The sequence below is a fragment of the Tursiops truncatus genome, chromosome 7 (genome assembly GCF_011762595.2).
Source record: "Tursiops truncatus isolate mTurTru1 chromosome 7, mTurTru1.mat.Y, whole genome shotgun sequence".
Classification (NCBI taxonomy): domain Eukaryota; kingdom Metazoa; phylum Chordata; class Mammalia; order Artiodactyla; family Delphinidae; genus Tursiops; species Tursiops truncatus.
Window position 1 is genome coordinate 34619366 of NC_047040.1, and position 503888 is coordinate 35123253.

Genomic DNA, 503888 nt, shown 5'->3' on the forward strand with positions numbered 1-503888 from the left:
AAACAATATATGTAAATCCCCTGCTATAGGTTCTATTAGAATCTACTGGAGTTTGCTTGGGACCTTTTCTGGGTGAGGTTTAAAAGGGACTTCATGGGTGCAGATTATACTTGGCTTGGGTGGAGTTTGAGACTGATTTCATCTTGGAAGTTGCTGCCCATGAAGAAGTAATACTGGATCAGGACACCTTGGAGTAAAGTGCTGAGATTCTTTGCAGAGGTTCAGAGGGGCTGCACACCCACTTCCTCTGTTCTTTGGTCCTCAGTCTAAGCCAGCTCAGGAAAGTCAAGCTTTCGGCCTTCAGGCAGAGTCATGTGGGTGATACTAGTGAGAGTGCACCGTTGACCAGAACAGAAAAGGCAGAGAAACCCTTTCTCTTTGCGTTTGGTGTCCTGACATTTCCAAGCAAAGGAATCCAGGAGCCGTCTGGCTCAAAGATGGAGGCAAATTTTCACTCTGTCAGACCTTAAAACAGCTCTGTGCTGCACATGTTAACATTACCTTGAGTGAAAAGTAAAAAGTTGATTCAATTGGCTGCTTTGCCCTCTGGTCGTCAAACAACTCATTTGATGCCACTCCCACCAGAAGTGTCTGACTCAAGCAGTTTCTTCCATATTCTGTTGACTCATCCTAAAGCCCATCATTAGGTAGGGTTGCCAGATAAAATATAGGACACCCAGTTAAATCTGAATTTCAGGTAAAAAACGAATTATATTTTAGTCTATGTCCCATGCATTCAAATTCACCGGGACATACTGTATTTTTATATGCTAAAGCTGGTACCCCTACATAAATCAAATACAAACAATAATATATCAGAAGTTTATTTTTTGGTCCTTTAAGAAAAGAGCTTTCTGGGGCTTCCCTGGTGGCGCAGTGGTTGAGATTCTGCCTGCTAATGCAGGGGACACGGGTTCGAGCCCTGGTCTGGGAGGATCCCACATGCCGTGGAGCAACTAGGCCCGTGAGCCACAACTACTGAGCCTGCGCGTCTGGAGCCTGTGCTCCGCAACAAGAGAGGCCGCGATAGTGAGAGGCCCGTGCACCGCGATGAAGAGTGGCCCCCGCTTGCCACAACTAGAGAAAGCCCTCGCACAGAAACGAAGACCCAACACAGCAAAAATAAATTAATTAATTAAAAAAAAAGAAAAAGAAAAGAGCTTTCTCAGTGCCCCCAAGATACATAGCCCTACAGCATATCCAGAAGTTACCCTGAGACTAAATTCTCATGGCCAGCACAGGCAGTTGACCATGGAATTTCCACTGGCTTCTGGTCATCCATCAGTGAGTGATTGTGTCCCACGTGCCAGGCAGAGAATGTGACGTCAGGGTCAAACTTGATTCTTTGCCTCAACGATCTCACTCCTCCTTCATCTCTTGCTACACCCTCCCATCCCCACACACAACTCTTTACATCCATCAGAATAAATTGCTTTCAGTTCCTCAAAAGCAATATATTCTCTCGCCTCTGTATCCACCCCAGCTCGCACATAACACCGACAAGGATACCCTCACCCCCAAGACTTCCCTTTGCCTAGCAACTCCTATATAACCCTCCTCTCCTCCTTCTGTCCCCAAGCCTGCTGTGAGTGCCGTGCCCGTGTCCCGACAACATGGCACTCATCACGCCCGCTGTCTACTTCTTCACTGGCTGTTTCCCTCACTAGACCGAGGGCAGAGACTGTCTTCTAGCTTACTGTCATTTGAACACCTGGTGCTTGGTAAAATTCGTCAACTGAAGAGTTGTTTCAAGTACTGCAAGAAGTGTTAGGGCTTCAGTGATGGTATATGCGAGGGGAAAATAAGGACAAATGTTTAGGGAGCCTCTGACACATCCCATTTCTCCAGTTTTGTCCTAGAGCCAGGATCTCACCGGGATTAAGCACCTCTCTATGACACACCCTCCTTGACCCAAGCAGCTGTGGGCCATCCACTCTTTGTGGTGCATTATCTTGTTTTCCAGATTGGATCGCTTAACAGCAGGCTAGGAGGTGTCATGTGGAAGGAGAGGTGATGCAGGATTGCACCCCAACAGGTCTGGGCAGGGAGGCTGGTCTGGGTGGGTAGCTCAGTGGGAGGCTGTGAACTTGGGCAAGGAAAGAGTGGAATGGTTGAAGGGAGGTGGAGATGCCTCCAGACAAAGTTTCCTCTTTGTGTGACTGTGTCTTGTTCTGGAAATGACACCTAAGCCAGGCTCCAAGCCAGCAGTAAATTGGAGTTTTGTGGCAGCTGAAGTTTTTGTAATATTGGACACCTGCCTTAAGGAAAAAAAGATAAAGTTATGAATAAACTTAGGTAGAGGGCTCTGGGAGGGAGCATGAGAGTCCTGTGGAAAGTGAAGAAGGTCAGTGCTGGTGTGTGCATGTGGGGTGCTGATTCTGGTAGGAAATCTGTGCTTATTCATAAATATTCATGAGAATCACCCACTTGAGGAGCAACTTAAAAATAAAGCCCTTAATTCCATCTCAGAACTGCTGACTCTGTAATCAGAGGTTGAGATCTGGAAGTCTTAGGTGAGTCTTAATTCCTCAGCACAACTTATTTATGATACTAGGCACCAGAAAGGGATGAACAGAGAGGGACACTGGGGGAAGGGGTGGGAAAATGGGAGGCTGGGGCTGCTTCTGGCTGTGCTTACCTGAGAGTCCATGAATTTTCAGCTTGTTCCTGATATAGGATTTCTTCATTTTAGGATGTCTAGAGAAAGCATGGTAAAGTGTGTAGTAGATTTAGAAGTGTAATGAAAGGGAAGTGATACGGTGTGCTGACTAACACTGAGATTTTGAAGCTGGGTAAATGGGAGATGGCGGAATCAGTGAGGGAGGATTTGGCCTGTTTGGTCTTTGTTTTGTTTTGTTTCAACTATAAGCCAATTCCTGGAATAGTGAGTGCAGTGGGGACACTAGGGGAAGATACTGGCTACAGTAGTAAAATAATGGGGTAGGAAACCAGATTGAAATGTTAAATAGTGAAAGATGGAGGCTGGAGAGAAAATGAGGTATCAGATACACACAATTTATTAGATAAGTCTGGCAAGGAAAGAACAGGGAGAAAGGAAGTCATGTTTTTAGATGTGCACATTGGGAGGCAAAAAGACAGAAGCAGAAGGAAGTGAAGATTCTGGAGGCAGGATTGTATTGTATACCACTGACTCCTCAGTGCTTAACACAGTGCCTGGCTCTTAGTAGGTGCTCAATAAGTATACTTATAACTTATTATTTTGTTATTTATTTATTCATTGGCCACGCCTTGTGGCTTGTGGGATCTCAGTTCCCCGACCATGGATGGAACCCAGGCCACGGCAGTGAAAGCCCAGAATCCTAACCACTAGGCCACCAGGGAACTCCCTTAACTTATTATTTTGAAACAATTATACTCTCACAAGAAGTTGCAAAAATAGTACATGGTCCTATGGGCCTATCCCCCAGCTTCCCCCAGTGATGACATCCCACAAAACTACAGTACAACAGCAAAACCAGGAAATTGACATCGCCATCATGCTGATAGCCAGACTCCAGAGCTTCTTCAGATGTCATCACTTACGCATGCACTCATGTCATGTGGGTATACTCAGTTCTGTGCAATTGTATCTCATACATCTGGGTAACCACTGCCACAATCACTCCCTTGTGCTACCCTTTTATAGTTGCACCCAAACCCAGGAATTTCTTTTTGACTATTTATTGAAGGTGCAGGAGGAGTGAGAAGTGAGAAAGGGTCCAGATCAGAGGTTAACAGCTGGGAGTGCATTAGTTGTACATCGGGATTTTGAAATATATTTATAAAATCTTGTTTTCTCTGATACGGATTATAAAAAGGTGACAAGCCAATGAAATGCCCTTGTGGGAAGCTATTGTCAGTAACATGCACCCTTGAGCAAGTGGCTGGACATTTTTAATCTTGTTTTTGGTGGGGACCCGCCACGCGGCATGCAGGATCTTAATTCCCCTACCAGGGATTGAACCCGTGTCCCCTGCAGTGGAAGCTCGGAGTCTTAACTGCTGGACCGCTGGGGAATTCCCTGGCTGGACATTTTTACATTCACACTCCTGAATATAAAACCATCATCAAGGTGACCATGGGGCTCAAAAGTCATAAAGTTATTTCCAAAGTTCGCACCCTCGTGGTTCACTGGGTGATTATGTTGGTTTTGCTCAGGTGAAAAAATACAACAAATAAAGCACGAATCTATCACTTTTAGATGCATTCTCTGAACTCCAACTAGACTGTACAAATTGAACACAAATACAGAGTGACTGTCTTCAGAAGTCTTAGTATGGTCTTTTTTCACCACCCAGTCCAGATCGATTGCAGTAAAATGTGAGGATACAGACTTTCCTCAAGTGGAATAGATTTACTTCAGGGTCACCATTCTTCTCTATGACCTATACTGTTGAAATAAGAGAAGGGGTTTTAGGAAGATAATACCAACATGTTATGGCAATTCTATCCGTTGTTTTGGGGGGCATTTTTTTTTTTTTTTTTTTTTTTTTTTTTTTTTTGCTGTACGTGGGCCTCTCACCGTTGTGGCCTCTCCCGCCGCGGAGCAGAGGCTCCGGACGTGCAGGCTCAGAGGCCATGGCTCACGGGCCCAGTCGCTCCACGGCATGCGGGATCTTCCCGGACCGGGGCACGAACCTGTGTCCCCTGCATTGGCAGGCGGACTCTCAACCACTGCGCCACCAGGGAAGCCCGGGGGGTATGTTTTTGATAGGTGGTGGCTTCACAAGGACCAAAAACAACAAAGGAAACCATTTCTAACACTTGGAACTAGAATTTTGGAGAAATAATGGAGCATTATTTCAGAACTTTCTAATATATGTGACAATTGTAAATTCTGTATTATTTTTCCTTAGAGTTACCTGGAAAGGACCAAGATGGGGAAACAGGTAGATTCCAAAATTGACTCAAGATAACTCACAGCCACATAAAGTCATAAAAATGTTTAGCCTGAGAAGATTCCCTAAGGGAGTCATAAGGGAGTATGTTATAGGGAAGCCACTTCTGTCTCTGCCACCTCCCCTCCCCCAGTGAAAAGGAGGTGCCAATGTGAAGGAAGAGCAGAAGAGAACATAAATCTCGGCTCTGTCTGTCCTGTGGCGCTCCAGGCTGCTCCTCCCAACAGATCAAACCTGGCACATGAGATGAAAGCTATCTGCCGTCCCTGGCTCAGGCAGCTCCTCTGCTGGGTACAGTCAGGCAAGATTAGAGAGGAGAATTGGAGAGAAACTCATTAGGAAGGGCAGCAACACTGAACCCAGAGAAAAGAGGACACAGGCTCAGTAGTTGTGGCTCGCGGGCTCTAGAGCGCAGGCTCAGTAGTTGTGGCGCACGGGCTTCGTTGCTCTGCGGCATGTGGGATCTACCCGGACCAGGGCTGGAACCCGTGTCCCCTGCATTGGCAGGTGGATTCTTAACCACTGCACCACCAGGGAAGCCCCTTAATCTTTTTTTTATATTCACTTGTTTCTTCAAATTTAAGGGTTAAGACCTCGAACTACTTAAAACCAGAAACATGTACATAAGCTTGCTATGGGCTGGAGGCCGTTCTCAGGACTCCCTTAATCCTACAGCAGCTTGGTAAAATGGTATTGTCATCTTCACTTTCAAGATGCAGAAACTGAGGCACAGAGACATTAAGCAACTTGTCCAATGTCAGATAGGCAATGGTGACAGAGTTGCTCCAAAACCTGTGTTTTTGACCTCCTTGCTGTGCTCCAGATGGAAACATGGTAGGAAATGAGGCTGGAGGAGTCGCCAGTGACCAGAGTCTGGCCAGAGCATGTAGGGAGGCCTGGTAGGCATGGTAAAGGTTTTGCTGAGCTGTCTAAATATGATGGGAAGCCATTGGAGGGCTTTTAGGAGGGGGTGACAGGGTCTAAGTTTTAAAAAGATGGCTCGGCTGTTTGCAGAGAATGAAGGGTAGGGGCAAGGGTGGGAGAAGAGAGATAATTAGCAGTTATGACATTGGCCTAGTCAAGGGATGATGAGGCTTGGACTAGGGTGACAGTTGGGGGAGTAGTAAGAAGGGGCCAGATTTGCTGACAGATTGGATGTGAGGGGTGTGTGTGTGCGTGTGCGTGTGTGTGTGTGTGTGTGTGTGTGTGTGTGTGTGTGTGGTGGAATCAAAAATGTCTCCACAGGGCTTCCCTGGTGGCGCAGTGGTTGAGAGTCTGCCTGCCGATGCAGGGGACACGGGCTCGTGCCCCGGTCCGGGAAGATCCCACGTGCCGCGGAGCGGCTGGGCCCGTGAGCCATGGCCGCTGAGCCTGCGCATCCGGAGCCTGTGCTCCGCAGCGGGAGAGGCCACAGCAGTGAGAGGCCCGCGTACCGCCAAAAAAAAAAAAAAAAAAAGTCTCCACAGCTTTTGGGCTGAGCAGGGGACTGGAGCTGTCTTTTACATCTCAAGTTCTATTTGGATACGTAAAGTTTGGGAACCCTAAAAAACATGCACGTGGTGCAGATGGAGACGGTGAGTGGGTTGTTGGATATTCAAAGCTGCCTCCCTTTGCTTCCTGTCTTGAGGAGAGGGAGGGCTCCGGGTATGGGACAGAATTTCACTACAGAGCCTCCAATCTTCCTTCGAGCCCCAAGTTCTGACCTCACCAGCTGGGCAGTACAGCCCCACCCTCCCCTGCCTTGCTGCCTCCGCAGTTCCCATCCTCATGCCTCTGCGTGCTCCTTACCCAAACAGGGGTTTGAAGGATGAATACAAGAACAAAGAAAGGACATTTCAGCAGAAGGAACCACCGTGTAAAGTCAAGGAAGTTTGAAATTGCGTATTATGTTTCAGAGATTTACAAGTAGTTTTATCCTTGCATATGAATTGCATGAGAATGAGTAAGAGGAATATGAGTATCAAATAAGATGATTCATTTATTCAAAAATATTTGCGTGCCTGACAAGATCCCTGTTCTCCTGGATCTTAGGGGTGTGTGTGTGTGAGTTCTGTGGGAACCGTAAAGTACTACATATTGGTTTGGCCAAAAAGTTTGTTCGGGTTTTCCTATAACATCTTACAGAAAAACCCAAACGAACTTTTTGGCCAACACAACAAAATGCCATGTATTTAGAATGTGATGGGATAAAAACAACTAGAGAAATAAGTTAACTTCAGGAAATGGTAAGCCATGTGATAAAGAGGGGAAGGTGATACAAACTGACTTAAAAGACTAGTTTAGTTTTGGGTATTCAGCACTGCGGTGGATCTGAGCTGAGTCCTAAAGGCCAGCCTGCTGAGAGAAGGCACAGGAAAAGAGCCCCAAGTGGCCCCAAGGAAGAAACGAGCTTGTCATGTTGAAAAGCAGAAAGAAAGCCAGTGTGGGTGTGTGTGGAGAGAAGGAGGAAGACGGCATGAGAGAAGGTCAGAGATGGCAGGGCCAGGGAGAGGGGTTCGCAGGTTTCTAGGTGGGAAGGGATGCCACGGAGAGTTTTGAGCTGGGATGTAACATGATTTATATTAGATCATCCCACTGTATAGAGAATGAGTTATTGCTGATAAGAGGGTAGCCTGGAGACCAGATCTGAAGCTATTGACAGGGTTGATGGGGAATTAGACTAGGGTGTAAGGTGGTGGCATCAGAGATGGAGAGAAGGGGACAGACTTGGTATGAATTTTGGAGGTAGAGCCAACTGGATCAGTTGATAGATGACATACAGGTGGGGGTAAAGGAAAGAGAGGACTCAAGGATCAGTCCTAGATTTCTGGCTTGAGCAGGTGGGTGAACTGTGGAGTCATTTGCTGAGATAGGAGGACTGGGTTCGTAACGTTGCGGGTGGGAGCAAGGGAGCCAAGAGTCTTCTCCTGGGTCTGTTCAGTTTGAGTTGCTTATTTGACTTTCAAGTGCACGTGTCAATTGGATATAGGAATCTGGAGGTCAGAGGAGTCATCCAGGCTGTAGATGCCAATTTAAGGGTCATCAGCTCCCAGATGATATATAAGCACAAACTCCATGGGAACTGTAAAGTCATATTTCTATTGTGGCAGGAAATATTAGCTGATGTGCTTCCCACTTGCCACTACTTTTACCACTCTTCAGGTATTGGTGAGGGCCTGCCACACTCGCAGCCTTCAGAGTGCGGTTCTTACATCAGGAATGCAAAAAGAAATGCAGAAATGCCAGGCACAAAGACAGGGATGCCAAAGGTGAGTGTCTTCTCCTAATGCCACTGTCCCAAATCTACTACAGGATCTTTGTACTGCTGGGTTTCCATTGAATAGGACTCAGTTTCTGCTGCCAGGTGGAATAGAGCTTGAGATAGAATTTAAACATATATATTTACATATATATATATATATAATCACTATATATACATATAGTAAATGAATGTATAAAATATATTACAGTTGTGTAATAGCTAACCTTTATTCAGTACTCAAGTATATGCTGAGTGAAAGGCTCCCCTGTATTAGCTCATTTAATATTTGTGATAATCTTTTTATTTTTTAACATCTTTATTGGAGTATAATTACTTTACAATGTTGTGTTAGTTTCTGCTGTATAATGAAGTGAATCAGCTATATGTATACATATAACCCCATATCCCCTCCTTCTTGCATCTCCCTCCCACCCTCCCTATCCCACCCCTCTAGTCACAAAGCACTGAGCTGATCTCCCTGTGCTATGCAGCTGCTTCCCACTAGCTATCTATTTTACATATGGTAGTGTCTATATGTCAAAGTTACTCTCTCACTTCGTCCCAGCTTACCCTTCCCCCTCCCCCATCATCAACTCCACTCTCTTCGTCTGCATCTTTATTCCTGTCCTGCCCCTATGTTCATCAGAACCTAGGTTCTTTTTATTTTTTCTAGATTCCATATATATGTGTTAGCATACGGTATTTGTTTTTCTCTTTCTGACTTACTTCACTCTGTATCTGTGCATTAATTTTTTTTAACATCTTTATTGTAGTATAATTGCTTTACAATGGTGTATTAGTTTCTGCTTTATAACAAACTGAATCAGTTATACATATACATATATTCCCATATCTCTTCCCTCTTGCGTCTCCTTCCCTCCCACACTCATGTGCATTAATTTTGTATCCTGAAACCTTACCAAATTCATTGATTAGTTCTAGTAGTTCTCTGGTGGCATCTTTAGGATTTTTTATGTATAGTATCATATCATCTGCAAACAGTGACAGTTTTACCTTTTCTTTTCTAATTTGGATTCCTTTTATTTCTTTTTCTTGTCTGATTGCTGTGGCTAAAACTTCCAAAACTATGTTGAATAATGGTGGTGAGAGGGGGCAACCTTGTCTTGTTCCTGATCTTAGTGGAAATGGTTTCAGTTTTTCACCATTGAGAACGATGTTGGCTGTGGGTTTGTCATATATGGCCTATATTATGTTGAGGTAGGTTCCCTTTATGCTCATCTTCTGGAGAGTTTTTATCATAAATAGGTGTTGAAATTTGTCAAAAGCTGTTTCTGAGTCTACTGAGATTATCATATGGTTTTTATTCCTTAATTTGTTAATGTGGTGTATCACATTCATTGATTTGCATATATTGAAGAAACCTTGCATCCCTGGGATAAACCCCACTTGATCATGGTGTATGATCCTTTTAATGTGCTGTTGAATTCTGTTTGCTAGTATTTTGTTGAGGATATTTGCATCTATGTTCATCAGTGATTTGGCCTGTAGTTTTCTTTTTTGTGACATCTTTGTCCGGTTTTGGTATCCGGGTGATGATGGCCTTGTAGGATGAGTTTGGGAGTGTTCCTCCCTCTGCTATATTTTGGAAGAGTTTGAGGAGGATAGGTGTTAGCTCTTCTCTAAATGTTTGATAGAATTCGCCTGTGAAGCCATCTGGTCCTGGGCTTTTGTTTGTTGGAAGATTTTTAATCCCAGTTTCAATTTCAGTGCTTGTGATTGGTCTGTTCATATTTTCTATTTCTTCGTGGTTCAGTCTCGGAAGGTTGTGTTTTTCTAAGAATTTGTCCATTTCTTCCAGGTTGTCCATTTTATTGGCATAGAGTTGCTTGTAGTAATCTCTCATGATCCTTTGTATTTCTACAGTATCAGTTGTTACTTCTCCTTTTTCATTTCTAATTCTGTTGATTTGAGTCTTCTCCCTTTTTTTCTTGACGAGTCTGGCTAATGGTTTATCAATTTTGTTTATCTTCTCAAAGAACCACCTTTTAGTTTTATTGATTTTTGCTGTTGTTTTCTTCATTTCTTTTTCATTTATTTCTGATCTGATTTTTATGATTTCTTTCCTTCTGCTAACTTTGGGGTGTTTTTTTTTTTTCTTCTTTCTCTAATTGCTTTAGATGTAACATTAGGCTGTTTATTTGAGATTTTTCTTGTTTCTTGAGGTAAGATTGTATTGCTATAAACTTCCCTGTTAGAACTGCTTTTGCTGCACCTCATAGGTTTTGGGTCATCGTGTTTTCATTGTCATTTGTTTCTAGGTATTTTTTGATTTTCTCTTTGATTTCTTCAGTGATTGCTTGGTTATTTAGTAGTGTATTGTTTAGCCTCCATGTGTTTGTATTTTTTATAGTTTTTTTCCTGTAATTGATATCTAGTCTCATAGTTGTGGTTGGAAAAGATACTTGATACATTTTCAATTTTTTAAAATTTACTAAGGCTTGATTTGAGACCCAAGATATGATCTATCCTGGAGAATGTTCCATGAGCACTTGAGAAGAAAGTGTATTCTGCTGCTTTTGGATGGAATGGCCTATAAATATCAATTAAGTCTATTTGGTCCAATGTGTCATTTAAAGCTTGTGTTTCCTTACTTATTTTCATTTTGGATGATCTGTCCATTGGTGAAAGTGGGGTGTTAAAGTCCCCTACTATTATTGTGTTACTGTCAATTTCCCCTTTTATGGCTGTTAGCATTTGCCTTATATATTGAGATGCTCCTGTGTTGGGTGCATAAATATTTACAATTGTTATATCTTCTTCTTGGATTGATCACTTGATCATTATGCAGTGTCCTTCTTTGTCTCTTGTAATAGTCTTTATTTTAAAGTCTATTTTGTCTGGTTTGAAAATAAAAAGACAAAAATTATAAACCATTCAAACAATAAGTAGAGAGAGAGTGTGACTATAGAAACATCAAACAACATTTCAAGAAAGAAGTATACAATTCAGAGCAAAAAAAGAAAGAAGTATTACCAAAAATAATGATAAATGCGACAATTTATCAGAAATACTTAAAAATCCTAAAAGTGATTTATTTAATAACAGGACTTCAAAATACAGTGTTAAAGTCCATACCCCAACAACAACAACAACAACAAAAATGTCTATTTTGTCTGATATGAGTATTGATACTCCAGCTTTCTTTTGGTTTCCATTTGCATGGAATATCTTTTTCCATCCCCTCACTTTCAGTCTGTACGTGTCCCTAGGTCTGAAGTGGGCCTCTTGTAGACAGCATATATACAGATCTTCGGGTTTTTTTTTTTTTTTTTTTTTTTTCAGTACGTGGGCCTCTCACTGCTGTGGCCTCTCCCGTTGCGGAGCACAGGCTCCGGACGCGCAGGCTCAGCGGCCATGGCTCACGGGCCCTGCCGCTCCGCGGCATGTGGGATCTTCCCGGATCGGGGCACGAACCGGTGTCCCCCGCATCGGCAGGCGGACTCTCAACCACTGCGCCACCAGGGAAGCCCCAGATCTTGTTATTGTATCCATTCAGCCAGTCTATGTCTTTTGGTTGGAGCATTTAATACATTTACATTTAAGGTAATTATCGATATGTATATTCCTATTACCATTTTCTTAATTGTTTTGGGTTTGTTTTTGTAGGTCTTTTCCTTCTGTTGTGTTTCCTGCCTAGAGAAGTTCCTTTAGCATTTGTTGTAAAGCTGGTTTGGTGGTGCTGAATTCTCTTAGCTTTTACTTGTCTGTAAAGGTTTTAATTTCTCCGTCGAATCTGAATGAGATCCTTGTTGGGTAGAGTAATCTTGGTTGTAGGTTTTTCCCTTTCATCACTTTAAATATGTCCTACCACTCCCTCTGGCTGGCAGAGTTTCTGCTGAAAGATCAGCTGTTAACCTTATGGGGATTCCCTTGTATGTTATTTGTTGCTTTTCCCTTGCTACTTTTAATTTTTTTTCTTTGTATTTAATTTTTGATAGTTTGATTAATATGTGTCCTCGCATGTTTCTCCTTGGATTTATCCTGTATGGGACTCTTTGTGCTTCCTGGACTTGACTGACTATTTCCTTTTCCATGTTAGGGAAGTTTTCAGCTATAATCTCTTCAAATATTTTCTCAGACCCTTTCTTTTTCTCTTCTACTTCTGGGACCCCTCTAATTCCAATGTTGGTGTGTTTAATGTTGTTCCAGAGGTCTCTGAGACTGTCCTCAATTCTTTTCATTATTTTTTCTTTATTCTGCTCTGTGGTAGTTATTTCCACTATTTTATCTTCCAGGTCACTTATCCATTCTTCTGCCTCAGTTATTCTGTTATTGGTTCCTTCTAGAGAATTTTAAGTTGCATGGTGTTCATCTTTGTTTGCTCTTTAGCTCTTCTAGGTCTTTTTAAAAAGTTTCTTGTATTTTCTCCATCCTATTTCCAAGATTTTGCATCATCTTTACTATCATTACTCTGAATTCTTTTTCAGGTAGACTGCCTATTTCTTCTTCATTTGTTTGGTCTGGTGGGTTTGTACTTTGATCCTTCGTCTGCTGCTTATTTCTCTGTCTTATTATTTTGCATAACTTACTGTGTTTGGGGTCTCCTTTTCACAGGCTGCAGTTCGTAGCTTCTGTTGTTTTTGGTGTCTGCCCTCAGTGGGTAAGGTTGGTTCAGTGGCTTGTGTAGGCTTCCTGGTGGAGGGAACAGGTGCCTGTGTTCTGGTGGATGAGGCTGGACCTTGTCTTCCTGGTGGGCAGGGCTGTTTCCAGTGGTGTGTTTTGGGGTGTCTGTGAACTTAGTATGATTTTAGGCAGCCTCTCTGCTAATGGGTGGGGCTGTGTTCCTGTCTTGCTAGTTGTTTGGCATGGGGCATCCAGCACTGGAGCTTGCTGGCTGTTGGGTGGAGCTGGGTTTTAGCGTTGAGATGGAGATCTCTGGAAGAGATCATTGATTGATATTACATGGGGCCAGGAGGTCTCTGGTGGTCCAGTGTCCTGAACTTGGCTCTCCCACCTCCGAGGGTCAGGCCTGACACCTGGCTAGAGCACCAAGACCCTGTCAGCCACATGGCTCAGAAGAAAAGGGAGAAAAAAAGAAAAAATAATAATAAATAAAGATTTTAATTACTAAAATGAAAAATTAAAAAAATTTAAAAAGTAATAATAATAACAAAAAGAGAGCAACCAAACCAATACACAAATCCACCAATGATAACAAGTGCTAAAAACTATACTAAGATAAACATAAAAATCAGAAACAAATCAGTCTCAGACAGAAACCCCAAGTCTACAGTTGCTCCCAAAGTCCACTGCCTCAATTTTGGGATGATTGGTTGTCTATTCAGGTGTTCCACAGATGCAGGGTACATCAAGTTGATTGTGGAGATTTAATCTGCTGCTCCTAAGGCTGCTGGGAGAAATTTCCCTTCCTCTTCTTTGTTTGCACAGTCCCTGGGGTTCAGCTTTGGTTTTGGCCCTACCTCTGCATGTAGGTCACCCTCAGGCATCTGTTCCCCACCCAGACAGGAGGGTGGTAAAGAAGTGGCTGATTACAGGGCTCTTGCTCACTCATGCCTGGGGGAGGGGGGGGTACAGTAGTTATAATTGGAATGTGGGGCAGCCTGAAGCAGCAGAGGCCATCATGATGTTGCAACAGCCTGAGGCATGCCATGTGTGCTCCTGGGGAAGTTGTCCCTGGATCACAGGACCCTGGCAGTGGCAGGCTGCACAGGCTCCTGGCGCGGGGTGTGTGTGTGTGTGTGTGTGTGTGTGTGTGTGTGTGTGTGTGTGGGTGTGTGTGTGTTGACCTGTGCGTGCACACAGGATTCTTGGTGGCTGCAGCTGCAGTGTTAGCATTTTATAGCCGTCTCTGGTGTTCGTCTCTGGTGTCCGAGCTGATAGCTGCGGCTCATGCTGGTCTCTGGAGCTCATTTAGGTGGTGTTCTGCCTTCTGTGTGCAGACGGGGAAGGAATCCCCTCTCCTCACACACCCCAAAACAATGGTCTCTTGCCTCTTAGGCAGGTCCAGACTTTTTCCCAGACTCCCTCCCAGCTAGCTGTGGCGCACTAGCCCCCTTCAGGCTGTGTTCACGCAGCCAACCCCAGTCCTCTCCCTGGGATCTGACCTCCGAAGTCCAAGCCTCAGCTCCCAGCCCCTACTCGCCCTGGTGGGCGAGCAGACAAGCCTCTCGGGCTGGTGAGTGCCGGTCGGCAGCGATCCTCTGTGCGGGAATCTCTCCACTTTGCCCTCCGCACCCTTGTTGCTGCGCTCTCCTTTGTGGCTCTGAAGCTTCCCCCCTCCGACACCCGCAGTCTCCTCCCGCTAAGGGCCTTCCTAGTGTGTGGAAACCTTTCCTCCTCCACAGCTCCCTCCCACTGGTGCAGGTCCCATCCCTATTCTTTTGTCTCTGTTTTTTCTTTTTTCTTTTGCTCTACCCAGGTACATGGGGATTTTCTTGCCCTTTGGGAAGTCTGAGATCTTCTGCCAGGTGCAGTAGGTGTTCTGTAGGAGTTGTTCCACATGTAGATTTAGTTCTGATATATTTGTGGGGAGGAAGGTGATCTCCACATCTTACTCCTCCACCATACTGAAGGCCCCCCATTTTGATAATCTTTGAGGTAGGAATCAAATCTCCATTTTACAAATGAGGTTCTGAGGCACCCAGAGATAGTTACATGTTTTGTACAAGTGAGTCTGTGCCCTATGAGATTCCTATTTGTAATTTTTCATCCTTGTTTCCTCAGCCACCTGTGAGACAGAGAATAATTCTCAGTTTCCTTGGAATGCTGGAATAGTCTACCCTAACAGAGTAATAAAGTTCTCACTGCCTGTGAAATAGAAACTATTGCAGCTTTTAAATGTCATGGTAATTCATCCCCTAGCTTTTATCCATCACGTTTTTAAAAATTGTATGGCCTGACTCTGGGTGCCTTCTAGCCCCTCGCTGGGTTGGCTTAGTTTCACCACTGATGGAACCTGCTTGGTTGAAAGACCCAGAACCACCCTCCTGAGATGTGTTGGCAATTCCAGGTCCAGGTTATTTTGACATCTTTTTCAAGCAGATGGAGCTGCAGTGTCTCCCTGGTGAGTAGAAATGTGTATATATAGAACACCAACTGTTCCTTAAGATTTAATAGCACAGAGTTCCTTCCAGGGCTTGTTTGAGCTTGTAATAATACAGAGATATGGTTTCTCCTACCATGTGAAAATGGGCAGTTATCCCTTGGAGTTAGATATTTCTTGAGGTCTTGCCTTATCAGTAGGCATGGATCTTGTTTGCTCAAAGATGTAAAACTATGGACTTCTCATCCTCCCTGGAAATGCAGGTCATGTTGGGAGCTGGGCTGCATCACAGGCCTGGAGATTTCATGGAACCACCCTCTGGAGTCTAAAAGCATACAGCTGTTGAAACACACACATGCCACTTGTCCATGTGTAGCAAATCAAACACCCAGACAGAAATAAGGCCCCTTAGGACAGAATTGTTTAAAGGGTACTGCTTCCCTCAAACATTTCCATAGCTTTTGCCTATAATTCACAATCTGTACTTGATGTTGTTGTTTTTGAATTCTGGTTCATCTATGCAATGGAGCCCTCGGTTCTGCCCACCAAGTGCCTGGCCAAGAATCCCATAGCATTCTTCTGCCATGCAGTTGCTCTCTACCCCAGGAGCTAAGACAAACGGGCACATGGAGGGCTGGATAACACTGCCCTTCTCTTCTTCCGGTCAAAAACGGAGGTGTGGCCTCTCTGCCACTCCCCGCTCCCTACCCGGCACCTCCTGTGCCCGCTGGCTCACCTGCATCTCCAGCTGGGCCCTGCTATAGGGCATTTCTATTTCTATTAGACATTGTCTGTTGTCATTGTAACAAAACGGGCTGTTTTTTAAGGCTTCTGGCTTCCGCGGTGTGACAGGGCAAAGACTGATGCAGTAGGTGAGTCCTTCCCACCCCTTCCTCCTTCCTCCTCTCTACCCCTCACAGGGAGGGGCATTTCCCCCTCCCCATGGGTCTCTGTGCTTCCCTTCCTGGAGAACAAGCAGGTTAATGGTGGGGAGGAAACAAAAGGAAGAAAGAGTTGGGGAAGACAGACAAGCCAGACTAGGGTTAGATAGGTGGGTTTGCAGTAAGGGCAGTTAGTTGCAGGGCTTGACTGAATTAGGAGGAAACAGGCTTTCTGGAGGTGTGATGAGTTACAGATTTCAATGAACATTCTTCAGGAGACACAAAGACTGGAAAACACACTAACATTATTTTTGGCTACCAGACTGTATTTCTTAATGCCGCTTGGTACATGGATCCATGGGAACTGGAATCTGCTGGTACACAAACTTGGTCAGCCAGGACCAGAACATTTATTTGGATCCTAGTGTACTTTGCTGGAGGGACAACCAGTCATGTTCCATGGGCGGACCCTGTGAGAGTAGCACTGTCCATTACAGGCACTTTCAGCTCAAATCCCCTCTCCTCCATCTCAGGACCTACCTGCCTGCGACTCTAGGATTCTGCCCTCTGCTGGGCTGACGTACCCCAGTTTAGAGGGCCACGAAATGTTTTCTTTTCTTTTAAAATCAGAAGAAAAAATGAATATAAACCACCCTGGATGATACTTTTGTACCAATTCAGCCATAAAATATAATTTCTAATATTTGTTTATGGAGGAAGGAGCCCCCAAAGGCAAAAGTCCCCCAAACAGGCCCCATCTTGCACCACCTGCCCCAGTCACAGGGCCCACTACGATCAGGGCAGGTTGAATTCAGAAGTGAAATATGTGCAGCATGGCTTGCCCACAGCCCTAAGCCAGTTCTTCAACTTTGCTTTTAATAAAATTGGTATAGTAATTTGGTCTTCATCTGTTTAATTCCTCTATCTGTCGCTCAGTTGTCCTGAAATCAGGCAGCCTCTTCAAACCCCAGCACAGCAGCTCATCATTTCAGTCTCACATTCCCAGCTTAGTTCACTAGGTCAAACCCATTATTTTCACAAACTTGTATATGGCTAATGTTATTCTTGACACCTTTTTGATTCAACTAAATTTACCCAAATAAGAGCTTCACTGTGGTCACATGGACTCCTATGGTTTGGGTGTCACTCTAGCATGCGGAGCACCCAGATAGGTATGAGCCTTTTGGGATCCGACTCAGTAAAGGAGTCTCTGTATTTGGTTGTGGGCACCATAACTTTGACTCTAACAGCCAGGTTGAGAGCCTCCCAAAATAGACTTCTGTTTTCCGTTCTAGTCCCTCAGACTTGCTTCCACACTGCAACTGGAAGGATCCGTTGAAAACACAAATCTGAATATGTCAATGTCAACTGCGTGTGCCTAAACCCCTCAGTGACCTGCACTGTATTTGGAAGAAAGCAAAGATGCTAACATGGTCCTGCCTGGCAGGCTCTCCAACCCACTGACATGCTCCCTGCACAGGCCTTCTCCCAGTCGCTGGCTCACACCCCTCATTTCCCACCGCAGAGCCTTCAAGCATGCTCTGCTTGAAGCACCAACTGCAGCACCAACTTGCAGCACCATCTGCTGCAGTTCTTGCCTAGGCAACATCCCCTTATCCTCAGGGCGTGGCATTGCTGTTGCTCTCTCAGAAAGCTGCCGGACTCCCAAGTCTCAAAGTCCCTTATATTATCTTCACTGACCATTTCATATTTCTTCTGAGCACTTAACAAAGCTTGCAATGACATTTGTGTGATTACTCGGTTAATGTCAAGTCTCTCCTAGGATCATAAACTCCATGCGGGCAGGGTCTGTCTTGTTCACCATGTGTTTCCAATGTCTAGCACAAAGCCTGGTTCACCTATGACTTTATAAAGACAAAATGGATGCTCTTTTAAAAAGAATGACTAGGGGCTTCCCTGGTGGCGCAGTGGTTGAGAGTCCGCCTGCCGATGCAGGGGACGCAGGTTCGTGCCCCGGTCCGGGAAGATCCCACATGCCGCGGAGCGGCTGGGCCCGTGAGCCATAGCCGCTGAGCCTGCGCGTCCGGAGCCTGTGCTCCGCAACGGGAGAGGCCACAACAGTGAGAGGCCCACGTACCGAAAAAAAAAAAAAAAAAAAAAAAAGAATGACTAAATTCATACTGTAATGAGCTTTATCCTGAAGATTTTAGAGTGGGTCTATCCTGTTCTTTCGTACTAAAGAACTGATAACAAGCCTATCCACTGTGGCTCAGACGATGGTCTGTGTTCTTTCTGGACCCTCTTCTGGGTGATCTATGCTGTTCTTGTCCTGCTAGGAGTCCCACTACTTATTTCAGGGCTTTCAGTGCTCATCACAGACAGTTGCTAACTTTTACATAGGCACTTGCTCAAAGAAAAGTCTTTAAGTACAAAATCCCTTTCAGTGATTTCTACTGAAGTCTTGGCCTCTCTCCAATTTGCTTCACAACTTTCTAGACGGCTATTTAATTTTTTAATGAAAAGGACTGCACAATGCTGTGGCTTTGTTTAACTTGAGCGTCCTGTGTCTGTGTTCTCTTTGGTAGCTTCATTCTCTCTGCAGGACCGGCAATGCCGCCATGTCTCTGCACTGGTGAAGGCACCTGCATTCTGGAATGACAATAAGAGTTCATTTTTATTGAGTGCTCACTATGTGCCAGGCGCTGTTCTAAGTATTAGCTTATTTATTCCTCAGATCAATCTAATGAGGCAAGGACTGTTATAGTACCCGTTTACAGGTCCAAAACACCAAGGCATGAGAGTTTAAGAAACTTGCCCAAGGTCATACTCTAGAAGTAGGAAAGCCAGGACTCAAACCCAGGCAGCCTCGCTCCAGCATCCTGGCTGGTCACCACTAAGCACTTCTCTTTACAGAACGGTTTCTTTCGGCCCTTGCCTGGTACAGTTTTCAGTTTCTTTTTCCTACCAAGATGCTTTTCAAGAACCACTGAATCTACTGCAGAAAACAGCCAGGCTGGCTTAAACATGTTTGGCCTAAATTCTCTTTGCTCCAGAGCACAAGGATAAACGCCACCACTCTCGTCTCGTGGTCATGGGTCCTCAGGACGCACGGCGGCGCTCTTTCTTTACAAGGATGCCCTGGAGGGAGAACTGAGGATGGCTGCTGCTGGCCAGGTCATTGTCCCCTGGTCCTCGCGAGCGGGTCCTGGCGGGGCTGGCTGGCTTGTCTGGGTCCTGGTCCTCCCCGCGCCGCGGCGTCAATGGCCCAACGGCCGCGATGCCCAGGGGCCTCGCGGGGCGGACCTTCGCGCGGCTGGTGCTCCGCGCGTGCGCGTCCGGACCTCCGCCCAGCCCCGCCCCGGCCCGGTGACCCCCGACCCGGTGGAGTCTCCCCGCCCGAGAAGCTCGGCCGCGCCCCGGACGTGGTGGGCGCACGACCACGCTCTCCATTGAGTCTTATCTGAGAAAGCAAAGCGTCCGTGTCCCGCGGGAAGTGTCGGTTGAGCAGGTAGCATTCATTCCTCGCTGGTCGCCAGGCGCTTCGCATCTCGGCGGGACCCTCGCCAGGCCTTTGCGGTCTCGGATTTATGGCAAGACGGGTGTTTGGGCACCGGGAGAGGCTGGTCAGAGTGGCCAGTGGCTCCAGACCGGGTCTGGGTGAGCTGCACATCGCTGAACGCTTCCCAGGCCGCAAACAGTTTGAGCCTGTGCGCGTTTTCCCCCGAAGTCGCCCAACGTTCCGCGGCTTATTTCCTGTGACCGCCTCTCCCGCCTGGCTGGCCTCATCCATGCCACTGCCAAGTGACATTTGCCCATCAGCCCGCAGACCGGAGTCCATGGCTCCTCACCCGAGTTTTGAGACCCTCAGCCCCCCTGGAGTTAGGGGCACATTAATCGAGGCTTGCTGGGGTTCATCCACTGCAGGGGTGTGATCTTGTGCTTTTCAGGCTAGCGGAGGAGAGGGTTTTTGTTTTAAGTAGGTGTGTAATGGGGGACTTTTCAGGGCCTTTCAGATCTTGCTGTCTAGTGGTCGCCCCCTTCCCCGTGGCAGGCGTTGGCTCTGCCTGAAGGTGTGTTCCTGCTCTGGCTGTGTGCCCAGACTCCAGCGCTCACCACTTCTTTCCAGGTGTTCAGTACTTCCTGGCTCTAATGACTAATTTGCACTGACTCATGAATCTGTCTGCGGCCCAGACCTCTTGCCAATCCTGAATTAACTGCCTGTTGGATAAACCCCTTGGCTGACTACCAGGCTATAAATCTAAAATCAAATTCTCCACCTTGCCTCTGAAAGCAGCTCCTCCTCCTGTGTTGTCTACTTCTGTTAAAGGCACTTCCTCCACTCACCTGAGTATAACCTCGGACTTACCTTGGACTCCTTCTCCCCTGCCCACCCTATCCTATCACCCCATCCTATCAGGTGGCAGAGGCCGATAATATCTATCGCTAGTATTTATTTAGCTGTTAATATGTGTCAGACTATGTTAAAGACTTCTACAGCCCAGCTCATTTAATGCAGGGTCTCTACTAGGTAGGTACCATTTTTTTCTCTAGTTGACAGGTACAGAAGCTGAGGCACCGACAGGTCAAAAACTTGCCTAAGGTTAAAAAACAAAATAGACATTTCTCCAAAGAAGATATACAGATTGCCAGCAAACACATGAGAGAATGCTCAACATCACTAATCATTAGAGAAATGCAAATCAAAACTACAGTGAGATATCATCTCACACCAGTCAGAATGGCCATCATCAAAAAATCTACAAACAATAAATGCTGGAGAGGGTGTGGAGAAAAGGGAACCCTCTTGCACTGTTGGTGGGAATGTAAATTGATACAGCCACTATGGAGAACAGTATGGAGGTTCCTTAAAAAACTACAAATAGAACTACCATACGACCCAGCAATCCCACTATTGGCCATCTACCCTGAGAAAACCATAATTCAAAAAGAGTCATGTACCACCATGTTGTTCATTGCAGCTCTATTTACAATAGCCAGGACATGGAAGCAACCTAAATGCCCATCAACAGATGAATGGATAAATAAGATGTGGCAGATATATACAATGGAATATTACTCAGCCATGAAAAGAAATGAAATTGAGTTATTTGTAGTGAGGTGGATGGACCTAGAGACTGTCATACAGAGTGAAGTAAGTCAGAAAGAGAAAAATAAATACTGTATGCTAACACATATATATGGAATCCAAAAAATAAAAATAAAAATGGTTCTGAAGAACCTCGGGGCAGGACAGGAATAAAGACGCAGATGTACAGAATGGACTTGAGGACATGGGGACGGGGAAGGGGAAGCTGGGACAAAGTGAGAGAGTGGCATGGACACTTATACACTACCAAATGTAAAATAGATAGCTAGTGGGAAGCATCCGCGTAGCACAGGGAGATAAGCTCGGTGCTTTGTGACCACCTAGAGGGGTGGGATAGGGAGGGTGGGAGGGAGAAGCAAGAGGGAGGAAACATGGGGATATATGTATATGTATAGCTGATTCACTTTGTTATAAAGCAGAAACTAACACACCAATGTAAAGCAATTATACTCCAATAAAGATGTTAAAAAAAAAAAAAACCACACAGCTAGTTTAAGTGGCAGAGCTGGGATTTGAACCTAGTCATCTGATTTTTTTTGGCTGCATTGGGTCTTTGCTGCTGCACGCAGGCCTCTCCTTGCAGTGGCTTCTCTTGTTGCGGAGCACAGTCTCTATGCACACGGGCTTCAGTAGTTGTGGCACGCAGGCTCAGTAGTTGTGGCTCACGGACTCTAGAGCGCAGGCTCAGGAGTCGTGGCCCACAGGCTTAGTTGCTCCACGGCATATGGGATCTTCCTGGACCAGGGCTCGAACTCGTGTCCCCTGCATTGGCAGGCAGATTCTTAACCACTGCGTCATCAGGGAAGTCCCAGTCACCTGATTTTATAAATTTATTTATTTATTTATGGTTGTGTTGGGTCTTTGTTTCTGTGTGAGGGCTTTCTCTAGTTGTGGTGAGCGGGGGCCACTCTTCATCGCAGTGCGCGGGCCTCTCACTGTCGCGGCCTCTCTTGTTGCGGAGCACAGGCTCCAGACGCGCAGGCTCAGTAGTTGCAGTCACCTGATTTTAAAGCCACTATATCGCAAACCTTTTCCAATAAGTTAGCGTTTTATGAATATCGCAGCTCAGCGATGGAGGCAGAAGAAATAAGACATGCCACCCACTCTAAGGCTTGCAGTCCAGCTGGGGATGAAGAGAGAACTGGAGGAGCAGACAGCTCTCAGTGTGCAGTCCCCAGCACGGGGAGGTTGGTATGGCCAGTGCTGTTTCCATGGCTGCTTCCCACTAGACTGAGTGCCTCGGGGCAGACATATCGTTACTGTGGTTCTCCCCGGGTGCCACACAATGCCTCACACAGAATGTGCTTGTGGAACTGACCCAAACTGCTAAATGGTGTTCAGACGACAGATGCGATAGCAGGGAAACTGGGGGCCAGTCAGTCTGGCTGGGGTCATTGGGAGGAGAGGAGACTTGAGGGATAGAATAAGGTTAGAGGTTGTTATAGACTGAATGTTTATGTCCAACCCCCTCCCCTGCCGATTTCTGTGTTGAGATCCTAACCCTCAAGCTGATGGTATTTGGAGGTGGGGCCTTTGGGAGGTGATTAGGTCATGAGGGTGAAGCCCACATGGATGAATTAGTGCTCATATAAAAGAGACCCCTGAGAGCTTCTTTACCCTTCTACCATGTGAGGTTACAGCAAGAAGACAACCGTCTATGAATTAGGAAGCAGGATCTCACCAGATACCAAATCTGCTGGCATCTTGATCTTGGACTTCCCAGCCTCCAGAACTGTGAGAATAAATGTTTGCTGTTTAAGTCTATGGTAATTTGTTATCACAGCCTGAATTGACTGAGACAGAGGTCCTTTCCCTTTGATGTTTTTCCTTCCCCTTCCCTCCCTTTCCCTCTCCTTCCCTCCCGATCCCCTTCCTGTCCTTTGTTCTCCCCTCCTCTCTTTCTTTCTTGGTATGCACTTTTAATTCTAGATCTTGTAAAAGTTTATTTCTTAAGCAAAGAATTTATCCTCCTTCCCCAGCCCCCTACATCCACTAAATCTCTTCTAACTACCAGTGCCTGTAAGTCTTGTCTTTTTTTCCTCAGGTTAAGGTGCAGTAGGGATTGTCCAGAGCAGTGCTGTCCAATACAAATGTAATGTGACCCACAGATGGAAGCCACATGTATATAATTAAAAAATTTCTAATAACCACATTAAGAAAAGTAAAACAGGTGAAATTCATTTTAATAATATGTTTTCCTTAACCCAATATAGCCAAAATATTATCATTTCAACATCTAATCATATAAAATTATTAATGAAGTATTTTACATTCTTCTTTTTTGTAACATGTTTTCAAAATCCAGTGTGTATTTTGCACTTCTAGCACATCTGTCTGGACTAGCCTCATGTCAAAGCTCAATAGCCACTTGTGGTTTATGTCTATGGTATTGGGCAATGCAGGTCATGCTGCTCTAAGGAAATGACCATGTGCAGCACACCTGGGGTAAGCAGAGGAGGCTGATTGTGGCTGAAGACTGCTGCACAGCTCGAAGGATCAAAGCCTGCCTGTAACCCGTTCAGGGCCCAGATAGGAAGCACCGTTTCTCAGTCCTTTAAAATGCATATGCCCTTCTGATAAATATAAAAATCTTATAGCTTCATATTTGAAAATGTAAAATGAGTAAGTTTTATTTTTGAAATGAAAGCATTCTATTTGTTGAACGTGTGAATTTACTTTTAAATTAACATATATCACCAGCCCCCATGCTCATTAGGCATCACTGAAGGAGCTGCAGAGAATTCACAGGAAGGAAGGACCTCACATCAGGTCTGCAAACCAATTCACACAGGCCATCCGAAGCAGCTCTGGCATGGCTGGACTGTTGCTTGTTAAAGTTGGGGCCAGGCCCCTCACCCTGTGAGATGCAACCACAGCATCTGTTATGGTGAAGAACATAGAAAACCCCAGAAATATTCCTGACTCGTCTAGGCCCTAGGGGTGGAGGAGAAAAAATTAAAAGGGAGGGTAATAAATAACATACCCTGGAACACCCAGCCCATGAAGGGTAGGCACAGTGACCTAGCTGATTTAGATAAGCACCTTAAGGTCCCCCTTTCTTCCATCTCTGGAGCCTGTAGCTGGCAGTCTGCTGGGGAAGCACAGAGCGGGATCTCTCTTGTTCGCTACTGTATCCTCCAGCCTGGCCCAGTGACTGGCCCACACAGGGGTGCAGTGAATGTTTGTAGAATAAATACACCACTGATTAAACATGTGTCAGTCCTGGCTGGCAGCCTCTGGCCTCTTCTAAATTGTTGCTTCCTGGGATTATTCTTTTTAAGATGAGGGTATTTTCAGCTGTCACTGTGAGCAGTTCCAGGGCAGCCCCGAATTCTGTTGCAGAGCTTGGCTTCTATTTGTGCAGGGAACTGTTTGGGCCCCGACGGAGCCTGTTCTGGAGGAGAGTAGGCCCAGGCAGTAACTCAGAAGCTGGCCGAGCTTGCAAGGTGTGAGTGGCTGGCTGAGGGCTGAGTGCGCATGTCCGAGGGGACTGTGTGGGTGAGGGTGGCCAAGCTGGCCAAAGTTTTAGGTATTACCTACAGCACAAACTCTCAAAGGATGAGGAGTGTTTAGAAACATCTTGCTTTTTGGATGACACGCCTAGTCAGGCCCATGTCAGAGACTTATTCTCTGTATGTATTCTGAATTAAGAAAATAATAGGTTTTTAAAAGCTTTTTCCAAAGTATAAACTTGGAGTACTATAATAATGAATCAGTGCTTTTACAGAGTAAGTATGCCCCTTCTCGGAGAGTCCAGTGTGTCCTCTTGGGGGGCAGTGCCTACCGTTGAGGGTCTCTGGGTTAGGTGTCCCCTGGCGTCTGTTCTAATTCTGATGGGGTATGTTTCTGGGTCCTTTCCAATTTCCAGTTGCCACTGACACCCCACCCTGTCCTCCCTTCCTCCTGCTAGGGGGTGTTCCTCTTTGGTATCTTTCTCTTATCCTTTAGTCTTCTGTCTACCCCCACTAAGGCCCTCCTGCTGCCTCAATCCCACCCCACTTCCCACACACAAGCCTGAACCCTGCTCCCTCACCACCAAGCTCCTTGTGTTGTTGTTTTTTTTTTTAATTTTTAAAAAAAATTTTATTTTTTGGCCATGCCTCGAGACATGTAGGATCTTAGTTCCCTGACCAGGGATCGAACCCATGCCCCCTGCAGTGGAAGCACAGAGTCTTAACCACCGGACCACCAGGGAAGTACTGCTCCTTGTGTTTTTACGTGTCTTTTTCTCAAGTTGAAATGTAAGCATCCCAGAACATGGGCCCTGTCCAAATGTGTCAGGGATACTCATTCATCCTGTCCTCTCTTGCGGGCCTTGTCTCTCATCCTGCTGGCTGCACAGGTTGACTCCTGCACAGGGGCTTTCAGGCAGTGGAAGCCCAGTTTGCTCCCCAGGCCCTGACCTGTGAGGGGCACATTGGAGGAAGGGAGCCTTTTCTAAGGTACCTGAAGATGCTCTATGGGCTAGAGTAACCTGCAGCGGTGACCAGAACCTACGTGACCCTGCTGTGATAGAGCTTAGATTCAGGTGGGGAGATCCAGTGGGGAAATAAGTAGACTCAGAAGTAAGCTTAGAACTGGGGCAGGGCAACAGATGAAAAATAAAAGGTGCTTAGAGACAGAACCGCTGTGGGCACCTAGATAAGGTGACAGGCAGAGCTGGCTTCCTGAAGAAGTGATACTTACAGTGACACCTAGGAGGCAAGAAGGTGCCAGTCGGGTGAGGGAGGGGAAATCCCAGGCAGAGGGGCAGTGTGATGGTTAAATTTATGTGTCAGTTTGGCTGGGCTATGGTGCCCAACTGTTTGGTCAAACGCTAGATGTTGCTGTGGAGGTATTTTGTAGATACGATTAACATCTACAGTCAGTCGACTTGTAAAGTAAAGGAGATTGCTTTGACACTGGGTGAGCCTCAAAATCAGCTGAAGGCCTTAAGAGCAAAAAACTGAGGTTTCCTGAAAAAGGAATTCTTCTGTCTCAAAACTGTAACATAGAAATCCTGCTTAAGTTTTTCTAGCCTGCTGGCCTGCCCTACAGACTTTAGACTTTTCACAGCCCTCACAATTGCATGAGCCAGTCCCTTAAAATAAATCTTTTTGTGCATATATATGTATGTATGTATATATGTATACTTTTGTAGGTATATATGTGTATCTATACATGTATGTGTGTATGCACGTTTACGTACATATGTATGTGGATGCATGCATGTAAGAATATATATATGCGCCATCATCACCCTGATCGATGCCGGCGGCATGTGCGAAGGCTTTGAGGAAGGGAAAAGCTGGGTCTGTTCAAGGAGCTGAAGAAGGCCACGTGGTCCTAGTGCAGTCATTGCGGCACAAGGATCCTTGGGAAGGGTTGGCAGGGCAGACCATGCAAGGCTTTGGCAATCACATTCAGAATTGCATAGTTTATTATCAGAACAAGGGAAGCCCTCGAAGGGTTTTTACTGTGAATTACATAACTTTTTCTCTACTCATGTATTCTTTAGCTAATCTGTTGCCTGACAGATCAGTTATACCTTAACTCACATTAATATGCCTAAGATATCCCTCAAGCAGTGAGTGACTAATGCTGGGAATTAGCAGGCAGGTGGGAGAGTTATTTTGGCCCAAGAAAACTTCAAGGGCCTTCATATGACATCAACATGTGGCTCACTGCTCCACCTATACTGGTTCATTCGGGTCCTGCAGCAGTGACCATGGAGCAGCTCTGTCCTCACCAGCAGTCTGGTCTTCCCTGCAGCTGGAGGTACACAGGTCTCCCCTACCTCCCTCTGGGTAAGCCAGAGTGCTCCAGGGAGGTAGGAGGGATCCTATGGTTGTGATTCTTACGCCTGCCTCCTCTGTGATGCCACCAGTGCCTTTCCACATATATTCCACTCTTGAATCCTGTCCACCACCCTGGGGAACGAGGTCCCTGCACTCTGAGTGCCCTGCCCAGGGTCAGGTGGCTAGATGTGGTGGAGTCGGGGCTCAGTTGGAGTTCCTCAGGGTCCAGGCTCAGGGCTGTTGCCCCTCATGCCTCAGTTGTCTTTATTCGAAAATAGGCAGATGCCAGCCCCCTGGGCAGAGTGTCCAGGGCTGGGAGGGTTCATAGGGTGAAGAGACATGGGATGAAACAGGACCCTGGAGGGTGGCATTCATCATAGCCTGGAGTCTGCTGCTTAACCCACCAGATACCTAACTGTATCAGAGCTCTAGAGTCGCTTGGCCCCTAGGAGACTGCTCAGACTCCCCAGAGATTGCTTAGAATGTAGACTCATTACATTAGTTTACAAGAGAAACCATACTGTACAGACAGTGTTGGCCCAGTGCACTCTTCCTGCAGGCAAATGTACAGGGGAAGCCAAACTGTGATCAGAACACTTTTTGGTGGGCTTAACATTGGGCAGAAATATTTGAATGATATTTCACTCTAGCCATAGAGAAACTTGATGAACAATACACCATCTCAGTCAAAACAGGGACCATATGGATCACGTTTGTGGCCGAACTCTCATATAACAGGCGCTTGATGTAAATATTTATTGAATGAATAAATATGATTAAACACCTGTCTAGGATGAATTGCTTACTAGTGTTAACAGTAACATAAGTAACACTAGCAGCTCACACTTATTGTCAGTTGACCATGTGCAGGCACCTGCCCAGCACTTTGCATGGGTTGCATCCCTTAACCCTCACGACGATTCTATGGGTCAGGCACTGCCATTGTCCCCGTTGTAGATGAGGAAACTGGGACTCGGAACAGTTAGGTAACTAACTGCCCAAGGCCCCACAGCTAATAAGTGAGGGAGCTGGGGTTGGACTCAATTCAGTCACACTTCTGACGTGTACTACTGTGATTTAACCTCCCTCTCCCCTCAACAAGGCTGCGGCTACAGTTTTTCCTCTTTGAGACCAATTTGCTATAGTTGATGATGACTCGCCTCTTCTGTAGACACACTCTTCTTTGATATGGGAATACTGTTTCGTCTGCAGGGTGGTCATGTTTGTTGATACGCCTGATTTTTCCCTCATCTCCAGGTTACATGGTGATTTCTCCAGTCTCATTTTCTGCCACTGTGCATTGAATGATATTACAGATACCCACTGTCTATTGTACAGAGCTTTCTTATTTCCTTAGAGGGCTTTCCCCTTTCTCCTGGTTGGCATATAGCAACTATATAATTTAGTTGTTTATACCTCTGAGTGCTGGACTAGGGGAGAAGCCCAACACCTAAGACAGGTAATGAAGCCCAGTCCATCTGCACCTATGAACGAAAAGTCCCAAGGGGTCAAGAACTCTCAGGGAGAAGATACAAATGCTCCCCAGGGCAAAAAGGCAAGGGCTTCACGACAGGTTGATAATCCCAGGTCTCCAGTGAGGTTCCCTACTCTCTGACATATGGCCCAGGTAGGTATGCTATTGGGTGAGGAAGACAGGGAAACTGGGAGACAACGGTGTATGTAGTGTTGGGTTATATGTCGTTGTTGAACAAGCACACTAAAAACAGCAACAACAACAGCAAAAAACACAAAGAGAATTGTGATGAATCATTATGGCCTTTTCCATGTGTGGTTCTGAAACTGCACAAGGTGACACTCTCCCAATCTACCAGATACATGTATCCCAGGATTTCAGAAGTTCACCACCATTGGAAAGGAGATTCTTCTACCACTTATACCCTTATTTTTAGGGCCTGGAATAGGTTCCTAGTTGTCCTTCTTGTGAGCCCTCTGGAGGAGGTAAAATCTGAGAATCATGGGTCACCTTCCCAGTCCTGAAGTGTCTGTGTCAGTCCAAACTTGCCCCATGTATGGATTTCCAAAGGATTTTATCTAGTGTAGAACTCCTGACACTCATTTCACATAGAACAATGCATTTTCTGAAACAGATCATTTTGATGCTATGAAAATATATTCTGGCAAAATATATCATGACCTTTTAATTTTTTTAAAAAAATTATTTATTTTATTTGTTTATTTTTGGCTGCGTTGAGTCTTCGTTGCTGCGCGTGGGCTTTCTCTAGTTGCAGCGAGTGGGAGCTACTCTCTGTTGTGGTGCATGGGTTTCTCATTGCAGTGGCTTCTCTTGTTGCGGAGCACTGGCTCTAGGTGCACGGGCTTCAGTAGTTGTGGCATGCGGACTCAGTAGTTGTGGCTCACGGGCTTAGTTGCTCCGCGGCATGTGGGATCTTCCCGGACCAGGGCTTGAACCCATGTCCTCTGCATTGGCAGGCGGATTCCCAACCACTGCACTACCAGGGAAGCCCTTAATTTTTATTTTAATGAAGTTTGTTTAAAAGAAGAAAAAATTTAAGTGACAACACAAGCCCTGAATTTTTGAGTAGTCCATCTTTTTAGGAAGCTACTAAAATGAAAAGATTACTTATTCTGAAACTTGCTCTGTAATGGATTTAAGTTCATGATACTTGTTAGGGCTTAGTAGAAGGATATGTTGTTTATGAGATAAACTGTACTGGGATTACCCTTGACCTGGATATAGTATGTGGACACTTCAGAGCAGTTTTTCTCAAACTTTTTTTGACCATAATTTACTGTAATATATAAATTTTACATTGTTACCAGTACACTCAATGTGTGCTACATGCACACATACAGAGATTTAAGAAATAAATCCCGTCCCTCATGTATAAAACATTTTGATATTGCCTATATTAGTGTATTAGATTCTGCTTAATTTAAAAATTGTGGTTGTAACCTAGTACATTAACTTTATGATCTTCTATCAGGCAGTGAACTGCAGGTTGAAACACTATTCAGGAGCCTACCTGAGAAATTTTACCCAAGGGACAGGAGAAGGGCCAAGGAAAGAACAATCTCTGTCTTTCTTTAGGAAGTACAGTGTAGTAAACTTTACACTTTCTGTGGGGAAATACAGGCGCTGATGGAGGGGGCCTGGGAGCCAGCCATAGATTTGACGCTATTAAAGAGAAACAGCAATTTAACCCACCAAATGTTTGTTAGGTGTATCTTATGTGTAGCCATTGTTCTGGGACTGAGGATACAGGTGAGAGAAATAGGCCTTGGCCTCAAGATGCTATAGATACTGACTAGTGAATAAGGCTGTCTAGGAAATGCCCATAGAATGAAACCAAAGAGGTCCAGGATGGAGTCCTGAGGAACATCAACATTGGTGGGAATGTGCAAAAACAGACAAACAAAAAGCAAACAGGGAAGGAAGAGCCTGAGAAGGAGCGGGAACATCACGAGGGTGCAGCATCATAGGAACCAAGGGAGGAGCGTATTTTAAGAAGGAAGGAGTGGGCGAAGCTAACCATGACGAATCTGCTAAGAGGTCAAGAAGGGCTAAAGTAGCACGGAGGTCTTTGGGGACTTTGGGAACAGCAGTTTCAGTAGCGTGGTGAGAGAGGAGGCCAGATTATACGGTTGAGAAGTGGGTAAACTATAAGCTGTATAAACCAGGTTTGGTGAAATGCTATCAGAGGTGATGGCCTTTGAAGTGACAAGCTCGGAGAAACATCACCTTGGCTTTATTAACATTTTCCATTCCAACACCCCAACTCTATGTGTGGGCTGATGTATTGCCACATCACAAATAACGATCAGTTCTGTAGATTGAAAGGGTATTAAGCCCAACCTCTTTGAGCTACTATATCCAGGACCATAACTGAGATCAAGATAAGGATGTTCATCTTGCCATGTCAGTCTTTAAAACTTAGAAAAAGATGAAAAATCAAATGGAAGACTAGATTCTCCAGGGACTGGAAGCCCCTAAGCTCCACACATATTAAAATGGGAGCCCAGGTTTTAATCCCGTTATGTGACATTTAGGTGATTGCATAAAACCCTCAGCTTTCTTTAATAGGGAAAAGGAACACCAGAAAGTTCCTGAGAAATGGGAACAGAGTCGGCTTTAGACAGGAGTAGTAGAGCAGGGGTCCTGGAAAGTCAGATGAGTGACAATTCAGAGTAGCCACCTAAGAAAGGGTTGATTACATTATTACAGAATGGGTTAAGTTCCTGCACAATGACATCTTTGAGCTTGGCTTGAGATAGGGGATGTGTCACTGTACATTGGAGGGGCTGGGGTCGTGTAGGAGGTCCCTTTGGGCATCATATGAGGGTTGGGATAGAATTGGAGGGAGAAGGGAGAAGGATACAGGACCAGCTTTCGGCTTCAGCATCCTGAGCTTGCCTAGCAGGGATGCCCTGGCTTTGTTCTCTTCAGGTGTAGATTTCACTTTTTGGAATGTTGGGGTAACCCTCTCACTGGTAAGAGTGGCCTCAGGAAGGAAGGCCCTTGGTAACAAAGTGTTGTGAGTAGGACTTAACTTGCTTCTTGCTTGAGGGGTAGTGAGCTTCTGGTGGTGATGTAGATATTTCCTCCCTCTCTAACAGTGTGAGCAAGTTTTACAGGATACAACCTCCCTCTTGTTTTAGAGGATAGAAGATGTTCCTTCTCTTTGCTGCTGGTCCAGAGGCTGAATAGGGTGAAAGGAATTCATCGAACATCATCTGCTCGTTCACCTGTTCTCTCAGAGAAGGTGAGCAGCTCCCACTGTTGGTTTGCTGTGTGGACATTCCAAAATCCTGAGACTTGTTTGAGATATAATCCAGACGGGCTGACTGTAAAATAAATCCTTGGAGTCTTATTTTGAGACTTTTACCAGTGCAGGTGAGCTACTGCATCACGTGGTCCAAGAGTGCGATGGGATTGTTCAGGCTCTGAGGTTCTCATGGGGAGCATTATGTAATTAACTGGGGGCAGAGATAAGCCAGCCCAAGAAAGCTGCAGTAAACACAGCTAAAGGTTCAGAAAGAGGGAATGCATGCTCTACCGGCTAACAGAAATCCCCATTCCCCCTTGCCTCCACTTCCCTCCAAAAGGAAGGAGTGTTGCCACCAAAATAGGCCAAGGGCTAAGGCTATTTTATTGGTTACTCCTTTCATTGTGGGGACATTTCAATGAGAAGGGCTTTCCTAGTGACAAGCTCAAATTGAGATGTTCTCTCACCACTGTCTTGTGTGCTTTTCTGTCCATAGGATGGAGGAGTGAGAAGGTTGGGGCTGCTTTCAAAGGGAGGCTGTAGAGGTGAGATGCAGGAGATGCTGGGCAGGGTCTCCTCTCCTGAGAGGAAACAGGTGCACTCTCTCTCCCTCTCTGGTTCCTCTTTGCCCCCATGACTTTTCCTCCTACTAGGCTAAGGAAAGAGAGCTTGGGACATTGCCAAGGGATGCTGTCCAAATTCTGGAAGGCCTGGGGTGGGGATTAAACTCTAGATTTTATGGAGAAACTCTTCTTACCTCCAGTTTATGCAAAGGAATTTTCATAAATTGGGCATACTGTCCCTTGCGTTTGCCAATGTAGCTCCCAACTTTCTACATCAGGGCTTTGGGCTGAAGATCCAAAGGAAAAATCAGCTTATTTGTACGTCAGTGTCTGGGACTTTTGAGGGCAGGAGTCAGAGAGTTTAGGGGCGTTTAGGATTCCCTGTCATTGCTATTTATAATTATTTGTCAACTACCTCACCGTGAGGCGATTAAAAGCTTCTTTTAGAAGCATAAACAGAAAGGCTCTACAAATGTGTGTGTGTGTGTGTGTGTGTGTGTGTGTGTGTGTGCATAAGTTAAAACTTTTCTAGAGAAGAATTTTGTCCTTAAGTAAGAGACTACAGAAAAACCAACAATGCTCACTTAAAACCAATGTCCATACTGTTTATTAATTCAAGGACTCAGTAGTTTGTTCAACCGGGAAAACTTTGGGAAGTTTTCAATGTGTGTATACGTGTGTGTGTGTGTATCATTGTTGGAACTGACTTTTAAATATGTATGAGAAGTTTTTTTGTTTTTGCTTTTTTCTTTCTGGAGATGTACTGATTAATTGAGAACTGAGGAGTTCATTTGTTTCTAGACAGTTCAAAACCCTGTTTCAGGGAAGAGAGTGAAGTGTCTGTCTTCTAAAGCTGGGCAGTGTGTAGGTCAAGGGTCAGGGAGAATAATGTAGGTCCCCAGTTGTTCCCATACTGTCCCTTGCTCTTCACAGTGGTATGCTCTGCTTACATAATCTTTTCTAGTTGCAAAACAGTTAATTTCTCTTAAACTTAGAGTGGGCTGTTGAAATACCTGAGTTTTCGTAATTTTTAGGGGCTCATAAGGGACATTTGACAGCATCTGAGGAGAAAGGATTTCTGCTACGAGATTATAAGTGGGAACATTGAGGAGTCTTTGGCATCTGGGGAGCTAGTCCTTCTTCCTACATCAGTGTGAATCTGGAGACGAATCTGCCTTGGTTAGTGTTTTCCCAGATTAGGCACCATTAGCCTTTGCTATCCCAGTAATTCCTCACCTGTTAGATTGAACCACACGAAATTATCATTTTTATGTCAAAAATAGTCAAACACCAACAAATTAATATGGTTTAATCCAATACTAAACAAGGGCATCTACTGATAAAGTACTACACTCTTGTTTTGAAATGCTTTGCCCTATTCTTCTAGTAGATATACAGATTTATTTAATTTTTATATTTTGTAAAACCAATTTGGAAATTTTGGTACATATTTGTCTGAGACACTCGAGGAAGGATCCATTTGATAGTCTTGGGTCAAAGAGGTTGGGTAAAGCCAGGATCCACCTGGAAACCTTTTGGGTCTTATGGAAGGGCTGTTAGCCCTAAGAAGTGAGCAAAGTAGATGCAAACTGCATTGGCAGGCCCTCTCCCTCTGCCTTGGGGGACCCTGGCTCCTCCTATCATCCACTGCTACATGAGGGACAAGGGGGATGAAACTGTGAGGGCCTGTGAAAGGAATCAGGTTTATCTTTTTATTTTATTTAAGCATTGGCTCAAATGCATCCCTCTGGGCTAAGCTTGAGAAGTGCCAAGTCCTCTGGTGTTGGCAGATGATACCAGGACTACAAAACCTCCCAATACTCTGCAAAGGGCACCAATATGGCTTCTGTGTTTTATCAAAAAACCCTAAGGACTCTGGACACTGAAATGAATGTCTTGGTGCTAGAGACACCTTCTGAGAACTAGTTATAGCCGATAGGAGCTGTAGTCATGCCTTTACACTCTGGCATCATCTCAATGTAGTTTTCCCTTCTGTGTTTTCTCTCTTGTGTTTTTCATTTCTGTATCTCTCAGGGTTTTATTCTCAGTGAATTTCTCAATATGATTTTTTTCCCCTGAGAGATAGATAGATTGGTTCACTCATTCATAAAAAATTTTTTTACAGGACAAATTAAAGGAAGGTTTAGATGCTTACCTCGGAGGAATAGATTGCTATTGGATTTCATGTTGGTGCCAGCAGAGACACAGGGAGCTCCTCTGGGATATCAGCACTCTTTTTTTTTTTTTAAATCAGGTATTTTGTGCAGCTTTGGACCATGGGTGTCTACGATTCCTTTGGAAGAAACTTTCAGCTCCCCAGAGTATAAAGTCCAAGATCTTGAATAAACACTCCTTCAAATCTAAGGCACAGAAAGAAATGAATCTCACTTTTTTATACTGTGCTAAGAATTTCCAAGTATCATCTAAAGACGTAGTTCCTTTAGTGACTGACTCCTCTGGAGTCCAGGAGTCTCCAGCTCTCAATATTCTACTTGCAGATGCAAGAAATGACTTTCTGATGTTCTTTTGCAGATTTTAGGGAAGTGCCTGTATTTGCTTATAAAAACAAATAATGCTAATCTTCAATGGTCCAATGAATCATTTGCATAATGGTGATTTTAGAAACAGATCCCCAATTCTCCTGTGGTCCAACCTTTAGAACAAGATTCATTCATATCAAAGTCATTTGACCAATAGGAGGAACTCTCAGATCCTTTTTTAGTTACTAGGATGTCTTTCAAAGTCTGAGGATGGTGGCCAAGGTCTTGGATCTGTTCTCTCTCAGGGGAGAATGTCCCAGCCAATTTCTTTAGCAGTGGGTTCATATCCCAGCATCAGTCCCCCTCTTTCCCTCATTCCAAGGACTAAATTCTGACACAATTTGACTACATTTTTAATCTAGTAGTTATTTAAATAGAAGTGAGCCCTACAAAAATTTGGTTCAAGAAGAATTAATGATTGGAACTGTGAATTTTATGCTGAAATAAACTTTCAAACATTTTCTTTGTTCATATTTGTGATATGCTAAAACATTTGGGTTATATTAAAATGTTAAAGAGCACAATTGTTCAGCTCTTCACTGTGGAGTTAAGGCCCCCAAGCTTTCACCCTTGGTCCATCTGTTCTCTCTCCCTCTCCCTGCCATGATCTTGGATTCTGGTGTGGTTTCAACTACCACTTCTCTGTGGATCACTTCCAAATCTACATGTTCATCGCAGGCCCTGAACTTTGGACTTGGATCTCCAACCTTCCCCTTGACACTTCCACCTAGGTCTCTCATAGATACCTGGGAGTCAACAGAACTAAGCTGAGCTCATACTTTTGTCTTTTAAGTGTTCATCTCCTTCTTAACTTGAAATTTCAGTCCCTGAGACCACCATGATTGGATCTCCATTATGGAAATTTGTGATCTATTCTTTCTTTCTTTTTCTTCCCATCTACTGCCTACCCCATCAACACCAGCCAATTCACCTCACATTTCTGAACATCTCTCTCCTCTTCCTCACTCTTCTACTGACCTAATTTATGCTTCTTCCATCTCTTGCCTGTCTGTGATGAGTTCCTGACTGATCTCCTTAGTGGTTACCTAGACAGTCAATCATCAGTCAGTGGTTCCTACTGTCAGTGGGTATCACACACTCCTGGAAAATTTGTTGAAAACACAGATTCCTGGACCCTACTTGATTCAGTAGGTCTGTAGTATTGCCTACAACTATGCAATCTATAAATGTTTGTTGAGTGAATAATTAAATTCAAGGATTCTCCTTCTACACTTGTATGAGAAAATAAATGAAGATAAGGAAATAATTTTAGTTAATAGAACAGTTTAGTGATGCCCAGGAAACAGAAGAAAGAGCGTTGCTTCTCTCAACCTGTATTCAAAGCAAGTAAAATATGTGATTAGTGTGTGGAACATTCATGTATCAACTCACTGGTGCCATAGAATAGGGTGTGTATGTATCTGTCCTATGTCAATTTTCATTTATTTCAAAATAATTTTTTATTTTCCTTTCGATTTCTTCTTTGGCCCAATGGTTGTTTAGAAGTGTGTTGCTTAGTTTTCACATATTTGTAGATCTTCTCACTTTCCTCTTGTTGATGTCTGGTTTCATACCACTATGGTCAGACAAGATAGTTGATACAATTTCAATCTTCTTAAATTTGCCGAGATTTATATTGTAGCTATCATATGATCTGTCCTGGAGAATATACCATGTGCACTTGAGAAAAATGTATATTAGGCTGTTGGATGAATGCTCTGTATATTTCTATTAAGTTCTCTTGGTCTAAAGTGTGGTCCAATTCCAACATTTTTGTTGATTTTCTGTCTGGATGATCAGCAATAGTGCTGAGAGTGGAATATTGAAATCCCCTCCAATTATTTTATGTTGTCTAGTTCTGCCCTAAGACATGTTATTAATTGCTTAATATATTGGGTTGGCCAAAAAGTTCATTTGGTATTTTCCGTAAGATGGATCCAGTAGCGCTTAGTTGTCTTTAACTTCATTCGAAACAATTTTGTTAAGTTGTATTGTGACAGCTGTCATATCAGCACGCATTTTTAAAAAAACTTATAAAAACTGGTGAATTTTTGTGTAGCCATTTTAGTATCGAAGATGGAAGAAAAAAGCAACATTTTTCAGCATATTATGTTTTATTATTTTGAGAAAGGTAAAAATGCAACCGAAATGCAAAAAAAGATTTGTGCAGTGTATGGAGAAGGTGCTGTGACTGATCAAACATGTCAAAAGTGGCTTGCAAAGTTTTGTGCTGGAGGATTTCTTGCTGGACAATGCTCCACAGACAGGTAGACCAGTTGAAGTTGATAGCAATCAAACTGAGACATTAATTAAGAATAATCAATGTTATACCTCGTGGGAGATAGCCAACATACTCAAAATATCCAAATCAAGCATTGAAAATCATTTGCACCAGCTTGGTTGTGTTCATCGCTTTGATGTTTGGGTCCCACATAAGTTAAGCAAAAAAAACCTTCTTGACTGTATTTCTGCATGGAATTCTCTACTTAAAAGTAAGAAAAATGTTCCATTTTTAAAACAAATTGTGACGGGTGATGAAAAGTAGATACTGTACAGTAAGGTGGAATGGAAGAGATTTGGGGCAAGCCAAATGAACCACCACCAACATCACCAAGGGCCGGTTTTCATCCAAAGAAGGTGAGGTTGTGTATATGGTGGGATTGGAAGGGAGTCTTCCATTATGAGCTCCTTCTGGAAAACCAAAAGATTAATTCCAACAAGTACTGCTCCCAATTAGACCAACTGAAAGCAGCACTCGACGAAAAGCATCTGGAATTAATCAACAGAAAACACAAAATCTTCAATCAGGATAATGCAAGACTGCATGTTTCTTTGATGACCAGGCAAAAACTGTTACGGCTTGGCTGGGAAGTTCCGATTCATCCGCTGTATTCACCAGACATTGCACCTTTGGATTTCCATTTATTTCGACCTTTACAAAATTCTCTTAATGGAAAAACATTTCAATTCCCTGGAAGACTATAAAAGGCATCTGGAACAGTTCTTTGCTCACAAAGATAAAAAGTTTTGGGAAGATGGAATTATGAAGTTGCCTGAAAAATGGCAGAAGGTAGTGGAACAAAACAGTGAATACATTGTTCAATAAAGTTCTTGGTGAAAATGAAAAATGTGTCTTTTATTTTTACTTACAAACCGAAGTCACTTTTTGGCCAACCCAATATTTCGGTACTTGGGTGTTGGGAGTGTATGTACTTAAACTTGTTGTATCTTCTTAATGTATTGACCCCCTTTTCATTATATAATGACCTCCTTTGTCTCTTGTTACCCTTTTTGGTTTGAAGTCTATTTTGTCTGATATAAGTTGGCTATGCCTGCCTTCTTTTTGTTTCCATTTGCTTGAAATACCATCTTCCATCCTTTCACTTTGAGGATGAAATAAATCTCCTGCAGGCAGCATAGAGTTAGGTCTTGTTTTGGGTTTTTTTTTTGGTTTTTTTATTCATCCAGCCACTCTGTGCCTTTTGGTTAGTGAGTTCAATCCATTTACATTTAGGGTGATTATTGACATGTAAGGATTTTCTACTGCCATTTTATCTTTTGCCTTCTGATTATTTTGTCTCTCCATTGTTTCTTTTTCCTTCTGTTTCTGTTTACATTTTAAGTTGGTGGTTTTCCATGAGGATTTGCTCAGTCTCCCTGTTTTTAATATTTCATGTCTCTATTCTAGATTTTTGCTTTGTGGTTATCATGAGGTTTACATGAAACATCTCATAAATAAAATAGTCCTTTTTCTTCTGATAACATTTTACTTTCAGTCTCCTAGAAAGGCTTCATCTTTTTACTTTCCCCCTTTTATATTTTTGATGTAACAAATTATCTCTTTTTATGCTGTGATTTTATTACCAAGATGTAGTAGCTGTAGTTATTTTTATTGATCTTTTCCTTTAACCTTTGTGCTATAGGTAAGAATATAATATATTATTCTAAAAAAAAGTTATAGTATTCTGACTATTTATCACCTTAATCAGAGTTCTGTGTACTTTCCTTTTTTTGTTTCAACTTGAATAGCTCCTTTTCAACATTTCTTATAAGGCAGGTCTAGTGGTGGTGAACTCCTGTAGCTTTTGTTTGTCTGGGACAGACTTTATTTCTCTTTCATATCTGAAGGATAACTTTGCCAGAGAGCGTTCGTGGCTGACAATTTTTATCTTTCACTATTTTGAATATTTCATTCCACTCTCTCTGGCCTATAGAATTTCTGCTGAGAAATCTGCTGATAGCTTAATGGGGATACATTTGTAAGTTACTGCTTTTTTTCCCTTGGCTGCCTTTAAAATTCTTTACCGTTGACTTTTGCCAATTTTAATATAATGTCTCTTGGGGAAGGTCTTTTTGTGTTTCAGAAATAAGATGTTCTGGGCTTCCCTGGTGGCGCAGTGGTTGAGAGTCCGCCTGCCGATGCAGGGGATACGGGTTCGTACCCTGGTCTGGGAAGATTCCACATGCCGCCGAGCGGCTGGGTCCGTGAGCCATGGCCGCTGGGCCTGCATGTCCAGAGCCTGTGCTCCGCAACGGGAGAGGCCACAACGGTGAGAGGCCCGCGTACTGCAAAAAAAAAAAAAAAAAAAATAAGATGTTCTATAGTTATGTACATTTGTATATTCAGTTCCTTCCTCAGTTTGGGAAGCTCTCAGCTATTATTTCTTTAAATATGTTTTTTCCTCCCTTGTCTCTTTCTTCTCCTTCTGGGATGCCCATTATTCTTATGCTGGCTTTTCTAATGTAGTCAGATAGTTCTCATAAGATTTCTTCACTCTTTAAAAATCTTAGTTCTCTCTCCTCTCCCACTTGAATCATTTCTATATTTCTATCTTTGAGCTCACTAATTCTTTCTTCCATATGATCTGCTCTATTTCCAATGTATTGTAATGTATTCTTCACCTCATTTATTGAGTTCCAGAAATTCTGTTTGGTTCTTTTTCAGATTTTCAACCTCTTTGGCAAAGTAGTCCTTCTGTTCATTAATCTTATTCCTGAGGTCATTGTATCGTCTTCCTGAATTTTCTTGTAGCTCATTGAATTTATTCATAACTGCTATTTTAATTTCTTTATCAGTTAGATCCCAATATTCCATGTCTTTGCTAGAAAATTGTCATTTTATTTTTGTGATGCCATATTACCATGACTTTTCACGGTGTTTGGTGAAAAATGCTTCTGTCGCTTCATAGAAGTAGCAAGTTTCTCATTTAGGCAAGGCTTTATTTTGATTCTAACCGTTCTACAGACTGGTAGTTAAGAGCATTCCTTTTGTTTTCCAGAAGGTGGTGCTATAGCACAAGTTTTTGGTTTCTCTTACCAGCGCTAATTAATTGCTGAGATTGGGCAGTGTATTTAAAAAAAAAAAGAAAAAGGTGTTGGCAGAGCCAGTGAGCCAGTTAGCACTTGGGGCTTTGAGTGTACCGCTGCCTGATAGGGAGGTCCTCCAGTAGAGGAGTCCCAGAGGTCCTTGGGCAGTGCTCTTGCCTCCTGAGGCAGACAGCGGGAGACATTTTCCTTCAGTTCTCTTTGCCTGCTTCCCTTTCCTTTTCCTCTCCCCAGTCACTCTGGCCTCTCCTGAGAGACAGCAACAGAGCAACTGATCCCTACAGCTCAGCACATGGCTGGGCAGGCCCCGCTCCCTTCCCCCCACTGCCTTCACCCTCCACCTCCTCTTGTAGAAAAGTCGTGCTGGCTTGAAGCCTTCTCTGCCGCCACCAGCTCTGTCTCCAATTCCCTCTCTTTGCCAGTTCCTCTAGGGTCCAATCCACCTTCTTTCAGATGCACAGAAGGATGGACCTCACGGGTGTCCTGTTTATGCCTTTCAGGGTGCTTTTTTTTTTTTTTTTTTTTTTGCTTATGGATGTCCGATTAGTTGTAAATCAACGGGGAGAGAAAAAAGGAACGACTCATGACACCGTGCTGCTGATGTCACTCATTATAAAATTTTTGATATGTAATCTAATAGAATTTTTAAGGTTTATAAGTACCTATACTAGTCCATCTCCCTATAAAATTAAAGTTGCAAATTTTCACCAGTCTTAATATTATAGTCATTAAAAATAATAGTTATGAAGGTGAGGTAATAATGTGGCAAATAGGTATGATAAAAACATATCAAATGGGAAAAAAAAGGCAGGATATGAAATTATGTACATATAAGACCTGAAACCATAAAACTCCCAGACGAAAACATAGGGGAAAAGCTTCCTAACATTGGTCTTAGCAATGATTTTTTTGGAATTGATACCAAAAGCACAGGTAACAAAAGCAAAAGTAAACAAGTGGGACTACATCAAACTAAAAAGTTTCTGCATAACAAAAGAAACAATCAACAAAATGAAAAGGCAACCTACAGAATGGGAGAAAATATTTGCAAATCATATATATGATAAGGGGTTAATACCCAAAATATATAAAGAACTCATACAATTCAATAGCAAAAATCCAAATAACTCAATTGAAAAATGGGCAAAGGACCTAAATAGACATTTTTCCAGAAAAGACATATAAATGGCCAACAGCTATATGAAAAGATGCTCAATATCACTGATCACTGGGGAAATGCAAATCAAAAGCACAATGAGATATCACTTCACACCTGTTAGAGTGGCTACTATCAAAAAGTCAAAAGACAACAAGTATAGGTGAGATGTGGAGAAAAGGGAACACTTGTGCACTGTTGGTGGGAATGTATTGGTGCCGCCACTGCGGAAAACCAGAAAATTAAAAATGGAGCTACCGTATGGCCCAACAGTTCCACTCCTGGGTATTTATCCAAAGGAATTGAAATCACTATCTTGAAGAAATATCTGCACTCCCATGTTCATTGCAGCATTATTTACAGTAGCCAAGATATGGAAACAACATAAGTATCCATTGACTGATGAGTGGATAAAGAAAATGTGGTCTATATATACACTGAAACACTGCTCAGCCTTAAAAAAGAAGGAAATCGGGACATTTGCAACAACGTAGGTGAACCTGGAGGATATTATGCTAAGTGAGATAAGTCAGAACCAGAAAGACAAATGTTGCATGATCTCACTTATATGTGGAATCTAAAAAAGCCAAACTCATAACAACTTATACTCTGAAGAGAGTAGAATGGTGGTTACCAGGGATTAGGGTGTGGGGAATCGGGGAGATGTTGTTAAGGGTATAAACTTGCAATTAATATATAAGTTCTGGAGATCTAATGCACAGTATAATGATTATATCAACAATTCTGAATTGTAAACTTCAAAGCTGCCAAGAGAGTAGATCTTAGTGGTTCTCACCACAAAAAAAAGAAATACAATAATGTAATAGAGGTGTTAGCTAATGCTAATCATATTGCAATATATAAATGTATCAAACCAAAACATTGTATACCTTAAACTTACACAATCAACTATACCTCAGTTTAAAAAAAAATTGTTAACATGTCTTACACAAAGTAACCACTCAGTAAATGGTGCTTATTCACTAATCCTGGGGCTAAAGACAACCTGTGACACATTTTCATTTAAAAGTTATGTCTAGTTTCAAGTTTTCTTTGTTTTTTTAAGTCTCAAGTTTTCTAGGTTCAAGGACCATATTTTTCATCATCAGGATATTTTACTAATCTTTTCATATGAACTTATGCTTGATTCATAGTCACCAACTTTTTCATATCCTCCCATTTAGAAAAATAAGTATATTTCTTTGAGGAATGGAATTTAAACATATTTACCTTAAAGTCATTTCAGTTTGCTCTACTCATCCCTTGGTAACAAATTCTTCCATCCGTTGTATTTCATGGCATTAGTTTATAGTTATAAGTTTATAACATATATTATAACATATATAAATGTTAGTATTGTATATATGAACAGTGCAAATTATAATATTTTCTGAGTATGACAACTCCTTTTTACCATTCTTCTTGTAGACAGGTTGCTTTTGACATATACATTGAAAAAGTTGTGCAGTATTTTTCAGAATACCTGTCAGGACATGCCCATGTTCACACATTATTCAGAAGAGGAGTTTGAGAAGCCTTGTGAGCTTGGGGAAAAGAAAAGAACAGCCAAATACTGGCAGTGGGCAGGGAACCTCGGCCAGGTTTGGCATTTCCTGGTTTGGCTGCCAGTGAGGTGATGTGTGAGCCTGGCTTTGTATGACTGCATTGAAGAGCCGGATCATCAACCTCCCTTCTGATTCTGTGCATGTTGGGGAAACTTCTGGTTCTGATTTGGCTTCCTGTGTAGACCCACCTCCAGGGAGGAGACTGTGATGGTCATAGAGAATCTGAGTAGTCTGTTCCTTTTACAGTTGTTATGATTCTTGTTCCGCAACTATAAAAGAGCAAAAAAAGCAGGGAGGATTTTCTGGTGATGTTTTGGCTTCACATCTAAGTTTACTTTCAGAGAGAAAGCAAAACAGGTCAGAGGCCAACAGTGAGTGAATTTAAGAAATACACAGAATGTTATGAGGTCATTAGAGGACTATAAAAAGCAAAGGTCAGCAAGCAATCTCCTACTCATGGTATCTTGGGACTCCTTGTAGAGGTCTTAAGTTTAGAGAAATATAGCAAGTTAGTGCCTTAAAAAGAGTAACAAAAATGATCACACTGTAGGAAAAGTGATCTTAGAAACAAAGAACAAAAATTCATGACCAGCTTTGGCCAGTGGGAAAACCCCTTCAACACGTTCTGTGTTCTTTTGACCTGTTCTCATCATTCTTCAAGCACTCCCTTGCTTTCTGGCACAATTAGATTTTCAGAGGGCTGACTTCATGCTCTTTCCAGATTTGTCCATGTTTCTATGACTCCAGTATAAAAGTAGGCAGGTCATCTCACTTGGCCTTGACAGATCCAGGAACAAGGCTCCTGCCCCGCCCTGAGCCTGCACCCCACTCTGGGTGGATCCCAACCTACTTGCAGATGTGGGTTGTGACTTTATGGCCATCACCAGGAAATACCACCCTCCCAATAAGCCCGAAAGATGTGCCCATATATGCTTATCTGGTAAGAGCAGGGTTAGTTTTTGTTGCTTCCAGTGGGATCTCCTTGTTGCCTGCTTGGACAAACTCCCTTGTCTGATGTGGTACATTGTTCAACTTTATTTGTATGGCGCTGTTTTGGTCATCTATGTATGGTTTGACTCACAGCTACTATAATCAAGCCTCCAGTTGACAAGAGACCCTCAGGAGGCAGAATGTAAGGCAATATTTCTGTAGGGCAAGATATACTAGGAAGCAACAAATGTTGCATCCTATTAATTATTGAGACTGAAAGGCATAAGCGCTAAATCCATGCCAGACAGCACTAAAAAGCTTTGCAAAATTCCCTCTATCCTAAGCTGTTGACATTATGCGCGGGACCATCAACAGCTAGCTTGTAAACCTGTGGTTGTTTTAGGTGTAACGAGACATTACATATAGGAAATTATGGGACTTATCTCAAAAATTTCCACCATCCCAGGATGATAATACATTCCTCTCCCTAATGAAAGAAGCATTCCTTTCAATGAAAGTAAAATAAAGTAAATAATAATAAACAATATTAAAAATGTGAACAATGAAGCATGACTTTTCAAAGCTTCTTTTCTCTTCTAATAGAAAATAATTTTAGGACAGTATTAAATACCCCTTACCTAAAATATCCAAGTGGTAGAAAGACTAATGCTTTTGAGTAAAGGCTTCATTAACCTGCAAGAGAAATGTTTTCAAAGGAAAAATATAAAACTGGACAAAAGGAGCAAAGCATGGGAAAATGCCCATTTTCTTGCAGCCATACTTCTTATTATTGGGAATAGTAATTTGCTGAGTGAACAGCAAGCATGGTGAGGAGACAAAGTCACTGTTTTGGTGACTCTGTTTGAAGAACAATTGTAAAAGTGATGAAGGTAAAAGTCTGTGGTGGAAGTTTAAATGCAGGGACCCCAAGCAAGATCTTCCTGTCCCCATTCCTGGGCCTAGGGTGGAGCTACAGCTATGGGCTATGGTTAGAATATGCATAGTATATTTTTCAGTTCAAAGGAACAAAGTGAAAAAGAGGTAACTTTGGTAGATCACTTATGTTGCTGCCAGTGTGTCCCATCCATCACTGCTCCCTGAGGGTTTCCCGTGAAACATCAAAGTGACTTTCAAACAGCACTAATTAAGCACTCATGTGGCTTTGCAGAACCTCTGCTCCCTCAATTTTAAAATCTGGGTCATGTTGTCATATGAACATTTTATTCCTGGCAGAAGAGCAAGGACTGCCACCCAGGGGATACCTATCCAGTTTTCCCATGAAAGTTTAAAATGTGCATGTGGCAAGTAGCACATATTTGTAAATTAGTCAAAGATGTTTTTCAAAACATGATCAAACTTAACAGCCTCTCACGCAAGAACTTCCTATAAATGTATTGCTTTTTCTCTGTAAATTCTCAGAAGTGAACAGGATGGTGTAAGGTCTACTTTCTTTTGCTAATAACCAGACACACACTAAGTTGCGTTTAAACAAGAACAGCATTTAACAGCTCGGAACTGCTTCCCCGGATGTGAAAACATATCCATATGAACCAGATACTTCTGTTCTGTAAAATGCTGATCTGTATCTGTCGCCTAAGCTCTTGCTACTTAAAGTGCAGTCCACCAGCATAGGCATTACCTGGGAGCTTGAGAGAAATGCAGCCCAAGACCTGTTGAATCAGAATCTGCATTTTAACAAGATGCCCAGGTGATCCGTCTGCTCCTGAAGATGGGACAGCCCTGGGCAGGGGAGGAGAAGGAAGCCCTGAGGGATGCAGTAGAACATGAGACAAGCGCTCCTACCACACAGCCCACCGGAGCTCTGCAGGCTTCAGCCATACCTGGAGCTCACCTGCCCCTTCCGGGTGTCATTAGGATTCTGGCTACTAATGGGCTCACGGTGTTGCGTGAGGGTCTGGCAGGACTGCTGCAGGTGGAAAAAGCAGAGTGACAGAGAATTAAATGGTCAGGACTTCTAAATGCAGCAGAGGTTCTCATGTGGCACCGACCATTGTATTCTCTGTCCTTCCTCAAACAGCTTGCATGTGGTTTGACTCCACATCTAGGTGACGGCCAGGCCCTGGTGTTCCTTGTAGAAACGGTGGGGCTTAGAGGGTCACCCAGGAGGTAAAGGAGGAGGCTGGAGGGAAGCCAGACAATGTGAGCCCCATTCGCCCAGTTCTACCAAAACAGCTCTGTTGTTATTTGCTTGATCTGTTAAGGTTCCATTTAAGATTTGCTGAATACTTAGCAAGGCTACAGATACCACTGCCCAGAGCAGCGAGCACCAGAACTATTTCCCAGATCAGGTAAGAGCAAGGCCGCGTGGTGTGAAGAGACGTGGGTTTTGGAGTCAGACATCCCTGGGCTTGAATAGCTCTGCTTCTCCTCAGCAGATGTACACTCTCCATGCCTCAGGGATCTCATCTGTGAGCTGGAGATACTAACAGTAGGTGACCACACACCTGGTCTGCCCAGGACAGTCCCTTGGTTACACTTCTTATCTTTACGTAATATTGACGACTTCCTTTGCTCTCCAGAGTATCTTGGTTTGGATGATATGGTCACCCTAATACCTACTTTGAAGGGTTGTTTTAGGTACTAAATAAGATTAGGTAACTACAGTGCTTGATGTCATCTAAGTGACACTTATTAAAGAAGACATTCTTGTAACCCTAATGGTTACAGAGTTACCAGTATTGAGTAGGTTACTCTTGGCCTTGGTACTCAAGTTCGGCAGACCAAACCAGGGAGATCTCTGCCCACACCCTTTCAGAGTGGAACGTTGCACTTGTCCTTTTTTAGCTACCGTGACCTTTGGCTCTCCGAACCCCTGAGAGGGCTGTCTGGGGTGGCCATTGTTCTCAAGTAAGGAGGCATTTTGTGTAGGGGCTTGTTATAACTGTGCTCTGCTTGAACATAGAGAGTGAAATGGCAAGGGTACAGGAGTGGTACCAATTTACATTTCAAGCCTTTCAAAGAGATAACCTCCTGGCTCAAGATCTACTTTTCTCCACCTGAGAGTTCCTCTTGAGCCCCCTTCTTCTGTAGTTTCCCATGGCCAGGCTGGGAATGAATGGATCATATTACATTCTATACTTCAAATAATGCTTCAGGAAGAAAGGCACTGTGTCCTGCCTTTGTGAAGTTAGGGTCTTGGGGTGGTGTTCTTAAAATGTATTAAGGAAAAATAGAACTTACGCTGCTAAACGATAATCCTGTGCCCACTATTTCAGGTGGTACAGAGAAACACTATGACATGGTGTTTTACCCTCTTCTGTCCGGTGCTCATGAGGAAGGAAGGCATCATGAGAAATTTTCTGGACTAGAGCAGAGGGTCCTCTGGAAAAAGGGTTTGAGATTAAGAGGAGGTTTGGTGTCAGTAAACTCATCACCCACACAGCTTTTCCATTGACATCTGCACTAGTGGAGACCAAGGTTGGGCACAGTCATGGTATTTATCTCGCCAAGATGTATACAAGACATCAGTATCTTTAATTCATGGCTGGCTACCTGCACAGGAAAGCAAGTGGACAGAATGTGCTCTGGGACACTAATTTAAACCTACAGAAAAGTCTTTTATCTCTTTTGAAAAGTGATGAGGAGATTCATCATCTATGGTTTAGGTGGATACGTAACAACCAAATATCTGTAAGAGTTTGAAAACTTTTAAATAGGAAGTGCTTCACTATCCCCCAAACCTTTCAAGTGTCAGAGGTCAAAACAAATCCCACAATGCCACATGGCATGGGCTTAAAAAAGTCTTTATTGAGGAAAGGGGGTTCTTGCAAAGAGACAGCACAGATTCCCCATCTTTTCGTGACCCATGGAGAGGCCCACTGTACATGCAGCATGGGTCCATATTCTAGAGGAAGGGCCCTGATTCTACTATGGGTCCCCCTTTGATGGGATGAGCATGAGAAAGTGGGCTCATTGATGAGGCAATGAACAGGTTGTCTGGTACCAGGAAGTCTGAATTTGGGGTGCTAATTATGTACAAGAGTTGTCTGGGAATGCTGGTAGCCCAGCATTGGCTTAGGAGCCCTTGAGCAATTACAGATTCTCTACAGGAGGGAAGGAGCCAGTGGTCCTTGGGGAGCTGAGTTTTGGTGAAACCCCTCTCAGTAGAGAGGGGAGGCAAAGCCCCCTTCCCAAATCCCAGCTGCCTCATTGACAGGTAATCCAGAATGAGTGCCTAGGGACACCTGTGGGCAATTGTGGTCATTGCATTAGAAAGCCCACAGGTGATATAATAGTGTCTGGGAATATTGTATAACGTCTAACCTTGGCTGATGGCGAAACTGAAACAACCTCACACGTATCATTTTGGTGTTAATACCTTGTCCCGATCCAACTACATCATGAACTACCATTACAGCCCCATCTGTGTAGACATGAATCAAACAGCAGCCTGGAAATAAAATTAGAAATCTGTTCTTCCTGCCATCTGTACACGAATCTTTGACAGTGAGGCAGTCACAAATGAAGTACCAAAAGTCCCTAAAATAAAGACAGTTTCATTCAAGTACGTACAGGATCAATGGGTTCATCCAAAGGTGTGTGCGACCTGTGAATAGCAAAGGTGCCGCTCCATGAAAACTGTGAAGTAAAGAAAAGCCTACACGTACACTTTATTGTTAGAATTTAGTCCTGAGCTTTCTCTTGGTCCTCTTGCCATTTTCAGCTGCACTAATAGTTACAGTTCGAATGCCTGCTGGGCACTGTTCTCCTATCTCCCTCTTTCCTATTGTGAGGTTGAATTCAATGGGGAATGCTCTCACCCTGCTTCTTCTGCCCTGCGAAGCAATAACAAATTGACCCAAATTGTTAACACCCAGCGGAATTTAGAGCTCCTTGTCCTTTGTTGGCTTACTGGCTCCTTTTGCCCGCAGTTGTCATTTAGGGATCGCCACTTTGTCCTAGTGAGTGTGTGTTCCTGTTCCTCTGAGCCTATTACTGTCAGCTGCTTCTGGGGAGTAAAAAGCATGCAGAGAAAAGTAAGGAATAGAATACAGCAAAGTACAAAGAAAAAAAATCATCCATTATCTCATTGCTCACACCCTGTTATCATAAAAAAAAATTGAATAGCGCTAATATAAGTCCTCAGTCCCTTATCTGCAGTTATGAATTGCAAAAAGCCCTGAAAACCAACGTGGTGGAGAAACCTGACTTGATCTTATCCAATGATGAGATTCATAGTCTTTTAAAAAATCTCAGTGTGAATAATCATACACTTCACTGAGGAAATACACGCTTGGATAGGGTATGTTGCCCCAGACTCTGCTGAAGATTTTACATAGTATCTGGTAGACAGATCATATGATCTTTTAAATCAGGAAAATTAGGATCCCAAAATACGTCTGGCCTAAAGGGCTTCGTAGAAGGGATTATGAACATGTGCATGTACCCAGTTAGAAAAATCAAACAACACAGGAAGGTACAAGACGAAGAGTGAAGTCTCCCCTGCCCACTTATCAGCCCTGCCTCTTTTCCTAAAGGTAACCACTGTCATCATTTCCTTGAAATTCCTTCTAGAATTTATTTTTATGAATACGCCATAATTTTGTGAGATGATTTTTACAAAAGGTATAATGTTATAAACATCATTCTTGGATATTTTCCCATAGCAGCATATAAAGCTCTACCTCATTTATTTTAATATCTGCCTAGCAGTCCATCATATAGATGCAGCGTAATTTATTTAAGAAGTCCCAAATAAGGAACACTTTTTTTGGGGGGGGGGTGCCCTCTTGTATAAATATCTCCTGAATCAGTGAGTCCGACCCCAGGTAAAGAAAAGAATGGAAAGAACAGCTCTGCTGGATGGTGCCGCATTCCCAACCTTTTGTGGAGCTGGGACAAACCATTGTTTTCTGGATCTCAGGACAGCACCTCCTCCTCCAAGGTGTTATAGCATATATTTGTTATTTAAATTAGAATACATGTATTGTGAGAATTAAAAAATATGTGTATCACAAAATCATGGGGGGTGGGTCATGGAGATTCCATCTATAAAAGGAGTGGGCTGTGGGTTTCTATTTGAGGGCTCATTAGGAGGCAAAGGTAGAAGGTGGGGCCTCCCTCAAGGAGATGAGCAGGTAGAGAAAAGACGAGTTCTGAAGCTCCTAGAATAGCCAGAAACATCAGGGGAACACAGGAAAAAGCCCAATAGGCCAGTGATGCCTTCATACCTATTGCCAAGGGATTAGACAGTGAGTCAAAGGGGCCGTGGGAGGGACTCAGTGCGGTTCTGGAACACGAGACAAAGCTGCAGAGGCAGTTGGGCTTGGATGAGGGTCAAGAATGAGGCCCAGGCCCCGGGCAGGAGAGGAGCTGCTGAGAAGTGCCCATGTAAGTGTTTCCCTTGGTATAAGCAGAGGAGGGATGTGCCTGGGACAGGCTCAAACCTCTGCCCTCCCTCCTTCCAGATGCCAAGGGCGTGACACCTACAAGCCTTGGGGTGAGGGTGGTGGGAGGGAAGAGAGGAAACGATGAGTGAGCTCTGTGGAAGTCGTTTGGGGGAAACCTGGGACATCCATCAAAAGGACACGCAGTCACTAGAGTACAGCTGAAGATGGGGTGGCCGAGCGTCAGTGTCGGGGAGCTCTGATGTGCGACCGTCGATGCCAGAAGGCGATCAGGGGAGGGAGGAAGTCCAACGTCCAGGGAGCCCCAGCTTAGAGACTGCAGGGAGGGAGCAGGGTGAGACGGGAGCCCTGGGGATTCTATCCTGGCTGACCAGTCGCCGTGTTTTGTTTGGCTTTAGGCGGCGTCCACAGGTACAGCCCTTCCTCCCTTGGCTGCTTCCCGTCTCCTGACAGCGGCCCACGCTCACACCTCAGCTCTTTCCTTCTTCAGACTAAACGTTCTGAGTTTCTTCCATTATTTTAATGTTGTAGCTCTCAATCACTGTTCTGGTTGACTCACTTGATACTCTCTGGTGGGCTCTATTGAAGAACCCTGAACTACTTATCTATCTGTTGAATGAATGATCCCTCCAAGGGAAGCAGCCGTATATGACCCTCTACCTGCCTGACCCCTGACTCCTTCATGGTGTGCTGTCACACACTGCATTTCAGCACATATTATTGAGCATCTTGTATGTGTATTTTATGTGCTAGATACTAGGAGAATAGAAATGCAGAGGCAGGAAACTTCCCCCCACAAGAAGCCAGTGGTCTGGCAGGCAGACCAGCTTGTGACAAGCCACTTGAGTCAGAATGAGATGTTCAAGGTGCTGGGAAAGAGAGCACCTGGCATGTGGGAAGTGCTCACCAATTATGGTGCTGAATGAACTGTGCAGGGAATCTAGGCTCACACAGGGAGATTTCCTAGAGAAGGTGATGTCTGAGCAGGGATTTACTTCTAATGCACAGTGGAGTGGGAAATCACCCATGCTTGTAAATTAGTCTTGATAAAGCTCAGAGTAAGAACCAAAGGGCCTCTCCCGCAGGCTGAAATCTCCTGCGGTATAGTGCTTGGGCTTTGTGATGGCTGTTTTAGATTCTTAGTGGTGTTTTCTGCTTCTTTAGAGGCTCAAGGCTATATTCCACAGTGTTGATGGTGCCAGAAGAATATCCTTCAGTGAACAGGAGCATTTGTGTAGCCAGGTTATAAATGCATGGGGGTGAATCAGGCTTGGCCCAGTGTCACCCCAAATCCTAATCTGTCTGTATTCCCAAGGTCCCCCCAAACAAGGAGACCTGCAAATGCTATGGCTTCTCTTCATACGTTCATCCTGCTTTTAGCCTTTCCCTCATTCCCTGCATTAATGTTCCCTTTTCTTTTATGTGCAGTGACTCAACTGTCACAGAGTGCAGTAGTGGGGCTTGATAAGAAGGTGCAGAAATCACATTGTCAGCGGAGCCTGTGGGTGAACACAGGGTTCTGTAGATATTTGAAACTGCCAGCTAGTCAGTCACTGAATTTTTATTGCATGTAATGACTTTCCACACCTTGTATTTCCCAAGTAGTAGGTGGCATCCTCCATTTATTATTATGTCATGCCTACCTTTAGAATAAAATGGATTGGAATAAAATGGAGAGGAAAAAAATAGAATCTCAACTTTAAATGATTTGAGACTGTGAGTTCATGTTTATGGAGTATTCCAGAAACCATTGTCATCTTCTCGACTATGTGAGTTAGGAGACAAAGAGTAGAATAACACCCAGGAAAGAGTAGGAAGCTATAAATTTCTTGCTTCTTCTTAATAAATGAGGCAGCTGGGAAGCTATGTTTAAGAAGTTCCTTTTCTGTTGATCTTTCTTAGGAGTCACCATGGACCACTTTTTGTGGTTTTTGTATATAACTCTCAGTTTTTAAGATTGGTTATCAAAAGCAATTCATTGGATTTCCTCTGAGTAGTTGGAGATTTTTTTCAGTGCTTTCTTTTTTTTAAAAATTGAAGTATAGTTGATTTACAGTGTTTCAGGTATACAGCAAGGTGATTCAGTTATACGTGTATATTCTTTTTTGGATTCTTTTCCATTATGGTTTATCACAGGATATTGAATACTGTGCTATACAGTAGGACCTTGTTGTTTCTCTATTTTAAGGATAGTAGCATGTATCTTTTAACCCCAAATCCCTAATTATTCCCTCCCCCCACATTTCCCCTTTGGTAACCATAAGTTTGTTTTCTATGTCTGAGTCTATTTCTGTTTTGTAAATTTACAAGTTCCTTTGTATAATATCTTTAGATTCCACATATAAGTGATATCGAATGATATTTGTCTTTCTCTGTCTGACTTACTTCACTTAGTATGATACCCTCCAAGTCCATCCATGTTGCTGGGAATGGCATTATTTCATTCTTTTTTGTGGCTGAATAGTATTTCATTGTCTATATATATATATATATATATATACACCACATCCTCTTTATCCGTTCCTCTGTTGATGGACATTTGGGTTCCATGTCTTGGCTATTGTAAACAGTGCTGTTATGAACATTAGGGTGCATGTATCTTTTCGATTAGAGTTTTCATCTTTTCCGGATATATGTCCAGGATTGGGATTGCTGGATCATATGGTAGCTCTATTTTTAGTTTTTTAAGGAACCTCCATACTGTTTTCCATAGTGGCTGTACCAATTTACATTCCCACCAACAGTGTAGGAGGGTTCCCTTTTCTCCATACCCTCTAGTTTGAGATATTTTTTGATTCCTTTATTATTAACTTTGACAAGATTCTTTACATAATTAATGGCGTTAATGATTCACTGTTCTGCAAAGTTTTGTTTCAAGCCTTAATTTCTCGTATTCTCCATCCAAATACCAATCCATGTTCAAACCTTGCCATTTATTTCTTCTCTCATAACATTTCTAGGATTCTATTCTCCTCTTTCAACAGCCATCCTTTTGTCTGAGCCTTCATTCTCTCACATCCAAACTACTGCAGCTGTTCAAATTCCAGAGTCTTCTCTAACCATTTCTATTTTAAATCCACCCCATAAAAGTGGCAGAAGTCACCTCCCAAGAAAACATCACTTTGCTTGCGACACCCATAACAGAAACCTAGTGGTTTTTCTTCAGTATACTGAACCCCGCCCTTTTCTTTTTTCACTGAGTCACTTAATACCACCTCCTTTATGAAGCTCTTAAGATCACAGTCTGCCTAATTTTGGTTAGACTACTAAAAATTGAACATATGCCTATAATGCCTTTTAAAAATGATCCTGAGTCAGGCGGGCAAGGCAGCACATGTGCCACGAAGATAACCTTGGGTCTGAGGCTGGTGATGGTCCCACTGAGGCAGGTGAGGAGGGGTGATGGTAACTCTGCAGCTGCAGGTGGGAGCAAGTTAAAGAAAGGTGTCTCTCTTTCTCTGTATGGCTGTGTGTCTGCTTAGTACAGGATCCGTGTTTGACTCAGACATCAATCAGGAAATAATTTCTGCTGCCTCACTGGGCAGAATACAGCCCACCAGCACAGAATGCTGGGCCCCACTAGGAACAGACATGTAGAAAGTAGAGCAGGTGAGCCCCTGGACGAGAGGCCAGGGGAAGAGCAGGAGGCATTCTTTGCAGTGAGTGGTGGTGGGAGCAGCCTGTGTGGAAACATGATGATAAGAAGACTAGGTGTCTAGGAACTGAGAATAATTCGTGTAGTGCAAGAAGGGTCCTGAATCAGACATCCACAGAGCTGTGTGGGGTAAGAAAGATACTAGAAACATAAACATATTGTAAAATTGAAGCAGAGAAAGACCAAGGACAGTCTTTAGCTCTGTCTGAAGACTCACCAATTCTTGGATGAGGGATGAACTGAAAATATCAAAGCACCACTGCATGTAATTTCTATCATCTTATTCTCTATATTTACATCTAAGTTACATAAAATTTTCCATGATTTCTAAAGATGCAGGGCTGCATAATTAATTCTTGATATACTTCTGGGGAAGAAAAGAGCCCCTCCATGGACTGTTATCAATAGATATTTGGATTGGGTGGCATCTCGAGAATCTTGTGCTCAGAGTTTGCAAGACTGATAAGTAGCTCCTCATAAAGCAATGCATGAAGGAAAACAAACAAAAAAGCCTGACTGGCAAAATCCCACCCCCAGGGATTTTGATCTAACTGGTCTGAAGGGGAGATAAGTATCAGCATTCAAAAATCTCTCCAGGTGATAGTAATTGCACCAGGGATTAAGACCACTGCTCAAAAGAATGGTCTTTGCTGGGTCATTTCTGCCTGGGGGTGGCGGGAGTCCCAGGAGCCCCCAGACACCATGGCTGGGGTAAGAGGAATAGAGGCGAAGATAAACAACATGAGTCCCAGCTTGTGGCCCGTATCCCAAGGGATAATCATGGCAGGTAGGTTGGCAGGAGATGGTATGTCACACTCTTAGGTGTACAAGGACACTGGGGAAGAACAAATTACTATTTATAATATATTTCTGAAAACTCTTCTGAATCCCCTGAAGAAGTCTTTGTAAAGTCTGAGGTTAAGCCCAAATAGCTTACTAGTGAAATATCAACAACTGAAGGATTATATACAGCCATTAATAGTTATGAGGATGTTTTACATGATGAAAAATTACATAAATGGCAATGGGGAAAATTCTCTAAAATTGAATATATAAGCAGAAACAAATGAATTTAGCTGTATGTAAAACTGATGCTATTACCACAAAACATTAATCCAAGTAGATGTTGAACTCGATTTTCAGGGTATACACTCTCACTAGGATCGATTGTTAGAATAAAAAGAAGGCTTCAACTTTACTTAGTAAGTTTGTGGTTTGTAGTGCTGAGCGTAGTGATTCTGAAACTATTCTGTGTGGGTGTTTACAGGACTGAGCAAATGAATAAATACATGTATATTTTTGGGAACCAGAGTTCTCAGTGTGGGGGAAGGGGGATACAAATATGGAATGGGGGAAAGTGAGGAAGAACCCTGTAGTTTTGGATTGAAATTAGAAGTATTAAAAGAAATATGAACTCATTTCTTTTAAAAATATGTATTTCCTAGCTGAAAATAGGAAAGAGCAAAGACACCCCAGTAGCAATGAACACACCTAACACCAGATCTGGTTTCTCAATACCATTTCCCACTAAAAGTAACCAGGGCTCCTTGGAGAAAGGTCAATTCAAGATTTAGGGCAATCTTGTTGAATTAGAAAGTAAGAATGTGCTCAAAAGCTGATGGATTTATGTCAAAAGGCTACAGGAGGCAGCTTGAAGGGGCTCCTACTGGCAAATGTGGAACAATCTGAGTGTCAAAAATCATATGGTTGGAAAGGATTTTGACACATTAATTTTTTTAAAGTCCATATTGATACAAAAAATTTAAATTTCTTTACAGAAGAATGTCAAGTAATAAATGTAAAATGTATAATAAAGTTAGAAGAAATCACCAGGCAAGAATCATCAGTGATATTAAAACCAATGGGTGGGGCTTCTCTGGTGGCGCAGTGGTTAAGAATCCGCCTGGTAATGCAGGGGACGTGGGTTTGAGCCCTGGTCTGGGAAGATCCCACATGCCACGGAGCAGCTAAGCCTGTGTGCCACAACTACTGAGCCCACGCACCACAACTACTGAAGCCTGTGCTCCTAGAGCCCATGCTCCACAACAAGAGAAGCCACCGCAATGAGAAGCCTGTGCACCGCAACGAAGATTAGGCCCCGCTTGCTGCAACTATAGAAAGCAATGAAGACCCAATGTAGCCAAAAATAAATAAATAAAATAAATTTTAAAATAAATAAATAAATAAAACCAATGGGTGAAAGATTTGGGAGGAACAGAATATTCATTCAGTCTCAAACTATCACTCCACGGATAGCATATTCACTACAAAGGGGAAAAGATACCTTTGCATAGGATAAACCTGGCAGTACCACTTTAACCAAATGATCAAACTTAATATCACTGATAATGGGGCACATTAAGGTCTTGTGCCTCCAGATGTGTGGTGCTCAAAAGACATTCCTGATGTTCCTGCCAAAAATGTTTACCCTGAATCCAATCAGGAGGGGAAAACCATCAAATCCAAACAAAGGGATATTCTGCTGAACGGTCCTCCTGGCTCTTCAAAAATATCGATGCCATGAAAAAAATATCTGAGACAGTTTTAGAATAAAAGAGATAAAAGAGACATGCAGTGTATGATCCTGGATTCAATCCTGGACCAGAAAAAAACAAACCAAAAATTCCCAGGACATTATTGAGTCAATTGGAGAAATTTGAATATGACTCATATATGAGAGAAATAGTATTATGTAACGTTAAATTTCCCAAGAATGATTGTGTTGTGATTATGAAGGAAGATACTGTAGGAATACGTGTGTGTGTGTATTTAACATTTTATTTCCTTCTGATGTTTTGCTATTTAAATTTTTTATTTTGAAGAATTTCAAGCATTCAGAAGAATGAACACTGATAGAGGAGGGTGGGGTAGGGGAGAGAGAGAGAGAGAAGGGCACAAATATGGCAAAATACTAATAATTGGTGAATCTAGGGGAAGAGCATATAGATTTTCATTTTTCAAAATGACTGAAAATTTTCAAAAAAATTTAAATAGTAAAACATAAGAGAAACATGTTAAATAGTTTTCAGAGAACATTTAAGAGGTAGTTGGGAGGATTTTCTGGAGGAAGTGAGGGTGAGAGATTGAGAATGCCACTTAGTTTTCTGCCTTCTGTGCATAAGTAAATGATAAGGTCATTATTTCAGGTCAAAAACAGAATAAGAAATTGGTTTAAGGAGGAGGATGGTTAGTTGAGTTTTGATCTTGTTGATTTTGAGGTGTTCATGGCCCAACCAAATGAAATATCTTAGAGAAGTCAGATCTTCATGGGAAAGGTCAGGGCTAAAGTGGATAATTACCAGCATGGAGAGGGTAGAGAAACGATGAGAGACAGTGAGAGCACCAATGAGACCTTAAAGAAAGTGAAGAGCGATGAGCTACGGGATCCAGGGGAACTCTAACATTTAAAGCAGTTCTTAATCTAGGCATCAAGGAGTCTGGGAGACCCCACAGCATTTGCCAATATCCACTTCTCTTCCTTCCTAAGTGTGTAGCTAGCTACTTTTCTCAGTTGCTCCTGCCTCTAGGTGAAATCATGTGACGGAGCTCCAGCCAATGGAATGGGGGCAGGTATCTTCCCCTGCTTTTAGGTGATATCATGTGACCAAGCTCTGGCCAATGGAATGGGGGCAGGATCATATGCATCTTTCACTCTCCCTGACTTCCCATCTGTGCAGTTGGAAGCTGAAGATTCCAAGGTGGCTGAGCCACATAATGTTGGAGGGCGGATCCCTGAATCATGCTTGGAGAAGAGCCACCTAGGAGAACATTCACATTGATTTGCCCAATCAAGAAATCAACCTCGGTTTTGCTAATCCATTAAGCTTTGGGGTTGTTTATTGAAGCTGGTAGGCTTACTTACACAGGAAATAGTTTATCTGGGAGAAAGGTCCTTTTTCTTTGGGAGAAAGGTCTATACCTTTATACTCTAAGGGGTCTGGATTTCCAGAAGAATAATAGGACTAGGCAGAGATGGAGGAGCCAGAGAGAAATTAAAGAAGGAACAAAGAGGCACAAAGAGAAACTCGAGAGATTAATGTCAGAGAAGCCAGGAGAGTAGAGTTGCAAGGACCAAACGGTCTGCAGTGTAGAAGGCAGCAGAGATGACCAGAAAGAGCTGAAGAGTGTCTCACATTGGAGGACTAGTAGGCCACTGGTGGCCTTGGCAGAAGCAGTAAGTTGAGGCATAAACAGGAAGGAAGGAAGTACACAGGGTACGAAATTGCTATAAAAACTTGTCTCTGAAGGGAAGGATAAAGAAACAATAGCTAGAGGAGGAAGCAGAATCAAGAGAGGGTTACTTTTAAGGATGGGATGGACTTGAGTTTCTCAGAATGAGGCAGTAAAGAGATGGAAGTTAAAGGTATGGAACACAGAAGGGATAATTGTGGAGAGTGAGTGGAACAAGGGAGCTGGTGTCAACACTGACCCCGGAAAGGAAGGAGGAGCCCTCACCATCCGAGGCTGCATGCATGGTGGAGGTGGGGAGGGGAAATGGGGATTGGGGCAGTTCATACTTGATGGGCCTCAATTATTGTTATTCCTTTTTTATGAAGTAGGAGGCAGCTATTATCTGGGAAGAAGGGGAGGAGGACTTTTGGAGGAGAATAGAGGAGACTGGTACAAATCGGGGCTGGGCTTTGCCTCTTTCTTGATGTTTAATATTTGCCTAAGCATTAGCTTTTATACCTGGGTTCCACAGCTATAAATCAAGAAAATGACAACACCTCATTTAGAAATGCATCATGACCCCAAAATCGTGACTAGAAATGTACCAGCCTGTGTTAATGCTGCATCCTGGCTTGACAGGTATATGTCCACTTCTTTATCCTCTGCCTTTGGTGCCACATAATAATGTTCCTGTCCTAAGTGTGTTTCCCCTGCTAAACACAGCAAGCAGATGAGGGTCTTATATTTATTTTTATTAAAAACTTTTAAAAAAATTTAAAAAAAAATTTTTTTGGCGTTGCCTTGCGGCATGTGAGGTCTTAGTTCCCCAACAGGGATCGAACCCGGGCCCTCGCAGTGAGAGCGCAGAGTCCTAACCACTGGACTGCCAGGAAATTCCCACAGGGTCTTATTTTTAGAGCTACTTAATTTAAACATATTCAAAACACAATACAGCACGTTTTACTAAGTGTTACTATTATTTTCTTCTAGGTCATGGGAGTAACATTTGGTTTCCTATCTTGATTACAAAGAATCATTTTAATTTGGCAAAGTTTTCACAGGCAGCTATTATTATACACAGGAGAATTAAGCGATTATGTGCAATTTAAAATCTCTCACATGTTTGGCTCCATTTCCCTATCTGCTTTCATTGGCGTATTCTCAAGAACTAGAAACTAATTATTACTGACTTGAGCAAAAAGTCAGTGATCAGATAAGAATAAATAATGAGATGTTCTCACCCAAGGGTGAATCTACTTCTGCAATGAAACTGCCCAGGGGGCAGGGGTGGCTTTACCCAGCACATAGAGACTAGCACTTCAGCAGTCACACCCAGCCAGTCATTTGTCTTGCATCTATCTACTAGAAAGATTAAATCCAAACCACAACCAGCACCCACTGAAAGAGGCCTCTTTAGGTGTGGAGAAAAGGGAATCCTCTTACACTGTTGGTGGGAATGTAAACTGATACAGCCACTGTGGAGAACAGTATGGAGGTTCCTCAGAAAACTAAAAATAGAATTACCATATGACCCAGCAATCCCACTCCTGGGCCTATATCCAGACAAAACTGTAATTCAAAAACATACGTGCACCCCTATGTTCATAGCAGCACTATTCACAATAGCCCAGACATGGAAGCAACCTAAATGTCCATCGACAGATGAATGGATAAAGAAGATGTGGTACATATAGACAATGGAATACTACTCAGCCATAAAAAAACAAAATAATGCCATTTGCAGCAACATGGATGCAACTAGAGATTATCATGCTAAGTGAAGTAGGTCAGAGAAAGACAAATACCATATGATATCATGTATATGTGAAATCTAAAATATGACACAAACGAACCTATCTATGAAATAGAATCAGGCACATAGAAAATAGACTGGTGGTTGCCAAGGGGGAGGGTGGTGGGAGAAGGTTGGACTGGGAGTTTGGGTTTAGCAGATGCAAACTGGTATATACAGAATGGGTAAACAACAAGGTCCTACTGTATAGCACAGGGAACTGTAGTCAATATCCTGTGATAAATCATAATGGAAAAGAATATGGAAAAGAATGTACATATATATATATGAGTCACTTTCTGTACAGAAGTAATTAGCACAACATTGTAGTTCAACTATACTTCAATAAAAAGTTAAAAAAATATATTAAAAGATTTAAAAAGGAGAAAGAGTCCTCTTTAAAACCCACAGGGACCTCAGCTGTGAAGAATAAATGGTTGTATGTGAGGGGGAGAGGGGAGGGAAGGAGTGGAGGATAAAATTTTCTTTTTTTCTAAATTTCACTGAAGTGGGAGGTAAAAACTTCAGAAATCTATAATTAATCGTAGGTAGTAGAATATAAAGTTTGTTTGCCTTCAAGAAGCTGGAGATGGTGCAGAAAAGTACCAGGGCAATTGGAAAGAAGCATTTAATGATCAACCCATCAACATAAATTTTAAACTGACCTGGTACCAAAAAATATTTATATATGGGCAGCTTTTGAATTCATACCCCTGAAGATCTAGGATGGGTATCCTGGAAGTATTAGGTTCATCCAATTTTAGTTCTCTCTGTGATAGAAGTCTGGGAATTTAATAGTAACTCCAATGAAAAGTGTTGCTGAAGATTCTGTTTTCAGGCCTCTGTTTCTATCTCTTCTCCTTCCAGCTTCTGCCATGAGTTTGGTGGCTATAGTTTTCGTTAATAAATCGTAGGACCAATTCCTTCTCTCTCCACCCCTTTACTTCAGATTCTGGTCTTAGAGTATTTGTCTTTTTATTCGGAAATCTCTGAAGAACTAGGTGTGATATATGTTTTAAAAATTGATTTCCAGATATTATTCTCTCCTTTGGTGATGTCATTCACTCACACGGCTTCTCCCAAACCTACATCTCCAGCCTCAGCATTTCTCAAAGCACCAGAATTTCCTTCTAACTGGCTGTGGACAGTACCCTCAAATGGCCTGCTGGCCCCTTGAACCCTCGTCTTCTGCCAATCTCTAATTTCAAGGTTTTCTTTGATTCTTTTTACTCTTCACACCTAGTTAGCAACTCGTACCTGTGTTCTCCTCTCTACTCCAAGGTGCCAGCCGTCATCTCTCACTTGGCATACTATAATGACCTTTGACCTTGTTTCCAGTGGACACTTACATCCAAACTGCACTGCCAGGTTCACTGAAGGGAAATTTTGATCCTATCACCTTCCTATTCAAACCCTCAAATGACTTCCATAGTCTATGGAACCAGTACTATTTTTTGGCCAAGGATTCAATGTCCTTCATAAAACCTCCCACTCTTCTCTGAGTCTGATGTTCTGGTTGGTCCATCTCTTTACTAACTTCCATGAGAAGAATTAAGATGAGTCAGTTGCACCCAAGTTCTATAGAAGCAGCATCATCGATTAAAATCGCATCAGTATTTTAAAACTTTCATGATGAAAAGGGACTTAAGAATTGACCTTCAATTACTTGATCAAAGGTTGAAATGCCTCCTCCACATTTCTTTGTTCTCATTTTTTGTCAGGCCTGATGAATGACCTGTGTTGTATTGCATCCCGTGGGTGGTAACAAACAAAAGGTATTACCGATATAGTGTAATTCAAGATTCCTGATTTTGGTCGCCTCCACATTCTCACACTGAAAACCAAACGCAGTGTTAACCGTCACTCCAGGAATTTCCTAGGACAGCACAGATTTCAGACACAATGTCCTAGTGCCTCAAACCATCTTGACCTGGTACAGCTCAGAAAATATGACCATCATATAATGGAATCCCGTCATGTGCGTACTTAACTTACCTATAACTTCAGCCTTCACTGAAACTGGGACTCCTCTAACACCTTTAATCCTCACAACCACAGACATTCTGGAGGCTTAATTTAGATTAGTCTAATCCCTGCAGGCGAGCAGATGGTCTTTAGAATTCTCCCTCCACCCCTAGCCAGGAATTTGATGGGAATGTTAGAGGAGAATGATTTCAATACTCAGATACCTGCATAGAAACTTAACCCTTGTTCTGTATTTTAAGTCACGTTGTTCTCAGACTTTAGTTTGCATAAACATTACCGAATAGGATCATATGTATAAAACCTTGTGTTCTGGACTTTATGGACAATTCAAGGGATTTTTCAAGGTTACTTTTAAAATTTATTTTTCAAAATTAAACAATACAGAATCAAACAGAATCAAAATGTATTTGATGGACAGTCTTGCCCCCATCATAAGTAACATGTCAGAAGGGAATGAAAATGTATAGCAGCAAGGTCCCTGTCAGCCAGGGACAACATGCCCTGGGATGATGCGTGGGGTTTCTTGTAGGGTAGAGCATGGGGTTTGAACGCCAGCTCAGCTCTGCCACCACTTGCTCTATGACCTCAGGCAATTCACTAGAACTCTCTATGCCTCAGTGTCTTCATCTTAAAATGCCAACCTAAGAGGGTTCTTCGCTGTCTCAAATTCATTCTGAAATAAGGCTTAGTACAAATAAATAATCTAAGGTTCTAAGGTTGTGAGGAGGGTTACATGTGGTCCTGTGTATAAAGGCCTTTGGAAAATAGCACCAGGGAGTAGCAGTTGCCACTATGAAAGCACCGTGAGAATCTGAGACACTCTGGTCATACCACCTGGTCCTATGCAGATGGCCTTTCTACTTCACGGCCATTATCATGGGTCATCCCGAGTTTTTATCAGGTGGACCGCACCAGGCAATGCCAGGGCCTTGGAGGCATCGGTGGGACTGGGGAGGAAACAGAACCACAAAGGAGCCAAGTGTTACATGGGATGTCGTGGCCCTCTTATGTGTGAACAGCATCTCAAGAACCCCAGTGTAATTCACAGGAGCACCACCAGGCAAGTCTATAATGGCAGTGTGTTAAAACCGTGCTAACGCTATGGAAGTGGAAAATATTGGTTTCATTGGATGCTGAGGATGACAAAAAAGGGCGTCCGCAGGGTGAGCATTTTGTTATTCTCACCTTCCACTGAAGGCATATCCTTGAGGTTTCCTAAACCAATGCTCAGCTGGTGGCACTTCTGGGAACTCAGGCTCCTTTGAAGATGGACATTCAGTAAAACAGTAGAGAGAAGTGTAGCTCTTTGGGATCTCATGAGCTGAGGAAGTAGTTGTCATCCTTTACATTCTCGGGTAGCAATGGCCAGCTCTTCATATACCAGCTCCTTATCTTGGCAGGGATGCACTCTTTACCTGCTCCCAAACCCAGTTTTCTTTCTTCTTTAAAAATTTTCTTTGACCAAGCTAAGTGCTGGGATTGCTTTGTTGTGAAATACTTTGATGTACTGAGTTGGGTAGATTGTTAATAGACAATTATGCCTTTATAATACCTGCTAGATATTTCTGGCTTTCTAACTCTGCCCTTGTTTACTTACATGATTTTAGCATGTGGTGCTGGTTGCACACCCAGGAAGCGTTCTCCTGCTAAGACAGGCGTGTCATCACAAAATACAGCCTCTCCTGCGGCATCTTTAATACCTAACGGGTGCGTGATGGAGCATCTTCCTGGGTCTTGGAGGGGCTGCTGAGGATCGACACTCCATGTTTACAAAAACAAAGCCAATCACGAAGCCAATCAGCCAAGCAGGAGTGTTGATGAGATGGAGACATCCACGAAGAAGTGGGTAGATCTTTCCCTAGTCTATGTGAGAAAGAACTTTCCAGACTAGTCTGTTCAACTTAAACTGGAATTTTCTTCTTCCTCGTTGTCTTACCAGTGTGAAGCTAAGAGGGTAGGTGTGATGAAGATGAGTTGGGGTGGGAACTGGACCACGAGAGAAGATGGACTTGGGACAGCTAATATGTGGGAAAGTCTGCTTTTCTGAGAAAGCATACATGTTTCATAAAACAGATCTTAGTGAAAGTCCACTTGAGGTAAACATCTCTAATACTGGCAAGTGGAAGGCCATGTGCTCTGGTCAGCATCATCTGACAGCTTTGGAAGCCAGCCTATGTGACATCTCCCTCCAGGCAGGCAGTGCTGATCAAACGAGGGTCACGTGGGAAACTGGGAGACAGGAGTTCTAGTCCCGGTTCTGCTGTCTTAATTTTGGGAAGGAGTTTTTGTTCATTTGCTTGTTTGCTTTAAGCCCTTTGGGCTTCAGTTTCTAAACCAGCAAAAGTGCAAGATTAGATCCATGCTTCTCAGCTAAAAAACATTTGAACTTATAAACCGAGAGCGGAGAATTTTCTGTTGACGTGGGACTCTGAATTTGGAGGTGGACTGAGGATAAAATTCCATTCAGGCAAATGGGGCAACATGTAGAAGAAGATCTTTAAGGAGTGTCAGTTCTTACCTTCTGTAATTCCATGTAACCAGAGGAATTCCATGTAACACAGGGAATACTCCTATCCCCTGCAGACGTCTTCCAGAGATCCTGGGGATGAACACCGGGCAGATCTCCAAATAACAGGCTCTTTTGTGCTATCTGGTAGACCTATGTGGGCCAACAACCAACCCAGCCACAGCAGATCAGTCAGTGCCAGTGCGAGAACCAGCTTTCTGATCTGGGAAACATGTTTGACCACTGCTCTGCCCTCTCTCTCCTGTTCATCCTGGGTCTATAGCAGTGGGTTGGTCTGGGGTCCTGAGGACCATGTGAATGTGACTGTCTGTCTCGTACATGCATACAACAATAAGTCTTTCTGCTTCCAGCCACAGGGGTCAGCCACAAAATCCTTTCCCTCTGCAGTTCTCTCACGCTTCCTGCTGCCTTTTGTTGTATTTTTGTCCTTCAGATCTGTCTGTAAATCTCATTTTTGTGAGATTTTATTAGCATAAAAACATAACAGAGCTATAGGGAGGGTGGGAGGGAGACGCAAGAGGGAGGGGATAGGGGGATATATGTATATATATAGCTGATTCACTTTGTTATACAGCAGCAACTAACACAACATTGTAAAGCAATTACACTCCAAAAAAATGTTAAAAAAAGTCAATATAATTTTTTTAAAAACGTATAACTTCACGGATAATTAAAGAAATGCTAAGCAAAATAATAAGATACCCTTTTTTCTAAACTGTCAAATATTAGAAATATATATGTTAGAAATATATATACTGTATATATACAATATATATAAAATATATATATACCCAGTGTTGGTAAGGGTGTGATGAAATAAATGTAATCATACTCAGTTGCTGAAAGTATAAGTGGAAATAATCTTCCTAAAGGCTACAAGTATTAAGGACCTAAAAAGTGGACAGAAACTTCACTTCTAGGAACTAATTGGAATTGGACATAAGTGGAAATGAAATGCAAAGATTTATGTACTAGAACATTCACTATAATGTTATTGTTCTCAACAATGAGGGATTGGTTACATAAATTATAGCACATCCATCTGAATAAAAAAACATAGCCATTAAAACTGTTTTTGAAAAATAGTAACATGGAAAAATGTTCATGATACACTATAAAGTGAAAAAAGAAACATGTCTGATTATATATAAAACATAATCATCACTTGGTAAAAATATGTGTTTTATTTATTCACATATTTATATACACCCTAAAAACTCTTAAGACTAGAGGAAATCTATTAAAATCATAATGATGTGTTAAGAAAAACTATCCAAGGCTTGGAAAAAAGAATGACTGTATGTCCTTTCCATGTCATATCAAAACAGTCTAGCAGAGCCGCTCAGTGATTATCTGATTCTCTAGGGGAACACTCCTTTGTTTAAGTTACTATAGTTGTCACGTCTTATCTGAAGGGACTGTATTCCAAGACCCCCAGCGGCTGCCTGAAACTGCAAATAGTACTGAACTCTATACATATTGTTCTTTTCCTCTACATACATACCTATGATAAAGTTCATAAATAAGGCACAGTAAGAGAATATCCAGATTGCCAACATCACTACTCTCGCTCTTTGGGACCATTATGAAGTAAAATAAGGGTTACTTGAACACAGGCACTAGGATACTGTGGGTAACCGAGATGGCTACTAGGTGAATAACGGGAAGGAAACGCTGAACTAAGGGGTGATTCATGTCCCTGCCGGGATGGAGTGGGACGCCGAGAGATTTCATCATGCTCCTCAGGATGGCGCACAATTTAAAACTTATGAATTGTTTATTTCTGGAATTTTCCATTTAATATTTTTGGAGTGCGATTGACCAGGGGTAACTGAAACCACAGAAAAGTGAAACTGCAGATAAGCAGGATGACTGTCTTTACTATGGATTTAGAGCCTGGACTCTGTGAAGTTACATGACAACAAGTGGATTTTTCCCCCAGTAGCTAATCAAGTTATATCTGCTCTTAAAGATTACGGTTTTATTCTCTGCAAGATAGGAACCATCTTTGTATCTAAACTAGCAGTCTTCCTTCCTTGTTCTCTCAGTGCGTGTACACTCAGTCTCTCAAATTCACTTTCATTCAGTTTTATCATCTAGCTGGTTCCCTCAGTGCTGAGTTAAATAAATCTTTCATGTGTGCTTAGTTTAGATTTGTATGAGAATCAAGTTTTTAATATTTTTGAAATACTTTGACTGTGGCTGTATATTGGAGGTAGGTTTATAAGAGATTTCAGTGTTCTTCCTTACATCCTTCCATATTTGTCAAACATCCATGAAAGGACATGTTTCACTTTTATAAAAAAAGCACAAAATGTATGTGTATACGCATATGCGTACATTCTAAGTTGATTTTTCAGTCCATACTTGACCTGGTCCTATACCCAGAGAAGGGCTTACCTCCCCGATGATTTCCAAACGTGGCTTTGCAACTGACAGGGCAGACTCTGACTCCAGGGGACAAGAAAAGGCGTTATTATGCTCCCAGAAAACTAATCTGTGTTGCTGGATAAGTACAGGTAGGTTGATAAAATCCATTTCCACTGTCAGCTGAGCTGGACGGGGAACAAACTTCTTTAGTGGGAGCTGAGGACAAGTGCCTGAGTAAGGACACGCCCCCTCCCGCCCCCTTCAATGCAAACGAGTCAGAGTCCTGAATGAGGGACAGGAAGCACAGGAAGGTCTGAAATGTGAGACCCAGGGGAAGGCAGAGAGGACCACAGGAGGAAAGGGGGCCAAGCATGAGAAAGAGCGGGAGGCAGCAGACTGGAGGGGGAGGCTGCGGAGACCCCAGTGCCCCCTTGTAGGCTGGGAAGGGAGCTGGTTCAGGCTAGTCTTTTGCACCCACACTCTGAATTTATCTTTCATCTTCCCCTCCTGACTTCACCTCGTTTCCAACCCCATAGCCATGCAGCTGACATGACTGTGGTCGCTGGTATTTGCTTAGAAATGCACATGAGAATTCTGGCAGTTTCTTACTTTTGTTGCTCTCCTTTGCCTAATTTATTGACTATTGGAAACAATTCTTAGTGAAAAATCCAGATTCGAGTGCTTTAAATGCTGTCCTCCTGCAGAGACAGCTGCCTCACTCAATAATAACCTAGGAACAGAGGTGCTGTCATCCACTGGGCTCTGTGGTACATATTCTGGCCTGGAGACACCACCTAGACAGCGACCACCTGATTTCTCATTGTCACTAAGGCCAGGACTGATAACACATCTGTTTTCTTGGTTCTGTCACGTCAGAAACCATATCAGAGAAAAAGCCACATCCCTAAAACTAGAACATAAATTACACCGAGGCAGGCGAGAAGGTCTTTGCTGCCCCCTGTTGGTGGGATCCTACTAACCCCTAACATTTTATTTCAAACATTTAAGCAATATGCTACTTGGTTTCCGTACTTTTACTCTTTGAGAGTTCTGGTCCTGGTTTTGCCACCTATTCGCTGTGAGACCTTGTTGAAATAATTAAATTTCTTTGGACCTCAACCCTCCTCACCTGTACCACAAGCTTATTAGTCTCTTTCAATGATAGGATTTGTGGTGCTAAGGATCCTAGGTTTTTAGAACTTTTAAAGAAGATGGATAAGAAACTAGTGCAATGACCTAAAGCCCTCTAATGACGTAGATCAACATCTAATCGGTTATTATTGTTTGCACCTAGGCATGTGTAAAATATTTGCTGCAAACTCTATTTTTATTATGTTGAATCCAATTCAAGATAAAAATAACTGAAACAGATGAAAGTGGACATCATAAACTTCATAATCTTATACCTTTCTAAAGACAGAAATGAAAACAGAAACTAGGACTTGATCTGGTTTAAGGCTTGCATGTGTTTCTCCAGAAGGAAAATGATCATTTAAAGGAATTTACTGCATTCCTTCTTGTGGGGGAGTGGGGGAAGAAGCATTAATTTTAGGCACCATATACTACTGAAACAACCTTATACTTTATTAATCCAGTAGTATTCTTATTATAAAAAGGCATTCTAAAGTTAAAATGAAATTGAAAATAGCCACACATAGTATCGTGACTCTCCCATGATATGGTTATATCCAGATGTATCTAGGGACCCTGCCCTGGAGAAAAAGCTTTCCACCTGTGCTAACAGAGCAAGACTCCTCCAGCTTACGGGAAGCACTCTGCCGAGGCTACAAGGGGGCAATTTATTGGGCAGAAGGGTCTGAGTCAGTGAGTAAATGTGACAGTGGCAGACAGATGGTATACTGTGGGAGAGAGCATGTGGGAGAGTTTGAAGAGCTGAAATATCTTGAGAGGGTCAGTGGTAAACACAGGTATGTTACTCACAAGAACAGTGACATCAACAAATAAAATCCAAATGACAGCGATAACATCAATCAATGAAAGACAGCCATAGAGGCATGTGATTATTTTCAATCCAAATCCTGAACTGCAGACGTGCAACTAAATATTACTCCCCTGGAAGCAGTCTCCTTGGGAGAGACCACACGCTTATCTCAAGAGTGCTGTCCTCCTCAAGACATTTGGGGAGCCCTCTGGGAGGGATGTTCTTTCAAAGCCTGTGGCCTCTGTGGCAATAAATGTTTATCCTTTGAAGGGGGTTTGCTTCATGGTAGGAGGTAAAAGACATTCAAAAGCCAGCGTGATGGATAAGGCAGAGGGTCAGATTGGCTAAAACATTTTTTGGTCCAAAGTCAAGTAAAGGGCTTTCCTGGTGGTGCAGTGGTGAAGAGTCTGCCTGACAATGCAGGGGACACAGGTTTGAGCCCTGCTCCAGGAAGATCCCACATGCCGTGGAGCAACTAAGCCCGTGCACCACAACTACTGAAGCCCGCGTGCCTACAGCCTGTGCTCCACAACGAGAGAAGCCACCGCAATGAGAAGCCTGCGCACTGCGGCGAGGAGTGGGCCCCGCTCACTGCAGCTGGAGAGGGCCCGTGCGCAGCGGCGAAGACCCAACGCAGCCAAAGGTAAATAAATAAATTTTAAAAAACGAAAAAAAGTTATTTAAAAAAAAAAAGTAAAAAGAGACCTATTTTTCTCGTGTAGTTTGTAAACCAAAATGTGTTCTGTTTTGTCTTCAGTTTCACCACAGAGGGGCACTTCCCAGGCCGGTCCTGTGGGAACTTCCGTTTCCAATTAATTTACCTGACAAGGTCAGTATAAATCTAGGTATTTTATAGTCAATAGGCTCTTGACACCGTGAAAGATGTCTTGTGATCCTCATGAATCCTCTTCTGGGGATTCCACTATAGTTAAAATTGTTCCCGGTGAAGCACTATTGAACCCTTCCCATGGCTGCAGTACAGATGCAGGCAGCCCAGAGCTGACAAGGAACGAGGGCGTCAGGTGTGAGTGAGGGCAGAGTAACGATGGCCCGTGGGCAACACACAGTCACAACCTTCCTTCTGGGGAAGCTGCCCCCCAGGGAAGGCCATGGATGAGGATTCCATCTTTGAAGAATTCACTTTGAACACTGGACTGCAGATAGACTGAGATTACCATCAGTGGTTAAAGGCCCTCACAGAGAGAGACAGCCGTTCTAACTCAAGCAGCTAGAATGTGAACAGAACAGGATCCCGAGGAAGCCAACAGAAACACAAAGCCCCAGCATTCAAAGAGGGGCGTTTAGACTGGGCTGCGGGCACAACCCAACAATTCTTTCATACAGGGACACTGAGTGCTAACAAGGATAACTCTGTGGTATGTTATTTATATGTAGATTATAGTTTATAGTTAATAATTTATAGCTATATATGACATATTATAGTTGCTATAATATAGAATTACCCTAAAAGTTTGAATAAATTGTGTCATTCTCATTCACATTGATTACCAGTTCAGTTGCTCTCAACGAATCCATTAGTTGTCTTTTTAAATCTCCTTTGGGGGCTGTTAACATAGACTTTCTGGATGGGATAGACCCTCAACAGACAATGGCAGACAGGGCCTGGGTGGGGGGACCAGGAAGGCAGCACCCACCTCCCTTAGAACCTGGTCATTCAAGTGGCTTATGCCACGAAGATCTGAAATTAAGTAGTCCGTCTGATTTGGCCTTGTGGAAGCACAGATGGATGTAGCAGGAAACGGCAGCAATACTGAGTGACACAACCTTTCCTCACTAAGGTACCCACACCCGGAGGTGGGCCAAGAGAACACAGAGCCATGATCTGCTGTGAAGCCCAGGTTCTCAAGTGACTCACCGCTGTGTTTTCGCCTCTGGGAGCTGTGTGGCGGCCTCTCCCAGGCTGTCCTGCCCAAAAGCGAGATATCATCATTCAGATTCTGTAAGCCTGGAAAAGAAGGCGAGCAGGGAAAGAAGGCTCCAGTGGACATATGGTGACAACTTTTTCGTTCGTAAATGTCCCATTTTTCTGATTATTAAAGTAACATATACTCATTGTGGACCATCTTGTAAATACAGAAAGTAAGAAAAAGAGAGTCAAAATAGCTTAGAACCCCTGAAAAAATATGGACGGAAACCATTAGAACCCTTTCTTGCTCCACAAAGTCGGCGCTCCCTCCCGGGTGATGGGTCCATCTCCAGCCTCTCCCCTCGTGGTCCAGCAGCAGCACGTTTTCCATCTCCAGCCCCTGGCATGCGCTGCGCTCATCCTCTTTACCTGGTTATCCCCACTTACCCTTTGATCTCAGCTAGGAGAAGCCTTCTCTAACTCCCCTATAAAATCGGTCCTCCTGTTATCTCTTCCCCTAACACCATGCACCTCTCCTTTGGAGCACTTGTCCAGTTGAAATTTTAGTTTGTGTGATTATTTGTTTGACATCTATCTTCATGCTTAAACTGTAGGTTTTGTGAGGGTGGCGTCCATGCCTTTTTTTTTTTAAAGACCATTGTATCCCAGTGCCTAGCACAATGCTTGCTTGCTTCCTTGTCTAACTTGACCAAACCCTCCCCATCTTTAAGGTTAAGCCTGAATTCCACACCCTTTCCCTGTGCCTTCAGTAATTCTCTCTTTCTCTCATTTCCTACTAATTTGTATCCAGTTCTACATGACTGGCACGGAATTGTTCTCTAAATGGGTCACATTCCTAGGTGACGCTTTCAGCAAGTGCTAACCTGACTTCCTGCTTCCCTCTCTTCCTCCACCCATTAACAAATATTCCTGTGCACCTACTGTGTGCCTGGCACTGTTCTAGGGCCGAGAGCAGACAAGTTCTTCTCTAACAGGAAGCCAGCATTTTAGCAGGGGAAGACAGCCATCACCAGATCAATGAATAAATAAGGACGGTAATTTCAGATATGATTGAGTGCTGTGAAGAACCAAAGCCAGGTAGTAGGGTAGGTGTGAGAACAGGGGCTTGTAAACACTTCCTGGTGATTCCAGCAATGGTGGTTATAAAGCGTCACCATGCAGGAGTGAGGTTTAGGGGGAAAAATCTCAACTAACGAATCTCTTACCTTGTAAATTACTCTCCTCCACCTTTCCATTCCATCCCATATTATAGTCGTGATTTTTAAAAAGGAAAATATTTTTTTCACTTCATAATTGCTTGTTTATAAGAATTTTCTGGCATCACAGGCACTGCACAAATTCTGTTTCATACAATAATTCACTCAGCAGAGGGAGCTCATGCTTTAATTTTGGGAAGTTGGACAGAAAGCAAGATTCTTTAAAAAGAACCTGAAATAAATGCTGCAACTCTCATTTTAAATAAGGTTTTCTTTGAGTACTTCTTGGAGCTAAGACCATTTGACTAATACATAAATAGATGTGACTGATGAATTCATTTTGGGGAAGAATTTTCTTTAATAAGGTTCTGTTTTACATATCAAATAGGCTAATTTAGAACAGGTATCCCAGCTCAGGAGTCTAAGGATTCATCTAGAAAGAAGACAGCTGTCCACTTGTCCACCTTTCTGTTAAATTGCACTCTGAACTCAGAACATGAACTTATTTGACTCATTCTAACATGACTGTGATTTGACACTGAATGTGTGCATGTTGAGGTCCCTGCCTTTGAAATTATAAACCAGATATTTATTTAGACTTCAAAGAATGTTTACTACAACATGAGCCAAGGTCAAAGGCAGAGTGAAGATTGAGAGAATGAGTTAATCTCTTAAAGAGCCAGAACCATGAAGTTGACTCAGCAGTTCTGAAACCACAGGTGAAATCAGCAGCAGTAACAGCTGGGGTTTTGTGTGTGTAAACTACAATTTTCAGTTTCCCAGAGGACTACAATAATGACAGAAAAGGTGTATTAGGTAGACTTTCTCTTACTGTACATATCTGATTAGTAATTCTGCATTCTAATTCTCATTTCTACAAGATAGAAAGCAACATTTAAAAACACACTGTCTTCTTATTAGCAAAGTCAAACATTTATTAATAGAAAATTGAGGAAAAAAACGTTAAGAAGAGCATAAAAAACACAAGATATTTATTTTAGATTAGCACTTGCAACTTTATATCTAGCTTTAAAATTAATGTATGCAGTGTGGGGTTTTTTTGCTCTGTTTTTAAAATTGACGTATAGTTGATTTACAATGTTGTATTAATTTCTGCTGTATAGCAAAGGGATTCAGTTGTACATATATATATATATATATACATTCTTTTTTATATATTCTTTTCCATTATGGTTTATCATAGGATACTGAATATAGTTCTCTGTGCTATACAGTAGGACCTAGTTGTTTATCCATTCCATATATAATAGCTTACGTCTGCTAACCCCAACTCCCCACTCCATCCCTCCCCCAACCCCCTCCCCCTCGGCAACCACAAGTCTGTTCTCTATGTTGGTGAGTCTATTTCTGTTTCATATGTATGCAGTGTTTAAAATGGTTATTTATTTTTGTCTTTTCCTCACTTAAAAATCCCCAAATTCTCCTTCATTAAAATTTAAAAATCGCCTTAACTGGGCTAATCCAAAAACAGTACAATTTTGAAAGCATCCCTTAGATTGTAGAGGAAGATTCCACTGATGAAAAAGAAAATATTGGGAATTCCTTGGCGGTCCAGTGGTTAGGACTCCATGCTTTCACGGCCTAGGGCCTGGGTTCAATCTAAGATGCTGCAAGCCGAGTGGTACAGCCAAATAGTATCACACTTATCGCTCTTTTTCTACGTCTATCTTTCCCACAATACGATGAGTTCCTAGGGAAGAAATCATGTCTTTTTCATTATTTAGCAGCATATAGCCCAGTGCCTGGCACATGGTAAGTGCTTAATAACTATACAATTAGTAGACAAATGAGTGTTTTGGGATTGCATTGGGTCTTTGTTGCTGCGTGTGGGCTTTAGTTGCGGCGAGCGGGGGCTACTCTTCATTGTGGTGCGCGGGCTTCTCATTGCGGTGGCTTCTCTCGTTGCGGAGCATGGGCTCGAGGCGCAGGGTTCAGTAGTTGTGGCTCGCGGGCTCTAGAGCGCAGGCTCAGTAGTTGTGGTGCACGGGCTTAGTTGCTCCGCGGCATGTGGGATGTTCCCAGACCAGGGTTCGAACCCGTGTCCCCTGCGTTGGCAGGCGGCTTCTTAACCACTGCACCACCAGGGAAGTCCCCCAAATGAGTGTTTTAAAATGATTTTATTTTACCTGTACTTTTCACAGAGTAATATTGGTCTATGGGATTGAGTACAAAAAAATAAAAAGAAAGAATTGAGTTCTAAATAGTTAAAAAAAAAAGCCTCTCCTTGTTGGATACCTTTGGGACAGGCTGCTTGGAGAAGGGAAAGCTGAAGGAGTGAGTGCCTGGTGACTATTTTGACCTGTGAAAACACCACGGGCTGTTTAACAGGGAATGTGGTCGCTGTTGCCGTCTGCTGCTGGAGGGGAGAAACTCACTAAGCCTGCTTGAACAATGGAGGTAGCTAGGGCAGCTAGAGGAGTTTCTGGGTGAATCAGCAAATATTTGTTGAGCCACAGCTCTGTGTAGAAAACTGAGTCTGAAGAGAAAATGTACAAGAATGGGCATCAACAGAAAATCTACAGACAACAAATGCTGAAGAGGGTGTGGAGAAAAGGGAACCCTCTTGCACTGTTGGTGGGAATGTAAATTGATACAGCCACTATGGAGAACAGTATGGAGGTTCCTTAAAAAACTAAAACTAGAACTACCATACGACCCAGCAATCCCACTACTGGGCATATACCCTGAGAAAACCATAATTCAAAAAGAGTCATGTACCACAATGTTCATTGCAGCTCTATTTACAATAGCCAGGACATGGAAGCAACCTAAGTGTCCATCGACAGATGAACCGATAAAGAAGATGTGACACATATATACAATGGAATATTACTCAGCCATAAAAAGAAATGAAATTGGGTCATTTGTAGAGACATGGATGGATCTAGAGACTGTCATACAGAGTGAAGTAAGTCAGAAGGAGAAAAACAAATATTGTATATTAACGCATATATGTGGAACCTAGAAAAATGGTACAGGTGAACCGGTTTGCAGGGCAGAAATAGAGACACAGATGTAGAGAACACACATATGGACACCAAGGGGGGAAAGCGGTGGGGGTGGGGGTGGGATGAATTGGGAGATTGGGATAGACATGTATTCCCTGATATGTATGAAATAGATAACTAATAAGAACCTGCTATATAAAAAAATAAATAAAATTAAAAATTTTAAAAAGTCAGTTTAAAAAAAAAAGACAATGTACAATCTTTACCAGGATTTTCTGAATTTTCGAAAGATCAGATGTGGTTGAGCATCACACTGGAAAGTATGATTTCTTCCAGCCTCATGATCCTGTGATTTGGTTAGTGGCAAGTAGCCTTAGCTTTCTTTAGCAGAACCATCTGTAACGTAAGGGTCTCGTTATAATAAATGAGAACACACCTTTTGTCTTAGTCACTATAAATAATTCCAGCATCCTTGCAAGAGAGATAAGAATTGGATGGAACATTTCCTTAAACTTTGTGTCAGGCCCTTACAGGTAGGAGAATTATCATTAGTGGGAAAGAAGCCAGCTAGATTTCATGTTGCAAATAACACTGTGACCTAGAAGCAATTATCATAGGCCTAATAAGCAAAGTGAAATAAAACTGTGACAGATGAGGCTTGTTTTCGACCACATTCTAGATTTGGACTGAGGTGGAATTGCTCTTTAGAAGCCAGAGATTTTAATTATATAACAAGCTGGCTATTAGTTGGGCAAAAGAGTGAGTTTGAATCGCCAGGTATGTATTTTGATTTGTGAGCAGATGCTGTGACACATCTTCTTTCATTAATTTTGATTTTCAATCAAAGTAGGAACTGTGGTGTCATTGCTGTCACCATCACAAGTGTTCCCCACAAGGGGAGCTTTAGGGTCCTTCATTTTCAGTCCCAGAGGTCGTTTATGGTTCCTAGGGTGATCCAGGGGGTCCTCTCCCCATAGAAAGCCAGACATTTCTTTTTGGGCTCTTTTGCCAATCTCAGCAACAGATAAATTCAGACTTAATGCTGGTGTCAATGACAAACACACGGCCTTCATTAGAGCTTACAAACTGAACAAGATTTAATGGAACCCACCATGGATAACAAAACAAAGACAGATACTCATAGAACAGTAGCCTAATCACTTCACAATTAAATTCACTGCTTTGCATATTTATTTTTCCATCTCTTCTAGTTTAAAAAAAAAAACTAAGTGGATTTTAATTAAATCTTATCTTATAAACAAACAAGAATCTTATGTGCCAGGGATGAGATTTCTAATGTCAACTTCTCAACCGAAGAAATAATTGCTGGCTAAGTTACAAATGATAACAGAACATCAACAGAGAATTAACTGTATGTGTGCTGGGAATGTGTGCTATTTATCATCGGGCAGGCTTGCAAAGTGCCAGAACACTGAGTCCATCAGGAAATGGGAGACCCAGGTTCTAAGCCCTGACTGACCACTAGGGAGCCAGGCGAATGTAGGAAAATCTCAGTGAGTCTCTAGGCTTGATTTTATCTGCAAATTAGGGATTTGACTAGAAGCTACTTTGGTTCTCAGAGGCCATACTTCTGTGAGGTGAGGCTGGCTGTGTGTTGAAACATGGTAAAAGAACAGAATGTCAGACTTTTTAAAGCCAATAAGGACCTTCCTTTCACCGACCATCATTGTTTCCCAAGCAAGATTGAGGGGTTTTACAGCTACAGCGGAAAGTTGGACTTTTCTCAGTTAGCAGAAGTAAAGAGCAGAATTTTGTTAAAGTTTTCCTCCCATTTCGTTTCTGTAAAGGCAACGGCACTGCAAGTGAGAGCTGACAATAAGATGGAAAGAACAAGTAAATATTTATGAGGGTAATTTGCAAAGAGTAGATCATGCTTAATTGGGTGACCGTTTCTTTTCCTTTTTCTTTTTTTTAATGGACTTCTATGCTTCCTGTTTTGACCTGGTACAGGGACCATATAATAAGTCATATTTTCTAAGTCTGAAATAGTTCCTATTCCACTCAGCCTAACTAAATTTGCCACTATTTTATGATGTTCAGCAAAGAAAATGGTGTTCAAGGAAAAGCCCTGGACTTCTGCTTGCTCCTGCACATGAGTGAATCTGAGAACCACTGGTCTAGTTTTATAGACGGGAATAACAATGAGGCTCAAAGAGGGGATGTGACCTAGTCAAGGAGACACCGATGGTTAATGTGAGCAGAACCATGAGCCCGAGGGCACCAGGCTCCCTGCCTGGAGTTCTCTAAAGTTGAAATGGTTCCATACATCTGGAAAAACCATGGTTTAAACAACTTCCGCTAGTTAAAAAAATTAAGGAAACCATTTCTCAAGGGAATTGAATTAATTTATTTGAAATTAAATTTGATGATACCTTTATAAAAATATTTTATGCAAAACTGTTTTGCTCTTTGTGGGAGCCATCAAAAGGGCAGATCTTTGGGTGGAGTTCTGTGTTTCCATAAATCATTTCACACTGAATAATTTCAACACTGAACAAAAATCATGGTGGAAGTTGCTTAACTGACTAAAGTGATGGAAATTGAACAGTAAAGGCAGATTGGCTAAAAGAGAATTTCTTTTCATAAGAATTCTGTAAATCTTGTCTTAAGTTATGTGTTTTGTCGGAAAGAATGACAGAGAGATGGAAGTTTCTGGGAACTGATTAAAAGCTCCAGTTAATGAAACAATCTGTACGCTTGTCTCACCAGGTTGGGCCAGTGGTTCTCAGAGGATAGTCCATGGATTCCTTTCAGGGGTTCCAAGGTCAAAACTATTTTATAGTAATATTTACCCTCTTCCTTCTCATTCTCTCACGAGTTACACTGGAGCTTTCCAAAGGTTGCATCATGTGTGGTACAGCAACAGGCTGAATGTAGAAGCAGATACGCAAATCCAGCTGTCTTTTAAGCCAGTATTAAAGAGCTTTGCAAAAATTGTAAAACAATGCCACTCTTCTCACTGATTTCTCTTTGGAAAGATAGAGTTATTCTTCATGAACCATATGTTATTCATGCTAATGTGCAATGTGTTCACCCATGTTATTTTCTTTTTTTTTGACAATTTTTTTTTTTTTTTTTTTGGGTACGCGGGCCTCTCACTGTTGTGGGGTCTCCCAGTGCAGTGCACAGGCTCCGGACGCGCAGGCTCAGCGGCCATGGCTCACGGGCCCAGCCGCTCCGCGGTATGTGGGATCTTCCCGGACCGGGGCACGAACCCGCGTCCCCTGCATCGGCAGGCGGACTCTCAACCACTGCGCCACCAGGGAAGCCCTTATTTTCTTTTTTTAAAAATTTTTATTGAAGTACAGTTGCTTTACAATTTGTGTTAGTTTCTACTGTACAGCAAAGTGAATAAGCTATACGTATACATATATCCCCTCTTTTTTTGGATTTCCTTCCCATTTAGGTCACCACAGAGCATTGAGTAGAGTTCCCTGTGCTCTACAGTAGGTTCTCATTAGTTATCTATCTTATACATAGTATCAATAGTGTATCTGTGTTGGACTTCCCTGGTGGCGCAGTGGTTAAGAATCCACATGCCAATGCAGGGGACATGGGTTTGAGCCCTGGTCCGGGAAGATCCCACGTGCCTGTGCGCCACAACTACTGAGCTGGCACTCTACAGCCCAAGAGCCACAACTACTGAGCCTGCATGCCTAGAGCCCATGCTCCTCACCAACAGAAGCCACCGCAATAAGAAGCCCGCGCACCACAACGAAGAGTAGCCCTTGCTCGCTGCAACTAGAGAAAGCCCGCGCGCAGCAACAAAGACCCAACACAGCCAAAAATAAATAAATAAATAATTTATTAAAAAAATAATAATAAAAGGCTTCCCTGGTGACGGGGTGGTTGAGAGTCTGCCTGCCGATGCAGGGGACACAGGTTCGTGCCCCGGTCTGGGAAGATCCCACATGCCGTGGAGCAGCTAGGCCCGTAAGCCACGGCCGCTGAGCCTGCGCGTCCGGAGCCTGTGCTCCACAAGGGGAGAGGCCACAGCAGTGAGAGGCCCGTGTACCGCAAAAAACAAACAAAAAACAACAAGACAAAAAATTCCCAGTTTTAATTTCACATACTTCAAATGTTAATAGATATAACCCACATAAACAAAGGCTCTTTAGGGCCCTCAGTCATTTTTTAAGGGCTTAAGCAGTCTTGAGACCAAAAAACTGAGATGCCCTGCAGGGCAATGGTGACACAGCAGTGAATGCCACATTCTCCTCACAGGTGGCTTGTGCTCACAACCTAGTGAGTACATAGGTGATGTCAGTCTGGCAGAAGATACCCTACAGGATAAGGACAGAGCTCTAGGGAGCACAGGGGGATTCCTCCCCAGACTTGAGAAGACTGTTAGTGAAAGTTTTCTGAAAGAAATAGAGAAGGCATTCCTCAGTCTATGCTTTCGACCCACCCCTTCCATCTCTGAAGTTTTCAGCTTCTCCCTTTTACTTGTATTCTTCCCATCAATCTTCAAGCTTCTTCCACTAATAAATAATACAAAACTCAAACTCTTCAATCCCAATTCTCCACCAAACCCTATTGATTTTGCCTCTTAACCCTCTCTCCCGTCTGCCCTCTCTCTCCACCTCCACCACCAGCACCCTAATCCTAGACACCATTGTCCCTCTCCTGGGCTGTGTGATACCCACCTGTCACCCTGCATTCACTTGTGACCCCTTCCAATATTTACCCCATACAACAGCCAGAGTAATCTTTCCAAACGGTAAATATCCTTTATTGAAATCCTTTCATGACTCTCCATTACCTGCGCAAAATATTTATATTCTTTAGATCTGCACTAAAGGCCCATCAGGATCTGCCCTTCTCTGCCCTTTCCAGTCCCACACTTTGGGGTAGGGGTGGGGGTTACAGTGAACCCTCCAACAGGCGATGCCCTCATCATTTGGGATTGTTGGTTTTTCCTGAAAGCTCTGAGTTCCACAAAGCCACTAGCCAATACACGTGATTTTTACTTTACCTAGAATTCCCTCTCCGTGTCCCATTCATTTCCCCTTCCTACTTCTTGATAACTTCTATTGATAATTCAAGTTTCAGCTCAAGCTTGGCGCTTTGGCAAAGTCTCTCTGGATGTCCACCCTCTCCCACCTCTTGCTCTCTGCTCCACTCCCAGCCCCGGTTCCTAGGTCTCCATACAGCCCTCTTGGCCTTCTATCATTAATTGTTATGGGCACATCTGTCTGACTCTTCCATCCGACTGAGCTCCTGAGAGACAGGCAGTGTATCATTTCTGTATCCCAAGGGCCTAGCAAAGTGCCGATGTATGGGATGCTCCCCATAGAAGTTTGTGCAACAATTACAAATGAGTCCAAGAGATGCCTGGAGGAACAGGTTTTTAAAAAGAAAAGAAAATGCTTTAAACCTGTGCCAGGCTGTCAGGTAAGTGATACAGGGAGCTGGTAACTGCCCTCACCTGCTTACAGTTTGTACCCTGGGTTTTCTCTGGATTTTAATAAAGATGCCTGTGTGCCAAAACAGACTCTGACTGTCCTGCTTTGGACACAGAAGGAGATGAGTTCTACTAGATGAAAGGTCATGGACAAGGTGGGTCCACCCAGGGGCAGGGCAGGGAGGGGAATGCCTTCCACAGTTTCCTGAAGGTGACGGTAGTACAAAGGTACCCATGGGATAATTTGATATTAAGTCTATGAACATTTTGAGTAAGTAAAATTTCCTATGATAGATAGTAAATCCTTGTTCACTTTGGCTTTATTTTTAGTGGGGCAAAAACCAAAGAAACAAGTTATAAGGAAGAGAGTGTTTTTCTTTGAAGATGTTTTACATTTTCCTTTTGACATTCACGTTAAGATATCTGAGTTAAAGATGCTGGAAAGTGTCACCTGGGAATGAGCTGATGGACTGTTTATTCCCTTAGAGTTGACATAAAAAGAGAAATAAATCAGGAGAAAAGAACATACCATTAGTTCAGGTGGAACTATAAGTTCCTGGGTTGAGTCCAAGGGCTGCAGGTCTTCTTTTTTACACAATTTGGTACAAACTTTAAGAAGAAAAATTAGTGTTTTAATCTTTTGATTAAAAAAAAAAAGTCAAAGTTTGATAAGCACCACGGTCATTAACAGCCAAGTACTGAGCCTCTCCTGTTTGAAAGGCCCTGGACTGGGCTCGGGATACATGGCAGTGAGGGACAGACCAGTCCCTCAGTTTTACTCTAACAAGAGGAGCATCTGTCAAGCAATTGTCCTGTGCCAAGCACAGGGCCTGGCTGGAGCAAGATGAACTACAATTAGGGCCAACAGAAGCCACGCATCAGAAGTGGGGTCCAGAGGCAGGCTCCCCGGAGGTCAGGGAACAGTGGTTGCAGAGGCTTCCTGGAAGAGGGGCGAGGAGGGAATGGAGCCAGCCCAGACCCAGATTGGGAGGCTGTCCACAAGGTGTTAGGAAGAAACCAAGTCGGTGGCTTTGACCACAGGGAAGTGATTAGAAGGAGGCGGTGTGAGGGGTCAGAGCAGACAGACTGTGGAGCGTCTTCAAAGGCGGGCTTCAGTTTTGAGACAGCATTTGGGGCCAGTGGGAGCCACTCAGCATCTCTGAACTGATAGTTCTGGAAGGTTTCTTGAGCTACAGTATGCAGTGGTTCCTGATTCCGGACCTGCAGACTGGTTGCGTTTGTCACCTGGGGAGTTTTGTAAAAATTCTGAGCTATTCCCAGGCTACTCCGCACGAGGTTCCAATCCAGTAAAACTGAGGGAAATCCTAGGCCATCACATTTTTTAAAAGCTTCGAAAGGAATTCTGGGAAATGTGAGGACCCTGCTGTGAGTTGCGTTGTGTGGGAGGTGTGGGAAGGAAGGTAACCAGGTGCAGAAGTTGTGTAATGATCTCAGTGTAAATGAAGATGGTCTGGATTAGGGCAGCGTGTGTGCGGAGGAAAAGCGACAGATGAGCTTGAGGGCTAGTGCATGTTAAAATCATCAGGCCTTGGTTCTGGGTGAGAAAAAGCACACAATGATGGTACCATTTACCATAAGCATGGAAGGCAGGAGAGGGGCTGGTTCAGCAGAGTAAGAGTGGAGGTTATAGTGAGCTCAGGATTAGGTATGGGAGGGAAGGGTCCAGAGAGAGCAGCGGTAGGAGAGGATTCAGGAAGCATTTATGGAGACGTTACCTGGAGTCTCAGGAAGGAAGAGATGTTAGAAAAATGTATGACAATAACTCAGCTAGAAAGGGGACAAGGAATGGATGCCAGGGTGGGGAAAAAAAGAAAAAGGAAAGGGGACAAGGAGGGTGAGTGCATAAGGATAGAGGGGATGAGAACTGGCTGCATCTATGGGAAAGGCTGTCTCATAAATGAGGCACGGATTTGCCCAACATTATCCCATATGTGGACATTACAGGAAAGCGGGTCTCAGACAAAATTAGAAATGGCTTTCTAAACCAGAGTTGGCCTGGGGAACCACTGAATCCAGTTCTGTCTGTTGGCTATTACAGTTCCAGGGAAGTCTACCCGTTCTAACAGGGACTAAACATGGTTAGTTGACACTTTGCAGGGAGGTGATGTAAAGAAAATTATAGCTGAAGAGTGAGGAATGGTGAGATTAAGCACTTTATTCGATTTCCTGTAACATTATTTTTTGTGTATATGAACTACCATCCTGGAGTCCACTCTTCTTTATATTTCTGTTGATGTCAGGAGTATCAAATGTGGCTTAAGGAGTCCATTCCCAACACCGTCCTTAGTCTCAGATTGTCGGGACTCCGCTCTGGGTCCCAACTCTGGCCCCTTCTTGCCACACCCATCCCCAAGGGGCAAGGGTCCTTGGGACCAAAGGGACATTGCACTCACAGCCGGTACCCCACCTTCCAGCCACAAGCCACGGACACACACAACCTCCGAATTCCCTGCTGCCAAGGCCCCAAACCCACTTCCAGGGCCCATGTTGGCCCCTGCTCTGGTCCCTCCTCCCAGAGAGGGCAGGGGTACAACCAGGGGCTCACCCCCAGGCCTGTGTGGTGGCCAAGGACAGCTCTTTGGGGCATGGAAGGAGCTTGGAGACGTGAGCTGAGCGCCCAGTCTGTGATGACACCAATGCAGGACTTTAATCCATTCTTTAATCTTTCCTTTAGACATATTTCCTTGCACATCCCCCTTTGGCATCATCATAACGCTTTCTCACTTTTCCACATTCTTCTTAACAATTTAGGAATCCAAACATCTCTGGATATTTAACTTCTACAGTTTATACATTTGTAGGAAAAAGGTTATGTTTTTAAAATGAATAATTCTATATAGTCTTTCTTAGCGACTTATCCTAGGTTTTTTAGGGAGAGGGATGTGGAGGCAGTAGGCATGAGAGGGTCTGAAACAGAAGCTCTATGGATGGTACGTATACTTAGTGGCTATTGATTCCACACAGCATGAAAGATGGAAACAGCTTCTCCTCTCTTCCCCATAGACCATTAGTACTAATCAAGGATGGAATCGCATTCAGAGAGAACACACGCAGTTATTTCAGAAAAACGTTTCACTTTGGCTATGACTCCACAAAACGTGCTGCTGAAATGACAGTGTGAGAAATAGATTCTTTTCTGTTTCTCCCTATCACAAAGCTAGATGTAAGGAAGATGGCATAATCTGTTTTCACTTAGAACATGCTAGTTTATAAACTTCACCTTCAAAAAAGCCATTAAGCCGCTCCCTGACTGTATTTCTGAGAAGAATATCTAGTTACCCTCATTGAGAAGGGCAAAATGGCAAACCTCTGAGTCTCTGATGCACAGTATTGTGCTTTCCTTGAAAACCAATTCCACGTAATGGGTGTGATGCTTTGCTGTTTCCTCCAGAAGTCCTGGCTCGGCAGCTCTCAGATGTTTTATACTCACAGGACTGAAACTTTTCCCACTCTCCACGATGGGTCTGTAGCCAGTACAGCGGCATAATTGCCTGGGTAGAAAGAAATATACAATGATTCGACCCAAAGTTCACTCCTCTGCCCTTGGAATGTCTCCCTCATTCATAACTAAGACTCCTCTCCCCTCCAAAAAATTACTGGGTCTACAAAATCCCAGTAATTTTTCTAGATTGAACTAGCGTCAGTAATTTTTCTAGATTGAACTAGCGTCATCAGAAGACATTTAGGACACGTTTCTGGACTGCACTCTGTGGAAGGGGGCAGAGTAGGAAACCAGTGAAGAGAAAGGGCAAAGGACTGAGGAAACGTCTTCAAGGGTACAAGTCACGTGCCAGAGATGTGCCCATCTCGTGAGCAGAGGCTCTGCCTGTTTTTGTTCCAGACCCTCTTTCTTCTGTTGTCGTTCTTATTTCTTTTGTTCTTGTTTTTAAAATTATAATATTTATTTTTTATTTACATACAGTAAAATTCACTCTTTTTAGTGTCCAGTTCTGCAAGTTTAGACAAACTCAAACAATTGTATATCCACTACCACGAACAAGCTATGAAACAGTTCTGTCTCCCTCACAAACTCCCCATGCCGTTTTGGAATCAACCCTCCAGCAACTCCCTGTCCCCAGAAACCACTGATCTGTTTTCTGATTCCAGACCCTCGTTTTAAGGATGTTGGTATAGTGAACAGCTTTGGAAGATAAAGCAGTGTCTCCCATGGAGGAATTAGCAGACATTCTTACTGTCCAGTATACTAAAGATAACGTCACCTTCTGGCAGGCTTACCATCCATTATCAAAGATTTGAGTTCCCTAATCTCAGGGTTCCTCTCCTGCAATGCAACCCTTTGCACATCCAGGTGTCCACTGGCCCTACTCATATTGCCTTCGGAATTGAGGCTCAGGAAGCGGGCATAAATTCTAATAATCTAGCTCTGCTGTTGCTGTGAAGAATAAAGTCCTTTGTCTCTGATCCAGGAGTCTTGTGTCTTCTGCTAGCATCCATCAAACTGTGTCAGGCTAACTTGTTAGTTTGTAAGTAGGGTAAAATCTCAGACCCTGGGCTTCCCTGGTGGCGCAGTGGTTGGGAGTCTGCCTGCCGATGCAGGGGGCGCGGGTTTGTGCCCCGGTCCGGGAGGATCCCACGTGCCGCGGAGCGGCTGGGCCCGTGAGCTATGGCCGCTGAGCCTGCGCGTCCGGAGCCTGTGCTCCGCAACGGGAGGGGCCACAACAGTGAGAGGCCCGCATACACCAAAAAAAAGAAAAAAAATCTCAGACCCTTTACAGTTCTTGGAGGTCACTAGGTGGTATTAAGATATCTTGTAACATTGGAAGGACTGACCCAGACACAGAGGGAGTATCTCTTACAAAGGCTGGGAAAGCGTGTTTGCGGGAATGGCTCCTAGATCTGATCAGGATGTCACTGTATTGTAATTAGCTCTGTGTCTCTTTAGGCCAGTGATTCTCACCTTTATGGGAAGTGGTCATAGACTCTTTGAGAATCTGATGATAGTTCTGTTCTGTGAATGTTTCCTCAAAATCACATGTGGATACACACACATTTTGCACATTCACAGACCCCTTTAAAGACTTTAATTGGCCCTGGATCAGAACCTCTGGTCTGGATTGATTCTCACTAGGTGTAAAGACCATATAGGCATACTGCTCATAACACAGTAGGCACTGATGCTTGTAGAAAGGAACATGAATACATTTGAGCAATAATTAAGTAAATTAGAATACTAAAAACTTATATAGATGATACCCCACAATATGAAACCAAAGAAGACACTGGTTATAGTGGGGGGAAAAGTGATAATAATAAAAGAGGTCCTGGTAATTCTCCAGAGAAAATAACAAGGAAAATGACCTCAGGAAAATAAACATATTCAGATGAGTGGTTAAGAACGTGGATGCTGCAACCAGATTACCTGAGTTCCAATCTTGACCCTTCCACTTGCTAGTGACGTGATCTCAGGCAGTAACTTACCCACTCTGTACCTCAGTTTCATCATCTGCACAGCCAGCATATAGTACCTACCATAGAATAGCGCCCGGTACATAGAAAGTTCTCAATAAAAGTTAGCTGTTACGGTGGCATCTAGATATTAAAGCAGAGACTATGGGTGATAAAGAAAGAAGACTTGCAATTTTGGTGCAATGATGCTACTGTTGTCTAATGGACACCACCAAAGCCTAGAGGGATGAGATCCACGTGGTACCTGGCAATGTTAAAAACAAGAAAACTAACAAAGGACGGGACCATATGATCATAAAATATAAACTTGAGTGGAAATCCAGGAACTTCACAGGAAGAAAGGGAGTAGAGACCATTTGGGTGAGAATGCAAATAGAAACAAACAGAAATGTACCTACGACTCTCTCGTACCTCACACTACGGGCCACAGTGCTTGCTAAAAGTAACTGTCCAGATTCCCAGCTTTTATTTTCCTAACTTAGTGGGTTTTTTGTTTGTTTGTTTTGGTTTTTTTTTTGCGGTACGCAAGCCTCTCACTGTTGTGGCCTCTCCCGTTGCAGAGCACAGGCTCTGGACGCGCAGGCTCAGCGGCCATGGCTCACGGGCCCAGCCGCTCTGCGGCATGTGGGGTCTTCCTGGACTGGGGCACGAACCTGTGTCCCCTGCATCGGCAGGTGGACTCTCAACCACTGCGCCACCAGGGAAGCCCCCTAACTTAGTGTTTTTATACCTGACCCTCTGATCCTTGGCTTTCCGTGGCTTTTTTGTTTTAAATATCTTTATTGGAGTATAATTGCTTTACCTTTGATATCTGCCTCTAGCCACTTAGTTTTGGGGCTGAGACTTCTACTTCTGGCTTATTGCATCCAGCTTCCTTGATCTGAGCATATAGTTTCAGCATCCGCTGTGGCCCCAACAGGGGTTGTCTTCGTGCCTCCAAACCCATCCTACCGCTTGAACCAGAAGCTTGCTCCCAGCGGGGTTTGAACAACACAAGCCTCTTGGCCCAACGAAAGGTACGGATGGGGCCTCCCTAAAGCAAATCACAAAACTTAAACAGAGGGAGAATATAGCTGGGAAGGGATCCTTCAATTACCCAGGTTTGAGAAGCTCTACCTCTTTTAAAGAAGAAGCCCTAAAAAATGCCTGCGTGGCTCAAAAAGTGAGAGGAATAAATGAGGGGAATGGCTGTCGAGCCAACCACAAAGGCTGTGATAGGAGAGTGACAGAATGTTTAGGTAGAACATCTTTGGGTTCATAACAAGAGAAAGACAAGGGTGGGTGTTGTTATTCAGGGCTTATTCAGGGTTATTCAGGGCTATAGGCTTCTCAGAAGTCCGTTTCAGAAAGTACAGAGCAGTGATGGCTCTTCTCCCATTTACCAGCAACTGTAAAAAGGAAATATAGCATAAAATGCCCAGGAAGCTCTCAGAAATGAAATTTGGAGGATGTAACTGTAAATGAAGAAGAAATAAGCACTGTGGGTGCGGGGGGCACTGTAACCAGATTGTTCTCTGCTAGGCAAAGACAAAGAAAGGACGTGAACAAATTATGGAAGTAATGGGGCAAACTGACGCCAAAGGCAGAAGTGTGAATCAGAGCAGTGCCAAGTTGGCTAAGTGCCAGACAGAGAGAACTTTTGTGGGAAATGCTATTGAACATAAGATGTATCAATCAAAGAACAAATATACTGCTCAATGAAGCTAGAGTAATATTGACAAGTGTCAGAGAGAAGGCACAACTATTTTATTCCTAGTTTTGCTTCCGTATTTCTCACCAGAGGAATACTTGGTAAACCAAAAGCATCAGATAAGCACATTTAAAAAGATGTGATGCCCACCACGCGTGGAGATTTTAAGACAGCACTTAGCTTCTTTAGATCTGTTCAAGTGGTCAGATCGATCAAGGTGAACTTTGTCCCATGACCTTGAATTTATAGATGAGATTGTGAAACCATGGTCAGTAGTGTTTTGGGACATCACAGGAAACCAGAGCAGAGCTGGAGCCCGGGAGACAGGCAACCATTGATCCTGGTCCTCGAAAAATGCACGCTGATGAGGTTGACTTTGTTCTCGGGCAACTTTCTGCATCTATTCTGGAATGGGTTATTGATGAGGGGGCCTCGAGAAGTGGTCCCTAAGAGGAGAGTGAATACTGAAGAAAACTAGCCTCTTTCCCTTTTGAGAGAAGATTTCTTTCTTTTTTTTTTTTTTTAATATATTTATTTATTTATTTTTGGCTGCATTGGGTGTTCGTTGCTGTGCACGGGCTTTCTCTAGTTGCAGCGAGCAGGGGCTACTCTTCGTTGCGGTGCGCGAGCTTCTCATTGCTGTGGCTTCTCTTGTTGCGGAGCATGGGCTCTAGGTGCCGGGCTTCAGTAGTTGTGGCTCGTGGGCTCAGTAGTTGTGGCACGTGGGCTCAGTAGTTGTGGCTCACGGGCTCTAGAGCTCAGGCTCAGTAGTTGTGGCGCACGGGCTTAGTTGCTCCGCAGCATGTGGGATCTTCCCGGACCAGGGCTCGAACCTGTGTTCCCTGCACTGTCAGGAGTATTCTTAACCACTGCACCACCAGGGAAGTCCCTTGAGAGAAGATTTCTACACTGAGAAGCTGGTCAGTGCTGTAGACACAGTGCGCGGGGGTTTTATGAGGCATTTGATGCTGGCTGTGCTCCCTCTGTGGAGGCGATGAAGAAATGTAAATGCATGATACCCCAGAAGGGTTTGTACTTGAGTGAACAAGTCCAGTGTCAACAGTGTTGATTAATTTTCTCATAGTTCTCGCTTGGCTTATTCTATTCAGTATTTTAATCAATGACATACATACAGACAGAAGGTAATGTTTATCTGATTTGCAAATAATAGTATCAAAGTTAGAAAACAACGTGACAGGCATATATGCAATTTAATAAGAATTTGAAAGTTTCCAAAATGGCAAAAGGGGAAACACTGCTTTAAAAGTCTTAAGGCTTTTTTCAATTGAGTACAAGTTGATGAGTCATAGGGAGTTTCTTCTGATCCCTAAGTCTATAACTTCATAAGCATTAATAATACTTAAATCACAACTGTAGCAGCTACAGCCACAACAAAACGTAAAGCAAACAAAAGTTCATTGCTTCTTTTGGCTGACTCTAGGTACATAATTAAAAGATTTTTAAAGGCCTAATATTTCCAAACACCATTCCAATAACATTGCAACTGCATCAGAATCACCCGTGCAAAGACTGTTTCCATAAACACGTGCTTCCCAAACATACATTATGTTCAAGTGAGCAGACACAATTGATATGATGCCAAGAATGTAACAGTCATGTGGAAAATTCACTTTACTTCTTGGCTGGCTGCCTCAGTTTCCCCTCCTGCTATATAGGGATGGATAATATTTGCCAACACAGCTTGAGAGAAGTGGGTCACAGAGATCAACGAGTCAATCTTTGCCAAGTCCTTTGGCCTGATTCCTTGGAGGGAAATTCTTGAGTGTCCTGCTCATCTTGTCAAGGATGGTACTCGTTCTACAGTGTAGAGGTTTGGGACTCACCATCCAAGCTTCCCATTGACTGCTTCCCATTGACTGCTGTGGTGGGGCTCTGGGTGGTTCCTTAGGAGAGTGAAGGTGCTCGTCACCATGCCTGGGGTGCAGAACTCGCAATGGGTACCATGGCCTTTAGCAATCCTTTTCTAAAAGCAGAGAACACAGAGCACCCAGCCTGAAAGCTGAGGGGTAGGAAGCTCTCAGAAATGAGGCAGAGGCTCCGACTGGTGCAACTGAAGGTCGGCACAGGCCCGGCAGGTATAGGCTGGAAGTGCTGTGATTATTCACATGGAAGATGCCAAGGGATGCTTTCTGGGGAGAGAGTCCATTGATGTCGCTGGGGAGGAAGTCCTCGAAGTTAACCCGGGACATGACTTCAAGGGCACAGTTTGGATTCAGCCAAGACCACAGACATTGAGATTATCTGCTTTTATTTTGTTCTCCCTCTCATTCTGCTACCAATTGGGGAAAAAAATTGAATTCGAGGGATTTGTTGTAAAGTCTTCTGTCCATAGAGAGAGCTCCAGCTTTTCTTCTTATTTCCACTGAAGGGTTACCTGGTGTTTCATTCATTGTTGGACATTTGTACTCATGCAGCTGAGTACCTGAGTTTAAAAATCCCACACAAACTCAGCCTTGAGACTAATGTGCCCAGCTGCGTGCCTCTGATGGTGCGAGGGGCTTTGTGGGAGTAGAAGGACAAAAGGCCGGTGAGGTTCCTTCCCCCTGGCCTCTGGCTCAGCGGTCTGCCAGCGACCTTCCTGGTACACCAGTGCCTTATGGTGTGGGAGGGTCATTTATACGAGACATAGTCCTTGACCCCAAAGGGTTTATTACTTATTCAACATATATAGTCTTGACTAAAGACTATCACATAGCATGCCAAATTCAAATATCTTAGTCACAAAAGTGTTTTTTTTTAAGTATTTTTTTCTGGCTAGAATTAGCAGCTTGGCCATTTACACAGAACAAACACAGAATAGGCAACCTTGTCTTTTTCATTTCGTTATAGGAAACAAGATAAATATGCATTTCCTTGTCTTTGTGCATAGGTCCCAAAACCTTCCTGCAGGAAGGATTCCTCCCTGAGGCAATTAGATGGTCTGAAGTGACTCAGAGAGTCACTCCCTCTGCACCCCTTGCCCGTACATTTTTACGGAAGCGTAATAAGCTTCAAATAATAATAAAGAAAGCCACAGAATGAAAAAAGAAATTAAGAAAAGGTTACCATTTTTTCCTATGAAAGGGACAGAGACCTTTACCTACCATATATATATTTTTTACATCTTTATCGGAGTATAATTGCTTTACAATGGTATGTTAGTTTCTGCTCTATAACAAAGTGAATCAGCTATACGTATACATATATCCCCATATCCCCTCCCTCTTGCGTCTCCCTCCCACCCTCCCTATCCCACCCCTCTAGGTGGTCACAAAGCACTGAACTGATCTCCCTGTGCTATGCAGCGGCTTCCTACTAGCTGTCTGTTTTACTTTTTCGCCTGCTATCTTTGTTCTCTAAAACCATAAGCCATGGCCCGAACAGCTAAAGGAGCCACCTAGATCCATATCTATCCTGAACTCATTAACATATGCTCTTACCTGAACTAGATCAATCCTGGTTTTGGTGCTTCCTATGACTTCTAAGGTGGTGGCAGCAGCCCCATCAAGAGAGCAGATGGGCACCAGGCAGGCAGTGATGGAGGAGTGACTTCAGAGTTCACACAGGGAAGCTGAGAAGAATTGGCACAGTGACAGCAGCAGTTTCCAAAAAAGAAAAAGGAAAATGTATTTAGATGATTATAATAGTAATTACTTTGATATGAATACAATTAGTTGAGTATGCATCAAAGCTGGGCCATTACATAAATGATTTGGAACTTGAGTATGGAGACCTAAAAATAAATATTCTATTACTTGGAATTAAAAAAGCCATTTCCCCCTCCAAACTATCTTGTTGAAAAATATTTTTGGAGTCGAAATGGTCTGTTTATTCCTATGCCCTTTTCAGTTTGCCAGCTGTTATATGTCTGGTCAAATAAATTCGTTACCCTTCAAACAATCTCCAGGTTACCTGTGATCTTATAAAGACCCAGAGGATATGAGGAAGTTAAGAGACCACCTTGAAGGCAAGTCATTCAATAACTTCAGCAGAGTGTAAACTCCACGAGGGCAGGTAACTTTGGTTCCCAGTGCCTAGGACAGGGGAAGCTTGATAGATACTGGTTGAATAAATGATGAGGATAATTGAGCATTTCCCCTAAACGTTCAGGCTTTTGAATGCACATGAAATTCATTGTACCTCTCGAGAGGAGGAGAGAACTTGAGTTTGACCCTGAATATGGTCATCTGTCTACAGGAGGGTTATTAGGAAGGGTGAGAGCAGGCTTTTAGATCTCTCCTGGGGTCTCTTTTTTTCATTCACACAAAGACAGGAAAGGAGAAAGTATCTAAAAGGCACACAAACCATCGAAAATGGAAAATTTCTAATATAATTGGAGCCTCCCCAGTACCACTTCTTTTAAACAAGGAAACATAGGATAATTGGAAGAGAATGTAATACAACTTTGGGTGCTTGGCCTAAAAAAAGAAAGAGAAATCTATAGCCATACCGCACAAAATGCCTGAACTTTCAATTCATTCATAAATCGATGATGGAATGAGCAGAGGGGATGTAGTGAATTAGAGCTGGTTTTCTGCATGGTTGTGGGACACACCCCAATGCTGTCATGACACCTTTATACAGTCACAAGAATGTGAAGATGTTAAAGTGGAAGGAAGGTAAACAAACAAGGTACTGCTGCCTGTTGAGTTTCTAAGGGCACTTTTCACACTTTTTTTTGTTATTGAAACAAGCAAAAAAAAATCAATGTCTCTCAGGGTCCTTCTCTTGATGGTGGCTTTCACTTCTTGCCTGATTGCAGGTATAGATGTGTTTTCTGGTCTCCAAACCTGCCCCAAGACAAGTCTACAGGGGGCACCTATCTTTACACTGTGATTGAAGATTAGGAATCAGTCAGAACAGCCTCCAGGAGGCCGGACTGTCAGCCACAGTCTGGGGCTCAACTCTGGTGAATTCAGGCAGACCCCAGCTCTCAGAGCTCTCACTGGTCAACCCTCAGTTCCATAGAGGGTCTGTGCAGACAGTGATCACGTGCTCACAGCTGACCTGGCGGCTGGCCCTGGAGACCAAGGCAGGACCCTCAGCTACATGTGATACTGACCAAGCGGCTGAGGGCCCCCATGAACTTAAGTTTCTCAGAATGAATCAGGTGTCAGGGAGTGGGGCTCAAAAACTTCCACATTTTAAACAATATCTCCAGGTAATCATTATCCTTGATTAAGTTCAGGAACCATTGTTTTATACCATTCCATTTGCAAGACAAGCCACTTACTTTAATCCTACCTACAATCGAAATGTTTGTAATGCCTATTTAGGTCTTCCACCCATTTTTAAATTGGATTGTTTGTGTTTTTGATATTGAGCTCCATGAGCTGTTTGTATATTTTGGAGATTAATCCTTTGTCTGTTGTTTCATTTGCAAATATTTTCTCCCATTCTGAGGGTTGTCTTTTTGTCTTGTTTATGGTTTCGTTTGCTGTGCAAAAGCTTTTAAGTTCAATTAAGTCCCATTTGTTTATTTTTGTTTTTATTTCTGTTACTCTAGAAGGTGGGTCAAAAAAGATCTTGCTGTGGTTTATGTCAAAGAATGTTCTTCCTATGTTTTCCTCTAAGTTTTATAGTGTCTGGTCTTACATTTAAGTCTTTAATCCATCTGGAGTTTATTTTTGTGTACGGTGTTAGGTAATGTTCTAATTTCATTATAAAGATATATTTTAAAAAAAAAGAAGCTTACATTTCATCTCCTAGTCAAGGCCTATCCCTGTGAATACAGATCAGCCTTATTAAGCTACTGATTAGAAGAGGGAGGAGGTGGTAGAGTCAGCTAAGCTAGGGCTGGTGTAAGTTGGCACAGTTGCCTTATTTAATATTATTTAATTGCTAAATAAACTGATTCAGTGAATCAGCCCCACAGTAAAATGATGTAACAAGCAATAAATCTGGTTTAAAAAAATGTTTGCAATGAAGCATGATAGGAAGAAACAGTTCTAAACTTTGCAAGAGAGATTGCAAAGTTTCCAGAGTTTCTTATTAGCTTTGATTTCCCAAACAAACAAAACGATACAGTGTTTTCTCAGGTGGAATAATAAATTTACTTCAGGATCTGAATTTCTCTCAATGACCCCTGCGGAGGAAATGATGCTATAGATTGAGGCAGTTTACCTGTAGCCCGTTATTTCTGAATAATAAGAATCATTCGAACTATGCTTGTTGATCTTGTTTGCCTGAGTTGATCAAACATCACTCTTTGCAATTATAAAATTACGTAACACTGTATTGTATTTGGCTTTATTTTGGCCAAATGTTTGCCTTTGTGTCAGAGGATAACCAACAAGGATTTGCATTCTAACACAACACAGGTTTCAGGAAAATAATAAAAGATTATGAAATACTGAATATTATAAACTTTTTAAATTCTTGAGTTCACAGAGTTGAGTAAAATGGTTTTAACTCTCAATACTACCTAAAAAACATACTCCTGTTTTTCACTCATATTTGCAAAGTTAGAAAACAAGACCTTGGCAGTAGTAATCAAATAGCATTATTTCAGCACCCACGGGAAAACATTTGCACAACTCAGTGCCACTTCCCGTTGGTGAAGGGATTCTAGAAGGCTTGCTACCACCTGAGGAGAGGAAACTTGGTCCAGGGGAAGCAGCACAAACTCTGGGAGCAGAAAGATGAGAAGCAATGTCCCTCTGATGCCTATTAGCTGAGTGATCTGGGGCACATTACATAGCTGCCCTGAGCCTCCATTTCTGTACCTGTGGAGTGGGCGCACATGGGACCATTATGCTCAGTTTCAACCTCAACTGCCTCTTCCTCTCTGCCAGTGGGACTGAGAACAACGATGCTGGGTTGTCCTTCAGGCCCAGCGTTAAAGACAGTGAAAAGCAAAGTGCACATTCCATTCGTGGATTGTGTCTTAGTTAAATCTCAAGAACTCAAAACAAAAGTGGGACCAGAAAATTATTTTGCCCTTTGTCCTAATTTAAGGACAAAGTTCTGATTTAAGCCCACTTAAAGAAGTAACAGATTAAAAGGTAAACTAACTGTAAAATTTATCCCTAGCTTTCTCTTCTAGTCTTGCTGATCAAAAGTTTTATAATTATTTGCAAATGGTCTGAAGATTTTACACTTCTAATTTGTGTGTGTCGGGGGAGGGTGGCTTGGGGCAGAGGGGAGGAAGGAAGTGGGGAGGAAGAGAGAGATGGGGAAGATGGTCATAAAGAGAAATCCATGCCTAACACTTAGATGAATACAACCTAATTTGGCATGCAATGACCAAATGTAGTCTGAAGACATCAATATAATCAAGTGCTTTTCATCTAGTAGTCCTAATGCATTTTACAAGTAGATTCCACCCCCTCCTCCCAGAGACCTACAGATTGATAGAGTGCCATGGTCACTGAGTCAATCACCAGTTCACACGCTGGTCACCTAAACCTAATACCTTCTTGCTACCATGGTTTCTTTCTCTACATAAATTTAGAAACTACAGCGTGATAAACTTACCTTCCTTCCATTCACAAAGAAAACAAGTTCATCTGACTCCTTAGAATGAGACATTACGCCAGAATAATTGGCCGAATGTTGTGGAGTTGCCCCTAAAGCACCTGCTGTTGTGTCCACCTGAGCCAGGGGCCGGGATGCTCCCATGGGAGCGTGACCAGCAGGACAGAGGGCAGCCCCGAGGGGTGATTCTGGTCTGCTCTCTGTCTGCGTTCCTGCCATCAAATCTTGTTTGCCTGCGCTCTCAGTCGTTTATTTCCCTACCTCCCTCTGTTACCCTCACTTTCCTCCTCCCTTAGGCCAATTTGAAAGGTCAATCTCAATCTAGTTCTTACACAATGTACACTTTTCCCTGCCCTGGGGGCGACCCACCGGAATAAAATTCCTTCTTACAGCCAGCAACAAGAACCTTCTTTAATCTGAAATGGAACTAAATCATGTAGATATAATGCGTTCAGGTGTGTTTTTAGGTGTTAATTTTTTTTTTTTTTTTTTTTTTTGTGGTACGCGGGCCTCTCACTGTTGCGGCCTCTCCCGTTGCGGAGCGCAGGCTCCGGACGCACAGGCTCAGCGGCCATGGCTCACGGGCCCAGCCGCTCTGCGGCACGTGGGATCTTCCCGGACCGGGGCACGAACCCACGTCTCCTGCATCGGCAGGCGGACTCTCAACCACTGCGTCACCAGGGTTTTAAATTATGAAGCTAATGCTTATTTTTTAAAAATCAAAACCACAAAATTGTACAAAGTAAAAGCGAAAATTCTCCTTCCCAATTTTCACTTTTCAGAGTTAACTCTTACCAGATTCCTCTGTATCCATACAGAATTTTCCCATGCGTATATGAAATATACGTACGTACATGAATCTAGAAAGTGAAATCAAACTATTCATATTACTTCGAAATTTGCTTTTCTCAAGTTACTTAGGTGCTTTGTGCCTCAACTGCCTCACCTGTGAAATGGACAAAATAGTAGTATCTCTCTGGGGATTGCTGTGAGGATTCAATCAGCTAATAGGTGTGCTTAGAACAGCACCTGGCACCTAGTAAGTTCTCAGTAAATGTTAACTATTTTTATTATTGTCATAATTTATTAAACTGTCCTAAGTTTACATTGTTTTCCATTTTTCACTATTACAAGGAGGCTTTATCTTTGCACATTTGAGCAAGTATATCTGCTGCACAAATTCTGAGAACTGGAATTCCTGGGTTGGAGGGTGTGCATGCTACTAGGTCCAACTAAACTGGCTTCCAAAATGTGCAGTAATACAATGAATCGTGTATGAGAGAGTGTCTGTTTCCCCATATCCTTTGCCAGCACCGAGTACCATCCACACTTGGCATTTTTCAAATATCTGGGGGGAATTTCAGTTCATAATTGGCATTTCTTCTGTTATTGTGAGATATTCCATCTTGCTATAGATTTAGTGAATATTTTTATTTATTCTTCTGTTCTCTAGTTTCTATTAGGTTTTTTACTTTCTTACTAATTTGAAGAATTTTCTTATATACAAGGGATATTAACCATAATCTGCTGTAAATGTCCAGGTATTTTATGCCGGTTTGTTAACTGTCCACTGGAGACATCACATATAGCCCTTTAATTGCGAGTATCCTGCATCTGGGAGGATGGCGTTCCATCCCCACAACTGGCATGCCAGTTGTACCCTCTCTAGGTCATTCCATTGCCCAGGCGCTTCTGAGTGGTACAGATGTGATATGACCATTGGATCCCATATCTCACACTTACCCCACCCTGCTGCAAAGCAGGTGACAGTATTTGCTGTAAATTGTTCTGAGGTGATGTTACGTGGGATCTTACGAGAGCAGATTTAATGCTAAGTAAGCCCTTAGGTAGTGGTGATGGCTGAGGTCCTGGAGGCAGGCACAGCAAACCTTCACCTAAGATATGCGTCTCTTCCTGTTAAAATAAATCACAGCTCCTTCCAGGGTAGAAGTGTTCGATGCTGTCAGCTTGCCACCAAGTGGCGAATTGGTCTCCTGGAAGGATGCTGCCAAACTGGGGACTAGCTTTAGTCTGTATTGGGGGCCGTTGGACATTCAGCAGCAGCTACATGGATGCCCAGGGCCCACCCCTGCCCCCCGGCCCTTCCCACATCCATTGTGTCAGCAGTGGAGTGACCAGGGACAGAGGTGGCTAATGTCAAATGCCATTTTGTCTACTTTGCCTCTTTCATGGTGGGTGTTTTCTGCTAGAACTGGAATTCCTGGGTCGAAGGGTATGTACACTGCTGGGTCCAACTAAATCACCTTCCAAAATGTGTGCGGTAGCACAACCAATGACGTATGAGATTGTCGCTACTACACATGAGTCCACGGGCCACTTGGGCCACTCAGCTTTCCACACAAAATGGATGACCAGGTGCGCCATCCAAAGCTCTGCCCATCAGGAGACTCTGCCCTCACCACCTCTGAGTGGGGCTCTAGTGAAGACACCACCCATACCTGGCTTGTACACACATACTGAGCCCACCCATTGGTGAACCAAGCTGACTTTTCCTTTTCCATCGGTTTGTCCTAAAGGACCTCTCACTCCACCGTGTAGCCACAGGGATGATTTGCGGGAGACATGCTGATGCAACAGTAGTGGGTAACGGGGTCTGGGTTACCTGCAGCTTGCTTGTTCTTTCAATTCCTTGTGTTTGATTTTGGATGTGCCACTTCCGGCTTACCTTATTGCCTCTGGGCTTGCTTAATTGCATTTTAACAAGATCCTCAAGTTATTTGCGTGCATTTTAAAATGAGAGAAGCACTACGTAGTATCAGACAGACAAAAGGATAGGTCAAAGTGATAGTGTCTTCCAGGCAGAGGACACAGGCAAAGGTTCCAAAGTGAGAAATAGAACGGGAAGTGCTCACGGTAAAAGAGAGGGGGTTGTGAGATAATGCTGGAGAGGTAGGCAGGAGCCAGAGCACTGAGGGTACACACGCCACCTTAGGGACTTGGAACAGTATTCTGGTGGGATGAATAGGAAGCCATGGCAGGATTTGAGGCAAGATCGTAACATGATCATATTGTGTGTGTGTGTGTGTGTCCATACTTCTACACATAACTTTGGCTTTAATCTGGAGAATGGTTTGGAAGGGAAGCAAAATGAACACAGGGCAAAGATGAGGAGACTACCGCAATAGTCAAGTTAGAAATAATGATGGCTCGGGACAACATGGGAACAAAGAGAGTGAGAGGCAGATGTAAGACGTTTCTCTGAGGTGGGATTAACAGGACTTGCGCACCTGGATGACGGAGCATCTCGGATCACTCCCTCCTTCCCCCCAACCCCAGGCTTCGGCTCAGCGTCTTGTGGATGGCTGCACTGACAAGAAGATCTGTTTGGGACCCATTAAGATGGAGGTGCCTTTGAGACATCCAAGTGGCAGTGACAGGCAAGTTGGGTTTTCAGAGCTGGACTTTGAGTGAGAGAAGCCCAGGCTGCAGGCAGAGAAGCCACAGGAGTGAAGGCACCCGCCAGGGAGAGGGAGTGAGATGAGGACCCACGGCTCCCTGGGAAATCCCAGCATTTATAGACGTGGGCTGGAGGAGGGGTTGGCAAAGGGACAAAAAGAGAGGGGGAGAAAGCAGAAGAAACAGAAAACCTGGGGAAGCCAAGCTGTGAGGATCCCAAGAATGTGCCCTCCTTTGATCTGTGTCACCACAGCACAGGGTGAGACTTTAAAATGGGTCAGTTCGTGTTACTTCTCTGCTCTGCCTTTCACTCAGATTAAAAGCCCACGTCCTCACAGTGGTCTCAAGGCTCGGCTTGTCTGCCCCTCCCCGGGCCTGTTCTGGGCTCACAAGCGCCATTTCTGTCCACAGAGAGGCAGGCACACCCCCCCGGCGCGGACTTTGCCCCCAGATGCTCTGACGTGCTCTTCCTCCAGGTACCTTCTTGGCTCAGACCCTCACCATCCTCATCCCCAGACCTACCAGCTGCAACCAGCTCCAGGCCTCCCTCACTCTCCGTCGCCTTAACCTGCTCTACTTGCATCGTTCCCTCAGCACTCGGCTCCTTCGATCACACTCTGTAATTCAATTATATTTGTTATTTTCTGTCTGTCTCCCCTGACTAGATTATAATCTTCACAAGGGCAGGGATCTTCGTTGACTTGGTTTACTGTTATGTCCTAAGTGACTAGAACAGCGCCTGGCACATAGTAGGTGCTCTATAATCATTTGTGATATGAATGAGAAAGCCTGCTCTTTAAAGGGTTTTAACGTAACCATGTGTAACCGTAATAAGAATGACCTTAGTCTTTAGTCCTAGGTCACTGAAGAAGTTTTGCCGTCTTACCTGGCTCTGGGACAAGAGTCAAGAGTTGCAAGTGTGACAGGGAGAAGATATTATACTCTAGTCTCTAGTCCTTTATACATCAGTGCCGATGTTTGGAGTTTTTCAGTGATTCTGTCTTGCTGCTTGGTCCACTTTGAGGTTTCCCGTCACTAAAGGCCACTGGGATATATTTCTTATGAATCTCACAACTTCTCACTCTTTTCCTTGTTTTCTGTTTCTCACATGCCATAAAATTCACTCTTTTAAAGTGTGTGTAATTCAGTGGTTTTTAGTATATACACAGGCTGTTCACCCATCATCACTATCCAATTCCAGAACGTTGCCATCAGCCTGAAAAGAAACCCTGTACCCATTGGCCATCACCGTCCCATTCCCTTTTCCCCTCAGGGCCTGGCAACCATTAATCTACTTTCTGTCTCTATGAATTTGCCTATTCTGGACATCTCATAGATGGAATCATATTATTAATATGTGGCCTTTTGTGCCTGGCTACTTTCACTCAGATAATGTTGTCAAGGTTCATCCATGCTGTAGCACGTATCAGTATTTCACTCATTGTATGGCTCAGTAATATTCCCTTATATGGACATACCACATATATCAGTTTATAGAGTTGGGCTGTTTCCGGTTTGGGCTATTCTAAATAATGCTATGAACCTTTGTGTACAAGTTTCTGTGTGAACATACGTTTTCAATTCTCTTGGGTATATATGTAAGAGTGGTCATATGGTAATTACGTGTTTAACTTTCTGAGGAACTGCCAAGCTGTTTTCCAGAGGACCTGCACCATTTTCATTCTCCCCAGCAATGGATAAAGGTTCCAATGGCTCCACATTCTTGCCAGCACTTACTATTGTCCATCATTTTGATTACAGCTGCCCTAGTGGGTGTGAAATGATACCTCATTGTGGTTTTGATTTGCATTTTCTTCATGACTAATGAGTTTGACCATCTTTTCATGTGCTTATTGGCCACCTGGATGTCTTTGGAGAAATGTCTATTTAATTCCTTTGCCCATTTACAAATTGGGTTATTTATCTTTTTATTGTTGAGTTGTAAGAGTTTTAAAATATATTCTGCACAGTAGATCTTTATCAGACGTACGATTTGCAAATATTTTCAATATTTTCTCCTGTTCTGTGGTTTGTCTTTTCAATTTCTCATAGTGTCTTTTGAAGCACAAAACTTTTTAGTTTTGATTAAGTTCAATTTATCTGGTTTTTTCTTTGGTCCTACAGACTCTTTAGACATAGTGCCTAGATCCATTCTGACAAGAAAAAGAGGGTGATAGCAGATGGGGACAAATGAGAAAATGATAACTTTACAGTTCATACTAATAAAGTTACTTAGAAAACCACCTTTCACTAGACAGTATAATTTCTGTTGGTGAATACAAGCCAACTATGAATTACATATAAACCATCATCTTCCATTCCATTCAGCTGGATGGATTTAAGGGACAGAATAATAAAGAATACCATTCTAGAGGAAACCAGTTAGCATTTATGCCATTTAAAATATGATTTCTAAATTGCTTAAGCATATCTATCAAATTCCAAATGGAACATTTAAAATTAGCATCCTATAAAAGCAATACTCTGTGAAATGATTTCTGAACTGTGAAAATTTGTCTTTCAGACCCATCATCCTAGAGCATTGAGACTGGATAGATTGCTTTGTTGGAAGAGCCACCCCATCTTCGCCAGAGGTTTGTATTTGGTTCATATGGGTACACTCCAAGGAACATAGGATCCAGGTTCATCTCTTGGAATCTGGAATAAAAGGACAAGTTTGGATGTTTGCAACTTGGAAAATGTTTGTGATGTGTGACAAATAGCAGACTATAAAATAGGATAAAAACCACCCAGAGGGTGACCAGGACAACGAGAGGTCTGGCCATGACAGTATGAGAAATGTGGAGGAATCCAGGAGGAGACCGAGGGTCAGGCGAGGCAGGACAGCTATGAGAGTCATCTCATGCTTGAAGAGGGACAAAGGAAAGGTGGAATCAGCCTCTGTGCTTCTCCAGAGGGAAGCGGCGATTTGTGGGGTTTAGGAAGAGCTATAAGGGGTACCGTGAAGAGCCCTCATGAGAGGAGGTATAGGACGGGGCTCTCCCCTCAGTATAAGGAATAACTTGTTTACAGTCAGAGGAGTCGCTGGCAATGGCATGACCTCCTCCCACAATGAAAAAGCCCACTGGGAACGCCCAAGGAGAGCTGAGATGTTTGCTCAGCCGGAGGGGGGCGGGGCGGGAGGGGGTTGGCTTGCAGGAGGGATTCCTGCTGCTGGGGGTTGGGAAAGGGCCCGTCCTACTTTGTGGTTCAAATGAGGAATGGCACATACTCCCAGTGGTTTGGAAGGAAGTTTAGTCTGTCCTCTAAACTTCCTTCCGAGGAAGTTAGACTGTGGAGGTGGCCCAGATTCTCGGCCTGGGATTCTTGGGTTCAGGGCACGGTTCCTGAACTTTATCCCCGACTAATGTGTCCTGGGAAGGGAACAAAACTAATAAGGAGGAATATACAATTGATGAGTGAAGAAATGAAGGATGAACCTTCCTTTTTTAGTGGTGTAGAACTGAGCCCCACCGCAGGCAGGCTGCTCTCCTGCTCAGATGTCTTCAGGATTCCTGTCACCTCTTCTTCCGTGGAAAACCACCACGGTGGGTTAATGAAACTTAACCACAAGGACAGGGGAAAAAACAATTCAGACTTGCATGAGCAGAACATACCATTTTTGTGAACTTGTCTTCACAGGCCATTCTAATCTTCTCTGGGGTCAGCGGACTATTGAGCTTCAACGGTCCAAACAGCCCTCTCTCCTGTCGTGCTGCACTTACCGCGTCCCGGATGGCGAAAAACACCGAACACCCCAGGAATATCCCAGACTCTCCCAGACCCTGGAAGGGAAACAAGTCAACTAGATTATGACTCTCTCTTTCTCTCTCTGTGTATATATACATATGTATGTGTATTATGTATATGTGCATCTATAGGTACATATGTGCATGTACAGGTACATAAAGTATTAAGTATTACATGTACAACTTTTTCCTTTAAAAAGCTAATTCACTATTTTAACCCAGTATTCCCATTCTTAGGATTCCAGCCTAAGGAAATGATCCCAAATGGAGAGAGCAGATATAGGCATTAAGATGATTATTGGCATGAAGATGAAAAATCAGATAACCTGATGGTAATAGTAGTTTGTGTTGGTCTCCACGATTTGGAGTATTTTTTAAAAACTGTATAATGTTGTTAAATTACTTTAAAATTAAAATGTGTTGGGAATTCCCTGGTGGTCCAGTGTTTAGTACTCCGTGTTCCACTGCGGGGGGCACGGGTTCAATCCCTGGTTGGGGAACTGAGATCCTGTAAGCCGCATGGCGGCCAAACAAAAAAAAATGTTTAATAGGGCTTTTTTCCCCTACAATCCTGGCAAAACCCCCAAACAACCAAGAGATGAATGTAGCCCCTCCCTCCTGGCACAGATACCACGTAAACATGCATTTATTCATAGAGCACAGCTTACCTTAGACGAATACAGGGTATTTGAGTTTTGAGACGGAGGCAACAAAGAAACCTGCAACTCCGTGGGGACGTCACAGATGGCAGGGATCTTATATTGGTTTGGGCCCCGAGTGTACAGGACCCCCTGAGGAGAATAATTCAGTTCCTCTATTGTATAAAGTCCCACGCCTTGAATAAATGCACCTTCAATCTGAGGCAAAAAATAAATAAAAATAAAAATTTCCATATATGAGAAGAGACAGTCAACAGTAACATTTCACCTTCTTGCTGTTAGTCTGAATCTTAAAAATGCAGTTGAAGGGGGTTTTCAGCATGTCTTGGAGTATGTCTCCAAATGTTTACTTACAAGTTCACCTCGAAGCATGTCTGAACATCTTAGTGAACGCTAAGTTCACTCAAAGGACTTGAGTTCGAATCTCAGCCTGGCATTAAAATTGCAGCTCTGGAAGAACGCTCAGGGAGCCCGTAGCCCAAATGCCCTGACTTTTTCTGCCTACAAGGCAGATGAAACGCTCTCTGACTGGTTGGCGACAGACCCCAGCACCCCAGGAAAGACTCTCGGGGCTCCGGAACCTTAGCAGCTCCTCACTTACGAGCCTGCTGGCCTCACATCTCTGGACTCAGTTTCCTCGCTTGTAACATGAAGGGTTCGAACCGTGTGCTTGCTTAGCTTCCTTTACAGCTTTAAAATGCTCCAGTTCTGGGCTTCCCTGGTGGCGCAGTGGTTGAGAGTCCGCCTGCCGATGCAGGGAACACGGGTTCGTGCCCCGGTCCGGGAAGATCCCACATGCCGCGGAGCGGCTGAGCCAGTGAGCCATGGCCGCTGAGCCTGCGCGTCTGGAGCCTGTGCTCCGCAACGGGAGAGGCCACGACAGTGAGAGGCCCGCGTACCACAAAAAAAAAAAAAAAAAAAAAAAATGCTCCGGTTCTTAGATGTCAGCACGTGGACAAAATTACCTTTCCACATAGACTTCTTTTTTTTTTTTTTTGGTACGCAGGCCTCTCACTGTTATGGCCTCTCCGATCTTCCCGGACTGGGGCACGAACCCGTGTCCCCTGCATCGGCAGGCAGACTCTCAACCACTGCGCCACCAGGGAAGCCCCACACAGACTTCTGATTTCTGAGTCTCTTCTTCCTTTCTTTCCTTCCTGTGGCCATTTTTTCTCCACCCATCTCCATCCTCACTTCTATCTATTAGCAGCGATGTTCTTCTCTACCACGATGTTAGAGGAAGCTTCCTAACACTCCAGACTGCTCCCCGGGCCAAGTCCCCTCCCCCTGCTAAGTGAGGTGCCTGTCTTTGGAGGCTTCCACCAGCCCGGCCCTCTTCTGCTCCCTACCTCCAGCCTCACATCCTGCTCCTGGGACATGGGTAAGCGCTGCCACCAGCCTCTCCTCACTGCCAGCCATGAACACAAGGTGTGCAGAATCTTAGCTCTTTCTTTAGGTTGATTTCCTCCACTCTCCTCCCACCCGGAACACCTCTTCCCGATCATTCTTTGACTACCTGGTCCACACCACTTCCTCCCGGAAGCCTGCTTTGACTTCTCCAACCCATACATTCTTCCCATTCTCCAGTCAATGTCCTAATTGGAGAGTCCCTCAGACTATACGCTCCATTGCAAGTAGGGAGCTGAATGGCCCACTGGGGTTGAGGCAGGTAAAGAAAGTGAGTGAAGCTTCCAGAGAGCATGTGACTCTCTAAAGAAGCAGCCAATCAACTTTTCCTCGTGGAAATGTAGTGCCGGTGTTGGCAAATTTTCTGTGTTTCCAAGAGGTGCTAGCCATTTGAAAATTCATGTAAAATAGCTTGTGATTTTTCAATCTTGTTAATTAGTTCAAATTTAAATTTTAAAATGTCTGTGGGCAAAATAGGCTACCCATCAACAGCTGCTGTAACTATTTGACGTTTGTTATCTCAACCCAACATTAAACTCCCTGAAGCCAGAGCCCATCATCTCCCCAGGATTCAGCACTAAGCACTGCATTCTACTTCCAGCCCACAGGTATGGGGCTCACTTTTCACCTCTAGGCTTAGTCCTGCTCATTCAGGCTCCCCAGTCACAGACTGTATGTTTCTTCAAAATCTACCTGAAACACCTTTGTCCCCTTCCCTTTTTTAAACACTAAGAGATTTGAGTTCCGTGGCTTTCCTGAACGGAAGGATTCTGAATAAAGGGATAGAATAAGAAGACGATGAACAAGCCAACGGGATGTGTTCCTGGCAGATCCCCCAGAAGTTTTGACTTTTACAAATAGGGAGTCAGGAAAGTCAGTTCCACATACCTGGCCTACGTCAAGGGCCGGATTTATACTGCAGCCAACATCCATGACAATGTCTGTTCTGATGTTCTAGTAATTAAAAAAAAAGTAAAAACGTTTAGTTTAATGAATACAACTTGGGGAGACAAAGTCGAGAAGCAGTTCCTGTCAGGATGGCATTGGAAAAGAACCTATCTTTGGGCCACATTATATTTCAGGAGAAAGAAGCAACAAAGTTTACTATGTATAACTTTCAAAGTTATATAAATACTCAACCAGCTTAATCAGTGATATTTTTTTTCTTGGAAAAAATAGAGAAAAATATTTACTTGACTTTGATTCCAGCTGAGTGATGTAACATATTCAGTTTAATCCACTACAACAAATAGAACATATGCCACAGAAAACAGGAAGTGTCTATGGCCCTCCCGATCCTTGTTGCAAAACTCTGTGGCTACCACACAACCCCACATTCAGAGTCCAGCTGGCTGGGTGATAGTTACTGAATCAAGAGCTCAGGGCACATCAGCAAAAAATCTGTTATATGCTATTGTACATTTTTCACTTTTAGAGCAGAGCAGAGATGAAATCTAACATTACCACCTTGGTGACCAAAAGTTCTCTGATAACCTACAAATGAGGAGAAGGACAGCAGGCCCAGCCAGGCTGGTGGTGACACCTTTGCTCCCCAGCAGGTCTGTACCTTCTTTTCTGTGACGTATGGTCTTTGTCATGACAGATTCTACTTATAATTATGAATGCAACAAAGGAAACCCAAGAATTTCCTTATTTGATCTGGGACTTTCATCTAGCATTTTTCTTAAGTAAATTAGATAGTGATCTAGAATGTTTTACTATGATAAAACTTCAGGTACCCACCCCTCTTGTTTAAAGACACAGTGAAATGTAAATTTCTCTTCCACACCAGTCAGCAAGGCTGGTGGCCTCTTCTAGGAGACCAGTGGCCTCAACTGGAGGCGAGCGGGGGTGCTCTCAATTCTGCAGTGTTAGTGAAGGTTTTGCTTTCAAGGCTGTGGACTTACTGCTGTCTGCACTGTCATCTGATAGGGCTGTTCTAGGCGGTGGCAGCAGACTCCACGCTGGCCCCCACCTCCCCGTATTCACGTCCTCATGCAGCCCGCTCCCGCACTCTACCAGGGGTGGCTTGTGTGGTCAGTAGGATATGGCAGGAGTAATAGTTCATCACTCCGAGACTAGGCTGACTCTGGCTTCTGTCTTGGGTTTTATCTTAATCACCCATACTCTCTCTCTCTCCTTTTCCTTTGGACCAATCCCTCACGGGGAACCAGCTTTCACGTCCTGAGGACACCGAAACATCCTATGGAGAGGTCCACGTGGTGAGGAATGGAGACCTCTGGCCAACAGCCAATGAGAAACTGAAGCTTCCTGCCAACAACCACGCAATGCAGCTTGGAATCGGATTCTCCAGCTGCCACTGAGCCTTGAGATGACTGCAACCCTTGGCGGTAGTCAACAGCTTGGCGGTAACCACATGAGGAAACCCAAGCCAGAATCACCCCAATAAGCCACTCCCAGGTTCCTGACCCTCAGAAATGGTATCAGTGAATAAATGTCTGTTAAAGCAATTCCATCAATATGAAGAGAATTTCTGAAAAACAGGCCACAGGGAGGTCCGTTAGTGGGATGTCACATTATGGCCTTTTGCCTTGGGGTGATACCTAACCTGAGCCTCAGATCTAGCTTATATGAAGACATCTGATAAGGCTTCTCGTGCATCTCTTAGGATTGTTCAGTTAGGCTTCCCTGGTGGCGCAGTGGTTAAGAATCCGCCTGCCAATGCAGAGGACACGGGTTTGAGCCCTGGTCCAGGAAGATCTCCCATGCTGCCAAGCAACTAAGCCCGTGCACCATAACTACTGAGCCTGAGCTCTAGAGCCCGCGAGCCACAACTACTGAGGCCGCATGCCACAACTACTGAAGCCCTTGCACCTAGAGCCCGTGCTCCGCAACGAGAAGTCTCTGCCATGAGAAGGCTGCGCACTGCAATGAAAGAGTAGCCCCCGCTCGCTGCAACTAGAGAAAGCCCGTGCACAGCAACAAAGACCCAATGCAGCCAAAAATAAATAAATAAATTTATATAAAAAAAAGATTGTTCAATAAATTATAAGAGCACACCTTAACATTTAACACCAAGGCTAATTATTACCCAGTTCTTAGATCTTAACAACACCAAGGCATATGCAAGACACAAGGAAACCCAAATGATTAAGTTTTCACCAACATTTTCTTCGAGGGAGGGGGGATGTAGAAATCAGTTAGCATGAGAGGACTTTCTACTGAACTCCCTAACACAGGACAGCTACTGTAGCATGAAAAGCATGCTTAGAGAGATCACTGGCCCCAGTCCAAGTTTCCCCAAAAGTAATCTGGTTTGAATCAGAATCCTGACAAGCTAGATACTTGAATGGGCAGATTGAATAAAGGTGTAGGTGCAGTAAGGGTGTATATACTTTCAAAGATTAGGCTGACTACAGCGTAAAAACATACAGGCTGGAGACATATTAAATGCAAGCTTATATTTGATCATGATCCAAGATGCAGGCACGAAGGATGTTTGGAAATATCAAGAACCAGAGCTTGCCTCTGGGTAGCTTTTGGGCAGATTATCACATGACAGTTGTGAGGGTATCACAGTCCCATTTAATCCATCGATGATCATTTATTGTTATTGATAGTGGCAAGGGACTTCATTTACCCTCAAAGGCCCAGCTACAAGAGGAGAAACTCTGAGTCCTTGAAGCAGGAGCGTGTGTGTGTGTGTGTGTGTGTGTGTGTGTGTGTGTGTGTGTGTGAGAATCTGTGTGAGCATCTCCTCATAGCTTTTTTTTTTTTTTTTTTTTTTTTGCGGTATGCGGGCCTCTCACTGTTGTGGTCTCTCCCGTTGTGGAGCACAGGCTCCGGACGTGCAGGCTCAGCAGCCATGGCTCACGGGCCCAGCTGCTCCGCGGCATGTGGGATCTTCCCGGACCGGGGCACGAACCCGTGTCCCCTGCATCGGCAGGCGGACTCTCAACCACTGCGCCACCAGGGAAGCCCCATAGCATTTCTTAAAAGCATAAGGATGCTCTTAAACTATCTAAAAAGCAGGACCTAGCTGGACAAAAGATATCAAAAGCTGGCCACCAGCTCCCCTGGGCTGGCCCTTGGTGCTTGTTAGCAGATTGTGGATGCTTATGAAATCCTTCAAGAACGCCATATGGGGCTTCCCTGGTGGCGCAGGGGTTGAGAATCTGCCTGCTAATGCAGGGGACATGGGTTCAAGCCCTGGTCTGGGAGGATCCCACGTGCCACGGAGCAACTGAGCCCGTGCGCCACAACTACTGAGCCTGCGCGTCTGGAGCCTGTGCTCCGCAATAAGAGAGACCGCGACAGTGAGAGGCCCGTGCACCGCGATGAAGAGTGGCCCCCGCTTGCCACAACTAGAGAAAGCCCTCTCACAGAAACGAAGACCCAACACAGCAAAAATAAATAAATTAATTTATAAACTCCTATCCCCAACATCTTCTTAAAAAGAAAGAAAAGGATGCCATATGATGGCATTTCATGGAAGAGGAAGCCCCCTGTAGGCTGTGTTTCTACATCGAAGCCCCCTGTAGGCTGTTTCTTCCTTGAAGCCCCCTGTAGGCTGTGTTTCTTCCTTGAAGTGATTTTTTTTCCTGATTCCATTTGGAAGAGCAGGGGAAATAAAGAAGAGAGGCTGCCAGTTGTTTTCCACATAAAACACCGAGGCAATTGCTGAGCTTCTATCTTCCTTGGTAAAACAGACAAATTATCCTTAGGCCGATTACATGGTGCCTCTCTGGTGCTCAGACAGATGGAACATGTGGAAAATAGATGTATCTAGAGTTCAACTTGAAGACCTTCCCAACTGGTACTGACCTTATGAGCACCTGTCAGACAGTCTATCTCAACCTCGGAACAGGCAGCTCCATAAACAAAGTATTCGAAAGGACGGCCTTCGCCTGTCTCCCAGTTCATGTTCGACTCATAACCCCTGGAGGAAATAGAATTCTTGAGGAGCGTTGTTAAGTGATCAAGTCCCCTAATTGCAGACCACAATGATTAAACAGACCCGTTAAGAGCTATGCTCAATTTGTATGCACAGCAAACCAGAGGAGTGCACAGGTACAATGATGTGTAGCACATAATACATGCAATAAGTCTGCTGAATAAATAAATATTTACTTCTTTCTTATTAAACTTGCTTTGCCTGATAAAAACATGAAACCACTCCCTACCACTGACTCCTTATGCTTGGAAGTTAACTGCTGACTGTCTGGATATTCATCCTATTGCTTTGGCTAATATTGGGTCATGTAATCCTATCGTCATCAGATTTGGGGGATTCCACCTGGATTTTACACCAAACACTGCATCAGAGGTGCACGCTTGCCAGTTCACCCGTCTGCTGGCTCTAGGATTCAGCCTTCTGTGCGAGGGATCAGGCCCCTTGGCTCTCATTCTGTGCCCTACTCTGGTCGCTCCATCAGGCACCATGGCCTGCTCTGTTCCTAACTGTTCTTTAAGAACACCAAACAAATGCCATGATAGAGGAGAAGCATAGGCCAGCAGCTTGCCGGTACTTTCTACCCTTCTCTCCTCTGCTCCGCCCAGTCTGGAGGGGCTTATTCCTGAGAGCCAATTCCTGATAGCCTGGGACTCCCATGACAAGTGACAAAGAGACAAAATCAGGTATGACTCTCTATATCACTCTATTCTCTGGTGGCTTCCACTCTCCATTAAAATAACTCGATAAATTGACAGATTCTTTTCCAAAGTGTCTGAGTTCTAGTTGTGCCGCATCTTGACAACACACAGTTATCGTCAAATTCTTATATTTTGCCAATCTAGAAGGCGTGAGATGGTATTTATCTTATTATGGGTTTAATTTGCATCCCTTTTCCTTCATTTCCTAACTTAAGGGACACACTGAGTTTTCAACAAAAGGTCAACCACTGTTGTGGGTTCCAAGCACTAACCCCCAGGTTAGTACTTCCCAGTATGATTTGAATCATCGATTCAGCTGTATTTTATTTCTGTGTCTATTTTTTCCCAGGCTTTCTGGAAATTTGGATTAAGTAGCACCTAAATGTTCTTTATAACAGTGGGTTAACACAAGGTACAAAATCATTTTTTGCCAAAATGGCAAACAGAAATGAAACTTCCCCTCAAGATACCGCTGCCATTTTCCATAGCATGCGATTGAAAGGACTATTTACCTGAAGTATCCAGTAGCTGAAAGACTAATGCTTTCATCAAAAGCAGCCTGTGCCTGGAAAAGAAGAATACAACGTGATGCAATAAAGTTGTTTAAAGTAAGAATCACTCGAGACTTCAATATTAATTTTACTCTGTGTTAAATAAAGTGATCAGTAGTAATAACTAGGAAGGACCAAGTTTAATTTATTCCTTTCAGCATTTTCCATCTCTATAGGCATTTATGGTTCACTGCTTGTAGGAATAGCATTTGTTCAATGCATATCATCATAATAAACGACTCCCATGGTATGTGACACTTATAGATTGGACTATTGGGGGCAACACATGTTCTGCTTATAAAGAATTTCACTCAGTCACCTGGTAAGACTTAGCCTATTAACACAGAACATTTCAGGAAAAAATGGGTGGTCAGACATTTAATTTTAATATCATGTATCCATAACAGACTTAGGAGAGGGGTACAATCTTACTAAACTGTACCATTTACACCAAAAGGGTTCTCCTGACTCTGCAGTGTACACAGTTGACTAAGATACAAAATGATGCCCCCAAGTCTGAGAAAGAAAAATGTGAGAAGTGCAACCATTACAGAGGAAAGTGGGCTGAATGGCAGCATTTTTTGATGGTGGAGGACCAACTCTCTTGCACTGCATTTCTCTCCATCTTTCTCCAACCAGACTCTCCCAGGAAGCACTGGGCAAAGGGCAGAAATAAATATGCCCAGAAAGGATTGACAGCTCCTATAAATATGAATTATAGAATGAATCCTAACTCTATGGAATAGCAGGAACCATTTCTAAGTAAGACTCTCCAATGTTATTTCCTCCACACCAGTGCTTTAATATGACTTGACATCCTAGAACTGTCAGCCTTCAGTGGGTATCCATTCCACACCACCTGGTACTTTAGAACCTGTTACTCTGAAAAGTTTCCTAGTTGACTTTAGAATGTGTGTCTTCTCATCCAATTAGATTTTAGGTAGATGAAAGGAAAAGGTTGAATATTTCCATTCCATTTAGTGCCTACGACTTGCTGAATATATACCCAAATGGCTTGGTTTCCTCTGTCTAAAGAGTGCTTATATGATTTTTACTTTTATAAAAAGATTCTAGTGTTATCTTCCAATTTTAGGAACAGGGGAACCCCCCAAAAAGAACAAATAGGTGGACTGCTATTATCTAGAAAATACCTAGTTTCCTTAGGAAGAAACATTAATTAATTCTTGATTAAAACAAGAGTTCTGGACACAAGAACCATCTTTTCTCTAATAGAGAATCGTCCCAGATGTAGGAGTTCCTCCATCATGCTGTGATAACATCTCCACATGCCGAGAGCCAAGGGCTTCTATTGATCATGATGTAACCGCAGTACCTTTTAATGTGCCCTTTCTACTGGTATTTGATTCACACGTCTCACTCTCCTCTCTTTTTTTTCCTAACATACAACACAAAGTAACAGTGGTTCTCACCCAGTCCTTCCAAGTGCCTCCAGGATTCTTGCTGATGATGGGTTCAAGGCGTTTTAGAAGAGTTTGACAAGCGTCCTAGGGATTATTTTTTAGTTAAAATTATGACCAGAATGTCACGAGAACAACAATTTCAAAAACACACTATTATGTGCTGTTATATAGGCTTATTTAAGAGGAGAAGGAAGACACCAACCCCGTAAGAGGTGGGGTGAAAGGTCTCATGGAGTTGGGGGTGAAGCATGAGCTGGTCTTAAAGACAGACCGCCTGGGATGGGGGCCGTGTAAGCCCTGCTAAGCGGTCAGGACTTAACAGAAAAGCTGTTGATAAACCACCGGTCACTGTTTTCAAGCACAGCACGGTCAGATTTATTTTGTGGGAAAGCTTTCCCTGGCTGCAGGAAGCCAGAGTGAAAGGCAATGAAACTGGGGTGGACAGACAGAGGCTCGCAATGGCCCTGACAAGAGGCGCGAGTTTGAACCAAAGCAGCCATGGTACTGCAACCTGGAACTGGAAAGAGACATTTCTGAGTAGAACTGATAGGGCTTGGGGACCAGTGAGCTGTCAGGAGTGAGGGAGAAAGGAGGTGGCATCTCCCGCTCGGGAGAGTGGCCAGTCCTGACACTGACTGAGCCCCCGACTGGGGGAAGGCGCAGTTTTCCCCAAGAGGGTGTGGGAAGGAGACAAGAGCTGGGTTGATTTGCCAGATCTTCTGAGCTCCAGCCTTGACGGGGTTCATGATTTGGGTGCCACTGCAACAATTTTTACCTTTACTGCCAACCCATTGAGATCGGCCACCACGGAGCCTCCAGAGATGTTTGCATTAGGGACGGTTTCCGTGCTTGTTCCCCGAAGGTGGATGTTGGACAATGGCATCCTTAATTCACGACTGGCCACCTGGATTTTGGAAGAGATCTTCTTTCACTTTTCTTTGGTTAGTCATAGACCCGTGCACTTAGCACATGATAGCATGTGTGTGGAACACCCCCATGCCCGACTGGAACAAGCGGCAGGACCACGAATTCTTCCAGCCACAAGAAGTTCCTCTTGTCTAAGACCCTGTAGCTAGTCTGGCCCCCCAGCCCTGAGCACACTTTCTTGTTCTTTGACTTTCTTTTGTGCAATAGCACCAGGAAGAGGAGGTGAAGCCCCAAGCCAAGGCAGGAAGAAATGCTTCATGTTTTCATCATCATGAAATCGGCACCTTCAAGGCCCCTCCTACCTCTGCACTCTGCAAAATTCTAGCAAATCTGACTTCATCAGAGAGGAGATGCCTTATGCACATTTCTGGAGATGCTCCAGGAAGAGAGCATTTCTGAGAAAGGACAATGGCTTTGTTAAAGCAGCTGCACCAACCAGAGATCCCAGAAGTACATGGTGCCAGTGCCACTGGCCAACATAAGGACTTAGCTGGCTGCTAGGTTCTTCCTTTGTGTTTAATGATGGGGCAAAATCATACTACTCATCTCAGCTGGTTCCACATTCTCTTTCCTGCTAGCAGTATGGCTTAGTTGAGTTTGTCCACAATTACGACAGGGGCATAAGGCATACAGAGCCCTCCCCATCACTGGCTTTCAGAAGACTGCCTATACCAAGTGCATAGGCTTAGAACAGAAAGGTTTCTGGTGGCCCAATAAGGAAAACACAGAAGTCTCACCCCAGAAAGGGGGACAGGTATGACCACACAATTCTCAAGCGAGTGATAACATGAAATAAAACATATATTCAGCACCTCTATGATCAGAAAAGTGCAAATTAAAGCAATAATGAGATACTTTCCTCTATTAAATTATCTAAGTTTTTTTTTAAACAATCCATAATGTACAATGTTGGGTAGTGGTGTAACGTGATGGATACTTTCTGGAAGACAATTTGGTAATGTGGCGAGTGACTTAAGATATATTCTGTGACCCAGTAATTCCATTCCTGGAATTTATTTTAAAAAAAAATCATTGGTTTGATCACAGGCTTATGGACAAAAATGTTCACTGAAGTGTTCAGCAATTGGGGATGGCTAAATAAATTATACAGACATATACATGCAGCATTAAAAATCATGATTGTAAAGAATTCTTAATGACAGGAGGAAATGGTCACTCTATATAAGGATAGGTGAAAATCCAGGATATAAAATTATATAAAAAGAATGCTAGTGATTTTTTGAAGAAGAAAAAACGTTAAAATAGAGAGACCCCAAAACAGTGATTATTGCTAAGTGGTAGAATTGTGCAGGGTTTTCTAAAATAATGTTTGCCTTTCAAATGTTTTATAATCTGTAATATTACAATAACTAGCAAAATAGAAACAGTAGCTAAAAATTATTCTAAAATAATTGAGCGAAAAGAAAACTGGTAGTTCGGTTAGAAATATCAAATATGTTTTATACTATCAGTTGTTCAGAGTCCTTACTATAAAAAGGGCAAGAGGGAGATGCAAGAGGGAAGAGATATGGGAACATATGTATATGTATAACTGATTCACTTTGTTATAAAGCAGAAACTAACACACCACTGTAAAGCAATTATACTCCAATAAAGATGTTAAATAAATAAATAAAAAATAAAAGGTTAGGGAACCCTAAAAAAAAAAAAGAGGCATTAAAAAAAGGGCAAGAAACAATGCAATACATGAGAATTTCTAAATCTTTTTATTGCCCAGCAAAGGTTCAAAAAAGACAACACACTTGTTAATATATCCAAAGGAAAGCAGCAAATGACCAAACAACCTTCTTTAGCAGTAAGACAACCAGAGGCTATTCTACCACATTCTTTCAGGAGGGTCAGTTACAAAACTGGCTTGTTTACCCAGTTTCTGTGAATAGCTTAGCAGTTGAAGTAGTCAAAGCTAAAGTCTCCTATCCTTCTTATTTGGGAACAGAAGATGTACACTCCAGGTTTCTCTCTCCTACACCTATCTACAAGCACACATCCGACTTAATCCAATTATCTGCATTCTTACCTGAATCATTTTAGTGTGGACCCCCTGCCCCATTTCAATTCCACCATGAGTCACCAGCACAGACCCATCTAGATAAATGTGAACCAGGGCAGCAGCCTAAGCAAAAAAGATGAAAACAGTTGCCACGATCTTTTTGATTGATATTATCACATATCTTGTCAATTAGAAAACCTTTTCCCCGTAAAGCATCCCCTCCCTCCTTTCCCTATCTGCCAAAATAAACGCAGACCCTTTCCCCATTGTCCTGAGAGCACTGAGCAGAGCCAGGGCAAGGCTGGGACAGGTGCTGCCTCATGATCGTCCCACAAGAGGCCAGCTTGTCGCTGGATGGCTGTGAGTCTGGGGCAGGATTAGGCTGCTTACGCTACTATTTCCTCAGTAGAAAAGCTGAGCGCACTGGTACCTTCAAGGATCCCCCCTACCCAGGGTGGAACAATAATCTGGATTTGGGTGTTTTGGGGGAGAGGGTGTCGTCAGTTTTAAATGCAAAGTTAAGTATAGATAGTTTGGGGAAGAAGGAAGACTTGTTTACATGAACACTTATCCCCATAGTTGTAGGTATGTTATAGAGAAGCAAAAATAAAAATCCAAATAAGATGGGGCAGATAGACATTACATTTTTGCTGCAAAATGAGCTAAGCCCACCCTCAGTCATCTTGGCCCAGAGTTATAGGGCTTTAGAGTTCGAAGAGAACTTCGAAGTAATCTTATCTAACTGCACAGCTCCCACAGGAATACAGAAGGAACCAAACAGCTAACATAGAATAAAAGGCTGCTGTGGTCAGAAACACCCAGGCTCTAAGCTAAGCATGTTTTACAGTCGATAGGAATGTGCCTTCTTGCCAAGTCTGCCTGTGCTAAACTAGGGGGTATGGAGATGGGCCAGGAGACTGAGATATCCCAGGAGACTGCAGAAAATGTGAATGGCGTCTTCACTTTGAGTCTCCAGTATACGAGCAATATTAACAGCATATGGTCCTAGAGAAAAATGCTTCTACTGGTTCCACTGTGATTCAGGGGGTCTCCAAGGCACACCTTTACTGCTGCTCAACTGGGAAATGTCAGCCTCTTAGATGTAGTCTAGGCCAGCCAGGGGTCACTAAAAGCTATCGGCTAGGTTTCTTAATATCTAAGCTTCTATGCAGAGTGGCATAATAATCTAGGATTTGTAAAGGCAGGTCTTCAGAAAATTCTGGTAACAAGCTAATTTCCATTTAATGAAGCTAAAATTTTTAAGCCTTGCTTTACTCACTTAGATTACTTATAAACAACCCTGGTCAGAAGTGAAAGTCAAAGGAACTGCATGTCAATCACCAGATATGCCCAAGGAAAGGAGTGCATTCCTAGATCGATTCTTTGCCCACCAGAAGGACCTTTAGAGCCACCTGTGGGCCATGGGCCACACTTGGAGAGCTGCCTCTTTACTGGCATCCAAAGTTCACACTACTCTAGCAAATGACACGCAGAAGCCTCTAGCATTCCAAATCAGGCACTTTGACAGTGAAAATGGGCTCTATTTACCTGGTCAGCTGGTATAAACTAATGACGTATTGAGAAAATGGGGACATAGGAGCACTTTCTCTGAGGACAAAGGCACCTACACTCACAGCCCAAGGGAGAATCTTAGAACCTTAGGAAAGGCATCGTTGCCAGAATAATCATATCCAAGTGCCTTGGGGAGACCCAGCAGAGCACGTTCTACTGTCTGTTGACATATCAGTCCTGGAAACACTGTCTTGTGCTCCTGGTCATTTACTCTCTAAACAATAAAGATAAGGAGTGACATCCTCTACAGAGCACCCGGGGCGGGCTGCCCAGGGGTTATGCACCAGACGGCGGGGGATACCAGCTGCAGCGGCTGCTCCTGGGCTCTTTGTACTCTGCTGGAATGTAAGCCCCCTGAAAGGAAAGTCCATGTCCTAAGGCATCCTTTGCAAAGCCACATAGTAACTCATGAGTAGTAAGTACTCAATAAAAGTTTGATAAATGAATTGGCAACAGCATAGCCATTTAATCTGTTCCTCAAGCTTGTAGACACTCTATTTGGCCTCCTTGGCTCTGCCAGCAATTCAGAAGTTGCTTGTGGGTGAAATGTGTAACTGGCACATGTGATTGAACTACAAGTACAGGGGATTGTGCATTTCATCACGTGTGACCCCGCTGGCAGCAGCGCTCTGCCTGTGTGTCAGGGCAGCATTTCTGTCTGAGACTGCTGAGTAATTGTCCCACGTGCTGCTGCAGGCTTCTTGGGCCACTTACAATGTCGAATTCGGTTCAGTTAAGTGGTACCACCGGGTGGCTCATGGTTAGCGCCAGAAAAGATAATTCTGCAAAGCTGCATCTGCGAAATCAGCACAACTGGCACGTGGGAACAGAGAGTTGTCCAATATAAACTTGGAACTTAGTCTGTGAAATGTAAGTCCTCAAGCAATGACTGCTGGTGTTGGTGAGACATGAGCTTTGACCCAACAGATTCCCAAAATGTCTCAGCCATTCAAACGTTTGAGTTCCTCTTCTGTGCCAGGTGCCGTATGAAGGCCCTGGGAATACAGAGGTTCATTAGATACTGTGCGCACTTCAGTGCTCTGTCTAGGAATTAAATATAATGCAGGTGAGGCACGTTTGACACCCTCAGCTGTTGGGAGCACAGTCTTGAAGTCAAGTCCTTGTTCTACCACTCACTAGCTGGATGTCCTTCCGTAGGACAGCGGACCTCTGTGGGCTTCAGCTCCCCCTTCTCTGAAACAGAATCACACCAGCCAACAGAGGGGAGATAGGGCTTAAATCAAGTGGGAAGTTGCAAATCACCCAGCCTAGGGCTGTAGACGCAGAAGGTGCTCTAGTTCCCCCCTCTATCTGGTTTGCTTCAGAACAGAGGCTTTCAGCGTATGGCTTCCAGGAAGCAGCCCGAGTGATCTCAAACTCCTCAGTTCAACTCTGCAATTCAGCCCTAAGCAAATGTTTTAAGCACAGAAGCTGGTTTCCAGGCAAGGATGGGAGGGGATGGTGGTGGTGGGGAAGGCGTCTCAGGAGCTTTGAGAATGAATTTGTGCTGCTGGCTGTTGTCTAGTTTCTTCCCAGCTGAGCTGAATCCCACCTCAGTTCCCCCCAGAAGGTGCTATGGGGGAGCAGCTTGATGTAGCTACAAAGCACAGCTTCTGGAGCCTCTGAGACCTGAGTTCCAGCACCGGCCCCGCCTCTCACCAGCTGTGGGACTCTGGACAAGTGATTTAAGCTCTCTGAGCCTCAGTTTCTCATCATTAACATAAGGTTACAAATCTTATAGATTGCCCTGAGGGCTGAATGAGATAAAATCTAAAAGAACTTACAACATAGTAGGTGCTCAGTAATTACCGTTAATTTTTATCTACCTTTTGAGAAATTTCTGATGAGGGAAATGGGACAGACCTAGTCTCCTGTGGAGGCCAGGTATTAAGTAATGGCAACCATTGAATAGAGACAGCCTGCCATGTCTACCCACAGCCTAACGCCCCCAAATTTCCAGAAGATTCATATACAATGGAAATTGTTTTCTGCATGATCCTGGTCGGTGTACTCAAGGACAGACGGCCCAGACTGACCTCTTTGCTGGCCGCTGGCTAATCAGTTTGCCCCAAAGCTATATACAAAGCGTCACTGCTCGCTAACCCTTTTCTAGGGATAGTTTTCCCCCTTCCTTTCCTTTTTAATAACCTTGTTTTTGCCTTTATTCCTCAACCACAGCCTCTTGACTCCCTCATCTGAGTAAACTGTAGGCAGATGACTAAACAACATCTGTGCTGTTGCCATCGTAAACAGGAGAGGCATAGGAAGGCTGCACTCAGATCGCCACTGTGTTATGTGCCCCTCTGCGTTAACCCACCTACAATCAAAGCTGCATGAAAACGTTCTGGTGATTTCATCCAGGCTGAGTCAGGATAGATGGGTGAATGATGGGTGTGGAAACGGGGGAAGGGCCTTCCTGCCTGCTTTTCCTGGCCTCCCCATCACACGGCCTACACACTAGTGCTCTTCACGGCCCCACCCCCACTTATCCCTATTCTGTCAGCGCTCAAAACACACACCTGCCGTACCTTCTTCACGGTTCAGCCAAAGGCGTGAACTCTGCGAAGGGGAGGGACTACTGTTTTGAGGGCTCTGCCACCTCATCCACATGTATGTACAGATACACATACGGACACGTAAGAACGTAGGGAACAGGGTTCCCACGTCCCTGCTGTACAATGAGCGACAATGAAGACCACCAGCTGTTCGGGGTAAGTTCCACTCAAGAATGAAGAGGTGGAACCTGCAAGTGAGGTTTAGCAACCGAGCAGGGAATTCATTTAATCAATTAAAGAAAGTAAACAACAAGAATAGATTTTTCAGGACTTCCCTGGTGGCGCAGTGGTTAAGAATCTGCCTGCCAATGCAGGGGACACGGGTTCGAGCCCTGGGCTGGGAAGATCCCACATGCCGCGGAGCAGCTAAGCCTGTGCACCACAACTACTGAGCCCGTGTGCTGCAACTACTGAAGCCGATGCACCTAGAGCCTGTGCTCCGCAACAAGAGAAGCCACCGCCATGAGAAGCCCGCGCACCGCAACAGAGTAGCCTCCGCTCGCCCCAACTAGAGAAAGCCCACGTGCAGCAACAGGACCCAACACAGCCAAAAATAAATAAATAAATATATTAAAAAAAAAAAAGAATAGATTTTCAGTCCTCCCCGTGATACCTTTAATGGCTATAAAGTGAAAAAAAACTTCGATTGTTTGAAAAGATATTTAAATGATTTATTTTTCTGAATGTAATTTTCCCCAGCCCACCAAAAATGGGAGGAGCACCGAGTGCCTTGCAGCTTCTCGTTACTATTCCATTTCCTGTTTCTATCTCACAGAATCAGAGTATCTGAAGAGGAGTCTTGGGGGTCATTGGTCCCCCAATACTTAAGTATTTTATACTTAAGTGATATGGGCCCACAGTGAGCTAATTCAGCTGTTCAATTCCAAGGCCAGGAATAGGTGCTGGGTCTCCCAATTTCCCAGCAAGAATGCTTGTCACCAACCCTGGGGAAGTGGGCAAAGTAGCTCTCGTCTCCTCTGGAGAAAAACTGGTTGGACGGAGCACAGCTCTGGGGAAGCTGAACAGTTAGACATTGCGACCATATGGCTAATCCACCTCAATGGAAAGTTTCCTCAACACCTTTTGATTTGTCTGTTTGGAGAACTGACCTGACCAGCAGCAACTGATCCAAGGCCGACAGGAAACTTCAGGGGGACCATTGCCAGCCCCTTCTTCTTCCAGCAATTCTCCGAGTTGAATTTTTCTACGGCTGCTTTCCTTAGGGCGTAGGAAGACATGGCCATGCATTCTGTCCAACACTGGATCAGGTTCTTGGCATTAATCTCTTGTTTGTAGGGTGTTTGATCAATTTCCTTATACATGTTTATCGTTCGGACCTACAAAAGAGAAGGAGATCAAAAGGGTTGGTGGGGCACTAGGCAGACATAGTCTCTCCCACCCACTGTCCTCCTAGTCAAATTCTGCTCATCATAGAAAACCCAAACTGAGTTCAATCTACTCCTTGCTGAAGCCTTTCCCAACACATAACATCTTCCTCTTCCTCTACTCAGAGCCTCTATCAAATGTGTTAGCACTTATATGCCTTCGATGCCACTCTTGTGGAAGTTCAGAGGAAGGACTCCTTTCCTCATATTTCTTATATAACTCAACAGTGCAGTCCAGGTACACCGTGGACTCTTAATTCCAGTTGTACTTGTGAGTATCTGTTGAAAGGTAATGCTGAATTTAATTCCAGGCTACATGATCCGTGTGATTTCAATTTTCAGATGCTGAGGCAAGAGAAGACCACTCACTTCCAAACAGGAAACTATGAAAGTTTGTTTAAATATAGCCCATAACTAGGATGAAAAGCCAATTAAGTGATTCTACCCCAGGATGTCTGAAGCAGAGTAGAATTCTTCCTGAATTCCCAGAAATTGGTGACTAAGGCACCCAGCTGAGAACAAAAGGTCAAGTACTTCACATTTTCAGCTGAGAAAACTCTCAGCAGTTGAGGCCAGCCCTCTCCCCAAGCTGACAGGGGTCATTACAGATATATCTTCTTCCCATCTCCCCCTCCAAAAAGTCCCAGGTAATTATAAAAGGATGACTGGAAATTAGTGAGCTGTGCCATTTTGGGGAAGGTGTTTTTTTTTTGTTTTGGGGGGTTTTAAAAAAATATTTATTTATTTATTTGGCTGTGCTGGGTCTTAGTTGTGGCACACGGGATCTTTAGTTGCAGCACGTGGGATCTTTAGTCGTGGCATGCAGGATCTTTAGTTGCGGCATGCGGGATCTTTAGTTGCAGCACGCAGGATCTTTAGTCGTGGCACGCGGGATGTTTAGTTGCGGCACACGGGATCTTTAGTTGCGGCACACAGGATCTTTAGTTGCAGCACGCGGGATCTTTAGTTGCGGCATGTGGCACCTAGTTCCCTGACCAGGGATCAAACCCAGATGCCCTCCATTGGGAGTGTGGATCTTAACCACTGGACCACCAGGGAAATCCCTGCTGTGGTGTTTTTTTTTTTTTTTTTTTTTTTTGTGGTACGCAGGCCTCACTGTTGTGGCCTCTCCCGTTGCGGAGGCTCCGGACGCGCAGGCTCAGCGGCCTTGGCTCATGGGCCCAGCTGCTCCGCGGTATGTGGCATCTTCCCGGACCGGGGCACGAACCCGTGTCCCCTGCATCGGCAGGCAGACTCTCAACCACTGCGCCATCAGGGAAGCCCCCTGCTGTGGTGTTTTGAAGGATGGCTACTCTCTCCTCCATCTTCTCTGGGGATGAAGGGAGGTCATTAGCTGATCCTCCTCCTAGTGCTACCAATGTGACAGCACATCTGGAAAGAGGCCATGGTGAGACAGCCAGGAAGGGAGGGGCAGGGCCCCCCCGCCCCAAGTTCAAGAGACATAAAGATGATGGCTCCTGTCTATGGTCACAAATTCTAGTGCTGGGGGGTGGAAGGAGGTAGATGAATCAGGGACTGGGGCTTTCCATGCATGGCTGCAGCATGGGGCCAAGAGGTGTGGGCTTCAGGGGATGCTGCGTGAGGGGCCAGCTGAGGGTCAGTTGGAGACTTAATGCTTGCAGGGGACTGTCAATTTCTGAGAGGGCTGGCAGAAATGGAGCCCGGAGACAACATACTTGAAAAGTGGCTTCATCTAACCAAGAAGAGGACAGAGAGCTTGCTGGGAGAAGTCAGCTGGGGAGATGCTGTTTTCCCTGGTCCTCACGGGACGGAGAAGGGGGCAGGGGGCACACCTTCTGCCCACCCTAACTCTACTCCAGGATCCTGGGAAGGGAACCAAACTTGTTAATGAATGAAATTGGGACCAAGACTTAAAGAACAGAAAGGAGGCCATTTTGGTAACTGAAATGACTCAGCTCCCTAAGATGTTAAGGAAGCAGAGGAAAGAAGGGTTTGACAGAACTTATTAGTAGCAGTTAAACTTCTAACACATGGAGACTTCTCACTAACAATGAATCCAGAGCTCACTTCTCAATACCCTCTGCCCCAGGATTTTTGAGGAGCCCGAGTAAGACAAGGACCCCTGAACTCTGGAGTCCTGCTCTGTATTACTAGTTAGCTGGGTTACCTGCAGCAAATCATGTAGCCCCTATGGACCACAAATTCCTCAACAGGAAGACTCCCCGTGGCCCTCCCACCTCTAAAATTCACTATCGTTTGTCTGTGAAACGAATTCAGTTTTACCTTCTCAGGAGACAACCCGCATTTGGCTGCAACTTCCGTGATACAGGATTCGGTGATCAGCCCTGTCTGAGGAAAGCCAAACCCTCGCAAAGCCGTGTTGGACGGAAGGTTGGTTCTGCACGCCCATGCCCGACAGCGCAGGTTGGGAAACTTGTAGGCATTTTCCATTTTCAGAAGTCCCATCTCTATTATCTGGGGAAATCCAGAGTTGATGTGATGAGACCTCTTCCTTGTGCACCTGTTTTACCATCCTGAGACTTCGGACCAAAATCAGGCCAGAAATGACCTACGTCACATCAAACATGCTGACCTGGACCCATGTCTCAAATTAAATGCATTTTTACTGTAAAATGATTTTTAAAGATTTGAATAATTTTTTGGAAATCATGACTTTTACATTTTCACATTAGGGCTAATGCATTTTCCCCAGGTTTTAAAAATTTCCAAAAGCCTTTGAAGCATTCATAGGCCCTCTCAGTCTACAGAATGTAGACTCTCTCTCAGTTTACAGAATAAAATATCCTGAAAAACAGGAAAAAAAATGCTGGTATTTGGCCTAATGCATTTGTTCTCAACCAGGGGCAATTTTCCCCTCTTCCTTCCTGGGACATTTGCCAATGTCTGGAGATATTTTGGGTTGTTAGGTCTGGAGGGTAGCTGCGCCACTGACACATACTGGATAGAAGCCAGTGATACTGAGGGACCTCTTATAGTGCACAGGGCGGCCCTACAGCAAAGAATTATCCATTTCAAAACATCAGTGGGGTCAAGGTGAAGGTCTAATGCTTGCATCTGGGAAAAGAGCTCTCAGTTTGGGAAACACGGAGGTAACACACAGATGCAGACTTAGCAGTATCTCTGGGCTCACCCTGGAGGCACCAGTAAGTAACATGAGTCTACTCGCTCCCTGCATTGCGAATCTTTACGCTTTTATAATTAAATATTATTTAACTACTGAACATTTTTCTGAATTAAATAATTTTACGTAACACTTTCCAGAATGTGAATTTGCTCATTAAAACACTTACAAGCAATGACTCATCCAGGGAGGCACCTCCATTGCTATAATGCTCTACATCCAGGGCCAAGATTCTGCCATCGTTCATGAATCCAGCCTGGGGAAAGAGAATGGACTTCTGATACTGGTTCGGGGGACCCAGTCTCTCTAAAGTTTACTCTGTCACTTGTGAACCCTCTACATATAGATGAAAAATTTTATGACCTTGGATTTGACAATTTCTTGGATAAGACACCAAAAGCATAAGCAACAAAAGAAAAAATAGATAAATTGGACGATGTCAAAATTTAAAACTTCCCGGTATCAAAGGATACAATCAACAGAGTGAAAAGGCAATCCAGAGAATGGGAGAAAATATTTGCAAACCATATATCTAATAAGGGGTTAATATCTGGGATGTATAAAGAACTCCTACAACTCAACAACAAAAAGCCCCAAACAACCTGATTAAAAAGTAGACAAAGGACTTGAATAGACACTTCTCCAATGAAAATATACAAAATGGGTAACAAGCACATGAAAAGATGCTCGGCATCACTAATAATTAGGGAAATGCCAATCAAAACCATAAGATACCACCTCACATCCATTAGAATAGCTACTATAGCAAAAAAAAAAAAAAAAAAACCCCGAAAAACAGAAACAAAACAGTAAGTGTTGGTGCAGATGTGGAGAAACTGGAACCCTTGTGCACTCTTGGTGGGAAGGTAAAACAGTGCAGCTGGGTATTTATCCAAAGGAATTGAAGGCAGGATCTCAGGGAGATATATGTATACCTATGTTCACAGCAGCATTATTCACAAGGGGTAGAAGCAACTCAAGTGTCCATCAGTAAATGAGTGGAGAAACAAAATATGGTATATACATACGATGGAATATTATTCAGCCAAAAAAAAGGAAGGAAAAAATTCTGACACATGCTACAACATGGATGAACTTTGTGGACATTATGCTAAGTGAAATAAGTCAGTCACAAAAGGACCAACACTGTATGGTTCTATTTATGTGAGGCACCCAAAGTAGTCAAATGCACAGAGACAGAGAGTAGAATGGTGGTTTCCTGGGGCTGTTGGGAGAGGAAGGAATGGGGAGTTATTGCTTCATGGGTACAGAGTTTCAGTTTTGCAAGGTGAAAAGAATTCCAGAGCTGGATGGTGACGACTGCACAACAATGTGACTGTACTTAATAATGCCACTGAACTGTACACTTAAAAATGGTTAAGATAGTAAATTTTATGTTATGTGTATTTTGCCACAAATAAAAATAATAACAATAAAAAGGAAGGATAAAGATATAAAAGCAAAACAAACACACACAAAAATCCTCCTGTTTAATCTGTCACTACTGTTCAATCTTTTTTCTCCTCCTAAAGCAAATCAACTGCATATTTCTTGACCTCTTATTCTCGCCATAAGTTCTTGAATTCTGACTCCCATCCTCATATTTCCACCAAAACCTTTTCCCCTAAAGCCAGCGATCTTCTAATCTCCAAATCTGGTGGCCTGCACATAATGGACTCTGCACATTTTTCTCATAGGGCCCAATTTCATCACAATTCTCAGCAGCATTTGGTGTTGCTGGAGGTCTTTTAAATAAATATCTTCCTTGCTTTTAAGATGTATTCAATATTTCTGAACTTATTAAAGTTCATTTTGGGAATTCCCTGGCGCTCCAGTGGTTAGGACTCTGTGCTTTCATTGCCAGGGCCCGGGTTTGATCCCTGATCGGGGAACTAAGATCCCGCAAGCCATGCGACGTAGACAAAAGAAAATAATAATAATAAAAGTAAAGTTTATTTTAATGATTTTTCTTGACTGGAGCCAAATTCAAACTGAAGTCAAGGGCATGAACTGTGAATTCAGCAGTTTAAGTCTGAATCCTGGGTCTGCCACTTAACCCACTCTGTGATCTCGGGCAAGTCACATAACCTCTCTGACTATCTGTGACCTGGCAATAAGTAAGGTAATGCAGGCAAAATCATAAGCCAGTGACTGAAACCTAGCAAGTATCCTAAATAATACTACTGTAAATATTATTAATATCATCTCCTGTCCTCATACTACCCTCCATCGGAACACATTATCTTCTCAAGGTTTTAATCATCACTATGCTGATGGTTTCTATAACTTATAATCCAGTCTTTTCAATAAATTCCCATATCGATGAAGGACATTTCCACTTTCAAATGTCCCACTGTCACTTCTTCTCCAAACACACAAATAAACTCATCCCTGTCCATCTAGACTGTTTCCTCCTTCCAACTTGGCTCTTTTTATCAGAAACCTCCAAGGCATGTTTGCGGTTTTTATTCTCCATTATATTTTGCTAAGTTTGTCACCGAATTCTATTTTATTTTATAATAGCTCTTGGACCCATCTCTTTTTCTACATCTTCCTATCGTAGTCAGACCCCAACTGCTTCATGTCTGAAAGCATCAGCTGCCTCCAGGCGGTCTGCGTCCTCCCTCCTCGCTAGGCCGTCCTGCCCAGTGCCATCATATTCTCCCCCTCAAAGCACCCATGTTTGGTTATGACACTTGACTGGTCAAGCATCTACTCAGTCTCACTGTATCTTAGGAGATCAAGTTTAACCCCCCATCCTGGGATTCTCAGGCCACTCTGAGCCTGGCATCACCTAACCCAACCCATCTTATTTCCCATTACTTTCCAGTAAGTGCTCTGTGCACTAATTCCCCTTCTCCCGTTACTCCTGCCCCTATCAAACAGGCCGTGTGTATCCCACCTCTGCATTTATGCTGCTACTATCCCACCACCTGGTATGCCTTCTTTCTGCCAATCCATTCTTGAAGGTCATTTACGTTTCACCTTCTCTAAGAAGTTTCCTGTACACACCCCAACTCATATTCATCTCTCCCCATAGTTTTACTATGTGCACCTCCTCCTTTAACCTGAGATTATTATGTTTTCATAATGACTTCATAGGTGTAAGTCTTATTTCTCCCTCAACGGCTAAAATGTGGTCTCCTTCAGGACAAAGTTTGCTCTAATAAATCTATGTTGCACTAAACCCAATTCAAAATATAGCTTAGGGTGAATGTAAGTTGAAATAGATACATTCGTTATCTTCTAACAATATGTATGCAGGTACACCAGTTGTGGTAGAAACGATGTGATGTGTTCAACAAATCCTGTTGTCTTTCATCCTGGGCATGCAGGAAGACTACATTTCCCATGCCCCCTTGCAGTTAGGTGGCAAAGTTCTGGCCAATAATGTGTCGATTAAAGCAAGGACCACCACTTCCAGGCCTGGTGCTCAGAACATCTCCCACACAACACTCTGCTCCCTCTCTTCCCTTCCCTTCCCTTGTCTGCTGCCCTCTGCAGAAAATCCAGTGGAGGACAAAGAGTCTTTAGGGCAGTGCTAACCAATGGAACTTCCTGTGATGATGGCAATGTTCTCTATTTGCATGTCCTATATGGCAGCCACTAGTCACAGGTGGTTATTGAGCACTTGAAATATAGTTAATGCAACTGTGGAACTGAATTTTTTTTTTTTTTTTTTTTTTTTTTGCGGTACACGGGCCTCTCACTGTCATGGCCTCTCCGGTTGGGAAGCACAGGCTCCGTACGCGCAGGCTCAGTGGCCATGGCTCACGGGCCCAGCCGCTCCGCGGCACGTGGGATCCTCCCGGACCGGGGAACGAACCCGCGTCCCAGCAGGCGGACTCTCAACCACTGCGCCACCAGGGAAGCCCTGGAGCTGAATTTTAACTTTCATTTAACTTAGTAGATTTAAATTTAAATAGCCGTATGTGCCTAGTGGCTTCCGTATTCAACAGTGCGGTCTGAGGGGAGGATGGTGGTGTTACTAGATGGAAAAAGCTTGAGTCCATGAGTGATTCTGTGTAGCAGGGTTCTCTCCTGTTCTCCGCCCACCTCCCACCCTCCTCTGATTACACTGGGCTGTTACTTGAGCAAGAATTAACACAAAAAAGGTCTAAGTCCCAGAGAGTTTTTAGTTGTTAGAGCAGTTAGCCCATTCTGGCAAGTAAACTTATTTCTTATAAAGCAAAAGAATACTTATTTTCTGCTACAGAAACTTTTCTAGGAATTAGGAATTTCTGGTACAGAGTTTTACCAAAATACCTTTGACATATTGATAAATGAGGAAGCTGTTGGCAAGCATTTGCAATTTCGCATAACATTATTGTTACAGAAATTATTCTGTTTTTACCTCCCACGTATAAAACTGTGGGAATAGTGTGGTTATCAGATCCACTTTCATGGACATATGTATATACTCACATGTTTTCCAGCTATGCACTCTGTAGCAGCCAATACCAGCTCGTACTTTTTCCACAAACTGGTATCTTTGAGGAAAGCAGAAAAGCTTCACTGAACCAGCCAGTAATCAGTTAGCACAAGGAAGAGACAGTGTGATGCACAATTTGTTGATTTGCTCACTGTCATTCCCCAGTAGAGAGTAGCCAGATCCTGCCCTCTGCATTTCTGTTATGTTATATTTACAACATAAATCCTCCATCCTTCTACTCACTTTATACTTTCCAAGGTAAGGGTGGCGGCCTCCAGTTATTAACATGTCTTCTCCTCGTTCCAGAATGCAGCGGACTGCACGACCATGCCTGAAACAGGAAAAAAAAAAAAAAAATCGGGAGAGGTAAACTCTTTTACCTAACAGGTATTATCTAGGGTTTATGTAATGCCTAGTGAGAGCCTGGTGGCATCCACACACACCGCAGAACAGCAAAGTGACTCCCTGAGCCCAGGCTGTGCTGCTCTCAGGCACACACCAGTGACTTCTTCCTTTGGGTCAGGGCACAGTGCCTGGCACTCACTACTTATGCAAGGGGGCTCTCAGGCCCAAGGCTCCGGAGTATTGCTTTGGGGTTATTTCCCACTGTGATAATCACCTCCATGATAGGCAAACAGTCCCAAGGCCACATTATAGATGGTTACAAATGGAGGAACTCAAGTGGTGTCTGACTGCCAAGTATTCCCTGATAGGACAGGTCTGGAATGAAGGTCTTTTTGTGTCATGGGGCAGAGGAACTGACGTACATTAGTTAGCAAAGAAATTAAGCCTTCTAGGTGTGCCTGTTCCAAAGACAATTTCCTATGGTTATATTCTGACACCCTTAAAGGAAAATGGTACTATAAATAAAGGTAAGCATAACAGAAGCAAATTTTCCATTTAAATTAAGGGGAAAAAATATATACACACACACACACAACTTTTGAGATACACATATTTATATCTATCTATATGTATATAAACCTTTTGAGATATGTATAGGTGTAGATATATAGATAGATATAAATGTCTACCTCAAAAGGTTGAACGGACCTATGTAGATATACAGGTGCTAAGGACAAGTAACCCCACCCTTTCAGGATCTGCTTCTGGCTCTCTCCAGGTATTATATATTTTACTGTGGTTTTTACTCTTTTCAGTAATTGATTCTCATTTTTGTTTTTATAGTATGTAGTTTGACAATATAAAATAAAGAAGTTGTAATAAGCTGGCAGCTCGTTTGTACATTTGTATATTATATGTGATTTTAAATAACCTTGACCCAGATTCTTCCTCCTTAACCGCAATACTGAAAATATTCAATGTGACCTCGCTTTATTTTTAGTCTACTTAACAGATTTTCTCCACTTACTTGTTTGCAGCAAACGCGGTGATGGCTGCCATGATGCCAGTTTTCATCACCTTCCCCCCGAAAGCCCCACCAACACGCTTTACATGACACATGACCTTGTTAGCTGGGAGCTTCAAGGTTGAAGCAACTATGTCCTGCGAATGATAACAGTTCTCATTAATCTGACCCATCTGCAGCAAGGGAGTGGGAATAGTCCTTACACATGTTGATTCCTTAATGTTGTACATGATGCACAAATTGTGTGTTTATACTAAATAATGGGATGATTTCCAGTAACCTAAGCATGCATCCATGCTGAGCTCAGCAGTATTTAGCTGTAATGACAGCACCAAAACTATCATTAATATTAAGTAGTCCTTCCAATATCAATGAGATATTTTTGTGATAATAAAATTATTTAAAAAATTTTTTCCCCATGAACTACACCCAAGGTATCCTTTGGGATATGTTTCCTGCAGCAGTGAGATTTCGTGGCCTTCCAAGCCTCTCTCAGACTGGGTCTTTTCCCTGCACACCACTGTCTCCACTGGAGAACGCGCACTCCTCACCCTCCATTCGGATTCAGTTGGCTGGTCGGTCTTCCCTGGATGTAGGCCTTGCTCTTCCTTGCCATCCTAATGTTTGAGGTCATTAAGTCTTTTTTGTTGTTGTTGTTATAAATTTACTTATTTATTTGTTCTTTTATTTTTGATTTTTGGCTGCATTGGGTCATTGTTGCTGCACGCGGGCTTTCTCTAGTTGTGGCGCGTGAGACGCGGGGCTTGCTCTTCGTTGCGGTGCGCGGGCTTCTCGTTGTGGTGGCTTCTCTTGTTGCGGAGCACGGGCTCAGTAGGTGCGCAGGCTCAGTAGTTGTGGCATGCGGGCTCTAGAGCGCAGGCACAGTAGTTGTGGTGCATGGGCTTAGTTGCTCCGTGGCATGTGGGATCTTCCTGGACCAGGGCTTGAAGCCACGTCCACTGCATTGGCAGGTGGATTATTAACCACTGTGCCACCAGGGAAGTCCAGGTCATTAAGTCTTAATAACTCATTTTTATAGGTGGGGAGCCCAAGAGGAATGAAGTGATGGGACCAATGTCACACAGGGAGTGAGAGGCACGACAGGAATGGAATGGAATTCGCCTGATCCTTCTTAGTGTTCCACCTTCTAAGAGGCCTCATTCTCCACATTCCCACATTCCTACTTGCTCTGGTAATGACACTGGCTCCTTGTGACCTACTGAATCAAGACCCCAGTGTTTGTTCCCCTTACTTTCACCCTGATGCTTAAACTAGCCACCCCAGGCACCTCCAGCTTGGGCAGTCTTCGTACTATTCCTCCTGCTTTACATGCATGCTGCCTGGCATATAGGACACAGGCAAAAAGTGTTTGCAGAAGGGACAAGGGAATGAATGAATGAACGAATCAGTGGCATTTGATCATGGTGTGGAACTCCCTGGAAATGGCTTCTCCTCTCACCATCTAGACGAACCTCATTCCCACTGTAAATCCCAGCTTAAGACTTCATCTTCATGAGACTTCCTGGATGATTCCCGGGCTTTACAAACCTCCATTCCCTTAATTCTTCCACCTATGTAAATTCTGACTTTGCTGGTTGCATTCTTCCCAGTACTATTTCTTAATTGCTTCATGTGAGTTAGGTGATGGTAAGTTTTGGAGGGCAGGCCTTCCTTTGTAAAATTTTGGGTTTTTTTTTTCAGTTTTATTGAGCAATAATTGACATACATCACTGTATAAGTTTAAGGTACACAGCATGATGGTTTGATTTACATATATTGATTACCACAATAGGTCTAGTTAACATCCACCATCTCATATAGATTCAATTAAAAGAAAAAAATTTCTCCTTGTGACAAGAACTCTTAGGATCTGTTTCTTAACAACTTTCATATATAATACAGCAGTGTTGACTATAGTCATCATTTCTTTCGTGTTCTTAACAGTGTCAAGAGTATAGAAAAAGAGACCGGCTGATCCCATAACTGATTTTAAAGTTACAGACCCACAAACAGAAGGCCATTACTTTCATAATACTATCTTAAAAGTTTTAAAGTTGTATGGTTATTAATACCCAAATGGATATGGCTATTAGTATTCCAAACGCCTTCAGTTTCTAAAATGTTCTAAATTGTTCTTGGTATATCTTGTTGACAGAAACCACTTAGCCATGTCCCCTCCATAATGGTCCCCACATTACCTGTATGTATTTGGGAAACTGTGTGGACACGTAGACGTCAATTTCTTGATCCTCTCCTTTGGGAACAACAAGCATGCTTTGGGTTTCCATATAAAAATGTTCTTGACCTCCCATGTGTATTTCACCTGTTAGAGGAAAATATTCCAGAATCAAGGAGGCAGTCAGATAGGACAGGTAGCACCCCTCAGGTGTTATCTCATTACAGAGAAATTACGACAGTGCTTCTGCTGGGGCAGTGGGTTACATTTCCATTTTGTTCTTTTATATCTTCTGTTTCTTTGCTGAGATTTTCTATTTTTTTTCATTTGTTCCAAGTGTTTATGTATTCCAAACATAACAATATTTAGCTTTTATTATACCTGCATATTTGAAGTAGAGTTCTGCAGGGGAATGTGTCATGTCTGCCAGCAGGGTAGGTCTTAGAGTGATAGGGAAAGATGTGTGACTTTTCAGAGTCAAAATACTACAGCAAGGAGAATTCCAGTTCCAAGACAAGATGGAGTAGATATATTTCTCCCTGTTCCTTCTTCTATGTACAGCTAACAATTCTGGACATTATATGTAATAAAAGAAACATAAGAAGGTTCTGAAAAGTAGAGGAAAAGGCAAACCAGCTAGGGACTTTGGGACCCAAGGAAAGACACAATGTTGAGTTCAGTGGGTTTTGTTATTGTTTGCTTCATATATCCCAGACTTGGTGCCAGGGAAGCAGAAATCCAGAAACACCAACAGGCAAAGAGAAAAAAAATCCCCAAAGAAAAGCCTACTTTCTCTAGCCAAAGGACCAGGAGAACGGAAGCCTATCAAGACAGAAAACTTTTATGCAATACCTACTCTGCTCTAGCCAAACACTACAGAAAAAACTGAAGACTTATCTCTGTTTGCAAAAGTTGAGTGGGGAGCTTAGACTTCCACCCTTATCAAGCTGTGATGAGGTACCCCAAATCTTCCGCTGGGGTGGTGTTAATGGGGACCCTACGGGGAACCTGGACTTCCATGCTCCACCTGGCAATAACAAGACATCACCCCTCGTTCCTTCCAACACAGGGTCAGAGGAGTTCTGGTAAAATAGATGATTTAAATAAGATCCAAAGTCTTACAACATAATATCCAAAGTGAACCGGGTAAAATCAGAAGTCATTCATCATACCAAGAACTCAACTTGAATGAGAAAAGACAATCAACAGATGCCAACAGCGAGATGACACAGATGTAGGAACTATCTGTCAAGGATTTTAAAGCAGCCATCATAAAAATGCTTTAATTTACATAAACACTTGGGACAAATGAAAAAAAATAGAAAATCTCAGCAAAGAAACAGAAGATATAAAAGAACAAAATGGAAATTTTAGAACTAAGAAATACAACACTCAGAATATAAGGGGCTCAGTGGATGAGCTCAACAACAGAATAGAGAGAACAGTGGGAATCATCAGGGAACAAGAATACAGAACAATAGAAATTGCTCAACCTGAGCAATAGAGAGAATAGACTGAAAAGAAAATGAGTAGAGCCTCAGACACAGTTGTGATTAAGATTAAAGTCTGAACATCTATGTCATTAAAGTCGAGTATTTGAAGATGTAATACGTGAAAATTTCCCAAACTTGGTAAAAGACACCAACTTACAGAAGCTGAGTAAATCCCAAAGAAGATAAACCAAAGAAACTCATGCCAAGACACATCACAGTCAAACTTCTGAAAACTAAAAACAAAGTATGTTGAAAGAAGAGAGAGAAAAACACTGCCTCTCCTATTGGGGAAAAATACTTCAAAAGACAGCAGATTTCTCATCAGAAACCATGGAGGCCAGAAGAACTGGTATAACATATTTCTTCAAGTGCTAAAAGACCTGTCAACTCAGAATTCTATATTCAGTGAAAATATCTTTCAAGGATAAAAAAGAAATTAAAAAGACATTCTCAGATGGGGGCTCCCCTGGTGGCGCAGTGGTTGAGGGTCCGCCTGCCGATGCAGGGGACACAGGTTCGTGCCCTGGTCTGGGAAGATCCCACATGCCGCGGAGCGCCTGGGCCTGTGAGCCATGGCCGCTGAGCCTGCGCGTCCGGAGCCTGTGTTCCACAACGGGAGAGGCCACAACAGTGAGAGGCCCGCGTACCGCAAAAAAAACAAAACAAAAAACCAACTGTATGTTTATGTAAGATAATATCCTTGTTCTTAGAAAATGGACACTGTGGTATTTAGGAGGACAGAGGCATCAAGTCAGTAACTTACTCTCAAATGGCTCAAAAAAAAAAGTGTGTGCGTGCATATGTCTCTCTCTCTCTATATATATATAGAGAGAGAGACAGACAGACAGGCAGAGAGACAGAGACAGAAACAGAGACACACACACACACAGAATGATAAAGCAAGTGTCATGAAATGTCTATTGGGGAATCTGGGTAATTAGGAGTTTCTTTAATGTTTCTGCAACTTTTCTGAAATCTAAAACTATTTCAAAATAAAAAGTTACAAAAATTTTATTGGAAAGTTCAAATCAACTGATTTCCAGGAGGGAAATTTAATTTTCATTACATATATACATAACTAAAGGAAGTCTGCAAGGAAGTGGGGGAAGGAGACAGGGAAGGAAAGAAGAAAGGAAGGAGAAAGCAGAGATGGAGGGGGGAGGGAGAAGTCAGAAAGGATGAAACAGAAAGAAACATGGGCTTTGGAAATCCTGAAAAAAGCTATCAATCCACAGTGCTTCGTGGCTTAGTGGCTGTTGTATGACGGTGCTCCTTAACCACTCTGAGCCTCAGTTTCCAGACCTTCAGGAAAACAGACACCATCTGTATAACAACTGGGCAGGCCGGGGTTGCTTCCCCTCTCATCATTCTTTTCAGATAGTTTTACCTTCAAGAATTTGATCCACCATTTTAAATGCTTCATCAATATTTCCATACTCCAGTTTCCTTTCTTGCTCGAAGAAGGACTTGTGTTGTATAGCTTCCTAGAAAGAGAACAGAAAAGTGAGGCCCCCGGGGCAAGAGACCCAGCCCTACAGCAGTAGCCACATGTGATGCTGCATCGTCTGAGTCTGCGCAGCGCTTCTCTTGCTCTGGAATCGCATGAGCTGAGCTGAGAACCAGGCTGCAGAAAGACTCCCCATGGAGCAAATGCAAATGTCCGCATCAAAAAAAAAAAAGTATGCTCAGAAAACACCTAGCACCAGGTGGTCCCATTACGGAACTAATATTTCCAGGCAGATTATTCTTTTCATTCCACAGCCCATGTTATGCAGCCAGTGTAACAAGGCACAGGGGTTTAGATCTTGGGCTCTGGACCCAGTCAGAGTTGTGTCCATTTTCTCCATTTACCAGCTGTTTGACTGTGGGTCTGTTACTTCACTTCTTTGAGCCTCATCTGTACAATGAAGGTAGAGTTGTGCACATAGCTCCAATAGGGTTGTGGAAAGAATAGAATGAAATGAGGCATGAAAGAGCTTACACGGCATATAATAAGTGCTCTGTCAGTGTTAGCTGAAGACACTCTAGTGATAAGGACATGGTGGCCTTGCCTGCCAGCCCCAAGCTCCTCTGGGGGTATGAGTACAGCATTTGCACCTGGGACCTCCAGCCCTAGAAGAAAGATTCCATTACAAGTCCAGAGTGGGTACCACAAATCCGCTTATATTCTGGCTCCTAATGGCTTCTCCCAGATGCCTACTGAAAGGGGTACAGTAGTAGGTACACATAATCAGGGATGTAGCTATAATAATCCAGGTTGGTTTTCTTACCTATCCTTAGGAATTCATCTTGCTGTAATCCCTGGGTCCTTGGCAAATGTGACATGCCAGCTCCTGCCAGAATTTCTACAATGCATTATTGTCCATCTATGAAATTCCAGCCTGCTGGCGGCTAGGGGTTCTCCTAACTCTGGCTCCCTCTGGCCACCAATCGGTGTCTAGACCTATCAGTATACCTTACGGGATGTTCTATTGTGATCCCGCCATTTCCTCCATTCAAAAAGTGGGTTGGTTTTTTTCTACTACCATGGGGCCAAGGGTCTTTGATAGAGTGTCTGTTGATCGCTTCTATTGCTGATCAGCTGCTGGACCTTGGGTAACTGTGTCTTTCAGTTTCTGCATCAGAATGGGGATAATGGGGAGTTTTTACCTCATAGGATTGTTGTGAGCATTTAGTGAGTTAATGAAGGAAACCTGCTTAGAACAAGGTAAACACACAGAGAACTCTAGGTATTAGCTATGGCCACGTTGTTGACCATGACGATTGATGAGAGATTCTGGTCGGAAGCATAGTTTTCTCACCATGGTCATCAGCCTGACCCCGTGAGCCAAGAGTTTTGATAGCATTTCCCCACTCAAACTATTAAAAATTCAAAACAGCATAAGCTAGGTTAAACAGTAGTGACAGTGCTGGAGATCCATTTGTTTTTATCCTATTTTGATTGATAACACACTTCCTAATGGAATCAATTCATATGATTTTCTTATTAATCTAAGACTCAGATATTCTAGGTTCAAAACAGAAATTAAGTTTTATAAATCCAATTTTTTTTTAAGTTTAATCTTTTTTCCACTTCCCTTGCTGCTTGCTCTTTGAGTAACTTGGAGCTAATTTCCAGAATATTTCTTGGTCAGCAAAGTGATAAAAAGAACTGTAATGTGTAGGGAGCAGGACATACTTCTTTGCTATACAGTTTGATTAAATCTACTTGATCTAGTTGATTAACCCTGGAGAGTTTAACCTCTGATATAAACATATATAAAGGTATAAAGAGGTAGCTCTTTTCCACGATGTCAAAGTTTGGTATTTGATGCTGGGATTCTCTGGCAGACAATTAGAGATGTGCCGGTCCAAGTTGGGGGGGAAGGGGTGGGAAGAGAGTGGTGTCTATCTGCTTATTTGGAATTTTATTTGGCTGGAAAGTGGGATGAGGGGGAAGGGAAGATATTTAGCTACTGGAATTGGGCAAAGAATTACAAACAAGATTTTTGATAAAGTATTACGGACATAATTTCTTACTAAGAAGTAAGCCTAACTCTAAAACAAAATGTTGAGGAAGGAATGTATAAAGTAAGCAAGAAGAGCAGGCAACATATGAATGAAAAGGGTTTAAGAAGGGAACAGAATGTTTGAATTTGAAACTGGCCAGGAAAATTTGGAAAGCATAGTCACTCTTTGACTCCAACTAAACTTTTATGTTTTTGTCTCCTTGACATGATTTTATTTTAATTTCAGAACACTGAGGACATTGTCCAGAAACAAACACTATGTTCCTTGGCATGAAGCAGCATGATAGGAAACATAACCAAGGCCAAGTTCTCCTGGAGACACTAATCTTGGCCAACTTATTTCCTTATTTTCTGCCTCAGAGCATGCTAGTTACCTAGAGCCCAATTTATTTATTATGTTGTGGAGATAATATTGTATTCCGAGATTACCCTGAGTCTGTATGTGCTGAATCTTATCTATTCATGATGCTTTCCCAACTTTCATGCTTTTATTATTTAGTAAATTATAAGAACCAGTGAAATATATGCAGAAGAATACTCATATCATTTCAGGGAGATGAGTCTGAAAACCTTTAGAAATTTCAAAATCCTTTTTAAAAAACAGGATAGGAAATGCAGTTCCCCAATTTGTTTAAGTTGCCAAAATAGCTGTAGGCATCATAGGATCTATTTCTCATACTTACTTAAGATATGCATTAAAGGATCTGAAACTAGTGTCTCCAATATATGCTTCATAGAGCATCTTGTTGGTTCTCACTGTGAAAGAGTCTGGGTGAAGGTGTATATGGAGTCCTAGGGTGTGTCCCCTCTCCTGAACATTGTTGGTTACCCATCCAGCATTCTCTTCACCTGTCCCCTTCCAAATAGTGCTCAGATTTCTGTTTAGGTCTCCATCACTCCCCCATACAGCCCATAAACCGCAAAGAAATCTGACCCCCCCGCCAGCAGTAACCACCAGTTCTTGCCAGTCATGAATCCAGAGAGGGATGTGACCTACTCGTGGGATGTTGGGACAATGGCATCCTTTCTTGCTTATTGGACGTGAACTGGAAGCTCCTGGCTGCCAACCTATCACCACAGGAGATAAAGCCTGTACCATGGGCAGCAAGGAGGAGAGGCAGAAGATCAGCTTTCTTGCTAACACTGATAGAGTTTGAGGCCAACAAAGCCCCTGTTTTTCGGAAGCCACTTTGAGTTGGATTTTCTTTCCTGTTTCTGCAGTCAAAAGCATGTTAAATGATATGCCACTGAAATCTGCTCTTCTGGCGCAACCTTTGAACTCATTACCTCGATGGTCAGGATCAGTGGCTCCGAATCTCGGTAGACAATCTTCACTCGCTGTGCAGCTCGCTTTGCCTGAACCTCGGAATCAGCAATCACGGCACAGACAAGCTCACCCACGCAAAATACCTACAACACAGAAAAGACCTCTGTTCCCAAGGAGGGCAGGCACCGGGGCCTCTCCTTTCGTTCATTCCCCGCCTCCCTGCTATCACAGAGCTAGACACACAGTCAATGACCCCTTCACGTGTGACTTAACCGCAGTGCTGTGGTGAACGAAGGCTTCGGTAGGGAAGCACATTTGTCAGAGTTGGCCTGCTGACCTCGGGCACTGGGAGAGTGCAGGTCTTTGCGCTGCATCATTGGCAGCGGTGGCTGAAGAGGGAAAGGTCTGAGGCTGCCTCATGTACAGCAGAAGAGTCAGTCCCGTGGTTTGACCTGGGGTTGCCACACCACGAGCTGGACCATTCTGAGAAGTGGCCTCTCCTTCATGAACCGGGAGCACAGACCATCTCACCCAGACCATCTCACCCAGAGAGGAAGGAGGGAGAGAGTGATGATGCAGCACTGCTGGTGAGCACATCTCTGCCCTGAACTGTGGTGGAGCACAGGCTTTTCACGGAGAGAAGTGACTACAGGAGCCAAGAGCGAGCCCGGACCATTCTTCGGTTCACCAGCAGGTGGGGTATGTAGGCGGCCTAAGGAGGTCACCCAGGGACCAGGGTAGAAAGCGGATGGGGATAAACAAGGCTAAGGCTCCAGAGAGGTAAAACAGTCAGGACTGGAAGAAGTCATACGACTCTTTGATTCTCTTTCCCACCTTTTACTGAGATCCAAATCAAAACATAATCACTCATTTTTAAGAACGACATTAGATTATTAGGTCTTTTCTACAATGAACATATAGTAGTTTTATCACCAAACAAAAATGGTAGTTAAAGAAAAGTTAAATCCAGCACACACACACAAAAGGGTGTTGGGTACGGGTGGGCGGGGGCAGTGGGGAGACACATGAAACAAAAATGGCAAGTGTTAATAACGGTTGGAGCTGCGTGATGGGCCTAAGGGGATTCATTGTACTAGTCTCTATTTTTGTGTGTGTTTAAAATTTCTGCAATGAAACAATTTTTTAAAGATATAGCGTGCTAAGGACAAATGTTAAAAAAAAGGAATGAAACTAACGGAGGCAATCATTCGCAACAGCTCTGTTCTCCGCTCTCCACAGACGTGGGTCTTGCCCTGTGACCTGGTTCACAGACACGCCCCTGAGATGCTCAGAATCAACGTGCACACACCTCAGGGCCCAGGAGGGCTTTGCGTGGTTAATTAACATTTACGCAAAGGCCATAGCTCTCATTGTCCTCTGCCTTGGGGGAGGTTCAACCTTGACTTCAGACTCTCAGTCACCAAACTTTCATTTTTATCAACTGTGTCTGCTAGTGAGAGCCAGAGGCAGGGACTCTTCCAAATGATAAAGCTTTTTTGGGTAAACACTGAACTGAGAATCTGGAGTTATGCAGGAAACCTTCTGGACACTGCCCTTGCTGCATCTTCCGATAACCTGAGATACAGTAGTCGATGTTTCAATCATCTGAAACGTTCGAATGGCAACAATGCTATCACTGTTCCTCTGCTCATTGACTCTTCTTTGTAGGAAGCAGTGTATGGAATATGCCGATGAATCAGACGTGGACCCTCACTCAAGGCACTTTACTAGGTAGGAGAAATAGGTAAGACATAGACATAAGCTCAATATAAGATAGAAAGTGCAATAAAGGTCCACTTTGCCTTCTCCTGCAGACTTTAAGTTCTGCAAGGGCAAGAACCACAGGGGTCTCGTTCACCTACGGCAGTAGGTGCTCACTTAAAAGATGCCTGTTGAACATATGGCATATGAATGAATGAGAGAGAGTGAGTTCCGAGAGGGAGAGAGAACTCCTGGATTAAAGGGTAAGGAAAGACTCCATGGTGGAGCTACCCCTTGAACTTGGACGTTGGACTGAGACTGGGGCAATGGCAAGGGATTCTCAGGGAAAGTATCAGAAAATAAAAGTCATTATTCTCTTCTCATATATCCTTTCATAAGTATGAAAGCAACACATGATCTTACTACTAGAAAATATAAAACACTCAAGTATCTTTTATATAACTAGTCAACTTCTTTACTTACGTGGAAAATGAATATTTTTGAACTAATTCACTATTAGAATATAGTGATTTATAATAAGCATTCGAAGAATACTGGAATCCTTTATGATGTGCCAAGTTCAATGTTATCTTTTAAGAAAATACGAAGTGTCATAAACTGGGGAAGTTACTTTTAAAACAGAAAGCAAAAATGCAGTACCTCATCTGTCGACAGAAGTTTCTCAGGTACGGTTAAAAGGCGGAAGGAGTTGATGCCATGAAGATGTTCCTCAGTCAGGATGTCCACCACACCTGGCAGGCTGAGAGCTTCTGACAGATCCACAGACCTAGATGAGAACACACAGAACAGGGCTACTCAGGGTGGCCCCGCAGCCTGCAGACCACAGAGAACTTGCTTAATCCGAGAATAAGATACAAGAGAGGGAAGATACATCCAAAACCCTCCAATAGTTCTATGCCAGACAATGGGGGAAAAATTCCTGGGACAATGAAGTTATTATACGGAGGGACAAACTGTGGTGAAGCCTACACTTTGATCCCATTTCACTTCAAATCTAATACATTGGACATTGCCAACAAATAGCTTACCCTCTTCAAACCGTTACTTTTCACTAATGTGACTTGGCCAAAAAAGGCAATCATTTCTGTCTACTGGGTAAAAACCTTATCACTTACACAATCTTAGCGTGAGCTCTTGAGCTTGTAACAAAAGTCAAGAACAGCTCCCGGTCCACTGCAGGCATGTCATCACAGTAGATGGCTTCACCTGTGGCATGCTTAATACCAGACAGATGCATGATGGGATGGCCAACTGGGTCTTCAGGGAGCTGCTTTGGGTCTGCATTCTGTTTAATCAATAATCAACATATCATTTTTATAATCGTATTATGCACATCTCTCATAAGAGGGGAGCTATATCATTTACATCCAAACCAGAACACTTTCGAAAATAAAGACGTCACTATTAATAACACCAGGACAGTAAGCCTATTTCAATAATTCAGTAGGCAAACTGGGATGTAGAGCCATGATGTTGTTCTTATTTTTTTGCCCACTATTTTGATACAGACCACAAACGTCTCTAATGCAAATTCTATTTGTGTAAGTAAATGAATATAAATCTTTCTTCCTGACAATAGAAAATGATGTCCTCTTGCAAATGCTCATGTATTTCTTTAACTTTTATTATCAAAATTATTTTACTGTTGTAGCTAAGCATGGCACATGTACTATTTTGCAGAAAAGCCTGATGACCACGTTTATAGAAAATGAGTGCATGCATTCAACCACAAGAGCTTTTGTTATTTTCTTCTTTGAGCGAGGAAGTCTAAGAAATAATTGGTAAGACTCATAACTCAGACAATCCTGATAAAGAATGAAGACAAAGGAAGCTGCATTTTGAGGAATGATTCACTAATACGACTTTTTCTTAGAGACCCACGGAGTAAAATGTCTTGCCACTGGTATACCTTAAATATGCTTCATTAACCAAAGTCGAAATTAAGAAACATAACATCTCCAGTATTTTAAAATGAGAGAGTTGTTAGCTTTCTTGGTTGGGAGAAGAATTGGAGGTATGAAGAAAGAAGGGTTAAGAGACATGGTATAGACCACGCTCAGAGGCCAGGGGCAAGGCTGAGGCTGCCGAGGGGTCCGGTGATGGGACTGTGGGAGGTGGGAATTCCAGGAAAGTTGCCAGCCAAGCGGCCACTCCCAAAAGGCTCCTCTCAAAGAAGGCAGCTCTGGGGCCTGGAGCTCTGCGGGAGGAGCCGCCTGCGAGGCAGTGCCGAGCTGCCCCGTCCACACCTCGCGGGGTCAGTACTGAATCTGGCACCAGGGCTGAGGCCAGACCCCCTAGGCTTTCTCAGGAAGACCCGGGCAGGAGGAGGGCTGGCCAAGGTAAGGCCCGGAAAAAGCTATGGAGGCTCCCTTTCCCACCCCATCTGCTGCTCCACACCGCTTTTCACGGCGTCACCCTGAGCCTGGGTGAGACACGGGCTCTTTCTTTGAGATGAGGCTCACAGTGCTCCACTACATCACACAGTAGGAGGGAAGACAGAAAAGGCACCAACAGGGCTTCCCTGGTGGCGCAGTGGTTGAGGGTCCGCCTGCCGGTGCAGGGGACGCGGGTTCGTGACCCGGTCCGGGAAGATCCCACATGCCGCGGAGCGGCTGGGCCCGCGAGCCATGGCCGCTGAGCCTGCGCGTCCGGAGCCTGTGCTCCGCAACGGGAGAGGTCACGGCGATGAGAGGCCCGCGTACCGCAAAAAAAAAAAAAAAAAAAAGAAAAGGCACCAACAGAACACATGCTGGTCAGCACCTCTACTGAGAGGAAAAGAAGCCATAGAAGCTGACCTGTTTCCAGCTCAGCATCATGTAAGGCATCTGAGAAATTTTTAAAAAGTAAATACATTTGTATTTGGTTCCCAGAATGTGCAGTTTGAGAAAGCCTACTTGTTACATATTGACAATACATCAGCTGTTTGATTCCATCTAGAGTGGTAGCTCATGTCAATCATAGCTGCAGATTTTCCAGAGTCAGAGCTTCCCTTGGTTCAACGAAAGTGCTCTGAGGCTCTTGCTGCACAGAATGGAAGGGAAAGACCCTAGCTGTCTGGGATCCCACCGATCAACTGTCATGTTTTCTTCTCATGCAGGCGTTTTGCTTTTCTGAACATTTGGATTCCATTTACCAAATACCATGAATGGAGGAAAGCCAGCATGGTTACGATGGGAACTTTACATAAAGGTATCTGTAAAAAGACACCTCCCCAAGCCCCTCTGCTGCTCACGAGATCCGGGAAGAATGGTTGTCAGTCACTGCCAACCTACTTGAGGGACTCAAAAAATAAACCTTCAGCTTGAGATAGATCAGAGCTTCTCTAGGCAGGAACCTGGAGAAACCTCTGATCTGTCAGAGGGAAAGGGAGAGTGGCACATGTAATCCGAAAACGCGTTCAGCATTTTTATTGGTTATTAGAGAAATGAGGAAAAAAACCCTATTGTTTTTATACTATAAATGACAACAAGTAAGATATCAGCCAAACTTTCCCTGACAATTATATGTAGAAAGTAGAGTCATTTCTCAAATGAATTTGGCATAAGACATATGTGTAGGATGCTCTGAACTTATTCCTATTTCATATAAAATATACTGTTTTACAGTAAAATACATACTTACTGATAAACCTTTATTGTTTTAAAGCCCATATTTGCTTCACTTAAATGTAAACTTCAATTCTGTAGTTAGTACAAGACAATGCACCAGAAAAGGAATGTTGGCTAAGTCTCTGTGTTTTGTTTTGTGGTGGTTGTGTTCATCCTGACTTTATAAACTAGAAAGCAGAAGATTATGAAGAAAAATAATTTAGAACTTGGCCTAGGCACCGTTAAATAAAGGTGGACATTAGGCCACAAATGTAGGGGAAGGCGGGAAATGAGAGAAAATTTTCCATGTTGGGGTTCAGGCAATATGAACAGGAATTTGAATCAGCCCCAGTGCACACCAGCCCCATCCTCACGGCCAAGTGCTCTCAGCAGGCTTCTTCTCCCTCTTCTCTGAGAAGCTGAGGTGGTGATCCAAAGAAAAACATGTATCAGGTCCGGTTTGTTTCAGATGGTAGGGACTGATTCCGCTGTGAAATGCCCCCAAAGTGCTGCCCTATAGTGCTGTGTTGAGTTCTCCATTTGAACAACATTTGAATGAAGAATCACCCACATCTTTTTTTTTTTTAATCCAAAGAGATTTTTTCTATCCTGAAGAGCAAAATTCCAGGTAATCCATAAGCTTAGACACTAAGGAAACATATTCATAGGTCTCTACATAGGCTCTGGGAGTTTTCTATGACATAATACTTTTTACTATAAATACTGAAACACATCACTGCTTTGGGAAAAAAGTGTTTTGAAACCTTGCTGTGAGCCCTGCCTGCCAAAAGGTTGAAGATAAATGCCAAAATACATCTTTCATATATATATCTATAAATATAAAATTGATTAATTTAGCTGAAGCTATAAAATTTTTTTTTAAAAAGTCAGTTGTGATGAATCTACTGATGAAAGAGGTTGTATTTGATTACTTGCTTGTGCTTGTTATATGGCTAAAGATACCACGGAGGAAAGAATGTTGTCTCCTCTAACTGGTGATCTCTGTCAAAAGGCTTTTAAGCAAATTAACTGATTTGGGGGAAAAAAAATATTGGTCATGACTGCTGAAGTTCCTCTAGCAATGTGGGTATTTGTGTGTGTGTGTGTGTGTGCCTGTGCGTGTGTGTGTATGTATGAAAACCCAGAGGAAAAACAAAAATAAAACATATATGTGAGAGATACACTACTTCCAAAACTTGATCTTGCAATCTATAATAACAAACTATGTGAAGATTATCACTTTTCTTTGGATGACTTGAAAGCCCATTAATTTGTTGTTGTCCCCGTGGTTGTTGAAGTTTATTCCATGGTCAAGGCAGTGTTAGGGTATTTATAAATGAGCCAAAAAAAAAAAAAAAAAAAATGAGCCAAACGTGGCAGTGGTCGTATTTTACACCGGGGAAGAGGGAAGCTATTTTTGACTTTCAAAATGATCACTTTCAACACTTTCAATGGAGTTTGGCATATTTGAATTTTGAATATATTGAACCTAAAAACTGAAGAGATATATACCAACAGGGAACTGTTTGTTACGACATACTGTAAGCTTTTATAACTAAATTCAACAATAGATCCAATGAACTGAATCTATTTAAAAAGCATCTTTAAAAAGCCTTTTCATGCTCTTGACTTAATAGAACTCTCAAGGTAAAGTTTCTTGATAACAATTTCAAGGAGAAGCACTGAATCTTATCTAGTTTACCAATAGGAGGACTTCAGGCGATACTCTTATGATGTTGTAGCTGAAAATTCTGTTTGAAAGTCATGAGGACTTGTGTTCTAATAGGCAGCTTTCATTAGGAGACCTTGAAATTAGCTCTTAGAACTTACGTTTGATTCAACTCTAAAACTCTAACTCACAGAGAAAACACTTGGAGAATGGGGACTGGGGGAGCAGAGTATCTCCACATCCAAACAAAATAAATCAGCAGCTCTGCCTTTGGTTGTGTTCTGACTTCCACAATGCCAAGGGCAAGAGCATATGGCAAACTAGGCAGCTTGTTCATGTCAGTGGTACAAGGCCACAGAACAAAACACACAGTCCTCAAGTTGAAAACAGACATTTAAAAAAATTACCACTGCTAGCTTTATTTTTAATCACAATACTGCATTGATTTTGAAATTTTAATTAACAGTAAAGAAGGCTGTGGGTTCACCAGAAGGCGAGCTCGGGCTAATACATCTTGACAATCACTGAGAGATAAGTGAAGAAGCTTTAGCCCAGGACCTCTGAATTAAAAAGAAGAAAAAAGCCACTAACCTGGTACTTTAATGTTCTCCAGTGATGTCTGGAATGAAGCTCTTCTAAAGCACTCTCGTTCTTGTCTGTAAGGCTAGGATAGTGAACCGGGTCCTGAAAAGTAGAACCACTGTAGATATTTAAAATATGCCAGAATGGTCTTGGGAGGGAGGCTACCATGGCTCTTAGCAAGCAACTCTACTATGAAGTCTAAATTTGTTAAGTACTTCCCTAATTCAGAATCCTGGAAGTAGAAGCAGGGTTCTCCCTGACCTCCAGGACACACACTCTGGAAGGTCCACACATATGACCACATATTATGAAGAGCCACATGAAAACAGTAGATTACTGACTCCCCATATCTTTATGTTTCTTATGATACTTTCACATGCCTTCCTAAATGATTTGAGGACTTACAAACCAATAAAACAGGAAAGTAGAAGCTAAGTAAATGACTGGAAAGGAAGAGAGTAGTTAAACCAGGAAAAAGTCAGAGCCAAGGTACACCACTGCAAATGAGCATCAAGCTCTGCTTTGTACCACCTGGCCAATCAGGAAGAAGAGAAACTGCGGCGGGCTGCACCTCTGCCACAACCTCACAGCAGTAAGCATTCTGGGGCCCCGGGAGGAACACCTCCTAGAGCTGAGGAAAAGTGGGTCAATTTGGTCCTTAGGCAAGACTTCAAACAGTGCACCTAATGGTTATTTTTTACAATTTAAAAGTTTTAACAGAAAATTAAAGCCAACAAAGGCTATTATTTTTAATAGCAGAGGAATATTAATAGAGGAAATTGAATAGAAGGTAAAAGACTATAAGATGGAAGCTGTAATTTATATCATTTGATTCATCCAATAAATCGTATTAGTTTGCTATTAATTGGAGGAGTGTATAGCTGGCTTTATTACTTTTTCTCTTTTGATTACCGAGTGACAATATGTCACTTATATATGATTTCAAGCTTCTATTCTAAAAACTTTGATACAAGTGTTCTGGTTCTTAGTTCTCATTATACAATGAGAAGATACCGTCAGAAACAATGATAAGAGAGAACTCTGACTCTAATTTAAAGTGATCATACTAGGGCTTCCCCGGTGGTGCAGTGGTTAAGAATCTGCCTGCCAATGCAGGGGGACACGGGTTCGAGCCCTGGTCTGGGCAGATCCCATATGCCGCGGAGCAACTAAGCCCGTGTGCCACAACTACCGAGCCTGTGCTCTAAAGCCCGCAAGCCACAACTACTGAGCCTGCATGCCACAACTACTGAAGCCCACGTGCTGAGAGCCTGTGCTCCGCAACAAGAGAAGCCTCCACAGTGAGAAGCCCACGCACCGCAGCGAAGAGTAGCTCTCACTCACCACAACTAGAGAAAGCCCGCATGCAGCAACGAAGACCCAACACAGCCAAAAATAATTTTATTTAAAAAAAAGTGATCATACTAATTTCTATACCACATGAGGAATGTTCTTGGCTTCTAGTCTAATTTGGTCCGCTGATTGTAGCTTGGGATTAATGAACCAATATGGCTGAAGTTCCCTTTGGGTCTAGCAAATTTATTCCAAAGTTTTTTCAGTTGTATCCTCCCTTGCCAACAGTCTTGTAACTCTAATTGTTTGTCATAAGGGAGGCCAGGTGAAAGAATGCCCAGATGCTTACTACTGTGATTATGACTACCAGTAGACAGTCTTCACCATGGTTCTCTGAAGCATTAGGGACCATATGAAGCTTTTTCCTATGATGACCCATTTCTCAATAACCTTGTGGAGTGGCTGCCATTGCCATCTTACAAGTGAGAGAAAACAAAGCTGAACCCAGAGAAGAAAGCCAAACGTACAAAGGTAAACCTCGACAGGTGGAAGAAACGCTTTCCTAAGGGAAAATATATTCAAATCATTAACAAGTTTCTGAACACAGTGGAGACATACAACAGGTCAGAAACAAAATAACTGAGTGGTATTAAACCAAATCCCGCACAACTCTGTGTTCTACTTGCCATTCTTCCCCAAACACTCACTCCATCAACAGACGGCCTGCCATACGCCCAGCAAGCCCGTGAGTCTCCGATTTGGGTTGTTTTTTCTATTCTGTTCTACAGCTATTTGGCAGGGAGTTGTTGCCGCCACTTTGTGTATCCCCAGAGCCCCCAAGACTGGGAAAGGTAACGCATGGTCAGTTCCACTTACCATCCTCTTCAAAATCTGTGACACTTCCAGGTAGAACTTGAAGAGGAAGCTGATGATGAGAGTCCTCCTGAACTCCACCCTCCCACCTGGGGCTGAGCCTGGGAGGGAGACTTCATCCAGAATCAGCCTGCAAGCTGTGTCCAGCATCTCTTCATCCCAGCGCCTGTGGGCGTCAAAAGAGAAGACTCCTAGCCCAACAGGACTCACTACCTCACAGGCTCAGTGAGCTTGTAAGACAAATAGCAACAGTTTAATGCAGCAGAAAAAGAGTACAAACTCCAGAGTCAGGCAACCCAAGTTCAAATCACAGACCACCACTCTCAAGGTGTCTGGCCTGGGCCCACCAGTTCATCATCTCTAAAAGGGCAGTAATGGTAGAACACAGCTCCTGGAATGGTCGTGAGAAAGAAATGACAACTCATGTTAAGTCCTCAGCCCAGGAATAACTGCTCCCTAGATCACTAGAACATTTATTGCATGCCAGGTTCTGTTTTACGTACCTTATCTGTATCCATTCATTTAATCCTCTCAACTGTCCTATGAGGTGTGATTATCTCCCTGACTGATAAGGAAACTGAGGTACTGTAAGATTAAGCAAGCTGAAAGAGATCACACAATTTATAAGAGTTGAACTGAGATTTGGACGCAGGCAGTGTGGTTCAATCAAGATCGTGGTTTTAACCGTTAGTCTATTACTTCTGAAATGTTAACTGGTACCTAGTAAATGCTCAAGAAATAATGGCGACTAGTATTACGTATAGAAATAAAAAAGTTAGGTATGCATGTGCATTTAGCAAGTTATTATAAAACAAACTCCCATAATCTATCTTTCATAAAGGTAAATTATTCTCTTATGATAAAGAATGCAGATTTACTCATTTTGCTTACTGTGTCTATATACTATTGGGAGATGGGTTCACACACACACACACACACACACACACACACACACTATATGGTGTCCACTTCAGAATTCACTAAGACACATGGGAATAATCATGAGATCTTATTGGAATTCCATGTCATTAAACAGAAAATAGTAAGCATTTTTCTTCTTGTAATTACATGACACCACAGAAAGAGCTGCTCTATTACTTGGAGACTAAGGACATGAATCCATACCTTCCAATGAGTTTCTGGCAGGAATTCTTTGCACAGATGGTGGTTGGACCAACGCCTCCATATGCAATGGATAACTCTCTAATGATGCCATCTCCTCCTCCAAAAAAAACTCTCATTCCCGAATTGACTATCGCTAGCGCATTCTGTTGCCGCTGGGCTTGTCGGAAGGCTGACACAAACTCCCACTGAAAGCAAAAGTGAAGTGGCACCTATAAAAGCACACTGAGGGACAACTGTGCACAAGGCGGTTTGTTTATGTTGCCTCATTTGACCCTTGCCACACTCTCTGTTATGGGCCAAATTGTGTCCCCCCTCAAAATTGATAAGTTGAAGTCCTAACTCCCAGTACCTCAGGATGTGACTGTATCAGGAGATAGGGTCTTTAAAGAGGTGATTAAGTTAAAATGAGATAATCAGGGTGGGCGATGATGCAGCATGGTGGTGTCCTCACAAGAAGAGGAAATTTGGACACGGACACAAACAGAGGGAAAGCACACGGAGACACAGGGAGAAGATAGTTATCTAAAAGCCAAGGAGAAAAGCCAAGGGAAAACCAACTCTGCAGCACCTGGATATCACACTTCCAGCCTCCACAAGTAAGAGTGTAGTTAACCACCCAGGCTGTGGTTCTTTATTATGGCAGCCCTAGCAAATTCATACACCCTCCAAGGCAAGCTTGATTATTCGCATTTACAGATGAGGCATCTGTAATTAGGAGTGATTCAGTAATGAGCTCAGGGTCAAAGTAGGTCTAAAACTAGGATTCACTCTTGAGTCTGACTCCAAAGCCCTTCTTCTTACCATTAAGTTCTATTGCAAATTTATAGCCTCTTCAAAACCTCAAGATATAAGTAGAAGTATAGTTTCAAGTCTTATTTAGGAAAAAGCCTCATGGGACAAAGTATTTTTAAAAATCTGTAAGAAAGTAACTTTAGAGGCTGGTTTGGGTGGGGGGAAGGTGGGGAGGGAGAAAGAGACACAGAGAGTGAGAGAGAGGTGGCGGGCAGGGTTGGGGAGGAAGGTAGAGTCAAAGGTCTCCAGATTCTAGCAATGATGGGGGGTATATAACACAAGTGAAACCTAACTATTCACAAATCCTCATATTCTCCACTGCAAACACTCAACACCTTTTCTTAACCCACCCTATGTTGGAATTAACAAGCTGTGCAGTCACAAGTAAAACGAAAAAATTGAAAGGACATTCTCACCTTCCTCAAATAAGGGATGTTCACTGAGATCAAGATTTCTTCAGGCTTAAGGTCAGCACTGGGGCACTTTCTGAGAAACTGCTCATTTAAAGGAATCTGTCGTTTTCCTTCTGTGGAAAGAAATGACACTTTCCCTGGAATCTGTTCTATTAAACAATCAAACTCCCAAAACTTGGGAAATAATTCTACCAAATATCACAGGAAATTTATTGTTTGAGGAAAAAAGTGCTCTTCCTATGTTTAAAAATCTTTCACCATGAAATGGCATCTTGCAATGTTTCTTCCCAACTAGGGCCCACCTTTTTTTTTTTTTTTTGGCTTCCTTGCTTGATTATAAATAAAAATATCTAGCAGAGTAGACCAGAGGTCAGGTAGAGTCGGACCTTAGCACTCTTTCTGAACAGCATGATTCATTTTGAGCTTTGTAAGAAGGGAGAGGACATTAATATCCCTTTTGATATTCTAATAAAGTCATTCAACAAACATTTATTTATAACCAAGAACCCTACTTGATACAGTAGTGAATAAATAAATTGCCTTTAATGAATTTTTATACTAGTGGGATGCAGTCTTATTTGTTTATATCTTTTCTCAGCACCAAAAGAATTTCTGTTCTTTAATCAGTATATTGGGGGGAGGAACTGTTTAAAGCTATAATGAAATAGGACTTTGGGATAAAGCTAAGAAGCTTTTGATGTTCATATTTACATCACAAAACCTATTTCTCAATAAATGATTTTTTTAAAGGATGTTACTTAAATTGATAACTGAATGTACACCTTCTTCCTTAAGATAATTTTGTGGTTTAGACGACATGAAGAGTAGGCATTTAACAATGCAGGCAACAGAAAGTTAGTACATATTTCTAAATGAAAAAAAAAAACAACGGATGTATAGAGGACCAATGAAAACTTCCTAATAATTGTCGACAAAGTTAAAATAAAAGAAATAACTGAAAAGTCCTGGACTTAGTTTCAAAAAACAAAACTCAAGTAAATAAATATAGAATGAAGCCCAACCACTGTTCAATAGAAAAAGGTCTGCAGGCTTCCATCAATGACAGCATGAGCACATAGCATGACGTGGGTCTCACACACTCCTGTACCACCCGGAGAAAGTCTTTGACAAAGGGGCCCAATCGTTGTCAATAGCCTAGAGTTCTCTCCACTATTCAGATCACACCGGGACACTAGCCAACACTGGTCAATGTCAGGTGACCAGTATGGGAAAACATCTAGCACAAGTCCTCAGAAAGAAAGAGATGAAGACATTGGGTGTGTGTGCATTTAAGACCAGACTGACCAACTTTCCAAGCATCCAGAAAGGCAGAGGAATTATTAATATTATAAAGGATAGTAATTTTCAAAACTGGACTTCCTGCATCCCTAGAGAGGCAAAAGGGTAGGAGGAACAGGGTTTAATAGTCCCTAAGAAGGAGCTGTCACTTACCTTTTGATAGCAAGTTGAGGGTACAGTTGCCCACGGCGAGGAGGGGGTTCAGATCCGAATCTGGATGCCTGCTCACTATGTGGCCCCCTAAAGACTTTTTAAAATAATGGGTTATTTTCACTCCACTTATGTAATTATAAAGACACAAGTGGTAAAATAAGAATCAAGCAAGACTTTGGAAAACTATTCTTTTTGTCTGTTCCAAAAGAATGAAAATGTCATGATTTATCAGGGACAGTCATTCATGGGACACATACTAGATGTTACAGTCATCAGATACATACAGCCATGTTCCTGATCTGGGATCCAGCCAGAGTTCCCAAATGCTTCAAGAGAGCATGGTACGTCTGTGTCTTCTCCTCCGGGAGCTTCAGGATCCCATTAGCCAGGACGTCCTTCACCTGAGCCAGGCTGAGGGCAGCACCTAAGGTCAGGCCTGAAATGAAATCATTTGTAGATAACGCAATGTGATCATTGCTGACCTGGAAATGTCCATTAGATTTTAGACTACAGATATGGGATCTTTATGCTAGATACATGCTACCCTGCGTACTGGTGGTCATGGTGGTGACGGTGGGAATAGTGGTTGGTAATGGAGGTGTTAATGATGATGGTGAAGGAGGTGATGGTGCTGGTGACAGAGGCGGGGTTGAAAGTGATGGAGGTCATGGAGGCTAAATTTTCTGAATACTCACTGGGTCAAGCACTATGCTGAATGCTTCACAGAATCTTCTTGAATTCTAACAAAGCTCTGAAGTATTAATAGCCCCCCACACACTGAGATTCAGTTAAGTAACTTGACTAAGTTTTTCAGCTAATATATGACATGGTCAGGAATTGGACTCCAGAGCCAGCCTCCAAACCGACATTTCATTGCTTCTCATCATTGTCATTAAATCAATTTCCTTTATTGAAATGGAAAAGCCAGTTTGTAAGCTGCTTCATACGTAAACTTGTTTGGTTACTACTGTGCTTCTGGAGAGCAAAGACTCTCATCTTTATCTTCTACCCAGCACTTAGCACAGTACCCTTCACTGAAGAGCTGTTACATTTCCCTCATACAGCAGACATAAAAGTTCTTCAGTGAAAACCCGGCTCTTCAGACAATTAGTATCTCGTATAATCATAGAGAATTCTTCCCTGAGCCTCCTCCAGTTATCACCTTACAAGGGAGTCTCTCTGTATATTCTAAGTATGAATAAGACTTTTTTTGCTTGTCTGCTGATCAAAGCAAATAAGCTGATTAATGCATTTCAACTAAGAAAATAGGGACCTTAAGAACTCACCATTATCTGTATAGTTTACAACACTCAGTTCTTCAATTCTATCAGGAGAAATTATAACTGGGTGAAAGATGCCTTTAAATTTCATGTCAGGCCCTGAAGGATTAGGAAAAAAAAATAAGCAGACTGAGATGAAGGGGGGCTGACTGCCTTTTAAATTTTGAAATTGTGATTAAAACTGATGTCTTTAAATATATAAAAATTACATATCTATTGGTCTGTTCATTGCCAAATCGCACGCACAGAGAACGGACGGGTGGATTTTCACTAAACTTGGGGAACTCTTTGGACTCGTCAGCCTTAACACTTGGCAGACACGTCCAAGACCACGTGTGGCATACTCAAAATTCTCCTTGGGAAGACTCTAGAGACTCCTCAAAGAAGTAGGCAGTCAAAATGAGTTTACAATGGACACCATAGGAAGAGCCTGTCACTGCAGTTTAAGAAAACCTATTATGGCCATTGAGACACCACTGAGAGAGGAAACAGCAATTTCAAATACAAGCCCCAGATCAGTCTCTACATGGAAAGACAGGACAGCTGTCACTGGAGCTGCTGCTGCTAATTTGTCATGGAGCAGGCCTCTTGGGTACAGCTCTGTGCACTGCTCCGGTTAGGGCAACAGGAATTCACTTATGTGATGGAAATTGTAAAAGCCTCTTGAGCAGTGCTCAACTCAAGTATAAATGATTTAAAATGTTATTTCAGACTGCTTTTTCTGAGAACATGCATATATGAGGTTTTCTCCTCCCCAAAGCCCTTTTCCTCAGTTTCCTCATAAGAAGTCCCTGGGGATCTACATACCCACAGAGGTGTTCCCCATGACAACCGGGGCCTGGGGATACTTGACTTTGGCTTCTAGAAGTTCCTTCAGGGTCACTGGAGAAATCCATGTCATTCTATCACCACCAAAAATCCTGGTCCTTTGTGGTTGTTTCTCAGCCATTGTCTATTGAAAAAGCAGTAAAGATTCAAGATCATCTTGTGATAATATTTCCACCTGTTTCTTCTCTGTCTTTACAGGAACAGAGACAGGAGATAGAGATCTTTTTAAAAAATAAAATAAAAGTGGGACTTCCCTGGTGGCACAGTGGATAAGACTTGGCGCTCCCAATGCAGGGGGTCCAGGTTCGATCCCTGGTCAGGGAACTAGATCCCACATGCCACAAGTAAGAGTTCGTATGCCACAACTAAGGAGACCATGCACTGCAAGTAAGACCCAGCTCAGCCAAATAAATAAATATTAAAAAAAAAATCATCATTGGAAAAAACAAAACAAAATAAAATAAAAGTCACCTAAACGTAGAGCTTTACTAGGAATCAGAGTACAAGATAAAATGTGACAATATTTTACTCCTTCTGGAGACTATTCCAATACATCTCCCTTTGGTGCTTTTATATCTCAAAAGAATCCATTTCAATGCTTAAAAATATTTTACATGCTTAATTTCGTCAAAACATTTAATGGAAGAATAAAACTCAGCAAAACCGGAAGTAGAAAACATGTCTAAACCTACAGATGCTGTGATGTCTTTTCAGGACATTTTTTAATACATACCATCTGCTGCTTCTTACGTTCAACTGTCCCCTGGTGGTGACTCCACCCTCATTCCCCCATCTCTGCCCTGGTCCCATACTCTTTAGACCTTGGACTGAGAATGGCAGGTGGATATGACCTATTCGCCAATCAGCTTTCGAGAGGATCCATAAGCAAATATCCTTCCTGGCATTTCACCGTGAATTCCTCTAGGATGAGCTCAACTTTGTCTTACTTACCATTAGCTCAGGAGGAAATATCAATTCCTGAGTTGGATCCAATGGCAGAAACTCCTCTTCTGAGAAGAGTTTTAGATTTGTCTTAAAAAGAGAAAGTACCAGAAGTTATTGTCATCAGGCAATTCTCCCTACTTTAAATCCTTTTGTGGAATAAGGTCAGATGAAGATAGGCATAGAAGAGACAGACAGACAAAAAACCCCACTGGTCAGCCATCGTACCTGGGCTCTAAGCCAAGGGCTCTAACACAGACCAGGTCACCAGCATCTCAGTGCAGATGCTGGTGGGCCTCCAAAGCCCTCAGCCCCTGCACATGCTCCTTGGAGTCTGGGGGGAGCACAGGAGGCAGCAGCGTGAGACACAACTGAGAGCCAGAACACTCTCCTGAATTGCCACCTCTCTTATCACTCCCTGCCCTTCCATTTCCCTAACATCACCACTAGAAAAAAGACTTGAAGAAGGCTTTTTTTAAACTAAGAGACAATAAGAGATCAATGTGTTCTCCCTCTTATAGGTAGTTGTATGTGACTGAGAGTAACATCAGGAGTGAGGGATGAAGTTGTTAGGTTAGAATTTTTTTTTTTTTGATAGACATGGGGTGAGAATGGGGGAGGGGACATGCTACACACCTCAAATTAGCTACCTTACACAGCCATTTAACCTTCCTAAAGGTAAGTTGGTCTCTACTCATGTCCTGAGAAAATCTTATAAAAAATTTACATTTCACTGACCTCATTTCCTTCCTCAAACTCTGGTAATCCATTTATTCCTTGATCCAAACAGCAAACCCCATTTTCTTTACTTTGATAGCAGCCAGAAATCTAGTGGGTGAAAAAAACAAATAACCAAGAATTTATTGTTGATTCTACTAAATATTTTTTCGGCTTTACTGAGATATAATTAACAAATAAAACTGGGTATATTTAAAGTGTACAATGTGACTATTTGACATGCGTATACTTTGTGAAATGATGACCACAACCAAGTTAATTAACACATCCATCACCTCACAGTTACCGTGTGTGTGTGTGTGTGTGTGTGTGTGTGTGTGTGTGTGTGTGTGTGTGGTGAGAACACTTAAGGTCCACTCTCTTCACAAATTTCAAGTACACAACACAGTATTATTACTATAGTCACCAGGCTGTAAAGATCTTATAACAAAGTCTGGCACATGGCAATAAATATTAACAATGGTTGATTTAATATTTCATTAACAAGAAATAATTTATTAATTTATTATTAATAATTTACTAATAAAGAAATATTAACAATAACAAGTGTTATTATTATCACCCTGTGCTTACGATACACTGCTTTCATCATTTAAATTCCAAAGGGCCATCTTATGTCCCTCATTTCAACATTGTTTGTTCATCTATTCATTCAACAAGCATCGATTGAGTGCCTAATTCCGTTGGTGCACAGTGACTCAGCCTCTGCGTCAAGCAGACCACATTCTGGTGAAGAGACGGAAGAGCGAATGGGCAATTACACCACCGTGTGCCCAGCGCTGTGATAGGGGTGCGGGAGCAGCGGGGCAGGGTACCCAACCCAGACAAGCAGGTCAGTTAAGACCCCTTGGAACAATGACCCACAGCCAATGTCGAAGTGCTCAGGTGCTGCCTGTGTGGCTACAGGGCAAGCTCAATGAACCAGGGTAGGCGCCCTGCTCAAGATCAAGTAACAAACAGCAATTACGGACCTTGAGATAAGAAGTAGCCCTGCATTAGTGACAATGGGCTATTCTCCTAATCACACCTGCCAACCCGCACCATTTTGTTTCATTGAGGAAAAAATATACTCAAAAACGTGTTCCTTTCTACTCACTTTACAGAAAGTCTTGCATGCATCGATTATAGGCCTGTATCCAGTGCAACGGCACAAGTTACCTGAAGGGGAAAAACCCAACTCTGTTAATCAAGGAACCTAGAGAGAGGCACCGTCTGCCAGATGCATGCTGGAAATAAGGACCCCATCCAAGAAGGAAGCCCTGTTTGACATTTTGGTCCCCAAATCCACAAAGTCGGATTTTTTTTTGTCAGCTACTTGGGATACTTGGTTGATAGTCTTGAGGTAATCTAACAACTCAGCTATTTGTACTTTCTCTCTGTAAACAGTTTTTATATCCTCTGCTTGTGACAGGTGCTCAAAGAACACAATGATTGCAAGCCAAGAACTCTTGGTCTATAGGCACATTCAAGAGCTAAGCTTCACAACCCAAATGCCCATCAACAGATGATTGGGTTAAGAAGATGTGGTATATATAGATATAATGGAATGTTACTGAGCCATAAAAAGAGAATAAAATACTGCCATTTGCAGCAATGTGGATGGACCCAGAGAATATTAGGCTAAGTGAAATAAGTCAAAGACAAATACTGTATGATATCATTTATATGTGGAATTAAAAAAATAATACAAATATACAAAACAGAGACAGACTCACAGTCATAGAAAACAAACTTGTGGTTACCATAGGGGAAAAGGAAGAGGAAAGGTAAATTAGAAGTATGGGATTAACAGATACAAACTATTATATATAAAATAAACAACAAGGATTTACTGTATAACACAGGGAATTTTACCCATTATCTTGTAATAACCTATAATGGAATATAATCTGCAAAAATACTGAATTACTATGCTGTACACCTGAAACTAACACAATATTGTAAATCAACTATACTTCAATAAAAAAAATTTATTTTCCATATGCAGTAAAAGACAATGTAAATAAAGCTACATTGTACGTCATTTTTTTTGATATTTAAAAATACTGCTATTTTGATATTTGATATTTAAAAAAAGAGCTAAGCTGCAGTTGATAGAAAGATCAAAGGCATTATATAGTAGCAAAGATAATTTTTAAACTCTGGAAGCAATTGGGCACACAGTTTATTTACAGTAAATCATTAGGCCAGTGCTCCTCCACAGTGGTCCATATCCCATGTTCTCCTCCAACCCCCAAACCTGGCATCTATTTAAAACACAAAGCCACTGAAGCCAGCTGTCTGGGGTTGGGTCCCAGGAATCTTCATTCTTTACAAACTCCTATGTAAGTCTTAAGCACCCGAAAATTTGAGAACCCCTTGTCACTTGTTCACATCACAAACGGCCACGAGATCAAATGCATAATAAGACTTAAGGGAAATAAGGCAGAAGACAGTTTGTGTCTTATGCACCTCCCCTTTCTACTTCTGTTTAGTCCTGTCTTCCCTGGAACACTTTCACAGAGGAGCTGAACACATGAGCTTTAGGCCCATGTAACACGGCAGAGAAATAAGGTCCCTGGGAGACAGCAGACAAGTAGAGCCATGGAGAATTTCACCAGAAATAGGATTCGGGAGGCTCTTATTCTTTAGAATTGTTCAGAGTCTTGTTAATGAAGGCCTCCTCCAATGCTCCCCCCATCCCCCGCTACACACACACACACACACACACACACACACACACACACACTGAGCTCCTGAACTTGATAAACTAGCTCCAGATAAAGGCAGTTCTTTGAAATAAGTATCACCAGAAGATGTCAGTCTCTTTGATTTCATGTTGTATTCATCATGAGCCCTCTGATAACTTCATATTGCCCTGAGAGCACCCACCCAATAGGAGAGAGCAGCATGTGGAGATAACTGGACCGTTTCCAAGGGTAAATGAATAAACTGGCTTTGTAATTATTATTAAAATAAGCAAACAATAAAAAAGGGAGACGACTCTTATAGATTAAGAGAGACTTGAGAAATATATCAGCCAAGTGCAATGTGTGGATCGTGTTTGAATCCTGATTTGAACAAACTAACTCCTCCACTTATTGGTGGCATAATTTTTAGTAAATTACTCTCTTTAAACCTCAGTTTCTCCATCTATGAAATGGGGGATAATAATAATGCCTACCTTATAAAGTTATCATAAAGAGTAAATGAGGTAATGTTTATATAGCACTTAATGCAGTGTGTGGCACCTGATAAATGGCTAATGTTAGCTATCATTATCAACATCATTTAAAAATTAAAGCACACACACATATAACCTACCACCTAGAGCATCAGTTAACTGACTCAGGGTGGGCTCTGGATGGTTCCTCAGCAGCGTGTAGATGGACATCACCATCCCAGGGGTGCAGAAGCCACACTGTGTGCCATGACACTTGGCAATCCTCTCCTGGAAGCACAGAAAGGTTGAAAGGCAGAATCTTGGGCCTGACCCGAGACCTAATGAATCAGAACCTGCATTCTAACTAGATCCCTGGGTGGTTCACATGTACATTAAAGTTGGAGAAGAAGCCCTGGAAAATCCTTCTCAGCCTTGGTGTCTCCCTTTCTTGGGCTGGGGTGGCCGTGATGACTGGTCCTCAACAGCTTTTGAGCTTCATTGAAGGTTCTCAGCTTTTGAACTTCATTGAAGGTTCTCAGCTTTCAGAATCACCAGGGGAGCTTTAAAATTTCCAAGGTCCAAGCAGTACCCCAGACCATTTGACTGAGAATCTCTGGGGGTGGGGCACAGACATGTATTTTTTAAAGATTCCCAGGTGTTTCAATCTGTAGTCCAGAATGGGAATCACCGAGATAAAGGAAGTCCTTCAAAGAAATGAACTGAATTATATTCAAGTTGAGGGGAAAAAACCCTTTTATTTCCCAAGTGCCTTTATCTGCCCCTATTGCCCTAACACTTCAGCACACAGGGACTCTTTTACAAAGTGCCATCTTTAATCCAAAAACAATCAAGAAGGAAACATTGCTTTGATTTCTCTTCCAAATCTCCCCCCAGCCCCCAGCCTGTTCTCTTTGGAGTCTAACTTCAAAGGTGCAACCCCACTTCAGAAGCCGTCATCTGTCTACACTGCAGCCAGGAGATGGGCGGCAGGTACTAAATGAAAGGGTGTCTTCATGCCTCCGAACAGCCGTGTCTCACAAGCATAACCAAGCAGAATCTGCTCCTTCTAGGTAAAGAGGTTTCATAGAAAATAAACAGAACCCAAGATTTCTTCAAGCACAGAGAATTTGAACTTTGGCCATTTTCTATGTTGCCCCTATCTTTTTCCTCTTCCACCCTCTCCTCTTAAGTGGTACTCATTAACTTAGATAAAAACAAGTAGCAACAGCATTTTTCTGGGCAATGTATATATAATTGAAAGAGTCAGGAGTCTGAGGTGCCCTTTCATTGAGGCAAGGTTCTAACAAGGTGCCTCCTTAGGAGAAAAGCTTCAAAATTCATTAACAACTCCTATTATATATCTTCCGAACAAGCCCTAAATTTAACAAATCTTTTTGGTAGCTGAGATTTTCACTCAGCTTTAAAATCATGTTATTTTCCTCTTTATAGAAAAAAAAACATTAAGATTATATCCCCCAATGCACTTGGCTCTCAGTTCTTTATAAGTTTGGAAAATGTAAAATGGACAGGTCCCATCTAATTAGAATACAGAAAACAACGCTAGTGATGTCAAGATTTTTTTTTTTTTAAAGAGGAAGTTCTCTAGTCTTTCAAAAGTATTTTTCTAAGAAGTCAGTCACATGTCCCAGGTTTCACTCCTGGCCCCCAGCTTGGTGTCATCTGTTGCCTGTGACCAAGCAGCAGGGCTCATTGATCTACTGTATTCATTTCAAGAGCTCATCATGTCATTAATGGTTTTCGAAGCACAGAAACCCTGTGAAGAAGAGGTGCATCCTCACCTGAACAGGATGAATTCTGGTCTTGGTGCTTCCTATGCCTTCCACTGTGGTGACGGCAGCACCATACAGAGAACAGATGGGAATCAGACAGGCGTTGGCTGAATAATGTCTTCAGAATGAAAAAGAGAAGCACAAACTACATTGTATCCAGTGGGAAAGGAGCACCTCCAACATGGCAGGTTTTGTATAATGTCCCAGGCTTTGCATATACATTTTGTCCTTAGCTCATGGCCATTTTACAGAATAAGACTGTGAGGGTCAGAGTGAGTTGCTCAGGATCACAGCTGGAGTGTCAGATAGGATTCAAATTAGGCCTCCTAATTCTAACTCAAGAACAGTTTCCACTAACGTTGTTTTTTTCTCTTGATTGAGGGGCTGACATTCTCCTCTCCAGTCACATGTGACAATCACCTAGAGCATATTTCATCCTCCAAGCAGATGCTGGGCAAGGGGTTAGTTGGGCAATAGAGTTAAATTGATATTGTGCCTCAGAAGAAGAAATAGGGTGTGGATACAGAACTCCTCAATCCCACAAACCTACTGCTAGAAAATGTCTAACTCAAAACGACTCCTAGAATGTTCTCATTTACCAAACAAAATTACAGATGAACAATAAATACATGAAATGAACGTTCAACCTCAAAAGCAATCAAGAGAGATTCAAATTAAGCAATGAAAAATCATTTTTATCAAAGAAAATGACAAAGGTTAAAAAAATTGTAATATGCATTATTAGCAAAGGTTTGGGAAAATGGAATTCACATACTGCTGAAAAGAATGTAAACTGATAGAGCTCTTCTGAGAGACATTTTGCTGGAAGGCATAAAAACTTAAAGACGCACTCACTCTTTTATCCTCTAATTCCATCTCCGTGGATCTATCATAAGGAAATCATCAGAAACATAAATATAAACATATATATACACATGAATGCTCACTCTCCTTATAATAGTGAAAACCAAAAAATAATCTAAGTGATCACTATTTGGGTGTTGGTTTTGATACACCCAATCAACAGAACATATACAGCCATTAAAATTATATTTATTATTTTGAAAAGATACTCATGAGAAGTTCAGCAAAAAATAGAGGTTTCTAAGCTGTATAGGCAGTATGCTTCCTTAAGTATACACACAAAAGAAAGACTGGAAGAATATTTTTCATTTATTAAATAAATGTAAATATTTATTGAGTGCCTACTGTGTGCCAGGTGGAGTACCAGGCACTAGGATTCATTGGTGAACAAGACAGATAAAATCCCTGCCTTTGTAGAGTATATATTCTAGTTGAGGAAGATAGACAATACATAGGTACATAGACAATACATACATACACAAACATATGGTGAGAAGTGCTATGAATACCTTAATATAGGCGAAGGGAGTAGGGAGTTGCCGAGGTGAGATGGGGCACTGCTATGGAGAAGGTGATCAGGGAGGGCTGAGAATGTAACATTTTTGCTGGAACCGGAATGATTTGATGCCCATCAATGTATCCCCAATGCCTATCACAGTTCCTGTCACATAGTAGGTGCTCAATGCATATTTACCAAAGGAAGAAGAAAAACAAAGTGCAAAGCTACAAAATTTCAACCATATCTGGACTTTGCAGCAAGGTACCTTATCCTCTTGGTAATGGGGTTACATCGTGATATCATCACCGTGCAGGCACCACAGCCTCCCGCTCCACAGCCATATTTAGTTCCTGTGAGTCGGACTGGAAAAAGCACAGTTAAAGATAATGTGTTTTCCATAATTCTCTTTGTGAAATAGCTCTGACCTTAGGAGACAACACCATCAAAGACTCTTAAATGTACAGTCAAGCTTGATACTTATTTATCAGATAATGTATGTATGTCTTAGCTGCTATTATTTATAATCTTGTAAATTCTTGATTTACATTTGCATGCTATATCTAGTCTCTTCCTTTCTAAAACAACTGGACCCCAGGTTGCCAAAACTAAGGCCAAACTTAAGAAAAGGAAGAGTCTACACATATAAGGCCTTGAGGATTTGAAGGTCTGAGTACACTGCATATCTGTTCTTATCCTTATCTGTGTCTTTGATGACATACAAAGTAGAATGTCAAATTGTAAATAATTCTTAGAATATTAGTGTCATGTTATACAAATGTGCCATATTTCTCTGCTTCTCAGTGGCAGAAACTGCTAGTTGTTTCCCAATATCTTTTCCCTCATTCTTTCTTGGTAATAGAAATCCTCATTTTTGAGCTACACACACGGTTGCCCAGAATTAAAAAAATACATTTTCACAGCCTCCTCTGATGCTTGGTGGGGTCATTAACAATGTTGGCCAATGGGATGTAAGCATAAAGGCTGTTTTTGACGTCCAGGAGGGAAATGTCCTCAGAGGGAGAGGGGTGCCCCTCCTTCATCCCTTACTTCTTCCTATTTGCTGGAATTCAGATATGATGGATGGACCTCGGTGAGTTATCTCTGACCATGAGGAGAAAGCTTCTTGCTGAGGAGGGTGAAGCAGCAAGACAGAAAGAGCTTGGTTCCTGATAATGTTGTGACAATGCTTTGCTAGCCTGGATCTACCTACCTTTGGGATTCCTTTATGTGAGTATGACAACCATGAGAATGTGCCTCAGAGACTTCCTTCAACACAGAGGGTAACTGACCAAAGAGCCAACTGCTGCACTTTGATATCCATCACCCCACTTTGCATCAAGGCCATGCCTCGCATGGGGTGCTTCCCACCAATGGCTCAGTGCTATGCAGAGGTGTGGGAGTCCTTGTCAACCATTCTCAGTGGCTTTGATGAACGTGCCTTAGACTGCACAGCAGTCTGAGACCCTTCAACTCAGCCTTCTCTCCCTCCCTTCCGTACAGGTCTCAGTCTTCTATGGCTGCCTCCCTATTTCACTCGGGCATTTTTCCTAATAAATCCCTTGAATATTTAATCTCATTTTTTAGTGTGTGCTTCCCAGAGAACCTGAAATAACACAATGAGAAAGAAACTATCTTGTTTACTGCTATTGGGATTTTCTGTCACTCACAAGTGAACCAAATCTTAAATATCACACTGGTACCATGGATAACCAGGAAATTAGTATTAATTACTTTTATGTCCAAAAACCTTGAGGACTTCCCTGGTGGCACAGTGGTTAAGAATCCACCTGCCAATGCAGGGAACATGGGTTGGATCCCTGGTCTGGGAAGATCCCACATGCTGCGGAGCAACTAAGCCCGTGTGCCACAACTACTGAGCCCGCGTGCTGCAGCTACTGAAGCCCGTGCGCCTAGAGCCCGTGCTTCGCAACAAGAGAAGCCACTGCAGCATGAGAAGACTGTGCACCTCAACAAAGAGTAGCCCCTGCTCGCCACAACTAGAGAAAGCCCGTGCACAACAATGAAGACCCAATGCAGCCAAAAATAAATAAAATTAATAGAATAATAATAATAATAAATCCTTGAATGACTTTCAGAAGATAGCTATTGATATTTTCTGAGTTGTGTGCTCTTTTGGGAATTTCACTCTCTCTGGGGGAAAAATGTACAAATTCCCATTGTCACACAAGTTTGCATATAATGTAGTGGGGTCCACAGACCTCTGGAACCCACTGGAGTTCATGCGTAGCAGGGTAAGAATCCATTCCTTAGATGACTTTTATTGAGAAAGTTTTTCCAAGGTAACATTTTCAGGTTTAATGTCTCTATTGTTCTTTCACTTTCATTTCAGGAGATTTCTGTGCTCTTTTTCTTTTTTAAAATAACTTTTATTACTTGTTTATTTATTTATTTTTTATTTTTGGCTGTGTCAGGTCTTAGTTGCAGCATGCGGGATCTTTCATTGCGGTGCGCAGGCTCTTCACTGCAGTGCGTGGTCTTCTCTCTCTAGTTGTGGCTTGCATGCTCGGTAGCTGTGGCTTGCGGGCTTAGTTGCCCCGCCGCACGTGAGATCTTAGTTCCCCGACCAGGGATCAAACCGTGACCCCTGCATTGGAAGGTGCATTCTTAACCACTGGACCACCAGGGAAGTTCCTGTGCTCTCTTTTTCTAATGGGCATGATGATTAGTCCTTGAAGGTAGAATATCAATATTGTGACTCAATTCTAAAGGATGTTTAATTAAGCCATTTTAGCACCCATTGTTTTAATTCCCATTGTTAGCTTCTCCATTATATTCAATATATTTAATGCCGAAACAGAGATTAGAAAGAACTTGGTTCTCTGATAAGCACAATTGTTCACTGCCTACAAAACTCCAATCTAGGACTTTCTTAAAGATGAACATAAAACCCCAGTAGGGAATATGACTCATTGTGGCTCTAAAAAGATATTTCAAATAACACTTGATGAGGATATCAGGGATATACACACATACACACATATGCACACTCAAAGCAAAGGATACGCTTCTTCCTCAGATATGGTAACAGCATTGTTTCAGGATCGACATTTTTTTCTATCACCTGTACCAAAAGAAAGAGTTTAACTCACAAAGCTGAGAGAACTAGAATGTTTATATCGGTGATTTCATGAACATGCACTCTTCTACTCATATTCTAAACTTGATTTAATGTTTACGGAACACCTGTGATATACAAATCACCTCTCTGAAGTGTGAAGTCTACATCTTGAGCCCCGGCCACTACTCTGCCACTGTCCTTGGTCCTGAATTATCACTGTTCTCTAAGGCGGTGGTTGTTTCTACTAACAAAACATTACTGACTCCTGTCCAACTTCTCCTAGAAAGTCTGAAGCAAGTGAGGGTAAAGATAACAGTAGAACTGAATATAGGAGCGGGAGGAAGAGAAAGAGAGAGGTGGGGGAGGTCTCCTGGACTAGAATAGTCTCTGAGAAATTGATATAGTTTTTTTTTAAAGACTTATTTGTTCACCATGTTCAAAGAATTACAGTTTCCAGAAAGAGATCACAACCAACCATGGCTCCCAAATCTAAGAGACCAAGGATGATACAAAGATGTGCAAGCAAAGACACACTTAAGAAGTAAGTTTGTGTGGGCAGCCTGGCAGCATGGCAGTTAGGACAGCAGCACCCAGTGGATGGCATGACTGAAATGTCACGATTGGTTATGTTTTCCAAAGTGATCGTGTTTTCTCTTTTTTGATGACAAATTTGGATTTCTTCTACCTTCACAAATAGAAGCATGATTTGCTTCACAATTTCAGAACTAGAAATCATCCTTCACCATGTTATACTAATTTTCCCTTCCGGAAAGTAGGTGACGAGGGGACACGTGCTTCCTCACCCTCAATTCTAAGTGGCCATAGGCCGGGCAAAGTGAGGCACGTGCCAATTACCAAGGTCAGATCTGTGCCCTAGAGGAATGTGCAATATGGTAACAGACAAGTGATTATGTGTGTGTGTACATACTAGAATACAAGGAAAACTGGGATATCCCCAGGCATCCCTAATTAAATTGGTCCTCAAATGGAACTCTTTATTTCCCAAACTTACTTCTTCCTTTCTTTTCCCTAACTTGTTTAATAGCCTTACCATCTGCTAGGTCACCTAAGCTTAAAAAACTGCGCTATCCGCGACATTTTCTTTCCTTCAATCCACCACAGTCAGCATCACCAAGTCCTGCCATTTAAACTTCCAAAACGATTCTCTAAATACCCATCACTTCTACTGTCACTCCCTGAAATCCACCCTTATTACCTCCAGCCTGAACAACGATAACAGCTGCCTAACAGGTCTCCTGCCTCCATTCCGGGCACCTGCAATGTCCCCCTCTATACCACCACTGGAGCAACCTCTCTAAAATCCAAGTCTGATCATGTCCTGTATCTGCCTAAATCCAACACTGGCTCCTGGATGCCAAACTGCTCTGCTGGGAATTCCTGAATCACTCAGGGTGCTTGTTAAAATGAAACCCCTATCGAATCAGGATTTCTGGGAGAGGGAACCAGAAAATGTGCATCTTTAATGAATACACTGAGCGGGTCTTAGGTGAATTTCTACTCAAGAGCTCCTGGAACACAAGAAGAAATTCAAACTCCTTAGCATAGCCTACAAGGCCTCTTTGAGAAACTTCCCATCATTTGTCATTCAACCCATGCATCTTGAACTCTGGTCACATGGGAGAACTGGCTGGTCCCAGCAGTGCAGGGACTTACCCTTAACTACGTTTGCTTATAGGATTCCCTCTGTCCTGAAAGTCCTCCCTCTTTTCTCTACTTAGCAGAAGTTTGTATGCCACTCAAAGCCCTGCTCAAGTGTTCTCTCCTGTGGGATTTGCTGCCATTTAATATATGCTTCCCACTCTCTGCTCCAAGAAACAGTTCTCCTCTGTGCTCCCATGGTCAACATCTACCCATCTTTCACAGAACGTGTTACTCTGCAGCATGATTAGTTGTTTATGTATAAGCCTCTCTTGATCCTGAGAGAAACCACCTTCCATTATTCTTTATGTCAAACACTGAACTAGGTGCTGGGGATATATGACAGGGACATAATAAATGTTAATTAATCTAAATGAATAACTTGATATGTACAATTTGCTATGAGAACACTAAGAAAGGAGGGATGGTTTCTCACAGGCTGGGACTTATGAACAGAAGAAAAGAAAGAAAAACAGAAGAACCAGTAATGGTGGCAGAAACTACTGATTGTCTATCTCAGCATGCTTTCTCCATTTCTTCCTTCCTGCTGCCTGTAATAAAGATGACGTGGCTAGAATGCCAGCAACCATTTTAGACCATAAGGCAACACATTAACGGCAACAGGGGGAAAAAAAGAAAAGAAGCTTGGGTCTCAGATGACACCAAGAAGCTTCTAGACCAGCTCTGCAATGTCTATCCCCAGATACAGTATCCTTTATGTAAAAGTAAACATGAATTATATCTTTTTTGAACTAACTTAGTTTTGAATTTGTGCCATTTGCAGGGGAAACTAATTCTAATTCATACATATGATGATGAATCCTCAGAAGCCCAATTTTAATGGAGAGACAGGATCTGGGTAATAAAGAGCACTTTAGGCTTGAGAGATATTTGTATTTCATAAGGAATTAATGGAAGAGCAGGCCTGGCTTGCTTCGGTATTTGTTCCCGGAGATGTCTCAAGAGATCGGACTTTGGCTCAAAGTGCCCCTGGCTTGAAATGTGTTTACTTTTCTCGATTTGGTGGATGGCACATTGGGAGGAGGGAAGTGGGGCAGGGATCTGGCACGTACCCTGTCCCGGCAGGTCTTGGAGTGAAACAGGGAGGTCAGGACTCAGATGGTAGCTGGCAGGGGGTGGGGAGGGAGGGAGGGAATGAGGAACAGAGTTATTCTCACTGACTCTGGTTGGGAGAAATGATGCCAGCTCTCAGCTCAGGGTCATTGCATATTTTGTCTCAGTAAAGCCTTGCATGTTGCAAGGGTGGCATGTGTCCCTCTGTATTTCCACTGGCCCTTTGGGAGATAAGTTCACATTGCACAAGGTTGACAAATCACTTTCCTCTGTGCAGGGCTTGTGACTAGTGCATGAAGGGGGCCTTGCCGGATACAAGACAGAGGCAGAAAGAAGAAAGAGAAAGAGATCAGGAGGAGAGAGAAAGGGGTAAAAGAACAGAAAACAAGGAAAGCTGAGAGGAAGAAGACAGAAGAGGTGTGTATTGTGGGACATGGTGAGGAGAGAAAGACGGAAAGAGGCCTGAGGGGACAACCAATGAGGACACTTGCTCAAGGCCCCAGAGCTGCTGAGCGTTAGAGCAGACAGCACAGGACTCAAATCCACGCCTAACCATTTCCAAAGCCCACACCTTTGATCTCTACACCTCACTGCTTCATAAAACGAGTTGCTACGGTTCCTGAGATGTGTTGAGAGTGGCATCTAGGATGTAATTTATTCCTGGGCTCTGCCTCCCGCAAACTCCATGTTAACTGAGTCACCTGCTTTGGAGGCTGCTGGTGAAGCGAGTAAGATTTCAGAAATCTCTCTGCAGCCCGATCTCTGACCAACCTGCATGGCCTCAGCCCCTACCCAACGACACCTTTTGGTGACTTGGGGGGATTCTGCAAAAAACCCAGACTGGAGGCCAATCACATCACCCAGAGTCTCCTAACTGGCTTCAAAGCTTCCTTTCAAGGGCAGGATTTTAATCCCAGAGGTTATGTTTGACTTCAAGACCCCCTCTTCTGGTGGCTTTCTTCTCTCACTTTTCTCGACATCCACTCGCCCTCTGAACCAGAGACTTTATTCTAATTCTATCCATGTGGCAATCAGGCTTGCTTGCTGGGATTGAAGCACACACCTAACAGAATTTGGAAGGGAGGGGCAGGAAAGGGAAGGGGTGACATAATTTCTTTTAACAGGGTAATTGCAAAAACTAAATCAATATTTCTAGCCTGCACTTTCCAAATGATCACAGGACTTTTGGCTCATAGATAAAACAAGCCCATAGATAAGAACCAGCTTATCTATTTTTAAAAATCAACAGAGCACGAGCTTCCCTGGTGGCGCAGTGGTTGAGAGTCCGCCTGCCGATGCAGGGGATGCGGGTTCGTGCCCCGGTCTGGGAAGATCGCACATGCCGCGAAGCGGCTGGGCCCGTGAGCCATGGCTGCTGAGCCTGCGCGTCCGGAGCCTGTGCTCCGCAACAGGAGAGGCAACAACAGTGAGAGGCCCGTGTACCGCAAAAAAAAAAAAAAAAATCAACAGAGCACAAACTATTATTAGCCATTCTGTTAAAAGTTCCACTACAGTTTGTTTGGGAGCAGGGGAGGGAGGAGGGGGAGAAGAAGCTAGACTCAAACACCTGTTTCCTCCTTTAACCAAAACCCTTACCATCTCCTCCAAAGCCCCTGGCCACATCTCCAGCCCCACCGGCCTCCTTGCTAACCCCCCGAGCACGAAGAAATCCTCGTGTCTGAGGATCTTTGCACCTCCGCTCCCTCGGTCTGGAATGCTTTTCCCTCAGACGTCTGTTCCTCACTTCATACTGGCCACCACTCAAATGTCAGCCTCTCAGAAAGTCTTAAACATCTATCCCGCCTGAAGAACCAGCTCTCGCCACTCTCTGGCCCCTCACTCTGCTTTATTTTTTATCCTGGCATTTATCACTGCCTGGCTTGATACATTTCTATTTATTTATATGCTTGTCGTCTGTCTCCCCAGCACAACATAAACTCCGTGCAGACAGGGACTTGGTCATTTCTGTGCTCTGTTGTGTCCCCTGAGGGCACTGGAACACTGGCATATAGCAGGCCCTTAAATAAACGGATTAAAAACTCACCATCACTCTTTGTGAAGTAGGCAGTATTATCTCTCTTTAACAGAGGAACTGAGGCTAGGTTAGGTTGTCTCCATAAGAACTGGAGCTGGAAATGAATACTTGTTTGTCCAAATATAAAGGCCAGAGCTGTGTCTACTATACCATTCAGTTATGCAAAAGAAAAAAAAATGACATCACGTGATCACTTCAAACCCAACTCCCATCTGCCATCCTCGCCCTTATCATGGTTCACGCTCATAGCAGTCCTGTGAGGGGGTCCTAACGGCCCCCAACACAGTTCAGGAAAAACAAGCTCATCTTACCCAGGGTGGAATCCAGGCAGCAGGAACAGAGGAAGGTTTTATAGAGCCTAGAACTTGCACAGTTTGGGGGAGGGAATCCTCTTTAAGAAAAATAATACAAAATCCAAATTTGAAATTAGGCTCAGGGCTTTAGAAGAGGCTTCACAAGTGAGAGGCCCTGACGCTTGACCTTCCTTAGCTTTCTGGTGAGTCCCTGTGCCAGTCAGGGAAAGTCGGCCTATCCCGGCCCAAGGGATCACAGGGCGGCTCTGAAGGCGCCGGCGTGTGGAAAGGCCGCTATCACGGCCCTTGCTCCTTTGTCTGCTCTTAAGGAAGCCCTTTAACACTCCTGCCTCAGTTTCCCCCTTGCAAAGTGGCGGCAATATGCTGGGACAACATGAAGAGTGAGCAATCTATGGTCACGTCCGTGGGAGTGTTTTAAAGGATTCCCCGGACACTTTGCTGCCTCCAAACATCGGACAATCGCTGGAACTGCCCCAGAGGATCTGCAGAGCCAGCACGGCTTCTGAGAGGGCAGCTGCCGCGCCAGCAGTGGACCCACTAAGGACCTTCGAGTCCCCAGAGGAGGGTGTCGGCTCAGTGCTGCCAGGAACTAGCTGTGACTTTGGAAACGATGGGAGTGAGAGATCTCAATGAATTCATCTCTGTGGTCCTGTCCTGACTCCAAACCGCTCTCTGCTCATCCAAACACACCCAAGAGCTGAAGCCTAATGAAAGACGTTCCCGTTTGGGGGTGGGTTTGACGGAGGGAAGATTTGGGAGCGCTGACTCTGCCGAATAAGGACAGTCATTTCTCTTCCTGTTTATGGGGTGGGGTGCGGTTGCTACTGTGCGTCTTGGAAAGAGAGGAAAAAGGAACATGAGGAAGGCGGAACCCAAAGATCCAGGCAGTCCCTTAAGACGCATCCTTTCCGTGCCCCGACGCGCAGGCAAACCCGCGTGCAGCCGAGGGCCCGGCGCGTGAGCAGCGCTCCAGCACCGGGGAGGCCCGGCGGCACCGGCCGGGCAGCCCCGGGGCGCGCTCACCTTGCGTCCGTTCACGTAGAAGAGCAGCTCGGTCGTCCCGTCCATGGTGGCGTCCCGCGGTCCCACCGCGCAGGCCCGCGGTCCGAGGATCCCGAGGAAGAGTCGCCGGCACCTGGGACCCGACACGACGACGCAGACCGGGCTGCAGAGGCCTAAAGTCCAGCCACCGCCGAGGGATAAAGTCCCAATTAAAATCCAAAGTGCAGTGAGCGCCCGGCCAGGGAAGCTCTCCCCCCGGATATCAGGACGTCACCGCCGCGCCCCCTCCGGCCTGAGACCATTGGCTGAGACCCTCGTTCCCTCGCCTGCGGCGGTGGGCGTCTGCGCCCCACTCCCCCGCCTCTTAGCAGGTAGGGCGGGTCCTGTGACTCTACTGTCTCTTATATTAGTACGTATTTTAATGGCTTTCCAGCTAGATTTGAAGTCCGGGAACAGTAGGGGTTTTTTTTGTACCTTTCCTGCCACCACGCCTGCCTCATCCTGTGCTTTTAACAGTTGATAAACAATCACATTCATTCCAGCTTTGCAGGAAAGAAACTTAAGGACAATGGATGGTTTTACAACTTTACCTCACAGTTTTACAAACAATTATTCCAGTTTTTTGTATCAAGAGCTACCTTGATATAAACTATCTTTTTTAAGTTTTATCGTTATTCAGTTTATCCAGTAAATCACTATAAAGTTTATCTGATGAGTGTCAATAGTGATGTAAAACATCTTGAAAAACTTTTTAAAAATAAAACTTGGAAAATACTGAAAAGCATAAAAAGAAAAGTCACCTGTGTCCACAACTTAGAACTTACCACTGTTAACTTTCTGGGTCTATTTTTACATTTTTGAAATCTGCACTATAACACCTTTTAAAAGCTCAAATGGACTCACACTCTTTTCCAGACTTCTCTTAACATACCTAGAACATTTGCCATCTCATTTATGTAAATGTATACGTTATTGTGAAAATTTCTAAAATTTGTATAAAAGAGTACAACTAGCATCCCCATACACCTGACTCACTGAGCTTTAAAAATTCGCAAGATTTTGCCACACTCCCATGTCTCTTCTGGAGTATTTTAAAGCCAATGTCAAGCACATTATTTTACCCCTAAATACTTCAGTATACATTAAAATTTTTGTTCTTACAAAGGAAAATGCCATTATCAAATATAACAAAATGAGTATTTTAATATCTTCAAATTTCCCAGTGTCTTAAAAAAATGTCTTTTTACATTTGGTTTCTACTTGATGTACGTCCTTGTTGTCTCTTCAGTCTTTTAAAATCTAGAATAGTCTCCTCATCCACTCCTCCTTTCTAAAGCTATCAACGCTTTGAAGAAGAAACTTAGGTCAGTTGTCCTATAGAATGAACCACATTTTGAATGTGACTGGTTGCTTCTCCCTGGTGTTCTTTGTTCCTCCATGCTACTGACTTCTTGTACCCTGCTTACGGATCTAAAGCCTTGATTTAATTCAGGTTCAATTTTTTTTAACCATCTTGGGTTTTACAATTGTATCTCTTTTCGCTTATGCCAAAAATCTTGGTTCTAAAACTTCAACATAATTGCTTTATCTTGTCCTTAGATCGATTTCAAAACAACCACATCAATACTATGGCCACAATAAGGTTAGTGAATAAAAGTTTAAGATTTTTTTACAGTTCTTTTATTCTTAGAGTATACCCTAATAAAGATACATATTTAAAATTCTTTTTCTAAGGTCAGTTATCTCTGTGTTTGTCACCATCTTGATAGTTTTCATTTTCACTTGTTTTTCAAGTTAGCTGCTCCCTATTGCTACTTATGTTGTTCCTTTTTTGTTGTTGTTATTACAAACCATACCATAGTGAAATTTTTGTATTCTTTTCAAGAGAATTTTTGGTATAGTTTCCTAAAAGTGGGATTGCTGCGTCAAATGATTTTATATGCATATGTATTGAATAATTTTGCTAGATATTGTCAAAACCTTTTCTATAAATGTTGTATCATTTTGCATTCCCTCCAGCAATGAACAGGAACCTCCCCGGGGAAAAAAGGAAGAGGCTGGGATTATTAGAACTTGGAAACTTAAGAGGAGACCTCTGAGGGGAGGGCACTGCTCAGCTGCTGTTAATACCTCAGGATGTAGGAAAAGGGCTTCCGGGGGTCAGTGGGCACTCAGATTTCACATGACTTTCCTTCTATCGTCCCCTATTGACAGAAGCTTCAAAGTCAGCTAGCAAAGAAGAAACGTGATTTGCAGAGTTCTGGCATCACACGGCAAAGTATAGAGAGATGGGCTTAGAGTTGAGACAAGAGCTGGCACACATTAAAAAGTGGGGTTTATTCCACAAGAGCAAGAATTTGTTTCAGGATCAACAAATTAATGAATATAGTTCACTATGTGAATATATCAAAGGAGTATAATCATATATCTCTTTTGTGCTGATTCATATTAAGCTATTATGTTTTGACTTCAAATCCACACTTCTCTACTCCACTTTAAGGCTAAGCCTTGACAAACCACATTTCTCCTTTGCCAGGTTCCCTTCCAGTCTCTGGCGATAGGTGATAGAGGGGAACTGGAAGGATGGAGGAGAGGGACATTTGCTGTTCCTGTTTGCTTCCTGTTCCTGTCAGGGTCACCACAGAGTGGTTCACGCGGCGGGAACAACTGACTTCAGCAGCCACAGCTGGCTCCAATTCGCGGCTTTTCCACATTATCGGACCAGTCTTGTGTAGCCCTTCAGGGAAACAGCACCAACCAGTTGCACACCCTCCCCCTAGAGTCCTCTAAGCCTTTAAAGTCTTCCTGAAAGTCTTCCTCTAAGTCTTTAAGTTTCAATACTTCCATCCTTTTCTCTGTGTTCCCTCAGCCTCAGAGATGGTGGGTGCTTCCCATAGTTACTTCCTCTATGATACTCCCCTAGTCCCTTTTGCCTTTTCAGTTCTTGTTCAGTTCTCTAGAATATGGTTAACAATTTATATCTGTGGGGTTTTTTTTGTGGTACGCGGGCCCCCCACTGCTGTGGCCTCTCCCGTTGCGGAGCACAGGCTCCGGACACGCAGGCTCAGCGGCCATGGCTCACGGGCCCAGCCACTCCGCGGCATGTGGGATCTTCCCGGACCGGGGCACGAACCCGCGTCCCCTGCATCGGCAGGCGGACTCTCAACCACTGCGCCACCAGGGAAGCCCAGTATATCTGTGGTTTTTATCTCTTGGCTGGACCCTAACTAATAGTCTCCATCAGCGCCAAAAGTCACTTGACAAAACAACATTCATTCATAATTTTTTTAAAAAGCACTCAATAAAATAATAATCAATAGTTTAATGTGATTATAACATACAGAACCACAGCATCTTACTTAATGGGATAAAACCAGAGGCATTCCCATGAAAATCATGAACAAGACAAGGATACCCACTATTGTCACTGCTATTTAACATTTAACATAAGGTAGCAGCCATGCAATTAGACAAGAGAAAGCAACAAGAGGCATTAAGAATTGGGGAGAAAAAGGGAGTAAAGATAGCTTGGTTTTCAGGAGATAGATCTAGAAAATACTGCAACAATAACAGAGTTTATTTCCCATTTATATTACCAGGAAAAAAGAGAGAATGCCTAGGCATCAAGAAATGTGGAAAACATCCATGAGGGAAACTTTGAAACTCCCACAAAGTCTCTATAATTTAAAGAGGATGGTAGTGGGGCATCAAAAGAAACACAGACAAGTAAAGGGAACAGAAAATTGAGAAATAAATGTAAGTGTACATGGAAATACAACATTGAAAAAGGCGGCACTTCAAATCAGTAGTGGAAAACACAGACTTTTTAATTAATGGGGAATCATTTGGAAAAAGGTCAAAATTGCATTCCTATCTCACACCATGAAACAAAATCCATATGAATCAGAAATTTAAATGTAAAAACAAAATGGAACCATGGGTAAATGTCTTTATAATATGGGAATAGGAAATTTGTTTCTTGCTGTGACCAAGTTCCGCCAACAATAAAAGAAAAGGTTTATAAGTGTGATACATACAATGAAAAATAATGTGCATGGGAACAGAAAAAAAGAAAAGACAAACCTCATGGAAAAGAGAAAAAAATAGAACTAAACAATAGGAAACATAATACCAGAGAATGACTCTAGGAGGTCTGAAGCCTTAAAGTAATAGGAGTACAGGAAAGGAACAGACTGTCAGGATGCCAAGCTCTTAACCACTGTGTAAACTGTTCCTTTAATAAAGCCTCTAGCCTCCATTCAGCCAACACTGTTGATAATGAGTAAGTTCTGTGGGACTCTGTAGTCCTACAGCAGTTTCTCAAAGTTTGGTCCTAGGACAATCTGCCCCAGAATTATCTGCAGTGTTTGTTAAAAATGCAGATTTCTGGGCCCACCCTTTTCGTTGTCGGATATTGTCTAAGAAAACTTTTCCATATAGGCAGAATAGAATTTGACTAGTCATCTGAATACAGTAAGCTATGTTCATTAATCTCAGATAGGAATAGGATTTACTACTTAAAGTTATAAAAACCAAATTCAAAAGAGCCTGAGAGGTTAACCCCTCAGCCAACCCCTCATCAGATTACATATAATGGAAGTAATACAGAAGCTGCAATTGAAGAAGTAATCTTGAAAGTTGAAGAACGAAGGGTGAAAGACAACTGGCCAGGGCAGAAGGTGACTTTTAAAATCTTACAGGTGTTCACATTTACTGAATGGTTTTAAAAACAAAACAAAACAAGATAGCTTGGTGTACAACAAGGTAACCAATACAAAAGTATTGATAATACATTTTATTTGGTTAAAAGGCTAATAGCTATTGTTTACTTAAAGGTTGTTTGGTTGAAAGGAGCTTAAATGAGCAGGAAGATGTTATAGGATGACCATAATAATTTTAAAAGGTTAGTATTACAAAATAGCTATTTTATGCATATTATCTATACATAAGAATAAACACTCCATGAAAAGGCAGAAAATGAAAAAGAAAAAAAACCCCAAAACTTTTTGTCATACGTTTCATCTTCTTGATCTTAGGTATACCCTTGTTTTGACTTGTTATGGTTTGAGAATTCAGAAAAACCAGAATGTATAAATTCACTCATCTTCTCATCTTCCTGCAAAGTAGGAAAAAAAGGAAGATTAACAATAATAACAACCTAAAGCTAATGCTTTTGCTGCAAAGTATGGAGAGGAAAATTGCTGCATCATACCAGTAGAAAGCAGTTTCCTCAAACCACAAAGCTTCGTCATATATTTAAAATACTCTATGATAATGGGAATTATAAATAAGGTTTAAGAGAAATTAATCAACATAGATTTTACACATTTCATGATTTACTATATATTTCCTTTTTATTAATGAACTTTAGCATACATATAAGAATATATAAAAATGTACAATTTTTTTTTTTTTTTTTGGTATGCGGGCCTCTCACCGTTGTGGCCTCTCTGGTTGCAGAGCACAGGCTCCGGACGTGCAGGCTCAGTGGCCATGGCTCACAGGCCCAGCCGCTCCGCGGCATGTGGGATCTTCCCGGACCGGGGCACGAACTCATGTCCCCTGCATCGGCAGGCGGACTCTCAACCACTGCCCACCAGGGATGCCCAAAATGTACAATTTAAAAACTCAAATAAATGCTGATACACCTACACCCAGGTTAAAAAATAAACTCTTACCACACCTCACAAGCCTCCAGTGTGCCCCTTTCCAGTGTGCTCCTTTTTGTGAGACGAGATCACAGTTCTCTCATCTCCTGAGAAAAAACCACCATTTTGAATTGAGTTCATCAATCCCTTGTTGAATAGTAGCAGAAACAGTGGGCATTCTTGCCTTGTTCCTAATTTAAATGGAAATACCTCCATTGTCTCCTCATTAAACAAGATACTGCCTTTAGGATTAAGGTATGTATATACAATTTATCATTATAAGAAAGTATCCCTCAATGTCTATCGAGTGTTTTAATCATGAGTGACTGTTGAATTTCGTCAAAGGCTTTTTTCAGCATCTATGAAAGAATCATATGCTTTAGTTTCTTAGGTTTATTAATATGGTATATGAGGATAGGTTTTCTAATACTGAACCAACCTTGCATTCCTGGAATAAACCTTACTCAGTCATGGTATATGTTTTTCATAGCATGGTGTGGATATGCTTTTGTAATTGTGCCATGAACACTTGAGAGGAATATGTATTCTCTCTTATCAGAGTGTGGAGTTTGATATGTATACATAAGATTTACCCTATTCATTATGTTGTTTAGACTTTCCATCTCCTTACTTATTTTTTGCCCACTTTATTTGTTTTATACTGAGTATATTAAAACTTATTAGTGTGTTCCTATCTGTTTCCATGTATCTCCTGTAGTTTTTGCTTCATAAAAGTAGTTGTTCTGCTATTTGGTACATAAATATCATAACTATTACATACTCTTTGTAGATTAGGGCTTTTACTATTTAAAATGTCCCCTTTTGTTATATTCAGTACTTTGGGACTTAAGAGATAAAGACTTTAAAAAATATACTTGTATTACCTTCCTGGTAACTCCTGCTGCTCCTACTCTCAATGCCTATGATGACCACTCCATAATATACTGTAAGCAGTTTCCATCAGGATTTATCCTCAGTGGGGGCCTATCAAAAGCTGTGATGTACCTGCTGCATGCCATTCCCAATCCAAAAGGAAAAAAACAGCAGCTGGATTGTTATTACTCTTAGTATTTATACTAATGTACATTGTGATATTTGCTTTTAAAAATTTTGCCAGCTGGGCTTCCCTGGTGGCGCAGTGGTTGAGAGTCCGCCTGCCGATGCAGGGGACATGGGTTCGTGCCCCGGTCCGGGAAGATCCCACATGCTGCGGAGCAGCTGGGCCCATGAGCCATGGCCACTGAGCCTGCGCGTCTGGAGCCTGTGCTCCACAATGGGAGAGGCCACAACAGTGAGAGGCCCGCGAATCACAAAAAAAAAAATTTTGCCAACTAAACTGATTACCAGATAATCTGCATGCCCAGAAGATCTAAACTAAAATAGAATACTATTTCATTACAGCATTTTGCTATATTTAGTTTCGAATAGGTAGCTCTTTTAAAAGAATTAATTAAGTATTATTCAGCAGTAAAAAGGAATGAGAAAAGTCTCTACAAATTGATATGGAGTGATTTCCAGAACATACTGTTAAATGATAAGCAGCAAAGCCCAAAAAAGTAGTTAAGTATGCTACCTTTATGTAAGAAAAAGGGTGATATACATATATCTGCTCATTTGTGCAAAAGAAACACAGGGGCAATAAACCAGAAACTAAAGGAACTGATTATCCACAGGAGGTGGTGAAAATAGGATAGAAAGGAGGGGTAAAGGGAATGGGGTAGCAGGAATGAAAGTAGTTGACACTTCTCTGCATATACCACTTTGTATAGCTTTGACTTGTACAACCCAAGAAATGACTCACATACTCCAAAAGTAAATGACTAAACCTACCAAGATGTGGGAGAAGAAAATGGAATACAAACAATAACAAATGAATAACATAATTATGTTGAAGGTGGGTGGTAAGAAAAGAACTAACCTAAGACAAAAAGAACTGTACCTAAATGTTATGATCTAGTTAGTATGTTTCTCATAGGGATATGGGTCAGCAATTCTGAAACTACTTTATGTGTATGCTAGAATTGAACAAACAAATAAATAAATAAATATGTTATAGATAATGAGAGCCAAGCTACTTACCAATAGAGAAAGAAATTACAAATAAGCAAAGCTAAAATGAACCCTGTGATGTTGAACAGGAATCAGAGGTATCAGTCTAAACTCAAGGTTTTCACTATACACACAGATAGATAAATATAAAAGTATGCATATTCATGGATTAGTATAATACATACATTTCCTAGCTCTGTCTGCTGATGGGGCCTAATATCAATTGTCCCTGTGGTAGAGAGACTCTGTGGAGGACCCCGCCACGATCCCTGCCTACTGGTGTTCATGCCCTTGTATAATACCCTTTCCTTGAGTATGGACAGGAGTTGTGACTTGCATCTGACCAACAGAAATGGCAACAGTGATGGGGTGTCTCCCTTTTGAGTATATGTTTCATTTTATAGCACTCCATCTTGCCAGAGGATTTGCTCTAGAGACTCTCTCTGGTTTTGAAGTAAGTGGCCATGTTGGGAGGCCCATGGGGCAAGGAGCTAATGGTGGTCTCTAGGAGCTGAGGATAGCCTCCAGCCAACAGCAAAAAAGCTGGGGCTCTCTGTCCTATAACCACAAGGAAATGAATTCTGCCAACAATCTGTGTGACCTTGGAGGCGGATTTTCCCCCAGGAGAGCCTCCGGACGAGAATCAGCCTGGATGACACTGTGATTACAGGTTTGTGAGACACTAAGCAGAGTACCCAACTTAGCTAACTAAGTGCAGATTCCTGGTCCACAGAAACCAAAAGAAAATAAATGTGTGTTGTTTTAAGCCACCAGGTTTATGATAATATTGTTATGCAACAACAGATAATACAACACAACATAAGCAGTGAGAATACCTAGTGCCCAGATCTTGTATTGTACCACTGCTAATTTTCTAGCTTTGATAATTGTAGTATAGGTATGTAAGATGTTAGAATTGGGAAAAGCTGGGTAAGGAACATATGAGAAACCTCTTACTATTTTTACAACTTTTTGGTAAGTATAAAATTAGTTCAAAATAAAAAGTTTAACTCACAACTCAATAGGAAAAAGATAACCCAACTGAAAAAAGGGCAAAGGATCTGAATAGACATTTCTCCAAAGAAGATATAAAAATGGCCAATAAGCACATGAAAAGATGCTCAACATCATTAGTCATTAGGGAACTGAAAACCAAAACCATAATAAGATACCACTTCACACTCACTAGTATGGCTAGAAGCATCAAAAAGTCAAATAATAACAAGTGTGCTGGTGAGGATATAGAGAAATCAGGACCCAACGGAGTCCCACTGTTGGTGGGACTATAAGATGGTACGGCAGCTTTGGAAAACTGTCTAGCAGTTCCTCAAACGATTAAACATAGCTAACATATGACTCAGCAGTTCCACGACTAGGCAAATACCCAAGAGAAATGAAAACATATGTACACAAAAAAACTCACAAATGTTTATAGGAGCATTATTTATAATAGCCAAAAGGTGGAAACAACTAAATGATCATCAAAAGACAAACGGATAAATAAAATGTGGTGTATATATACAATAGAATATTTTATTTAGTCATAAAAAGGAATGAAATACTACTCATTCATGCTACAACAGGGATGAACCTTGAAAACATTATGCTAAGTGAAAGAAGCCAGTCACAAAGACCACATATTATATGATTTCATTCATATGAAATGTCTGAAGAGGATGTCTATAGAGACAGAAAGTAGGTGATCGGTTGGTTGTCTAGGGCTAGGAGATACAGGAGTGACAGCTAAAGAGCATGGGGTTTCTTTTTGAAATGAAGAAACGTTCTTAAATTGACTGTGGTGATGGTGTGCGTATCTGTGAATCTACTAAAACCCACTGAATTGTACCATTTAAATGAGTGAAACATACGACAATGTGAACTATAGTTCAATAAAGCTGTTTTTTAAAAAAGCCCTTGGTTAACTGGCTTCTCTTGCACCCTCTCTTGCATTGCTGCCACCTGCTGGTTATTGTTTTAAAATACCTGTCAAAAACGATCAATGTTTTTAATTTTATAGAAGCAAACACTGAAACAAATGCAAAGAGAAAATTTGAGGATATTTCTCTCTATCCTTTTGGAAATACCATCTCAAATATGATCAGGTTATCTGAAATAGCAACTTCATTTATCCTTGGAAAAATAAGATTCTGAATAAAACATGTGTAAAAGGCATTTGGACATTTTTTGAGATAATCAAGGAAATGTGAATTGGGATTTGCTATTAGATGACAGTGAGGAATTATTGATAATTTTGTTAGTTGTGATCATTGTTGTCCAGTTTTGTTAAGTTTTTATATTCTAGAGATATATACAGAAGTGTTTTAGGAATTAAATGACTCAATATTAGGGATTTGCTTTAAAGATACAACAACAAAAAACAGATAGTGGAAGTAAATATGGCAAAATATTGGTAACTCTCAAAGTTGAGGGATGGATAAATGGTGGGGGGAGTACTATTCCCTCTTTGGGGGTATATGTTTGAGGTTTAAAAGAAAAAGAAAAAGGACTATTATTCTTTGAGGCCAAAGGACATATAAACACTCTGAATCAATAAATGGGGGTAACAAATAATGAGGTTTGCAAATTATAGGCAACAAAAAAAACCTTTTAAGCCTGTTCAAAGAATAAAAGAAGACACTTCTTCAAATCTTACCCAGATCATACTGTGGTTGTTACATGTCAACAATACATGCTTCACTGATACTCAGAAGTGTTCAAATACTAATTCAGGCAGGAATCTTTTTGAAAGCACGTATTTTACAGTACTGCACTGAAATCGCTTTTATGTCATTGAATACTCACCCTTTGAGACTTGGCTCTTTTAAAGAGAGAGGAGTACACCTTCTTCTTCGGCTTGACAGCTCCGAAGATAGATCTTCTAACTTGTTTTCAGATTTAGCAGTGTTATTTGAAACAAAACTGGTATTTGTCAAGTCCTGTAGCATTCTAATACCTGAAAGGAGTATTGTTTTCAAAAATATTTTTAACAGTATATATAGAGATATGGAACTACACATAGGATATTTACTGGTTTGTAAATTATTGGTAGCAAATTTTTAAACTTAATAATCAAGTTATAACTTTAAGTTTTACAAAAGTAGCACTGAAATTATCTGTAAATCAGTTTTTTTCTAGCAATAATGAGAGGAAAAGAGACCTACCATTTAAGACAAACTAGCAAAGTAGTAGCCTGCAATATTTTTATTCTGAAATCACATTTAGGCTGACAGAAATTCTTCATGAATTCAACTCTAGTCACCGAATCATGCAAATTACTGCACATTCATTCAACATTTGTCATCGACTGCTCACGCTATGAAAGGCACCATGAGGAACAGAGATGAAAGACGGCTCACCAGTCTCTAAAATGTCCTGCAACTCTAGACCTTGGCACTTCTTTTGCGTCAGTATTCCCTTTACATGAAGTCTTATCCATAAAAATCCTAGTGTTCTACATACGTACATTGAAATGTTAGGCTCCCAGTAGAAAACTTTAATTGATATGGGAATGTCTAATGTTGCAAAATTGCTAATAACAAAAGAATGTCAATGTTAAGGGGAAAAAGTGAGGTAAGTAATGTTATATATAGAATGATTTCAAGTATATATTTTAAAATGCATAGATTCAAGCCTGCATGCATATGCCAAAATGTTGACTGCAGTTCTTCTGGGTGATTGTTTTTTCTACTATTTTCTGATTCTCTACTTTCAATTTTCTGCAATGAGTGAGTATTATTTTAATAACTGGGGAAAATAAGAAATAAACACTAAAGGTAAAAATCCTACCTATGCTTTAGGGCTTAAAATGCTATCTATTTGATGATGCCTCTGCAGATTCCTCTAGCCAAAATTATTCCCCGTCATTATATCCCTTAACATGTGTGGTTTTATTAAAGCATTTGCCATATTTAAACACTGTACCTGTTACTTTTCCATACATGTACTCTGAGGAAAGGGAGTTGGTATTATTTTTTAATCTTCTAAAATACCTAGAATAAGTTTTGATCATATTAAATATATGCTATTGGAGAGAGTCCCAACCTTAAGAAATTTGCAATTGTCTTTGGTAAAATCAAACCAGGGCAATTCATTATTATATACATTTAAAGCAGCCAATTTCCTTCAAAACTATGAAAAATGAAATTATCTGCCTAATGTCATTATCAGACAACTTTGTGCTAAAGGCCAAATACATTTTTTAGTGTATAAATGTCCAAGCCACTCTCACTGTTATCTTCTCAAAGTATTAAACTTTCTTTAAATTCCTCCATATTGCTTCTACAGATCGGGCTACACAATTATACATTGTTTTAACATTCCATAAAAATGTTATAACAGGAAAGGCTTTACTGGTTAAATGAAAAACTATATAGAATTTTGAAACTTGATCACTTCAGGTATGGACATACCTATTTCTGATCTTTGTGTTCTTTGGTTGACTTTAAAATTCATCTTTTTCATCTTCTCATGCACATCATCACTTATTTGAAAGACGGGTGAGCTCTCCAGAGCAAAATTTTCTTTCAGATTTTTACTAGAAGAAATACTCAAAGGTTTTGAACCCTCAGGAACACTGTTAAAGGAAGAATCTTGTCTGTTAGGTGAACATATCTGAGATAAAGATTTCAACATTTTTGTGTGAAAGTCTGGCTTAATTTTGACAATTTCCTCATTTTCCAATTTTTTTTCCTTAACAGCATATTCAGATTCAACTGATATTCCCTGAATGGTGTCAGATATTATCTCCATTAGTTCATGACTATCTGGAGAAGGATCTACGAAGGTCTTCCTTTTCTTTGATTTGGATGTCATTTTATTTATTTTTTTGACCTGGCACTCTCCTTCCTTTGTCACTTCCATGAAGGGGATATCTCTCTTTTTATTCAGCATTGTAGTGCTTTGCTTTGGATTCTTATGTAGTTCCATTTGGTTTCCAGGGTCAGAATCTGTCTCATCAGTAGTGTGTTTTAAACCTAGTTCTAAGGAGACAGACGTCTGTGAAGAACCTGTTAAGTGCAAAATAGGTTTGTTGTTACCTTTTGCCAAAATGTTCTTTGCCTTGCCTGATGATTCTTCCCCATGCTTTTTAACTGGTTTGTAAGGATTTGAAATTTGACCACAATTTTCTTTTTCATTACTGTTGATTTCCATACAGTATCCACTAATACCTTGGCCTTCAAGTCTTTGTTTAGATTTATTTATTTTAAAATTAAGATCTTTTGTATAGCTTTCTTGGCCATGCACATCTTTATCATTATCCTCATATATCCGGTACATTTCAGAAATTCTTTCTGTCTTCCGACTTACTTTCTGCCTAAGCTTATTTATTTTTGATTCATTCTGCTGAGCGGGTTGCTTATCAGTGACATGCTTTTTCAAATCCAACATATTCTGGGTCTTATATAAATTTCTATTATTTTTGGTGGGAAGATAAATCGTTTGAAATTCATTTGTGACTTCTAGGTTTTCAGAAATGGTTTCTTTATCCTTTGGGGTTAGGGAAAAGAAGGCACCTTTTACTGTGTCATGTATACCTTTGTCGTTAAATTCATTTTTTTGGTTCATTTCCAAAATTATTGCTGTCTTCCGACTTACTTTCTGCCTGAGACTCTCATTTATTTTTGATTCATTTTGCTTCCCAGTATCAGTAGCATGCTTTTTCACACCTAAAAGGTTTTGAGTCTCATAATCACATGGATTCCTATTACCTCTGAGGGAAGGATCAGCTATCTGAAACTCATTTGCATCTTCTAGGTTTTCAGGGATAATTTCTTTATCTTTCTGGGTTAGAGAAAATAAGTTACCTTTTTCTGGGTCATGCATTCCTTTGTCATGATTCTTATATATTTGGTTGGTATCAGAAATGATTTCTGTCTTCCGACATACCTTTTGCCTAAGCTTCTTATCTATTTTTGATTCATTTTGACAAGCAGGTTGTATATCATAAACATGCTTTTTCATCCCCAAAACATTTTGAGTGTCATAATCATATAGGTTTCTACTATCTTTGGAAGCAAGAGCAGATGTTTGAAACGCATTTGTGCCTTCTAGGTTTTCAGAGATAACTTCTTTATCCTGGGTTAGGAAGAAAGAGTTACCCTTTTCTGGGCAATACCCACTTCTGTTATTATCTAAAAGATTCACTTCGGAAATTATTTCTGTCTTCCGATTTACTTTCTGCCTAAGATTCTTATTAATTTTTGATTCATTCTGCTGAACAGGGTACACGTCGGTGATCTGCTTTTGCAGACCCAATACATTCTGGGTCTCACAATCACACAGGTTTCCATTATTGCTAGTGGAAACACCAGATTTTTGAAAGTCATTTGAAACTTCTAGGTTTCCAGAGATGATTTCTTTATCCTCTTGGGTTTGAAAGGAAAAGTTACCTTTTTCTGGGCCTTGCACATCTTTGGCATTATCCCCAAGTATTAGGTTCATTTCAGAAATTATTTCTGTCTTCCGATTTATTTTCTGCCTAAGCTTCTTATTTATTTTTGGTTCATTTTGCTGAGTAGGTTGCCTATCAGTGACATGCTTTTTCAAATCTAACATATTTTGGGTCTCATAATCACATAACTTTCCATTATCTTTGCTGGAAAGATAAACTGTTTGAAATTCACTTGTGACTCCTAGGTTTTCAGAGGTGGTTTCTTTAACCTTTTGGTTTGGGAATAAGTTATCTTTTTCTAACGTATGAATCACAAATGTCTGTCTAGAAGTTTTACTTTTCTTATAAGCTAGAGAACTAGGACCCATATCAAATTTACTGTCCTGCTCGACTTTATCTGAATTTTGGGAGAAAGAGTATATTTCCTCTTGATCATCTGTTACATGAATTATTTTCCTCTTTTTGTTATACTGTGTACTTGGTCTGTCATCCTGATCAAAGCCATTGTGAAGGGTTATTTTCTTCGGCATGTTCAACTGAGTCAGCTGTTCAGTACTGAAAATAAAATTTGGTTCTTCTGAATCCTCTTTGCCATCCAGGACAACAGATCTTCTTTCCAGTCCATTTTTGATCTTGTCCTCAATATTCACATCTGAACTATTTTTAAATTGTCTCTTTGATCTTTCTCTTTTTTTTTCAGAGCTTGGATCTTTCACTTTTCTGAAAGTTTTTATTCCACAATCATTTGGTTTTTTATTATCTCTTTTATTTTTAATGCCTGTTGAAACTGTAACAATTTTGCTTACTTCACTAGCAGTTAAATCCATGTCACCATCATACACAGTTTTTTGCAATTGAAAGTCATCATTACCCTGAACTGGATTCAGGCCCTCTGCAGTAGGTTCACTTGCAGACTCAGATGAGGCAGGAAGGCACATTATGTTTCTTTGCATTTTAATATTTGCTTCGTTAGTACAATCTTTTATTTCATTATTCCAATTTAATATTGGACTTGAAATCTGTTGTTGATCCAAATCTGTTACACAGGGAGTGTCTGCAGGATTATTTGATTCCCAAGATGATACACGTTTTTTCCTTTTAGTCACATTACTAGGAGATGACTTCTTTCTGTGGCTCATTGACTGGGCATTTTTCATCTCACTCATTAGAGAACTCCTGGAACTTTGGTCTGAGTGGGAATGGCTTTCTATAAAATAAAGGGAAACAAAATTCAGAAATAAGTAGTAACAAGGAATTTATTATTTTAAACAAATGAGATTAGGAATCAAACTGTTTCAGAGAAAGGATTTCTGACAATGTGTTCTGTTCAGATACTAATATTATGAAGAATCTATGCTGATAAAAAATAAAGTAGGGGACTTCCCTGGTGGTCCAGTGGTTAAGAATCTGCCTTTCAATGCAGGGGATGAGAGTTCAACCCCTGGTCAGAGAACTAAGATCCCACATGCCATGGAGCAACTAACCCCGTGCGCTGCAACTACTGAGCAAGTGGGCCACAACTAGAGAGCCCACGTGCTGCCAACTACAGAGCCCACATGCCACAACTACACAGCCCACGTGCTCTGGAGCCTGTGTGCCACAACTAGAGAGAAGCCCGCGTGCCACAGCAGAGGATCCCACATGTTGCAATGAAGATCCCGCATGCCACAACTAAGGCCCGACACAGCCAAAAATAAAAAAATATTTAACAAATAAATAAAGTAGAAATGAATGGAGTAGTCATAAGTCACATTTTACATTTCTATCTACAGAAAATATATACTGGGAATTCACTCTGCCTTGGCCTCAGCAGTAGAGTGGAGAATAGCCAACAACAGAGCCATTAACATTAACATATGTTTCTAAGTGAGAGGAATCTGGGAAATGAACCCAAGTAACAGTGATAACTCTGATAAGGATTACTATCAAAATGTTATCAGCAAGTAGCTAAAGTTTATAAAAATTATATACACACAGTCATATACCTTTTAGAAACGAAAAATAATTCAAACTCCAAATTCAATATAGTTATGGTTCCATATCCCAATCTGAAATTCTATGTCAAATATATAAACCAGACTACACCACAGGATTATTATTTTAAAATACCACATAATTAAAATTTAAGTGTCATCATTTTTTCTTGCTCAACCATCACCTAGGCTCAAGTTCTTGCTTTATCACCAATTGGTTATGATCTTGAAAAAGTCACTACACGTATCTAGAACCTCAATTTTTATATCTCTGAAAAAGAGAAGATATAACTAAATAATATATCATGTCTTTCAATTCATAAGCTAAGATACCAAGAAAAGCTCTTTAGGCCAGCTCACTTCTAAATACTGTTTCCAGAGTAGTAGTATTAGGCCACTGTAGACCTGACATTTGTTGGCATATTTACTTTTTTTTGGCTGCACTGGGTCTTCGTTGCTGCGCCTGGGCTTTCTCTAGTTGTGGCGAGCGGGGTCTACCCTTCATTGCGGTGCATGGGTTTCTCATTGCAGTGGCTTCTCTTATTGTGGAGCACAGGCTCTAGGCACACAGGCTTCAGTAGCTGTGGCACATGGGCTCAGTAGTTGTGGCTCACGGGCTCTAGAGCGCAGGCTCAGCAGTTGTGGCGCATGGGCTTAGTTGCTCCATGGCATGTGGGATCTTCCTGGACCAGGGACTGAACCCATGTCCCCTGCATTGGCAGGCAGATTCTTAACCACTGTACCACCAGGGAAGTCCTGGCATATTTACCTTTAAACTAATTTTTTCACCAGAAATTTTAAATAGTAGAAGTTAGGAAATCTGTAACATAAGAAGTCTAACTTATTAACTGTTTATACATGATGGCCCCCAAGAAGAAAATCCAATGAATGTTAACTATTTAATACTGACACTCAAAATGAATTTAAAAAAAAATCTCACCTTTGGGAAGTATATCAACAATAGAAGAAATGTGTTTGGAATCATTTACACCACAAACATTCTGATCATTTTCTTTAAGAAATAACAATTCCAAGTTATGCTGAGTTGATACCAAAGAGGGGCTATCAGGTGATGTCTTTGACATGATATTGTCACACTGCTTTTTTTCTTTATCTTCATCATCATCATCATTTGAAGTTAATGGAACCCTAAGAGCAAGTAAGAATGAATGAGGAATTTTGTATTTTACAAAAATTATTTAGAAAATTACATGGATAGTTCTTTCTATATTCGACTTATTTAAGATCCAACCACAAACCCACCCTGATACCATTTTGTGTTCAATGAAGGCAATGATACCATTTTGTGTTCAATGAAGGTAGGAAATAGGTAGTTTCTAATAGTACGGATGAGTAAAACAGGAATGCTTCTTATTCCCTTATCTCCAGTGACTCCAAAAGGAGATAAATGATATAATCACTGGTTGAGCTATTAGGACAATAAAATTAATGAAATGAATAAAGTTCAAACATACTTATAAATATTCGTGTATAATAGTTATAATTTTCCTGTAATTAACTCTATGGAAAACCCAAAACTCTTCCCCTGGTTTCAAACAAGTACAACTTGTATGTAAAGTTTTGTGTGTAATAAAGTCTGCTATGTTTCCAAAAGGTATCCATGTAAACTAAAGCCATATTCCTAGAGTAGTTAAATCTATGGAGGGAAAAAGAAATCTATGGAAATAGACAAAATGACCTTTTTGAATTCAAAGAAGAAAGAGTAATATGCTCCAATGATAAGGATTTTGCTTTGTATGCCAAACAAATCATAGATATTTAAAAATTATTGATAATGAAAATACTAGAAAATATTTGTTAAAAATTTAAAGGCACCTATCAGTAGAATAGCCATTGGGAAGAAATGTCTATACCACTTGAAGAAACAGGTTAGCAAAAATTGCTTATTTTACAGAGGAGAGGTTCTGCTTCAGGTAATGGCCAAATAGCTACTATTGAATCAACCTTATCAAACATAATGAATATAAATTCTGGACAAAATATAAAAAAAACAACTACCCAAAGTCACTGGAGAGTGAATAAAAAGCAACTAGATACAGAAGAGGGGTTGGCACTTAGAAAAAGGGTGAGCTTCTCACTGTTTACAAACCTCAGTCAGTGCAACCTTTTCTAGAAGTTAGAAATCCAGTCTTATTATTATTAGTTCAAGGTCAGAATTCAGGGCAACTACAACTGCTGTAAAGTGTGTGTGATGGGAGAAAAAACAGGAAAAGTAGACAGGGAAGCCCCAAATTTTGTGCATAAACTCTCTCCAAATCTCTAGCTCATTCCTGAATCACATATATGAGAAAGATTCCAAGTGGCCCAGCTAAGGATTATAGAACTGAAATGAGATTTCATATGTTGTTCATCACAGGGAAGTATTAACAAGTCTGAGTTCAGATAAGGTAACTTATCTACTAAAATAAAACATCAAACTTGTTGGAGGAATATACCTGAATCCAGATTTTCTACAACATAGGAGTCACAATGTCGGGGGTACAATCCAATATTATTCAATATATGAAGCAACAGAAAAACATGATTCAAACTCAAGAGAAAAGATAATCAACAGAGAATGATCCAAATAAATAAATGTCCAATAAGCACATGCAAACATGCTCAGTATCATTAGTCACCCAAAAAATCCAAATCAAAACCACAGTGAGATACCACTTCATATCCACTAGGATGGCTATAATCAAAAGGATAGGTAATAACAAGTGTTAGTGAGGATATGGAGAAATTGGAACCCTAATACTTTGCTGGTGGGAATGTAAAACAGTACAGCACCTTTGGAAAACAGTTTGCCAATTCTTCCAAAAGTTAAACATAGAGTTATATGATCCAGCAATTCCACTGGTAAGGGCGCACCCAAGAAAGTGAAAAATATGTCCACACAACAACTTTTATATGGATATTCATAGTACCATTACTCATTCACAGTCTAAAAGTGGAAAGAGCACAAATGCTCATTAACAGATAAATGGATAAACAAAACGTAGTTTATCCGTACCACAGAATATTAACCGGTCATTAAAAGGAATGAAATACTAATACGTGCTATAATATGGATGAAACTTGAAAATGTTATGCCAAGTGAAAGAAGCCAGACACAAAAGGCGACATACTGTGTGATTCCATTCATATGAAATGTCCAAAATAGGCAATCCATAGAGACAGAAAGTGGATTAGTGGTTGCTGTGGGCTGGGGAAGAAGAGATGAGAAATGACTACTAATGGATATAGGTTTTCTTTTTCGAGTGATGAAAATATTCTGGAATTGGAAAGTGGTGAATGTTGCACAACTTTGTAAATATATTAAAAACCACTGCATTGTATACTTTAAAAAATAAACTTCATATTAATGAGAAATTTTATGTTATGTGAACTATATCTCATTTTTTAAAAAGTAAGTAGAAAAAAGGAAATAATAAGGTGCAGACACCAAAGAAATATGAAACCGAAAAAAAATTGAGAGAAAAAAATCAATGAAACCAAAAGCTGAGTTTTTTTAAGAGATCCGTAAAATTGACAATACTCTAACTAGTTTGATCAAACTTTACTGTCTAGATGAAATGGATAATTTTCTAAAAAGACAAATATTTTCTAAGTTGGCCTGAAAAGAACAGAAAATCTGAAAAGCCCTCCATATCTATCTAAAAAATGAAATTAATAATTAAAAACTCCAGACCCACTTCTCTTATGAATTCTCTCAAATACTTAAGGAAGAAATACCAATTGTACAATTTTTTTCAGAAAATGGAGAAAGAGGGAATGCTTCTTATCTCATTTTACAAAGCCAGCATAACCATTATCAAAACCTATCAAATATATAATAAGAAAATTATAGACCAATATTCCTTATGAAAATAAGTACAAAATTCTTTAAGTAATTATTAGCAAATCAAATCCATCAACACATAGAAATAATAATACACCATTATTATACACCATGACCAAGTGGAATTTATTCTAGGAATGTAAAGTTGGTTTAACATTAAACAAATCAAAGTCACATTAATAGAACAAAGGAGAAAAGTTATGATTCTCTCCACAGATACAGAAAAAACAAATTTGACAAAATTCAATACAAATTCATTATTAAAACTCTCAGCAAACCAGAATAAAAAGGAACTTCCTCAACTTGCAGAAACGGTGCCAACTTTTCAACAGTAAAGACAGAAGACAATGAAATAATACCTTTAAATTGCTAAAATTTAATAACCTAAAGTTTTATCATTGCAAACATAATCTTTAAAAATGAAGGTGATATAAATATGTTTCCAGAAAAATAAAAGCTGAGCGGATGCATTGCTAGTACCTGAACTAAATAATAAAGGATTTCTTCAGGCAGAAGGAAAATTATTTCAGAAGGAAATAAAATGCAAGCTTATTTGTGAATTTTACCTCAATAAAGCTGGAAAAACAAAAAATAAAATACAATTAAAAAGGAGCATACAATTAAAAAATGCAGGAAGCAATATGAAGAAATTGGAAATGAATATTGACTACACAAAACAGTGAAAGTAGTTAATTTGTGGGATTAAAATATATGCAGAATGAAAATACATAATAATAACATAAAGGCAGGACACAGGAATGTCGAGTCAGTGTTCAAAGATGCTAGCATTACTGAGGAATGTTAATATAATAATCAGTATTAGAGTATAATAAATCAAGGATGAGTGTTGCTATCATTAGGGTCATCATAAAGGAATAGAAGTTAATAGACAAGGAAAATTAAATTATGAAAAATGTTTTATTTCAAATGAAATAAAGAAAGGAGAGAAAAAAGGAACATAAAACAGGTGGCTCAAACAGAAAATAACTAGATGGCAGATATAAACTCAACTCTCAGGAATTATATTAAATGTAAACATAACAGCTATTCTAATTAAAAGAGATGATATTACATTAAATTCATTTTTTAAAAAAGGTAAACCTACATGCATTTTAAATATAACAGAGAGTTTGAAAGTATAGAAAAGGACATACCATGGCAATGTTATATCAGACAAGTAGACTTTAAAGCAGTATCATTTCCAGAAATATTTCATATTGATAAAACAATTTATCAGGAAAACAAATCAATCCTAAATTTATATGCATCTAGTAACAACTTTAACATATATAAAGCAAAAACTGACAGAACTAAAAGGAGAAATAGATAAATCCATAATCACAGTGGTAGACTTTAATGCACTTCTCTCAACAGCTGATAGACAAGAGAAGCAGGAAAGATATGGAAAGTCTGAACAATATAATCAGCAAACCTGACATAATTGACATATATAAAATACTGCATCCAACAGCCACAAAATACACATTCTTTCCATGTGTACCAAAAATATTTACCAAATTAGACCAAGCTGTGTTCTAATGCAAGTCTCAATAAATTTAAAACGACTAAAATCACTTGAACTATATTCTGTAATCACAGAGGAATTAAATTAGAAACCAACAAAAAGTAATTAGAAGAAAACACCCAGCTGCTTGGAGATTAAATAATCTTGTAAATGATCCATGAGTCAAACAATGTATCTGAACTGAAGGTAATAACTACTTTGAAATAAATGATAATAAGGATACAGCTTATCAAAAAATGTGGGATGCAGCTAAAGGAAAAAAATAGCCTTAAATGTAGGCAGCTATACCCCAACAACTTCATATTTTTGAAAAGGCTTAAAAACAATAATCTAAACCATTTTAAGAAACAAATAATTACAGTAATAATAAAACTTTTAAATTGAAAAGATAAACACAACACTGTAAATCAACTATATTTCAATAAAATTTAAAAAAGAAAAGAGATAATAAGAAGCAGAATAAATGCAATAGAAAATAAATATACTAAAAGAACGATCAACATAACCCCAAAGATGATTCATCTTTGTAAAGATGACAACATTGATAAATCTCTAGGGCAAAACTAATCAAGAAAAAAGTGAGAAAAAACAAATAGCCAATATTGAAAGAGAACATCATTATGTACCCTACAGCAGACATTAAACGTGTAACTAAAGCTATTCTGAACGATTATATGCCAATAATTTGATATTTTAAATGAAATGGATAAATCTTTTTAAAAATTAACAAACCTGACAAAAGAAGAAATAGAAAAGCTGAATGTTCTTACATCTATTAAAATGGGATGTTATCAAAAATGTTTCCACAAAAAAACTTCAGGTCCAGATAACTTCTCCCAAATATTTAAAGAAAAAAAATTTTTTACACAAATACTTCCAGAAAATAGAAAGAGGGGTATTTATCAATTCATTTACTTTGACCAGCATAATATAAATATCAAAACTTGACAAAATATATTATAATAAAGGAAAATTATACATCATCTTCATTATTAAAATACATGCAAAAATCCTTTAAAGGATTAGCAAAATAAACTTAGTGATATATATCAAAGGGATATATCACCAGGAGCAATTCATTTCAGGATTGTAAGTGATTTAACATTAAAAATATCAATTATAATTCATTACCTTAGTAGAAAAAATATTAAAAATTCATTACATTAATAGAAAAAAAGAGAAAAATATTATCTTCTCAATAGTGACAGAAAAAGGATTTGATAAAATCCAACAGCCATTGATGAAAAAACTCTTAGCAAACTAGGAGTACAATGGAACTATTTTAATCTGATAAGGAGAATCTATAAAAACCTAAGAGCAAACATATTAAATAATGGGAATACAATAAGAATACCCACTGTTAGTACTTTTATTCATTACTGAACAAGAAATAATCAGTCCAACAAGGTAAGAAACAAAAGATAAAAGGCCTATAAACTGGAGAGGCAGGTGAAGGGAAAACAGTTCTTATTTACAAATAATAAAATTCTATTAATATAAAATTTTTTAAAAACTATGGATAAATTATTAAAATTAATAGCAATGTCAATGTAAACAAGGTTAATATTCAAAAATTAGTTGTATTTCTATATACTATCATCAAAAAGAAAAAGAAAATTTGAAAACTATCAAGAATAGCACTAAAAACATCAAATAAGTAGGAATAAATGTAAGATGTGCAATAACTGTATTCTAAAAGCTCTGAAACTACATACATAATATCTAAAAAACAGAGTGATATACCATGGTCATGGAAGAAATACTCAATTTTATAAAGTGTCAATTTTCCCCAAACTGCACTATATTCTACATAATCCCAATCAAAATTCCAGGTGTGTGTGCATGTAAACTGACAAGCTAATTCTAAAATTCACATGGAAATGCAAAAGGCCAAGAATGGCCAATTAATATGTATTCTTAAAGCATAAATAACTAAAATAGAGATTCAAACTATCAAATATCGAGACTTATTATAAAGTTAGTAATTAAGATAGTGTGGTTTTGACAAAAAGACTCATGTAATAGAATAGTGAGTTCAGAAATAGACCCATACATATCCAGTCACTTGATTTTTTATACAGATGACACTGCAATGAGGTGGGGAAAGGATGGTCTTTTCAATAAATGGTTCAAGGTCAACAGGATTTCCACACTAAAAAAATAAATGACTCTTCTCTCACATCATACCCAAAATTCTAGGTAGACTGAAGATCTAAATATGAAAGGGAAAATAATAAAGCTTTTAAAAGAAAACATACATAGGAGAACACGTCATGAACTTGCAATTGGTAAAGCCTTTCTTAAAAGACACAGAAAGCATAACCATAAGAGGGAGGGGGACAAACAGATATATAAATTGGATTCATCCAAAGATACCATTAAGAGAGCAAAGAGGCAAGCCACAGAGTAACAGACAATTGTATGCACAAAGAATTTATACACAATGTATAGAAAGAACTCCTACAAATCTGAAAAAAAAAAAAAGATAACCTGATAGAAAGAAAATAAACATATAAACAGATGCCTTACTTCATTAAGTATCGGGAAATTAAAACTTCAGTGTAATACCTCTATACCCCATATGGCTAAAATGAAAAAGACAGACAATAACAAGTGTTGTTGGAGATACATAACAACAGGAATTCTCATATATTGCTGTTAGAAATGTAAACTGGCATAATCCCTTTAGAAAACTGTTTAGCAGTTCCTTCCAAAGCCAAATACATGTAAACCCAGCAATTCTACTCCTAAGTATATACCCAACAGAAATGTATACATATATTAATCAAAAGGCAGATACAAGGTAGAATTATTTATAATAGACCAAACCTAGCAAAAAAACTAAAAACAGAAGAATGGATAAATTATGGAATACATACAATGGAATACTATACAGCAATGAGAATGACTGATCTACAACTACATAGGACAATATGGACGAAATCTCACAAACACAATGTTGAGCTACAGAAGCCAGAGACCAGAATCATACATCCTGTATGATTTCATTAAAGGAAATTCAAAACTAGGCAAAATTAATTAATCTACAATGTTAGTAGTCAGGATAATATTTATCCTCGGGTGGGTGATGAGTAGTGACTGGCAAGGGGCACAAGGCTATCTGAGGTACTGGTAATAATCTGTTTCTTGGTCTGGGTATTGGCTATACCATATAGTGTTCACTGTGAAAATTCACCATTCTCTAAAGATTTTTGCACTTTTCTAAAATGTACATTATACTTCAAACAAAAGTTTACTTAAGGGCTTCCCTGGTGGCGCAGTGGTTGAAAGTCTGCCTGCCAATGCAGGGGACACGGGGTCGTGCCCCTGTCCGGGAGGATCCCACATGCCGTGGAGCGGCTGGGCCCGTGAGCCATGGCTGCTGAGCCTGCGCGTCCAGAGCCTGTGCTCCGCAACGAGAGAGGCCACAACAGTGAGAGCCCCGCGTACCGCAAAAAAAAAAAAAAAAAAAAGTTTACTTAAAAAAACACAGTAAAATTTTCTGGAGGGCAAGTTAACACTTGATTCATACATTTACATGAAATAATGCATGCATAATGACGGCCAAGATTTTCTTGAAAAAAACCTGAGCACCTACAAGACAACAAAATGTACTATTTTAAAACTATATTAATTAAAATGTACAGGTGCAATGTGGCGCCAGTACAGAACAGACAAAACAATGGAACAAACTGGAATGAATAGAAAATGACACAGTGGATATAAGAATTTTTTTTTTTTACTATAGTACAGATACCACTTCAATACATAAGTGCACTTTGTACACTTAAAAAAATGCATTAAACCTATAATTTATGTAACAGAAAGAACACTGTCTAAAAGAGACAAGACAATTCTGATCAATGCTATTAATTCATTGAGTCATTTTACCTCTCTGGACCTCAGTAACTGTCTTTAAAATTGATAGGTTTGGGCTTCCCTGGTGGCGCAGTGGTTGAGAGTCCGCCTGCCGATGCAGGGGACGCGGGTTCGTGCCTCCGTGTGGGAGGATCCCACATGCCGCGGAGCGGCTGGGCCCGTGAGCCATGGCCGCTGAGCCTGCGCATCTGGAGCCTGTGCTCCGCAACGGGAGAGGCCACAACCGTGAGAGGCCCGCGTACCGCAAAAAACAAACAAACAAAAAAAGACGGTAAAAGTGATAGGTTTGAAATAGAGTATTTACTAAGATTATAATCAAATTAATCAGGAAATGGGAATTTTGGTCAGGAGAATAGTAATGATGAAAGTTTATTTTAAAGTCTGAGTAGTATGCAAGATAATAAAGGTAGAAATAGTTATGAGATTTACCCAGCAGAAAACATGAGGCCAGTGGTGACCTGGAGGAAAAGAAAGAACTGAAGAGTAGCAGGATTCTATAGATGACCTTGGTTATTGAATTGATGGGTAAGTTTCCTTGGAGCCCTGGAAATACAACCTGTAGCAAGATACCACAAACCATCTCATTTCTACCTTAACAGGCAACTACAGGTTGATGAAACCAGAACATTGCATAACACACACAGATTATGTTGTATGAAAATCTAAGTATTCTGAACCAGTGTAATTCAAACCTATGTAACTCAAGGTCTACCTGTGTCTCTTTCTTCTCTAGAAACTATGGGAAAGCTGAATATTATTTCAAAGTTTAAAACTGAATTCTATTAGATTATATCTTCAATTTCTTTCACTGGTACAATATTGACAAGTATTTCATTATTTATTTTTAAATGTTTTTCTGTTTCAAGGAAGCAAACCAAATAAAAACTTTTCGAAGTCCAATTCAGGTAAAAGTGCACCAGTCAGTATTTAACCAAGTTTTGGAGCAATTACCTTGCAAATGGAAGACGCATCAATTTGCACTGTTTACTAACCCGTTTCTTCTTGCTACTTGGCAGAAGAAAGGGACTCTCATGGAACTATTTTTGAAAAGAACAAAGAAAATGAATGAAATTTCTAATCTCATTAGATCATGTTTGTCATTAAAGTACCAAATTATACAAGATACTAACAGTAATAGAACAATTCTTATGTGTAGCCTTCAATAGTTTAATGAGAATAATGTGATGATAAGGTCAAACACAGTTCTTCCTTAATCATGCCATACAAAGATAATCACTACTAATATTTTGGTGTATAACCTCCCAAACTTTATTCTATGCCTATGAATATATACACATGTCTATACTCATGCATATACAATATTTCTACATATACATTTGACCCTTGAAGAACATGGGGATCTAGGATCTACCTCTATTTTTTTCCCCAATAGTTTTTCGATTGTGTCCATCTTTTTAAAAATAATACAAATTCTTCCCTAATTTGAAATGACTTTTCTACTAATATCTTTTATGTTTTTGAGTCTGTTTTGTCTTGTGTTCCATGAGCTGTCTAATCCTGTGTTACTTTTAATCGAAAGCTAATTTTTATATAAAAATTTCAATAACCAATTATATCAAATAATAATGTGCTGTTAGCCAATTAAAATTAATATTATCTCCATTCCTTGGTACAAAGTTTAAGATATGCATCTCTAACCTTGATGCTACTTAACTAATCTGAATTATCCTCAGTAATGCTAAAAATATTACACTATTTAGACACAAATTCTACTTACCTCAGAAAGAGTGCTCATTTCAATGGCAGTTATCAAGCTATTGTTCATGAGTGCTTCTATTTCTATAAGCTTCTTATTCTGAAATAAAGAAAGAGCCTTCTAATCAACTAAGATTTGGAGTTTATTATACCATATACATTTACAAATACCATCAGTTGAGAAGACTTCAAAAATAACAGATCACATTAGGCTAAAATGGTGCTACACTGCATAGTTCAAAAAGACACAGACACAGACACATACGCACAAGTTTTGAATGCTTTTGAGCTATCAGTCATAAATTTTCCTACTTTTTTTTTCTGGCAGCACCACGCGGCATGTGGGATCTTAGTTCCCTGACCAGGGATCGAACTCGAGCTCCCTGCATTGGAAGCACAATGTCTTAGCCACTGAACTGCCAGGGAAGTCCCTTCCTACAGTTTTTAATCTTCTCATAATAATAATACATCATGTGGCAACTGAACACAGTTTGTCAGCCACAGGAATTTAACCTCCAAGAAGTATAGTAAGTCATTTTTCCATTTTAAATTAATTTCTACTCATTTTGGAGTTAGAGCTATAGCTGTAGCTGTAGCCTAGCTAAGCACTGGCTGTTACTGCCCTGCTGTGGACAAAGTTGGAAGTTGGAAGGAAAAGCAAGGACTACAATCTTCATTCTACTTGGCTTGTAGCCAGTGGAATGTTGCCATTAAGAGAGAATACAAACACTCAGGGAACTTTCCTCCTTTCAATTCACTAGAGGAATTATGCCCATCTTCTTATAATATATTAATGTATCAAGTTTTGCTTATGATAAGCAATCAAATGTTGATCAAGGTATTATATTAGTTTGCAGAGCCACAAGTACACATTTAGAATGTAGATTCAAGACACCTATTTTATTACCCATTAACAGTTTGTCCATTAACATGGCACACTCTTTCAATAAATTTTTTACATTAATTACAGGTCTGAAAAACATTTAGAGCTTCTAAAATAATACAGTTTTAGAATTCAAACACAATATAGTTTCCATACCAAATTATTTAGCTTTAGACGAAGAAATGTGTTCTCAAAATTCAGTTTCTCCACTTCTTTTTGCAATAGCATCTTTTCAGTTGTAATTCTTCGAGAATTCTCTTTCTCTCTGCTAAGAGCCTGAGCTAATGCCCTGTTGTTGTGCTTTAAAGAAATTTTGAAAATAGAAGAATTATCTGTAAAAAAATTTTAAGAGTTAATATTGAACATCTTAATACATTTTCATATTCCTTAATAAAACTACTTTGGACAAAACATATTTCACTTTGTTTTAGCTGAAGCTAGAAAAGAAGAGCATGACAACACAGATGGAATTTTGAAAAAAATGTACCCAGAGTTTGGAGCTGAAGAAATAAAAGCTAGATAGAAGATGAATAAGAGTTGTGAGAAATGCAGAATGTTTGTGAATACAGAGTTAGGAATAAGAGGACTCTAATATAGACACAGTATTCTAGATAATTAGATCAGTCACAAAAACTAAATCTTGATACTTGTTACTCTGCCTTCCTTCCTACCTTTGACTAGGAGGTAGAATGGAGAAGCTGATCCCACAGCTATAACTAAAGATGTCCTAGAGAAATTGGGGTAGCCAATCCGTGAAAATTTTAGAGCCAGTTTCTGTGGCTCCAGAACTGAATTAATGCTCCCAAAGTCCATTTTTCAAAACCTCAAGTCGAAAGGCAGCATACTTACTGTAATGTTGGACAGATCATCTAAACCCTGTGGGATCTTCTACCTCCACCTTAGATATCCTACCTCTTATTTCTAGGCATCTATTGCAATCTAAACTTGACCCCTTCTCTTTACAAGTACTATGTAAATATAATTTAAATCAGAATGCTTCCCCGTTGTTAGCAAAAGAAATTTAATTGTGAATTCCTTGGTAACGCTCACCTTACATATAGTGTTCCCTTAGTACACCTAAAGCATAACTGTATTTTCATAATTTTGATTTACATGCCACTATTCAATAACACATCCCATGGATTTAAAGTTATAGTATATGTAATATGTTTTTTTTTTTTATTTTTTATTTTTTTTGCGGTACGCGGGCCTCTCACTGTTGTGGCCTCTCCCATTGCGGAGCACAGGCTCCAGACGCCCAGGCTCAGCGGCCATGGCTCACGGGCCCAGCCGTTCTGCGGTATGTGGGATCTTCCCAGACCGGGGCACGAACCCGTGTTCCCTGCATTGGCAGGCGGACTCTCAACCATTGCACCACCAGGGAAGCCCTGTAATATGTTTTATAATAGTAATATATATTTTTATGTAATAGTATTAATAGCTATAGTAATAGTAATGGTAATAATAGTTTATAATACTAATAATATATTTTAAAATACTCAGGGAAAGCTTGGGTGTCTAAAAAAAACAGAGTCCAAAAAGTACTTTATTTTTGGCACAAAGAAAGTAGATTCAGACAGCCACCTTTGACATATCAAGTGGAAATAGACTAGAACCAGTTTAGGACTTGCAGAAGCTAAAGGTTAATAACATTTTCCTGTTGCACTCCTCAGACTCAGTGTATTCCTTCATAGCAGTGGGCGTGCAATGGTCCTGCCAAAGAGAATAGGAAACTGCCACTATAGAAAGTGGTCTAATACAAAAGATGGTCCTAGAGACCTGGGTAGGAGCAACATTACGATTTAAAGACACTCAGGAGGCTGGGCTATTTCACAAGGCACAATTACTTTTCACACGTGTTGATCAACAGGAAACCTCCCCCAATCCTGCTAAGATGGAAATGAATCACTGAGATAATTTTCAGAAGTAATGAAAATTTATCTTGGGGTGTTTCCCTTTCTTTTTTTTTTTTTTTTTTCTGACATCTTAGCTCCAGAATCCATGAAACACCATCTCCAAAGAGGTCAGTGCCCTCATGATGAGCTTTGGTTACATAAAATCACCCACTACAGCACACTATCTGAGCCAACCACCTCTAGATTACCCATCATCCAAATGCTGCAACATGTCAGAAGGACAATCCGTCACTTTTTTTTCAGCTCTTTTCCAGAAATGTCATGTTGGTATTTTCTTTGCAGTGTAGGAGGTAGCTGCCTTGGGCCACCCCAGCCTCACTGCTGAAAATTCAGCTGTCACCACTGACAGTAAATCATCATAACCACCCAACTAACAGGAGTTGAAGGAGATAGGAAGAATTGAATAGAGAAAGTCTCATTTAACAAAATAGTCATTTTAGTCATTTTCTATACTTGAAAAAGTATCAAATACTATATCGATTCTCCAGAAAAAAGTGAAAATGTGAGTATACTTTAAGACTAATAACACTTACTTAGTATTTTTGTTTTGATTTTTGAAGCAAGAGAAACATTCAACTTAGCAGCCTTTGAAATTCTTTTCTCTTTCACATGTCTTTTAATTCCTGAGGTAAAAAGTGAACCAGTTTCCATCACTGGGTACTCCATCACTGAAGTAAAAAAAGAAAGCAGGAGATCACAGTATTGATTAATAAAGGGAAAAAGGATAACTGATAAATACATTCTAAGAAGTAAATCATGACTTAAATAATATACTTTGTACATAAGTATTTGCAGAACCCTTCATATAAAATCTAAAAGTATGAATATAATCAAAAGTGGTTTAAAAGTAGAATCCTAAAAAGGTAAATGACTTTGTTTTTTCGTTTAAACCTATATCATTATATCTGCTTGCCAGGAGCTAGGCTAGGCACTGGGGACAAAAAACAGGATAAAGCTGCATAGGAATGCACAGTCATGGAATGCACAGTCCAGTGTGGGCACAGACTCTATTGTGATACAAAGTAAGAAGTGTAACCTTAGAGACATGCACAGAACAGATGTACCTAATCCTATGGGGACTGTTCCCACTTCATCCTCGGACATACACTCCATTTCTCTGCAGCCTTTACAGCACAACTCCTTAAAAAATTGCCTATACTCAGTTTCCAATCTTCTTGTAACCTATTTCACTCAATTCCAACAAAACTGCTTTTGCCAAGGTTTCTAATGACCTCCACACTGCTAATCTAACGGTCAGTTCTCAGTCGGCATCTAACTTGATCTAAGAGCAGCATTTAATGTGGTTAATTTCTCTTTCCTCCTCAAAAACAATATTTCCTCAGCTACCAGAACACCAAACTCCTGGGTTTTGTTTTTTTTTTTTCCCCTAGCTAACTAGCTGCTTCTTTCCAGTCTCTTTTACAGATTCTTCCAACCTATAATAAGTTCTCTCCTTGGATTTCTTCTCTTTATCTACCCTCAATCTTTTGGTGTATTTTATGTATTTAAGTCATGGCTTAAAATACTACCTAGATATCAAGAACCCCAAAGTTTATGTCCTCTGTCTGGATCTCTTTCCTGAACTTTCCTGGATTCATATAGTTGTCTACTCCACAATTCCACTTGGATAACTGAAAGAGCATATCAAACTTAACCTGCCCAAAACTGCTTCACTCAGAGCCTTCCCCACTTCAGTTAATGGCAACTCCATCCTTCCAGTTGCTCTAGTCAAAAATCTCTCACATCCCAATTTACCTTCACAATGCATTTAGAATCTGACGACTCCTCAGTATCTCCACTGCTACCAACCTAGACTAAGGCACTAACATGTCTCACCTGAATTATTTCAATAGCCTCTTACCTCCCTACTTCCACTCCTGCCCTCACTACAGTGTATTAATCTATACTATCTAAAACTCTTCACCATCTGCTCTTCTTCCCATTTCTGTAACTTTAAACTCCTCCTTCTCTCCCCCCTAGTCCATGACTCTCAAGCCACAGTGGCCACCAAGATCTAACTGCTCCTGACATATGCCAGGCATTTTTCAGCTTCAGGTCCCTTGTATTGGAGTACCCATTCCAGGATGACTTACCACACAGAGATTGAGGTACAGTCATTCCTTGGTATCTGCAGGGTACTAGTTGCAGGACTCCCACAGATACCCAAATCCACTATGCTCAGGTCCGTTATATAAAATGGCATAGTATTTACATATAACCTGGGCACATCCTTCTGCATAGTTTAGATTACTTATAGTACCTAATACAATGTAAATAGTTGTAAATGCAATATAAATGTTATGTAAATAGTTGCTCGGCAATTAGCAAGTCAAACTTTGCTTTTTGGAACTTTCTGGAATTTTCCCCAATTTTTTCCTTCAGTGATTCGGTTGGTTGAAGGAGATGATTCGGAACCCGAGAGTCGGACAGGAGAGCTGACTGTATTATAAATAGTGGTTAGACTGTGTTGGTGCCCCAGTTCTAATATTTCACAGCTACGTGATCCTAGCATCTCCAAGTCTCAATTTCCAGACTTAGAAAATTATAAAAAGTCAGAGCATCTCATTGTAGGGACTTAATGAGCCAACGCATATACAGTGTCTAGTACTGGACGTAGCACAGAGCGCTCAGTAACATTACCTATGTATTATTACTCCGTAGCTCTTGTCTGGCTAGCATCTCGGCTAAAGCAGAACTACTCAATCCCACATTCAATTCTCCTGAATTGGATTCCTTACCTAGAAAACTCATAGTCCCTATTTGCCTACCGAAATCCTACCTGTGCGTCAAGACCTAGTTCTGGTTCTAAGTTCTTCCCAGTCGTCTATCACCGCTTCGCCTTCAGTCAGTCTCCCTTTTAATCGAGCACTCCAAAGTAAAGAGCTCCTCCAAGAACTTGAAAAAAGCAGTCTCTAACATTCATTCAGCCTATTTACTGAGCGCTCACAGTGAACCAGATACTGTTCTAAAAGCAGTAGAGCAGTCATATAGACAGAAATTCCTTCCTACAGGCGCTGGGTTTCTGCCTGGCGGCTGGCCCCCCTCACGGAGCCGAGAGCTCAAATCCCAGGGGCAAGAAGCAGTGACTTAGATCCAAACCAGGGCCTTCCTCAAGAAGCCCCTCCGAGCCAGCACTGGGCCCGGGGGCCGGGAGACCCGAGGCGGAGTGGGCGGGGCCGCGCGCGGCTCGGCGGACCAGAGACCCGGGAGGGCAGCGCCGGGAGGTTCAGCTCGGGAAGGGCATGGGTCCCGCCAGACAGGGCAAGGCCACGCCAAATGTCACAGATCACTGACTTACCGCTTTTTCAGCGTGGTGGGACCACCACTCAGCTCCCGGAGCCCGGCGCTCGGGGTCAGGGCTTGGGTTTAAACTCCGTAGCCGTTAGCGGTTGCCTCGTCAGCCAATCAGATCCCGAGAAGGCGGCGCAAAGCAGCTTGGTTACCAGGAAGTGGGAGGTGGAAGGGGCGGGACCTCGCCGCGGGCGTTCGAAGGGGACGTGGCCAGGCAAGCCTGGGGCGACTCAGCCTGGGTGCAAGGCTTTGAGCAGGTTCTGTTGCGCTGTCGCCTAATGTTTTTGAAAAAGAAAACGCTCCTTTGACAAAGCTACCTTTGTCAGTCAGATGTTTAAAAGGCTTGACAACCACCTGAAGCCTGTTGGAAAGTTTTTGTTGTTTCTGACGTTACTGTGAGACTGCCCGCCCACATTTTACCAGTTCTTCTGCATCTTTGCACTATGATGCCAGCAGCGTCATTTAGTTTCCACTTAAAAGCCCTCCCCATTTTTCCTTTAACTTTTCGAGGGGAAAGCGGCAATGAAATTTCGTTGAAAATCCTGGATCTCATTAATACTTAGGTCTTATACTAATGGTTTGTTTTAGCTAAATATACAAGAATGGCATTTTCTGTGATTCAGAGCTACACAAAAATATATATTACTCACTTTATGTTACAGGTCAATTAGCTTAGTTTCCTTTCACAAGTGACTTTCATATTCCATACAAAGAATTTAGAAAAACTATACAGAGAATAAAATTTCCTCATTGTATGCCATTAGACTGAAAACGAAAATAGCTTGTTAAATCTAGGTTTTAATAATTAATTATACAGTGATGCAGTCAACTTCATATTCTTGTCAATATTTTGTTCATTTGGGGACATTTGAGAATCACAACTTTCCATTTTACTTTACAGAATCTAGACAAATGATGCAAAACATGGTTTTGAGTTAGATCTTAAATATATTTCAAGATTGGTCTCCATAGAGATCTAGCTACTTGAGTCTTGTGTAAGTAGAACAGTTTTTATTGATTGGCCGCCTGCTAAAATAAGTCTATACTACAGTAAAAACTTCAATAATAGTGGTTTAAAATGAAATATATCAATTATAGAAATTTCTGGTTATCAAGGGGTTAACTAGCTCTCTATCTTGTGTACCCAGCCTGACACATTAAATGCTCAATATATATTATATGTACTTTATTTCAGAGCAGTTCAGGGAATTTCATGAACCAAATGCCTGTAAATTATAAAAAGCTCTTGAAAATGTAAGTTCTTATCATACAAAATCATAAACCTAAAAAGTGTAATTGACTGGGCTGAATTTAACCTGACCTCAGCTTGCTTTTAGGTCATTTGCCTCTTGGGTGGAGGCAAATGGATAGAACCAGAAGCCCTGGGCTAGGAGTGTGAAGATACAGTTAGCTGTATCTTGAACACACATTACCTTTGGGTTCTTTGTTCCAAGCTCCTTATCTATAAATTAAATGAGCTCACAGTTGTGTTGGGATACTCTCCTGCACAGGGCACTGATTTTGCTCCTCTCCATCTCCTTAATTTTCGTACTCATTAGTTACCTAATTTTCTCTACCTAGGAGTAGATTCCAGTCAATTAAAATTTGAATGTCCTGACCCACACCCCAAACACGCACCAAAAAAGAGGAAGGAGGGCAAGGGAGAAGAGGAAAGCTTCCTGCCAAACAACAATAAGAATGAACAATCCTCTTTACCATCTCAGCACTACTAAAACAAAAATCATCCAAGAAAAACAGTCCCTGAACAGGAGCCACGTAGAAGCACACTGCAAATCAATAAGCCAATAAAACAAAGTAGAAATAGTGTACGTATATTTTATTAAACCATCTGATCTGATAATCCATATCAGTCTGGCAGGTTGAAAATTAGCCCAAGAAAAATTAACCTAATCTGATAGAAGCAGAAAAGGACACTGGGTTATTTAAAGGATTTCTGGAGAGTGTAGAGATACAGGCTTGGAAAACAGGCAGGAACAGGGGCTCTGGCAGCGGACAAGGACCCAGCCACAGTCACAGCCTGTGAAGATGCTGCTGATCCTGCACAGCCAGCAGTGGCTTTGAATGCTGCTGTTGGGACCATCACTGCTGCTACCTCCAGGAAAAGTGGGCATACTGTATGTCAGTGCCCTACACCCCTGCCACTTGGCATCACTAGCTCCTGTTGCTAGGCCTGGGTTGGGTGTGCCTGACTGGTCAAGCCTGGATCACAGGCTACAAACCCTAGCTGCAAGGGAGTCCTGAACATTCAGCCTGTACCTGGCTTTATCAGATTCTTAGTGAGAGGCCATCTCTGCCTCCCACCTAGACTCAGGAAGCGCATTTTGAGCTGGGCAACCAAAAGAATGACAAAGGTTTGTTTCAGTATTTGATGCTACCTTACTACAACCATTATTTCTATTCTCATTAATGAGAAGACTTCCTGCTATGCCCGGTGAGGGACAGGTAATAATTATAATTGCAACAGATAACATTTATCAAGTGCTTACCATTTCCTAAGCCCTGTGTCAGGCCCTTTATATAGCTTTTAAGTTGTCACAACGATCCTATGTGGTAGGTACTATTATTTCCTTTTTATGGTTGAGGAAACTGAGGCACAGAATATTTGAGTAACTTCTGCAAAGTTTAGTAAGCAGCATAGCTGGGATTTAAAACCAGGCAGTCTGGCCTGGGCCTCTTTGAAAGAGGATAAGTGACTTGTCATCTGCCACTTCGGTTTCGAGGCTTGCCAGCCTCCTCTTTTTCTTCAGTATACATTTTTGGGGAGTCCCTTTTGGCATTATGCTAGAGGTGAAGATCATTGAGGCTGACAGGCAAACTATCCATTCCCATACATTTCTATTAAGTAGAGACTGGAGGTGATTTGACACTGTTTCTTTGATTTATGCAAGGACAGGGAAGATGTAATAGGGACACCAAGCATTCTTCTCTCTGCTCTAGGTATATGTATGTGTAGAAGGAGGCTTCTCTGGGGAAGGATAAAATAATCAGGGGTCTTGGTCTATCATTTGTCTGGCCGCATAACCTCTAGCAGTAGTTCTCATTGCAGCTGTTTCACCTACACGACACTAGTCCACGTGCTGGACTATATTGAGAGAGAGGGAGGGGATGGGGGCAGTGTCTATTTCCCAACCTCTACTCTGTGCCTCCACAGGGAATTCCAAAAAGACCTAAGCATTTCTTTCCTCAAGATTTCCAGTGATAAGATTCAAACCATACAAGCTGGGAGCTTGGGGAGGGATTGCAAAGTCAGCTGTTGTGCTCACTAGCTTTACTAAGGGGCTTACATTTACATGCACCATCCAACAACGCAAGGCCCTGAAGCCCACATCTCCAGAGTTCTCTCCCAGAGGACATTCCCCTGGCTGTTGGAGAGGGTCCCAAGAGGTCTCCGTCCACACCCTTCCTTATCACAAATCCCGTCTCCCTTCTACCCCTCACTGCAAATGCGAAGGAATAGCAGCTGTGGATAATAATGAATTCTGCTGTTTTGAAGTCCCTTTGGGATGTGTGGGAGGTAACGTCCAGCAGACACACAGGTATAAAACATGGAGCTCAAAAGAGATGTCTGGACTTGGGAGTCGGCAGTGAACAGTAACAGAAATCAGTGGAATCAATTAAGTTAAGGAGGGAGAGTGTTTAGAAGCACAGGGACAGTAGAAGGTAGAACCCTGGTAAGCATCAGTGCAGGGAGGAAAGATGAAAGGGCAGCAAGAAAGGCAGTGAGAGGGAGGAGGAGACATAGGCTTCACAGAGGCCAAGAGAGGAGCTCATTTCAATGAGGAGACAGCCAACTTTGTCTTAAGCAGCTGGAGATGTGAGCACAAACAGCTCCCGGGTCAACAGTTAGGATGCAGCAGAGAGGATGCAAAGATGAGAGAGCAGACAATTCGTTGAAGATGAAAAGAGAAGTGACAATAGCTCCAGGGCATCCAGGTGGAAGGAGGGTTTGTATTCTTTGCATAGGCTGGAGGAAGTGTTGGTAGAAAAGGAGAATGGATGATACAGGATGGTGGAGCAGAGGTCCATGGATGCAGAGGTTGGAACAAGGGCTAAGCCATGGGCTGAAGGGTTGCCTCTTCCTCTGAGGCAGGAAGAAAAGATAAAAGACCAGATGTAGACATAGATGAGTTTAAAAACAAAAGTGCTTTGTAAGCTTTCAAAGTCATACAAATATAAGACTATTACCTATCATTTTATTTAGAACAGTTGCTTCCTTAAAAAGCCATCTCTACATTTAAAACATTTTGATGCCTTAATTTAGTAAAAACTAAGGTCAGGGACATTATTTAGACAAGAACCAAAACTTCCCCATCTCTGTAAACCGTTTCTCTAACAGAATGAAAGGAAATAATTAGTTTGTGCCTAAAACTCTCAGCTGCTATCATATCAATCACTATACAAGGTTAGGACTAACTGGAGATACAGTTAGTCACGGAAAGAAATATAAAAAGCACTGGGTTCAAACTCAGTTGCGTGCTGACTAAAACACTGTGGAATTTGAGAGGGAAAAGATAAATACGCTAGATTGCAGATTTCTCCCAAAGTAAAAATTTAGACGATGAGTACAAATAAACTCAAACAAATAGGGTCATCAAATCAAACTTTTCTCAGCCAAGGCAGGAGCCTATAAGTAGCTAAATATTTATCGTAACAGTTGGCTGTCGAAAACTTTGCTACATTCACCGTTAAAGCAAATGTGAAGTACTTTTCTCAATTAAAGGACAACTCATAATTTTTTAAACTCACAAAACATCATGTATCTTCTCTCATCCTAATTTTATTAGGGTTGATGACATAGGTGGTTTTCTTAAGATCATATTTGCCATTTTAATGTGTAAGTAATGCACTATATAGAGAGTGGTAGAAGTTAGAAAAAAGGATAAACAGCTAATAGGTGCCAGGTCCTATGAGGTTATAATGATGGAAAGTTTGAGCTGTCAAAGAATTTTAGAGACAACCAGATTTGACACATACAATGATAACAACACAAGGTGGTCCAGGTTCATTGCCACGACAGTAGCAAAGGAAAGAATGATTCCTATTTGGTTGTAGATCCAGGAAGCCACACAGGGGACAGTTCATGTGACCTGGGGGTTGTGGTAGGTTGAAAAAATCCCCCCCCAAAGATATATTAACTTCCTAATCCCTGGAACTTGTGAATGTTACCTTATAAGGCAAAATCATGGATGTTACCTTATTTTGCAAAAGAGTCCTTGAAGATTTAAGGATTTTGAGATGAGGAGATTATCCTGGATTATCAGATGAGCCCTAAATCTCACCACAAGTGTCCTTATGAGAGACAGGCAGAGAGAAATTTGACACACAAACTCACATGCAGAGAAGGATGGAACAGAAAGAGCTGCAGTCACAATGCCAACAGTCACCAGAAGCTGGAAGAGGCAAGAAACAGATTCCCCTAGAGCCTTCAGAGGGAGTGCAGATATGCTGACCCCCTGATTTTGGACTCTTGGCTGCCAGAATTGTGAGAGAATAAATTTCTGTTGCTCTAAGCCACCCCGTTTGTGGGAATCTGTTATAGTAGCCACAGGAAACTAATACGGGGGTCTTGAAGGATGAGGAGGGTTTCACCAGATGAGAACTACAGCGTGTGGAAAGGGGCAGTTTATTTTGAGAGAAGGGTAGGATAAAGGCAATAATATGGATAAAAATGAGTAAATTTTCTAACGAATAGTTCAGCTCAGGTATGATGTAAATATAGAGGGCTAGGTAGGAAAAGAAAGATGGGGCAGTTACTTTGCAATAAGGACACAGGTACATTTTTGAGCAGAAAAAGGACATAATCAGCGCTATGCAGAAGATATACTTCTATCAGCTTGCAGAAAGGTTTCTGGACTTGTTAGAATAATTTACAGACAGTCTGTATAACATGGAATTATATTTACATTTTTTAACCTTTTATTTTGAAATAAACTTGTATTTTTATTATGATACTTTTTATTCTGACAATTTCACTCTATAGACTCCTTTAATCTGGAAAAGTTACAAATTCTTATTTTGTCTTTCATGACCTTGACATTTTTAAGAGTACAGGCCAACTAAATTATAATGTCATTCTATCTGGGATTGTCTGATATTTCTTCAGGATCAAATTCAGGTTCTTACTGGGCAAAAGTAGCATGGAAGTGATGTTGAGTTCTCAGTATATATCAAGAGCACATAATGTTGGTTTGCAACGTTACCTTGATCACTTGATTTAAGTACTGTCTGCCAGGTTTCTCCACTGTAGACTTGCTATTATTTATGATTAATAAGAATCTGGTAGGGAGACATGTTGAGTGTATATAACTATTCTGCTACTAATCAAAATTTTCACTCACTAGTTTTAACATCTACTGATGTATCTTGCCTGAATCAAGTATTTCTGTGATAGTTGCCAAATGGTGATTTTTCTAATTTTATTATTTCTTTTGCTGATTGGCAAGAGATTTCCTCTCCACCCCTATTTGTCTGTATACCTATCCATCCAACAATATGGGCTCATCTATCAGTATTTATCACCACCTATCAGTATTTATCAGTATGGACTCATGGATTCTTATTTTATTCAATAGATTATAATCTATTACTATCATAATTAATTTTCACAAGCCAATGGTCCCATATTTGGCCAGTAGCCCTTCAAGATGATTCCTGTGTCCCTTTGACAGCCCCCATCATTCACTGAACACTCTCACTTTCTGAAACAGCAGGATATTTCTGCCTCATTTTCTACTTTCTCAGTCCCAGCCTCAGTCTATCAACCATTTCACCAAGAAGCTCTGTTTCCTTTTACTGGAGAATGGGGCAGAATGAGTTTAGAAACCAAAATCTAGGCACTCGATATGCCCATTGCTACTGGAGTGTCATTGGTTCTAGGTTCACTCAGGGGACAGAGCTTGAAAATCTATATACATTTGTATATACATACATGCATGAATATAAACATATCCACATTTCTTTCTTCCTATCTATCTCTCCACCTATCCATCATCTATTTGAAAACCCATGCATTCACACCAATACTTTCCATTCCAAATAAAAACCATAGGGTTCATTCTAGCATTTTCCTTTTTAATGTATATAACTACTTTTCTAACAGTGAGAAATATGGTTCCTATTATTTACAATATATTACTTTTTGCTCAGTCCTAGAATACATAGAAAGTAACTTCAGAGTTGCTACCCCATACCTCTGTGAAAACTTAACTAGACTTGAAAATTTATTTACTGTTCTTTTTAAAATCTTAAGTTTAAGGGTATGTCATCAAATACAGTGATCTAAAGTTACTTGGATTCATTAGTTTTCCCCCTCGCTTCAGCGTGACTACGCTATTCATTTGAATTACGGTTAGGTTTACTTAGGTCTACTTGTATATAGTTTTAGAGTTTTTCCCTATCTTTATGTGCACGTATGTTTATTTTCTTATGTTTTAGTATGCGAAACATTAACTAGTTTCAAAAGCCAGAACTTTATAAATAGGTGTATTCAAAAGTGTCATTCTCTTCCTTTCTTCTTTCTGTTTCTCACTCCTAATTCCTTACCACCTGTGTTAGTTTCCTATTGCTGCTGTAACAAATTACCACAAACTTAGTAGTTTAAAACAACAGAAATTTATTCTTTGATAGTTCTGGAGGCCAGAAGTTTGAAAGGAGTCTTATGGGGCTAAAAATCAAGGTGACAGCAGGAGCAAGCTCCCATGGAAGCTCTAGGGGAGAATCTGTTTCCTTCCCTTTTCCGGTGTCTAGAGCTGCATTCCTTACATTCCTCAACTCCATTTTCAGAACCAACAGCATAACAGCTTCTGACTCTGCTTCCCTCTGTTTCCATCACAAGACTTTCTCATCTGCCTGTAGTCAAATCTCCCTCTGCCTGCCTCTTATAAGGATACTTGTGATTACATTTAGGACCTACCTCGATAATCCCAGATAATCTCTCCATCTCAAGATACCTTATTTATTTGTTTATTTATTTATTTTTTGGCTGTGCCACAGGGCATGCGGGACCTTAGTTCCCCTACCAGGGAATGAACCCTTGCACCCTGCAGTGGAAGTGCGGAGCCCTAACCACTGCACTGCCAGGGAATTCCCTCAAGATACCTAATTTAATGATATCTACAAAGACCCTTTTTCCATATAAGGTAACATTCACAGGTTCCAGGGTGGCCATTTTTGGTGGCCACTACTTAGCCAACTATAGGTATCTAATCTTAATAGTATCTTGTTTATGCTTCCTGTGTTTCTATTTGCACAAATGATTAGATACATGTGTGTTTTCTCATTTCCCATTCTTTCTTACACAAAAGGTGACATAGTATAAAAACGCTTGCATTTTGTCTTTTTCACTTAACAAAATATCCTGGAAATCACTCTACATTAGTTCACAGAAAATAACCTCATTCTTTTTACACCTTCAGAGTACTCTGTTGTATGGATGTACCACAGTTTATTCACACACTCTCCTATGTATAGGGATTTAGGTTTTTTTCTGGTATTTTGCAATTACAAATAATACTACAGTGACTAACTTTGTGTACAGAATTTTCATACTGTTGGAGTTGTAGCATCGGGGTAGATCTAATTTGCCTTTCACTTATAATGAGTGATTTTTTTTTTTTTTTTTTTTTTTTTGCGTTACGCGGGCCTCTCGCTGCTGCGGCCCCTCCCGTCGCGGGGCACAGGCTCCGGACGCGCAGGCTCAGCGGCCACGGCCCACGGGCCCAGCCACTCCGCGGCACGTGGGATCCTCCCAGACCAGGGAACGAACCCGCGTCCCCTGCATCGGCAGGCAGACTCCCAACCACTGTGAGTGATTTTTGAAGATATTTTCATATTTTTGAGAAATGTGTATGTGCAAATTGTCTCCCTGTTAGTAATGTCTCATCATTATTTTTGTTGTTCAAAAGTTTTTTTTTTTTAACATAGTCAAATGTATCAATTTTATTTTTTATTGCATCTGAATTTCAAGTCATAGTTAGAAAGTCTTTTCCTACATCCAGGCTATAGAGAAAATCATACATGGTTTCTTCTAGTACTTACAAGGTTTCATCTTGGACATTTATATCCCTGGTCCATTTGGAGTTTATTCTTGATTATAATGTGAGACTTGGTTCTAATTTTATCTTTCTCCAAATAGCAAACCAGTTGTCCCACCAGTATTTATTAAAATGTCCATCTTTTCCCAAGTGATTTGAGATACCATGTTTGTCACATACTAAATTTCCATATGTATTTGAATCTATTTCTGGGACTTCCTATTTTATTACACTGGTCTATTTGTCAATTTATGCACCAGTACCATGAGTAGATAGACAAACCAGATTTATAGTGTATTTTAACAACTGGTAGGGCTAGTATCCCTCATAAACTTTTCTTTTTCAGTGTTTTCCTGGCTATTTTTTCATGCTTATTTTTTCACATAAACTTTAATAACTTGTCTAACTCCATAAAAATCTTATTGGTACTTGTTAAATTTATAAAATAACTTAGATAAAACTGGTATCTTTATGACATTAAGGAATGTCTTTCATTTGTTTCAAGTCTGTTTTTGTATCTTTCAGGAGCGCTTTAAAATTTTTCTCATATAAGATTTGCACATTTCTTGATAACTTAATTCTAAAACATTTTATCTTCTGTTACTACTGTATTCTCTACTTTCTGGGTCCAAAGTAAAAATATCCATAAGATCTACCTTATTAATTATGCTATTTACATCTATATTTCTTTCCCTCACTTATTTTTTGTTTACTTGGTCTGCATGTACTGAAAGTGGCATATTAAAAGTTTCCTGCTACTAACGTATTTCTCTCCATGTTTCTTTGCATGTCCTATGATTTTTGCTTTGTAAATGTGTTGCTGAGTCATTTGGTGAATAGAATTTATAACTGTTATATATTCATTGTGAATTGGGACATTAAAACATGTCCTTCATTGTCTAATTTAATGCATTTTCGTTTAAATTCTACTTTTTTTTTTTTTTTTTTGCGGTACGCGGGCCTCTCACTGCTGTGGCCTCTCCTGTTGCGGAGCACAGGCCCCGGACACGCAGGCTCAGCGGCCACGGCTCACGGGCCCAGCCGCTCTGCGGCACGTGGGATCTTCCCGGACCGGGGCACGAACCCGTGTCCCCTGCATCGGCAGGCGGACTCTCAACCACTACGCCACCAGGGAAGCCCTAAATTCTACTTTGATATCAGGATCATAACCTCCACTTACTTATCATTTCCAGTTGCCTAGTAACCTTTGCCCATTCTTTTAGTTTTAGACTTTCTGACATTCTGATTTAGGCATGTCTCATTTTCAGCAGCTTTCTTTGTGAATCAAATTGAAAATTTTTTTTCTTTTAATAAGTTAAACCTATCCATATTTATTAATATGGCATATATTTAGTCCCACTGTCATATTATTTTGTTTAAATTATTTTATCTAATATTAATGACATTAATATTGTTATAGTTGTTATATTTCTTTCTGTACATAATGCTTTTTCCTTGTTCTTTTGATTTTTAAAGTTTCTTTTTGTATTTAGGAAAGTTTGTAGTGTTATTCTAGTGGTTATCTTTGTCCTCATACCTTTTATAAAGCCCTTAGTTGTCTTTCTGACTTAACCTTTTATTATCTGATTGGTCAATTTTAATATTATCCTTTAACCCCCACCTACTGCTATATCACAATCAATGAACTTATTCTACTTTCCTCTTTCTCTCTCCCTCCTCCCATTTTTACTTGCATTATTTCTGCTATGTTAGAACCGGTTACACATTACATATAACATATTCTTTGAGCTTTGTTCTCACCTGGTTTTAGTTTTAGGTCTACATTAAATATAGTGAATGATTGCCATCACGTCTTTTGATGAAGTTTTGCTACTTGGTTGAATGGAAATCACTTTTTCAAAGATTCTTCAAGAAAGGCTCATGTATACAAAATTCCCTGAATTTTTCATGTTAAAAACTCATTTTGGGGCTCCCCTGGTGGCACAGTGGTTGAGAGTCCACCTGCCGATGCAGGAGACATGGGTTCGTACCCCCGTCCAGGAAGATCCCACATGCCGTGGAGCGGCTAGGCCTGTGAGCCTTGCCCGCGGAGCCTGCGCGTCTGGAGCCTGTGCTCCACAATGGGAGAGGCCACAACAGTGAGAGGCCCGCGTACCACAAAAAAAACAAAAAACTCATTTTCTATTGCCTTGATACTTGAAGGACAGGTTGACTGAATATCCTTGATTTACACTTTTTTTCTTCGTGTTTTTATAAAAATGCTATTCCACTGCTGCCTTTCTTGTATGTTATTTTTGAGCAGGCTGGTCCCAGTTTAATTCTCTTGTCCTTGTCATTTCTTATCTTTTTTGTTTCAAGGCTTAGGTATTTTTTCTTTATCTTTGAAGTCCAATAGCTTTACTTGCATATGTTTGCGAGCTGACAATTCTGGTTTAATTTCCCCATGTAATTTATGGGTATATAGAATTATCAATATATCTTCTTTCACATTCTGAACATTTTTTGGATTTTAAATATAGTTCTGTTTCACCATTTTGTTTAGGCAGTTTAGGGACTGCCATTATTTGTATGTTTTTTCTTCTTTCTCTTTCATTTCAACCACTTCTCTCTGATCCTAGTTACTTTTAACTTTGCATCTCATTTTCATTATCTTGGTTATTTTTCTGCCTTTTTCAATTTCCCTTATTAAATTTTCACTTGATCTTATTTTCCCCCAGAATCTTTGCAATTTATTCTTCACTTCTGTGATAATTTTTGTCTTTTATTCCTATTTTCTTTCCTGGATTCAACCTATTCTCTTCTCATTTCTTCCTGTTTCTTTGTTTGTTTGTTTGTTTCTATTTTTGAATTTTTGAATTTCTGGTTCAAGGTGGTTTTTCATATTCCCAAAGTGGATATTTAATTCACTTTGGAGTTTGTGTTGTAGTTTGTTTTTTGTTTTCTGCTTTGGGTTAGTTTTTTTGGGGGGAAGCACTTTTTATCAGCTGAAGTTGTCTTGTTTTCTGTTTTCTTCTTATAATAGCTTTGTGTATATTTACTCTGTTTTCATCTATTCATTTCAAAGATTTTTGAATGGTTTATAAGATTTCAGGTTCAAGGGTATCCTCTTCTGCAGTGAAATACTTTCTTAATGGATGATTCTTGTGTGTTTACGTGTATGTATGTATGTGTGTATGTGTGTGTGTGAGTGATATGGGCTAAAGATTGCATATTTTCACAGCTTTGGATCTCGTTTTTCTTACTTGACCCTAAATTTCCTTTTACTTCTTTTCCTCTTCACCAGGTTCCAAAATGTGCCTCTCCATTCCTTTTTTTCCCCTTCGATACCAGAAGCAATGGTTTTCACACACTGTCACCTTGAATTATGTGCAGCTTTAATTTTTAAAAATACATACTAAGTGCTTTGATCTACGAGGGTTCTTTACCAGTATGTTAGCACAAAAGCAGACTTTCTCTTTTTTGTGGTTATCTTAGATCAATCATAGGTCCACCAAGAGCCTTCTTCTTTTTTTGTGGCAGGAGAATGGGACACAGCTTGCCAAGATTTGGTTTTTATTTTTCTACTTCCAGATAATTTGAAGTTTGGGCATTCTTAGTTATGCAGATGGCATGGGTTTTGTGCAGTTTTATTTGTTATCTATTCTGTGTTCAGCTTTTTGGAGAATGATTTGGGAGATTCAGATTTACACTGTGATGTCTGCTATTATGTTGGCTACCCAGGAATTCCACCCCTAGTGTTATTTTGATGAAAAATAACAGTCTGCACAAGGAATTTTTAAAAGAAAAACAATGCAGCTCATCCAGGTTTTGAGAGTAAAGGGGCAACCAGACACCTCATTCTCTTTCCAATACCTTGTCCTGGGTTGGAAGGAGGGGGCTGCTTATGGTTTGGGAATCTTTTCCTAAAGGATGAACATAAAGTTGTTTACTCCTCCTCAGTCATGACAAGTCCCTATCTTTCCCATTCCAGGAAGAACCAGAAGAGGAGGGTAGTCTTGAGTCTGATCAGGTCTATGACTCAGGCTCTGATTTATCTGGTGCTTCCTATTTCCCTTCCTCTCAAGCTCCTATGCATCAGAGTTAGGATTATCTTTTACTTCTGTGAGAGCTGGTGGAGAGAATAGTCACCCAAAGGCTTTCTTAACGCTTGGGTTCCTTATAAGACCTGTACATTCACTCAGTTTACCATAGAATTGGGAGCAGCCAGAGAGTGAGGTGACCCAATACTACTCAGCTAAATACCTGGGTTTTGGCTTCAACTTTGCACTAATAGAACATTAGGTGTTCTCATCATGGCTTGGATCCCTGTTTACCTTAATCACCCCAATAGTTCCAAACCCTCAAGTTGTCCACTGTTATCTGGGGTCCTAGTCCCATATTGCCAGTATGTCTGCCCCTCTGAGCCAATCCCCCATTCTTCCTATTCCTCTCGAACACTTCCTCTGAGCCCTTTAAAATTCCCTTTTTTAAATGTCCCATCTTTCTTTTAATGCATGTTCTCTGCTCCTAGAGGACCTACTTACTTCCTCTGTAGTCTGTAGCCCTCTCAAGAAGTGACTGCTTTTCCTTCCACTCCCCACATACTTCAGGGCCAGGGTTGGTGTCCTCTCTTCTCCCATCACTGCTAACAAACAATTTTTCCTCCTTCCTTTTTCTAAGCCCTAGCTGATCTGAACTGTAGCCATCTGGACACAGTATCTCTCTTTGTCTCTGCAATGTAGTCTGCTAAGGTTCTTCTAATCATCCATTATTGATGACATTAGCTTCTGTTTCATCATCTTTCTCTCTACACCTGCTCCACTCTTGTGGACATTGCTATTTATGGGGAAACTCATCTAATAATAATCATTCATTAAAATTCTCACCTCCATTAACTTTTCTTCCACCCCATCTCAGCATGGAACCTTGGCATTATGGTCATTGAATGACCTCCAGAACCTTGAATTCAAGTGTGATATTCTTTGACTACTGCCTCCAATTCTTCCAGCTCACTTACTCTTGTACTCTTATTTAAATAATTCCTCAATTTCTCTGAGATCTCCAATCCATTAACTTCACTACTTTTTCACTATCCATCACCACCGTTATATAGTTATTTCCCTCCTTATCCAGCATAGAGTCCATGGTCCTCCATGGGACTCAATCACTTACAAACATCCTCAACTCTCACCCCTCTCTCCTTGTATTGCATCACTTGATTAAATCTCAACATTAACTGAGTCCAATGATCTACTTCCTCAGCAGCACCTACACTGAAGCTGTTGAGTGTTGCTGGGTAAAAGTCACATCACTGGGATGACTAGTTTGCCATCCATATATAATGATTATAATCTTCAAACAGGCTCTAGTTCTCTCCGAGCAATCCTGTCATGTTTCTATAGAAAGTCTGCCCTTTCAATTTCTCAAGAAAACTAATTCATACATTATCCTCCTTCCTCAAACCTCTTCCACCCCTCATCAGCTTTACTCTTATCCTCTGACCTTGCTTTAGACTTAATTGAGGAAGTAGAAGCCATTCAATCAGAATTTCCTCATTTTACCACTGTGAAATCTACCACTTTACCTGAACTGAAATCTATCTTGTCTGTTTTACCTCCTATCCCTGCTCTTGTCAAACAGAAATTCCTCCTGCTCTGGCTCCAGGACCCTTTTGCCTTCTCAAGCATTTCATTCCCTCAGTTGTCCCTCCTTCTCCCCTGCGTCACCAATCTCTACCTACCTATTGGATCATTTCCATCAGCATAGCCTGCTCTAGTGACTCTCATCCTAAAACTCCATCCCTTGACTTTGTCTCCCACCTCAACCACAGCCCTATTTCTCTCCTTCTCTTTCTTATCTACAGTTATATCCAGTTTGCCATCTCACATTCACGCTTCAACCCACTTTCCTCTGGGCTTGCATCCTTATCAGCGCACTGCAACTGCTCTTGTCAAGGTCACCAAGAACTCCTATATTATCAAATCTGGTGGACTCTTGATCTCCTAGCAGCATTTCACATAAATGACACTTTACTTTCTTGGTTCCTGTAGCTTCATACTCTCTGGCTCTCTGGCTCTTTCTTCTAAGCCTGAAATCTAAGTATTGGAGTCAGTGTTCCATCCTATTTCTTCTTAATTACCTGCCCTTTACGTGGGTGATTTCATCCAGTTCCATGGCTTTAAATGCTGATGCCTTCCAAATTCACACCTTCAGCACCACCGTACTTCACTCCTGTGCTCCAGATTCATTCAATGGCTATTTGATCTCTTTACTTGTATGCCTGTTTAACATCTCAGTCTTAATAGTCTAAAATACAGCTTCTGATCTCTCCCATAATTCACCATTTCAGTAAATGGCACCATCATTCAGCTGTTCAGCCAACAATTTACACATAATCCTGCATTTCCCCTTTCCCTCATATGTGGCAGCCACGAAAACGTACCTCTCAGATGTCTGATTACAGGGAGCATTACTGACTGATGTACTCCACATACTGTGCTCTGAAATCTATCACTGTGTTCTAGGCTGCACTTCCCACTGACTGCTCCCAGCCAGTGACTGAGTATGGCAGGGATACTAAGGCAGGCCTATTCCTAGGAGACATAAGGCTCCTTTGATGAGGGACATTGGCTTGAAAACTCCTCATTGGCTTTCCTGAAACTTTCTTGAACTACATCATATCCACTTTTCCTAATTTGCATCTAGTCTAAAGGCTCTCTCAGTCCCCTTCAGACCCCTCCCTAATTTTTTCCTCACAGGTGTCTCCCCATTAAACTTTTTGCAGGTTTAATCTGATCTTGCTGTCCACTTCACAAAGAACCTGAACTAACACATCATAGCTGATCATCAGCAAATTTAATGTCATTTCTATTTCCTAAAAACATTTCTTGCACTCATCCACTTCTATCACCATCACCACTTGAGTAGAAGCTATGCCATTTGTCCCCTGGATTCCTGCAACAGCTGCCTACATTCATTTTATGCCTTTTCAATCCATTCTCATCACAGTAGCCAGAGTGAGTTTTAAAAAATATTAAATTGATCATGCCATTTCACTGCTTAAAACCTTTTAATGGTTTCCCATATGCTTAGAGTAAAATTTAAACTACTTCTGCCACAAGATGCTTTAAAAGCTGGTTCCTGCCTCTCTTCTCAGCTTCATCTCTTATCACCTTCCCCCTGGTCCCCAAGCTCACCAATCTCCAGACAAACTAGTGTCCTTTCCATTCCTACAAACTGTCAAGTCCTTTCCTGCCTCAGGGCCTTTCCACTTGGTCTCCCTTTTTCCTAAAATATGCTTCCTCCATCTCTTCGGAGGATAGGCTCATTCTCATCCTTAGTGCTCAACTTAAATGTCCCCTCATCAGTGAGAACTTCTCCCAAGCCATCATCTCCATCCAACATTATCCTATTTCCTCCCAAGCGGTTATCACTGTCTGTAACTATTTTGCTTAGTGTCTGTTTCTGCCACTTGAACAGGAGTAGGCAAATTATGATCCACGGGTGGCCCACGCTCTAAGAATGGTTTTTACATATTTAAGTGTTTGAAATATTTAAGAATATTTCATGACACATGAAAATTATATGCAATTCAAATTTCAGTATCCATAAATAAAGTTAGAACGTAGTCACTCTCATTCGTTTATGTATTATCTATGGCTGCTTTAACACTACAACAGCAAAGCTGAGTAGTTATGTATGACCCATAATATTTAAAAATATTTTATATATAGATATATAAAAGCCTAAAATATTTACAGATAAAGTCTTCTGACTGCTGCACTAGAATGGAAATGCCATGGGACATTAGGTCAGGGACATTGATTGTCCTGTTCAGTCCTCCACTCCCAGTGTCTGGTCCATAGCTAGTGCTCAGTAACTGTAGGTTGAACAAACCTTCCTCCTCTCCTGGGTACTATCAATATCTGAGGGGTTTACCTCTCACTGGCTTATTCCCTTCTAAGACACAGTGAGAAAAATTAGAAACCAATTATTATTGAGTCTGGGAGAGTACCTTGAGAATAGGACTGTGTTTTATTCATTTTGAAATACCTAGCAAAGTCTCTTGCACAAGGTAGGCTGCAGCTGGAAACCAAAAGAACTCTTGGGGTTACTGTTAAGAGGAAATTAGTGCACGCAAAGCATTTAGCAGAATCTCAGGGGTACAGAAGTATTCAATAAAGGTTTGCTCCTGCCTCAATTTTCCTTACTGTAACAGGAATAAAAATATAGGGCTGTCACACAGACTAAATAAAACAAGAATGCTCTGTGTGAAACAGCTTTGTAAGCCACAAACACTATCCAAATGCACAAACATTCAAGTGCAATATATGAATGACTCTTGGCATTGAGCAACCCAGTTTGGAGGGAAGGGCCCTCCCTCACCTAGAAGTGAAAAGACCTAACTCATCCTAACTCTTACCGCTTATTAACTGACCCTAGACGATCGCAACTTCGGTGCTGTTTTCTTCATGTGTAAGAGCCGCCTCTGAACGGACAAGACCGTCCCTCGGGGATCCAGCCTGCGTCTCTCTGCGTGTCCTTTCCTTTCCCGGCATTGTACCGAGACTGCCAGACCTCGCGCCCTCCCCAAAGCAGGCGGCGGCGGCCGGAGGTGGGGGAACCAGCCCGGGGGCGGGGCCCTGGAGGGGCGTGTCCTGGGCGTGTCCGGGGTGGGGCCTTCGTCTCCCGGCCGTCGCCGCCAGGCTGAGACGCGCTGAGGCGGCACTGGAGCCTCGCTGCTACACGAGTTGCCGAGCAGGCGGGGAGGCGCTCACTTCCGTGTCGGGCCCCGTGGCGTCCGGCGCCCTTGCCAAGGGCCGGGCGGGCCGCAGGTCAGTCGGGGAGGCCGCCTACCCCGCCCATCCCCTGCGGAGGAGCGGAGCGCCGGGTGGGCCGCGGACCTGGGAGGCGGCAGGGCGCCCTGAGGAAGGGCCCGGGCCGCGCTGTTAACACGGGCGCCCGGGGCTGCAGGCTCGGGCTTCGGGCCGATTCGGGATCCCAGGACCGCGGGGAGACCCCCGCGGGGCTTTGTGGTGTCCCAGCCCCTCACCTCTCGTCCCGCGTCGTGGGAGTCCCTTGAGCGTTTCTCAAAGTAGTGTCCGCGGGGGGGACTCCCGACCCCACCTAAGACTTTCTGAACCAGAGTCTATGTCGTGGTCCGAGAATCTGCATTTTCAGCAAAGTGTCCCTGATGGTTTTGGTGCAGGTGGTCACGGAACCGCGGGCTGGGCACTGTCGACCCAGCAGGGAGTGCAAGTGGGTGCGTTTGAAGGTGGGGCCCTGTGACTGGCCTTGAAATGGTGATGGTCCTCTGCCTTAGGGGTATCTCTTGAATCCTTGCGCCTAGGGTGCTGCTATGTTCCTATTGCCATCCACCGGAGTCTTCAGACGGACAGACGCTTAGTGAGTGAAGTGCCCAGGTCAGGAGCCTTAGGAGTGAAACGGTGCTGAAGGAGTCGGTGTGGGGTGCAGCTGGAAGAACTTGGAGTTGGTCCTGCTGACCTGGATTGGGGCTGATTCCACCACTTATGGCAGGGCAGCCCTAGCCCTGCACACATTACTGTTTCTTTCTCCAGTGTCCTCACCTGTCAGTAGGGACAGTAACTCCTACCCAGTAGGGCTTTTGTGTGAATGAGGTAATGTCTGTCAAGTGTCTCCTACAGTGGCTGGCACATAGCGTTCAGTAAATGGGAATTGTTAAGGGTGATGCTAATTTAGGGGACTAATTTAGTCCCCCAAATTAGGGATTAGTCAAGTGGAATAATATGTGGACAGGGGTACAAAGTATATCTGGGACAACTGTGCAAGGGTTCTAACTGGGGGTGCTTGGGAAGGTCATGTAAGCAGTGAGGTTTGCCTGCAGCTTTGAAGAATAGGTAGGATTCCAGGGAGCTGGTAACAGGGACAGCGTGAACCAGTTCCATTCCAGGCCTCAGAAGTGGTTCTTTCACATGGTTCATTGTTGGGCTGCTCCTTGGACTTTTAGGCAGTGTAGAAAGTCACATTGATAAGTGGGTTCTGAAGGCTGGACTGTTGGCCCATAATAGTTTCTGTCTACTGTGTTTCACACACATGATGTTCCTCAGACTCTAATGGTCTCCTTCTCTTATTGGAAATTGGCTAAACTGGAGCATCTATGAAAAGATGCTCAAAGTTGATGGCAAAGTGAATGGCCATGCATGTAGTTGAGCCTATTGGTAGCCATTTTACACTTGCTATGAAATGTGAAGATACATTGGGAGGACACTTTTCCTCAGGGTATTGTTTTAGGTTCTGTAGGAATGCCACAGTCAGCTGTGGTTCATCTATCTCCAGAATGGATTAAGAAATAAAATCCTCAAAATGTCTCTAAAGGTTCAGCTATTTCAGAGGGAAGAAGCCACATGATTGAGAGATGTCATCTGTTGTTCTTCTGGACCAGTTTGGCTTTTGGTATACATGGAATTCTGATCTCAGTTGATAAATTATATATTCCTTAGTTACCTAACTTAAGAATTACAACTACTGTTGTTAATAATTTCTGCTCTTATGTTTCCTTAAATCTCCAGAGCCAATATAAAGTCCTTCAGTATATACCCTCTTGTAAATTTTTATATTATTATAGATAATATTTATCATTTATTGAGTACTTACTCTGAGCCAGAGACTGTTCTATATGCTTTTTATATTTTCTGTCAGTTATTCCTCTGATAGTCCTTTGAGGTAGGCATCATCCTTCCCTCCAATTTAGAGATGGGGAAACAGGCAGAGGAGGATAAGCATTTGCCCAAGGTCCCAGGCTAGTAAGTGGTAGAGCCTAATAGCCTGATTCCATGCTACATGCTGTTCCCCTCTGCAAGTCTACACAGCTCCCTCAGACTTACTGTAGTTTAAAAAGATATGTGAATACTGAAGATCATAAGCATGCCTCACCTTTGCTTTATATGTAACAGACAATGCATTATCTCATTTAATTCTTTAAACAGTCATTTCAACAGCTCTGATTTGGTTGGTAATACTTTATTATCATTTACAAATCCTCTGAGCCAGAGTTTTCCAGCTTCTCAGCATATCTCAAACTTCTTTTGTATTACATTAAGTCCTTCGATTCAGTATTGCCAGTGCTGAGGAATTTGTCTTAAACCACTTTAGAATGTATTTATTTTTATTACCTATTTCATGTATTGTTGGAAATGTCAATGGTGATTGTCCTTTGTTTTTACAGAGGGGTACTGTGACCACCATTGTTTTGCAGTTTCTGAAAGTGTTTCGAGGCAAAACTTCAGGCGTCGGAGAGACCAATGGAAGGTCACAAGGCAGAAGAAGAGGTGTTGGATATTCTTCGACTGAACGTGGGTGGCTGTATTTACACAGCCAGGCGGCAGTCCTTGTGCCGCTTTAAGGACTCAATGCTGGCATCCATGTTCAGTGGTCGTTTTCCTCTAAAAACAGATGAATCAGGTAAATATCTAAAGTCTGTAAGCATTATCATGAATGTTCATTAAAATAGGAGTCTAGTTTAAATTCCCTTTAATTTTTCTAATTACAACAGAATGTATTAGCTTACTCTGTTAATTACTGAGATCATTGGGACTGTATGGAGATTCATTAAGTACATGGAGAAATTAAATACCAGTTTCTAGAATCTGTGATGCTGTCGCTAAAAGTTGACAAAAAAGTGACTGTGTGTAAAGGCCAACCATCACCTAATTATGGGGATTAATCACATTTTGAAAGTTGTTCCATTCATACAACTCAATGGGTAAAGATATTGAGCCTGATTAAATATATTAGCTTCTCTCTGTGTTCTTCAAGTTAAAAAATGTATTTCTCTGAAGAAAGGAGCTGCCCTCATAGCTGACAGGGCAGGTACTGTCAGTGTAGAATTAGTGTTAAACTCACACCTAGTCCAGCTGCAGAGCCTTGTGTGGGCAGATGTGTATGCCTAAGAAAACATCAGTTCAGTGATACCGTCAGTCACCCAGGACTGAAAATTGGTGTTTCAGAAGAAACCGTAAAATACAAGGGTTAGGGTCCTGGGGCCACTCTCTGCTTTGAGTGCTCTGGGGTTCACTGAACCTACTACTGGTGGTAAAGAAACTTCAGCAGAGCAAGTAAGGCTTTTTGTACATCTTAGGCATTCTGGGGCTCGTAGAACCCACTCTTGGTCTGTGTTAGAAAAAAGGGATTGAGGAGCTCAGAGCATGAGGGGCTGTCAGTAACGCTGGGTCTGGAGAGATTGCTTTGCCAGATGAATGGCAGTTGGAAGAATGGAAAACTCACTGATGTCTGGTGCCCAGGACTGGATGTCCATCTGGACAGAAAGTTTGTTGGTATAAAGGTGGTAAGCAGGGACTGAGTTGTTTCCTCTGCCCCTAAGTTTTTACCTTCTTAATCCCGTCTTAAACTAATCAAGGGAGGAAGGAAATCATTGAGTAACCTCACACAGAAGTGTTTTTTTGTTTTCTTAATTCTGCTGAATTGTCTACAAAAAGTCTTTTATCATAAAGTAGTACCAGTATAGCATTTCTTTTCTACAGTTTCATACAAAGGAACTAACCTAATAAGTCTGAACAAATGGCATGCCCATAGCTAGGAACCCAGGGTTTATTTGTTGGCAACACTGCAGGTCGACTTGTAGGGTCACTGACATACAAATGCTGGACCTCATTATACCCTCATTAGGGAGGAACTCCATACACCTTTCCTGGCCCAGCTGGGTTGAGATTAGTGGTAAGCTTCTGTTTCTACCAGCAGTCTAAGGTCTCCATGGCTTTTGCAGAGGCCATAGTGGGAATATAGTCCTTGATTTCTAATGGAACTCAGAATACGTTTTCCTCGTAGGTGAGAATACAGAGGCTCCCCAAATTTGACTAAACCTATTTGAACACTAGATATTAACTTTCTTTTGAGAAAGAAACATTTCTAATTGTAGAGGTCTTCAGTCTAATTCTAGTTTGACATGTTGAAATTTTACCGTGGTCATTTGTATCTATTCAATCATTTTTGAACTGAATATTTTCTAGGGGCTTGTGTTATTGACCGTGATGGACATCTATTTAAATACCTTTTGGATTATCTTCACGGAGAAGTTCACATTCCCACAGAGGAGCAAACCCGCATTGCTCTGCAGGAAGAGGCTGATTACTTTGGCATCCCTTATCCGTACAGCCTGTCTGACCACTTGGCCAATGAAATGGAGACATATTCTTTAAGGTCAAATATAGAACTTAAAAAGGTCTTGGCATTTTCTTAATTTTACAATATATGTATGAATGTTTATCTAATATTCATTTATTATACATTTATTATGCACAAAGCAGTGTATGTTATTTTGTATAGCCCATGTTGTAACATAAACCAAAATGAGACCGTTTTACTTCTTACAATATTTTTTTAACTGTATTATATACCTTTATTTGTTTTGTTTTGAATTTTATTTTATTTTTTTATACAGCATGTTCTTATTTTTCATTTTATACATATTAGTGTATATATGTCAATCCCAATCTCCCAATTCATCCCACCACCACCACCACCACCCGCCACTTTCCCCCCTTGGTGTCCATACATTTGTTTTCTACATCTGTGTCTCTATTTCTACCCTGCAGACCGGTTCATCTGTACCATTTTTCTAGGTTCCACATATATGCGTTAATATATGATATTTATTTTTCTCTTTCTGACTTACTTCACTCTGTATGACAGTATCTAGATCCATCCACGTCTCTACAGATGACTCAATTTCCTTCCTTTTTATGGCTGAGTAGTATTCCATTGTATATATGTACCACTTCTTCTTTATCCATTCGTCTGTTGATGGGCATTTAGGTTGCTTCCATGTCCTGGCTATTGTAAATAGTGCTGCAATGAACATTGGGGTGCATGTGTCTTTTTGAATTATGATTCTCTCTGGGTATATGCCCAGTAGTGGGATTGCTAGGTCATATGGTAATTCTATTTTTAGTTCTTTAAGGAACCTGTATACTGTTCTGTATTGTGCCTGTATCAATTTACATTCCCACCAACAGTGCAAGAGGGTTCCCTTTTCTCCACAACTTCTCCAGCATTTGTTGTCTGTAGATTTTCTGATGATGCCCATTCTGACAATGAGGTGATACCTCATTGTATTTTTGATTTGCATTTCTCTAATAATTAGTGATGTTGAGCAGCTTTTCATGTGCTTCTTGGCCATCTGTATGTCTTCTCTGGAGAAATGTCTATTTAGGTCTTCTGCCATTTTTGGATTGGGTTGTTTGTTTTTTTAATATTGAGCTGCATGAGCTGTTTATATATTTTGGAGATTAATCCTTTGTCCATTGCTTTGTTTGCAAATACTCTCTCCTATTCTGAGGGTTGTCTTTTCGTCTTATTTGTAGTTTCCTTTGCTGTGCAAAAGCTTTTAAGTTTCACTAGGTCCCATTTGTTTATTTTTGTTTTTATTTCCATTACTCTAGGAGGTGGATCAAAAAAGATCTTGCTGTGATTTATGTCAAAGAGAGTTCTTCCTATGTTTTCCTCTAAGAGTTTTATAGTGTCTGGTCTTACATTTAGGTCTCTCATCCATTTTGAGCTTATTTTTGTGTATGGTGTTGGGGAGTGTTCTAATTTCATTCTTTTACATGTAGCTGTCCAGTTTCCCCAGCACCACTTATTAAAGACACTGTCTTTTCTCCATTGTATGTCCTTGCCTCCTTTGTCATAGATGAGTTGACCATAGGTGCGTGGGATTATCTATGGGCTTTCTATCCTGTTCCATTGATCTATATTTCTGTTTTTGTGCCAGTACCATATTGTCTTGATGACTGTAGCTTTGTAGTATAGTCTGAAGTCAGGGAGTCTGATTCCTCCACCTCCGTTTTTTTCCCTCAAGACTGCTTTGGCTATTCGGGGTCTTTTGTGTCTCCATACAAATTATAAGATTTTTTGTTCTAGTTCTGTAAAAAATGCCATTGGTAATTTGATAGGGATTGCCTTGAATCTGTAGATTGCTTTGGGTAGTATAGTCATTTCCACAATATTGATTCTTCCAATCCAAGAACATGGTATATCTCTCCATCTGTTTATATCATCATTAATTTCTTTTATCAGTGTCCCATAGTTTTCTGCATACAGGTCTTTTGTCTCCCTAGGTAGGTTTATTCCTAGGTATTTTATTCTTTTTGTTTCAGTGGTAAATGGGAGTGTTTCCTTAATTTCTCATTCAGATTTTTCGTCATTAGTGTATAGGAATGCAAGAGATTTCTGTGCATTAATTTCGTGTCCTGCCACTTTACCAAATTCATTGATTAGCTCTAGTAGTTTTCTGGTGGCATCTTTAGGATTCTCTATGTATAGTATCATGTCATCTGTAAACAGTGACAGTTTTACTTCTTCTTTTCCAATTTGTATTCCTTTTATTTCTTTTTCTTCTCTGATTGCCGTGGCTAGGACTTCCAAAATTATGTTGAATGATAGTGGGGAGCGTGGACATCCTTGTCTTGTTCCTGATCTTAGAGGAGATGCTTTCAGTTTTTCACCACTGAGAATGATGTTTGCTGTGGGTTTTTCGTATATGGCCTTTATTATGTTGAGGTAGGTTCCCTCTATGCCCACTTTCTGGAGAGTTTTTATCATAAATGGGTGTTGGATTTTGTCAAAAGCTTTTTCTGTATCTATTGAGATGATCATATGGTTTTTATTCTTCAGTTTGTTAATATGGTGTATCACATTGATTGATTTACGTATATTGAAGAATCCTTGCATCCCTGGGATCAATCCCACTTGATCATGGTGTATGGTCCTTTTAATGTGTTGTTGGATTCTGTTTGCTAGTATTTTGTTGAGGAGTTTTGCATCTATATTCGTCAGTGATATTGCTCTGTAGTTTTCTTTTTTTGTCATATCTTTGTCTGGTTTTGATATCAGGGTGATGGTGGCCTCATAGAAAGAGTTTGGGAGTGTTCCTTCCTCTGCAATTTTTTGGAAGAGTTTGAGAAGGATGGATGATAGCTCTTCTCTAAATGTTGAATTCACCTGTGAAGCCATCTGGTCCTGGACTTTTGTTTGTTGGAAGATTTTTTATTTATTTAATTTATTTTTTTTTAATTTTAGTTTTCTTTTTTATAAATTTATTTACTTTATTTTTGGCTGCATTGGGTCTTTGTTGCTGCGTGTGGGCTTTCTCTAGTTGTGGTGAGCGGAGGCTACTCTTCATTGCAGTGCACGGGCTTCTCATTGCGGTGGCTTCTCTTGTGGCGGAGCATGGGCTGTAGGTGCGCAGGCTTCAGTAGTTGCAGCATGTGAGCTCAGTAGATGTGGCACACGGGCTGTAGAGCGCAGGCTCAGTAGTTGTGGCGCACGGGCTTAGTTGCTCTGCGGCATGTGGGATCTTCCTAGACCAGCGCTCAAACCCGTGTCCCCTGCATTGGCAGGTGGATTCTTAACCACTGTGCCACCAGGGGAGTCCTGTTGGAAGATTTTTAATCACAGTTTCAATTTTATTACTTGTGATTGGTCTGTTCATATTTTCTATTTCTTCTGGGTTCAGTCTTGGAAGGTTATACCTTTCTAAGAATTTGTCCATTTCTTCCAGGTTATCCATTTTACTGGTATAAAGTTGCTTGTAGTAGTCTGTTAGGATGCTTTGTATTCCTGCAGTATCTGTTGTAACTTCTCTTTTTTCATTTCTAATTTTATTGATTTGAGTCCTCTCCCTCTTTTTCTTGATGAGTCTGGCTAAAGGTTTATCAATTTTGTTTATCTTCTCAAGGAACCAGCTTTTAGTTTTATTGATCTTTGCTATCGTTTTCTTTGTTTCTATTTCATTTATTTCTGCTCTGATCTTTATGATTTCTTTCCTTCTACTACCTTTGGGTTTTGTTTGTTCTTCTTTCTCTCATTCCTTTAGGTGCAAGGTTAGATTGTTTATTTGAGATTTTTGTTGTTTCTTGAGGTAGGCTTGTATTGCTGTAAACTTCCCTCTTAGAACTGCTTTTGCTGCATCCCATAGGTTTTGGATCATCGTGTTTTCATTGTCATTTTTCTCTAGGTATTTTCTGATTTCCTCTTTGATTTCTTCAGTGATCTCTTGGTTATTTAGTAACATATTGTTACTTCTCTACAGTTTTTGAAGACATGTTTCTTAATTACCACTACTCATTTTTTAAGGCCAAAATTGTATTCTAGGAAAGTGTATTACCACGCCACCCAAAAGTTTATGGAGTTTTTATTCCTCATTGAATGTTTAACACTTTCTGATGGCTTTTTTAAATAGAACTCTTCTTCTCTTGAAGTTCTTCTTAAATTAAGAGCAGTACTGTAGTATGTGAGGGTATAGTGGGATTAATTCATTTACTGAAATGATATTTTAAAAGGATGGTCATGATAAATAAAAGATTGTATAAAATCCCTTACCTGATTTAGTGAGTGTAGCAGTTTGTTACTAAGCTAAAACATTAGTTTGATTACTTCACCTTGAGATCAGTAAATCTTTTTTTAAGATGCTTCTGTTTTAAATCACATTTGAAATGTCTTTACATGACTTGAACAGCTTCATCTGTTTTGTCTTATTGATAAGTATTATATTTACTATTAATTAGCACCTTGAACATCTAAGAAAAATATTTTTCCTAGATAATTGTTCATAGTGAAAAGTGGTTTGAATTGGTTTGAATTCTTTGAGTTGGATGTCAGTGTTTAGGAGAGCAAGCTGACAGTATGGTTATTAGGAGTGCAGCATGAAGAGAAAGTTGATTTGGTTCCAGATCCCCTTTGGGAATTTGCATGGTTGTATGGGTTCTGCTATTGGAATTATTTATAAACTGAGTTGTCGAACAGTCTTTTGATGCTGTTTGCCATATCTGCAGAGTGGGGCTGAAAAAGCCTAACTGGAAAGTTGGGACAGATTAACATTCACCTTTATAGTCTTTCATTCTTGGTTTGTATGCACAACAGACACAGCATGCAAACATTCATTCTGCCAGCCAACTCCTATTTATTTCAAATGTTTTTGACATATAGGACCCTGTTCTAGGGACTGTGTGGGACACAAAGAAATATGACATGCAGTTTTTGCCCTTGAATGGTTTATAATGTTGTTGGTGATTTTCATAGATGTGCAAGTGAAGATAAAAGCCAATACAGGAGTTAGATGGCAATATTAAATGAAAATGCAACACATGTTAGGGTCCTCTTTTCCTTCACTGAGTCAGTAAATATTAAGCATCTCCTTTGTATCAGGTACTTTTCTAGGGACTTGGGATACAAAACAGAACAGAAAAGAGTGCCTGTCCTCAGAGAGCTCACAGCAATAATGCTGTTTCTCCCAGGGAAGGCCTGTACCACTCCACTGGGTGAAGCCCTCTTCCTCTGTGCCCCTTAGCACCTCGTAGGCTTACCTAGTAGCACTTCTTACACTGTGTGCTGATGGCTTATTTAATGTCTGTCTTCTGCATCAGCTGTAAACTCAAGGAGGGACCCTGTCTCCTGCTCACCATTATGTCTCCAAGGCCTTAGACAGTGCTTATTATTCACACATAGGTACTTAGTATTCAAGTGATTGAGTGAATAGGTGGATAAATGCCAAATGAGTTCAGACAGTATATATCGAGTTCATATATTCATATCTTTCAGTGTAAAAGAACAAGTTAATCTGGTAAATCCATGATTGGATTTGGAGTTAAGAATAAGTATCAACTATGGGGCAAGTCAGTAGGAGGTAAAAGGAAGATTGAGTCAAATGGAAAATCGGGGGGAAAAGAAAGGGAAAAGAAAGAATTTTAACTTTTGCTTATTATATGAAGATTTTAAAATGATGTTGGTAGTGAGTCTAAAGGAAGAGGAAGTAAAACATAATTTCCATGTGGAAAAAGATTCTCTAGCTGAGAAGGTTTTGGGTTTTTGGGTGGTAATTTGCCTCACCTCCCCCAATACCCCAAATTCAACAAATGGTTTGGTTTTTAAAGGCATAAACAGTAGGCTGAGATATATAATCTTTTTATTTCCGTTATGACCAGCTGAAATTACAGCTTTACATGAAAGTAATAGAGCAAATTCATTTTGACTTTACTCCAGAATTAAATTCAAATTTTATATATTTTTTTGCCCCAGGCTTTAACAGACTTCTGTGATTCGTATGGTTTAGTTTGCAATAAACCAACAGTTTGGGTTCTCCACTATCTTAACACATCTGGTGCAAGCTGTGAGAGTAGAATTATTGGTGTATATTCCACAAAAACTGATGGAACAGATGCAATTGATAAGCAGCTGGGAGGAAGAATTCACAGTAAATGCGTTTTTAAAAGGTATGTCTGCATTTAAATATGAAAAGGAACAAAATAAAGTCTTGGTCTCTTCTAAGAGGTGTTATTGAATGGAATATGTGGTTGACTAGGAAAGAAGCCAGTACCTCTCAACAGACAGAGTGAATCTCATAGCTGTCGAGATAGGCCTGTTTCATGAGGAGGTTGTAATTCAGACCATTTCACATCTGTATAAGCAATAGGCCATCTACGTGGTCTAGTACAGTGGTTCTCAACTGGGAGTGGTCATCAGAATCCCCTGAGAGGCATTATAAAAAGAGAAAAGAAAGAAAGAAAAGAAAAGCCACATGCCTGGGTATCTCCCCTCCACTATAGTCCAGGGACAGAAGCCTGGCCTAGAAGTCAGCAGGCCCACTGAGGGACCCAGCACTGGCCTGTGTCTTGGTGTCCTGGTTTGAGAAATGCTGAAAGACTTTTCATCTGGTCCCTCCCAACTTTAAAATTCTATGCCTTGAACATGTTAAATTCTTAAGGGTTATTCTGTTAATATTTTCCCTGTAATCTCATTTATACTAGTCAATTCACTTAGCAAAATTTTTTTTTTTAATTCTCTGAGAGATTGGATTGGGTCACATGCCAGTGACTAATGCACGACCACATGAGCTTGCTGTTTAGATAATTAATATGTTATCATTTTCTGAATTCTTTACAGGCAGGGATGTTTGTATATGATATATAAGTGCCTGACATAGTGCTAGGAAAGTTTTAGTCAAAGTTGAACCTTTTCTAACTTTACTGGAGTTAGGTGATTTTTTTAAGAAAACTTATTTTAAGGATTTGTTGATTTGTCTGCACAGTTTATATTGTGAAATTAACAAATACTTTACCGCAGTAAAAAGAGACTAAATGTAGGTTAGTACGTAAGTATAGTATATTATACTCATCTAGTATGTCGTATATAGAATATATATATATATATACATATATATATATATATATATATATATGCTTAAGGATCACAGAAGAACAACTACTCATTACCTACATATTTTTTTCCCTTAGTTAACAAGTACTTATTGAGTGTCTATTAGCTGTATATATACCTAGGTAGTATATTTTCATTACCTTTTGTAATATTTCTAGGGAGGCAGGAAATAATGTTCAGTATATTTGGAGCTATTATTCAGTAGCAGAATTGAAGGAAATGATGGATGCCTTTGATGCCTGGGAAGGAAAAGGTACAGTACAATTCTTTCATTTCATGGCAGAAAGTAGACTTTTCCTTAATAAGACAAAGCAAGTTCAAATACAGCATTTCTTTTTTTGAGAAAATGTTTTTGGTGTGGGTCCAGGTAGTTGTCACCTTATAGTAACACTGAGGCAGTTTACTTACAAATTTTTAAACCCCATGAATTGCTAGGTATTATTAATAATCTACAATACAGTAACCTAAAATACACTTTTGTTAGTTATGCTTATTTAGTTCAATTTAAAAAGAGTTTCTGGGGCTTCCCTGGTGGTGCAGTGGTTAAGAATCCGCCTGCCAATGCAGGGGACACGGGTTCGAGCCCTGGTCCAGAAAGATCCCACATGCCACAGAGCAACTAAGCCCGTGTGCCACAACTACTGAGCCTGCGCTCTAGAGCCCACGAGCCACAACTACTGACGCCCACGTGCCTAGAGCCCATGCTCCACAACAAGAGAAGCCACTACAATGAGAAGCCCGCGCACCACAACGAAGAATAGCCCCCGCTTGCTGCAACTAGAGACTGCCCGCGCACAGCAACGAAGACCCAACACAGCCAAAAATAAATAAATAAATTTATTACAAAAAAAATAATAAAAAGAGTTTCTGTAGCACCTACTGTGTACCTAGCATTGTCCTAGGAAGTATACCTCTAAATTAAGCATAAAATGTGTAATCAAAAAAAAATAAAGGGAGAGAGAGAAAATGAAAATCATGCTGGGAAGATATCTAAAGAGCCCTTAGAAAACAAATATTCTTTAAATGCACACTTTGAAATTTGACTGTCTTTACCAAGCTGCTTATGTGAGTTGATAATAGTAATGCTGCTTGATATTCAGTGTGATATGTAGTTTACATTCAGTATCTCTTAGTCCTAAAACAAGCCTGTATGCTGGTTTACGATTTTATTGAAGAGGAGAAGAAGTCTCAGAGAGACATGCCACTTGCTTAAAGATCACAGAGGGTTAACTGTTCTATGCCAAAGTTTTTTTTCTTAATTAACATGTATTGAGTGTCAATTAGGTGCAAGCACTATAATTAAGTCCTAAAATTGTCCAAAGATAAATAAGACACATCTCAGTCCTCAAATGATCTTAAAAGCTGGTAGAAACAGACATTGCAAGTCATGTAAGATTGAATAAGGAAAGGAAGAGTCTTTTTAAAACTATCAGCTGTTCCTCTTTCAGGCAGGATGCTAGTACCAATCCTTTTTTTCCTCAACTTTGCCCCACTCAGTTTTCCTCCTTTTTCTTTTCATATCACGCCCTTCAAACAGATAGGATGAAGTGTGTTGAACAAAATGCTATTCTCTTTAAGCTTATTACTTGAGATTGAATTGACTTTGAGACACTTGGGCTTATGTTGAAGAACTACCCCCCTGGTGTTCTTGTCTCCTTTTGTGCCGCTGGACTAGCAGGCTGCCTGGGAAGCTTTGGGAGGGCCTGGCTGGGTTTCTTTCTACACTGACTCAGGAAGCTAGAGCAGAGAGCTGGGATCACTGACTTTAACAAAGCGTGTGACTGATTTTAACTTTTTAGAAAGCATGCAATAGAGTAACATTGTTATCTAACAAAGTTCTGGAGGGCCTGTGGAAAGCCATAATACAGGAAACAGAAGTAAGAGAAAGAACTATTGAAAGGAAGAAGACAGTTATTGTTATTTGTGGACAGTATGTCTTTGTAGAAAACCCGAAAATAATCGACTAAAGGTATTTCAAATGATGAGTTTAGTAGACTAAACTAGCTAGATACAATATAAATAAAGATTAGCAGCTTACTTTTGGTAAATTAATTAGAAATTATAGGAGAAAATCCCATTCACAATAGCAATAAACAAAAATAACTAGGCTGCGCCACCAAGAAATGCTTGGGTCCTTTACGAAGAAAACTGCTAAAATGTATTTATCTGTCCATCCATCCATCTATCCATCTATAAAAAAGAAGAGATGAAGATTACTGTGAGACATACCATGATCCTGAATGAGAAATCTGAATATTATAAAGATGTCAGTGTTTCTCAGATTAAATTATAGGTTTAACACAATTCCTACCAAAATATCAATGGACCTCTTTGGGAATCTTGAGGAAATGATCCTAAAATTCCTTTGAAAGAATAAACAGGTGAAATACCCCAAAACATTTTGGGAAGTAGAAGTCATTAGAGGGATGAGTTTAACTCTGTTTGATGGCCAAAATACTATATGTAGCTCTATACTAATAAAACCGTGTCTTTCTGGTACAAGAATAGATGCAGAGATCAGGAGTAAAATCCATTAAATTTATAAGAATAAAATCACTATGTGATAAGAAAGCATTAAATACCAATAAAAAAGGATAGATTATTTGGGAGAAAAACAGAACTTTAACCTCACATCATTTATGAAAATAATCCCAGGTAGATTTATGAATGAAAAATGAAACTATTATAGACTATAATGAAATGTAAGCAAATAACTGATTTCTTAATAGGGAAAGAAATTATAAGCTTAAAATAAAACAAAGACAAAGAAGTTTGATTACATAATATTTAATGTATTAACTTTAAAACATAAAACATTATAAATAAAATTTAGAAACTAATAAAAAACTTGGATAAAAGTGTTGCATTAACTGGACAAAGATTACCCTTATAATAAAGAGGGTTTATTTAAATTCATTAGAAAACCAGCTCAACCCTACTACAAATAAATGTATAAGATTCATGACCATAAAATTCCCAGAAAAGGAAATAAATGTGGCAGAGGTTCAAACTCATTATCAATGAACTATACATTAAATGAGAACTATTTTTTTATATACCAGATTAGTAAAGATCTCATGAATTCTTGGCAGGAATAAAGTTCATATTACTTTTTTTGGAAATAATTTATCAGTATGTATCAATAGCATCAAAATTGTTCATATTCTTTGAGCCAATAATTCTACTTCTAGAAATCTACCTTAAAGACAAAATCAAATGCAGACAAAGGCTTATGAACAGAGATGTTCAACTAAACATTATTCATAATAGGGAAAAAATAAAAGCAATCTAAATGTCTATAATACAGGGTTAAATACACATTGGCACATCCACAGGTTATAGATGGATATAGCTATTAAAATTATTTTGAGGGAATTCCTGGGTGGTCTTTTGGTTAGGACTCCACACATCCACTGCAGGGAATATGGGTTCGATCCCTGGTTGGGGAACTAAGATCCCGCATGCTGCGTGGCTGAAAAAATAATAATGATAAAATAAAATTATTTTGAATAACTTTTTATGTTGATGAGTGTGCATGATAAAGTAAGAAATGGTCAAAAGCAGAAAACAAAATTAAATATAATGTGTTTTCAATTATGTGCATATCATACGAATAGAAAAAAGACTGGAATGAGATACATCAAAATGTCATGAGCCACGATTCCTAGTTTTCGGATTAGAAGTGATTTTTATTTTTTTTTATATATACTTTTCTATATTTTCCAAGTTTTGTACAATGAATGTGAATTATAGGCAGGAAAAAAATGAAAGTCTTAAAAACAAATTGCAGTATATCCTTTTTTTTTTTTTTTTTTGCGGTACGCGGGCCTCTCACTGTTGTGGCCTCTCCCGTTGCAGAGCACAGGCTCCGGACACTCAGGCTCAGCGGCCATGGCTCACAGGCCCAGCCGCTCTGTGGCATGTGGGATCTTCCCGGACCGGGGCACAAACCCGTGTCCCCTGCATTGTCAGGTGGACTCCCAACCACTGCGCCACCAGGGAAGCCTGCAGTATATCCATTTAAAGGAATACTCAGAAATAAAAAGAGATGATTATTGATACATATATCAACTCAAAGCATCATGGTAAAGAAGCCAGACACAAAAGGCTATGTGGTGTATGATTCCATTTATATGATACTTTGGAAAAGGCAAAACTAAGGAATGGAGGACAGGGCATCAACTGTGGAAGGGTAGGAGGGAACTTTTTGGGGATGATAGAAATGTTCTGTATCTTGATTGTGGCCATAGTTACATGACTGTATACATCTGTCAAAACTCAGTGTACTTAAAAAGAGTGAATTTTATTTTATGTAAATTATATCTCAATAAACCTGACTTAAAAATAAAAACTTAATGGATGAGATTTGGTGATGGCTTTGTAGCATAAGTAGGTTTGGGAGTATGATCAAGCAGTTCTAGAAAGTTGTTGTCTTAAAATGAGGTCCATAGACTTCGAGTATTTGGACATGTCTATTATATATAATAACTTATGTGCCCAGCTTGCTAAGTTGTTTGTTATTACTAGCCCTTTAATGATTAAAAAAGAAGACACCAGATTCCTTCTTGGGACTTAAAGGTTACTGTTGTTTTTAATACCAAGCAGTTTTTATTCAGCATCATTCTTTAAGCCTTTTTTAATGTGTCTATGTATAATTTTTATGGTTCTTTTTTTTAAAAATGAGGTGAAATTCACACAGCATAGAATTAATTACAGTATACATTTCAGTGACATTTGCTACATTTACAGTGTGTGTAACCAGCACCTCTATTTAGTTCCAAAACACTTCTGTCACCACAAAAGGAAACCCAGTATCCATTAAGCAGTTACTCTGCATTCCCCTCTCCCCTCAGCCCCTGGCAACTACCAGTCAGCTCTCTGTCTCAGTGGATTTGTGTATTCTGGATATTTATATAAATGGAATCATACAATATATAACCTTTTGTGTCTGGCTTCTTTCACTTAGCATAAGGTTTTTAAGCTTCATAAGAATACATTTTCAGGGACTTCCCTGGTGGCGCAGTGGTTAAGCATCCGCCTGCCAATTCAGGGGACACAGGTTCGTTCCCTTGTCCGGGAAGATCCCACATGCCGCGGAGCAGCTAAGCCTGTGCACCACAACTACTGAGCCTGTGCTCTAGAGCCCGCGAGCCACAACTACTGAGCCCACGTGCCACAACTACTGAGCCCACAAGCCACAACTACTGAGCCCGCGTGCCACAGCTACTGCAGCCCGCGCGCCTAGAGCCCATGCTCCACCGCACTGAGAAGCCCGCGCAGCACAACGAAGAGCAGCCCCCGCTCGCTGCAACCACAGAAAGCCTGCGCGCAGCAACGAAGACCCAACACAGCCAAAAATAAATTTAAAAAAAAAAGGAATACATTTTCAGCTTTCAATCAGAAACATATCAAACTATTATATATAGAATGGATAAACAACAAGGTCCTATTGTATAGCACAGGGAACTGTATTCAATATCCTGTGATAAACCATAATGGAAAAGAATATGAAAAAATATATATATATATATATACACATACACATATGTATGTATGTATAACTGAATCACTTTGCTGTACAGCAGAAATTAACACAACATTGTAAATCAACTATACTTCAATAGAATAAATTTAAACAAAGAAACGTATCAGATTTAAAAATTAAGTGAATTTGACTGGAATCTTGGCCTGCCACATTAACACAGATTATTCTTGTTTGAAAAGATGCCTATAAGGTATTGATACCTCATATTCATATAGTGGTTGCCTCTTACAGAGTGGTTCACAAAATTTATCTGATTTGATGATTGCAGCAACCTAGTGAGGTAGACAGGGCAAGTGTTAGAACCCCTACTGTCCAATCCTTTCACATTACTACCAACACTGTGACTTATAATAAAGGCACCTAACATCTCTTGAGTGCTAAGTCTGTGCCAGGCCCTGTTCTAGGCATTTTGTTTTTATTTTCTCATTTAATTATCGCAGCAAGGTATGTACTATTATTGTCATCATTTCACAGATGAGAAAATTTTCCCAAGGTGATATGATTAGTGAGTAACAGAAATGGGATCCAGACCCAGGCAGTTTTGGCTCCAGTGCCTGTGCCCTTAACCAGCATACACTCAGTTGCCCAAGGTCTGTATAACGACCTCTGGTTATCAGTGGCAGAGCTGGGGCGGCTGGTAGCCAGCTCTTTCTGGACCCGGGTCATGAGCTATGCCACTATTGCCCTGACTCTTCTTGGGAGCACTTCCTGCTTATACTTCTCTTCATCAAATGGGAATCACGAACCTTAAACTTTTTCTGGCCGGTCTTATACAAAAGTGTTGCTGAGCCTTTGGCAGTGGACAGTGGTTCTCTAAATTGTCTTTTTATCTTCCAGGTGTTAGCTACTGGCGGGTGCCTCATGAACTGATAGAATGTTGGACTCTGGAAGAGCGGCCTTTACATGGAAGCCTACGTCACATGGCCCCAATTCGAAAGAGGTTATCTGTTCTTTGTTGATTTTTAAAAAATTAATCTATGACCTATATTTTTACTGCCTCTACTGGGGGAGTGAATAATGGTTCTTGACCTCATTGAGCTTATTAATCACCTAGGTGAATATTCTGCCTTACCATCAAAGTATAAATCTTTATTTATTTATTTTTGGCTGCATTGGGTCTTCGTTGCTGAGTGTGGGCTTTCTCTAGTTGCAGTGAGCGGGGGCTACTCTTCGTTGTGGTGCACAGGCTTCTCTGCGGTGGCTTCTCTTGTTGCGGAGCACGGGCTCTAGGCGTGCGGGCTTCAGTAGTTGTGGCACACAGGCTCGGTAGTTGTGGCTCGCGGCCTCTAGAGCGCAGGCTCAGTAGTTGTGGTGGACGGGCCTAGTTGCTCCACGGCATGTGGGATCTTCCCGGACCAGGGCTCGAACCTGTGTCCCCTGCATTGGCAGGTGGATTCTCAACCACTGCATCACCAGGGAAGCCCCAAAATGTAAATCTTGAGGGAATACCCTGGCAGTCAGTGGTTAGGACTCTGTGCTCTCACTGCCGAGGGCCCGGGTTCAATCCCTGGTCAGGGAAATAAAATCTCACAAGCTGTGTGGCGTGGCCAAAATAAACAAAAAAATCAAATGCAAAGTTACCAGAACTATGTAAAAAGTGGAAGTAATTCTTTAAAACTGAGTTATATGGTATGTTCTTTTTGGGAGACTATGATTTTAAAAATACTACTGGACACAGTGAGAATGCTGTGGTAAGTATTTTTCCCCACTAAAGTGAAATCCCAGATTTTACTGGCAATAGTCAAGAAATTTATTAGACTTAATATTTGAAATTTCCTGTGATTTATTCTGAATCCCTTTCTCCTTCCTGTTACCACAAATAACATTTTTATTTAGTAGTATTATCTTGTGTTCTATGAAATCATTAGCACTGAATTCACTCCACATCTGTGTCTTTCACTGTGGTTTAAGTACATTTAAAATTATATTTCATTTTCATTGTCTGGGTAGTATTCATGACTTTCAGACATTCTGATTTCTTGATCATCTATTCTAGAATTTGATTCAGGGCCCGTATGAAATTTCAGACTGCTTTCTTACTTTTGCCCTCTGGATCTTTCACAGGTGCAGAGAATTTTATTCAGTTTTTAGTAGTAAATCATACGTTAAAACAGATCTTTTTGCTTAAAGGCTCTCATTTTATTATCATTTATTTTGGTGTTCGAACTTATAGTTAGCAAATATTATTTGGGTCTAGAGCAGTAGTTCTCCATTGGGGACAGTTTTGTTCCCCAGGGGATATATTTGGTAACGTTTGGAGACACTGTCAGGTGGGGGATGTTGCTGGCATCCAGAGGGTAGAGGCCAGGGTTGCTTCTAAACGTCCTAGAATGCAGGGGGCAGCCCCCCATGACAAAGAATTGTTGAATCCCAAATGGCAATAGTGCTCAGGTGGAGCAACCTTGGACTAGAGTCCAGTGGAAGATGTGTACAAAATATAAAGCAAGCAGAAATGGTTTTATGGAAACTCTCCTCTGTGTTAGTTGTCTTTTTCCTCTGGGATTTTATTAAGTATCATTTTTGATTCATGGACCAGGTAACGATGACTTGGAAGCACTTGTGAGGTCCCAAAGAACCATTTCTCACCTACAAAATTTTAGTTATGTTCAGTAGAGTTTTGAGGTTGAATATATTATATTTCAAATCACTATGCTATTATGATCCCATTTCCAAAAATCAGAGTTCAGTATCTTATATTTGCCTCTGAAAACACAACAGTGCTGAGTCAGAGGAAGAAGACTTGGAGGATTGCCATTACACATGTTCAGAAGGTGATCTTCATGAAGTGAAACTGATGGAAGCAGTGGAAGGAGCAGGCAGGCTTTTGACAGTGGTTGCTTGACAGTTTGACAGTTTTAAGGTCATTTAAAATAATGTTCCATGTGACTTTTTTCCTTCATTTTGTTGGTATAGTGTATCATATTGACTGATTTGTGGATGTTGAACCATCCTTGCATCCCTGGAGTAAATCATCATGTGTGTTCCTTTTAATGTATTGTTGAATTCAGTTTGCTAGTATTTTTTTTTGAGGATTTTTTGCATTTATGTTCATCAGGGATATTGGTGTGTAACTTTCTTATGGCATCCTTGTCTGGTTTTGGTATCGGGGTACTACTGGTCTTAATGAATTTGAGAGTTCCCTCCTCTTTTGTTTTTTGGAAGTGTTTGAGAGGGACTGGTATTAATTCTTTGAAGAATTGGTTTGGTAGAATTCACCAGTGAAGCTGTCTGGTCCTGAACTTTTGTTTGTTAGGAGATTTCAATCTCCTTAGTAGTCATTGGTCTGTTCAGATTTTCTATTTCATCATGATTTAGTCTTGGTAGGTTGTATGTTTTTAGGAATTAATTCATTTCTTCTAGGTTGTCCAATTTGTTGGCATATAATTGTTCATAGTAGCCTCTTATTATCCTTTGTATGTCTATGGTATCAGTTTCAACATCTCCTCTTTCATTTCTGATTTTGAGTTCTCTCTTTTTTCTTGGTGAATCTAGCTAAAGGTTTGTCAATTTTGTTTATCTTTTCAGAAAATCAGTTGTTAGTTTTATTGATCTTTCCTATTGTCTTTTTAGTCTCTATTTCATTCATTTCTATTCTAATCTTTGTTATTTCCTTCCTTCTGCTAACTTTTGTTTGATCTTTTTCTAGTTCCTTGAGGTGTAAAGTTAGGTTGTTTATTTGAGATTTATCCTATTTCTTGAGGTAAACATTGCTATGAACTCTCTTAGGACTGCTTTCACTGCATCCCACAAATTTTGGTATGTTACATTTCCATTTTTATTTGTCTCAAGGTATTTTTTGATTTCTCTCTTGATTTCTTCTTTGACCCATTGGTTGTTCAGTAACTTGTTTAATCTCTATGTATTTGTGAATTTTCCAGTTTTCTTTGTGTAATTAATTTCTAGTTTCATACCATTGTGGTCAGAAAAGGAGCTTGATATGATTTCAGTTGTCTTAAACTTACTGAGACGCATATCATGGCCTAACACATGATCTATCATGGAAAGTGTTCCATGTGCACCTGAGAAGATTGTGTACTATGTTATTTTTGGATGGAATGTTCTGTAAATATCTGTTAAGTCCATCTGGCCTAACATGTCATTTAAGGCCAATGTTTCCTTATTGATTTTCTATCTGTAGGATCTATCCATTGATGTAAGTGGGGTATTGAAGTTTCCCACTATTATTGTATTGCTCTCTGTTTCTTCCTTTAGTTCTGTTAATATTTGCCTTATTTTTTAGGTGCTCCTATTTTGGGTGCATTAATATTTACAAATGTTATATCCTCTTGTTGGATTGACCTTTTTAAGATTATGTAATGCCCTTTTTTGTCTCTTATTACAGTCTTTGTTTTAAAGTCTATTTTATCTTATATAAGTATAGCTACTCCAGCTTTCTTTTGATTTCTTTTGGTTTGCATGGAATATCTTTTCCCATCCCTTCACTTTCAGTGTGTGTGTGTCCTTACACTTAAGTGAGTCTTTTGTGGGCAGCATATAGATGGGTCTTGTTTTTTGATCTATTCAGCCACTCTGTGAATTTAATCCATTTGCATTTAAAGTAATTATTGATAGATATGTACTTATTTCCATTTTGTTGATTGTTTTCTGATTGTTTTTATAGTTCGTCTCTGTTCCTTTCTTCTCATGCTCTCTTCCTTTATGGTTTGATGACTTTCTTTAGTGGTATGATTATATTCCTTTCTGTTTATCTTTTGTGTATTTACTATAAGTTTTTGCTTTGTGGTTACCATGAGGCTTACATATAACAACTTGTATCTATAACAGTCTGTTTTAAGTTGATAACAACTTAAGTTTGATTCCATTGTAAAGCTCAACATTATACTATCCCCTGCCACGTTTTAGGTTTTTGGTGTCATATTTTACATCTTTTTATATTGTGTATTCCATAACTAATTATTGTAATCATAGTTATTTTTATTACTTTTTTCTTTTAACCTTTATACTAACTTTATAGTGATTAATATACTACCTTTACTATATATTTACCTTTCCAGTGAGATTTATTCTTTCATATGTGTTGTTACTAATTAGTGCCCTTTCTTTTCAGCTTAAAGAAGTCCCTTTAACACTTCTTGTAAGGCCAGTTTAATGGTGATGAACTCCTTTAGCTTTTGTTTGTCTGGAAAACTCTTTATTATTCCTTCAATTCTGAATGGTAATTTTGCTGGGTAGAGTATTCTTGGTTGGATTTTTTTCTTTTACTACTTTGAATATATCATGCCACTCCTTTCTGGCTTGCAAAATTTCTGCTGAAAATCTCCTGATGGTCTTATGGGGGTTCCTTTTTATATAACAAGTTATTTTTCTTTTGCTGTTTTTAAGATTTTCTCCTTGTCTTTCACTTTTGACATTTTAATTATAATGTGTCTTAGTGTGGGTCTCTTTGAGTTCATCTTGTTTGGAATTCTCTGGACTTCCTGGATCTGGATGTCTCTTTCCTTTCTCAGCTATATAGTTTTCAGCTATTATTTTTTCAAATAAAATTTCTTCTCCTTTCTCTCTGTCTTCTTCTGGGAGCCCTATAATGTGAATGTTAGTCCATTTGATGTTGTCCCTTAAGTCCCTTAAATTATCTTCACTTTTTTTCCATTCTTTTTCTTTATTCCTGCTTTTATTGGGTGAATTCCACTGCCCTGACTGAGTTGACTGATCCTTTCTTCTGCTTCATCTGGTCTGCTGTTGAACCCCTCTAGTGTGTTTATCAGTTCAGTTATTGTATTCTACAGCTGCATGTAAATTTCCCCTTCAGGAGACACTGGCACTTTGGAGTGTGGCAGAAGGTGGGTGCAAAGATAGCACCCACCCTATGAGGTCTCTGGGAAAGATTATAGTCAGCCCCTAGATGCGTGTTTAATTAGAAGTCTGCCCCTCAGGCTGCAGTCATGATGATCAGCTAACAGACCTCCTTCACGGAAAGACTGAGCTTCTGGATCTGTTGCCTCTTGTTGTGTGCTGGGGTGGTAGCTGTTTAAGAACTCTTTCTCCATTGGTTACAGTCCTGTGGGACCCACAAGCATAAGCCCTACTGGCCACCAGAGCCATGCAACGTAGAGGTGTCTCTTGGCAGCATTTGCAAAAATTGGGGTACCAGACAAGGCTATGAGCTCCTTTCTGGGTTAACACCAATTGTTACAGTCCCATGGGACCAGGAATGCAAGCTCCACTGGCCTCCAGAGCCAGGCAATCAGGAGTTGTCCCCTGGCTAAGAGCCATAAAAAGTGAGGGTTCCAGATGAGTGTAAAAGCTCTCTTCCGGGAAATACTGGTGCTCTGGAGCACAGCAAAGGGAGAGCATGAAGATGGTACCTGCTAGTCTTCATTCCCAGAGAGTGTTCCAGCAGGCTTCTAGATGTGTGTGTTAAATTAGACGCCTGCCCCTCAGGCCAGCACTTTTCTATCAGCAGGTGAGCTACTTTACTGTTTAAGTCTGAGTGCAATTGGCCGCTTTTGAACTGGGCCCTGGGGTGGGTGAATCTGAGCATGTGGACCCTTGAAGAGCTGTTTATCAGATTGCTATAGTCTTGTGGGCCTCGGGACTTGAACCCTGTTGATTTTCAAAGTTAAATGTTTTGGGGGCTCATCTCTCAAGTGCATGTCTTAAAAACTGGGGAGCCCGATATGGGGTTTGAATCTTTCCCTCCTTAGGGAGAAGATGCAGGTTTTGACTTTCTTCCTGGTTGCGGATTACTGCATTGGGGGACGGGTTTATGGCAAGATTGTGTTCCAGCTTCTCCTACCTGCTTCAATGTTGTTTTCTTCTCAGTTGCCCAATATGTAGTTGTCACTCAGCCGGCCTTTAGGTTTTATTTAAGAGGAAATTGTTCCATATTTAAGAGGAAATTGTCCTGTTCCATATATACAGGACACCCTGTAAACTCAGGGTGTCCGTTGAAGGTGAGTTCAGTATCTTCCTATGTTGTCATCTTGAACTGGAAACAATCTATCAAATGGTTTTTATATCATATCAAAAATCATATGATCATCTCAATAGACGCAGAAAAGATATTTGACAAAATTCAGCATCCATTTATGATAAAAATTCTCAGCACAGCAGGTATAGTGAGGATGTACCTCAACATAATAAAGCCTTATATGACAAGCCTACAGCAAACATACTCAGTGGTGAGAAGCTCAAAGCATTTCCTCTAAGATCAGGAATAAGATAAGGACCCCCACTCTCACTGTTTTTACTAAACATAGTATTGGAAGTCCCAGCCAGAGCAATTAGGCAAGAAAAGTAAATTAAAAATATCCATATTGGAAAGGAAGAAGTAAAACTGTCACTGTTTGCAGATGACATGATATTATATATAGAAAACCCTAAATACTCCACCAAAAAACTGTTAGAACTAATAAACAAAATCAATACACAAAAATCTGTTGCATTTCTATATGCTAATAATGAACTATCAGAAAGAGAAATTAAGAAAATCCAGTTTATGGTTGCATCAAGAAGAATAAAATGCCTAGGAATAAATTTAACCAAGGAGATAATAAAAAACCTGTATGTTGAAAACTGTAAGACGTTAATGAAAGCAATTGAAGAAGACACAAATAAATGGAAAGATAGTCCCTATTCATGAATTGGAAGAATTAATATTATTAAAATGCCTGTATTCCCCAAAGCAATATACAGATTCAGTGCAATCCCTATCAAAATTCCAATGACATTCACAGAAGTAGGACGAACAATCCTAAAATATGTATGGAACCACAAAAGACCCTAAATAGCCAAAGCAATCTTGAGAAAGAAGAACAAAGCTGAAGGCATCATGCTCCCTGATTTCAAACTATATTCCAATCTATAGTAATTTAAATGGTATGGTATTGGCATAAAAACAGACACACAGATCAGTGGAACAGAAGAGAGAGACCAGAAATAAACCCATATATATAGGCCAACTGATTTACAACAAAGGAGCCAAAAATATACAATGCGGAAAGGTATCTTCAATAAACGGTGTTGGGAAAATTGGATATCCACATGCAAAAGAATGAAACTGGACCACTATCTTACACCATACTACACAAAAATTAACTCAAAATGGATTAAAGACTTGAATGTAAACCATAAAACTCCTAGAAAAAAAAATAGGTGGTAAGCTCCTTGACATAGGTCTTAGTGATGATCTTTTAATCAGACATGAAAAGCAACAGAAGCAAAAATAAACAAGTGGGACTACATCAAACTAAAAAAGCTTCTGCACAGCAAAGGAAACCATCAACAAAATGAAAAGGCAAACTACTGGATGGTAGAAAATATTTGCAAATCATATATCTGATAAGGGGCTAATATCCAAAATATATAAAGAACTCATACAGCTCAATAGCAGAAAAACAAACAATCTGATTCAAAAATAGACAGAAGATCTGAATAAACATTTTTCCAAAGAAGACATATAGATGACCAATGGGTAATGAAAAGATGCTCAACATCATTAATCATCAGGGAAATGCAAATCAAAACCACAATGAGATATCACCTCATGCTAGTTAGAATGGCTGTCATCAAAAAGACAGGAAATAAATGTTGGCAAGGATGTGGAAAAAAAGGAACCATTGTGCACTGTTAGTGGGAATGTAAATTGGTGCAGCCACTATGGAAAATAATGTGAAAGTTCTTCAAAAAATTCTAAGTAGGACTAACATATGATCCAGCAATTCTACTTCTGGGTGTCTATCCAAAGAAAGCAAAAACACTAACTCATAAAGATATATGTACCCCCATGTTCATTAAAGCATTATTTACAATAGCCAAGATATAAAAACAACCTAAGTGTCCATTGATGGATGATGATATAAAGAAATTGTGGTATGTGTGTATATATATATATATTTGCAACAAATGGACCTTGAGGATATTATGCTAAGTGAAATAAGTCAGACAGAGAAAGACAAATACCATATGAGCTGTCTTTTATGTGGAATCTTAAAAACAAACAAACAACAAACAAACAAACAAAATCCAAAGCAAAAAGACAGGGAAATGTTTGGTAGTTGCCAGAGGTGGGGGGGGGGGGGGCAGTGGGAGAAATGGGTGAACTGTTTTTTGTTTGTTTGTTTTAGTTTAAACAAAATGAATAAAAAATAAATTAAATAAGGTAAAACAGTGTTTCCACTTCAGGCTTTTTATAGTGAATGGCAGCTCAGCTGAGGAATCTTTGAAGGTTTGTCCAATACTTCTCGAATTCAAAAACCGTCTAACTATACCATGAGTTCGACTATTCTAGCAGTTCCCAAAATGTGTTCCATAGCATGATAATTTTACTGGGTGCCAAAGGGTGCATTACAGAATGATTGGGAAATATGGATTCAACAAAGCTAAACAAGTGTCTTTAGTATAGAATCTTTAATTTGTTAATATAGAGTTTAAAGCTTTAGGAGGAGAATAACATATGCAGTAGCATTTCTCAAGTTTATTTGTGAAACCCTTTTTTCCTCAGTAAATCTCTTGAAACTGCTATTCTGGGAAAAACAACTTGAGATACTCCTGGTTATCCTCTGGATCACATCAGAATTTGTGAGAACTGAGTAATGTGCTGTGTAATTCCAGTGTCACGCTCCAAATTTTAACTTGCTGGTATTAAAATTATGTGTGAGTTTGAAAGAGTGTATTCCAGTTGAAACAATCTTTTGTAAACTTGCTAATTTACTTATTGACCTTGGTGGGAGATGAGAGATGAGGTAGGTTGATACCTCTTGGCTCAAATTCTTGACGAAAACCTTTTTATTCACCCTGAAGGTAGACTTTGGAGACGTTTTCATTAGTTACATAACCTGTAACTGCTGGTTTACAGGACCAGCTGTTTGACAAGAACCTGCTTCTCTATTTACAGGCGACTGATAGCGCCCAATGAAGAGGAAGAAGGAGGCGTGAACTGTAAGACTGGTCCTAAGCCAGTACGATTTTTGGGGCCTTCCACCAGCACCCAAATTAAAGTCAAGAACTCGGCTTCCGTCAGGGTGCCTCCGGCCAGTGTACCGCAGCCCTGGTCCCGGGCATCCGTGAACCCGGCTGCAGGAGGAAGGGCAGCTCAGCGCTCTGCACCGTTGAAAGCCCCGTCCCCGGTGGGCACAGGCCTGCCCGGGCATCCCCAGGCTGCCCACGAGACCGGGGGTGCTGAGAACGGGGCCATGCACCCACCTCCAGCTAAGGTTCTGCTCTGCGACAAAAAGGCCACCCCGCACCGAGTGATAAAACTGAAGCGGACTCCCTTGTGCGCTACGGGGCCTTCAACGCCCGCCTGCACCGTGGCCAGGCCGGCAGGGCCCACAGAGCCGAACCCCGACGCCGCCAGCGCCCTGGGCACGCGGACTGAGAACGGGCAGGGCCAGGCCGATTGATGGAAACGGGGACTCAGGGTGTCCCGTTTGCCTCTCCGAGCTTACAACCTGTTTAATACAAATAAGCGGCACTCTTTCCCGATGCAGTCAGGATGAAAACTTGTTTCTTTCTATTTAGGGTGAATTGTGTGAAGTAGGAATGGAGGAGGGAGACTGTAAGTGGTTGGGCCTATTTTTACTTCTCATTTTCCCAACGTTTAAATTATTTGTCTAGGGATGGTTTTAATTTCAGGTTTTTTAATGTGTGTGGGCTTTTTTTTTTTAATGTTTAATTGGTATTAAGGCAACAAAACAGTAGAGCAAAATCATCCCTAGCAAGTCCACTTTGTTGCTGAAATAATTATAGATTTTAGGCACTTATTTAATGTTACTCATTGCAGCCCAGGGATAGGAGTGAGATTTGGGCTTAGCTTTCAGTCTGGTGAAATAGAGAGGGTGATATTAGTGCTTCCCAGTGCTATGTCCCAGATGGGGGGAGATTTGAGAGAAAATGTAGATCAAGGTGAACTCCCTGCAGGGCACTCTCAGTCTCAAAAGGTAGCATGAAAAGAAATGAGGGGGAGGGGGAAAAAAGACAATAATTTGAGATCACACTTTGACTTCCACTTAATGGAACAATTTTCTTTCCTAGATTGGCTTTTCTTACTCTTTTCCTAGCAGATTTAGTTATACCTCGCAAGAAGATTTCTTGGAATAAGAACTATATAACATGTCATGGAATGAACTGTTAAAATATTTTTTCATTTGGGTAGTGAAGTTTTGAAAGTACTTTGAAGAGAAAGTTTAACTTTTTAACTAAAGTTAATATTTTTTTTCAGAAATGACCATTAAAGAGTTATTCTGATGATACAATATGATTTTTTATCATACAGTTTCCACATAACTTGAATTTAATATTTTAAAACAGAGTATTTTGATTAATCTTCTATTTTTTCACAACTATTTAGTTGTATGTGTTTACACGTACATGTTATGTTTTATAATTGGATCACATATTTCTATCTTCAGTGAGCAGTATGCCGTCAGTGTGTTAAAAATAAGTTCATAAAGCAAGGTACTTTTTACTCAGTGCTTATCATTGTACTTTTACTGGTTTAAAAGAGTAAAGTAAATATACTCAAAACATTACTTTTTACAAAATAAAAAAACCCTTTCCGTAAAAAGTGACATTTTTCTGTGACTGTACTTATTTTTAAGCCTTGGAGCCCTTTGGTAGTTTGAAAGCTTGTTCGTTTATATAGGTTATCTATTTTTGCTCACAAAATTGCTTTCTTATCTAGTTAATGTATGAAATCGTTAAACCGATTTTGGATAGCTATCCAAATACCAGCAGCCTTTTTAAAGTAAGTGGTTTATTTGGCTAGAAAAAGTGAATATTTAAAACTAAAGATTCATGAATGATATTCCCCTGGGGAATATATAAAATATTCAGTCACCTTGCAAAATACTATTACATAGAATCCAGGTCTTCTGAAAATTAAAGACCATAGTGAGTTTTGAGAACTTCCGTTTAGGATATTATTGGTATTGTTTGATCTACAACATTTTGAATTGCTGATTCATGTAAGAAAATTTTATACTAATAGACGTGTATTTTACACATAATAAACATTTGTCTGGAAAGGAAACATGTTGAAGGTTAATCATGGTTGATTCAGTCAACAGCCTGCATTTCTTTACATCAAGTAGTTTAAGGGACGTCTATTGAGCACATTTGGCTTTTATAAGAGGAGAGTTTTTGGAATAACTATTGGGCCATGGTTCAGCTGAGGTGGATAGGGACAAACCATCCCTTATGGGTATCAGGAGTCAAAATCAACTTCAGAATGCTCCAGTAACTTGAACATTTCTTTATTTGGGTGTGGTTCCCTGGGGATTAGGTTCATTTCGCATGAAGACACGTTTTTCCTAATACCAGACTCCGTAAGCATAAGAGTTGGTAACTCATCATAACCCATTGGTCTTCCTGGAAAATAAAAATTTTTTTAAAGGAAAGCATGTTTTATAAACAGTGATTCAGTGTCATTACTTTGGAAAAGTAGGTTTGTGCAGTTGTTGGATCAGAGGACGCAACAGAAATTCTGAATGGTAAGTAGAGTATTTAGGTACCGCTCATATTAAAAAAGATAATTGACTATGTCCTTCCAGGCAATCTGTGTTGAAATCTGGTTTGCCCTGATTAAAACTGGTTAATTATAAGGTGGAGAGGCTAAGGCTGGCAGTAGGAATCTACTGAAGGATTTGTTTCATTTGTATTTTTAAATAATAAGTTTTTGTTTCAATATTGCTTTATGTTAGTTTATGAAGTATTTTCATATATTTTATTTCACTGTGTTCAGTTTGCTTTTTAGTTTCAGAACAACATAATGAAGGTAGTCTTTTCCAGTCCTTTAGAGATCGAGAAAATGAGGTTCAGTAACATAAAGCCTGTACAGTAATGCCCGCCCCTTCACACACACATTTTAGCCACGTAATCTAATTTCACAGAATGCCACAGCAGCACTGATCAAAGGAAAAGCCAGAGGGAGGAAGTAGATGTCAAATTGTGGATTTGTTTAATATTTAAAGCTTTTGAACAGGAAGGTATTATGGTGTTAGGATCACATGTCTGACTTCTACTAGAGAGTGACTGCCACCTCTGTACTTGCAATGCCTGGTACACCGTAGGCCTCGGGTAAATTGCTGACAGGGCAACGCCCCCTCCCGCAATTATTTTATAAACTGTACCTGGTAGCGGTCTTTGGGGGCGCAGAAACTGATTTCCGACCTTGCAAAATTTATCCTGTCAGAACAAAGGAGATGCTGGCGGAAATCCCTTAATTTGGTGATTGTTGCTAATGACCACAATTACCGTTAGTAATGATGGTAACAGTTATATAACTTGTCAAGTTGTTTAAAGTAATTCAGAGACATGGCTCGTGAGACCCCAGAGAGGTCAGACAGATACTGCCTGACTTCTGAGAAAGGAAAAAAGCAGTCTGGCCCCTCTCCTCCTGCTTTACTGCCCCTGCTAGACTTGCTGATGCAATTTCTTTTTCATTCACAGACTGAATCCTATTGCTTCCTTAGCGAGTGCTAACATTGAAAAAGTTGTTGATTCACTTCCCAATCTATGGTTAAATACAGTGTAATTATTATCAACTATACTTTGATTTCTAAAGAAGGAATTAATGTACAAGCATATTTGGCTTTTCCTGAGAAATTGTTCATAGAAGAATTTTTATTTAAATAGCATTTTGAATGTGCACAAAAACTTGAGGTAGTAAATTGTTCAGTAAAGGGAAAAATGCTAACAGTTATATGAATATGAGGTACCTTATAAAGGATTGCCTTATTTATACCTGCAATCCCTTTGAACAGCTTTAATCTACGTTTGGTAGGATGTTGGTTAGAAACTAAGTAGAAAATATGAACTTAATAAAATGAAGGGAAAGAGCTTTTACTATAGCAAATGAAAAATATTTTTAAATGATTTACATATGTGTATTCCTAAGTTAACCAGGAACTTTTTAATTATGGGAAATACTGTCATTTTCCCATATGCTGAAACTCTCCCTTGGAAACTGTCAACAAGTTGCTGAATTCCTCAGCCAGTGAGGAGTGGATGAGTGATTCTTTGTTGAGGGCTGCAGTTTTCACTCAGATGAAATCAAATGCAGGATTTCAAGCATGTAGTACAGCCAGAAAAGGAAACATCATGAATAACTAACAGAAAAAAAAGATTGGTTTCCAGCTGTTTTCAGAATTTCATATCCACGGAATTTGGTTGGTAGAGCAGCCAAAGAACCGTTTTCACTTATAGTCCTGTCAGCCTCATGAGCTACACATGGTTTATATTGTTACAGAAAAGCTAATTTTTCTTTGTTCACATGTGTTGCCTCAGACAGCCCATACACATTTCATATTTGCTGGCTAGACACTTCCTGATGTAAGCTGTGGCTAAGACAAACATACTTTCACAGTAACTGTCAATCAATATTCTGTCCTACTTGTTTATTTAACAACTTTTCATTTTATAATGTTGCTTCTCATACTTTCCTTTCTTTGACCCTAAAACCTTCATTACCTTAGTAAAATTGTGCTCAGCTACAGGAATGAATCTGAGGGCCTGAAGCTTAGAAGAGAAACTTGTTTTAAACAGCACTTTATGGAAAGAAAGAGATTGGAAAAAGTTGGAAAGGTTTGCTAAAGTTGGAAAAAGACAAATATTGCTTCCTTCTGCCAAGATTTCTTAAAAATTTGGACATTCTGCTTCAATAGCAGCTCTTTCAAGAACTTATGCCCTAATTTCTTGGTTTGGAAGATGTGGAAACCCAGCTTCTATGTAGATGACATGAATAGCCCAAGGACATCAGAAATTGTACATTTAGACTCCTGCTGTGGGCCAGACAGTCTGGATTTGATGACATAGGCTGAACCAACCAGGAACCCAGAGTAGCTGGAGGAACAAGGCACAGTGTCTCTGCTCATCCACCGTTTCAGTTTTCTTTCTCCAAAGCCCCTGGACCCTCCAGATCAGGGCTTTTCAACTGTGACACTGTTGGCATTTTGGACTGGATAATTCTTTATTGAGGACGACTGTACTGTGCACTGTAGGTTATTGAGCAGCATCCCTGCCCCAGTTGTGACAATCAAAATGTCTGCAGACTTTTCCAAATGTCTCCTGGGGTTGGGGGGTTGACACAAAATCGATTACCCCCAGTTGAGAACGATTGCATTAGCTGGGTGACTTAACCTGTGCAAAATACTGGTAACTATTTCTCCTAATTGCGGGGTGTGGATGAGTAAGAGAATATTAGAGCTGTCAATCACAGGAAAGAGTGGAACCCTGGGAATTGAGGGGGAGAATGATACTGAAGGATGTCTTAAGCCTGCCAATTTAAGAATTCGATCCTGCTAGCTCTCACTTACATTTCTGGTTTTGGTATAATATTAGAAACATTTTTGTTTGCTGTTCTAACCAAGCAACTATCTAATAAAAACTAAGATGTACCCTTCTAAGCCCTTTATTTGTTAACTTATTTAATACAGCAACCCAATAATGTAGGTATATTATTATTATCCCCATTTTTCAGATGGAGAAACTGAAGCACAGAGGGGTTTGGTAAGCCGCCTTGCATCTAGTATGAAGCAAGGGCAGGATTCACGTGTATGTCATCTTACTCGAGTCCAGGCCTTTAAGCACTATTTTAGGCCCCTTCTTATAGGAGCTTGACATTCCTCCCAGAGATGAGCTAGCCAGGACTTAGAAAATTTGTGTGCCTCATAGCTATTTATCAAATACTGTTTATTTGTTTTAGATTTAGTTATCAAATACTGTTCTAGTGCTTTCTAAGGGTATGCCAGGTATCAACTCTTTGCCTCTTGGTTCCAAATCTACTCTTCACTGCCCTGCTGTGATCCTGGAGCTGGACCCCCTAAGCACTTCCCTTTAGCCAGCTGGCTTTGTCACTGGAGGGACACTGCAGCAGGAGGGGGCTTTTTCCTGGTTCCATGAGTGTCCCTGTGTTCTTGCTCCTGCAACAGGTGCTTGGCTGGGATATGGGAACCCCAACGGGTCCAAGTTTCAGCAGCAGCAGCTTCCTGTCCTGTGGGTCTCCTGGCTGGCTCCCCAGATAATTCAACAACACTCCTGCAGGAAGCTTCCTGGCAAGTTTTGCTGGCGCACCAGCAGGATTCCCAGTGGGTTCCGTGGCACCCCTGCAGGTGGCCCCCTGGTGAGTCGGCCAGCTCCTCCAGGGAAAGCTCCTCGGTTCTCCAGTGCCCTGGGGGGCGGGGCTTCTCCCTTGCCAGTACTTCAGGGGGCTTCTTGGCCTCTACTGGGGCCACAGGGTCACCCTCCCTCACAAGGTCAGAGTCTCAGCCTTGGGGGCAGGGGTGGGTGGGGCAGGGAGTTCTCCCAAACTTGTTCTTTCCTCTGCCTCAAGCTCTAGTAATAGCCATCCCAGTACCTGCTATTCCTGTTTTCTTTAGTAGCTAATCCCCTTACTAATAATTACTTCGTATATACATGCATTTCTCTCTATATAAAGCTTCCCCATATAAATTTATAAAGTGTCTCCAGTCACATTACTCTGTGGTTGCTGTCTCCCTACAAAGTACCAGGCATTACTCCAAGTGCTTTGCAAAGATTAATTTATTCAATCCTTGTAACAATCCTTCCAGGTAGGTATGGTTATTTGTCTCAATTACCCATGGAGAAATGGAGGTATTGAGATGTTTAGAAACGTGTTTACACAGCCAGCAGGTGGTGAGGCCCAATGTGAATCCAGGCAGTCTGCACCAGGGTCAGAACTTTTGCTGCTGCTCTCTTCCCACCTTCTCTAGAATTGATGTACTGGATTATTTTGCACGAGCCACTTAGAGTCCAGAATTTTCTAGGAGTATGAGAGAAATACTAGGGGTCATTCTTTCATAGCTGCTCTCTCTTCCTTGTATTTACTGAGTACCTACTGTGTCTCAGGCATTAGCAGAGGGGTAATGACATTATTGGACAGCTTGATGACAATAATTTACAAAAAGTGTGTGTTCTCTCAAAAGGCTGGGAATAAGTAAATCTAACTCAAACTTAAGTTAAAAAAATAGAATAGTTTTCTGTTTTTGACAGGAAGTGCTTTTTTGTTTTTTGAAGCTGAAAAAGAATTTATTATTTTTATTTATATTTTTTTATTGGCAAAACAAATTCTTTTTTTTATACAGCAGTTTCTTATTAGTTACCTATTTTATACATATTAGTGTATATATGTCAATCCCAATCTCCCAATTCATCACACCACCACCACCCTCCCCCACCACTTTCCCCCCTTGGTGTCCATATGTTTCTTCTCTACATCTGTGTCTCAATTTCTGCCCTGCAAACCGGTTCATCTGTACCATTTTTCTAGGTTCCCCATATATGCGTTAGTATATGATATTTGTTTTTCTCTTTCTGACTTACTTCACTCTATGACAGTCTCTAGATCCATCCACGTCTCAACAAATGACCCAATTTCATTCCTTTTTATAGCTGAGTAATATTGCATTGTATGTATGTACCACATCTTCTTTATCCATTCATCTGTCAGTGGACACTTAGGTTGCTTCCATGACCTGGCTATTGTAAATAGTGCTGCAATGAACATTGGGGTGCATGTGTCTTTTTGAATTATGGTTTTCCCTGGGTATATACTCAGTAGTGGGACTGCTGGATCATATGGTAATTCTATTTTTACTTTTTTAAGGAACCTCCATACTGTTCTCCATAGTGCCTGTATCAATTTACATTCCCACCAACAGTGCAAGAGGGTTCCCTTTTCTTCACACACTCTTCAGCATTTGTTGTCTGTAGATTTTCTGTTGATGCCCATTCTAACTGGTGTGAGGTGATACCTCATTGTAGTTTTGATTTGCATTTCTCTAATAATTAGTGATGTTGAGCAGCTTTTCATGTGCTTCTTGGCCATCTGTGTGTCTTCTCTGGAGAAATGTCTATTTAGGTCTTCTGCCATTTTTGGATTGGGTTGTTTGCTTTTTTAATATTGAGTTGCATGAGCTGTTTATATATTTTGGAGACAACGGACAATCCTTTGTCCGTTGATTCGTTTGCAAAACTTTCTCCCATTCTGACGGTTGTCTTTTCATCTTGTTTGTAGTTTCCTTTGCTGTGCAAAAGCTTTTAAGTTTCATTAGGTCCCATTTGTTTATTTTTGTTTTTATTTCCATTACTCTAGGAGGTGAATCAAAAAAGATCTTGCTGTGATTTATGTCAAAGAGAGTTCTTCCTATGTTTTCCTCTAAGAGTATTATAGTGTCTGGTCTTACATTTAGGTCTCTCATCCATTTTGAGCTTATTTTTGTGTATGGTGTTAGGGAGTGTTCTAATTGCATTCTTTTACATGTAGCTGTCCAGTTTTCCCAGCACCACTTATTGAAGACACTGTCTTTTCTCCATTGTATGTCCTTGCCTCCTTTGTCATAGATGAGTTGACCATAGGAGTGTGGGTTTATCTATGGGCTTTCTATCCTGTTCCATTGATCTATATTTCTGTTTTTGTGCCAGTACCATATTGTCTTGATGACTGTAGCTTTGTAGTATAGTCTGAAGTCAGGGAGTCTGATTCCTCCACCTCCGTTTTTTTCCCTCAAGACTGCTTTGGCTATTCGGGGTCTTTTGTGTCTCCATACAAATTATAAGATTTTTTGTTCTAGTTCTGTAAAAAATGCCATTGGTAATTTGATAGGGATTGCCCTGAATCTGTAGATTGCTTTGGGTAATATAGTCATTTTTACAATATTTATTCTTCCAATCCAAGAACATGGTATATGTCTCCAACTGTTGGTATCATCATTAATTTCTTTCATCAGTGTCTTATAGTTTTCTGCATACAGGTCTTTTGTCTCCCTAGGTAGGTTTATTCCTAGGTATTTTATTCTTATTGTTTCAGTGGTAAATGGGAGTGTTTCCTTAATTTCTCTTTCAGATTTTTCGTCATTAGTGTATAGGAATGCAAGAGATTTCTGTGCATTAATTTCATATCCTGCAACTTTACCAAATTCATTGATTAGCTCTAGTAGTTTTCTGGTGACATCTTTAGGATTCTCTATGTAGAGTATCATGTCATCTGCAAACAGTGACAATTTTACTTCTTCTTTTCCAATTTGTATTCCTTTTATTTCTTTTTCTTCTCTGATTGCCATGGCTAGGACTTCCAAAACTATGTTGAATAATAGTGGTGAGAGTGGACATCCTTGTCTTGTTCCCGATCTTAGAGGAGATGCTTTCAGTTTTTCACCATTGAGAATGATGTTTGTTGTGGGTCTGTCATATATGGCATTTATTATGTTGAGGTAGGTTCCCTCTATGCCCACTTTCTGGAGTGTTTTTATCATAAATGGGTGTTGGATTTTGTCAAAAGCTTTTTCTGCATCTATTGAGATGATCATATGGTTTTTATTCTTCAGTTTGTTAATATGGTTTATCACATTGATTGATTTGCATATATTGAAGAATCCTTGCATCCCTGGGATCAATCCCACTTGATCATGGTGTATGATCCTTTTAATGTGTTGTTGGATTCTGTTTGCTAGTATTTTGTTCAGGATTTTTGCATCTGTATTCATCAGTGTTATTGGTCTTTAATTTTCTTTTTTTGTCATATCTTTGTCTGGTTTTGGTATCAGGGTGATGGTGGCCTCATAGAATGAGTTTGGGAGTGTTCCTTCCTCTGCAATTTTTTGGAAGAGTTTGAGAAGGATGGGTGTTAGCTCTTCTCTAAATGTTTGATAGAATTCACCTGTGAAGCCATCTGTTTCTGGACTTTTGTTTGTTGGAAGATTTTTAATCACAGTTTCAATTTCATTACTTGTGATTGGTGTGTTCGTATTTTCTATTTCTTCCTGGTTCAGTCTTGGAAGGTTATACCTTTCTAAGAATTTGTCCATTTCTTCCAGGTTGTCCATTTTATTGGCATAGAGTTGCTTGTAGTAGTCTCTTAGGATGCTCTGTATTTCTGCAGTGTCTGTTGTAACTTCTCCTTTTTCATTTCTAATTTTATTGATTTGAGTCCTCTCCCTCTTTTTCTTGATGAGTCTGGCTAAAGGTTTATCAATTTTGTTTATCTTCTCAAAGAACAATCTTTTAGTTTTATTGATCTTTGCTATTGTTTTCTTTGTTTCTATTTCATTTATTTCTGCTCTGATATTTATGATTTCTTTCCTTCTACTAACTTTGGGTTTTGTTTGTTCTTCTTTCTCTAGTTCCTTTAGGTATAAGGTTAGATTGTTTATTTGAGATTTTTGTTGTTTCTTGAGGTAGGCTTGTATTGCTGTAAACTTCCCTCTTAGAACTGCTTTTGCTGCATCCCATAGGTTTTAGATCATCGTGTTTTCATTGTCATTTTTCTCTAGGTAGTTTTTGATTTCCTCTTTGATTTTTTCAGTGATCTCTTGGTTATTTAGTAACGTATTGTTTAGCCTCCATGTGTTTGTGTTTTTTACATTTTTTTCCCTGTAATTGATTTCTATTCCCATAGAGTTGTGGTCAGAAAAGATGCTTGATATGATTTCAATTTTCTTAAATTTACTGAGGCTTGATTTGTGACCCAAGATTTTATCTATCCTGGAGAATGTCCCGTGAGCACTTGAGAAGAAAGTGTAACCTGCTCTTTTTGGATGGAATGTCCTATAAATATCAATTAAATCTATCTGTCATTTAAAGCTTGTGTTTCCTTATTAATTTTCTGTCTGGACGATCTGTCCATTGGTGTAAGTGAGGTGTTAAAGTCCCCCACTATTATTGTGTTACTGTCAATTTCCTCTTTTATAGCTGTTAGCAGTTTCCTTATGTATTGAGGTGCTCTTATGTTGGGTGCATATATATTTATAATTGTTATATCTTCTTCTTGGATTGATCTCTTGATCATTATGTAGTGTCCTTCCTTGTCTCTTGTAACATTCTTTATTTTAAAGTCTATTTTATCTGATATGAGTATTGCTACTCCAGCTTTCTTTTGACTTCCATTTGCATCGAATATCTTTCTCCATCCCCTCACTTTCAGTCTGTATTTGTCCCTAGGTATGAAGTGGGTCTCTTGTAGACAGCATATATATGGGTCTTGGTTTTGTATCCATTCAGTGAGCCTGTGTCTTTTGGTTGGAGCATTTAATCCATTCACGTTTAAGGTAATTATCCATATATATGTTCCTATTACCATTTTCTTAATTGTTTTGGGTTTGTTTTTGTAGGCCCTTTTCTTCTCTTGTGTTTCCCACTTAGAGAAGGTCCTTTAGCATTTGTTGTAGAGCTGGTTTGGTGGTGCTGAATTCTCTTAGCTTTTCTTGTCTGTAAAGCTTTTGATATCTCCATAGAATCTGAATGAGATCCTTGCTGGGTAGAGTAATCTTGGTCGTAGGTTCTTCCCTTTCATCACTTTAATTATATCATTCCACTCCCTTCTGGCTTGTAGAGTTTCTGCTGAGAAATCAGCTGTTAACCTTATGGGAGTTCCCTTGTATGTTATTTGTCCTTTTCCCTGGCTGCTTTCAATAATTTTCCTTTGTCTTTAATTTTTGCCAATTTGATTACTATGTGTGTCGGCGTGTTTCTCCTTGAGTTTATCCTGTATGGGACTCTCTGCACTTCCTAGACTTGGGTGGCTACTTCCTTTCCCATGTTAGGGAAGTTTTCGACTATAGTCTCTTCAAATATTTTCTCGGGTCCTTTCTCTCTCTCTTCTCCTTCTGGGACCCCTATAATGCGAATGTTGTTGTGTTTAATGTTGTCCCAGAGGTCTCTTAGGCTGTCTTCCTTTCTTTTCATTCTTTTTTCTTTATTCTGTTCCGTGGCAGTGAATTCCACCATTCTGTCTTCCAGGTCACTTATCCGTTCTTCTGCCTCAGTTATTCTGCTATTGATTCCTTCTAGTGTAGTTTTCATTTCAGTTATTGTATTTTTCATCTCTGTTTGTTTGTTCTTTAAATCTTCTAGGTCTTTGTTAAACATTTCTTACATCTTCTCGATCTTTGCCTCCATCCTTTTTCCGAGGTCCTGGATCATCTTCACTATCATTATTCTGAATTCTTTTTCTGGAAGGTTGCCTATCTCCACTTCATTTAGTTGTTTTTCTGGGATTTTATCCTGTTCCTTCATCTGGTACATAGCCCTCTGCCTTTTCATCTTGTCTATCTTTCTGTGAATGTGGTTTTTGTTCCACAGGCTGCAGGATTGTAGTTCTTGCTTCTGCTGTTTTCCTGGCCCACGGTCCCCAGGGCTGTCGTGGCTTCGGCTGCTGAGGCCCCTCCAGAGCTCCGGGGCAGTTCAGTGACGGCAGAGGGAAGAGTCCCCAAGCCAGAAATTCCAGCTCTGCGGAAATGCGGGCTCCGTTCTGGGCGCAGGGGGTGGGACCGCTCCAGGAAGTGCTTTTTTACACTTATTTTCTGTAGAGTCTTTGGTCCTGGTTGTAGTCATGGTTCTGAAATACTTTTTTTTTTTTTGCCAGAATCTACATACTCTCTCAAGCAAATAAATTTGCCATTGAATTTATATATTCTCTAAAAACTGTGTGCAGTAATTTCTCCTGTGAAACTTGAACTTAGTGGTAGCTGAAAACTCTTCTGAGCTGTAGAGTTCACAAACAAGGGGACTTCTGAAAATCAATCACCAAAAACAATTTGTGAGAAACTTGTGTGTTTCTCAGATAGCATGACTGGGTACAGATGGGAGTTCCTTTGCCTGAGGGGCTGCTGTAATGAGATTAAACTCTGGTTTGGGCTGATCTGCCTCCAAGGCTTGGGGACTTGGTTCTTGGAAACAACGAACAGACAGAAAACTTCTTTAGGCGTTATAAAGGTTTGTTGGGAAAAGGATGAAAAAAAAATCCTTTTAACAGTTTACAATGAATAGTATTAAAATTGTGCCTCAAATCCTTGAGCTAACAAGGGAAATCCTGGGACCTAGCAACTCTTCATATTTTTTCTTACAAAATTAGATCAGTTAAGATGGCTCAGTACTTTCAGGAAAATTCGAGAGCAATGTATTAATCAGTTGAATAATTATTATTTATTATCTTTTGCTATTTTATGGTTTGTTTAGGAAATTTGGGAGTGACTGTTTCTTTCTCCTTTGCTTCATTTTTTTGGCACCTGGGGGCAATCTGGAACCCTAGCCCACCTGTGCCTGAATTCCAGGTATAGGCTCTGAAGCAAGTGTGGTTAAAAGAAAGGTGCCATTACATATTTTATGGATGCTGCCACCAGAATGTCTGCTGAGAAATGAAAATGTTCCCGTCTCCAGACACAAGAGGGCACTCTAAACGGACAGCGTAGGATACAGCATCAAAAGGGAGGGATGGAGGGAAGGAGGAAGCTTAGTCAAAGGTACTATTGAATTCAGGCATCTCCCTAGCTGTCTCCGTTGTTCCCCCTTCTCCCCGCCCCTCACCTCACCCCACCCCCACCTTGCCCTAGGAAAAGAACTGTCCAGGCCGGATTCCCTCTTCTCATGGTTAAATCGAGAGTGAGGCTTTCAGAGTCAGAATTCCCAAATCTCTTACTTCAGTAAAAATCTGCATGTCGCTTTCCTCTGCTAACTTACATCATTAACCTCATTTGATGTTGCTTCCCTAAGAATGTTAAATTAAAATCTCGTTTTCTGATGCCAGCAGAATTGAACTGAGCTCTAAATTGGATATAGTATGGGCTAATTTCTTCCCCACAAACTCTTGTATAGCCTTTATTGAGGGTGAATTTTGCACCAACTTGTGTTTAACCTTCTGAGCCTTGCTGTACTCAGCACCCCTAGAATAGGGTCAACGGCACAGAGCTGGCGTATGTAGAGATTCTCAAACGAAATGTAAATTTGGAATGTAATTGGGAACCCAACAGGGAGGTTTTGCCTTTAACGGATGGAGTCTTGGTGGTACAATGTAGGTGAGTTTTGAAGTTATTCAATCTTCACAGGTATCAAAATGGTTTAATCTCTACTAGAGAAGTGTTTAAGAGAAAAGAATCTATTCTTCTGGCTACTGTGCATTAAGTAGAGAGATTAGAGTGCCCATAGCCCATGGATTTTTTTTTTTGAAGAAGTTTAAAATATCTTAAAAGAATGGCAGAATTCAACCCAGATTTCTAGGATCACACCAATGATTCCACCGGAACACATGAAGATATGTAGTATAGTAATTCAGTGGACTGACACTGGGACTAAAATATAAAATTACCATTTCAAAGATGCACACTGGTGACTGCTTACATGCCCAGGGTCTACATGAAAGGCAAAAATCTAGGAAAAAAACATAAACAGGTCTGAATATTTCTTAGCGTTATTTTTTGTTTCTTTTCAGTGACCTGGAGCGTTTGCTACGTGCTTAGGAATGTGGCTGGGCTTTCTTAACCCTAAGAACAGCATGATGGGTGCGTCAAGGTTGAGGGTGGAGGGTCCACCCTGACAAAGGCAGGTGTGCTCCTGACCTGGCAAACCCGTCATTTTCCTGTTGCAATAATCATTTGACTCATCTTTAAAGCTGTTATATTTGAACTGACATTTTTCTGTGGTGAGCCAAATCTTGGCACACAAAATTTGTGCAAAGTCCTCCTGTCTTATAAAATATAAATCCAGGGCCTCAGATGGAATAAATGGAGATTGCAGTCCTGAACATTTATCTTTCTTATTTGAACGAACAAACCTTCCTTCCTTCCTGGAATGTGACTTAACATTTAAAATTCCTATTAAACCTAGAAAAATGGTACAGATGAGCTGGTTTGCAGGGCAGAAACAGAGACACAGAAGTAGAGAACAAATGTATGGACACCAAGGGGGGAAAGCGGCGGGGGTGGTGGTGGTGTGATGAATTGGGAGATTGGGATTGACAGATATACACTGATGTGTATAAAATAGATAACTAATAAGAACCTGCTGTATAAAAAAAATAAAATAAATTCAAAAATAAAATTCCTATTAAATCTCTGGGTACATACACCCAGAGACCTCAGAAGGTTCTCTCCAGAGAGAGCAAACATCCTCCCTGCACTTGGCAAAAGAAGAAACGGATGCTTGTGTGGTGTGCAGGCTCAGGTGCTCGGGGCTGCTCTGTGGAAGAGAGCCACTGAACCTGGGCTGCCAGAAAAAATGTTAACTTTGAGTTGAAAATAAGCATTTGAACTTGAAAGAGGCCAACACATCTGTAGGACACATGGAATTTCGATGGAAGCAGTGGCCAAACTGAGCTGCCTTGCCCTCCAAGACAGGGGCCTTGGGGCTTCTTGGGATGTGGGCCCCCCGTATCCCCTCTCCCTTCCTCAGGTAACAGGAGCCCTGCTGCACACAGCCCCTGTGCTTCTGGGCAGCCGGCCACAACCCAGCTTGGGGGTGGGCTCTGATTAGTCTATGCTAATTAGCATGCCATTTGCTGATTGGTTGAGGGACAAGCCTACTAGTAGTCTGGGCCAATGATATGCAAGACCCTCACTGGGACTTTTGAGAAAGACACTTGCTCCATGTGGACGCTACCTGGAGAGCTTCTCTTTTCTTCTGGAAAGTGTAGGGGTGGACATGACTCTTAGGAGTGAGGCAGCTATTTGCCACCATTCTGAATACAATGTCAGCCCAAGGAGGAAGGGAGAGCTGAGATAACCAGGAGAAAGGGGCTAGAGTCCTGATCCATTTGGACCCAAGGCATACTTTGATACTGGGCTTTGCAGCCACTAAACCAATACCTTTTCTTTATTGTTTCAACGAGGCTAAGGTTTATATTACTTGCAACCAAGGTTTCCAAACTACCGTGTTGTGTCTAAGATGATCGGGGTGCACATCCATCTATATGCGTGTAACGTACTGGCAGGGCCATTGTCAGGCATTGTTTTTTCCAAAAGGTTACCTGTCCCGAGAGAAACATTATTGTTCAGAGCTCTGTGCCACAACTTCTAGTCTCTAAAGTTTTCTTGAAAGTACTACCTAGTAAACTGGATGATAAAGTGGGCATAAATTAAAAAGAAAAAAAACAAGCCAGGTGTCAAATGCAGCATATTTTAATTTGTTTCAAATAAAGCAATATATGTATATATATATTTTTCAGAAAAACACCAGATGTTAAACTCTAGAAAAGCGCACGTGTCTTCAGCAGATCAAGTTTGTCTGATCAATAAGAATTTTGTTTTCAACATTAACTCTCTAAAGACGATCAATGGACTGACATCACTGCTACAACATAGGTTGCTACTGAGCCTCTGATCTTTAGCCACAACTTGATTTTCCTAACAAATGAGTAAATACTGCCTGGCTAAAATGCTGCAAAGTCTTGATGAGAAAAAGCGCCAACATATCAAGCAAAGCCATGAAAGTTATGAAGCAAGCTAGAGCTGATTATTAGAATTAGAAAAAATGATTAAGAGAGGATGACACAGCCGTACAGGGTTTGTATATTCGGATTGACTCTCTTTTGGCAGCGAATTGGGTCAGCACCTCGGGCAGGGAACAGAAACTGAATGAAAACGGCTTTTTTTTTTTTTCTCTCCTAGCTCAGGCCACCAACGTCACAGCTGGGACGGAGAGAACCGCGGCATCTGTGGAAACTTCTATTCTCGTGGGGCAGAGATTGCACTGTGAAACCCTGGAGACGTTTCCCCGGAAAGGCCTGGCCTCTGAGTTGTCTGCAGCGTGCTGCCTCCGTCGGGGCTTTTCCGGATGGGCTGCGGCCTCGGGGGTCTTGGTTCCCAAAGAGGCCTCTTGGTTTTTGGTGCTGCCTTTGTTTTTGGGACGGAAGCCGTTGTGTGGTTGTCTTCTGTGTTCATGGCGGTTGTTGCCCTTCCCCATCGGATCAGCTTCGTTACCACTGCCCTGGGGCTTCGCAGACCCATTTAGCCTGTTGTTGTGATACTGTGGATTAAATCTTCGTCTTTGGCTAGAAGACCCATTCTACCAAAAAAAAAAAAAAAAAAAAAAAAGAGGTATTAGATGCCAACAAACCTCAGATGACATCAGTAGACATCAGGGAAACCAAATCTCTAAGTCACAGGTAAGCTTTTTTACACCCCAGAAGAATGTGACAACATGCAAATGAGGTCAAGCTGATAGAATCCTCGAGCTTAAAAGAGCAGCGGGGCTTCCCTGGTGGCGCAGTGGTTGAGAGTCCGCCTGCCGATGCAGGGGACACGGGTTCATGCCCCAGTCCAGGAAGATCCCACATGCCGCGGAGCGGCTGGGCCCGTGCGCCATGGGCCGCTGAGCCTGCGCATCAGGCTCTGCAACGGGAGAGGCCACAACAGTGAGAGGCCCGCGTACCGCAAAAAAACCCCCCAAAAACAGCGGACTGTCTTGTAAATGGAACTCCAAGAATATAAAATCACTGATGTTGAAAGAGAGGTTACAGAAGTGTAAGAGAGACAATTCCAGAACCAGGCCAAATAAACCCCATAAAGAATGCCTGAAATAAAACAGAATGAAATGTAACACAGAGGCAGGGAAACGATGATTCTCTACCATAAACATTTCTAGGACATTCTCTAGACTATGTATATGAATTCTCATGACATATATGAAGAAAAACGTAAAATTCTGTTTGTCATTTTTCGTCTCTGAAGCAGCTTTTCTATTTTATTTCAAAACAAATACCATAGTTCAGAAATCTTATCTTGGGTAAATACAGGGATGAGGTGTCTCTGGTAGATCTTGGTGAGATGTAGAGGTGATGTGTATTTTCAAAGAGATAATTTGTTCTTTTTCTAAACTTTTTGCAGTTCTCAGCTAATGAATTTTGAAGCATCCGACTGAAAAACTGGCAACGCTCAACAAATCAGCAACCAAGAACATAAATGGACAAGTAAAAAGGAAGCAGGGGGTTAGCCTGTGTGTCTTCATACAAGGGAAAGATTTCTGAACTCCTTGAGGTCAATACCAGCCAACAGGTATGTAGTGCTTAAGTGTGCCAGGCACCAAGTGAGGCACTTGACCTTGTGCCACCTCATTTGTCATTGCCATCACCTTTTAAGAGAGATTCTATGATGCACTTCATTTTATCGATGAAGATAAGGAGTTTTAAGGGACTTGCCCAAGGTCCACAGTTAGAAAGCGGTGGAGCCATTCTCACTTCACATATTCCCTCCAGACAAGATTCATAAGCAGGTTGTTACATGAACACAGACCCTTTTTTGAAAATCAAACCTCTATTACTAAAATGTGTAATTTTTTGAGTTACAAATATATCAAGTTCTTAATTTGTGCATTGTGACTGGATGGTATTGGTTTAGGGCAGACGCGCCCCTAGTAACTCAGGGCCCAGGGCAAGAGTACAAAGGCAGAGGCCCACGTACCATGTGTCTGAATATTTTCTCTTCCTACCTCTGGCTCCATCCCACATTGTGAGGGGCCGTGCCTACAGGAATGTGGACACTCCAGCCTGCTCACCTAAGCGTCATCCCCACCTCCACAAATAATCGCCCTTTGGATCTAGGGGTGTGCAAACTGGTAGTGTGGTCAGCTCGGCCCTCAAGGTGAGGCATCCAGGGAAGTAGTCCAAACAGACCCCGAGAGCAGGCTTGGGGCTATCTGGGAATAGAATTCCAGGATCTCGAGTATTTGGATCACTTTCCAGGAGGGAGAGTGTAGATTCTGGGTAGTCACATCTTGGTCTCGCTCCGTAGGGAGGGCCATGGGCCACGAGGGTTTACGCTAAAGCACAGGACCCAGCACAAGGGCCCTTCTGAGGCTCAGATATATGTTTAAGGTTAAACAGGCCATCACCTGAAATGCTTTGCTGAAAATGATGAAACAGTGAACTGAAAAAGTATCTATGTGGACAGCATTTAATCTGGCCCCCTTTGCTTTTAAGAAAATTGTGACAGAGAAATTCAGACTAAATTTTGGACTTAATTTTAGCAGGGGGTTTAATAATAAGCAAAGAGGGCTTCCCTGGTGGTGCAGTGGTTGGGAGTCCTCCTGCCGGTGCAGGGGACGCGGGTTTGTACCCTGGTCTGGGAGGATCCCACATGCCGCGGAGTGGCTGGGCCTGTGAGCCATGGCTGCTGGGCGTGCGTGTCTGGAGCCTGTGCTCCATAACGGGAGAGGCCACGGCAGTGAGAGGCCCGCATACCGCAAAAAAAAAAAAAAAACAATAATAAGCAAAGAAAAAAAGCTATGAAGCTGTATTTAGACAAGTGAAACAGATCTGGTTATGATCTTGAATCTATGACTGTATGAAATACTCCTTGTCCAAGTGCTATTTTAAAGTTCATGAAGACATCTGGGGCCAGAGAAATGCCTGTCACAGTCACTAATGAGAATTCTAAAAGACCAAGACCACAAAATCCAACAGGGCACTTGTTAGAAAACCAGCATTTTGGAATGCGTAAAAAAAATAGTCTCTTTATTCAAGCTCTCTTTCTGAGAGCTCAGGAAAAATGTCTTTATAGCATTCCCAGCTTCTGAATCATCAAAACCCATTTCTTGGTCATTCTCTAATGATAAGGAGGAAATCACTTCTCAAGGATATAGTGGAGAAGGAAGGAGAGAAGACTGTCCTTTTGGATACTTCTATTTTTAAGGGTCATAGTAGATAAGAATTAATAATGTCATTTTGAAATGTATTCTCTTTACTGAAAGCCCAAGAGAAGAAAGTGCAATTTGAACTAACTTTGGCCTCTTACAGAAAAACTAGACATAAATGGGAGTTAAAGGATCATAAAAAACATGTCAGATTTCTTCTCACTAATGGTGTCAGTGGCCAGGTTCTGAATCTTGTTCCCATGTCTGTGTGAGTCCCTTCCACATGTGGGCCAGTTACGAGGACCTGGGTGGCACTCAAGGCATGAGAAGCACCGTCTCATTTAGGTGGACTCTTTGCTGATGCTGTCAAGTGTGTGAAGACCACTTCCTCCACAGGGGACAGCGCCTATGAAATGGGGACCGGATGGGACCGGGGGAGCTCTGGGAGGCCGGACTGGCAGAAGGAGGCTCTGGAGGTTGGGCTGCTGCTGGGGGTGGGCGGAGCCTGGGTGTGACCAGTGGTGGCTGTTTTCTTTGCAAACGAGTGGTTTCTTGCCCAGGCAATGCACTAGGGTCTGCGGGACTCCTGGAAGCAGGGCAAGGTGGCCTCCCTGGAGCAGTTTACCTGCTTATTAGCCGGCACAGCCTGGTGAGAGCTGTCAGCGGTGCTGGGAAGGTTGCTCGCCAGTTTGGGGTTTGCTGCTTTACCCTCGGAGGGCTTGTTGTGATTGGATGATTTTCTGGTGAAGTTACTCTGTTTCCCAGAGGTGGTCGCGTGAGCGTTGAGCAGTGGCAGCAGGGAGCTGCAGGGAGTTCTTGAGGAATAGTTGTTCTTTGGATGTGTAACTGCAACAAGAAAGCACTTGGTGTTAGGGGCTGTGCCTCGGTAACCCATTAGGAGATGGAGAAATTGGCAGGAGCTTCACAAAAACATTAAGTTTTTGTTTTTGTTTTTCTTTTGGAAAGATATCGTTTGAAAAAGCACCTAGGTGCTTGGAGACCACCAAATGTCTTCTGTGAGAATCACTGAATAGCATAATCATTCAGGTTGGGAGACATTTGTAGGAAATGAGACAGATCTGAGCACCTTTAATATTATGCCTTAGGTCAAGAACCACCAACGGAAGAGGGATAATGAAACCCCGAAGTGCCCTCTCAGCCCTGTCCACAAAGGTACTCTGCCTCTTGGGTTCCCCATTACCAAACCTGTTCTTGCCGTTCTTGTCATATCCCTAGACCCGTTGGTGTTGCAGAGATGCAGAAAAGCCTAGAGGTACACGGACACTTGGCTGGTCAGAGCCACAATATTTTGAGAGCTTCAGAACGGGGTGATGCCAGGTGTCAGGAATTTTGTCACCCTGGGGTGGTATATATCCCCTGACCTTACGGCCATGCCTGCCGGCCCAAAAGATGCCCCAAAGCATCTTCTATATTCCATTAGAGTTACATTATCTGGCCTTTTATCAACTCCATTTTCTACAGCCCCACTGCAAATCTGCAACAATTCCAATGCTAAAGTCCACGCAGGCTAATCAGACAGATCCCCGGCAGGGCTCGGACAGGTCTTCCCACTGGTTTTGAAAGGGGTGGTTTTTGATGGGATGTTTCTGTGTGATTATGCTGAATCAGGGCTGGAGGGAATCAACTTAAGGACATAATCATGACTTTCCTCTCGTAGTTCACCAGAATTTGACTGCCCGTCTGGACAGCAAGACCTCTGAATCTTAAAAAATTGTCACCAGTTTTTAAAAGCAATTTTCTCTGCTACCTGTGTTGGATCAGACTTAATCCTAGCATTCTTCCTGAGGATTTGGAGTGTGAATAGGGATCACAGGACATTAGAAATGGAAAGGACAGGGATGAATCTCCAGTCCCTTCATTTGACAGGTAAGGTGTGATGGCACGTCGGGTACTGTCCAAACATGACGAGGGGATTTTAGTGGCTCTCTGCTCACTAGATTCACTTTCACAGGGGTCATTACTATTTCCGGTTCAGTAGCTGTGGGCTTTCCATGTGCTCTCGACAAAGCTGAGAAGAAAAGGGCCTTTCAAGGACTCCTGTCTCCAACAAGGGAGGCTGGCTTCCAATGTGGACACCTGGGATTCGGTAAGGGATGGTTCCTCCCACTAGATGGCACTGGAGGGCTCTGGAGGAGAGCAGGTGACGCTACACCGCCCTCCCCTCCTCAGATGGTGGCAGAGTCACTTGGCATCAGGGTCTTGCCCATTATCAGCCTGGAGTGGCAACTAGGATAGGCAGTTAAATTTCCAACTGTGAATCAGAGAGTCTGGTTTTTTAGAGGTGAGGCAAAATCTGGGGATGGAGAATGGCAAGTGGGGTAGATTCATAAGGGAGGGAGTGTATAGAAAAAAAATAATTTAAAAGAAATGCAGTCAAAAATTCAGATAATTGCCGAAGATATGTGAGCAAGGATGCTCACAGCAGTGTTATTTTAATGGTGAAAAACTGGAAGCAACCTAAATGTCCACAATCAAGGGACTGATTATGCCAATTATATTTAAATAAATTACGGGTTAAATACATTGACATGGAAAAATGTCAGCCATATATTGTGAAATGATAAAAGCAAATTCTCTTACTATATATGTATATTGTATAGTATAGTAAATGATGTAGTATAATTAGGTATACTGTATAATTTACACAGTAGAGTTATGTGCATAAAAAGTGTGATGGGGCCACAAAAGTAATGTCATGTTCTATTTTATATAGTTTGTAATTTTTAGATCAAGCTTATATTTTTTATACTCAGAAAAAAATGCAATTTCCACTTTGAAAAAAAAAAGTGAAGCCAAATCTCAATTTTTCAGTTCACTACGAGGCTGTAGATATTCCATGTCCTTCACCAGTTGTTCCTTCCTCCTTGTGGCGTCCTTGAAGCCACTTTGGTGCTCATTCCCACCTCCCCTGGTGGGTGGGCTGGAGCAGGGAAAAAAGGATCAGGCAATTTTGTTGCATGTTAACTGCTCTAATTAAGGGAGAGGCTCAGTCAGGCACTGCTGAGCAGCGTGTGTGACACACACACACACACACACACACACACACACACACACACACACACACACACACACACACACACACACACAACAGCTGGGCCCTTCACGACAGTAGCCCATTGTTCTCAGACTCGTTAGGGAGACTCCCTCTCCCTGTAACAGGTCTCTATAGAACCAGGCAGTTTGAAATCAGAGAGGCAGTTGATCTGGCAGTGCTTAAGAAAAGTTTGCGAAAGATGTAAACTAGTTGACCTGTTCTGTTCCGCTTAATAAATCCTGGGGATTTACTGATGGGGCAGTGGCATTTGAAGACTCGAAGTTCGGATCTTGACATTTTTAGCGACTTGTGTCATGACCTTAGATCATTAAATCTCTTTAGACCTCACTTTAGCCCCCTGGGGGACCGCACACCTGACATTTCTGATATCAACTCCAAATAGCACCAGGCTTATGCACACAGAATTATTTAGCAAGTATGCAAAACTCACTTTCTCCACAGAGCATGATTTGGGCCTTTAGCTGTTCAATGTCACAGGAGAACCGGGCAGCTTTCCCAAGCTCTTCATCATATTTACGCTCGCTGACAAAGTGCTGTAGGGAAGAGACAGGAGACCCATGATTGCAGAAATGACTGAGGCATGCTGCTGATCCATTCTCGGCTCTCCCGCCACCACTGATGACGTGAAAGCATCCCCAGGTGGGGAAGCATGCCAGCTCTGTCACTGGGAGGCTCTGTTAAAGCAGGCTTGGTTTTGGCCTGCCTGGAGCACGTTCACCTTCTTCTTCTGGGAAACACGTGTGGGTCCTGTCTGTACAGGCAAAATGTGTGTCTGGACTCATCTACTTAAACCTTTTAGCACCCCACGCCCTCCTTCTAGCACTTCCTGTCCTATTGTAAATTACGGGATTGCCTTCTGGCAGTCTTCCTAATCTGGCCAATGGTCTCCTAAGGTATCACTCCTCATGAGAAAGCATGTCATCCTTCCTAGACGTCCGTCTCCATTTTAATAGGGTACCAGGAAGTCCAAAAAGCCTTCAGTATCGATAACTAGAAACCATTATCTTGAATGGTAGAATTTCAAGTGCTGTTAAAGGAAGTGGGAAAGAGATTACTTTTCAGTTCATTTAAAATTAAGATCTATGTGTAGATGACAGAGTGAGAAATACAGAAATAACTATGGGTCAGTCCCTCTGTGATCTACCAGGGAGTTTACCACATGGCAAGAGAGACAGATACCACAAGATACAATATAACGTAGAATGTAGTAGGTGCTTTAGGAATATGAAAGAGGAAGAAATTATTTCCTACTGAGGGGAATGGGTAAAGAGTTATGTAAGAGGAAGCATTTGAGCTGGAACATTAAAAAAAATATTGAACACTTACCAGACATGGGCCAAATTCTTAACAGATAATCTCATTTTCAGCTGATCACATTATTATGAAGTCAGTACTAACATTAACTGTAATTTACAAAGGGGGAATCGAGGTTCTAAGAATCTAAGAGAATATGTAATTTATCCAAGGTTGCAAGAGCAGGACTGTTGCACTCCAAAGCCTGTGCTATCAACCATTTTACGATGAGTGGGATTTTGATGGGTAGAAGTGAAACTTGGAAGATGAGTGGATTTCAGTTGACCAGGAAGCTGGCAACTTCATATTTATCAAAACAAGTGTGTGTTTGTTTGTTTGGCTTTCCAGGATGTTTTTCTGGGTATCAAGATGGGTTCTGCCAACCAGCCCCATTCCCCATTCTAATCTCCTTTGGGACCAGGGAACATCTGTGACATTAGAAGTGCATCTGTGTCCACAAGATGAAGGGTTTTGTTCTACTGAAACTAATTAGCAGTGGCCATAATAAATATATACTGGAGTCCAGTGGTGGATTTTATTTTGAAGGGAAGAGGAGACGATAGTGGGGGAGACCAGACCTGCTCTAATAACTCTGGTCTCAGGGTGAATGACCAGGCTGGAGGGAGACAGTGGATGCAGGAAGACTAGTCAGGATGCCACTGCAATTGACTGGGTTGGAGGAAACAAAGACCAGGAGAGCAGGTGAGAAGGGAAAGACCTACAGAACTTCTCAGAACCTTCAGGGGAAATCCTCATCCCCATGGGGCTCTCTTTTATGCCTAATCAGGATGGAGGGGACCAAACTCACTTGCCACTTTCTACCATACCCAACCAGTGGTTATGCTGGGATAAGCAGACAATCCTACTTATAAAGCTAGCAACAAATATGACTTCAAAGTACGCTAGTTCCCTAGAAGTCGGTCAGAAGCTGGAGTGCGTGTGCATGTGTGTATGTTTACTGTATTGGGGAAAATGAGGATAAGGGAAAATTTATAAACTGTAACTTCCTATTTTGTTGTAGATACTTGTTTTTGCCTTTCTGCTAACAATTTCTCCTTCTGGTAACTGTACCCCAATGCGGTTTCCAAGATTCACAGCGTTGGTGGGTCTTTCAATCAAGACCTCTCTTGGCCAAATGGTGGATGTGACCCAAGTGGAGGCCAATCAGTATCTCTGTTTGGGATTTGAATCCAGTGGGGTGGCCCAAGGGGTGATGACATCTGGAGGTCACTCACTCTGATGGTGCCCTGAAGAGTGTCTGGTAATTACTGCTGCCAACATTTCTGCCCAGTTATAACCTGGAGTCTTCAGAGCACACTCTGCTTTGGTGAGCTACCCTCATGTCCTTTCCAATTCTACTTGTTCTTGAGGTTAGCCAGGGTCAGCTTCTGTTGCGTGCAACTAAAGAAATCCACTAAATACATATTTGTGGGTGGTAGTCTTAATAAAAGGGCAAGTAAGCTAGAAAAGGATATAGGAAAGAAGTCTCCACACATTGTACATTCTTTAGAATCCTTACTGTTATACTAAGTTCATACTTAGTGTGTGTTCACATATGTGTGTGTTTATATACATATGCATAAATTACATATGGTGAAAATAATGTTCCCCTTCCCAGCTATAATTTATGGTTCAATACATTTTATTTGGGTCAGTTCCACTGGCTAAAAGAATAGCTTGTACCTCTCCTCTGTAATGATATAGCCCTTCAACACATAGTCTACTTAAATATAGTGACTAGGTGTTTCTTTAACCCTTCTGTATTCTTGATTTCAACCCTGTGAAAGACAGCTGGGTGTCTGATGTTAGATCCTCAGAGAACAGCACTCTATGGATGCAGAACAGACATAATGGGGATCAGAACTCTGGCTCAGGGTTCAGGCTGTGATATTTTAGAACTGACCTTAATTTCTGCCCTGAGTTCGGCCAGCTGCATCTCTGCCATCTGACTGGCTAGATCAGTAAGTCTCTTTAGTTCTTCTGCTTTCTTTTGACGAGCAGTCAGGATTTCCACTGCCAGATAAGAAGGAATAATACATTAAGGCCAAAGATGTAAACATATTAAACGACCTAATTTCTTGGATCAGTTCTCTCTCCACAGACGGATCGCTTTGTTGGGCCATGGCTGTTTTCTGAGTTGGTCACTAAGCTGGGCTGGCCCTTGATGCTCATCACCAACCACTCATTTCCTTATGTCTTTATCCACCAAGCCCCAAACCAAACACGGTCCTTTCGGATTCACTGTACACCCACAATCTTCTTCATTTTCCCCACTGGCATCTGATCTCACTTACTTAGTTTGGACTTTTAGATTTGTGCATTACTCAGAACAACTATCTCCAAGAAGAAGAAAAAAAAAAACCATTAAAATCCTATCTGAATGCTAATGCAAAGACAGTGAGTCCACTCAGCAAAAACCATTATTCTGTATGTGCTGTACTATCAAATTCTAACAACATCAGACCCTCTGAACTTTAACACATATTCATTTAGGGCAACTAGCTGTGTTATTGGAAGATGACATAGAAGTTTTCCTTTATTAGCTTTTTGTGAGCTAAAAAATGCCTCTGCTTTTGCTACTCTGCAGATATGTTTCCATTTTGCAACCAGAGAGAAGTTGCAGACCAGAGTTTTTGTTATAAGTGTCCACAATGGAAAAATTTCAAGGGTGAGTCAAAGCTTGCTTAAGCTGAATTCGTGTGCACTCTAGCATCTGCACATGCAGCGAAGTCACAAGGGAATTCTCGGCATCACATTTCACACACCTGTCAAGATGAACTACTCAAGGTTCAAGTAGATGTAGGAGCCCACAGGTTAATTGTCTGTGTGTGTGTGTTTCCCAAAAGACCATGGAGCTCAAAGGCAATGAATACAAATACATTGGGTGAGATTTAAACAAGAAGTTTGGTTTTATAATAGATAAGATTTGTAGTTCTCTCATTCCAGTCACATATGAATTGCCTTCATTTCTTTTGGACAAAGATTTTGAGTTATAACAAAAGAAAAGTCCACCTAACTAATACGATGTGCACATGGAATTCACATTCCATTCTTGGCTGGACAAGGGTCAACTGCTTTATTAGACCAGATTCACAGCCCAATGCCCAAACAAGGTGCTTTCTGACTTTAAGAGTTCTTAATTTATAAATGTCAAAAATAGTTGCTTCAGAAGCCCCAAAAGAAGTTCAGAGTCAATCAAGAGTTAAGATTTCCTGCAAACCATAAGCCATTCCTCAGACAGGATGAGAAATATCTTTTTATGCTGATACCAATGTTGAGATGTCAAGAAAATAACTAATGTATAACTCATAAAGCCGAACCATCTGCCAAACTGCTCTAATCACGCTTTAATTATTTACCGGGACGTCCCCTGCCTCCCACGTACAATTCCAGGTAGCTAGGCAGACTGAATTGTGTCTGGTAGGATTTCAGAGTACAGAGAAGCTAGTGAAAAACTTGTCCTGATGATGGGAGCGAAAGGAATTTTCATCTGAACGTAGAAAATGTATTACTGAGTGATGTCCCAGGTCACCCAGTCAGACCAGAGGTCACAAAAAGGTAGCCAGCTATCACTTTCAGTGACAGGGTACATATATTTTGTTTGGTCCACACATTACTTTTACAAATAAATCACCCACACTTGAAAGTTAAGTGATTCCATTCAAAAGCTGGATTTCTGGTTGCTCTTAAAATATTGTTACTTCTGGCTACAGCAGGCATCTCTAGTCCTGGCAAAAACTGCACATTTAGTTCTTTGTGTCTGGGATACCTAGGGCCTGGTACACAGTGAGTGCCCAATATGTTTGCTGAATGAACGATTCCAACAAATGGATAAATGCATTACTTAAAAGGAATATTCAAAGAATGAATCAATGCATTACTTAAAAGGAATATGCAAAGAAAGGCAGAAGTTCCTTTTCTACAGGGACCACTTGAGAATATCTAGGACTCATACCTTTGACTGATTATTTATTTCCCAATATAATTCAACATATGGATGGGACTAAAGCCTGGAGAATGAGAAAATGATTCTTGAGTAGGAAGATGAAATGAGGTACTTTCCTCTTGCAAAGTAAGATAAATAAGAATGCTGAGGGCTCAGCTTTGATGAGCAGCTAGTAAAGGGGTCAACAGACCCTGAGTGACTACATGGATAAACAGATCTGACTTTTCTTAACAGATCATCTGTGGGACTGGTGACAATTAGGGGTAATTGTTCTTTTTGATTAAGTAGAATTTGAGCATTCATACCAAACAAAAGATTTTGTAGAAATAGATATAAATGGGCCCTAAAATAGAAATGCAGGTGCAAGATCACCAATAAATTCTGAGTTTACACTCATGCAAATGTGCATGGGAATGAACACTTTGCATCAGCAAGTGTTGGGATGAGTTTTACATATAGTCTCATTAACATTTCAAAGACTTTCATTATGAAAAAGTCCTAAAACTTGAGATCAAAAGCCAATATTCTCTGGGGGGAAGCCAACATTTTCACCTCAAAAACATCAATCACAGAAACAGAAAGCAAAACCGAAACAGATCAGTTCCTAAAATTCATTGATCCTATAATTTCAAATAGAATAGTAAGTATGTTTTGAAAGCACCATCCTTTTGGAAATTTGTAGAGGGAGACAGTCCCATATGGCTTTAGATTTTCACTGCATTCAACACTCGATTAGTATTATTTATGTAGTATCTGGTATGCTGAAATCCATTTGCTCTGTAGGATTTATAATTTCCTTCAAGTTTCTGGAACACATTAGAAGCTTGCTCTTATTACTTGAACCATGGAAAATTTTAGGGCTTCTTGAATAATATGTCTTAGCAGAGGGTATACTTGAAATCCTGGGGGATGGGGGGCCAGAATCTGGGGCCCAAGTAGCTCTTCAAGCACAAAGGTTCTTTGGAATCCTTTTAATTCCTTAAAAATTCTTGTGAATTTTGCATTTTACTTCATAATAGATCTATGTTCCTGTTAATATAAAGTAATGTTTTCTTCCCATCTCTAGTAAATTTGACACTCTGAGAACACACCTGTCTAGGCCTCCAATTCCCTGGGCAGGCAAAGTTTGAGATCATAGCACGACAGCATCCTTACTTTCTTCATCTGTAAAATGTAATAATCATATACCCCTCACAGGGTTATTGTGGAACTGAATGAAATAACCTATGTGAATTGTTTAGAATAGTACCCTAAAAAACCCTAACTACAAATACTATTATTCTTTTTAATTTAAAAAAATAAATTTATATATTTTATTTATTTTATTTTTGGCTGCACTGGGTCTTCGTTGCTGCACGCGGGCCTTCTCTAATTGCGACGAGCGGGGGCTACTCTTCCTTGCAGTGCGCAGGCTTCTCATTGTGGTGGCTTCTCTCGTTGAGGAGCACGGGCTCTAGGTGCGTGGGTTTCAGTAGTTGTGGCACGTGGGCTCAGTAGTTGTGGTGCATGCGCTCTAGAGCACCGGCTCAGTAGTTGTGGCACACAGGCTCAGTAGTTGTGGCTCCCAGGCTCTAGAGTGCAGGCTCAGTAGTTATGGCACACAGACTTAGTTGCTCCGTGGCATGTGGGATCTTCCCAGACCACGGCTCAAACCCATGTCCCCCTGCATTGGCAGGTGGATTCTTAACCACTGCACCACCAGGGAAGCCCACAAATACTATTATTAAAGTGAGATATATTTATCTAGAATATACCTCCTTCTTGTTGCAATTACGTTCACGTTCACTAATATTGGATCCCACAGCCTGTAGATACTGAATTAATTACAATAATTCTTTTAAGAAATACAATGAAGTACCCACAGTCTTCTCAGCTTTGTGTTAGGTGCCATGAGGGATATAGGAGCTTATGTTATAATTGGGGAAATATGGTTTATATCATGTGCAGGAAATGGAAAACGTGGAAAATACTCTTGAGACCATAGATAAGGAAGCTCCAAATGGTGGTTGCAAAGACAGTTCAGCACTTTGTGGGGAGAAATTCAATGGTTCTTTCTATCGATGGAGAAGACTTATGGTTGACATAGGTGTGTCACCTGAGAGAGGCTGCATAACCCCCCTGACCTCTGTTTTCTGAGGGGTTGGACTAACCTCTCTACTAAGATGAGCTTTTCTCTTTTTATACACACCGTGTCAGGCACTGTGCTAATAACTATTTGATATAGACACTCTTCTTATGCCCTATTTTCTGATTAGGAGCCTGACTTTAGAAATTCACAAAATAGTTCAATGTCACACAGCCAGTAACTAGATGGAACCTGGATTTGATTTCATTTCTGTTCACCTCCAAGGTAAGCAAATTGGTTTCCCCAGGGCGCTGGGCAGTTCTAAACCAGGACCGATTCCTGAAGTTAGGGGAACCCTGTCAATCAAGCTAGCCGTTTCAGCTAGCCTGAAAGCTCCATGAGTGCAGGTCCCAGATTCATCTGTTTGCTCGTTTGTCCCTCTCTCTGCCAGTGCTTAGCACACAAGGAAGCACACAGTCAATGTTTACTGATTGAATGAGTTTTAAAATGGGGATGCTCTCCAGAGATGCCCAAATTCCACAGGTCTTGGGACTGAATACTACTGTCCCAAGAAGGAAGAATGAGCGCTTGAAATCTGAGGCCCTCTGTTAAACTCTGAGAAAGTGATGTGCTGGTAACTTTCTATTTGGTGCTAGAGAAACATTTGTGTTTGTGTTGGCTGTTACATTTTTATCATTAGGATATGAAACTGAAAAGGGAAAATAAGCTGTACCTGAGAAACAGGGAAGATCCCAAGTCATGGGGTAATCTACTGCTACTGAAGAAATCAACAAATGTCAATAAAATAAAATAATTTCACAGTCAAAGGAATTGTGTAACTATCTATATATTCCACAGCTTAACCCTGGATCACATTTAGTTTTATTTAATAAAACCTGCTGTATTTTAGATTCTAAAATGTTGTTTAAAATTATCTGGAAAAATTGTCTAACAAAAATAATGATAGCTATTTTCCATAAAATAACTACTGAATTTATGGCCAAGGGCCAGGCAAGAAAAATATTAAAAGAATGAAGGACCTGGTCTGATCCTTCACTGTTAAAAGGAAAGCACTGAAGTCAAAAGTAAAGGAATTTAGCTGAAACCTGGCTGGGGGTGCAGACTGCCATTTATCCAATTTATGAGATAATATTTGGGTAAGGATGAAGAATTTAAAATGCCTAGGAGATATGGATTGTAAAACTAAATCCCAGCCGAAAAATATGGTCTTGGGGAAAAAAAAGAAAAAAAAATGGTCTTAGGGCTCCCATTAACATAGCAAATGAATTTAAAAATAAAAGAGGGGTCAGCATGTACACTTGCGTTGAATCTGACTGAGCAATCTTGTCTCAGTTGAAATTTCCAACCCATGAACCTCAGCCTATTTGAGATGGCAAATCCACCCTAATGGCTGTTGGGTTAACTTTACAGCAGTGGAAAGGTTTAGAAATAGGTATAAAAATAGTAAGATAAATCAAACCCAGAGTACTAATATATTGTGTTAAATTCAGAAAAAGTTTTGCAATGATCAAGATTGTCTGCGTGTGTTCATTATTTAAATATAGAGTATTCTGTATATTACGCAATCTCGCTTGTGATTTCAAACACGTAACTGATTTTCTTCTGAGGTGTTAAGTTGGCAGGTGTTAGCGAATTTGGCTGAGTTTGTAAACAGAATTGGAGCGTTTTAAGAGAACTTCATTTAGTACATCTCTAAGTTTGAATTATTAATCTTATAAGAGTTGCTTAAGAGCTTGGAATACTTTGCTGGTTAGGTTTGTGAGTTCGCCTTGTCAGGTATCCGAAGTGTTTGAAAAAAATAAGATATATTAAATTTACAAATGTAATTCAAAATGTTAAGGGGAATTGAAGTAACTTTCAAATAGAACACAATTTTTAGGGGAACTTAACTTGGTAAACTTGAGTTAGTTGAAAGAACAAGTGAAAAGGATTGCATAAGTAGTATAGCAAGATTTGTAGGGTGCGAAGGCATAAAAAATTATGTTTTAAGATTTAATACTACATTCAATGTCATTTTAAACCCAATTAACTATAAGTAGTCCTCTGTAGGCACAAAAGTCTCCCTGGACTTTAAATAAACTCAACTGGCACCTATTCTTTGCTGCATGCCTATTCTGTCCTCCGCTCAGTGCGTGCTACTACTCCATCCTTTTGGACCCCACTCAGAATCTGTATCATTGGCAATCTGACCTATGGACTACTTCTGATTGGGAGGCTCCTAATCAAACAACCATGTGTCTACTTACTGGCTTCTTCTTTAACTTTATCCATTTCTGCCATTAATGAAACTTCTTTGTCAATGATGCTGGGGGAAAAAAACAAAAACAAAAGCAAAGAATGCTTAATCAAAGATAAACTTTTAATAAGCACTGGAAGTAAAAGGAAAATTATTTTCATTAAACAAAATACAAGATTACCATAAATATTTCTATGTTACATTGCCAGCAGCAGACTCTGCCTTTCCAAAAATGAGGCAACATGGAAGGGATGCTCCCAGTGTTACATAGTGACATCTGCTGATTAAATCATTGTCAGCAAATCTAAAAAAAAAAGCCTTTTCAGACTTTCAGAATTGCACTGCTTTGAATTTCAATTTGGGAGTATTTTTGCCCTATGAATTTTTGAAGTTCCAGAACAATATAATAAGTATTTAAAAGGTGGCACTCAGGTTATCAAGGCCTATAATTCTCAAATGTCTCTGCTTCACTCTCCCAGATTTGGGCTGGGAGGGAGAGAGGTGGGCCCAATGCTGATGCAGAGGGTCCTGGGACCCACTTTGAGAAATATGGTTCTGGGTCAATCCATCCACATGCTCTATAATGAGTCTATGCCTTCTCATTCCCCCAGATAAGCCTTTCAAGGTTAAATTAACTTTTTTCCATTATATTTAATACATTTTTGGTTAGTCCTTTGAAAAGGTATTACCTGCAAAATTAATAATTTTCTGTCCAAAAGTTAATTTCTCTCCCATCCTGACTCTTCGCTCCCCTTGCAGTATCAACACATCATCACAAATCCCTTATGTATCCTTTCATAGATTTTTATGTGTAAATAAGCACAGATGCCAGATTTTAAAAATTTTCACTTCAACCATAATATTTCAATATAGGTATCTCAAAGATAAGGACTTTTGGGGAATATAACCATAGTATTACTATAATACCTAAAAACATGAACAATAATTTAATGTTATCAGATATCTACTCAATATTCAAAATTTCCTAATTGCCCCATACATTTTTTTTAAACAGTTTGTTTGAACCCGGATCTAAATAAGGTCTGTTCGTGACAATTTGTTGACTGTCTCTTAAATCTGTTTTAATCTATACATTCCCTCCCATCTCTCTTTCTTCTTTTTCCTCCCTTTGTTAAAGAAACCAGGTCCTGTAGAGTTGTCCAAGGTCTGAATTTTGCTGACTCCACGGCCATGGTATTATGTAACCCATTCCTTTATATTTTCTATAAATTCGTTATGAGATACAGAAATTTGATTAAATTCAGATTTGTTTTTTATTTCAGGAGAAATTATGTTATGTACTTCCATCAGCAGACACATGACAGGACACACTTATAAATACTGCTCCTGAAAAAAAATTAAACCTGAAGGTACTCAACTTTATACATCTCAAAATAAATGTACAGGAAATACAAAGAACATCTCTATTTTTTATGATATTAGCAGCTATTGGTGATCACTGCCTAGATCAAGAGGATTTGAGAAATGAGGATATTCAAATTCTCTCACTCCTTGGTTTATTTACTGAAAACTTCCATAAAGAGAAATTTTCCTTGATCAACTATTTGGTTATCATGAAGTACAGTTTGCATAGGCAGGGTAAATGCTTGGTTCTCTCTTTTTATTTATCAGTTTTCAAAACGGTAGTTGGTTTCCTCCAAAAGTAACCAATGAGATTTTTTTTTTGCTTGTTTGTATAGTTTAATTGTGAACTCATATTTAATGTGCTTCAATACACTGCAATTATTATCCTTAAAACATCCTTATTTATTACTACTCAGATTGTTCCAACAGATGTACATTTTTTTCTCCATCAGATGTATTCTTAAAATTTAAAGTGTGTTGAAAATCTATTTCCCCTTAAGAGGAAATATTTTGTAGTATTTGTCAAGGTACGAAGCGGCTCCTGGGATGTATCTCTAGGAGTTTGGGTCTCCTCATCCAAATGATGTAACCTAAACACGTGGACAGTAAGGACTGTGTGTTGAAGAGCTTGGCTCTTTCCAACCAGGAAATCCTAATGGAAAGAGCTGACGTGAACAAGGAACGGCAAACTCTCCAGAACTGGGCTCGAAGCCTAATCCATCAGGCATAGACATCAGCTCTCCCCATGACGCATGTGGTTTTAGGTCACTGGCTATAACCACTTTGGTGTAACTAGCGTATCAAGAGAATTGTACCTTATTTATTGACATTAAACACATACGATGTCAGTGTGTTTTAAACACAGGAAATACACGATACAGAAAGGTGTACGGCGAGAAGGAAGTCTTTATCCAAACTCTGTCCCAGTTTACTCAGTCCCCCTCCCTGGAGGTCTCCACTGTCACCAGCTTCTTGTGTTTCTTTCCAGAGATCATCTAGTCATAAACCAGCATATATTCGTTAATTGTACGAAATGCTGAGTTAAGTCAATAGGCTTGTGCTCCTGTGATCATGAGGTATACTTAGCTTTCCTGTCAAGTTCACAAATGTAGCCACAAGCGATTGGAGAGGGCAGTTCTATGTTAGTTTAGAAAAACAAGGCTAATGGATAAGCTGGTAGGGAGATAAGGTGAGAACCTAGAGATTTGGAGTCAGGAGCCCAAATTATAACAACACGGCTAAGCTATTCTACCTGAGAAAATGTTTTGAATGTTTATTCCCTATAGAAAAGGAGGTGAAAAGAGAGAGAGTCAGCGAGAACGCTGGGAGCTGTGTAGGGTGAAGAGGCTGGGAGAAATCACCAGTAGTGGGGTAAGCAAAGGAGCTTGCAGAAGCGGGAGGACCACATACGCTACTGTGCGATATCCACTGTAAGGCGTGTGATGTGAGCCTTGCTTGGGATGTCCAGACCTTCACCACGCTTGGTGTGAATGGTCTGAATGTGTGTGGGTGCGCGCGCGCGCGCACACACACACACACACACACACACACACACAGGAAGTGGCTGGGTTTCACGTCTGGGTCAGTGCAGGGCTGAGAAATGGGAAGAGCAACAGCCTGAAGGTAGAGTGAGCATTAAGAATGTTGGGCCTCACCCGCATCCCTGAACCGGCACAAATCTTAGAGAGGTCTTTTGACTTCTGGCGGACATGAAACGGGAGTCCAAGGGGCTGGGACTCCACTGACTTATGGGCTACAGGTAAGGTGAGACTTGCTCCATTCTCTTAATCAATGGAGTGAAGCCGGCTTGCACACGTGTGGGGTGACGGTACAGAATATGTCACAAAGAGCACTAGAAGACTCCAGTCTCTGGAGAGACTGACAAAACATTCATCCACTGGACAAATATTGGTTGAGTGCCTGCCACGTGCCAGCCGAGTGTGGAGCTGGGAATACAGCTGTGGATTAAAAAAAAAAAAAAAAAGATTCCTGCCATCCTTGTGGAGCCTCCATTCTTTGGGGTGAGCTGAGAGGAAGAGGATGAAAGGACCTGCCGAACTTGCTGGGGAAATGGCGCAAAACAGGTGGAGAGGGAAGAAAACGATGATGGCAGGAGGAAGAAGTTAGGATTTCCCCACCCTCCATCAACCAGAAGGCTGTAATTAGTCTCCAGGATTTGAGAGCATGCAAGGTGCACAACCAAAGCAAATACATGCACGTGATACAAGATGGGGTACTTTAGACTTCAGGGGGCAGGAGGGGGTAGACCACAGTGAGAGTGCCAAGACAGCCTCATGTAGTCCCCACGCCCTCAGTCCCCAAACAGGGCCACGGACCCTGCAGCCTCTGTGTGTGTTGGATGAGAAGGATGGTATAGGAAGGGGCCTTTGCTCATTTCTTTACCAGCTATAAGATTATAGTGCATTTTTGTTGATTAAACTTGTTGATATAATTATGTGCCCAGAGAGTTTACAAGATGGACATTTGGGGTGCAACCGTATCCCCAGGTCTAACACATTAAACGTTGTGGATATGCACACAATGGTTAGTTTAGGCCTCCTGGGCTAGCAACAGGAGGGATGAAGGCTCTACACAATCAATTGTTAATCTGCTTAATGCCCACTGGAGGATGTGAAAAGCCTCTGAAGTTGGCATCAAACCATGCTTCCATTCCTCTGGGTATTTCGGCAAAAGACTGTCCTCAAGCATCTTAGTAATTCAAGCACTGCTATGTATGATTGCTTTCAAAACTCATGCATAAAAGCAATCCAAGGGATCTCTGCTGAGTCAGGACCCTGCTCAGGACCCACGAACTGGATGCAAACCAGCATCAAGGTGCTAGCTCGAGGCAGTGCCCCAGGACCTCCCATGAGAGTCTCAATAAGGTGCACCTCAGAGTTTCACTGGATTTTTTTTTTTCCTTTCAAGGCAGCAGGCTTGTGGGAGGGAATATTAAGAGAAGAGGATGTGGAAGATGAAGAGGATGAAGTAGCGGAGGCCAGCCGGTCCTCTGGCAGGCTGTCAGACAGTGAGGACCCAGCATCACAGCAAGCTGAGAGCCAGATCAAAGGAAGGTCCAAGAGGGAAGGCCGCGCCTAACACCTTTTTGGGCCGCACCACGGGGCTTGCGAGATCTTAGTTCCCTGACCAAGGATCGAACCTGTGTCCTCAGCAGCGAGAGCGCAGAGTCCTAACCACTGGACCGCCAGGGAATTCCCTGTGTCTCACACCTTCTAAATGCCCGCAGTGCTGGGGGCCACACCCAAGCTTCCTGAGTAACTTCATCAGTGCCATTTACAAGTCCCACTGAATCTTCTTAGAGACCCCAGGACAGAGATACGCACTGAAGGGCTGCCTGATACAGAACAACTCTGCAGGCTGGATAAAAGAGGAGGGTGCTGGGCAAAACCCAGTAGGGAGTTAGCAGATATGGAGGGCAGGAGGGAGGAGTGGCACAGAGGGAGGAGACGACTCACAGAAAAATCACAGGCAGTGTCACTGTCCCCATTCCTACTGGAGAAGCAGAAAGGTCACATGCAGGCTTTCGAGATACCACTGTGTAGACAGCCTCAAAATGAGAGCTGCTCGTAACGAACACCTGAGTGCTTACTGCGCGAGGCCATCAGCGAGAGCACCGGTGCCCCACTGGAATGATCTCACCGAAGTTTCCCAACACCCCAGGAGGTATGAGCTCTAATTCTCCCTCACCACAGGGCCTTGGCACGTGCCCTTCCCACTGCTAGAGGACAGCTCTCCTCCCCAGCCCTGCCTTTCTTCATCTCCTTCACTTTGAGGCTTCCTTCAGGTCTCTGCTTAATCATCCCTTCTTCAGAGAAGCTCTGACGGAGTTTTAGAAAACTTCTGTTCAACGTTATGCTCTTCGACTACGGTGGGCTGCTCGGCAAAAACTGCTTGACAGTGATGAACGGAAGGGAAGATAGCATATTTGTTTTTCTGTGGCATCACAATAATGAAACCTCTTAATTGGTAAACTGTAGTGCTTGCATATAAATCATCTTTATGCAAAAATTTATATAACTTTTGTCACTGACAGAATCTAATCATTTGAGACATAAGCTTATGAATAAAAGTACAACGATATTCACTAAACCACACAGGGTCTGGCTCAGAATCAAGACACATAGTTAATGATTCTGTTTGTAAATTGGGATGGTAATAAATTACTGAAGTTTGTACTTTCCCCCACGAATCATCTGCAATTCAGGTTTGGGGCATTTTTGCTTTTCAGCGGTGATCCTCCGTACTTGATAGAAACACAGAACTCTTTAATCGGCTTTTTGCTGACCACTGAAAGTTCTCTAAATGGCTGGATAAAGTCCTCAGGAGGGCACCAGACTGAAGACACATCAAACGTGTTCTACATAAACTGAGCTCACATAAAACCCAGGCTGACCTCACATGTTTCAGATGTGCCCTTTATCCTTCCAAAAACACATCTTCTCATTTTATCCAAACTGCCTGCATAGTAAAATTTTATCCTCTTGCCATAAAAAAGCTTTTATTATTAAAGCAATAAGGTGTCAGGAGAGGCAGATGACCATGGCAGAGCCTTTATGGTTTATTATATTGTTAATCACAGAGATAAAGTGTCATTTTATAAAAATGTTTCCACTGTCTTGATTCCTTTCTATAGAGGCCTAATCATAACAATAGTAAAAAGAACCAGAAAGGCACTTGAGCAGGAATAGATTGATCATTTTCTGCTCTGTGAAAGACTCTCCTTTAAATGTGGAGACAAGACACTGAGAGACAAAACGGCTTCATCTGGCAGCTCGAAGGAGCCACGTCAAGTCTGGTGCGCTTCATAAATAAAGACGCCGTGATGGGCAGCGGCCACAGGACTGTCAGTGGGTGAGAAGCTGGAGAGCTGACGCTTCTGGCGGATACTGAGGAATGAAAGTAGGATTTCAGTAGGAGTTGAACGAGATCAACCTGCCACAGCAGCCAGAGTCAGACGTTAGAGAGTTAAAACTGGGCTGCATTTCATCTTCCTGGGCTGGCCTCAGGGAGGCCATCGTGAGAGAAACGGCCTGCGACTATCTGATCCCAGACAATTTTGCTTCAGGACCTTCTGGTGGACGAAGGGCTTCGGTGCGGAGCTCCCTTAACTCCTCGCTTGACAAACAGAACAAAGCAGATGGAGAGCCTCAGGAAGCAGACAGAGCCCCGCGCTGGCCGGCAGGGTGATCGTGGCGCAGAGCCTCCAGACCGCCGGCCCGTTAGAGAGGAAGACAATGTGGAGGTTGCCGGGGAGGAAGGATCCTACCGAACGCTAAGGGGATGTTTCAGCCCTCCTGGCCCGTAACAAACAGTTTATAAAGCATGCGACTGAGTGATAAGCCATAAAGCCAGACTTCCTGTTTCAAGAATTTCTGTTTCTTTCACTAAAGAGAGAGGGTAATGTACAAACATTTCCCCCCACTGCGGGCTCTGCTCCTTACCTGCTGCACCAGGAGTAAGAACTGTGCCCATGGGAGGAATGCCAACTGAGCGCCTGGCAGCCTAGTAGCACCCAGGGGCCGCTCTGTGGATCCTGAGCTGGGAGCTGGCACTGATGGAAGAGGCCACCCATACTGCCCAGGAGTTTAGGCCTCTACGTCCCTTGCCCTGGCTGAGAGGACTGTGCCCACCAGGCGGAGGGCAGAAAAACTCCCTTTATATACTTGGGGTGTACTCTGCTGTTACCATTTCTAGTCCAATGGGGTTTCGGCCCACCCATTTCTCAACTATTGTTGCTGTCAACAAAGGTGTCCCTGGCATGACAGGCACAAAGACATCAAGACTGTGTATGGTTCTCTATTCTTAGGGTCAGAAGGACAGGCAGCCCTAACACGACAGGTGCCTACAAATGGTGCCCCTGCTCTTGCATGGCTGTCAATTCCCCGTTCCTCCTTTCTCTGTTCTGCTCCCTGAGGACTAGCAGAATATGCCACCCCAAATATGGCTCATTGTGAGCTGTGGGCATGTGAAAAACAGCAACTGCAGGGACAGGCTTTCTCCAAACTCCCCTTTTCTGCTTAAAGACAGATCGTCCAAAAGGAACTCAGTTGTCATAAATTCCCTCCCCGGGAGTTTCACCAGCCAGGGAGGATGTTGACTTTCATCACAGGAGGGGAGACTAGAGAATGGACACCACACTCAGCAGACTTTGTCACAAGCTACCATACCTCCACCTGTTCTTCTAAGGACCCATTCATCTTTCCTAAAAGTCATTCACTCTCCCCTCTGAGGCCTACACCCCTCTCCCCTTTTCCCTATGAAGATGGTATTTAATGCTGAATTCCAGGCCACCTTGGGGAGTTCTTCATATTTCCCTGGGTCTCTCCCATGTGTACATGAGGCGTACATGTTAATAAACTTCTGTTTGCTTCTCTCTGGTTAACCTGTCTTTTAGTACAGGGTCTCAGCCAAGAACCCGGAAGGGCAGAGGGAAAATATTCTTCCTCCCCTGCACGTCCATCCTGTCCCCACTCCTACACCTGTCTGCTGGTTGCTGCTCTTACCACTCACCAGTTTTCACGACTCCCCTTCCTTCACTTCCCACGTGATCAAGTCCTCCCAAGTCTACCCCAGAAATATCTCTCCTACCCAACTCCACTTGCCAATTTACCTCAGGCTCATTATCAAGTAGCTGGCTATGCTCATTTATTTATGTTTTTTATTGGGATTCCTGGGTCCGTTACCTTCTACTCTGTACACTTTTGCATTTCGGTTTCACAACAACCTGCATTCTTCTTATAATTGGAATTCTTTTTCTGAATGCAGCAGTGATTGACAAATTGATCTAAAGATTTCTTGAATTCCATAGCATTATGTGATAAACATATAAAACCCAATATACATGTCTACTACAGCCTGTCAGCTGGGGTTGGGACACAACTCTTTGAAGCTGCCTAGTAATCATGACTCTCAGGGTCAAAGAGTGTCTCTAAGCATGAATCACTGTTAACATATACAGCAGAGTTACACCCCTCTGCCAGTGAATGTGACAAGTGCACTCAATTGGCCAATCAGGTTGAGCCCATTTTCTTTCTATGTCTTTAATCAGAGGTAATATAACTTGTTAATGTTAATATCTCTTAGTCTGCATATTTTATATTGGAATTCAACAATGATTTAAATTACAGTTAATGAATATGTCATCACACTGTCCGAGGTGTGTTTCTGGAATGAGACACGAACAAATGTAGCATAAGGACTAACTCCCAACACTTGTAAAATCCTGGAGTTCCTCACAGATGACACAGTTAATTGAAAAAACAAACAAACACAGACAGGGATTCCTTTTTCTTCTTGGAATTTAAAAAATGACATCAGAGTTACAAAATCCTGCAAATTCTACAAATCCCACAACATCACATGTTCACCTGAAAAATCTGTATTCCTTGTATACCTCTAATTTCTTATCTTTGCTGATTACTTTTTAGTTTTGTTTCTCTCCATGGAGATCACTCTTCAGGGAAAGTAACTTACCTGTATTTCAGTTTCTATAGCTATAAAAGTGATATGACTTACCACCATCTCCTTTTTAAAAAAATAAAAAACAACCAAACTACATATGCGGAAAAGAAAGCAAACTTCCATCTGTGGGTGTTGACTGTCCTATAGCACAAGGGTCCCAATGAAGGAAGTAACATTCTTCTCCATTTACTTCATTTTACATGCTCATTAAAAAAAAACTGGGAAACGTAGAAAGCAGGATAAAATAAAACAAATTTGGAAATAAAACAAGGCAAAATCTCTCTTTGCTTCATACCCAACATAGAGCCAACCACTCTGAACACTGTCGCCTTTCCCTCCAATTCTGGGTGACGTGGGGATCTATGCAGAAGCCAACATGGTGACTGAACCTGAAGAACTCAGGAACAGAAACTAGAGGAGACTGATGTGGCACAGAAAGTCATAGAAATGCCGGCCCGCTTCCAACCCAAGGCAGCCAGGCTCAGCCTCCACTGCTCTGGCCTCCTGGGGTCTCCTGAATTCCTTAGCTCTCCCGTGAAGAGGGGAGGGGAGAGAATGTGGACTTCCTGGTTTGGGCCGAAAGGCTCTCGTCAGCCAGCATCTCCAGGCTCACTTGCTACCCCTCCTCTTTAGGACCTGACCTAGCCAGTGGCTTCCCAAATGGAGGCAACAAAGAAAACAGTAAACTGTATGTACTTACTTTGTTTTTCTTTTGGCTGCGCCACGCGGCATGGGGGATCTTAGTTCCCTGACCAGGGATCGAACCTGTGCCCCCTGCATTGGGAGTGCGGAGTCTTAATCACTGGACCACCAGGGAAGTCCCATGTACTTACTTTTTATTCTAAAAAGTAGACTTTCCTAATCTTTCGTATACAGATTAACCACAGCACACATATATGATTTATAAATAAATTTTCTGGTTTGAGAGGGATGTGCTCAAAATTTATTGATTGATGGAGTGAGACCCAGGGAACGCACTCCTCCTAGAGCACGCTGAGGTCTCTCTTAATTCTGGTTCCTTGTGTTGTTTCTTCTGCATGGAATCCTTTCTCCTGTCTCAGGCTGACAAATTCCTAGTCTCCCTTCAAAGACCAGCTCAAATGTCACCTCTGCGGTGGACCCTTCCCTAACCAGCCAGCCAGTGTTGATTTCCCCTCCTCCACTCCCAGCTCCATTGCAGTATTTCCTATCGTGCATTACACACTTGTTTCTGTCTTCACCCACTAGCCCCTGGGCTCTATTGGGTGGATGAATGGAGAGAGGGGAAAGGAAGGTAGAGAGAAGGCGTGGCAAGACGGGAAACGGGAAAGAGGGCTGATGTGGTGACAACTGTGGCCATTCAGAATCAGGGGTCCCTTTGCCTTACTTCTCTCTTCACCAGGCAGTAAACAGTAAAAAGCTGTGAAGAAATACCCATATCTTACAGCTGGCATCTACTGCATAACTAAATAAACAGAAAGGTGGAACAGATTAACTTCCTCCCAGTGTCTTGGTAGAGAGGGAAAGACATTTACTAAATGCTTATCTGGAAGAGAAGAGAACCAGCCTAGATTGAACTTCTATCATGGGCCAGGCAAGAGATTTTCTAGAATAATCTGAGACGTGCATATCTTGTCCATGAATCTTCACAAAAGCCCTAGAAAGTGACAGCAGTACACCTGTTTTGTAGCTGAGTAGAAGTTAAGAAGCTCAACCATGTTCAGAGCTGGAACACGTGGAGATGAGATTTAAACCCTATTCTGTCTAAATCCACACCCCACGCCTCCTAATTATGTTGTCAATAAACCTTGGAAAATGTCACTTTTGTTCGAATATGGCCTACTAAGAATCAAAGGTCATGGTCACTGGAAGGATTATGTAACATACATATATGGAATTGGCTATTCTATTCTATTGGCTTCAGGTGCAGTTTTTTGTATGATTTGTTGCTGTCCTAGCTGACAAATGGTCCAAAATTTCTTCTTGGTCTCACTCTAAGAGACTACAGAATCTCACTCTGTCCTAGTCTAATAGATAGAAATAAGCTCCAAGATCCATTCTGAAACTGTGATCTAGGATATTCCACTTTTCAAATTATAATGTGTTTATATTTCTACTAATATATAGGAACAAATCTGTCTTATTTTCTCAGTGAAAATGGATTATACTGTAAATTCAAAACACACACACAAATGATACATACTTTCCTTCTGGGATTGTGTAGCTAGAACAATTTGGTTAATTCTTTTTATATTTCTGTTCTATGATGAAAACTAACAATTCCTATTCAGGAGCATGTCACAAAGCTGGTTTGACGGGTCGCCTTCATTTGCTGAAAAGATTCAGAAATCTTTTCCGATTTCAAGCTGAAATCAGAATCAACTTCTCATCCTCCAGCTCTTCTTGTGGGTTTATTACTCTGCAAGAAGGCTACAGTGAAGGAAAGCTGTCTCCCAACGCTAAGTGTACCACTGACATGACGTATAGAGGTAATCACACATGGAGCTCAGAAAAGCTATTAATACAAGGCACAATTTATGCTAGTTTCCTGGGGACTACACCAAACTGAAAAGGCCAGTTCTGTACTTTCTGTATTTATCAGCCTGCTCTTCCTTCATGTTGACTGATTCACTAGGTCCTTGCAGTGGCCCTGGGGAAACATTTAATACAGAGAAAAACTTCGGGGAGGAAAGAGAATAGGAAAAGAGAAGCTTTCACCTCCAAAGAGCGAGCTACCCCTATTTAGAATGACACACAGTCACAAACAAGGCAAGATTTGAAAGGCCCTGTACCATGGGGACTTGCCATAGACCCAAAGTCACAGGGACCTTGAGTTCCTCCCTGGCATAAGGTATTTACCCTTTTCATGATTTCAGAATGGCTCCTGGAGCTGATTTCTGTTTATTGGACTGGTACAGAGTAAGGAAAAAGAGCCATTTGGGGCAGTTTGTCGGCTAGGACAGGGACAAAAATCCATACATATGGCTCTCCTGAGGCATAAATATATTTACTGGCCTCTTCTATTATTGTCTCTTGATATCCTTTGCAGGTGTATGTTCAGCTCAGTAATGTGTGTTTTTTAATATGCTGGCATAATCTCCAACATTGGGTGTTGGGAGAAGGAATGGGTTTGTTTAATTTCTACTATACAGTACAAGTCACTAGCAGGTGGGCACTTAGAAAAACCATCTGTTGAGAAGAAAAGAGATTAGTCAGAAAGTTTTGTCTGCAATAGGTTTTGATCAATGGGAAGTATGTATTCCTTTCCAGAGCAGAAGGACGTAGAGACCTTGTATTAAATTTCTTTTAAAAACCATAAAAAAGTGTAATGTTAAACTCTTGATTCTGCTTGTGTCTCGTGTATAGGCTAAGGTGCTGGCAGAATCTAGCAATCATTTAACACGTTGTTGTTACTGTAATAGGGAACCGAAGTTCTGGTGAAGTTATCACATGACAATACTAAGTGGCTGCAAAGGTTCCTAACGTCAGCTCTCCTACTGGTGGTAACATCCCTTGCTGAATGGCACAGAGAAGAGCATCACTTTATTACTGGCCAACACACTGCTCCAGACACTCGATGCTCGTGGGCATGCTCAGAATGCTTACTGTTTCAGCCATGCTGTTTTACAAAGGAGGCTCAACTCATCACTCATGCTTACACCCACACCCTACACGTGACTGAGCTCAAAAACCCCGTTTGCTTGTTTTCACAGCACCTATTCTGTGACACAGATCTGATTCTAGGACCTGTTTCACCTAATGCATATTTTCCCGGTACTTACCTATCAGAGTAGACAGACTGTCATAATTTCAATATTCTCCTAATTATGAGAGGGTAATTCAATGGTCAACAAGCATTTGCCCAACCACTACTGCACCATAAGATTGCAAAAAGACCTTCTGTTGGGAATTCCCTGGCGGTCCAGTGGTTAGGACTCCACACTTCCACTGCAGGGGGCCCGGGTTCTATCTCTGGTCGGGGAACTAAGATCCTGCAAGTGGCACAGTACAGCCGAAACAAAAACAAACAAAAACCTTCTGTCGTCATTCAATTTAAATAGCGCAAGGGCAGGTGCACCTGAAGATGTCACTGGTATCAGAGTAGGTGGATATATACCATGTGTAGCCAGGAACACCAAGTAATATTGCTGCTTGACTAAAGCCCGAGGAAAATAATAACCCCCCAAAGAGACACTTAATGGAACAATTCCCTACTGTATTTATCTTCACATGCCTCGGATCTTCATCCTAATCCCAGTCTCCACTGTGATATTTGGTTTTATTGCAAAGCGAGAAAAAAAGACTCAGGCAGAGACAGAATGGTGAATGGAAGTGATGGCCTATCACTAGCCACAGCCTTCAGTTCTTAATTTTTCCATCTTCTCCTAAGGACTGACTTGAATTCCATAATGAAAAATAGACAAAGCAGCAAAGACCTCAATTTTCTACACTCCAGTGTAATTGTTTTTGCTTGTCTTAAGGAAACAAAAATGTAATTTGACCTTTAAAATGTGTAGCTAGAAGGTTTATGTTTCAGGAAGTATGGGAAAAATATCTCGCGACTGCACTGATGTGAAAAGGGAAGACACTATGGCTGTGTTCTGGGGTATGCACCTGATCTGGGCAGGTAAAGGAAATCTCCCCCCTCGGGTCTGCAGTGGTGGGTAGGAGGGCGGCTGGGGGAGGGGCAGAGAGGCACTCAGGTGTGTTGCAAAGGGAGGACTCTCCATCCTTCGCTCACGAGCTACAGCAGACCACGCAGAAGGGCTGTGCAGTCTTCCTCTCCCTTTCCTCTCATCCAGGCTTTCTCAGCCTTACCGATACCTTGGACCAGATCATTCTTTGTTGGGGTGGGTGGTGGAGCGGGGGATGCTGTCCCGTGCATACAAGGATAAGGAGCGCCATCCTGGCCTCTGCCTACTATATGCCAGTAGTACTACCTCTCCACAGCTGTGATAGCCCAAAATATGTCCAGACGTGCCAACTGTCTCCCGGGGGGCAAATTCATCTGGTTGCAAACACTGCTCTAGCCCCAGACATATCACCTCCTCTGCAGGATTCTCAGTCCATGGTTTTCAACCGCAGATGCACAAGAGAATCGCCTGAGGTTCTTTAAAAACAAAAGAACCCCCTCTTTCTGGGTTCACTTATGCTCAGTGAAATCAGCATCTGTCCGGGTGGTACCGAGGCAAAGGATGACCACAGAGCTCTGAGAGTGTGTAATTACAGTGCAGACACATACACTTTGGTATGGAGAGAAGTACATATTAATTTACAGACATCATCTTTCAGTCAATGTTCAGTTACTCATAAAGAGAACAAACAAAAAACCCAAAGAGCACAGAAAAACCAGGCTTTTAGCATTGTATGGAAAGCCAGGTATTAAAAAAAAAAGCAGCTAAAAGTTTAGGGAATTTTGGGGGGAGGGAGGAAACAACCAACAAAGAAAGAATCCTGCTATGTGATAAATCTGCAAAAGTGAAGAAAAATGCTCTTATTTGGACTCAAACTGAAGTAGTTCGAAGGCTGCATGCTCCTAGAATTTGATATTATTTGGGTACCCGAGGAGCAGTAAAGTGGGAATATGGGACAGACTGCTGCTTGCCTTGCTCTGAAATGCAAGAACCCCACTGGCAATTTCTTCTCTGGGAGGCCTTCTCGAGTTGATATTCCAGAAAAAGACACAATATTTAAAATGTCACAGCAATGATATCTGGTGGTCTGTGTGTGATTCTGCTTGGATACCAACAGGGCTTTAGTAGCAGATAAAGAGCCCTCCTCTGGAGTGGGATTTGAGGGATGCAGAAGAAGATATACTTATCTCAAAATTGCTATTTCTTCAGCCTGCATTTCTCACTTTTAGAGTAATTCTTTTGGCTGGTGAAGAGTCTCAACAGACTGTCAACTTTGGTTAACATGCAAATCTGTCACTTTGGGACGGCTGACACATGGTCATCAAAAGGATGAGGTTACCAGTTACACGAAAATGAGTTTCAGTCGTTAAAAGGAAGGAAAGGAAAAGGATACAGGGAGTCCGCTACAAGGTCCTATGGAGTAGTGAGTGGGGTCATGGTGAGGAGCCCCTAGCCTGTAGCGGGCAGTAGGAGGCTCACCTGCCTTTGCTGGAAGGGAGGAAACTCCAAGATGGAGGGTGAGTCGGCAGAGAAAGGGGAGGTGGGGGAGGGCTTCGGGTCGGGGAGCTGGGAGACTCCTGACCCACTTCCAATTTCCTGGCACTGCTTCAAGAGAAAATAAACACCGACCGGGTCCGGGAAGACTTCTGGCCCCTTTTTTACAGAAGGCATGCTTTGACCGATGTCCCTTTCCTTTTTGAAAGCAAAGCAGCCTAAAAATATTATCCCCTCCAGCCCCCATTACCCCAGCACACACCGTAACCCTCTGGCTTGTTACCATCTTCTGTTTTCTTTAGGAGTGCTTTTAATTAGATGTTAAATTGACAATAGCACCTAACAATTTTTACAGCTCTATTCTGGAATCCTTTCTCCGCCAGCATATGGAAAAACTATCAAGTATTACTCTCCTTCCTCAATGTTTTTTGAATTTAATGTTTTATTGCTCATTTAAAGCCGTCAACATCAACTTGGCCATGCACACACACAGATTTGTGGTGAGAAGCTAGACTAGTTTGCACACAAAGCAATTAAACCTGGCAGCTATGATTCGAAAGGATGAATATTTTCCAGTTGTGGTAGGGGCCAATCATATAGGAAAGAAACCAGCTGTTTCATGTTAGTTCCTGATGTTGACTTTTCACATAGACGCTCATGTTGCAAAATTTATTTTCTGTGAAGACATACTGTGAGGGCATTGTGTCATCTTTGTTCCCCTCTTAAATCCCCAGTTCTTTCTGGAAAAATGAGAAGGAGTCATGTAATGGTCATTTGGCCCTGTGTAACTGTGTCTTGGTTAAGTGCCAACTCTGATATTATAATTTAGCTACTTAATGGTTTTCTTCAGTAACATAATGAGCAAAATATTCTTCACAGCCAGATTGGGAAGGACAAGAATTTCCTTCATTTCACTCAGATATCCGCTCACTCAGTACTGAGCATATGCAAACAAGGGCTTTCTCCCAACCTCACACAATCATCATTCCCGTGAATTCCAGTGGGATCTGGGGGGAATTTAGTCACGCAGGATTCACCTCCTGAAGTTGGTGCTTTGGTAGCAAAGTGAATGTGGAGAATTTTTTTACCAAGGGTGTCTATATTTCTAAACTACACGCACTGCCTATTGAGTGCTTAGGTGAGAGAATGGGGTGGCCCCGAGGAAAGGGGGCAGAACCTGCAGGGGGATGTATGCCACCTCCCTGTCGCCTGTGCACCAGATGAGTCAACATCTGCCTCAGAACAGCACTCTTTCTGGAAATCTCCAGAGGACTCCACATCCTCCAAATCTGGATATACTTTACGATGTTACCCCGAGGTTTCCATTCTATTAAATGAATAGGGCTGTATTCAAAATTCTCTCTAGTGCCTAGAGTTTGTGATTTCACCACCACTAGGAAAGCTTCATTTTTTAAGCATTTAAGCTGCCTCCTTCGATTCCGTGACCCCTATTTCTCAAGAGCAGCACAATCCCTAAAATCCATCCTTTGCTCCTCAGAAAATCAGAGAGAGGCTTCATTCAAGCACATCACGCTGTTGCCTGGACTGCAGGCTTAATTGGAACAGAGGCAAAGTTTTTCCCTCTGGCATAAATGCATGTAAATGGTTGATAAAAAATAGTTTTATTTTTAAGTTAGCATTTATGTAATTATTTTGGGATCATTTTAATGAAGGGTTAGGTCAGAAAACAAGTGGTGGTGTTTTCTCATTTTGCAGCAATAGAAAATAGTTGATCTAAATTTTTTCTTCTTCAGTTTGGAGGAAAAGTTCCATTCTGTCAGGTAGGTGACTTTTAAACAGCCGTATTGCTTGGCAGGGCTCAGTCAGAAGTGATGCTTCCCATCAGTTTAAAACACAAAACGAATTACAAGCAGAGACAAGATACACAACTTCCCCGGGTTCTGACCTTCCTGGCCTCACACTTCCAGCTCTTGAGGAGTAAAGCACTCAAAGAATCTGTTCTAAATGTCAAGATGTCTCGTGAGCCATGTGATGTTCATTTTACTAAGGAAATAAAATACAATAAAAAATAAAAGTCTTCAGAGCAGCTGGAGGAGAGAGGTAATTTGAGGTCATTGCTACACTTTGTCAATTAGTGCGTGAGTCACTCAGTTGGAAGGTATCATACAGAGGCCTCAGAGGAAGAGTTTATTCTAAAACGCCACACAAAAGGACAAGACAGAGTGGTCTTCTGTGAGCAGCTCACTAATGCCTCCAGACAGAGGCTGGCAAACTACGACCCCCACGAGCCAGAGACGGCCCACGGCCTCTCCGCGTGGCCTCTGGCTGCTTCCACGCCACCACAGCAGGCCTGAGTAGGTGCACTCAGCCCTCACCACCCGTAAAGCTCAAGATTTTCACTAGCTGGCCCTTTCCAGGTGAAGTGGGCTGACTCTGGCTCTCGAGAACAGGCCTGGATGTCGAGTGTGCTTTTATAGATTAGGGTAGCATAAGGATAAATTGTAAAAGTCATATAACTGTAAAATTTGAAAACCAATGATGATGATGATGATAATAACACCTTTTATCTGTATAGCATCTTTACCTTCTCCGAGTACTTTCAAACGTATTCTCGGAGTTTGCTTTGAACAATTAGTGAGGTTATAATCTGATCAAACAGAGAAGTGTTCCACGAAGGCTGAGATGGTGTGACGGGGTGGAGGGTAAATGATTCCTCACTGAATAACTGAAGGACAGGCTTTCTTTCAAGTCCCTGGTGTCTATGCACTCTTGGAATCTCACATTATATGTAGCAGATGGTTTAAAGTTCAAGAATTTTAGATTAGGTTAGCGCTCGGCGTAATCCTTAGTTTTATGCAACTCTACAATTAGCAAAAAAGCACATCAGTGTCAAGGAAAGGACTTAGAATGGGAAGAATATGTGGAAGATGTGATCAAATTCTAGAATCACAGGACGCCAATATAGGGAACATGTTATGTGAGCCTGGGCATTGTGGAACATGTTATGTGAGCCTGGGCATTGTGGACACATGTGTTTTCTTTGTTCTATATTTTCTTCTTTAACACCATGTTTCCTCCCAGGAACCATGGCTCTTCAAGTCTCAGTTCATGGAGTTCAAGTGGGGCTCCCCCCACCACTAACTCTGTGGTAGGCACATGACTCCGGCCTGGCTAGTGGGAAAACTCTGTCCCTCTAGCCACAGGGACCGGTTTATTGACAGATACCTGACCCAACCCAGCCAATGGGAATTAGGCCTTTTGGACTTTTTGTTGGAACTACTGGAAACGAAGGCCTCTCTCAGATCACAGGGGCTAGAGATTATGTAAGCTTGGAGCTGCCAGCGTGTCATCTTGGCTGCTACATGGAGACAGTACCTAAGAATGAAGCCAAGAATAAGCAGAACCAGGAGATTGTGGGAGACACTGAAAGAGGAAAGGAGGCAGAGACAGAAAAATTGAATCCTGATAACATATTGGGCTTAGAACCAAATTTGCCTAAAGGAATCTCCTGGAATTTTCATGTACATCAGTCAATAAGTCCTCTTTTCTCATTAACTAGTGTGATTTCAGTTTCTGTCACTTGAAAGTGAAAGCGTCCTGATGGATACACTGGTAACATTTTTCTGCTGATAATAACTTAACCTTTTTACTAAGAGGTATTTCATTCTAGTTGTGGACATGAGCAAAAGCAGAGGGCTGAAAGAAATGTCTTCCATCAAAATCTGTTGCAGAGCAGGACAGGGCAGGACCCAAACCACACTGGTGTACCGTTTCTTAATTCCAGTCTTAAAGATACCCAAGAATGGGGTTCTATCACTAAGCTTACGTAAGACGTTTCTCAGTTTTGTTAAAGGAGTTTTTCTTATTTTATGATGATATCAGGCTGGAAAGTATTTTCTTGTGAGTAGCATTCATGATGTTAACCTTCCAAAGATTTGTCAAAAATATCATTTTTGATGTTTTGTTCTTTGTTGAGGTTGTGTTCTACATCATTCACATACTTTTGGGCCAGCTTCAAACTCCAATGAATTATGTCTATCAGGTTTCTCTTTATTCCAACATTTGCTCTTCTTTTTTATTCCCAAGATATAGGCATCTGTCTGCAGGGCTTAAGAAAATCTGCTGAAGTGTTGTTCTGTGATGTTTATGGATTAAATAAACATTTTCCATCTGATGTCTTTACCTATAGGAATAGCTGAAGTGCCATACATTTATAGTTTCTAAGTCAAATTACTCACCAGTTGTGTAACTCAGCAAAGGCAGCTTTGATCTTCTTCACTGAACTATCCACTTCCTCCTTGATCATGACGCGATATCTAGTTAGAGACACGGTGCAGCGTTGCAAATCCTTCACCGATTTCTCAATATTTGGGCCTAAAATTAATGTCGAGAGAAAGCATGTTAAAGTGAGCACTTTCTTTTTTTATTTTGGAGCTAAACAGCAACAACAAAAGCAACTAACTCACCCCCTTCCAATAAAAAGAGAGAGATTTGTCTTTTGTTTTTCAATGGAAAAAAAAAGTTCCTTTAAGAGGATGTTTACAACCCAGACTGGGTGGTTGTGTGGCCCCTGGGACAGCTGGGATCTCACCAGTGGGCTCTCTGGATGGGCCATTTGGGGCACGTGTGTCTCCTCTGCCCTTTGGAAAGAGGCTCTGATCATTATGTTCTATTGCAAACTGTAGTTTCTTAGAATCTGATACATCTAAAGACCATTTGTGCTGCTGGCTCTCTCGATAGACACCACTCTGCGTAGTTTAAAGCCAGCAGGGCTTTTGGAAGAGGAAAATGACAGAGAGGTTGGGAGAGGTACCAATGGGCTAGAGAGAGGACAGAGCATCGCTGCCAGGTACACTGGCTCTGGCCCCATCAGTCCTGAGCCAGGCCTGTAATTATAGCAGCAGCACTTAAAGCAGCTCTGTGGGTGCCAATCTTGCCTGATTTCCTGAAACTGTCACTAGGGTTTACAGACAGTGCAGAGCAAACAGGCAAATTGTACTTATCCCAACAAGGGCATGTTTCTTAGAAGAAAGAAATCTCTCTCAAGAAAAGTGAGAAGGTATAATCAAACCCAAGCCAAGGAAATCAGATGCAACTGAGGCTGAATGAGAAGAGTATTATTTAATCTTCTGGCAATCAGAAAGGAAGTGATTTAGCCCCTTTCATTTTTAACACCAGTTATGTGTAAAGTATATCAAAGCTCAAAAAGTGATAAAAATATAATGTGTCAAATATAAAACTCTCTTTCAGTGTATATCGTCTGCAAGTCCTAACACAGAACTGAATTTACATGAGGAAGGTCATATCAGAAGAAGACACAGCAGCCTCTAAACTCATCTTCATTCAGTGCAAGTTCAGCACTTACAAGCTCACATATTGGGGAAACATTCAGCCTTCACATCGCTAAAAGAGCTCCTGCATCAACGTTTGCTTTATAGGATGTAAGGGGAGAAAGTGTTTGTGGTGCAAATTTATCCATGCCTACAAAGAGAAGAACGGCCACAGAGGGGCAGGAAAAGGCGATATAATTCCACTTAAACATTCCAGACCTTTAATTAACAATGAAGGAATCACATCTGGCTTTCAACCTATGTGGCTCACAGAAAGAAATGCAATTTCATGTGTATCTCTCTTCACTAAGCAGCATCTTTTGGAAAGTTCTGTCATTCGGGTACTCCTCTGTGTGTACAAAATATGTTGAATCATTTGTGCAAAAGAAATCACTTTACCTCTTTTCTTTGCCAACTCATCTGGCTTTATTTCAAGATGAGCTGCAGGGGCATTGGACTTAACAGGAGAAGTTTTTGCCTTAGGCTTGCTTGGGTTACAAGGCTGCTCAGCTGACCAGTGTAGGCCATCTGACCCCTCTGGTGTTCCATGTATAGGTTTGGGGTTCCCATCTAAGGATAGTTTCTGTTGCAGTGGTCTGTTGCCTTCTGTAAGAAAACACCAAATAATGACTGTGAAGTGATAAACTAAAAACACTGATGATAAAGTGACGGGGGATGCCGCGATTTTTGTTTTTGTTTACATGTTGGCAATAGTGCCTTTCACTGCAAACAGTCAAGAAACTGTTTTAATAGATGCCCCGGGAGATGAAAGGGTATACTGGAAAGAACCTTGTACTTGGAGTTACAAGACCTGGGTGGGTGTTTTGGCTCCAGTAATTACTTGCAGAGTGACCCCAGGCGAGCCACTTATCTCTGAGCCTTAGTTTCCTCACCCATAACCACCCAGGAAGGCCATTAGGAGCCTTACATGAGGTGAACAGTTTGTTTTCCCCCATTCAGTAAAGGCTTAGGCGTCTTTAAGTATGATTTCGTATTGAGGCTATAAAGACATAGCCCTCCCACCTCCAAGTGCTCCATCAATGTCTTGTGGTATTTTATTCAGAATTAATGAAGGCAGAAGAGTGACTGGAGATAGGGCAAGAATGTAGTGACAACAGGTTCTATGATCATTTCATCTAATTTATAGAAGGATTAAATCAGGAAACATCATCACAGTAACTCAACTATATTTAAAATCTAGGGAGTCAGATTCTCTCTGGAGCTTTAACAGATGTGGCAGTAAATTAAGCAGTGCATTGCTTTCAGCGTCTTTTAAAGGTAGGTCCCTATTTAGTTATTGCTGGAGTGAATTAAATGGCACCTTAGTGGCCTGAAAAGGAAATGTATCACCATTAACATCTTACTCACAACCAGAGAGCGCTTTGGGTGTGAGAAAAGGGGAAGCCGGCATGCTTTTGCAGGTCAGGTTCTTAGAGAAAGCTGGGTGTAGTGGAAAGAGAGCAGGTTTGGCACATTCTGATCTTCCCGATGCCTGGATGACCCTGTAGGAATGACTGCACTTCTCTGGCCAACTGCAGCTTATACCCAAACAGAGCACATCATCTCTGTGACACCCAGCCCCCTTTCAAATAGTCACCCTGCCTCACTTCTCTCTACTCCGTGGTGCCTTGTAAAAACTTAGTGCATTATACTCTAACACAAGGTTTCCATGTCTGTCCCTTCCTTGCAGAGGCTATGACGCACTTGAAGGCAGGTGCTAAAATCATATTCCTTTTTGAAGCTCCAGTACTTGTGTCTAGGTCAATGGCTATCTGTAGAATTGTGACTGAATTAAAGTACTCTTAAAATGATTTCATAGGAAAAAAACAAGAAACAAAAAATACCTTTCCTGACACTGTCACAAACATTACAGAGACTACACTTGGAAAGTACAAAAGAATACGATCTGGTCCTCGTCAATTTGATTTTAGACATTTGCCCATTTTTGATGGGTAAATTTGACTTTAGTTGAATCCATCATTTACTACCTATATATTAAAAAGGCACAGGATACGTTTTTATGGGCTGAATACTGAGTGCCCTTTAAAAGTTACTTAAAGGGAAATTACAGCATCCAATGAAATGTTCAGCCCAGGTGGTGAACAAAGTAAATAAGTACTGAAAACATCATTTCCTCCAGTAATAAAACAGATTTAAATGGTAGTATACAATTTTATCTTTAGTTATAATAAAGTTTGGAACCTCCCTGTAGAGCAGTAGTTGTCAAACTTTAGTGTGCATGAGTTTTTCCCCTAGTACTTACTGCAAATGCAAATTCCCCAGCACCACCTCCAGAGATTTCGATTCAGAAGTAGATCCAGGATTCAACTTCCTAGGTATTTCTGTTGGGGTGGAGATGGGTGGTACCTAGGTAGTACCACCCACCAGAAGAAACTCTACTGTGAAAGATGAAAAACTAATTTTGGGGGGGGGGGAGGGGCTGTGCGCCATGGCATGTGGGATCTTAGTTCCCTGACCAGGGGTTGAAGCCGCGCCCCCCTGCAGTGGAAGTGTGCAGTCTTAACCACTGGACCATCAGGGAAGTCTCGAAAAACTAATTTTTTGATGAATCTATAAATGTTTTGTTAAAAGTAATTAAGTATAGGCTGGTTCCACCTCACTCCCTCTCTAAATCATAGCTGAGATTCAGGCCTGATGAAATTTTATAAATTGAGAATCTAAAATACAGCTCATTGTACATAGTATAGTAAATTACTGTTATTCTTGAAAATAAGGGGATTTCTATTATAGCCTAGTGGAAATAAAGACCTTAGAACAGAGGAAAATATTACTCTGTTGAATGCAAAAGCATTTTAAAGGAGGACAAGCATGCAAATGAGCTTGGGCTCATTAACCTAGAGCTGAAAATTTTTGTTTGTGTATCACAGAACTGATATGTGGGCTATTGGCTCATCATCCAACCAAAAACTATTTACTGGGAAATTTGAGTAGCAGTATCTGTTTAGGTCCTGAAAAGCTGTCTCATTAGTGAGGTCATTGAATGCTGGAAAGATCTGAATTCTCAAAGACTACTTGGATATATTTGCACACTGGCTGTACAGATCTGTCTCCAAATAAGTAAAACTCTAGGACTCTTTCAGATGAAAACTGGTGGAGAGTTATAGAACCATAATAGAAGTAGGTTCATCTTGACCACAAATCCAGATATTTCTAGCAACAGAATAACAAGAGTTCTTTCCTGGATACAGTGATTTTCCTCTAACATTATGGGCTAGAAGTACCATCAGTTTTCTACCTTTCTGGAATCCACTTGTAAACTCCAATAGACTATAGTTGACTTGGAGTTGTTTCATATCACTGTCCATTAAGGTAGCCATTAGCCACATGTGGCTATTGAACACTCGAAATATGGCTCGTCTGAATCAAGTTGGCTGTAAGTGTAAATTACACACTGAAATTTGAGGACTCAATACAAGAAAAGAAGAGTTAAAAATATTCCTTTGGGGCTTCCCTGCTGGCGCAGTGGTTGAGAATCTGCCTGCTAATGCAGCGGACACGGGTTCGAGCCCTGGTCTGGGAGGATCCCACATGCCACGGAGCAACTAGGCCCGTGAGCCGCAATTACTGAGCCTGCGCATCTGGAGCCTGTGCTCTGCAACAAGAGAGGCCGCGATAGTGAGAGGCCCGCGCACCGCGATGAAGAGTGGCCCCCGCTTGCCACAACTAGAGAAAGCCCTCACACAGAAACGAAAACCCAACACAGCAAAAATAAATATATTAATTAATAAACTCCTACCCCCAACATCTTCTTTAAAAAAAAAATATATATATATGTGTATATATATATATATATTCCTTTGATAATTAAAAAAATATTGATCACATGTCAAAATGATTTTGGGTATGTTGTTAGATAAGATATATTACTCAATTTGATTCACCAGCTTCTTTTTACTTTTTTAATGTGTCTACTAGAAAATTTTAAATTACATATATAGCTCACATTACATTTCTATTGAAAAGCACTAATATACACCAAAAGAAGCATAAGATTGTTGGTCTCTCTAGACTAAGAGGGTATTGATTTTAGTGCAACCTTAAAATATCCTCTGCAATTTCTACATGAGAAAAGTAGAGACAGTGATGTATTATCTTGTTCATCATTACATGCTTGGTGCCTTGTGAGTACATTATGAATACTGAATGGATGCATGAATGATTGAATCAGCATTACTTTGGTACTGTGCATGCCTGGGGCCTTTCCAATTACAGGGAGCCTAGTTTGATGTGAGTCTCTGGTTGTGTCTTTATCCTACAGTCATCAAATACTTGAACCAAAGTAGCTACATCTTGGAAAGAAAAGTTCTCTCTGGAAACACCCAATCTGCCCAGATTTCAATAAAAATTATATACATTTTAATTTAATCCTTGTCCATGTATTTAAAAAATTGCTCCTAGAAGCTTATGTGTTTCTGAATCTATTACCTAAGCCTTCCTTTTATTAAAAATACTTATCAGATCCCAATATTTACATAACTTCTTGAGTACGGTTCTGGTTTCTGATTCAATTTAACTCCACAGACCTGTGCCCACTCACTATGTGCTTGCCTTGGCTAATTCACAGGAGTTAAATGGGACATAGTCTCTCTGCCCTTAACGACTAGTATATAAAATTGAAAAAGTAATATAAGACTCCAGCATGATAAATCTGAGTTGACCTTTCCCCACTGTACTGTCCTGGCACCTTTGTTGAAGATCAATTGACTGTATACATGGTATTCTATTTCTGAACTCTATTCTATTCCACTGATCTAACTGTTTCTCCTCACCCCGATACCACACTACCTTATTTACTAATTACTACATAATGAGTCTTAATATCAGGTAATGCATGTCCTCCAACTTTGCTCTTCTTTTTCAAGACTGTTTCAAGATCTTAGGCCCTTTGCATTTCAATATGTGTATTTCTACAAAAAAAGTCTGATGAGATTTTGACTGGTTTGCATTGAATCTATAAATCAATTTAGAGATAACTGGTTTCTTAACAATCTTGCATCTTTTGATCACTGAACATGATATATCTTCCCTTTTTTTTAGGTTTTCTTTAATTTGTCTCAGCATTGTTTTATAGTTTTTAGTGTCTTGTGCATCTTTAGTTAAATTTATTCCTAGGTATTTTAGATGACATGCAAAATGTCACTGTATATAATTTTTTTTAAATTTCATTTCCCAACTGCTGGTTGCTAGAATACAAAAACACAAATTAACTTTTTATATATTTAAGCTTGTACCTAAAACACCTTGCTACTTTCCTTATTAGTTTTTTGTTTTGTTTTGTTTTGTAGCTTTCTTAAAATTTTCTACATGGGCAATAATGACATCTGTAAATGAAGTTTAATTTCTTCCTTTCCAATGTTTCCTTGTCTTATTGGACTGGTTAGGAATCCTAGTACAATGTAGAATAATCATCCTTGCATTGTTCTTGATCTTAGGAAAACTACATTCAATATTTTATTATCAAGTATTATATTAGCTGTATAGTATATTTTTCATATGTTTATCGGTAAATTCTCTTATATTCTGGGAGTTTTTATTTTGTCAAGTGATTTGAGATGATCATGCTGTTGTTTTCTTTGATTTTGTTAATGCAGTAAATTACACTGATTGGTTTTTAAATGCTAAATTAATGTTGCATTCCTGGAAAAAAGTACCCTGGTCATGGTGTATTATCTTGGGTTTAAATATTGCTTACTTCAGTTTGCTAATATTTTGTTGAGGATTTTGCTCTTTTACTCATGAGCAATATGGTTCCTAAATTTTTCTTGTAATGATTTTTGTCAGGTTTTGATAAGGTTATGCTGGTCTCATTAAAAGAGTTGAAAAGTGCTCCCTTCCTTCTATTTCTAAACTATTTCAGAAAATAAAAATATGTTTAAGATTGCTATTATTTCTTTCTAAAATGTTTTTAAGAGTTCACTGGTGAAGCAATCTGGGCCTGGAATTTTAATTACCAATTGCTTTGACAGGTTTCGGGCTATTCAAATGTTCTATTTCTTACGTATATTTTAGTAATTCGTATTTTTTAAGAAATTTGTCCATTTCACCTTTTGGCATAAAGTTGCTTATAATATCCTGTTTGTTGTTAGTCTTTAAATGAACGAGGGGTCAGGGTCAATTTCATTACCGATATTGGTAATTGGGTTATTGTATTTTCATTATGATGTAGTTCAAAATATTTTCTAGTATCTCTTGTGAATTTTTTCTTTGACCAATGGATTATTTATTTATTTTTATTTATTTATTTTGGCCGCACCATGTAGCTTGCGGGATCTTAGTTCCCTGACCAGGGATTGAACCTGGGCCCTCAGCAATGAAAGCGGGAGTCCTAAGCAATGGACTGCCAGGGAATTCCTGACCAATGAATTATTTAGAAGGCTGATTAACTTCTGAATTTTTGGAAATTTTCTAGATATCTTATTGCTATTAATTGTTAATTTACTTCTATTTTTGGTCAAAGAGCATACTCTAAAGATTTCAAAACTTAACTTTTGTTTTGACACTTATTTTATGGTCCAGTGATTGGTCTATTTTGGTGAAAATGCCATGTGCTCTTGAAGTTGTTGGGTGTAGTGTACTACAAATGTCAATTAGGTCAAGTTGGTTGATAATATTGTTCAAATCTTTTACACTGTTACTGATTTTTAATATACTTGCTCTATCAGTTGCTAAGAAAATGGTGATAAAACCCATAACTATTGTGGATTTGTCTCTTTCTTTAGTTCTATCAATTGCTGCTTCATGGGTCTGGAAGCTTTGTTGTTAGGTGCATGTAAAGTTAGGGTTGTTATGTCTTCTTAAGGAATTGATCAATTTATTATTATGAAAAGATCCTAATTATCTCTGGTAATATTCCTTGTATTGAAATCTTCTTTGGTGTTAATATAGCCTCACCAAGTTTATTATGCTTACCTTTTGGATAGTATATCTTTTCCTTTCTCCTTTAACTTTAGGCCTGTCTCTCTTTCTATGTAAAGTGCATCTCTTGTAATCAGCATATAGTTGGGTCTTGCTATTTTATCCAGGCTGTCAATCTCTGCTTTTTAATTCGAATTTTTAGTCCATCTCCATTTAATGTAATTTTTGATATTATTGGGTTATGTTTACCATTTTGAGTTGTGTCTACTCTTTATCTCTTTGATCTTTTTCCTTACTTCTTTTAGGTGAATTTGTTTTCAAGTAATAGTTTTATCTTTTTTTGTGATACTTCTTCATTCTTTGTCTTTAGAGACTGTTCCAAGGATTACAGTATATATCATTAATTTATTACAGTGTCCTTTGAATCAATATTATACTGCCTCATGTATAAGGTAACAACCATACAATAGTATAATTCCACTTACCCACTCCTGTCAATTGTATATTTATAGTCATATATTTTACCTCTAAATTTGTTGTAAACCTCACAATACATTGTTATTGTTTTTGCTTTACACAGTCAATTGTTTTTTTAAAAAAAATAAGAGAAAAAAAACCTTTTCTTTTTATCCATATATTTACCATTTTCAGTATTTTTCATTTCTTCCAGCAGATTCAAATTTCAATCTGGTATCATTTACTTTCAGCCTAAAGAATATCTTTCAGCTTGTTTTGTAGTGCAAGTCTGCTGGTGATGAATTCTTTCAGCTTTTGTTTATCTGAAATTATCTTAGCTTTACCGTCCTTTTTGAAGGATATTTTCACTAGATATAAAATTCCGTATTGGCAGTTATTCCCATTACATTACAGATTTCATTCTAGAGCTTTCTGGCCCATATTGTTTCTGATGAGAAGTCAACCTTTATTCTTTTTGTTGTTTCCTGTTTGCAATGTGTGTTTTTTCCCCCTGGCTGCTTTTAAGATTTTTGTCTTCACTTTTGACTTTCAGCAGTTTGACTATGATATGCTTTGGTGTGATTTTCTATCATTTACTCTGCTTGGATTTTGCTGAGCTTTTTGGATATGTGGGTGGTTGTTTTATGCTGAGTTTGTAAAAACTGTGGCCATTGTTTCTTCATAAGCGCCCTCCCTCCATTCTCTTCTTTTTCTCTTCTGAGATTCCTATTGCATATCTGTGAGACTGCTTGATACTGCCCCTTAAGTCACCGAGGCTCTGCTTTTTGTTGCTGTTTTGTCTTTTCTTTTAATATTTTTCTCTGTTCTTCAGTTTGTTTATTTTTGTTTTTAATTAATTAATCTTAGTTCCCCGACCAGGGATCGAACCCATGCCCCATGCAGTGGAAGCGTGGAGTCTTAACCACTGGTCCCTGTTCTTCAGTTTGGATGATTTCTTCTGACCTGTCTTCAAGTTCACTGATCCTTTAGTCTTTATTGTCCAAACTGCTGCCAAAGGCATCTGATGACTTTCAAAAAAATTCAGTTATTGTACTTTTTAGTTCTAGGATTTCCATTTTATTCTTTTTATCTCTCCTAAAATTCTCCTCTCTTCACCTTTTTTTGGTAAAATTTTAAAATCCTTATTTATAATCCTTATCTGCTGATTCCAACATCTGGGTTGTCTATGGGTCTGCTTCTAATGACTAATCTTTTCCTTTACTATAGGTCACATTTTCTTCTTCCCATGTCTAGTAATTTTTTAAACTGGATACTGAATACTGTGAATGACACATTGAGAAACACTGGATTTTGTTATTTTCCTCTAAAGAGTTTTGTATTTTGTTCTAATAAGTCATTAAAATACCAGCATATCACTCTCTGCTCCCCCCACCCTGCCTTTTGCCTTGAAGACAAATGTTAGGCATCTTATAAAACAAGCTGGACTGGAAGTAGGTAAGGGGATAGTAGACTGTTCTTTAAAATACCTTTATTTAATTACCCTGTTTTATATTTCTTTTCTTAAGTTTGCCCCCCATCCTATCTGCTGACTCCAAATGCAGAGTTTCCCCATTTTCTGACAGGCAGTCAGCCTCCTCCCTCCCAAAGCTCTCTCTCTCTGAATTCTATGCTGCAGTTTCCCATACTCTGCTTCATCAGTCAATCCTCTTCCACCTACTTTCCTTCCTCTAGAAATTGAGGCCCTCTTTTCCCTTTTCTTCATTATTGTGGATTTCTATATTTAAAAATCCTTTACTATAATTCAGTGGGGTTTATGATGAAGAAGATATAAATTTATGCCTTTCTTTTTCTTAAAAAATTCTTGATATGCTTTGCCAAATTATTTTCCAGTCACTTGGACCCACTGACATTCAGCTGTAATGCATGCAATTGTTCTCACACTTAACTCTTGCCAATACTGAGAACTATCAATTTTCCAGTTACTAAATCTCTGTATCAACTTACATATTGGACTTGTCCTTGACTTAATTTATTTTACAGAGCAAAACATGAACTGTGGTGGTTGTTTTTTGTTAACAGCACCAGAGAAAACAAATCTTCCTTTTGGGAGAAATATGTGAACTTAGATTCAAAGATTTTCATAATATATGTACAGCCATGTATGTGTTCAGATTTGAAAGTTTCTGAAAACTCCTTTTTCTCTTTAGCTTTTACTTTTTAGTGAAAGCCTCATGTACTTAAAAGTAGACTGAAGGAAGTATACGCAGAATTCAAATCTAAATTTAAAGGATGTCTTAAATACAGAGTAGTTCTAAAACAATTATTTTAACCCATTGAGTTTAGATGATTTCATAGTCTCCTATACAAATGTAATTTCAGTAAATCACATCATTTGATGACAATTAACTTAGTATTGTAAAATAGTTCTATCTAGAAAAAACCGATAAACAAAAAATAATTTTGTTGTTATAAAATAATGCCTAAAATTGCTAATATCTGTGTTACTTAAAGCATTACCATTCTCTTAAAAGTATCAATACTTAAGTGAATTCAATAGTGTTTTATAATAACCAATAATAAAGTAATTGGTAGTTCTTTAATCATTGATCTTAGTGTTCTTAAGTACTCACAAAAGAAAAAATGTAAATGGAAATTAAACGTCTCAAAAATGTTCCATCTTTCTACTAATCGGTTTTACAAATAAAAACAATGAGATTAGTGCAATCTTTCTGGACAGCAATATATTAAGCACTTAAAAAATATCCATACCCTTTGAGCCCAATAATTCCACTTCTAAGAAAATATGCCAAGGAAATAATCATGATTGTTCATAAAGATTTATATACAAGAAATGTTTGCTATAGCATTGCTTATAATAGCAAACAAATGGAAACAATGCACATGGACAACAGTTTGGGAATAATTAAAATAAACATGGCAAATTGCAGCCATTAAGGTCATGTTTTTAAAGAACATACAATGATGAGGTAATGTTTGTAATGTCATGTTAAATAAAAAGCAGAATATAAAAGTTCACCCGCTACGTAATATTTGTAAAAACAACCCCTATACATCTGTGCATTTAAAACATTCTGAAATAAAATTTTACGGTGTTTTTTTCTGAGAGGTAGGATATTTTTCCCCTTAAACCTTACTGTATTTTTCATATCTCTCCAATTAATATAAATGCCTTTTAAAAACCAGAAATACAAAATCCATAATTATCTTTAAAAAGCAGCACAGCAACTTAAACTTTTTAATTAACCTACACTTATCCACATATTTTATCATTAATAATTCAAAACAACCAGGAAAAAGGCTTGTTTGAGTTTCTATCATGTGCAGTTATTGTTCTAGACGCCAAAAACACAACAGTGGTAAAAGACATTTGTGGTTCCCATCTTTATAGAACTTGCAGTCTCATAGGAAGACATAAATCAAACCACCACACAAACAAATGCAGAATTACAGCTGTGTTAAGTGTTATGAAAGAAAAGTACACAGTATATGAAATCCTCAATTGGAGTATTTGACTTAGGGATATCAAGAATGAATTCTCCATGGAAGTAACAACTAAGCTCACCTGAAATTACATGAAAAACTAATCAGATGAGGAGGGCATTCCAGGCAAAGACAGTATTTGAGGCAGTTATCAAGTTATTGTCTCTCAACTCCAAATCCACTCTTCTTTGCCCTACTTTGTGATACTGGAGCTGGACGCTGTAAACAATTCTGTTTTGCCAACTGGCAGAACGTTAGCTTTGTCGGTAGAGGGCAACAAAGGGGTCGCACAAGGCGATGAAGACAGAAATACACTTCCCGTCTAGGTTCTGGTCCTTCATTATTATTATTATTCACCACAGGAGCCAGCAGCCATGCAGAGGAGCTCCAGCTGCACTCTCATGCCACGTTCTCTGGCTCCCCAGCCCTGATAGTGGCTTTGAGCAGTTCCAGTCTATCTACACCCTATGGCAATGGTGGGCTTCTTCTACAGAACAGCTTGGGCCAGGCCCTATGCCAAGATTTCTTGCCACCACGAGGCGGCATGCATGTTCCTCTGGGTAGCCACACACCTTGTTTGATGAGGTCAGTCTCAGTTTTAGACTGGGGGACTCTCCCAGTCCTAGTTCCTTTATTGTCCAGTCTTCCTGGAGATAGTAACTGCTCTCTTGACACGTCTAGACCCCTGAGACTCCTTACTTACCCCTTTTAGTAGTTAGCCACCTCCTACAGTTTTAGTTAGCAGTTCTTCCTATTACATTCCTCCCATCCAAATAACTGGTGTGGCTTCTGTCTCCTGACTTGAACCTGACTGTTATACACGGCCAGTACGTGGGACTAAGAGGACACCAGTACGGCTGAAGCAGAGAACAAGAATGGACATGCTGTGCATTGAGGCAGGAACGGGACACAGGGGCCAGAATATGCTGGGCTTGCAGGCGAGGGTAAGACTCTTGGCCTTTATCTTAAGAGTTCAAATGTGTGTCATCTGAAAAGATTACAGGATAGAGAGTGATTTAGAGGGGAACAGAGTGAATGCCATGAGATGAATGAGTGGACACTTAGAGCAGCAGAGGCAAGAAAGGATGGTTTTGATGGGAAGGTAGAGGTAGAGACAGTGAGAAATGGATGGATTCCAGGAATATTTGAAAAGGAGAATCAACAGAACTTGGTGATGAGGAAGATGTCATGACTGATGCCTGGATTTCTGGCTTGCAGAATGGATGGACAGTACACTAAGATCAGGAACAATAAAAAAGCTAAGGCTGGGAAGGGAGATCAGGAGTTTGTTATGAGCATGTTGTTAAAGTGCTTTGAAATCTCAAAGTGAAAATGTCAAGTAAGAGTCTGAGTTCAGAGAGTAGCCTCGACTGGGATGATGAGTTTGTGAGCCAGTGTACATAATTAAGGCTAGGGTATGGCTGAAATGATCTACAAAAAGAGTATAGCTCTATATGAGAAAGGATTTGGAACTAATCCAGCCTTGATGAGACTCAACAATTAACAGCCAGTAAGAGAAGACTTAGAGGTAAACTTGGTGGGAGCAATTTCCTTGGACTAATGGGGCTGTAAGCCATAGGATAGGTTGATAAGTGAGAGAGAGGTAAAGGAATGGAGACCGTGAGTAAAGACAACTCTTTTAAGATGTCACAGAATAACGGTCCAGTGATGAAGCCCCAAGAAAAGTCTTCACATTACAATTATTGTGCACCTTAATTTGCATTTTTCATCATTCTTCCATCTCTACATGACAGGCTAATTAACAGAAATTCAGAGGAACCAATAACTTTGGAACAGAGACCAAAACAGGTTTATTCAGAAGACATAATGTCAGTCAGTTCTGCCTTTTCGTAACTTCTTTATCGAATACAGATAGACTTTATTATTTCATTCATGTTCTATAAGACTTGATCAGCTCAGAGGGCATAAAAGCTGGAAACTTTCTAATTGGAAGCCAATCTTTTAGTTTAATTTACATTGTCTTTACAAGGTCTCATACGTCATTAATACTTTTACAGGTTTATTTACATTAAAAGATAATAGATAACAAAGTCGCTGGATTAATAAGCTGTCAATGACACAAGGTAGGCATGTTAACTTGATTTGTTTTGCAGACTTATTTCTCTGAAAAACAGGCTTAATTCTCATAGCATTTTGATAGAACCATTTAGATCTTTGTTCAAAATTAAGAAAAAAAAGGGAAGGCCTTTTATTCTTCGCAAGGAGTGCATTCCATTTAATTAAGTCTATTTTTAACTGAAAACTGCCGTAACAAGGTCTGAGTGGGAAGTTACGAAGGTATCAGCTATTCAGAGATGAGTAGGTTTGTGGTTTTGCTGTAAGGATGTAGCAAAAGTAGTTTTCAAATGAGAAAGAGAAGGGAGAGGGCTCTGGATTTCGCTGTACCCAGGTAACAGAAAAACACCCGAGGGGTTTTCATATCCTGTGTCCTCACGTCGATACATCCTATGTCTGTCTCCATCTCTTTCTGCTTTATCACACACACAGAAAGGAAGCAGAGGCCTAAGCCACTGAAAACACAATGTAAGGCCACCCCTAATACTACTTGAACAGTTCAGACACAGTGCTGCTGGAAGCAGATGTTGAGACTGAACAACGCACAACTACAAACAAGAGTTAACACCAAGGATCTGATGCCAAAATAATAGAGTGAGAATAATGATAAATGTGCTCTAAAATATAAGCTTTAAAACGCCTGTTCACATGACAGTACTTAATGTCAGCTATATATACGAATAAAGTACTATATCTTTAATTAAAAACCAATGGTTATAACTCTACAAGGGCTTCACCTAAAATAATCCTTAATTAAAGTTTAAATAAAACATTGGCTGTTCAGACCAAGATAGCTTGATGTGACAGAATGTGAACAGGGGCATCCTCAGCCTCAATGTCTCAGCATCCACATCTCCTCTTCATCCACTCATGTCACGTATGGCCTTATCCGCGGTTGCTACCCACACTTCCCTTCCTGCCCCAGTCTCTCTCCTACTTGCTGGCTTCACAACATTTACTATAATCTATAATCATTCAGCTGTATTCTGCTTTACTGTGCATCTCTCCAAGAGGGCAAAACCTTTTTAATTTTGTTTACTTCTTCTAGAAGAATTCCTGGCGCATGTTAGATGCTTAAAACATTTCCTGGATAGATAAAGAAATGATTTGAGGGTTTACTTTGTGCCAGATGCTGTGCTGATCACTTCATGTATCTCATTTACCGCTCACCACAATCTTGTAAAGTAGAATATTTTGCAAGTGAAGATAAAAACACAGAGCGGTTAGCTTGTCCAGGGTCACACACCTAGTAAGTGACAAGGCCAATATTTGAATCCAAACATGTTTAATGCTAAAGACCTGGTTCTTAGCTATGATATTATGTTGCTTCCATCTGAGAGCTGGCACGGCTGAGATCCTGGAATATACACGTTTGGCTTTTCTATTAAAGTTCTCGGCAAGCTGCTTTCTTCTTGTTGATCTTTTCTAATCCTCTGGTCCAATATAGGGTTTAGAAAAGCAGGGGAAATAATCTTGTAGCTAGGGCCAACAACAGCATTAAAAAATCTGCCTGGAAATCCTATAGGGAACCTCACATCATAAAAATATTGTAAAACAGTCTGTTGTTGTTGTTGCTTTTTAATAAGAAGCACAAATGAAGGACAAGCAGCCAACATTCTAAAACAACAGGACCCTTTCTCTCACATTTGGTTCAGTTCACCTAGAGAATGAGAAAGCAGTTCTGTGCCAGAGGCATGCCAAACACAGAATCTGCACTGCAAAGGTAAAACGATGGAGCTGCTCCTGTCCTCCAATACAGGGCAGACTGCGAAGTCTGGTTTGTGGAGGTCAGTGAACACTGCATGGGGCCTTCTGTTCGAGACAAGTAACAGGTAACAGAAGAGCTGGCTTCCCAGGATGCTTGACAAGATGAGAGGATATAAAGGAAGCCTGCTGGGAAGAGAAGCTGAAGACAAGGAAAGCCCCGCCCCCAAGTTTATCTCAATGGAGCCAGTTGGTGGCCCATAATCCTGCTCCTTTCCTATTGGATGGGAATTGTGTCCAGAGGGAGAAAGACGACACAGGAATCTGAATTCCTGTTCTGGCCCCTACGGCGATAAGCGCCTGTACATTTCAGCAATCTGAGCCCTAAGAAAAGTAGTGCAGGAGCAACATTTAAGATAACTGAACCCTAAGGGTATAATGTGCTTTAGTCATTTAGATGGAGCCTTAGAAATAAAAGTAATCCTTGGCATTACATTTGGTAAAACTAAATCTTGATCTACTCCTTGTCTGAGTTTGTACTTGGACGCAGATGATCTTGATCGGATTATGTAAAAGATCTAATTTGAGCTGTTATTAAAAATTCTGAAATACAGAAAAAACTACTCCAAGGCTTAAAAAAGTAATTTTGTACTAAGTTTAAATCAAACTCCCCAACTTCAAAGCTATATGCTGACATGCAGTGTTGTCCCACTCGACAGTACTATATTTACAGCCTGAAATGATGATGCTTTGGGTGGTTATGTTTCATGTGGGAAGTCACACTAACACCCTGGAACCACCTGCATATATCTTAAAGTTAACTTTTCTCCTACCAGAAAATGATCCTTTTAAAACTTTTAAAAAGAGAGATCTTGAATGTCAAGGTGTTATAAAAAGATAAAACATGCATTCCACATGTTCACAGCCTGCTGCCCAGCTGGGCATTCAGAACAGGCTTTCCTGAGGCAGTTTCATTATTGGAAAGCTTGATAAATGCTCCACCACTAGCAGACTGGAGATTTCTTTTATGCTCATACTTCGAACTCACTCAAGTACAGAATACCATTATCTAGCTTTGTTACGATTACTTTTTCCTAATTTTTCAATTATGCATCTTTTGGGAGTAAGGGAGCCTGTGGTTTTAGCAATAACTCTCTAACATGTGCATAAAATTGCATCCATTTGAGTCAGGCTTTTGCTAACCAAAGAGAGTTACCCCCGGGTGTGGGTCTTCTCAGTTTCTCGACCCAAGGGCCTTGGTTTCCTCAGCTATAAAGTGAGGGGAGTAAGGAATCGTTCCCATCCTTTTCAGTTCCAAAGGTCTACTCAAAATGGGGTGTGGAATGCCCAAGACCCAACACTCATCTGTGAACTATCTAGCAGAGGTCTCAGGATTTCTGATAGACTGAATAAGCATTTCAGAGTCATTTGACAGTTTTGGTATCAACTTCCCGATGAACCTTCATTATCTTTGGGAAGGAAAACTTAACTAGTTATAAACTCATTTTAAAATTTATGATCACAATAAGTGAGCTGCTGATGAATGGTCAACCAGGAGGATTCCCTGCCTTTTGCAAAAACATCTAATAACCTTCCATTATCATCATTTTATTCTTTAACAGAAAAATTTACATGAGTGATAGATTTGTATTATTAATTACTAACAAATAATACTGACATACCTCAATGCCTTCATGCTAAGCTTATAAAACCAAAGGGATATTGGGATGGCTCTTTGTGCAATAAAGTATTCTTTGCCAAAAGTTTCATGATAGGGTTCACAAAAGCCCCCTGGTACAGAGAACTCGTCGGATGGGTACTTAACTTTCAAGGTAGCTATCCACCGTGAAGTGAAGCGATTCACTACTGCATTTGCTCTAATGTCATATACTTGATAGAGTTACTGAAATTGCTTTAGGAAGAAGGTATAAATTATAAGTAAATGAGCAACTATATGTGCTGCGCTTTTAGTGTATGATTGATATCACAACAGCAACTTGAGTAATTAGCTTTTGAAATAATTGGTGTGAAGGCAAATCACAAGCAAAGTTGGGAATGTGCCACTCGATTATTTAATGTCTTTCTCCTGCCCAGACTATAAATCAAAACATTCTCAAAATTGTAGGCAGAGGAAAAGCTGAATGAAAAGATTACTGGAAAATCCAGATTCTAAATAGAAGTAGGTGATTTTCGTTGTTTGTTTTTAAGAAATCCTTGTGTAGTAAGGATTATCTGAATTATAGCACTATTAATAGTGTTGTTAGGTAATGTGTTTATGGAAGAAAATTAGAGCTTTGTGAACAATTAAAAAACTTCCTAGTGTGTTATTTAATGCTTCCTCATGGTATCCCTGATTCAATACTGGTTACTATGTGATTTTCTGTTTGTACTTGTCTTTTCTGCTAGACTAAACTCTTCTCAGGTAGGGCCCCTGTCTTATTCATCCTTGGTCTATCTTAGGAGGCATTTTGAAAAACAGGGCACTTTTAAAATTTATCTAAATGATTGCGTATGGGTGGGTGTTGGGGGCAGGATGCTAAATGACTTACAATCACAGGAATCCCACACAACGAAGAACTGCCCTGTAACCTGAACTTTCTCACATCCTCCTAGACACATGACATGTAAACCCAAGTATTTTTTGTACAGTTTTCCTATGGACTTCCAAGGTATACTTGGATTTCTAGGGTTCAACTACTGTGGAAATTAAGAGAAAATTGGACTCTTTGGTGTTCAGAACTTTACCAAGAGCTTTTCACCATTTGGAAAATCCCGTGGCCAATCACATGGGCAGTCACATTATTTGAGTTGACAATCAGCACTTGTCAGTCTGTATTTGTAGCAGCTGCATTCACAGTGATCCCATGTCTACATAAAAATATACTTATTCAGTTCTTACTTCACATATCACATATAAATAAAGAGTGTTCACGTTACCCAGTTGAGTACTGTCTCCCTTCTTTTAAGTGCAAAGTGATTCATTATAATTGGGTGTGAACGTCTGGCCATTTTATTAGGCCTTCTATTTTAGTTGTTCTTGAACTTCTTATGTTTTTATATTATTGACATTTTGTTTCTAGGTAGAGTATATTATCTACGAATTTTATTTTAGTATTTGATATAAAAATGGAGCATCGGGTCAGACAGTATTGAAGACCACTGATCCAGTAGATTCCTGTACAGCTGCCTTATGTTGCAGAAAAGAAATGGGACACTAGAGATGAAATGATGCCCCCAAGGTCATACAGTTGATTAAGTAGCCTTTTGTCAAGTAATGAATGTATAGCTATAGCACAAGTAATTAACATTCCAGATTCTAACACCCTGGGATATATATTCTATCACATAATACAAAATACCAGGAGTTAAAATAACTTGGCCTACCCTTTAATAACATTTCCTTTGGTCACCAATTATCCCTCCCTTATCCCAGCAAAAGTGAAAAATTTCTTTAAACTGGAATTTCCTTTTTCCTGATGATCCCAATACAGACTAGAACTATATTTTTTAGTTAAAAAAACCCTCTGACTTAGTGCAGGGCTAGATTGCACACTTCTTCTCTAGCCTCGTCACCTTCCTCCCTGCCTCCACCATCCTGCGAGAAGACCGCTTGAATCTGTGGACACCAGAAAAGAACAATCTTTCCCTTCCACCAACATCAACAGTAGCAATGACTGTCCCAGTGGGTCCCTTGGCATCCTTTTCTTCTATGTCTGCCTAAGCAACTTTACTTAAGGATAACTGACCTGTGACCCCACGGAGTGCCTTTGAAGGTTCCTCGAGTATTGAGATCTTTTTCTCACGGGGGGCAAGGGCTGGTTTTTCACTGGCAGAATCAGTGGATGAGCTGTCCTTCTCACAGCCGTTGACGTGGCCATTCTGTATCTCTGGCGGCGGTGGCTGCACAGGCCCTGCTTCGGGCCTCTCTGCCTTGTCTTTAGCATCTTTGTTGCCTTGATGCTGCTTGGACTTGCTTCTTTTTCTCTTATTGTTCTAGAATGAGAAACAAATGAGAAGCTCACATCCTTGAAATAGAAGGTGAACCCCAGAGACCAAAATAAGATATGTTACCCTTTTTTTGTTTTCTGGCTCTTCTAATAGAATGGGTGAAAACGCCTATGTCTTTATTAACCACCCAAGTTAATGTAAATATCTTCTTTCCTACAATGAGCTGTATAAACTTGTACCTCGTAAGCATAGTAAACAAAAAGTTTTCTTTAAAAGGAAAAAAGCAGCAGGAAATGGCTTCAATAGCTGACACATTACTTGAGCACATTGAGTTGCTACATATCTGAATGGCCATACAGTAGAGTCTTGTGATAACTGCCCTGGAAGAACCTGAATTCAGCTATTGTGGTATTGGAGAAGAGGTCTCATTTCTTAAAGAGATGATGGACGGGGGTGGGGGGGTGGGGGTGGGGGGGATCAGGGAGGACACTAAGGTTCTGATCCTCTTGAGGGGAGGAGAGGCAGGGGGAGGCCTGGTACAAAAGAGGCAGGGAAGTCCCTCTGAAAGGAGGAAGTAGAGTCAGATCCCCAAAGTCCAGGTTGGATCTAGGAAAAGGCACCAATCAACCAGGAGATCCCTGGATTGCTGTCACTGTCCGGGAATCATCCCCATGAATACTTAAGCTGGAGTGGACAACGGCTACAAAGGAACGCCGAACCCACGTGGGTCCACCTGGATTCGCACTGTGCACCTGTATCTGGATCTCTCGGCTGCTACCTGAACGGCATTACGAGACTTCAGTTACATTTAGTTCAAAATAACGCAACCCTGCATTCTAGATAATTGAAAACTTTTAGACCTTGGTGCAAGCCTCAGCCAATGAGAACAGACATGGGGCCCATCAGGGCAGACCCTGTCCCGCCTGTTGCATCAGTGTCCCACCAGCTGAACATCAGCCCGGCTTTGTTCTTCAACACATTTGGAAAAAAAAATAAAAAGAAGGGCCTCCCTGGTGGCACAGCGGTTGAGAGTCCGCCTGCGATGCAGGGGACATGGGTTCGTGCCCCGGTCCAGGAAGATCCCACGTGCCACGGAGCGGCTGGGCCCGAGAGCCATGGCCGCTGAATCTGCGCGTCCGGAGTCTGTGCTCCGCAATGGGAGAGGCCACAACAGTGAGAGGTCCGTGTACCGCAAAAAAAAATAATAAATAAATTAATTAATTAAATAAAAAGAAACAGTTTTCTCTTGATTCTCCACCCCACTCTCCTTCGTTTCCTTTGAAACCACAATCATGCCCCTGAGTAAGGGCTCCTCCAGGGGAGAGAAATGCACTGACTGGGTGAAGGAAGGCCCAGGGGCACTTATTCCCACACAAGCCCTGCGTCTCCTGGGCTGGGGAGACAGTTTTCCCACTGAACCTCTAAGAGGGAGGCTTAGTAATGAGTTGAGTCTGCAGCTGCCGTCTGCTCTGTTTTTCACATCAGAGAAATTTCATACCCAAACCACACATCTGAAATTCCTCCAGGTAAGTATAAATACTGCCTTTCAATCACCTGCAAATTGTCTTCATCTCACATAGAAGCCTGGGAAGCTATGATTAAAGATAAGCAGAGATTGTCAAAGACGGTGGCATACAAAGATTTAAAAATTTTTTCATAATTCTTCCTATTCTCCATGAAGCTAGGAGGAGAAAAAGGAGGAACGGATCATTCTAGTAATTTCAGTAATCTCGGGATTTTATGAAAGCAATACTGCTTTCTTGTGTTTGTTTAAAACCTGTGCCACAGGCCTGCGATCTTCCCTCAGTGGGAAGGGTATATCCTGGGATTCCCAAAACACAAGGCTTCTCTGGGAATAGTGGGAATGGGTGGGGAAGTTACTTCGAAAAGAGAAGCAGACTTTTTGTGAAAGTCATGCAACAGGTTACAGGCCAAGAACAAGAAGGAAGCTGCGGGCTTCCCTGGTGGCGCAGTGGTTGAGAGTCCGCCTGCCAATGCAGGGGACACGGGTTTGTGCCCCGGTCCGGGAAGATCCCACATGCCGCGGAGTGGCTGGGCCTGTGAGCCATGGCCGCTGAGCCTGTGCGTCTGGAGCCTGTGCTCCGCGGCGGGAGAGGCCACAGCAGTGAGAGGCCCGCATACTGCAAAAAGAAAATAAAAAAATAAAGAAGGAAGCTGCACCTCACTGGAGCTAGTGAGGGCTCCAGTGCTCCATGGTCACTCACAAGACCAGAAAGGCACGTTCTGGAGACAGAGGCCAGTGTGTGCGCTGCACACGGCACGTGTGCCCGTAAGTCGAGACTGTGTGACTAGACAAGAAAGCAAAATAACGTGAGAGGGGCAGAGTAAAATCTCCCCTCTGTTCTGTGAAAATATATTTAGGGCTTTTCAAGTATCTTTAAAACACTCCTTAATTTTTTCCTTTGTGCTACAGGATACGTTCAGGCAAGTTAACGTCTAGAATCCTTTGAATTCTCCGGTTGGGCTCGCCTTAATACTTAAAAAGAAAACTCTGGGATTTCAAAAGCACACCTGGTGGTTAAAAACACTTGAACAGAAAACAAGGGCATTAGTAGGGAGGGTGGCCGGTAATTTAAGAGAGTCGTGAATCTGGAAGCTTCCTGGGTGTACATATTAACATATATGAAAGAAGCACAAAATTGGCAGCCTTGTTAAAATGATAACAACCATGAAGATTCTGATGGAAGCTGCTAATTTACAATCAATATCAATCTTACCTTCTTTTTTCCTGTCATATTCCATTCTTTCAGAACTTGAATTGCACTGCCTAGACAAAGACAAAGAATCTTCAACATGCATTCACATAATAAAGCACCACACAAAATTCATCTCTGTCTTTCCATCTTGGTAGTGATTTTTTTTCCGGCTTTTTCATTTGTTTTGATACATCCTACCTTAATAAAAATGCCAGTTTCATTTTTTATTTCCAGATTTTCATTAAATTCACTGCATGATCTTGGTTTTATCAAAGTATTAAGCCCTACTACATGAAGCTTACTTTGTTTTATCATTATGTTGTCTTAGAGAAAATGAAATAGATCGAGAATTTTCTGATAGCTTCATTGCCATAGGTAGAATTAAAATTGTTCTGTTTGATATATGAATCAAAATACCTCTAATCTTCCAGGCTAAACATGAGATTTTGAATATTATTAACCATGTGAATCCTAACTTTTTGTTTGGCTATTCCTGCTCATTTTCTGCCTCTACTCATTATGTTCACAACCTGCAGGGTGATAAGGACAGACGATCTGATGTTAGCTTTGCTCTCATCACTGTGAATAGGGATGGGATGCAGTCTTTGCAAGGTTCCGCTTTGAAACAAAAGAAGCTCATCAAATAAGTTGAGTCCTAGGTTCTGTCAATGCCATTCACATGCATACGTGGCACTGCTCAGATGCAGAGGAAAAGCCTCACTTGATTAAATTAGAAAACATTTTAAAAGAAATGCTTAACCACTGGTCAGCTACACTATCTTCATGTAGTCTTAGTAAGTTCTTCACTCATTCCAACTGTGCTGGGGGTAATTTCAACAATCGGTTATTGGTAATGAGTAGACCAGTTGTTCTCATTTAAATAGGTGCTTCTAAAAGAGTAGCTCTTACATGTATCCTTTTAACAATTTTAAGCATTCTCATACAGTCTCATTATACTAATAGTTCTCTACAATGAGTGTGTTGGCTAAACAAAGATAAACTTCAGGCGGGTCGTTATAACAAATTTCAAATTAGTACGGTCCCAATTATTGAGTCTACTGTTACTGTTTGATAACCAGAAGGCCATAGTGTTTGGACTAATGTTCAGAAAGCCTAATTATTCCTATCCATTCACAGTTTCCAATTCAATGCCCCTCTTAGGCCTTTTGCGTTACATGTACTTGAAATAATAAGACTGCACTTAAAAGTAAGCTATAATTCAGTCTTTTTATTAACTGGGCTGGTCTTTTTCTAATTTGCCCAGAGAATTAATGTTTCACAGTATTTTCCTTTTGAAGAACTTTAGGAAGTCACTTTCACTAGGTTACTTCGTAAGTCACACCAGTGGCTAATAATCATTAGGGTAGTTCTTACTTATAGCTCAACTTCAGTTTTCCAGATAAAATTAAATTTTAAAAAATGTTAAATACTGTTTTTTTAATCAGAGGGAGGAGGTGAGTTGCTTACTGCTTTCAACTGCAATATTCAATTATACATCTAATTTGCATATTTTGACATAAATTCTATTTGCAATTTGGACAACAAGCTTTTAGAGGGTAATTCTGAAGAAGAAATAACTATGTTTACAGACAATTTTGAAATTGTTGTCATTAAACTTTAATTATACTGAAACTGCTTGGAGTTCTTTAAGCCGCTTTTAGTGTGCCTCGTAAATGATTCTTAACAATTATTTCTGATTTTCAGTGATTTTTAAACAAGTTTTCTGACTGCTCCCCATCCAAAATGATATGAGGTTTCTCAGCAATCGACGAGTCTTTAAAAATGAGACCTCAATACCGACAAGGTGAAAATGTCAAGAAGGACAAGCATGGTGCTCTATTTAAATATGATCGGATTTGATGACAGTCCATCAGTTACTGAGTATCTGCGCATCTCATCAGGGGTCATTCTGTAATAAAAACTTTCATGATGGAGAACGTCGGGGCCTCAATCCAACTGAGGCTGGGGAGGCATGGGGATAATAACCTTTTTCCTTTCCTAAAGCTTTTTTCCATGTGAGTGATGTTGGCAAGTGAAACCTGAAAAGAGTTTATCTGAGCCAGGATACGCATGTTTCCCCCAATTTTTTCTTGAGATGAATTGCACTAAATGCTGCAAAGGTGGAGTAAAATTACATTCTCTGTATTTGTATCTGGTGAGTAAAGATTCTTGTACACGAAGCAGGAAAAACAGTCAGAAAAGTTATGCACCGTGGGTCTGCTTGCAGGTCTATTTTGAATGATAATCATTTTTAATTCAATTAGGACCCTAAATCCTGACTGCAGATATCAGAATGTGAGTGTGTTGCCTGGTTCCAAGACCTTGCCTGAAATGCAATTGTACTATATGTAGAAACTTAGGAAGATTATTCTACTCCTAGGAAAGTAAGTAAATCAAACCGTCCTTAACAAATAAAGTGTAACTAGGATAAACCCGAGGAATGTGCTGATAGGTCTTCCCTGACCTTTCGGTCAGATTATGTTTAGTTAGTCCATACTGACAAAACAGAAACTAATGCTGGGACAGAAGACATATGATAACTAAGGACAGGTATGAGATCTCTGTTTATAAATGGAACTTTAATTTGAGTAGGAGAGAAGACTTTCCCATAATTTATAGGAAATCTAAAGCAGTAGGTTATCCATTTCTAGAATAAATACATTCCTGAGACTTTAGATTCTATACCGTCACTGGCAATGGGCTGTCCAAAAAAACAATTTTTTTTTAGACAGCAAAAAGTTCTAGAGGTAGATAAGATGAACTGATATTCTGACTAAGTAGGTAATCTCAAAATCATAAACTAAGGATATTAAAGACTAAACCAGTCCTCTCAGGCTACATAAGCATCAAGTTCAAGGATTCCAGTCGTAAGGCCAAGTAGAACTATGCTGGCTGAAGAGTTGAGAAGGCTTCCCAGATCAGGAGTAAAGTACATTATCCTCCATTAACAAGGGCGCCATCAGATAAAGGACGTGTTTAGTAACAAATTGGACAGACTGGTTGACAACGGAATTAGTAGCATTACAATATGTATCCTTTGCAAACTACCTACAGTCTGTCTTTTTTTTTCCCCAATGAGGAAAAAAGAACTTCCAAATTCTGCTCTTAATATGTAGATGTGTCTTTAAAACCTAGCATATTTTAATGAAAATTAAAGTATTAGTGAATAATTGGTATTCAATGCATTCAAGGAAAAAAATACAGAATATATGGAATATCTAGTTCTAACGTCTTCGGGTTCAGGGGACGTGTATACTCACCATCCACGAAGGCCTGCACTGCTTTATCTACATTAAAATCAAACTGCTGTAGCACCAGAACTATTTCATTATTGCTTTTGTTGGGAACAACTGATCGAACCGCATAGATCTGCAAAGGAGAGGAAAAGAAAAAGAAAGGTAAACGTTTTGAATATTTTTCAACCATATTAGTCTCTCACTGGATAGAATGATATCTGTTAGAAAGGCCTTGAAAAGCCAACTAATCTACCTTCTTGCCATCAAGCATACTCAAGGCACTTCAGACCACTAAAAATTAATCCTGGTGACCACCTTGATAGCCTCTTTACCTGAATACACATTTCTACAGAGACGTCCTTGTTAGGACTGGAGTAGCATGTGGGAAAAGCCAACTCTGGTTTTGCAACCCACTCCCCCCACCAACCCAGCCCCAAGACTCCAAGGTGTACTTTCAGTGAGTACTTTTCAGTGAGTACACAGATAGTTTTCTGTCTCAGGCTCTCTTCTCCGTGGGCTCAGGGCAGCTCTTTGGAAAATTTACAGAAATAGCCTCATGCCTCAGCTTCTCTGATCTGCACAGTGGAGACAGTCATAGTGAGGTTCACAGAAGTGTGGTGTGAAACTCCATTAATTTTTATAGAGATATAGAATGTGGGGCATTGCATTTTTGAAATAGCAATCTTAGCCATAATACGGAAAACGTTCCCCAACACACTTCTGAAAATCAAACATTTAAAACAGTAAAAGTAAATACATGTATGAGAGCTAAGGACTTCAACAGGTTAAGCTGATATTCAATTTTTTAATGACCTATAGGTATTTCTTAATCACATTTTGCACATGTTCTTTCTTTTTGCCTAATAGAATTAATGGACCTTTATCTCACAGAACTTGCAATTACTACAGGACGCTCTATCCACTTCAGCAAACCCTGGCTCCCCCAGCTTTCTATCAAGGGGATTACTGCAGCCACTACTGACAAGTATGAGAGTACTACCTGGTGCCAAGGTGCGTAGCATCCACAATGATGGCCACAAAAGCACTGCACAATCCTTACCTGGTTAGATTGAGTTTTAGAGTTACATGCAATTTACTGTAATCAGATTCATGGACTGTGGATTATATGTGTATGATAACGTGTAATGTGATTCTGTTGCCCAGAACACTCAATTAAGCAGCATAGCCTATTTCCTAATTATGTTAGAAAATAGACAGCCTACTCCATTTCGATGTACATGTAAGAGTATTTAGATTATAATGAGAAAACAGCACAAGATATGGGTTTATAACTTGGAGAGGTTCTGACATTATAGAAAGCTGGCTTTGAATCTTGACATTCAGAAATGCTACATATGTAGGGATTTTCAAGGACTCTAATTACACACACACACACACACACACACACACACAGAGTTGTATATATGTGACAAGAGTCCTTTGATTTTTTTCTCTACTTTATGGTTCTTAGTTTTTCTAGCTTCTATTTTAAAAAATATTATTAACTTCTTCAAACCTAAGTTCTTTCTCACTTTTTCGCTTGCTCTCTTTAAAAATCCTTTCAGTGAATAATCTTTGAATGTCTATTGTGTGACAAGGCACCAAACTTCCTGTAACTTATAGACTAGAGGGGGATGCACATATTGTTCAAATGATCACACAAATACATACTTATACATTGTGATAAAGGCTATAAATCATAGGGCAGGGAGACGACTTTATATAGGTATGCTGAAATCTGAAGGACAGGGGAGAAGAGATGGGTGGGAGGTTAAGAGGAAAGGCATCTTAGGCAGAGGGAACAGCATGAATGAGGAGGAAGGCACAGGTGAGGGAGCATAGAGGGAGGCAGAGGCTGAGGCTTCCAAAATACAAAGATGAGGCCAGAGGCGGGCAGGGACCAGATCATGCAGCCTACAAGGCTCTGCAAAAGACTTAGGTCTTGTGAGCATCCCATAACCATCCTTTTGTGTTGTCCTTTCTTATTCATTCATCATGTTAGAAAGATAGCTCTCTCTCTTTTCTCTCTCTCTCTCTCTCTAATTTATCCTTGTCATATACACATTTTATATGTAGATAAATGTATATTTATATATCATTATATTTAAGTTATGTGTAAGTTAAGGTGTACAGTATGTTGATTTGATACAGTTATGTACTGCAAAATGATTACCACCATAGCATTAGCTAATACCTCCATCCCATTAGATAATTACCACTTCTTTTTTGTGGTGAGAACATTTAAGATCTACTCTCAAGTATATGATTCAGTATACAATCACCATACTGTGAATTAGATCCCTAGAACTTATTAATCTTGTAACTGAAAGTTTATACCCTTTGACCCAAATCTCCCCATTTATCTCTTTTTTTAAAGAGAAGCCAAGATGGGGAGAAAAACAAGAACAAAAACACCTGCATTGACCCGGGAGAATCATTAACAGTGCATGTCCAAAACTAAATACAATTGGCCCAGCAGGCACCAGTGCACTGGAGTTATGTATAAACATTACGTGTTGTCCTTCTAATGTAGTTCTTTTAAATAAAATTCTAGCATTTCAAGCCACTATAATTGGTTAGTATTATATAAAATTTCTTGATAATAATTACCATCATTATTACCACATCAGTCATGCCCTTCTAAATAATAATTTGTAGCAACATGGATGAACCTAGAGCATATTATGCTTAGTGAAACAAGTCAGACAGAGAACACATATGATATCACTTATATGTGAAATCTAAAAAAATAAAACAAATGAATGTATATAGCAAAACAGAAATGGACTCACAGATATAGAAAACAAAATAGTGGTTACTGGTGGAGAGAGGGAAGCAGGGAGGGGCAAGACTGGGGCATGGAATTAAGAGATACAAACTACTATGAAAAAAATAGATAAGCAACAAGGACATATTGAACAGCACAGGGAATTATAGCCATTATCTTGTAATAACATTGAATGGAGTATAATACGTAAAAATACTGAACACTATGCTGTATACCTGAAACTAATATAATGTTGTAAATCAACTATATGTCAATAAAAAAAACACAAAGTTTTCGATCCACCTACATAGTTGTGTGATCAGTAAAGACCTAGAAGTATGGAATAAACATAAAATAGTTGTTTGCCCTGTTTCCAGTCTCTCCTCTGCAAAACATAATTTATTTTATTATGTTAAGGCAAAATATAATATAAACCTGAGCTTATAGAGATACTTCTTCTTTAGATGTTTATACTACTTTTGCGTGTCCCTCTTTAAAAGAAAAAAAAAAATCAACCACGGTAGGATATAGAAAACATCTATCCTTGTCACTTTATATATCCTAGCACTGAACATATCCTTAGAATATTGTCAGTAACTGAGTTCTGATATCAAATATAACTATGAATATTGCATACAACTCCTGGAGGAAGACACAATTAAAACAGGAATGTCGAGTTTTAAAGAAAAGAGAAAAAAAAGGAAAAAAATAATTTCTGCCTATTCTTAGATATTCCATAGTAATGTTGAATTCTAGTGGATTTCTGGGCCAAGTTTCTGCTTTAATCACAGTACTTGCCTAATGTGAAGAGAGTAGTATTGTTTCTCCACCTTCTTATTTATAAATTCACTACATTTATTTTTCTATGAAAATGTGTTTGAGAAAGATGGAGAAATCCAGGCACTCATATGCACGCATAAAAATACAGGAACCTGGGCTTCCCTGGTGGCGCAGTGGTTGAGAGGCTGCCTGCCGATGCAGGGGACACAGGTTCGTGCCCCGGTCCGGGAAGATCCCACATGCCGCGGAGCGGCTGGGCCCGTGAGCCAGGAGCCTGTGCGTCCGGAGCCTGTGCTCCGCAACGGGAGAGGCCACAACAGTGAGAGGTCCATGTACCGCAAAAAAAAAAAAAAAAAAAAAAATACATGAACCTCACAGTGTCACTATCCAAGATGCAGCAGTCATAAGGGGTCTAAGCATTTAAATCTAAAAAAAACCTCCTTATGAAGGAGGTTTAAAATATAAGGAGTGGATGACAAAGGCAGTGTTATAGTGAGGTTGTGCTGAAAAGCTGCCTTTGCATTTGGAAATGAAGCTCCTGGAGCAATGGATCAATCAATGCGTGACTAATGGTAGTTTGCATGTGGAGAACTCATAAAATTCACGCCTGCAGTGGCTGTTTTGCAGAGGCTGTCTTTGGCGGCGATGCTTCAGACACATGGCTTTTACTTCACTGCCACAGCCCAAGCTGGTGAGTCTGTTGCTGCAGCTTCACCCCGAAGGTCACCGTTTGCAGCTGCACGTGAGTGCATCCCTCAAGGGTTCTCATGCCATAAATAGTGCGTTCCAGGGGGGTCAACCAGGCAGCGGCGCAGGATGTCAGGTGACAGTATGGCCCACTACTTAGTGGTTCATTTAGCAACTGCTTTACCTTTCCCAAATCACATTCCTCTGTTTTGCTTTTACTAATTTAAATCTAGTTTGGCAAATTCAATTTGCTATTGAGAAATCTTCCTTTTGCACATCAAAAGTTGTTTTGATTTTAAAAGCTTTTGCACAGCAAAGGAAACCATTGATAAAATGAAGACAACCTACTGAATGGGAGAAAATATTTGCAAATGATATGACCAATAAGGGTTAATATTCAACATATATAAACAGCTTACACAACCCCAGAGAAAAACAAACAACCTGATTAAAAAATGGTCAGAAGAACTGAATAGACATTTTTCCAAAGAGGAAATGCAGATGGCCAACAGGCACATGAAGAGATGCTTAACAACCCTAATCATCAGGGAAATGCAAGTCAAAACCACAATGAGCTATCACCTCACACCTGTCAGAATGGCTATCATCAAAAAGAACACAAATAACAAATGTTGGCAAGGATGTGGAGAAAGGGGAACACTCGTACACTGTTGATGAGAATGTATATTAGTGCAGCCACTATGGAAAACAGTATGGAGGTTTCTCAAAAAACTAAAAACAGAACTATAATATGACCCAGTAATTCCACGCATGGGTATATATCCGAAAAAAACAAAAACACTAATTCGAAAAGATAACATGTGCCCCAATGTTCATAGCAGCATTTACAATTGCCAAGATATGGATATAACCTAAGTGTCCATCAGCAGATGAATGGATAAAGAAGATGTGATATATATATATATATACACACATACACATATATATAATGGGATACTACTGAGTCATAAAAAAGAATGTGATTTTGCCATTTGTAGCAACATCCATGGACTTGGAGGGTACAATGCCAAGTGAAATACATCAGACAGAGAAAGACAAATACTATATGATGTCACTTATATGTGGAATCTAAAAAATACAACAAATTAGTTAATATAACAAAAAAGAAGTGGACACAGATATAGAGAACAAACTAGTGGTTACCAGTGGGAAGAGGCAAGAGGGGAAGGGCAAGATAAGAGTAGGGGATTAAGAGGTACAAGCCATTACGTATAAAATAAGCTACAAGGATATACTGTACAACGTGGGGAATACAGCCAATATTTTTCAGTAATTCGAAATGCAGTATAACCTTTAAAAACTGTGACTCACTGTATTTTATACCTGTAACTTATACTGTACATCAACTACATGTCAATAAAAAATAAACATTTAAAAAATTGTTTTGATTTAACGTCAGCATTCTAATCTCCCTTTCTCTCCTCTCTCTGGGGCTTTCTATCTGGCTTGGCAGGTTTTGCCCCATTCTGCCTCAGGCCCGCCCTGCTGTCATTTTGACTGCAGTAAGCAGCAAGGCAGTGTGGCTTTCACCGTTTGATTTCAGCTTCCCACATTAACCTACCTCCCCTGGACCTGACTTGTCTGGTTTAAGAGCTGTTAGATTTCCTCATTCACACTGCACATTTCTTGAGCCTGTCTACGATGACTCCTTAGAAATTCTTCTTGGCTTACTGATGAGTCACTTAGACTATGTGTGAGTTTCAAAAAAATGGTTCTGACAGAAGTTTTCAATCCACCTACACAGCTGTGTGATCAGTAAAGACCCAGTATTATCAAATAAACAGAAAATAACAGCTCCCTCTGCTTCTGGTCTCTCCCCTGCAAATTCACCCCAAGGCTGTTGCCAGACTACTCTTCTTCGAGTATAATCATGACTATTTCCCCACCTTCCTTAAGAGTAAAGTTAAATGTCTACAATCTGGATTCAAGGCCATCAACAACTGGGCACCCACTTGCTTTTCCAAGTGCCCCTCTTGCTCTGCCCTTTATAGATAAGCACAAGCCCAGTGTTGGCCCCCTACCTCTGTGTGAACTTTGCCCTTGACCTGAGATGTGTGCCCTTGCCCAAATCTTACACTCCAGCTGAGATGCCATGTGTTCCATGAAGTCCATCTCAACCATCCCTGCTGTAAGTCATCTCTGTCTCTTTTCGGTTCTCACAGACCTTATCAGTGGGTGCCTCCTAACCTTAGCATCTTCTACGTCACAGCCTAAGTGTCTGGGTAAGGTGTGTCTTCTAAACGGTAAGCAACATGTGGGCAAAACCTTCCTCTCAGTCATCTTTGCATTGTCACCAAGCGCACCCCGAGTGACTAACAATGTGCACATAGTAGGTATTTAATAACTATCTGTTGAATGAGGGAATGCCAATTTGCACCTATACCAGGCTGCTCTGTTTTTTTTGACATGTCATGCTAATATTTTTATTACTTTTCCATTAATTCATATGTGAAATTGTGCTCCAGTGGGGTTTTGCTAATTGTATATAAATATGCTATAACGCTCTCCTCCATTCTCTACCCTCTAAAACCATTTTTTTTCCACTGGAGTATAGTTGAGTTGATAATGTTGTGTTAGTTTCAGGTATACAGCAAAGTGAATCAGTTATACATATATCCACTCTTTTTTAGATTCTTTCCCCATACATGCCATTACAGAGTATTGAGTAGAGTTCCCTGTGCTATACAGTAGGTCCTTATTCAGGCTGCTCTTTTGAGTCAAAGGAATATTCTGCCAGTGTTTGGACCATCCCATCACTCTGTATTTACCATCCACAATAACAGGCAGGTGAGTCTCTGTAGACTGTGATATGACCTAAACATTATATGGTTATGGAGAATAGACATATGTTCTTTAACTTTCAATAACAGAGATGGGAAGAATATTTATGAGACTTCTGTATAATAAGATACTCATGGTATTTGTGGAGTTTTAAAAATACAAAATAGCATAGTAACTGCCTATCCTTCCAAAGCTCAGCCCAGCAGACAGGTATTGGTTGAGCCTCCACAAGGTAACAGGCACTGAGGACACAAAAGGGAGCCAGCTACAGTCCCTGCCCTAAGACGGACAGTGTAGCAGTGGTTCCAGAACTGTCCGTACCTGAAAGCACGTAAAACGCTGTGCTGCCTCTATGGAAAAGGCTGTAGTATCACAGAGAAGGGAGCAGTTAAGTTTGCCCAAGGAGGGGAGAATATAGAGGAAACAGCCAAACGTCGCAGAAGAAGCTTTGGAATTAAACAGACCTATTTTCTAATCTTGGCTCTGCTATATGCTAGTTCTATGACCTTGGATGAGCTGCTTAAATTGCTGAAACTTGGTTCTGTAGCTGTAAAATGAGGATATGACCTGCTAGAGTCTCAGTAAAACTGAAAAGAGATGATGCATGTAAAGTGTCTGATATAGAATTTGGCATATATTAGCTGCTCAATAAATTTTTAAAAGGAAAGGGTGGGAGCACTTACATTGGGCCATGAAGGAGAAGGGTCTCTCTAGGTATAAAGGTTGGTGTGTCTTTGAAATGGAAAGAATGTGTGTCTAGAGTGTTGGCCAAGACTTATTTGGGGGAGATTCCCCCATATACTTCCCTTCTTTAGAACCTTCCCCTTCAGCCTTGCTGAGTAGTCAGTGGACCCAAGGCTCTTCTCAATCTCTTTCTCTCCTGCAAGTTGAGTGGCACCACAAGGAAGCCCGTCACTAGGGTGGTTAACAGCACGTGCTTCCAGACTCCCCCCACCCCACCCCCACCTCCTGCCCAAGTCTCATTCTTTCATTTATTTATTTGCTAAATGCCTACTATGGTCAGGCACTGCACTAGTGGCCGGAGACAGCAGTAATAAAACAGACACAGTCACTACCAAACCTAGAGAGGAAAACAGATGTGAAATACACAAATTAAAAAAATATACAACTGCAACTCGTGCTAAGTGAGCGATATGAAGGAAGCAGAGTATAGTGACAATGATCGCAGCAGTCAGGTCTGAAAAGACAAAGTGGGCCAATCAGATTCTCTGCCTTGGCATCTGGACTATTCCACACAAAGGGAGAGAAGCCAGAATGGAGATGAAGAGGGGCCATTTGGAGCTGCCTTACTTCCTGCTTTCCTGCTTCTTTAACTTGTCCTGCAGTCCCATGAGTCCCTACCAGATCTTTAGAGTAACCTCTTTTTCACTTGCACTAGTCGGAGAGGTTTCATTTTCTAGAACAAGTAGCGAGTGCCTAGAGGCAACATTAGTAACTAGGGCTGAAAATAAAAGTAATAAAGCCAGATTACTAATCCAACTGGCAAAGGGGAGAAATGGGCGATTTTAAAGATAAATCTGGATAGAATGGGAATGACATTTCAGAGAAGAGAGGCCCATGAGCCTTGTTCACAGACCTCATCTAGCACTCATGTTGCCCTAATTATTTACTTATATGACTATTTGCTCCACTGGAATGTGAGCTTGTAAACGGCAGGGATCATAGCTGTATATCCAGAGGGCCTAGAACAATGGGTGGCATTGAGTAGATGATTCATAAATGTTCAGATAGATGAATGAATAAAAGGAAGTAGGGAGTCTAGTAAGATGATCATTGAAATATTACTTTTGTTTATCCAGCTTATTTTCCCAGTGCATCTCTGTAATTCAGCTTAATATATTATATGGTAGTAAAAAGTATTCAAGTCCAAAAATGTATGAAGCGCCTCCTAGGTCCCAGGCACTGCTGGTCCCAGCCTTGAGGACCTTGTAATCTTGGAGGTGAGCTTAATCTTATCCCCTACAAGAAGGACAGCAGTCAAACAGCCTGCAACCTCCTTTTTGCACCAGTGAGAACCAGAGTTATTTATGGGTTGCCGTTCCTGCAGCTCTGAAAGGAATTTTATAATCAGCTTTGGTCACATTTCTCAAATGCTGAGCAGTTCAGAGATGCCTTAAAAACAGCTCATCTGTGTACGTTTCGCTTCACTTGCTGGGCCACTAATATTATCTACACTCTAATGAAGGCAGTTCGCCTATGAATCTTCTTGGGGAAGAAAATATTCTTTGCAGACCAGTACCTTTGCATCATGGATAATTCTATAATTTAATTGCCTTTTCTAACATCTACTTTCTACCAGTAAAAAATATGCAAGAAGTGTTGTCATGTTCTACTTGGCTGGCTTCTGGGGAATTAACACCAGGCATATAAATCAAAATTAACTTTTTTTTTTGGCAGGAAACCAGGATTAGAAGGAATAATGAAGATTTGAAGGTGGAAAAAAGTGCAGTTTTCACAGAATTGTGGGAAGTTTAAAGTTGAGAGAATCTTACAGATAGTCAAGTAGTGGCTCCACAAACTTTAAAGTATATTCGCCTGGGGATCTGATTAGAATGCAGATTCTGATTCAGAGGCTTGGGGTGGAGCCCGAGAGTGCATTTCTAATAAGTTACCAGGTGTTGGAGATGCTGACTGTCCAAGGATGTGGTGACAGAGTAATAGCCCCCAAAGGCAACCACCCCCTAATCCCCAGGAACCTGTGAATATGTTAGGCTACTGGCAAATTAAGGCTGCAGATAGAATTAAGGTTGTTAATCAAATCACCTTGAGAAGGGGAGATTATCTGGATTATCTCAGTGGACCCAATATAATCATGAGGGTCCTTATAAGTAGAAGGAGGAAGAAGAGAATGTCCGACTGACTCACTGTGAAAAAGACCTGACCAGCCATTGCTGGGTTTGAAGATGAAAGGGGGCCGCGAGCCAAGAAATGCAGGCAGCTTCTAGAGGTTGGAAAAGAAAAGAAAACGAATTCTCCCCTAGAGCCTCCAGAAAGGAATGTAGCCCTGCTGACCCCTTGGTTTTAGCCCAATGAGACCCATTCAGACTTCTGATCTCCATAGCTGTAAGATAGTAAATTTGTGGTCTTTTAAGCCACTACGTTTGTGGCAATTTGTAATAGCAAACCCCATTTGTTACAGCAATGGGAAAATACTACAACAGACCACACATTGAGGAACAAAGTCTACTTTTTTCTTCCTCCTAATATGGAGCCATCTTTCCCTGTCTCAACAACTATCCTCTTTTTAAAAAAATATACCTTCCAGAGTGCGGCTCTCCCTCTCCCGCACTCCCCCTGACACACACATTTTGAGGGAATTCTAACCATTCATTCCAAGCCAGATTTCATGAGAGAAAGTGAGATGAATCTGTGTGATGAATCTGACACAGTATTTGCCCCCAAGGAGCTGACAAAACCATAGGAAAATAAAGCAACGTCATAAATAACAACTAACTCAAGGTCATTCTGACAACAAAAATCCTCTCTGAGTCTCACCTGTTCTCTATTTTTTCTTTCACTACCCTGGACAGGTTTCCTTTGCCTTTTGCCTGGACTCTGGAAAAAGCCTTCTAATTGGACTCTCTGGCTTGGTTTCTGCTCTCTCCAATCCATCTTAAAACAATCACCACACAATTCATCTCCACAGAGTGCCTGAGTGTGTTGAATGACGGGAGAATGGAGCCGGCAGTGAGACAGAATTTGAAGAGAGGAAAGACGGGAGATAAATTATGAAACAAAGTCCCAGAGGAAATGAAAGAAAATGGTATCAAAATCCATGTGGAAAAGCAAGCTTTGGAAGGGAAGGCGGATTCTTTCTCTTCCTCAGAATTCTGAGGAAGGAAGAAAGGAGAGAAAGGAAGAGTGAAGATAGAGAAGAAATTTGAGATCCTTAAGAGGACAACTGAAGGAAGGTATTTCCTCTGAGAGTTTTAGAGTTTGCCTTAGGGCTAAAATGTGGAGAAAGGTTTAGAGCTGCCTTATGGGAATGTGATAGGAAACGGCCTGGATGAATGAAAGAGGGCCGAGCTGGACTGAAGGGCCACTAATGCCGGATGGTCGCACGGATTTGTCATGGAGCCAACTGGTGTGGCTTTCCTCAACAGGCCAGAGGTAGAAGCAGACAAAAGGAAGGACCCAAGGTTATGAACTCTAAGAAACCTAGTGGTAGATCCTAGGACTCGGGGATACGGCGGCTGAGAATCATAAGGTAGATGATCAAGGCATCTGTGGGCAATGAAGGGGGATGACGAATTGGGAGACTAGGGAGAGACCAAGGGACGAGAGATCCTGTTGAGAACACAGAGCAGATGCTCAACAGAACGAGAGGATAAGAGGGGTCAATGATAAGAATGTGGCCAGAGAGGGGATGTTAGATGTTGCCAGTGCTTGGTCCTGGTTCTGCCTTCCGGTGTAATCTTTTTCCTAAAGACCAGCCCTTCATTTTTTTTTTTTTCAAGGAACGAATGTGTTCCTCAGAATTCCGTCTCCTACGGAGCGGTTATGCTCTTCTGTTTTTCGTAAGCTGTGCTTCCCAAGCTTTCACCACCCTGGTCGAGCTCCTCTGAGTGCATCCTGGTGAAATGTGGTCCTATAAATGAAGGACCTTGTTCCAGAGGTGGCTGGATCAGAGCAGAGGATTGTGGGACCGGCACCTGTCTTGGTGGGGCCCTACTTAGCCATTAAAGGAATCTAAGGTGGCATTAGCACTTTCGGGGCCCTCATCAATTACAGGTTCAAACAGAGCTTACTATGTTAGTAACACACCCTGGATTGTTTCTGTGACAAGCGTCCCCCATCCTATACTTGTATAGTGACTAGAACGCAACGGGTAGGATATTGCATTCACCTTTATTAAATTTCAGTCTGTAAGTTCTGACCCATCACTCCAGTCAGCTGTTAGCTTTTAGAACCTTGCTTTCTGCCATCAAAAACAGGGAATGCATTAGCCATTCCTTCCAATTTTATATCATGTAAAACATTAGTTGCCATCATCTGTATCTTATCCGAATTGTTGATCTGAATTTAGATGGGCCAGAGCCAAGTACAGAGGCCACAGTATCACCACAAGAACTTCCCTCAGAGTTGATACTGCTCTTAATCCACATTCACTTGTTTATTCATTCATTCAGTCAGTCACAATGACCAGACTATGCTAGACGCTGGAGTGTAGCAGTGACAGATGCATTCCCTGACCTGCTTTGGAGCTTATAGTCTAAGAAGGCAGATGTTTGATAAGTGTTACAGAAGGGGAGGTAAAGGTGAGTTGGGCACCTGTAACAGGGGGACCTATCCTAACCCAGAGAATCAGGGAAGCTCCATCTGAAGTTTGTTTACACTGAGAATGAAGGGTAATAAGACCAAGCCAGGAGAGGGAAAGGGGAGAGGAGATGAATTATTCCAGGAAGAGTTACAGCATCTACTCAAGGACAGGACCGAGTGACTGGAAGCACGTTCAAAGGAATGAAGACCCAGGATTGTTGGAGCATTAAATGTTAGAAGGAATGGGATTTCAGATGAAGCTCGATCAAAGAGGCATGAGGCACAGTGTGCAAGGCTCTGCGAGCCATCTTATGTTCTGTGCCTTATCCTAAAGGCGGCCACTGGAGGGACCTACTCAGAGGAGGAGTGTGATGTTTGCGTATTTAAGAAGGTCACTGTGGTTTCTATGTGGATGAGTTGGAGGAGAGCAAATGGACGCCGGTTAGGATTCTAATACAGTATCAAGGGGAGAGAAAGTAGACCAAGATGGAGCAGTGGAGAGAAGGACTCACAAATTACTTGGGGGGAAGTGACTGATTTGTGTCGCGAGGAATGAGGAAGACGGAAGGTGAAGGAATCTGGATGACTCCTGGGTGTCTGGCTTGAGCATTTTTGTCGATAGCACTGTCATTTCCTGAGAAAAGAAGTAGTGGTGAAAATGGAACCTTCTGCTTGAGGGGGCTGGGAGGCATCCACGTCCAGACATCTAGAGAACAGTCGAATCTATGAATCTGCAGCTCCAAGGAAGAACTGAGCCAGGGATACAGATTTGGGCACTGTCAGCATCTAACAGTGGCTCTCAGCCCTGGCTGCAAACTGGAAATCACCTGGTGAGTTTTAAAATGTACCTACATCCGGGTCCCACCTCAACCAATTAAATATGGGCCTGGACATTCACTATTTTTTAAAGTTTTCCTAGTGGTTCTAATGTCCACTCTGAATTGAAAACCGCGAGTGAGAGATATAAGGGGAGGCTTGGAAGCTAAGGGATAGTGTGGAAAGAAGAGAAAAGAAGGTGGCTACTAGGACAGACCTCTTTTCAGGTATAGCTGCTCACCTATTTACTAATTTACCTGCATGCAAACATCCACGCCTCTGTATTATTTAGGCAACATCGTCATTTTAAAAATATCAGTTCTAGTTTGAACAGTTTTAATTTTTGAGAGGGTATTCCAGTTATTTAGTGCTGCATAACAAGTCACCCCAAAACTCTGTGGCTTAAAACAACAATCAATTGTAATTTTTCAACGTTTCTGTGGGTCAGAAGTTCAAGAGGAGTTCGGCTGAGTGGGTCTACCTTGGGGTCTTTCATGCAGGCAGAGAGAGCAGCTGGTATAGTGGGGGAGGTGCAGCTGAGGTCCGGCTGGCCATCTCTCTCTTCATGTACTATTCTCAGGTCTTCTCCACGTGGTCCTTATGGGCTAAGTCTGGGCTTCCTCAAAGCATGGTGGCCTGAGAACAGTCAGATTGTTTACATGGCTGCCCAGAGTTCCAACACAAGTGGCCCAACTAGTGAGGAAGAAGCTCAATCACCCACTGTGAAAGCCACAGAGAGTCACTTCCTTCCACTATCCTGGTCAACCAGTTCCAAAAGCCTACCCAATGTTAAGGGGAGGGGCTCAGACCCCACCTCTTAATGGGGGAGATATTTTATAGCCATTGAAGAATACAATCTGGCTCAAAGGGTTAAAGCAACAACAACCCAGACTTCTTTCCATCAATTCACAGTCCATACTTTCTCAAGTCACTGAGCATTTGAGGGCAGAAAAAAAAGCAAATTAAGGTAACAGTTACAATACTAAATGAAAACTGATAGCTTAAAGAAGTTATATAACTTCTCTAATTCCTAGAAATAAGCCTGATAAATTGACTTGTTGAGTATCTGATACTTAAATGAATGCTTCTCCTATGTCAAGAAATAGTAAAATTAAAATCAGATAAAGTGTCTTAAATGTTTTAATTTAGTCCATGACACATTTTTCATATCAGAATTCTCATCTTTAATCTGGCACACGTAGGTTTAATGTTTATCTCAAATGGTTGCTATTAGTAGCAGCTGCCCTTCTAATCTATATTAAGACAAGCAATGGACTTAATACACATTTCAGTCACTTAGCTACTAGCATGTATTCAGTGTATACCTGCACGTTCTCCATAACTGTGCTTTATTCTTCTTCATATTTTCCCAGAACTACCAGTTAGACCTGCACATAATTTAGGTAGGGTGAGTCTCTGAGTCCATTGGAAGTCTATTTTCAGCCAGCCTTTTATACCCACACAGTATTAGGACTTAGGTAAATGTTCTGTTGAGCTATTTTCTCTGATGAAATCCATATTTGGATTTATTAGTGAAGACAAAAAGAAAAAGGGAATTTTATTTTTACAAGGCATTTTGGTTTTGGTATTTTAATCAGAATAGTAAGATATTTTTAGTTTATCTTCTGCTTCTAACTTAGAATATTCAGTAAAAATATTTCCTCACTTACTTTGGAACTTGAGGGGGGAAGCTAATTATTGACATCTACTCTCCCTGTGGGTTTTTTCCCCCTGCTCAGTCACAGAACTCTTCAGATAAAGAGTACCATGAAAGTACAAGTCACTATTACCCTTTAATCAATACCAAATAAGGGAGTTAGTTACCTCTTAGTCAATACCTGAACAAAGGAGTTTGGTTAATCTCTAAATTATACCAATCTTGGGTATTTCTTCACTGTGGCATGAAGGAAGGAGGCCATCTCACCACCATGGAAACCAGGAACATGCTCTCTCCTTAGGGCAAGTGTTGTTGTTCACCCACATATCATTTTTTTATTTTAACAGGTCTGACCAATTTAAAAAAGCATGGTGACTTTACATCAGTAAACATTATGATCTGTTTGACCAGATCTTGTTTTCCCAATGATTTTATGAGCTTGTTTGCTTTTTCTCTAAAGGCAGTAAAAAGGGTTAAAACTAGTTTGTGGATTCAGCCTTAGTTGAATAGCTACAATTACAATTTGACCCAATAAAAACATCAACCAAGCATGAACAAATGTCCATGGATGAGTAGGTAAAGAAAATGTGGTATATACACACAATGGAATACTATTCAGCCTTAAAAAGAAGGAAATCCTCTCACATGCAACAACACAGATAAACCTTGAGGACATTATGCTAAGTGAGATAAGCCAGACACAGGACAAATACTGCATGATTCCACTTATATGAGGTATCTAACATAGTCAAACTCACAGAAGCAGAGAGTAAGAACAGTGATTGTCAGGGGCTGGGGGAAAAGGAAATGGGGAGTTGTTGTTCAATGGTATAACGTTTCAGTTATGCAGTTTAATTAAGTTCTAGACATCTGCTGGGCAATACTGTGCTAGAGTTAACAACATCACAGTGACACTTAAAGAGAATAATCTCCTGTTAAACACTCTTACCACAATTGAAAAAAGAAAAAGGTTAACTTTAAAGTATAGCATTGCTCCTCAATCATCATTTCAGTACAGTTTTGTTGATAGTTATCTTCAAGAACTGAGCAGCAGAGTTCTGAAGGGTCTGTAGACAGGGAGGCATCAGAAATGACATACCAGTGAGCCATAAATGTACCTTATAAATAGTTTAATCAAATTTATTTTATTTTATTTTTTTTTTGCGGTACGCGGGCCTCTCACTGTTGTGGCCTCTCCTGTTGCGGAGCACAGGCTCCGGACGCCCAGGCTCAGCGGCCATGGCTCATGGGCCCAGCCGCTCCGCGGCATGTGGGATCTTCCCGGACCAGGGCACGAACCCGTGTCCCCTGCATTGACAGGTGGACTCTCAACCACTGCGCCACCAGGGAAGACGCTTTTTTTTTTTTTTTTAAACGAGGAACCTCAGTTCCTGGACAGGTTGTGTACCACATTCAAATTGAGGCAGCGATTTGTATCAGGACTAAGGCTGCCCCCAGGTTCTCTGATCCATGATACAGTTCCCGTTTTCAGTCTTTTATGGGGCCTGTGAGGTGGAAAAGACCATGGATTCATCCAATATTAGAGCTGGAAAGGATTCTGGAGATCCTCTACATAAAGGAGACCCCGCATTTGGCGGATAAGGAAACTGAAGCCCCGTGAGGTTCCACAATGTACCAAAGGACACACAGTTTTTCAGTAAAATTAATGTCCCTTTGTTTCCTTAAATGTGGTTAGAGAGTATACTTCTGATAGAAAATAAGACTCCTAAATTATCCTTTGCCCTAGAAGTTAAGACGACTCCCTATACTAGTGGCAGTATGGCTCACCTTGCTAAGGGAAGGGAAATTCTAGAGTTTGTATTTTAATTTACTAATTAACAGAGGTTCTTGAAATTTTTATTAAAAAATTTTAAAATCTCATGCTTTCTCTTATATGATTGAATTCCAAAATAGATATTTCAATTTCCTTTTTAAACATAAAATTTTGTTATACTCTCAAATATTGTGGTGGCACAGAAATCTCCCTCTGTGGGAAACAGCGTTGACTGGACAGCCTAGCTACCGTCCCTCTGGGTCCACCCAAGCCTCACTCCACCGAGGATGCACCCAGTCAATGGTTCAGGTAGGGGGTGCTAGTGAAAGCTCATTTCTGAGGGATATGGGAGCTCCCCAGCCGGGGAATGAAGGCTCCCCATCGACCTGCACAAACCTTCTTAGAACTGCACTGCCCAGGGAGACTCTTCTCACCCAATTTTTTTTCCCTTCTCCTTCTTTCAGCTACGGCAGACCTGCATGCTTGGCAGTCTGCAGACTCTCCCTGCCCGCACATCCTTCCTCCCCTTTCTCTTTTACAAGCACCTGCCTCCACCCCCAAGGCACCTCTTTTTTTTTTTTTTTTTTCCAAGGCACCTCTTAATCATCTAATCCCACCTTGGCCTCTGCTCTTGGAGACTCAAAAGAACACAAATATGCTTTTTCTAATTACTCCCATCTTTTCCCTACTGACATTCTAATGCTCGTCCCAACACAGGGAGGCATGCTCCACTTTCTTCTCCTTTCTTCCTCCTGGCTGAGAATCACCATTATAGAATCTTGGCTCAGTTATTTGACTAAATATTGATTAACAAGTATTTTGGGGGCATAAATTCTATGATATTACTATTATAGGAGCTATTGAGTACACAAATAAATTGAAAACCCATTTGTGCTTATAAGGAGCTTGTAATCAAGTTGTGGATAAATCACAGAGAAAAAGTTGTTTTAACATAATAATAATAATACAAGCAGTATACTGTTAAGTGGTGACTCAATCAATCTACCTAACTACCTATCTAATCCATCTGGATAGATTTTTTTTTTTTTTTTTTTTTTTTTTTTTTTTTGCTGTACGTGGGCCTCTCACTGTTGTGGCCTCTCCCGTTGCGGAGCACAGGCTCCAGACACGCAGGCCCAGCCAGCTTTGCGGCATGTGGGATCTTCCCGGACCGGGGCACGAACCCGTATCCCCTGCATCGGCAGGCAGACTCTCAACCACTGTGCCACCAGGGAAGCCCCATCTGGATAGATTTTTAATGCTCAAGGTCAGAAGAGAAGAAACCATTGCAGCTTTATCATTTTTTTAAAAAAATTGTAAAAAGTGGATAATTTAATATGAAGGATCATTGTGAAAAATAACTAGAATATTGGTAAAGTACACATAAATTCCAAGGGATTGCCAACAGAGGTAACTTTTTTCCTGTCACCAGAGGTTTTAATTTTGACATGCTCTTGTATTGTTTAGCATTAACCCTCTACCTCGTATGTAACTCTCAGCCAGAGTGCAAAAGGGTCTATGATGAAAGGCTGGAAGCAGCGGGGGCGGGAGGGCAGGAGAAGCAGAACAGAAACACTGTGAATTCCAATTGTGTAGCTTGGGGAAAAAAAACAATGTGATGCTAATCCTACAATAGTAAATTTCTTCTTATCTGCAGAAACTGATGCTGACATTTCCATTTATTCATTCAGTTCCTTTAGACTCCTTGTCAGATCTCTTCTAGTTGCCAAGCAACAATAACAGCAGTTCTGTACATAAGCGTTAGGCAATAACTATTGCCAATGTTTCTCCGTTCTTTGAAAGGGAAATTTAATGACCCTTTCCTATGAGAAAATGATGACAAGAACCTATTCATGGTGAAACCTAAAAGCTGTGTGTGTGGTTTGTGTTTTTGCTGTTGGAATCCAAGGACTGGGTTAAACTGACCTAAACACTCGTACAAAATCATGAAATTAAGATTCGCTCCAAAGCTTGCATGGTTTGGTCTTTAAAAACAACTGCATATCATTAAAACTTGTCCCACAGCCCATAAAATGAGTTCACTATTAAATGGAGTTAATATTTTAAAGATGCTTGATGATGGGTTTCTTTTGTACTTTCTCTGATCCTGGTAAAAATCTCTTTAATCAAACTCTTGGGTTTTTCTGACAATACTCCCCCACATAAAGACTTGAACCATATTTCAGTACTTTATAAAACATAAATCAAGACAGTTACAGGAAAAAATAAAATAAAATGGGACATCTGTCCACCTGTTGAGGACAGACTCCAGGACACAGAGTCTATGTCAGTCACCTGCACAAATGTTGAGATGGCCCCTCCCTGTTCCCACGGTGGACGAAAGGTTCCTCTCCCCTTGTCTAGTCTTCCTCCTCCATTTTAATGAGTCTATATGAATATTGTTTACAACCCAATTTACCTCCATAACTTTAACAGCTCAAAAAGCTATTCATAGGGCTTCCCTGGTGGCGCAGTGGTTGACAGTCCGCCTGCCGATGCAGGGGACGCGGGTTCGTGCCCCGGTCCGGGAAGATCCCACATGCCGTGGAGCGGCTGGGCCCGTGAGCCATGGTCGCTGAGCCTGCGCGTCCAGAGCCTGTGCTCCGCAACGGGAGAGGCCACAACAGTGAGAGGCCCGTGTACCGCAAAAAAAAAAAAAAAAGCTATTCATAATAAGTGGCACATTGCAGGGAGGATATTATAGACTAAGTGATTCCCCATTTCCATATCATCATATTTTCTAATCTCACTTATTTTTTGTGAGGCTCAGCAATAGCTATAAAAGTTTTAAAAAGTCAAGTCCAGTTTTATGTTCTCTCTCTCTTGCGGGTTTTTAATTGTGTTTTCTTTCTAATCTCAGTTCTATGTGAATTTATATTTTTAGTTACTAAAAAAACATTAACTAAGGCTCCTTTTCCATTTTTCAATTGTAAAATACACAGATGAGCTCCCCCAGATCCTTTATAGTTTATAGGATTAAGAGCTCATAAAGCAGCTCTACTTTTATTACTGTATTTGATGATTTTGTCAGGTAGGTTTTGTTTTCATGTCCAATCTACAGATTAGAAAACTGAGGCCCAGAGAAGTTAAGTGATTTGCTCTAGGCTGCTCAGCTAGTAATCAGGGAGCTACTTATCTCTGCTGCTGTCTCCAAACTCCAATCTCCTTCCATGACTTTACCTTGCTGGAGATCACTTCCCAAGCATACTTGGTGTCCTACAGTGGCTTAAGGATCGCTTTTTGTTGGAATTAATTATCAGACCATAACTAGACATTCAGCAAATATTATTTTGTAACTCCATTTGTAATCCCGTTTTACAAACAAGGATCCCCTTGGCTTTCCGTCACCAAATTGTACTGCTGAATTGTATTCTATTTAAACTGATTTACAATAATGCATGAAAATATCTGACTGAAAATGTTATTTCGTGCATGACAGTTCCAATAATCCTTTCTTACTCAGTTGAGAATTACATCTGAAACTTTATAAATCAATTTAGGTTGGTACCCTAGTGCTTCACATGAGAATAATGTAATAGTCACTACTGAGCCCTATCCTCAAATCATCTACGAGGTTCTAGTGTTAAATCTCTTTTAAAAAAATCCGTTACTTAGAAAAGAGCTGTAGAAATTGAATTGGCCCTAAATATAGGATCCCTGATTAGCCTGAAGATTTTGTTCTGGTATCTTTCCTTAATAAAATGAGATATGGAGATTTTTTTCTTTTTTTTTTGGAGGGGGTACAGTGGGATATGACTGGTTACTCACCAAAGGACCTCATCTGTTATTGGCAAAACCTACCTGAGACCACCAGTATTTGATAACCATCTCATAAAGACGCTGCTTTTCTGCAGAACCACAGGTAGTCAACCTAAGTAACCTAAGCTTGTTTTTAGAAGCAATTTAAAACTTGCTTTATTTAATAGCAAAGAGAGTACTAAAATGAGATGACACTTCCATTAACCTACATTTCAGTTTTCAAGAAGGCTTGAGGTTTTGCAAAATATCGTGAATGGGAAATCTGTCCCTAAAGAATGTAACGATTCAAGCAGGCGTGTTCATTCATTCGTTATCCATTCATTTATCTAACTCGACCTGGGGTCAACTATGTGTCAAACCCAAGAGTACGAAGATGAGAAAGGCCCAGTGCCTGCCCCCAAGGAGCACACAATCTCCCTTGGGGAGACAGACCACTAACAATCATGGTATGGAGGCAGAAGGCAGAGAGCCTCACTGAAGCACAAAGGAGAACAGAGGAAGGGCCAATAATTCAGGAGGGGCAGGAGGGCAGAGAAAGGAGCCATCTGAAAGGCTTCCTCAAAGGGAGGTGAGTGAGGGTCGGTCCCCGTGGAGGATGTCCCAGAGAGAGGAAACTACCTTTGCAAAAGCCTGGAGGCAGCAACATTCATGGTCAGGATGGCTGTGTTGAAGGGAGAGTAGAGAAGTGGCTACTGATAAAGGTGGAAATGTAAACAGGGTCAGCTCACACAGAGGATGGATGTCACACTCCTAAGGAGATCAAACTTTGACTTCAAGGATATTTCCAATTTAAATCCTTTCAGTTATAGTCCAATAATATAGAGATACTTTAAAAGAGTCACAAAGAGTGTCAACTGTAAATTTCAGTTGTCTTGGATATGAGAGACCTTAAGTTAAGCTGCATGAGGACAGAAATGATTCTCTCACCCAAGCACCTCTTCCTTTCCAATTCATCCAACAGTGGACCCACTAGAGATAACTGATGAACTCTTTTCACTGCAAGACTTTTACTGAGTATTTAATTTCCCACAGTGCTTGACTAGCTAGTGTATAAAAACACCATACGGATCTGTTCTCACATCTTTAAAAGCTTATAATTTATAACTTAAGACATAACAGTTATTATTCTTAATTTTCAGAACTAAAATGTCATTGCTGTGTGGCAGATTGGGAAACAAACTAATCATAAAAAGGCCATAAAAGCTAATCACTAAAGGAAATAAAAGTACGAAAATAAATCAATGTAAAATTACAAATGATCAGAATTTTCTGTTGTTTATTATGATTTATTTTATTGAGCTGAGAAATCTATTAACCTTTTGATACGGGAAGATGGAATTTACTAACTGAGTTAGAGGAGCTTTACTTCCATTGTCATGCAGATGGATAATATTTACAACTTAAACATCACCCTCTTTCAAAACGATGCCAACATTTTGATAAGTTACTGAAGTGCAATGGCAAAAACACCATCTCCTGTTACTCTTCGTACGTGTACGTGACACTGGTCATGACAAGTGGATGAATGTGGCGCCTGAGCCCATGCAACGGAGCATTCACACTGAACCTCTGTGGTCTGTGAGATCACGGATCAGCCTCCTTCCCCATTTTGGCTCGAGGCCACCTCTGTTTTGAATAAGACACTCTATCTGCTTGAGCCTACCATATTGGTCTGTCCACTGGCCATGTTTTGCAGGGAATCAATTACTATGACTGATTCTTTAAAGTGCTTTTCCTTCCCATAACCCAACTTTAGGAGCTGTTCAACCCATCCATCAACAGATATTTGGAAAGGGGCCAATATTTGGTCAGCACTGTGGTGCCGGACCCAGCTTCTCAAACTGGGAACACACAGTCTCACCCGAGTGTATGACTGTGAGTCACAGAGAACACGAAGCCACAATGTAAAAGGGCCCAGACTTCTGCCACTGTTTGCTCAATGGTCGATAAGTGAAAACAGTTCTGTATTAACATAATATATGGAATATATTACGGAATACAATGGATAAAAAAATTGCATCCATTTTTAAGATCACACAGAAGACTCCAAAGAAATTATATGTGGAAGTTGGTTTTGACCCTGTCCCAAAGTAGCAAGTTTGTTCTTCTGTGCCCTGGGGTTATTTTAGTGGAAAACTCTGGGAAGCAGTAATACAGTGGAAAGAGCATGAGCTTTAGAACCAGACAGAGCTGAGTTTGAATCCTTGCTCTTTCATATTCCCTGAGACTCTGACTTTGACCAAACCACTTTATCTCAAGCTTCTGTGTCCTCCTCAAACAGAAAAGTTATTTAATATGAAGATCTATAAAATAAGTAGTACAGCAGCTGGCAAAGCTGGGGGAGGTTTTAAAAATATACCATAAGTCATGTTCCTGCTTAATTCCTTTCAACGGCTACTTTTGCCCTTTGAATAAAACCCTACATGTTTCTGTCTCAGCTTCTAAACCTTCTGGGGCACAGACCCCCTTTGGCAGTCTGGTGAAGCCTCGGGGGTCCCTCTCAGAATAATGTTTAAATAAAACATACACGATTACAGAGGAAACCACTCATATTGAAATAACATTAAAATATTAATAAAAAATTTTATGCTACAGTAATGTACGTGCTTCTCTGTCAATATCAAATAACACAACATAGCGGCAGGTTCTGTAATTACAGTAATTTTGAAGTAGTGATCAACAAACAGCTCTTCAGGATATCTGCAACAAATGTAATTTGATATGAAGACACCTGTGATTTCTAGTTGTGAAAGTCACAGGTACTCCTGCTACTCCTGTGGGTTGTTTTTCTCCCTTGCCTAGATTCATGATTGAAGAAAATGCTAAATTTCATTTAGATACGAGTAAAGATGAAAATTCATGTTTGTTTTCATCCAAGTTTGTGAAACCCTGGCTTCCACCCCTGGATGCTGTGGAGGTTGAGGAGACAGGTGAAGAGTCAGTATTCTACCAATTCCGGTTCCCGGCGTACTCTCTGCCCTCATCTCCCATCACCATCCCTCTGCCTACCACACTCTGGCCACACCGGCCACTCAACCACTAGCTCTTCAAACACGATGAACTTCAGTCTTCCTCAGGCACCTGCTTTTGCTTATCTACCTGGAATGCTCTGTCCTTGGATCACTGCATGGTGTTTCTTTCCTATTTTCTCTATCTCAGCTCAAATATCACCTCCTCTGAGAGGGCTGCCCCAATCAACCCCATCTAAAGTAGCCACCTGCCCGTGCCGCCCTGCTGTATTTTCCTCATCGTAGACATCACTATATGAAATGATCGTGTTCATTTATATGTTCTTGTGTTTACTTTCTGTTTCCCTGCCTTAGAAAACAAGCTCCATGGGAGCAGGAACCTCATCTACATGTTCAGTGCCACATCGTCAGCATCCAGACAGTGTTTGGGACAAAACAGGAGTCTGCTACATCTTGGCTAAAGGAAAGAAAAATTACTGAGGATTCCAGTAATGTTACTTCTCTCATCCTTCACTCAGGGTTTTAGGCACTGTGGGGATACAAAGAGATGAAAGACAACCTATGGCCCCCAAGTAGTTAGCCTAATGGAGGTGGGAGGTGGCCCTGTGGGAGGCTGGAGTGAGTTCCAGGTGAGGCTCTCTCACTTTGCTGTGTGACCATGGACGAACCCCTTCCAGGGCCTCAGCTCCCCTGGTGCCAGATGAATGGCTTGGACAAATTTAACTCCCTGGTCTCATGGGGTCTACAGTGTATGATCATTTAAGAGCTAACAGTGCAAGGGAGCATATATGGCAAGGGAGGGGTTGTGACCCTAAGCGGAGAAAATTCACAGAGGAGGACAAGACTTGGAACGGCTCTGAAGTGCACTCAGCCTCCAACGAATAACGAGGAGGGGGGATTTTCAGAGTCATGAGCCCTCAGTGTTGAAAGAAACTGTAAAGGCTACCCAGCACGACCACTAGGGAATGCTTTGGATATCTCTACGAGGCTGTTTCTGGAGATGTAGCATAATACCCCCGCTCTTAGATGGAACCCAGCATGGTGGCTAAGAGTATGAACTGTAGAATAGCACTGCTGGGTTCAGATCCCAGCTCTGTTGCTTCCTAGCTATGTGACCTCAGGCAAAGTACTTACCTTCTCTGTGTCTCAATTCCATCCTCTGTAAAATGAAATTAACTACATGGCATTATAGTCAAGACTAAATGAGAAAATGAATATAATATGCATAACACCCATTTAGTAAATGCTACTTATGATTCTGTGGAATGGTTTTCTCGTGTGTCAAGCTTACTATGTATTCTCCCAAACCATTTTTCCCTTCTTCCATTATAATTGAGTTTTTACTAGCTAGAGACTACATTATCCAGTTTGGAGTATCTGCAAGCCAATATTTAACTATACCTTACCTTTTCCTTGACATTCACATGAGTATTGAGTTCAGCCATCTTGCTTCTAGTGGAATAAGCCCTACCAAGAAGGGGAAAAAAAAATGATTAACTTTAAAGTTTTAAAATTGATTTCTCAATGTGTTATTTTTATGCTCTCTTCCAATATAGTAAACAATTTCATTCAGCCATAATCATAAATACCAATTTAGAATATAAAAATACTTTCAAGCTAAGCACTTGTCTTAGATACGCTCTAAAAGCATGTTATGATAACTCCAGACGACAATGTAAAATATTTTATTCATACTGTACCAACATGGAAAATGACAAACACAGATGGGTATGCACCTAAACTGTGTTTCTTATTATGTAAAAGAAAGGTGGTCAAAAACGGTGAGAGGAGGAAAAGTGTACCTATTTTAACTAAGCATTGTCATCACAATCTTTACTGTTCCAATGTTCTTTTTAGTCTCTAGTCAATATAGCAAACACTGATTGAGAATTTCCTGCACGTATGTAACTACACCAAAACACTCCAGGAAGAAACAAGAGAAAGGTTCCAGATTAAAACATAAGAAACACATAATAGTTTTTAAACTTGCGTTTTCACTTATCAATATATGAACATTCTTCCAGATCAACACATATATACCTGTATCGTGTTTTTAATGACCATAAATTCATGATCTGTAGTCTCAAACGTACTCTTAAAACTGCCCATAACCCTTCTGTTTTCCTAAATTCTTTAGGTTTTCGGCCTTTGGTGTCCAATCTTCTTTGAAAAGTTGCCCACTATGAGAAGATCTGTATTCTTAATATCAAGCTGTGGTGTTTTTCTTCTTCTCATACGGTCTAAATCTCTTACCATTATTATAGAAGCTACATCTTAAGTCTTTAATAGTTTCAATCTCTTTTTGAAATAGGGCATAACTGACTTACAATGGGCAAACAGATTGGTTCAGAAGTTAGCAGCTAGACAGGCCGAGATATCAATATATTACCTATTTGCATGTTTAATGCTTTTTGTCAATCAGGAACCACTGAAACTCTTTCTTGTAACCTTTTTGACTTTGGCTACAAAGAGTGTATCTAGAATTGATAACATTTCAGGGATAACTTGCAAAAATTCTCTGATTTCTCCCCACCAAAACTTCTTTTAAGCCTAGGTCTTAAATAAAGCATAAATTCAGATCCATTACCTTTTGTTGATTCAGGATGAAAGCTTGGCAATATGTAATCTTAACTCTATTACCACTCAAATAGGAATCCATATACTATTATCTACTATATTATTAAATATTAGAAACAGTAAAATTTTATTTTTACAAGTTTCCAAATGACATTGCCACTGATACATGCATTTGGGCACGGTGGCAGGGGAGACCCTGCATACTCAATCCCCAGTAAGACAGCTCCTTCCCATATACTCTGCAAAGAGTGCCCATCCCACTGGATACACCTTCCATTTAAATAACGCTTCCCAATGGTAAATGCTATATCCTCTGTCTTGGCATAAGGGAGAAAGTATATAACGCTAGCTGGCAAATAATGTCTGAATTTCATTCTCACTATTCTTGCCCCTGAGAGTTACTAGTAAAAGACATTAGGATTATTTTCTGATTATCCATAACAGTGAATAGAGATGGTATGTGAAGAATAAGCACAAATAATCAGGTGTTTTTGTTTACAAGCCATAGATGTGAAACCTTTGACCAGTCATCACAATGCCTGCAAGATAGTCTATAAGCATGATATCTGAAGACATTTGAATGGTTGATTTTCTTATTCAAATGGAAGTTCTGGCATTATGTATACATACACTGCGTATACATAGATTTTTCTATATGTGATAGTGTATGTATGTATGTGAGAGAATGAGGATGGGGAAGACAGAGAAAAGAGACACAGCCTGCAGCTATGGAGGGAGGAAGGCTCAAAGGAGACAGCAGCACTTGGGGCAATTTGTTAAGATGGATCTGAGCCACAATTCCTCTCATTAGACTGGATTAGCTATATCTTCCGGACACATCTACTCCTGCCATTATACATGTGTGAAATCTGACAGAAAAAGCGTTTTGTTTTTGTTTTGCTTTGATGTCTAGGATTTGGGTGTGCAGCATTTTCTAAAGCTGGAGTGTTATAATCTATAGAGAAATCAGGGAGGAATTCCACAGAGGACAGAAAATTTCTGAGATCTGAGTAAGTGGCAGTACTGAATGGTGAGCTAGATTCATAGGAATATATATATTTCCTTGGCAATTCCCTTTCTCATTGCTTCGGCGTCTAAGTCAAGGAAGACTCTTCTTTGGTTGTGATGCCAGTAAGATTGATTACAATATTATTTTTATTGTGGAAGGAAAAGGCTGGCTGTGAGAGTAGAATGGGGCTATTACAGGTTCCTCAGATGGGAAGATAAGATAAAAATAATTTGTAAGGAGCTCTTCTTTGTCCATTTTACTCTTTATTTTCCCCCCGTGTGTTATCTCTACAGGCAATTCCTTCCAGCTGGATTCCTATGGCCTTTGCACATCAAGGCTTTCCACTGGCTAGTATGTAACAGAGAGATTGGGAAATCAGCTACAGCTCCAGTTATGGAAACTAAATGAAAGATTTCAATATAAATAGAAAATATATCTGATTTGCCTTAAGAATTAAGAATTTAAGTGGCTAGATAGTTACATTGGGTTCTATTGATAAGGACAAACAACGGGGACAAGGTTGACCTTCAGTGTCAAAGGCCCCTCCGGAGTGTCCACACCTCAGATTGGCACTAGCCCTTCCAGAATATTCAGAAGCACACCTCGCCCTGGCATGGCATCACATGCCCATTACCTTTCCTCTGGCTCCCTCGCCCCTAGGAAAATGAAACTGTGCTGTGCCCCTATTCTTCTGGGATTCTGTTCTCTGCTATGAACTATATCGGGACAGCCAGATCCACTTAATCTGAATCTCAACTGTTTAACTTAAATAGTTAAGGAACTAAAAAAAAAAAAAAAAAATAGTTAAGGAACTTTTCCTTTAAGAAACAATATATTGTCACCTCCTCCTAAATGACAGGCCCAGAGTTCAGCAACTTGAAACTCCATCCCTCAAAGCTGCAGACCCCCTGGGTTAACCCGAGAAGCCTTTGATGCTGTGAGTAAGTTGACATGTTTGGGGCCAACGGACCTCCTATTTCCTTCTCATCACGCTTGGTCACCATGCTTGATGGTCTATCTCTAACATAGCTTGATCTCGAGAGCTTTTAAGTCCATAAGAAAGGTACAACGATCTCTGACTTCTTGGGGGAGAACCTGTTTCTAATTCCTATTATCACTACAATTGTTCTTAGAACAGACCAATTACTGGGGCCTAACTATTCAAATCCACACATACATGTCCCATGCATATAAATAATCAATAGAAAATGAAGACAGACAGAAATACAAGTCCTGATATTGGTGCAACATTTTAATAGCTTAGGTATTGTTTGAAATGTTTTCCCTATAATTACACCTCAGCTTTCAGTAATAACATTACAAATATACATATACATCATCTAAGTTTTACATATATCCTAGAGAAAAATAAAGATCAAGGAAACTGTTGACTGAAATTTTATTTAGGAAATCTCAGATTGATCTCTCACCCCAGTTTAGATATATGTTCCATAGTCAGAAACTTATTAGGAAAGACGTCAATCCCAAAGAAAAGCATTTCACCATTTATCTATCACCAATATATCATCTATACACATCTCCAGTGTAAAATTAATAATCCACAACTATAGTTACCATCAAACTGAACTTACTTATGCAAAGATCTTAATAGGTATTAATGCTAGTCAGAAAATCTATTAGTTTGTAAAAAAGAAATATTCTTTATGAAAAATACACCTGAATAGTGCAAATTCCAGCACATACATTTGTTTCAGTATTTCTAATTAATACAATTCAGAGAAGTTTAATATATACCACAATCTGATCAACTACCAAACTAGGAGTTTAAAAAAGATATGTATATGTTTATATTTCTCATGCAATCATAAAAACTACAAAAAGTTAAAACAGTATATTGAAATGCCAATTGCTTTCTGACTTACCAATCTCCGTTTTCCCTCCTGTTTCACTATGTAGACAGTAATGAAGTTTCACTTTTGTTTCTCTGAAACCTATTACTGCTCTTAGACTGACTTTCCTGTTCTCAGATGTCATATGGCTTTTCTTGAATGGAATTTAGAGAGCCAGAGGAAATACATAAGAAAAAATTTAAAATAATGATTTTCACAATTTTTTTCAAGGTCATTTATGCAAAGTTTTCCCATTATAAAAAAACATAAAAATAGAGAATGCCAGTTGGTATGGGGGGGGAGGTGGAGGCCAGAAAAAAGAAACTTCCTCGGGTCATTTTCTTGCAAAGTCAGATTTGAATGCGGCTGGTCTGAACCAGAATGTCCTGGGAGCGTAAAATACATCCTGGATTTCAAAGGCTTGCTACAGAAAAGGAATGTAAACTGTCTCAGTAGATTTTTATGTCAGTGGTGTGTTGAAATGATAATATTTGACATGTTGAGTTAAATAAAATATAACATTAAAATTAACTTCACCCATTTCTTTTTACTTTTTTAATGTTACTACTAGAAAATTTTAAATGGCCTATGTTGCTTACATCGTACTCCTACTGGAAACTGCTGTCCTAGAGCAGTGGCTCTTAAAGTGGGATTCCCAGAGAAGCAGCAACAGCAGCATCTGGGAACTTGTTAGAAATGTAAATTCTCTGCCCCTCTCCAGAAGGAGTGGATCAGGAAGCTCTGGGAGGGGGGCACAGCAGTCAGTGCTCTAACCCGCCCTCCAGGGCATTCAGACACACGCAAACCAAACTGTGAGAACCACTGCTTTATAGTCTCTGGCCTGGGAATATTAAGAATGGGCCACTTCTTTGATCCCAATCACCACACACAACAAACAGATTCTCCAGATGCCTAGATGGATAAATGGGTGGGGAGCTAGTTTCGTTAGGGAATGGTCTTTTCACCAACATATTAATAATAATAATAATATGGAGCACTTAGATTGTGCCAGGCACTCTGCTAAGTGCTTGACACATATTTATCCATTTAACCCTCCTACCCCCCATAAAGTAGGAACTGTGATTATCTTCATTTCATACACGTGAAAGCTGAGGCACAGAGGTTCAGTAACCAACCCGGGTCCCACGGTAAGTGGCAGGGCCAGGACTCAACCCCAGGCAGTCTGAAGCTCTGGAGCCCAGAGCCATTGGGCTGATAGCACCTCAAAAGCATCATGAACAAGTCACGGGGCTCATTGTATACGAATTGCACTAAGAACTCTGCAAGGAGGATAAAACCGGTCCCGGGTGTTGCCTTCTGCAGCCGGTCAGGCATGTGATGTATGCTCTGTACATTCGCAGGGCACACAGACTGCAGAGCAAAGCACTAAACTCTCACAGGAATGGGAGGGAATGTACCTGTTATAAAGAGATGGCTGTTTTCCTGCGGCTTCTACCTCAGATGAGAATGTTAGAAGCTTCATTTAGTGGGCCCTTGACCAACAAGCTGCTTTCCTGGTCCTACAACGTTGCCCAGAGGCTCCAGGACATTTCAGGGTCTAATGTTTAACTACTCCATCTTTCTAAGCTAAAGTAATTAAAGTGCCTGTGTATTTGATTTTGGTACAGCCTAGACAGTGCTGTGATCACATAGATCCTGAGACATTTTCTCATGGCTGCCTCAGAGAGGAAGAATCGGGACTGATCTTGTGGGGAGGAAGTCAGTTATGCGATGTGATTGGAGAAGCAGCAAAAAGCCTCTCTGTCAAAACAGAGCGTCCCACAGTCTCCCAGAGAGCCAGCTCCTAACCTGGGGAAACTTCTTAAGAGAGGTCTACATTTTTACTCAGCTTATGCATTACCACCACCTCTGGAAGAAGGTGCAATTTCACACATTAATTTATTTCATTCTCTACTGCCATCATTTGGCCCTTAGCAGAGAGAGGTGCTCTGAGAGAATGGGAAACAGGACAGGGAAATTTTGACAGAGAGCTTGGGGAAGCCTGCACATCTGTTTATGTGGGCCACCATTTGCCCTGACGGAACATCGGAGTAAAGGTTCTAGATTGTCAGAGTATAGCACGAGGGCCTCAGGTATTCAGTTGCAGAAAAAGAGATTGGAGTTGGTAGAGGAAGAAAAATAAGTTTCCCTCTACCCTTTGAGTTCTTAGCTGGGACCCCTGTAATAAAAGATGAATACGTGAAAAACAAACAAATGTCTATTAACATGTATATCTCACATACACATGGGAGATACTCAGGGAAAAATGAAGAAGTCCCCCGAGGTGGCCTAGAATTCAGGATTAAATACCATCTTAGCAGGAAAAGCAGAGGGGAGGATAAATGACTTTTAGGAAAGATGAATGGGCCCTTAGAAGAACAGATGGAGGTATGGTAGCTTGTGACAAAGTCTGCTGAGTGTGGTGTCCATTCTCTAGCCTCCCCTCCTGCGATGAAAGTCAACATCCTCCCTGGCTGGTGAAACTCCCGGGGAGGGAATTTATGACAACTGAGCTCCTTTTGGACGATCTGTCTTTAAGCAGAAAAGGGGAGTTCGGAGAAAGCCTCTTCCTGCATTTGCTGTTTTTCAAGTGCCCACACCTCACAATAATCAATACGCCAAAGCGGCATATTTGGGGTACCATGTCCTGAACCACCACTGCCGTATTCTGGGGTGGCATCTTCTCTAGCCTTCAGAGCACAGGACCTCTGTGGTCCTTTCCAGCTCTCAGGTATTCAAGTCTGTAAGGGCCCTGGAGGTGATGCAAGCCCTTAGTAGCCAGGGTAGCTGAAAGCTGAAAATTCACCTTAAAAATAAAATAAAATAAAAGACGTGGGTGCTGTCTCCCATGTACTAGGCTATTTCTCTGTAAAGATCACCTTTAAACTGGTCAAGGACTAACTGTCCAGTCCCCTAAGCACAGTCAAGGGCACTTACATGCCAACTGGAGAGGAAAACAGTGCTCCCTCTATAAAACTGGGACTTTGCCTAAATGTATCAATAACATCATATAGGTTTTCTGTTGCTTAACTCTTCCATTGCCTAATCTTCTCTCTCTTCCATTTTGTGTCCTCTTCCCTTTCACTCCTACCTTAGCTGTTCCTTACCTGGTCTTGTAATTACTGAGGTCTCTCATAATCTAAGTACTTTAGCTCTTTTTTCTGTGGTTTAATCCCCACAGTTTAATAAAGGTTCATGTGCAGTGCCTCGCTCCTCGGAGGAAAGTTGCCTTAATTATTGGGAATGAAGACACATAAACAATGAAACAGAGAATAGTGACTGAAATATGAATTTCATATAAAGACTCTTACCTAAACTTTTTTGTTTAATTTGAAGGGGGGAAAAAAAATCTCAAGGTTGCATTTTTATTCAAAGACACTTCAGTGTTCTAAACCCACTGTTAGAACAACTTCACTGAAAAGCATTTTAAGGGCAAATGTCAGGAAAAAAAAATTTCACATTTAAAAGCCCTGTCTCTGCCCCTTTTGAAAAGCAGGGTTAGCCTTTGGTTTAGAAATGTCACTGCCTACTAAGTTCTTTGTGGGGGGAAGAAAGAAAATTGAATGTTTTCTTTAAACAGGTCATTAACAGTCAATACTGACTCGAAAAATCCTGCTTCCAGAGGCAGATAAAAGCTTCCAATCACTTAGGATATCACTTGAGCACATCTAGGGCAAGATGTGCTGACGCAAGCTTCAGACCTTTCTGAGAGAATATCTTGACTCAACAGCCCCGAGTGCTTGCGTAGAAAGCAGAGTCATCGGGACTGTGCGCCCTTGGACAGGCTGCACACACAGAGTCGCCGGGAAGAGCACAACGCACGCTCTACGGCAGGCCCGGCTTTGCATTTTCCATCTTAGTACCGGCACACGCGTATGAATGAAGATTAACCATTTTTGCATAAAGTGCCAAACCACCTCCCCAAGGCAGCAGAATGCAAACGGGCGGAAAAGAGCAAAGGACAGCTAAAATAAACGTGCAGATCTCAGGCACCGCGAGCACAGTGGGGGGGGGGGGGGGGGCACAGGGGGAGGGCGCACGGCAGGCTCTATTAAGGCATTCATCTGCGGCCTGATTTCTCTATTTAATTTGAAATTATTTCATTGCATAGGTCTCTGACAGCTCGAGAATATAAATAAATGCCTTTTTCTAAAAGTGACCCGATGCTGGCTCCTGAAAGGCTCTGCTTCTGATTGCTGGGCTTTCAAGCAAACATGTGTTTCCATAGAGATGTGGGTGACCCGGGCCCGATGCAAGTACCCACTTGTATCAGCAATTCAATTATGCTCAGTTCTTTTAAGATGCGATGATGTCAGCTCAAGTCTTTAAAACAGGCCTATCCTCAGAGATGCCTCGGGAAAGGTGAAGTGGGCAGTGTTACAAGGTTCGGAAGAATAAATTCCACTCTCTCCAAGCACGCCATAATAGGCTCTCTCCCCACAGATCACACCACCTTGCCCACCATCCCCTACTGCCGCCCGCAGAACAAATCCCAAACTCCAGAGGGGTTTAGACAAAAGACTAAGCACAGTTCTCCTTTACACCCCTGAGCACCAAACTACCTCACACCAACTCCCCAAATGTTGAAAAGGAAATACCGTGCCTTCTCTTTCTTTTTTTCCTTTCCCCCAGCTCTTCAACCAGCGATGGCAATTCCTACACACAGGGCAATGTTTTTTATTAGTATGTGACAAACATTTACTAAACACCTACAATGTGCTGGGCTCTATGGGGAATGCTGGCAATGGTTACAAAATACCACTTATGCAACTCTTGCTGTATGCCCGGCACCTTCCATGTATGAACTCATTTAATTCTCATAAAGACCCTATGGAGTATGTCAGCCCTCATTTTATAGAAAAAGAAATGCCAGCATAGAGTCACACTGCCAGTAAGTGCCTGAGCTGAGATCTGAACTTGGACCTCCTGACTGCAGCGCTCCTGCCCCCATAGGAGCTTAAACCCTCTGATGAAGACAGATATACAAGCAAAAACACAGAAAAGAGGAGGTGGGGAAGGAAATCAGCGTGTGGACTCCGGAAATTAGACTAGGAATTGACCTGGTTCAAGGCTCTGGGCAGAGCAATGCTGGTGCTGTGATCTGCCCAGCTGGCCAGTCTCACCCCAGAGACCGGGCTCCCCAGAGGGTTAGAGGTGGGCTCGCCATTAGAGGGGGTGGGCTGGAAGTGGAGGCTGTATACTTTTTTAAAAGATTTTACAGCAAATTTTGAAGGAAAACACTGATATTCATCTCCAAAGAAAACATGCACTGTGGTTCTGCACTATAGCTCTGGCCTGGCAAAGAGAAATCCTGACAAAACCTGGCAAACAAAAGCTCTACGTTCACAGCCAACTCTGGGCAAGCGCGCTCATCTGTCATGGAATAAACACCTGGTAAAGGAAGCCACGGTCTCTCCTGAGGATATTCTGGTTTCAAAAACCTCTGTTCTAAGGAACTCACAATATTCCTTGTTCATTAAGTCAGAACCCTCCTAGTAAACATTTAATGGTTTTCTCAAAGTAGCAGAGAAAGTCAGGTCCCTCCTACTTCCTTGAAACGTCCGTCACCAGCACTGGCTGAATCAAAACGGTCTGTGATGTTCTAACTTACGGGCACTGGCGTTTGCTGGGAGAGCAGTGCTAGGGAACTGAGGCAGAAGAGAACTACAGGCAGCCAGCCCCTCTCACGCCTCCTCCCCCCACCCAGTACTACTGCTCCTAAGCCTTTCCAACAAAATCCACCGCGACTCACTTGGTAAGTTGCCCTGGTGTTCCAAATCAGGGCTTCCAGTGCATGGCCTGACTGCCTTTTCTCGACAGACAGAAAAGCCCTGTCCCTGAACTGGCCACCTTTATCAACTTGCTTAAGTCATCTCAACAGCGAGGCAGGTGGAGTCAGAGACTGGGGTAGGTAGCAGGATCCTGGGGGTGGCTGAGGCCACCTGAGGCTCGGAGAGACTCACCTACTTCGAAAATACTTGTTTCCTTTTTGCAAAACTGTCCTGTGCTTTTGCCTTCGGGCCTCTGGTAGCGAATGCCCAGCTCTTCATTCTTCTCCTCTTGGGGAACGCATAGCTGTAAGACTGAACTTGCGAACTTTACACAGACTGCCCGGAGGCTAAGAGACAGTATGGGCTGGGACCGCATCATCGTTCCAAAGGTCAGTTCCTGAGAATGGGCGTCAGCTAAGGGCTTCTAATCTTCCAGTGACAGCAGTACAGGCAGATCAATCAATTAGCAAACATTCCTAGCACTGCACCCTGAGCCTTTCTCTCTCCCCTCCCCATTCTAAAACCTGTTCCTGGTTCTAGACTTAACCAGAGGCATCTGCTGGCCAATTTTATGCTAAATGAATAAGGTACTACTGTGTCCAGGGGTATATACAGTTTATTAGGGGTCATGCCCTCACCCAAAGGAATGAAGTTTTCATGGTGAATTTCACCAGGGAAAAAGCTAGTGTGAGGAGCATGGGAGTGGGGATAACCACTGGGCAGCAGAATGGAGAAGGCCTGTCAGGCCTGCGCCACCTACAGGCACCTTAGCCCTATCTATGTTTGTTTGCTGGTTTGATACATTAAAAAAATTAACTTGTGGGCTTCCCTGGTGGCGCAGCGGGTGAGAGTCCGCCTGCCGATGCAGGGGAAATGGGTTCGTGCCCCGGTCTAGGAAGATCCCATGTGCCGCGTAGCCTGGGCCCGTGAGCCATGGCTGCTGAGCCTGCGCGTCCGGAGCCTGTGCTCCGCAACGGGAGGGGCCGCAACAGTGAGAGACCCACGTAATTAACTCGTAAATTCAACGTGTTCTTAGAAAGGCACTATTTCTCTTTAGGGTCAGGCCTCTCACCCACCATCTTGCTCACCAGCCACAGGCAGTCAGCCCGGGAGCCCCTATAGCCAGCCCTGTGGCAGAGACATCTGCATTAATTACTGTGCCTCTGTCACCACCACACAGGATCTTGGGCCCCCAAATGATCACAAATAGGAAACACTGCCCATTTCTGCTATTCAGATTCTTCCTTATCCCCTTATGATAGAAAATAAGTAATTACCATTTACCAAGTTTGAATCTCAACTCTGCCTCTTACTGGTTTGGGGATTTGAGCAAGTTATTCAACCTTTCTACATCTTCATTTCCTCACAGGTAAACTGAGAATGATTATAGTAACTACCTCATGGGATAGTAATTTGGATGAAATGAGTTCATATTTGTAAAGCAATTAATGTGTGCTATGAAATAAATAAAAATAAATAATCTCATTCGATTCCTCCATAGCTTATGTGGTTGCTTTCCCCTCCATCCTCATTTTGCAGGTGAGAAACTAAGGTGGAAGAAGTTATGGTCATGCATCTAGCCAGTGATGGAACTGGCCCTTGAAACACAACCTTCTGACCACAAGTTGCCCTCATCTGGATACACCTTTCCCTCACCATGGACACTGCCACCTTAAGGGAAGCCTAGGGCAATTCTAGAGAGGTGTGGGTAGCAGTCCAAGGCTGAGGCCTGACTGCAGCACTGCTGAGAGGGATAGAGACTTCCAGGGCTCAGTGTCCACAGGGTCATTTGTTTATCATGTTCTTAAAGTTTCAGCACAGGCAAAAGTGAATCCAAGACTATAATACCTCTTCCTTGTAGAATGGCTCAGAAACCCATGCCAGGTCACGGTTTCCTGTCTTGTGGCTACCAGATGTGGTCAGTGCTCTAGTGACCAAGTTCACAGCTAAGGTACTTGTCTTTAGAAGACAATAAGCAGTTATAGCATGGAAAGAACAAAGTTCAAATAAAGTCTTAGAGCTAATAACAGAACAGCCTAAAAATTACAAAATCTCCTTTCATATGTGCTGATCTCAGGTAATTGTATCAAGATGGATAAAAGAGAGAATTAACATGATTTTAATGCCCTTGAATTTATTCTAATGCAATCACAGATAATAAAACTCATTTTGACCGTTTTATGATATGGTCAAAATTCTAGAGGTCATATTCACTGCCTTAGTGAATTTTATTTCAACTTCTAACTATAATAAAAAAATAGAAATGTGTCACCTGAAATATATGCTGTTTTGGGGAAATTAATAACTGTTTTTAAAGTGCTTCAAATATATGAGATATTAATAGATTTAATGAATCACAAAAAGAATTTCTTCCTTTTAAAAAGCCTGTCTCTGATCAATTCCATTTCTCCTTTCCCTTTTCCAAATTACCTAGGAGAGTGCCTTTGACCTTTTAAATGTTCAATAAAGACATGTGGGAAAAGAGGAGTGAATGTTCTCTCATTTTATTTTTCCTTTCTTGGTTTCAGTGAGTCTTCAATATATATATATATATTTTTTCAGTGCGCGGGCCTCTCACTGTTGTGGCCTCTCTGGCCTCTCCCGTTGCGGAGCACAGGCTCCGGACGCGCTGGCTCAGCGGCCACGGCTCACGGGCCCAGCCGCTCCGCGGCGTGTGGGATCTTCCCGGACCAGGGCACGAACCCGTGTCTCCTGCATCGGCAGGCGGACTCCCAACCACTGCGCCACCAGGGAAGCCCGAGTCTTCAATAATTTATTCCCCAGGTTTCAACATCTAGTACTGGAGTATCACTTTAAATGCCACCATTAAAACCAGCATTGTCAAATGCTGCTCTAGCCACATCGCTTTACACACCCTCCAATCCACTCCTTCTCCTCCTCCCCCCATATCTCCAACCCAGTAGTTTTTCAGTCATTCTCAGAGTCAAGGTCGAATCATGAGTGCTGAAGCCCTCTACATCTTCCTGTATTGGACCCCCCGTAGCCCATGTCTTTAACCAGGTAACATCCCCAACATCTCCTACTTATTTTATTTCTTAACTCAGAACCTCGTATTCGGGATAATCAGGTCACTAGGCTAGCCCTCTAGTTCCCCTGCACCAAAGCGTATGCTCTGTCTAAAAGAGATAGGCCAAAAATTTATCTTTTCTGTGGAATATGACGGGAAAAAAGTGGTTTCCAACCCAATGCTAAACACATTTAACCACTAACCTCACCAATATATACCCTGTAACTCCACCTATAGATAGGGATTTTTATTGCTGTTGACACACTTATGCACTCTATGGGTTCTTTGTAAACCTTCTCACGACCTGTCTGCTTATCCCTTTAGTTTACAGCAATCAAAGGCCTGCCTTAAAGCATACACCTTGCTCTGAGTCCCAGCCTGACCTATGGCTCAACTCACATTGGGGGAAGTTTGGAAGGTACCAAAGGCTTATGACGGTCTATAAGCCATAGCAATATGTAGTTTAATCTCTTCCAAATCATTTTTCTAAAGATTGAATGAATCGAAACTAGTTTTTGTACAGTAGTTCAAATATTGTACAGGTCTCTCAATTAAATATAATACCATATATTATTTCCCTTTGGAAGACTTTCTGTTAGTCATCCAATCTCCTTTAAAGCAATTCTGAGGTGTAAATGTATTAGGTTTTGATCACTTGTCTGATGAAAAAGATCCATCTCTCACAGCCTTGACTCCATTTATACCCATTCTTGGCAGACCGACAGAGACAAGCAATCAGAGTTGTCTGGTTTCTTACACTAATGTTAAAAATTTCATTACCTAACTATAGAACACGTCCTTTGAGTGTGCTTTCCATAGGTGGACACTGCATGTGCAGGGTTGTCCCTGTGGGAAATAAGACTCAATGCCTATTCTTGATGCGTGTATATTGTGGGGCATGGGGGATGTCAGAGCCAAGAGAAATAAGAATCTTAAATCATTCTGAAATGACTATAGCCATGTTTATAAAAGGGGCTTCTCGATGGGTGAGATGGTTTTAATTCAGGTGGGTTAATCAGAGAAGGCTTCTAGGAGGAGGTGTTCTTTTGCACTGCATTGAGGCAGTATTGCCAATGATGAGAATGGCATTTCAGGTAAGAGAAAGAGCAAAACTGAAACCTCTCTGGTGGAAACAAGTAAGTCATGCATGAGATCAGAAAGAAAACCCACCTGCGTAAGTGCACAGAAGTCATTCAACAAATATTTACTGGGAGTCCACTATGTGCCTTGACTAGGTGCAATGTGTTTAGCTAACTGCAACGCAGTGTAATTTTAAGATCGGCTCCTGAGGGAGATAAGATTAGCAGGCAGTAAGTAATTAGATGACATCAGAAGGCACTATGTGAAAAGGTGTTAATGGTTTGGTTTCAATTATACACGTCCTGTTCATAATACAGCAAAGAGTTAACATCCTTCTTTCGTTTTCCTTTTAGAGAATGCGAGAGTTTCTGCCGAACCCCACACCAACTCCCCATCCCACTGTCAAAATAACCACACTGTCATTTTTGGTTACAAGGTTCTGAAATCAGACCCTATTTTCTCTGTTATTCTTGACATGCAGAATCAAACACTGGAGATATTTTTTTTGTTTTTTTAGCTATTTTAACATAATTCTTTGTCCTTATAGTTTTATAAAAACATAAGCTTTAATCTGACTAATATTAAAGGCCCCAAAACAAATAAAAGCTATGAAGCTGAGTTTCATTTAGCTCTAGGAGAGAAACTCATAAATTACATTAAAGACTTCATTTGGTTTTATTTTTTACCCGGAAGATGACCAACAGCTAATACTATGTAATTTACCAAACTCAGTCTTGAAAAAGAGATAACCAGACACTGAAAAGATGTTCCTGTTGTTTTACTAAATGCTTCTTTAAAAACAAGGAAGTCTTAAAGAGGAAAAATGTCTTTGAAAATTAATCTACTTTAAAAAAAAAAATCTATTTCTGAATGGCTACCAGCCAGACTTAACTTGGTTTCATTTTTCATTTCAAGCTTTCAAACAATATCTGACTAGGCAGAATGAGACCTCTCTAGATACCTCATGGAAGAATAGTGTAAGGACTGAAGAAACACTACAAAGACGACCTAATGGTCACAGTTTTACTTTAGCTTTCAAAAAATCCTGAAGCTACGCTGCATGATGGGAAAAAGTAAATTTTGCTATGACAAAGCATTCCCCTTCTTCAAACCTGTGAATAATCAGTCTCTTGCTTTACAAAGACTTCTCACATCTGAAAACACTGCCATGACTTTAGTAAGAACTATCCTCTACTGAACACATTCATTCACTCATCCATTCATTCATTCATTCAGTATTCACTTAGCAAACACCTCTGAGCACCTCCTCTGTGCCAGGTACTGGCCTACATGATGGGGCTACAATGGTGAACCAAATGAAACCCCCTCAGGCACCACGCTGGATGATTTTATCTCTTTATGTCTATTTCCCTGAGTCCTCAGGATGCTCCTGCAAGGTAGGCATTATTATCGCCATTTTCTAGATGAGGGAACTAGGCGTACGGACGTTAAGGCCAAGATCCCAGAGCCAGTCAACAGCAAGGAGGGGACTCAACCTCTGGGACTGACTCCCAAGCTTGTGCTTATTCCACTAGTCTGCTGCCATTATTTTGGTTCAATGAAAATAAAGGGAATCGTCTGAAAATTATTTAGTGGGTTCATTCCAAATTAGAAACCTTAGTATTCCCTAGAATTAGAATAAAAAATGTAAAGCTGACTTGGTTAAAAAAGAAAGTCAAATGGGGTGGAAAATTATGAATGGGAAGAAGAACAATGTTTTTAAATTTTGCTCTAAGATTGCATTTTGTTGATAATCACACTGTACATCGGTCATAATGAGCCTATATTAAATGAAACTCCCAAGACTTCCTCATTTGATCTATTAGTAAGTCCCATCTCCCCAATCTTTACTTTTGCAGTTGAGTTATTTGGAACTTAAGTGTATGAGTTTATATTTGACTCAAATTAATTTTATCTTTATTCATTTGGCTAATTTTTCCAGTCTATTAGAGTTTTTTTTTTCTTTTTTGGATACCAAATCTATAACTTTACAATTTTAGCTATACATATCACTTTGGTCATCCACAATTTAATGGATATCATTTATGTAACTTATGCCACTAATTAAACAGTCTGGGCTTGAATGGCAGCTCTGCCACCTAAGAACAGTGTGACCTTGAGGAAGTTACTTCAACTCTCTGTGTTACTCATTTATAAAGTGGAGATAAATATAGCAACTGCATAGGGATTGTTGTAAGTATTAGGTCCCATTTGTTTTTGTTTTTATTTCCATTACTCTAGGAGGTAGATCAGAAAAGACCTTGCTGTGATTTATGTCAAAGAGTGTTCTTCCTATGTTTTCCTCTTAAGAGTTTTATAGTGTCCGGTCTTACATTTAGGTCTTTAATCCATTTTGAGTTTATTTTTGTGTATGGTGTTAGGGAGTGTTCTAATTGCATTCTTTTACATGTAGCTGTCCAATTTTCCCAGCACCACTTGTTGAAGACACTGTCTTTTCTCCATTGTATATCCTTGCCTTCTTCGTCATAGATTAGTTGACCATAGGTGTGTGGGTTTATCTCTGGGCTTCCTATCCTGTTCCATTGATCTATATTTCTGTTTTTGTGCCAGTACCATATTGTCTTGATGACTGTAGCTTTATAGTATAGTCTGAAATCAGGAAGTCTGATTCCTCAAGCTCTGTTTTTTTCCCTCAAGATTGCTTTGGCTATTCGGGGTCTTTTGTGTCTCCATACAAATTTTAAGATTTTTTTGTTCTAGTTCTGTAAAAAATGCCATTGGAAATTTGATAGAGATTGACTGAATCTGTAGATTACTTTGGGTAGTATAGTCATTTTCACAATATTGATTCTTCCAATCCAAGAATGGTGGATGGTGTATCTCTGCATCTGCTTGTGTCATCTTTGATTTCTTTCATCAGCGTGTTATAGTTTTCTGTATAGAGGTCTGTCTCCCTAGGTAGGTTTATTCCTAGGTATTTTATTCTTTTTGTTGCAATGGTGAATGGGATTGTTTCCATAATTTCTCTTTCTGATCTTTCGTTGTTAGTGTACAGGAATGCAAGAGATTTCTGTGCATTGATTTTGTATCCTGCAACTTTACCAAATTCATTAATTAGCCCTAGTAGTTTTCTGGTGGCATATTTAGGATTCTCTATGTAGAGTATCATGTCATCTGCAAACAGTGACAGTTTTACTTCTTCTTTTCCAATTTGTATTCCTTTTATTTCTTTTTCTTCTCTGATTGCCGTGGCTAGGACTTCCAAAACTATGTTGAATAATAGTGGCGAGAGTGCACATCCTTGTCCTGTTCCTGATCTTAGAGGAGATGCTTTCAGTTTTTCACCATTGAGAACGATGTTCCCTGTGTGTCTGTCGTATATGGCCTTTATTATGTTGAGGTAGGTTCCCTCTATGCCCACTTTCTGGAGAGTTTTTACCATAAATGAGTGTTGAATTTTGTCAGAAGTTTTTTCTGCATCTATTGAGATGATCATGTGGTTTTTCTTCTTCAATTTGTTGATATGGTTTATCACATTGATTGATTTGCGTATATTGAAGAATCCTTGCATCCCTGGGATCAATCCCACTTGATCATGGTGTACGATCCTTTTAATGTGTTGTTGGATTCTGTTTGCTAGTATTTTGTTGAGGATTTTCGCATCTATATTCGTCAGTGATACTGGTCTGTAATTTTCTTTTTTTGTCATGTCTTTGTCTGGTTTTGATATTAGGGTGATGGTGGCCTCATACAATGAGTTTGGGAGAGGTCCTTCCTCTGAAATTTTTTGGAAGAGTTTGAGACGGATGTGTGTTAGCTCATCTCTAAATGTTTGATAGAATTCACCTGTGAAGCCATCTGGTCCTGGACTTTTGTTTGTTGGAAGATTTTTAATCACAGTTTCAATTTCATTACTTGTGATTGGTCTGTTCATATTTTCTATTTCTTCCTGGTTCAGTCTTGGAAGGTTATACCTTTCTAAGAATTTGTCCATTTCTTCCAGGTTGTCCATTTTATTGGCATAGAGTTGCTTGTAGTAGTCTCTTAGGATGCTTTGTATTTCTGCGGTGTCCATTGTAACTTCTCCTTTTTCATTTGTAATATTATTGATTTGATTCCTCCCCCTCTTTTTCTTGATGAGTCTAGCTAAAGGTTTATCAATTTTGTTTATCTTCTCAAAGATCCACCTTTTAGTTTTATTGATCTTTGCTACTGTTTGTTTCTATTTCATTTATTTCTGCTCTGATCTTTATGATTTCTTTCCTTCTACTAACTTTGGGTTTTGTTTTTTCTCCTTTCTCTAGTTCCTTGAGGTGTAAGGTTAGCTTGTTTATTTTAGATTTTTCTTGTTTCTTGAGGTAGGCATGTATTGCTATAAACTTTCCTCTTAGAACTGCTTTTGCTTCATCCCATAGGTTTTGGATCATCATGTTTTTGTTGTCATTTGTCTCTAGGTATTTTTTGATTTCCTCTTTGATTTCTTCAGTGATCTCTTGGTTATTTAGTAACGTATTGTTTAGCCTCCATGTGTTTGTGTTTTTTACATTTTTTTCCCTGTAATTGATTTCTAGTCCCATAGAGTTGTGGTCAGAAAAGATGCTTGATATGATTTCAATTTTCTTAAATTTACTGAGGCTTGATTTGTGACCCAAGATTTTATCTATCCTGGAGAATGTCCCATGAGCATTTGAGAAGAAAGTGTAACCTGCTCTTTTTGGATGGAATGTCCTATAAATATCAATTAAATCTATCTGTCATTTAAAGCTTGTGTTTCCTTATTAATTTTCTGTCTGGAATATCTGTCCATTGGTGTAAGTGAGGTGTTAAAGTCCCCCACTATTATTGTGTTACTGTCAATTTCCTCTTTTATAGCTGTTAGCAGTTTCCTTATGTATTGAGGTGCTCCTATGTTGGGTGCATATATATTTATAATTGTTATATCTTCTTCTTGGATTGATCTCTTGATCATTATGTAGTGTCCTTCCTTGTCTCTTGTAATATTCTTTATTTTAAAGTCTATTTTATCTGATATGAGTATTGCTACTCTGGCTTTCTTTTGACTTCCATTTGCATGGAATATCTTTTTCCATCCCCTCACTTTCAGTCTGTATGTGTCCCTAGGTCTGAAGTGGGTCTCCTGTAGACAGCATATATATGGGTCTTGGTTTTGTATCCATTCAGTGAGCCTGTGTCTTTTGGTTGGAGCATTTAATCCATTCACGTTTAAGGTAATTATCCATATGTATGTTCCTATTACCATTTTCTTAATTGTTTTGGGTTTGTTTTTGTAGGCCCTTTTCTTCTCTTGTGTTTCCCACTTAGAGAAGTTCCTTTAGCATTTGTTGTAGAGCTGGTTTGGTGGTGCTGAATTCTCTTAGCTTTTGCTTGTCTGTAAAGCTTTTGATTTCTCCATCGAATCTGAATGAGATCCTTGCTGGGTAGAGTAATCTTGGTTGTAGGTTCTTCCCTTTCATCACTTTAAGTATGTCGTGCCACTCCCTTCTGGCTTGTAGAGTTTCTGCTGAGAAATCAGCTGTTAACCTTATGGGAGTTCCCTTGTGTATTATTTGTCATTTTTCCCTTGTTGCTTTCAATAATTTTTCTTTGTCTTTAATTTTTGCCAATTTGATTACTATGTGTCTCGGCCTGTTTCTCCTTGGGTTTATCCTGCCTGGGACTCTCTGTGCTTCCTGGACTTGGGTGGCTATTTCCTTTCCCATGTTAGGGAAGTTTTCAACTATAATCTCTTCAAATATTTTCTTGGGTCCTTTCTCTTTCTCTTCTCCTTCTGGGACCCCTATAATGCGAATGTTGTTGCATTTAATGTTGTCCCAGAGGTCTCTTAGGCTATCTTCATTTCTTTTCATTCTTTTGTCTTTATTCTGTTCTGCGGCAGTGAATTCCACCATTCTGTCTTCCAGGTCACTTATCCATTCTTCTGCCTCAGTTATCCTGCTATTGTTTCCTTCTAGTGTATTTTTCATTTCAGTTATTGTTCATCTCTGTTTGTTTGTTCTTTAATTCTTCTAGGTGTTTGTTCTTTAATTCTTCTAGGTCTTTGTTAAACATTTCTTGCATCTTCTTGATCTTTGCCTCCATTCTTTTTCCGAGGTCCTGGATCATCTTCACTATCATTATTCTAAATTCTTTTTCTGGAAGGTTGCCTATATCCACTTCATTTAGTTGTTTTTCTGGGGTTTTATCTTGGTCCTTCATCTGGTACAAAGTCCTCTGCCTTTTCACTTTGTCTGTCTTTCTGTGACTGTGGTTTTCCTTCCACAGGCTGCAGACCTGTCGTTCTTCTTGCTGGTGGATGAGGCTATCTAAGAGGCTGTGCAGCTTCCTTGTTGTAAGGATTAAATAAAATACACATAGAGTAATAGAAAAGTGTTTGACACTTAAGAGTTCAAAAGATGACACTTATTTGTATTATCTCCATCAGATTAATCATCATTCACACCGCTGATACAGAGAGATCTAGAGAAAAACAGAAGTAGATGTCTATACATCACCCCTGCGATCACATGGACCCATTCTTTAGCACTCCTTGGGTTTGGTTATGCAAACCTAGCTGTGAATCCACTTGACTATTCTGTCATTCAGTTCATATTTCTCCATTAAATTCTAATAGGATCATAAGATATTGTGAAAACTGCCTTGATGAAATTCATACATACTGAATCTACCACATTTCCTTCATTCTGCATTCTAGTTACTCTACTGAAGAGGAAAATCATTTAGTCCTGCTTGACTTCCTTTTGGTGCCTAATGATTACCTCTTTCTCTTTTGAGTGTTCTCAAAAAGTTTCAGAATAAATTTTAGAATTTTGCTGGGATTTTATATTTTCTCTTTTTGTCAATCTCCAGGCTTTGGGGGACTTTTCCATTCGCTGAAATGCCTCCAATGTGGCTAGCTGGAGTGGGACAGTCACAGGCATGAGTGTTCTCAGGACTGTGGATACAGTCTGGGCCAGGAGACCCCAATCCATGCCAAACAGCTAAGGATCTAGTGTTATGCTGCTGTGGGCCTCAATTCCCTCTTGTTCACATTTTGTTCTACCCTACCAGGTGGGAAATCATGATCCTCAATTAAAAGGCAAAAATAAGAAGAGATGAATAGGCTTTGTTTTTCTCATCAGAGGTCCTATCCCTTTGTTGTTCTTTTCTCTACAAAAGTAAAACAAAAAGTCTACAATAAAAATAGTATTCTAGTCTTGACAGAAATTATAACTATGTCATTAGCAAAAATGGGCACAATACTGAACATCACAAGCATTCCAGTTTTCTATGTCTGGCTTGTTTTGCCACCATCATTTTCTGTAGAATTTTTCCTTACCAGCTTTTTAAGTCTCTTTTGTTGTTTTTAGAATTTTTTACATACTTCAGCTCACTCTGGACTTTAGACTTCCTGACACTATTCTAATGGGATTATCTCTCTCTTTGGTATTCTCAGTTATTTGCCTCTCCTTGCGTTCTTCTTGAAATGGTCTTTTATATTTTGAGTTAATTTGAGCATTCCCTTTGCAGCCACAGCCATTTCTTTTCCTCATTATTTAGAACTTTCAAACCTTTAATTCGAATTGTTCAAAAAATTGTGAATTGTTAGACTTGGAACATGTGTGTGGGTGTATACATTATCTATGATAATTTGGAAAAATATTCATGATTATATTATCAGAATTTCATCACTATTTATTGCTTAATTCATTACATATATAATGAATTGTGGGTGTGTATGTATACATAATTTATTGGGCATATATAAGGTATGTGTCAGGGACTGTCCTATTTGTTGGGATATAAAGATAAACATGATAGATGCAGCCCTGCTGTCTTGAAGCTTAAAGCTTCAGAGTAAATAGAGATGAGCACAGGGGAATTATGACCAAGCATGGTACTGGATTTGAGAAGAGTTTTGAGGAGTCTCAGGAACACATAGAAAGGGCCCTAATCTGAACTTAAGGATTGGGTTTCTCATCTCCTTTGTCATCTCCTCTTTTAGGGTCTCAGACTATGGAATCACATCTACTTCTTTGACTATTTGAAATTTCCCTCCTGAAGTCTGCTGTATGTACAGAACCTGCTCCTTGGTTATCACAAAAGCTAAGATGACATCACGGCTACAGTCTTCCAAGTGCTTGGCCCATAGCAGACGTCCAGTAAATATTTGTTGAATAAATGGATACACATTCCTTCCACTTCTATTTCACCAAGCAATCTCTTCTTGGTTAAAATTTGATCCCTAAATAGAAGTTTCCTTCATTTTCTTTACCTTTCTAAAAAGGAAAATGTCAGTTAGGTAAATTGGTATCTGAGATTTGTCTTCATTTAAACATGAACAAGACTTCTGGCAATGCCCAAAGAGCTTAAGTCTCTCCTCACTCCTACTAACTACCTTTGTGTCACTTTTGTATGCTATATCAGAAGTAAATTCGATCAATGCTTCATATGGTTGGGTGGTGTAAGTTCATTTATTCACTCAAAACTACTTATTGAGTGCTTACTATGTACAAAGGACTCTTCTGGGCACTGTATTCCTTCTTTCTTCCTTTTAACTTCTCCAAGTGTGTGTCCTTTCTTGGGTCTTTAGATATGTACCCTTCTGCCTCCCCAAGAATGTCTGGATTTCTGCTCAATGAGAACAACTCATTTTCCTTCTGTTTCTTGCCTGTCAAAAATTATGCCATGGACCAACCTTTTCTTAACTGCACATTAGTTAAAATGGGTTTCTCAATCTTTTGATAATGAAAACCTTTCTTATTTTCCTATAATGCTATTGGAAATACCAAATTAAGGATAGTAATTTAAAAAATCAGAGCTACGAGAGAAGTACTACATTGTTTATAAAATAGACCCTTACCACCCACCATTAAGAATCACTGACCTTAATCATGGAAATAATGAACATTTAAAAAGAATATGGCCGGGCTTCCCTGGTGGCGCAGTGGTTGAGAGTCCGCCTGCCGATGCAGGGAACACGGGTTCGTGCCCCGGTCCGGGAAGATCCCACATGCCGCGGAGCGGCTGGGCCCGTGAGCCATGGCCGCTGAGCCTGCGTGTCCGGAGCCTGTGCTCCGCAACGGGAGAGGCCACAACAGTGAGAGGCCCGCGTACCAAAAAAAAAAAAAAAAAAAAAAAAAAGAATATGGCCAAATTTACAATATTCAGTTGATTATCAACATAATGAGTAACTTTCAGGATTTGAACTTTAAGTTACTTATCCATATACCCCATGTTTAGCATAAAAATTGGAATTCACTTCCAATAATAGCACATGTAAATATGAGCATTACTTTCTTAATTTCTTTAACCTACTTTTTGCAAAGTAATTTAAGTAGTCTATAATAAAATGCAAAAGCTGTCCCAAATAAACCACCACAATTTATCTTCCATATGAAATAAAGATATACTCTTATTTTCTTGAAAAGTATAGATTTTCATCAAGGTTTCTGTACCAAATATTTGAGTCTTTAAATCATTTTTACCAGTTATGATTTGAGCTCAGAGTTAACTTGTCAGTAGAGAAACAACAAATCCATTTGTCTTTGGTATTTTCTTGATGTGCTGCTAACAGTCCATGCTCTGTCCACACAAGGTCATGGCCACCTGACCTGGAAGCAGGCTTTGCTGAGTCAGGAGGTCAAAGATCATCATGGATTGCTAAATAAGCAACAAACACAAAAGTAATGGAGGGCTTCCCTGGTGGCATAGTGGTTGAGAGTCCGCCTGCCGATCCAGGGTACACAGGTTCGTGCCCCGGTCCGGGAGGATCCCACGTGCCGCGGAGCGGCTGGGCCCGTGAGCCATGGCCGCTGAGCCTGCGTGTCCGGAGCCTGTGCTCTGCAACGGGAGAGGCCACAGCAGTGAGAGGCCCGCATACCGCAAAAAAAAAAAAAAGTAATGGAGAGAGAGGAAAAGAACCCTAATGGTAATTAGCCTATAACCTAAGCCAAATACAGTTTTGTCCAAAGATAAAAGAAATTCTGCATTGGGCAAGATAGCTTTCAGTTAAAAACAGAAAATAAAATCCATTTGTAGTGAGTTTACTTAGAATACTGATGATACTGCTGTTTTAACCCATCAGGTATATCATTCCAATAATACTGAATTGTGCAAGACTTCGTAGTAAGGCTAAGAAGTAATTTTTGAAAAAAAACAGTCTATTTTTAAGTCTTGAATTAGTCATAATTACCAGGAAACAGAGCAAATTTTAGGAAAAATTAATTGCATCTACAGAAACTCTTAGTAAATTACTACTTCACATTATTACATGTACTATATTAACGAAATACCCAAGCATGTTTAATTTAGTAGCAAGAAGTACTTGAGACATGGTAAGATTCTGATACATATGATAATAAACGTTAGGAATGTAGAAGGAAGCAACCTCCAAAATCTGTAATCTCAGATGCAATCTTGTAGTTTGGTGTGGATTCCCTCTTCAGGGATAACCTAGCAGACCTCATGTGTGAGCTATTATAATGATTTATATTTCACATTCGTACTCTTACTGCTGGCATGTTCTCTTTTTTCCTTTTATTTTCATATCAAATATTCCACACTGTTAATATATGGTATTATGTCCATTACGAACTCACATTCACGAATAATCAGCAAAATTTGCAGTTGTTTTCTTATTTGATACCGCTGCTCCCATATAATGGTTTATTTAATTACCTTCAATTGAAATTATTAGTACAGCAGAAGATTTCATTAAGTCCCTCTCTAGGTAAAAACAGATGGACATAAGAACAAAAAAGTAGACAGAAACAAAATTTATCATTTTCTCAGGCTTAAAAGGCTCCTTTGGGATGTGCTTATCGGCATAAATGAAGAGTATCCAGCAGAAAATAAACCCTTGAGTTAAGGACGTAAATATCAACACAAGTACAGGTATGAATCTATTGACCATTAATGTATATAAGTAGATGAAGTGAAATAATCAATCCATGTTAAAGAAATGAATTCCATGGCAATGCTCCCAACTTATCATTTGCAAGATATGACTGACTGTCGATTTGTGTTTTCTGGATGGCTAATGAGTTGCATTAGAATCCCAATATGTTCATGTTTGGAAAGAACTTCATATCATCTCAATGAAATTTCTCTTTTTAAAAATGAGGCAACTGAGGCCCCAAGCATGTAAAGAACTTGTCAAAGGACGCACGCACACTAGAAAGTGGCAAGGCCAAGACTTCAACAATAGGCCATTCAAGAAAATTTTATTGAGCACTTCCTGTATACATAGGCTTGTGCCAAGTAGTAGGTAGAAGAGTAATAGTGAATGAAATATGGACCCTGGCCTCAGAGAACTGAGTAGATGTGGTCACTCAGATTCTGGTGAGGGTTACCAGACAAATAAACAGGACACAAGTCAACACAAGCTATTATAGAGGAAGTACAAGGTTTTATTAGATCAGTTTAACTTGGGGGTAGAGGGTGGGAGCAAATTACCGAGATTAGGAGGATCAAGGGAAGCTTCCAGTTGGATGTTAGAGCTAAGCTGACCCCTGAATTAGCCAGATGAATGGGGTACAGTGAAGAGGAAAAAAAGGGGAAGGACATGATCTCAGCAGAGGGACCAAAATACACCAAAGTCCAGGTGCAAAAAAGATTCAGGGCTGACAGGGGTGTTCAGTATCCTTAACACTGAGTGAAGGGAGGAAAGATGAATCCAAAGAGAGAGAGGCCTGTGACTTAAGTAATGGAGCCTCAACCTTATCCTGAGGGGAGCAAGGAGTCCCTGAAGGGTTACAGCAAGGGAGTGAGATGGCCGGATGCATATTTCAGAAAGAACTTGGGGGCACTGAGGGGATCAGATTGGCATTAAGGGCAAGAGAAGTCTGTGAGCTCTTGATTTTGGAAAGAGGATGTCCTGGTCCTTAGAAAGAACAAATGCCCTAATAATAAAGACATAAGCTTTCTGGTTGATCCATCGTCCATAGAAAAACTGTGTTAGCCTGAGTATATCATATAGAGTCTGAGCATCTCTGAGCTCACAGAAAAAAGTCCAATGTATGGACCTCCAAGACTAAAAACTGGGCTCTGAAACAAGGCCTCAGTGGAAAGGTCCTGCCTAGGCAATCAGCTCGCAGCAGCCCCACACAGCAGTCACATCGCTGTCCCAGCCAAACCAGTACAGCGGTCACCCTCCCTGAGCCCCTGGGGCCTCAGCTGGAATTGGGGGTCATGATATCTATTTATCTATTTCATAGTGATATTGTGAGGATACTCGCCCTTCCTCAGCGGGAAGTGAGAGTAATAATATCTATTTCACAGTGATGCTATGAGGATTAAAAGACAACATATGTAAACACACATAGTTTTAGCACTTTAAGTAGTAGGAATACCGTTCCATTGGTTTCTCTTCCTGTGATAACGCAAAAGCTGTTCTCTGTGAAAATAACCAAGAGAGAAAAACCTGTGGCCTTCACTTCATTTACACCAGGCTCAACGCAACTGACTTAATGAAGCAAGTCAGTGAATGCTACATTGTGAAGACTCTCATTTTCAGCAGAATTTTCTGTCATTAAAAAAAACAAGAATGAACACGAACACACACACACACACACACACACACACACACACACACACACACACACTGTCCTTAAGTTAAAAAAAGAAAACAATGCATCTGAGTTCATTCTTCTCAGCCCAGGCAGGGTCTAACTTGGACTGCCTCTCGGGAATGGCAGCCCACTTGGGGCTCCCCCTCCCTCACTGGAGTGCTTGGCAGCTGGCCCTTTTCTCCTCTCTGCTATTGCTGGAAATTTCCTTCTCCATACACTCCACCAAGGTTTCAGACAGAGCAGAAGAGGGGAAGAGAATGGGGGGAGAATTGCTTAGGGGAAGGATCTAAGAGTTGGTGGTACCTGGAAGGCACTGAAAGAAACATCCCACAGTTGAAATATAAAAGAAATACATGATGGTTTTCTTAGGTCAGTCTCCCAGGGCAATAGAAATAAAAGCAAAAATAAACAAATGGGACCTAATCAAACTTACAAGCTTCTGTACAGCAAAGGAAGTCATAAACAAAACAAAAAAATAACCTGTGGACTGGGAGAAAATATTTGAAAATTATGAGACCGACAAGGGCTTAATTTCCAAAATACACAAACAGCTCATACAACTCAATAACAAAAAAACAAACAACCCAATCGAAAAATGGGCAGAAGACCTAAATAGACATTTCTCCAAAGAAGACATACAGATGGCCAATAGGCACATAGAAGGATGCTCATCACTGCTAATTACTAGAGAAATGCAAATCAAAACTGCAACGAGATACCATTTCACACCGGTCAGAATGGCCATCATTAAAAAGTCTACAAATAGGGCTTCCCTGGTGGTGCAGTGGTTGAGAGTCCGCCTGCTGATGCAGGGGACATGGGTTCGTGGCCCGGTCCGGGAAGATCCCACATGCCGTGGAGCGGCTAGGCCCGTGAGCTGTGGCCGCTGAGCCTGCGCGTCCGGAGCCTGTGCTCCGCAACGGGAGAGGCCACAGCAGTGAGAGGCCCGTGTACCGCAAAAAAAAAAAACAAAAAAAAAACTCTACAAATAATAAATGTTGGAGAGGGTGTGGAGAAAAGGGAACCCTCTGACACTGTTGGTGGGAATGTAAATTGGTGCAGCCATTATGGAAAACAATATGGAGATTCCTCAAAAACCGAAAAATTGAGTTGCCATATGCTCCAGCAATCCCACTCCTGGGCATATACCCAGAAAAAACTATAATTTGAAAAGATAACACACCCCTATGTTCACAGCAGCACTATTTTCAAGAGCAAAGACTTGGGAACAACCTAAATGTCCACTGACAGATGAATGGATAAAGAAGATGCTGTACATATATACAATGGAATATTACTCAGCCATGAAAAAGAATGAAATAATGCCATTTGCAGCAACACAGATAGAACTAGAGGTTATCCTACTAAGTGAAGTAAGTCAGAAAGAGAAAGACAAATACCACATGATATCACTTATATGTGGACTCTAAAATACGACACAAATGAACCTATCTACGAAACAGAAACAGACTCACAGATATAGAGTACAGAATTACAGTTGCTGAGGGGAAGGGGGGTGGAGGAAGGAAGGTTTGGGAGTTCGGGATTAGCAGATGCAAACTAGTGTATATAGGATGGTAAACAACAAGGTCCTACTGTATAGCACAGGGAACTATATTCAATATCTTGTGATAAACCAAAATGGAAAGGAATATGAAAAAGAATATATATTGGGCTGGCCAAAAAGTTTGTTCGGTTTTCCCGTAAGATTGTACAGAAAACCCAAACGAACTTTTTGGCCAACCAAATATATACATATATATATATATATATATATATATATATAAAACTGAGTTACTTTGCTGTACAGCAGAAATCACAACATTGTAAATCAACTATACTTGAATAAAAGTTAAAAACATAAAATAAAATCAATACATGATGAATCTGAGAAATCTACAAAACCTCCTTAAAATAACGGCCCGTTTGAGGCTTGACTGTTGTCACTGAAATAATCAGAGAAAGAAGTCTCTCAGCAGCCTCAACATGGGAAAGTACACTGAGGGTGCAAACCCTGCCTGTCTGAGTACTGTCAAAGCCAGCATATATCACTATGTTCCCTATGCTAAGTACCACTCACAAATTATTTTATTTAGTGCTTACAACAAACCTGTGACATAGATCATTCTATTCTTCTCAGTGAACAGGAGAGGAAACTGAGTGCATTCGTTTTCTACTGCAGCTGGAACAAATTAGCACAAACTCGGTGGCTTCAAACAACACACATTTATTATCTTACAGTTCTGTAGCTGCAGAGGAGGATCTGTTTCCCTGCCTTTTCCAGATTCTGTAGTTTCTCCACATTCCAGAGCTCATGTCCCCTCCCTCCATCTTCAAAGCCAGCATGGTAGCATCTCTCTGACTATCCCATAGTCACATCTCCCTCACACTCCGACTTCAAGCCATAATATCTGATTTTTTTTAAGCCCCAAGAAGCAATTTTCACCCTCATGAGGGAAACACAGCCCCTGTTGAGAATGCACAATCTATACAAACAGGAATAATAATACTGAAGTAGAACCTATTGTTTATCTTCCACCCAAAGCTCCCCAGTATCCCTTCCTCTGCTGTGTAGCGGCCATGCAGTTTGGGTGGGACCGAGTCAAGGCTTAAGCTTTGACCACAGAAATTGGCACAGGGAAGATACACACTAAACGCTCAACAAATGAGAGTTTTTATTATTACTATATTATTATTTCTACAATAAGCGACGAAAATGTTAAGATTTGTATACCGAATACGTGATCAGCTGAGAAACACATTTTAAATGCAATTTTTAACATCCCCTGTATATTTAAATTAATCCAATACTTAGGTAGAGCCATATATTTCTTTTTTTGTTCCTGGTTAAAAATAATGAATGTCCCTGATCTAATTCAGCCTCAGTTTTTATTACTTTTCTTAATAACAAAAGCCAGGGACAAAATCAGATTTTGCTTCTAACAGTTTAAATAGATAAAAATCCGTGTGACTGTCAAAATCCAAGTTGGTCTTGTCAGGTTGAGATGAAAACCAGGGTTACATTTGAAAAAGATGAATGTGGACACTAACAGGAAAAAGCGCCTGGCTAATCAAGTAAGCAAATATGACATGCGAGTCCCAGATGGAATATGTATAGCACTGTAATCAGCAAAGTGTCTTTTCACCATTATTTTCCTAGAACATTCTTAAAATAATGCAGATCTTACAATGGGGTGGTAGCAGTAGTACAATTTTTTAAACTTAAAATTTGCATTTACTAGGATTTTAACAAGTTTTATTTTTACCATGACAGGGCTCAAATATATGTTACTGCTCCTTTCAGAGAAGTGTAGCACTATCTTAGACTAATAGGATGATTTGGATCGAGGGGTGATAGGGCAGCATGGCTTTGGGAGCCTGAAATCACAGTAATGAAGCAATGTGTGATCTGGGTTTTATATTGAACCTATTTAGTCTGGAAACTTCACCTAGATAATCTATTTTAATTCAGTTATACAGTAGTAAAAGACATTTCTGGAATTTAGCTTCAATTTCTTTCCTAGTAGCAGGAGAGGTATGCCTTATTGTTAACCCCAGGCCTGATATCCCCAAGGTTGCAACACCAGGCTTAGCCAAGAGTTTGGGCTTCTACTGCAGAGCAAGATTCTCTCCTTCTTTATATCCTTAGGTATCTTCTACATTGCTTACAAGTTCCCTAGTTGACATCATGGTCAAAACACCTTTCTCTAGGCTAGCTCTACCAAACCAGAGGCAGAGCTAACTGTTGTCTCCCACATCCATTCTCTCGTTCTTCCTCTAGTAATAGAACTTCTAAGTCCTACTTAGGAACATGACCAACCAGCTCAAGGAGACAACTTCCAGCCTCCCTTGCAGCTCAGTGTGTTCATGTAGCTACGTTCTGGCCAATGGGATGTGAATGGAAGGGACACACAGAACTTCTGGGCTGTACTCTTAAAAAGAAGGGCTGTGCTTTCCACTTCCTCTTGTCCCCTTCTTGCTGGCTAAAGTGTACAAGATCTTGAAATGGAAGCCATAAAGACAGGAGGACAGCATAACAATATAGTAAGACTGGTCCCCATCACTGTGGAGCCTCCACATCGGCCTGTACACTTAGATTGTTCATAAAGGAGAAATCAACTTTCAAGTTTTTTAAGTCACTGTCATTTGGTGTTTATCGCAGCAGCCAAGTCGGAACCCTAACTAATATTTAGTCAAAAGATTTCCTGGGGCTTCCCTGGTGGCACAGTGGTTGAGAGTCCGCCTGCCGATGCAGGGGACACGGGTTCGTGCCCCGGTCTGCGAAGATCCCACATGCCGCGGAGCGGCTGGGCCCGTGAGCCATGGCCACTGAGCCTGCGCGGCCGGAGCCTGTGCTCCGCAACGGGAGAGGCCACAGCAGTGAGAGGCCCGTGTACCGCAAAAAAAAAAAAAAAATTCCTGAACTGACCTTTCTGAAATTTCCAGCATTCATATTTTTGAATTAAAAAGGTTTCCATAGCCTGAAGACTTAGGTATAAATGTCCTAATACCACAAAGAAATCCAAATGGACAGGTAAAGAGCTGGTTCTGAATTAGCGTTGTGTTTTTAAAGCTGAAGACTTGGGAGAAACACATGGAAGCACACAGAAACCATCATACCATCCTTGTATTTAGTTTCCACAACTAAAGTGAAATACAGAAAACTGGAAAGGATACCGAGAGGTACCACATAGATGAATCAAGGTAAACAAAAGTAGGTCTATGATTGGCTTATTCAGTCATAAACCTAGTGGTCAGCTGAATATCACTGAATCAGACAGAGGATGGTGATAAACTGTCCCTTCCACTATGAAAAGGAAACCATTTTAAATTGAAGCAAGAAAGCCTTGAAGTTTTGAGGAAGGTGTTCTTTGAGCCTACGGTTAATCATCTCAATTAGTTATTGAGGGCAGTTGTGAAATCTTTCTCTGTAGATGTTTAAAAACTGGACAGATTTTAATCTTCTAGAATGTCATGTTAGAGTTCTGCCCTATGAGGGCAGGCAAGAAGGAGAGCAGATGGACTCAATGACCTCAACGAAGTCCCTCAGCCAGGGACCAGATATGCTTCCAATGCATTCCTCTCTCTCTCGAGAATGACACAATATTGTTTTCTGCTTATGAGCAATGAGAAGCAACAACCTTTTGTTTCTCTTTGTTTTGTTTCTCATGACCACATGCCTTGACCTATGTCTTCCCTTCCACAATGTGCCACAGACTGCAAAATTTAATAGTAGGGACAGCTTGGGTCGGGGCGGCATGCTGTGCATGGTGGGGAATGGGCGAGTGGAGCTCGGAAAGGAGTTACATGATGTATCTAGATGAGATTGACAGCCAGACCATCCTTTTCAAAGAAACACACACACACAGCACTTTTTTCTGTGTAATGAACTCTGGGGCAGGGCCACATAATGGCATATCTTAGACCTTCAAGTACACAATTCAAAATCTGGTCAACAGGTTTATGTGTTTTGCTTGTTCTTTTGGTAAAAGAGAGGAGTGCTCTTTTTTAGGCAGATACATTTGAAAGAACAGGAAATCTTACTTAGTAGGAGATTATAAAAGCTGAAGCAACAGTGGCATATTTATGAGGAGAGACCTCTCTTCACCTGCTACCTCCTTTCCTTCCCCCAAGAAGGAGTGGCCTATCTCATAGGCATATTTGAAAGAATAAACTGAGCCTGCCCCACTCCAGCCCTCCCCCTCTCCTCTGTTAGGAGCCTCTGGCCTGCTCACCTGCTCTTGGTCACGAAGGAAGCTTTAGGTGCAGCCCCTGGCTGGGGAGGAGGGAGGTAGAAAAGGAGCTGTAATTGCCCACCCACTTTACCTGTGACTTGTCTGCTAACCCCAGCGGTGAAATATTAGCAAACAATCCTGGTCCTGATCTAAAGCCATATTTGCCAGTGAGCTTTTTTCAGAAATAAAGCTGACATTTTGATCTTGCCTCATTTCTCCTCCAACTGCCTGGCACGCTGTAGGGGAAGAGTAAACAATTTTTGAATGAGAGAATGAATGGACCTGGGTGGGCCAGTTTGCTGACCTCCTAAAACCCCGATGAAATTGTCCTGAATTTGAGGCTTTATATATTTTTTGATCATTCACTCTATTAGTAAATGTTACACATGTATCTTTGTACTAAATATACTTTATAAAAATACTCTAAAATAGGCATTTTTAGAGATATGAAAAAATGTAAATATAAGTTCCAAGAGATTCTTCCTGCACCATGGAGTTATTTTGAGAACTGCACTCTGTTGCCTTCTGGTCTAGACTTTAAGTACTTAGAAGTTCAGAAAAGAAGGATGTGGAGGTCTGGAGCAGTCCAGTGTGACCCTGTTTCACACAGCCTTGTACTCCTCACCATGTACTCACTGTAAAGTGATTTTCAATTTTTTTTTTTTTTTTTTTTTGCGGTACGCGGGCCTCTCACTGCCGTGGCCCCTCCCGTTGCGGAGCACAGGTTCTGGACGCGCAGGCTCAGCAGCCATGGCTCAGGGGCCCAGCCGCTCCGCGGCATGTGGGATCTTCCCGGACCGGGGCACGAACCCTTGTCCCCTGCATCGGCAGGTGGACTCTCAACCACTGCGCCCCCAGGGAAGCCCGTGATTTTCAATTTGATGGCAGGTGCTCAGTCAGTATGTGTTAAAATGAATGGGGAGGAGATAGTGAGTGGGTGTTTATCAAGCTAGAAGGAGAAAGGGAGGGGTATCCCAAGTGAGACTGATCTTGGAATACCTTATTCCAAGAAGAGACATCACAGAAATGGTATAGAGGCTTGCGCACCAGTACATTGTAGAGTAGCAGGAAATAAAGTCAGTTATTAGATGAGAGAGAGAAGACAGAAGGTAGCAGGTTATCCTGAACCATGAAATCTAGGCAGAGATAATCTAGATCTAAGTGCTGTAAAACAAAATAGGATACTATTGAATGATTTTGAACATCATCATGGTTTCAATGTTTTATGAAGATTACACTGGAATTAGGATGCTATTCGATGGAACAAAATTTGGATTTGGTCTGAGCAGCTCTGAAGAGTCTAGAATGAGGGACCGTGAGAGTCTGACTAGAGGAACAAAGGTAATAATGGAAAAAAAGTATGAAACTAAAAGTCCATTAGAAGGAATAGGAATCAAGCATTGGTAACCAATGAGATACGGAGGAAGAAAGAGAAGAAACCAAATATGCCTAGAGATGATCCCACCATTTGGAAAATGAACGACCTTAAGTGATTTCTTGAAATGTTTCTCTAACCTGAATTGTTATGGTCTAAATAATCCCAGTGTGAGTTGATGGTTTTTTGCTCCTATTTAAAAGCTTGGGGCTCACCCTACAACCTCAAAGTAAAATTCTTAAACACAGAACATGAACTAAATCTTCATGAGTCCAAGGTACCTAATTTGCTGGAAGATGCAATTTAGAAATGGCACTCTGCCTCAAAAAGAAAGGAAACATCACGTTTGAGTGTATGCAGTTGAGAACTGCTGGTTTTCTGCACTTGGGTGAACAATCTAGTCAAAGACAACACTAGTAATAAGTCCATGACCTTTTCAGCCCCATTTTTCCTTTATGTGAACTCCACAGTATTGTAAGCTACGGAGTTTAGCTCTGGGGTAATTTAGCCTGCTGAATAGTAAAAAAGATAAGATAGAGGAGTAGGTCATAACAATGCTGGAAGAGAAAGAAATCCAAGCATTTCCACCAAATAGCTATAATTCTGTGGACAGGTTATATGACATGCCTATGTCTGTGCAGCTCATTTTTTCGAAACCTGTGTGCTTTATCCCTCAATGACTCATTCTGAAAGTGGTCTCCTAAGATGGTAAGAAATGACCAAAAATTACATAAAGCTCACTTTCCAAATAGAGTTCTGCAGAAAATACAGCTGCCATCTGGCCTTCTGGCTAACTTCACTTCTTTCCTTTCAGGCAGATATTATTTAATCCAGACCACATAGTTTGTGCGTCTAGTTGGTTCATGAACATTTCACAACATGAATCTTTAGCAGGAATGTCTGGCAAGTGACAGAACATTAGCTGCTTGACACGAGGGCAGTTTCCTTGTCTCAGTGATTAAGCAAGTCTCTCCCAGGCTCTGTGTGCTCAGGTGCCTTCAGCTATGAAGCCAAACTGATTATCCTTGTCATTTCTCAAAGATGATGTCTGCAGTGCACTTTGAGACAGGTACTGCTGCTGTACATATATTGATGCCTTCAAATTAACTACGAAGACTTTAAAACCCAGTGCTAGCTCACGGTTAACGTGATGATGGTCTACTTGAAGGTAAACGGATCTAAACCAAGTCACCGTACTTGTCATTTCACGCGAAATAGGAATAAAGTTTCCCTCTTCTTATTATATAAAATACAACCTGTGCTTTAAAATTTATCCAGGGTGTATTAAAGTATGGAAAAAGTAATTTGGTCTGGGTTGGCTTTTCAAATCCTGTTTAAATGAAGAAAAGAGGCATTTAATAAAATAACTCACATCAGTTACATAGTTGCTTTTTCTCCTTGCCAGGTTTTCAGGCAGAAACTGCTGGTGTCTGTAACTGCCTCCCTGCCTCCAAAGAAAGTGAGAGGGTAAGGGAGTCACAGCCTGCAAACTCCTGCCCTGTTCAGATAGGGAGAGTCTTTTCAACACACTCTAGGCCTGGCTTCATTTTTCAGTGGTCTCACTTAAGTAGCAGCGCTGAAGACTGCGGCAGAGCCCAAAGCATAATTCTATAGATTCTGCCAATGAAATCGCCATCAGGAATAGTAGTAACCCATCCCAGTGAGGCAGATTACAAGGGTCAACATAGGTCAAAAACCCCAAAAACCTGGCCATACAATAAAAGTGAATGGAAAAACTTACAACATCTGTTAAGAATGTTAGAAGATGATATACTATAGTTTTCAAGAAATATTCAGGTAGAACTTTACACAATTCTAATCAAGAACAAGATTCTAGCAAATAATAATTCCATGATCCTTAAGGTTTTATTAGATATTTACCGAGTTTGTTTTCAGATTTTCATTTCCTATTAAATCTAATTGGTAAGTTTATCTTTCATTTGTATAATTCCATTTCCTTCACCATTTCTTATTCAGAGCATGACATCATGGAGTCAGAGAAGGGAAACTGTTTCTATACTTTGGGAGGAAAAATAGCAATGTTTGTGATAAACCAATTTTTTTTCCCTCCTTCTAAGCTAAACTCTTAGAATTCCTAACACATGCTTTTTTCTTGGAATCATTTTTACTTCTGGCTTTATGTAAAATGTGAGAATTTTCTATCTCAGGAAGTGACATTAGTTCATCTCTTATGACACTCCCATTGTATGTTCACTGCTAGTGAGATAATTTGTTTAGAGCCACCATTATTATTACTATAAATTGACCTGTATAGTGTACTTTTATGCATGTCTATTATTTTCAATCTCAGAATTGTGTTACTTAGGCCCTGATCAGAAAGGTTATCACATGAAAATATCTAATGAACCTGGCTCTAGGGTATGGAATTCAAATATACTTTGTAGCTACAAATAATACCCATTTACTAAGAGTGGACTGACTTACTATAAGTAATTCAAAACCACAGATGTAAATATACTATCAGGGTTGGAATTAGGCCTGTAAACAGAGATATAATTCATGAGTCTTATTATTTAATCAACCATTACATAGATAGTTCTAAGTCAAGTTGTAAAATCTTAACACTCAGCTTTAAGTGTGTTTTATAGGTACACGCAGTACTTTCAATCTCTAACGCTTATGAAATGAAACCCCGTCATCTAATTTTCACCCTCCAGGTATAAGGATCTTATAAAATAGCAGAATATCTAGGTAAGAGATGGTTTGAGCTTCTCTGAATTGTTTGCTGATCACCTGCAAATGTGTCTGCTTCACTATTTAAAAAGGCAGAGATGTGATCATGTGTGTGTACATACAAAACCCAGACATGTATAGAAATAAACACACAATGGGATACGGAAGGCAAGGAGAACCCAATTCTGAATTTAAATTTGCAGTTTCTGAAGTCCTGCTTGCAGCACCTCAAATACTTCAAGCTCTCTAAGTCCCAGTCTCACCATTTGCAAAGCAGCTGTGAAGAAGAGATGCGTGTGGGGAAACCCTTTGTAAACAGTGAGATACAAAGCACTAAGCATACGTGAGAGCTGTGTGTTTGTGTGTGTGGTCACTGTAGCTTGACCCAGTTCACACAAACATACAAATGAACAAAGGTTGTTTTCTTCGTTTCTCTCACAGACATCTGGACACTTTTTTTTTTTTTATAAAAGGATACTCGTAAGTCCAAATGAATAAAAGTAAATGGTATTTAAAAGACTCCTACCACATTAGAAAAAATATTGGGGTGTCCACCTGGTCCTGCCCAGGAGTTGTCTCTGGGGTCAAGCCCAACTGTGCCCATTGTGTTCAGCTGCTTCTTCCACGTTAGAAACGACAGTTTTTCCAGAGTAGCCAAGCTTTTCCACGGGCAGTTTCCATGGCAGTGCTGAAATGGCTCTGGCATTGAGGGGACGGGAGGGAGGAAGTGGAAAGGCAAAGAGGAGAAATGAAAGGGATCCTGAGAGGGGAGAGGTGGAGGAGGGGCAGCCTTTTATGTCTCCTGGAAACTTGTTTGTCAAGTTCTTGTAAATCAGAGGTTGTACGTATATCCAACCATACTTTACTAGTTTTTTAAAAAGCCATTCACGGCTGACATTTCCTAAATGTCATGTTTAGCTACAAAACACAACCCTGGCAAGACGTCAAAGGTGCTGCCTTTGTTGCTGAAATCTGGTTTCTTCAGTCACAGTAAATAACTAACAAACTTATGGCTATTTTCTCTTAAACACAAAAGCATGTGTATACCAGAAAGTGCATTAAAATACATGTACAGACAGTTAAAAGCTATTTGTATTTTCTATAAACTACCCCCCAAGATGGGAAGAAAGGACATTAACAAGAATCCTTGGCACTACAATGTTCATTGCAGCACTATTTACAATAGCCAGGACGTGGAAGCAACCTAAGTGTCCACTGACAGGTGAACGGATAAAGAAGATGTGGCACATATATACAATGGAATATTACTCAGCCATAAAAAGGAACGAAATTGGGTCATTTGTAGTGAAGTGGATGGACCTAGAGACAGTCATACAGAGTGAAGTAAGCCAAAAAGAGAAAAACAAATACCGTATGCTAACACATATATATGGAATCTAAAAAAAAAATAAAATAAAAGGGTTCTGAAGAACCTAGGGGCAGGACAAGAATAAAGACACAGACGTAGAGAATGGACTTGAGGACGTGGGGAGGGGGAAGGGTAAGCTGGGACGAAGTGAGAGAGTGGCATGGACATATATACACTACCAAATGTAAAATAGATAGCTAGTGGGAAGCAGCCGCATAGCACAGGGAGATCAGCTCGGTGCTCTGTGACCACCTAGAGGGGTGGGATAGGGAGGGTGGGAGGGAGACGCAAGAGGGAGGAGATATGGGGATATACGTATATATATAGCTGATTCACTTTGTTATACAGCAACAACTAACACAACACTGTAAAGCAATTATACTCCAACAAAGATGTTAAAAAAAAAAAAAGAATCCTTGGCACTAAATAGCCTCCCACTTTGGTGAGGATCTCAGAGGCACGACAGTGAAGCAGGTAAGAGATGGCCACATGCAACTCAACTGGGGCTGGTTAACTGCACCAGCCCTACAGCTCCACTGCCAGCGTCTCGAGCTAAAGCTGAAGTCATCTCATTGCACGAAGGTGAGGGGCATCAATATCCGTTTCTACTGAGAACAAAGAGCCTTCACTAAAATGCACGGTGTTGGCCAATGCATCTTTTCCTCTTTGGGATAAAAGAGGGGGTCTGGGCTAATGATTCACAGTGTTTATAAAATGACAGACGTGGGCAAACACTTATTCACGGTCAGCTAAGCTTCGGTCTGCTCCAACATGCCTTCCTGAAGCGACTCCTCTCAAAAACAAACTCACTTGGCAAATGTTTAACTTCATTAAGTCTGAATGACATCAAGAGGGTATATTTCCAACGGATTCAGACATGCAAAATGTGGATGGGGTGTCTTTACCAAAGGCCCATTTTGATATTTGTGGAATGTTCTCAAATGGAGACAAAACCAGAGCGTGGCCAAGAAAAGGTAAAAGCTGTCGTTTCCTACAATAGTGTGGTACATGTCTGTTTTAGACTCTGGCACGGTACTTGTAAAAGTCACTGCTTCCATAAGAGCTGATTACCTGTTTATTTCTCAAGAACAATGTGTCTGAGTGGCAAACACCTTCGGAATTATTTTTTTAGGGATAAGCTAAAGTAAGTCAGATTTCTTTGTGAAAGAAGGGATGCAGGAAGACAAAGGGTGTTGAGATTTAAAGTCTGAAAATTTAGGGTCTGACAGCTATTGGGGGTGGGGGATGGTAAGGCCTCTTGGAAGAAAATAAGAAGATCCAGGGACCACAGCCATGGGCTCTGGTTTTCCTCTTTAGGGGCAGTGACTTCTTTTGAAAACTGAGAGGTTTATTTTCCTAACAGGCAGGGAGGAAAAGCTAGGCAGATGTGTGTGGGCTGGTTCTGGCCCTTGATGAGCAGACAGAAATGATGCTGCCTTTATGTCTCACCAAATATATCCATCCAAACACATATGAATAGGGGCCTCCACTTGAGTTGCACACTCAAGATCCTAAATTTCAATGCAGTGCTGGTGCTGTTTTAGGAAAGTTTACGTGGCCACATTTCCATTAGCAGAACCGTTCTCAGATGTGGTTAGCAAATTACATGGACATTTCCTCCCCCTCCCCTCCACACCGCCCCCGCCCCTGCTCCTCTAGGTTGAAAAGTCTGAAATCAAGGTATTTTGAAAATGTTTCTGTGATCTGATCAAGGAGGTAGTTGATAGGGGGCCAGACGTAATTCTTAGGGCAAAGTGAAGACTATGACCAAACAGGCCCCTTCCTTTGAACAAGAATGCTCCCGGCCTTTTAAAGACTGTCCCTGTCATGTACAACATGTAGATGCTCTTGTCAGTGTAGCTCAGGGTTTTGACAGCTAAAAGTGGAATGCGGCTTTGAGCATTCACTAAAAAGCTCCCTGTGCAGCTATGTTTGTGTGTCAATGTGGGTGTTCCCCCCCAACCCCCGCTTTTTCCGTGTTTTTTTTTTTTTTCCTCCTAGAATAGGGGTTTTTGTGCTGTTAATCCTCTTGGAATGTAGCTCTTATCACCACCTAGATGAATTCATTACCCTTTTGCCCTCAATGCTCCCCAGGCCCAGGAGACTTGGGAACAAGAGAGCAATTGTCTAGGGAGCTGCCCCCTGAATTCAGGTGTGCTGGCGCTGAGTTACCCTGCACCCGATTTTTCCTATAATCAAAAGGGAAGGGGAGAAATTAATCATGCTTCCCTCTCCAAGGGAGTGGGAGGAAAAGAGCCTTCAGGAACAGAGGCTGAGGCCCCCTGCCATTAAATCCAGCTATTCTAAAGCTAAAGGTTTTAAAAAAAAAAGGCAGCAGGTTCACAAGAGCGTTCTGTAGCTGTATCTGCACAAGGCCAGAGCAACTGATCAATACAGTGGGGAAAATACTAGTTAAACCTGTTATCTGGGAGGATGTTTAAGAGAGAGAGGGAAACATTGCTTGTTTGTCTTTATTTCTCCTAAACTTCTACTGGTTATACAGTGGCATCAAAACCAAAATGTTCTGTACTTTATACAGAGCTTGCAAAACTTATTTTACGTCTTTAAATGTATGTCCTTCTCTATCATCTTTAAATCATGAGTTTTTGCTCACACAAGAAAACAAACTGAGAATACAGATGCAGCGTGCACCTCTTAGGGTTGTAGACCATAAGGCATTGTAATGTCATCTAGGCAAGAGGTGCAGACACAGGAGTGCATCCGTCGCTGGTTCTTCCTTCAAGCGCATAAACATGAAGCTGAGATGTACACTGAAACGGGCAATGACCCAAACCAAAAAGGTGGCCAAATAGACTGGAGAAGAGACATGAACATTCTTAATCCGTTAAAAGGCAATAGAAAGCAACCATTAATTGAACAATACTGAGCTAGATCCCCCCTCTTAAAGAACTCTGTCAAAGGGCAGGGATTTCTAACCAAACTCCTCAGATACTTCTAGAATCCAGTACTCCCTGAATAAAGTCCACAGGACCACTTTACACTAAGGTCTACATTCTTTTTCTTTTTTTTGAATTCTTACAGCCGTTTATTGCTTTTTTTTTTTTTTACATCTTTATTGGAGTATAATTGCTTTACAGTGTTGTGTTAGTTTCTGCTGTATAACAAAGTGAATCAGCTATACATATACATATATCCCCATATCTCCTCCCTCTTGCGTCTCCCTCCCACCCTCCCTATCCCACCCCTCTAGGTGGTCACAAAGCACTGAGCTGATCTCCCTGTGCCATGCGGCTGCTTCCCACTAGCTATCTATTTGACATTTGGTAGTGTATATGTGTCCATGCCACTCTCTCACTTCGTCCCAGCTTACCCTTCCCCCTCCCCGCGTCAAGTCCCTTCTATACATCGGCATCTTTATCCCTGTCCTGCTCCTAGGTTCTTCAGAACCTTTTTTTTTTTTTATTTTAGATTCCATATATATGTGCTAGCATACGGTATTTGTTTTTCTCTTTCTGACTTAACTTCACTCTGTATGACAGACTCTAGGTCCATCCACCTCACTACAAATAACTCAATTTCGTTTCTTTTATGGCTGAGTAATATTCCATTGTATATATGTGCCACATCTTCTTTATCCATTCATCTGTCGATGGACACTTAGGTTGCTTCCATGTCCTGGCTATTGTAAACAGTGCTGCAATGAACATTGGGGTGCATGTGTCTTTTTGACTTCTGGTTTTCTCAGGGTATATGCCCAGTAGTGGGATTGCTGGGTCATATGGTAGTTCTATTTTTAGCTTTTTAAGGAACCTCCATACTGTTCTCCATAGTGGCTGTATCAATTCACATTCCCACCAACAGTGCAAGAGGGTTCCCTTTTCTCCACACCCCCTCCAGCATTTATTGTTTGTAGATTTTTTTGATGACGGCCATTCTGAAGGTCTACATTCTTGTTAGCTATGTTTTCACAAGGCTGAAATGTCTTGTATCAAAATAAAACTCAATTTATAATCCCTCACTACAGGGATGGTGTGGGGAGGAGTGAATACAAAACTTTTCATGCCTCCTCCTTCAGTTTAAGGCTATGTAAATCCACCATGGATTCTGAATACAATATTAGAGAATCCCTTTGGTAACAATTATGCATGTCAGAACACCAGGAATAATGGAATACTAACTAAAATACATCAGGTGTTGGATAAAGGTTACTGACAGGCTAATATATTTATTTTTTAATGGAAAATTTTAGTCCCTGATAAAATAAAATACGTGCCATTCATTTAATTTTCTCAGGATCTTGAAAAGCGTCTTGCCTTCACTGTTTTTATTGCAAACACGTTGCTGTAGTCACAAAATCGTCTACCATACATTAAGTTTATTCACTTAACAAACACTTCTTCCTCTGCATTGCAGGTATGTACATAGCCGGAGGAAAGCTTCCCATTGCTGGTTGGTGCATCTAAAAACACAAATACCGAGAGATGTTGTGCGCTTCCTCCCAGCAAGTGTTCAGCTACAGAAGAAATATACAAACACGCCTCTCCCTCAGCAGTTCTCATTGACTTGCAGCCATTGACTTCATAGTGGCGCATTTCATTTTCAAAACACTTTCATAAACGTGATTGGGAACCATGCTGGGAGATTAACTTTTGGTGATAACACAAAACCTGATAAGACTTGTTTTTCGGAAGGTTCTCGGCAGTGAAGGAACATATGGTACACTCTTTGCTGAGCATAACTCCTTACACCCAAGAACTGAGATTTCCTTAACTCATTCTCTGTATTGCTGAAGGCCAAAGTCCTCAACACTCCAAAAAAAAAATTAACTGCTCTCAGTCCTGGTCAGTCACTATCCACGTGGCTTTGGGTCCACATTAAAACCTTGTATTAAGAGAGAAAGAGGAGGGTGGGAGGGAGGGAGACGCAAGAGGGAAGAGATATGGGAACATATGTATCACTGATTCACTTTGTTATGAAGCAGAAACTAACACACCATTGTAAAGCAATTATACTCCAATAAAGATGTAAAAAAAAAAAAGAATATATCCTCTGATCAAAATTTTAAAAAAAAGAGAAAGAAATAAACAAGGTATAAGCCCCAAAGGACAACAAATGGGAGAGGAGACAAAAACGGCTGAGACACAATTCTGAAAGATAGAAAGCAAACAGAGGAATGGTACCTGACTCAGCAGAGGCAGGTGAGAAGAATACAAAGGAGAAGCCAGCAAGTTGGGCCCCAAAGAAAGCCCAGGAAGGCTAAGAGGCTGGAGACCAGACATTACAGAGGACAGTGTGAGGCACCGGGCTGAAAACAAGGGGCTGAGGAGGAAGCCTGGATAGTAACCATGACGCCTCCAGCCCTGCTCCCATTCAAAGCTGAGGATGGGGGCTACTCTTAGACCCCTAGGCAGGAGTTGTGGGTTCCATTAGTGGCAGATTAAGTGGCCACAATAGGAAGATCATTTGGGGAGGGAGTAAGGTGGCTTCTAACAAAGTGAACTGGCTGAAAGAAATGAATTCCTGTCCTTCAGTGGTTGGATGAGACTAGCAATTAGCAGAAGACCAGAAGGAGAGGTTTTGAGGATACCCAGGAAAGTCTAGGGACTACTGTCATCATTTCCTTGACCTGGACATCAGGAACCTTGGGTTTAAGATCCTGCCTGTGTCCCTGACTCTTCATGTAGCCTTTGACTTACTTTTCCTTTCCAGGCTGCAGTTCCCTCATTGTAAAATGAAGGGTTAACAGTCCTAGGGTCCTGTTATTCTGAGATGCTCACTCTTCCCAGCAGATCCAAAATGACAGAGTCTCAGGGGTCTCTGACATGGTGCCGTGCAGCCAGAGGCTTCACTGACTTCTCGGGGTCCTTGCAGCTCCCACAGCAGGTGGTTGCCATTCCTGGATGTGATGCAATGACGTCATCCTTCCAAAAAGGCTGTTTTCAAGAAACTTGCATCAAAAGTACAGGACAGGACTCTAAGGCACTTACGATATGCCCGTATCCACTCTCCATTTATCCATATAACAAAGTAAAAGCATTGTCAGGTGCAGCTAACCCAAACTCAACTGCTTTACTCTCACACTTTTCTTTTTTTCTTAGTGAAACTCAGGAGAAAAGAAAAGAGTGAAAAACTCAACACTCCTCCCTCTTTTCAAGGGGCAACTCTGAAAACAGAAAAATAGTTAACATTTATTGAACACTTAGGACAGGTCTGAGGTACTGGGCTAGAAGCTTTACATGTCTTTTCTCACTAGATTCTCAAATACCCCCATTTTACAGATGAGGAAATCGAGGCTCCAAGAGCTTAAGTCATCTACTGGTACACGTGGAGGGGCCAGTGTCAAACCGAGGTCTCTAAACTACGGGGGCCACACTCTTGTTCCTACTATTTTCGGCCCAGGTAGCCAGTCCCCTGGACACTGCAAGAGAGCATTCTGCAATCCAGCCTCCAGTGATGTTTCCAGTAGCTTCAAAGGATTGACATGATTGGCCCTTCTGCTGAAAAGCTAGGAGGCATTCTGAAAAATCAATACTGGCTCCTGCAAGAAGCAGCCTTGCCCAAAGCTAATTGAAAGCCATCTCAACATTTTCAGAACTGTGGCCATAGTCATCTGTCTTGTGGCATACCATGTCCCATCATGCAGTAAATCACTTCCAAATCACATCTACATGTTCACTCATACAAAACAGCAGACCACGATATTTTTTGTCATTGCCCAGTAACTCCTCCACCTAAACTCAGAGCACTGGTGTTGTGGTTTACACAATAGGCAGCTTGCTGACTTTACTATTTTAAAGTACCACTTTTTCAGGGTTTGTCACAAGTCATTTTAAATTTCATTTAGCTCTAACTTGTTATATAACTTTATGTTTAGAGACAATGTCCTCTGCTGCATCAACAAGCTGTGTTGGAAAATACCATTATTTGGGGTCTAAACATTTTTTTGGCAAACTTTGATTCTACCCTTTTAGAAGGCCATTAAATAGGGTGGTAATGAAAAAGGGAAGTTATATGGCTTATTGCAAGACGTTAATCTGGAAAACTAAAAGATATATATTTTGATATTTAATCTGGATTCATGGTATGGCCTTGAGACTTCAATTTCACTTACCATAAGTGAACCCAAAGACCAAATCATTATTCAGTGTAACTCTGCAAACCAAATGATCATCTACCTCGTTACTAGAGACTAGAACTCAGAGAAGAAACTGGCAGATTTGGTGGGGTGGATATTTGTGGTTTGGTCATCATCCAGTATCTACTCACTCCCACTTCTCCTGGCCACGAAAGCTCCATTTTGCTACCTCCAGAAAGGGTGGGGAGTGAGGTATATGACCCAGGATGAACCCATCAGCACATCATTCCATATGTCTCAGTTATGGGTTCGACAAAACCCCAAATGGGCACTCAGGCCAAAGAGAAGCCAATCCAGGGCTTTGCTTAAGGCTATTAGGAAATTGGACTTTCTTTCTGCTAGGCTTGAATGGAAGAGGACGATGGAACTAAAGCTGCCTTAGCCATCTTGTGAACACGAGCTCAGAGAGGAGAGTACACAAAAGAACACAGAGGAAGCAGGAGTCAAGAATCACAGCCCAGTCAACCCCCGCCAAAGAGGTTTCCTGAAAGTCCCATCTAACGATCTCTCCACTGGCTACCCCTAGCTGCAAGGGAGGTGTGGAAATGCAGTCTTTTGGCTGGGCACGCTATGCCCTTGAATAAAACCAGGGTGTGCTACTAAGGAAGAAGGAAAGAAAGGGTGTCGGAGGGGCAATTGGTAGTCTCCTCTGTGGCCTGTTTCGGTTGGGTTTTCTGTGCTCACTGTAGAAAACAGAGATCCTATATATGTAAAGGAGTCTACAAATTAGAGATAAAGTAAAAACACACAAGTGTTTGATTTATAAAATCTTTCATTAGGGTAACCTGATTCTCCTTTTATAGTAGATTCATTTGAAATCATTACTCAATCTTAAAATACGGTATCTACAATTAAAAGTGCAGGATCAGCAGGCATGTGCAGCGGCCCAATTTTGCATATTCAGTGTAGTTACTGAAAAAAAAATGTTGCTAAAAATGTTAAATATCCTAATTTCTTCTTAAATTATAGGGATAAATCATACTACATATTTATGAGTTCACTGTCTCAAGGCAGGAATTTTTCTGTTTCAAATTTTGCCTTAGAATTCTATAGGTTAGGTTAGAAATGGTAACAAATACGGGAATCTTTGAATTGACATTCAGTTCTCAGGCGATAGCTTTAAAAACTAGAGAAGCAGCTGCTATTAAGAATTTTTTTTCACTAGTCACAAAGACACATCATACATTAGAGGATATACGGCATGCCAAAATGAGGTGCTCTCTGAAATTATTTAGTGTGGCACAAGAAAAGCAAGATAAACAAGAAAACAGCATTTATTGCACCAAGGGAGATAAGAGACTGAGGACTCACAAGGCTGGATTGTTAACAGACATCCTGCCTTTGGTCTAGAGTCATGCAGGCAACAATAAATGGCGTCTGTAAATCATTTTCATATAATTTCAGAACTGGAAGGAAGCTTGAAAATCACTGAATTCAACCCTCTCACTCTACAGAGGAGAAAAACTTGGACCTAAAAAAACTCTAAGGTTCTACTAATTCATGGAAGAGCCAGGATCAAAATACAGTTTGCTTTCCTAACTCGTGGCACAATAGTCTTTCCACCAACTTCCATTCAGAAGTTACAGAATTAAGAAGTCAACCCGCCAGATGTGCACTGTAATTTACCTCTATGTTGACTGTGAACTCATTCTGAAATTGTAGTTTTACAGGTAGGAGGAACTGATTGTAATACCATGACATCTGCCAAGAGTGCTTAATGAGAAAAATATATGACATCTCGCCTCACTGAGCTAAACCTGGCCCAGGGTGTATGGACATAGAGGCCTTCCTTGATACCAAAGGAGGAGGCTGAGGGGCTGTAAGGGTTAACAGCTGGCGGGACTTTTATTTTCTAGTGGAGGTTAATTCTCTGTCACGTTTTCCTTCAACTGCTTCCCACCTACTGCTGAAGTTCCCCTGAAACACATTCCCCTGCAACGTGACCCTTACCTTAAGCTCTCCCCAAACATTCAAAACTAGGGTAATCAACAAGTGATGGAAAAACTAGATCATGTGAAGGTCTCTCTCCAAAGCATCAGAAGACAGAATCACGAAAAATCTTTCAGAGTGGGTTGGTTTGAATGTACTACAAATAATAAGATGAATCCTTCTTATTAATACACTTCCATCATACGGCAGCTTGTAATTATGAGAAATGCAGTAAGTCCCCCACTCAGCAGTTTCTCAGACCTAGCATTTGGGAGTAGGAAGGAACCCCAGAGATGGTCTAATAGGTTGAGTTCCTTCGTTTTGCAGAGATTAGGAAGAAAGCTTATAATCTCTGCTAAATCAGGTGTAGGAAAGAGCAGTTACTGTTCTCAAATCATGGCATATTCAGCTGAAGTACGTTTACAAATATATTCTCCTGAAGAGCATCACATGAGGTGTCTAGAACCCATCATTTTCATACGGTTTGACTCATATTTTCCTCTTTTCAATTAAAAATAAACTTTGTTGGTTCTTTCTTATTAGGAAAAGCAGTATATGTTTAGAGTAGGAAATTAAAGACACACAAAAATGAAGAACATTTGAAATGCTCATGGATCTTACTACCCAGAGAACCACTTTAAAAACACTTAAATAGGGTAAGCTGTGACAAAGTGAGAAAGTGGCATGGACATATATACACTACCAAACGTAAGGCAGATAGCTAGTTGGAAGCAGCCGCAAAGCACAGGGAGATCAGCTCGGTGCTTTGTGACTGCCTGGAGGGGTGGGATAGGGAAGGTGGGAGGGAGGGAGATGCAAGAGGGAGGAGATATGGGGACATATGTATATGTATAACTGATTCACTTTGTTATACAGCAGAAACTAACACACCATTGTAAAGCAATTATACTCCAATAAAGATGTAAAAAAAAAAAATCCTTAAATATATTTCCAGGTCATTTTCTAAGAATATATCCATATATTACCAAAATGTGATCATTCTGTGCATACTTGTTGTTTTTAATAATGGGATCTTATCACTTAACAATATATGATGAACACCTTTTCATTATCAATATTTAACTATATCATCTATAGTAGCTGAACAGTATTTCACTATTTGTAACATAATATATTTAACTAATCTGTTATTGTTGTACATGTAAGTAATTTCCTATTTACCCTATTATGAACAATGGTGTGATTGACACCTTTGTGGCCAAAACCTTTGCACATATCTTTAATTATTTCCTTAGCATAAATTCCTAGAAATAAAACTTCTGTGACAAAACAGTGAACACATTTTTAAAGGTCTTTTAGAAATACATATTGCCTCCACCAATTGAGTCAATAGTTTAATTTACTTGAGTTACATGCAAATCAAGTGCTCTGATCAGTTCAGCACTTCATGAAGAGAAACCATATAGGCTTGGGTTGGTGAAGTGTAATAGATGTGCTATTATCTATAATTCTGATGAGTGTTAACTGCAAACACCTTAATCAATTAGATAATTGTTTTTACTAGAAGCTCTCTCTTTATCTACTTCCAGTCACGGCTGACTTATACACTCCATTTTGATTCTTTCTTTGGAATTTGATGTCTTTTTCCCCCTCTTGTGTAAGTACTCTTTTTACACATTTACCAATATTCTTAAAGAGATTCTAGATGTTTAGTCCCTGGCAACATTCTTGTAGTGCACTGATTACATGCATCAGCTAGAAAATCTATCATCCAACTTATGCTCCCCATTAGATGGCAGAACCGGTTTGCAGTTTGACATTTTAAGGAAATGATAAAAACAACACCTGAAGTTCAGGCAAAATTGACAAGTACCTACAAGGCTAAAGAGAAGAAGTAGAATGTGTTGTCAGGCTGCACATTGTACTTTAAATTTTTTATTTATTCATTTTTATTCTACCTGGTTCCAAAAAGGACTTAAAGCAGCTTTTCTTTTTAAAAGTATCTTCTAAATTGGACATTTTCACATCACTGAGGCTGCCAACTTCTTTCCTAACATAAGGATATCCTTCTACCGTGACTGCTTGCTATATTTGAAAACTGAATGGCAAGGATATTGTTCTTATCCAGAAAAGAGGAAAAAATAACTCATTATGATCATGACTCCTGCCTGGAAGACCCTCCAAACAGCACGCCCTAGGTATGAAATGCAAGTCTCGTAAGAAACCAGGAAGAACTCCATTTCTAGGATGTATGAGAGCTCCATTAAATCACAAAAGTTCAGGCCTTTGGGGATTCACTTCTCCCAAGGGACTGTAAATACACAGAGCTCCAGCATCTTGACTTGTGAGAACACTGTGAGACCCAAAAACACACAGGGGGGCCTGAGAGCAGGGAAAGCCAGGCCGGGCATCACCGGGAGGAGGGAAGCTTCCATCTCCCCTGGACCAGCTGCAGGAAACACCCATCTCCCGCTCGGCTTGTCCTTCTGAGTCTCCTCTTTCTGCTTCTTCCCAAGTCCTCCCTCTATTCCAGCACCACCCATCAGACCTCTCGGGGGTCTGGCTCTGGTGTCCTGTCCCACATTTTGAAACATGGGGTTTTTCAGCCCGTGGTCTTTCTATTTTTTTTTTTAATAAGGAAATGGAGATCCATTTTTTAAAAATAAATTTATTTATTTATTTATTTTTGGCTGTGTTGGGTCTTCATTGCTGCATGTGGGCTTTCTCTAGTTGTGGTGAGCGGGGGCTACTCTTTGTTGTGGTGCGCGGGCTTCTCATTGCGGTGGCTTCTCTTGTTGCAGAGTATGGCCTCTAGGCACGCAGGCTTCAGTAGTTGTGGCATGCAGGCTCAGTAGTTGTGGCTCGCAGGCTCTAGAGCGCAGGCTCAGTAGTGGTGGCGCACGGGCTTCGTTGCTCCGTTGCATGTGGGATCTTCCTGGACCAGGGCTCAAACCCGTGTCCCCTGCATTGGCAGGCGGATTCTTAACCACTGTGCCACCAGGGAAGCCCCAGCCTGTGGTCTTTCTAAATTTAGACTCCATTTCCATCTCTCTTCCATTGGCCTAAATCTTGCCTGATATCTCCTATTTCAGGGCTGGGTGTTGAAAAGCATGGTCCCAGACCCCATGTTTTACACTGAAGGACCCTTCATGACAAGTACTCAGTATGTAGTAAACAGAAGACTTGGAAGAAAATAAATTTTGCGTGATTTAGAAAAAAAGGGAGGGGTGTTAGTGCTACATTAATGTTAAAGGGGTTAAAGGGAACGAATGTCATTGAACTTACTTGGCATGTTAAAAGTGTTACACTGAGTTTTGCCTATGCTCTAAATACTCCCAGATGCTACCATTTAGGAATAAAAGGATCATTTTCATTGTGAAACCTGGGGTTTTCTGAAATTTCAAAAAAACCCTCAAGACAAACATGCAGTGTTTCATCTGAACCAGCAGTATATCCAAGGAGCAAGGGCCAGATTCAACAATAAGACCCCCCTAATAGAAAATATCTTATCGACAGTTAGCCCAAAATTAACCCTGATGTTTTAGCATTTCACAATCTACACCGGGCCCTTTCAAATAATCATTTCATTTGATCCTCCCCACAATTTAGTAAGGTAGGTGTTACTGGTACCACCTCAGAGATGACGAATCGGGCTCCCAGGGGTTACGTGATGCACTCAAGGCACTCAGGCAGCTAGTTCAGTAGTTGAGAACGTGGGCACTGAGGCAGACCCCCGAGGTTCAAGTCCAGGCCCTGCCCATGCTAACTGTGTGAACTTGGGCAACTAACTTGTTTTCACTATGCCTCAGTGTCTACATCCTAAAACACAGACAAATAACAATACTACCGGCCTCACAAGGCCGCTGTGAGGATTAGTTGAATTAGTACATTAACGCGGTTACAGAACTAGTCAGTCTGTCTGCGGGTGCCCGCCACACAGTCGGCGCTTAAGAAATGTTCGCAAGACTCAATTCCCAGAGCTAAGAGTTTTAAGGCCAGATGAGGTATCCTTATCTTCACGTGGCTTCCATGATTCATACTTTTATCAGTACAGAAATTAGCAATCTCTCACCAAAGAAAAAGACATGCTAAAAGGAAACCTTGAACTGGATACAATGACTCAAAAAGGAAGGAGAGGGCAAAAGTTCAAGTGTGGCTTCTTAAAAGAACCCCATTTATTTTTGTTTCCGGAAACATACTGCATACCATTTAAGTATGTTCAGTCATTTTAGAGCACAATGAAAGGTCAAGCTAAATGGAAGTAATATTTGTATAGCCCATGGTGACTGTCCGGGAGTCTGTTTCCCATGGCCTGGTCCTGGGTGCGGACAAATGAGGCACTTCTAGAGCCGCGGAGAAAGGGGCTGTGCCCCCCCGCCAGTCCTCCCCCCAGCCCTGCGCCCACTCCACGCGAGCTCTCGGGCAAGAGAGGGGAACAAAGATGCAGCTGGCAACGCTGGAGTGCTGGAGAAAAGAGCAATTTCACCCAGGGAAGAGAGAGGGCAGTGGGAAATGGGCAGAGGAATACTACCAGGACACATTTTCTTGTTTCTAGTTTCTTGCAGCCACGGGGGCAAAAAAGGAGGCTGAAGCGCAGAGAAGGTGGTGTTGGGAGGACAGAGAGAAACAGAGCGACCGACCAAGACACGGTGATGGCAGGAAAAAAGCGCAGGCGGCTGGAATAACTACCAAAAAAGGACCAGTCTGCAGAAGATACCAAAGCAGCAGAGTGTCATGGCAGAGAAGTTCTGGAAAAGTAGGCATGTCAGAGGCCCATAAAGGGGGGCCACATAAGGCCAGGAATGAGTGATTTCTCAGTCCTATTCCAGTACGCAGGAGGGACTGGGAGATGACCACGGTGGGGCTCTTAGCCGTCATCTATAGATTGCAGTTGTGATGCAGGTTGAGGTTCCTTCCTAGAAATCATACCACCTTCTAAAGCAACATGTGAAGTGTGCTTCTCCTGGCACAAGCATGGTCTGGAGGGTTCAAAAGTCAAGTACAGTGTGAAGGAATCCAATTAAGGAACTCAGGGAGTCTCTGACACAAGGGTTACATGTGAAAAAGGAAATCTCACTTGAAACAGGAACATATTCAGCATTAAAACACAAAGTTATGGACTGTCATTCAGCCCAGAAGTTCTGCATGTCACAAATGTAAAAATAATGATTACATGTGTACAGCACTTTAAAGTTTACAAAGAAGTTTTATAAAAGTCTGTCCCACGTGGATGCTTTTCATGCCCCAACATGACATGTTCTTTGTATTATTATGAGTCCCTAAGAATTGGCTTTATGCTACTGCAAACACTTTTTTTAATCTATAAATAGTCCTCATAGAATTTTAGCTGAAGTACTATACATAATAGGCAAACAGTGGGTTCTAGGTACTGAATCTATTCTAAAATATCTACTACTTTCCCAGAATGACTAATTAAATATAATTTACATGACCTGAACGAGGTGTAAATATTGCAATACTCTGCACAGACCATTAAGCATATTTCATTAAGAGAAGTTTCTATATTTCCAAACCCTCAGATATTCTAAAGGGGTACTATAGGTGAAAGACCCCTCAAGGGTCTTTAAAAACAGCTCTTCATAGCATAAACAGGAAGCCTGCTATAAGGTAATGAAGAATGATGGAATAACAATGATTGTGGCCTATTTCCACAAAGAAGCATGGAAAAAAGATAACACGCTAATATTACTCCCAGTTTGCTGAGTTAAAAGGAACTGTTTTGTCATTAGGCAAGTGTCTTATTTACTCTTTGCCCTATATACAATAATAACGTGTTGTTGAGAGTCAAGAGTTCACGTTAGTATTTTTTAATTTAGGAAAAAGGGAAAATTATAAACACTAAAGAAATTTTTCTGGTTGACACAGTTGAGCATGCCTGGAGGGTGATGTGTACTTTGTACCCAAATCTATATTAAATGTTCTATCCTTGAGGGACTTCCATGGTGGCGCAGTGGTTAAGACTCCGCCTGCCAATGCAGGGGACATGGGTTTGAGCCCTGGTCCAGGAAGATCCCACATGCCACGAAACAACTAAGCCCGTGTGCTACAACTACTGAGCCTGCGCTCTAGAGCCTGCGAGCCACAACTACTGAGCCCACATGCCACGACTATTGAAGCCCGTGTGCCTAGAGCCCGTGTTCCGCAACAAGAGAAGCCACCATAATGAAGAGTAGCCCCGCTCGCTGCAGCTAGAGAAAGCCCGCGCGCAGCAACGACCCAACACAGCCAAGAAAACAAAAACGTCCTGTCCTTGAGATACAGAGATAACATTTCTGACCTACAGTTAGCAGAGCATTCATTTTGAGGTTCTTTCTCTCAGCTCTGATGATAAATTTGTGCTGATTTACCCTCTTTGGGTCATCTGGTTTCCTACATTACTGACAGCATACATTTGGGAGACAGCTGCCTGGCGTTGTGAGAGAAGTTGCAGCTTGGAGGAAGGAAGTGAAGCAGCGAGCTAACCCTTGGTCTTGGCACTGGGTGCGTGCCAACTGATGTATTAAAAGCAAAATTCTATAAAGTTGAAACTGATACTGTCAGTATGGTAAGAACTCTGCAAACCTATTTACATTAAGAAAAACTGTGATAAGCTAAAACTTTTCACTGGATATGCTAACTTCTGGAGTAAATTAAGCCTCCTGGAAGGTTGTATCAGTTCCTTTAATACTGCTGAGTATTCAGGTTGTTCCAAGTTTGGGTTTCTCCAAGCCCTTATTCTCCATCATACTGGAAGGTCCCAGTCTACTAAATTTGGATACTGATTCCTTGATCAGAAGTAATGTGGCCCAGAGTATATCTGGCCCAATATATAAATCACCAATATACAGATCACAGAAAGACCTACCTGAATATATTCCTTCATTCAACAAATACTAATGGAACATTTCTTATGTATCAAGCAGTAGTCACAGCACTGGAAATACTAGTGAACAGAACTTACAGTCAGCCGGTGGTCTACCATGGGGCTAGCTGACTAGGTCATGCACCATTTTGCTAAATCTTTGAGCAGACCATAGAGAAAGAAGAAGAAAAGAGAACATTAACTCATTAGCAGAGAGCAAGCTTAGAGGACAAAGCCACATCTCTCCTACTTGTTGAGTTCCTCTCCCTAACTCTTTGTCACTCTAGGTGAGCAACTGCATGCCTCTTAACTGGCTGCCAGAGCTCTCTTCAAGCTCTCTTTTCAGAAAGCTTTGCAGAAGTCTTATAAACAATTCTGCTATTCCAGAAAATGTTAATGCGCAAGGTACGCCTTTGGAAAAAAAGGAAAATTCCTGTGAGATTTTTGTCTCAGTAACTAGGAATGCAGTTAGGCCTATGCTCGGCACTTCGTTAGTTCCCAGAGCCAAGAGATCTCAGGGTTAGGAGAACAAAGCTACCAAGATGCTTTAGCTGTTGCCTATGGCTGGCCCAAAATTCAAGAGTTAAAGCCTGAGAATGTTTTACCCCTTTACTTTAATTTCCCGTTTAAGTAACTTCCAAATACCAAAGCTTAGAGGACCTAGAAGGCAAAATCCTTTCCACTGCTTTATCGAAAAATTATGTACGCTGTGATTTATTGCTAATGCTGGTCTTTCAAAGCATTAGTCAGGACACCTGCAAACCTTTGGACAACAGCTGTCAATACAAGTTTAACATTTCATGGGTCAGCACGTATAATCTGACAAATAATAAATCATCCTCATAACCTAACCAGTGTGAGGCACTGGGTTGGTAATCTATTGAGAGTTGGTTTAAAAAGTATAAACCACAGATTACATTATAACTCAGCACTTGGGAAAATGGAGACCGGGGAAAATAATGATTGTTGTTACCACTTCTCTTTCTTCGGTGGTAGAAAGAACTTTTCTTTTTACATAAAGATACTTCACTGTCTGTTAACAACATAAAATTTGGTTCTTACATTATGTGTATGTGCTTTAAAAACAAAGAATTTCTGCACTCTGTATAGCTATATAGTGAATGTTCCAAAGGGGACAATACTCTATTTAGGACTTGCCAGGGCAATATTTGATAGCAATATTTCACTTGTTTGGGAAGATATGCATCGATTTTTCAGGGATATAAACATTTTCATCATTTCCGTTATTAAAATATTGTAAGTAACTGCTTGAGCCCTGGTAGAACAAATGCTATGTATCAAATACCCACTGGTGTGAGGAACAGCTGGATACGTCTGTCTAGAAATGGCTGTGATATATTCCAATATACTTTAATAGGTTCACAAGAGAAAAAAATTAAGGTCCTTTAGTGGTATGATGACTTGCTTGTGGTACACAGTCTCTGTGTACCTCTCTTACCTTCTTTCCACATTGGCATAAAATTTTAGGTCAAGTCAGGCTGTCAGTGAAGACTGCATCAGCATTAAGAATCCTAAAATTCATTTAATGCCTTCTTTCTGACCAGAGGTAAAGCACTAGCTAAAGGTAGAAGTGGAGTCAAACCTTAGAGAAGCAGCCTGGGCAGAAGGACCCCTTGGGACCTACAGAGAATTTTCAACATCTAATGAAAGTGATTTCAACTTCAGTGTTCACCTCAAGAAAAATAGAAGCCCAGACTCAGTTAGGTGCATTGACATGTATTGAAGAAAATGCTCATATATACTTCCGTATTTAAATTTCTTTGATTCCTTTTATTCAAACCCCTTAAAGAGAGTTGAGTCATTAGCAACTATAGAAACATTAATACCAGTGGTAGGCAGAAGCTCACAGGGATGCCTCATTTCCTGAGATGGCCCAGACATGCAGGGCTAGAGCTCCCAGGAACCTTGTCTACCCTATGTGACCTTTTCCCCTCACCTGAGGCTGACTGGTCAAAAGGCGGTCATCGACCTAAGTTGGATAAATTAGGTTCCCTCTTCTTGGAGCCTCAGACTTTGAACTATGAACCCCAGCACGTAGACGTCATCAGCACTCCATCACACTGACAGCAGTGCCTTAGAGAAGAGACCACAAAGCCCTATGTCGAGTCTGCAAGGCCTTCCCTGGTGGTGGCCCTTCATGCAGTTTGAAGGTTCTACCATCCCTTCAATGCTATAGATGCCCCAGGATCCTGCCAATAAAACAATTCAAAAATAATTCTGTTTTGGTTTAAGCTAGCCAGTCAGTTTCTGTAGCTTCCAATCAAAACAGCCCTGTAGGTTAAGGACGTTAGTACTTTAATAAGAAGCTACGTTTTGTTAAAGGTGAAGTAGAAGGGACAGGACCATAATTCCTTCTGTTTGTAGGAAACTCCATTTTACAGATGCTCTCACATGTGATCACTGTCAGGGCCAGGGAAGGGTTGCTATTATCCCCTCAGGAGAGAGAAAAGGCAAGGACAGCTCAGAGAGGGTACTGCCTCCGTGCTGTGGCCTGATTGCTGGCAAGTGGCAGAACTAGGCTTAGAACCAGGTCTCCTGAATGCTGGTCAAGCACCCTTCCCACTACACCTCGGTGTGTGTGTATATATGTAACCATAAAGGAATCTTACAGGGAATATAAGCAAAACAGAAAAACAGAGCTATTCTGAGTATATACATCTTTTCATTTTTTCCTACCCAACTCCAAACCAAGGGCTTGGGGAAAGTCTTAATAAAGTAAAAAATATAAACTATTGCCTTATGATGATATTTGTCAATAAAAACATTAAGACCAAGAAGTGCCTCTTTTTGACACGGATAATAAGTTTACCTTCTCCTACACATTTTAACTATTAGCAGGGAGTAGCCTTTGAACTACAGGGCAGTGGCGTCCAAGGTATTTTCATCTTACACGTTTGAACAAAAAAAGGTTTGGCTGTTTGTTTATGATTCATATATATGTATTATTGTACTAACTACATATAATCATTTGTTACAATTCATATACATGTATTATTGTATATACATTATAAAACATAAAAAAATAGAATAGAATGACAGAATTGATGTACTATTTTGCTAACCATGATGTCTCAAGTCAAATACACCCAGGACGAGATTCATGACTAATTAACCACAGTGGATATAAATCTGTACGTCTTCCAGATAATTTAGAATTTTGGTGGCCAGCTTCTTGCAAGATCGGATTAGATGAACACTGTCATTACCTCATAACAGGGCCGACAGAGTTCATGTTAAACTTTGACATTTTCTTGTTGCTTGCAATATTAAAATTATCTTCAATTTATGGGAATTCTTTGTAGAATCTTTTTAAGACTCTGTGAGGGTTTGTTAAAACTAAAACACAGAATTTGTAAATACAGTTGACCAGGCATGATATATTCCGCAAAATAACCAAAGCAGATGAGCCAGAGGGGAAGCCACTGTGAAGAGGAGGCCTCACCTCCCTCCCTCCAGGTGATACTCGACCATTTGACACGTGGACCCAGGAATGATGCCAGTGCCAATATAGTCACCATCTGTTATCATAATGCTTCATGATAATAAAATGAATGTAAATGAAAATTCTAATCACTGTCTTTCTCAACCAAATGAATCTTCTCAAGAGCTCCCTGTGGGTACATATCCTATCTTGGAGGCCACTTTGCCAGGCAGTGAGGCAGTAGTTTACTTCTAGAGTCACTTATAATCACAGGAATCTCTTGGCCTAAAACTATGCAGGACAAGGATAAACCAACCTGGGTTGGAAAGAGTTTATTTTGCCTTTTTAAAAACTTTTAAAATTATGAACTCTAAGCCACAACCAGAAAAGCACATGAAACATTAATGTTTGATGTATATACTGTGTATTACCCATGCAACTGCCAGCCCCTGTCAAAAACCAGAACATTGTCAGCACTTGCAGGAGCCCCGCAACTCCTCTCTCTCCCCCAGCATGCCTTTCAGAGGGAACCACTATACTGATTCTTTCAGTAATAAATTCCTGGCCACTTATGTCTGTAACCCTTAGCAACAGAGTTTAGTTTTGTCTGTTTTCATACTTTACATAAATGAAATAAAATTGCTATGTATACTTAGTATCTTCTTTCTTTTAACATTACGTCTTAAGATGTATCCCTCTTCTTGTGTGTAGCACTAATTTATTCTTTTTTCATTGCTGCATAATATTCCACTATATAGTTATAGGCATCATAATTCCTTACGATTCCACCACCGTTTATTCATCCATTCTACTATTGATGGATATTCTGTGTTTCTAATTTGAGATGAATACAAATAATGCTGCTAAGAACAATTTACACATCTCTGGATGTACGCAAGTGTACATTTCTCTAGAATACACAGACAAGTGCACACCTGTGCATGCATGAGAGTGGAATTGCTGGATGGGACCTTAGTTTCTAAAACAAAACAAAACAAAAACCTAAGAAAGGTTAATTCCAGTGAATCACTTAGAAATCAATTTTAATGTAAACTAACTCTTATGTAGCCATGAGGAAAGTTCATTAAATTACTAGATTTATCTTTCCCTAGACTTTCACTTCTGCACACTGACTAAATTTGAACCAAGACATTAAATGCATTTAACTCTGTTAAAAAATAGTCTGAAAATTTCCAATAATTTACTGAAGCCAATACCCCCAAATCTCCTTTCCCCACCACATATATATTTTTTACATACTGTAATTGCATTTTTCCTTTTAATGAGGGCCAATATTGTGTCTACTGAGAGAACAAAATGTTCATTCAAATTTTAAAGCAAGTTTGCACCAAAAGGTTTCAAGTTAGCACTCATATTGATCAAGCATGGAAAGTCAAAAATGTTAATCCTGAGCTAAACTGAGGAGTACAAATACAAACAATAGAGATTAATTCCAACCTCAGAGTCTCCAATGTTTCATGACCATCATGAGTGATCTCCAAATGGACTACAGAAATGGGACATACTTGGATGACAACATTGTGGCACCAGCAAATCTGCTCCTCCGTCTCCCACTGTCTTATTGACAAAAAACAGAATAACTAGCATCTATGATAATGTCAGGCACTGACTGCCTATTAGTTCTTACATGCAATGCCTTTTTTATTCTGTTTTTTGTGTGTGTGTGTGGTACGTGGGCCTCTCACTGTTGCGGCCTCTCCCGTTGCGGAGCACAGTCTCCGGGCGTGCAGGCTCAGGGGCCATGGCTCACGGGCCCAGCCGCTCCGCAGCATGTGGGATCTTCCCGGACCGGGGTACGAACCCATGTCCCCTGCATCGGCAGGCGGACTCTCAACCACTGCGCCACCAGGGAAGCCCGCAATGCCTTTTTAATCCTTAAAACAACCCTATGAGCTATGTACTATTATCCTTCCCATTTTATAAAAGGAAACTGAAGCCCAGAGAGGGAAAGTAACTTGACCCAGGTCCCATGGCTGTAAGTAGTTGAGTTGGGAATCAAACCGGTTCCTGGTGCCTCAGTTCACACTCTACTGCCTGGCAACATGTTAGTTTTGTTGTTGTCATTGTTGTTATAATTTTGATTACCAAGAAGAATAGTTCTTTAAGACCAGGGCAAATGTGTGAACCAAAGGGGGAAAAAAAATCTATGTACGTTTGTTTTTATTGGAAATTTTTGTGGAAATGATTGTAACCAAGCAACTCTAATTCTGGGAGAACTAATTAAGAAATGAATTAAGGGATTCGATGGATACCCAAATTAGTCGTTAGAGCTTGAAGATCGGAGTTCTGGTCTAAATCCAGCTTTGGCACTTGCATCCCAAATAAACATGGCCAGATAAGTACCACAGCTCACAATTAAAATGCATTTAGATGGCTTATGCGTCCGCATGGGAGAGGTCGCTTCCTAATTGAATTCGGACACCTCTTCAGTTACTGTGGGTTTCATTTGCCATCTCCCTGTTCTTTTGTGACTGCCGGCAATAGGATTATGCTGAGGGAGAAATCATTTCAATCAGTGATGTCTGCAGAATGAGCGTAAAAAGATAAAAGTAAAGACTTTGAACTATAATTAGAAAATTCCTTAAGTGTGCTCATGTGACATGGGTTTGAGACTACGACCGACTGGCAAGATGAGTTACAGAATGGACGTCCAATGTCACTGTTCGGGGATGAGCAGCCAGTAAAACCGGCGTTCCAGCGTGAGACAACCGTAATCTTTCGCAGGCCAAAACGTTCCTGCTTTCTACCTCTAATATAATGAGTGACAGGCAGCTGGAGGCATCTCATTCTCCTGACAAAAATATGATCAGAATTGTTTTCAGTTGGTACGTCTTTCCATCAAGCTGTTTGTTGCCTTCCATCAGAATAATCAGAGCTTCTGATTATCTGGTACGTTCCAAGAAAACAGGAATTGATTGTGCCCTTGCTTGTCTGATGGGGAGAAGGCTGCCAGAATTTACATAGTAACTCTTCAGTTGCCTAATGGAAAGAAAAACTAAGCTGTGTGTGTGTGTGTGTGTGTGTGTGTGTGTGTGTGAAAGAAAAACTAAGGGGTGTGTGTGTGTGTGTGAGAGAGAGAGAGAGACAGAGACAGAGACAGAGACAGAGACAGAGAGGAAGAATCAACCAGTAGTTTCCATAATAATTCTCTCTGAACAACAATAAAGAAAATGTTTTCGTGGTGATTCAGATTTCGGATATGAGGAAGTAAAGTATTCTATTCCATTCATGGAAAACAACCAACGTTAATGGCTCTTTTCAAAAAGTTACAGTCATCTTACTACTGAAGTTTCAGGGTTATGTAAAAAGAATCAAGTTTAAACATTCATGGAAACATCCAGGTACAATAAGACCTCATTATTTTGGACTAATTCAATTTGGAATTTACAATCATTTGACAGGATCTAGACCAGAGGTGATCTTTTCACAGTGAAAAATGGCTTGCTAAGCAAATTACTTTAAACAAGCAAGACTGCTGGGGGGAAAAATATAAAAATAAAAATATTTTTGTAAAGTATGAGGAACGAAAAATAACAACATGTTTCCCCTCCAACAAATACTTGTGATGAACCCAGTCAAATACCAATAACTGATAACAATAATAATTACCATTTAACTGAAGGTCAATCTTATATAGTCCACTTTACATACATGAGCTAGAAATATCCCAACAACTCTGCAAGATGGGTATAATCATCCCCATATTAAAGAGGAGGAAACTAAGGCTCAGAGAGGCAGGTGACATGCAGAGACTGTACAGTTACTAGGCAGCAGAAGCAAGATTCAAAGCCAGGCTGTCTGGCTCAAAGTCTGTGTCCTTCCACTCCCCACTCAATGCTGAGTGAGCACTGACGACTGCAAGCCAGACTTCCAGATTCACTGGACCAAGTTCTTCGACAACAGCAAAAATGGTCATCACTTCAAGGAGGGAAAGCCAAGTAGTCTGACCCCAGGGCCCACCACTCTTAACCATAATTCCTTTCTACAACACAACGATCTCTATAAATAAAGACTTTTCTCCCCTGGTACTTTGAGGTATTTCGCATGCATGAAACTACAGAAATCCATAGAAACGTCGATGTAGGTGATGTAGGTGGAGAGGGCACAGGTGGGTGGGGGAGGACTGCTTCCAGTCCTCTGCTCCTTGCCTCCAACCCCCATCCCCCACCCCATCATGAGCGACTTGTCTCTTCGGTCTGTACACCTAGACAGGAGCACTGTGGTGCTAAAATCCTGAAAGGCTGACAGACTGTGACAAGAGCTGTGGGAGTCAGCTGCAGGTGCAGGGGCAGCCGGCCATGTGGGCAGCAGGAGGATACAGAGAAGGGAGGGATCAGCTCTGCTTACCTGGGAATCCACGGAGATATTCCTGACAGTGGTCAGAGTCTGCAGTGCTCTAGGAGAAAAAGAAATTTGGGAAGTCAGATCTCACATTTCAAAGCCATACCACTCATCTCCCTCACACCCACACCCAAGCACAGGCTCTGGAGTCAGGCAGACAAGGAATTGGGTCTTACCTGTGACTTAAAGCCTCAGTTTACTCAACTGTAAAATGGGGGACAATATCAATAATAGTAGCTTCCTCACAGAGATGTTGGGAAGACTGGATAGTATATAATTTGTGCAATGAATTTGGCACACATAGTAGTGATATTTTAATAACAACAGCTAACATTTATTACTTTCTTACAAGGTGCTTGGCGTTGTTCTAGGGCCTCAATGGGTTAACTCTTCGATACTCTGAGGTAGGCACTATTACCACTGGCATTTTGCAGATACAGAAAATGAGGCGCCAAAAGGTGAAAGCACCTGTCTCATAAAAATATACAAGGGGCTTCCCTGGTGGCGCAGTGGTTGAGAATCTGCCTGCTAATGCAGGGGACACGGGTTCGAGCCCTGGTCTGGGAGGACCCACACGCCGCGGAGCAACTAGGCCCGTGAGCCACAACTACTGAGCCTGCACATCTGGAGCCTGTGCTCCGCAATAAGAGAGGCCGCGATAGTGAGAGGCCTGCGCACCGCGATGAAGAGCGGCCCCCGCTTGCCGCATCTAGAGAAAGTCCTCGCACAGAAACGAAGACCCAACACAGCAAAAGTAAATAAATTAATTAATAAACTCCTACCCCCAATATCTAAAAAATATACATATATATATATATATATATATATATATACAAAGCAAGTGATGGAGCTGGGATTCTGTGACCATCTGACCACAGGGCCTAGACTTTAAACCACAGGGATATGCTGCCTAATTTACCACAAATAAATGTTAGTTACTGTTATTATCATTATTGTTTCTGTAATGATCTCCTTTCCAAAACATAGCCTGTAATATCCACACAAGCCCAGGGAACTCACCATTCAGCTAGTAACCACTTAGGCACAGAGACAGGTGCTGGGCTCCTAAGTCAACCAGGCAATCACTCACTAAGTCAACAATCTCTTCAAGCGTTCCCTGAGAACCCCTCTGCATCCGTTGCTCTGTTAAGCACCGCGTGGGGCTTCAAATGCTCTGGTCACTGATCCTGCAAAGTCAGCTCAACCTCCATGAAACAACCGGGGAACGAGGACAGGAGGGAGCACTGGGAAGGACAGGACAGGACCTCAGGATGCTGGATGCTGTGCCTGGCTTGGCGCCATCTCTCTAGGTGACCTTTTCCAAGTCAGCTGACCTCTCCGGTTTTCATCTTTAAGCGAGAGGACTGACCTAGAGGCCCTTAAGCCCTGAGATTCGAATCCACCATTCTATTCTGACTCTCTTGTAATCAGACTCCCTTTCCTCCGAACAGTCCATTTCTGCGAGAATATATTGCAACCCTTCGTTTCTCTAACACACTGACTGAGCACAATGCCAGGCACTGTGAATAGCGCCCAGGATTAAAACACAAGACAAAGCCTACACTTTGTAATGAGCTCTGAGAGCACGATGAAGTCTCACCACGGGAAATCTCGGCCATCGGAAGACCAGGGAAGAGGGCAGCCCTTAGGACACCTGCGCGTGCCCGGTGGGCCCCCATCGGGGCTCTGGGTGTGGCCCCGAAGGACTCTGCACCAATCTTAGGACCCAGGGTCCCGGTGTCCCAGGTGCCCAGCAATCTGGGAAGGGGGTGGCATGCTAACCTTATGGGGCAGATAAGAATGTCTGTGAAAAATAAGGCACAAGCCAGACAACCAGGGAGATGCTTGAGCTGAGGGTTAGGTTTGTTTTCTGAAAGTAATAGTGTTGTGTGCAATAAACCAAAGAGATGAGAACTCAGCCGGCACTTAATTACTTGACTTTCTTCACTTTGATAAAGTATACCAATGGCCATTTTGATAGCGATCTTTTATGTATGTGTGTGTGAGTGCGCACGCGTGCCTGCTTCTTTGCGAAACACTTCGACAAAAGATGCTACCGACTTTATTTAAAGATCAGTTCATCACACTTAAGATATATTTGCTTTCACAGAAACTCCTTGGAGGGAAATAATTCAGTGAGTATAACACTTCCATTAAAAAGAAATTGATTTTAAAATGTGCTTTTCCAACTCTGACAAAAACAATTCTTTGATTTTCTTTACGTACCACAAAAGGCAAACATTGTTGTGTGGACAATGTAACAAATAACATGAGTTGTCAAATGAGACATTAAACATTTATTGATTTAATTTTTAATAAAGACTTTTAAACATAACCCAAAATGTCCATCAATCTTTGACATGGGAGGAAGCAGCATTTTGGTAAATTCCATCTCCTACCACAATTGAAGTCGCAGAAGATGTTTATGGTTCTTAGAGAGGGCAATGACGGTATTCTTTACAGGATGGTCAAATATTTGCAGCATATAACATTAGAAGGCACAAAAAGGTAGAACATAAAAATGTATTATTTTGACAGGTATTTAGGTAATGGATACACCCTCTTTGCTATGTCTCTACCGAAGTACCCAGTGCATGGGAGTCTACAGAGAATTTAGTTCCTAAATTGGCTCCACAAATGCTTTAAGCAATGGCAACATTGTTAGAGAACATGAATAAACTTCAAGGATGACAGCTCTGAGGAACAATACCCTCTTGGATATATAAATTATAGCTTTCTTAAGCCTAGAAAGAAAAATAAAATTTTAGTAGTGATCATCCCCGGGGTGAAGAATTTGAGTGATTTTTTTCTTCTTTACAATTTTGTCTGCTTTCCAAACTTCCTATAATGAGCACGTGTAACTTTAACAATTTGAAAACAAAATCTTTTTACACTCTCAAGATTCCTGATGTAAAAGTGAAAAGGCTTTGGAACCAGACAAACTTGGGTTCAAATCCCTGCTTATACCCTTTCTAGCTTGGTGCCCTTAGATAAGTTACTCAGCAGCCGAAGTTGAACATGAAATGGAAATAATAATACGTGCTTAAAGCATCATTTTGGCTGTTAGAGGTGAGATATTGTACATGCTTAGCACAGAGTAGGAGCCCAATAAATGACAGTCACTCTTCCATTGATAGTACACAGGCAAGAGAAGTTAGGCTCTTCTAATAACAGTAAATAAATTTGTTGGTGTTTATAAATTGATGCTTCAGGCCGTTTGTTTATGGAAACACTGAGTTTTTACTACATAATTTTCAGAAATTTTCTAACAATTAAAAGTTCAGAAAAAGAGTAAGTAAGAGGCTTCCACCTCACTCTCCCTTTCATCACATTGATTAGATTCCTACAGTCTGAGACTTGGGCTTACTGGTATTTGCCACTTTGCGCTGTGTTCAGAAATCCTCTGGTTGGGATGGGAGTTGGGAGAATGGGTTACAGTGAACACTTTAGAGAAAAGAGAAAGAAACCACAGCTACCACAATCAAGATCTTTTCCATATTGTCATTCCTTATGATGAAAGTGAGCAAAATAAACTATGGGATTGCTTAAATGAAGGGCGAGGGGCTAGATCAGAGATTCTCTGGCTTTTCTTTTTTTTTAATGGTAGTTATGTTGATATTTTCATCCTATTCATATGAAAGTAGTTCAGTCAAGTAGGTTTAGGATAAAATACATGTACCTAACAGAATATGGCTGGTGGGGGTATGTTGCCCTTGGTTATATGTTGCTGTACCTGACTACAGCAAGAAATATTGATTTAACTGGCTTTAGTATCAAGTCAAGTATTTGTTGACACATGGAAATGAAAAATATCAAGGAAAAGCTTGATATATAGGTCAAATCCCATTTCAACTCACTCCAAGGGACAGTCCAAAGTCTTCTGCTGCCCTAAAATTGTGTTCTAAATGATGCTTGTCCCAATCATAGATAACAGGACTTCTCACTACAATGGGATTTGCTACATAAATGAATACTGGTATAGATTTTTAGGCAGTACAATTTATTGTAGAAAGTACAGCTCAAAAAAGAAAAAAAAATCATGACATACTTAACCTCTCCCTCTCTCTCAACCCTGGAGGCATGTTTTGCTTTCTACCTGAGGTGTGAACTGTTCTCTCCTTTCCAACGTTTGGTTGCTTTTTGTTCCTCTCACTTTGCCTAGTACAGAGCAGACGCTCAAAACATAGCTGATGAAGAAATGAGCTGAATGAAATGCGGTACCAAAGCAAATAAGGGAAATTCAGAATAGTTTCCTGCATAGAAGGAGAAACAAAATTTAGAAATTGATTCAAGATGAGTATAGCAAGCAGGGTTAGCATTCCCAGCTAGCGGGCTCAAGGAGTCCGGGGCTCCGTGGGCCCTCCGTTGGCTCCCTACTGCTAAGTGTTCATGGGGGTCTGTATAAAACATCCAGCACTTGGTTGACCCACACCCCGCCGATCTCCGAGGAATGCCACGGAGACATTTCAGTCATTAAGTACCTGAAGCACCTTCATAAGGGTCCTACGGTGAGCCCAGGCTGGGGTGGCCAATGAACAAATCCTGTCCTTTTAAAGGACAGAGAGAAAGGGCCACCACGACCACCTGGGAGGCAAGGAAGGGAAGGCAGGTTAGCCGGCAGCAGCCCCAGGGGAAAGGGAATGAGCGCAGCCCCTGGAGTGGGATTGACTCTCTGGCAGCCTGACTCAAAGGCAGTTTCTGAGCCCTTGCCTACGTTACCAGGGGCTGGGGGAAAACCACAGGAGACTTCAGGAAAGTATGCGTGATGTCCAGTGTCAAAATTCCTAACTTCTTCTCTTTCATTCTCCCCTCTGGCAAAATGATTGCTTTAATAATCAAAGAGTTTCCTATCATTGTTTATAATGCAACCCTGTTGGAATATGCTTTTCTATCTGATAGTCTTTTATTGTGAGCCTTTTTTTAGTTGAAAGCTAAAATAATGCATCAAATATACAAGTTTTGCTTCTATCTTGGAACAACATAATAGACCTAAATGGCTATTTTTATAAAGGTCTGTTCTGTGTTCAAAGGAACCACCTACTGATGCCAAGGGCTTCCTTCCCTCATCGAGGGATGTGCCACGGGAGTGAGTAGTTAAGCTCTGAGAGATGCCAAGCTCGCTGGGCACTGGGGGCTTCCTGGGCAGAGAAAGGGCCTGTCCCTTTATTATTGGATAGAGTATAAGCAAAGAGTTAGGAGGGTCTGGAGAGGTTAGCCCCAGGAGTGGTGTATTTTTACATATATTTTACAAATATTACATATAATATATTACATATATTATATTTACATATATTTTACAAATATTACAAATATATATTTTACAAATATTCCCATTATTCATTTGAAAATATTTTAAATGGTAAATCGGCTTCTCCTTGGGAGGCACGACCTGTGGCCATTAATTAATAACTTGGGAGCTAACCATGAAAGCACTTTTGAGTTCACCCACTGGTTTGCTCAATGCATTTAATCCTCCCTATGACCTTTGTGCAGGAGTCATTATCTCTGCGTGAGAGCAGAGGGAGCTGAGGCTCAGAGACAGTAAAGCACTTTGCCTAGTGTTAGACAGCTACGGAGCGCGCGCTGCACGGAGTCACATCTCGGATCCCATCCACAGATTCACACCCACCGTCTTGTGCACAGTTCTACCTACTCACTAGCTGTGCAGCAAGCCCAAACTGAACTCGCTGGGCCCTTCCCACCTGCAAACCACGATGGGGCACAGGCTCTCCACAGGCCAAGCTGGTGGGCGTGCTGTGTCGATACAAACCTTCTTAGTCATTGGGCTACGACGGACACCGTTCCTCCCTTGTAAGAACTAAAATGACCGAAGGAACGCTGGGACACTTCTGAGGCAAATGTGTAAGCTCAAGGGCTATGAAAATTCAAGAACTCAAAAACCAAAGATAACTTTCTTGACTAGACAAGAGTTGGGTATGAGCTCTGCAACAAAGTAGCTCTTGGATATGAAATATTACTACTAGGGGTTTTTTTTCTTTCATTTTTACTAAGAACTGAAACCTACAAAATGACAAACCAGGATTACCCTATTAAAAGACAACTTCAATTGCTCCTTTGTTCTAAGAAACTGTGTGTTGGGTACTGACTGGCAATACCTTATACCTTGATTTTCATATTAATTATGCGTTTTTCCTTCAAAAATTGACTGCCACACTACACGCTGTGAGTCAGATTTGAGAGCTGCCAAGATAAATGTTCCGAATGGCTGACTTTTTAAAGACAACCTGTCAGTTCACCAAATAATTCTTTGGGGGTTTGTCCCAGTAAATGTTATGTCTCCCCTATACCTATACTTATACCTACAGCAATTGTTCCAGCTCTTTCCTGATGCAGCATCTTACAACTAAGGCTAAAGATTTTTCCTTTCAACCCCTAATATACAAGTAATGAAACTTATAACCCCTTTTGACAGCATCAATTTACTTTGGCTGTTACTGTTTAATTCCTATACTGATTTGTGTGAAATACTCTGATTCCTAGCGAGATAAGTAATTCTGGCCTAGTCCATCCAACTAAAACAAAGATGACTTTTGTGCTTTTGACTAAATAAATGTTTTCTTCCCTGAGGTTTGCTTTCATCAAATCATCATACCAATGTTTGATTTCCTTTAGTTAGCACCTTATTTTAATGAGGCTTGATTCCAAAACATATAAGAACATACGCACACAAGAGGTACTATATTGAGTAAGCCCAGAGTTCCAGCCAAGTGTCCTATCTTTTATGTGGCACCAAGTGACATTTTGTGAAAAGCACAATGGTAACTATTCATGCCGCCAGCCTTAAAAAGATAGGCATGAACTGCCTGCCAGAATGGAAACGCTTAAGCTTTGAAATCAGACAGCTGGCTTCAAATACCATCTCTACCACCACTATCTCTGTGACCTTGGGCAAACTACTTGTCTCCCCTCAGAGCTTTTTCATCCAAAAATAGGGGTAACAGATGTACCTCAACGGGGTCGTGGAAGAGTTCAATGAGAATTTTGAGATTAAAAAACCAAGCATATAACCTGGCATATTAAGGAGATACTAAAGAATTGATCATTTTTTTCTGCCTCTCTGTAAAATGCCATTAGTCATTCATTTTGTTGTCTATGCACACAAAAAATGTAAAGGATGTTAACTGTGCTGCTCTTTATGACAGCAAAGAACTGGAAATGGTCTAAGCATAGGGAAATGATTACATTAAGGTACATTCACATATTGAAATGTATGCAGTCATTCCAAATATTTCTCAAATAACATTTTTTGACAAGAGAAATTACTACCCTAGAATTTAAGTGAGGAAAACAGATAAGAAAACCTGTATAATAACAATAATAGCTCACATTTACTGAGCATTTACTATAAGGCATGCACCATGCTATGTACTTTACGTTCATTATTTTATTAATTCTTACAATAAACCTACTAGATACATGCTATTATTATCCCTATTTTATAGAAGTAGAAATTGAAGTTTTGATAGTTTAAGCAATTTACAGTCACTACATGAGTAGCATAGCCAGGACTGAAATCTCCAAGTGTCTGATTCCAAAGCACTTTTAACTACTATGTCACACTGATTGCTGAGTACAAACTGCCTAGGTCCACCATGAAGCTAGTTTAAACACACACACACACGTATGCACGTACTCACAACTACACATACATCCATGTCTGGAAGGAAAACACACCAGATACAATGACAATGACAATCTCTGGGTGGTGAAATTTTAGCTGACTTTTAATTCTCTTTCATCCATTTCAGTACTTTTTCCAAATTCAACGAGTATGCAATTATTTTTACAGTCAGCAAAAACGTTTTTCAAAAAAAAACTTGTGAGAGCATTTTGGAAAATCTAAAGCACTACCAAAGAGTAGTATTTTTAAGAAGCAAGAGTTTATTCCTTGACTTATTACAGATTTAAGTTCCTCGTGCTACTATTCTTTCAAATTATTTTTTCTTTCCATCCAGTCCAAGGTAAAAAGTGTGTAAAAGACTATTTTGTACACAAGTAAAACAAAACATAGTACACAAACACCATATGTATAAGTGACAGACATTTGATATTAATATAAAAGTCAAAGAGTTTGTGTGAGAAGGAAAAAAAAACCCTCTTTGAATAATACAGGATTTTCCATTTAGAGAAAACACATCCATTAGTGACATGATGCCATCAGTGCATCCTCTGTCATGGTCACAGTTAGTGAAACTGTCATGGATCCATTTACATAGACTCCAGCATGCTATTTGGACATGATTCAGCCTGATTACTGTCTGTCCCAGGAGATGTGAGTATAATGATGTGCTGGAGTGACACCTAAGGAGTGATTTCCTGTCCCACCACCAATTAGTTTCCAAAGCAATGATTCCATAAAGAGAACTGAATGATATACAAAAAAGCAATTCCTTTGAACCAAACAAGTTCACGTGAATTGAAATTATAGGTGAAGTATGAATTTACTTTACAAAATTATTTTTTAATAAATTAAAAATATTTACATATGTTTTTTAGTAAACTTTTCTAAGGAAAAATGAATGCAATCTAAAAGTTACTCCAATTCATCTCGTTTCATTTTGTAATATAGTTCTATGATTGGCAATAAGTGGATCAATAATGATAGTGCCACTGAGGCATCTGACTAAGTCTTTCCTAACTGTATCCTCTTAGAGAGCTTGGGGGCAAGAAAGTAAACACAAGTGCGAGATGATCAAACTAGTTCAAACAAAGAAACAAAAAACAGCTAATACAATTCATGTATGGATGTCAAGAAGTTTCTTGCAGAAAGATACAGGGCTCTCTCTGTCTTGGTCCACATTTTATCAATGACAGAGGAATTACCTTTCTCAAAAAGTGTAATTGACAAATAAGTGAAAAATGGACCACTGAGAGATTGAACTTTTAGAAATTAGTATTCAAAAATGTCTTGATGGAGAGGAAAAATGATCTGCCAAGATGGGACAAAATGTAACAAGAATAAAGGTAAAGTCCTCTACGTGTGTTCCCAAGGTTAACTGCACAGATACAGAATACGGGAGAGCTGGCTTTGTAGGGGCTATCTAGAAAGAGACTGGGAAGTTTTACTTGACTTTGAATATAAACTAACAACGTGCTGCCCCTCATTTAAAATGGAGGCCAACACAGGATCTGACCAGATCAGCAAAAGAAGGTGCCTTGGACGGGGAGTTAGTGGCAGCCGTGTGTCCTCCGCCACTCAGAGAACTCAGGAGCAGGGTGTTGAGTTCAAGATGCCTCGCTTTTAAAATGGCACAGGCAGAGTGGTGGGCGACCAGAGTGTTAACAGGATGGCGAATCTCAGCCGAAACACTGGAACCACGTGAGCCTGAAAAGAGAAGACTTCGAACAGGAGATACAATAGCGATGGTCAAATATTTGAAGACCTACCACACTCAGGTGCATGACTATTCTGTGGCACTCCAAAGGGCGATAGGAGATGAACAGGGAAGCTACAGGGAGGCAGATTTCAGTAACTGATGTGCGTGATAATGAGTATTGGTCCAACCACAAATGAGACAAGGTCCAAATCTAAAGGGGCTCAAGATCTAGGAGCACTGCAGGCTACCGTGGGCAGCAGTCCTCAGTGTCACAAAACTGTGACCACCTCATTCTTGGCAGGGTTCGAACGGCAGCTGGCTGACTGGGATACTGTGGAAGGGATTCCTTCTTCTGGGGGGACCGTTAGGCCACAGCATCCACTGTCTCTTTCCAGTGCCCACCTTCTACGCTTCTAATTTCACATCAGTAAAATTCACGAAGATACTCAGTGCATTTATGTAAGCAATAGCTAAATATGCCTCGCCTTAATAAATGAGAAATAACTATAAACTTAAAGACAATCCAGGAGATTCAGAAGGTGAAATCCTACCAAAGTTTGGAAATGATAAATTAATGTTGTCATGACAACCTTAGATGATATCACCCATTGCAACTGCAACAGTTCTTGCTCTGGGGCTACCAGAACAATAAATGAGTTTATATATCCAGTGCCACAAACCAGCACTAAATACTATTTTTAATGCTTTTATTTTTAATTTTAGAGGTAGTAGGTTTATACTCTCTCCTTGAGTATTCTCAGGTTGAATATGACACTATACTGAGGCTGTGGTATTGCAGTGGGGCGATCAAGATTACATCAAGAGCCCAGGAAGTCACTGGCAGCCCCCTGCATGTACTGAATCCAGCCCACCATTCAGACTTCACAGGAGAAATGAATGAGAAAGGACAAAGACCTTCTAGATCAGGACATTAGCAGTCACAGTAGCCAGCATAACATCTTCCACTTTCCCCTTTAAAAATTATAGGGCTGCCCACGTTCCTGTAATAAAAACAGGTCGATCATAAGTGGCGGTATGTCAGATCAGACTATCTTACTGCCGCGTATGGGTTTTCTCGGTTATATATTAGCAAACACTACAATATAGGAAAGTGAGCCCTCACTGAGAACAACACTGCCTCCAATCAAAACCATTCTCTCCTGAGTATACTAAAGCTTTTTCCCCCTTCTTGTAAGCAACAAAGGCTACAATAAAAGAACTTCCCAAACACCCACAGTTAAGGAAAGAATGGCTCCTACAAAGTAAGTGTGAAATCTGTCCCTGGTATCTAATTTGTATATGAATCTTCCTTTTCAGGGTATTTTAGTGGCTTCCTTTATCTATAATTTATCAGCAAAGAATAGAAATAAAAATTTATTTTGATGGCAGTGCACCTGACTATTCAGAGACTCGAAAACTTGCTTTGTCTATTCTTATATTACCCTGGCAGAGGATGTAAACATGCCTTTTTTTTTCCATGGCTTCATGTTGCATTCATAATCCCAGACGAATATTTTCACAAATGCAAACCATTAGGCAGGACAGGCCTTAAGCAGAATGTGAAGGCAACCTCCTTCTTGTCCTTTTTCACCCAGGGATGGCTGAATTCTGACCCTCCTGGCCCAGGTTTCTTACCTCCTTCTTATCAGTCTCAGGGAAGGGTCTATAAAATCATTCAGTCTAGGGAGCACATGTCTGACCAGTTTAAGTTACCACTTTCATAGCGTTGCATTTTACGCCCTGGTGCTGGGCATCTTATACCTTGTTTTATTTAGTCGTAAAAAATCATAACAAAGCAAGTAGCTATTATTAATTTCACTCCATAAATGAGAAAACTGAGGTTCAGGAAGATTAAATAACTGGCTCAAGTTCATTACAGCCAGCCAATTACATGCGTCAAAACCAGGCTTCTCAACCATCAAATCAAATCTGTTTTCCTTCTCTTCTAAACCATACTGGTCTTAGGAAAGAGAATAGAGTTTTTATCACGCAGGCTTTTGCATATTAGAGAGCAGGAAAGAGAAGGTGTTGATATTTGAAAAGCCCTTTTGAGCAGAATGAATTCTGAAATCACACCATAAAGGCAGCCACTTTTCTTGCCCACACTTAAGACCAGCCTTCTCACAGGGAACAAAGAAGTGGATGTACCATAATTTAGGAAAATCAGCCCTACACTTGCCTTCCCCATCCCCTCCCAAGTTGCACATGTGGTACAAATGGGACCCAGAGACCAGTGGGGCAGCCAAACAGTGTTTGGTGTCAGGGGTCTGGAATCAGGGAAGAGCCAGTATCAGGCAAGCGCTTCAATTCCACAAATACCTATTAAACTAGCTGAGTTTCCTGCCCATTGCTGGCCGGTGTTATAGAAGCTTGAAAGGGAGCAGCAGGCGCTCACTCTAGGGCTTGTATCTCAGAGGCAAGACTACTGGCTTAAGAAGGCGTGGAGATATGTGATGGGATCCTTACGCAAGGCAATTTGAGATTCCTACACAAGACCTCAAATCAGGACTTGGAAATGTGAGAGAGAACCTGGGGCACAAAGTGAAAATATGGTACCCAAGAATGAGACAGTTCTGGCTTCCCAGGTAAGGCCAGACAGACTGCATGGTTAACCCAATGGAGAGTCACTCGGGTACAGGTGGAAAGGAGTTGTAGCTCCTGCCAAGCGCCCAAACTGGTCCCAGATCCTGCAACTGGGGGAGCAATCACCACACCAGGGTGGTCACCACTTTCTCAGGCCAGTCTCTGTACAGGTATGACTTTCAAACTTTTATTTTTAGCCTAAGAACCTTTCCTCCTACCAGAATCTTATACTAATGTCTAACATGTAAAAGCAAATCAAAGCAACTGCCCAGGGGCATTCTTCTCAGAACCAAAGGGCTCAACAGAACACAGCGCACAAACCACCAGGAGAGAGGCGCTGAGTCCCACTGCCTATCAGACTCACCCGCACCTGATTCCTGAATTTTTCCCGTGATAGTCATGGTTTCTTCCCCTCACCTCCAGGTTTCTCCCTCATGCTCCATCCTGGTAAGCTCTGGTTTCCCATCACTGGTTGGCTTTTCCACTTGAAAACAAAGCTCTGCAGATCTCTAAGGACATATGATCTTCTGGGTCCTTGTGACAAGGTCCTTGGGACCCTGAGGAAGGTCTGTATACCTTCCTCAAGCCTTCTGGGCCAAATGACCCACAGACTGCTGCCCTCAGTATCTTAAGGCATAACTGAGGAGTACTAGTTGTTGGGCACGTCATTTTGTTTGATGCACAATGGCTTTATCATGTACATATTATTGAGGCTCAAGACACTGGAGGACCTGGGACTTCTCCCCCTGGGAAAGGGTCCATGGCAGGATGGGGGAATCTCAGAGACCTAGGTGTGGCTCTCGGTGTTTTGTCTGTACCTCACAAGCAAGAGGCTTCCCGGGACTCCACTTGCCCTGCCCTAGCTCCTCCTGTCTACCTCAAATCCTCCCTCTAGCACACAGTATCCCCGTTTCCCTCTCCTGATGGTGACTGGGTGGGCCTGGCGAGACAGATGTGCCAGACTCGTGATTTTAGCCCCGTGCACACTGTGTGAAGGACAGTAGGTTTCACAAACTGTCTCTCTGATTCTGAATCTTATCTAAAACACTTTAATATCTGTGGACTTAAGAAACTGAGCAACTGCTGCTTCTCTATACCTGTAGGGCTGACTTAATCATTCAAAAAGCTCCTGGGCTTGGCTCATAACAGGATGCATCTCCTGGGAACAAGGAGATGTTCTATAACGATGCTGTCCAATATGACTATTATGCGAGCCACACAGGTAGTTTAAAATTTCCTAGTAGCCATGTTAAAAAAAATAACATAAAGAGAAACATGAAGTTAATTGCAATAATATATTTTATTTAACCCATTATATCCAAAATTGTTTCAACATGTAGTCAATAAAATTTGTTCATGAGCTATTTTACATTCCTTTTTGCGTACCAAGTCTGAACCCGTGGTGTATTTCACACTCATAGCACATCTCAGTTTGGACCGGGTGCATTTCAAGTGCTCGGCAGCCACAGGCAGCTAGTGGCCACAGTACTGGACAGCATAGTTCTTCAATCTCTTGTCTGTTCCCATCCCTCCTCTCCTTCCTCTCCTGTAACAACTCATTTCCTTTAGTAGGGATGCTGTGGGGAGGGGTAGTCAGTGGGGACCTGGATCATTAGAGAAGACTTTGATACACACCCGAAGGGAGAGCCCAGATCACAAAGGAGCTTTTGTGCCAGGCTAGGGATCTTAGATTTTATCCTGGAGAAACAGTGACTCTGCTGAAGGATTTTAAGCAGCAGAGAGTCCATGATCAAATTTGCCTTTTAGAAAGGCGGCAGTGTGGGGAAGGGATTGGAAGCAGGCCAGGCAGAAGGCAGGGAGACCAGTTACAAGGCTACTGCAGTAACCCTCAAGAGAGTGATGAGGGCCCGAACCTAGGCAGTCGTGGTGGTAATGGCCTAGAGAGGTGAGCACAGACTCAAGGGTTTGAGAAGACAGTTTTTACACAGCTTAGTCATCAATGAAAAGTACGGGTTGAGGAAGAGTGAGGATCCTAGAACAGCTCCCGGATTTTAAACTTGGTCAAGTGGGTTTCATTAATTGAGGTAGAGAACACAGAAGGAACATGCTGGCTGCAGAAGTAAGGGTTCTGAACTCCCTGAGTTTAAGACACCTGGAGCAGATGCCAGAAGAGTTCGGAGTTGCAGATTTAGGAATCGATGGCATATAGGTGGTAGCAGAAGGAAAGAGTAGGTGAGCAGAGGGTTGAAGGGGGAACCCTAGAGGGTACCGAGGTCTGAGAGGAGGAGAGGAACCAGCAGAGAAGTCTAATACAGAGCAGTTGGGCAACAGGAAAGACATCAGGAAAGGAATGACTCAGAAAACAGGTGGGCAAGGTTTCAAGGAGTAGTGATCAGTAACACCAGAGACTCCTGCACAATGAAGCTGGCGGTCTGCAGGACAGAGGTGGCCATTATGAGAGGACAGGGCTGTAGAGGGTTGGGGAGGTGTGGGTGTTGTGTGAGGACCTGTTCTTCAAGGAGCTGCCTTCTAAGCCCAGGAGGGAGATGCAACGTGACCAGACCAACAGGGAAGGGGCCGCAGGGATTTTGTTTTTGACTTCTGTTGTTATTAAAGAACGGAAAGGCTTATGAATGCTTATGTGACGAGAGAGAGGGCTGGTTGAGACCCTGAAGGAAAGCGAGATAATGGAGCAAGATCCCTGTCCAGACAGGTGAGCCTCTGACTGGAGGAAAGTAAAAGGTAGAAAAGGAATGAGGAAGAAGGGCCTGCCATTTATAAGGAAGATACAACGTGACCATTGCAAAACGACTTTTCTTTATTTAGAAATACATGTGAAATATAATTACAGGTGAAGGCTTTTTTTCTTTAATAGTACTACACATCATGTATAAAATCAGATAAAAGTCACTAGTTTTCTGGAGCTCCAGATGTGTGGTCTTGGTGTATTACCAAATCTTTCACATCCCTGTGGACTTAGCCTCCACATCACCTCAGGGGACGTTCATCACTGGGAAGGGCCACAGCGTGGTATATAGCTGGTGGCCTCTCTGATTGGTCGGTGTCTGTGCCGAACTGATAGGTAAATATTTCCCGTATCACCACGAATTACCTTAAAAGGTGGTGTAAGAAAAAAGCCACTGATCAACTCTGCAGATTGATCAAGCTACGTAACTTCCTAGAGCCCCCTCCTTAAAAGGATACATAATCTCTACCTTGCAAGATAGCTGTTAGGTTTAAATGAGATGATCACTGAGTGGTGGCCATCAGGATGATGACGATGATCGTATTCACTTTGTTCTGAATTTCTAGGAATTGCGTGCTGCTGTTAATGAATTAGTGCTTGGCAACAATTAGCATCTTGATCCCCCAAGGAGAATTAAAGACTCAATCCTAGCGTTAGGAAGGGCCCCTAAAATTCCTAACGGCCATCTGACGTTTGCATCCTTTCTTCATCCAGTACATATTCAGTCGCTGCCCTCAAACTGCCTGGGCTGACACCTGCTCTACAATGTACTCACTACTCAACCTTCCTAGGCTTCAGTATTGCCCGTCAGTAAAATGGCGGGGGGGGGGGGGGGGCAGTAGCACTGCTTTGAGGAAGAACAGAGATGATGCATGTATTGAGACATTGCCTGGTATATGGTATAGCTCATGCTTAAATACATTTAATCATGGGGTCTTACCACCTCATGAACTAGCACAGTCCATAACAGGACCACCATCTTCCTTATACTGACCCCAAATCTGTCTCCCTGAAACTCACACCCATCGGTCCTAGTTTTACAGTCCATGGAGTAGTTATACAGAATCAGAATCTGGGAACTATAACAGTATGTTTACTCATTTCCTGAGCTCTGCTAGGATCACTGGGCAGGGTCCCACAGATGGCTGGCTACTTGGGACCACAATCAGTGCTGACCTCTTCCTATTTACATTACTATGAAAGTGTCCATCTTCAGTGGTGTTTCCATACCGCAGGAGACCTCTTCAAGCATTCTAAGCCAGTTGGATGCTACCCAGAAACGCACCAATTATACGGCTTACAAGACTTATTTTGCGCTTTATGTCATGGTCAGTTCAGCACTTGGCACCAAAGTACCTATTTCAGGTCTCCGTATCTCCTTTAAGTTTCATTACGGAACACTGCAGACCACCAGTACCCAGGAGAGTCCTAGTGGCATTTCAGCTTTTGAAGCAGTGGTAGTATATTAGAGGACCGATGTTAGAGTCAAAACACCCTGGAATGCCTGGCCTGTGTTCCTCCCAACCCTGCTGCCCTTCCCTCATCTCTATATTCCCAATAATAGCTATTGAAATCTGACCCAAAGCCTTTCAATAATCAGCTCAAATAACTGTCACTCTAGGAAGGTCCCCACCGCCCTCCAATCTGAAGGAAATTTTCCCTTCTGAGCTCTCTTAGACCTTTGTTTCTGAGATACATGTGTTATTTCTCCTGCTGGACTATAAACTCCTTCCCAGCAGAAACAGTGCCTTGTACAAAGTGAGTCTTATTAAAAGTTGAAAGAACTGCATTTTGTCCTGAATACTATATGATGGGTGTGGCAATTTTTCCCTACCTCACTTTTCATCCCTAGATGGATCCCCAGATGATTTATTATTTAATGTACAAGAAGCTTTTAAATGAAAAAGTTGGGTGGCTCTGCAATACAGTCTTGGATTTTGGAGCCGATTAGCTGAATGTTTATAAAACTGATAACTCTAATTGTTTTATGTATAAAATACTGGCATAAGGCCTCAATCCTTTCATTTTTGCTAACTAATGGGACTCATCACTCCACCTTAAAATAATGACAGCCTCCTTAATTCTAACTCACATTGCCAGCCTCCATCAGTACCTCAACTCTGGAAAATGCCAAGGCCTCAGAATCCTCACAGCTGATGAATGGAGAGGCTCATTAGAATCACTGAAGAAAAATGGGGAAAAAACTCCTTGACAGACGCCTCCTTCAAACGCTTGTCCCTTTTATCCAATGTCAACATTAATTTCTCTGTTAACAAATATTTATTGAGGTCATGACTAGGTGTCAAGCTGCAAGCTAGGCTCTGAGGACATGCTGATGAGCAGTACACAGGCAATATCAAAGCCCATCTTTAAAAAAAAAAAATTCACCTTTCTAGTTTATTGATTCTATAGGTCTACTTATCAAGGGCTTGCTATGCCCAAAGCTTGTAGATGGTTCAAAGATAGCATACAAGGTACATCAGTGCCCTCCAGGGACTTGCAATCTCATTGGGAAAGCAAGAATTGTGAACACAATAGTATAAGAGAGTATCTACTGGTCTAAAGAATGATGTGGACAAAAGGGCAGAAGAGGAAGAATCCAATGAGAGTAGCATGATTAGGGCGAGCAGACTTAACTTGGAGATTGTGCTTAGGTCAGAGGAAAAAGGAAAAGACATTCTAAAAGGGAGAGCATGAACAAAAGGGTACAAAGTCATCTTAGAAGGACAGTGAGATCCAATTAGTAGGAATAGAAGGTTCATGTTAGAAAAGTAGAAAATAAGGTTAGTAAGTAAAATTTGGGCAAGAGTGAGGTATATCCAAACCAGGTTGAGGGGTTTCCCCAGTGGCGCAGTGGTTAAGAATCCGCCTGCCAGTGCAGGGGACACAGGTTTGAGCCCTGGCCCAGGAAGATCCCACATGCCGCAGAGCAACTAAGCCCGTGCACCACAACTACTGAGCCTGTGCTCTAGAGGCCGCGAGCCACAACTACTGAGCTCACGTGCCACAACTACTGAAGCCTGCGCGCCTAGAGCCCGTGCTCTGCAACAAGAGAAGCCACGACAATGAGAAGCCTGCACGCCGCAGTGAAGAGTAGCCCCCGCTCACTGCAACTAGAGAAAGCCCATGCGCAGCAAAGAAGACCCAACACAACCAAAAATAAATAAATTAATTTTAAAAAATAATAAAACCAGGTTGAGACCTTGGACCAAAGGTGGGGGGAGGGGGAGGGGGAGGGGAAGGGGGAGGGGGGAGGGGAGGGGAGGGGGGAGGGGAGGGGTATAAAAAGAATTTGAACTAGTGAAAAGAGCACTAGCTTTGGAATCAGACAAATCTGAGTTCAACTCAGACTTCCTGTGAGACAATCCTTGGATAAGAATTCTAAGGAGAAGAGGCTTTAGGAAGGTTGATATGATGAAGTGCGAAGCATGGGGAGAACTCAATTACAGAGAGACGGTATGTAGCAGATTACAATCATCCTAGAATAGGGATGGCCGGGGGCCTGGGCTATCGGGGTGTGGGGAGTGAGGAATGCCAAGGAAATGTGGGAGCTGGCTCGGAAAAACTCTTACAAAGGAAGAGATAACAGGACTTGGTGCCCGATTTTACTACTGGAATGAACGAGAGAGAGAAGAGTCAGGGATGGTTCCTAGGTCTCCAGTCTGGGTGATGAAGAGAACGCTAACAGTATGAAGAAAAGAAAAGTCTTTACAGTGTGAAAGGAAGAGGTTTAGCAGAGGATATAAAAAGTTGATAGGCATGCAGCCGTTGGCCTAACAACAGGACATCAACCATGAAAACTATTAAACAGGTGCATAAATGAGAATAGAGTTTGTGTCAGGACTAGAGAGAAAGATTTGTATGTATAAGGGTAAATAACACCATCACATTTAAGAATATTTTTATTAGAAAATAAGAACTCTAGCTGTTAAACAAAAATAATGGGAAGGATATAAATAGTAGAGAGAAATGCATCCTCACAGACTATTTTTCTTAGCTATGGTACTTAGGGGATCCTATCCATTATCACAACACTGAACGAATAAACTTCTATAGAAATTCAACATATGGCCTATTTACATAACAAGCATCACAACTCCAAATTAGCCATTTTGATGTGTCAAGGAAATAACACCTTCATAGCAGACTACTTCAAGAAAATGGAAGAAAAAAGAAAGGCTTGTTTTTCTTCTAGAATTATGTGTACTGGGTTTTTAACTGTTTGTATCGTGAAAATCACATTTCAATTGTGTGATTACACTCTAAGACAGAACAGTGATGGAATGAATTGATTGGCTGAATTATGCACGATCATTCAGAGATCAATAAACAGACTCCATCACTTAAATCTGCCCATATTATGTATCTGCCCTCATGTCCTATGTCATGCTTGTGAAAGCAACTGTTCTGTGTACAAAAACTATAACAGCCATCTGATTCAATTATCACAGTCAAATAACAGTAAAGGGTCTACAGAAGATGCCTGGGAAAGAAGCACAAGGGAGCAGTGAGTAAGCAGTATCTGTCTAATCCAAAACCTACTCCACTCTAATCATATGGCGAGACAGGTGGTAGCAGCTTAGATCTTACCGTGAGCAACCTCGACTTCTTCCATTTATCAAACTGTAACCAAAAGTTCTTGTCCTGCCTCATGAGACACTGATTAAAGCTGTGTAAAGGTAAACAGGATGAAGACCACCTAGGTGCCTTCAACACAAAAGCCATAAATGAATGTTCACTGATGACAACAGCACAACTCTATGATCAGAGGCTGAGAAACTGATAAAACTTAGAACCAAAAATGAAACGTTTCTAAAGCTTAACTTCTGATGGAAAGTATTTCCATTTGCACGGCAAAGCAGGTCTTTGAGACGCTTCCTATTGGCAGCGCATCAAAGACTGAAATGGTGTGGCCTAAGCATTTTCTTTTCCTGATCATTACAGCGGTTGGCCAAGCAGCCTCACAAGCCCACAGACACCTATCCCCACAAAGGCCACTTGAAAATCAGTGCAAGCACAGAAACAGTCAATTGAAGGCTTTCATTATGGGGCTCCCTAAAACAAAACGAATACAAAAGGAGTCTTGATCATTTTGCCTAAGTACTTTAAACTAAGTTGATTCCTAGAAAAACTATTTAATATTTTCAGAGGCAAGGATTAAAGAAAGAAAGAAAATTTCCAATTAATATACTCCTTCCCCAGATGTTGAGGTTTTTTTACTATCCTCTGAAATATTCCCTGCATTCAAGTGCTTGTATTTTTATGCAAATTATCCTTTGGAGCTAGTCGTGTGTGTGTGTGTGTGTGTGTGTGTGTGTGTGTGTGTGTGTGTGTGTGTGTGTTTAAAGCCACACAAAGAATCGGACATATTTTTTGTTCTGCTGCCCCATAAAATAGATTTTAACAAAGCTTGAGTTTAATCCAAAACTCTAATTAGAGACTGCAGCAGTATTTGCCTTGTCCAAATAGAAAATCATTCCCAAAGTTGATTTTTCCCCACTTAGAGCTCCAACAAATATTTTCATACACAGATTTTTTAAAAAACACTATAATTTAAAAAAAAACCCACTAAAATTACTTGATAAAAACTGCCCCCACCCATACAACACACTGCTTTCTGGTTGATACAATTTGATAAGGCCAATCAAATACTTTATCCAGAAGGCAACTGTAGACTTCACTTTCAGAGTATCTTTCAAAGTCACTGTATTTGTTACTTGAATATTCTTTTCTTTCTTTTCCAGAATGAAGCAATTTCTGACTTCCTGTCCCTTCTTTTCCCTGCCATATTGCACATCTGCTTTATCTCTAGAAAACAAAATCAATCATAATGGCAATGAATCGTTCCTTGAAGACAAACTAAACCGGTCATAAAGGTTACACGACCTTACTCTTTTAAATACTGGCATAAAGCTTCTTCCTCTGCATAGGTTCTAAAATTTCAGAGTCGTTTTTTTTTCTTACTTGCAAGACGATTGGTAAAAGTTTTCAATATAATATTTCTTTAAATGTAAATAAGTGAAAAATATTACACATAATATTTTATGTAAAGAAAGAGACTGTGTTTGAAGTTCAAGGTTTTTCACTAGCTCTCAACCTACAGATTCTGTAATACACTCAAAGGAAAATGCTGCACAGAAAGAATCTTTACATGTCAGGTCTCCAAAACCTTGGCATCTGCTAAAACCTGGACTGCTGGGAATTGAAGGCTCAGGAAGTTCACAAACACACACACCAAACCCCCAAGAGGTGGAAACCTCCAGTTGAGAAGATGGGAGGTTTCAGTCGCATCCCCGTCCAGGTAAAGTCTCAGCCCTTCACCTCCTACGTCTGCAGTAAGTATTAACCGCCGAACAGAGTGGGAGAGAGCGGGGCCGATCTTCCAAGACTCGGAAAAGTCGAGCATGTAGGGAGAGCGGGAAGACCCTCTCGCATCTCCGGAGCCACCGCTGTCTTGGGCTTGGGCCGCTGTCGGCCGACTCCGGGTCCGCCCGCTCAGACGCGGCAGCGCGACCGCTTCGTCCCGCGGCCGGGTCGCTCGGCATCTACTCCTGTCACGCCGCGGGCAACTGCGGCGACTTTGCCGGCACCGGGGGTCGCCGCATCCTACTCCCGCCTGGCGCCCAAGGGGCGCGGGTTTCCCCGGACCCGCGGCCCCCGGGCCGGGCGGCGATCAAGGGCGAGACGCTGCCGGCGGAGGCGGCTCGGAGCGGGAGGGGGTGGGTCTCCGTCCGCCGGGCGGGTGGAAGGGGACTCTAGCGCGGGGGAGGGCAGGCGAGGGACCGCGGCCGATTCAGATCCGGGGCGGGCGGGTCCACGTCGGAGCGCGGCGGCCACACGCTCGCCCCGGGCGCGCGAATCGCGCCGCACCGGGCGCCTCCTCCCGCCAGCCGGCTAGCTCGCCCGTGCCGGCCCGAGAAAGGAAGGACGGCGACCTCCGCGTCCGGTCCGCTCGGCCAGCCCGCTTCGGCGCCGAGCGGGGGGCCACACCCAGCGTCCCGGGAGGCGGCTGGGGCTGGGCGGCCCAGGCTGCGGATGGCGCGGCCCAGGCTCAGTCACCGTCCCGGCCGCGCAGGCCCCGCCGCGTCCGCCCGAGCCCCGCGTCCCGGCCCGGGCCCGGCGGGCTGGCGGGGAGAGGGTCCCGGGCGGCGGCGGCGGCCGGGGATCCCGGGCTTACCTCTGTGCCAAGCGCCGTCCGCTCCGTCCCGGGCCGGGGAACAGGGATCGGGGGCGCGGTCGCCGGTGGAGGCGCGGCGGCGGTGGCGGCCCCTGCGGCGCGGAGGGCGGGCGGAGCAGGAGCCGCTGCCTGGGCCGCGCGCCGTCCGGAGCTCGCCCCGCGCAGCCGGCGCTCGCGGCGGAGGGCGCAGCCGGTTCGGCCCCCGGGCTAGATTCCTTCACTGACACAACTCCGGGTCGGCCCGCTCCACGCAGGGACACTCCCGCCCCTCGTAGGCTGCCCCCGCCCGCCGGCCGGCCGGCCAGCCCGCCCCTCGGTGTCACTCACCCAGGCGCACACACACCGAGCCGGCGCCCCTCGCTCCCGCTCGCACACACAGCGCTGCTCACGCCTCTCTCGGGTTTTGTATCCGCTCACACGCACGTTCTGACACAGATCCCTTCCCTCCACACGCCCTCCCTAGCTCCTTTCCCACCCCACTTTCTAGAAGAATCCCCGTACAGCTTCCGCGCTTTGCCTGCCCCACACCAACCTCCTCGCCTTTCCCCAAACCCCCGCCTCACTTAAACTGCCACTGTTATTCAAAGGTTTTGCCACACCCCGCACGTGTTGCAGGAGAGACATCCTCCCGTACCCAGGAGAATGAACTTTGCTCCCCCCAGCACCGTCTACAAATGCAAGATGCTTTTATTTTTAGAAAGCACTGATGCTTTCTGGTGCTGAGCCAAGCTCAAAATGTAAACAAAGGTAGCCGATTCCGAAATGACCTGAAGAACCAGAGGCTGTACTGGGTTTGGTTGGGTCTGACCTTAGAAACGCGGCTAACCGGGAGTATTCCGGCTCCTCCCTTTCGCTGCCTTTCAGGCTGGAGGACGGGTTGCTCTAAACGTGCGTGATAACGAAGTTCCAGATAGACACCGTGGGCACCAGCCCATGGATTTCTGCCTGGGAGTACAGTAGTCGGGAGAGTAAAGGCAGTTTCTCAATCATTATTCATGACGGAAGCACTTTAGATAACACACCTCTTCCAGAGGCAGTAGAGTGAAATGCAGGCATCTCTCCAGTTTTGTTTTGTTTTGTTTTTTCAGGGTGACTTAACCTCCCTTTTTCTCAATACCAATAACCGATTCTCAGCGGCTCCTTGGATGTCAAAGCCCCTTGCAAATACGCAGGCCGGAGTTACTTAACGCCTTTCGCGCTCCAAACTCTAAGGGGCCCCTGAGTGTACAGCAGAATGGTATATGATCCGATGTTTAGGAATTCATAATTTGAAATTAGATACAAACACCTTTCTGGTAAAGTTCAAATGTTCTAACATAGTGTGCCCCTGTGGACAAAGCACAGCCCTAATAAGGGATAAAGGAGCCGAAAGCCAAGGAACCTATTTTCTTTTGTGACTTGTGGTGGCGGTTCTTGTTGCACTGGATGGGTGTATGGATCATATAATTTATTTAAAAATATTTGTAAGTGCTTTATAAGTATTAACTTGTTTTTTTTTTTTGCGGTACACGGGCCTCTCACCGCTGTGGCCTCTCCCGTTGCGGAGCACAGGCTCCGGACGCGCAGGCTCAGTGGCCATGGCCCACGGGCCCAGCCGCTCCGCGGCATGTGGGATCTTCCCGGACCGGGGCATGAACCCGTGTCCCCTGCATCGACAGGCGGACTCCCAACCACTGCGCCACCAGGGAAGTCCAGTATTAACTTGTTTAATCCTTCAAACAGTTCAATCAGGTAGGTAGTATTTTTGAACATTTTTTATAAAGAAACTGAGGCATGGAGAGGAGAAATGTTAGAGGGAGGGTTTGAACCTACACAATCTGGCCCCCCCTATGCTACAGAAAGGAAAACCTGCTTCTAGAAGCCATATTACATGTAAATATAAAGGATAAGCATCATATTGCTTATTGAATTAAGACGGAAAGGTAACTTGTAACAATTTGACTTGGAATTTGATGCACTTTTTAGGTCCTCTGGCAAAATAATTCACTTAAGTTTTGGGGAGTTTCTCCTCATAATTAGAATTCCAAAATGAGTAATAAATTATTGTTTTCCTAGGAAGGGCTTTGGAGAGAACATTGAACTCAGTCTTCATTCCTTTCTTCTACCACTTCATTACTTCTTAGGACTCCAAATCTAATTTGTTTAGTAAAGTCTGAAAGAAGAAAGCCTTCAAGACCTGAATATGACCAGAGGGAAGAAAGGGTTTTCAGAAGCCCATACATGGCCTTTTACCTTTAAGGGCTGTTTCCCAGTAAGTAGGTAGTAACCACAAGAATAACTGGTGTGTATATGGAGAGTGGAAATATTAAAGCATTGAATTTGATGAAAAATAAATAAATGGAGAATGGGTGTATAGTAGTAGCCACTGTACCACAAACTAGACTAAAACTAATTTTCTACTGGGAATGGAGTGGACGCCTAGTCCATGAAAAGACAATTATAAAGTAACTAAAGAAAATAATTACAACTTTCAAGGGTTATTAAGGGACCTAGCAAAAGAAATCAGACTTTTAAAAGTTTATACACAGTGAGTTTCAAATAAAACTTAAACCTTTTGCTGTTCAAATTAATCTACTCTTAGGAAAAAAAAAGTGAAAACTTTCTCGGAGAGAGGGTTTATTCAATAAGCATTTGAAAATTTCTTGGACATCAAATAACTAACAAAGCAGTATTTTGATGAGTCAAGCATAAGTGATTTTTAAAATATATGAATTACATTCCTATAATTACGTGGAGATATAAAAATCCAAAGAAATAAAATATGAAAAAGATATGTATTGGTGCTGACACCAGATATTGAGAATTTATTTGAAAAATTACGTTATTTGAAATTTTGATCAGAAGGTTATCTGTATAATGCTAACATGACTCTTTTTCAAAATGATTCTCTATGATTATAATCTGTGAATCTCATTTTACTATTTTCTAAGCTAAATGGAAAAGTGAAAGTCTTTTCTTCAGCAAACAAACAAGAATCGTTAAGAGTAGACATTTTCTGGGCTTCCCTGGTGGCACAGTGGTTGGGAGTCCGCCTGCCGATGCAGGGGACATGGGTTTGTGCCCCGGTCCCGGAGGATCCCACATGTCGCGAAGCGGCTGGGCCCGTGAACCATGGCCGCTGAGCCTGCGCGTCCGGAGCCTGTGCTCCGCAACGGGAGAGGCCACAACAGTGAGAGGCCCGTGTACCGCAAAAAAAAAAAAAAAAAAAAAAAGAGTAGACATTTTCTGAGAGATGAACAGAGTATGTTAGTTTGTATATTATAATATTTCCATATAGGTATTTTTAATCTGTGTCTGCTGCTTTCCTCCATATTGTCACTTACACCCCTTATCTGATGTGCATAATTGTAAGCGTGGGGGAAAAATGCATATCCTGCAATGAGGCTGACCTTTTCCTTGAAAGATTTCAGCAAAATGCCATATTTCCTATTTTCCATCTCCTAGATTGTCCTGATTCTCTAGCCATGGCCATTCAGAGCAGGGTTCACATTCATGGAAGCAGCTCAGATCCCAGAAGCCAGTTTTAGGCCATGGTCAATTGTCTTTATCAGAATTTTGGCATCCGAGTAAGTATGGAGACAGAGAGTGATTTTTAGTTGCTAGGCTCCAGACCACTGACCGCTGGGCTCCAGGCCGCTATCCAGACCTACTGGAAGGCCTTTCATCTAGAGATCCTTGACTTTGACTAGGTGCAGGGACTGGGTACAATCTGAGGGATCTCCCTTTGGGAGGAGTTGAATGTGTTCTGTGTGTGTGAGTGTGGTGTTCATTAGAGCTGTTTACAAATATTCCAGCTCTGCTTTCTTCAAAGCATATGGTAGGTTTGTGTGTCCCCAGCATACTGAAGTACAGGGTAGCTCTGCAACTTGCTGCAGCCAATGAAATCAGCTCTGGGCAGAAGTTAACAGCTAGTGTGTGTTCTATTTTCCCCTGTAGCACTACAATCAGCAAGGTGCCTGGTGGTAGCTGCTCCGTTGGACTGCAGTGCATGATGATAAAGAGCAATGCCACCCCTGCTGACCTTCCCTTCCTGGACAGGAGTATGAGTGAGAAATAAACCTTGTTGTTTTAAACCACTGAGATTTAGGGGTTGTTTGTTTCTGCAGTATAATCTAGCCTATTCTGATTACAAGTAGGGAGGGAAAAAGAAACAAATAATTGCAGGGCATACTGTGGCAGAGAATGGCTAATAATTCCACAACTCTGTTTCTCTTTTCTCCCTGGTGCACAACTAATTCACATTTCTCAACCTCCTGTGTAGTGAGGTGAGGCCATGTGACTGAACTGCGCCCAGTGTAATGTAGATGAAAGTTTTGTGCTCCACCTCCAGCCCCAACCGTGGAAAACCTCCTGCATGATCTCTCAGTCTCCATCTGCCATATGGAAACGAAGGGTTCTGAGACTCCAGAGTAGGAGTCAGCAAACTTTTTCTATAAAGGGCCATATGGTGAATATTTTAGGTTTTGTGGATCATGAGGTCTCTGTCATAACTATCTGCTGTTTTAAAGTAGTCATAAGCACTTTGTAAACAAATGGACATGGTTGTGTTCCAATAATGCTTTATTTACAAAAACAGGCAGTGGGTCTACGTGTCCTGGGGGTGGTAATTTGCTGACTCCTTACCTAGAGGAGGGTAGAAACACAGGATGGAGGGAGCCTGAATCTCTGAGTCACTCTATGGTATTTACTTGCTGAACACACACATTGAAATGTTATCTGAGTGAAAAAAGCAGCCTTCTGATGAGTTAAGCATAACTAATATGCTATCTTATTCCAGATTCCAGAAAAAATTCCAGATGGCTTAATAATCTAAACAAAGAAAACTATAAAATACTAAAAGAAAATGTAGGAAACTCTTTTACAGTATTGGTTATCTTAATAAAACTAGTTAGAAATATCATGATAAAACCCCCAGAAACTATAACAGAAAAGATTAAACAGATTTGACTACAAAACAAATAAACTACCCAAACATTTCTATACAGTGACAGGAACCATAAACAATATTAACTAATGGGAGAAACTATACGCAACATATATACACAATAGGAAAGAGTTAATATGCAAAATAACAAATAGCTTCTAGAAATCAATACAAAAAAGAGAACCAGCAAAATAAGAAAACGAACACAGGATATGAAGAGGTAATTTTTCAAAAGAAGGAATATGTGCCAATAAGCATATAGAAACATATTCAACCTCATCAATGATCAGAGTGTAAATAAGAACAAGACAGCATTTTTTACTTATGAGATTAGCAAAGAAGTGTTTTAATATAAGGTGTTTGTGAGTGTGTATAAAAACATAACAACTTTCATACTCTACTGACTATAGTATGAATTGATAAACATTTCTGGAAAGCAATTTGTATTATCCGTAAATATTAAAAATGCATATATATTTTGACCATGCATTTCCACTACAAGTAGTCTCTCCTACAGAAATACTAAGTGTGCAGAAATATATTTACATGTATGTCTATATACATATAATACAAATATTATAGTATTATTTGCAGGAGGAAAAAAGTTAGACTCCACCTCAACATTTATGAATAGAGGAATTGTTAAAAAAAATGGAGTGTATGTACACTGTGGAATAGTAAATAACTGTTGAAAACCAGGGAGCTATGCATGTGTTGACATGGAATTGTGTTCATGATATATTTTTGCGTGATGAGAGCAAGTCAGAACAATATGTACAGTACGTGCTCTAAAAAGAGGGCAAGGAGGGTGGAAATCTACGTATCTTAAAGGATAGGCACACTGTTGACATTGGTAGCCGCTGGGGTAGGGCTTTTCCATTTTTAACTTTGTACACTTCTCTTTTTCCCTTTGTATATAATTTTTATAATTACAATTTCTTTAAAAGGTACAAGGACAGAAGTCAAGAGAGACTGAAAGAAAAGCCCATTGTGGACCCTGGCCAACGCCGAGAGGTTGAGAGATGGATGGGCAGAGGAACAAAGACTTGTTGAAGACCTGCTGAGGCAAATCCAAAGGCATGAGTCACTCCCGTGGCGTTCCAATGGCAGCAGATTGAGTGGCTATGATCTGGAACCAGGGGTTCTGCTTGGAAATTTTCCAGGAAAGCGGAAAACTTGGGGTGAGAAGAGAAAGGATAACCTTGCCGGCCTGAGGGCAAAACATGTTGGAAACACAAAAAACAAATGATGTCCCTTGGCTGAACTTTCTTAGTCTATACAGGTGCTAAATATTAGGTTATCTTTTCACTTCTTCAGATTTTTTTAAAAATCTTCTCTTCTCAGGAGCTGAAATGAATATATACCTAATAGAAGGGGTTCTTTTTTTTTTTTTTTTGGTTTTAAAGGTTACATGTCACTGTGTATTCTAGGAAGATAATTTGAGGTTCATTCAACCTTAGTTGTGCCAGCAGGAAGACAAATGGCCCCGGTGTGTGTTATAGGTGTACACACTGTCACTAATTCAGGATGCCTTCATTCATTCGTTCTCTGATGTGTATTAGCATTTTCTGTTGACCAAGAGTAGTTTTGTCACAAGTCTGATTAGTAGTGAGATGGAACATCTTGTACGTTTATTAACCATTTATTTTAAGTAATGCCTTGTTGATGTGTTACTTAAAAGAAAGTTTTATTTTATCTCTTGGATATAGCTTGTACACTAAAATTCCCCACATTATTGTATATTACTTACCTTATAAACAAAAGCCCACCGGTGCCGCTTTTGGATACCACACCAGAGAGGACAAAGGAAACTTGTTGTAAACCCAAACCCACTATTTAAAGAAATCTCGCGATTCCTCTGGGTCACAGCATAGGAATGAGCCAAAGGCAGGCAGATTCAGGCATTTTTCTTGTTGGTTGTACTCTGAGCACTTTTGCCCAGATCTTCACACATGTGGGACTGGCCTTGCCTGGCGTGGAACCTGAGACATGGGGGTATGCTGGTAACAAGGAAATGGTGCATTAGTTTGCTAGGACTGCCATAACAAAGTACCACAGACGAGGTGGGTGGCTTACAGCAGGAATTTATTGTCTCACACTCCAGAGGCTAAGAGTCCGAAATCATGGTGTCAGCCGCGTTGATTCCTCCGAGGGCTGTGAGGGAAGGATCTGTTCCAGGCCTTTCTCCTTGGCTTATAGATGGCTGACTTCTCCCTGTGTCTCTTCACATTGGCTTCCCTCCATATGCATCTGTCTTTATGTCCAAATTTCCCCTTTTTATAAGGACACCAACCATATTGGATTAGGGCTTACCCTACTGACCTCATATTAAAGACCCTATCTCCAAATGAGATCACATTCTGAGCTACTGGGGCTTAGGACCCCAACATATCTTTTTTCTTTCTTTTTTTTATTTTTTCAGGGCAGGGAAGCAAGGACAATTCAACAACAACTGATGGCATAATAATGAAGTTAATAGTAAAAGTGGGGTCAGAGCCTGGCTCTCTGACTAATTACCCAGGATTTTTTTATCAGACCCCGCACCTCTGCATTCCATGCTGTCTTCCTGCCCTTTTCCCTGGGTTCCTGTTGATACCTGTGCATTTCTCTAATGTAATAATGAGGTAATTGGGCATTTATCTCCCTGATGAGACTTCAGCACTAGCTGTGAGCAGGGACTGTGTCTTTTGTTCCTGTGTCTAGCACCGTGCCTGACCCAGACAAGGTGATTGAATGGATAACAACATCTATCTTGTAAAGACTGCCGGTCCACACTGCCACATTCGTCTTCCTGATTGCACAACTAAATATAAGTGAATCTAGACTCAGCCCTGTGAAACAAAGTGGCATGAAAACTTGAAACATTTAAAAATCCTTATTAAGTATATTGTGGCACATTGTGGATAGAAGCTTCTAGATGGGATGGTGGAATAAGGAAGTCCAAAATGGGGGAGTCCTTACATGCAGCTACTTCATGAGTGAAGCAAGTTCAGCCAAAGGATACTGTGCCCTACTTACATTAATAATGAACTTCAGATTTAAAGTCTAAGTTAAAAATTACAGTTAGAGAAAATGGAAATACTTCTGTGGAGATTATTCTATGGTTAATAAATAGAGTTCATGAGGAAGGCCTATGGGAGTTGTGTGTTTTTAAAACCAAGAGAACACAGAACCAAGTCAGAAGGGCAACTTAGCAACAGTCTTCAAGTGGAAGCACAGGGATGTTGATGAACGTTCCTGTCTCTGCTGAAGACAGAACCAGCATAGTTTATGCCACAGCATGCAAGGGTTTGGTTGACTATGAAGGAAGCGTTTCCCAATAGAATACTAAATATCCGGGTGGCTTGGATTCCAATACAAGCTGTGGTTTTACATCTTTCTATCATTTAAATGAAAACTCCTAAAATACATCAAGCCAAGCTCTTTCACTTACTGGCCATGAGACCTTGGAAAAGTTACATCATTTCGTTGAGAGTCTGTTTCCTTACTCATAAAATGGGTTTAATTTTTACCTCAGAGGGTTATAGGAGATTGAATATGAAGCATGTAGTACAGCTCCTGGCACATTGTAAGCACTCCAGAAATAGCATAAATAATGAACACAGAGCAAATATTAATTAATTAATTGTAATTAATTAATTAATTACATGTCAGACACCATTCTAAGCACCTTATGTGCTATTTCATTTTGGTTTCACAACGATCACGTGAGGTAGGTGCTTTTTTTTCCATTTTACGGGTGAGAAACTTGAGGCACAAAGATATTAAGTAACTTGCCCCACATCATATAGTAAGTGACAAAGCCCCAATACAAATCCAGGCAGTCTGTCTCCAGAGCCTGTGTGTCTAGTCACTAAACTAGCAACCTCTCTGTGTTTATAGTAACTAAATATTAGCTTTTTTAAAATAAAAAATTGGCATGCTCTTTAAAACTTCATAGTCTAATGGCCCCCAGCCTTTCAACATCCTTTTTATTATTGTTTTCCTTCCGTGTTTTGAATGGTTTTATTTACTACAATACTGCAATGATAAGTAATAATTTATTTTTCATTGCTATTAATGGAAGAAATATGTAACAGAACTCCAGATCAATATGAACTAACAGCATGATCTTAGAAGAATCTTGTCAAAGGCAAACAACTTGATGTTTTGGTTGGCTCATGCAGTTTCATCACCGCACAGTCTGTACCAGCCTTTCTGAAATAACTATAATAATTAACTGGTCCTCTTCCTTCCACTCTGAAGTTCACAGAAGTTAATATTCTGTGATGAGTCATCTATGATACTGACACATGAATTCCCTATACTGAAACATCAGAGTAGGTAGGTTCCCCCCCACGAATGACTGCTTCATGTGATTAAATCTATTCTGAAGACACAGATGTACTACATTAGCATTCTCAAATAGTGTGGTCAGTAGTTTTGGATACGTCTAGTTAAAGTCCCGAAGGTATTTTCAAAATATATATTCCATTATTAAATGTTAAAAGTGAATGTTTTAAAGTAGGAAACAAAATGTCAAATCCCTGGATGTAGGTGGGTATGAAAGGGTTCTCCGCAGCTGGAGGCTAAGGTAGACTGAAATCTGGCGGATCTGGAATTAGGGCTGTCCACTGCGTGCGCAATTCTGCAGGGGCAATTATGGGGAGAAACAAGCACTGGTGTGCTAGTAAACCACCTTTAAGAAGGGGAAAAGGCCCCAGTTGTAGCATTTGCCGATTTCCATATTACAAATACTCCTACCATGGCCAATTTCAAGGTACCAACAGTTTGACAACATTATATATTTATGTTTATTTTATCTTACTATATATTTATATTTTACAGTTGGCTCTATCAAGCCAGCATAAGCTTGCTCCATCAAATCCCTGGAGATAAACTAACTTGTTTATGAGTAGTCTCAGAATGGAGCCGGGAGATGCTACTAATGAGAATGAGTGTCTGACAGGGCAGGTGAAGGAGAAAGTCAAGAAATCAGATTTTCTAAGATGAAGTCCAAGACTGAAGACTTATAGCCAGAACTGATTTTGAGCCAAGGAGGCCACAAAGAGGAGAAATTCTGGAAGGTAGCAATCTAGTTACCAAACTGGGGATGAAAGGCTTGGACGCAGGGGCATATCCCAGAGATGATGACTGATTGGACAAGGAGGAGAAGGGGGGAAGATGCTGCAGTATAAGTAGGGTGAGGATCCGCTCACCTCAGACCAGATGTGTTTCCGTACCGATTGAAATTCTTGTCTGATACAGCCAGCTAATAAGCCAGCTACTAAGGAATAGGAAGCAGAGTGGGGATTTTGTTCCAAAAATTCTAGTACAAGGTGAGGAAGAAGGAGGAAGTACAGTTACTGAGACTAGGACATAAGATAAAACCTAAAATAACAAGCCTACTCAAAGTCAACTTCTCTGAAAGAGAGCTACTTAAATCCAAATCTGAAAGGCTTCCACCAAGGATCCCCTTTAGCCAGTAAGCCACAAGCAGAACAGATGGTCTACAGATAGCGATCAAGTGCTTGCAGCTGTTAGCAGAAAAGGGCCATCTCAGGGCAAGGGAACAGGTAGGTCATTATACTAAAGAGTAAAGAGCATTGGTTGTGAAGAGCTCAGACATTTCAGTATAGTTCTCGGCTGGAAAATCAAACCACACTTAGCTTCTCACAGCTTAGCGACCAAACTCTCTAGGCTACCCCTGATCTGACAGTACAACCCTTTCCCTGCCCACCCCCCCAACATATCAGGACCAAATTTCTGGATGCCTGAAGATGGTGACAAGCAGAGGGAGTGTGAGGAAGTGGAAACGATGGACATGGACCACCTTTTCTAGCAGCATGAAGTGGAGAGATGGAGCTAGAAAGAAGTAAGTGACCTAGGGGTTTGAGTGAAGGGGAAAAACAATAATGAAGTGACGACTGCCATGAATTCTGATCAAAATTAGGAGTATGACTGTGTTTATCTGGGGAAAAGAAAAAGCAGAGAAATAAAAGCTAGAAGTCTAGACACACAGACGTCATCTTTTCAGTGCTCCAGTGTGCTGTAACATCCTGAGAAGGGACGATTCAAATGTCCAACTGCTTCTTTTCTGCCTCCTTTATAATAACCAAACTGCAAGGTGAGAATATTAGAGCACTGGTGTCTGGCTTCTTCTCTGCAATGACGCACGAAGTGTCTCTCTCCACCAAGGTCACTAGAGACTTCCTATGTGCCAGAATCAGTTGACAGTGTCTACCCCTTATCTTCCCTGGCCTCCTCGAGTGATCTGACACTGTCCTCCTTGTGAAAACACTCTACTCCCCTGTGTTATCACTCTGAGCTCATTCAAGCTCTGGGATGGTCTCTTTCCGGTCTCACACTAGGGCATCTTCCTTCTCCTGCCTCTTAAATGTTGGTACTCCCAGTGTTCTGTCCTCAGTATTTTCACTCCTGAGTCTCTACTCTATTTCTAGATGACCTCCTCCATGTAAGTAATTTCATTTGCTCTGTACGAATGATAACTCCAGTATCTTTATCTTCAGCTCACAGCTCTGTCCTTGGCTCTAGACTTCTAGATCCTAAATCTATGTAATTATGTCCCACAAACAACTCCATTCCACAAGTCCAAAATTAGAACTCTCCAACAACTTCCAAAGCCTTTAGAGTATAGGAATTACAACTCATGCCTATTTTTATAGCCTCAGTGCATGGAAGGTTCAGCAAATATTGTCAAATGACAATATGGCTGGATATTTTCAACAAATGTATATTTAAATTTCATTTATTTATTTAATATATTACTGAGGTACAATTGATATACAGTAAATTGCACATATTTAAAGTGTACAGTTTGATGTTTTAACATGTGTATACCTTTCACCACAGTCAAGATGCAGAACAAAGGCATAACCCCCAAAATTTTCTTCTTTGTGCCCCTCTGTGAACCCTCCTTCTGTCCTCCCTACCCCTTCCCACTGCCAGACAACCAGTGATCCAATTTCTGTCACTATACTAGTTTCCGTTTTCTATAATGTTACGTAAATTATCTCATACGTTATATGCTCTTTTTTTGGCCTGGCTTATTTTGCTCAGCATAATTGTTTTAATTGTACTTATGCCTCATGTATCAAGAGTTCCTCCCTTTTTATTGCTAAATAGTATTCTGTTATGTTGGTATATCACCATTTGTTTATTTATTACCTGTGGATGGACCTTTGTGTTGTTTCTATTTTTAGCTATTACAAATAAAGCTGCTATGAATCATTTGTGGGAAAGTCTTCGTGTGGCATATCCTTTCATTTCCTTTGGGTAAATAAATAAGAATGGAATGACTATGTTATATAGTAGGTATACGTTTGACTTTATAAGAAACTCCCAAACTTTTCCTAATGTTTTGTACTATTTTACTTTCCCACTAGCGGTCTGTGATGTTCTAATTCTTCCACATCCTCAGTAACATTTGGTATGGTCAGTGGCTTTAATTTTAGCCATTCTGATAAATGTGAAGTGGTATCTCACCGTGGTCTTAATTTGCATTTTCCTATTGACTAATGATGTTGAGTATCTTTTCATGAGCTTATTTGCCATCCGTATATCTTCTTTGGTAAAGTGTTCACTTCTTTTGCCCATTTGAAAAATGTGTTATTGTGAGTTCTTTATACATTGTGAATATAAGTTCTTTATCATATATATATGGTTTGCAAATATTTTCTCCCAGTCCGTGGTTTGTCTGTTTATTCCTTTAACTGTGTCTTTTGAAGAGCAGAAATTTTTAATTTTGGTGAAGTTCATTTTGTTCTTTTATGGAGTGTGCTTTTGGTATCACGTTCAAGAAATCTTTACCTAAACAATAGTCACAAAAATATCCTATATTTTCTTCCAGAAATTTTAGATTTTATAATTAGGTCTATGATCCATCTTGAGTTAATTTTTGTATATGGTGGGAGCTATGAATTGAAGTTCATTGTTTTCCATGTGGATATTTAATTTGTTGAAACATATACATTTAAACAAACTATAAGGGTGTCTGTCTTTATTGTAAATCAGTGGAAACCTATACTTTAAAATTTTTAAATCAAAAATAGTGTGCCAGGGACTCCCCTGGTGTTGCAGTGGTTAGGAAATCTGCCTTCCAGTGCGGGAGACGGGAGTTTGATCCCTGGCCAGGGAACTAGATCCCACATGCATGCCAAGACTAGGAGTTTGCATGCCACGACTAAGGAGCCCACGAGCCACAACTAAGGAGCCCTCAAGCTGCAACTAAGACCTGATGCAACCAAAAGATAAAAAAATAAATAATAATAATGTGCCAACAGCCCAAACTGTTTGCCTAGTTTTTAAAAACATACTCTTTACTTATTCTATTTTCAAGGTATCTCAACTTTTAAATTTTTAAAAATTTATTTTATTGAAGTATAGTTGATTTACAATGTGGTGCTAATTTCTACTGTACAGCAAAGTGATTCAGATATATATATATATATATATATATATATATATATACACTCTTCTTCATATTCTTTTCCATTATGTTTTATCACAGGATATTGAATAGAGTTCCCTGTGCTATACAGTAGGACAAACTTTTAAATTTTTATAGTAAAAGAATAAGTCGACATTTATGTCTTGTGTCCTATTGGCTTATCAGCTTATCAAGTTTGAGTTCTATTAGCTTGCTTTGATCCAGATTGTTCCTAGGCCTTTCAGGGTGGGAGAAGAGTAATGGGAAGCAGGGTAGGCATGAACTAGGGATAAATGTACCTTATTGATGCCTCATTAAAATGCTCATAACTCTGAACTGGCACATTAGGGGGCCTCCAGGATTATTGCATGAAGCATCTTTTCTGTACGGATTTTGACCCAGGAGAGAATGGAATACTTTTAACAGTATGTGTATGTCTGTGTATTTTATTAGGAGGCAGGAAGAAGATGGCTGATTACAGATCTCGTTTATTTCAGTTGAGTAGAGAGAAAAGTCCTCGGACAAACCCATCTTCCTTCTTTGGAATGGCCCACCAGAGTTTAATAAAAAATGACTCAAGTATCTAGAGTGGTCTGTGAATTCCTAAAGCCGTTCTCAGACTGGAGATGACACTGCCTGCTCAGTGCAGCTGCGAGGAACCTTATTGTGGGTACTGGGAAATAATTTTGACCATTAAAAAAGTATCCACTTTTAAAAATGAGACACAATTTGTCATTAGCATCCTAAGTCTCTTCTTCACTTCTCCTTCTGGTAGTTTCTTCTCCTTTTCAGGTATTGAAGCCTCTCATGCTTTTGAGTGCTCTCTCCCTTTCACAAATCTAAACCTGCCCATGATTGATGATTATGTCTGAATGTATTATGTAACAGGGATACTTGCACATTAGCAGAGGACCAAGCCTTAACCAAAGGACTTTCTAAGGTTGGAATACTAGGGCTCAATAAGCCAATAGAAGAGGTATATATTTGGGTAGCCATTTAGGCTAGGTAGTGGACATACGTAGATACTGTGTTACTTCCAAGCATTCATTTTCCACTATCCCATTCTTCATAGCCCCCAGTATCTTTGGGAAGTCGTGAAGTTCCATAAAAGCTGAGCCCACCTCTAACTTCAGCTGTGGAACATTGACCAATTAGCTCTTTCAATGCTCCTGGCCCTTGAGATTGGTTCACAGATGGGACTATTTCACGAGTTGGTTCAGTGAGAGTGAATCTCAAGACATGTGTGGAAACTACCAGAAGTTTCTTCCCTATTCCTCCAAGCACTGGATTGTAAAATTGTAAGGGCTGAAATTGCTGCCACCAGGAGAGGAAAACTTCTATCTCAAACTTGGAAATGAAGCCAACACTGTAGATGGCCGAAGGGATATTCAATGAGAAAAGTTCTTGGTGATATAATTGAGCTGCTGGACCAAACTTCACTTGATTACTTCAAGATTGTTCCACTGTGTGAGGCAATACGTCTCCTTTTTCTTTTATGGCTGTCACTTAACTGAAAGAAAGATACAATGGCGTAGCTTAAGGCTGCAAGGAACTGAGATCTGCTCAGGTTTCCTCAGGGTTATGAGGATAAAGCACAACACCTCAGCAGGTCTCCTGAAAAACTAAAAATTGGTTCAAGAAACAGATGAGCTTGAGCAAATCTAATTTTTTTTTTTTTTTTTTTTTTTTTTTTTTGCGGTATGCGGGCCCCTCACTGTTGTGGCCTCTCCCGTTGCGGAGCACAGGCTCCGGACACGCAGGCTCAGCGGCCATGGCTCACGGGCCCAGCCGCTCCACGGCATGTGGGATCTTCCCGGACCGGGGCACGAACCCGTGTACCCTGCATCGGCAGGAGGACTCTCAACCACTGCGCCACCAGGGAAGCCCAAATCTAATTTTTTTAAATCTCCTCAGAAATTAGTATCTAACCTTATTCTGATGCTCTACTATGTTGGTGATTTAGCTGCTTTCCGGTCCAAGTACTACCAGTTACCTGATTCTCTTCTACTCTATTTCACATTCATATTTGAGTTCAGTCAGTTGGTTACAATTCCAGAACCCCTCTCAAACATCACTGGCAAACATAGATATCTGCTTGGCCCCCTCCACCCTGGTGGATAATCAGGTGCAGGGTTAAAAAGCAGGGTGAGGAGGGGTAAGGAAATCTTCAGCTGTAGGCTGTGGGTGTGGAAGTCACTCCAAGCTTTCTCAGGAGGGAGTCTTGTTAGGCACCGTGCGTGGGCTGTGCCAAGCAGTGTGCTTTCTGGAATCCCTACACTTGTGATGGGTACTGTGAGAGAGCTGAAGGAGCCAGGGAGCTGAGAGTTGCCAGGGATCTGACTGTGTGTGTAGGAACTTCTGGAATGGTCTTGCTGGCAATTCCTATGTAATCATATGATAAAAATGATGAAATATGATTTTGACAAAAATCACATGGGAATGTAGATGCCAAGGTGATGTGGGCAGGGTCCTGACAGTGTCTCCTATGATTCTATCAACCAGCTTTCCTGTCCTTGTCTCCTGATTGGGTTCAGTCAAGAAGGAGCCATCGTGAAAGGTGGGAGAGAATGGAGGAGAGTAATATTAGGCTATTTATGCCCCTGGCTCCCATCCTATGGGATTGCCTTAGGCTGGCTGTGTCCCTCGACCAAAGGCCACTGCTCTGCAGTCTGAAGATCACAGCTCCTCTCAAGGCGACCTTTTCTATATGAGTCTCTTTTTGTGGTTTCTGGTAACTGTCCCCTGCCCTCCGTTGTTACCAGCTCTGGTCTGGCACTATCTCTCTTGGTTCCTCTATATCCTTATTACACCCTTATAAATAGTCCTCTGCTAAATAAATCTCAGTTTTGTCCTAGTTTGTGGCTTATCTATTCTTTTTCTTAACAGTGTCTTCTAATGAGCAGAAGTCTTTGTTTTTGGTGAAGTCTAATTTATCATCTTTCCAAAGCAGTGATTGCTTTTGCATCCTAAGAAAATGTTGCCTCTCCCCAAATCATGGATCCAGTTTCCTGGATTCTCTTCTAAAGCATTATGATTTTAGCTTATATATTTTCATCTCTGATCCACTGCAAATTAATAATTGTGTACAGTGTGAGCTAGGGGTCAATTTTTTCCACATATGGATAATGCAGATTCCAGTGTCTTTTATTGAAAAGACTCCTTTCTCCATTGAATTGATATAGTTGGCTTTATGCTACCACTTTGTTATTCATTTTATGTTTGTTCTTGTGGCTGATTTGTTCCTCCATTTCTCCTTCTATGCCTTCTTTTGGATGAATCACGTATATTTTAGAATTCCATTTTAATCTATCTATTGGCTGTTTGGCTATACTTCTTTGCATTAAATGTCTTAACTAATTTCTCTAGCAATTACAATATCATTCTTAACTTTTTATGACCCTCTTAGGTTATTCTTTATTATTTTATGTAAAATGAGGAAACCTTGAAATCATAGAGGTTGCATTTACCCCCTTTTTCCTTATGCTATAATGGCCCTATTTATTGCATCTCCATATAGTATAAGTCCCACAAGACAGTGTTATAACTTTTGCTCTAAACTGTATGAATTCTTAAAGGTTGAAGAAAAAAGAGGCTTTTATAATTACCCAGCTCTGTGCTATTTCCAATGCTCTTTATTCCTTCCTGAGGATCCAAGTTTCCATCTAGTATCATTTCCTTCAGCCTGAAGAACGTCCTTTGTATTTCTTGTAGTACAGGACTTCTGATGATGAATCGTTTTAGCTTCCTTTTCTTAAATCTGAAAATGTCTTGATTTCATCTTTATTCTTGAAGGATATTTCCACTGGATATACATTTTTTTTCAGCACCTTAAACATGTCACTCCACTGTATTCTGTCCTGCATTGTTTCAGATACAAAGTTAGCAATAACCTAGATGAAATGTGGTGATTATCTCAGGCTGCTTTCGAGACTTTTATTTTCTTCTTTTTCGCAGTTTGATTATCATGTGCTGGGTGTGGGTTTTCTCATCTGGGTATGGTTTTCCTTATATTTATTTTGCTTGACCTGGCTGAGCTTCTTCAATCTGTAACTAGTTTAATCGCTGCTTTAAAACTCTTGTCTCCTAATTCTAATTTCTGAATCATTTTGGGTTTGGTCTGTATTGATTGTTGTTTCTCTTGAGGCTGAGTCACAGTTTCCTGGTTTTTATATGTTGGGTGTATTTGGCTGTATCCTAGACATTGTATTACATTGTAGAGACTAGATTGTAATAAATTCTTCTGAAGAGTGTCGACTTTTTCACTTTTTCTCATCTGGGTTTGGTTTATCAGGCAATTGACTTGGCCAGACTCAAAGTTCAAACTCCATTCCTTAGGTGGCAGTTCAGATCTCAGTTCAGTTCTTTGATTGTTATCTAGACTTGAGGGGTCTGGCAGAGATGTGTGTAGACTATTAACTCCATCTATCTAAACACTTTCTGGGATAATTCTCTTATTTTCTTGCAGCTGTATTTCTCTACACTCTGTCTTCTGGTTCTTTAGGGCAGAATAACTGAGTTTCCTATCAGAGTTCTAGCTGCTCTGCCTGGTGCCAACTGCAGCCTATCCCTGGGCTGAAAGCCATAACAATGGAAAATTCACCGTATGCCATTCTCTTCTTCCAAGCATCTTCTCCCTTCCAAAATCTATCTTCTTTTATTCACTCTCTAACCTTCAGATTGTTATTTATTATATTTTTCCTGGAATTTATAATTATCATCTATGGTCTCATAGGAGCTTACTCACCTATTTCTAGAAGCAGAATGTCTTACTTCTTGAATTTTTGGAATGTGTTCTCTCATAAAACAGGCAGTTTCTGGATTCATGCTACGATAACTGGATCACTGTGAAATTCACGTACCTAACAATGTTTTGTATATTCTATGTTGATTTTTCACACATTTTCTCTCCAAGTTGTCCAAGTTTTCTGTTACCACTTGGTAGAGCCATTTCATTCTCCAAGGGGTACTTCCCAGTTTGCACTTTTATGGGCATCCTATTTATAGCTTTAAGGGAATGCTGTTCGGTACTTCTTGCATCTGAATTCTCTCAAGGAATGCCATTCTAGTTTGCTCCCTGAAATCTTGAGTCTTCCTCTTTCACATTTCTTCTGGGCCCCATCAGCCTCTCAAGGGCTAGCCATGACTAAAACATCACCCTGTTTTATACTCCTATATTTATAACAGGTTAGACTTTCCATACTTTATAGATTGTCTGGCCTCTAGTATATTATTTTTCTCTTCATATCTTTCTAGCCTGATTACTAAGATCCCATTTTTCCCAAGGAAATTTCTTTCCTCCTCCAGCTTAATCAGCCTATATTTCTTTATTTTTCTTTTACTCCCCTGCTGCTCCATTCAGAAAGTAAATCAAAAGCATGTTTTAATATTATCTTTTATCTTCATAAAAGAGATACACGTACATGTATCAAATAGTCAAATAATATTACAGAGTTTTAACAGACACCAGCTGTTTCTTACCCACCTGTTTCCCAAGCCTTTTCCCAAAACCCCTCCCCAGAGCAATCACTTTGAATTGTTTCACTTCTTTCTTCTGGTGCTGTCCTCTATGTTTCTAAATAATATGCTTAGACTCCCATAGTCAATTATTTATTGATTCTTTTCACCCTGTATGTACTACTGGTATAGTTTGGGTGCACCCAGAGCAGACCTGAATCAAAGACTTGAGTAAAATAGTTTATTGGGGAGGTAATCCTTAGAAGTACAGGTAGGACAATGGGGAAATGAGACAAGGAAGGGCAAGGAGCCTAATAAAGAGTGTACTATCAAGCATATTGCCAACGTGGACACATAGGACTCAATCCTACTGGGGAGCTCTGGAAGATAGTGTAGAAGATGCCTTGGAATTATTCCTGAGGAGCAAGGGGCTGAGATAGTTGTCCTTCAACTCCTTTCAGTCATTGACTGAGGGGTTCAAGCAGAACCCACTCTCTGTCTGCACTTTCAGCGACTCAGTATGCAAGTCAAGTAGATTCTATTGGTCTGAGAAATCCATCAGACAAAGAGTTGCAATTGCTTGCAGTTAGATGCCATTGAGTAGCACGCATTGAAATGGGCGGCGCCAAAATGGCAAGATAATGTGAGTGGGACTCCCCTAGCATATTTGTATCCGTGGGAATTCTCTAAAGAGACAAAACCAAGAGATGGGGGTGGGGCTGGGATTTATTATAAGGTATGGGCTCATGTGATTATGGAGCCTGAGAAATCCCGCAATCTGCTGTCTGCAAAGCTGGAGAACCAGGAAAGCCAGCGGTGTCGTTTTAAGGCCTGAGAGGCTGGAGAACCAATGTTGTAGATTCCAGTCTGGCTCTGAAGGTCTGAGAACCAGGAATACCAAGGGCAAGAGAAGACCAATGTTCAGCTCATGCAGAGAGCAAATTCAACATTTTGTCCTATTGTTCTCTTCAGCCCCTCAACAGATTGGAGGATGGCCACCCACGTTGGGGAGCTCTGTGCTGGCACAATCCCTTGCACTTTTCCTACACTCTGCTCCCATCTTTGTACGTTGTCCTTTTGTAAATATACCCTCTTCAAATTATCCTCATTTGAGTGCACCATCTGTTTTTTTGTTTTGGGACCCCAATGGGAGAATGTGGTTTGCAACAGCAGCTAAACGGTTTTGAACTAGACTACCTACTCAGCTCCCCAACGCAAGTATAAGATTCTCCCCCATGGAAGGCAAGCCCCTTCCTGGCAGAAGAGGATAATTTGTTTTTCCTGCTGACTCACCATACCAAAAGCAGAAAGAACTAAGCTAAGAACAGTTCTGTTCCTTTCCCCAAATTCATCAGTTAGATACATCACTCCTCCTTCCTTGAGGTGAAATGAAGACAGACACTCTCTTCCCATTACCTTCAAAGCAGTGGACTTTATGGGCCAAGGAATGAAAGCTTGGAGGAGGAAGAGAGGATGGTTTCGACAAGTCAGTGAGTTTGAGTTCAGCAAAACCTGCTCATCTGATGCTTTCATACTCAGAGTTGTGGGTTTGTATCAGGTGTCAAACCTGGTAGCAAACTGAAGTGGTAGTTGTTCAGCTCACACTCACTCCAAATGGCCCTGTTAGCATTAAAGCCATTATTGCTGACCTGTTGGATATCTCCTTATGGCTCTAGCAATCTATTCCTTTATTAGGCACTACATTAAATAAAACCAGTAGCATATAACAGTATAACTCAAAGAGTGGACCATGGGAAAAAGGAACCCTCCTGCACTGTTGGTGAGAACATAAATTGGTACAGCCTCTATGAAAAACAGTATGGCCATTCCTTCAAAAACTAAGAGTAGAGTTGCCATATGATCCAGCAATCCCATTTCTGGGCATATATCTGGAGAAAACTATAATTCAAAAAGATACATGCACCACAATGTTCATAGCAGCACTATTTACAATAGCCAAGATAAGGAAGCAACCTAAATGTCCATCAGTAGATGAATGAATAAAGAAGATGTGGTACATATATACAATGGAATACTATTCAGTCATAAAAAAGAACGAAATAATGCCATTTGCAGCAACATGGCTGGACCTAAAGATTGTCATACTAAGTGAAGTAAGTCAGAAAGAGAAAGACAAATACAGTGATATCACTTACATGTGGAATCTAAAGTATGACACAAATTAACTTATTTACGAAACAGAAACAGACTCACAGACATAGAAAATAAACTTATGGTTACCAAAGGGGAAAGGGAGTCAGGGGGAATAAATTAGGAGTTTGGGATTAGTAGATACAAACTACTATATATAAAATAGATAAACAACAAGGTCCTACTGTATAGCACAGGGAACTATATTCAATATCCTATAATAAACCATAATGGAAAAGAATAAGAAAAAGTATATATATATATGTATATATATATATAACTGAATCACTTTGCTGTACACCAGAAACTAACACAACATTGTAAATCAACTATACTTCAAAAAAAAATAAAAATAGTGGACCATGGACTGACAGCAAGAGCGTCACCTGAGAACCTGTTAAAATGTAGGTTCTCAGGTCTCACCTAGACCTACTGAATCAGAATCCTTAGGGTTTGGGCCTGAGAATCTGTGTTTTACCAAGCTTTCTAGGTGATTTTTACATGGGTTAAAGTTTGAGAAGCACTTGCCTATAATCCACAAAATTTCTCGAGTTTGGTTAAGCTAACAGGAGTTGAATGTAGGTGAGATATAACAAAAGTAAATAATCGTGTCCATCTGATGCCCCCAATTAAACCTCTTGGAAAATGGGGCCAACAGGGAGTTTAAAATCAGTTACCAGCCACTCTTATCTTGGCCTGCCTCTAACATCAGTATCAACTGTAAAAAGGGAATGGTGATGATGGTAGAGAACTTACTGGGCTCTTGCGAAATCAAATGAGAAACTAATGTGATGGTTCTTTCCTCCCAAATGTCAATAACAGTTATTAATAACATAAATCTTTTGAGTCACTTGAATCCCATTTATTAAATTTCCACTTTAGTAAACTAAATGGTATGCATCAATTTCTCATAATGCCAACTTTCAATCAATAAAAAAGCCACTGACATTGCTATTGTAAATTTTAATATTTGAAAATATTTATTCATCTTTTATCCATGTTTTTCTATTTATGGATAATTAAAGAATACCTTCTTATACTATACCTTCCACAAATTGCTCCTAGAAGGGGTAGGGTTTGTTTTGTTTTTTCCTTACAAGGAAGGATTTTTAAAAGTCTTTTATCTTGGTAACTATTCATTGCCAATCAGGATAAAATAGCTTTTACCCCACTAATAATTTCTATTTTATGGTCACATGCTTGGTCAATTTCAGTACAATTTTAAGGTACAAATGGATCTACTTAAGTGCTATTACTTTTTTTTTTTTTACAGTAAGAGAACATTTTATTAATAAAACAAAAGTATTCTCTATGTATCTAATCATAGAAAAAAGATATTTGCCAAGAGGTTAACAGATGATTTTTGCTTTCTCCTCCTGGCTTATCTGTGTTTTCTATTTTTTTTTAGGAACATCAGTTACACAGATTATTTTATTTTATTTTATTTTTTTGAGTTTCAAATTCTGATGATCAATTTTTTTTTATTGGAGTATAATTGCTTTACAATGTTGTGTTAGTTTCTGCTGTACAATGAAGTGAATCAGCTATATGTATACCTATATCTCCTCCCTCTTGGACCCCCCTCCTACCCTCCCATCCCACGCATCTAGGTAATCACAGAGCACAGAGCTGAGCTCCCTGTACTACACAACAGGTTCTCACTAGATATCTATTTTACACATGGTAGTATATTTATGTCAAACCTAATCTCCCAATTCGTCCCATTCTCCCCTTCCCCCCCATGCTGTGTGCACATGTCCATTCTCTGCATCTATGTTTCTATTCCTGCCCTGCAAATAGGTTCATCTGTACCATTTTTCTAGATTCCACATATATGCATTAATATATGATATTTGTTTTTCTCTTTCTGGCTTACTTCATTCTGTATGACAGACTCTAGGTCCATCCACATCTCTACAAATGACCCAATTTCGTTGCTTTTTATGGCTGAGTAACATTCCATTGTATATATGTGCCACCTCTTCTTTATCCATTCATCTGTCGACAGACACTTAGGTTGCTTCCATGTCCTGGCTATTGTAAATAGAGCTGCAATGAACATTTTGGTACATGACTCTTTTTGAATTTCGGTTTTCTCAGGGTATATGCCCAGTAGTGGGATAGCTGGGTCATATGGTAGTTCTATTTTTAGTTTTTTTAAGGAACCTCCATAGTGTTCTCCATAGTGGCTGTATCAATTTACATTCCCACCAACAGTGCAAGAGGGTTCCCTTTTCTCCACACCCTCTCTAGCATTTATTGTTTGTAGATTTTTTGATAATGGCCATTCTGACCAGTGTGAGGTGATACCTCATTGTAGTTTTGATTTATATTTCTCTAAAAATGTCTTACTTTATGTCAATGGAGTCTATTAGATATCAATGAAATGAAATCCACTTTTGCAACACTCAAAGAACATATCACACCTAATGTAAATCTGTTCTCAGATTTCCTAGAAAATAAGCTGAACAAAGGGAGGACTAAATAAAATGTAATTTTAATATTGAATGAACATGACAGAATAGGAGAAATAGAGTCAAAATGCTGAACACATTTTTAGTTATCCAGGGTAGCCGAGGAGGTTTTATTTTAATTATACACTAGAGGTAATGTTTTTAGGGAGTTCAAATAAATACTCATCATTCAACTTGACCTTTATGTAGGCATTGAAAACCTTCTGCAAGGGGAAGGAAACCATCCAACAAAATGAAAAGGTAGCCTACTGAATGGGAAAAGATATTTGCAAATTATATATTCCATACAGGGTTAAAATGTAAAATATGTAAGGAACTCATAGAACTCAATAGAATCAAAAAACCAAACAATTCCAATTAGAAAGTGGGTAGACGACCTGAATAGATTTTTTCCAAAGAAGACATAAAGATAGCTAACAGACACTTGAGAAGATGCTCAACTTCACTAATCATCAAGGAAATGCAAATCAAAACCACAATGAGATATCACCTAACACCTGTCAGAATTGCTATTATCAAAAAGACAACAGGGCTTCCCTTGTGGCACAGTGGTTAAGAATCTGCCTGCCAATGCAGGGGACACGAGTTCGAGCCCTGGTCCGCGAAGATCCCACATGCTGCAGAGCAACTAAGCCCATGCACCACAACTACTAAGCCTGTGCTCTAGAGCCTGCAAGCCACAAGTACTGAGCCCACGTGCCACAACTACTGAAGTCCGCGTGCCTAGAGCCCGTGCTCCGCAACAAGAGAAGCCACCACAATGAGAAGCCTGCACACCGCAACAAAGATCCAACACAGACAAAAATAAATTAATTAATTAATTTTTTAAAAAAGACAACAAATAACAAGTGTTGGCAAGGATGTGGAGAAAAGGAACCTTGTACACTGTTGGTGGGAATGTAAATTGGTGCAGCCACTGTGGAAAGTAGTATGGAGATTCCTCAAAAAATTAAAAGTAGAACCACCATACAGTCTAGCAATTCCACTTCTGGGTATTACTCAAAGAAAACAAAAACACTAATTTGAAAAGATTTATGCATTCCTATGTTCATTGAAATATTGTTTATCATAACCAAGATATGGAAGCAACGTGTCTATTGACAGATGAACAGATAAAGAAGATCTGATATATATTATATATATATATATATATATATATATATATATAATGTGTGTGTGTGTATATATATAGTGTGTGTATACACACACACAATGGAATATTACTCAGTCATAAAAAGGAATGAAATCTTGTCATTTGCAAAAACATGGATGGATCTACAGTGTATTATGTTAAGTGAAAAGAGTCAGAAAAAGACAAATACCATATGATTTCCCTTATATGTGGTACCTAAAAAACAAAACAAATGCACAAACAAAACAAAACAGAAACAGACTTATAGGTAAAGAGAGTAATTTGGTGTTTGCCAGAGAGAACTTGAGAGGGGAGAAATAGATGAGAAAGATTAAGAGGTGCAAACTTCCAGTTACAAAATGAATGGGTCACAGGGATGTAGTATAGAGCATGAGGAATACAGTCGATAATACTGTAATACCTTTGTATGGTGACCAATGGCTACTAGACTTATGGTGATCATTTTGTAATATGTTTAAGTGTCAAATCATTATGTTATACACCTGAAACTAACATAATATTGTACAACTATACTTTAATTATAAATAAATAAGTGAATAAGGCATTAAAAAAATCTTCATGAATTCATGAAGAATCATCAGACTTCTGTTATATCCTCAAAGTTCATTACTTTTCCTTTGTTTTACTCTAAGCTTTTTATCTATAATTAAAAGAGAGAAAATGTATGAAAGTACCTAGCATAAAAGTTAGCATATATACACATAATAAATGTTTGTTTCCTTTCTTTCCCTGTTGTATAACAAACTTAAAGAAACTTATTAAATTTCTGGTCACATATTTATCTTGGCTTTCTCTAGCCATTTTTAAAAGAGCAAGTAAATATGCTTGGAAAACGGAATTAAAACTCAAGGGAAAATTAGAGCTATATGAAGACAAAACCTTTTAAGTGCTATTAAGTGCTTAAAATATTACATAATCACATGCATTAATGGTAGGCATTTTAACTTGAACGTAGTTGTGTGTATGTTGTTGATACTCACATTTTTAACTACTACTATTTTCAGGCATTGCAAATCCATGCACAGAATTCAATTCAGAGGGAAGCTAGAAGTCTCAGATGACAGATGATTAAGTCAAAAGGAATTCATATTTAAAATAAAAGTAAAAGAACTTCTTTAACTATTTTTAGATCATTGGCAGAAATTCTAACCAAAAGAATATTATTAAAATGATTAATCTTGCAGTCTTGGAATTATGAATATTTGTTTCTTCCAATTAAAAATGTTAGACTCATACAAAATGGTATAAAGTTTCAATTGCATAAACCTACAAGTTAAAAAAAAATCGGTTATTATTACGCAGAACAGCTGTTACATATTAATGAAATTGGACTTTATGGGTGTTTGTGTGTGAACATGTTTATGACACAAATGGATCATAGAATGTTCAGCTTTTCTAAGTTCAGAAATGTTGGGCCAGTTTTACTCCCTTCCAAAGTGAAATTAGGGCTCTCAAAGATTCCAGACTTGAATACAGGAAATGAAAGTTCCTGAAATGCCCACAGAATAGGTACCAGATGGAGATCAGGGTTACCAAGTATTTGGGGCAAGGCAACGCAGAAGATTATATCCAAGTAAGTGACAAAATGAAAGTAAGTGAACCATTCAGTAAATGCTGTGGTTCATTATGCAGTCTAACGTACCAGTACTGTCTCGTCATCTTCTCTCTTTAATCATTTAGGTTGGAGTCTTCACTAGGGCCATAAGGGATTTTAGATCAATCTAGTTTGATCTCTTTATTATACAAATGAGGCTCAGAAAGATTAAGTGACTAGTTCAAATCACAAAGGCAATAATAGGAAACATAGGGTCTTGAACTCTGCTCTCTCTGTTCTCAGCCCAGAGCTTTGCCCATTCTTTCCCAAGGCCTTTTTCCAATATTATCTGCATCACAAGTGCTGCCTGAGGGCTGAAGTCAAAGCTTGGCTCTCCCTTTGGTGTTGCAAACAGGGAGGGATTCCAGTCCTGCCCATACCCGCCTGGAGGTTGAGACTGGTACAAGTGAGAAGTCCTAAGGAATCCTTGGAACGTGGAAAATAATGTCTTTGAGGGTGAGTGTGTGGTATGTGAAGACACACCTGAAAAGAAGGCTGGAACCACACTGTAGGGCCCTCAACTGCCAGGCTACTGAACTTGAAATTTATTTGACCTGTCAAGGAGTACCTCTCCTGGTGTCTAGCACAGTGTAGGTATTAATGTATATTTGTTATATGAATGAATGAGTCGTTAGTAATCTGTGAGCTGATCTGGGACTTGTTCTTATCAGAGATGCACTTCAGGCTGTGTTAGAGCTTCAGTGAGATTTGACTGAGTTTCAAGGAGGCTGGCAGTTGGGAGAGTAGATTCAATCACAAAGATGAGAAAGAGACTACAGCGAGTTATACGATATGTATATATATAATTTTAATAGCCTTGTTGGTATATAGTTAGGTTTTTTAAAAAAGATTGCTCATGGGTGAATTAGCATATATAATGTTAAGTGAAAGAAGCCAGACACAAAAACGTGTCCGTTCAGGTCCTCTAGGAAGCAGATGCCAAAATGGAATCAAAGTCCAAGAGATACAATGTGTGAAATAAAGGGAAGAGGGGGTGGAAATATAGGCAGGGTGAGCTGTCATGGTACAATGACACCTGTGACACCTGTGAAAGGAGAGGAGAAGGAAGGAGTATTGGTAAGAAGAGACTCAGACTGTAGGACTGCCAGGCCGATAGGGCTCCCTAGAGCACAGCTTACCATGAGAGGGTCCTGCTTTGAGCAGAAATAGCTTGGCTCTGGTACTCCCACCCTGCTAAGTCATTGGCTGGGTGCAGCCTAGGGAAAGCATGGTCTTGGTGTAAATTCGGCTTACTGCACTCCTCCCTGCAGGTTCCCTCCTAAAGGGAGATCTGAGTGGCACATATCCATGGCCATTATAATATTATTTGAGTCTGTTTACATACAATTTAAAAAACAGACAAGCCAAGATAGTGGTTACTTTTAGGGAGAGGTAGAGTCTGGAACGGGATACAAGGGGGACTTCTTCTGGGGTGCTGATAATGTTTTATCTTTTAATCTGGGTGCTGGCTACACACCAGATATGTTCACTTTTTGAAAATTCACTGAGCTAACAATTATGATTGGGTATTTTTCTGTGTTGTGTCATATTAACATCAAAGGATGAAATAAAAAGGTTGCTCGCTAAGCTGGAAAGGAAAATAATATTGAAGATTTTAATACAGTAGAAAAAAGCAAAGAATTTGCTGGAAAATCAACGATTTACTTCAAATATAATAAAACAGTTGGCCTAGCTTCTTGTCAGGGCTTGAAATTGAATTAAAATGGAACATTGTGACTAGCACAGGGAACAAGCCGGCAGAATCTGGCAAATCTGTAAAGCTTCTCAGTTGGGGGTGGAGGCAGGGTGGGTGGGAAGAGGGACCTATAAATGGAGACCACTGGTGGTGGGTGAGGGCAAAGGTCACCACGAAGAATGACCAGGCAAGGTGTGGGATCCCAGAGGACAGAAAGGCATCAGCACCCAGAGAGCCAAGTTGGGCAGGAGAACTAAGATGTATTTTGTGGTCTACTCATGACATGCAAGCGTTTAACACATACTTTGTCAACTATGGGACAGAAAAATGTCAATATGTAGATTTGAGGCATCAGCTCCATTGTTTGAATTATGAGCTTGGATTTCAGGTCCAAGGCTTGTTATCAGGTAAATGGATGAAACTGCTGACCCATTAATTATACTAATCCTCTGCTCATCGCTGATTATGTTATGTCTCTGGTAAAAGGAGCAAACATATAACAAACACAGCAATTGTTTCCATGCGTAAGGAAAGAGTGACTGCCTTATAAAAGATATTAAGCTTGAAGTTGAAAAAGTGGTTTACTTGTGGTGTGAAAATATTAGGAGGTTCTATGTGACCCTGATCAAAAAAAAAAAAAAATACGAAGCTATAAAGGCATTTCCATTTTCCTGATTTTAGGAATATGAGAATGTCTCAGGTCATCTCCCTCGGACATTGTTTTAGACAGGGATCTTGTCTTCATCATCTTTGGATGCTCAGTGTGTGGCATATGATGGGTTTTCTATAAAGCCTTGTTGGAGGAATAGGTTTTTTTAAAAAATGAATGAACAAAGAGGTCACTGTGTCATCAGTCTGGTCTTAGTGAGTAAAGTGTACATGAAATCAGAGGTCATGTGGCAAACTTCTGTGTACCCTGGTAAAGCGAATGGGGACCTGTTAGAGACAAGTTAGGACCACCCTCCCACTAAGAACTGGGTTAATGACACAGGGAGAACAACCTTGACATTCACCTTAAAACAGCACCACTTTTTATGAGACCCTTGAGGCCACACTTGGGTCAGACTTGTCTGAGTCCACTGGTGGAGACCTGATCCAAGGTTAGAAATTCATGCAAGGGCTGTTTGCAGAAGAAATTTCTGGTGCTCATCTTTAAGTAAATTGCTGATTTACTATAAATTCTTGAGTTCAAGGTGTACTGAAAAAAATCCTGTGTTTGTTCAGTGCTTTATTTATTTCAAATCTCTTTTGTACATATTATTTCTTTAGCTCATCATAGCACCATGATGTCTGTAGAATGGATTCGATTTTTTCCATAATGGAAAATGGAAAAAAAGAGGGTTGTATTAGTCAGTGTTCTCCAGAGAAACAGAACCAATAAACTTAAAAAGAGAGAGAGAGAGAGAGAGGACGAGAGAGAGAGAGAGATTAAGGACATGAGTATAGAGGCAGGCAAGTCCCAGCAGACTGGAGACCCAGATATGAGCTGATGCTGCATTTCAAGTCTAAAGGCTGTCTGTCTGCTGCAGAGCTCTTTTTTGCTCCAGGGAGTAAGTCTTTTTGTTCTATTCAGGCCTTCAACTGATTGGATGAGGCCCACCTACACTACAGAGGGCAATCTGCTTTATACAAAGTCCACAAGTCCACAAGTACAAAGTCCACAAGTACAAAGTGCAAAAACACTTTCACAGAAGCATCCAGAGTAACATTTGACCACCTATCTGGACGTTGTGGCCCAGCCAAGTTGATACATAAAATTAACCATCACAAGAGTCCTAGACTCCAGGACTTGCTCAAGCCTATGGATTTAATTAGTCAGGATTGTTTCTAAAATTCTGGGCTTCTGACATTTAGTCCCCATGAGAGACTTACTGAACACTAGAATTAGGTGATGGTTTTTCATTAATTCTGATGTGGGAAGCAAGAATGGGAAGGAGCTAGCTGGTAGTCAGAAATGTTAGTTACTCAGTAACTGCTGAAAGAAAGAATCAGACCTCAGGTCGTCAGGAACCATGAAAAACCTCAGTCTTCCTTAAATAATGTTACGTGTAACAGTATAAAATCACAGAATCATAAACAAACTCAAAGCAAGAGAAAAGAAACTAAACCATCTGCTAAATTTAGAAAGACACCCACAGAGACACAAGTCTAGGTCTGGAGTGAGGATTTCACTATGATGATGTGTAGTACAGATGGGAATAACCACGGCCTAGGGCAGGGGTGGGCTGGCAAGGAACTTGGCTCAACTGGGAGGCTAGTCTATTCTAGGAAGGCTGATCTACATTGAGGGTCAAGTTTAGGCTTCCAGACTACCGGACAAGTGAAGAAAGCAGGATATCAAGTAGCACACAGTCCTTTCCCTTCCACATAGGACTCCCCAGACCTCCTCATGTTGGCAGGGGTCTTTGTGTCTCACACAGCTCAGCCAGAGGAACTCCCCATCACGATGAGTGTGTGACCTGTGGCAAAAATTCATATTCAAACCCCATACATCTATGAATTGATGATTCTGGAGGTTTTCCTGTCACAACGCTGGGCAGTAAATTCTTATGCACTGCACATTCTCTCCTATGACCTGTGATAATGAAGAATACAATTTGTATGAATATTTGAAGACCTCAGATAATCCCCAAACCTAATTTTAAGTTAAAAGCTTTTTAAGTTTTCAACTTCCTATTTCAAGAAACGGCTGTTCTTTTGGTCAGTTCTTCCTTCTAGCCCTTCCTTCACAAATCCAAATGGAAGCAAAATGGCCCACACAAATGTGTGCCCTGTTTCTTACGTCCTCAAAGTATCACTGAAAAGTTGTATATGAACTGTGCATGTTAAATGCACCCCGAAAGAGGCAACTTTCAGTTTAAAATCATCCTGCGGTAAAGAGTCCTTTGCTTTTACAGTATTCGTGTCCTAATTTAGCAGCCTATGAGGTTCTGATTTTCACAAATCGTATTTACATAAAGTAGACGGTATTAACGGAAAACTGGGGGGGAAAATACAAATTATTAAGCACACACTAAGTGTCAGGTAATATGCTGGACATGGCACACTCAGTGAGAATGAGATGTGTTGATGACTCTGCTTCCAAGAAGTATTTTGCAGCCTGACACCAATGCTGAGGATGGACATGTTTCTAATGAAAGGCAAACTACAATATTTAGCGCGGTTATGGAACAGTAAACGTGCGACTGCTTAAGACAGAACAATGAATCACGTTTCATTTCCCTGCCTGAACAAGAGAAGCAACTCTTTGTCCTGCCTTTCCTTCAACCTCAGCAGATGCTGGCTCCCCCCAAAGATAAAGCTTTCTTTGTGTGCTGTGCCCTCAGCATCCCTGGGTATTGGATGGCAGCTTCTGTATGCAGATGCTGAAAAATCTTTCTGGGAGTGTTGACATAGTATTTGTCTCTTGAGCACATGTTTATTTTTAGCGGTAAATTATCAGAGCTTGTGAGGCTGAAACCTCAGCTACTTTTTGCATGTGTTTTCAGTAGCTGAATTCCAGACCAGGGCACCACAGACTGCCTATCAGTCATGACAATGATTTCCAGACCTCATCCTCCCATCTTGCCAGGTAACTGAAATTGATTAATGACTTACCAATTTAACAATGGTCAGTGAGGGCCTGTAAAATGCTGATTTTCAGATTATTCATAGTTGGAAGTCTATTTATTCAACACAGAGAGGAATGGGAAAATATTTCTTTTTGTGGAGGTAGAAACCTTAGATCAGTGATCTCAATTCATTGCTCAGCATCTGCAGGGAGTCAGAGCAAAGAAAAATGGTCAAGTCCCAAGACCTGAGGGCAAACCGTTCAAATTGCTAATAGGGAGGTGAAGGCTGCCTGGTTGCTTAGGATTCCAAGATGCTGCTTTCAGTAACATCCTAGATACTGAAGGATAGTGGCAGGGATTGCTCCACGTCTTTTTGGAAGAGACCTGGGAAACACAGTGAACTCATACCCAAGAGAGGTGTTCTTCTGGGCACAGCAAATGAAGAGCAGGGCATATGCACCAGGCCCTCTCTTTTGCATCTCGTTACCCTCAGAGATTTAAGGCTGCAGCGCCACTAACTGCAGGGTTTAAGGATATTATAGATTTTTTTTCTTTTTAAAGTCAGGACTCTTGGATCCAAGAAACAGATAAACCTTAGGTTGCTGCTACTTTCATTAAACCTAATTCCTCTGTTACGATAGCATGTCATCCAGTGATGTCTTTTTTTTTTGCTGTACGCGGACCTCTCACTGCTGTGGCTTCTCCCGTTTCAGAGCACAGGCTCCGAACGCGCAGACTCAGCGGCCATGGCTCACGGGCCCAGCCGCTCCGTGGCATGTGGGATCTTCCCGGACCGGGGCACAAACCCGTGTCCCCTGCATCGGCTGGCGGACTCTCAACCACTGCGCCACCAGGGAAGCCCTCCAGTGATGTTTGATAGACCAAGATGGACAGAAATATGAGTTTCTTGGGAGATAGAACTTGGTTTCATTTTATCTTTGTTTCTCCTATAACAATGAGCACCGTGTCTAGCACATAGAGGCCTCAGATCACTGTTTGTTGAATTGAATCAAGTAGGCAGACATGTTGTCTGGGGGTTTAATAGATCCAATAGCTAAAGAACCTACATCCTCTGAGAACTTCTAGTTCCCCCAAACTCTTCCATATCAAAAATTTGATTTTTTTCAGAAAGATTCCCTTTAGCTAAAGACCTTTGAAGAGCCTAAGCAGATAACATATGAGGTCAGCATATTGCAATAGCTGAATTTTTAGAGTTAGACCTGGTTTTAAAATTTCCAGTGTCTTGGAGTATAGAGGTTTCTCAAAACATTATAAATAGAACTATCCTATGACTCAGCATTACACTTCTGGATATTTATTTGAAGAAAACAAAATTTGAAATTTTGTTTGAAGAGATATATGCACCCACCCTCCATGTTCATTGCAGCATTATTTCCAATAACCAACACATGGAAACAACCTAAATGTCCATCGATGGATGAATGGATAAAGAAAATGTGGTATGTACACACAATGGAATATATTCAGCTGTAAAAAGAATGAAATTCTGTCATTTGTGACAACATGGATGGACCTTGAGGGCATTATGCTAAGTGAAATAAGTCAGACAGAGAGAGAGACAAATAGTGTATGATTGCACTTATATGTGGAATCTAAAACAAAATAAAAAATATAAAAGGCACTGAGCTCATAGATATATTCTGAGAACAGGCTGGTTGTTGTTAGACGTAGGGAGTGGGGAGGTGGGCAAAAAGGATAAAGGGGGTCAAAACGTACAAATTTCCAGTTATAAAGTAAAATAAATCCTGAGAATGTAATGTACAGCATGGAGACTATAGTTAATAATGCTGTACTACATATTTGAAGTTGCTGAGAGAATAGATCTTAAAAGTTTTCATCACAAGAAAAAATTTTTCTAAGTATGTATGGTGATGGATGTTAATTAGGTTTATTATGGTGATCATTTTGCAATATATACAAATATCAAATCAAATTATGTTATATACCTGAAACTGATATAATATGTCAATTATACCTCAATAAAAAATTTCCAATTTTAATAAAATTTCCAGTAAGTTGGACTACCTTGGGCAAGTTATTTAATCTCTTGGATCCTCAGTTTCCCCTCATTATTATACTCAGTGAAAGGGTAACAACCATACCTACCTCACAGATTGATATGTGGAATAATGGAAATAATATTTCAGAAATCTGGTACCTAACAAATGGACAGATATTGTGGTTGCTGTTGAGGGAACAGAGACAGGTACTGATAGATGGGCCAGGAGATGGAAGAAGTACTTAGGGTGGTAAAAGGTTGGATGAGAAAGTTGAAGGTCCAGAAAAAAAATTCATTCACTTAAGACTTGCCCACAAAAATTCATTCACTTAAGACTTGCCCACAACAATGTGTTGTGGTGACTACAAAAGCTAAAATCACTGGTGGAGAGGATGTGTCCCTTAATCAACTAATTTCCTGCCCATCTTGCATCCTTGGGGTGCAGCCCCTACCTTTGGTCACAAATATTATTTTTATCGCCATCTGGTGGTATCATAACAAAATTGCAAGGATAGCTATCAAAGTGAAACACCATCACCTGAGAGTAGATGACGAAAAAAACTAACCCCAGAGGTGAGAACAGCTCTGAGTAGGCAACACCATTCAGTGACATTTTTATTAAACCCAAAGACACATTTAAAACTTTACTAGAATATGAAAATTTCAGAGAAATAGCTTAGTATTAAACTTTTTTTTAAAATGTGTTATTGGAATATAAAAAGTCTCTCCAGAGAAACCTCCCACCACTAATGACTTGTGTTGAATTAAGTACTGTTACACTTGAGAAAGTTTTACCTTTCTCCCAATGCAAATCTATTTAAAGGTAAACTAATCTATTTAAAGGTAAACTAAGCCCAGTGTAGGCCTGCTGCTAATGCTTTATACATTCCATTTATAAAAGGACTGGTTGGTATGATGTTGTATATTGATAACTGGTAGGCCTGTTGTTATATGTTGATTATTTCTGTATCGGCCCAACTGGAAATTATGGGTTGTGAGGTTTTCAGTACATAATCATTTGTTTTTAGTAGGAGCTATGTGATAAAAACTTATAAAAATTTGGGATTTTCATAATTTTGAAAGTGTTTTGTACTATGATTTTAAGAAGAATAAAGTCTAAAATAGTATGGAAAAAATTCAGTCCCATATTAGACCTCCATAGACCTGCACATGGTACTAGGATTGGCCTAGGGCTGCTTCTAGCTCAGGCTATCTGTATGGCTGTCTATTCTTCCTTCCTACAGGTCTAAGAGATCTGTCTGGTTTCCTCTAGGGAAATAAGAAAGGCATAACTCAGGTAATGGCAGAGAAAAGTTTTTAAAAGGGTTAAAAAAATCTTACATTCCTTTGGCAAATGTCCTTGCTTGATAATTCCTGTTGGCTCTTCCTCTATGCCTGATAGAGTTCTCACAATCAATATGGCTAAAACTCGAGTTAATCTTTTCCTTGCCAAACCTATCAATTCATCATTGATTACCAAACTGTGCTGATGGCACTATTTCCACCCAGTCCACCTGACTAGAAGCTTGAGTCACCTTTGACTAGTCCTGTCCCTTATCTCTATATCAAATTGATCACCAAGTACTTCCCCAGGATATATCCAAATGGTTTCTTGGTTCCATTATCACTGTCACTGTCTGATTTAGACACAACTCTTTTTCACTTTGAATTTGGTAAGAGTTCACCATGGCTTCTCTCCTTCCTTCCCTACACTGTTCTTTCCCATTTATTATCCATGGAACAGAAATGTTATTTTTACAAACATAGATATAATCATTTACCCCCTTGCCTAAAAACCAAAAGATAGTCATCCAAGATTTTTGTTGATAACTTTGGTCCATGCAAAATCTTTTCAATATTTAAGAAAGAATTGAGAATCATTACATTAATATTGCAACAAAGTTTATAGATAGGTGAAACTTAGTGAAGCAAGATCAGCACAATTTATTAGAACTTAGCCTAGGAAACTATCCTTTATTACATAGAGAGTTATATCAGAATCCTGTTAAGATCATGACTTCTTATAGAGATATATCAATCTCTATCTGTACCTCAAAATGGAGACTTAAAACATTAATAAGTTAAAAGCTAAGCAGACTATATTATTAAAAGTTGAGTCATTTTTCTATTCAAATTAATTACCAAAATTACATTAAAAAGTGACAAAGATAATGTCTTCATACTTTGCTTATAGTGTATTTTTGCCATTTAAAAGTTATTTTTGCTTTATATAGTCAAATACATCAATCTTTCCCCTACTGCTCTGGGTATTTGAGTTCTAGTTGAGAAAGTTTTCCCCATTCCCAGATTTTAAATTCACTCATGTTGTTTTCTTCTAGTTATTATACGGATTTACTTTTTAAAAAAAAATTTACCATTTTAAAAAATTAACTATTCTTAGTTAATTCCAACAGACCGTATATACTTTGAACAACAACAGAATAACACATATACTGTTTTAAAGTGTTTGGAAGCCTAAAAGAAAAATTTTAAATACAGTAATGTTTTTTCATAATTTTCTAATTATGGTAGCATGACATGTTATGCAATATAAACAATTAATAAACAATGTATTTTTTGCCTTCTTACCATTAAAAAATGTTGTTAGATATACCCAAAAGGTTGTATGTAAATATATGTAAATTACCAGATAATACAATAAACAACAGAAATCTGCCACCCACCCAAGAACAGGAACACTAGCTATAATTTCCATATATCTGTTTGCTCCTTTCCTATATAGCCCCCATTTCTCCTGCAAAGGTAACCCAACCTGAGACAGCTGTGGTACCAGGAGTGGTTGGAGAAAATGGGTGATAGATGAGATTTGGAAGCTGGATCATACCCTACTTACTGGCAATGAGGTCCCCATCACTGAGGTAGGAGGAATAAATACAGTACCTGGCCCAAGGTGGCGAGCCATGGTTAACATTCTCACCAGAGGTGAATTGGGATGCTGTATTGGTGGGTGTAGAACATTAGCTGGTGTGACATAACAGGCAGCTGAGAAGTATGTGGGGAAATGGTAACTTTAAGGGCAATGAGGTTGGATGGCTATTGCTACTGTTGATGCCCTAGAAAAAAATGATGAAACGCTGTAAGTGATGAACAAGTAATTTGAAAAGCTTGGTATGAAAACAGAAGGGCTTCCCTGGTAGCTGACGAAGGGCTCTCATAAAAAAAGCCAGGTGGACACAATTATTGTAATGACTGGCTAGATTGGAGGGACAGTCAAAGGAGACTACCCTACAAAGACTTACAGAGAAGGGTAATAGAACATGGCATTCTTAGACACGAAATAGATGGGCAGCTGACAAGGGTACTACTCAGTTTTTACTGTCAGAAAAAAAACAAAGATAAAGGAACAAAAGACTAAGGGTAGTAGCCCCAGTAAAAAGTCATAATCTTTTGCTTAATTTCTGTACATGCACCAGTTTTCAAACTTAGAACCTAGAAAGTGAAGAGAAGACCAGGTGCCCAGGAGGAAGAACTAAGTATGCCATGGCGAATGTACGTGGTAATGACTAGCCCAGAGCTTCCCCACAGGGACCTATGGCCATTTACTCTGGTAACTGTATATTTGGGAAAGGGCAGTACCTAAATATTCCTAGGACTATTGGATAGGTGTCATCATGGCCTATTAGCGTGGAGAACAGTAAGGCCAGGTAATGAATGAAGCCCTAGCCAAAGTCAACTTACAGCGGGTCCCCTGGGTTCATGGACTCACCTGCTCCATAGTCATTTCTTTGGTCTCGGAATGTATAGTTAGAATTCCTATGCATGGCAATTACAATACTTCCCATATTGGATCTTTTGCCTGTGGGGAAGGCAAAGTGAAGTCCTCTGAAACTGCTTCTCTGGGAGTGGTAGTAGAGATTGATGTCACTTTTAAGGATCTAAAGCAGCTTGGGAAACTTTCTCTTGAAGGGCCAGATGACAAATGTTTAAGGTTTTGTGGGCTTAATGGTCTCTGTTGTAACTATTGAAAGTTGCTCTTGCAGCAAAAAGTAGCCACAGGCAATATATAAACAAATGGGCATGGCCGTGTCTCCCCAGATATGGTTCGCTTCTGCTGGTGGCCTCGGGCTCTGTGCAGGGGACCACTTCAGCCTCCCTGGGGGTCTTGGCTAGCACAAGGAGTCTCAAGTTCCTTTTACTCTTGCCACAGTGGGCCATGCTATTGTCCAACCAGCCTCAGTAACCCTGTCCCTTCCAGCTGCCCCAGCTCCTGCTACTTCTACTCTCAGGTGATTTGGGGGGTAAAGATCTCTGAACATATCCCCTGTCTCTTGTGAAGCCAGTCATGTCTCAGTGTGCCTTCAAGAGGATTTAGCAGCAAGAGAGTCCCTCAGAGCATCTAGTTAGCCATAGTGATGGAAGTGATGACCTTTGTTTTAAAAATACAATAGACAAGGATTTATTAGGCCAAATGTGCGAGACCCTGTTCTTTTACTCTATACATGTTTACACACATGTAATCGAGCATGACTCTGATAAGAGATTTTTGAAGCTAACTGTGTGCTTTAGATAAATATTTTTTGGAAAATATCTTATCTTTTAAGTATGGAAAATTTGAAATGTCTACAAGAGGAGAGATCATGGTAGAATAAGACTTTATGTACTTTTTCATCCAACTTCAACAATTTTCAATTCATGGCCAGGCTAATTTCATCTATCCTCTCCTCCTTCCTCTTGATTATTCTGAAGCAAATCCAAGACAGCCTATAATTTATCCATAAATATTTGAATAAGTATCTCTAAACAATAAAGACTATTTTTCAAAAACATAACCACCTAGAGATTTGACAATGATTCCTTTATGTCATCAAATGTAGTAGGGATATTAACCCTTTGTGATATCAAATTTTTTTCCAACTTTGTCATTTGTCTTCATACTTTGTTTATAGTGTATTTTTGCCATTTAAAAGTTATTTTTGCTTTATATAGTCAAATACATCAATCTTTCCCCTACTGCTCTGGGTATTTGAGTTCTAGTTGAGAAAGTTTTCCCCATTCCCAGATTTTAAATTCACTCATGTTGTTTTCTTCTAGTTATTATACGGATTTACTTTTTAAAAAAAAATTTACCATTTTAAAAAATTGATTTATTTTGGCTGTGTGGCACGGCTTGCAGGGATCTTAGTTCCTCGACTAGGGACTGAACCTGGGCCATGGCAGTGAAAATGCCGAGTCCTAACCACTGGACTGTCAGGGAACTCTCTTTACTTTTCTACATTTAAGTCTCCTATCCATCTGAAATTTATCCTGGTCTTTGGTATGAGGAATGGATCCAATCTTACATTATTCCTTGTAATTCTCCAATTATTCCTAACCATTGACTAAAACATACATTTTCCCCTCACTGATTTAAGATGTCAAGTTTATCATACATTATAATCTCATATGCAATTGAGTCCAGTTCTGCATTTTCTATTCCTTTCCATGTGTCTTTCCCTCTTTTCATATGCCAATACCACACAATTTTAATTATAGAGGCCTGGTAACATATTTTAATAACTGATTCAACTACAGCTCCCCTACAATTGATCCTTTTTAAAAGATTTTCCCCTGCTATTCTAGCTTGTTTTTTTACATATGAACTTTAAAATCAGCTTAAAGCCCTCATACTTAATATGTTTTTTACTAAAACAGAAGTATTTTGCTAGTTAACTTATATTTACTATCTTACTTGCCTATACATAAATCAATATTTCTCAATACACTGCAGTGATATTTATAAAAACCATGTATTACATAATATTGTATCCCTTATTTTGAACAATTTCTAGTATTTGTCTTTGCACTAAGCTGGAGAAGATACTAACAGAAGCTGAAGGTAGCTCACTAATGGCCTCTATGCAAAATATCTGGTTGCCCCAGGTATAAGTAACTCTCATTTCTCTAACGTTTAAATAAATCCCTCCTTGTTGGAGATCATGTCCTTTCAGAGGGATAGCACAGTGCTGGTTACTTAGTAGCTGCTTAGTAAGTGTTAGTTGGCTTTTGCATGTCAAATACACATTCTCATTATATTGTTTATATTTATAAAGAACTTAACAGAAGCAAAGTAGGGTGCTGAGCACTGTGCAAAGCATAAAGATGAGATGAGATTGAAGACTTTACCTTCAGTAATTATCCCACAAGGCCCATAACCCAGAAGAGATGTGTAGACGAATACTACGGAAAAAGAAAAGAAATTAGTTCCAGCTGGAGGACTGAGCAACAAGTTAGTATGCCAGAGTCTTGTTTGTTATGAGAATTAACCAACTAAGAACTCTTACCTATTGGGGGATCAGGGTAGAACTATCAGTTTGTCTAATTGGTTTGCATGAAGAGAAATTAATGCACGTTTCCATGTAAAGCAGTTAATTTTTTCCTTCCATATTTACTTACTGTCCCGTAGATATACCCCAGAGAAGTGCATATTTTTGGCTGGTGAGAAGGTAATGAGTTACTTGTAAGTCATTATTATAAAGAAGCTATTACTCCAGAATCATATTCAGGAAGGATTCCTCACCTGGATGCAAGGCATACCATTGCCTGATTAAGCCTTGGGAAGAGTTGGTGCACCCTGATGTAAGAGGGAGGGTGCAGCTCAGGTATGACTTTAGACTGCAATGTATTTCTGACTGCAAAACAAAATGAAATGAGCTGTGAAGGACCAAGCAAAGCAGAGAAATCGGCTCTCTAGGGCTGACCCGTAAGCCCAGCCATGAGCTCCCTTTTGCTTTGTCTTTGAACAGCCTCATTGTTCCCTTAGCTCTGTGTCCAACAAAGGTTGTCCAGCTCTTGAACCTCTGGTGTGGAGGTGTGAGGTCTGGGACATTTCATGCGGGAAGAAGTGGTCTCTGTGGACGTGCTCTAGTGAGGCACCCAGGTAGAAGCCTCTTCGGACATCCCACTGAGCCCCTAGAGGCTCTTACCGTGCCCCCTACCCACCCTGCTCTCAGCCTGCTGCTGATTCTGCATTTGCCATCCATTCACTTCAACTGGTGGGAAGGTGGGCCCTTCAGAAGAGATGCCGAAAGAAGGAAAACAGCTGTGAGGCGAATCCCTCAATGTTGGGCATGTCCTTGCCCCAGAAGATGAATTCCTGGTTGGTTGTCAGGCAAACAGGCAGAGACACATCTCATACTACACTCTTGCGAATAAAAATATCGTTTTATTTAAAATTTTATAAACCCAGCTGTGGTTAATTTTATGGGTCATCTTGACTGGGCCATGGGGTGCCTAGAACCCTGACTAACGTACCAGCCTTGTGATAGTATTGCTCATTTTGTTGAAATGTTCAGTAGGACACAAATGGTACAGACACAAAGGATAATCTGATTTGTTCTCTTACTACATCTTTGGGAGTGTTATAAAGAGTCAGAGAGGATGACTTCGCCAAAGCAAAAAAAATCTGTGGTCGTAACTGGAAATAGATGACAAGGCACATGACTCACATGTTAATTTCTACTAAACCATGTTGCATCCTGAGAAACACTCACTTTCACGTAAAACAGAATCTTTTGCTTTCTGTATCTTTGTGGAGATCTGAAAGAGTTTCTAGTTGTCATTTCGAGAATTTTTGAGGCCCGTGAGGTAGGTCTCATTACTAAAATCTCACTAGATTTCTCATTTGAGTTTTGTCAGTGATATGTTATCATTCAGACAATATATATGCCATCAAAAGATACTATGGGGCGTCCCTGGTGGCGCAGTGGTTGAGAATCCACCTGCCAATGCAGGGAACACAGGTTCGAGCCCTGGTCCGGGAAGATCCCACATGCCGCGTAGCAACTAAGCCCCGGGCGCCACAACTACTGAAGCCCGCGCGCCTAGAGCCCGTGCTCCGCAAAAAGAGAAGCCACCGCAATGAGAAGCCCACGCACCGCAGTGAAGAGTGGCCCCACCCACCTCACCGCAACGAGAGAAAGCCTGCGCACAGCAACGAAGACCCAACGCTGGCAAAAATAAATTAAAAAAAAAATACTATGGCCAGAGTGACTTAATAAAAACTACAGCATCCCGTGGCCCAATGTTACTTAGTGTATTACTACAGCATCCCGTGGCCCAATGTTACTTAGTGTATTATCCAAAAAACCCCACAGCCTAGCAGCCAAAGGTAATTAAAGAGCCATTCACATCTTTAATTGTGTTTTTCAAAGAACTTTTATCATCCAGTTATTTAATGGTTTTACTTTATGATCTAGTTCACAACCTTTAGAAACCTTCCTGAGAGTCTTTCTTCCTCTCCAGTTTTCTCAAACACCAAGAAATGAGGAGATTCTCATTCTTTTAACTTACCCCTCACCTTCTCACCAGCTCTCCTCTCTGTCTGTGTCTCAGCCCCCATGGCCCTGGTCTCCTCCCCACTTCCTCGTACATTTCTGGTCCTATTTTTCTCCTGTTCATTTACCCCATTCTGACTCTTAGAACCTGGAACCTGGGCTGGCCAAGAAAGAAGACTATTTGTAAAGTAGGGGAGAAGAAGAAGTTGAGAGGACAAAAATGTAAGTCTTTTTCAAGATGAAATCTTAAAATACTGATCTTTATTTTCTCATTGTCACACTTAGAGGTAGCACTTCATGTTAGCCAGGGATAAGAGCCATATTAGCTGTCGCTTCAAGATCCTGGGTATGTTTCTTTTTTTCTTTTTCTTCTTTAATTGAAGTATAGTTGACTTACAATGTTATATTAGTTTCAGGTGTACAACATAGTGATTCAATATTTTGATAGATTATACTCCATTTAAAGTTATTACAAAATAATGGCTACATTTCCCTGTTATACAATATATCCTTGTTGCTTATCTATTTTATACATAGTAGTTTGTATCTGCTAATCCCCTACCACTATCTTACGCCTCCCCCTTCCCTCTCCCCACTGGTAACCACTAGTTTGTTCTCTATATTTGTGAGTTTGTTTCTGTTTTGTTATATTCACTCATTTGTTTTACTTTTTGGATTTCACATGTAAATAATAACAAAGTATTTGTGTTTCTCTGTCTGACTTATTTCACTAAGTACAATAACCCTCCATGGTACATGTTGCTGCAAATGGCAGAATTTCATTCTTTTTTATGGCTGAGTAATAGTCCACTGTGTGTGTGTGTGTGTGTGTGTGTGTGTGTGTGTGTGTGTGTCCCCACATCCTCTTCATCCACTCATCTTTTGATGGACACTTAGGTTGCTTCTATATCTTGGCTATTATAAATAATGCTGCTCTGAACATTGAGGTGTGAGGTATGTTTCTTTTATCCATAGTTGCCTGCACAGTAGCCCTGGATTGCCCATCAGAAGAAAGCTGGCACATCTCTGAGACTTTGCCAAGCTCCAACCAAACTCTCTTGTGTGTTTGCTCATCCTTTTCAATGATCCAAGACACTTGGACCCCTCCTCCTATATACAGATGGTGTCAGGCATTGACAACCAGAAGCTGTGTGATAGAATGGAAAAAAAGCCTTTGTGCTGGTGCAGGGTTGGACCCCTGTTGTACATACTACTGGCTCATTTTATCTCCCAGGACAGCCCTGTGGGATGGGCAGGGGCAAGTATGAATATTACTATTCTCATTTAATAGCCCACCAGGCTTGGCATTTCTGTTAAATGTTGGTGAGTGCTTCAAAGCAGTACGGAGAGTTGTTCAGAGTAACTGTAATTTTATTAACTCACATTAAGCATCCTGGATAGTTTTTTCCATTTCTATACTAACAAAAGTCTATATTCAGATATAAAGTAAACATCTCTTTTTTTCCACTAGAAATCACACACTGCATCTTTTACAAAGAAAAATATTGAATTTATAAGCACACTTATACTGTAATCATTTCCTGTGATTACTTTTCATTTTTATGCTAACATAACTAGAATTTATGTAGTGCATTATTTTTCCGTAGTGCGTGTATTCTGATAGATACAGAAAAAGAAAAAGCACCCAAAAACATATTCTGAGAAGAGCCATAAATATACATTTTTATCATCCTTATTAGCAAAACATTCTTTATTCTCTCTTCTCTCTCTCGCCTCATTAGAAACAATCCGTAATATTTATATACATTACATAGATTTATAACTAGATTTATTTATAGAAATAAGTAGATATGGACCTTAGTACACTAAAGAACAAGTCATTCATAGATTTCTGTGACTCTCCTAAGTTTACAGCCTGTTCAGATACATGACCTGACGTTTCCTTGGTCTGTGAGGTTTTGGGGGACCATTATGCAGATTAAGAACTCACCTCTTGGTCAACTGATTGGTCTGACTGACACAAATTATCTTTGGGCAACAATACGTGTATATAGGGGGTGCTTAAAGGCATGACCCTTGACAGCACCCGAGATGAAAAAGGAAGAGACCTGGCCATAACAGCTCAGATGTCCATACTATGAACATTGGCCAAACAAGGTTTCTAGAGACATCCCGTGTCTTATGAGATGGTGGCGGGGCGGGGGTAGGGGAAGGACAAACTAAATGGTAGGGGAAGGACTGCGTCATACTGAGGAGGTGGGATTTAACACCCAGTTGCTTGGCATTGTTTTCTCCACTTAAAGTTTTAATTTAATAATCAGGTCTGAGTTTCTTTTTCAGACCAGGAAAAACAAATCAAGCTTGACATCTGTGGAAGTGTTTGCTTTCCTCATGACAGAAGCCCAGCAACCTTCCTGTTCTACATATGTTTATGAAGAGCAGCCACCTCAGGGAGCTGAGTTTGTCTCCATTTTTTTTTTTTTTTTTTTTTTTTTTTTTGCGGTACGCGGGCCTCTCACTGTTGTGGCCTCTCCCGTTGCAGAGCACAGGCTCGGAAGCGCAGGCTCAGCGGCCATGGCTCACGGGCCCAGCCGCTCCGCGGCACGTGGGATCCTCCCGGACCGGGGCACGAACCCGTGTCCCCTGCATCGGCAGGCGGACTCTCAACCACTGCGCCACCAGGGAAGCCCTGTCTCCATTTTTTAAGGGACTGAATAAAGATAGATATGACAGAGAAAAGTCCAAGACTGATAACGATTTCTGAAAAGAGAACTCAGATTGTGCTGTGTTTAAGACACCAGCAGGGTCACCCCTGCCAGTGTTCCAGTCATGGGTGTTGGCCTTCCCTGGACTCTTCTGATCTCATGGGCCTGTGTCCATCCTGAAGCCCCCCAGGACAGAAGCCCATGCTGCATGGCTGCTGCCTAATTGCTTGCTTTTTTGCATTGTTCCCTAAAGCTCACGCCAGTTTCCTTTCTTGAGGGGTCCATCCCCCTGCATCTCCCAGTCTTTGCGCAGTGTTGATTCATGGCAAAGTGCTTCAGCATCTGGAATGCGGATCATATTTGAAAGTATTAAGCAACGTGCATGTCATTTTTCTCCCTCGTAAATTGTGTCCTCTGACAGCCATGGTAAGCTCCAGGGAAGGGATGGGTAATACCTTCAGAAAAGATGTTTCTGACCAGAGCTGCTGATAGCACTTACAGTGCTTTTGTGAAAAGTAGAAAAAGGACCTTCTTGCTCTAGATACAGCCCAGTGCCAGGGCTCCTGCTGGGTGAGCAGAGGACAGCCTGGATTTCGAATCCCACTCGTTGTCTCATTCTTGCACAGGCCATATTCTGTGTGACTGCCCATGGTGGCCCCTGATGGAACATAGGGCTAAACTCTGCTAAACTGGAAGAAGGAAAAAAATAGCTCATCCTTCTGGTCCTTAGGGGGTTGTGGGGAGGAGAAAGACAGAAGTAAAAGAAGCATCAACCGTGAGTCCTGATCATTCCTTTTCAGAGAGAAATCCCAGAGCGTGAGGCATTTTGGATAAGTTCAGGGAAAGCCCAAAGAAGGGGATATTTACCCCTGTTCCTATTTGGGACTCTAGGAGGATACCCCCTTGCAGCACGTACCTTGTACTCACTGTAAAGTGATGGCACAGTGTGGCTGGGCAGAGAGGAAGACTGTACTAGCATTGCTCTGCCTTTGAGCAGCGTTGCAGAGATCTGAATGGTCTGTATGGTCTGTCAGAGCACCTGGGGACTGAGAGTTTGGCTGGGAAACCTGCCAGAGGGTGTCACCACAGCAGGGACATGGTGACCTATACAGAGCGCCATCCAGGGTGGCCATCAAATGGAAGTCACAGCCAAACTTCAGGATGTCTTAATGCCAGGGAGATACTTGGGGTGTGTAGACAGCAGAGGAGTGGGTTATCCCCTGATTGAGCCAAGGCAGCCACTGCCCATTCCTGCGTTCTAGATCAACACCCAATGCCAGCCGGGTGCCCCGCAGCCAGTGGACAAGGGCTAAGAGACCAGGCAGCAGGCAGACAGGTCTGAGCCCTTGATGCCCAGCTCTGAGGTCCTCCTTTCTACTGCCACTCGGCGGTAACACACCCTCCTTCTGTTCTCCCGGACCAGGAGTAGGACATCTGAAAGAATAACAGTTGCCTAATAAAGATTGATTTATCTAAAGAGTCTAAATATTTAAATGATTGGATGAGACAGTGTTGACTAGGCTGGAATTTCATGTCGTCCTCCTTATACAGTGGGACAGGGCCTTATAAGAGAGACTGAATCAGCTCTAGGAGATAAAAAAAACATTTTTTCCTTACTTGCGTTTGTGGAATTGGTCCCACTTCACTCTCATTCCATATCCTCCCTCTAGCCATCATGTAGCACGAGTGGAAACTGGAAAAGCTGAGGGTTGGGGGACTTGGCCGAGAGCAAACATCTGGTTGGTGGTGAAGCTTGGACTTGAACCCAGTTCCTCTCATCCAAGTCTAGTCTCTGGAGGTTCCCTCAAAGGCCATGAACATGCTGACGCTGATCTGGGAAGAAATGTTTACCCAAGTGTCAAATTCCTCAGAAGCTACCCTGAGGGTTTACATGCAAGTGAAATTTTAAGGAATGGCTCCCAGGAGAAAGCGGGAAAGGAGCAGGGGAAGCAGGATGGGATGGGAGGGAAGCCAAGCAGGGCCATGGCTTCAGAGGCAAGCCCAGCCTCAGCCTGATCATATGTAAATTACCCCTCAGATGTTGTCCACCTCTCAGGAAGGGATCTAGGCTTTCACACTCAAGCAGCAGTCAGGCATGCCCAGGCACTTCTGGTTTTCTGTACATGAACCCAAAGAAACTCCAGAAGCCCAAGGGCAGTCCTCTGAAGAAGGCTGCTGATAGATGTGGTCAGAAGCCAAGCACAGAAGGGGTGGTGTTGGTAAAGAACAAATAAGAGGGGGCTGAGGAGATCTGGGATGACCATGGGAGTCCCTGACAGTGTTTTCTCTCTCTCTCTCTCTCTCTCTCTCTCTCTCTCTCTCTCTATCTCTCTTTGTTGTTTAAGGCTACCAGCCATCCTTTCTTAGGAAGAATAGTCCTTTATTCCAAGGTTACATTCTTCCTGCTTTTTTGTTATTAGTGTTGCTCCTTTTAGGAAAACCTAGTGATTGTGGATAATAAGACACTGTATTATTGTTTTAATGTCTTACTTGGGCAATAAAAGTTGGCCACTGTCTCTTGGTTTCCCAACTTTATTTTTGACATATTACTGGTCCATGAAACCCCAGAGTCTGGGAACCACTGCAATAGTGCATGTCACTTTTCTTTTTCAGCTGCTTTCCAAAGTACTTCCTAATCATCTCTGTGTGATTTAAAACAGGCAACTAAAACAATAAAGAGTTTGGAATCCAGCTCAGTAATAATTGTGTAAACACTGCTTTTCCTCCCAGGAGGCCCTCTGCAATCACCAGCAATATGCGCTTTCCCATGTAACTTGAAGGCAGGGGGGTGAGGGGAAAACTGACCCAGAAGGAGTGTCACAAAAGCTACCTTTGCCTCACCTCTCCATGAATCCTAGGCTGAACAGGTCTGGCTGAGGTCACAGGTGGGAGAGAATCCTGCAATCTCATCAAGAAATCCCTGGAAAATCCCCAGATGTGAGCGTGCGTGTGGGTAGCTCTGTGCTGTAGGAGACCCAGGAGAAGGGTGAGGAAGGATAATCGTGATCAGAGTGAAGTTAAATGTGAAAATTAGGAGTCCGTCGGTCTGTGCCTCTTCCTGCTCAAAGAAATAAGTTGCATCACCTAATATTCTTCCCAGTGACAAATTCTAAGAGCTGAAAGGTTTTTTTTTTTTTCTTTCCCTCTACTTTACCAAGAATGACTGAGTTTTCCATTTGGATAAAGCTTCATGCGTTTCTCATCTGCCAGCTGAAAATTGCAAACAAGAAAATTCTGTTCTCTGGAGCAGTTCCTGGAGCAGAGGAATAGTTTCAGTTGATCAAAAGAATTTATAGTGTCTGATGCTTTTTACTTTGAACTTTAAGAATCAAAGATTTATTTCTGTAAAAGAGTTTGGCTGATTTTTCAGTTCAATTATATACTACTGACTCTTGAAAAATGCGTGACATCCAATAAAGGTATTCCAATGGTCTTATTTTAATGAGTAATAATCAGTATTTCTATTTTGATTCCATATGACCTTATAAAAAACTTTATTTTAAAACTATGGTTTGGGATATAATTATATGTCTAAGATTGATTTAATGAATTATTATTATATTCAACTAATATTTATTTGTACCAAGTATGTGCTGGGCACAGTTCTAGGTGCTGGGATGCAGCAGTGAACAAAACCGTTAAAGCCGTAGTGGAGTCATTGCCAAAGAGTTAAGCTGGCATTTCCTGTGAAATTGCCTTTGAAATAAAAGTATTTTCATGGGGCCAATCCAATGCTATATAATGCAGGAATTGAAAGTTACCAACAAATATAGGATCGCTATTATTTTGTCCTTAGAGTAAAAAAGAAAGTTCCCCCCAAGGCAGAAAAGATCACATTTTAATACAGGTGAAATCTTCTCTCAAAATAAGTAATGCATTTAAATAGAAAATAATTTTTGAAGTTCAGAAATTCCCACGTCTTTAAGATTTAAATAGCTTAGGAGTCAGGAAAAAACCTGGATTTCATCAGCCGGATGACGACAGGGAAATCATGTCGAGAAAAGCCCTGATTTCCTTCCGGGAGACCAAGGTGACTTGTGGATTATCTAGATAATTGTCTTAATTCTCAACCTTGAAAGATGACCTGAGAGATAAGCTAGATCACGTGAAACTTCTTTAGTGTCATTTAGTTCTCTGGATTTGCTAACAATGTAAGGAGATTTACCGTTAACTGCATCAAATCACCAAACCAGGGGTTGTGAATCTGTTGAAGTGTGTCATGCTGAAATCTACAAAATCCCCAAAGAATTCCTTGTCAAGGATTCTGGGTGGACAAGTGATCAAGAGAGAACAGGCAGGCTCCTTTCAATGAATGACAGTCTGGAATATGATCTATAGCTTGCTGCAGCACACTGATGATGCCTCTTTTTCCTCTCTAAATATCTATTAATCTGTTGTATTATTTTGCCACATGATGCCAGTAAAGGGTCTTTCCATTAAATTTTGGAGAGGGCCAAATTCAGTCTATAGAGGCCTTTCTAAATAAATATGGAGTTTTATAAGAATAATAATGCTTCTCTAACCAAAAGGGATCTGCTCATGAGTGATTTTAAAAAAAGCCTCACAGTTATTTGTTAAATTCCTTCTTGGGTCCTAAAATTTAACTTAACAATAGTATTCGCTGTACATTTTCCATATACCAGACATTTCCCCAAGTACTTTACATGCATTATCTCATTTAATCTCCATAAAATCCTATAACGTAGGTACTCCTGGTTTACAGAATTAATGGAGGATTCGGAGAGGTTAAACAAATTGCCCAAAGTCACCTAGATAGTAAGAAGAGTCAGGACTGGAACACGTCCACTTGATACCACACTGATGCTACCAGAAAATGATGTCAAATTCCAGGATCATAAGCCAATTCCTGGTAACTTGGAGAAAGTGATGGGAATCTCTTCTCCTAGAGTCCTTTCGTTTCCCCCTTCCATCCCACCCATGTAGCATTACGATGCTATTGTGCCTACAGTGTGAATTTCTCAGTTGAGTAAACACTCACCTAGCCAGCTGGATCCCACACCTAGCAGCTTCCTCACAGGAATAAACACTCGCTATTTATAACATTAATTACCCTGTGCAGTACAATTCTTTGAGGAAAATGTACGATGTGTGCTCAGAAAAGCATTTTTTCCCCACACAATCTTGTTAATCAAAAGAGTTGGCAAGAGATCATAAGAACATCATAAGCCTTGCACAGAATGTAAGAAAAATAAAAATACAACAGAATTTAAAGAGGGTGTGTTCATTTCAGAGATTGTTTTTGCTTCTTAATGATCATTCTTCCTTCAAGATCAAGAGGTTGTGTGTCTGATGAAGATAGTCCTAATCTGTCTCCAAAGGTTACTCTTTAGTTCAACTTTCCAAGTGACCCTATAATTAGAAAATAACATTGTGAAACAAGAAAGAAGCACACATATCATTTTAAAGTTTTGCATACCTGTGTGTTTAGAAAGGTTTTTTTTTTCTTTTAAGAGTGGAGATTCAGAAGTAAACTTAGAATTTCTGAGGCAAGACGTTTTTAGAATTTAAATATTTTTGAGAGAAAATTGAGTTCAGTATTAAGACAGATGCATAAAAGAGAAAGCAAAATTGAATCCTTGTTTTTCAACTCACTCAAGATTCAAAATACCTAAATATTTATAAACTACAGCTGATATTTCTATAGGCAGGCATCTTCAAATTTTAAAAATATGTAGATTTAGAGAATAATATATTATTCAATATAATTATTCAATAATAACTTTGAATAATATATTATTCAAAAATTCAATAATATATTGAATAATATATTAGTCAATAATAACAATAAGTAGACAAGGTAAGCACTTGTCTACTTCAAATACATTCAAATTTTCCAGCAAAGATACTTGTATCTAAAATTTAAACCAGTAAATGTATACTGTTTTAAAAAAATAATCCCTGGGCTAATGACTAGTGCTCACAAGTGTAGCACAAAGTGGCTGCCAACTACCTGTGACCTCCACTATATCACTTAACTCCTCAGAACTTCATGTGTGTCATTTCTAAAGTGATGAGCTAGATCTAGTGGGTCACAATCCACTATTAGGCTGAGAAATCAAGTTATGTGTCAAAAGTAGTGATAAAAAAACATTAAAATCAAAGAGTAGAAAGTATCTGCATCATGCATAGGAGGAAAAAGTATTATTTTATGTAACTTTTGTTTCAGATACACACACACGTGTGGTGTACTGGGTTATGATGTAAAATTTATTTTATTCTGTATGTCACCGTCAAAAAAGTTTGAGAAATGCCGAGGGAGATAACTTCCAGGGTGCCCTCTAGTTCTGACATTCTTGACATTCTTTAGGCTTGTTGTGTAAGTGATAGGGTGGCAGGGATTGCAAACAAATTGTCAACCCTAATTAATGCTCCCTTCCATACCACAAAGTCGTGGCTCTGCACCCAGGGACTATAATTCCTAGCTCCTGTTCCAACCAGGTGAGACCGCACGACTTGTTCTTGCCAGTGAAGTGTAAACAGAATGATACATCACTTCCAGGTTGAAGGTGAAGGAGCCCGTGAGTTTTCTCACGCTTTTCTTCCCTGTCTGCTTTGGCTCAACACAAACATATCAACCTTGGGAACGCTGTGTTGAATGAAGATGGTGGAGCCAGAAGATGGAAGGAGCCTGGTGCTTCAAACACTGCTTGGAGAACAGCCCTTACCTTTCAGGGACACCTGTTTCAGTCTTCACATGAGCAAGGAATAAAATTCTATTGATTTGAGGGCCGTTATACATGTTGAGCATCTGCTTGTCAGGAGAATGTTACTCTCACTAATGCAGAGACATCCAGCGGCTGGAAGTACTGAATTACTGGTATATCTTCCTTATGCTGCCTGTCAAAGGCCTAATAGAATATGTGTTCAGTCATTTTGTGTTTTCATAACCCTTTTGACCAAAACTTTCTGGACACAGATTTGTTTCCTCTGTCTAGCCATCAGAAAGTTAGAGGATAGACAGAATAGCCTTCTTCTGATGAGACAGCCTCTTAATAGCAATTAGAAAAATAATTAGGAAAATAAAAGATAATATATTCCATCATCTAAAGAAAATCATAGTAGGTTTAGTTGAAAACATTTCATTTGTCTTTTTTTAAAGTAATGTTTTCTGTTTCTTTGATCCTTCATAGTTTACAAAGCACTTGTATGTATAAGATACATCACTTGATTCTGTCAACAATCCTGGTAGTAGGAAAGCAAGAATGAATTGTCCCATTTTACAGATGAGAAAATAAAGACTTTGTGAAATTAAGTAATTTAAGGTTTGTACCAAGAGTAGCGGAGCCAGCACCTCAATGCCACAATTTTAAAGTCCAAATCCTTTTCTTCTCTGAGGTCATAAAGGGCTGGGTCTTGTTTGTTTCCAGCGCCAGCCTGGAACGTTATAAAGATCTCATACTGCTTCCCCTGGTTTGGTCTCAAATACCTCCTGTCTTTGCAGTAGGAAGAAGCCTCTTTTTTTTTTTTTTACATCCAACAAGGGGCATTGACAGCAGACCTGAGAGCTGAGTCAATTAAAGTCGTGTTAGAAAGCAAAAAGTGGAGTGGTGCACATTTTGCTGATTAAAAAGAGTAGTTTTTGGATTTAATGACATTTAAACAATTTTGCACGATTTTCCAGGGAATTCAAAACTCCTTTGGAATTACAAAATTTGTTTTAAGCCATATAATGACAATATACACAGCATTGTTAAGCATTAAATGAAATTAAAAAATCCACAACTATTTTTGCATGTTTAAATACAGGATGGTGTAAAACAGAACAAAATGCGCCCGGATTTTCTGGGGAAAAAAAGTTCTTATCAATGAAGCGCCAAGTCGTAAGCAGACGAACGGGCTCTGTTTTACTTGCTTTCTGTAGCCTTGTTTACACTTACTGAGGTAGCTGTTGAGGAAAAACAGAAGAGCTTTTGATTTTACCAGTTGAAAGAACTTTTCCAGAAATCCCCAAAATATTCAATACTCAGCCCCACATAACTATTTCAGAAATGGTATTTTTGTAACTATGTATAAATAAAACCATTTCCAAAGCAGAGGTCTCTGTAGGAAATTTCAGACCAGTGTTTCCATTATTAAATATGTCTATGAGCTGAAAAGTTTCCTAGATCCAAACCTGGCCTGTCTAGTTATTTTTGGACACAGTGGAGTCTCAAGCTTGCAGGGAAACGTCTGCAGTGTTCTGCTGTGTCACAGGGTGACTGTAGCACAACCCAGAGACCATCTTCTGAGGAGTGGGGAGCAGCACAACCTGGCTTCCACGTGGGGCACATCTTGTTGGGGAAGAACCAAAAGAGTCAGTGGATCCATTCTTGAGAGTGTGATCCGAAGTTCACCTGAAAAGTTAACAGCTAGAGTTGGAGGTAACTCAGCCCACTGCCACAGGAGAGTCTGAGGCGTCTGAAAATGGTGGCTGGGAGCTTGGCGCTTACTGCAAATGTTTTATAACTGGGACATCTCTCAAACTGGTTCATAAGGAAATGTGCCTTTCATTCTAGAGCAATCTAGTTTGGTGATCAGTGCAATACATGTAAAAGCCAAATGTTCTGCTCTGTTTTTAGATTAGCTCAACTGATAAAGCATTCTAAAAATCACTTATTTTGTGTGTGTGTCTGCGTGTATGCATGTCTGTGCACGTTAATAGTTTCTTCCAAAGATCAGGGTGGGAGAGGCACATTCTTTGATTTAATGCCTTGATGTCTACAATGTTTCCATTTCGGAGACTGAGTTCATGTGGGCTGGGCATCCTCTAAGAGACTCCTTCTTGAATCTCGAATTAAAAGAAATTACCAATCCAATAAACATATGTTAATTACCTTCACATTCAATAATTAAGGAGATGGAAAATACCACTACTCTGAAACCATCCTATACGTGCCGATAAAGCGTCCTGGTCATAGCACATGCAAAATACAGCTCCCAGCATGGTGCACAGTTTAATGAACACCTCGGCTGGAGCTGACTACATCAGGAAAGGCTCATATCAGACAGCAGTGTTTACCAGAGTACATTACATGTTCATTGCAATGATTAGAGGAAAATGGTTTTCTAGACATGCATTTGCTACAGGAAGAAATAAAAGCCAACATTAGCTTCTCCCTCTGTATCAGCTTTATATTTTCCTATTAACGTGAGCAGGGAAAAAAAAGTCTTATCGGTAATTTTGAGGGGAGAAGGAAAAACATATTCTATTCAGCAAGGATTCTGAACTTAAGAGAACCATGATGGATGTAGTATGCAGACGGGTTGATTGTTCACTAAAATCAATTGTGGAATGCGTCCCAGGCCAAAGGCAACATGAGAGGGGCTAAAGAGATCTAAACATAAATTTCTAAATTCCTGCCCTTCAAGAATTTACAATTTAGAAAATGAAACAGAAGAGACCACGAACATCTCTAAAATCAGGCCTGATGTGAGATGCTTTGTGTTATAGGAGCAAAGAGGGAGGAATAATTCTGGGGATGGGGGAGATTTTAAGACGGTTGTAGCAGCTGAGCTGGGCTTGGAAGGATGAGTGGGATTTTAGCTGGAGAATTACAGGGAGGGCAGAAAGACGTTCTGTCTACAGAGGAAGAAAGGAACAAAAGCACTGTAGGGGAGGAGGTGGGGTGTTCTGGGGACCAGTGGGTAACATCATGAATGGAATCTGCCTGGGGAGGTGCAGTGGGAGACAGGCGTGGCAGGGAACAGGAACAATGATAAAATTCTTTTAAAAGTACTTTATAGAGTCAGGGTGTTGCCACTGCCTCCAGGGAAATTACATTCTGCACCTTACACACCAGCCGAATTGAGGACATAATTGGTTGTTTTAAGTCCAATTATATTTAACTCAGTTGAAGGTAAGGATTATGGATTTTCATATTACTTATGATGGGGTGTGCATAATAAGGCCTTTGATAGAGGCTAAAACAATGATGTAAAGCACAGTGTTCTGCCCCTCAGCTAGGCAACAAGAAAGAGATGACAAAAAATGAGAAATGAGCCAATTAAATTACGCAAAAACATCATGCTTGCAAAGAAACAGAAAAAATAAAATCAGTCTTTGGGGTTGTACTTCAAAGTCTAATTTTCCTTCCCCTTTAACTTCCTCTTACTTCATTAGGATTTTTTTTTCTAAACCATTTAGTAATTGGATTATGCTCAGAAAAAAAAAAAGGGAAAAATGAATCCAATGACTAATCTTAGGAAGGAATTGGAGTGACAGATTTGATTCAGTATTTGTTATTTCTAATATCAGTTTCTTTGCTGGGGGAGGGTGATTCTCGAGTCCCTCCCTCTCAGAAGATAACTCTAAAGATTACATTCTGTTCCTGATAAATAAAGATAACAAACACAGATCTAAGCATATGCAGCCCAAGTTAAAGAAGAGAGGGGTAAATTATCTGATATTCTTAAGAGGTGTAAACAAATGTCTTAGAAGATTCAGTTTCAAGTGATACTTTTTTTTTAAAGCCAGGGTATTTTAACAAAGGAAGCAAGCCCACACTCATTGATTCAAACCAGTACACAAGAGTCAATCCTGTAAAAATTACTTTCCCAATTTTTCTTATGTGATACCTCATTGAATACTATGTTGAAGGTGGTGGATACATGTTTGTTAAATAAACGAACGGATTTCACTTAAAGAAATGGCATATAATTTGGATAAGTTATCTAAAGTTTAATTGGGTTTGACTTATGACCTAAAAATTGGAGCTCTTAGAGAGATCTTAGAAGGGAAAGAAGTACCAAATGAAAAGAAAAGGGTGGTGGCGGTATTTTACCTGTCTTTTTCAGTCACTCTTATTTTACAAAATAGCCTTATTATTTATTTTCCTCATTATTTAAGTATGCATGCTCAATGCAGCCCTTCAATAAAGTTCATTCCATTCTAGAAGCATTTCACTCACCCTGCATTGCAAGAGCATCTTTTTCCACTTTGCAGGAGGCTTCTTAATGACACACCACCACCCATATAATGGAAATTTCGGTCCTTCGCTGGGACTCAATAAATTCACTGATGATTAATTTTAGCCCAGAGAGAGCTAATTTTTCATTGAAACAAAATTTCAAATCAATATATTAAATTTCTTTCTTAAGAACCACATGGATTAAAAATTAAAGGGCAAATTAATGATCTTTTTTGACCCACCTCCTAGAGTAACAGAAATAAAAACAAAGATAAACAAATGGAACTTAATTAAACTTAAAAGCTTTTGCACAGCAAAGGAAACCATAAATGAGACAAAAAGACAACCCTGAGAATGGGAGAAAATATTTGCAAATGAAACAACAGACAAAGGATTAATCTCCAAAATATACAAACAGTTCATGGAGCTCAATATCAAAAAAACAAACAATCCAATTAAAAAATGTGTAGAAGACCTAAATAGACATTCAGCAAGGAAGACATACAGATGGCCAGGAGGCACATGAAAAGATGCTCAACATCACTAATTATTAGAGAAATGCAAATCAAAACTATAATCCCACTACTGGACATATACCCTGAGAAAACCATAATTCAAAAGGAGACATGCACCACAATGTTCATTGCAGCACTATTTACAATAGCCAGGACACGGAACCGACCTAAATGTCCATCGACAGATGAATGGATAAATAAGATGTGGCACATATAGACAATGGAATATTACTCAGCCATACAAAGAAACGAAATTGAGTTATTTGTAGTGAGGTGGATGGACCTAGAGTCTGTCATACGGAGTGAAGTAAGTCAGAAAGAGAAAAACAAATACCATATGCTAACGCATATATATGGAATCTAAAAAAAAAAAAAAGAGGTAGACGTAGAGAATGGACTTGATGACGTGGGGTGGGAGGGCGAAGCTGGGGCAAAGTGAGAGTAGCATCAACATATATACACTACCAAATGTAAAATAGTTGGCTGGTGGGAAGCAGCCGCATAGCACAGGGAGATCGGCTCGGTGCTTTGCGATGACCTAGAGGGGTGGGATAGGGAGGGTGGGAGGGAGGCTCAAGAGGGAGGGGATATGGGGACATGTGTATGCATATGGCTGATTTGTTTTGTTGTGCAACAGAAACTAACACGGTATTGTGACGCAGTTATACTCCAATAAAGATCTACTAAAAAAAAAAGTCCACTCCTTGCTGGCATGTATCAATCCCCAAGATCCTTAAATATTGAGGCATGCGATTAAACCAATTGAGTTTATCGTGATGAAAATTAATAGCCTCTCAACCACAAGCATTTAAAATTTTCTGAGTGGTTTAAAATGATGTACGTTTTTAAAAATTCTCATAATAAATATGTTCAGAGACCGTCACCTCATCTGGTCTCTGCCATCCCTCATGGTTGAAGGAGGCAGGCGACGGTGTCTTTGGAACTTTAGGATAGCGGAGAGCATGTGAATGGCAGTGGCACAGACCCAGCAGGCAGCGTGTTTGTGAAGGTCTCTCTGTCTGAACCATCTGTCTAAGTGGTTTCCTACAGTCCACAAAATGCATACATGCGTGGTATCTACATCAGATAATTTTGTATCTCGTGGCTTACATGAGGTCTGGAAATGGTGGGCAATTTGGAAAAGCAAGAAATCGTTCAAATGCTGGAAGAAAGATGGCAAAGGCAGAGCTACTGCAGAGTCTGTTGGTTTTAGACATGAGGGTGAGTGTCTCTACAGGGTGAGGTTGTAGGAGTGTCTGCCTAAAGGCTGGAGCCTCAGGAAATCCAAGTCACATTTCTTTCTCCTGCTCTTTTTAATCCCTTCCTGACCCTTCCTAGACAAACGTCCGTGATGTGAACATTTTCCCGTGACCATTATTTCACCCACATTTTGAGTGCTCTCCACTAAGAATTAGCTTCCCTCTCTGCTAGGGAACAATGGAAGCCAATGAACTGTGGTCATATCCTTGTAAAGCTCTGAAAAGATGCTGATGCCTGATGTGCAAAGAACTGTCATGTATAACATGTTCTTTTCTTCCTCTAGCAATCATATGAAACAATTAGGGTAGGAATTCTTTTTCCTTGGTAATTGCTTTGTCAGTAAATGTTGGAGCTGAGACCCAAACCCAGGTCTTCTGATTACAAGCTCATTGTTATAATAACAGGGACCTCTGCTGCTCATGCCTCCCTCCACCCTAGTGCCTACTATCATGTCAGGCACATCAGTAAACTTGTTCATTTATTTCAAGTTAGTTCTTTAAAGGAAATTATCTTGTTTCTTCTCTTGAATAATAGTAAGAGATCTTGAGGACAGGTACTATTTTATTTAGATTCCCAGAAAGAACAAGAAGGTCCACTCAAGAGGCTTAAGGATAGATTTTAACAAAATTCTCTTTACAGAGATGTGGGCAGGGTAAAAAAACTCCAACAGGAGATGGTGAGGCACCCAGGAATTAGCAGGAATCCACATCCTCCCTAAGCCTGAAGGGGAAAGGGCGTGCTATTACTGGAACAGAGTGCAAACCGAGTCCTTGAGAAGGAACCATCTAAGAGAAGCTGAGGACATAAAGAAAGGAGCCTGGAGGAACCTAGGGGAATGCAACCACTGCCTACACCCTTGGACTGGCAGAGGCTTGGGAGTGTGGGGCAGGAAATAAATACTCCAGCATCTGTCTCCTCCTGCCCATTGACCTACTATTATTGCCTCTAATTGGATGAATCTACCAAGACCGGGGCCGAGTGAAACTGTTCAAGAAGTCAGCCTCCTGGGACTCAGAACGGGGGAAGAGATAGTAGACAGTAGGTCTGGAGAGGCAAACAAAGAGTCCTAGCACAGGAAGATAAATAAATACTTGGCGACTGGACTGTTTTCTTTATTCCCTTCACTTTTATACCATAATTTACTATACACCTCCTTCCTCCTTCTTTTCCTTACAATCAAGATGCCCGTTACTTACTTTTGTGTTTTTCTGTAGGAAACACAACTCCGCACAAGGTATATATGTACATGTACACGTGCGTGCACGCACACACAATTAAAAGGCATAAAGCATAGTTTTCTCTTTCGCTCAGTAGAGCCAATTTAATGAATGAGTAGGGTCTGTGGAATGGCCTTGTGAAACAGCTTTATTTTCTTACACCACAATATTCTAAAACTGCTCTACCTGCTCTCCTTTTTCCATCACTGAAAGATACATAAGGCAGACACCGTCATTTTTTCCAGTCACTTCCACATGTTAATAAACAGTGCTATTCTCAGGTATTAAAAAGTCCAGCTTCATCTAGATCAAAATCTCTCATGTCTCTTGCAATCTAAAGCTTTGCCTCTGCTGCCAATACCTTCACCTGATCCATGGTTGAATCCTTGCAGAGGAATGGAGGACACAGGGGTCCTCTTTTCTCTTTTCGGTCTGAGTTATCTGGCTCTGTGTGGCAGAGGTCTAAGTGATGTTTTTCTGTCTTGGGGTTCTTTGGTGACCTTCCTCTCTCAGAGCCTTCCACCATACCCTTCCTGGTTGCCCATGGCTTACCCTCCAGAACCACCGTATCTTACATGGAGGGGCGCAGTGCAGTGACTCACAGTTTCCACTTCTGGCAGTACAGTTCTCACAGGTTCGGGGATGAGGTCATCCCAGGACAGACCATACTGGGCTACCTGTTGTGATGGCCACTCTTCTCCATGTGAAGCACCAGGAATATCTGCCTTGACACACTCTGGAAGTGTAGACTACTACTGTAGCCCTCTGTGCTCAGAGTCCTCACTGCAGACTGAAATTTAAGTGAAAAGGGGGTGTGGGTCTATGCCCTTCAAACCTCATGGACCCACATCAAGCCCCCTGAGAGGTATCCTTAAATCCCCTTCTCCTTTGAAGGTGGCTGGGGAAAGCACAGCCCTCTGACAAATCTCTCCTAAAATACTTCTTCACTAACCTTCTCCTCACTCTTACCTTTGAGACTGAGGCAGAAGAGCCTAGAAGTCATACACACATGGTTTGGAACCTTCATGAGGATATGTGAGCACTTAACAGCTATTGCTCTCAGCCTCAATTTATACACTAGAAAAGCTGAATTTAGATTCCTGTTACAATCTTAGTATTGTGCAAATAGGAGAAAGTAAATTCCATAATTTCGCCCCTTTATCATTATCATCTGAAGTATTCTATTCCTACTCTTTTTCCTACTCCAGGCCTATTTTATGTAGTTGTAAACTCAGTATTGTGACCTTTTCCCTAGGTTTTATTACCTTTTGGGTTACAAGCACTTTTCATATACCTATATGGCTCATCTAATAATTTAACAATCCTTAATTGAGCACCAATCATGTAAAGACACTGTGCAGCTACCAAGAATATGGTAGGGGAGAAAACAGACATTATAGGTTGGTTCCGTTCTATAAGGGCAGTTAGGCATTAAAGAGAGAATCACAAAAAAGTATGATGAGTTGTATGATCATTTAACATGTATAACTAATATTTTATCAAGTGGATAGGCCATATTTTACTTAATTATTTCCCTATTGTTTCATTTTCTGAGCAATGTCATAATAATGTAAATAGTATTTTCCATATTCTGCATCATTGTATTAGGCTAAATTCCAACAAAGATTAGGCACAGTGTATTTTTTTTTTTTTTTTTTTTTTTTTTTTTTTGCGGTACACGGGCCTCTCACTGCCGTGGCCTCTCCCGTTGCGGAGCACAGGCTCCGGACGCCCAGGCTCAGCGGCCATGGCTCACGGGCCCAGCCACTCCGCGGCATGTGGGATCCTCCCCGACCAGGGCACGAACCCGCGTCCCCCGCATCGGCAGGCGGACTCTCAACCACTGCGCCACCAGGGAAGCCCCACAGTGTATTTTTTACTTAGCCTGAATTGAAATGCTTGTGTTTTGAGGCTCCTCGAGCAATTTGACGACATCCATATAAAGCACTTAGAACAACGTTGGGCGTATGGTAATCACCCAATACACACTAGATACTATTACTATCATTACTATCCTTTGAGATAATTAGAATTATCTTGAGACGTTGTGACTCTTTTTAAGAAGAAAATATATCTCATGGTTCCTTTAAATATAGCATAGGATATATATGCACATATCCCATGAAAACAAAGCAAAAATTGCAGGAAATAGAAATAAAATCAGACATTTCATTTAAATCTCTTTGGTATCCTTAGACTTCTAGGCTAGTGCTTTTCCCCCTGACTACTCTAATTTCTCTTTGCTCCAGAGCTAAGCTGATGGCGTTCTAGAGTTAAAGATAAGGGTCAGAAAATTAAGTTCCTCAGTTCATGATCCCATCATCATCTGAATTTCTACCAGTTCCTTCTAGGTTATCTACCACTTCTTTATGAAGTTTATGAGAGAATATTTGTAAAGCACAAAATATAAAAACATGCCTGCCACTGGAAACAATATCCATGTTTTTGCACTTAACTCATTCATGCTTGCATCATTTATTATGGAGTGTATACTCTGCATATGAATGATCTGAAAATGTGAGCTATAAAATATATCTCTCTCTTATCTCAGCTTCTCCACTGAAGCCACAGTGCTTTTTTAAAAATACAAATTTGACCATTTCAATCCCATGATTAAAACTCTTCAATGACACACTTCAGGTGAAATTCAAATGCAGTCCAAGATTTAACGTGCTAAGTTGTCTGATAAAAACCTAGGAACTGGGAATAGGAGGGCATAAGAGGGAAGTAAAAATATTCTAAAAGTCATATTCTACTGAAGCAGAAGAGAAACAGAAGGGAAAGAGAATTTATCAATGAGGAAACAGTGTATCATGTTGGTGAAAAGCGTATTTTGTTTTCAAATAATAAAAGAATTAGGTGAGTAATGATGAGAAAAGGATAAAAGAAGTAGGAGTTAAATGGTGTAGAAAAATATTGTGAACTCACCAGGGAAAAAATGTAATGAAAAGCAATTTGATCAAATCAGAAATATAGGAGAAAAAGGAAAAGAGATAATATAAAATAAATATAAGATAGAAGAAATAAAATCAATTACATTAGTGATGACAGTACATGGGCAATAAACCTAATTCTCCCATAAAAGACAGACTATTAAATTAGGGCTAGAACAAAACTCAGTGATGTACTAATTACAAGAGAATCACTTACAATGAAGGATAAAAATAAAGGACTAGGGGAAGAAATACCAGGCAATTGCAAAAGAAAAGAAAAAAAACAGAAAAGATAAAAAGGAAAGCAAGAAAGTACAAGTATATTAATATCAGACAAGCTGAAATTTAAGGTTAAAAGTGCTAAATAGGGGCTCCCCTGGTGGCGCAGTGGTTGAGAGTCCGCCTGCTGATGCAGGGGTTGCGGGTTCTTGCCCTGGTCCGGGAAGATCCCACATGCCGTGGAGCGGCTGGGCCCGTGAGCCATGGCCGCTGAGCCTGCGCGTCTGGAGCCTGTGCTCCGCAACGGGAGAGGCCACAACAGTGAGAGGCCCGCGTACCGCAAAAAAAAAAAAAAGTGCTAAATAGGACAAAGATGCAAATTATACAATGATAAAAGTCACAATCTATGAAGAATTTAAAATACTTATAAACTCATATGCACCAAACAACCTAAAAAAATAGATAAAGGAAAATCCATTGGGAATTCAATGAAAACAATAAAAATTATAATAGGAGATTTTAATACATTTCTTTCAAAATTGAATGTATCTTGGACAAAGCCCTCAGATTTTGCGCATATTTCTTCTTCTGTCCAGAATGTCTTTGTCCTAACTCATCACCGGGGGACTGAGGCTCACCTTTTAAATTTTATTTTGGAATCATATTTTCCATGAAACTTTTCAATTACTCCTCTCTCCTGATAGACTTTACCATTCTCCTTTGGATTCCAATGAGTTCCTTACATACATGTACCTAATACAGTTCTCTGAGACAACTCACTGGGGCATTGTTTTGATTTACTAATAAAGGGGTTTCCACTCCCACCATGGACTTCACTGAATTTCTTCTTCTGAACACTGATCTTCCTCTGGCCAAGTCACCAAACATGGCCCCACCACACCCAAGGGGTGGGAAAGAGCAACTGGGAAAAATAATCCAATTTACCACAGTGTAGTACCAATAAAGTAGAAATGTTCATCATAGTATGTGCTCACTGAGAGGCTTAAGACTGCCTCCAAAGGCATAAGAGAGCTTCTGAAAGTTCTTCTGCTCCAAGAGGATCATGCAAGTGATTGACAGGCTTGTAACACCCAGATGAGGAGGACCCAAAAGAGTGTGGACTGAAGACAGAACTTGTCTTATTAATGCCAGATGGAAGTGTGGCCATGCCTGAGAAACCAAGCAATTGATTAGTCACCTTGGCAGATGCTAGCACAGAGTAGAGAGTGGCTGCCAATCAGATCCTTCTTCCTCCTCCCACTATACCAGCTATGTTAGTTCATGAGAAATCAGAACCTCATGACCTGGAGAAGAAAAAGAGGGAAAGGGAAAATCTGGAAGTAGAGCTTGAAACAACTGATATTATCTGGAGATGACTAAATTAAGGAACATGCCATCAGACAGACAGAAGCTGAATCCAGTTAGCCAAAAATAAATTGCATTTGTTCTCATCCAAGTGAGTGACTTGAAAATATCACATCTGCCATACAAGTTTATACCCTTGGCATGGTGCCTGGTAGGTAGTAGACGCTCAAGGAATGATTATTTATTTGAATGAAAGATCAAATTATAATTGAATCATTAAATTCTAAAGTTTCTTATTTATTATTGGAATTTGGATAAATCATTTGTCTTTTTAGACTTTAAAGATTTGCTTTTATTTGTTTATTTTTTTTGCTTTTCACTTTAAAGAGAATGGTTTGAGACAGTATATTCATCTAGATGTTTGATGTGATTGAGGTATGGTTATTTTGAAACTAATGCATGTGAAAGAGAGACCAGAGGACTATTTCCTCAGTGAAATCCATGTCCGTTGATGACCGTCTTAGATCTGTTCTCAAGACTCATTCATTGTTACTCGGGATAGAGCCTTAGTACCTTGGAATCCATTTTATTCTTCTCTATGAAGTTAAGAATGAAATAAAATAGAAACAGTAGAAGGATCTACTACCACATCTTCAGAGGCTTAGTTATACACATGAGCAAACACAGAAATACTTATCTTTGAAGTTGAACTAACAATTTTAATTTCCTGATGACTTGTGAGGTTGCACACCGTTTCATATGTCTATTGGCCATTTGGATATCTTTGTGAAGTCAATAACCAGTGTTTATACTGAGTTTTCTGTTTTCTTTCTTCTTGATTTGTAGGAGGTTGTTTTTCCTTTATCTTTTTAAATGTTCTAGATTCAAGTTCTTTATGTGAATGATATTTTCAGAAGTTCTTTATCTTGTTCTATAAACAGAAGTTCTATATTTTAATAAAGTCTAACTTACCCATCTTTCTTTTATGCTCAGCACAATTTTTGTGTCCTGTTTAAGAAATTTTGCCTACTCCAAGGACACAAAGTGTTCTCCTATGTTTTTTGTACTCTCCTTTTAAAGTTAGTTTTCAAATACTTCATTTTCCACACTGGTCCTGTTGTCACCTTTTCTCCTTCTTGTACTCTTGTGGTGCAAGAAAGATGGCTCTATTACACTTCCAGTTTTATAAGCTTGGAATCTGTGTGTATTCTAAATCGACACCATCACTAAATATTGAATCTCTATGTTTGGAGTGTTGCGCAAGAGTGACATTTGACTTTAAATTTTGGGTGTGAGTTTAAATTTTTCTCTTCTTTGAGAAAAACCCTTGAATTCTTAGCAATTCTCTTCCCTCCCAGTGTGCCGAGATTTTTATGTGCTTTTATAGTTTATTGCTCATCCAGAATGCCTATCCAAATCCACACAACACAAAACCACACTAGGCTGAAGCCGTGTTTTCCTTAAGGTAACTGAGGAAGCAAAAGTACAGAAGGATACTAACTCCAACCCAAAGAAACTAGGCTCCAGGCCGATTTTAGCTCTGAATGTGCCTTTCCTCATAACCAGAAAAAAAAAAAAAAAGTAACGATTTTGTTACTGTTAAAAAAGAACGGGAACATCAAATTTGTTATTCTGTAAGATATCACCTGGTATAACCTCCATCAAGGGCTTAAAGTGTTATCTTTACTTCGACTTCATGGTTTTAGAGTTAAGCTATATTTTGGGATTTTTAAAAATTATTTTATACTTGGGAGAAGATATTATGAATGCTGGTGTCTGGGATGAATCCTTATGGGGGACAAAAATAAGTAGTTTCTCCGTGAAACTCATCCAGAGTTTCATTTTGTTTCAACAATTTGATCAAATATTATATCGGAAGAATAAAGCCACTATCTAAGCATCATTTTGAAACCGCTATAAGATTAATGAACAAATTTTATGTCCTCTGCCAAACTTCATTTTCTCTACAAAATGGAAAACTCTAGAAAACTAGAGTGTAAAAAGAAATATATCTGGCATTAAGCTTGAGAAGGCCCGCAAATCAAGCAAAGTCTGTTTAGAAAGCTTTTACTCGCTCATTTTGGTCTGTTATTATAGGAGCCCGACAGTAGCTCCACAAATGGCATTACAGTCTCAGTGTACTGAACAGCCGTAACTATAAAACATGCCACTTAAAACACACACACACACACACAACTAATGCTTTCTTCCTACTACAACATTCTGATTTAGAATGAATGTTGTTCTTTGAAGTCTAGGAATAAAAACCCAGATTCTCTTTTCAGATTCAGCATGTCACTTCTGTCAATCAGTTATTCATCCTCTGCACACTGAGCCCTTACTTTGTGTCAGGAACTGTACTAGGTATTGAGATTATTAAGATGAATGAGCTATGGTCTCTGTCCTTCAGGATTTTACAGTGGGGAGAAAGATAAGTAAATTGACAACTATATTACATGATGCAAAGTGTTATGGAGAGGAATCACAGGGTATAAGTACCATCAAAATTCAACATGAAAGAAAAAATTCAACATGGCATTCAGAGAAGACTTCTCGAAGGAGGTGTTATGTGCACTGACAATTGGTAGATGAGTTTGATTTTGCTAATTGAAGACGAGCGTAAACTAAAACTAAAATATACAAAAAGAGGCACACATAAATGATATTACACTTCAAATAATGATAAAGAAGAATCCTTGTGGGGAATGGTAGGAAGGAAGCTACAAAGTTAGGTGAGGAAGAGATCATAAGCTGTGTTTAAGCTTAAGGACTTAAACTTCTGGAAATAAAGTGTAGAGAATAAAACGCTGCAGAGAAGAAGAAAAGTGGAAGAGGACAAAAATGTTATTGGATTTGGTAGCACCGAGATCATTGGAGAGTAAATCAAGGTCATTTCAGTTGGATAATGGATAAGGTTAATGGATTGCCACGGGCAAGAATCAATGAGAAGTGCAGACACTGCCAGATACCTCCTTCTAGAACCTTGATTGGAGGACCAGAAATGAAACGAAGTTTGGTTGGCTTGTTGTGGTTGTTAGTTTGTTGCTTTTTTTTTTGTTGTTAACTTTATATTGGACAGAATTTTAGACTTCAGAGAATTTCCAATAGTGCAAACAATTCCTGTATACTCCTCACCTATGTTTCCTAAATGCTAATATTTTATCACATTTTACACATTTGCTCTCTCTCTGTCTCTTCCTCCCTCTCATTATAGTTTTTATTGAACTGCTTGGGAGTGAATCACAGACATGGTGCTACTTTACATCTCATTCTTCAGTGTATTTACTAAAAAACAAGGATACCCTTTTACCTGACTACAACACAATGATCAGAATCAGGAAGGATGCAGTATTATTGCCTAACCTATAGACCTTATTTAGATTTCGACAATTGTTCTAATAATGTCCTCTACTGCAAAAGAAAATCACAGCTCATGTGTTGCATTGAGTTGTCACGTCTCTTAGTCTCCTTTAATCTGGAATAGTTCATCAGTCTTTCTTCATACTTCATGAAGAATTTGCATTTTGGGAGAGAATAGGCCAGTTATTTTGTAGGATGTCTCTTGATCTGGCTCAGTCTATGTTTCCTCCTGAATATATCCTGGTAATGCGTTTATGGCAGGAATTCTGTAGAAATGATGCCGTGTCTTTCTCAGTGCGTCGTATCTGGAGGTGTATGTTGTTGATTGGTCCTAGTACTTTTCAATCATTTGGCCAATTCAATCAGTTGGTCAATGTGATGGTATTTGCTAGATTTCTTCACTGTAAACATACTGTTTTTCTCCTGTAATTCTTGTAATTAATAAGAATCTTCTGGGCGATATTTTGAGACTATGTAAATGTCTCATTTTTCTTCAATTTTTTTACCCCAGCTATAGCATCTGTTGGTGATTTCCTGACTCAATTATTGTTATATTGGTTGCAAGATGCTAATTTTCTAAATTCATCATTCCTTCTACATTCATTAACTGGCTTCATGGTCTAAGTAAGAACTTGCCCTTCTCCATTTTTTAAATTTCTTATTCATTCATGTCACTGTGGACCCGTGGATTCTTATTCATTCAAAGAGTTAAAATAATTTACTACGGTTTGTTTTTAAAGACACATGCTGTTTATAGGCATAGGAAAAAGAGCCAGGGGAGATATAGGAGAGAGAGTACATGATTGATGTAGCAAAGTAACTAATTCACTTTTATTCTGCAACTCTGTTAGACTAGGCTGGGTACTAAGGATGCAAAGATGAGTAAAATAGGACCACATCCCAAAAGGAGGTCATATATTGGAAGAGGGGGTTAGGGAGGGGCAGCCCACTGGGAAAGGGAACAGAATCATTTACCACTATGATTTGTAAGAGCTGCAGACATGAAAGCAGAGCTGTGGGTGTCACTAAGGGGAGAATAATTAATTTGGGTGGGTTGGTGAAGACTTCCCAAATAAATGACCTTTGAGACAGATTTCAGCAGATCAGTTGAATGGGGGGAGCAGGGAAGGAATAATAAAGAGGAGTGGAAAAGACATTCCAGACAGAAGTGACAGCCATGGAAATGTGGAAATGGCTTGTTAATTTCATCTAAAACTTTGAGAAAATAAAAATTTTACAGTGAGCTGACACCAAAGGCTGCAAGGTTATGTGGTCACTTCAGGTTTAGGCTAAATTTGTTCAATTTGTGGATTGAGAGTCAGAGGATGTAAACACTTTGGTTCAGAACAGATCTTAACTTTTAAGAGAAATCTCTCAAGGACCAAGCCTCAGAGAAAAATACCTTCTGTCAACCTCCAACATGACCACAATTATCAAAACGAACTCTATGCCCACTTTGAGGAGTTAGTTGCCAGATCTGTGTTGGTTCATTTAGGGAATCCCATGGGAATGTAGTGTATTCCTTAAAACATTTGCTTTTAACTTCTGAAAGTGTACTCACAAACCTTTTGCATGAGCAGAAAATGAATCTGACTGTGATGTTAATGATTTAGCTTTATTTATTTCGTCCACACTAACAAGAAGCCAATGTGAATCAGAATGCCAAAAGTTTGGTTTATTTCAGATTTTACCTTAATTCCCAAAAGGCAGAAATATGGTTAAAATTTTAGTAGATTAATATTTGGTACCTGAAAAAGCCGCTGTGAGAGTTTTTGTGTTTTGTTTTTAAATAATGCAGAGACAGATTAACATGGTTTTAAAAATCTGGAAGCAAAAAAAAAAAAAAAAAGGAATGCATCCGTTACCCCATTATCCAGGACACATAATACTCCCAAAGAAATATAAACTAAAAGATTCTAAATCTTAGATTTCATTTTAGCAAAGGCCGTCTAGCTGCAAATGTAGGTCACATAGTTTTGGCATCCTGTGTGGGTTTCCAGCTGTCTGCTGAACACAGAAAACAGAAGAATACGTGTTCCATTGCACAGCACACTTGAGAGAGAATTTCACATTAAGGCCTAAAGTTAATCAGTTATTGAAATTTATTTTTCTTCAACATTCTCACTTCTAGCGTTTCCTTCTTTCTCAGGTCAGGATTTTTAGGTGGTAAAGAAAGTATAACATTTTCTCTCTTTATTTGCCATCTGTGGACTTCAGTTTTCTACTACATCGAATTATAAATAAACTCAATCATGGTATTAACCTAATTAGTACAACAAAACCTGGTCTGTGATAGTTCAGGCTATTCCCAATGCAAATATAGAAAAGCTAACGTACCAATGGATTCATTCAACTTTTTGGGAAGGAGGATAAGTAAGGTAGAGCCATGCCCCACTACGGTTTATGAGCTAGATTTATACGTGAAGACTGACCAAATATGGCAGAAAATGCTAAATGTCAAGTGAGTGCCCCAGACAACAAATATCACAGAAAGCCAAAAGAGGACACAATTTGGGACAAGGGCGAAAGAAAAAGAGTGTGTGAAATTCTTAACCCATGTCATTGTTCCATCAAATTGCTATAGCTGAAGAGCTCCCTCACTTTGTCACTAAACAATCTGTGACCATCTATCAGGTCAGTGAAATAAAATTCCACAGATATATATTGACCTTTTTATTTTAAGGAACACAATCTAGCTAGAATTAGCTTAAATTAAGAGTGGTCAAGTTATAAAAATCAAAGGTGTCTCATAGAATTCAAGTGCCAGAAAGCATCCTGACCTCTGGAAGGGTTGGGCCAAGCAGCTGGAAGGTCATCACAATCTCTCTCCGTCTCTCATCCATCTTTTTATCATACTGCAGACTGACATTTACCACTTCTCCAGGCTTTGTGGTAAAATATGGCTGCCCACAGCTCCCAAGGTTACATGCTGCCTTGGAATTCTACTTTCATTTCTCAGAAGAGAGACTCTGACTAGGTCAGCTAGGAGAAAGGTGTCCATCAGCCAGAGCCGTGGGCAGTCACAGAGTAAGACAAGATGGTGGTGGCCATGGGAGTAGGTGTGGGGCAGTGGCAGTTGTCAAAGGAGGGAGAGTCTCTGTGAGCTGGAGCAACACCCAAAATATGTCTCGACAAACACCTAGTCTGCGTATGTGGCTATCTGCCCTCACGTAGAAGAGGAGGGTGCTGGGGTAAGATTAGTTTAGAGATGACCACTGTGAGGGAAGACACTGCAGACGGGAATTAAAAGTGCTGGAGGAGGTCTTCCCTGGTGGCGCAGTGGTTGAGAATCTGCCTGCTAATGCAGAGGACACGGGTTCAAGCCCTGGTCTGGGAGGATCCCATATGCCGCGGAACAACTAGGCCTGTGAGCCACAACTACTGAGCCTGAGCGTCTGGAGCCTGTGCTCGGCAACAAGAGAGGCCGCGATAGTGAGAGGCCCGCGCACTGCGATGAAGAGTGGCCCCCGCTTGCCACAACTAGAGAAAGCCCTCGCACAGAAACGAAGACCCAACGCAGCAAAAATAAATAAATATCCTTCTTAAAAAAAAAAAAAAGTGCTGGAGGAATCTAAGGAGTGGGAGAATCTAATGACTGGAGGTTTAGAAAAGTGCTCCTAGAGATGGAGATGGGCCTGGACATGGGTAGACTGCAAAGGCAGAGATATGCGTAGCAGAGGGCGATGGGAACAAAAATAGGTGGGTACAATGAGCAGAGGGAACGCTGGGAACAGAGAGGCCTGGAGGCAGGAGTGCCATGTTCTGAGAGAACAAGTAACCCCTGGTAATCCTCCTGGTTAGGTGTGCCTGCAAATGATAAAACAAAGCAAAAGAACAGACAACAAAATAACTGTGGCTTAAGCAAGATAGAAGTTTATTTTTCTCTCATATAAAGGAGTCCAGAGGTTGAGAGTTCAGGGTTGTTTGGACGACTCTGGCAACGCAGGGGACACGGGTTCGAACCCTGGTCTGGGAAGATCCCACATACCGCAGAGCAACTAAGCCCATGTGCCACAACTACTGAAGCCCACGTGCCTAGAGCCTGCGAGCCACAACTAGAGAAAGCCCGCGAACAGCAACGAAGACCCAACACAGCCAAAAATAAATAAAAATAAAATAAATAAATTTATTTTAAAAAAATTAATAGCATCAGAGTTGGGCCTGCAGCAATGAGAAGAGGGGATAACAGAGGGAGAGGGAGAGGAAAAAGGCAATTCCAAAGTTTTGAGCCTCAGGGATTGAGGACTGATGGTGTCCTTAATAGAAACAAGGAAGTCAGGAGGAAGAGCTGGTTGGAATGCAAAAAGGGAAGACCATTGGTTTGGCACCATGTCCTGTGGTTAGGGCATCCATTCAGGGTTGTCCAGTGGAATAGTTGGAAAATGAAAAGATGTGACCGAGAGTCTCCAGGACAACTCTTGGTGATTCCAGGATCTACAGTGTCACATCGCCGGCACTTAAATAGCAAAGTGTGGCCAAGGAGTTATGATGCCACTGATTCATAGCCTGTTCTTGCATCGCTCTGGGAAGCTAAGAAGGCAATAAACTTCCATCACTCTTTAGTATTGAAATCTCCAATTATTCCAGGTACTCTGGACACATTTAGCAATGAGACTTGGGTGTACTGATACTGCTATATTTCCAGAAAAATGTCAGTAAAGCCTCAAATGTAATTTTTGACCTAGGTTTTAAGTGGAGGAGATTGATGTCGAGGTGAACACTAAAGGCTTTTCAGAGAAATTCTTATTTCAGGGTTTTTGAATTTGTTTACAAATCAACCATTCATTCAATACATATTTACTGAGCACTGCTATGACATACTAAATGCAGGGTTTATAAGGGTGGTTAAGGCAGACACGGTCCCTGCCTTAGTCTAGATCAAAGGTTGGCAAAATATAGCCCATGGGCCAAATCTGGCCTGCTGCCCGTTTCTGTTCTGCTTGCAAGCTAAGAATGGTTTTTGCATTTCTCAAGGGTTAAAAAAAAAAAAAATCAAAAGAAGTGCAGTAATTTGTGATACACGGAAATTACAAGAAATTCTAATTTTAGTGTTCATAAATAAAGTTTTATTTTGACAGTCATACCCATTCATTTAAATATTGTTTCAGGTTGCTTTCACTCTAGAAGGGCAGAACTCAATAGAGACTGCTTGGATTGCAAAGCCTAAAATATTTACTATCTGGCGCAAAATATTTACTATTACACAAAAAGTTTGCCAACCCCTGGTCTGGAGAGAATTAACCAAACACATGATCACACAAGTAAATATATATTTAAGCAAAGTGGGTAGGTTTTGCTAATGTCTGGTCTTACCCAGGTACTTTTTCTCACTACCATTCACTCCTTGAATATCAAGGCCCATGGTACATAGTCTCCAAAAGTTGTCCCTCAATGAACTGTGCTTCCCAGGATTCAGAGTCTTGTATCATCCTCTCACCTTAAACCTGGCTAACCTGTAACTTGCCCGTAACTGGGAGGATAT

At 41.0% G+C, this 503888-nt stretch overlaps 5 protein-coding genes and 3 long non-coding RNA genes across 28 annotated transcripts; 4 read left to right on the forward strand and 4 right to left on the reverse strand.

Moving 5' to 3' along the window:
* Positions 1-11157: 11157 nt before the first annotated feature.
* On the reverse strand, positions 11158-42791 carry LOC109550561 (uncharacterized). The gene is made up of 3 exons (XR_012333012.1): positions 42449-42791; positions 34353-34557; positions 11158-13171 (listed from the first exon to the last, which is right to left on the reverse strand). It is a non-coding gene; the product is annotated as an uncharacterized lncRNA (long non-coding RNA).
* Positions 42792-49922: 7131 nt separating this feature from the next.
* Positions 49923-101813, forward strand: LOC109550562 (uncharacterized). Of its 3 annotated transcripts, none has more exons than XR_012333014.1 (4): positions 49923-50064; positions 68920-69166; positions 69281-69352; positions 70323-74667. It is a non-coding gene; the product is annotated as an uncharacterized lncRNA (long non-coding RNA). The 3 variants fall into 3 exon arrangements; XR_012333013.1 differs by lacking the exons at positions 49923-50064; positions 70323-74667 and adding exons at positions 100557-100626; positions 101675-101813 and having other exon boundaries at positions 64722-69166; XR_002177102.3 differs by lacking the exon at positions 49923-50064 and having other exon boundaries at positions 64730-69166.
* AOX1 (aldehyde oxidase 1) lies at positions 100399-170741 on the reverse strand. Of its 6 annotated transcripts, XM_073807417.1 has the most exons (36): positions 170028-170730; positions 168700-169836; positions 163868-163925; positions 161109-161205; positions 159490-159598; positions 157852-157978; positions 155645-155706; positions 154549-154638; positions 153820-153900; positions 152848-152992; positions 152047-152139; positions 151045-151196; positions 150761-150854; positions 149312-149421; positions 148104-148288; positions 146982-147144; positions 144822-144914; positions 140090-140259; positions 139614-139740; positions 137273-137395; positions 133864-133960; positions 131006-131130; positions 128811-128944; positions 127682-127769; positions 123176-123262; positions 122148-122339; positions 119607-119834; positions 114398-114493; positions 112208-112336; positions 111442-111516; positions 109973-110025; positions 108633-108747; positions 104736-104801; positions 102450-102638; positions 101650-101817; positions 100399-100690 (listed from the first exon to the last, which is right to left on the reverse strand). In XM_073807417.1, exons 2-36 carry the CDS (start codon positions 168700-168702, stop codon positions 100640-100642), a joined length of 3975 nt encoding a protein of 1324 aa, XP_073663518.1. In that variant the 5' UTR covers positions 168703-169836; positions 170028-170730; the 3' UTR covers positions 100399-100639. The 6 variants fall into 6 exon arrangements, with proteins under 6 accessions (XP_073663518.1, XP_019794738.2, XP_073663519.1 ...); XM_019939179.3 differs by lacking the exon at positions 168700-169836; XM_073807418.1 differs by lacking the exons at positions 114398-114493; positions 168700-169836 and having other exon boundaries at positions 170028-170731.
* Positions 170742-173308: 2567 nt separating this feature from the next.
* On the reverse strand, positions 173309-220660 carry SGO2 (shugoshin 2). 3 transcript variants are annotated; one of them, XM_019939180.3, is made up of 10 exons: positions 220537-220659; positions 203129-203396; positions 200364-200498; positions 198071-198246; positions 197054-197131; positions 196267-196352; positions 187008-187216; positions 182113-185301; positions 180506-180656; positions 173309-175122 (listed from the first exon to the last, which is right to left on the reverse strand). In XM_019939180.3, the coding sequence occupies exons 3-10, from the start codon at positions 200494-200496 to the stop codon at positions 175107-175109; spliced, it is 4038 nt and encodes a 1345-aa protein (XP_019794739.2). In that variant the 5' UTR covers positions 200497-200498; positions 203129-203396; positions 220537-220659; the 3' UTR covers positions 173309-175106. The 3 variants fall into 3 exon arrangements, with proteins under 3 accessions (XP_019794739.2, XP_019794740.2, XP_033715800.1); XM_033859909.2 differs by lacking the exon at positions 173309-175122 and adding an exon at positions 175448-175761 and having other exon boundaries at positions 220537-220660; XM_019939181.2 differs by lacking the exons at positions 203129-203396; positions 220537-220659 and having other exon boundaries at positions 198071-198214; positions 200364-200477.
* On the forward strand, positions 203639-204780 carry LOC141279064 (uncharacterized). Its single transcript, XR_012332816.1, has 3 exons — positions 203639-203684; positions 204317-204375; positions 204703-204780. It is a non-coding gene; the product is annotated as an uncharacterized lncRNA (long non-coding RNA).
* KCTD18 (potassium channel tetramerization domain containing 18) lies at positions 211923-250226 on the forward strand. 7 transcript variants are annotated; one of them, XM_019939183.3, is made up of 8 exons: positions 220822-220948; positions 221464-221536; positions 223321-223556; positions 225122-225333; positions 231186-231379; positions 232481-232575; positions 238705-238807; positions 247724-250226. In XM_019939183.3, the coding sequence occupies exons 3-8, from the start codon at positions 223397-223399 to the stop codon at positions 248229-248231; spliced, it is 1272 nt and encodes a 423-aa protein (XP_019794742.1). In that variant the 5' UTR covers positions 220822-220948; positions 221464-221536; positions 223321-223396; the 3' UTR covers positions 248232-250226. The 7 variants fall into 7 exon arrangements, with proteins under 7 accessions (XP_073663524.1, XP_019794741.1, XP_073663528.1 ...); XM_073807423.1 differs by lacking the exons at positions 220822-220948; positions 221464-221536 and adding an exon at positions 211923-211944; XM_019939182.2 differs by lacking the exon at positions 221464-221536 and having other exon boundaries at positions 220811-220948.
* Positions 250227-263716: 13490 nt separating this feature from the next.
* SPATS2L (spermatogenesis associated serine rich 2 like) lies at positions 263717-433137 on the reverse strand. 6 transcript variants are annotated; one of them, XM_073807430.1, is made up of 14 exons: positions 432307-432446; positions 410508-410556; positions 349238-349298; positions 338154-338308; positions 324565-324673; positions 321326-321375; positions 318386-318632; positions 300465-300671; positions 298974-299109; positions 279831-279889; positions 273456-273565; positions 270690-270792; positions 267809-268029; positions 263717-264618 (listed from the first exon to the last, which is right to left on the reverse strand). In XM_073807430.1, the coding sequence occupies exons 4-14, from the start codon at positions 338166-338168 to the stop codon at positions 264223-264225; spliced, it is 1653 nt and encodes a 550-aa protein (XP_073663531.1). In that variant the 5' UTR covers positions 338169-338308; positions 349238-349298; positions 410508-410556; positions 432307-432446; the 3' UTR covers positions 263717-264222. The 6 variants fall into 6 exon arrangements, with proteins under 6 accessions (XP_073663531.1, XP_019794751.1, XP_019794750.1 ...); XM_019939192.3 differs by lacking the exons at positions 338154-338308; positions 432307-432446 and adding an exon at positions 433115-433137; XM_019939191.3 differs by lacking the exons at positions 338154-338308; positions 432307-432446 and adding an exon at positions 432634-432737.
* Positions 431401-440358, forward strand: LOC109550564 (uncharacterized). Its single transcript, XM_073807888.1, has 4 exons — positions 431401-431430; positions 431540-434037; positions 434430-436352; positions 438178-440358. The coding sequence occupies exons 1-2, from the start codon at positions 431401-431403 to the stop codon at positions 432515-432517; spliced, it is 1008 nt and encodes a 335-aa protein (XP_073663989.1). The 3' UTR covers positions 432518-434037; positions 434430-436352; positions 438178-440358.
* Positions 440359-503888: the final 63530 nt, after the last annotated feature.

Excerpts from the sequence above, each read along its gene's own strand:
- AOX1 (XM_019939179.3), bottom strand. The coding sequence starts at position 170,072 with ATGGACGGGACGACCGAGCTGCTCTTCTACGTGAACGGACGCAAG. Across the intron at positions 163,926-170,027 it reads TCTACGTGAACGGACGCAAG|GTGATAGAAAAAAATGTCGA; the intron begins GTGAGCGCGCCC and ends CTTTTGGTACAG. Across the intron at positions 159,599-161,108 it reads CCCATTACCAAGAGGATAAG|ACATTATTCAGCCAACGCCT; the intron begins GTACCTTGCTGC and ends TTCATTCTGAAG.
- SGO2 (XM_019939180.3), bottom strand. The coding sequence starts at position 200,496 with ATGGAGTACCCAGTGATGGAAACTGGTTCACTTTTTACCTCAGGAATT. Across the intron at positions 196,353-197,053 it reads AAATGAGCACTCTTTCTGAG|TTCCATGAGAGTCCCTTTCT; the intron begins GTAAGTAGAATT and ends TTTCAAAAATAG. Across the intron at positions 187,217-196,266 it reads ATGCGTCTTCCATTTGCAAG|GGTTCCATTAACTTCAAATG; the intron begins GTAATTGCTCCA and ends ACTTGCTCTTAG.
- KCTD18 (XM_073807423.1), top strand. The coding sequence starts at position 223,397 with ATGGAAGGTCACAAGGCAGAAGAAGAGGTGTTGGATATTCTTCGACTG. Across the intron at positions 223,557-225,121 it reads TCTAAAAACAGATGAATCAG|GGGCTTGTGTTATTGACCGT; the intron begins GTAAATATCTAA and ends AATATTTTCTAG. Across the intron at positions 238,808-247,723 it reads ATGGCCCCAATTCGAAAGAG|GCGACTGATAGCGCCCAATG; the intron begins GTTATCTGTTCT and ends CTCTATTTACAG.
- SPATS2L (XM_019939192.3), bottom strand. The coding sequence starts at position 349,276 with ATGGCTGAACTCAATACTCATGTGAATGTCAAGGAAAAG. Across the intron at positions 324,674-349,237 it reads ATGTGAATGTCAAGGAAAAG|ATCTATGCGGTTCGATCAGT; the intron begins GTAAGGTATAGT and ends TCTCCTTTGCAG. Across the intron at positions 273,566-279,830 it reads TAAAGTTAAAGAAGAAGCCA|TGGAAATCCTGACTGCTCGT; the intron begins GTAAGTAGACAC and ends CTTATCTGGCAG.
- LOC109550564 (XM_073807888.1), top strand. The coding sequence starts at position 431,401 with ATGGGAGGTTTCAGTCGCATCCCCGTCCAG. Across the intron at positions 431,431-431,539 it reads TCAGTCGCATCCCCGTCCAG|GGAGAGCGGGAAGACCCTCT; the intron begins GTAAAGTCTCAG and ends TCGAGCATGTAG.